The 576,716-nt window shown below is 43.3% G+C and overlaps 1 protein-coding gene across 1 annotated transcript; it reads left to right on the top strand.

Annotated features, from left to right (window-relative positions):
* Nucleotides 1-120,199: 120,199 nt before the first annotated feature.
* On the top strand, nt 120,200-554,106 carry TRIO (trio Rho guanine nucleotide exchange factor). The gene is made up of 57 exons (XM_065399163.1): nt 120,200-120,764; nt 255,571-255,645; nt 269,666-269,780; nt 274,667-274,859; nt 275,653-276,165; nt 282,411-282,533; nt 294,948-295,139; nt 299,112-299,243; nt 305,442-305,672; nt 350,074-350,196; nt 363,111-363,302; nt 379,973-380,142; nt 381,195-381,369; nt 390,281-390,476; nt 391,133-391,299; nt 397,644-397,763; nt 401,151-401,342; nt 402,251-402,400; nt 404,610-404,724; nt 413,452-413,567; nt 420,610-420,732; nt 422,100-422,294; nt 422,430-422,545; nt 423,290-423,356; nt 424,120-424,229; nt 425,705-425,774; nt 426,287-426,376; nt 428,666-428,758; nt 432,151-432,262; nt 434,565-434,755; nt 440,206-440,307; nt 445,608-445,750; nt 446,472-446,571; nt 457,551-457,794; nt 502,951-503,243; nt 505,206-505,376; nt 508,697-508,792; nt 511,489-511,637; nt 512,433-512,499; nt 515,399-515,502; nt 516,259-516,328; nt 517,423-517,512; nt 519,151-519,243; nt 519,871-519,921; nt 520,151-520,228; nt 520,782-520,973; nt 522,067-522,244; nt 523,163-523,920; nt 529,928-530,175; nt 531,579-531,717; nt 532,115-532,142; nt 539,287-539,449; nt 541,432-541,553; nt 548,781-548,859; nt 549,576-549,776; nt 551,252-551,390; nt 552,985-554,106. The coding sequence occupies exons 1-57, from the start codon at nt 120,641-120,643 to the stop codon at nt 553,525-553,527; spliced, it is 9,222 nt and encodes a 3,073-aa protein (XP_065255235.1). The 5' UTR covers nt 120,200-120,640; the 3' UTR covers nt 553,528-554,106.
* Nucleotides 554,107-576,716: the final 22,610 nt, after the last annotated feature.

Here is a 576,716-nt window from a genome sequence, read left to right as displayed (position 1 = left end):
AGACACACGTTTACTTTTGTTGCTGGTTTGGTATATTTTATGGAAGAATAACCACCGTTTGGGGGTGTATCTGCCCTATTTCTCAGCAGTTCGTCCTGAATTTGGTATTCTCAGTTGTGACCCTTCTTATGGAGGCTTTGTAGCCTGTTCTCGGTACTTGAACCTAGGCCTAAAGGCAATTAAGTCATGTAAGTCGTGTATGGATTTAAGGCCATAGTGTCTCCCTCAACCCTGTGCAAAGAAGCATAAAGCAAATGTTAAAACGCAGTCACTTGGGGGAGCTGTATTAAGAGACCAGTAGCCCAAATCTGCACCACATTAGACCCTAAACAGGTGTCAATTTTCTATCAAGTGGATTGTTGCGATGTTTATAAAGATGGCTTTGAACAGCAACACTGTCACCTCCTCAACTGTAGTGCTGCTACTTGCAGGCCTACAAATAATTAAAGCACCAAAATCTCCAGTTCATGTCTCCACCTTCTCACTGAACTGATTAAGAAATAACACACTACAAAATATATTCAATATTATCTAGTGTGGTAAAAGTGGAATATCCATATGGCTGTCTTTCAAAGCAGATCATATGAAAGTGAAAAATTGATTTCTGGACAGAAAGGTAGTTGGAAAAAACACTTAAGGGCTTTCTGGCAGAAATCAATGCAATATCAAATCCTGCCTACTCTGGCCTCTGCTTTTGACCATTTTACCTTTAATCACTTTTGTACTCTAATTCCCAAGATCACACCTAAGCTTTGAAAGAAATAAGTACTCATTTAGCCCACTGGTAAAGCTCTTGTTAACATTCATAACTATTCGGAATGATTTTCTGTAAAACTTATCTGCTGAAATACTGTAAAATAATGTTGCCAAGATAATATAAATGTCAATCAATCCCAAAGCCCAGGCACCTTAGTCTTGTCACTTCTCAACACTTACCTGGTCAATGATTTCAGTGTTTCCTTTTTATTTAATCTGTTCTAATTGGAGGTTGTGTTTCTGCTTATGTTGCAAGTTCTTTGGGGTAGGGAGTGTTTTTTGTGTGGGTGAGTACAATCCTCTCACCATGGGACTGTAGTCCTGATTGGGGGCCCTGGACACTACTACAATGCCAACAGTGATATGTTTTGGTAGCTAGTTGACTCTGGATAGTCATTTTGGTACAGCAGCAAGTCTTTCGTGTACCAAACAGGGTGGATTTGATTTAAATCACCAGTTAGGAAGACTCGATTTAATCATGGTTTTCTACATAAAAGTGCATTCTTGTTGGTTGTTCTTAATACATATTCTTCACAACTCAGAGATAGATGTAGGTTTCATTTTTAGAGGATACACACTATACATTTTTAAACAGTGATTTATTTTGAAAACTTTTCAGATTAGTTTTACAGCTATATCAGAAAATGAATGATTGTTTGGTTATTTCATTTACCAAAGGTAATTGAAGCAGATATTTATGAAGTCATTGGGAGGTGAACTATCTCCAATTCAACAGGTTAATCATTAATATTTGGAGGATTTTCTTGCCATGCTGTATTAGGAGGAGAACATCACCAGACAGACATTTATATTGTTTAATTTAACTAAAACAACAACGTTAAGTACAGTAACTCCTCACTTAAAGTCATCCCGGTTAACGTTATTTCATTGGTATGTTGCGGAGCAATTAGGGAACATGCTCATTTAAAGCTGTGCAATGCTCCACTATTACATTGTTTGGCTGCCTGCTTTCTCCAGAGCTGGCAGCCTTCCTATGCCTGCCCCCCTCCCTCCCCACAGCGCCTCCCACCTGCTGGCAGACCCCGCGGATCAGTGCCTTCCCCCTCTTCCCTCCGCTTCCTGCCCACAGCAATCAGCTGGCTTGCGGCGTTTAGGAGGCAGGAGGGAGGGGGGAGGAGCGAGGACTCGGCGCACAGGCTCCCCCTCCCTCCCCTGCCTCTTGAACACAGCAAACCAGCTGATTGCCCCGGGCAGGAGGCAGGGCGGGGAGGGAGGGAGAGCCTGCGCACCAAGTCCTCACTCCTCCCCCCTCCCTCCTGCCTCCTAAACGCCACAAGCCAGCTGATTGCCCCGGGCAGGAGGGGGGGGGAGAAGCGAGGACTTGGTGCGCAGGCTCCCCCTCCCTCCCCGCCCTGCCTCCTGCCCTCGGCAATCAGCTGGCTTGCAGCATTCAGAAGGGAGGGGAGGTGGAGGGAGGACACAGTGTGCGAAGTAAAGGGGGAGGAGGTGGAGGGGGGAGAAGAGGCAGGTCAAGGGTGGGGGCTTGGGGGAAGGGGTTGTGTGGATGGGCCGAGGGTTGAGCCCCCTGCCCCTGGCAAAGTCAGTGCCTGTGCTTGCAAGAACAGCAAGAGGAGCAGCTGGACAATCCATCCTCTTCCACTCTGACTCCACCACCTCAACCAAGCTTCATACTCAGCAGTGATGATTGTAGTATTAAATTGTTTCTTTAAAATTGTTTAAAACGTATAACTGTATTAAACTGCTTGTTTACAATGTATATAATGCCTTTTGTCTGGCAAAAAAAAAATTCCCTGGAACCCTACCCCCCCCCCCCCCCCCATTTACATTAATTCTTATGGGGAAATTGGATTTGCTTAACATTGTTTCACTTAAAGTCACATTTTTCAGGAACATAACTACAACATTAAGTGAGGAGTTACTATAGTCTGGATTCTTTTCTTCAACAGTAAACATAATATTTTTTTTAAAAAGCATATGTCCCTCGCTTCTCACATTTATCTCCAGACTTCTTCTCCTTGTCCAGATCTATTCCACCCCCAACAATCTATTCATTGAAGTTTTTGAAACTTTGCACTTTTAGAGAGAGGTTAGGGTTAGAGTTAGGGTACACAAATTTGCAGGTCTGTTATTTCTCACCTCTATATATTATTTATTTAAAAACATTTTTGCTGTTAAAAAGCATGTTACCTCTGGAGACACAAATCCACAGTTTGAGAACTGCAAAACTAAGCAACTCTGATGGTGTCTTCTAGATTGAGCACTGAGTCCCATTGGGTAGATAGAAAGATTAAACCTAAATCATCTATACAGAAGCCCCTGGAACCCCATAATATTGGGTCCCTAATCCATGAACTATTGGAACTCATTTACAAAACTTTTCTTAAACATTAGATGAATATATTGTCTCATATTATAGAATTAGAATTTATAATCCCTATTCCACTATGAGATATCTTTGAGCTATAATGTATTTTAATTAAAACTATCTTTAGATAGGATTTTTCCTCAAAAAGCATTTTACCAAAAAATCCAATTTAAATTAAAAAAATCCGATTTTTTTTTATTTTATTTTTTTAAATCATTGATTTTTATCCACCCGGGTACCAAATGATTCAAGTACCACTACTGAAACATTCACGGATATCTTAATCAAGTTCAATTTGGCACTTAACAGCAATATGCATTGCCAGACAAAGCAACCTAAATGCATACATGACCTTCAGTTCTGAAAGGCAACTACATTCTGTGGTTTTAATGAGTAAAATTTGGCCCACCTGAAAACTATTGTAATTACATCTATTTTAATAAACCTGTTTTTAGAAACTATTTATTTTGCAATGCCTACATAAAAGTAATTCTACACTCCCACCCCAAAAGGATAGATTTGCTATCACTGAGGCCTTGATTCGAGGATGGCTGTGAATTCTTAAACATATTCAGCCACCAGTAGGCCTGGGCACTGAACTGTGGGTAGTTGGTATCTTCCACAGCCTTGCCCTGTTACCTTCAGTAATTTCTCATCTCTAGCACCAATGAGGCATTAGTGTTATAGTATAGTATATTGACAAAAGATGACTCATTTTCCTTCACCTCACAGCTGCACAACCATGAGGACTAAGGAAAAGCAAGACAATATACCCACACATTTGAACATTACCACAACTTAAAAAGGCAAGTTTAACAGAAAGTAAAGGGATAAAAAGAGGAAAAAATGACTTCTGCCCCCAACCACCAACTGAAGTTAGTGTGTTTGCACAGACTATCTGTAAGAAGAGTTTGTGGCAGGTTAGACTAGATATTAGGAATAGGGTGACCAGACAGCAAGTGTGAAAAATCGGGACAGAGGGTGGGGGGTAATAGGAGCCTATATAAGAAAAAGCCCCAAATATCGGGAGTGTCCCTATAAAATCGGGACATCTGGTCACCCTAATTAGGAAAATCTTACAGAGACTATTGGACAGTGGAGAAGTTTTCCAAGGTAAGAAGAGGAAGCCCCCATCACTTGACAGATTTAAATTTAGGTAGGACAGACCCTATAGTGAACCTGCACTTGCAGAGGATGGACTCCATAAACCAGGGATCAGCAACCTTTGGCACGCGACCCACCAAGCTAAGCACCCTGGCGGGCCAGGCCGGTTTATTTACCTGCTGCGTCCGCAGGTTCAGCTGATCACGGCTCCCACTGGCTGCGGTTTGCCACTCCAGGCCAATGGGGGCTGCGGGAAGCAGTGTGGGCCGAGGGATGTGCTGGCCACCGCTTCCCGCAGCCCCCATTGGCCTGGAGTGGCGAACCGCAGCCAGTGGGAGCCGTGATCAGCTGAACCTGCGGACGCAGCAGGTAAACAAACCGGCCCGGCCCGCCAGGGCCGTGTGCCAAAGGTTGCCGATCCCTGCCATAAACAAATCTGTTTTTATCTGTGATTGTAGACAAACATTATGTCAACCAGTATTTAGTTGTTTTCTGGCATCCCCAATCCTTATCTAGTCATGCTTAAGAAAGCAATGTATTAGTACTACTTTTGGATTGCTGAGGTCTTATTGGATGAAGTTGGCCTTATAAACTATCAACACCTTGCTGTTTGATGAAAGGTAGTCATGTGAGTATCCATTAAAAGCCTTAAGCTGTGTCCTGATATTCATCAGCCTCCCTGATTATACATACTGTTGGGCCCTGGACAAAAGGAAAAGTTAATAGAATTAGTTTAGCCTGAAAGTCTCACTTGAAGTCTAATCATGCAAAGGTTTATATAAGTAACTGATTTCAAGGCTTATGTCAACAAAACCAAGGGCAAAGCAACTGCCATGGCAGCAAATAGTCATAAATCTGACCACATCCGCATAAATTTGGAGGCTAATAGTTTTTTTTTTTTTTAGAGCTCCCTGGATGAGTTGACAGCCTTTTGGATTATCAGATTGTGATAAACCCATATGGATATCTTGTCTTCAAGATCTGCCCCTCTGCTTGAGGGTGCTCTCAAGAACCCCTTTCTGCAAGAGTTATTACAATAAGATCTCTGAAGTTATCCTGTTTTAAATAGTTCAACTTCTGGGGTTTAAAACCAAGCTGCAGTTACTGAACCTAGCTGACCTTTATAGAGTGGCTTTGTATACAACTGAAGTTCACTGACAATTCATCACAGTACAACTAGCCACATGAACAACAGGCAGTAGAGACAGTGATCCAAAATTGTCTGCTCTCATTTATCTTTGTGCCATTGATATCAAGCCAAATCAGAGGTGACCACCCTCCCTTGCATTGGGTGAGTTAAGAATACTCCTAGACAGTGCCATCTATCTAGGGATAATCCCCATCTTGTGGTCCAAGTAAGTGTGTTGTTGCTACACTGATAGCAGCATTATCCAAGAATTGACTTGCTGAGAATTGTTTTCTCTGATGTTCGGGGAGAGGGAATACAGCCACTTTTGGCAAGGCATGCGAAGTTAGACTTTGTGAGATCTGCTAACCCAAGTAACTAGCAACACAGGAACTGACAATGGCCCGCTATCCTGTCTTAACAGGACCAGTACCAGATCTCACAAGCAAAGTAAAAGAAGCCACCCTGCACTAGGCAGTTAAACTTGGATTTGGGGTTGTCTGTTGTGTATCTACCACTGCAATGATTCAGGAAGGGTTATGTTATGTCCTACAATAAGAAAATTTTAAATAGCTTTTTAGGACTTCGGTGCTTGGTGATAATTTTCTTTTATACCCTGCTACGCTCTTTTGGTCTCAATGACATTGTTATCATGAGTTCTACAGACAAATGCATTGGGTAAAGTAATATTTTAGTTACAATTAGTTGCCTTTTGGTTTTGTTCACTGCCCCCTTGTTCTAACTTTATTCAGATTGGTGCTCCTATTCATCCTTTCTTTCTTTGTACTTTCCATTGTCAACCCCTTAGGTCTCCTTCTTAGGTCCCCCTATTCAAAGGGAAGAATTCTAACTTTTTTCTGTGAAGCTTTTCATTCCAATTATTCCTGTTGCCACCCACCCCCACCCCCCACCCTTTTCTAAGAAGCCATCCTATTTCTTCTGTACTCAGATATGCAATAAGAAAAACTGCACACTCCAATATTACACTGGTACCTGATTTACAGAACTTAACATTTTCATTTTTTTTCCATTCCACTCTTTATGTCTATTCCTATGGGGTGAAGCTGCCTCCCCCATGGCTGTTGTGTGGTTTCCTGCTATGCTCTTGAGAGTTTTGCTAAGGGACCCTATCCCTTAATCGTTTGCACCATCTCCCTTGCAGCTCCATGCCTCCCTGGGCTTCTATTCCCCTTAAGACTGACCCTTTTCTTCCAGCCAAGGAAGAGAGGGTTTCTTCCTACAGCTGCCCCTACTGCTCCAAGATCAGGGAAAGGAGACTGGACTGGAGCAGTGGGGGAAGGTGCCAGGATCTTTACTCCCCTATTCAGGTCTAGAGAGAGGGGCCAGGATCATTGCTCTCCCCATCCTCCTGTCAAGAAGAGCAGCAGTGGCAGCTTCATCCAGGCTAGACAAACACTAGCACTCATGATGGGGAAATGGATCCCCACAGGCAGGTGAGCAAGGGGATGAACTAAGGCCCAACAGCATTTCCTTTGGTTGTCACTCCCTTCAATTAAAACAACGTGGAGTCCTTGTGGCACCTTAAAGACTAACAAATGTATTTGGGCATAAGCTTTTGTGGGCTATAACCCACTTCATCAGATGCATGGAGTGAAAAATACAGTAGGCAGGTATATATATTACAGCACATGAAAAGATGGCAGTTGCAACTGTGTGATGATAGCACAGCTGTTTGGCAGAAAGTCGCGACAAGGGGACACCTACAGGTGCCTGACAATCCTTGGAAGGTCAAGTTGGGTTTAATGCCTCTTCTTCCCTTCTCCCCCCAGGGTAAACAGCCTTCCCCTGTCAATATACCAGATTTCAGTTACAAAATTTTATTCTATTTGTTTTCCTTTGCAAGGCCTGTCAGCCTGGGATCATGACCCAATGTCAGGGGTCCCAACTCCCTTATCCCCCATCTAGGAGTTGGAGGCAGATTCCAGAGTGGTCCTGGAATAGAGGAGTCCTGTGCATGGAAGAGGCTGAAAGCCCCTGTTTGAGGGCATTGCTGGGGTTGCCGTGGCGTTGCATGGGGCTAGCTAGTGTGTGTGTCGATATCTGCTCTCCCCTGGGGGCACGCATGGCTCGGGGAAGAACCTCAGCCTGAGTCTCTCTCGCTTCCCGCCCCAGAGGAGACGAGCACCACGCGCCCGCCACCCCGCAGAGAGCGCGGCACGCGCTGAGGAGCCGCGCGCGCCTTAGCTCGCCCCCGCCCAGCAATAGCCGGGCCCCGGCCGCAGCTCGGCAGCTGGAGGCAGCGCAGTGACCGCTCTGGCCCATGTTGCCCTGCGGGCAAAAGGCTCCGTGTTGCTGCCGCCTGCTTTCCAGCTTCTCTCCCTAGAGGCCTGGAGAGCAGCAGCAGATCCCCTCCCCCACCTCCCCGCTTCGGACCGGAACAAACCCGCGCGCCTCACCTGCATTTCTTTGATGTTCTCCACCGGCGCGATGGGCTGGGCGGGTCTGGCGTGGCGATAGCCCGGCTTGGCTTGGGGCTGCGCTCTGCCCGCGGGGGTGGCAGCGCCGCCGGCAGCAACCGCACTACGCTGATCCCCAGCCCCCTTCTCCATCCCCTGCGCCCCCTCTAGCTCCCAGCAGCTCTGAGCGTGGGGCAGCGCCGGGTGCGCGCCTGGGAGCCGCTTGATCCGGCTGCGCTCTCCTCCGCCGGCTTTCAGGCCAGCCCGCAGACCCTGTTTGCTGCTGCTGTTTCCATGGTGAGGAGGAATCCTTAGACACTCGCTAATGGTCCCCAACAAGGGCCTCCTCCCCCGGGACAATCTGCCCCTGGGCGCCACTGCTTCGACACACACAGCTGGCTCACTCCAGCAATTAAAGAGCATGTGCCTTTCCTTGTAGCTCGAGTTTTACAGCAAGCCAGCTCTGGCTTTGAATACCAATGCTCTACCTGCGTGCCAAAGATTGTTTCAAGAGCAACTTTATCACCACCTATCCCAAGTCATAACATTTTTAGATGTTCAAGATCTGCCAAACCAATCCGTCCCCTTTAACCCTAACAGCTGCCATGTCAGCATGGGACTGATCATTCTCCCCTACACGTGTTTTTTCCACCTCCTTTTTACTTTCCCAAACAATACAACTTCAACTAGTAGATTTAATAAAAGCAGATTTAATTAAATACCCCAGGCCAGGAGTACATGGGCCAAAGCCCTGCCCTTGTCAGTGGGAGCAAAGCCACCTACCTCTCTGCTGGAATTGAGTTAGAAAATCCACAGGGCTAGTTTTATGCTGTATCCAGTCACCTACACTGGAACGACTCGGGCATGGGATAATTTGTTCGTCTTAACTGCATACTCTGCCATTGCAGCTCCAAGCAACAGGGAACCCTCAGTGCCATTTTACAGTCACTTCTTGAGTAAATCTTTGAGCTTAGATATTAGTACATGAAGTGTCAAATATTTCTACCTATTCAGCATCTGCTGCTATCACTGCTAAGTGTGTGTGTAGCTTGTCGCAGCCCTCTCCAGCAAAGCGACACCAAAGTGAAAGCTGCATTGCCAATGGAGAAGCAAGTGACCAGCACTGTGTGGAAGCTTGCAACACCAGATTGCTACCAATCAGTTGGGAATCAATTTGGAGTTAGGAAATCCACCATGGGGGCTGCTATGATGCAAGTATGCAGAGCCATTAATCACATCCTGCTATGAAGGACTGAGTGATTCTGGGCAACAAGCAGAACAGTGGTTTTGCAGCAATAGGGTTCCCGAACTGTGGTGGGGCGATAGATGGCACACACATCCCTATTTTGGCACCCGACCACCTTGCCACAGAGTACATCAACAGAAAGGGCTACGTTTTATGGACATCAGTGTGGGATGGTCAGGGAAGATGCATGACACATGCACCTTTAAGATCACAGGCCTGTTCAGAAAGCTGCAAGCAGGGCCTTTCTTTCCAAACCAAAGGATTACCATTGGGGATGTTCAAATGCAAATAGGGATTCTGGGAGACCCAGCCTACCCCTTACTCCTATGGCTCATGAAGTCATTTTCATTTCACAAACACCAATCGTGTCTCTCACAAGTCAGCGTATGTATGGCTGTGATAGTCTGTACTCTCCCCCGGGGCGGAGTAGTAGGGGAGGCAAGCACAGGTCTGTTGAACCTGAAGGTCAATAAGAGTCTCTAGCATGTCTGTTTGCTGCTTGAGAAGTGGTAGTATGTCCTGCTGCACTGCACGTCTCTCTCCTTCTCCTGTGCTTTTCTCCTCTCAATGAAAACTTGGTATACTGCACGCACTCCCCTTGACCCACACAAGTTACAAGCACTACATTCTCACTTCTCCTTGGGATTCCTAGAGCACAGCGGCACTCTCTCAGCCATGGTGAGTACAGCCAGGAGGTGGGAGGGAAGGTGGGACAAGAAAAAGTGTGTGGGGAGAGCTCACTGGTATGAGTATATGTGGATAGGGCAATTGAACTGAATACTGGCAGTTTTCCATGGGCGGTGGTGATTTTAGCTGATATCTCACTCCTGAGGGTAACAGAGGTAGAAAAGGAACAGCTCCTACATGTATCCAGCTGCAAACTGGGTCTGTATGCTGCTCGCCTATGTGCTGCAATGGTGCCTGCTAAAGTAATTGCTGAGTGGCATGGGAAAGTGTCCTACCGCAGCAGAAGAAATAAGGCAGCCCTCCCCAGAAACCTTTGGCAGAGGACTGCAGACTACCTCCAGGAAAATTTACTCAAGATCTCTATGGAGAACTCATAGGACATCCCAGTGCACATAAACTGTTCTGCAGGCCCCCGCTGCCTAACGGGGGAGAAATGTATACGGGAAATGAGAAGCAGATAGCAACTCTACCTCCATTGGTTATTTCACTACCTCTTCTAGCATGATTTTAAAAAAGAGTAAATGAACAGATGTGTCCCTGCAATATCACAGCACATTGCATACTTATCAGAGGTTCCTTTTCCTGCATCAGGTTTGTCCATGCTGGACTGTAGGGACTGGCTTGACTGCTCCAGCGTCAAAAATAGGTCTGGCTTGTTGCACTACTGGATCCCCCATTCGCCTGTTCTCCAGCCTCCTCTTCCTCATCCAATGCCACCTTCTCACTGTTCACTCCAGGGGTCTGTGACTCCAGCTCCTCCAAAGTATCCCGGGGCCCTTGGGGGTAGTGGTGGATCTCCACCGAAGATGGCATGCAACTCTGCAGAAGCGGCATGTCTGCAGCTCTGCACCAGAGTGACTGTTAGCCTCTCTGGCCTTCTGGTACGCCTGCTGCAGCTCCTTGCCTTTCACGCAACACTGCTTCAGGTCCCTCTTGTAGCCCTTCTCCCCCATGCCCTGAGTGATCTGCTCATAGATACTGACATTTCTACAGCTGGATCAGAGCTGGGCCTGCACAGCCTCTTCTCCCCACAGACACAGGAGATCCACCACTGCCTGTGTACTCCAGGCAGGAGCACGTTTGCAGCCTGGAACAGGCATGGTCAATGGGGCAGTTGCTAAGTGAGCTCTCCACACTAAGCAAACAGGAAATGGAATTTCAAAAATTCCTGGGGCTTTAAAAGGGGAGGGTCATGTGTACCTGGTTATCTTGCCATCAGACAGTGGAGTTCAAAATGGTAACCAGAGCAGTCACAGTGGGGCATTGTGGAACACTTCCTGTAGGCTATTAAAATCTAAGTAAGTAACACAGTGTCTACACTAACACTGCATCACCCTAACTACATCGACCTAAGCGCTATGCCCCTCGTGGAGGTGGAATTAAGTTAGCATAGCGGGTGAGTTACATTGGCGGAAGTGACATTTGAGTGTAGATGCTTACAGAGTTAAGTCGACATAAGCTGCTTTGCGTTGACCTAACTCTGTAGTGTAGACTAGACCTAAGTCTACAGCCTCCCAGTCCACTAACCCGTGTTGAACTCCCAGTTTTTAGGTCCTTTATTGTATATTGTCATGAATGTATGGAGCGGAGGGCAGAGGGCTATGAGCCCCGCCCCACACACACACACACTTTTAAAAGTGGGAGAGCTATGCCTTCCCACTTTTTACCAGCCATATGGGCAAGGTGGGGAGAAGAATGAGCAGGGGCAGGGTATTGGGGGGAAGAGGTGTCAGGAGAGCGGGGCCTCGGGGAGAAGCGGCAGCACATGGGGGATAGGGCCACAGTTCAGGCCCTGGTGGCCCCCGCCCACACACACTCTTTTAGGAAGCTTCTGCTGCTCCTGGTATGGAGTTTGGAGTGGTGGCAACTCACCAAAAACCTAATACAGGCTATGGATATTTGGTCTAGGTCTTTCATATATTTTTAATACTGAATAGCTTTGAGTATCTTATATGTGTAGTACCCATTTTTTACAGTGTGACTGATAAATTAACCTCTTCCATCAAGAGGTCAAAGAAATGGAGATTTCCTTGTTGATATTTGTTTCTGGATGCATTTGAAAATTGGCTTCCACTTAAATAACTAGTAGAGAAGCATCTGTAATGGGTTCTTTTAAGAGATCTTTATCTTCACTATCAAGTTCTCTGAGTGAAGAGTGGTGAAAACCTGCTGACTAAGAAATCCTCAGGTTACCTGAGAGGACTATCTAATTGCATTGTCTTGTAAAAGACAGCTGTATTAAGCTGACATGATTACTTGCACTGTCAAAATGGATTTAATTTTAGTTCTGGTCTATCATGTAGCTACTATTAGATAGTTTGGATTCCGATCTAGTATGTTCACTCAGATGTTTAAAAACTTGGTATCTCACACAGTATTGCCAACATCAAGGATTCAAACATGAGATTTTAAAAATGAGATTAAATTTTGGGTTCTCTTTTGAATTTTGAGGATATACCTGGTACAAGTTTTAAAGCTGTTCTATGCAATCATGGGGGCTAGTACACCTTTCAGAAACTTAGCTTTTATTTTCATGTAACCCTATGACCCCAAAAACAAGGGTTTTAAAAAACAAAACACAACCAACCACATACAAAACAAACATGAGATGAGAAAATCAAGGGTTGTCTACACTATGTGTAATGCTTCCTTGAGAATCAAAGCGCTGCATGTGTGGGAGATCACAACTCCCTCAACTGTATCCCCTTATTTATCATTGATAACTTTTATTAAAATTACTTGGACAGTATGTTCATTGAACTTAATCCCCCTTCTATAACAAATTAAAGCACACTAGGGTTAAACGCTTGCAAGACTTTGCCTTATTCCCAGGGCCGGCTTTAGGCCGATTCAGCCGATTCGGCTGAATTGGGCCCCGCGCTAGGAGGGCCCCGCGCCGCAGCTCTCCACCCCGCCCTCAGCTCACTTCCCCCTCCTCCCCTCCCCTGAACGCTCCGCCCCCTGCTCCTCCCCGTCCCCTGCTTCCCGCGAATCAGAGGTTCGCAGGAAGTATGAAAAGAAGCAGGGGCGGGCAGGCAGCACCAGGTAAGCTGGGGTAGCGGGGAGCGCGAGAAGGGCTCCGGGGAGGCGCGGCCCAGTCCGGCCCCGGTTCCGGCCGAGCACGCAGGCCCCAGCGGCTCTGGCCCGGCTTGGCTCCAGCCCGGCCCCCGCGGCGTGGCTCGGGTCCGGCCCGGCTCGGGTCCCGCGGTGCGGCTCGGGTCCGGCGCGGCTCCGGCCCGGCCCCCGCGGTGCGGCGCGGCTCCGGCCCGGCCCGGCCCGGCCCCCGCGGCGCGGCTCTGGCCCGGTCCCCGTGGCGCGGCTCCGGGCCGGACCCAAGCCCGGCAACCCCGGCCGGAGCGCGGCTCGATTCCCGGGGGCGGGGCTTGCAGCAAGCCCCGCCCCCAGAAATCGGGCCCCGCTCTTGCTAAAGCCGGCCCTGTTTATTCCTGTGTCAGGTAGATATGCACGGGTATAAAGTCTGAGGGAAAAAACTAAATATGCAATTGGCTGCGTAGGTGAAGAAGTTCTGCAGCTACTGCTCGTCATCCCATACCTGAATAAAGATTTGATCCTACTAATCAGTGCTTGTTTCTCAGGCCCAAAACCAGCACTCCACCGTCTGCAGCTGCTCTGTGAATGCCAACTGTCATAACTATAAAGGGAAGGGTAACAGCTCTCCTGTGTACAGTACTATAAAATCCCTCCTGGCCAGAGACTCCAAAATCCTTTTACCTGTAAAGGGTTAAGAAGCTCAGGTAACCTGGCTGACACCTGACCCAAAGGACCAATAAGGGGACAAGATACTTTCAAATCTTGGGGGGGGGAAGGCTTTTGTTTGTGCTCTTTGTTTTGGGGGTTGTTCGCTCTTGGGACTGAGAGGGACCAGACATCAATCCAGGTTCTCCACATCTTTCTAAACAAGTCTCTCATATTTCAAACTTGTAAGTAAACAGCCAGGCAAGGCGTCTTAGTTTTACTTTGTTTTCTCAACTTGTAAATGTACCTTTTACTAGAGTGTTTATCTCTGTTTGCTGTACTTTGAACCTGAGGCTAGAGGGGGGTCCTCTGAGCTCTTTAAGTTTGATTACCCTGTAAAGTTATTTTCCATCCTGATTTTACAGAGATGATTTTTACCTTTTTCTTTAATTAAAAGCCTTCTTTTTAAGAACCTGATTGATTTTTCCTTGTTTTTAGATCCAAGGGGGTTGGATCTGTATTCACCAGGGAATTGGTGAATGGTCTCTCAAGGCTACCCAGGGAAGGGAATTAGCTTTGGGATGGTGGCAGCGGACCAGATCTAAGCTGGTAGTTAAGCTCAGAAGTTTTCATGCAGGCCCCCACATTTGTACCCTAAAGTTCAAAGTGGGGAAGCAGCCTTGACACCAACACTAGCCTTGAATTGTTCCTTTCTATGTCTCACAGCAAGCTGGCCTCCAAGGAATCGTCATGTTCCCCGTGGTTCCTCTGGTGGCTCTGCAAATACTGCTGGATCAGGTGCATTGTGCTCGCAACGCTCATGGCAATAATGCAGAGCTCTGCAGGATCCATTCTTCCCACAGAGATAGCGGACATGCGGGGCTTTTGAGGAGAGGCACAAAACATTATGGGATCCAGGTAAAATTATCGGATGGAGAAAACTGCATTATGGGTCGTTGAAACCATATTCCCACTCAACCTTGTGCGACTCATTTGCCCCCCATGAGGCATTGCAAACCTTTCCCAAAACTCCCTGCACTAGATGGTGGCGAGTAGCACAGATGAGGTGGTTACCCGCAGTGCACTGCTCTCTGCATCAATGCAAGCGCTGCTGGTGAGGACGTGCACCGCCGACACAAGGAGCATAGTGTGGACATGCAAAATTGATTTAATTACTGTGGTGGCTGTACATTGACGTAACTTAGGTCAACTTAATTTTGTAGTTTAGACTTGCCCTTAGGTTCTAATCCTAGCTCTGCCATTGACTCGCTGCGTAAGTTTGGACAGCTCCCTTCACCTCTAAGTGTTCCTCTTTCTCCCACGTCTGACGGAGTGGGCATTCACCCACGAAAGCTTATGCTCCAATACATCTGTTAGTCTTAAAGGTGCCACAGGACTCTCTGTTCCTCTTTCTCCCCTTTGTCTAAGTGTAAGCTCTGTGGAACTGCAACTGTCGTACTATGCATTTGTATAGGGCCTAGCACATGGAAGCTCTGGGGCTAGTCAGTGCTACTGTAAAATCATACCTTCAGGCTTTGAGAAGTGCCACTCATACTATTAGGTTTCAGAGTAGCAGCGTGTTAGTATTAGTTATTTTATAAATAAATCAGTCATGAAAATCTAAACATTCATTTGTAATACTTTTATGCTTAAAACATTAATATATTAATGCATCAATCTTGGTTACCATTTAAATCTCTGGGAATTGCTATTCCTAGCATGAGATCAAGCTCCAGCCCAAAATTTGTGCAATAGAAAATTAAGGGTTTTTTTCTTGCTCATTTAGAATATTTCCCCAAGAGAAAATAGTGGCTAGTATTGCTAAGCCTTGCACTTGGAAGATTTTGAGTTATATAAGGAGTCTGAACACACAAATGTTGCTGACAAAGAACAGATGTAAAAGGAGAAAATGAAGGTCAGAAATTAAAAGTGCAAGGGCTAGTGCAAGCCAGTAGCAAACTGGGTAGGTCAGGGTCCAAAGAGGAGACTGCCCTGAGGCAAGGATAGAAGCACCAGAGACACTTCTACCCCCAAATGAAACCATATGTGGTTTTACAACAGCTGTGTTTCCCACTGAGCCCACCTAAAGAACTAGAAAAATTAAAGTGACTTAGTTTGGTACGACACATCCTCTGTGTGATTGTTATCTAATTCTTAGCCCAAGGGAGAGAGCGATCATGTCTCTGAGCAGGTCTTATGATATGACAGTTCAGGCCCCAAGATCCTGTAAGATTGGCTGTTACCAGGCTTAGAAGTCATTTACCACCTGCACATAATGCCAGGTGCCAAGGCCTTTTCCATTAAGTATTTTATGCTTACGTGAGGTAGTCTTCTAAAGCAAGATGTTTCCTCAAAAAGGATAAAATGTGTGCTCTCCTCTATTTATTTTTGTCATCCTCAGCCTGTCAGCTACGTTGAACCCCTTGATTTTTCTCCCAGCAGTGGTCCCCATGCTGGACAATAGCAGATTCAGCAAGACAGCTTGAAATACTATTGTAAATGCTCTGATTTCTGTTGCAGGAGCACAAAGCCTGCACTACTAATAGTTTGCCCAGAAAGTCTTTTTTTTTAGTGCACAGTACACTGTGGGATAGCCTATGAAGAATTAAGCATTGTACAGCTGGCTCCTATATTATAACACAACATTCAGCAGTTTATACAGGTTGTAACAACTGAACTAATAATTCAGTCTCAGTCATTCTCTTAAGAACCCTACAGTAAATAGCTCACCTTATAACATGAGCTAAACTTTACTAAGGAAGAAATGTTTTGACAGCTATCCATTTGCTTTACTTTAAGTAGGTAGCTCCGCTGATTTCTACGGAACTACTCACATGCAAAATTAAGTACTTGCATAACTGTTTGCACGACTGGGACATTGTTTGGAATAACTGTTGTTGTTGATGTTGTTGTTGTTTTGTTTTGTTTTGTTTTTTAAAAAAAGCTAAAATTGTAAAACTTTCCCCCTAAAATACAGACTAGTCAGAAGCTAGTAACAGTGCCTCCATATATATATTCAAGGTGGGTGAGGTAATATCTTTTATTGGACCAAATTCTGTTGGTGAGATATAAGCTTTCAAGCTTATACAGAGTTATTCTTCAGGTCTGGGATATGTACTCAGACTAACATGGCTACAACAGCACTGCATACCTCCTTATAGATGACATTTATCATTATACTTGCCCAAATATTTATCTGAACAAATATTCATCTGAACAAAACCCCCAGTTTCAGTGGTTCTGTTGAATTTGTATTTCTATACCATTTCAAGAATAAACAAGAAAGAAGATTGTTCTTTAAGTTTATTTATAAAGCTGTGGATTCTATGATTATCCATAGTTGTACAGCTAGAGTTTGGAACGGAGTTAAAATGAAGTGCGTTTTTGATCTTAGTCCACGTGTGGAATTTTTTGGAGAGTTTATTATTAGGAGGGTGTGAGTGCTAGTTTTAATTAATATTTGTACTTTTGCCAAGACCATGTGATTGATGGCAGTTTAAAATTCTAAATTAATAGGCAGGACTCCAGACATAGCACTAAAATTATTATTCATAGCACTTGAATTATGATACCATCCTCTATTCCTGAGGCCAAACTGTTCCTTTTGAAGGTGTATTTTGGTACATGTGTGAACACATTTCTCTCTCCATTTGGTGATCTGCTTCCATAATGTTACTTTTATCATATTGTCAAAGAACAGTTACTAGAGCTCCACCATGCATGTTCATTCAATGTTCGATTACAGTAGCCTTAAGAAACTGAAGAGGGTGGTAGAAATATATCAAAGATCTCATTCCCACTCAGAAAGAGCAAACACAGATGTAAATTTGGGCTTTAATTTGCAGTATCACTGACAACATTAGTAAAAACAGGAATTCATTAAGCAAATGGGTGGGGGGGAGGTGGAATTCCTGCTTTTGTCTTACTAGACATCAGTATCAGTACATCATAATGCTTCCTCAAACAGGATCGCCTCTAAAAATGTTACTAAGGCAAAGGAAACTGCTCTTCACAACAGGGTTCAGAGTTTGTACACAGGAGCTGTACAAGATCCCATCTATACCTTTTTACTATATACTGAAGGTATCAGATATGTGTAAAATCAATGCTTTGTGATGCACATTTTTGACAAGCTATACAAAAAAGGTGGTTCTCAAAATTTAAGAGGTCTGCAACCATACACTGCAGGTTTCATAAAACCCTTATAAAAAAGGGAAAGATGGGAGTGAAGCAGAGAAAGTGATGGTTGCATAGTCACTGTGAATATTGTGTCTCCATGACGAGTAATATTCTTTGGGCTCCCTTGAGCCCAAAGACTGCTCTTAGTTAGTGGTGCTAGCAATCAGAAAAGGGAAAGGAGGAGATAGGGTGGGCCATGTCCCCTACCCTTTTACACAGCCAGCAGAACTGAAGAATAATGAAGTCCAATATTGTCTTAACTGAACTCTATTTGACAGCTGTATACCCCCCTTGCATGTGGAAATAAACGAGTTCCAAGCTGTTGCTAATCTTGTAAGCAGTTGCTTCTCACACTTAGCAAGGAGTATGATCCAACCAATGAGAACTAGCAACTTCTCAGTAGTTTCACAGAACTTAAGTTTTACAGGCTTTAAATAAGAGATTCAACCCCTAAACATATTTTTAATTGCATTAATTAGGTCGATATCATCTCTTTAAAATAAGTGCTTTTAGGACAAATCCATTAAGAACTTGTCCTGGTCTACTGATGAGAGAACATATTTTTGATTGGTGAGCTCAAATCTCAGCATCACAGTCCACTTGCATTCCCTCAGGAACATCACTCCTAGCAATACTGCTTGCCTGAACACTGCTGTCAACACCCGGCATCATCATCCCTACCAAGACCAGGACCAGCACTTAGGGTAAATTTCTGCCTGTTTTGGGGGGGTATGTGATGGAAGAAGATGGTTCACTACCTTCTGCACTAAGGAAGAGGTGTGTCTGCTATGGCCAATGCTTGCAGTACAGCATTGTGGCCTCTGACCCTCCAGCCTGGGTCTTTAAGATATCCAAGAAGTATGATACTTGTAGTTTTCACTAATGCTCCTTTACACCACAGTGGCACTGTAAAGGGGCCCTAGTGTAAATGAGAATAAGGCCCATAAGCTTCTACTGCTGCAGCGAAAGGAACATTTTTAGTAGCTGTGTGTAGTCTTAGGGTTTATAGCCTCTTCATGAACCAACCACTAGAGGGCAAAATAATACCAAACACTTGAGCTGGTCTGATTCTATAGTACCTAAGTATGTACATACTTACACAGTTATCCTTTAACATGACCCAGTGTGCACATGCAAAGAATCCTATTCTTGAACCTCTAACCATGAACCAAAGCCAGTCCAACACACTGGGCTTATTGTTAGCAGTTAAACAGATTATTTCCCCCCAAATATAAGCCCTTCTTTAGAAAGGCTTAGATTTTCATTAACAATTTTAAATTAAAAGTTGATTATATTTTGGTTATTATTAATTGTTGATTATTGTGTTTGTAAATTTTGTGTCCCTTTAAGATGAACTCAGTAAATCAAATTGACTAAATGTCAAGCCTTTATTCAGCACACCTCTAAGCATTTCACAAACATGAGGGGCTAGATAGTGACTTGGAGTACAACATGGCAACTAGGCAAGTGACAATACATTGACCAACAAACAGTTGAGCTGTGCTGCATGTACGTATGCATAGGGCCATCTAACAAGTCCCAATGATCTCCCAATGATAGCCTGATTCTGCCACCCTTGCATAGTGTATACCTCATTTCATGGGTAGCCTTAATGAAATCACTGGGAACATTTGCACAACTGGTACTACTCGATGTAAGTAAGGGTGGCAAAGCAACTATTGTACTGTTACACAAAGCAAACCAGGATAATATAGCCTTTAAAAAAAAAACATTAGCCACCCACATCACCAATGCAGAAATACAATCCAGCCATGAAAACAATCTGCTAATCACATGGTGCCATGATCACTGAGTTGGGATGGCACCATGATTACTGGAATTATTATTATTTTTATTAGGTTAAGTTGCAATTCACTTACAAGCACCAAGTAGAAGACCATACATAGTTGTGCTGCCCAAACACCAATCCAGAAAACAGAATGTGACTGCTTCAGGGGAGATGTACATCGCAACAGTGCTGTGCTGCAGCATGTCCATCAGCACAACTATTAGTCTCAGTGCCCCACTCCTTCACCTGCCTGGGAGAGAGTGGTAGCTTTACAAAGGTCGCTTCCCTCCCTCCCCTTCTTCTCCTTCCCTCCCCTCCCCCCCGTTGTTCATAAACAGTGTAAGGAAGTAAGGGGATGCAAAACTGGCAAACCAAATGCCAGCTCTGGCCAAGGCTGTAGGCATTAGCTAAGAATGACAAACTCATAGTTGGAAACCAAACCAGCTTACCTGCATGTTAGTTTTGTTCAAAACAGGTATTAGTCTTAAGAATGTTGTTAGTGTTTAGACTCTATGAAATGTTTGTAAGTTGCTACATGCATTGATCTCACTTGTAAGGTCTGTATTCCATGCTACAAGGTAAAATAAAAGATTGTTTTAAAATTGTAAAATACCTGCTCTGAATTTGTGAACTCAGAAAAGAAGACTATCCAAAATTAAGTAGGCTATTGTATAACAAAAGCTTTATTAATTGCCCCATCCACCCATGGAGAAGTACATGCAGAAGGCCCCATCCCATTTGTTTGAATCCTGGAAGAGGGAAATAATAGCTAAGACAAAGATTTTTCATTTCTTTGCTGTTTTGACTCTCACACGGGCTGGAGCTAAGAAACAAAAAAGCAGAGATCCCAAGGGTGGACCTGGGTTAAGCCCTAAAAAGACGTGCAATGCTGGCACATTATTACATCTGTCACCTTTTGAATCAGACTGACCTCTTATGTATATATATTTGCTTGCTTTAATCTAACAACATTTCATTTTCATAGTTAATAAACCTTTAGTTTTTATTACAGGATTGGCTACAGTCATCTTTGGTGTAAGATCTAAGGCTATTGGCTACACTACAGTTTAAGTCTCCTGTTGGCTTAGAGCAGCTACAGGTCACTGTAAGCTGTAGTGTAGCCATAGCCTAAGGTACAAACTGATCTGGGGTAAGTGATTGGTCTCTCGGGGCCAGGAGCAACCTGAATATTTTGTAATTTTTTATGGTGTCAGTGACCATTTATCATAGGCCCCGACTTCCCCTCTTTCCCGTGGGTGCTCAACCCCCCTCTGCCCCCGCCACCACTCCACCCCTTCCATGAGGCCCCAACCCTGCCCCAGCCCCATTCCAACCCCTTCCCCAAAGTTCCTTCCCCAACTCTGCCCCCCTCCCTGCCCCTATTCCAACTCCTTCCTCAAATCCCCGCCCCTCCCTGGTATTTATCCCTCTGATATATTTATAGAGAGCAATCATATCTCTCCTCAGCCTTCTTTTGGTTAGGCTAAACAAGCCGAGCTCTTTGAGTCTCCTTTCATAAGACAGGTTTTCCGTTCCTCAGATCATCCTAGTAGCCCTTCTCTGTATCTGTTCTAGTTTGAATTCATCCTTCTTAAACATGGGAGACCAGAACTGCACACAGTATTCCAGATGAGGTCTCACCAGTGCCTTGTATAACAGTACTAACACCTCCTTATCTCTACTAGAAATACCTCATCTAATGCATCCCAAAACCGCATTAGCTTTTTTCATGGCCATATCACATTGGCGGCTCATAGGGGTGAGGGGAGCTTGGCTGCCAGTCGGTGCAGAGCACCCACTAATTTTTCCTTGTGGAAGCACCCACGGCGTCGGCCCCTATGCCATTCATCACTAAGTCCAGTTTGTATTGGTGGCAAGATAGACTGGAGAGCCCAAGCAGACTTTCTGTGACTCCATGGTAAGACTGTTACAGTGATCTAGGAGTTCACATTTATTACTGGGTTGGTGAAATCTAATTATAGAACATGCCACCAGTTTGGGGGGTCTGCCCTGTTTTTGATAGTCTGCCCTGAGGTAGGCATTCTCGATCATGAGACAATCCAGACAGCATGATGGGGGCCACTATATGTCCCCTTAGCCTCCTACATGGCTGCTTTGGACCAGCCATGGTTGAGTTGTTGTTAACTGCATAGTTTTAACTGGATGATGCAAGCAACTGGAATTCTTCTTTACTGTAGGCTGTCAACAGATAAAGCAATAATTTATTGCAGGGAGGGTCACTGTGTCCCTCACTTCGGGCACACCCTAGGGGCAAAGACAGGACCTCTTCACACACCTGGCCTCTGGTCTGTGACATCCAGGCATTCCTACACACTGGTCCAGTCTTAGGAGATTCAACCATCCAGTTGAGTCCCAGATATTTCAACATTCCAGGGTTGTCAACACACACACACACACACACACACACACACACACCAATAAACTCAAACGAACAGTCCCACTGGCAAGATAAGGCTCTTTCCTCAGAGAGCCCCTGGTGATCAGTGGTCCCAGTCAGGTTCACAGCCCAGTCTACAGTAATGGCCCCCAACTGCCATTCAGCATTAGGCCCACCCACTCTCCCGCCTTCCAGAAAGGGAACCATAAGATAAAAGTAATTTCAGAACCTCCTCCCTTCCTCCCTTCAGCCAAGAGCTGGAGATCTGGGATATGTCTATTCAGCCCCCCCAAACAAAACACCCCAAAACCATGGCAGAGAGTCTCAGACCCCTGGTCAACTGACTCAGGCCTGTCCTGTGGGGCTAAAAATAGCAATATAGACTTTTAGGTTTGCCTGGGCTCTGGGGCCCTTCCCCTTCCTGGGTCTCAAAACCTGGGCTCCTGCCTAAGCCCAAATGTCCACATTGCAGTTTAATAGCCCCACAGTACAAGCCTGAGTCAGTTGACCTGGGCTCGGATGGTATGTCTACGCTATGTTAACAGACCTGCGGCACAGCCTCAGCTTGCCTGGATCAGCTGACTCAGGCTCATGAGGCTTGGGCTGTGGGGCTATGAAATTACAGTGTAGACGTTCGGGCTGGAATCTGGACTCTGGGACCCTCCCATTTTGTGGGGGTCTCAGCCTGGGCTCCAGCCCAAATATCTACATTGCAATTTCATAGCCTCAACAAGCCCAAGTCAGCTGACCCACGCCAACCATGGGTTTTTTTACTGCAGTGTAAACACCTTTGCTCTCAGTCTCTGATCTCACTCCAACTGTTCTGTGCTCTCCCTTTATGAGCTCCTCTCCTTCCTCAAAGTCTGACATCTCTCATGGGTGTGATGGGGCAGGATTGGTAGAATCCACAAAATCTCATCAACCTGATGTTGCCCAGTGTGGGGTTTGTATACCCCATTCCAAAGACGTAGATATTGCTAAACAATATTTGCTTGAATGTTTTTCGGAGGACATGACGATCAGGTGGTGAACACTAGCATACACTCTCAGGTGAGGAAAAACAAATACTGACAGAAATCACAATTACATCAGGACAGATGATCAAGACATTAGACCGTAAGAAGAAAAAGGGAACCTATAATTACAATGTAGATAAAAGACCAAGTGATGGATAAAGAAAATGGAAGGTTTAGTGGTCAGAAACATATAGGAATTTTAAAATAGAAGCTAGAGTGGGCTTCCTTAGATGTTTTTCAGTTTAAGCTGATTTTTACTGAAAAAATCCCAGGTTTTACAAAAAGTAGTATTAGTTTTTTTCTGATTTTCACCCTACTTTTGTATCATTCAAATATATATATATAAAAAAACTTGTTTTATTAGGAAAATACAATACATTGCATGAGATATATGTATTACTATAATACATTGGTCTGTGTGTATATGCAAAGCTCGCTGTTGAAGTAAGGCTATGTATTAGTCTAGAACAGTGTTTCCCAAACTTGGAAGTGGCAGCCAGTATGTCCCTCGGCCCGCGCCGCTTCCAGCAGCTCCCATTTGCCTGGAGCAGCGAACTGCGGCCAGTGGGAGCCGCGATCGGCCAGACCTGCAGACGTGGCAGGTAAACAAACCAGTCCGGCCTGCCAGGGGCTTTCCCTAAACAAGCAGAGTCCCAAGTTTGGGAAACACTGGTTTAGAAGTTACACACAATAAACAAACAAGCTCTGACGTGCATGCTAATTGAACGTACTGATGAATCTCATGCCCACATGTACATTTCAAACTGTTAGCAGATAATGGTTTAAAGATCTGACACTAACATGGGAAGAAAATGAAAATCTGTATCAGAATACGTTTCAGAACCCAAGGAAGTATTCAAAAGTTTAAATAAAACAAAAACAGGAGAAAAGGTATGTGCTGCAAATGGTGTGGCCCCCATTATTAACTGTAAATATTTATCAGCTAATAGTTCTAAGTCTACAACAGTAAACTGTTTATTCAAATTAAAAGGTCTATTTGGGGATTAGAGATATATTGTTTTCTTAAACTCAGAGGTGGCATTGTGTTTTGAGTTCTCTCTTAGTTCTGCAGCAAACTACATTAAATTCCATTCATCAAAGCATTAATCTACTAAATACTTTTTCCCTGTCCTTCCAACCACCAAAATAAACCTCGATATTTACCCAGAAAAATTAATTTTTTCCACCAATTTTCACCTGTTTTTGTTGTTGTCGTAATAAACACCGATAAAGTTCTGAGAAAAATTAAATAAAGTAAAAACTGAAAATGAAGGGTCCTACGCATGAGACATGACTCCGGGACAGAAAGGAAAATCATCTCTTAGCATGAAGCTTCACTCTTAATATTATGATCCCCTTCTTAAAACCCAACAAATACAAACTGTATTCCAGCCACACAGTTGCCAAATTTTGTGTGGCTCCCAACATGGAGCTTCATAAGCATGACAGCAAGGCACTAATTCTCACACACACCCCTTTAAGTGGAAGCAGGTATGGGCAGGATTGGGTGGCACAAGACAATTCTACTCCCTCCATCCACAGAACAGCAGGAGCCAGTGCAGATGGGAGGGCAGGTGGGATTGTATTCCTCTCCGTCTCTCACACCGGTCAAAAGGAGGACCCTGCTGGACCATGGCTGGGTTGAGAAGTTGGTTATGGGAGCAGTGGGGAAGTGCTTGGGCAGCTGGTAAGCTGAAAGTGCTTTTCATGTTCAAGAAAGAAAAGGGATGCTTTGGCAGCTGCAGGTGCTGATGCTGAGGGGAGGAGTTCCTGTGTAGCTAGAGAAGTGGGCATTGTTTGTGGGTGGTGATGGATGAGGGTGCCTGGGCAGCTGCAGTGGCTGGGAATGGGAGGGCAGGCATGATGGAATGGGAGGGGAGGGAGGCTACACCAGTTTGTTGAAACAAGCCTTTAAAAGACTATTCATTTGAAAATCTGTGAAGAAAGTTAGTACATTTTTCAAGGAATGGTTTAGATGTTTAAGCAAGCAGGTTTTAAATAGCTAGACTTGTTATGGACAAGTCAATCCCTCTTTCTTCTGCAACTTCTTCATTCTTATTCTTAAGAAAGGACATTAGGGAAGGTTTCAGAAGAGATCACTGACTTCAGCAGTGGAGAAGATAGTGGAATTAGTAAACCAAGAGATTAGAAGAATACCCAGAAAGTTAGGTTTTAATTAGTAGTAATTAGCATCAAGCCACAGAAAGGAGTTCATGCCTGACAAATCAGACAATCTCTTTTTAAGTAAAATACAATTGATGGGAGAGCAGCTGTGGATATAATTTACCTGCTCTCCAGGACAGCTTTGATACAGAACCACACAAAAGACTAATTTACAAAGTCAGTAATTACACTGTGGGGGTGAGCTAATTATGTGGATAAAGAACTGGCTTGGCTAGTAAAGACAAAGGGTAATTGTGAATGATAACAGTTTGGGCTAGAGCAATGTGATTAGTGGAGTGCCATAGAGATCAGAAAGTACTGGGAGTGACTTTGTTCACTGTACATGTATCAGTGGTGGTAAGGAAATGGAATCTGCTTAACTGGGCAGAAACTCAACACAAAGGAAGAGAGCAATAAATATCAAAATATCTTGGACAGACTAGGAGCAACAGGATGAGTTGCTTATGCAATTCCATTAGGAGAAATGGTGGCATGAAGCACTGGGACAAAAAAAAAATTATTTTGGTTCATTGTGGTGGAGCGGCTGCCCCACACAAGTAGATGGAGGGTTAAAGCAGCCCTCAGGGAGGCTGTGCAAAACCCAACCAATGGGAGGAGGGCTTCTAAAGAGCCAATCAGGAAAAGGTTTGTTGGAACAGCCAATCAAGGCCTGGGTGGGCCATATAAGAAGGGCTGCTCAACAGACCAAGGGCAGTCTCTCCCTAGAGTACAAGGGAGAAGGATTGGCTGCCTTAAAGGAGTAACTTAGAGCAGTGCTGGTCAGGGGAGCAATAGGGAGCTCCAGCCTGAGGACTGCCAGACTGAGGCCCCTTATACAAAGAGCTGGGAAGGGACTAGGGCTATGGGGAAGTGGCCCAGGGAAATAGGCAGTGGGAGTTGGAGGAGCGGCAGCATGTGGCCACTGGCTCTGGGGTCCCTGGGTTGGGGCCGGGAGTAACAAGTGGGCATGCCTTCCTGCCACTTGCCACAGAGGGGGTGGCCAGTATTTGGACGGCAGTTTACCCCTTGAGTTGAGGGGCTAGACCAGGGGTAGGCAACCTATGGCACGCGTGCCGAAGGCGGCACGTGAGCTGATTTTCAGTGGCACTCACACTGCCCAGGTCCTGGCCACCAGTCCGGGGGGCTCTGCATTTTAATTTAATTTTAAATGAAGCTTCTTAAACATTTTTAAAACCTTGTTTACTTTACATACAACAATAGTTTCGTTATATATTATAGACTTATAGAAAGAGACCTTCTAAAAACGTTAAAATGTATTACTGGCACGTGAAACCTTAAATTAGAGTGAATAAATGAAGACTCGGCACACCACTTCTGAAAGGTTGCCGACCCCTGGGCTAGACCGAAGGCTTCAGTAGGCCACAGTGGCAACTGGATGGACTAGAGACAGCCGGTTCCCCCGGAAGGGGGGAGAAAGCAGAGTGGGGGCACAGCTGGAGGGCTGTGCCCAGAAGAGGATGCTGTGGTCTGGGGAGTGACGCAGGTCTTAGAGGGGGAGCAGAAGTGACGGCAGTGAGACATCACTAGAGGAAGGCGCACTGGCAACCAAGAGCTAATTCCTAGCACGGCCAGCAGGAGGTGCCGAGGTGGTGAGTCCCGCCCCATCTCATTCACTTACTACACCCATGACTCTGGCATCCGAACACCTTAGCCACACTATAATGAAATGCTGAGCAGGGCAAGGATGAGCAGTTATAGACTATAAAAGTCTAAAACATTTATCACCATTATGAGTTGAATGACAGTTCAGAATGGAGCAATGTAATCCCCTCTATCACAGGGCTCACTCCACTCACCACTGGGGTGCCCATCTGGGATTAACTCACCACTAGTTTAATGCCTCGCCTTGACGTTTCTCACCCCCTTGTCCCAATCTCTCAATTTCTGGTCTCTCTCATTCTCCACAAGCTGTAGCATTTCCTCTTCGCGACTTGGCCCTCCAGCCAGCTCACTATGTGGTTTCTCTTTTCAGGGTATAGCGTCTCATTGGACCTGCTATCCAGGCAATACTGCTCTGTTAGGAGCTGGTAGGGGACCCTGGGCCCATTCCTATTCTGGCTTCCAGTCTAGAGACCCTACAACACCCAGCTAAGGTCTGCTCAGTTCCCAACCTTGCTGCTCCTTTCCTCAGCTACTTCCCCTCCCCAAGGCTTTCTTCTTCATCCTTCTCTCTTCCGGGAACACCCTTCCCTCAAGGCCAGGCTCCCAAGGTCCTGCTCTTTCCCTGGATTTTCTTCTTCCTAATGCACAGAGGATGCCCACAAACTTCCTCACTGCAGCCATTTCTATTGCCAGTTTCTTGGCTCTATACTAGTTCAGCCCACAACTACTCAGCTGAGCTCCATCTTCCAATCAGGAGTTGCTTCTCTAGCTTAAACTCCTCAGGTGTGGACTGGCCCTTTTTTCCTTAACCCTTTCAGGGCTGGTGTGGGGTGAGCACCTCATCACAACCTCTTTCCTCACTTTCATAACTTTTCCAAAATTGACTTTTGTGATGGCAGTTTTCCACCCCAGGTGTCAGTCAATATAAGAACCTTTTTTAAAAAAATGTGGCTGAGCAAAGTCTCTTCAACCACTCGTGAGTAAAATATGTTTTAAAAAACATCTAACCCCACTTTTGTATAAACTGAGCTACAGGGAAATTCAGTGAGTGTTAAAACTTGAAACTTGGTATAGATATTGCCCTTGTTGAAGGGCTCTATACCTTTGCTTGTTTTAAAAAAAATTGTTTTAACTTAGCAAAGTTGTGACCATTTAACAACTGTGTACTGAGCACATGTTGTAGATATTTTTAAGATCTATGGTTGTGCATTTAGTTATTAACATTGCATCTTTGCTCAAATGTTTAGGTCTTCTAACCATTTATTTACACATTTTTTGAGGAGAGCAAGCCTTCTGTAGCATTGCTTGTGCATCGACTCATTCCCAATTTATTTTAGGGTTTGTAATGCTGGAGTCCATCCTGCAGCTGATACTAAACAGATGGGTATTGAGCAATGGAATGTTGCCCTGCCTCTGATAGCAGCTAGAGATATGCAGTTTGCCTCCCCCAGACAGCTCCACCAACATCCATTAGGAATTGGGCCAATGCAGGGTGCTGGTGATCAAGGATGCTTGAGCGATGCAAAAACAATCTAGTGAACCACTGCAAAGCAACTGGATAGACTGAACCTACCCAGACTGTTCTGGACTGCTTTGACATTGACTATTAGAGCAAAGGATGAGCCAACGGGAACTTTCTCCCTCAAGATTTCTGTCTCAGAAATGGTATTTGTAACAGAAGGATCAGATGCATTGCAGTTACATGTATTTGACATAAAGACCTAGCTTCAATATTAGGGCATAATATGTTTTCTATATAGACATCTCTACTACTCCCATTACCATACTCTGTGAGCACTGAAAAGAACTTAAACTCAGCATCTGTTTTGGATGAGTTAAATATAACTTTCAGGCTAATGTGGTGTGATAAAATCAGACCTGATAGCTATAGAAGAGTGATGGAAGGCAGGTATATCACCCCTAGAATGATAAAAGTCTTTTTCCCTATGAGATGAAAAGAGGGTACCTCAGGTTAACTAGAGACACCTGAGACCAAGTAAAGGCTGCCTGAAACCTTAAACCCCTCTTCTGGTGAGAGAAGGGGAAAAAGAAATGAGAGACAAGGTGCAACAGGGTTAGAGGCAGCAGGGAGAAAAGGCTTCCCCTGGGTGGAAAGCTGCTCTTCACCCTATAGGGAAAGCAACCCAGCTAACTGTTGTTTGGGGAAGGACTGGCATCCAGAGGCCAGCATCCTAAGGCAACACCCGAGATGGGGCAGAGAAAGGTACTCATATCAATGAGTTTGTTGCTCTGGTTCGGCTGAAGAGTATTGCTGGGGCCCCTACCCCGAGGCTCACTTTGTAAATACTGAAAAAATAAACCAGAGTGTGAGGCACAAAGAAACTTCTCTGGAGTCAGACTGATTTACTCCTGGCCCCGTCCACCAGAAGGAGAAATGCTGAGACTGACAAAGTAAAGGAGATGCCTTGCCAAACATGGTGTCAGGGTGGGATTTCATGCAGCATACTATTCCAGTGGCAAGGTTGATCATTGCTGAGACTGGATGATATGGCCATGGCAGCACAACAAGAGGCAACCAGAGTCCAGATGGATGCTCAACAGGAATCAGTACAGTTACAACAGGAGGCTAATCAACTGCTGATGAACCAGGCAGCCCAAGACTGAGTCACCCTATAGGAGGTGGTGAGACAACTGAAAGCTCTGACTGCTCTGGGATGTGACCATGACAGGACCCAATCCCTAAGGACCAGCAGTTACCTGCAAAAGATGATGATGGAAGATGACATTGAAGCATATCTCCTCATGTTTCAGGGCGACTGAGGATGGCTGCTCCAACTCACAGCCTCTGCAGCTGGACGCCACCTCCTGGGTCCTAGTGCCAATGGAATTCCTCTTCTGTGTGTGCTGGGCACCCTGCATGGCCACCATCCTGTTTCCTATACAACGAGTGCCCACAGTATGGCAGGATAAGTGCGGGGTGGGGGGAGAGAGGCAGTGGGGAAGGAAGGGAGAAGGGACAGGGCAGGAAGAAGAGAAGGGGATAGGGGAATGGGGCAGGTGGAGGGGAATGTCGGAGTGGGGAGATAGGGGAGAGGAAAGGCGAGGGGATGGGGAAGAGAAGGGGATAGAGAAATGGGAGTGGAAGCAGGAGCCTGGAATGCAGCGTCCTCTCAGCAACAGCTGAGGCTTCCCCATTAAGCTGACCTATCCCCTCCCCAGCACTGGCAGCCCAGGTACCACTCGGGGGGAGGGGAGGCGGAGAGCCAGTGAGCAAGGGGAACTGGCTTCAGCACGTGTGTGTGTGTGCGCGCGCGCATAATACTCCCTCTCCTCTGCCAAATATAGCTGTCAAACTATTCCTATACTTGCCACCCAGGGCCGGTGCTACCATTAAGGCAAACTAGGCGGTTGCCTAGGGCGCCAAGATTTGGGGGCGCCAAAAAGTGGTGCCCCCAATTTTTCTTTTACAGCATTCCTGGGCCGCTCCACTTCTCCCGCCTCCCAGGCTTGCTGCGCCAATCAGCTGTTTGGCGCTGCAAGCCTGGGAGGGGAGGAGAATTAGAGCTGGGGCATCATGCTAGGGAAGGAGGCGGAGCAGAGGTGAGCTGGGGTGGGGAGCTGCCGCACGGCTCCCCGGGCCGGGGGGGGGTGGGTGCTGCCGCAGGGCTCCCCACCCCAGATCACCTCTGCTACGCCCCCTCCCCAGCACACCGTCCTTCTCCACTTCTCCTGCCTCCCAGGCTTGCGGCGCCAATCAGCTGTTTGGCGCCACAAGCCTGGGAGGGGAGGAGAATTAGAGCAGGGGCTGGGTGCTCGGGGAGGAGGCGGAGCAGAGGTGAGCTGGGGTGGGGAGCTGCCGCACGGCTCCCGGGGGGGCGAGATGTCACGGGAGGGGAGCGCCTCAGTGCAGGGGGGGGAGCTGCCGCGGGGGAGGGTGCCTCAGGGCAGGGGGGGCGGGGAGCTGCCGCATGGCTGGGGGGGGGCGCAAGGTGGAAGTTTTGCCTAGGGCGCGAAACTTCCTTGCACCGGCCCTGTTGCCACCATGGTAAAATCAACGGGTGTATTCTGCTTTCAGTGCTGCCTGTAACTCTCATCGATATAGCAAAAAAAAAACCAGTGTCCATTATAACGCCTCTTCTCTGAAACTCGGGATACTGACTGTCTCCTGTGCCACAATCTGCTCAATTACAGCTCTGTAATTCACAAGTCACATTGTCTCCAGCCTTGGCGTAAATTAGAGCAGCCATCTGAGACTTGGTGGACTGCACTACGTTGGGTAGGTGAGGCGATAGGTGTAGGCGAGAGCTATGATTACTTCACTCAATCTGAGGCTCCACTATCCCAAAGGAATTCTCATTTAGGCAGTTAGGGTCCGTATTCTTTGTATCACCTAATTGCAACAAGGGGCTAGAACAAGAAGAGAGAATCAGCCCTACCTTCAAAAATTTCTGAAACATTCATCTTCTGGCAAAGACTAAGCATGGACGATTTCAGCCCAAAGGTGAATAATTAGGGGAGATGAATTTCAGAAATCAGAATGTGTTATAATGGAAACTCTTCTGCAACACTAGCTGTACTGGTCACGACTCTCACCCTCTGTAATACACTATGCATCTCTGACTGTTCTCCCCACAAGGTGTGTGTCCAGGTGGAATGTCCGATCTGTGCTTGTGTGACTCTCTAGGAGCTAAATCATATTTTTAAAGCCAAAATACTGATATTTCTTAAGCCTGTGTAAAGATCATGTCACCCTCCATGGCTGCAGCCTACAGACGTTATAAATCCAAGTCCTGCCAAAGCTACAGATTCTCCATAAATTCTCAATTTTCAGAGCCTTCTATGAGTCTACTGAGAGAACCATCAGTCCACTGAGAAATCTTTATTTGACTGGACCTCTCCTCTATTCCTCTCATGTTCTGTGGAAGTTCAGCCAAAACAGCCACTTCCTGTATTGAGGGGCTGTTTCCTCTCTCATCAACTGATACAGGCTTCCTGCTCGATCTCTTCCCCTGTATACAAGGGACTGGACTCCTTAGATCTCAGTCAGCAGGGGAACTGCTGCTTCCTGCTATCTCTGCACTTCCACGTCCTTTCTGGCTCTTCCAGCCCTGCCCCAGAGACTGGGATTGAGAAGTGAAGAGACTGCTGTACTTGGCCTCATCACTCCTTGCCCTCTGCAAAGCACCAACTTCCTTTTCCCCTTGTTAGGATATGAAGGAGGAAAAGAATGAAAGGGAGTAAGCAGTTAGAGAGAGCATCTCCCCATGAGAACTGTCCCCAACACTCACCCTTTTACATACACTAGAATTGGAGTATTTGCTGATGAAATGGGGGCTTCTATTTTCTCATCCTTGGTGTATGTGGAGGTAGAGTGGAGGGGGCTGAACCCCATGGGATAGGAGACAGCATGCATTTCTCTCACCATTGGGGACCCTGCCCACACCAAGGAAGAGGACCATGAAACTCCTACACCATCAGCAAATGCTCTAATTCAGATTTATGTAAACAAACAAATTTTGATTCTGAGTATTTTTTTTTTCAGATGAGCTGGCAGGCATGACACCCTGATACTAATATGAATGTTTCACAGGTTCCTGCTAGTTAATACTCATGAGAGCCGAGTCAGCATGCACATCCATAACAGAACCTTTACATGAATAATGCTTGGCAATTGTTTCTTTTTGTTTTGTTTGTGTATTTGTTTCTTTAATCTGCTGTTAATTATTCCAGTCCTCCTATCTTGTAATTAGTGTTCCCTGATTTAAGACCTCTTTGAAAATAAAATTTGAGTCTCAGTGAATATAATATTCATTCCCCACCTAAAATAATTGTATACATGTTTGGAATGTAGATGCATATTAATAATGTGTTTATAGTTTTGGAAACGGCTATCATAATAACAAAATACCATACTAATGAAATATAACTGTTTCACATTCAAATAATAGCATCTGGGAATAAAATTATAAAATGATTATATTAGAGAGAACAAGCAATTTATATTGGCAATTTATGTAATTTATTTAAATGACATAATGTGTTGTCAAAATGCTGTAGAATATTAAAGAAGTGTTGTGGACTGCAGCACTGACAAGAGATTCATATGGAACACTAATATAAAAATGAATTCTATGGACGATTATTTTTCATAATTCTATTTGATTTTCCAGGAGTAGAGCTGATCACTCATTGCACATATGAAATTGTGCACCTGGGCAGCGAGATTTGTAACTGAGGCAAACACAGGCTCTAGCTAAAAAGAGGATTTGGGATTATAAATATTTAACCATAATGATCCCAATACATAGACACATTTGTACAAAGGCTGAGGTTACAAATTATAAATCTATTTTCAGTCCTAATGATATGTAAGAACATGCTGGAAATAAGAAATATGTAGAAGTTTAAATTGTGTTATGTGGCTTTGTGTGGTAGCTTGACCAGAAACATCATTTTAGAAATCCCATTACTAAATAAGGCTTAATCCTGTATTTCTTATATTTCAAACTCCCACTCAGAAAAAATAGAATTTGGAGTGTGCAAAGACTGCAGGATCAGACCAAGAGAACTGATTTTGTTTTAGTTAAAATCAAATCTATCCTACTAAACTTTTTTTTGCTGTAAACATAAGAATAAACTATAATCTTTCAGTATTCAGTAATTTGCGAGACTTCTTTTAAGCCTTCTTTATTGTTACTTTGCTAAAACAGGAAATGAAGAGTAGGGAAATATTGACTCAAATTGCACAAACAATTGCATTATTTGAAAACCATCTATATGTATGAAATCCTCTATGGCAGAAAATTACATACAGAGAGAAATTCCTTCACACTGAAAGAAAAGTCATGTCTGACTTCTACTAATTTTTTTTTAATACACTGGGTAGTTCCAGTGGCCATTTGATTTCCAAACACCTGTGCTGAGGGTACACTTCTGTACAGAGACACAACATTTACCACATCAAAAAAGTTTATTTTCTACTGGATGATGTCTAGTCCCTAAGATGCATTTGCAACCACACATCATAGAACAGAAATATGTAGAAAGCAGAACAGATGATGATTCTGATACATACACAGTACTCATAATCTAGGAACAGTAACAATGAGAAAAATATGCTTGTACATTTATATTAGCATTTTTGAGTGTTTCACAAATATACTACTATCTGCGATAATACTGAAATAGAAATCTCCATCCAAACTGATTTGGAAAAAAGGGTTTTGTTTTTTTAAATTAAAATTTAATTTAATTAATTTTAAATTTAATGTTAATATTAAAATATAACAAAATATGCTGGGATAAATTTAAGATAATGTAATTTGACAAACTTCAACACAGAAGAAATGGTTACTTACTGTAACTGTGATACTTTGAGATGTGATATAGACATGTATTCCACTTAGGCCTGTGTGCACCTCATGGCTGTGGCTCCTCCCCTGGCTATATGAGGCAATGACGCCCTGATGCCCCTCAGTTCTTTCACACCAAAAGTCCTTGAAAGGAGACACTAATGCAGAATGGATGGAGGTTGGGTCATGGCATACACATCTGCATCACATCTCAAAGAACCATAGCTACAGTAAGTAACTGTTTCTTCTGGAAGTAGATGCAGACGTGTATTCCACTTAGGTGACTTATGAGCAGTACCCCAATCCAGAGGCGGGGGCTTAGAGCCCACTGCAATAGGGATCGCAGGACAGTCCTTCCGAGGCCTGCCTCCGCTCTAAAAGATGCGGTAACACAGTAGCATAATGGTCCACAAACATATGTATGGATAACCATGTTGCCACCCTGCAAATGTCCAGTATGAATATGTCATGGAGGGACACTAGCAATGTCGCTTGCACTCTCGTGGAGTGAACCCATATTTTCTGAGAAGGTGTAAACAAACTTATCTCATATGCAGCCTTGATATAGGATATTATCCATCTAAAGGTGGTCTGTGCAGAGACTGCTTGCCCCTTCATGCGGTCCACATATGACACTGGCCGAGGTGTCTGCAATGTCAAGGGCAGACTGCAGGGACATTTTGGCCACCAACCAGCCTTCCACAATGAACACCCAGAACTCTTCACATGAGGCCTCGGGCAACTGGTACTCAAATTTAGCCATGGCTGATCAATTGAGGAAATCATACTTGGACAGCAAAGCTTGTTCATTTGCGAGCCTCATCTGTAGGGATGATGAGGTATAGATTTTCCTGCCTAAAAGATCCAACTACTTGGAATCCCTGTCCTTGGGGGTAGACGTGAACCTACTCCACCAGGCCCTTTCATTTTACCTCCATTACGACCAGGGAATTTGGGGTCAGATGGGAATAGAACCCCTCAAATCCCTGCATGGGAACAAAGTAGCACTTTTCCATGTGCTTAGCCTCCGGCAGTACTGAAACTGGTGTACTCCACAAAGGCTCTTGCCGGCTCAAGGAGCATATCATTGATTGGGACGGCCACTCTCCTGGGGACAGCAAGCTGTAAAATGTCCACCTATTTGTGCATCTTCTCGTGGAGGAACTCCTTCTGGAGGCCCAGGGATGCAGCTATGGGGCATAACAGGTCCTGGTATGCCTTAAAGTCCTCCAGAATAGACAAGGAGGATGAGCCAGGCAACACGGTACTGTCTAGCAATGAGGGCAAGGGTCTTGGATGAGCCAAAACCAGCTCTCCCTCCAGGAAGGAGGGAGGATTCCTTTGGCTCTGTGGGGAGGAAGACCACCAATGCCTGGGTTTCTGGTTGATCCAAAGCCACCACCATCAACCAGGCAGGTAGGTGACTTCAGCTTCAAACGGGATGAAGACTGATCTCCGCAAAAAAGGAGCATCCCACTGAGTCCAAGGCAGCTGAAATGGGTAGGGCATTGGTGGCCAGTAGGGGCCAGGGTAGGAACCTCCATCCCAGACAGGGGAGACACCAACCCTGCGAGCCATACTGGTCCATTCGCAGCCACTGGAATTCATCAGGTAATGAGGAGCAGGAGGATGACGACTCAAAATCATAGCCCCAATATCTCAGCGACATGGGCAAAGAAAGGGAGCCAATAGGTGATGCGATTCATCTGTCACCCAGAATGAGGTGTAAATTGGCACCCCGATGAAGGCAGAGCCATCAGTACTGAGCATGCCAGTGCCATAGGCAGTGTCATTCCCAGCACAAACAGCGGTACCGGAGCACCTGAATGCACTGATGTCGAAGCTGGTGAGAGCTGCCATGGGAGCACTTGCAGCATCAAATGCAGCAGGGCCAAAGAGAGTCCTGGTGCCAAGGTTCCCCACACCAATTCTGGTACTGGTTCCATCCCTACCACGGGGCGGGGAGCATCTGGATGTGGTGCTGACAAAAATGAGGGTTCACTGGCTCACTCCATCGGAGGGGCCATAGGTGGCGCAGCCCTGGGAAAGTCCTGGACAAATGGTGAGGTTGGGACTGAAAGGAAGAAGAGATCTCTGGCTGCCTGGTACTCTGACATGGACACAGTCCGTACCAGCATCATCCTTGTTGGTACCAGACTCAACAGATGCCTGGAGGCCAGAACCAGAGTCAATAGTACATGGTTTCTGCCCTTCCCACTCAGTACCACAAACGGGTCAGAAGTACCCATGCCATCCCACACGCCGGAACCGGTCCCATGCCAGTCCACGCTTTTCTGGGGAGGCAGAGGAGTTGCCCCATGACCTGGAGTGGTCCCGATTGGTCCTCTTCCTCAGCGCCAATGATGGAGAAAGGCTCTTCCACCTCTTCGAAGAGGTGCCTCCCTGGAACGAGAGGCGGCAGCACTCTCCAAACCCGAGGGCAATCTTCAACCCGAGGAGGGCCTTGATACCAAATTGGGTTCCATGGCCTGTTCAAGCAGGTGCTACTTGAGACAAAAGTCGCACAACATCTGTGTCCTCTTTTTTTTTTTTAAATGATTTACAAAGGTGTGCCTCTCTGAGACAAAGCAAGCACCATGTGTGGAGATTGCCCCTCCACATGGGCATCACCAGGGAACACTAACTATATACAATAAATGAGGATAAGACTAAATGAGAGGTTGTGAGACTACAATCACACAGAGCTCCAACTCCAACACAGGCTGTGAGAAGGAACTGAAGGAGATCAGGGCAGTGCTGCCTCACATAGCCAGCGGAGGGGCCACAGCCATGAGGCGCGAGCGCTGCCCCTCTACAGGTACTTCTGGGCAAAGTCTCTGGCTCCAGCACTCTGGGTGTGCACACACTTCAGTGGAATAGACATATGCCTCTACTCGAAGAAAAATACTACCTAGCCTATGCTTTAAAAAATGCTATTTTTGCTATGGATTTTCCAACCTATTCTTATATCAATGATTTACCTGCTAAGGTTCTGATTCCAGGATTTGTTCTATAGAAAAGCCTATACAGACTTATCACTCTGATACCATGGGGATGGGCACCAGGGAAGTATCTGAAAGGGAAAGAGACAGAGGGAAGTCATATTGGCCCAGATCCTCAAAGGTATGTACACTCCTAACCTTCATTGATTTCAGTGGAAGTTAGCAGCCTAAATACATCTGATCTGGACCACTGTGCCTAGATACGAGGGTCCATATCCACAAAGGTACTTAGACATCACCTAAGTCCCAGTTTTAGGCTCCACTACAATCCACAAAACTCCCACCAATCCCTAGGCTATTGGCACCTAAATTCACTCAGCATCTAAGTTCTCAGGGTAAAAGTTTCCTACGTGCCTATGTTTCTGCCTCTGAGCACATGCACTGCTGCTGCCTCAGTCTAGGCGGCCAGATGCCAATCTCCCACCTAACCTCAGAGCAATCCACAAACTGGGGGAAATTAGGCATTTGGCCACCTAATTCAACTGCAATGCCCAATCTGGTAGGTGTGCTCAAAGCCTGCCTACCAGATCAGGCCTATTCAAAATTTGGCTACTGCCAGGAGGGGCTGGTGGTGCTGCCCACTTTATAACTTTTAGCCCAAGTGGTTAGGGTATTCACCTGGGGTGTGGGAGAACCAGGTTCAATTCCCCCCTCCGCCTATGTGGGAGAAAAGAGTTAGAGAGGTGTCTTGCCTCTCAGACAAATGCTCTAACCTTTGGGCTATGGGCTAGCCTAATGTAGGGCTCCCTCAGTCTTGTGGGTTGAAGTTGTTTCACTGTGTATGAGCCATTGGCTAGACAGAGAAAAAGTGAGTGACTCTGTAATCCAGAGTTTAGGGCTTCCAACTGAGAGATGTGAGGTCCTGGGTCCAGTCCCTGCAGTGCAGTAACTCTCTAATTATTTATACACCTTGGAACAGCTTCAACAAGAGAGACTGAGGGAGTCCTATATCACACTGTCCCATAACCATAGTGGTTAGCACATTTTCTTGAGAGGAGGGACAGCTTCTTCAAATCCTTTTTCTCCCTCTGTCTGAGGGCAGCCTGCATCTCCCACATCCCAGGTGAGTGCACTAACCACGGGGCCCAAAGGTACAAGGGATGAGGGGAATCACACCACCTCCTCCTCCAGCCATTTTGTGTGGAATGAGTCAGGCACCTAACTCATTCTCACAGGAAACAATTCAGGCACCTATATTACCTGACTCTATGAGAGGGGTTCCTGGCTGTGGAGCACTAGCAGAGATAGGTGCCTATCTCTGTGAGAGGGGTGGGGCTTAGGTAGGGTGACCAGATGTCCCTATTTTATAGGGACAGTCCCAATATTTGGGACATTTTCTTCTATAGGCGCCTATTACCCCACCCCACTCCCTGTCCTGATTTTTTTCACACTTGCTGTCTGGTCACCCTAGGCTTAGGACACATCTTCTTGGCCTCTTCCATTGGCTAGCTCAGGTGGCTCCCTGCCTAGTGTGCTGGCTTTATGGACTGCACTCTAAGGTGCCTCTCTCTCTCCATTCTTTGTATAGGGAGCCTAGGTGCCTAACTCAGGCTTTGTGGATCACAGTGTTGTTCCTATGCTTTTCTAAGCACCTAAAAGTTAGGCATTGCAACTCTCAATTCCCATTAAGTTCCTTTGTGCATCTCAGACTCAATTCAGTTTGACTGAACCAGAAACAATTGCAATTTCTTGCTATTAGCTAAACAGATTCTACAAGTTGAGAATATTTTTCCCTTAAACTTACTTTTTTTTTTTTTTAAATCACTTTATTTTTGTAGCGCTGTTTCTGGAAGCTGCTAAAATTCTTGTACTAAATCTTCATTTTACAACTGCTAGCTGAAGCTTTGGATGTGGGTATATTATCATTATATACAGCATTTACCTCAATGCATACATCAAAGAGCAAATTGTGAAGACTGATAAAAATTATTTCCCTTAGAGTTTCTAGAACTGTAATACCCTAGAGATTATGATTTTCACTTCAGTTCTAACACCATTAAACAAAGCTACTTGAGGTTACAAGTAGAAAGTTATGAGATCAGTTGACAGAATTATATTGGACTCAGTTAATGCCAACTTAAGAGTCAATAACTGGTGACTGTGTGATCACAAGGTGTCAGGGAAAACAGGTTGATTCGATATTATTACTGGTGTCCTTTTATGGGTTCCCCCTGTCCTGCTGCTTTCTGTTATTCAAGTCTGAATTTATTTATAGAAGATACGCTGTAGCTCCATGACAAGTATTTGGTCAGCTGCAGGAATTACTGGGTGGTTTTATGGTTTGACTTATGCAGTAGTTCAGACTAGCTGATCATAATGGTGCCTCTGGCCATAAAATGCATGATTCATAAACAATTATGTAAGTTATATCTAATACTTTTTCATATATATGTGATTACTTTTACTTAGACCATAGTTTTATTGCAGTATTTGTAAGATTATTTTTATTTAAGATTTTCATATTTCATAAAAAAGTAAAGAGTGAAGACAGATTCAATGGGCTAATTTCACTTTCAGTGGAACTCAATTTTTGCCTTTTATTGCTTCTTTATGGTTCATAAAGAAGACCTGAAAAAATGTCGGGTTTTCTTTTTAGTTTTGTTTTTACTTAAGAAATAATAGGAATATACAATCTTGGGTTCCCTGTTTTGCAGAGGGTCTCTCCTGGAGGACCCAGAGATGTGGGTTAGAGCTTTTCCAAACCTTAACTGAATAGGAATGAGCTTTATCAAAGGAGATTTTCTCCCAACTTTTAATTCAGCATTGGAGTTAAATAAGCTGTTAACAAAAATACAGAGAATGTTTTAAATACTTGGAATAAATATCACTTCCCCCCTGGTTTAATTTTCTCGGTATTTGTGATGTCTAACTCTACTGGTTCTCTATTCATCCACTAAGTGTTCCATGAAAAATTGGGTAGGCAAGGCCTGAATTTCTAATGTAAAAAATAATCAGCACATGTAAAACAAAAACATAAAAACTTTTCAGCCTGTCTCCACACATCACTAAGAAGCAAAAAAAAAGGGCATAGGCCCAATTTTTTCCCTTTATGGGCACCATTCTTCTGCTCAAATCTTGTGCCCTGGTAAATTCTGCTTCCCTTCAGTCCTCCTTTGTATCTTTCTCCCCACAGTCGCGTCCATACTTACTCCTATGATGTTCTTTATGCTTGGAATGTCCTCCCTGATCCTGTACATCACACAGTCTCCCTCTCCTCCTTCAAATCCATCTTCAAAGCCCATTATCACAATGTTAACCTCTCTCTTTTCTGTGGTTTTGCAGCATTCTGCATGCCTGTCACACTGACCCACACTCCTATATCAACCAAATAAGGTATAAACCAACATAAACCAATAACTGTATTATCTGAACAATTAACTACAATAGTGTTCAAAAACAAGTCACCTCATATACATATTTTTGTGAAGTTTTCTTTCTTTCTCTGCCTTGTCCAATGTCCTCTCTCCTGGCATAATGTGATGTCTTATCTAGGATAGACGGCAAGCTCTTCAGAACAGAGACCAGGTCTTTATTTTATTTGTAAAGCTCCATACAGGCTGGTGGAATTATTTTCCAATGGGAAATCATCACAACAAATAATTAATAATACCATATGATGAAGTATTCTAAAAAGATTTCAACCTCATAATATTTAAACGAGGCTGTCAAGTGATTAAAAAAATTAAGCATGATTAATCGCGCCATTAAAATAATAGCCTGTTATTGTTAATAATAGAATACCATTTATTTAAATATTTTTGGATGTTTTCTACATTTTCAAATATATTGATTTCAGTTACAACACAGAATACAAAGTGTACAGTGTTCACTTTATATTTGTTTTTATTACAAATGTTTGCATTGTAAAAAACAAAAGAAATGGTATTTTTCAATTTCCACATTACTAGTACTCTAGTGCAAGCTCTTTATCATGAAAGGTGAATTTACAAATGTAGAATTACGTACAAAAATAAAACAATGTAAAACTTTAGCGCCTACAAGTCCACTCAGTCCTACTTCTTGTTCCGCCAGACAAACAAGTTTGTTTACATTTGCTGGAGATAATGCTGCCCACTTTTTGTTTACAATGTCACCTGAAAGTGAAAACAGGCGTTCACATGGCACTGTTGTAGCCGGTGTCGCAAGATATTTATGTGCCAGATGCTCTAAAGATTCATATGTCCCTTCATGCTTCAACCACCATTCCAGAAGATATGCGTTCATACTGATGACAGGTTCTGCTTGATAATGATCCAAAGCAGTGTGGACCGACACATGTTCATTTTCATCATCTGAGTCAGATGCCACCAGCAGAAGGTTGATTTTCTTTTTTGGTGGTTCGGGTTCTGTAGTTTCCTCATCGGAGTGTTGCTCTTTTAAGACTTCTGAAAGCATGCTCCACACCTTTTCCCTCTCAGATTTTGGAAGGCACTTCGGATTCTTAAACCTTGCGTCGAGTGCTGTAGCTATCTTTAGAAATCTCACATTGGTACCTTCTTTGCATTTTGTCAAATCTGCAGCAAAAGTGTTCTTAAAACGACATGTGCTGGGTCATCATCCGAGACAGCTGTAACATGAAATATATGGCAGAATGTGGGTAAAACAGAGCAGGAGACATACAATTCTCCCCCCAGGAGTTCAGTCACAAATTTAATTAACACATTATTTTTTTAACAAGCCTCATCAGCATGAAAGCATGTCCTGTGGAATGGTTGCCAAAGCATGAAGGGGCATATGAATGTTTAGCATATCTGGCATGTAAATACCTTGCAACGCCGGCTACAAAAGTGCCATGCAAACGCCTGTTCTCACTTTCAGGTGACATTGTAAACAAGAAACGGGCAGTGTTATCAGTAGCGTAGCTAGTGGGGTTCAGGGGAAGCGGCTGCTTCCCCTGACCATATTCCCCAAAAGTGGCGCCTGCGGAACAGGGCCGCGGGCTGGCTCCCGCCTCCCGGCGCTCCGGCCGGCGGAACGGGGCTGCGGGCTGGCTCCAGATGGGGAAGCGGGGCGGCCCTGCGCATGCGCCGCTCCATCTTTCGGCGGCATTTCGGCGCATGCGCAGGGCCGCCGAAATGCCACCGAAGGACCCGCGCCTTTTTTCTCCACCACTCCTCCTCGGCTGCAACCCTGGCTACGCCACTGAGTGTTATCTCCCGTAAATGTAAACAAACTTGTTTGTCTTAGTGATTGGCTGAACAGGAAGTAGGACTGAGCGGATTTGTAGGCTCTAAAGTTTTACATTGTTTTGTTTTTGAGTGCACTTCTGTAACAAAAAAATCTACATTGTAAATTACACTTTCATGATAAAGAGATTGTACTACAGTATTTGTATGAGGTGAATTGAAAAATACTATTTCTTTTATCATTTTTACAGTGCAAATATTTTTAATAAAAATAATATAAAGTGAGCACTGTATACTTTGTATTCTGTGTTGTAATTGAAATCAATATATTTGAAAATGTAGAACATCCAAAAATATTTAATAAATTTCAATTGATATTCTATTGTTTAACAGTGCTATTAAAACTGTGATTAATCATGATTATTTTTGAGTTAATCGTGTGAGTTAACTGTGACTAATCGACAGCCCTAATTTAAACATGTTTAATGTTGAAACTCTCTTTGGACAAACACTGGACTGAACGTTGACATTGTAGGGCCTGTGTTGTACTTTTGATATGCTAGTTATCAGTGTTAGGATTCTCCAGTGGGGTGTGATTGTAAATCAGAGTTGCGGGGGAGGGGCTTGTGTGATTTACAACTTCTCTTTAAGATGCTTCTCTAGAGTTCACATCATCACAGGCTTATCTTATTAAGCATTTCCCTTGACACACGGATTGGTATGTACTATTTTTTGGACAGCCACACCTCCTTTCAAGTTATAAACTCCTACCCCTCGCCCTCCACTCTTTCTGATACTGGAAGCTGCCAATGCCTGCATTTTGTCTCTTGTAATAGCACTGTAGATTCCAAATGGTCATAAATTAGACTCCTGACACTTAATGGTCACTTTTTACTTTTCTTACACCAAGGATATAACTTATACCACCATTTACACCACCACAGGATTTGGCCCAGTGAACTGAGCAATAGGCATTTGGCTGAAATCACCTTATGTCCAGTTATCAAACCAGCACAAAAATTAAAACCTGGTAATATTACAGTGTTAACCTTACTCTTTTCTGTGGTTTTCCAGCATTCTGCACGCCTATCACACTGATTCCAAATCAAATAAACTCTTAATAGCCACTCAGTCTTTTAAAATTCAAAATATGCCAACAAGGTTTGCAGTAGAAGTGCCTGAACTAATTCTAAAGGAATGTGTGCCACCTGCTCAGTCAAATTCTGCCTACTGGAAACATCTCTTTAACACTTAGCCTAATTCGAATTTAGGCATAGGTGTTTCACTCTCATATACCAGGAGAGGCTTACCTTTTCATGGGTGTAATTAACTGGATACTGCCTGCAGCACAGAGCAAACAGAGCCTGTTGATCTATGGATGAATGATGTACAACTTCTGCCCCTTTGTGATTCATCTTAGAATTGGAAATGTGCACTCACAGTGTCATTTGAAGAAATAGTGTCTTGCACCTATGCTCCTGGATTCCTTTGGACAGGGTTACCAATGAATAGACCTAAGGGCCAAAATCAAAGCAGATTTAAATGCAGATAACTGAAAAACATTCTTACAAGAGTGCTAGGAGTGCATAAGCACTAAATATATAATGTCTTATCAGAAATCTGTCTGCTCTGCCTAGCCCAACCTGCCGGAAGTTTATTGAAGCAGAAGATTTCTCAGAGGTCCTGGTAGCAATCTAGCTTTGCAAAAATGCCCTGGTTAACTATAATGACGAACAAGAAGATGGAGAAGAAAATGTCCAGACCTGTTTGAGGGAGAATAATGAGAAACAGAAGCATATCTGCTATTAGAACTAACCAAAAATTGACACTTCAGAAAAAGTATAAATAATAATTGGAAAAGATGTGTTCATTGTGTGTAGGTGACAGCTTTCTTCTATAACTAAACACTGGTCCCCCATGTCTACAGCAATTCTGGGCTTACACAATATAATTTAGAATAAAGCACAGTTGCCCATTTTTGCCACTATCGTTTACACAATAGAACCTCAGGTGAGCATACATCTATTAAGATGTGCAGGTGAGCAACACAAGTGAAGCAGGACTCAAAATGGCAATGTATGAGGAGCACTTCTTGGCATTTTCTGGGTTATCAAAGCTTAAAGAATCATTGTTTGCAGTACAACACAATCTTAATGACTAAGGGCCTGATCCAAAGCCCACGGAAGTCAGTGGAAAGAATCCCATTGACTTCAAGAGACTTTTAGGCCCCAATCCAGTCTGCTTTCATTCAAAATAGGGAATTTGATCCACTAGTAGAGTTAATCAACATGTTGCCTGGAAATTTCCCTGTGATAGAGATGTGCCGAAAGATTGCGGTGCTATTCCTAATAACGAAAAGAAAACAGACCCAAACTTAATCTTCCCTAACTGAAAAGAGTCAACAAGATTTACTATGATGGAAAGGATTAGGGCCTGGGTTTTCCATGGTACTGTATAAACATGTCCTTCTCCCCTACCTGTGACCTGACATTGTCCCATCATCTGTATGTATCCCTGGCATCCTCACCTCTGGTGGACTGTCAGGCCAGGGAGAAAGGGAGCAGGGAGTTACTGTGGCACTAAGAGAGCACATTTAGCAAGAATGGAAGTGCTATAGTAACTATGTCTAGCCATGTTGCAGTTGCATAAGCGCCACAAAGGATGGCCTTGGGAAGGGCTACCAAAATCATTCTATGGAATGTATATATCTAAGGGAGATGATGAGCTATGTCAATGCATAAAAGACAGCTAATATTTTAATTGGAATAAATAAATGTTTAATAGTGGAGGGAAGGGATAGTCCAGTTGTTAGGACACTATGTGAGGATTTAGGAGACCTAGGTTCAAGTCCTTGTTCCACCACAGACAGCCCATGCAACCTCAACCAAATCACTTAGTCTCTCTGGGCCGCTGTTTCCCATCTATAAAATGGGGATAATAACACTTCCCTACCACTAAGTAGAGTTGTGAGGATACATCTATTAAAGATTTTAAGTTGCTCTGTTATTGTAGTCCTGAGGCCATATAAGAACCTTAGATAGATACATTTAAACAGAGTTGGGGGGGGGGGGTTTGTGTAATTTACAACCTCTTTAAGATGCTTCTCTAGACTTCACATCAACACAGACTTACCTCATTATGCATTTTCCCTTGGCATACTGCTTGGTATGTTCTATTTTTGGGCAGCCACATCTCCTTTCAAGGTATGAACCCCTTTTACTGTACTGCAGCCAGTGATTCTTTAAGCTTTGATAACCCAGAAAACATCAAGAAGTGATCTGCATACATTTTCATCTTGAGTCCTACTTCATCTGTGTTGCTCACATGCACATCCTTGTAGGTGTATGTTCACCTGCGATTCTATTCTAAGTGTAAACAGTATTGGCAAAAATGGGCAACCATGCCTCATTCTAAAGGATATCTTTGGCCTTATCTACAGTATTGAGGTAAGTCGAACTAAGTTACGCTACTCCAGCTATGTGAATAGCGTAGCTGAAGTCAACATAGCTTAGGTCGACTTACTGCTGTGTTTACGCCACTCTGCATTGATGGGAGACACTCTCCCGTTGACTTACCTTACTCTTCTCATTCCGGTGGACTACCAGAGTCGACCGGAGAGCACTCTGCAGTCGATTTAGTGGGTCTTCACTAGACCCACTAAATCGACTCCTGCTGCAGCAGTGTCAATCCCCAGTAAGTATAGATATGGCCTTTGTATAAGCCCAGAATCACTGTGGATATTGGGGCCCACAGCTCTGTTACAGAAAATAGCTGCCACCTACACAAAGTAAGCACATACAAATGTCAGATAATAATGGCTGGCTGTAACAGGTGGAGAACATTAACAAAATGCCTTGCCATCTCACAACTACACCATGAAACAAATAGTTCAACTCCTGTAATTCATACCGGGGTTAAGGATGGGGAAGAGTTTAACGACTGAGAAAATAAAGGGTAGTGGTTTTCAAAATGGTACATTTCACATCTTTGCTGCTGTTATATGGTAGGCTACGGAGAATGTGGCAGCTTTTTAATAGTACAGAAATTTTATTTGACAGGCTATATGTTATTTCTACAAATTATTTCATCGAAAAATTGGGGGAAGGGAAAAACAAGTAGAATAATAACATAGATTTGAATATTGTCTCCAGCATAGACTCAGTGAAGGAAAGCCTTAAAAACACAGAAACTTTGTAACAACATGAGATACCGTATATCACTATAATATTGCATACAGTAGATTTCTCTTTCCTAATTTCAACTTGATTCATACATACTAATTTTAATAGGTCCCATCTCATGTGAAATTACATGTAAACTACTAGGACCTCTTAGCTAGAAGCAATAGTAACAGGCATTCCTCCACTTCTATCTAACGATTTGTCCCTATCAAGAAACAAAAGAACAAAATTGGAAAAATGGCATCAGATTTTTATTATTTATATACAGACTACAGAATCTACAAATTATCTAGAATCTCCATATATGCATTCATTTATCTTCCGCATTGGGATTTGTTACGACATAATTTTAAAATAGGAAGGAAGGTATGCTACTTCTGATTTATGCAAATAAATGCAAATTTGTGCAAATTTGCAATCCATTGTCTTTTGGTCAGAGGATAGCAGCAGGTTTCCTACTATAACCATTCAAGTTCTAATGACCAAACCCTGCGCTGTGTTTGTTCTGTCTCGTTTTGTTCTGTTTTCCTTTGCTTTTGGCTTTGGATTGTTAGCCCTCTCGGGCCATCCTTCTGCACAACAGTTAAGTACAAACCATCACCGACGTCAAATTTTTAAAGTTAAGCACATCACACTTTAGGTTTGATAAGCTATCACACGCAAACCAGAGGCCTTTACTTAAGTGAGCTTTGGACTAGGCCCCCACTGATTATGATAAAGAGATGCCAACAAGTTGGTGGTGTTTCAGCAACAGCACATTTGGTTATGAACTGCAGAGGCTATATTTCCATTTTCTGCAACTCTAAAGCCCAGGAAGAAAGGAATTGTACTACACACCTATAAAACGGTCCATTGCCCCTGGTGTACTGGAAAGCAAAACTTACATCCATGATTACAGAATTGGTGTATAGTTTGAAGTTTACTTGATCAAAGATTATATTCATGAATTTAAAAGTTCTGGCTGCTTGCTATTGCATTCTAGTACAGAGTATAAGCAAACAGACAAATTCAAATGAACTGGAGCTTTCAGTTCCTCTCCTGTTCAGACATCCCAGGTGAATTTAACTGAATAAATGAATAAACCTCCTTTATTAAATTAATGGTGATATAATGAAACATTTCACAGATTTGTATTAGTGACTGGTCAAACTTTCCTTTATCCAAAAGAAGTCTGTAAAGGATGCTATAAAGACAGTGCTCTGGATTTCAAAACAGACTCTTTGGAACAATGGGGAGTTAAAACAATTACTATAGAAGTTTCTATATATTTTCTCTATATACATGTATAGAGATATCAGGGCCTGATTTTCATTTATTCTAGGGCCCCTTTACACTATTCTCAGGGTAAAGGAGCTTTAAGTAGGTGTAAATTACATCCACTTTAAGGCCCATTTACATTACCAGAGCACTGGAAAGGGGCCTTATTGTAAATGAAAATCAAGCCCATTTATACCTATATATATATATATATACACACACACCTCTACCCCGACATAACGCTGTCCTCAGGAGCCAAAAAATCTTACCGCATTATAGGTGAAACCGCGTTATATCGAACTTGCTTTGATCTGCCGAACTGCGTCGCCCCGCCCCCCCGAAGCGCTGCTTTACCACGTTATATTCGAATTCGTGTTATATCGGGTCGCATTATATCGGGGTAGAGGTGTATATATATATATATATATATATATATATGCCCAGAATTGTATTGGTATAATTTATGTTGGGATTTTAAGTTTTGCGGTAAAGTAGATCTTCGGACATGACACCCCAAATAATTGCTGATAACCAAATTGGTGCTTTTGAACTGCTTCATTGCCACAACAACACAGTCTAGAAAAAGGCCATTGTTAGTCCCTATTGACATAAACCGGACTCCCTGCTGATGTGTTGCCAATACACTGTGATCAGTGATTACACATTTTAAAAGAATGTCAACAACTCTCTGACTAGTGCAGGACAAGAAGTCATATGGCCCCACACTGAGGCTGCCAGAGAGAATAATCATGTTGATAGATGGCAGAGGTCTCTAAAGAGAAGTTTACAACATCTGCATAGTCCGTTACTCTTAAAAGACTACACATATGGATCTATGAAGCTGAAGTTGCATTTTAAAGGCACTGCCTCCTGACAATTGCAATCCAGTGCATCATCCCATTTCCTCCGAGAGTTGGACTCCTAAGACATTTTAGGCACCTAATTCAGTGGCCTGATTTTCAAGATTGCTGAGCATGCCAGGAGTTCCCAGTGACTACAATGAGAGCTGCTGGGCATTCAGCACTTTTGAAAATTAAACCACTTCTAAATCCATATTTATAAGCCTAATGTTAGGCTTCAAAGTACAATTTTGGCCAATATTTTGGTGTCTTCATGTCACATGAAACAGCATTAATTACACATATGATTAATTTGCAAGTGGTGCCAGTACTTCACCACTAGCCCAGAGAAGCTATGTCCTGCATAAGGGATGTTATTTGCAGTGTAACACAAAATGCCTGCCTTAAAACCATGGTTGCTTTGCAACTGTGCCCTAGTCAATGTATCTGACAAACTTGCGAGTAGGCACCATGCCATCCTAACAGATGGGCTTGATTGTAGACAACCAAGAGCCCATGTATGTGCACCAAGTATGGGTGATAAGGGCAGGATTCCTTGCCAAGAACATCCAAACAGCTGTCCATCCTTAATTTATATGCCCCATGGATGAGGATATGTGCCTTCACTAACTGAGTTCTAAACTGGATAAAGTTTCAGAAATTGAGGCTTCTAAAAGTACATAAAGAAAGCTGTTTACATGGCTTGTAATCAAAGGAATTCACTAGGAAGAAGTGAGGCAATATTATGACATCTCCACACCCTTTGTCTCTCCTCAAGAGGGCCCAGCAGAACTGGTCATAACAAGTTACTTTGTTTTAACAAGTCAGCTGGGGTGCAGAAACCTGTTCTGCAGGCTTTCTCCCTGTGCAAAAGATGCATAACGTTTTATATGAATAAAGCCCTAAGTAAAATTTCAAAAAAATGCATAGACACTGTCTTATTGTACAAAAAATCGGAGGGGTAAAATAAGGGAACAAGCTCTTACAGTACAGAAATACAAGAACTAGCTGGGCAGATTTTCATGCAGTTTAACATGTCCCCCAAACAACTGAGTTTTTGGACATCTGGACACTAACACTTAAGACTCAGAGGAGTATTTTTTTAAAAGTTGTTCTCTCAGGTTAGGGTTAGGCATATTAGTGGGATGCAGGAGAAAACCTTACAATGCTTGCAAGACTTTCATTTCAAGAGCTATCAGTACAGTATCATTCAAGATCACTAACATTCTCACACACACACACACACACACACAATTTCCAATAGACAATTAAGCAGTACTCCAAATACATTTGTCTTGGGTTCAAGCTTCAACAGCAGCCAGAGATCTGTCATGACAAACTGAGTGTTTTAGTTAAGTTCTGAAAAGATTTTTACATTATTTCAACTAATAAATGACTATCCTTCTTTGTAAACAGACTGGACATAATGAAGACCATCTCAACTAACTCTAGAGCAAATAAATGCCTAACTGGATATCATGAGGTCCATCTACAGACTTCCTACTATAGTTTAATATCTTGCCATCGGAATAAATACAACTATTATTTTATTGACATTACTATATTACATAAAGTACAGCTATACTATGTATAGTAATTATACTACTATATAGAAAAAGTGTTGTTCGTTCACATATATATAAAACACTATAGTCTTCGTATAAAGAAAAATGATTGTTAGTTCAGGTATATATATAACTCTTTTATAAATGGGGAAACAGAGGCTATATTAATGAGGTTATATTAGGTTATATTAAAAAAGGATTCAAAAAGTGTGTTTCCTGTCAGGACTCCATGCCACGGTCGAATGGGCACTCACATTGTGTGAAGTGCCTCGGGGAAACCCACATCCCCACAAAGTGCCTCCACTGTACAAGCCTCAAGTCAAGGGCTCGGCGCAACAGGGACCTGCGGCTTAAAATGTTTCTCATGGAAAAATCCCTGCAGCCGCTTTTGGAGATGGGGAAAGCTAAACCCGCTCCCACACACTTCCCGGCCAGATCCAAACCAGTTGGGAGCGTTGCTTCACCCTCTCTGGAGCAGAGGCAAGAAGCACAGCAGTCTCACAGGAGAGACTCTGACAAGGGTAAAGGGTCTCCCGCGAGATGTGGGAAGGTTTCCGTGGCACCGAGCGCCTCAGCGCTAAAAATAGCCGCAGTGCCGGCGGCGCGCTCTGCCCCAGTGCCGACAAGGACATCGGCACCGACCCCATCCGCGCAAAGAATAGCCGCGGTGCAAGCTGCGCGCTCTGCCCCGGTGCCGGGGAAAACGTCGGCACTGAGCCTGCCTCCTGCCCCGGAACCAGCACCGGACCCCCTGCAGGGCACCTCCAACAGACCCGCGGCACCGCCAACACTTTCACTTTCATCTGCTAACACGCTGGAGCACAGTCCAGGCCCAGCACAGCCCAGGGAGCAGGAGCAACAGTTCCTCACTCAATGTGACCTCTCAGTGCCACCTGAGCCTAACTCTCCACTCCTGGAAACACAGGGCTCACTCTTCGAACAGCCGTTCTCACCACCTGAACTGGCTACCTTCTCTGATAGCGAACCTGATGTACAGCAACAGGTGGAGTTCTCCCCACCTGCCTCTCCTCCTCCACTGGAACCTCTTGCACCTCAGGCTACGGTCCACAGCCACCAGCCTCAGCTTCCCTACTTCGCCTTCCCCCCCCCCCCCGCCCGTGGGCAGCACCTGGGTTCTCCTACCCTATGTCTTGGCCTCAGTGGTACTCTTGGCCACATCCTCCTACCACTCATCCTCAGGCCTCTGTGCCTCGATCTCCAGCTCCGTCCACTTCTAAAGTACCTGAACCCCCTCCTGAGAACGTGAGCTACGAACCATATCCTGACTCATCGAACCCTAATTCTCCATCTGCTCCAGACGGAGCCCTCTCCCCCCTGCCTCCACAGAACGTGGATGACTGTAAATAATTTCAAGAGCTTTTCAAGAGGGTGGCACTCAGTCAAGACATCCCCCTAGAAGAGGTTCAGGAGACACAACACAAACTCCTCAGAATCCTTCAACCCTCTGCGCCCGCAAAGATCGTGCTCCCTATAAATGAAGCACTCCTGGAACCAGCTGACACTCTCTGGCAAACTCCAGCTTCTTTATTACCAACCTGCACAATGGCCGAACGTAAATACTATGTTCCTGCTAAGGATACTGACTTCCTATTTTCTCACCCACAACTGAAACTCTCGTCATCGATGCAGTCGCACAAAGGACGAAACAGTCACAATATCGGCCCACCCCACAAGACAAGGATCTTAAACACCTTGATGTCTTGGGTCACAAGGTTTACATGTCCTCCACTCTACAATTCAGGATTGCAAACTACTCTGCACTCCTTGTCAGCTACGACTTTGATAACTACAATAAACTTTTTGAATTCGCCTCCTACATTCCAGAGGACAGGAGAGCAGACTTTAAATTAATTCTGAGTGAGAGCCAATTGATTTCCAGAACGGCCCTACAAGCTTCGTTAGACACGGCGGACACAGCAGCCTGTACTACTGCAACCGCTGTGGTTATGCGCAGATCTTCATGGCTTTCAGCATCTGGCATCCCTAAAGATCTGCAGACCAAAGTGGAGGACCTCCCCTTTGATAAAGACAAACTGTTTTCCAAAAAAACCGATGAACTACTTCACACCATGAAAGATTCTAGAGCGACACTGCGCACCCTGGGCATTCACCCATCTCTTCCCAGGAGACAACGATACCAACCCTACCAAAGACCACGCACACAACAATATTATCGGCCTCAACCCAAACCATACGACGTAAATAGGAATCGCGCTAGACCCCCTAAGCGCAGACAAAATCAAGCTCAAGCAACCACCTCCCGCCCATCTGGGAATAAACAACAATTTTGAAACGTTGTTCGAGGGTCTGCGCGACCACCCCTTGATTCCACAGCCTACTTTCCCATTTGGCCACCACCTCCAGAGTTTCCAACATGCCTGGCAGCGAATTACACAGGACCGGTGGGTCCTCGAAATAGTTCAGTCCGGTTACTCTATCCCATTCATATCCTATCCTCCTATCCTTCCCCCTTCCCCGTCCCTCTTCAGGGACCCCTCTCACGAGCTCCTCCTTCGTGTAGAAGTGGCGCACCTCCTCCAGCTAGGCACAGTGGAACCTGTGCCCACGCAACATCGAGGGAAAGGGTTCTACTCCCATTACTTCCTGACCCAGAAAAAGACCAGGGGATGGAGGCCTATACCTACGCCGACTGAACAAATTCGTGAGGATACAAAAATTCAAGATGGTCACACTGGGCACAATAATTCCTGCACTGGATCAAGGAGACTGGTTTACAGCCCTCGACCTACAAGACGCTTATTTTCATATATCAATTCATCCAGCTCACAGACGCTTCCTACGATTCACAATCGGTCACAACCATTTTCAATACAGAGTTCTTCCTTTCGGCCTCTCCACAGCACCGAGAGTCTTTTCCAAAACTCTAGCTGTGGTTGTGGCTTACCTCCACAAACATGGGATCACGCTTTTCCCCTATCTGGACGATTGCCTTATCAAGGGCAACTCCTATGGCAGGACACTTCAAGCTACCCATTTCGCCATCTCCCTCTTTCACAGCCTAGGCCTCCAAATAAACGTCCAAAAATCCACCCTGACACCTACACAACAGATCGAGTTCATCGGTGCTCATCTCAACTCAATCCAGAGCAGGGCCTCGCTCCCATATCACAGATTCCTTGCTATCACACAGCTCATACGCACGCTCTCTATTTGTCCCAGGACACAGGCAAGAATCTGTCTACAGCTCCTTGGTCACATGGCAGCCACCACCTTCGTGGTTCAGTACGCCAGGCTACACATGAGATGTCTTCAGGGCTGGCTCAATTCCAATTTCAAACCCAACAGACACACCTTAGGGACGCTGCTAACGCCTCCTCCCAATGTTATAGCTGCCCTACATTGGTGGACAAGACCAGAAAACCTCTGCACGGGGGTTTCCTTCCAGCAACAATCCCCAATGCTCATGCTCACCATGGACGCTTCCCTAATCGGTTGGGGAGCGCATCTAGGGGGACACAGGGCACAAAGCCAGTGGTCCGCATCAGAGACGCACCTACACATAAATCTTTTAGAGCTAAGAGCAGTGAGGCGAGCATGCCTTCACTTTCTTCCCCTCATAAAGAACAAATCTGTTCAGGTCTTAACAGACAACATAGCATGCATGTACTACATCAGACAAGGGGGAGCCCGATCACATTCCCTTTGCATGGAAGCCATCCGGCTATGGAATTGGTGCATACAACATCAAATACAAATCATCGCTTCTGTGACATTATTGATATAATCTGGGACCATATAGATCATTGTTGCAACCAAGGTCCTGTAGTGGCACCCAAATCTTGTATAAAGGGGGTCAAATGGGGTGTCTAAGACAAGGTTATGGTTTACTGGTTATGATTAGGCTGTCTATATGTGTGTATCAATTTTGTAGTTGAAGTTATGAATATTGGCTCTATACTGTCTGTATTTCAAACTTATGCTATGCTGCTGGGTGACATCCCAGACAAACTGGTGTTAGCTCTGCCTAGCCTGCTTGATGGCCCATTAAGGACCATCAGCTATACAATGGACCCATTGAGAGAAGGCAAATATGCCTTGAGACTCAGCAAAGTATGCAGGAACTTGCCCATGTGACTCCAGACTCCATTTTGCTGTAATTTTCCACAGTAAGAACAAAGAGGTGTTCTTACACCTGGAAAAGACTATATAAGGCTGATGCCTCATCTCCATCTTGTCTTCAATCCTGCTTCATACCTCTGGAGGAACTTTGCTACAAGCTGAAGCTTTGAACAAAGGACTGAGGACCCATCCCAGCAGGGGATGTATTCCAGAGACTTGATTTGAACCTGCAGTTTATTCTATCGCTGCTGCAAGCCTGAACCAAGAATTTTGCCATTACTGTATGTAATTGATTCCATTTAACCAATTCTAACTCTCATCTCTATCTTTTTCCTTTTATGAATAACACTTTAGATTTTAGATTCTAAAGGATTGGCAACAGCGTGATTTGTGGGTAAGATCTGATTTGTATATTGACCTGGGTCTGGGGCTTGGTCCTTTGGGATCAGGAGAACCTTTTTCTTTTACTGGGGTCTTGGTTTTCATAACCATTTGTCCCCATAATGAGTGGCACTGGTGGTAATACTGGGAAACTGGAGTGTCTAAGGAGATTGCTTGTGAGACTTGCGGTTAGCCAGTGGGGTGAGACCGAAGTCCTCTTAGTCTGGCTGGTTTGGTTTGCCTTAGAGGTGGAAAAAACCCCAGCCTTGGGCTGTAACTGCCCTGTTTGAGCAATTTGTCCTGAGTTGGCACTCTCAGTTGGGTTCCGCCAGAACCGCATCGTCACAGCTTCCTACCTACCAGGCTGCCACAACACTACTGCCGACGCACTCAGCAGGCAGTTCTCAACAAAGCACAAATGGGAGCTTCACCCCGCAATACTTCAACAGCTCTTCTTCCTCTGGGGCACCCCGTCAATAGACCTCTTTGCCACAACCCAGAATCGAAAATGTCCCCTGTTTTGCTCCAGAGCGGGACTCGGGACTGCATCCCTAGGAGACGCGTTCCTCATCCCGTGGAACAACTCTCTCCTGTACGCCTTCCCACCAATCCCTCTACCCCACAGGGTTCTTCAGAAGATCATAGACGACAAGGCCCGGGTCATCCTTATTGCCCCGGCTTGGCCGAGACAGACGTGGTATCCTTACCTACTCCGCATGTCCTCCCATCATCCATGGGCTCTCTCCAACAGGCCAGATCTCCTTTCCCAGGACAATGGACAGGTTCTTCACCCCCAGCTACAAAAGCTCCACCTCACAGCCTGGTTCCTTCATGGTTCCAAATCCATGAACTAGCCTGTTCTGAGCAAGTCCGATACATCTTCCTGCACAGTAAAAAAGACTCCACTCGTAAAACCTACCTGCAGAAGTGGAAGCGTTTCGCTCTCTGGTGCTCACGTAATCACTTAACACCCAATATGGTGACCCTCCCTAACATTCTAGACTACCTACTGAAACTAAAACAGGATGGACTTTCGCTCAGCTCCATCAAAGTGCACCTGGCGGCGCTTACCACCTTCCATGACCTGTTAGAAGGTTATTCACTCTTTACCCACCCCACCATAAAACGATTTCTCACGGGCCTGCAAAATCTGTACCCTGAAATTTACACAACGGCGGCTACATGGAATCTTAACCTCGTTCTTCACGCTCTCATGAAACCTCCATTCGAGCCCTTGGCTACCTCCTCTCTTCTCCATATGTCCACTAAGGTAGCTTTCTTAGTTGCAATAACATCAGCAAGGAGAGTAGATGAAATAAGCGCCCTGATGGCTCATCCTCCCTACACAATCTTCTCCAAAGATAAAGTCACTCTGAGACCACATCCTAAATTTCTCCCTAAGGTGGTATCCACCTTCCACCTTAACCAACCTATATACTTACCTACTTTCTATCCCAAACCTCACAAGACTCCATACGAGGCAACCCTGCATACTCTTGATGTCAGGCGAGCAATCGCTTTTTACTTAGACAGGACTAAGCCATTTTGTAAATCTCCACGACTCTTTGTCTCCATCACTGAAAGATCGAAAGGTACGGCTATCTCTAAACAACGTCTGTCCAAGTGGATCTCTGACTGCATCAGATCCTCTTACAGTATTCAAAATATTCAACCGCCCGAAGGCATTAGAACTCATTCCACTCGAGCTCTGTCAACATCCGTTGCCTTTCTACATAACGTACCCATTTCTGACATCTGTAAAGTGGCTACATGGTCCTCTGAACACACGTTTGCCAAACACTATGCTATCACGCAAGACACCACGGCAGACACCATAGTAGGCCATACAGTACTCTCTACAGTACTCACTGCCGCATCTCCAAAGTCCCACCGACCATAGTGGGAACTGCTATACATTCACCTAGAGCGGACCACCCACAGGGACAGCACTCAAAGAAGAAGGGGAAGTTACTCACCTTGCGGTAACTGAAGTTCTTTGAGATGTGTGTCCCTGTGGGTGCTCCACTCCCCACCCTCCTCCCCTCTACTTTGGAGTACTAGTATAATTGCTCCACGGTAGAGAAGGAACTGAGGGGGGTGCGGGACGCAGGCGCTCAGGAGGATTCCAATGAGATGGGAGTGCTACCAGGCACTGCTACCGAAAATCTCCAATCAACGGCGCCAGGACGCACCACCTAGAGTGGAGCACCCACAGGAACACACATCTCAAAGAACTTCAGTTACTGCAAGGTGAGTAACTTCCCCTTATCTTCTCAGCACAGCAAGCTGAACATTTACGGAGTTATAAACACCTTGTCAACACAAAAAAAGTGTAAAATACATTTAGAAAATGAATGGCCAAATTACAGCCATTTTGGTGCGGGTGAGGTAGATGGGAGAGAGGGTGCTAAGAGTTCTTTATCTGCAGTGCACAAGTTTGGGGGCAGGTATAATTGGGGGCAGGGAGTTGGGAAGCATAGGGAGAAGGGGGCAGCAGGTACAGACAGTGGTGTTAGAGCCTCTCTGGGAGGGCACAGCTAGAGCCCTGTCCACATGTACACCAGCAGAGCTGAGTGGAGGATGTGCTGGCTACACCTTTGCAAATATGTAACAAAGGGTGCCTCTACCCATCCTCCATGCATCGCGCAAGAAGCACTATGCTTTCAAAGCCTCCCACAGAGCTGCAGAGGCAATGAATTGCTTCTGTCTCCCCCTTCTCCACCTCTTTTTTCAGGAGCCATATATTAATCCTTGATGCATTTAGAAAAAAAATTAAAGGACATTTCTGAGCTGGCCTCAACCATCTTGCTGAAAATGATAATTTATGGCATTAGCAGTATGGGAAAGCAATGAACTGTAAACTAACTTCCTTCCTATTTAAGTTTCCTGTGTGTCGTTTATGTTACAGCATTAACTCTTGAGGACATTGGAAAAATGAGTATTTTTAGAAAATGATCGTTCTCACCACATTGTGAATGAAAAGCACCAGCTCCTCTGGACCAATTGCCCTGTACATGGCATAAGACCAGAGGAGGGAGGCAAAGGTGGCTTTAAGGCACCTTTATTCCTTGGGCCAGGGTAGTCTCCACCATACGCTGTCTATGGCCCCAGAGGGCTGTTCTGGCAGCAGAGAATTGCTGGGACATACACAATGCCCCAGTCATTACCCATTTTCCTAGCCTGGCCTCTGGGTCTGAGAGGAATAGGAGCTGCCACATCAACTTTACACCACCTAGCATTCCCCTGTGGAGCAGAAATTCTTTAGGGGCTGGAGCTGCTGGCTCTACAGATGCTATGTGGTGTGAAGTAGCTTTCAGGGGGCCAATTTTATAATAACATGCTCCATATACTTTAAAAAATTAATCTGTAAGGTAAGCAAGCAATAAAATGTGTTTGAGAATTTTCTTGAAGCATAAAAAACACCTAGAGTCATTTTAGATCACCAAAGTTTGACTTAAGGAACATGTTGTATTATTATCCAGATGCTATCAATACATTAATATCCTGCTTTCTGGCTTCTCAGACCATGTATATTTGGTACTTGGCATTATTCTATTATAAACTTACCTCAGCAAATAAAAAAGTGATATAATTCATATACTCTACATTTATTGTGCTGTTTTTAAATGAGGGAATGTGTACTCTAAAAGTTATGGCATTTCAAAATATTTTTCCGACCCAGTTTTGCAGATTGGTCCCTATTTTTATAGTGCTGAGCCTACTGATTATTATACTGCATTCAGAGGGGGGAGGGTGATTCAAAATATTAATATTTTGCCAGGTAATATCAAACTGTGAATTATTAGTTGCTTGGAATAAGCAGATGAAGAGAAATTTGCATTCAGAATAAATCACACAATAGAATGGGCCTTGTAGCCTTGAGAGATTTAAATGAATTGTTTTTCATTTTTACGTAGACATGTTCTATGAATTGCAGCATAACCACATTGGAACAAACCAGGAGTGCCCCATTTGCTGTTTGGTTTAACACTGCATAGCTAATTCAGTGAAATACATTGTATCATTCAATAGACTGCATTTTAATGGACTGCTACTTACAGTGGACAAAAGCAAATTTCCCAAATTACACATTCAGTTCAATACATTTTTTGGCAGGAACTTAATAAATAATGGACACTGCCTGTTCTTTTCTGAGCATTACTAATGCTCAGAATTAAAGGGGTAGGTGAGCTGGCTAGTATTGAAATAAAATGGAGCTCCAAACGTTCAGTTTGGTAGAAAAAACAATTATCCATAAGCTGTGCAAGCTCAATAGAGTTGTGCTATGGTGAAAGAGGCTGAAAGTTTGCAAATCATTTATGCCCTTGTCTATGGGATTTTTGGAGATGAGGGTGTGACGTTCCACTCTGGTGTTATGTGGACCGGTGATCTGCTAGGTCACTCCAATCCTTGGCTCTGGAAGCCAGCCTTACGCTGCTCTGCTGTGAGAACCCCCACTCCCGGGACGTTCACGCACAGCCTCTGGCATGTAAGCTGCTCCCAGCTACTTGCAACCAAGTGACACTAGCCAATATCTCCGGTCCCCGACACAACCCTAGGAACCTCCGTCTTGCAGTGTCCAGTTATACCCACTGGACACTGCAAGCTTATATGAGTTCATCAATTTAACAAAGAAATTGATATGTACCAGGCTTGTTATCCCAAGGGGAGTCTCTGACACACTTCAAACCAAACGCACTGCTTCAGGTAGAATAAACAAACAAATTTATTAACTATAAAGATAGATTATAAGTCAAAACATAACAAGTCAGATTTGGTCAAATGAAATAAAAGCAAAATGCATTCTAAGCTGATCTTAACACTTTCAATGCCCTTACAAACTTAGATCCTTCTCACCACAGGCTGGCTGGTTGCTCTTCAGCCAGCCTCTCCCCCTTGATCAGTCCTTCAGTCGCTTGATGTGGTGTCTGTAGATATAGGTGGTAGAGAGAGAGGAAGAGCATGGCTAACGTCTCTCCCTTTTATCATGTCCTTTCTTCCCTTTTGGCTTTGCTCCCCCCTCCCCCGAGTCAGGTGAGCATTACCTCATCGCAGTTCCAAACTGACCAAAGGAAGGGGGGTGACTCATTCCAGAGTCCAACAGATTCTTTTGTTGCTGCCTAGGCTAGAATCCTTTGTTCCTGTGAGACTGGGCTGGGTTTGTCCCATACCTGCCCTGATGAGGTGTGAACTGCCTTTCTGCTCTTGGAGAGTTTTTGCCTGGGCTTATTTTAAGCCATGAGGATACATTTTCAGCCTCAGAACTACATACATGAAATTATAACCTATAACATTACTGTAACAACAATGCTCAGTGCATCATGAGCTTTCTGAAGACACCCAACATGACAAACTTTGCATTGGATACCAGATAATCATTTTACAAGGATGAACGTGGGGGTGCTGGGTGTTCCCCCAAGGTACAGAGCATCACAGAGGGAGGTCTTTCTCTCAGGTGCATATTTTTGAACAGGCTGGTAGTCATATGTTGCACTTCCCTCATTCCTGTTCAAACTGTTGAGGATGGCTCTAAACTTATTATCATTAAGGCCCAATCCACAAAGGTATTTAGGCTCCTAACTTCTACTGATTTCAAGGGAACCTAGGAGCCTACATACCTTTGTGGTTCTGGACCTAAGAGTCCTTATTCTGAAAAAAGGACAAGCAAATCTCTGCTCTCTGTAGCCCCAATTCAACAAAGCATTGCTCTGAGCAAGTGAGTAGTCCCATTTGCCTTCAAAATGACACATGTACTTCAGTGCTTTGCTTGATTTGGGGCCTGCAAGGACCACATTCTGCAGCTGTTCCATTAGCTCAATCATATTGCCATTGAAGTCAAAGGGAATTAGCCGTTTTCACTTTAATGGAAATGGGATTGGGCTTTGTGCCAGAATTTCTGGACCACTCCAGTCCCTTTGCACTTCTCAGGTGTCATTAAAGGGTTGTATTCTTGCTATAAATGATCAGCAGAGAATTCTCCTGGGGTGGGGGAACTTCCTACTAATGTAAAGCCAGCTCCTGAACTAGCATCAACTCCTACTTCTGGCATAGGGGGCATGCCAGGAGCAACATGGAGTTGTGCTCCATTGATACTCCACTAGCGTTAGTTAGAAGTACCGGTAGGCTCCTTTGAGGGCTTTGTTTGTTTTGCAACAAACCAGAGTGTATCTATTGGATTAGTTCTGAAAACTAGAATTGGAGGGAAATCCCTGCTGTTTTTCTTTATGAAGCTGGGAATTTTTTCTACATTTTTGCCTCATGTTTTGCTTTAAAAACAAAAGAGGTGTGTGGACACAACAAACAAGAAAACAAAAATCCATAAAAAGGAGAGGATGTGGGCAATATCACATGGAATTGTAATAAACAGATAAAAGGCAAACATTTGAGGACAATTTTGGCAGAACCTATCCCCCATATAGGAATGACACACACATATACTCTCTCTTTGTTTCTTTCTCTCTCCCTCTCTCTCACTTTACTCAGCTCAACAGAGCTTCAGAAAGTGCTAAGGAATTTTAATCTATTTACTGGCCAGAGACTGAACTTTCCCTTTATTCAGTATCAGCTGTCAAAGCAGATGTTCACCTGCCTGCTCAGCTGGAGGAAAAGCACTGGGCAAAAGCCATTATGCTACACAAGAGAAACGGGGAAATTAAACCAGAATAACAGGAGTGGAGAAGCCAAAAAGAAAATATATATGAATGTAAGCTTTATATTCAGTATTTGCATGTAAAAATATCTCATACATTTATATTAATAAAAAGTGAGAAATTGAATAATGGCAGCAATTTGCACGTGATAACCAATTTCCTGCTCAGTGTTTTATTGTCTCCAGTTGCTGTTTCCCTGGCAAGACACTCTGCATATTAATTAAGAAAATGAAAGTCATTTCTCTATTTTCAAAACTGATGGAGTGGGCTAATATTTAACAGTGATGAAACTTTAAATAACATGCTAAGTGTATCAAAACTGGTGAGGCAGCAGATGTTCAGCGGTTGGCTTGCCTGTGAAGTAAAACAGGCATCTCATTATAAAACCAGGAAGTATATCATTAATCCCAAAATGGTGTAAAATTTAATAAAGAAAGCTCATAAACAGACTGGTATAACTAATATTCTGCAGATTAAGTTTATAGTTCTTCTACATCAAAGGAACTAGCAGAGTCACATCAGAGAGGAAGGAACTGTCTGTGATTCAGATTTCCAGTTCTGAGCCAATTCAATTGTTATAATTAAGAAATGTTGCAACTTCCGAATGTTAATTCATAGCAAAATGTAAAGCAGTTGCAGAGTTTGGGTCACATTCCTGACCTTAGTGGGAATTGAGGGTTGGGGTTTAAAAAATAAGGACAAGTTTTATAAATTCCCCTGTGTGGCTATGAAAGGGAGTAAGGGGGCATAAGCATATTACTCTTGTTACTGCTTTACATGTAGAGGGGAAATGCAGGCTCCACAGGGCACTACTTCCCCCCTGCACAGGGAGCAGTTGGAGAAGACTGGGAAGTGGGCAAAGCCCTGGCTGTCTCACGATGTACAGGTACACTGACCAGGACATTTTACCTGGTGAATGGAGAGAAGTAATCTGTGCCTGCAAATGGGGCACATTACTTCCCTTTGCAGGACGATGGGAACCACGAATGAGTCAAATTCTTTTTCTTGGCTGCTCTTGGAGTATGCACTCTCTCACACAGACTGAAATGTAAAGTTTCAGTCTTGCCATAAACATCAAGCCTAGATTGAACTTGTTGTCCTTCAGTTATTTGCATCCAGTGTACCCTATAGATATAGGTATTTGCTCGGTAAGGCATAGGTATAAGTTAAGGCAGTAATGCAATGAGCCTACAAACCTCAAGGCCTGTAAGACAATAGCTTAGCTAAACTAATCAAGGCATAAGGCCCCAAAAGCCTTAGCCTAAGCAGCTAACCAGGAGCAACCATAGATCATAAGATATAACAAGACAGAATGCTGTAATAAACAAGTATGACTAAACTGCTGATCGGTAACCACAAGATGCCAGTTTATACCAGCTCAAGATATTTTAAGTTAGGAACATCAGCAGATGTCCAACCACAAGAATGCCAGGGTAACTAATGGACATATATGCTAATGAACTTGAGGTAAAACGCCTACTAACCTATGGGAGAAGGGCACCCCAATATTAGAAGGGTGATGAAAAGGGGCCAAAACCCCTACTAAATATGCATTAGGGATAGTGGGCGTCAGCGTAACACATTATAAAAGCTGTATTCCAGCTCACATGCCTTGGAACATAACAGAATGACAACCACTGGTGGTGAGGATGAGGATGATGACTAACACTTCAGATTGTTCTGCAAGGGATGGTGAGAGTATATGGATGCTCATTTTATATTATCTCTACTTTCTTGGCTGGATTGGTGTGTTTCTGATTTTGTTAACTGCTAATAAAAATATTAAAAGGACAGAACGCCTTTCCTACGTGGAATTGTCTCTGTGTACACTGGCATCCTCATAATAACTTCAATATTTTTGTGTCTGTTCATGAGGCAGAACTCTGACAAACCACAGAATACTAACTGGGAATTAATACATAATCAACAGAAAAGGCAACATCAGAAAAGGAACATTAGTGAATGAACTCTGCCTCACTGTACCTTATCTGCTGCTGCTGTGAATCTAAAGCCTACAAATGAAGAGAATACATTTGTTTTGGCAATACACATAAGAAGTAATGTCAACTGACTAGACTGTGTCATCATGAAATAATAATATTCTGTCAGAAGAAGAAGAATATGAGCTATTTGCCACCAGTGTTTGGACCTGATCCTGAGAGGGATTGAGTACCTGCAATTCACATTGTAATCAAACTCTCAGTAGTAATACACCAGCATAAAGCTGTAGTGAAGTGGAGAATCAGCCCCTTTCTCCATAAACTGGCAGTATCTTTCTCCTGCTGGCAGGCAGATTAGACACTGATTTAGATAATTTGGGGCAGGTCCCCAGTGATTTCAATGGAGCTATGACAATTTACACCAGTTCAGGTTCTGCTCCTATGATCTTTACCTGTTGGTGTAAATTGGCTCTGCATGGCACTTTAACATGTCCATTTGACCCATCCACTATCAGATGTCACCATTCTCCACTATTAACCAATTAACATAAAACAGATATTCACCAGGGAGTGGGTACTAATACCAGAAGATACTTAAAATACAAATAAGGGATGTTCAATTATAGTCACTGTCAATGTCAGAAACCAAGACGTGGATGGTCAGGCCTAGTGGTTGGAGGAATGTCAGTTGGGCCTAGTAGTCAGTTGAGTGGCAGTCAGGCTGGAACTGGAGCCAGAGCTGGAATCAAGAGTCAAGAGCAGGGTTGGAAGGGCAAGATTGGGAACAAGCCTGGAGCTGGCCAAGACTGGAGGAGTCTGTCACTCTTATCAGGCAGGTCAGAATTCCAAACCATGAAGTGACATTGGGCAGACTGAGCTGCTGCGTCTACTGTGAGGCTTATATACCTGCACGGAGAGTCACCTGACCAGCTCCTGGTTTGTGGATTGACTGGAGCCTAGCACAGGAATGACTCATCACCACATGTAGCTTAAACAGGCTTCAGTTCAGGGATGACTCATTATCTTACAGTCATGGTCCAGATCATCCCTTTCTGTGGTGGTGTTAAAGCTGCAGAAGGGGCTTCTAGGGAAGGAAACCTTTACAAGAATCCCCTTCTGCTGAATTCTCCACATAGTCCCTTTGGGGAGATGGGGTCTGTTCCCACTGACAGGCTCTGGCCTCTGGCTGCCTTCTCAGCTTCCTGGCAGCAGACAGTCTACTCTTACCTCTGCCTTGCTCAATCTCCACCTCTTGCCCATGTGCAGACCCCAGATGTCACAGAAAGGACTCCATAGGATGTGGGGTCAGGGGGTGGAATGGTGCCATGGAGGCAAATTTTGCTTGGAAGATGGATATTTGTGCATGGAATGTCTCTTCCATGACTGGATTTAGGGGGCATGATGTAAGCCAGTATTTCCATCTTTGTGTTTGGCCTATGTCCAAGGCTATTTCTTAGTGCTTGATTTTAACATCTTGTTTGGGTTGTATTATCTAACAGGAGTCTGAAATTTTATTTTTTTTTATTTTTTGTGTAACAGAGAAATGCACCTACCAGTGGTCAATTAAAAAAAAAAAACATTTACTTTAAAATTGTTTTAGCAAATAAAATTATATACCTACTAGAGGCTTACAGAGATGCAGATATGAATTTGACCTTTTAAGACCAAAGCACAGTGTTTTGCCGGTGTCCTACATTCCAAACGTTTATTGGCATAGTTGTGTTGCTCAGCGAGATGAACTGTGTTATGTGATTGATATAACTGTGGCAAAAGCCCCTAGTGTAGATGCAGTATAGTTTATTTCACTCGGGAAGGCTGGAATAAGCTAGGTTGGCAAAACTGCATACACACGAGGAGCTTATTTCCAGTATAACACACTGGAATATTTATACCAGGAAAGCCTTCAAAATATAGACCTGGATCAAGAGTGTCTACACAAGGAACTGTACTGATATATTTGCAGAAAACTATTAAGGAAGCTAAGTAGTCACAGGGTGAGAGGTAAAGTACTGTACTATGATTCCTCAGAAATGGATCAAGAGAAATAAGAGTAGGAGTTAATGGTCAATTTTTTATATGCAAGTAGACTAATTGTGCAGGGAAGTGAGATGCCCCAAAGATCAGTACTAGGACCAGTGTTATCTAAAAAATTTTTTTTAGTGATCTGAAAGAGGGTGAGCAACAAGGGTGGCAACATTTGTAAATGACACAAAATGAATTAATCAAATATACAGAGGACTGTGAAGAATTTCAGTAGATATTCTAATAACACTGATGATGGGCAATCACTCGTTACCGAGAATGATCATCTTCCATGGGAGTTATGGGTCCTCGGGTGGTTAATAAGGCAAATCCTTGAACCACAAGTTCTATTACAATGAGGGCAGATGTTTCCAGGCTCAGCAGGAGGCTGTTGACCATGACTGGAAGCCAGTCTCTCCTTCCTCCTGTGCCTCTTGTCCTCTTCAGCTTGTCAGCAAGCAAGTTCAAAATGCAGGGGACCATCATGTAGGACTTCACTCCATTTTAAGTGATCCTGGGCAAGTGTCTCCCAATTATCAATGTCAATATTACACTTTTTTAGGTTGTCCTTCAGCAAGTCCTTATAACACTTCCGTTGTCCACCGCGTTACGGTGCCCTTCTTTCAGCTGAGAGAACAGGACCTGTTTGGTCTGGCATCCGGACAACATGACCAGTCCAGCGAAATTGCTGATGGATGATTATTGCCTCGATACTGGTGGTCTTTGCCTCTTCCAGAACACTAATATTGGTGCGCCTGTCTTCCCATTTGATCTTCAGAATCTTACGAAGGCAGCGCTGATGGTGCCTCTCAAGGACTTTCAAGTGGTGTCTATAGGGTGTCCAAGTTTCGGACCCATACAACAGTGTTGGGAGAATAATGGCTTGATAAACAAGAAGCTTGGTGTCTGTTCGAATGTTGTGCTCTTCAAAAACCCTGTGCCGTAAACGAGAAAAAGCTACACTGGCACAGCTCAGGCAATGTTGAATTTCTGCATCAATATCTGCCTTGGATAAAAGATGACTTCCAAGGTAGAGGAAATGATCAACATTCTCCAGTGCCACTCCATTGATTTTGATAGATGGGGCATGTAATACCTCATTTGGAGAGGGCTGATAGAGCACTTTAGTCTTCTTGATATTAAGAGTGAAACCAAGACATGCGTAAGCATCAGCAAACACATTCAAGATAGTATCAGAGGGGTAGCTGTGTTAGTCTGGATCTGTAAAAAGTGACAAAGAGTCCTGTGGCACCTTACAGACTAACAGAAGTATTGGAGCGTAAGCTTTCGTGGGTGAATACCCACTTCGTCAGTGGAAGGAGCAGGGCTGGCGGGCTAGCCTCCCCAAAGTGGGGGTTCACCCGCCACCCATGGTCAGACTACATGATCACGATGGTCCCTTCTGGCCTTAAAGTCTATGAGTCTATGTACTGCTTGTAGACAAAGAGAAATTTGTGGCATTTATGGTAAAAGTGATTAACTGCATTTACACACAGGGAAGAAGACTGAAAGAATAAAAATTATAGCAAAAGCAGCAGAAAAGTATTTACATATAGACAATCTCTCCATAGGCCACATTCAGACAATTTCAAGAGAAGGTAATAATTAGGGCCCTACCAAATTCATGGTCCATTTTGGACAATTTCACAGTCATAGAATTTTAAAAATCGTAAATTTCATGATTTCAGATTTTAAATCTGAAATTTCATGGTGTTGTAATTGTAGGGGTCCTGACCCAAAAAGGAGTTGGGGGGAGGGGCGGTCACAAGGTTATTGTAGGGGGGGTTGCAGTACTGCTACCCTTACTTCTGCACTGCTGGTGGTGGCAGTGTTGCCTTTGGAGCTGGGCAACTGGAAAGCAGAAACTGCTGGCCCCGGCCAGCTCTGAAGGCAGAGCCACCATCAGCAGCAGCTCAGAAGGGAGGATGGCATGGTATGGTATTGGCACCCTTACTTCTGCGCTGCTGCTGGCAGGGCACTGCCTGCAGAGCTGGGCACCCAGCCAACAGACGCTGCTCTCCAGCTGAAGGCAGTGCAGAAGTAAGTCAACTTTTATAAAGGAAGGCCTTAGCAACGTCAAAATAGCCGTACAGACCTTTTCAATACAACACCATTAAGATTTCTCTGCAGAATAACACCACCTTTATATGAATCTGTAATGTCTATAACCCATGTAAAAAGCTAGACAATTTAGAATTGGAAGAGTTATTTAAGAGTATCAAAGACCTGTATATTATTGGTGGAGATCTTAATAGCCATAATGAATTATGAAGAAGCAGGAAAACTGATTGTAATGTCAAATGCCTGGAACAATCCATTCACATGCACAACCTGGTATTACTAAATACTGGAGCACATACTAGGTTTAATTCGGTGGATGGAACTTTTTCATGTTTAGATCTGGAAATTGCAACAAGCAATATAGCAAGCAAATGCAGCTGGGAAATTTACACAAAAGGTGGAATGGGAAGTGATCATTTCCCTATGCTAATTACATATCAAGGTCAGGGTAATGTTGAAAACACTGAAGGAATTCCTACCTGGAGCTTTACAAAAGCTAACTGCAGACTCTTTAGGAGTAAATGTGATGAATATCTAAGTAACAATTGTATAAGTGATAATTTAGAGGAAATTCATGATGATATAATCAAGGGAGTTGTAGCAGCAGCCAACCTAGCTATATGTACGACATTGAAGTGCCACAGACTCAGAAATCCATTACCGTTAGAATGAAGATTGTAAAACAGCAATTAAAGAAAGAAATTAGGCATACAAAAGAAGCAAAAAGTACAATGACTAGCAAGGACCTAATGAACTATAAAAGTTGTAAAGCAGTGGCACAAAGACTTATGAAAAAGGCAAAGAAAGAGAGGTGGAGAAAGTATTGTGGAAAAATGAACAAAAATCTACAGTTACAGAGATATATGAACAAAGTTAAAAGAATGAATGGAATATAGAGTAAAAACAAATGTATACTGGTCTAAATGTAAATGATAAAATTGGAATTTTTAACTTAGAAAAGCTTACTTTTTAGCAACAGTGGTCCAAACAATTAATAGTGATATCAATCAAAATGAATGTTTTGTGAACAAAAAGGAATGTTTTCTGAAGAAAACAGTTCCTCAATGGCTGGATACACAGTAAAGATGATGTACTGAATGAAAGTTTCAGTATACAGAAACTCAAAAAAGCTACCGACAGGCCTAGATAAAGATAGCATATGTAATGCAATAATTAAGCATCTTCCAAAGGGAAGTTTAAGGGTTTTATTGAAATTATATAATAATGCAGGGGTTCTCAAACTTAATTGAAGTATGATGCCCTTCTGACAACAAAGTTACTACATGACCCCGGGGGCGGGGGGCGGGAGGGAGGTGAGGCAGAGCCTGAGCCCCACTGCCCCAGGTGGAGGGAAAGGGAGCCGCAGCCCAAGCCCTGCGCTGCCCTGGGTGGGGGTGAAGCCCAGGCTTCAGCTTCAGTCCCAAGTCCCAGCAACTTTGGGGTCCCAACCCACAATTTGAGAACTACCAAAATATATGGGGGAAAGGAATACTATCAGCAGAATGGAAGCAAGTGATGGTTACTCTAATAGGAAAACCTGCCATCCTGTGTGGGCAAAATTATGGAAAGAATGATAAATGAGAGATTAGTAGTATACTTGGGGGGGGGGTGGAAATGAAATTATAAACTGAGTACAAAGTGGTTTCAGGAAAGTAAGATGCACAGTATAAAATTAGAAATGGAAATACAGGGGAGTGTTATCAGCCCTCTCTTGCTTAACATCATTGTGATGTTGCACTCTGATTTTATGAAAATATGCTAATGAGTGTGAATATAATGTAACTGGAATATGCTTCATGCAAAAGGTCTCTTGTAAGGTATCATTACAAATTTTATAATCTACTGACTGTGGTCATCCTATTTGTATACATGTATCATTCTTGTATCTGAAACTAGAAATATGAAATATAATTCTGAGGTCCTATTGTAATTACGCAAAGTGTGGGCCATTAATGGTGGCTTGGAATCTTGATGGCTCCCATTAATCAGGACAATTGGTTGTAAATGGCTGTGTTTATTTGTAAATCTTCCTGTATACCTGTGTGCTGGCAAGTAGGTAATGAAGTCTTACAGTGACATGTGATCATGTCAGCTGAACTGGAATCCATCTTTAACCCGGTGCTTTTCCATTTAGAAGGAAGGTTGGGAACCCAGAGAGGGACAAAGGATTCCCGCCTTCTACAAAAGATATATAAGGGGGGGAACAGAACAAAGGAGGCTGCAGTCATGAGAAATCCCCTAGCTACCACCTGAGCTGGAACAAGGACTGTACCAGGGGAAAGGATTTGGCCCAGACTAGGAAGGCATCCAGTCTGTGAAAAAAGCCTACTGAAACATCTCTGAGGGTGAGATTTACCTGTATTCAGTTTTCTTACAGTATTAGGCTTAGAATTGCGTGTTTTATTTTATTTTGCTTGGTAATTCACTTTGTTCTGTCTGTTATTACTTGGAACCACTTAAATCCTACTTTTTATATTAAATAAAATCACTTTCTACTTATTAATTAACCCAGAGTAAATATTAATACCGGGGGGGGGGGGCAAACAGCTGTGCATATCTCTCTATCAGTGTTATAGAGGGCAAACAATTTATGAGTTTACCTTGGATAAGATTTATACAGGGTCAAACATATTTATTTGGGGTTTGGACCCCATCGGTCGCTGGGTATCTGAGTGCTGGAGACAGGAGCACTTCTTAAGCTGTTTTCAGTTAAGCCTGCAGCTTGTGGGGGATGTGGTTCAGACTTGGATCTGTGTTTACAGCAGGCAAGCGTGTCTGGCTCAAACAAGGCAAGGTACTGAAGTCCCAAGCTGGCAGGCAAAATGGGCTCAGAGGTAGTCTAGGCACATTAGGTGGCAGTCCCAAACGGGTTTCTGTGATCCAACCCGTCACAATCATGATTAATGATCTCCCAGAAAGTGTACAGACAGGAATCGGTATTACCTTATGTGACGTTCTGTACCTCAGGGGAACACCAAGAACCCCCCATGTTCATCCTTATAATATGATTGTGTGGTATCTAATGCAAAGTTTGTCATGTCGGGTGTCTTCGGAAGGCTCATGATGTTGTTGTTATGGTATTGTTATAGTAATTGTTGTTATAGTAATGTTATAGGTTGTAATTTCATGTATATAGTTGTGAGGCTGAAAATGTGTCCTTGTTGCTTAAAGCAAGGCCAGGCAAAAACTCTCCAGAAGCAGAGGGGCAGTTCACACCTCATCAGGGCATGTATGGGACAAACCCAGCCCAGCCTCACAGGAACAAAAGACACTGACAAAGGATCTGTTGGACTCTCAAGTGAGTCACCCCTCTTCCTTTGGTCAGTTTGGGACTGCGATGAGGTAATGCTCACCTGACTTGGAAGCGGGGAGGGGCAAAGCCAAGGGGGAAGAAAGGACATGATAAAAGGGAGAGACGTTTGCCATGCTGTCAAGGCTCCTTCCCCACTCTGAACTTTAGGGTACAGATGTGGGGGCCTGCATGAAAACTTCTAAGCTTAACTACCAGCTTAGATCTGGTCCGCTGCCACCACTCCCAATGGGCTAACTCCCTTCCCTGGGTAGCCTTGAGAGACTCTTCACCAATTCCCTGGTGAATACAGATCCAAACCCCTTGGATCTTAAAACAAGGAGAAATTAACCATCCCCCCTCCTTTCTCCCACCAACTCCTGGTGGATCAAGATCCAACCCCCTTGGATCTAAAAACAAGGAAAAATCAATCAGGTTCTTAAAAAGAAGGCTTTTAATTAAAGAAAAAGGTCAACATCATCTCTGTAAAATCAGGATGGAAAATAACTTTACAGGGTAATCAAACTTAAAGAGCCCAGAGGACCCCCCTCTAGCCTTAGGTTCAAAGTTACAGCAAACAGAGGTAAACACCCTAGCAAAAGGTACATTTACAAGTTGAGAAAACAAAGATAAAACTAACACGCCTTGCCTGGCTGTACTTAAAAGTTTAAATATGAGAGACTTGTTCAGAAAGATTTGGAGAGCATGGATTGATGTCTGGTCCCTCTTAGTCCCAAGAGCGAACTCCCACCAAAACAAAGAGCACAAACAAAAGCCTTCCCCCCACCAAGATTTGAAAGTATCTTGTCCCCTTATTGGTCCTTTGGGTCAGGTGTCAGCCAGGTTACCTGAGCTTCTTAACCCTTTACAGGTAAAAGGATTTTGGAGTCTCTGCCCAGGAGGGATTTTATAGTATTGTACACAGGAGGGCTGTTACCCTTCCCTTTATAGTTATGACACATGCTCTTCCTCTCTCTTCCACTTCCATCTACAGACATCACCACGCGACCGAAACGCTGATCAAAGAGGAGAGCCTGGCTGAAGGGCAATCAGCCAGCCTGTGGTGAGAAGCATCTAAGTTTGTAAGGGCACTGGAAGTGTTAAGATCAGCTTGGAATGAGTTTTGCTTTTGTTTCATTTGACCAACTCCGACTTGTTATGCTTTGACTTATAATCACTTAAAACCTACTTTGTAGTTAATAAATCTGTTTGTGTATTCTACCTGAAGCAGTGCATTTGGTTTGAAGCGTGTCAGAGACTCCCCTTGGGATAACAAGCCTGGTGCATATCAATTTCTTTGTTAAATTGATGAACTCATATAAGCTTGCAGCATCCAGCGGCATAACCAGAAACTGCAAGACGGAGGGTCCTAGGGTTGTGTCTGGGACCGGAGATATTGGCTAGTGTCATTTGGTTGCACAATCCAAGGAGTAGCTTACATGCCAGAGGCTGTGCGTGAACAGCCCAGGAGAGGGGTTCTCACAGCAGAGCAGGGTAAGGCTGGCTCCCAGAGTCAAGGACTGGGGTGACCTAGCAGGTCACCGGTCTGGATAACACCAGAGGGGAATGTCACACCCTATTTGCGGACGACTGTGCTATATGGGCCAAACACAGAAGACTTAAGACAGCTGTGGAAAGAACCGATGAGGCATTCAGGGGGATTTCAGAAAGGAGAGCTACTTTGGGATTTAAGTTCTATCTTGCTAAAAGAAGAAGGAAGACTGGGAAAGATTGGAACCTATAACTCTATGAAGAGAGATCTCAGGTCGTTCAGAATTTTACATGCTCAGGAGTTATGTTCAATAACAAACTAACTTGGAAGGGCCATATAGATAATGCCAAGAGTAAACGTAAAGGTTGGATCAATCTGATGAAAAAGTATTTCTGGGAACAGTTGGGATGCAGATAAGAACACACTGATGGTGCTGTATAGAGCACTGATAAGACCCATTATAGATAATGGCTGCCAAGCCTTCAATGTTTCTAACTCAACATTTACAAAATTAGAGCTGATCCAAGCCCAAGCTCCGCAAATCACATGTGGTGTGAGTATTACAACATGGTGTGATGCAGGTAGCTACCAGAGAAATGCCTATAAATTTAAGGATGAAATTGTTAGATTTAACCTTTTGGGCTCAGGTAAATGGAAATATTGAAGATAAGAGTGCTCAACAAATACACAAGGGCTATTGGGAATTAAGTAGACCAGATGTAACTGGCTGCCACAAACTCCTACATGCTAGCAGGGTCAAAAGGTGGATAAAAGACTTGAATGAAAAGGAAGGACTGGAAGAGACTGAAATCTTTAGTCACAGGAAATCAAACTATAGCTGTGGATGGTTCTCTCTCCAGCTGTGGATCTGGAATTAAATGATAAAACAAAGGAAAGAGCAGGACCATCTGATATGAGGAATAAAATTTATACATGGCAAATGGGGTCAGCATTGCCAAATCTAATGGATCTAAAGATGACAACACAGTTCGAATGGAAACAGCCTTTTGTATCCCTGAATTTGGAATTGAGATTGATATGAGACTATCCAGTTTTGTGGCCGTTACAACAGCTGAATTGGTGGGCACACTGTTGGCACAGACCTGGCTAAGAAATGTACACCCAGCTACAGCTGCAATCCTATCTGACTCTTTATTGTGTATAATGGTGATCAAAAAGGGAGCCTTGGAAAGCAGGAAGATTTAGTCAATTAAATATTGTTCTTAACTATGGAGATAGTACAATTGGGTATACATGTAATAATAGCGTGGATTCTAGCACATGACAGGATACCTGGCAAAGAGACAGCAGATAAAGCAGTGACAAATCCCTTACAAAATGAGGAGTTTGATACAAAAATCCGTCTGAGTACACCGAACTTCAAAAGTTTGGTTAAGAGAAAGCTTAAGAAGAAAAGGCAAGAAATATGGACCAAAAGAGGAAAAAAGGACAAAGTTCTATGAAATATGTCCTAAACTGGAGAATAATGTTATACTTCACAGCTACAACAGAAGAAGTGAACTAACTATATTTGGAGTGCTAACAGGTCTCTGTGGCCTGAATGATAATTTATATCTATTAAATGTGCACAAAGATGGGTTGTGTGAAACATGCATGGGCGGTGGGTATAATAGGCCAGGGAAGGCTAAGCCACCGCCAGACACCTGGGCCACAGTGGCCCTGTCCCTTCCCCGAGGCCCCCACTGCCTGCTGCTGCCTGCCGGTAAGTCCTCCACTCAGAGACGACAAGTGGGGGGGCACATGGGGTCACGTCCTTCCTCCCCGCCACCCCCGATTTTTGCCAGTGTTTGCTGGCCCTGCTCGGTTATATGGTGTTGCAGGGTCCTCTCTCTGCATGGCAGCTGCAGTTCCCAGGAAGCTGGGAGCTCTGGCTGTGGGGAGAGGAAGCAGCAAACAGCTGGGAGTTGCAGGGAGAGCCACTGCTTTTACTGCTGCCTCTTCCCGAAAAGCTAAAGCAGCAGCCACTCCCTGCAGCTCCTAGCTGTTTGCTGCTGCCTCTCCACATGGAGCTAACACTTAGGAGCTGCAGGGATGGGCATTGAGCGTAAGAGCAGGGCATGTCCTGTGGGGTACGACTCAAGCTGTTGGTGGGGGCAAATCTTTAAATTGTACCCGCCCACTCTCAGCAGGTACCAGTCGTCTCTACCTCCACTCCACCCCCACTTCCGCCAGAAGTCCCTGCTGCTCACTGCGTTCCTCCTCCTCTTGGGAGAGGAGGAGTGAGGAGGGACAAGGGGGAGTGAGGCGGCTCGGCTGGGCACTGGGGCTGGCTCGGCAGGGGCGTCTGGTGGCTCAGCCCGGCACTTGGAGCCAGGGGCTTAGCCAGGGGAGTCTTCAGGGGCAGGGAGGGTGGTGGCCTGGCACTGGAGCTGGCCCAGTGCTCGAGCTAGCCCGGCAGCTTGGCTGGGGGGGGTCTTCTGAGGGGCCGGCAGCTTGGCCCATTCTTGGGGGAGGGAACTCGGCCCAGCGCTGGGGCAGGGCCAGTGGCTCAGCATGGTGTAACTGGGGCAGGCAGGCTGGGGCTCCTTTGGTCAAAAGGGGGGGCCCTCAGGGCTCCTCCTGTTAAGAGAGGGGGGTTTCGGGGCTCCGGCACATGGGGGGCAGGGCTTCCAGCATAAGGGGCAGGGCCGGCGAGCTAGCCTCCCCAAAGCGGGAGTTTACCCGCTGCCCATGGAAACAAGCAAAGTTAAAGAAACAGTTGAACATTGGCAGTGTAGGGAGAATTATACAGAAAGAATAATTCTTTAGGAAGAACCAAGATGCCTCAAGATGAGAGAATATAGATTGAAAGTATTGGTGAGAGTGCCGGGAAAATGGGGTAGCATTAAAAAGGGATTAAAGCACTTTTTCAAGGATAATAGGAAAGGTTCATAGCCTCACATGCTGAGGCTGCTGTGCCATAAAATGACAGGAGAAGGGGAAGGAAACCAGGCAGGAGATCCCAGTGAGAAGTAGTGGGGAGTTTCCTCTCCTGGGCTACAAGCATAGTGAATTTGGGCATAAGGGGTGTTTTGTACTGAAGTCTGAAGGAAATCTGTGGCAAGGGCTGCAGAAAGCAGAAGGCTCCTACAGAGAGCAGGTTCGGCTCCTGTGAGGCCATGAGGTAGAGCCAGTAAGAAGCAGAGAGAGGCTGAATGGAAAAGTAAGGGGAGATTCTGGAGGAGTTGAGCAGAGGTATAACTCGTATGTGGTGGACCCAGGGAGTAGAACACTGCAGAGGACTTGCTTGCAGAAGCCCTGACATGAGAGATGTGGTTAGTGGGAAGACGTCAGGGGGCAGCTGCAACAAGTTAGCAGAGCAGACTATAGCTACTTGTTATAGTGTCCCTGGACTGGAACCCACTGTAAATGGTGGGTCTAGGTTCTCTTACCAACCAGTGGGAAGGTAGCATGAAGCCCCTGGCAAGGTGATAAGAACAATTGGAAGCCTTGAGAGAAGGGCTCTGATGAAGACCATGCTGCCCAGAACTGGGCCCAAAGACCTTTTTGTAAGGGTATTAGGACTATTAGATGGACTTTTTCTCCACCCAGAAGTGGTAGAACTAAGGTGTGTTCTGGCCAGAAGGCCGATGTCATAACTATAAAGGGAAGGGTGACAGCCATACTGTGTACAGTACTAAAGTCCCTCCTGGTCAGAGACTCTAAAATCCTTTTACCTGTAAAGGGTTAAGAAGCTCGGGTAACCTGGCTGACACCTGACCCAGAGGACCAATAAGGGGACAAGATACTTTCAAATCTTGGGGGGGGGAAAGGCTTTTGTGTGTGTCCTTTGTTTAAGGGGTTGTTCGCTCTTGGGACTGAGAGGGACCAGACATCAATCCAGGTTCTCCCCATCTTTCTAAACAAGTCTCTCTTATTTCAAAATTGTAAGTAAAAGCCAGGCAAGGCGTCTTAGATTTACTTTGTTTTTCTCAACTTGTAAATGTACCTTTTACCAGAGTGTTTATTTTTGTTTGCTGTACTTTGAACCTAAGACAGAAGAGGGGGGTCCTCTGAGCTCTTTAAGTTTGATTACCCTGTAAAGTTATTTTCCATACTGATTTTGCAGAGATGATTTTTACCTTTTGCTTTAATTAAAAGCCTTCTTTTTAAGAACCTGATTGATTTCTCCTTGTTTTAAGATCCAAAGGGGGTTTGGATCTGTATTCACCAGGAGTTGGTGAAAGGAAGGAGGGGGGAAGGGTCAATCTCTCCTTGTTAAGATCCAAGCAGTTTGGATCTGTATTCACCAGGGAATTGGTGAAAGGTTTCTCAAGGCTTCCCAGGGAGGGAATCCATCGAGAATGGTGGCAGCGGGACCAGAGCTAAGCTGGTAGATAAGCTTAGCAGTTTTCATGCAGGCCCCTACATTTGTACCCTAAAGTTCAAAGTAGGGATACAGCCTTGACATGGTGGCACAGCGGTGGGATCGTTTTAAACCCAAAAGCCAGTAAGATTTTTTTTCCCTTCTAGCTGCTTGGAAAGCAGAGCTGAAGGTAGATGCATATCTTATCTCTCCTTGCCTGAAGGCAGAGGTGTTAAGTTTTTTTTAACAAGGTCCTTTGTTAAGAGAAGGGTTCAATTAATGAGCAAACAACTGGTAAAGATAATTTACAAGGTGAATTGTGTTTTTTTTCTTTTTTACATCCTCGGAAGTAGCTAGTTAGAAACTCTCTGTTAACTCAGCAGCACTCAGCAGGAGCCTGAGCTAAATACATCCCAGTTTCAGTCAACTGCAGAGGGTGAGACCCAGCACAAGAAAACCAGGAAAATGACTACCAAAGAAGAAAAAGCTAAAGAGGAGGCCCACAAGAGAGCTATGGAGCTGAAAGAAAAAGAGATAGAGCTGAGAGACAGAGAAGAGAAAGCCAAAGAGGGGGCCCACAAGAGAGAGATGGAGCTGGAGAAAGCCAAAGAGGGGGCCCACAAGAGAGAGATGGAGCTGAAAGAAAAAGAGATAGAGCTGAGAGACAGAGAAGAAAAAGCCAAACAGGAGGCACACAAGAGAGAGATGGAGCTGGAAAAAGCCAAACAGGAGGCCCATGAAAGAGAAGAAAAAGCCAAAGAGGAGGCCCACAAGAGAGAGATGGAGCTGGAAAAAGCCAAAGAGGAGGCGAGAGAAAAAGAAAGGAAGCATGAACTGGAAGCAGCAAGTGCTAAGCAGGATGCATCAGACCATCCTAACAATTCCTCTCCAAGTACCACTTCCCATCCCAGGAAATTCCCCACCTACAAGGCAGGCGATGATACTGAGGCCTTCTTAGAAAATTTTGAAAGGGCCTGCCTTGGATACGACATCCCTCCAACCCAGTACATGGTAGAGCTGAGGCCGCAGCTCAGTGGACCCTTAGCAGAAGTGGCGGCTGAAATGCCTAAGGAACACATGAACAGTTATGAACTTTTTAAAAACAAGGCCAGACTCAGAATGGGGCTAACACCCGAGCATGCCCGTCGGCGGTTCAGAGCCCTAAGGTGGAAACCAGATGTGTCATTTACCCGGCATGCCTACCACATTGACAAAAATTGTGATGCCTGGGTATCAGGAGCAAATGTTAAATCTCTGGAAGATCTGCTTTCCCTAGTAAAAATGGAGCAGTTTTTAGAGGGTGTTCCTGAGGAAATAGAAAGGTACATCCTAGATGGGAAGCCCAAAACTGTAACCGAGGCGGGGGAGATTGGAGCCAAATGGGTGGAGGTGACAGAAAAGAAAAAAGCTAGTAGCAGTTGGAGTGAATATCAGAAGGGGCAAGCCGAAACAAAACCTTATCACCGGGGACAACCCAAGGCCCCACCCACATCCCAAGGGAAACCCCAGACGCCTTCTCACCCCACCACACCAGTCTCCAGCAACCAACATCGCCCCGGTGATACCTTAGCAGGGCGATGTTTTAAATGTAATGAACTGGGGCATATAAAGGCTCACTGCCCCAAGAACCCCAACCGATTACAGTTCATTACACCCCAATCACACCAAAGAACCCCAGACCCAGATGCCTCTCTCATACCCTCGGAGCGAAGGGAAACCTTGAGAGTGGGCGGAAAGAAGGTTATCGCTTGGAGGGACACTGGGGCACAAGTGTCAACTATTCACCAATCCCTAGTGGACCCCAAACTCATCAACCCGGAGGCTACAGTGACAATTCAACCCTTCGTGTCACAGTCTGTAACCTTGCCTACAGCCAAGTTGCATGTCCAGTACAAGGGCTGGTCAGGAATGTGGACTTTTGCAGTCTATGACAATTATCCCATTCCCATGCTACTGGGGGAAGACTTGGCCAACCATGTGAAGCTAGCCAAGAGGGTGGGAATAGTCACCCGCAGCCAGGCTAAGCAAGCTTTCACCCCCATCCCTGTTCCTGAGCCGTTCACCAGGGCCCCGTCTGTGTTACCGGAGACCCCAAAACAGGTGGTGGAACCGGATCCCCTGCCAACGACTGCAACAGCCGTAGTGGATCCAATCCCAGAGACCCAGCCAAAGCCAGTCCCAGAACCGGAACTGGCAACGCAACCAGCACCAGAACCATTGCCAGCACTGAGTCCAGCGCTTGCAACCCCGTCTACAACTCCAATGCCAGAGGGCACCAGCGAGCCTAAACTGGCGGAAGCAGCAGATAACCCTACCCAAGAGGCTCAGCCAGAACCTGAAATACCACATAGTGCACCAGCGGACAGCGGTTCACAGTCAATGGAAAAAGCCCCAGCACCTGCATCACTTCCAGAGGGACCAAGCCCCAGTCCACAGTCCAAGGAGGAACTGATGTCTCCAGCATCAAGGGAACAGTTCCAGGCCGAGCAGGAAGCAGATGACAGCCTTCAAAAAGCTTGGGCAGCGGCACGGAGCACCCCACCGCCTCTCAGCTCTTCTAACCGATCCCGGTTTGTTGTAGAAAAAGGACTTTTATACAAGGAGACTCTTTCTGGTGGGCACCAGAAAGACTGGCATCCTCAAAGACAGCTGGTGGTTCCCACTAAGTATCGGGTAAAACTGTTAAGCTTAGCCCATGATCATCCCAGTGGCCATTCTGGGGTGAACAGAACCAAAAACCGGTTGGGGAAGTCCTTCCACTGGGAGGGAATGGGCAAGGACGTTGCTAATTATGTCCGGTCTTGTGAGGTGTGCCAACGAGTGGGAAAGCCCCAAGACCAGGTTAAAGCCCCTCTCCAGCCACTACCCATAATTGAGGTCCCATTTCAGCGAGTAGCTGTGAATATTCTGGGTCCTTTCCCAAAGAAGACACCCAAAGAAAAGCAGTACGTACTAACTTTCATGGATTTTGCTACCCAATGGCCGGAAGCTGTACCCTTAAGCAACACCAAGACTAAAAGTGTGTGCCAGGCATTAGCAGACATTTTTGCCAGGGTAGGGTGGCCCTCCGACATACAGATTCGGGAACTAATTTCCTGGCAGGGAACATGAAAAACCTGTGGAAAGCTCATGGGGTGAATCACTTGGTTGCCACCCCTCATCACCATCAAACCAATGGTCTGGTGGAGAGGTTTAATGGAACTTTGGGGGCCATGATACGTAAATTCGTAAATGAACACTCCAATGATTGGGACCTAGTGTTGCAGCAGTTGCTTTTTGCCTACAGGGCTGTACCACATCCCAGTTTAGGGTTTTCACCATTTGAACTTGTGTATGGCCGCGAGGTTAAGGGGCCATTACAGTTGGTGAAGCAGCAATGGGAGGGGTTTACGCCTTCTCCAGGAACTAACATTCTAGACTTTGTAAGCAACCTACAAAACACCCTCCGACACTCTTTAGCCCTTGCTAAAGAAAACCTAAAGGATGCTCAGGAAGAGCAAAAGGCCTGGTATGATAAACATTCCAGAGAACGGTCCTTCAAAGTAGGAGACCAAGTCATGGTCTTAAAGGCGCTCCAGGCCCATAAAATGGAAGCGTCGTGGGAAGGACCATTCACGGTCCAGGAGCGCCTAGGAGCTGTTAACTATCTCATAGCCTCCCCCACCTCCAACATAAAGCCTAAGGTATACCATGTTAATTCTCTTAAGCCCTTTTATTCTAGAGAATTAAACGTTTGCCAGTTTACAGCCCAGGAAACTGATGACGCGGAGTGGCCTGCAGGTGTCTACTATGAAGGAAAAAGGAATGGTGGCGTGGAAGAGGTGAACCTCTCCACGACCCTGGGACGTCTGCAGCGACAGCAGATAAAGGAGCTGTGCACAAGCTTTGCACCGATTTTCTCAGCCATTCCAGGACGGACCGAACGGGCATACCACTCCATTGACACAGGTAATGCTCACCCAATTAGAACCCCACCCTACCGGGAGTCACCTCATGCCCAAGCGGCTATACAAAGGAAGATCCAGGACATGCTACAGATGGGTATAATCCGCCCCTCTACCAGTGCATGGGCATCTCCAGTGGTTCTAGTTCCCAAACCAGATGGGGAAATACGCTTTTGCGTGGACTACCGTAAGCTAAATGCTGTAACTCGTCCTGACAACTATCCAATGCCACGCACAGATGAGCTATTGGAAAAATTGGGACATGCCCAATTCATCTCTACTTTAGACTTAACCAAAGGGTACTGGCAAGTACCACTAGATGAACCCGCTAAGGAAAGGTCAGCCTTCGTCACCCAGGCAGGGGTGTATGAATTCAATGTACTCCCTTTCGGGTTGCGAAATGCACCCGCCACCTTCCAAAGACTTGTAGATGGTCTCCTAGCAGGATTGGGAGAATCTGCAGTTGCCTACCTCGATGATGTGGCCATTTTTTCTGATTCATGGACAGAACACCTGAAGCACCTGAAAAAAGTCTTCGAGCGCATCCGGCAGGCAGGACTAACTGTTAAGGCTAAAAAGTGTCAAATAGGCCAAAACAGAGTGACGTACCTGGGGCACCAGGTGGGTCAAGGAACTATAAATCCCCTACAGGCCAAAGTGGATGCTATCCAAAAATGGCCGGTTCCAAAGTCAAAGAAACAGGTCCAATCCTTCTTAGGCTTGGCCGGATATTATAGGCGATTTGTACCACACTACAGCCAAATCGCCGCCCCGCTAACAGACCTAACCAAAAAGAAACAGCCAAATGCAGTTCAGTGGACTGATAAGTGTCAAAAGGCCTTTAACCAGCTTAAGGCAACACTCATGTCTGACCCTGTGCTAAGGGCCCCAGACTTTGACAAACCGTTCCTAGTAACCACAGATGCTTCCGAGCAAGGCGTGGGAGCAGTTTTAATGCAGGAAGGACCAGATCAAGAATTCCATCCTGTCGTGTTTCTCAGCAAGAAACTGTCTGAGAGGGAAAGCCACTGGTCAATCAGCGAAAAGGAATGCTACGCCATTGTGTACGCGCTGGAAAAGCTACGCCCATATGTTTGGGGACGGCGCTTCCAACTACAAACAGACCATGCTGCGCTACAGTGGCTTCATACCGCCAAGGGGAATAACAAAAAACTTCTTCGGTGGAGTTTAGCTCTCCAAGATTTTGATTTTGAAATACAACACATTTCGGGAGCTTCTAACAAAGTGGCTGATGCACTCTCACGGGAAAGTTTCCCAGAGTTAACTGGTTAACAATTGTTCTTGTAATGAAACATATTGTTAGTTTTTATATAATCAGTAGTATGTCTAAAGGTACATGTGTCTTGTTAACTCTGTTTTCTCCTAGAACTCCAGGAAGAAATCACAGCCAGTGTGGAACCGAACGTCCAACACTATCTGTGATTTGGGGGGCGTGTCATAACTATAAAGGGAAGGGTGACTGCCATACTGTGTACAGTACTAAAGTCCCTCCTGGTCAGAGACTCTAAAATCCTTTTACCTGTAAAGGGTTAAGAAGCTCGGGTAACCTGGCTGACACCTGACCCAGAGGACCAATAAGGGGACAAGATACTTTCAAATCTTGGGGGGGGAAAGGCTTTTGTGTGTGTCCTTTGTTTAAGGGGTTGTTCGCTCTTGGGACTGAGAGGGACCAGACATCAATCCAGGTTCTCCCCATCTTTCTAAACAAGTCTCTCTTATTTCAAAATTGTAAGTAAAAGCCAGGCAAGGCGTCTTAGATTTACTTTGTTTTTCTCAACTTGTAAATGTACCTTTTACCAGAGTGTTTATTTTTGTTTGCTGTACTTTGAACCTAAGACAGAAGAGGGGGGTCCTCTGAGCTCTTTAAGTTTGATTACCCTGTAAAGTTATTTTCCATACTGATTTTGCAGAGATGATTTTTACCTTTTGCTTTAATTAAAAGGCTTCTTTTTAAGAACCTGATTGATTTCTCCTTGTTTTAAGATCCAAAGGGGGTTTGGATCTGTATTCACCAGGAGTTGGTGAAAGGAAGGAGGGGGGAAGGGTCAATCTCTCCTTGTTAAGATCCAAGCAGTTTGGATCTGTATTCACCAGGGAATTGGTGAAAGGTTTCTCAAGGCTTCCCAGGGAGGGAATCCATCGAGAATGGTGGCAGCGGGACCAGAGCTAAGCTGGTAGATAAGCTTAGCAGTTTTCATGCAGGCCCCTACATTTGTACCCTAAAGTTCAAAGTAGGGATACAGCCTTGACAGCCGATCCCTGAGAAAGGGCAGACTACCGTGGGACTGGAATGACCATCTGCAGGGGATTCTCGATATGAAAGAGCTGCTATGCCACAACCAGCCACAAGTAATGTGCCGTAGTAAGCCACTTTTCTACAATTTGATAAAAGAAATAGTTTTTTTTTATTTACTGCATAATTACCCTGTAGAATTCCCTGCCACAAGACAGAAGCCAAGAGCTTAGTAGGATTCAAAACAGGATTAGGCATATATGACTATTGTATGCAGGTACACTAGGCAGGATAAAAATGTAAAAAGGACAACAATCATGTTTCAGGATATAAGCCCACTATTAATCGCATGAGATTAGGAAGAAATTTTCCCCATAGGCAAAACATTATTAATCATTATGGGGATTTAATTCTCCGTCTGCAATATCTGGTATTTGCCACTGTTGAGACAGGATTCTGAAATACGTAGATCACTGTTCTGACCCACTATGGCAATTCCCATGTGAAGACTAGACTGTGAAGGAATCTTCCATAGTGACTTTACTGTTCTCCATTTTACATCTTAAAATGGAGGATTATAAACTACAAAACTGTCAATGTTCCACATGGGGGGGGGGGGGGGAGGGGAACCAAAACAGTTTCAGATATATATGAACATCAAAACTTTGTCAGTTTCAGTAGAGCAGTATTTTATACTCTACTTGTCTCTCCCCCACTACATTATTCAACTGGTACAACCTATTTGCTATAGTGCAGCTCCTCACAGCACTCTGAAGCAGTTCTATACCTCCTAGCTTCCAACCTGAATTGTCACAATGCAGTCTTGGCTAGTTTCTTTTGGCTTACTTAGTGGTTTACTCCTAACAAAATAGCTCCTTTGCCCCCAATTCCATAAGAAAGATTTATAAAATTTTTCACTCAGTAGTTCAAAGATTACTAAGTTCTTGAAGTAAATCTTGGATATCTGACACTACTACAGAAACAGAGTTACTTGACAACATATCGCTTAGAAGCAGTGATTTTTCAGGAAGCAAAGAGGAAATTATGAGGCCCCTAAACATATTGCTAGGGATGCAAGGCAAGTAGAAGAAAACTAGTCTTTGACCACTGTCAAATATGGAGAGAAAAGCTGACAGCTACGGCTGGTTAGGCTGATGGGAGAGATGTAGATTACATAGGAAGCAGGGCTGCCCACCCCACATAGGATAAAGGAAAAGATCTTTCTGCAATGAAAGAATATTGGTTTTACGGGGGAGAAGGGGTAATTGTTAATCAAGTGACCAATTGGGGACAAGAAAAATGAGGTAGCTGAGGACTATGATTGTAGTGGTGACAAACTGCTAGAACCATGATAAAAAGTAGTTTGTTGCTTTTTCCATTTGGGTTCTCTCTGGTGTTACTTCCCAGAATAAGTGGAAGGAAGTTGCCCTGTGTGATTTTGTATGTACGATTAGATAAAAGAAGCTGAGAATGAAATGGCTTGTCTTTCCTTTCACTACCTGCCTTAAGAAGGTTTGTGGTATTGGAGTAAATTTTCCTCTCCCTGCAATATGGCATACCTGAAAATCAATGCCAACATTTCCTCTCTCTAAAACAGGCTTATTCCTTACATATGCCTGTCTCCAAGGAATAAAATAAATATATGCCTGTTAAAGCAAAAATCTAATTTGACAATGAGAAGTTTTATTATTTTGATAATTGACATTATATCCAAAACCTAGATAAAACTACGTCGTTTGCTTTCTAAGCAAAGAGCATATTCTAAAGAGCAGCTTTATAGTGTTGACAGGGAAGTATGTTAAGAGATCTCCAACAGGAAAGATGGATCTCTGTGAAGACAACTTCCTAAGCTTTTTGTGTGGAACTGAAAATAGCTACTTGCTCAGGTATTTGTGTAGGAGCTGGATTTTATAATGTACTATGAGAATTAATGTATGATTTGATTTCTTCTTGTCAGCCACCCTTTTTGAATAGCAGAAAGGAATGACAGACCAGAACAATCCTTATGGCTAATTACGGTCATCCTTTTGTTTTAGAATAAGTTATAAAGCTACTATGGTTTCCTATATGTATTACAAATTAGGAAGTAAGAGACAGGATTCTCTATTGTATCTATGTTATGAAGATTAGAGGAATGTTGAGAGCCTGAAGCCCCAATGTGAATTGTTTTAGTTATAAGATTTAGCAAGGTTTGATTTACAATGTATTCTGCTGAATATACAATACTGCTGTCTGTATACCTTTGAAGGTTTCTGTAAGAGATTGTTTGTGTGAATGAGGAATGCATGCATCAGGAAAAGATAAGGTGTGAAAGCCATCACAAATGTCCAGATGGTCAAGAAGAAGTGAGAGACTTGGAAGGACCAGGAGACAATCAGAAAACATCCATTGTATCCGATGTTAAACATGTTAGCAGCATTGATGACCTCAGAGGTGAGGCAGGCACCCCGAAGGCGAGACAACAAATAGGAGATAACGATGGGAAGCCGCACAATAACCATCAAATAATAACACCACTTAAGGACTAATGATTACAGGATGACATTACAAAATGCATGGACTCAAATGAGAATTTACAAGTATAAAGCTGGGGTGTTTTGCCATGGAACTCTGGGTTCAGTCCTGCAAAGCCTCGGAGCATTGGATCGCGACCGACAAGAGCCCAGCTCCACACTCGTGCTCAATCTAACTGGCCATTAGATTGACTCGAGCTACAACAGACTGGTAACTATAAACATCACTGGCAGGACTCTGTGTGTGTGTGTGTGTCTAAAAAGCATATGCTAACTGTGGTATTCTCAATAAATGCTGTGTATTTACCTTCCTCTATAAAGATCACGTGTGCTTTGTATGAGCATAACATTTGGGGAGGAAGGACCTTGATGAGGGCTAACTTTCCTTAGGGAGGGGAGCCTTGTTCCTTGCTGTGAGACTATTGGTTAAAACACTTTTTCAATTAATTAAATTTTTTTATGGATACTGAATAATCAAACTAAACAGACTTTTTTTTTAAGAAGAAAGGGAGAGATGGGTGTTTGACTTTAAAAAATGAGTGATAAACTTGGTGCAGTACATGTTGCCAGTTGACATACTAGGTTTACTGAAAACGGTCAATAAATGTCAGTAGTTAAAGCTTCTAAGGCCATATTTCTAACCAAAACAATGAAGACTCTAAAATCTTCACTGTAGAAGAGGTGAGGTGGCAAGAAGGCACAGGAAACTTATTCTTTTCATTAAGAGCGACAAGCTGTGGAAGAATACCAGGTCTGTGACCTTCAGGATGAATTTCTTAACTTGAAACCTTGATTGTCTTGCCTGACGCATAGAAAAAAAAGCACGAAGTAATATTCTCTTCTGCTTTTAATCTTGGAAAGCTATTCCCACCACTACAAAATGAAAATAAGCTATCAAATCAGAAAGATCATGTTTTGTGCTCTATTTGCACAAGTGTAAATCAGAGCAGAGGAAAACAAGGCCCAAAACTCTGTGTGTTTTTACGATTACAGGCTTGTGGGCATGTCAAGGCTGTATCCCTACTTTGAACTTTAGGGTACAAATGTAGGGGCCTGCATGAAAACTGCTAAGCTTATCTACCAGCTTAGCTCTGGTCCCGCTGCCACCATTCTCGATGGATTCCCTCCCTGGGAAGCCTTGAGAAACCTTTCACCAATTTCCTGGTGAATACAGATCCAAACTGCTTGGATCTTAAACAAGGAGAGATTGACCCTTCCCCCCTCCTTCCTTTCACCAACTCCTGGTGAATACAGATCCAAACCCCCTTTGGATCTTAAAACAAGGAGAAATCAATCAGGTTCTTAAAAAGAAGGCTTTTAATTAAAGAAAAAGGTAAAAATCATCTCTGCAAAATCAGTATGGAAAATAACTTTACAGGGTAATCAAACTTAAAGAGCTCAGAGGAATCCCCTCTGTCTTAGGTTCAAAGTATAGCAAATAAGATAAGCACTCTGGTAAAAGGTACATTTACAAGTTGAGAAAACAAAGTAAATCTAAGACGCCTTGCCTGGCTTTTACTTACAATTTTGAAATAAGAGAGACTTGTTTAGAAAGATGGGGAGAACCTGGATTGATGTCTGGTCCCTCTCAGTCCCAAGAGCGAACAACCCCTTAAACAAAGGACACACACAAAAGCCTTTCCCCCCCCAAGATTTGAAAGTATCTTGTCCCCTTATTGGTCCTCTGGGTCAGGTGTCAGCCAGGTTACCCGAGCTTCTTAACCCTTTACAGGTAAAAGGATTTTAGAGTCTCTGACCAGGAGGGACTTTAGTACTGTACACAGTATGGCTGTCACCCTTCCCTTTAAAAAGCCTTTCCCCCCCCAAGATTTGAAAGTATCTTGTCCCCTTATTGGTCCTCTGGGTCAGGTGTCAGCCAGGTTACCCGAGCTTCTTAACCCTTTACAGGAAAAAGGATTTTAGAGTCTCTGACCAGGAGGGACTTTAGTACTGTACACAGTATGGCTGTCACCCTTCCCTTTATAGTTATGACACGCCCCCCAAATCACAGATAGTGTTGGACGTTCGGTTCCACACTGGCTGTGATTTCTTCCTGGAGTTCTAGGAGAAAACAGAGTTAACAAGACACATGTACCTTTAGACATACTACTGATTATATAAAAACTAACAATATGTTTCATTACAAGAACAATTGTTAACCAGTTAACTCTGGGAAACTTTCCTGGGAGAGTGCATCAGCCACTTTGTTAGAAGCTCCCGAAATGTGTTGTATTTCAAAATCAAAATCTTGGAGAGCTAAACTCCACCGAAGAAGTTTTTTGTTATTCCCCTTGGCGGTATGAAGCCACTGTAGCGCAGCATGGTCTGTTTGTAGTTGGAAGCGCCGTCCCCAAACATATGGGCGTAGCTTTTCCAGCGCGTACACAATGGCGTAGCATTCCTTTTCGCTGATTGACCAGTGGCTTTCCCTCTCAGACAGTTTCTTGCTGAGAAACACGACAGGATGGAATTCTTGATCTGGTCCTTCCTGCATTAAAACTGCTCCCACGCCTCGCTCGGAAGCATCTGTGGTTACTAGGAACGGTTTGTCAAAGTCTGGGGCCCTTAGCACAGGGTCAGACATGAGTGTTGCCTTAAGCTGGTTAAAGGCCTTTTGACACTTATCAGTCCACTGAACTGCATTTGGCTGTTTCTTTCTGGTTAGGTCTGTCAGCGGGGCGGCGATTTGGCTGTAGTGTGGTACAAATCGCCTATAATATCCGGCCAAGCCTAAGAAGGATTGGACCTGTTTCTTTGACTTTGGAACCGGCCACTTTTGGATAGCATCCACTTTGGCCTGTAGGGGATTTATAGTTCCTTGACCCACCTGGTGCCCCAGGTACGTCACTCTGTTTTGGCCTATTTGACACTTTTTAGCCTTAACAGTTAGTCCTGCCTGCCGGATGCGCTCAAAGACTTTTTTCAGGTGCTCCAGGTGTTCTGTCCATGAATCAGAAAAAATGGCCACATCATCGAGGTAGGCAACTGCAGATTCTCCCAATCCTGCTAGGAGACCATCTACAAGTCTTTGGAAGGTGGCGGGTGCATTTCGCAACCCGAAAGGGAGTACATTGAATTCATACACCCCTGCCTGGGTGACGAAGGCTGACCTTTCCTTAGCGGGTTCATCTAGTGGTACTTGCCAGTACCCTTTGGTTAAGTCTAAAGTAGAGATGAATTGGGCATGTCCCAATTTTTCCAATAGCTCATCTGTGCGTGGCATTGGATAGTTGTCAGGACGAGTTACAGCATTTAGCTTACGGTAGTCCATGCAAAAGCGTATTTCCCCATCTGGTTTGAGAACTAGAACCACTGGAGATGCCCATGCACTGGTAGAGGGGCGGATTATACCCATCTGTAGCATGTCCTGGATCTCCCTTTGTATAGCCGCTTGGGCATGAGGTGACTCCCGGTAGGGTGGGGTTCTAATTGGGTGAGCATTACCTGTGTCAATGGAGTGGTATGCCCGTTCGGTCCGCCCTGGAGTGGCTGAGAAAATCGGTGCAAAGCTTGTGCACAGCTCCTTTATCTGCTGTCGCTGCAGACGTCCCAGGGTCGTGGAGAGGTTCACCTCTTCCACGCCACCATTCCTTTTTCCTTCATAGTAGACACCTGCAGGCCACTCCGCGTCATCAGTTTCCTGGGCTGTAAACTGGCGAACGTTTAATTCTCTAGAATAAAAGGGCTTAAGAGAATTAACATGGTATACCTTAGGCTTTATGTTGGAGGTGGGGGAGGCTATGAGATAGTTAACAGCTCCTAGGCGCTCCTGGACCGTGAATGGTCCTTCCCACGACGCTTCCATTTTATGGGCCTGGAGCGCCTTTAAGACCATGACTTGGTCTCCTACTTTGAAGGACCGTTCTCTGGAATGTTTATCATACCAGGCCTTTTGCTCTTCCTGAGCATCCTTTAGGTTTTCTTTAGCAAGGGCTAAAGAGTGTCGGAGGGTGTTTTGTAGGTTGCTTACAAAGTCTAGAATGTTAGTTCCTGGAGAAGGCGTAAACCCCTCCCATTGCTGCTTCACCAACTGTAATGGCCCCTTAACCTCGCGGCCATACACAAGTTCAAATGGTGAAAACCCTAAACTGGGATGTGGTACAGCCCTGTAGGCAAAAAGCAACTGCTGCAACACTAGGTCCCAATCATTGGAGTGTTCATTTACGAATTTACGTATCATGGCCCCCAAAGTTCCATTAAACCTCTCCACCAGACCATTGGTTTGATGGTGATGAGGGGTGGCAACCAAGTGATTCACCCCATGAGCTTTCCACAGGTTTTTCATGTTCCCTGCCAGGAAATTAGTTCCCGAATCTGTAAGTATGTCGGAGGGCCACCCTACCCTGGCAAAAATGTCTGCTAATGCCTGGCACACACTTTTAGTCTTGGTGTTGCTTAAGGGTACAGCTTCCGGCCATCGGGTAGCAAAATCCATGAAAGTCAGTACGTACTGCTTTCCTCTGGGTGTCTTCTTTGGGAAAGGACCCAGAATATCCACAGCTACTCGCTGAAATGGGACCTCAATTATGGGTAGTGGCTGGAGAGGGGCTTTAACCTGGTCTTGGGGCTTTCCCACTCGTTGGCACACCTCACAAGACCGGACATAATTAGCAACGTCCTTGCCCATTCCCTCCCAGTGGAAGGACTTCCCCAACCGGTCTTTGGTTCTGTTCACCCCAGAATGGCCACTGGGATGATCATGGGCTAAGCTCAAGAGTTTTACCCGATACTTAGTGGGAACCACCAGCTGTCTTTGAGGATGCCAGTCTTCCTGGTGCCCACCAGAAAGAGTCTCCTTGTATAAAAGTCCTTGTTCTACAACAAACCGGGATCGGTTAGAAGAGCTGAGAGGCGGTGGGGTGCTCCGTGCCGCTGCCCAAGCTTTTTGAAGGCTGTCATCTGCTTCCTGCTCGGCCTGGAACTGTTCCCTTGATGCTGGAGACATCAGTTCCTCCTTGGACTGTGGACTGGGGCTTGGTCCCTCTGGAAGCGATGCAGGTGCTGGGGCTTTTTCCATTGACTGTGAACCGCTGTCCGCTGGTGCACTATGTGGTATTTCAGGCTCTGGCTGAGCCTCTTGGGTAGGGTTATCTGCTGCTTCCGCCAGTTTAGGCTCGCTGGTGCCCTCTGGCATTGGAGTTGTAGACGGGATTGCAAGCGCTGGACTCAGTGCTGGCAATGGTTCTGGTGCTGGTTGCATTGCCAGTTCCGGTTCTGGGACTGGCTTTGGCTGGGTCTCTGGGATTGGATCCACTACGGCTGTTGCAGTCGTTGGCAGGGGATCCGGTTCCACCACCTGTGTTTGGGTCTCCGGTAACACAGACGGGGTCCTGGTGGACGGCTCAGGAACAGGGATGGGGGTGAAAGCTTGCTTAGCCTGGCTGCGGGTGACTATTCCCACCCTCTTGGCTAGCTTCACATGGTTAGCCAAGTCTTCCCCCAGTAGCATGGGAATGGGATAATTGTCATAGACTGCAAAAGTCCACATTCCTGACCAGCCCTTGTACTGGACATGCAACTTGGCTGTAGGCAAGGTTACAGACTGTGACACGAAGGGTTGAATTGTCACTGTAGCCTCCGGGTTAATGAGTTTGGGGTCCACTAGGGATTGGTGGATAGTTGACACTTGTGCCCCAGTGTCCCTCCAAGCGATAACCTTCTTTCCGCCCACTCTCAAGGTTTCCCTTCGCTCCGAGGGTATGAGAGAGGCATCTGGATCTGGGGTTCTTTGGTGTGATTGGGGTGTAATGAACTGTAATCGGTTGGGGTTCTTGGGGCAGTGAGCCTTTATATGCCCCAGTTCATTACATTTAAAACATCGCCCTGCTAAGGTATCACCGGGGCGATGTTGGTTGCTGGAGACTGGTGTGGTGGGGTGAGAAGGCGTCTGGGGTTTCCCTTGGGATGTGGGTGGGGTCTTGGGTTGTCCCCGGTGATAAGGTTTTGTTTCGGCTTGCCCCTTCTGATATTCGCTCCAACTGCTACTAGCTTTTTTCTTTTCTGTCACCTCCACCCATTTGGCTCCAATCTCCCCCGCCTCGGTTACAGTTTTGGGCTTCCCATCTAGGATGTACCTTTCTATTTCCTCAGGAACACCCTCTAAAAACTGCTCCATTTGCAATAGGAAGGGCAACTCTTCCGTAGATTTAACATTTGCTCCTGATATCCAGGCATCCCAATTTTTCCCAATGTGGTAGGCATGTCGGGTAAATGACACATCAGGTTTCCACCTTAGGGCTCTGAACCGCCGACGGGCATGCTCAGGTGTTAGCCCCATTCTGATTCTGGCCTTGTTTTTAAAAAGTTCATAACTGTTCATGTGTTCCTTAGGCATTTCAGCCGCCACCTCTGCTAAGGGTCCACTGAGCTGCGGCCTCAGCTCTACCATGTACTGGGTTGGAGGGATGTCGTATCCAAGGCAAGCCCTTTCAAAATTTTCTAAGAAGCCCTCAGTATCATCGCCTGCCTTGTAGGTGGGGAATTTCCTGGGATGGGAAGTGGTACCTGGAGAGGAGTTGTTAGGATGGTCTGATGCACCCTGCCTAGTCCTTGCTGCTTCCAGTTCCATCTCTCTTTTATGGGCCTCCTCTTTGGCTTTCTCCTCTCTTTCATGGGCCTCCTGTTTGGCTTTTTCTTCTCTTTCATGGGCCTCCTGTTTGGCTTTTTCTTCTCTTTCATGGGCCTCCTGTTTGGCTTTTTCCTCGAGTTTTTTAATTTGAAGTAGTCTCTGATGTTTTTTCTCATTTTCTTCTGCTTCTAGTCTGGCCAGTTCTAGTTTGCTAGCTGCTTCACTGGTAGTCATTTTCCTGCTTTCCTGTGCTGGGCCACACCCCTCTGCAGTTGACTGAAACTGGGATGTATTTAGCTCAGGCTCCTGCTGAGTGCTGCTGAGTTAACAGAGACTTTCTAACAAGCTACTCCCGAGGATGTAAAAAGAAAAAAAACACAATTCAGATTGTAAATTACCTTTACCAGATCAAAGTTTGCTCACTGATTGAACCGTTCTCTTAACAAAGGACCTTGTTAAAAAAAACTTAACACCTCTGCCTTCAGGCAAGGAGAGATAAGATATGCATCTACCTTCAGCTCTGCTCTCCAAGCAGCTAGAAGGAAAAAAAAAATCTTACTGGCTTTTGGGTTTAAAACGATCCCACCGCTGCCACCATGTCAAGGCTGTATCCCTACTTTGAACTTTAGGGTACAAATGTAGGGGCCTGCATGAAAACTGCTAAGCTTATCTACCAGCTTAGCTCTGGTCCCGCTGCCACCATTCTCGATGGATTCCCTCCCTGGGAAGCCTTGAGAAACCTTTCACCAATTTCCTGGTGAATACAGATCCAAACTGCTTGGATCTTAAACAAGGAGAGATTGACCCTTCCCCCCTCCTTCCTTTCACCAACTCCTGGTGAATACAGATCCAAACCCCCTTTGGATCTTAAAACAAGGAGAAATCAATCAGGTTCTTAAAAAGAAGGCTTTTAATTAAAGAAAAAGGTAAAAATCATCTCTGCAAAATCAGTATGGAAAATAACTTTACAGGGTAATCAAACTTAAAGAGCTCAGAGGAATCCCCTCTGTCTTAGGTTCAAAGTATAGCAAATAAGATAAGCACTCTGGTAAAAGGTACATTTACAAGTTGAGAAAACAAAGTAAATCTAAGACGCCTTGCCTGGCTTTTACTTACAATTTTGAAATAAGAGAGACTTGTTTAGAAAGATGGGGAGAACCTGGATTGATGTCTGGTCCCTCTCAGTCCCAAGAGCGAACAACCCCTTAAACAAAGGACACACACAAAAGCCTTTCCCCCCCCAAGATTTGAAAGTATCTTGTCCCCTTATTGGTCCTCTGGGTCAGGTGTCAGCCAGGTTACCCGAGCTTCTTAACCCTTTACAGGTAAAAGGATTTTAGAGTCTCTGACCAGGAGGGACTTTAGTACTGTACACAGTATGGCTGTCACCCTTCCCTTTATAGTTATGACAGGGCATCTTCTACTTGTTAGTGTCATTCTTGAATGAAGAAGGCCAAGGAAATGTTGCTCTTGGTTAATTGTATTCATTTGGTGAACTTGTTAATTTGTATTCTATTAAAAGTTCTAAAATTTAAGCTTCACAGCATCAAAAACAGAATTAAAGAATAAGGGTACAAATGAATAAATTCAGTTTGAAAATGACAAATGTTTATTTGGATTTGCTTGGACTTCTGAAATTATGACGCTTACAACCAAGGAGTGACTTGTGGTGATGCTCTTAAATCTCACTCTGGGTCAACTCCTTGCTCGTCATGCTACCATTCCCAATTGCCATTCATAACCTTTCTCACTGATGTCCTTTGTGGGTGATTCTAGCACCTTCTATGCTATGTCTAGTTGGTAACAGGGGTAGAAATGTTTTGGGTATATTTGAGTGGGCCTGCATAAGGATTTTGGGGAGCTTCAGTGACTCTGACACCTCAAACTTTGATTACAAAAAAACTATTTAAAACATTGCTCTCAACTCCCAAGGTGAGATTCTGAGGTGAGCAATAAAAATAATGAATTAATTTATAAGTGAGTTGTTTGTGAAAGGTGCTAGACTGATTTGGAAACAATGCATAATCACATCAGCTTCATTGAACTACTTATCTGTAGAAGAGAGGACTGGTGGTGTAAGATGAAGTAATTCCCTGCAAATCCTCCTCATCTATGGATAACAAAAGACAATATCTGAGGTAAACTACAGGTATTTATCTGCCCATTCAATCTTTAACTTGCTTGAGACTGGCAACAATTGGTACTAATTGTGGTGGTGGCATGACATGGACATTTGTCCTCTAGGAACTAGACAGTGTCTGTTGCCTACATTCTCCACCACGTGTTGGGGGGCTGAGGTCCAAATCTGGCAGTACTGCCGAGCAGTGAGAGACAGTGGCTGGGGGTAGGGGAGCCCAGGCCCTCCCTACTCCACCAGCTTAGAACCCTGGTGCCCAGACCCCTGTGAAAAACAGTCCAAATATGTGGCCTAGGGGCAGTTGCCCTTACATCTGTACGCAGGGCTACTGCCTACCCCAGTTTCAGTTCCTCCATCTGCACCACTGGTCAGTTTCTGGAATCTCCCTGGAGTTCTCTCTCATCACACTCTGGAGGGTCTTCCTTTGTCAGCCACGGCCCATCGTTCCCTGCCCCCACGGAGGGAAGGCCCTGTGGTGGCTTGGCAGTAGGGCCTGGTCTCGGCTGCGTACAGCCTCAGTGGTTTCTCTGCAGGAGCTTGCAGTGCACAACTGCTCCTCTGCTCTGTCCAGCCAGACTGATCTAAGCTGCTCCCTTGTGAGCCCCACCTCCAAAGTGAGCATGCCCAGCAGGTGTGGCTGGGTGGGGCCTTCTGGGTCCAGGGCTGTTCTTTAACCCTTATTTCACCAGTGTGTAGCTCACATACCCCATCACAATAACCAGTGTAGATGAAACACATATTTAAACTATTCACAAATTAGTCACCTGACATTAATAAGAATGCTGCCTGTGGGGCTAGTTGATGTAATACAACTTTAATTGATTAGGGAGCTTATGCCTGAGTTATCAAAGAAAATCATTATTGCACAATAAAAGAGAAGCCTCAGTCCAGTCTATAAGTCTGATCCTGCTGCCACTGTAGTAAATTGCACAAGTATTCATTTCAAAAATTAGAATTTGGGACCTAAAGTTGTGAAGGAGTTGCCTTTGGCTGTAGAAGTTGCCTTTGGCTGTACAGGCGAGTTGCATACGCGCATTTAACTTATGCGAATTCAACTATACGTGCTCGGCAAAAAAAAGGAAAACAACAAGATACCTGTAAATAGTGCGAGCGATTCCACCCAATGAGCGTATGCCCCCGAGTGAGTGTGAGATGGGAGACATGAATCTGCTGTTCCCTCAGCCAGTCTCAGTTCCCGTGTGCCTCTCATTGTGTGAGCATCTTGCAGTGCTGAGTGTGATTCTAATGTTAAAGATACTTATTTTTTGTACAACATGGCCCCTAAACGCAAGCCAACTACTTCATCTGGTGCTCAACCGAAGAAACAGCGATCTGTTCCAACGCTGGAGGAAAAACTGGCTGTGTTGGACTTATTGAGAGACGGTATGTCGGTCTCCAACATGGCGCGTAAATATGGCCGCAACGAATCTAGCATCCGTGCCATCAAGATTCGAGAGAGAGAAATTTGTCAAGCCGTGGCATCCAGTGCTCCAATAACTGCTAAGGTGACGAGCTAGGTGCGTGATAAGACTTTAGTGAAGACTGAAAAGGCATTAAACTTATGGCTGGAGGACATAAACCATAAACGTGTGCCTATCGATGGCAATACGTTGCGAGAAAAGGCTCTTAGCCTCTACGCGCTGTTCAAACCTCCTGCCGAAGAGGGACAGCCTTCTGATGAGAAGGAATTCAAAGCCAGCCAAGGTTGGCTTAAGAGTTTTAGGAACCGCTTCCACCTCAAAAACGTGCAGACTACTGGTGAAGCTGCATCTGCCAATGAAGAGGCAGCAAAAGCCTACCCCGAACAATTAAAGAAAATCATAGAATAAAAGGGATATCTTCCAGAACAAGTTTTTAATGCTGACGAGACTGGGCTCTTCTGGAAAAAAATGCCCAACCGCACTTATATTTCAAAATCAGAAAGACAAGCCCCTGGCTTCAAAGCAGCTAAAGACCGAGTGACTGTGTTGTTTTGTGGCAATGTGGCTGGGCATTTAATAAAGCCAGGCTTGCTCTACAGGGCTGCAAATCCCCGTGCCCTAAAAGGCAAGAAAAAAAAATCTCCTGCCTGTGTTCTGGCAATCAAATAAAAAGGCTTGGGTGATGGCAGCATTATTTCTGGATTGGTTCCACAAGTGTTTCATTCCGGAGGTCAAGCGGTACCTCGAAGAGAAAGGACTTGACTTTAAAGTGTTGCTGATCGCAGACAATGCTCCTGGCCACCCTGTGACACTCCGGTTTGGACATATCGACGTTGAAGTTGTCTTTCTTCTCCCACAATACTACCTCCATCCTCCAACCTCTCTCGACCAAGGAGTGATTCGCTGTTTCAAGGCCACGTACACGAGGCTTACGTTCTCATGGATACATAGCACTATGGATGCTGATCCCAATCTTAATGTGATGGAGTGTTGGAAGTCCTTCAACATTGCCGATTGCATCACTTATATTAAACAGGCAATGGATGCAGTCAAACCTGAAACAGTCAATGCATGTTGGAGAAACCTATGGAAAGAATGTGTGAATGATTTTAAGGGTTTCCCGACCATTGACAAAGAAGTGAAACGCATTGTTCAGGTGGCCAGGCAAGTGGGTGGTGATGGCTTCGTTGACATCCTTGAGGAAGAAATTGAAGAATTAATTGAGAGCCATAGAGAAACATTGACTAACGAAGAGTTAGAGGAACTGATAAAATCGTCTACAGAAGACGAAGATGATGACGACAAACAGGAAGAGCCAGCAAGTTGGAATCTTCATAAATTTGCTGAAGTGTTCCAAGCAGCGAAAGACTTGAATGATTTAATTTCTGAATACAATCCCTCTATGGAACGAAGCCTCAAAATCACACGTAGTATTATGGACGATTTGAGACCGTATCAAGAAATGTTTGAGCAGCTCAAGAGACAACAGCGACAGTTGCCGATCACCATGTTTTTCAAGGAAAAACAACCAGCAGCAGATGAGCCTACGCAATCAACTTCTCGAACTGAACCAGAGCCAACCACTTCGTCTACGACTCGCTCTCTGTCACCCAAGCTCTCCGACACCTCTGTCTCCTGGAACGACATCAAGCCCTGATGACCCCCTGTAATTACCCCCGTAATTAAAAATACAGTACTGTAAAATTATATTTTGCATATGTACTCTTTATTATATACTGTACATTACTGTATACATTATACTTTTATACATATTACTGTACAGGGTTGTATACACAAAACCATGTACAGTATACTGTACTTTATGGGCGATTTAAGGGATTTTCAAGGGTAATTTTGACTATATGCGATTTTCGCCTTACGCACTGACTTTAGACCCTAACCCCCGCGTAAGATGCGACTCCACTGTATAAACAGGAAAGAAAGCACAGTGAGAGTAGCACCTTCCTGACTACTTAGTAGACAAATCACATGCGCTACCATACAGTATAGCTTTATGGCTCAAGCCAAGAGATCAACTATACAGTGCTCAACTATACAGTGAGATCAACCTCAGCAGTAAGTATACCGTTTCAAACTGGACAAGCTTATGCATCTGAGCATTTAACAGCTGCCTTTATGATAAACTGATGCTTGCCTGCATCCTCTAAAAAAGCATGTTACAGTAGATAAACATCCCCATATCTAATCAAAGATCCCATCTGTGTCCTAAATTTAGGTTGCATGCCATGGCTGAAAAGCCACATTGAATTCCTGGAGATTTCATCACATGACATAAGCTTTAATTAAAGATTAATCTTTAATTCCTTGAGACTCCAGGACAATCCTGGAGGATTGGCAACCCTAATTGTGACATGAGTTACACGTAAATGAGAAGCCGGCCTCATACCATGAACTGCTGTATCCTGAACTGCAGGCAATGGAAAATTATCACCTGTAAAAACCGCAATTTTGCCAAATAAAAGGTTACTTTAAAAAGGTTCCTGTTCTCCCACTCATTTTTCTAAACCTATTTTAACAGTTTCACTTGTTGAATTAATGCCAATAACTATAATTCAGTCACAGTTACTCTGGTTAATTCAACCCTAACTTAGACTCATGAGTATTAAGAGAAACAATTATGAAACTCAGTTGAGAGAATTCTCTGGAAATTTCCCTAGGTTGCTTTTTGTCAAGACATGGATGCAGCTAGGGCACAAATATCAAGATGCTAACACATGCTAGAGATAAAAAGCTTATTCTTGCTGTAATTAGACAGAATCTAGTTTTTAACATTAAATAACAAAATGTAGAGCTTTAAAGTGCTTTATCCTCTTTTCAAGAAGAAATGCACTTAAGGTGTTAGTCATAAACTGTGTTTTCTTGATAAAATGCTCAAAAATCTCTAACTACAGGACCAAATTTGAAAATTAATGATAGGCCAGATCTCTTAAAAAGCAATACTGAAGTCTCCCTTCAGAAAACTGTCTCTCACATGGTGCCAATAGGAAACATATTTTCTCCAGGATCGACAGTGAGTATTGTATAGTTAGAACCCCTGTCTTAAGAAATGGCTGTCCTCTCCTGAAATCTAGATTCTTAAAAGATAGAAATTGGATTAAGAAATAGTGTTAGGAGATGAGGAAGAAAGGGAGTGCATTATATATACTCTGCTCTCAATACATAAAACAAGATGACAAATATGGTGGTAACGTCTCATGTGTGCCATGACTTTGAAAATTCTAGTTATCCCAGGACAGCAATGGGAGGTTAATGAGTTCTAGGCAAAATAAAAGCTGGAACAAACTTGAATGCCTCCTGAGGAGCTATTATCACTAGAAATAAACTTAGTCTGAATCCACTCTTTCAAAATACAGTTCTGGGGACACCTCACGCTTAAACCTTTTTTTTTTCTTTCTTTCTTTCTTTTTTTTTTTAAAGAAAGTTGGCATCAGACAACTCTCCCAAACACTTAATCCAAATCACCACACTTTTAGCAATGTATCAAACAAGAACAAGAGGTACTTGAATCCATTATACAACCTTCTACTCTGAGTGTGGTTGACTTGTAAACATAATTTTCTGGTTGCTTAAAAAGGAACTACCTTCTAGCAAATGACCCAAATTAAATTATGGAGCCAAGAGCAGCTTTATAGCTACCCTCTTGTTCTCTTGGTTTGGTTCTGATAACATAACAGACAGACAGTAAGTTTTTGCTATTGGGATGGGGGAGAGAGAACACACCCTGAAGTCAAAGTCAGTAAAAATCAGTGATACCTTGACATGTGTTTCTCACTGTAAAGTAAGTTTCAAAAAGGGTTGGCTTAGATGCTGTGAAAGGTTAGTAACGTGTGTTTTTTTTCTGATACTTTTTACCAAAAAAGTAATAAAAATATCAAATATTCCAGGTCCCAAAGTATAACTTGACATAACAAAGACAACACTTAAGTTCAATCACTTAAGTTGTGCTGCTTTGCATTTAAGTTCTTGTGCCAAACAAACAGACCAACATGGAATTTTTCTGATAATAGTCTGCTAACTACTCTACATGATAGCTTATCTGTGAGCCAAGCAGTGAAGAACTTAAGAGAAATAGCAGAAAGGCTTTGGTACAGAAAAATATACATTGAACTAAAGGTTCATAAAAGTTTATAACGATTAATTGTTTCAACAGCATTTTAATTAAGTCCACTCCTCCAAATAAAATAAAGTAAAGATAAGATTTTAGTTTTCCCCTTTAAACTTTTTAAACTTACAGATTGCAGTGCAGCAAATAAAACATGATGACTGCTAAAGTGGGGGTGTTTGAGAGTGATTCAGATTAGAATTACATGAAAACTGATGTTGAAGGACTATTGAATGGATTATGTTAAATGATTTGGTGGCTCTCTTTATCAATAGTAAATGCCAAAATCCAACACAATCCACAGATGTCATTACTTTTCACCTTTGTGTGCAGTATTGGCAAAGAGGCAAAAGACTGAATGGGCAGGGAGCCTTAACTACCCTCTCATACCTAGAGGACTTCCCCCTAAAGAAGAGGATTGAGACACTTTGGCTGGGGTGAGGAAAATTACATTGACCCTGCTTGTGTTACATGCAGTGTCGTAGTAGCTGTGTTGGGCCCAGGATAGTAAGTATTAAGTGTTCTGAGCCACTAGCCCTGCATGCCATTTAATACCTTCAACACCAACTGACTTCACCAGGAGTTAAAGGTGCTAAGCATTTTGTAATGGTGGTCAGGATTGGTTCCTTTTTACTACTTCAACTGCAGTGACACTTAAAGTTTCTAATCAAGAACAGGGTCCCATTATGCTACTCACAGCAGAGTATGCCTGCCCCTGTCCTGCAGAACTTAATTTCAACATAGAAAAGTGCATAGAGAAAGGGCATATAACATACAAGCTGAGTGAACAATGTGGTGGTCTGCAAACATGTTGCTTCATTTATTTTTAACAATTTGGGAAGTGATTACACTTGGATAAAAAGAAGAAAGGACACGGTGTGTGTATGGGGAGGGGTGATGGAGAAAGGAGGGGAAATGGAGAGCACTGAAAAGGTGTGGGGTGGGGTGAAAAGACATAGAGGGAGAAGAAATTGGAATAAAAAGCCAGTCAGTGAAGGAGATATGTCTAGAGTAAACACTGTAGCTAGAAGTTGAATACGATCTTCAGTGTCTGGAGGACACAGCTGCAGCTGATTCTCAAGTCAGCAGGAGCATAGAGGCTCTTCCAAGGCTGAACTCCTCCTGGGACTCACTTGATCTGGGGGAGGTGGAATGGGGCCTGGTGCTCCAGAACAAGGGTACTCTCCTGCACAGTTCTAAGTCCGGACACTGGTTGGGACAGAGGTGCTGACTTTCCAAAGTGCCGGGGGGTGCTCGACCCAGGACTCAAACACCCACCAAAAAAAATAGGTGGCAAGAGCATGTACATGGCGCACAGTGCAACTGTCAGGCGGAAAGCACCCACCAGCAAAAACAAAATTCAGCACCTGTGTATAAGAATCTATTTGGTGTTTAAACTTCACGAAAACTAATGGGATGTTACCTGCATTGTTTTCACTTATCTGTATCCTGTTATAATGTAGTAACAAACATTTTACATGGTGTGTACCCCTGTAACTAAATAATCCACCAAACGAGGAAGAAACCTTGTGGAATGCAAATGGAGAACTTTAACAGAAAAGTGCTAATTTCAAAGCAAGTGGTCATTGTGTGTGATGATCGGAGGTCAAAGACTCAAAATGCATTCCTCAGTGTCCGTCATCAAAGGAAAAGCCCACGTGGGTAGTGACAATGTCTGCTTGTTTTCTGTGACTAGAAGCTATAAGTATGGATTCAAGGAAAGATCCGACATCTCTGGACTGCTTGGACTCTTACAGGGAGGGGGGGAGGGGTGCAGGCTCTGAGAGGAAGTTTGGGTGCAGGCTTTAGGCTGGGGCAGGGGATTGGGATGTGGGAGGGGGAGAGCAGTGCTGGCTCTGGGAGGAAGTTTGGGTGCGGGGTGCAGGCTCTGGGCTGGGGGAGGGGGTTGGGGTGTGGGAGGGGGCAGGGAAGCAGCGCTTACCTTGGGTGGTGCGGCTCCCAAAGTGACCAGCACACATACCCCTCCGGCAGCGGCTCCTAGGTGGGGGGAGCAAGGGGGTCTCCACGCACCACTGCCTGCAGGCGCCACCCCCGCAGCTCCCATTGGCCACAGTTCCCGGCCAATGGGAGCTGCAGAGCCGGTGCTTGGGACGGGGGCAGCACGCGGAGACACCCCCCCCAGGGGCCGCAGGGACATGCCAGCAGCTTCCGGGAGCAAAGCGGTGTGGAGGGAGGGAGCAGAGCAGGCAGAGAGCCGCCTTAGCCCTGCTGCTGGCACGTCTCTGCATGCCTCTTGGAGAGAGGGAGGCAGCAGGTCTCCGTGTGCTGCCTGGGGCAGGGGCAGCACATGGAACCACCTCCCCGACCCCGCCAGGGGCATGCAGAGACGTGCCAGCAGCCGGCCGCTTCCAGGAGTGGCATGGGGCCACCAGCCATGGCATGCAGGCAGCCTGCGTGCCTGAGCCCTGCTGCGCCGCCGGCGGGGGGTAGGTTGTCAGATATTTGTCCTCCATTTTGGGGGCCCCCCTGTCATTGGGGGGCCCCATGCTACCGCACAGTTTGTTTCATGGTAAATCCATTCCTGGATTGGATATTTAAATCTGAAACTAACTTCTCACCACTTACGCTGATTGGTTGCTTTCTGCAATTCATCTGGGCAATGACAACAGCCAAACTAGTTTTCTTCACTTGGTAGTATATTGTGCACTAACCAACACTTCACAAGAAAATCTGTAACTATTATTGGACCTAAAGGATTAAAATACTGCTCTTTGTCTTGGATTTTGTAAGCGCAGGACTTGATAAAAACAAAGCTTAAACTAAGTTTGACCTAACTGTCCTTTTATGAAGGGAATTGTGCATAGCATTAAGGCTCTCTCTCTCTCTCCCATATTATGAGAACAAATGGTCTAATGAGTAGCTGGTAAATTCTGAATATGTAAAACCAGAAACATAAAAAAAGTCCACCTGTGGAACATGTTGCCGGAGTGAAGAGTCAAACACAAAGATTGGAAATAATAGGAAGATAGTGTTAGGATCAACAATATATGAAGGTACATATGCCAATGTAAAGGTACATCTTCTGGACGTAAGTGGATCACAACATGTCAACATGTCATCAAAAGGAAAACTTTTCCTCACTTTTACAATTCAAACCTTGCTAGCATCACGTCCATCACGTGGATATTGGTCTTCCTTGGAAGTATTAGTTATTGGTGTGCCCTTTTAAGATGGATGCTTGATTGTGGGTAACAGGATGAACTTAAAATAGTACTCAAAATTGGAGTAGTGTTCAACATTTACAAGCTTGACATGTAGCTCCTAGGTGGGGAGCAAAGTAGAGGGAGAGGAGTAAATAGGAGTACTACCATGAACAATGACAGGTGCTTTCAATTTAAACATGGGTCCCTGACCAAAAGAACTGAAATTAAGTGTTGCAGTATTAATAGGCAGCAGGTTTATAAAAACAAAAGGAAGTATTTTTTCACACAACACACAGAAAACCTGTGGAACTCTTTGCCAGAGGAGGTTGTGAAGGCCAAGACTATAACAGGGTTAAAAAAAGAACTACATAAATCCATGGAGGATAGGTCCATCAGTGGCTATTAGATAGGATGGGCTGGGCTGGTGTCCCTCGCCTATGTTTGCCAGAAGCTGGGAATGGGCGACAAGGGATGGATCACTTGATAATTACCTGTTCTGTTCATTCCCTCTGAAACACCTGGTATTGGCCACTGTTGGAAGACAGAATACTGGGCTAGATGGACCTTTGGTCCAAACCAGTATGGCTGTTCTTATGTCAAAACAACCATCAGTTTAACTGTTCTGGTTTTGATAACAACATTTCTACAAGTCAAACAGAAGCTTCTCAGAAGAAGTGCCAGGAACTGGCTCATGGTAGGAGAAGTGACTCAGTTCAGCTTCTGTAAAAAAATAAAATAAAATAAAATTATAAAAAGGTACAGGATATTTCTGTTTATCTCAGTTGCTAATCATGCCCACTCAAAAACTTGAAAGCTCCTATCTTTAATTTTGTCTTCCGCTTGTATGTTGACTTGTTCATCACTGAAAGTATACGATAAGGACAGGCCATATTATAAAACTCCTCATTGTGCCAAAAAAACCCACACCCTACAAGCTAATCTCAAGGGCGAGATAACTGTCTGGTGTAAACTGGCAGTGTTCCTACAGTGGAATAAAATTGGTCCAAGTGTGTCGGAGGAGCTCTGGGAAAACAGCTCACTAGTTTAGTACTACTGCAAAGCTAACAGCCTATTTTACAGGGCTTAGGCAAATTCTGACTAAACAATGGAGTGGTCTCCAAATTGATTAGTAATTACGGTATGTTCTCCAGGTAAAGATCAACTGTGGGCATAAATATATCAATCCTCTGATTCTCAAAACTACATAAATGTTTAACCTCACATGAAAGCACTTAATTATAAAATGCCAACCTTAAGTACATCTGTTGCCTACCATTAAATACACAAAAATGACATATTACATAAACATTGTAATGACCAGGGTAGTATAAACAAACCAGTCACTTGATTCTGGGACTTCTCAACTGTATAATCAATTATACAATGCAACAGTTACAAGAGATTGTGACGGGTTGCCCACTTTAGGACGCCACCTGACTTGCTGAGATACCACTCAGCCTGCCTGTTCTGCCAGTTTGGGCACCCTTTTTACCTGTCTTGCTGAGCCAGGCTATTAAGCCTCCTCCAGCACACACACAGGCAGGGCCACACCCAACTGCAGAACGTCACAGACACTGAGATCAGCTCTGGGAAGACTCAGCTTAAGGGACCTGTCCCAGCACTCAGGTGTCCACCTCCCATGGAGTGCAGACCCAAAGGTATATTATGAAATTCACCTCCTCCCTCAATGTGGAGGAAGGTGTGCACAGCCTCTTACCCCCTGCCCCCAATTATGAATTGCACAAACTGGGTTATATTATAAACAAGAAATAGGGTTATTAACTACAAAAGGTGAATTTTAAGTGAATATAAGAGAGAACACACAAAACAAAGCAGATTACTGAGCACATAAAACAAAATACGCAAGCTACACTCAATATACCTAAGAAACAGGTTACAAAATGTAATTTCTTACCCTAAATGTTATTTTAGGCAGGTTGCAAAGTTTCTGTAGCTTAGAGTTCCAGTTATATTTCTTTTCAGACTGGACCCCGTCTCAGTCTGGACTCCCCGCTGGCCTTCCCTTCAGGTGTCTTTAGCAGTCTTTCTTCTTGGGCAGACAGGCCATGGAGAGGAGGAGTACCGTTTGCCTTCCTTCCCACCCTTAAATAAGGTTTACATAAGGCGGGAATCCTTTGTTTCCCAAACTTGATCCCTCTCCCCTTTTGGTGGAAAGTTATAAGAAGTCCAAAATAATGTTTAGTATCAGGTGACAAGACCATCTGACCTAGTAGTGTCACAGTTATGTCCCAGGACGCCTCCCAGGAGGGAGAGAGATTAGTATCTTCACAGTCTTGTTGTTCCTTCCTGATGGCCCATCAAATCTGATGGCCTGTCGTCTGGTGGGTGTCTTCCCAATACACACCCAGTTGTAATTGTTACTGTGACCGGGATCCTAGTAGGGAGCCAGCTGTGGTCACTCAATTAGGGTGAACTGCAAAGAATGGGGCAGATAATCCCCAAAGCTGGTGGATATTTTCAATACTTAGATTTACCAAGCCAGCATAAAACAGCTTCTTTATTACCTTACTGGTTACTCAGAAGTCCAAACAACACAGTTCCCTTAAAGTGATCCAGCCTCAGGCCTCCATCCACGTACCCACGTAAAATTTAACGAACATTTCTATAAATCTTATTTCATCATATAAAAGAAAAGATTCTACCAATCCCAAAGGATCGGACACATTACCTCCCAGGTTAATTAATGTTTCAGATCTTACCCAAATACACGCTACAGCCAATTCTTATTGACTAAACTAAAATTTATTAAAAAACAAAAGAGAGAGAGTATGGTTAAAAGATCAATATACATACAGACATGAGTTCAATTCATTTAGGTGCAGATTCATAGCAGAGATGGTGAGCTTTGTAGTTGCAAAGAGTTCTTTCAGAAATAGTTCATAGGTTATAGTCCAATGTCCAAATATCATATTCAGGGCGTACCAGCATAACTGGGACCTCAGTCTTGCGACTCAAACTTCCCCCGATGAAGCCTCAGCAGATCTGAGATGACAGAATCAGGACCCAAGGATCTTTTATACAATTTCATGTCCTCTTTTGTAAGGTGTTTTATGTCATTTGGTGTAAAAGAGCGGGAAGACCACTGGGTCTAGGTCATGTGGTATGGCTGAGAGAGAGACTATATAAGGGGAGAACACACCTGAAGTGGTGCTGTCCTTCTGAGTGGCAGCCTGTGAGATGCGCACTTCGAGAGGCAATGTACCATCAAAAGAGTTTATCTGATCTCCATCCAAGGTGCTCCGTAGCCGTGGTTCATTCAGATTCAGTGTTCCTCTTGCCAACCATTATCTAAGTAGTAGGCAATCCAGGAAACAACGTTTCAGTCACACAGCCTGTCCGTGTCTGGAGGTCCATCTGCAAGTATAGTAATGTAGGGGGAGAATTTCTGTATTTCTGTTCTGGTTATTAATACCCACATGCCATCTTGAATTCCTGATAACAACTAGGAATCCATCTTGGCTGCCTTTCTTCACCCTCCTTAGGTACAGTTTCCCGCCCTTTCTAATGAAAGGTGGGAAACATAGCAACCATGTGACATGTGATCTGCCCAGTAGCAGCAGGGCATATAAGGGTTAGTATGTCTGAGGGAAAGGGCTGCCCATCTGAGTGGCAGAGTGCTGGATCACAGCAGTGTGTTCTACTCAGGTGTTGTCATAACTATAAAGGGAAGGGTAACAGCTCTCCTGTGTACAGTACTAAAATCCCTCCTGGTCAGAGACTCCAAAATCCTTTTACCTGTAAAGGGTTAAGAAGCTCGGGTAACCTGGCTGACACCTGACCCAAAGGACCAATAAGGGGACAAGATACTTTCAAATCTTGGGGGGGGGAGAAAGGCTTGTGTGTGTGCTCTTTGTTTTAAGGGGTTGTTCGCTCTTGGGACTGAGAGGGACCAGACATCAATCCAGGTTCTCCCCATCTTTCTACACAAGTCTCTCTTATTTCAAAATTGTAAGTAAAAGCCAGGCAAGGCGTCCTAGATTTACTTTGTTTTCTCAACTTGTAAATGTACCTTTTACTAGAGTGTTTATCTTTGTTTGCTATACTTTGAACCTAAGACAGAGGGGGGTCCTTTGAGCTCTTTAAGTTTGATTACCCTGTAAAGTTATTTTCCATACTGATTTTACAGAGATGATTTTTACCTTTTTCTTTAATTAAAAGCCTTCTTTTTAAGAACCTGATTGATTTCTCCTTGTTTTAAGATCCAAGGGGGTTTGGATCTGTATTCACCAGGAGTTGGTGAAAGGAAGGAGGGGGGAAGGGTCAATTTCTCCTTGTTTAAGATCCAAGGGGGTTTGGATCTGTATTCACCAGGAGTTGGTGAAAGGAAGGAGGGGGGAAGGGTCAATTTCTCCTTGTTTAAGATCCAAGGAGTTTGGATCTGTATTCACCAGGGAATTGGTGAAAAGTTTCTAAAAGCTTCCCAGGGTAGGGAATGGTGGCAGCGGACCAGAACTAAGCTGGTAGTTAAGCTTAGAAGTCCTCATGCAGGCCCCTACATTTGTACCCTAAAGTTCAAAGTGGGGATACAGCCTTGACAGGTGTGTAAGCCAGGGCACCATTCCTTAGGGTTGTGGGAGGGTTTAACACACTTGCACGCAAGGATGAGCTGCTAGCTGCCACCCTCTCCTCTGGATCTTACTTGGACCCATGACGACACAGGGGAGGAGAAAGAAGAATCACCAGCATCAATCAGAGTTACCACCTACCTGTTGCCTGAGGTCCACTTCTCACCCTGCTGAGTCACCTGGTCGGTTCTGGACCTGATCTGCGTCATGAGGTCAGGAGGCTCCAGACACAAGCTGCAAGATATGATAGAGACCTTTTAAGTCCTCCATACCCCTTAGCTGGGACCCGTCTTGGGAAGGGAATAAACCCTTTTTGGTCACAGTCAGTACAGTTATAGTGTAACCTTTATCTATTTACCTTACTTACCTGTGTTGGGAGTCCTTTATAGCATACCCCGTTTACTTATCTTGTTTTCTAATAAACATACCTGAACTTTACTCCTGCACTCCCCTGTTGGTTTTTATTTTGGGAGATTGTAAACCCCGATGAAAGATGCGAGTAGGGAGACGAATCTCTCAACTGGTCTCCGGCCATCCTAAAACCAGTCAATAGTAACACCGTTGTTAGTCACCCATATTTGTAAGGTGTAATTGGGTCTGAGCTCAATGCCCACAGTTCCAAGTTCATCCACTGAGTTATTTGTTGCACTATCTTTCATTTAAAAAATCTTTCTTCAGTTTCATTTCCCCAGGGATCAGTCATCCTTCCAGTGATTCGGAGGTTGGAGGGTCTTACAGGTGATAGATACTGAGTTGGGTAGAGCCATTACCATATGTGGCATACCTTTAACATTGCAACTTCTAGCCAAGCAACACTTTGACAAGTTGGGATTTCCTCGGGGAAGAAAAGGTAATTAGGATGACTTTGAAGGAGGTCCATCAACGGTACTTAGCTATATGAATTAACATAAGGCCATTTGCTTGTTCCGCCACCATTCACAGTACATTTCAAAGAGAGATGAATACCAAGATATCCTGAGTTTACAATTCATTTAAATGTTAGGATGTTCTTTTGATCTCTGAAGTATCAGATTACAGCACAGACAGGGACTGTTGATTACATCGTTCACCCTACTCATACATATGTACATACACAAACATTATCTTCCCACATGTCTTTTGAGGGTTATTTATTTTGCAGGATGTTTAACCCTTTCTGAGCATGCGTCACAGCTACATAGTCCATATTCCTAACTTTAGATACAGAAATGATAGAGGCATACAAACTGGATAATCACATTCAGTAAATCATAACCTTTCTAATGATATCCTCCATGAGCCATCTTGCATAAAGTACATCTCAGTTATGTCATATCCATATCATAAGCATATTTCCATAAAGAATATGGAGTGTAACGTCACAGAGATATTCAGTTTAAGTGATTAAGGGCCTAGGCTTTTGGAGCAGGAAAATCCTAGTTGTCTTTGCTACCATAAGCTTCCAGTTGGCTTTGATAGAACAACAACCATGAAGACCTACATTTCATGCATTATTAAACTGATCTGCTTGTGTTATGGAGGGAATGCAACTTCTCTCACATTTCACATATATTTGTTCCCCTTTGTCAACCATACCTTTCAATTCCCACTAGTTTTGAATTTTTTTCATAAATCTTCAGTGGCCTTCAGGCAGTCCAGTGCACTTCTTGGTCAGGCTGCATGCCAACTGAAGCTTGTCTCACTTAGCTTGACCAGACATAGAGCATGCTGAGTTTACTCCCAAACAGGGGCATGCCCAAGGGGGAGCAAGCAGGGGCATGGCCCCCCCAATAATCACAGGGGGAACAGAACTTCTCTGGCCCTGGGGCCGCGGAGGCAGGAAAGAGCGAGCTCCTGCTGGAGTGGGGGGAAGAGTGAGCTCCTCCCGGGCCCAGGGTAGGGGTGGGGGGGGGAAGGGTAGAATGAGTTCCTGCTGGGGTAAGGGGGGGCGGGGGAGAGTGAGTTCCTGTTGGGGTGGGGGAGGGGAAGGGAAGAGCAAGCTCTTGCCGGGGCCAGAGTAGTGGGGGGCAGCGAGCTCCTCCTGGGGCTGGGTGGGGAGGGGGGAAAACGGGATGGGGGTGGAGGGTAATAGGCGCTTATATAAGAGAAAGTCCCAAAAAATGGATGTGGAGGTGAGGGGGAATAAACAAGAGGAACCAGAATATAGGAAGAAGGGAAGGGGCATGATAACCTTGCAATGCTGTTCAGAGACTCTTGAATGTCATGGGGATCTTGTAGACAAGTGAAATTAATGTCTTCCACCACCTCTTAACATGCATGCAGTAATACTCCTAGTTTAGTATCTTACTGATGAGCAGACCAGAGTCAAGATAAGCCTTGTAATATAAACAGAACTATGTACAGAAATGAGGTAAAAAAACCAACCTTCCTACTGCTCTCTGTAGCAGCAGCCTGAGACTACCCTATGCCAGGCTGCTTGGCTTCTACCTCAGTGGGAAGTGTGTCCCAGGAACTCTAAGACTGCATTAAGAGTGTACAGCATGTTACTCCTGGGGCAATTCTGTGCCAAAAAAAGTAAAAATTCTGTGCACAATATTTTAAAATTCTGCAAAATTCTGCAGGTCAAAATAACACTATTTCAGCATTTCTCAAATGTGGCCACCAGGGGCTTTTTTGCAGCCATAGCCTCCTGGGTTGTGATTTGGGGAGATGGGGGGCAGTGGCTTGTGCAGCCAGTAAGTTCCCCACCTTCCCAGGGCGGTGGGGCTCAGGATTTGGGCTTCAGGCCGGGGGTGGCAGGAAGGCAGGCTCTGGCCGCGAGGGCTTCAGGCTTCAGCCCCCCACTGCTTCCCCTGCCATCCCCCCCGATCTCCCCTGGCCCCTGCTGAGTCCCCTGATCCCCCATCCAGGGCTTAATTCGTCCCCAGACTTCCTAGGGCTAAGTAGGCTGTGAAAAGTGATACGTGTATGTTTGTTAATATCACTTTTCACAGCAGACTTACTAGCTAGCAATAAATAAGTTACAATGATTTGGACGTGTATATGTGCATATTTATTTGTTTTTCCTAAAGCTAATTAAGTATTTTAGGAAAAAGTGTGAGAGCAGCCACCAGGAAGAGTTGGCGGCTGCACTCTGAGGCCACCAAATAATTTGTCCTGAGAACGCCTGACACTATATAATCATGCCGGTTTCAATTATTTTGATAATTTATTTCAAAATACCTGTCAGCAAATATGTCTATAACAATACAGACACACACAAAAATTCCCCCAGGAGTAGAGAGTTAAAGAAACCCCTATGACAACCCAGTTCCTGCTTCTCTGCCCCTTCTCCCGCTGCCAGAGCCCAGCTGGGGATCCAGACTCTCGCACCCTCCCCCACCCCCGAGCCCAGCCATTGGCCCTCTGCAGCCCAGACATTCACACTCCCTCCCCCCCAGAGGCCAGCTGTGGGGCCTCCCCTGGTCCAGACACTGAGATCCCCTACCTCCCATCTGCAGCCCCTGCTGGCCCAGACACTACCCTCCTAGAGCCCAGGGATCCAGAGGGAGAAACAGACGGATGTGGGTCATGAGCTTGCATGGAGTTTCCTGCCTCCTTCCTTCAGGGCGTGCTGGGAACCGCAGCTGCTGGGAACCCTCCAGTTATCTTTCCCTCCCCCCGGCTCTGTCTTCTATTTGCAACCTGGGCTCTGCCAGGTACAGTGGCCCCTATTGCTGGCCAGCAGCACTGCAGCCCATTTCTGTGGGGAAAAAAGGAAAGTCTGTGCACCCAACATTAATTTCTGCAAAATTCTGCATTGCGTGGTGGCGCAGAATTCCCCCAGAAGTAGCATGTGTAGTGTTCAGTGGCATATTCAATAAGAGAATATCTTTCAGATTAACCCATCTACTACTGAACTACTGTGAGCCTACATGAAATTCAGTCCTGCTTGTACATATGTGGGATCATGCAATATCTTGTTAGCATCTCACAAACATGTTCTCAGCTTTCTGCAGGGAAGGCCAATACTGTCAAAGAAAAGAAAGGGGGGGCAAGGAAGGGTTAATCAGTATCAAGAGATATGGAGAATTTGGCTCCAGAATATCTGGGGAAGCCAAGTGGTGCAGATGGGGATGTAGTAGGGTGGCCTCATTAACAGTTCCCCTTTTAAAACAGGTCAGTAATTACTATCTTGCAAAAGCTAAGGAAGAATTTATTAATAACTGAGTTTGAAATTGCCTTTCTAGTGAAGATTTCTGAAACTGTTACCTTATTAAAAGTAGGAAAATGTACTTGAACATATTCTTTGAGTATGCTAAGATGAGTAAAAATATATTAACTTTTCATAAAGGTGAAGTTGCAGCAGCTCCAGCAACACACGTAGGAATCCTTGGCATTTGTGTGTGTAAGAAATACGGGTCTGCCTCAAATTCAGAGAGCAGCCTCCTGAAAAAAGTGGTGAGGGTCTGGCATGTCTTACAACATCCATCATTAATTCTCTAGTTCTTGTGATTAAAACTTTATTCCTGGTGGGTGTCCAGCCCTGTATTAATTGCTGTGCCCCTGCATCCCAATTACCTGATTTTGGCTTTCATTCAAGGTTCATCTGGGGTCAGATCATCCCCGTTCAGGAGAGATAGTAGCCCCAGTTAGGAGGCAGCTGCTGCTTTGACCTTTGACTATCCCAGAATCCAGTCCAAATGATGCTCTATCTGGGCTCCTTTCCCCTCCAACAGCTATTCTGCCTCTTAGTTTCTACACCCTTGGAGAGGGGGCTTTTCTTGTACCTCCCTCAGGTTCCTAGTGGAGCTAGCTAGAGTTCATTTCTAAAGCTGGCTGACCAATTGTGACGGGTTCAGTCACATAGACCCCCTTGAGGCTGTCACCTGACATGCTGGAATTATCTCTGAGCCCGTTTTCCACTGCCAGCTTGGGACTCCAGAACCCTGCCTTGTTGAGCCAGACACGCTAGTCTGCTGCAACACATACCCAGGTCTGGTCCACGCCCCCAAAGCTGCAGACTTTAACCAAAAACTGCTCAGCAAGTCACCTATTTCCAGCATCCAGACACCCAGCTCCCAAATAAATCCATTTTACTCTGTATAAAGCTTATACAGGGTAAACTCATAAATTGTCCGCCCTCTATAACATTGATAGAGAGATATGCACAACTGTTTGCTCCCCCAGGTATTAATTACTTACGCTGGGTTAATTAATAAACAAAAGTGATTTTATTAAATATAAAAAGTTGGATTTAAGTGGTTTTAAGTCATAACAGACAGAACAAAGTAAGTTACCAAGCAAAATAAAACAAAACACTCAAGTCTAAGCCTAATACATTTAAGAAACTGAATACAGGTAAATCTCACCCTCAGAGATGTTCCAATAAGCTTCTTTCACAGACTAGACTCCTTCCTAGTCTGGGCCCAATCCTTTCCCCGATACAGTCCTTGTTAGTTCCAGCTCAGGTGGTAACTAGGGGTTTTCCCATGACTGCCCTCTACCTTTGTTCTGTTCCACCCCCTTTTAAATCTTTGGCACAAGGCGGGAATCCTTTGTCTCTCTCTGGGTTCACACCCTTCCTTCTAAATGGAAAAGCACCAGGTTTAAGATGGATGCCAGTATCATGTGACATGTTCACATGTCCTGTGAGACTTCATTACCCACTGGCTGGCACCCACATATACAGGAAGGCTTACAAGTAAACAGAGCCATTTACCACCAATTGTCCTAGTTAATGGTAGCCATCAAGATTCCAAGCCACCATTAATGGCCCACACTTTGCATAGTTACAATAGGACTTCAGAGTAATACTTCATATTTCTAGCTTCAGATACAAGAATGATACATTCATACAAATAGGATGAACACACTCAGTCAATTATAAGCTTTGTAATGATGCCTTACAAGACACCTTTTGCATAAAGCATATTCCAGTTACATTATATTTACACTTATAAACATATTTCCATAAAACATATGGAGTGCAACATCACACCAATGTTTGAATCTTTTTGCTGTTGAAATATGCCATTGTCTCCAAAACCTTAACTGTTTGGTGGAAACATGAGTTTGGATAAATTACTGGCAGCAGGGGGAAGAGTGACTGGCCCCCTGGATAGCCCAGTGGTTAGGGCACTGACCTAGGAGCCTTAGGTTCCACTTCTTGATCTGCTGGACTCAGAGCCTTGATTTGAATCTAGGTCTCTACCTCACAGGTGAGTGCCCAGCTATGGGGCTATGGTGTGTGTATGTCCGATGTTTCTTCATGGAAAACCTCAAAAAGGTCTTGGGTTTGTGACACATCAAAACGCTCCATGCAGCTCTGAGGCCAGCCCAGCTGGTTTCCACTCCCTAGGCAGGCTCTGACTTGCCCCTTCTCCCTAAGGTTACCACCCGGCCAGTATTTGACTAGGCTGGCCGTTTTTTTTTTTTTAATGGATTTGCCAATTTCCAGAAAAATAATGTAATCTGCTGGGTTTTTTTACATGGGTCTAAAGATTTGCATTATTATCACAATACACTGGGATATCTAATGTTAAAAGTTTCTGTGTCCAGCTAAAGATGCTCCAGTATTCCCATTTCCACAGTTTAAGCCAGAGGTTCCCAAACTTATTTGGCCTACCGCCCCCTTTTCAGAAAAAAAATTACTCAGCGCCCCCCTGGAAATCTACCTTCTTTAAGCGAACAAGCAGAAAGATGCAGTGACAAATTTGCATTCTTTTATGTATCTATATTTCTACCTACGTCCTACAATATAGTAAAGAAAGATGTGTTATTAGAATATCGCCCACAACATCAGGTATACAGTGGTTTTTGTGTAAGACGGCAAAAGACAACCAAACTAAAATACTAATGAAACTAATAAACTGGGTTTTGTTCTTTGCTCAGCATTAGATATATGTATTTGATATTAAATTGTCAAATATCAAACTAAATTTATCAAGAAATAATTAATTTAAAAAATAATCAATATGCAATTAAAAATCAGTTAATAGTTTTAATTTAGTTTGCCCTTATTTAAATAATTGTTCCTTATTAACACACGCCTTATTTACCAATTAACACAGATGATTCGATAGATATAAATAAATGTTAATAGTTAACAGTTTTTTTACGATTTCATTCCCGTTTTTGTTAATATTGTAATAAAAAATATGACAAATATATTGACTGTACACTTCAAATAGTACTGTACCGACACAAGCCTGCTACGATTTTATTATTAGTAAGCACTAGAGACACAGAAACGTATGGTAGATATGTAAGAAAATGTATAAAAATACTCACGTGTAAATTGCTGTTTTATTGAAACAACAATAATACAATTTGCTTTGTATATGATCCGTAATCCGTAAAGATCGAAGGTATCGAATATGAATAAAAATTTTTAAATACTTATTGCACTATTGTTAACTGCTTTTTACACAATTCAGAAACAATCTAAATTAGATTTCATACATGTCGCCTATTTATAGTATCGTATTGTAAACAAGTCATTACACGCACATATTCCTGCCGATGCATGCTGGACTTCCCGACAATGCGCGACACGCTCGCCTGCCAACACTTGCTTGTTAAGAGCTGCTGGCGGACTTGACACCTGATCGGTCATAATTTGTGAATTTATTTGGAAAATAAAGTAATCACTACAACTTTAACTCTATGTTACACAACAGATGAAACATGTACGAACGGTTTTTCAAAATTTTCTTATATTCTCTTCTTTCTTTATGCTTCCACCGCCCCCTTATTTTTATTCAACGCCCCCCAATTGCACCCGAGGCTACTACTGCCCCCCTGGATCGTTCCAGCGCCCCCCAGGGGGCAGTATCGCCCACTTTGGGAACCTCTGGTTTAAGCGATAACAGATCAAAACCGTTGAAAATACAGCAGCTTTTTGCCCATCAACACACAAGTGCACCACGCATGTGTGTGAGAGAGGATTTGAGTCACGCAAGAAGAAACATGCAAAGCATATTAAATAATGAATGCAGAGGTGCCAACTTTCTAATGTGCGGGGGAGGAGGGCTCGACACCCTGGTTCTGCCCCGGGTCCTGCCCCCACTTCACCCCTGCCCCTAAGCCCCCACCCCCGCCTCTTCCCGCCCCGTTCCGTTCCCTCCACTGAGCGTGCCTGGCCCTCGCTCCTCCCCCCAGCGCCTTCTGCATGCCACGGAACTGCTGATCGCGGCGGTTGGGAGGGGCTGGGAAGGATGGGGAGGTGCTGATCAGCAGGGTCACCCATGGGCAGGAGCTGCTGCCGGTGGGTGCTGAGCACCCACCATTTTTTTCCAGTTGGTGCTCCAGCCCTGGAGCACCCACAGAGTCAGCACCTGTGAATGGAAGATCAGGGCGATGGTGCATGTGATCCTACTACACCCCCTAAAAAAAAAAAAGCTTGCATCAGAAACTGCACATTCAGTGACAACTGGCTGGCAAAATGTGCTGATAAAACAAATGCCCGTTGCACAATGTGTTAAGGTGTCTTTACAGTGAAATATGATGGAATTGATGCTGTTTGGAAATATTCAACTGGAAAACAGTGGTTCAGAGTGCAAAACAGAATGCATGCATACACAGGTGCCGACTTTCCAAAATGCTGGGGTGTGCTCAACCCCCGGCTTTGCCCCAGGCCCCACCCCCACTCCACCCCTTCCCCCAAGGCCGCATCCCATCTCTTCCCGTCCCTGCTCCACCCCCACCCCGCATCTTCCCGTCCAGTTCCACCCCCTCCCCCAAGTGCACCACGTCCTCGCTCCTCCCCCCTCTCCCCTCCTTCCCAGAGCCTCCAGCACGCCACAAAAGAGCTGATTGCAGCGGGTGGGAGGTGTGGGGAGGGAGTGGGAGGTACTGTTCCGCGGGGCCCACTGGCGGGTGGGAGGCGCGGGGGGGCAGGAGGAGCTGATACGGGGGCTGCCGGTGGGTGCTCAGCACCCACCATTTTTTCCCCATGGGTTCGCCAGCCCTGGAGAACCCACAGAGTTGGCGCCTAGGCATGCATATCAACATTTTTCTCATGGGGAAACACAGTTAAAGATGACGCTGTGGCTGCAAGTGAATTGGCCTATGTCTTTCATGAAGTGAAGCACAACCACAGCTTTTTGTCAATGACTGTGGCAGCTAATTAGCTACATACTGCTTCTGCTGTGGCAAATAAAATGAAGCTGAAAGGAACAAAAATCAAAAGTCTAGTTGAGAATGTGTTTTCTTTGGAAACAGCAGTATAAAAGCTAAAAGAAAGGTTCTCCCTTTGCAGTTACTACTTATGCTTCAAATGAAGGAAGCCGGAAGTTTTTTCCTTCGGTTACTTGGTGTTTTTTTTTAAATATCGGAAGAGACATAAACAACATCCTTTTGTATTTTTATGAAGAACTAGATGAGACATCGGAGTTGATTTCAGGAGGCATAATTAATGCCATAAATGAGCTTGGGTTGGACCTGAAATATGTCAGTGCTTGTGGAGCCAATAACGCATCTGTGAATTATGGTAAGAACTGTTCTGTGTTTGCTGAACTCAAAGCTTTTCAACCACTGAAGATCCAAGCTAACTGCAACTCTTATGTTTTAAACAATGCAGCAAAAAACTGCATGAAAGCCCTCAGCTTTGGCATGGAAGGTTTGGTTTTGAAGATTTTCAATGAGTTTTCATGCAGTGCAAAAAAAGTAGAATGTCTCAAATCCTGCTTTGAATTTGTGGAGCAAGAGTATCAGAAAGTACTTTTGCATGTGCCCATTCGCTGGTAAACCCTCTTCACTACAACTGAAAGGCTTCTGTTGAACTTCTTTTTCTTCTTTCATATGGCTGCTGGAGAGCAGCAACTACAGTTTCACTTGAAGTTAATTGAGTCAAATGGCTACATCAGGAGTGGCAGAATTTATTGCAGTAATGCCTCCTTCATATATATAAATTGGGCAGTAGGTGGTGATATGTTCCATGGTCTGTCATGGAGAGCCACACTTGCACACTGGGGAGTCCTTGATTTTCCATTTGTGCATTAGATATCTGCATCTACCATGGTTAGTTCAGAGTAAACCAAGAACACCGTGGAAGGTTGAACCCAGGCACCTTCTGCATGGGATCCGGCACAAGGTGCTTATTTTTTAAGTCTTGTTTAGCCCAATCTGCTTTCCAAGCCTCCTTCTGATCACAGCCTGATTGCATGAGGCTAAGTTAATGTTCCCAGAAAGGTTTGCGGGACATAGGATGTAGAGGGGTGGGGCATTGTCAAGGTCTTGGTGGATAGGAAGACATCTGTTTTCCTGGATTCGCTGAGCTTCGCAGAGTGCTGCAGCAGTTCAGCATATCCTGTCCTAACATCGTGGGGGAACAATGTTAGACAGAACAGGTAGCCATGGTGTTGGAGTCAACTTAAGGGTTCCAGTGATGGACCGCATCACTGTACTCAGTTGGGTGTCAACAAGTCACATGTGGCTGCATCTGATCCTTACCTGTGCACAATATTCAGCTACCGAATACATAAGTGCTATTGCAGATGTTCACAACACTAATGCCAATGCACCCCAGGTTGTAGCTGTTAGTTTCTGGATTATGTTGAGTCTTATTTTTATCTTTGTAGTTACCTTCTCAAGGTGATCATGGAAGGTGAGGGTGAGGTCGACTTTCACTCTGAGGTATGTTGGGATGTAATCATGTTGCACATTTTTACCACACAAAGCTACTTTCAGTGTGCTTTTGGCACTCCGATTATCAAGATGAAATGCACTCACTATTATTTTTTCCAGGGTTTGGTTTGAGCCTCCATTTCCAGAAGTATTGTTCTGTAGTTCAGAGTCCCTCAGTTAATGCTTTCTCAATGTCATGCAGGTTTGGTGCTTGGATTGGCATCGCAAGATCACCTGCCTATCCAAATGTTCATGATTTAGTTAGACGCATGCCACTTATGTAAATATTTAAAAGGGTTGGCGCGAGTACAGAGTCTTGTGGTAGCCCATTTATGGTACGGGGTGAGCTGGCCTTATTACCCAGGTACATCCATAGGCGTCTGTTAGCATGGTCCACAGCAGGCGAAGTGTTTGGTAGCAAGGTATAATTTTTGCACGTTTCAGCATCAGGCCCTTAATCCATACAGTGTCATATGCAGATGACATGTCGACAAATACTGTGTCAGTCTTTAGTTTTTTCTGATAGCCAGCCTCAATGTGATTTGTGAGTGCCATAACTTGGCCGGGACAACTACGATTTGGCTGGAAGCCCGCCTGTTCGACAGTGATACTTGGCTCAGTAAAAGGGTGTATTATTTTAAGGATGATATGTTCAGGAAGTTTATAGATTATGCATAGTAGAGAAATTGGCCTATAACTTCCTGCTTAATTAGTGGGCTTCCCAGACTTCAGAATGGCAATTACCATGCCTCACACCATATTTCAGGGATCTGTACTGTCCTGAAGGTAGCAGAGTACAATGTTGCTAGCCACTGGAATCCTTTGGGGCCAAAATGATAGAGGAGTGTATCAACAATTCTACCGGACACTTGCATCAATCCCCAGAGGAGAACCTTCCAGTGTCAGCATTGAGGAAGTAAAAGAAGGACTTGGCGTGATGAAAAAAGGGAAGGCTGCAGACGCTGATGGTATTCTGCCAGAATTCCTCTTATGTTGAACTGGTAAGCTATCAAGGTGTATTTCTTGGATCTTGAGGAATCGGACTGTGACAGGCTCATCTGGAGATTCATCGGAGATCAGGAGCATGAGTTAAATGATAAGTTGACACTTCCCGAGTACTACATTTATTTTGTTTGCATTCTGTCATGGCCATCTTTCAGAAGTCAATTTCCATTCTTGAAAAGGATTCTACGAATGCCACAGAACTTTTTGATCTGATGTCGGATGTCAGAAGCCAGCTGATTGACAGAGCAAAGGATGAGTTTTTTGGTTATCAGGTGAATTGAGCTTTGCCACACTTGCCAAGGGAAGCCCAGGAAAAGTTCAGAAATGAAGCAAAGACTATGTACAAGTGAGCAGTAGCTTATCTGGAGAAATGGTTTTCTTTCAAAGACTCTCTATTTGAGACATTTTCATGCCTAAACTTCAAGGAAGTGCCAGCATTTGATGATTTAATGAAGTTGCAAGACCTTTTGAAATTGAGTGCTGCTACTGTCGTGGATGGGGATGATTTCTACAGGGAGTTCTGTCTCTTAAGTACTGGTGTCCCAGCTCTAATGGAAGATGACATTCTTGCTGGACCTGCTGATAAGTGGCATGCATTTTTCAAAACTGTGGAAGCCCCAAATGTCTTGAAAATTGTTCAGCATGTGTTTTCCGTTCCATGCAATAATGCATTCATGGGGCGAATTTTCAGTTTGATGGGAAACCTCTGAACTGATTAGAGGAATTGCCTAGGTGTTGTAGTGGTCAAAAGTGAGCTTTGCATTAGATGCAATCTTAGCTATTCCTGTCTGCAATTCTACAATGTTGCCGTTAAATATAAATGGCTGGAAATGGCAAAATCAAACGACAAATACAAATTCAAGAAATAAACTCACTGGATTTTCTTCATTTATAAAGTTCCAAAACATTCACATTCACATATATAATTAAAAGATAGAATCAATGCAGTTTGGAAAACAATAATCTCAACAGAGATGGTCAACACAAACAGCTTTGAGAAACACCACCAAGGGAAGACAATGATGTTCTCAATCTTATCTATATGTATTATTGATCCAGATACTACAAGTGACTGGGTGGTGAGTGTTGCAGAGTTACTTTGTGAAGGGGGGCTGGATGCCTTCACCCGCATTTCAGGTGGTGGGCATGGGGTGAAAAGTGATGAACTCTGCCCTTTGCCCTGGGAGAGGATGTCGGGCCCAGGACTCCTCCCTTGCTCTGCTCATACATTTCCTACAGCAGGAGGAGGCTGCTGGGCTCTCTCCCCCCCCCCTCATGGGGCTGGTCCCGCCTCCCTCATAGCTGCTGGGGGAAATATTTTTGGGATGTGGAGGCTGAGTCCGCCCCACACGCAGCCCCCAGCGGCAGCTGCGATCCCGCGGGGCTGGGCCCTGCCCCCGCCTGGAGCTGCGGCTCAGGCGCCACCTGCTGGGCGCACAGCGCGCAAGCGGCCCCTCCCCGTCGGACGGACAGAGCCGGGAGCGGGGGAGGCTGCGCCCCGCCAGCCCGAGCCACGCGCCGCCAGGGCTCGCTGCGGGGTTTCTCTCCTCGGGCAGGGGGTGTCCCGGCGCCCCTCGCACGCGGGGATCCCCGGCCTCGGGCAGCCCTACGCTCGCCCCCGCGGGCAGCCAATGAGAAGCCGCCTCAGCAGCGGGAGCCGCCCAGTGCCGAGCAGAGACGGAACGAGCCGGAGATCGCCGAGGCTTCCCCTCCGCTCTCTCCCCTTTTTCCTTACGCCCTTGTGCCCTGGGCGGGGATTCTCTTCCCTGATCCCCTCTCCCCCGCCCACCCCACTTGAAACCAAGATGGAGGATGGTGACTGCTGCGGACACCACCGCTGCTATTGCAGCTGCTGCTCCTGATCCCTGAAGAGGCTGCAACACCCCTGTTTCCCCTCCCACCAGCTTCCTGCTGCACTGATTGCAACCCCCCTCCATGCACCCACCCCCTTCCTCCTGCAATTGTCTCTGCTTCTGCTCCCCCTGTCTCTTGCCCGCATGCATTGAATCTGTGCGTTCACACACAGCCCCCTAGGTGGCTGTTGGAGGATGAAGGGGGGACTCCCGTAGAGCTGCAATTGCACGCATACCTTCATGTTCCTCTATTTATTGTTGCCACCGGCAGCCACCCCCATCTCGGTGCATTACTCTGCTGCCTGGATTTCCGCGTTGGCTGCTGCTAGAAGGTGAAGCCGGGACCTGAAGACAAAACATAGACACACCTTCCTCTTCCCAGGCACCAGCGGGGGAGCAGTGAGTGGATCAGGGTGGTGGTGGTGGTGGGATCTTGTCTGGAGGAGCCGCCAATGCACGCAGCAGCCATGAGCAGCTCCACTACCACCACCTCCACGACCAGCAGCAGCAACGCTGGGGAAGGGGCTGAGGAGGCGTCCAAAGACTCTGCAGACATCGCGGCGTTTTTCCGATCCGGTGAGTGTACTTGTTTCCTTGGGACTGGAGAGATTTTGATGCAGGGGAGGCTGACTGGGAGGCCAAGATTTGCACCAGCTTGGAGGAGGTGGTGAAAAGTCTCTTTTCTCTTTCCTCCCCCCAAGAGGGAGTGGGAACGATTCGATGCTTTGGAGCTGGCTTTGTGAGAAATGTAAACTGGTAGCTTATTGGGGGAGGCTTTTCTTTCCCTCCCTAAGAAAGCAACTCTCTATGAATCTCTTGCATTTATAGTCGTGTATCTAGGGGGAGGGGTGTAAGAGATCTCCTACAGATTCGTTGGTGTGTACAGGATTGCATACATTTTACAGTATCCATTTTTATACATGACTGCAATCTAAAGTATTCGGATGTCTCTTTTTAAGGAGACGGTTGTGTGTTCCCTATTATTCAGGTATACGTCAGTGTAAATGGCAGAGCTTACTATAGAGCATGTCACAAGGAGAAATCTGAATTGCAGCCTTTGTCATAGTTAACTGTGTTAAAGAATGACAGACACACAAAAAAAGCTTCTACTCCAACCCCCATGAATAAAAAGGAGGGAACTATACATACACAACTGTCGCTACAGTAAGTTATGACCTTTGACTACGACCATGCTGCTTTTCACTTCACTCGGATATTGGAAAATAATTACAGGGGTGATATCGCAGTCACTAATGGTGAACTAACAAACCTCAGTCGGCATACTAGTCACTTACAAAAGTTGGGACACAATCAGAAATAAATGTTCATCTGAAATTGTGGAGACCGGCCTAGTTTAATAAGCATTAAGGCCATGTTTCTGTGATGTAGCAAACTGTGGCTCGACTGGTGACAGGTGTAAGTATTTATGACGTTAGTAAGAAAACACATGTCACTTGCAACTTGGAAGCAGAAGCAGAACCTTAAAGTAGCATTTGACGCCAAACACGAAAGGACTGCCTACCATGGCTAGCTGAGGGGTTAACCCCCTGCATCGTATTTCACTGCTGAACTTTTAGGACGGGAGAAAGTCCCCCCCAAATGGAAGGGAAGGCATACAAGCAGTTCGTGGATTTAAGGGGGAAAGAGGAGGCATGTTCGACGCTCCTGCTAACGTAAAGGTTAAATTTGCACACAATGGGGTGATGTTTGCTATGTATGTAGGGTGTAGATGGCACTACTATAAATAGCAATGAACTCCACTCCTTGTGTGTCTGGGCTGCATTTCTAGACGGTGATTAGGGAGATGGGTGGAAGAGGGAAAATTTCAAAACCGTGTTTTCAGCGGGAAGTAGAAACGTTAAGGGATTTCCCTGCCTGCACGAAGGAGGAGCAGTGAAAGGAGCCGGGCTGCTGCTGCTGCTCATGTGTTGCTAGCTTGCCTCCGAGCTGGAAAGTCTCGCTGTGCTTTGGAGACTGGGGAGGGGAAAAGGGGGGGGGAGCTTATTGACAGGCTGCTGGGATAAAAATGGAGTCCGCCTCTTCCTCCCTCGGTATCTCCCCTCGGTACCTAGTCAGTTGCACTCCAGGGAGCTGCAGAATAATGCGCGTTCTGTGGCGCAAGCTGTGATGTGGCGATGACAGCTTTGATGCCGGAGGCATTAACTCCCCAGCAATAGAGGCTGCGCCTCGGAAGGGATTGGTGCCCCCGGGGGGCACCCACCACATGCCTGCTGCGGCTGCCGCTGGGGACGGCGGAGGGGGAAGGGCTGCCTGCTGACTACAAGGCGAATGAATAAACAGTGGCCGAGGCGCCCAGTGTAACACCCCTCCCCAGATTCTGGGCGGCGGCAGGGATGAGGCTCCGGCTGTGGTTACTCCCCCCCCCCCCCAGAACATCAGCTGCAGCTCCCCTTTTCTGGCGAGTCTCTCCCTCCCTCATCATGCCCCAGCTAACAGGCCCGAGGAGGAGATAGCGAGGACATCAGCCTTGGTTACTTGTTTCATCTGGATGTCTACAAAAGGAGTGGGCTGGAAAGGAAAATGCAGACTCACCGCTGGAAAGATGAAGGGGAGTCCGGGTTAGGTGTGTAAGAATTCGGCTTTATTCGTGGGACATCTAAGCAAATGCCATGAGGGATTGTGCATGTGTATGTGTGTGTGAATGCCCAGTACTCGGTAAAGAATTGGTTCTTTCCGCTTGATAAGGTTGTGGGGGAGGAGGTGCAGTTTGAAAGAGACCTCATCTTTGCTCTAGGGATTTGCATGGATGGGCAATGTAAATAGTGACGTTGAGTCTTATCTGGAGTGTCTGGCTCTTTTAGAAATAGGCTCAAAACAAGTTGACCAGTGCACAAATACCTGAAAAGTCCATGAGGATAATAGCATTTGTGCAGAGTGAGTTTTCTTGTGAGAATGAGACTATCCTCTTGCTCATCATGTTAGGCAGGCTTCTACAATGACAGCAAAATTATACATGCTTTTTAACAGCCAAAGTGGAAATCCATTAGTGTGCCCACAGTGAGGCACACTTCCTGTGATAGATAGCTTTTGCAGTATGGAATGTTGACAGCCGTAGAAGTAGTCAGCTGTACTAGATGGCCTGTGGCAGATTTTCCCCAGTTACTGAAAATGACAGCATTAATAGTCTTACTCCACTAGACAAACGAAAAGGACCAAGTATTCTATTTGGTGTAACAAACTCAAAGGATCTTGCTTGTTTGTAAGCTCGTCAACAAAGTATGTGTGTTGGTGTGCTACTACTGACGTCATGATGAATTGGATTCCAGAAGCAACTGAAACTAATGTTTTGAGCACCCTTCTGTTTACCTGTGGCAAAGAAATTAATATGTATTGGCTTTTTAACTTTGTTTACCCATGGCCCTGCTGGGGACGGCGGAGAGAGTGTATATGCATGTATTCCCCTACTTCCATTTTTACCTCATGCTCCAGGTCACAGCTTCATTCTCCTGGCAAAGTTTTTAAAAAAAAAAATCTCTTCAAAGCATGTCAGTGCTGCCCATTATTGGACAGAGATCTTTATCTCCATGTACTCAAAGTTGGGGGTGAGGTGGGAGGGAATGCATTCTTAAAGATGTAATAACATACAGGCCAGGGTGATGCTGTGGCCAATTAATAAGCAAAATGCTTAAAGGATGTTGCTTAAGCTTAGGCATGAAGTTCAACATTTTGATTGCGCACTCATTTTCCCCAGACTTTGCAAATAAGTGTTAGCAACACTGTGGCTGCTGTAGTAACAAAGGGCTGAATGCTTAAATGCAATTATTAAAATTGAGATTTTTGTTAAGATTGCTTAGAGGACTGTAAACAGGGAGCTTGCCTTTTTAAAGCAATGCATTTAAAAAAAAAATGATTTCCAAGAACATTGTGACCATCTTAATTTAAAGTGGTCCAGTTTGTCTGTTGTGTGGCACAGTGATGGCAAAGCTTTTCTGCAGTCCAGTTTTTAAGCTAAGTCTTATCTTAAAAATAGGCATAGTACTTTGAAAGAAATAATACAGGAGCAGAGAAATTTTCATCAGTAAACTTAAAGATGTACAATGTAATGGAGACTGATAGAATTCTCTCTACTCAGTTTAACTTTGTAAAGATCCAAATTCTATTCTTGCTTAAATGGGCATAAATTTGGGCTGTTATGGTCAGAAGGGCTAATGTGATTCTGGGCTGCATAAACAGGAATCTTAGGTAGTAGAGAGGTTATTTTACCTCTGTATGTGGCACTGCAGTGATCACTACTGGAAGTGTGTGTCCAGTTCTAGTGTCCACAACTCAGGAAGGATGTTGATAAATTAGAGGGGTTCAGAGAAGAGCCACAAGAAATATAGACTCAAGGAGACCAATCTATTTAGTTTAACAAAGAGCAGATTAAGGGGTGACTTGATTACAGTCCATAAGTACCTACATGGGAAACAAATGTATAATAATGGCCTCTAGAAGAGAAAGGTGTAACATAATCCAGTGGCTTGTAGTTAGTTGAAGCTAGACAAATTCAGACTGGAAATAAGGTGACATTGGAGCAACATACTCAGGTTTGTGGATTCTCCCTCACTGACAGTTTTTTCAGTCAAGATTGGATAATTTTCACAAAGGTCTGCTCTAGGAATTATTTTGGGGGAAATTCTCTGGCTTTTGTTACACAGGAGGTCAGACTAGATGATCACTGTGGTCCCTTCTGGCCTTGGAATCTATGAATTGAAGTTATAGTGTGAAGAATTTTGGTGTCTTGTCTGGAACTTAAATGCTAATGAATGTATCCACAAAAAAGAAACATAAATTGGTAAGTGATCAGTAGAGGAGGTGGCACACAAGAGAATATGAAATGTTACTCTGGGAAATTAAAAAATGGAAAAATCCATCTTGAATTAAAGTTATGAGAACCTCAGACAGTGTGAGTGGGTGGACTGAATATGGGGATGTAATTGAACACTGAATCAGTTGAAAATTTAGTGTCTGTATCTTGAGGAAGTTGCTTTACTGGACATATCACCTTGGTGACTACCAAGATGACTAGTCAAACTCTTGAGCAACAGGAAACAGTATTTGTACTTTTCTTCCTAACAAATGACTTTCTGTTGATTGAGAATCTTAAAATGCAATATTAAACAGCTGTCTCTAATAATACAATTCAGCTGAGTTATAGAAGTTGCAGAATTGGGGAGACTATTAGATGACCTCTGTCAAATATGCTGAGTGGTGAGCCCAGTTAACATAGTCTAGCAATTGTAAAGCTTTGTGTAAGACTTGGTTATAAACAACTACAAATGTTAAACTTAACACTTGCAAGACCTGTTGACGTGTACCAAAATATTCCTAAGGACACAACACTTTTTGTTCTCTATATCGACATAAAATACTTTATTTGGCATGGAAGTGTTGATTTAATATAGTATTGATAGACTTTTTCATTTATACTTAAAATACAATCAATGAATCTGGCAAAACGGTTGAATTATGTGATATAAACCTGTGGGTGCTTAGGGGCTGTAGTGGAGGACAAGTTGCAATGCTTTGTTTTGGCTTTAGCTATGTTGAAGGGACTCTGTTTCTGAAGGTGTGGCCTACAATACACTACTGCAAAAATATTTAATAAATCACTGATGTGAATGGAAAGGACAAAGTGTAGATGTGTGGTGAAGATAATGAACAGGTGTGGAGTAATGACTGTCATGTGTTTGTTTCTTTTTTGGTGGGTGCCTGGGAGTAGGTCCTCCATGTGAAAGGATATATGGAATAAGTCGTTAGTTTGAAGAATTTTTGATTGGAAGTGTAGGGGGAACATGATGCTGCTATGTGCCAATGAAATTCAAGTGTCTCTGGTTAGTGTCTTTGCCATCCTGCAGTTTTTCCTGTGAGATGGGAACACTGGGCTCTAGGATGTTTGTTTGCCCTTCTCCATCTATGGGGGGAGGAGGGGGAAACTGACCAGTAAAACTTATTTGTAAAGCGCAGACTTTGTTTAACATTTCACTGTTCCCATTATAGTAAGGACATCAAGCTACTTTTGGAAAAGTCATATTGCAAAATTTAGTTGATGCCTTCAGGAAGGAGACTTCAGATTAGAAAATGTACTTACTCCATAAGTGGAGAAAGAAGCTAGTTGAGGCAAAGACTGAAATATTTCTGTGACAAATGTTAATCTAAAGAACTTTGGTAGCTACAACTCTTGCATTTTGCATTAGAACTTCTCAACCAGTACGCCGCAGCAAGACTTGCTGGAAACAGCATATGTTGGTTTAAGGCTCTTATTTAAATGATTATTATTGAGATGAGGCAGGGTCCTATTAGCTTCACTTTCAGAAATTGAACACTAAAGAATTTAAAATACAAAAAGCTTGTCAAGTTTCTCCTTAAACGCATGAACAGAGAACATAGGATTTGTGTATATGCTAAAAACGCTGCAGCGGCCCCAGCTGTACCTATGCGATCGCAGTGCTACTGGAGCGCTTCAGTGTAGACACTGCCAATCCCTGAGAAGAGTTGCAAGGTCGATAGAGGTTACGTTGGCTTAACAATGCCACTTAGGGGTGTGGATTTTTCACACCCCTGAGTGACGTAGATGGGTCAACCTAACATTTTAGTGTAAACCAGACCATATTCTTTACCCTTACATTCAGTCTCAATCATAATTAGAAAAAGGATGTGAATACCATTGGATAACCTTTTAAGACAAAGTTATAATGGAGAAACTAGCTAACCATTAAACTTCCAGAACGTACTTGGAATCACAAGTATCCAACCATTAATAAAAATCAGAAAGAGCACTGCAACACAAGTAGGGTTTACATGTAAACTGATGGAATAAAATTCTGAGCAATAGGGGATTAGTGTTTGAATTATTTGGGGGGGGGGGTAAAAGAAACATGATAAAGTACTGTTCACTTAACCGCTGCTAAAGTTGTGTGGGTCTATGCAGTGATGTATATACTGGAAGTGACGTGCATAACTTTACTAAGTTGGTGAGCATTGACACCTTTTATTAAATATTAAGTCAGTGATAGAAACTGAGACGTGCAGTGGATTTTTTTTCCCAAAAGAGCGAAGATAAATCAATTCCTAATAAAGAGCTTCCATCTGTGGTTAACTTCTTAGGCCATTTTGCATTTAATTTTAAATAGTGTTTGAAATAGGACTGCATCAGTAAAAGTAAGCTCTTGTGCTCATTGAATAATCAAGGCTTTAGGTGAATGTCCAGGATGCTGAACTCTGTTTCTGAAAAACCTTTGGGCTAATGTTGTCAAGAAGTTGGTTCATATCACTGAGTACTTTAGTTATAAGTGTTCAGCGCATAGATGAATTATTAGGCTATATGATGGATTGAAGAAATGATACAAGAAGTGACATTTAATTACTCCCCAAGAAGCCTAACGAAGTAGGTAAAGTTAATCAAAATAGTGTAATAAGGATAATACTCTTTGGTTATCTACATCAGTGGCTCTCAACCAAGAGTATATGTATCCCTGGGGGTATGCAGAGGTCTTTCAGGGGGTACATCAACTCATTTAGATATTTTCCTAGCTTTAGAACAGGCTACATAAAAAGCAAAGTCAATACAAACCAAAATTTCATACTGACAATGGCTTGTTTATACTGCTCTATATATTATACACTGAAATGTAAGTACAATACTTTTATTTTATAATTACATGGTAAAATGAGAAAATAAGCAATTTTTCAATAATAGTGCGCTGAGACACTTTTGTATTCTTATGTCTGATTTTGTAAGCAAGTAATTTTTAAGTGAGGTGAAACTTGGAGGTACTCAAGACAAATCAGACTCCTGAAGGGGGTACAGTAGTCTGGAAAGGTTGAGAGCCATTGGTCTACTTCAGGGGTCGGAACCGGGGCCAGTGGGGGCCGCAATCGGCCGAACCTGCTGCGTCAGCAGGTAAATAAACTGGCCCGGCCCGCCAGGGTGCTTACCCTGGCGAGCTGCGTGCCGAACGTTGCCGACCCCTGGTCTACTTAATGCATCCTGTAGCTAGCTATCTAATGTCGACTGTTTAAAAGGTAATATACATGCAGGGCTAGCCAACATGAAGATGGAGATGTTTGTCCAGGTTGTTCTAAGCTAATGGTGAGAGCTTCCTAGTTACAACAGTTCAATGACTAGTGAGAATTCTGCTTCCAACTGAAGAGAAGACTGATAACAAAATGAAAGGGAATGTTGAGATATCCATAATACTTATGGACATAAAGTTTTGAGGACAAGAATGAATCTACGGACATGGATTTGCCTGCTATGTACTTGTAAGCTACCTTTCGGCTGAAACAGTATTTGTGCCAATAATCTTTGTTCTGAGTAGCTGAGACCATTCAGTACTAATATGTACAGTTCAACGTGAAAAAGAAAGTGATAACTTTTAAATTATTTCCTATCTCGAACTCATCCACTTCAAGTAGGTCAGCATTTGACAGAATCATCCGAGAAGGCATACCTTATTTTCTGCTGCTAGAGTTCAGGGGTGAAGTGCACCTTTAGCCCTTTTTAGTCTCTCTGGGCACCCCTTTCAGTGCTGGAGACTTGCCTGTGCTAGGGCTTTCAACATAGTGCATCAGAGTGTCTTGGAGCCTGGGCTTCAGCCTGACCCAAAATGTCTACACGGCAATTTTTAGCCCCGTAGCCTGAGCCTCCCGAGTCAGTTGACCCAGGCTCTGAGACTTGGTGCTGTGGGTTTTTTGTTGCTGCGTAGACTTACTGTAAGGCTGCAAAGGAAATACGGGACTCCAAAGATGATTTTTCCACGCATGACAATTGATATAGTAAACTTTTATTGTGCATTTGGTTGCGTGGACTACTTGGCATGACAGACCAAAATCAAACAGACAAACAAAATCAAGCTAGGAATCCTTTGTCAATCTTTTAAAGAGAAAGTGTTGCCTGACCTTACAATACAGTAGCTACTTCAGTGGGGCCTTCTTTCAGTTGGATCCTGCAGGCTGTCTGGGATTTCAGGTGGTTGTTCAGTCAATACTTGCACATAACATCTTTAGGTGAGACAAGCCTTTTCAAAACAAAGTGGTTGCTTGGTGTAAGAGCATAAGAATGGACATATTGGGTCAGACCAATGGTCCATCTATCCTAGTGTCCTGTCTTCTAACAATGGTCAATGCCACATGCTTCAGCGGGAGCAAATAGAACAGGGCAATTCGTTGAGTGATCCATTCTCTGTCGTCCAATCCCAGATTCTGACAGTCAGAGGTTTAGAGACACCCAGAGCATGGGGATGCATCTCTGACCATCTTGGCAAATAGCCATTGATGGACTTATCCTCCATGAACTTATCTAATTCTTTTTTGAACCCAGTTATACTTTTGGTCTTCACTACATTTCCTGGCTATGAGTTCCACAGGTTGACTGTGCATTGTGTGAAGAAGTACTTCCTTTTATTTGTTTTAATCCTGCTGCCTATTAATTTCATTGGGTGATCCCTTGTTGGTGTGTTATGTGAAGGGGTGAATAATGCTTCCTTATCCACTTTCTCTACACCATTTTATAGATCTCAACCATATTCTCATTGGTCGTCTATTTTCCAAGCTGAACAGTCTGTCTTTGTAATCTCTCTTCATATGGAAGCTGTTACATACCCCTAATAATTTTTGTTGCCCTTCTCTCTACTTTTTCTAATTCTAATGCATCTTTGCGATATGATGACTAGAACTGAATGCAGTATTCAAGGTGTGGGCATACCAAGGATTTATATAGTGACATTATATTTTTTTGTCTTCTCATCGGTCCCTTTCCTAATGGTTCCTAACATTCTGTTCTCTTTTTTGACTGCTAGTGCACATTGAGCAGATGTTTTTAGAGAACTAACTACCATGACACCAAGATCTTTCTTGAGTGATAGCAGCTGATTTACACCCCATCATTTTGTATATGTAGTTGGGATTGTTTTCCAATGTACATTACTTTGCATTTATCAACATTGAGTTTCATCTGCCATTTTTTTGCCCAGTCACCCAGTTTTGTGAGATCCCCTTTGTACTCTTTAGAATCAGCTTTAGACGTAACTATCTTGAGTAATTTTTGTATAGTCTGCTAACTTTGCCACCTCCATTGTTTCCCCCCTTTTCCAGATCATTTATGAATATGTTGAACAGCATGGGATCCCCCAAGGATCTGTACTGGGACCAGCTATTTATCTTTGTCCACTGTGAAAACTGATCATTCGCTCTTACCCTTTGTTTCCTATTTTTTTTAACCAGTTACGGATCCATGAAAGGACTTTCCCTCTTCTCCCATGCCTGCTTAGTTTGCTTAAGAGCCTTTTGAGAGGGACCTTATCAAAGGCTTTCTGAAAGTCCAAGTACACTATATTCACTGGATCACCCTTGCACACATATTTGTTGACTCCCTCAAAGAATTCCAATAGATTGATGAGGCATCATTCCCCTTTACAATGGCTGTGTTGACTCTTCCCCAATGTATCGTGTTCATCTATGTGTCTGATGATTCTATTCTTTATTATGGTTTCAACTAATCTTCCTGGTACTGAAATTAGGCTTACTGGCCTGTAATTGCCAGGATCACCTCCTGGAGCCTTCTTTAAAAATCAGTGTCCCATTACCTATCAGCCAGTTATCAGGTACAGAGACTGATTGAAGCAACAGGTTACATACCACAGTTAGTAATTCTGTAATTTCATGTTTGAGTTCCTTCAGAACTCTTGGGTAAATAACATCTGGTCCTGATGACTTATTACTCTTAAATTTATCAGTTTGTTCCAAAACCTCCTCTACTGACAGCTCCATTTGGGACAGTTTCTCAGATTTGTCACCTAAATAATAGCTCTGGTGTGGGAATCTTCCTCACAACCTCTGCAGGGAAGACGGATAAAAAGAATTAATTTAGATTTTCCGCGACGGCCTTGTCGTCTTTGAGTGTTCCTTTAGGACCCCAAATAATCAGTGGAGCCACTGGACAATCATCAGGCTTCCTGCTTCTGATGTACTTAAAATTTTTTTTGCCATTAGTTTTTGTCTTTTGCTAGTTGCTCTTACAAATCTGCCTGCCTAACTATACTTTTACCCTTGATTTGCCAGAGTATGTTTCTTTCTATTTTCCTCAGTAGGATTTGACTTCCACTTTTTAAAGGATGTCTTTTTGCCACTCTTTTAGCCACGGTGGCATTTTTTGGTTCTTACTTTTTTTTTTTGCATACATATAGTTTGAGCCTCTATTATGGTATTTTTAAAAAGTTTCCATGACCCTTTCAGCCATTTCACTCTTGTGACTTATTTTAATTTCCATTTAACTAGCCTCTCCATTTTTGTGTAGTTCCTTTGAAGTTTAATGCTACAGTGGTGAGTTTCTTTGGTATTTCCCCCCACAAGGATTTTAAATTTAATTACATTATAGTCGCTGTTACAAAGCGGTTCAGCTATATTCACGGCTTGGAACAGATCCCCGTGTGTCACTTAGCACTAAAGCAAGAATTGCTCTTGCCTTGTGGGTTACAGGACTAACTGCTTCTTGGAGCAGTCATTAATGGTATCTAGAAATTTTATCTCTGCATGCCATGATGACATGTTTCCAGTCAATATGGGGTAGTTGAAATCCTCCATTATTACTGAGTTTTTGTAGCCTGTCTAGTCTCTCAGAGCATTTCACAGTCATTGTCACCATCCTGGTCAGTAGTGTAAGTATATTCCTACCGCTACACACTTATTATTCATGTATAGAATTTCTGTCCATAGAGATTCTCTGGTACTGTTTAATTCATTTAAGAATTTTACTATAATTGACTCTATGCTTTCTTATTGTGTGCAAGGCAAGAGTCCAGGAGAGTGCAAAAATAAAGCTTGAAGTGAATTTTGTTTTACAAAACTGATGCACTTTATATTAGATGTTTGCTGTCTGGAATGAATGGACAAAAGGTGTGCCTGTGATTTCAGAATAGTATGTCACCATGCTGGTGCATATAAATAGCACATATTGGGAGTGTCAATCTCCCTCAACCAGCATATGGAAAATTGAAAGACTGAAAATGGTCTTTGGAGAAATGTGGACATAGGTGTGCTTAGCTCAAGAAGTGCCAAGTTGCATCAGCTTCTTTCCAAGAGGTTTGGGAACAACACACTAAAATAAGAACCTGCAACAACACTCCTAGCAATCTATAAAGATAAGATACTACCTTTGCCATACACTGGCCCAATAAAGAGAGAAATTGTGTGTAAAAACATTGTGATTTGAATGGATTGACTCACTGACTTTAAAAGAAGATGCCTACCAACTGATCAGGTGAGCTGTCCAAGTTTGAAATCAGGATATGACTGGATTTCAATACTCTAAAGAGCCCATTAAAATCTATCTGTCTGGGAGAGAAAATGGATTTTGCATTCTGAAGTATCTCATGAGTCATGACTACCAAAAGGATGCCACTTTCACTCCTTCTGAAATAATTATTTGTAGTTTACCAGAAATATCATGTAGAACATATTAAATTGTTCTGGTTTATTATGTTTCTGGTAAGTGTATATGTGGATGGTGTTTCTAGAAGCTTTCCAAGACCCTGATGAAAATAAATTTAAGGAGTTTTTTCTCAGATTACATGTGGGGAATGGGGGAAAACATGCAATGGGGAAAAATTGTGTATTAGGTAAAATAAGGTAAGTGTACATTTTTTGTTATTATGGTACTTTCAAACTTCAATCTTAAATAGATATATTAAACTGTTGCTTATTAGTTACTTAAATAGTGAACTCTCTCTTCTGCAATAATATCAACTAATACCATTAGCCTGGGGAGGGATTTGATATAATTCAACTTAAATTATTTCTAGCGACACAGGAAAAGACAAAAGTAGGTTGCTGGCAAAGGAGTATGCATCAGCATCTGCAAAGCTGAATCATTCTAGTTCAGGAAGGATACTGCTGTTGTGGGAAACGAATCACTTAGATGGGGGGAGGGGGCGGCGAATCTTAACAGCAAAGAACAAACGTAAGTGCTTCTAGATTTACACTAGGACTGAGCATTTTTAATTCTCTGGTGCAGTAAAATATCAGGGCAGGTCTATACTACAGTTTTGCCAGTATAGCTTTGTCAGAGATGTGGAAAAAAAACAAACCCATGCCCCTCACACACGCTGTGCTGGCAAAATCCCCATGTAGACACAGTTTATACTAACGAGAGTCCTTTCATTGGCACAGTTGGTCATTTGGGAAAGTGGATTAATTACACCAGCTAAAGAACCTGTTTTGCTGGTATATGCTGAGTCTCCACTAGGGAGCCTTTCTGGTGTATCTGTATTAACGAAGTCTCTAGACCAGTGGTTCTCAACCTTTTAGGGCTCAGGACCCATTTGTAAATGTCTGTGGCCTGTCATGACCCAGTAAATAGTCTGGGGGTGGAGGCCCTGGGGTGGTTTCAGTCGGGTTCTGTCCCTGAGCAGGGTTGGGTCCTGCCCAGCACTCACCCCACAGTGGCCGCTCCTGTGCTGTGGGGCTGGCTGGGCTTTGCTCCCTGCTCTGAGCGTTGCAACTTCCGGGGTTGCAGCGCTGCTCAGGTTTGGCCTACCCCTCTGACTGGACCAAATTTGTGTGAGTGGAGTTGTCACCTGGCTCATTGGGATGCAGTGCCACTCACTCAGATTTGTCCTACCCAGACTCCTGTCGTCAGGATGGCTGGGCCAGACCTGAGCAGCACTGGGACCCCAGAGGTTGCAGTGCTGGGAGCAAGGAGGCGAGCCCAGCCAGCCCTGTGGGATGGGAGCTGACACACAACCCTTTGAAACATATCCTGACCCACAGGTTGAGAAACCCTGATCTGAAGGCTGAGGGCTAGTCTAGATGAGCTGTACTGACTTAAGAAGTGTAAGTGCAAGGACTTAAATCAAGAATTGTGGCCACACAAATAGCCACAATACACTCTTTGGCCAAGAAGCAACAAACCGTGTTTGTGCCACGTAATTTGATAGAAATGTCCATCTCATAAATTCCAGCTCCTCAACTTGCCTGCCGTTGTAGGATATGAGTGGGAGGGAAACTGGCTAATTGGGTAGGGGATGAAGCAAGGGAGCAAAGCATGATTTTGAAGGGAGCAGGAGGAGATGGCTGCAATCTGCATCCCTACAGGACTTGAAGTTTGGTAGGCAGGAGCTTTTCTAAACTGCATAGATGCTTGCAGAGCTCAGTTCTCTGCCACTTCTGAAGATGTTGCTTCTTGCTGTCCTGTGAGAGCTATAGCCACTTGAACGTAGGAGCAGCACCAGCTATTAAATGATGGCATAATAAACACTGAATTGTCATTCCCATTTACTGCACTGAACGGGGTAGGCCTGTTAAAATTAGGACTTCTTGCTTCACACTTCAAAATATTGTGATACAGTACCTTGTTAAAGGGTATGTTACAATGTGGACGTGAATACATTTGCACCCATTTACTGCAGTAACAAACAGTAAAGTAACAAAGTCTTCATTTGGGCCAAGGAAGAATGTTCCTCCAGTCTTATTTTGGTTCTTCTGAAGACATGTTATACAGTGTGAGGCAATGGGATAGCGAGGAAGAAAGATGAAATTGTTTTGAAGCTAATTGGAGTCCTGTTAAGCACTGTAAAAGTGCTTATTGGCATCCCTTGTTAGGTGTTCAGGAGGACGTATTTTAGTGTACTCCCATATTTCAACCAAGTGCTCTGATAGCTGTCGTAAATCTTTGCAGGAGTCAGGTTAACTGTATTGGCATGTTATGCATGGAGTTAGAATAAATAGATAGAAAATCCAAAAGAGGATTTGTTACACCAATTTGCATAAAGATGTATATTCTGTACTGTACTGATCTGAAACAGTTTATTTATCATAAGGAATTATTTCGCTACTAAAAAGAAACAAATACTAGACTGAAAGGGTTTGATAACGTTGGCTGTTAGAATTGTTAATTATCAGCACTAGGATGGATGATAAGAAATTATCTTTCTTTGGGTGCTACTAACAGGAGTGATAGTGAACATTCTTGTTTTCCTCTGTTGCTGTTTGAAAAAACTGGAGCAGATGTAGAGGCACGGGAGTTGACCACAGACTCAGTGAAATAACCCATGCTAATTTACACTTGGCTTCACAAGAACTCCTCTGGCAACCATGAGGACTACAAAAGTAACTTTGACTTTAGGTTTTGTAGAAGCTGATGGCAAATGGGAGACCAACACCAGGGCTAGTGACCCATTCACCAGGGGCAAGTGCTAAAATGCTTTTTAGATTTAATTACGTCTCAGGCACAACAGTATAAATCTAAAAAAAGTGTGTATATAAAAAAAAAACCCCTTGATAAACCTAATTAAGGAACCTAAACTCTGCATCCTTAAGACCACCCTTTCAATGCATATGCTCAATTAAAGACCCCTTCACATCCACAAGCCTTGCCTTATGCCAAAAAGTGACTTGGTCCTTGTATACTACCAAAATAAACATGATTAATATAAATTAACTTCAGTTCTGACCAGCTGGAGCAAAATCCTTCCTTCACAGAAAGGCAAAATAGCCGTAACATTGAAATCTGGAATTTGTTCCGGGGCCTAAGCAGATGCTGACACTCAGAATAAAATGAGGTGACACTATTGGTAGTTGGGGCACCAACTGCCAAGAGATTTATATATTAAAGCCAACATGATAAATTGTCCCAAAATGTAACTCTGAAGCCAGTGGAAAATGCGGAATAGAAGTATTGCATGGTTCTTAGAGAAAAGAAATACGAAGTTATCTAGTGCGTGGTGCTGGCTGGCTGAAGTTACAATGGGCTTCATATATAGTTCCGGTAGAACGTAGCACTATGTCTTAGTCATCTCCATAATGAATAAGTGCTTAGGAAACCTAAGTGCTGAACATGTTGGGATGTAGGACCTCGTTTATGGAAGGATGATTCTATTTGCTTCAGACTGTAAAACATAGCTGGATTTTGATACCTTTGCTTGCTAATCCAAAGGTGTTACATCAGAGACTTGAAGTTTGAGTACTTTCATTTATTATTCTTAAATCTATAAAAACAGGCATACCTTCTGTTCAGCGCACCTTAGATATTCTAAAACCTAACAGCACTAAACCTCCAGGAAAACCAGAGTCATCCTTCAAAGTAATGCATATTATTAATTCCCGCTTTTCAGTTGCCCATTCTAAAGGTGGCCCATGAATCATGCTACGAAGATCAACATTATGATGGCGCCAGAAACGCCCATCAGGTGTAGGGCCCCGTTACACTTTGCACCATACAAACATAGGACTAAACGTGCTTCCTGTGGTTGATCGTTTATAAAAAGCCAGGATGCCTGATAGTCAAAGGCTTTTGTAGCTCTTTGTGCCTTTTTGAGGAAGATGTCAGAACTTGATTTGAATTTCAATCAATGCTAAACTAATTTCTTCCCTTGGTAAGCTTTTTCCAATGGTGGATTAATTGTCAGCTGATCAGAAGATCCCCACACCAAAGCCGTTCTTTTTAGGTGATAAATCTGAGGCACTATCCTCAGGAGATGGAGAAGGTTTTGGAACAAATTGATAACTCAAACAGTAGTAAGTCACCAGGACCACATGGTATTCAGCCAAGAGTTCTGAAGGAACTCAAATATGAAATTGCAGAACTACTAACTGTGGTATGTAACCTATTGCCAAAATCAGTCTCTGTGCCAGAGGCGATCTAAGCAATTACAGGATAGTAAGTCTAACTTCAGTACCAGGCAAATCGGTTGAAATTGTAGTAAAGAACAAAATCATCATTAGATACATATACAAACACAACAAGTTGAGGAAGAGTATTTTACATGACTTTTACAAAGGGAAATTTTGCCTCACCAATCTACTAGCATTCTTTGAAGGAGTCGACAACCATGTGGACAAAGTGATACAGTGGATATAGTGTACTTAGACTTCCAGCAAACTTTTGACAAGGTCCCTTACCAAAGACTCTTAAGCAAAGTAAGCAGTCATGGGGTAAGAGGGAATGTCCTCTCATGGATCAGTAACTGGTTAAAGGAAAAGAAATAAAGGGTAGGAATAAATGATCTGTTTTCACAATGGAGAGATGTAAATAGAGGGGTTCCCCAAGAATCTGTACCGAAACCAGTGCTGTTCAACGTATTCATAAGTGATCCGGAGAAAGGGTAAACAATGAGGTGGCAAAACTTGCAGATTGGCTAAGTCCAAAGCTAATTGTGAAGAGTTATAAAAGGATCTCTCAAAACTGGGTGACTGGGCAACAAAATGGCAGATGAAATTCATGTTGATAAGTGCAAAGTAATACACCTTGGAAAAAATAATCCTAAGCATACATACAGACAAAATGATGGGATCTAAATTATTAGCTGTTACCAACTTCGAGAAGCATGTGGCACTGGCCACTATCAGAGACAGGATGCTGGGCTAGGTGGGCTATTGATGGTCTGACCCAGTATGGGCATTCTTAAATTCTTATCGTGGCTAATCACTCTTAGTCACATGGGCACATTGAGAAGTTGTGCTGCAGTTACACAGATGAAAGAAGGGAAGTGTCCACAACAGTAAAAACTTGAATCAGTTTACAAAATGAAAAGGAGAAAGCTACAAGTCTAATTTTTACTGTACTTTTAACTTGTATTTTTTGGTAACGTCCTCTATGCCCTTTTTTATTTAATTCCCCCTCAAGTTTCTATTAGACCACTTTCTCAGGTAAAGCTCCATCATGTAAGTTGCAGAGTAAACTGTCAAATGATATTTAAATAGTTTAGGTAGAGGATGGCACTAGGAAGTCTGGCAGTGTGCTCAAGTTGGAGAGTAACCCTTGTTAATTCCATTTTGTGTCACTGTGTAAAGGGTTGGGTTAAACCTTGTTGAAGTTAGGGTATGAGGTAGCATTCATAATTCATTCATGATAAATGTAAAAAACCATTAAGCTATTTTATATAACCAGGTAGCTGAAACAATGAATACCACCCAAAATGCAGGCATATGGCAAGGCTTGAGGAGAAGCTGAACCATGTGGCCCAAGGGATTTCCCTGGGGACTAATACAGCAAACACAGAGGCTAGGGCATTGACTGACAGAAATGAAGCACCATAGTCACGGAAGAACTGGTAGCATGTCTGTGGTAAAAGCTGCACCTCTAGGCACTGTGTTGGTTAAAAGAAGTTAGGAGCTGAGCAAAAACCCCTCTTCTGTTAGATTCCTCCTGTGTTCAGGGAAACAGGACGACTTACTTCCTCTGTAAATAGGATTGGATTGAATACATGACTTGCATCAGTTTCTCTTCCTAAAGGAAACAGCCTGCAGGGCCCTGAACTTTGGCTAATTACTCAGGTCAAAAAGGGGTAACAGTAGTCAAACCTGACCCATGTATCCAGAAAATTGCCTCACATAGAAAAATTAGTGCTCAGTTGTGGACACCCCATCTTCAGCTTCCACTAAGAGCAAGTGTCTGGGAACAGTTAATAATTTGTGCTTGAGTATCCAGGAGGAAAAAAGAAATGTAGATGACTGGCTAGAAAAAAATAATAAAATAGATCTGGAAGCCTATTTAGGGTGTCAGTAAAGACCAGTGGTTCTCAACCTATTTATCATTGTGGGCCACATACATGGCCCACAAAGTGTTACCTGGGCTGGAGGTTGAAAACCACCGTGCCCCCCACCTAAACTCCCCCACAAACCCCTATGGCCAGCATGTTCTGCTCCTGGCCACACTCAGTGGAGGGGTCTCTGGGTAGAGAGCCGGGTGGGGAACAGGGACCCTGACCCTGCCATGTGGGGCTGGTGGGGCAGCCAGGACCTGGATCCCGCCGGGCAGCAGTCTGAGCCACCGGGCAGCAGCTGGCAGCCCGGACCCTGAGCCCATGGCCTTTAGCACACAGCTGAGCTGGGCTGCAGCTGCATGCTAATTGGGCCACGGGTTGAGAACTGCTGGTAAAGACTCATACTACTGTTAAGTAGAGATCAAAATTAAGAGGGTGTTACATTTGTTACCAGGAAGAGTTTCGTCCACTGACCTGCTTTATATACCAGTTCAGAAGCAATCCAGGCACCTTGGTTGAGTTGAGGGTGGGGTGGGAAAACAAACTAAGGTTGAAGTAGTGTTAAATTGAGAGGACCATAAGAGAATCTGCTTCATCTGCAAGCACTAGTTAAGAAGTGGTTTCCTCTTGGTTTAATCCTAGCCAAGGTAGTTTGCTATGCTGTGTCCTTTTGAAAAGGACACTTCCTCTCCATCTGTAACAGGCAGCATTGCACAACTTTTTGTTAAAAGTTGGAAGCTGCCAGCAAAACAAGAATAGAATTAAGATTTTTTCCAGCCAGATTTCTAGCAAACCAAGTTAAAGTGAATCACTGTAGACTTGCAGTCACTGGCTCCCAGTGAAGAGCTTTTCTTCACATTTTACTATTCTGGCTGCTCCTCTTGCTGGAGAAAAAATTGCTTGATATGGTGGGGACCTTTTTGAAAATAAAGTTTTGTCAACAAAGTGATATTTGTCAGTAATTCTGGAAATTTTCAACATGGATATATATTAAACACAGCAAAACTTCACTTAAAGGCACTCTTCAAACAAAGGAAAACTTAGCAGCTTATACCCTTTCTGTTTGTTTCATATATAAAGGCAATTTCAGATTGAAATCTCAAGTCACTTGCTTTTTTGCTTTAGGCAGTTCACATCTATCGTGGAAGATTATTGTAGTTGAAGAAGTAGTTAAAGTATAACCTCACAGACTGAGCCAACCATCTGAGAGGGGAGTCAATGCTGCAATTGTTAGAAATTTGTTCATTAAAAGTGACTAGAAGAAAATATTTGCTTAAACGAATGTGAGGTGAGTTTTTAAATAGCTTGAAACTTAAATGTTTTTGAAAATTCTAGCCAATAAGTGCCTTGGGATTGAGAGTGGGATTTCCTGTTCTGTGATTTCTTGTGTAGCATTGAGTGTCTGTTGCTTATCATGGAGCAGTTGATGTTAAAAGACCAGAGTCTAATTTGTTGCTCCTCAGAGAGCTTACATCATGGCTGAATGCTGTTATCTTGCTCTGTTTTCTTGACTGTCTGCTGGAAGCTTTTGAAAACTGTTTCTGTGCTCCTGCAGTGTTGCCCAAACAAACCTTGCATGTTACTTTTGTTGCTAAATATAGCAATGGTTCCCAGTGCCAACTTGAAGTTCAAGTGGCGTCCTGCATGGGTCATAGAAAACAGAAGAGCATACGTGCAGTTTACCCTGTAAAACATTCTATTTAAAGCTCTTCATTATAAGCAGTGCAAGTAGTGATGCCTGTACATTCCATTATAAGACCCATTTTTTATTTGCTTATAACTTAGCCCTAAGGGTTAGAGTTAGGCAAAAAATAAATAAATCCATGCTAGTTTTCTGCCTCAAGCTGATATGATTTTGAATGATTCAGCTAAAATATTTCAGCCATTAAAGGGAATGAGGTTTAAGAAAAATACATTTTGCCCATGCTGAGTTTCTTATACAGAGATGTACCTTTAGGTGAGGCGCTTCTTTTCTTTTTCCTTTTTTTGGTCAAGCCATACGCCTCTAAAAATTTTAATTTTTGCACATATTCTAGACTAGTTGGAGTTTGGCAGCTAAATGAATCCAGTGTGTGTGTGTGCCATCTCCACTGAGCATGCGCCAGGCTGGGGCTATAAGGTCTGAGCAGGACCTCTCTTGCAAATGCAGCTCAGAGACACTATGGCACTGGGCACAGGAACTGAGAAAAAGTACCCCAGGAACAGTCTCTGGTGCGCTGTGTTGCTTCTGCCCAACCGCCCCCCCCCCCCCCCCGCAGTGAAGAGGAGGAAGCAGCATGAGTGCAATACAGAGGGGTGAAATGTTGGGGTGGAGGAGTAGGAGCAGGAGGGTACAAGGGCATGGGGAGGAAGAAGGGGGGGCCAGGGTCAGGATTTGGAGAGGGTAAGAATAAGAGCAGAAAGGGATAGAGATGGGAGTAGGGTGAGATGCAGAAGGATCTGTGACCTGTAAATCATAATCACACTCTTCTACAGAACCTGGGCTTAAACCCATTATTCCTGAGTGTTAACAAACCCTGGTTGTTTAACAGGTAGCTAATCTATTGGCTAAGTGGTTCATCCCTGTCTAGTGGAGGTCAATGAAAGTTAGCTTTTTCCTGCAACCACTTTGTTAGCTCAAGTGGTAGAGGACTGCTGGATGTAAAAGTCCCTGCTGATAAAACCATGTCAGGGTACTGTGGGTCTACATGATGAAATACTTATTTTGTACACCTCTATTTTTAATTTTTTTTGTAAATACATTAAAAGACAAGCAAATATTACACTTGCAAGTCAGGCACTCAAGTCTGTAAAACCTTAATTTGGCCCTCCTGTGCATATGCATTATGATTGTCTTCAATTAGTGGATCACATACGTATAGTTTCCATAGGACCCCCTTCTAGTGCACAGGACAGACTGAGCTCACTGGGTATTTATTCTTTTTTTTTTTTTTTATCTTTTATCATCAACAATCGTTGTCTGGTTGCAGGTATTTACAGCACTCCCTCCAAATACTGAACTAAATACATATTTATTATGTATTAATACTAAATAAATATTCATTTCCCTCTGGGCTTTTGCATGGTGCGCTCATGATCATATTCAAATGCTTCATAAGCATTAATGACTTCACGTTCACAACACTTATGTGAGACGGAGTTTTCCCCATTTTACAGCTGGGCAATTGAAGCACAGATTAAGGCCAAAATTGTCAAAAGTAGAATCCAAAGTTACTTTCAAAACTTGAAAACCTTGGGGCCTTAATTTTCAGAATATATGGCATTTCATAGCACTTCATGTAGGAGCACAGCTCCCATTGAATTCTACTACAAGTGGTCAGCCCTTATGCAAATAAGACACTTGGTGATTCAAGTTGGGTACCCAAAAAGTGAGGCTCACACAGTCGCCACCTGTGAACATTTTAAGTAACTTGTCTAGCATCACTGGGGCAGAGACAGGCCTCATTCACTACGCATCTTTCAATTTCTGCAACAGAGGAAGAAAGGGTACTATAAATAACTGCCTTCTCTACAGAACCCTGATTCATCCCCAGAGCAGGTCTGGCCTGTACACTGAAGGAAGTGTGTGTGGGGGGATCATGTGGGGGGGGGGAATTACGTGGTCACATAGGAAAGACTACATCTTGCATAGGCACAAAGATAGTAGAGGTGTATGTGAAATAACATAGCACAGGCAACCTTAATGTTGGTATTGGCTAACTTGAGTGCTTTAAACCTTTGAAATCTTAATGTTCTTTCAAGATAATTTTTTGGATGTATTTAAATACAAAACTTTCTGTATACGAACGTTGTCTTGTAGCTTAATGTCAGTGGAATGTAATACACATTTGGACTTGAATATTTTTTAAAAAAGTAACCCAAATGATAAATGACAATGCTTTCATGGAAACACAAGGAACATGTAGTGAAATATATGATTGTATTGAGCTGAACTGAGGCCCACGTTTTCTTTCCATCTTGGCTGAAAATGCTGCTCAGAGTTTCAACAAACTAACATGACATCACTTCTACAGCACAATGTAAAACATTTGAGAAGAATGGCCTAGTGCTGTGTAATTGAAATTATTGAACACAAAGCAGTGGTGTGTCCATTTGAACATCAAGGTCAGGTAAAATTGATCGTGGGGAAATTAACTCCCCTATGAAGGATTTCTTTTATCATATAGAAAACTGACTTGCATGAAAATGATGTTTTTCAGCAGTATGTAGCAGGAACGTACAAATGCACCCAAACCTGGATTTTTTCTCCTTGTTGATAGCCAGAACACACGCCCAGGAAAAATGGTAATTTGCTTTCTACTGTGGGGTACCTCATACTGTAATTAAAGTAATAGGCTAATTTAATTACTTACTTAAAAGCCAGAGTGCGATGACTGCCTCCACAAAAGGGAGCAGAGACACTTCTGCTATTCTGCACCCTCCAAGGGAGGAACACGTGACTCCCTTCCCTCGCTCACTTTATTTACTTCTGGTGGAATTCTGTGCCACTGTGTGTGCGCAGAATTCATGTTCCGCGCAGATTTCTTTGCTTCCCTGCAGAAAGATGACTTTCTGACAGGGAAGCTGCAAGAGCAGTCACACACCGCTCCCTAGCAGCGTAGGTACAATGTTTCAGGCACCCAGAGTAGCCGGTGGAGAGGTAAATCACCATGGGGTTGGGGACACCCCAGCCAGTGGCTCCTACCCTGAGTCGGGATCAGCTGCTAGTCCTGGCTGGGTTTGAAGCAGGAGAGGATGGGACTTCCTCTGCAAGGAGTGGCTAGGGCTGTGTCAGACCCACCCCCAGAAACCTCCCCCAGCTGCAGGAACTCAGCATCCTCCCCTGCTTCCTGCCCCCATCACTCCTCAGCTGTCATTATCCACCCAACCCCTGTGCACCTGGACCTCCCATACCCAGACACCCCTGCCAAGCCTCACCCAGTACATCCAGAACCCCCCTAGCCCTCCATACCCAAACCGCACCCCAATGAACCTCAACCCCTGTATCTGGAGCCCCCCCTGACCCAGACCACCCTCCACTGATCTCCCTGCACTCAAATTCCCACCCTGATGCTGCACCCTCTGCACCACCCTGAGCCCCCACATCCAGACCCCCATGCCACTGATGGCCAACTAGCTGCACCCAGGCCCCCACCCCACCAAGCCCCACTCCCCCAGCACCCAGACCCCTCTGCTGAGCCCCAACAACCTTCACCTGGAAGCCCCTGCAGAGTCCCATTGCCCCTGCACCTGGAACCCCCCAAGGAGCCTTTATGCATCCAGTTCCCCCCCCCCCACATCTAGATTCCCCCCCCCCCAGTGAGCTGCCTGCACCCAGATGGTCCCACACAGAATCCTCTCACCCCACACCTGGATCCCCCCACACTGAGCCCCTCCACACTTGGATCCTGCCTGGTTGAGCCTGCCTGCCCCACACTTGATGCACCTGGCACAGAGGGGCAGGGCTCCAGGGTATTTTGGGGGGCAGGCCCAAGCTTGTGTTGTGTCAGGGTTAGGTGCAGCCTCACCGCTGAGTCAGTGTCCTGGGGGTGGGCAGTGAGGGGGACTGCAGGGTGATCATGTGTGAAGTATGTGTTAAAGTATTCAGGACAAGGGGCTATTTTCTCTTTTGACACAAGCACCATGGATTTCTGTAGCAGTAGGCTTAAGTCTTTATGGTAATGAGTAAAGGTGCCCCTCTATTATATAAACCTTTCAACTGTTTTCTCTTTAAAGAAAAATAAGGATTTCTTTAGAATTTATGCATTGTGTCTTTCACCTTCTGACTGTACATGGCAGGCATTTGGCAGGAAGAGAAGCTGGCATTTCCATCTGACCCTGCAGTTGTCATTCTGCTCAATGAACCATGCAGCTATAAGAATAGAATCATGATTGGCTTCCACAGAAGTTAATCAGGCAACTTTTCAACTTGGCTAAACCAATGGCATGATATAACAGCTATATTGATACTTCAGAAGGATCAGTGGAATCTTGGAATGACAAAATGGGGAACACAAGACCATCTAGTTAAGATATCAGTTTTTGTTTTTTTTTAAAAAGGCAACCAGCAGGTTACCACTAGACTTTGCCAAATTGGTGCTTATAACATACAGAAAAAGAATGCCTAAAGTCACTTTGGTATATTTATGCTTGCACTAATAACTGATCAGTAGTATAAACTTAAAGCTTTGACGACTTGATTTGGTTACAAAGCAGGAATATTTCTTCCCTCTGTAAGAAGTGATCTTGTTGTTCATCATGAATGAACATTAGTCCTAGCAAGTCTGAATGTCTTAGGCCTGAAACTTTAAACTTAAATCTATCTGAATAAGAGTGAAATGAAGTGATTTTCTGTGTACTTTTTCCAGTTTGATTACAATGGAGAAAATTTGTGTGTTTTAAACCTGCTCTTACTATGTTTTCATGTGTCTTAAAGAAATATGTTGGTCCAATAAGGCGGAGTATGTTTAAATTTCTTGTATTCTGTACTCTAGAGAAGGTAGAGATCCTGCAGGTTTCTTTGCTACCTAGCTCAGAGGAAGAAAAATTAATGGTTGCCTTAAAAAGAAAAAGAAAAACATTCAAACTAATAGAAGTGGCAGGTTCTGTACGTCCACTTGGGTTTTTTGTTGTGGATTACTATCATCAAAAAATGAAAGATGGCTTCAAGTTATTGAACACTGTTAAGATATATATTCTTAGTGCTGATGAAGATAGCACATAACAGTATCTTACACAGAGTAAATAACTCTTTCACATGGGGGGGGATTGAAGTGCATGGGATCCAAGTGATTTGCTCAAGATACACCAATCAAGTCATCCATGATTGATCTTTGGACTGGAATCCAGGCCTTTTCATGGAGTAGAAGTACTCCTGTTTTTTGGCGGATATAGACTAACTCGGCTGCTACTCTGAAACCTGTCTGAACTATGTTTTCTCCCTTAAAGCAGATACTTCACTTGGCCATTGCTAAGAGAAACCATGTAAGGAATTGGTTCATGTTATCAATACCACTTCAGAGGCCTGAACTTTCAGAGGCATTCATCACTTACAGCTCCCATCAGTTTTAAATGGGTCGTTCAGAAAAGCAGCGTAATACACAATAGATTAATTTTAGTCCTCTAGATTCACTTTCTGTTTCTCTCAGCTGGAAGAGTAAAACTAGACCAGCCATCCATTTCCTGACCTGCTGCATTAGGATGATACTACCATCAGGTCTCCCCACGTTAGAGTTGAAAGTCTTTGCTTTTGTTTTTTTAACTATTTTTAACTATACAAGGCCATCTTTTCATATCGCAGATAAAGCCCTTAATTTTCAAATTACTAAATTTCAGGCCAAAATTAAATGTATAGCTGCTATTAATTTATTCAGTTAGCTCTCTTTTGGAGTTAGCGCAGCTTACAGTACTTGTGATCAACTGGGAGCTATCTCAGCCTTTTTGGTCAAAAAGTCTAACAAGAATTTAAAATTAAAAATAGTGGTGCACACCTCACCATTAACAGGAAAAACCCAAGTTAAAATGACTTAAACTACATCCCTACGGATATCACTGCTCTTTGCAGCCTAAGCAGATGCTGATATCACTTTCCTTACAAACTTAATTTTGACTAAAGGTGTTAAATTGCTGCCTCTCAATGCACGGTGGGAGCAGAAAACTGACTTGGAGCACCCCAAGACATTAGGACCTAATGTCACCATTTAACAGAAAGCAAAGTTAAACTGCAAAGTGTTGTCCGAAAGGAAACTTGGAGGAATGAGGCAGAATTTTTTTTTTTTTTAATAACAGGATGACTATGGCTTAGCGTATCTAACACAAGACTTGTTTTAGAAAGTGATCTGCAAAGTTTATTTTTTTCCTCTGTCTCATGCTTTAAAAAGATGATAAACTTGAATGCAGCATTCTTCTCTCAAGAACTAATGTTCTTACAGCTGCAAACTGGTAAGCTGAACTTCTCTACCACAAGCAGAGTTCCTTCATGCTAAATGACAATGTCAGATATAGGGATTTCTTGTTAAATAAAGGCTGGAGAAGAGGATTGAGAGTTATCACTTGTACTCAGTGTTTCAGCTTGTGCTGTCTTCCCTTTCTATAGATTCAGTTTCACTTAAGTTAAAAGTATTCTGAAATGGAGAGTGCCTTGCAAAACTTGCTTTTGTAAAGCCTAGTGAAGAAAACACATCTACTTTCAGACAAAATTGTTGCAAGGGCCTTATGGGAATTGGTATGCAGATGAGTGGCTTGAGTTCTTACCCTGATGCTGTTGTGAGCCACTTTTATTATTTTAGTGGGACCCCTACACTTCAACTGTAGCAGTATAAGATTTAATACAGAGCTTTCTGGACTGGGCTGTAAGCCTAGCTATAAAGCAGGATCTTAAGGTAGCGACATTAATGGGCAGCTCGGCTTTCTCTGGGGATACTGTGAAGGATTTGTCTGCTGTGGAATGTCCACTTTTCTACTATGGTATTTATGGTATTTATTGATCCCACATTGGTCTTCCTGTGTGGTACAGGTAGCTGCTTCTGTAAAACACTGAGACCATGTCTACACCACAAACCGCGATCAACACCAGTTACATCTGTGTACACCCACTGCAGTTTGTATATCACTCAGGGGCGTTCATATTTGGCCTCTTGTGTCAGCTCTGTATGCGCTCACCAGGAGTGCTTGCATTGATGCAAGTGACGTGCACCACAGGTAGGTATCCCAGTGTGCCCCTTACCACCATTTGGCACAATGCCTGATGGAATATTTTTCCTAAGTCTTGGTGGGGAGAAATGAGTTGCCCTGGGAGCTAGGAGTCAAGTTCCCAACTTGCAACTTGCTCCCATAATGGATGACATAAGGTTTCCAGAGTGTGTGGCTGCCTTCCTTAGCTCATGCTTTTGATGCTCTTTATTCCAAAACAGTTAGGACCTAGAACTAGAGTTTTTATTAAATATGGGTCAAAATGTTGGTTGAAGTTAAGTGAAAGGAGAAAAGCATTAACCTGAGTTTCTTCCTTGGCTTCTAGTTGCTGTCACTGTGAATATACTATATGGTGTTAGCTGACTGGCACAAATGTAGTGGTGATCTGATTTGTACTGTTCTACCCCAAGGAATAGAACACAAATCAGAGGTTCCTGAACTCATGTTCTTCAGATATCACTCATGACTCTGACAGTAGGCTCAGATCTTATGCTACACTACAACATGTCATTTGTGTGTGTGTGTGTGTTTTAATACTGTGTCACTTGTAACTAGCCTCTATTTAATATTTTAAAAATCGGGTGATGTCAGTTCCATTTTAAATAACAAAAAGTGCAGAGATTATGCAAACGATCTGGCGCCAATCTTTTGTCGGTGCGTACTGTCAAGATCATCTTGCTTATGCTTATCAGGTACTTTCTGCCTATCATCTTCACTTAAAATAAATGGATAACACTTTTTGTTCGATATCCCTACTTCTGTTGTGCTAGTGGCTGTTTAACAAGCTACTGGAGTGTAGTTTTTCATTTCCAACTCTTGTACTTTATATAACGTGCTAAATGTGATTACAAAGGCATGGTACTATCAACCGTAGTAACCAGTTGGTCAAACTGTCGTAAATGTTAGTGCTTTTGTTGAACAAAGCTTTTGAAAAACCCTGAAGCAGAGGTTTCCAGACTAGTCTGAACCACTGATTGTCTACTAGCTGATTGGTCACTTGGCAGTGGCTCCTCACTTCCACTGTCAAAATAATATTAAGATGGCGAAATGTTCACTATCTCACTAACATTACTCAAACTTCAGAAATTGCTTTTGTCAAAGGGATGCTATTTAATGGTAAATGGGAGTGGAGGCTGGCTGCTTGATTTCAAATGGGAGGGTAGGGAAGACAAGATCTGTATTGACTCAAATAGAAAAGTTTGAGAAGACAAGTTAATTAAAACATGCAGGAACTTCCTGGTTACAGTAAGATCATTGGGAATGATTAAGACAACATGCGCATAGATAAGTGATCCTTAAAGAAGGGTTACCATAGAGTTTTGAAGAACAGGAATGTGACTGCCACTCAGTCTGAGCTAGAAACTGGAGAAAAAACAAATGAACTAATACTGGAGCAGTGTCCACCATGGCTTTCAAGTGCAAAGCATGGGAGGCAGATGAAATAACTCTGGTCACATCAGATTCAGGTGGATGAAATTTTGATATCTTAAAATGGTTTATGCAGGCTGACTTCAGGGTGTTGGTAGTCAGGAGCAGCCCTAGTAATTTCCACAGTCAGGCTGGAAGACATTTGCTGGTGCTCAGGGTGAGTGCTGTGCTCATCTGACCCTAGAACCAGCTTTGGTAGTAAGATATTTAAGCAAGCTACACTTGAACACATTAAGTGTACCTGAAGTTGACTGCAGATGGTTTAGTGTTTGTCTTCACCTGGGAGAGGCTGCATTGGTGGTTTATTACAAACTGAAGCAACACTGTGACATGCAAATTTGGGTAATCATCTGTCTTCATAAGACGAACAGCTACGCTTCTGTCTGTCCAAACTAAATCCTTGGCCTGACTGACACATCCTCAGGAATGTCTGGCCATCAGCTCTCTGTTTTCCCTCCTGTGTTTCTCTTCCTTTTCCAAGCTCTACCACTTTCTACCTTGCCTTTTACATTCCAGCCATATTTAAGTACTGTCTGATTTCAATTCTCTCTCCATTATTTTTGGAAGTGCTAAAGTCTGGTGTAAAAACATACTGGGTTGTTGCCAGTTGTAAATGCACCTTAAACTGACCAACTGTTTGGCACGTTTATTGAGTGTGTCTTGTTTAGGAAGGGTTTTTAAACTGTCTGGAAGTCTTAACAGTCATTTCCCTGTAGCTAATGGGATGTTGTCTTGTGCAGGAAGATAATGAAGCACCCACCAGGTGAAAAAGGGGGAAACCCTTGGGTTGCTTCATCCCAGAAAGCATTTAGGAAGAAGATCTGAAAATGAGCCTGCAGCGTTAGAGGAACTGGCCATGTCTATACTAGCAAAATAAGTTTCTGTACTGCATCAATTGCATCAGTGTGGCAGCTGTACTGGTGATGGCAACAGTAAATGTTAGTGCAGACAGAGCCCAAGCATCTCCTTCCTGCTGCCTACTTTGAGTCACTGCCTACTTTGATTGTGTTCTTTATCATGCTCCGGTGAACACTTACGATTTTTAACTTTTATAGGTTCCTATATGGGTGCTCGTCACTGTAGTATCTACACTAATGGCTTGGCACTCGTGCAGCTGTTGAGTTGCTGCAACCAAGGCACACGTTCAGGTAGCGTAGATGCAGCCTGATTAGTTGGCAACAAGGCAGCTGACTACAGGGCTATAAAAACAAGGAGCTGGAGTGTGGAAGCAAGGCAGTGAGAGGAAGAGGGCTTCTAGTTACAGTAGCTGGATTTGCCTGATGGGGAGGGGAAGTAACCAGCAGTTGGCCTAAACAATGCCAGGGTGACTTAGTGACATAAACACACTTAGGCCTGTGACCCAACGACCTCTTGATGCCAACTGATGGGGTATATAAGGTTACAGGGATCTCTGGGGTCTGCTATTTATATTCTAGTTGAGAGTCTCCTGTAAGGTTTCTACTGAAAGCCCATGTCACACTGGTCATCGTAATACTTGCAAAATGTATGTGTGGATAATATGTAAGGTGTGGGATGTGTGTGTATCTATTGGAAATTATGTTCTTAAGGCCTTACAGTGAAAGGCAGGTCACTCAGAGGTAGTGTGTTTAAACCAACTTCTCCAAACATGAGGTGGGTAACACTTATCTCCCTAGCTTACCATACCATTATGAATTGTGTGTCTTACAATAAAAGTCTATTAGCATACTGAGTCAAATGCTAATGAAAAGCTGACAGGGACTTCAGAAGGAAAACTAACAGGAAGAGGTAAGCAGTGGTGGGTGGAACCCGCTTTTACAGATGAAGAACAAAGGACTGGTCTAGTATATGGGGGGTGTGGGGTGCAGAGAGACGTTCTGGCATCCTTCATTAGGGAGGCAAGTTGCCAGTGGGCTTTTCTCTTGAAAAAGGTCTCAACCATCCTGGCTGAAAAATGCTGAGAGAGGGACTTTGGGGTAAGCAGTAATGTACTACACAAGAGGGCATCGTGTTGCGTTTAGGCTCTAGAATGCATGTCATGGTTTTATTTTATATGTAGCTGTTTGTTTCCAGTATTTCTGTTTGCTATCATATGAATCTATTCTTTGTTAAATAAAACTTGCTTTCTTTTCTAGAGAAAGCAAATATAAATGTTCTGTGTTAAGGGAGCTGCGTTCTAAGGTGAACTAGTAAGTTGTGGTGTACTTTTCGTTTGGGAACAGCGGGTTTGGTGATTCTGAGAGTGCCCGGTAAATAAGGGGCTGGAGACACCAGGAGGACTCAGGGATTGGAGTGTATCTATCACTTACCTGCAGAGGGACAGTGGAGCCCGTGGGAGGGGAAGTACTTGTGCTTCCTGTGGCCGGGGTTGTCCAGGATCTATGCCCTGGCAGATAAAGATATGGTTCTCTCACACTAAAGGCAGCTGATAGCGAGATGCCTCACAACCCTGGGGTACCCCCGGGGAACATCAGTCACTTAAATAGTATAGGTTAGTCTCAGTGCACAAGTAAACAATGTCTTAATGTCAGGCTTCCCAGTGTCTCAAGATACCTGAGCCCGTTAGAAGCTGAGATTGTATGTGTCACACTGGACTTTAACTTGGTAGATCAACCTTAAATGGCCTGAAAAATTGATGAGTGGTTTCTCCAGCTTCCAGGCTGTAATGAACTCGTTAAGGTAACTGCTGTATCTCAGCTCAGTGACATTCACTTTTTTGTCTTGCGCCTAACTTTTGGGTCACGGAAGGGAATCATGTTTCTTTTACCACTGGATAAATAAAGGTACTGAAGGCTGGCCAAGAACACTGGTCATAAGGGATGGTGCTGAATCAGAAGGATACTCTAAATGGAGTTCTGTTTAAAACAGACAAAATTCTCCCCTTTTCTCCCCCCGTACTGCTTAGATGACTAAATTGCTCATTTCATACATGACTTAAGTGTGACTGGAGCAGTGAATCAGTGTTTGTCAGCACTTGGTATCTGGCTGGTCTTCCAACTTTCCTTATAAAAGCTTGAGAGGCCCTTTGTGCTGCTACAAACAATGTCGTGAAAAGTCTCTTAACTCCCCTTGTTCTGAGTGGGTGAAAATTTTTGGCAAACTCATTTGAATCAATAATTGCTTATTTGCTTTGCTGCTGCTTTTTAAAAAGCTGCATTGTCCTTTTTGTTTTTAGACAGATAATCAGTGTCACTGTCTTAAAATTTGATTATTTATTTATTTATTTATTTTTCAACAGGGACAAAATGGCTTTGCTTAGACAATCTTGTCTAACAAGAAACACTTATGAATGGCCTTTCTGAAAGTTGATTTACTAACTTGCTTCATTCTGTGTCATTTCTCTAATTTCCTAAGTACTAAGACTAATACCATACTCTGAAGTTAACCTTGATTTTCCCAATTTTTTATATATAATTATTTCCAGAGACTAGTTCCCGTTTTGTCAAAGTTTACCGTGTTAGGTAGGAAGCCTCTAAGAACGACTTAAGGAAAGAGGTTAAACTGAAGGTATGTTGTTTGTTTTCTTCCTAACTTTTGACTTGGTCTTAAAAAACAGTGGCCGTGTCATTTCAGCTGGCCAAATGCAGGTGTTGAAAATGGAAAAGTAAGGCTGTATTGCTAACAGGAAAGCCTTGCATTTCTATTTTGTTCTGATGTTGCTGACAACTTTAGAATTTAAATGGGGGAAAAACATGTTTCCATGATTACAGCCTTCCTTTGGGAAGCATTTCAATTGTGGCTTCCTCAATGTGGCTTCCTTTCCTTCAATAGCATCAAAATGCGTATGTCTGGTAGCTACTTAGATTGGTAGGTTTGGCGTGTGGGGTTTGTATTTTTAAGATGGATGAAGCCAACTCCCAATCAGTGTTCTCTTTCAACGAGTCTATATAGTAGGTCAGCTTCACACAGTTGTAAACAGGATTGTACTACTGGATATGCGGTGATGGTAGAGAAACATAGGGCAAGCACCCTTCATATACATGATTTGCCTCATTTTATGATGTGAGGATTTATGCATTACCTTAATGTAAAAGCAAACTTTTTATGTGAGTCCAATTGGAAAACTTATTCTACTTGTTTAACATCAGAACTGGTTACTGACAATAAGAACTTCTGAAAGTGTATAGTCATATATAGTGCCTGTACTTAAAAATATCTATAAGAGTAAGCTAGCATGGGTTTCTTAAGCATCTTAGTTGCTAACAAACTTTAGTTCTTGCACTTATACCAAAAGAGTGACTTCATCTTTATCTTTGCAAAAAGCCATTGTTTTGTGATTTGAAAACGTATAACTGAAAGTTATTCTTCCCCCACAGCAAATATAGGACAGATAGGTGCAGTGTCTAGGCCTGCTACCTCCCTGGAAGCGCACCCTGACTGACATCCTCAACTCCTGTGACTTGAGTGTGAAATACCAGGGGAAAATGTTGCAGTTCACAAACCAAATGAGTCCTTTGGACCTTGACTGAGGTGTGCAAATCTGACTCCTTGTTTGCCAAGTGTACACAATATTTTTCACATGCATAATGAGCATTCTTCTCAAATTTTTTTATAGTGCCCACGAATATCTTAGCATTATCCACAAGAGTGCATTTTAAGTGCACACACTAGAAATACAGCTGAGCAATGCCTACTGTTTTGTGATGTGGGCACTCGTCCATTAGAAATTACATTAAACCCTGCCTATTGGTGGGTCACTGAATGCCATTTCTCACATAGAGTAAAATCTACACTTTGAAAGTGGAGTTGAAACACTGACTTGAGTTTTCTGTGGGCTGGTGGAGAAGGTGAAAGGAAACATTTTCCTTGCTTGCAGTGATGGTTAGCTACCGTGAACCTTTTATAAAACCGTGGCATATAATTTGTGATACTGTGTTTTGATGCTATAAGCAATTGCCCTGAAGGTTAAATATCTTTTAATCACTTAAATATGACTTACTATGAGGTGCTTTGTGTTCAGGGTGTGGCACATTGGTTATTTTTGTGTTCATGCTATACAGGGGTATGTTAACCAAGTAGTTCTGATATCTGACTGCATTCCCCAATCAGTGAGCAGTGGGAAAATGTCTGGACCTATAGTCTTAAGTGGTGATGATGTGCAAAATTAAGTGGGGCAGTTGGTAGCAATATTCTTTCTTGACCCCATCAGTCTCATTTTTAAAAGAAGGAAAAACACTTGGGTAGCTTGGGGGAAAAAAAAATGTCGTCCCCCCGTCCCTCCCCCCCATCCCTGAAGGAGGTTGGTGGGAGAAAGAGGCACCCACTTCACCAAAATTTAAACATCTTCTTGTAAGTAGCAGGATGAGAGAAACTGTATTGGCTTCTCATGTTTCCTTCACTCTTCTTTTCAATACTGATTTTTCCTCCAGTACTGGATTTCCCTGCAGTCTTCCTCTGCCCACACATAATCTCATTCACCAACAGACTCTAGTCCCTCTGTAGTGAAGCTGCCAACCTAACCTAACCCCATCTCCCAGTTTTGAAACATCTCAAGCTTTCTTGAGCCCAGCCCGCACCTACTCAAACCTATATAGACCCTGTTACCAATCTGAGAACTTCTCTGTTTTCTGCCTAAACTCTCTAGAGCTCGGGCTCTGTAGAAGCCTATATTCCATGCTCTTCAGTCGGCAGTTGGTGCTGTAGGGCCAGAAATCCCCTGGAGGCAGACAGGTGTGCTGCAGCCTCCAGAAGTGTAGGCGCTCTAGCCCCACCAGGAGTCCCCCAGGGGCAAAATATATTGCTGCACTCTGTAATACATAGACAACTAAATAACTCTTGGTATGTCTACCCTGCAGTGTAAGCCCAAGGTTTGAACTCCGGCTCAAGCCTAACCCCCCTTTCATCTACATACAAATTGCCCTAAGCTGGGGCTCGGACCAAAGGTCCCAGGACCCCACAGCAGTGGAGAGTCCAAGTCTGAGTCAAGCTGGGACTGTAGTATAGATGCTGGAGCCCCAGGCTTGGGCCTGGGTTAGAAAATTCTTAAATTAGGGTTAGCAATCCTCTCTAATCTACCATCTGCTGACTCAAATTCCACTAATCCTGGGTTTACATTGTGGTGTAGACATACCCTTTGACACTGTTGGTGGGACTAGCCCCACCAGTCCCTATAGACTAGTTGGCCCTGCCCTCTCTCACATGCAAGCCCTGCTAAAAATATTTTTCCCTGTAGTCGTTAGCTTTTTTTTTTTTTTTTTTTTTTTTTTTTTTTAAGCTTCAACTACTTTTGCCAGACTCAGTAATAATTCATAAACAAACGCAGGTTGTCTTAATATCAACGTTTTCAAGTGAAATGAAGCTTACCTTGTGGTGGAGGTGGGGGATGTGTCCCTCCTTTCTCAACTCCGTTTTTACCAGGTATTATACTAACTTGCCTACATTTTTTGACAGACTCTCAATTCAAATCACTCCTCTTAAAACCTTTATTTTTAGTAGTCACTTTTTTTTGTAATACATCCCCTTCAACACTTGCATTCAGAGCCTTGTGGGAGTCTAAAGTAAGTGAACAAAATAAAGCAAATAACTTGAAAAACTTAATTTGGTTTATCCATAACTTGATCTGTACCAATGTAGATTACAGGGCTCTGAGAATCATAGAATATCAGGGTTGGAAGGGACCTCAGGAGGTCATCTAGTCTAACCCCCTGCTCAAAGCAGGACCAATCCCCAGACAGTTTTTTGCCCCAGATCCCTAAATGTTCCCCTCAAGGATTGAACTCTCAGCCCTGGGTTTAGCAGGCCAATGCTCAAACCACTGAGCTATCCCTCCCCCCTGAAAAATAGGTCAAAATATTTAGAACACTTTATCCATGGGGGGGGAGGTTATTTTTCTTGGCCTTTTTGAGTCAAACCAGAATCTGAAAGTACCATAACTGATTTTAATATAAGCTTTATTTCAAAGACATGAGCTATTTCTCCAACTTGAATAATCTTGGGCAATACATTGGTGGCATATATAACATAAAACCACAATAAAAATGCAATCTCACTTCAGAGTATTTTGGTAATATTGAATTTGGGTTGATTCCGACTATCAATTTCTAGGTTCGTAAAATGAAGAAAAAATTAAGCTCCATTATGTAGAACTCACAAGTATGCCTGAAATCTCTATGGTCTGAAGGAAGAAACAGGTGTAGTGTTATCTGTAAAATTGAGTGCTCATGGTTGAATTAACACAAACTACGTGATTATATTAATAACTTGAGCTACGTATCCACTTGAGAGAAAAGTATATTTAAAGGGGGAAGAGCAGGAGGGTTTTTAAAGGATTCTACTGGTATATGTAATAAATGAAGAGACTTGAGTATAACTGCATAGAACCATGAAAATGTAGATTTGAAATGACAGTGGTGTCATACTGCTAAGCTGGAGGGATGAGGCAGAGGTGTTGCTTAGGGACGCTGGAGCTGTGCAAGGTACTCCTCATTCTTGAATGGACTAGATTGTATTAACTTCTCTAAACATTGTTAATGTGGCTTTGAATGTGACTCTGTTACATGAAAAATTGCATGGTTTGGTGTTTTTTATGGTAGACACTAGTAAAATGGTCATGACTTAGAATCATGCTGGATTTCTGCCCCTCTTCCTTCAACCTGATGAAACACCTCCTGGAAAACAGTACCAGTTGTATCATGCACAAATACAGTTCATACAATAACTTCATTCTAGTTCTGCTATACTTGATTTAGAAGCTTTTAGTCAAGTAGTGCTTTCTTTATTTTTATGTGATTTGAATAACCTTAGGGCATGCAGATGTAGAGCGCTGTGAGTTAATCCCGCCTTTGTAGAGCCCAGTAGAGAAAGCGCTGCAGTCTGTCCACACTGACAGCTCCAAGCACACTGGCGTGGCCACATTTGCGGCACTTGCAGCGGCATTGGGAGCGGTGCATTATGGGCAGCTATCACAGCATGCAAGTGACTGCAACGTGCTTTTCAAATAGGGGTGGGGTGGGGTGGAGTGTGACAGGGAGTGTGTTGTGCGTATGTGGGGGGGAGAGTGGGTTTTTGGGGTGCTGAGTGTGTGTCAGCATGCTGTCTTGTAAGTTCAGACCCCCCTCCCCCCACGCCTCTCTCTCACTCAAAGCAAACAGTAAATGTTTGCTTTTCCCGGCTTGAATGGAGCTTTTGAAAGGGCATTTCTGCATTCCTGCAGCCGATTTCACAACAATGACAAGAGTGGCCACTTGACTTAAGGGGATTATGGGACGTTTCCGGAGGCTGATCACAGTGCAGTAATGCAACACCTCGTTCACACTGGCGCCGCGGCGCTCCGGCGGGGGCAAGGCAAACGTTATTCCACTTGCCGAGGTGGAGTACCAGCAGCGCTGTACCTGCAGAGTCAGAGCGCTCTACGTGCCTTGCCAGTGTGGACGGGGAGTGAGCTAGGGAGCCCGGGGCTGCTTTATTGCACTGTAACTCGCAAGTGTAGCCAAGGCCTTAGTTGAGGATGAAAAACTCAGCAGAAGTTTTGCTGGTTTGGACTGCTTTATAGCCCTCTTAAAACTAAATACCTCTACCCCGATATAATGCGACCTGATATAACACGAATTTGAATACAACTCGGTAAAGCAGTGCTCCAGGGGGTGGGGCTGCGCACGCCGGCGGATCAAAGCAAGTTCGATATAACGCGGTTTCACCTATAATGCGGTAAGATTTTTTGGCTCCCAAGGACAGCGTTATATCGGGGTAGAGGTGTAGTTGGATTATACACTAAATCTTCAGGGCTAAAGTTTCAAAAGTATTAAGTCACTTCTGAAAATGGCACCTGTGAGCTTTAGAGTACCTTACCGCTTGACGACATCTCAGGCTTAAAATCAAATTTAAAACTGTTTGTTTAAGCTTGGTAAGTGTAATGTGCATGTATAGTAACTATTCCAACTTGTCCTGCTTCATATAGAGCAAGACAAATTAACAGTGTACTAGTTCTATTTTATTTGCTCATGTCCTGGCCAGTGCCCAGCCAAAACTGAGTCAAGATTAGAAATAATGTATTTTAAACACAATGCAGTAATAATTGGGCAAAGCAATCTAATGTTAAAAACATAAAACTTCTGGGGTTAAAGGGACAGTCAGTTTAATCACACTACCTACTGTTGACATAGAATGATTTAGTTTTTAGCAATAGTAATTGAAAAATAGATAACATCTATTTACTTTAGGCATTTGTCAGTAATTTGCAGTTATTGCCCCATTTCTGTTTTTGACAGCAATAGGAAGAAAACTTAAAATGGGGGAACAAACATTGTAAAACCACAAATTGGCAGTGAAAAACCCCAGGATAAGTAACATCTGAAATAGCAAAACTAATTTTTTTTAAAAAATGTGGTTTCAAATGGCTTATGGAGCCACAAAAGAATCTTAACTCTCCCTGCAACCTGATTGTCCCAACAATTGAACTTAGAAACTTCTAGGACGGGGCGGGCAAACCTTTTGGCCCGAGGGCCACATCTGGGTATGGAAATTGTATGGCGGGCCATGAATGCTCACGAAATTGGGGGTTGGGGTGTGGGAGGGGGGTGAGGGCTGGGGGGGCAGGCTCTGGTCTGGGGACAGAAATGAGTTCAGGGTGTGAGAGGAGGCTCCGGGCTGGGGCAGGAGGTTGTGGAAAGGGGTGCAGCTCCGGCTGGGGGTGCAGGCTCTGTGGGTGGGGCTGGGGATGAGGGTTTGGAGGGTGCTCCGGGCTGGCACAGAGGGGTTTGGAGGGTGGGAGGGGGATCAGGGCTGGGGCAGGGGGTTGGGACACGGGCTAGAGCCAGCGGTGCAAGCTCCGGGTGGCACTTACCTGAAGCAGCTCCCAGAAGCAGTGGCATGTCCCTACTCTGGCTCCTACGCAGAGGGGTGGCCAGGCAGCTCTGTGCGCTGCCCTGTCCACAGGTGCCGCCCCTGCAGCTCCCATTGGCCGTGGTTCCCGGCCAGTAGGAGCTGCGGAGGCAGCGCTTGGGGCAGGGGCACTGTGCGGAGCCCCCTGGCTGCCCCTATGTGTAGGAGACAGAGGGGGGACATGCCGCTGCTTCCAGGAGCCACGCGGAGCCACAGCACGCGTGGAGAGGGGCAAGCCCATGACCCCAGCCGGAGTGGGGAAAGCCCTGGATCCTGCTCCCCAGTGGGAGCTTGAGGGCCAGATTAAAATGCCTGAAGAGCCAGATATGGCCCCCGGGCCGTAGTTTGCCCACCCTTGTTCTAGAACCTTTGGACACTGCTGACTACTAATAATGTAATGAGTTAGGTATGTGATGTGACTTCTCATCTCCCCTCTATTGGCTAGCAGTAGGGCAGCAGCTTGTTTTGATGCGTGTGTTACTTTGACATCTGTGGCTAGTTACATCAGTATTAGGGTATGTCTTCACTACCCGCCGTATCGGCGGGTAGCAATCGATTTATCCGGGATCGATATATCGCGTCTCGTTAAGACGCGATATATCGATCCCCGAACACGCTCACCGTCGACTCCGGAACTCCACCAGAGCGAGCGGCGGTAGCGCAGTCGACGGGGGAGCCGCGGCCGTCGATCCCACGCCGTGTGGACCCCAGGTAATTCGATCTAAGATACTTCGATTTCAGCTACGCTATTCGCGTAGCTGAAGTTGCGTATCTTAGATCGATCCTCCCCCCCCAGTGTAGACCAGCCCTTAGTCTCATATGTGGCATGATGGGGCTCCAGAAAGAGGCTCTTGGGCATATTGCAGTCCAGATATATGCTGGGTGGTGGTGGTGGTGTGTTCAAATAGGAAAGGGAGCAATTATTCTGCCCCAAACAAAGCACTGTCTGCTTGGAAAATGAAATTGAGATGCCATCTGGAGACTGAGATGAAAAATCCTATATATTGTTTTGGGGTCCTTGGGTTGAGCTTATTCTTGAGAGTTTGGATCCCCTGCTGGGATCTGCAGGATTGGTTTCCCCTTAGTATGGCTTGAATCATCCCCAGGCTTTCTGGCTCTGCTGGTGAGACTGAGGAGACTTGATAGTGTACTCTCAAGTCCCACTCACTGATGCTACTCAAAGCAGATGTGCAAATATAAATCTCCTTTCTTAAATGCTTTCATCACCAATGCAATAGTTAATAGACATCTAAACTATTCTGGGAATTTAAACACCACCAAAAATGAACAAAAGCAGCTTGCACCTTGCAGTGTTATTTTAAACTCAGGCAGACAAGACTGCATCTTTCACACTCATTTCATGTTTGGAAGGAGTTACTCACATAGGAGGGCTACAGGTTTTCCTAAAATAAAATAAAAGCTGAGGTTTTGTACTACAGAACAGTAGCCTGAAACTAAAAGTACCAGCTTATGAAGCTGCTGTGAATCCGATCATGTGAACCATGTTTACATTTACCAATGAAGATGGACTGCTGAAACTCCACTTAATATTAATATAATATATATGGAGATATACCTATCTCAGAACTGGAAGGGACCTTGAAAGGTCATCGAGTCCAGCCCCCTGCCTTCACTAGCAGGACCAAGTACTGATTTTTGCCCCAGATCTCTAAGTGGCCCCCTCAAGGATTGAACTCACAATGCTGGGTTTAGCAGGCCAATGCTCAAACCACTGAGCTACCCCTCCCTTCAAGTACCATGGCACACTGAAGTACCCCGGATCCTCTTAGTCTAGTTTTTCTACCCTCACTTAACTGTCAGCTTCCTGTAACAGTTCCAGTAACACGTTTAAATCCCCCCCCCCCCCCCCAAGAATGGTAAAGCTTACATTTGCAACAATGAGTATGGAAATCCAGGAATACTGCTGCTTCATTCTGACCTAACTGCTTGTAGTTTGTAATTTAAAAATAAGTGTAAATACAACCTACAGCTTTCACCCTATATGGCAAGTTTAGTTGTGTGTAGTGTAAGAACTGTGTACATCTCAGTCCTTCCTTGCTGTCAATTGTTTGAAACTTACACAACTACACTAAAGTTTTATCTTGTGTGACCAAAGTTTAACTTCAGTTGATGATGTCAACAAAATGGTTAGCATTCATTCAGTTTGACAAAACAGTATCAAGAGAATACTGACAAATACTAATCTATTATATAAAAGTAACTTTGGTTGGTAGTTGTGAGCAGTTTGGACTCTGGAAATGCAGCATTGGTGGTGGAGTTAGGTTTGACTTTTTTTTAAATGTTTTACCACAAGATATTTACACTGTACAATACAAAGACAACAAGGAAATTGCCAATTTTTATATTAAACATCAGTGCCCAAATTTTGTAGTGTTATTACTTTCACTGTTCTGGGGTGCAATCCAGACCAGTGAGAGGTTGCCACTGCCTGCCCTGTAACCCTGGGTGCCTCACAGCACTTTGCTGCTGTAACTCTCAAGCTGGGCCACTCAGAACCAGCCTATCAGCATGCAGGTCACACCTACCCTGAGTGTCTATATGTAGGTGCAGCCCTGGTTCAGCAGCTCTGATCCCACCAGCCTGTCCGCAAAACTCCAGTCACACTCTGGCTTCCACCAGTCTGGGTTATTACTTCCAGGGTGACTCCAATCTCAAAAATGTGTTCTGCAATGTCCAGCCCTCTCCTGGACATTTCAGATATTAAGGTTTGTTGACCCTGCAGAGAGTCACTATTCAAGGGTTTGTTACTTTAACTGGAGTTACCAAACAATTCATTTTAAACACAGCATTGGATTAGTTTAGATGAAAAATTAAACACATTTATTAACCAAAAAAAAAAAAAAAAAAAGGCTTTTAAGTGAATTCAGGTTAGGCGGTAAAGTTAGAAATGGTTACAAACAAAAGTGAAAACACGCATTTAAAATTTAATCTAGCAAGTTTTGGTTCAAGGCTTCCTTTAAGATGGCCTTGCTCACCCACGGTCTTCCAGCCAGATGGTGACTGACGCTTTCCCTGGTCAGGGTCTCTCCCAGAGGCCCAAAGGTGCTGGTGCCATTGTCTTCTTAAGTGAAAGAGAGAACTTGGGGGTTTCTGCCCCTTTCTTTTATAGTCCAGTGAACATTTGAAGTGGACTCTTCTGAAGATTAACCCGCAAAGCAAAGTTGATCCAAGCGGTGAGGAAGGCAACATGGAGCCTTGTGGTGAAGGAGGCTACATGTTCTTTCTTCACCTACTTACATTTTCTAAAACGCAGATTGTTCTGTTTCCTGCCATTTCCTCCCTCTGCTCTTCTGAGCACCCTGTTTACTACTTATATGTAAACTGAGGTAAATAGACTTTCCTTTGATTAGGATAGGCTTGTTTAACAACTTTTGCCTAGACAGGGCTGTCCAGTTTTGAACATGTGCTAATAACATCATATGGGGGGAATTCATAAATGTACATAATGTTGGTATATACATTTCACTAGGATATTATTGACGAGTGAATTTAGTCTTCAAATGATACCGCACAGGGCATATTTTGTACAAAGATCATTACAGAGGTGTGTAGGGCAGGGATGGCCAAACTGCGACTTGCGAGCTGCATGTGTCTTTTGCAGTTAAAGTGCGGCTGGTGGAGCCCTCCATTCTCTGCCTACCAGACTGCGGGGGGAGCTCGGGGCTTGTGCCAGAGACGTCCGGTGCCTGCTGAGGGTGGGAGGCACAATTTAAAGGTTTGCCCCCCTGACAGCTTGGGTCACTTCCCCCCACCCTTACCCTCAGCGGCCCCTCCTTGCAGCTCCCAGGGAAACTGCAGGGAGGGGTCGTCAGCAGTTGAGAGGCAGCAGCTCTCCCTGCAGCTCACAGCCACCACCTCTCCCATCAGCTGCAGCTCCCATCTGGCTGGCTCCAGTAGCTACCATGCAGGGAGGGGCCCGGCAGTACCATGTGACTGAGTGGGGCCAGAAAACCCTGGCAAAAATTGGGAGTGGGGGGCATGTGTCTCCTCTGGCTTCTGCCCGGGGCGGGGGTGTGGGGGAAGGGGGATTCATTGGGGCTTCAGCCCTGTGGGAGGCACACCCTGGCTCTTGAACTTCTGAAGATTGTCCTATGCGGCTTGGAGGGTCAGTAAGTTTGGCCACCTCTGGTGTAGGGTATGAATACAGGGTGCTTTTGGCCACAGTTACTAATAGTGGAAGACTTTTCAAGTCGCCTGTAAAGCTGGTAAAACTTCTTTGGGTGGCAATTCAGTGAAGGTTACATGGAGTGTGGAACCATGTCAGAATTGCTCTTTTCTATTCCTGGTTATACTGGGGGGGATGAGAGATGTTTTGGTGTAGTTTTACCGAATAATTACAGATATGGAAATTGAGTATCTGATATTAATTTCACTAGCTTGTCTTCCTGTGACTGTGGCAGTCCTCTGTTAAATTTTCCAGTGTGCCACCACACCCAATTTATAGCTATTGGAAAAGGGTGGTTTCTAGCTGCACCCTGGTTATTGTCAAGATACTCAGCCAAGTATAGCAGTAATAAAACTGTATGTTGAATGTTTGGAGGTGGGAACATGACTAGAAAATTGGATTTCAGTGTAGTAATTGAGATGTTGTATATCTAATTTTCCTAAAATTGTACCTTTTTTGATTCTGTGAGTAATCAAGCAATTTTTTTTTGAACAAAGCTAAATGGAATAGGGGTTAAAACAAATTCCTCTTTTTCTCCCCAGTCCTTCAGGGAATATTGAAAATCTGTTGCTAACAGTGTGCTCCTTAATTTGTTACTATGCTGTTCTGTAGTAGAACAGGCATGAATTGTCAGTCAGGTGCTAAATTCAGAAGTAGAAAATAATTTGTTCACTAAACCCAGAGGAATCTTATAAATTTAGTAATTTTAAGATTACATCACCGACCGTATGATGTAAGAACAGGTCATCACCTCTGCAATCACCAGCATGGCTGGAAGACGACTACTGATCTGGAAAAATTGATGGAAAAATTGCACAAGCTCAGATTTCCTTGGGAAAACGAACAGCTTCTGCTGCAGGTGAATCTGTTAGTTCAGAGGCTTCGAGATGAGAGATTTGGGCAATTCTGGTGTAAAAAAAATGAGGGACTAGAGAGGGTTCTTTATTTAAAATAAATAATGCTGTGAATTAGCAACTGTAGCTAGAGGAGTCCTAAGTTTCTCATGTGAGTAGATCCTTGATGGAATAGCTTCTCTTGCTGTTACAGTCAATAATTGATTAAAGCTATTCTGCTCTAATAGACAGATGTAAAGTTGAACCTTGCTAATGCACACTGATTGGAACACAGTGAATGACCATAATTCTTCTCATAGTAACACAAAGCATGGATAGAGTTGCAAAACTACTATTACTTAGGCTATGGCTACACTGGCGCTTTACAGCGCTGCAACTTTCTCGCTCAGGGGTGTGAAAAAACACCCCCCTGAGCGCAGCAAGTTACAGCGCTGTAAAGCGCCAGTTTAAACAGTGCCCCAGCGCTGTAAGCTAATCCCCTCGTGGAGGTGGAGTATCTGCAGTGCTGGGAGAGCTCTCTCCTAGCGCTGGCACGCGACCACGCTCGCTCTTCAAAGTGCTGCCGCGGGAGCGCTCCCGCGGCAGCTCTTTGGAGTTTCGACTGTAGCCAGTCTTATTTGACAAGTGTAGTCTTAAACGTTAAGTAGCGTATTGCTTAATGGCATTCTGTTATATCTGAAGAATGAGAAGATGGCTGTATGAATGAGTGTATGTGTGGATTATCAATGCTTGATCACAGAATTGTGTCAATGTAATTAAAATTCCTTTCCCTTGCCAGTACTACAAAAGAAGTAACAATGGGCAGGATGTCTTGTCTTCTTCCACCTCTAGAGTATGTGAGAACTTGGGTAAATGTACAATTGACACCAGTGGCCCCTGCTTAAACTGGACATTGCATATAGAAAAAAAATATTAAGACTTATGCACAGGATGTGTTAAAGCAGATTTCATCTTATTTTAATGACCTACTGGAAAAGGCCTTAAAACAATGTCTTACCCTTTATAAAAAATGAGTCGTGATACAACAAATAAGAGGATAACATTTAAGTAGCTGAATGGTATTTCTGAAAAAAGTGTGTGGGTGGGTGAGAGAGAGAGAAGTTAGAGGCGATCACATTCATAGATCAAAAGGCTTCTTCTTGTAAACCGAAAAGTCCCTTATAAGTAACTACCACAGGAACAAAAGGCTTCTGTTGTAGAGACTGGTCATTCTCTAGGATTGTGGTTTAAATATGCAGAGGCTGCTTTATTGCATACTGTGACATTCCCCTCTGGTGTTATCTCGACCGGTGACCTGCTAGGCCTCTCCAATCCTTGACTCTGGGAGCCAGCCTTACCCTGCTCTGCTGTGAGAACCCCACTCCTGGGCTGTCCATGCACAGCCTCTAGCATGTAAGATGCTCACAGCTACTTGCAACCAAATGACACTAGCCAATATCTCTGGTCCCCGACACAACGCTAGGAAGCTCCGTCTTGCAGTGTCGAGTTATACCCGCTGGACTCTGTAAGCTTATATAAGTTTGTCACTTTAACAAAGAAATTGATATGTACCAGGCTTGTTATCCCAAGGGGAGTCTCTGACACACTTCAAACCAAACACACTGCTTCAGGTAGAATAAACAGATTTATTAACTATAAAGATAGATTTTAAATGATTATAAGTCAAATCATAAGTCAGATTTGGTCAAATGAAATAAAAGCAAAATGCATTCTGAGCTGATCTTAACACTCTCAATGTCCTTAAAAACTTAAGATGCTTCTTACCACAGACTGGCTGGTTACTTTTCAGTCAGGCTCGCCCCTTTGATCAGCACTTCAGTCGCTTGGTGGTGGTGGTGTCTTTAGATGTAGGTGGAAGAGAGAGAGAGCATGGCAAAATGTCTCTCCCTTTTATCATGCCCTTTCTCTCCTCTTGGCTTTGTCCCCCCCCCCCCCTTCCAGAGTCAGGTGAGCATTACCTCATCGCAATCCCAAACTGACCAAAATGAAAGGGGGTGACTCACTCCAGAATCCAACAGATTCTTTTGTTGCTGCCTAGGCCAGCGTCCTTTGTTCCTGTGAGGCTGGACTGGGTTTGTCCCATCCATGCCCTGACGAGGTGTGAACTGCTTTCTGTTCTTCGAGAGTTTTTGCATGGGCTCGCTTTAAGCCATGAGGATACATTTTCAGCCTCATAACTATATACATGAAATTATAACCTATAACCTTACTGTAACAACCATGCTCAGTACATTATGAGCCTTCCAAAGACACCCAACATGACAAACTTTGCATTGGATACCCGACAATCATTTTATAAAGATGAACATGGGGGTGTAGGGTGTTCCCCCCCCCCCAAGGTACAGAGCGTCACACGTACTCCAAGATAAAGTTAGGTGGTGGTAATGCTGGGGTTAGTGTGAGCACTTCAGCTCTCCTATTGGCACTACCAAGGAAGAAAAACATTGGCATGACACGGACTATTGTGTATATTTGTGAACTACAGTGCATATAGACAAATGATCAGAAGGCCTTTTGTCTTCACTAGGGGAGAAGTGTTTGTGGTTGTGACAGGGTTGGCGTCTGAGCCCGCGTCGCTCACCAGTTCGTGGCGTCCTCTTTCGGACCACTGCCCTCCGGCAGTGCCCCCTTTGTCCATCCACACCCCCTTCCGGGTGTGTGTGTGGGTCAATCAGCTGTCTTTGTGCCCCGGCCAATGTGGGCAACTGCACCCCTAAAGTCACACCCCTCTTGGCAGGGGGTTGGTGCAGCCCAAGACGGCCACTCCTGTTGGCCGGGTGTAAGGCAAGGGGGAAGGGGGGGACCCAGGCCCGCCCACTACTTTGGGTCCCAACCCAGGGACCCTCTAGTGGCAGCCGTCCTGCCCTCCTTCTCTCCCTCCATCTGTCCACATCCCTGGGCCGCTTCTTTGGCCCCTCACACCAGCTAGGCCCTTCCCCTCAGGGCCTGCAGCCTGGCAGACACCAGGCTGGAGTTCCCTTCTGCTCTGCCGGGCCTGCCCACCACTGCGCTGTCCCAGGTGCTAGTCTCCCACCTCTGGAGACAGACCTTCCCCTCTTAAAGGCCTGGGACAGACTGACTGCTCTCTCCCTGAGCAGCCGTCTTATGGGGCTGAGCCTGGCCCTGATTGGCTATCTCCAATCTGGGCCCTGATTGGCTCCCAATAAGCCCTCTTCCTATTGATGTTTGTTTGCGCAGCCCCACTGGCCTGCTGCAGCCTCATCTAGCATGGGGGTGGGTCAGACGTCCCACCACAGTGGTGTAAACACATAGTGAGCTAGAACTAGCTCACTGAAGTTGAGAACACATCACCTTTTCCCTCACAAAGGCCTGCACTGAAGTTCAGAGGCAAAAATTGGACGGGAATGAGATAGTGGTGGCAGAGGCTGCAGTAGCAGCTTGTCTTCCCACCTTCTCCTTGGCTTAAATGCACACAAGAATGGGTTTAAACCTGTTGAGAATAACACTTATTTCTAAAGCCTCTTGGTAATGGTACCGAGGGTGAGGGGATGAGAGGGACAACACTTCAAATATATTCAAGTGATAAATATCTACGCCCTTGAAATTACCTAACAAGATTAGAGGTACAAAACTCACAACACAGAATCTTCTTTTTTTACGCAGTCCAGTACCTATCTGCAAGAGACATATTACTGTTCTGAGGAGGTGGGAGGGCCTGGCAAGGTGTAACACCTCTTCCACAGGATTATCCAGGCTGCAATGTCAGCTACAAAAGTAAACATGAACACCTAAAACTAAACTTTTAGTTAGTTCATTATGTTAAAGTTAAAAGCACTCTGTGTGAATTCCAAATGTATTACTTCATTAAAATCTCATGATTTTAAGCCAATCTCAGGAGTTTTTCATGTTTGAGGTTGGTGATACTGAAGACAAAAAGGCTAATGGTCCCTTTTGGCCTTAAACTCTACAAAATCAGCCAAAGTTATTGAGCTTAGTATAGGGGTAACAGGGTGAAATTCTCTGGCCTCTCTTACACAGAAGATCACACAGATGATCCAATCGTCGCTTCTGGCCGTAGAATCTATGAACACGGAACTACTACTTAAGTGACAAATAGTGAGTGAGTGACATCTTGACTACTATATACAAAGTGAATAGTAAGCAATTCATTTGAACGCTGCTAAGCATCTCATAGTTACTAAATAGTAATGAAACATCTCAGAACACAGTATTTTACATGTCCTCTTTAATGCTATGCAGTTAAATCAATCCAGACTTCAACATGTCAGTTGTAATTGGCTCTACCTTTTGTAACTATAATGAACCTTCGCTTAGCTATGTTTTTAAAAAGCAAGTGAAAATCAGCTAACTTACTTATATAATGCATGCCTCCCCTAGAAGTTACTTAAATGAAACGTTGAATAAATCAGAAGGCTTGTGCTGCTCAACTGAAACTTTCCCCAGAAGAGCTCCAGCCCACTTACAGTGACCCCCATGCTTCACAAATGCAGTACATTTCTCAAGGGTGAAGGGTCTAGAAAGATCTGGTCTGTAACCTAGCGAACTTGTTCTTAAACTTAGTAATAAACCACCATTCGCCTAAAGTTAATCTTTATGCGGCATTGGTATGAAATGAACTGGAAGCTTTTGCTATCCAGCTGGTCACTGAAACTTTCAAAGCGTAAAAAATCTGAAGATGATAGTACAATGAACTTAAATGTTAACACTTGCATAAATTAATGTGGTTAAAAAGGAAATGGATGCCCCAATAAAACATTCAAACTTCCATGACAACTCCTTACCTCGCCCTTCCTGCCATCTCTGTATAATATTTTTTTAATACAAATGTCCCATCAGTTGTCCATCCGTGTAAACTATACTGGTGCAAGAATACATTTAATTGTTTGAAATGTACTCTTAATCTTTACGTAGCGAGTAGTCATAAAATAGTAAAACTATACCTGCAATAATGTGAAAGTACTTTGATTTACAGATAACAAATCTAAAAATGAAGGTCTGGGTTGTCTGTTACCTCATCAGATAACATTTTAAAAATATCTTTTGAAATATGGATGGGAAACGCTCAACTATTGCTATTTACAGAACTGGAATGTTACCCATCATGGTGTCAGAGCACCTCAGAAATGTTTAAAAGAAACACTTTATTTCCAGCCTCTAAAAGAAATGCCTTATAGGCTGCTTGTTAGCGGACTTGTTCATGTTTGAGTGGGTGTTTGTATATCTGTGAAGAAATTGAGGGAAATGTCATTTAGACAAGATTCATCTCCAATATTGAGATGCGAGATAATAAAAATAATGGAGAAGTAACTACCATGAGCATTTGATGGGGGGAGAAGGGGCATTGTGAAGAGCAAACATTTTAATAAGTAGGGTTAATGTCTACATGGAAAGTAGACTGCAGCTCATGGGAGTATTTGGAATGGGGAAAACATACTGCATCTCGGACGCTAGACCGTAGTAAGAGGGGGGTAAAAGATAAAAACTTAGATTTCCACTCCACACACTTCTCTTCCTCCTGTGGCACTTAATAAGACAACTACAACTTGGAACTTGTTTATACATTGCCTAAATAAACACAGCACAAACAGATGGTAAAAGAGCATTTAAAAGACAAAAGTCTCTTTCGTGGTCTTTTGTTGTTAAATCTTTCTAGATCACACACGCTTTTTTTTTTTTTTTTCTGAAAAAAATTTAAAACCAATTTTCAGTTAAGGTTTTCATTCCCACAATTTTTACCATTTTAACCCAGTCTCATAACTTTGACCTAACCCAGGGATCGGCAACCTTTGGTATGCAGCCTGCCAGGGTAAGTACCCTGATGGGACGGGCCGGTTTGTTTACCTGCTGCGTCCACAGGTTCGGCCGATCGCAGCTCCCACATTCCTCGGCCCGCGCCGCTTCCCGCAACCCCCATTGGCCTGGAGTGGCGAACCGCAGCCAGTGGGAGCCGCGATTGGCCGAACCTGCGGACGCGGCAGATAAACTGGCCCGGCCCGCCAGGGTGCTTACCCCAGCGAGCCGCGTGCCAAAGGTTGCCGATCCCTGACCTAACCAATCAGCTTCCTCTTGCTTGCTTAGGAGGGTCTCTCTTCTCTTGCTTAGAAGACTGACTGCATGCCTGCAGCAAGCCTCCCTCCCCTTCCCAATAGTCCTGAATTGGAATTGCCTTTCCATGTAGGAGAGCAAGTTTCTTACAGCAGCTTCATAACACCTGTATTCTTTGTTTCAAGTCCCAGTTGCACTGTGTTCATGTGCACTGCCTCCCTGGTAGGGAACAATTTGTGGTCAGAGGTCATCACCCATTCATATCTCTGTATGTGCAACATATGAACTCAGAGATTATGAACTTCTTCTATTTGTAAGCCTTTAAGATTTTCTTCATGGTATTCTTGATTCATACTACTTATGTTAAGGAGACAGGGAGGGGCACTTGAGTGTCTCTGAATAGGACTGGAGAGACAAGGTGGGTGAGGTATTCTGAATAGGACTGTCATTAAAGACAAACTAAATACACTGTGCCATACAATGGGATGGCTACCTACTATGTGAAACCAGTTTTGTCCAGCTTGTCTAGGAGGAGCTAGGGTTTGGAGGAGTGGAAAATCCCCAGAAGGGAACAGAAAAATCAGGAGTTAGTACAGGCCTTGTAAACACCAAATCTGAGAAGTACAACAGGAATTAAGGATTTTAGAAAGAGGAAGGGATCTTTATAGGTTCCAGGACCAGCCAGTGTTAAAGGAAGCTGTCTGCAGGAGTTGGAAAGAGGAGACAATAAGATCAGGAAGAAAAGCCTGACCTGAGTGAAGTCCAGCAGATGGGGGACCTGAAACCCTGAAGGACAATGACCCAAATTCCAAAGGGCACCTGATTGGTGAGGAAACTGGCCAGGAATAGATAATTATTTGGCTTTATATCTCTTTTGTGGTCTTAAAACTGATTACTATTATACGACCTAACAGCTCAAATCCTGGACCAGTACCCCACTGTTCCAGTTGCTGTACAGACACAGAATTTTTATAAAGATAGTCCCTGTCCCAAAGAGCTAAAAGTAGAGTGAAATACTTAAAAATCCTTGAGCAAAATTGGTCTGGTTCAACTATCCTGTGTCTCTGAAAGGGTGAACTGTAAGCCAGAGTGCTCAGAAGGGTGGGGCCCTGGGAAGGGGGGTGCTTAATCTATGAGGGTATGTTGGAGTGTCAGCACTGGTCCTGGGGGCTTTTGGCAGCAGTGCTGTGGGGTCCCGCTTTCAGAGGGGGTACCAGACAGTGTGTGCCCAAAACGTGTGCCAGAGATGGTGGCTAGAGCCTCCCCGGTGACAAAGGGGAGCTTAAAAGCACATGGGCTCAATGTGGGGGTCCAAACATGTCAGCCTGAGTGTGCAGGAGGTGAAGCTTCATCAAGACTGCAACAGTCAGCAGTTATTAAAAGTTATTTCCGGCCTCCATTGCATCCCTGAGATATCTCTCTTTATGTGTTGATGAATCTTAGCAAAACATCAATCCAGATGTCTACATGTCCTGTACCCGCTCTATTCAGTGCTTATTCCCCTGCTCCCAATAAATGTCCCTGGAAAGAAGTAAATCCTTGGAGACCAAGTAGGTAGCAATACAAAAAGTGAATGGCTAAACTGAGTTTCAGTGTTTTCATACAAATATTACTATTTCCACATTCTTCACAGAAGTAGTGAAAAAAGGATGACCCAGACGGACACTTAATTTTTTTTTTTAAGCTCTCAATGTAAGGTTAAAACTTACTGTGAATGGGTCATGTTAAATAGTGAAAGCATGAGGAACTCATGTCAGATACAGCAACTCTGTTGGTAGCATGATAGCTATCATGTGGCTTGTTCAGAGTGCAGCACAAAACTCCCTCTACATTATTTTAGAGGATGACTTGAAGAGTAATGATGCAATAAAATAAAGGACATTTTAGGTTAATAGATTCCAAAGCCAGAAGGAACCCTTGTGATTATCTAGTCTGACCTCCTGTGTAACATAGGCCAAAAAACTTGACCAAAATAATTCCTAGAGCATATTTTTAAAGAAAAACATCCAATCTTGATGTAAAAATTGTCAGTGATGGAGAATCCGCCATGACATCTGGTAAATTGTTTCAGTGGTTAATTACTGACAGTTAAAATCTAATCTGTTAATCATTTTTGTGGCTTTTCGCTGAACCCTCTCCAATTTATCAACATCTTTCTTGAACTGTGGACACCAGAACTGGACACAGTATTCCAGCAGCAGTCGTACCAGTGCCAAATGCAGAAGTAAAATAGCCTCTGTAATCCTACTTGAGATTCCCCTGTTTATGCATTCCAGGATCATATTAGCCCTTTTTCAGAGTCACTGCTTTGCAGGATAGAGTCTCCCATCTTGTAAGTATGGCCCAAATATCAGTGGTGAGAGTAGAAGGACTGAAGAACTGAGCATATGCTGGACTTAAGTAGTCCATCATGAGTTCAAATGGAAGTCTCAACTTGAACAACACAGAACTCTTAAAAACTATTGAAAGGGAACAATTGTGCACTAACATAGAAGGAATTGCAGAGATATGCAAATGATCCATCAACAACTTACAAGCATTGTTGAACTTAAAGGGAATGTTGAGAATGAGCATGATGGTCCTCATCCAATCAAGACTTGTGATCTTGCTATGAGTACATTGATAAGAGTCAAGGAGCAGCATAATAAGCATAAACACCCTAATGGACTGCAGAAAAAGAAACTCAGAATAGTATGAAGCTAAACAAAACATTAGGAATAATATGTCACTTGCTGTAGAAACCTCTGAAGTGGCAGTACCATGTCCTTTTAAAGACCATTCCTTGGCAGCTCTTGAAAAATTGACTTAAAGCACAGAAAAAGAGAACAGTTCTCGTAGTAGAAAATACTCTCAAAATTGTACCTTTACTTTCCATTAATTGACCCTAAACTACAAGATACCAAAGATTTTGGCAATGAGGTATGCTGTGTGTTGTATTGTGTGAGGCTGCCTGATCTGATTGGAGCTTGAAGTAAATATTTTGTACATCTTGTGAGAAGACTTCTTCCAAAGGAGGCAGCTGTAATGTTGACTGACAATGAAAATGGTTGGAATGCCCAGAGTAGGACACAGGGCTAACTAGAATAAGATAGGTGGGGGGAAAAATACATACTGTTGTATGTTGACATTAGCAGTTATCCCAGACATTTTGTTTTAAAATCCTGGAAATGAAGGAGGAGTTTTGTCAATTTAAGACACAAAACTAGGCAAGCTGGAATATGTTGCTCAAACTGAATTTGCTAGTAGAGGAAGAACCCTGTTGGAGGACTATAAAATGGTTTTCTTCCTCAAACTAGAAGATTATGTCAAAGTAAAAGTCAGAATAAAAAAATGAGCACAGCAAGATGACAGTCTACAATCCACCCACACTGATTGAATTAATCCTTTTCAATCTGTTTCACTGTGGTTTGGCTAAACTATTGTTCTCCTTAATTTACCATTTCTAGTACAAATGTTAAAGGAATACTCTAAATAAAGAATCCCAGAGTCTGAGAACATTAAGTACTGTACTCCAAGAACTTTTACGTTGACTTCAATTATAGGAGACTGGGTAACTTTGATTGCATGCTCAGTAAGGGCAAGAATGAGAGTTTCAGAACTGGCAAATGCTGAATATTCTCAGCTGTTTATTACCAGCTAAGATGAAGCTATGTAAACTACTTCTGTTTAAAACAATCCGATGCCTAATTTTCTTACAGAACTTCAGGAATGTATGAAATGTAGATTTTAAAATTTCTGTGGCTTTGAACTAAATACATTAGTTCCAAATGATTTTTTTGTTGCATGATTGCTTTGAAAGTGCCACTTGTTATCACAAATGAAATATATTATAAGAATTTGTGAATGTTTCAGGTCACTTCTGTCAAATTGATAACATATTCTGGATGCTCTTACTTTTTGATGACTTTGACTTGTTTTCATCTCCATTTTAATTTGATGTAGAGTTTTAAATCTGTTTTTTACTTGTGGATCGGTCATGAGGTGCTTTGCTCACTGCTGGAGCGCCTCCTTCTGACTGTGTCTGGGCATTAGCTCTGCCAGGCTGACAATCTTCCTGCAGTTGCATTCCCTCACTCTCTCTTTTGCTGTTTTGGGACTCAGTTGCTTCATCGCTTAGCCCTCCAGACAGGCCACTGTGGTTTTTTCCCTTCTGGGGAAACCATTCGCATCAAAGTCTCTCAGGACCCACTGTTCCTGGCAGATTTCTTTTTCACTGCCCCTTAATGGTACCACTTCCCTAGTGGCTGGTAGGGGAGCCCAGGCCTGCCCTCTACACAGGGGTCCAGCCCAGGGACCCTATAACAAGCAGTCAAGGTCTGGTATCAGAGGGGTAGCTGTGTTAGTCTGAATCTGTAAAAAGCAACAGAGGGTCCTGTGGCACCTTTAAGACTAACAGAAGTATTGGGAGCATAAGCTTTCATGGGTAAGAACCTCACTTCTTCAGATGCAAGTAATGGAAATCTCCAGAGGCAGGTATAAATCAGTATGGAGATAACGAGCTTAGTTCAGTCAGGGAGGGTGAGGTGCTCTGCTAGCAGTTGAGGTGTGAACACCAAGGGAGGAGAAACTGCTTCTGTAGTTGGATAGCCATTCACAGTCTTTGTTTAATCCTGATCTGATGGTGTCAAATTTGCAAATGAACTGGAGCTCAGCAGTTTCTCTTTGGAGTCTGGTCCTGAAGTTTTTTTGCTGTAAGATGGCTACCTTTACATCTGCTATTGTGTGGCCAGGGAGGTGGAAGTGTTCTCCTACAGGTTTTTGTATATTGCCATTCCTGGAATGGCTAGCCAACTACAGAAGCAGTTTCTCCTCCCTTGGTGTTCACACCTCAACTGCTAGCAGAGCACCTCACCCTCCCTGATTGAACTAACCTCGTTATCTCCATACTGATTTATACCTGCCTCTGGCGATTTCCATTACTTGCATCTGAAGAAGTGAGGTTCTTACCCACGAAAGCTTATGCTCCCAATACTTCTGTTAGTCTTAAAGGTGCCACAGGACCCTCTGTTGCTTCAGTCAAGGTCTGCACAGTCCTATCCCTTACTGCTTTATCCCTGGGCTACTACTTTGCCATCTCTCACCCTGAACCCCCTTCTCTCTCTGCAGCCCCCTTCTATTCTCTGCTACTGGGCTTAATACAGGCCCCTCCTGCTCATGTAGAGCTGAGCCTCATCTCTGATTAGTCCCTGCTCCCTGATGCCTCCTCCAGGTGTAGCCAAGGTGGTTAAATGGCCCACCTATCCGCCTTAACCCCTTGGGGCCTTGTGTAGGGTAGACAGCCCATCACAGGGTCACTTAGTGTAGGATAGTGTTGCAGATGAGCAAAGCAAAGGGCTGTGTTTTCCTGAATAAATGTTTTTGTAAAAAAACATGTTGTGTATGGATATTTCTCTAAGGTAAACAATACTTAAGTTTGTAAATAATAATTATAAAGATCTGAAAATATTTGAAGGGTAAAAACACGCAAGAGGGAAAACCTCAAAGGAGTACAACTAAAAGTTATGGTATGCTAATAAGAGGAAAGTCATGCTGTCAAGGAAATTGGCCACCAAAGGGAAAGTGCAAGTCCCATCACTGCAGGCACTTCAGTATTAGACTGGCAAAGTGCGAGTGTCTGTAAAATAGAGAAATCTTCTTTTGGTAGAAAGATTAGGTGACTGAAGATGTTGCTTGTATCTCAAATATTAGATTTTTACTTTTGATTCAAAACTTCACACTATAAAATAACTCTGACTTTTTCTGAAAATCTGGATCTATTCCTGAATAATAAAACACTTGTTCTAAGTATCATGTTGGCACCTGATGGTAGGAACTAATACAATAGTGTGTATGTGAAGCATGTTAGTCTGATCTTCAAGAGAAGGAGGCTGATAGTGAAACTAAGGCCAGGTCTACACCCAGCCGCTAGTTCGGCGGCTGGGAATCGAAGTTCTGGGTTCGATTTATCGCGTCTGGTCTGGACGCGATAAATCGATCCCGGAAGCGCTCGCCGTCGACTGCGGTACTCCAGCTCGGCGAGAGGAGTACCGCGGAGTTGACGGGGAGCCTGCCTGCTGCGTGTGGACCGCGTCTGAACCGCGGTAAGTTCGAACTAAGGTATGTCGACTTCAGCTACGTTATTCACGTAGCTGAAGTTGCGTACCTTAGTTCGAATTTGGGGGTTAGTGTAGACCAGGCCTAAGTTACAGCTCTAAGGCTTAATGTTCAAGCGTCACTAAGTCACATTCCAAGGAAACATTTAATTTGGAGGGAGCTGATGGGAATTCAAACATTTGGCTGATATGCTGGGATTTCATAGCTTTCTTGCTTTATTCCAACATGTCAATATCCTCCATATCCAACTATATTATGAAATAAATGTCATAATTCTAAAAGGCCCTGTGATCCCTCAGACATCTACAGAAGGGTGAAATATTAGTAATATCAGTGAAGCAGTTAGTTTTAAACTTAGTCTGTTATTTTGAGCATGGGCAGCAGCAATGTGTGGTGAGTGGGGTCTTTTGCCTTACATAGGGCTGGTGGTCTGTGCATGTAGGTGGGACTTACTGATGGTAATTTTGGAGAATTGTAGAACAAGAATTGCATGGGCTATAGAGTGACATTTAAGCAATGGGAGGTGGAGTTGACAATTTAGTCTTTCCTTCCACTCTTTGGAGTCTAAATCCTTCCTCTTACAACCAGAGGCCTTGTGTACACTTAAAACATATAGTAGCATATTTACATGTGTTAGGGGTGTGATTATTTATTTTTACTGACATACTTATGCTAGTATGAGCCCTAGTATAGACACACTTATACCAGCTTAAGTACTTTTGACTATATGCCTTAAATCTCTCGGAAAAAACTATGTCAGTAAAAACATCAGCATGCTAGTGCAACTGGCATCTACACTAGGGGGTTTTGCCATTATATCTGTGCCAGCAAAATTTTCCTAGTATAGATAAGGCCTAAATATAGTATAAACAAGAGCCTGGAAACCCCCTGCAAAATGATATGCACTTGTTCATATAAAAATGAAGTAATAAAGGGTTCTTTGTCAATTCTCCCCCCAAATGTTATAATTCAGTATTGGTGCAGAACTAACGTGTCAGCAGTGTGTGTGTTGGGTTTAAATTAGCCCTATTTCTGAGAAATTCTGGCTGTAATTACCTCAAAATGGGTACATCTGGGAATTCCTTTTACTGAAAGCTAACCGAGGAGAATGAGAATAGGCTTTCAAGTGTGCAGTGTCAATTGCTGATTGCTCTGCTCAAATTCTATCTTAAACTCACTTGATGTCATTAGGCAAATGACCAGACTTAAAAGTACTGAAGTGTCACGTTGCTAAAATTTGCTAAAATTCTTGGTTCTTCTGGTGCTCTTGCTGTGGAAGTTGCTGGAATGAAGGATATTGGCAGGGTAGAGAGTATCTGCTTAGAAATCCTGCCTGATCATTTAATAGTGTATAATCCCTTCACAAATCCTGGACAGAAGGCCTTAGGTAGGGCTACATTACAAAGTTTTGTCAGCAGAGCACAAGTCTCTCTAGAAACACGACAGTACAGGAGTGTGTGAAATTCATTAGGTTCATTGTGCCAGCAGTGTCCCTCTGCCATGTACATTGGCCAAACCGGACAGTCTTTACGCAAAAGAATAAATGGACACAAATCTGACATTAGGAATCATAACATTCAAAAACCAGTAGGAGAACACTTCAGCCTCTCTGGTCACTCAGTAACAGACGTAAAGGTGGCAATTTTGCAACAGAAAAGCTCCAAAAACAGACTCCAACGGGAAACTGCTGGACTAGAATTAATATGCAAACTAGAGACCATTAATTTGGGCTTGAATAGAAACTGGGAGTGGCTGGGTCATTACACAATTTGAATCTATTTCCCCATGTTAAGTATCCTCACACCTTTTTGTCAACTGTCTGAAATGGGCCATCTTGATTACCACTACAAAAGCTTTTTTTCTCCTGCTGATAATAGCTCATCTTAATGAATTAGCCTCTTAGAGTTGGTATGGCAACTTCCACCTTTTCATGTTCTGTGTATGTATATATCTTCATCAGATGCATAGAATGGAACATATAGTAAGAAGTGGGCTATAGCCCACGAAAGCTTATGCTCAAGTAAATTTGTTAGTCTCGTTAGTCTCTAAGGGTACGTCTTCACTTACATCCGGGTCCGGATGTAAGCAATCGGTTTTCTGAGTTCGATTTATCGCGTCTGGTTAAGACGCGATAAATCGATCCCGGATCGATCCCGGAAGTGCCCCGGATCGATCCCGGAAGTGCTCGCCTTCGACGCTGGTACTCCAGCTCGGCGAGCGGAGTACGCAGCATCGACGGGGGAGCCTTCCTGCCGCGTCTGGACCGCGGTAACTTCGGACTAAGGTACTTCGAATTCAGCTACGTTATTAACGTAGCTGAATTTGCGTACCTTAGTCCGAAGTGGGGGGGTTAGTGTAGACCAGGCCTAAGGTGCCACAAGTACTCCTGTTCTTTTTGCGGATACAGACTAACACGGCTGCTACCCTGAAATAGGGTCAACAGAGACCCTTGCTCTATGTCAACGTCAGTAGGTTGACCATGGATTTATCAGGCCTCAGTGCATGGTAAGCCAGGACATGAATGTACTACAAACTAAGTTGCTGTATGGCCCCTGCTAACATGCACAAAAAGTTCTGTAGTGCACATGGACATTCTGCTCATTCAAACGCTCTACACAGTTTGATGAAAGTGTACTATGGAACTTTCAGTGCACAGTAGCTGGGTCCGTGCAACCAGTTAGTGTTCAGCAAGCTAGTGCACTGTAGATATACCTCAGCTTGTCACGCACTAACTTTCTGTTTATGCAGGCCTTAAATTAATGTAATCTATCAACTGATGTGCAATAAATGTGTGTGTATAAAGCACAAGATACCCTGGGGGGGAAAACTAAGAAATCAAAATGAAGAATCTGGAAGATTAGACATAGTTGTGTCATAATGTGAAGCAGTTGAAGACAAAGTGCAAGTGGCACAAAACAATATAAGGATATTGAAGAGGAATGAACTGAAATCTGTCAAGAGCATAAATAGACAAGTTACTTTCTAGGGGAACTTCTGTGCATGGACACAACAAAGGACAGGTACAGCCATCCTGCTTTCCTTTCAGTGTCATAAATGAAAATCTGAAAACAAAAAGTTAGTGATAAAATAATTAAAAGAAATCACAGAAAATGAAGTGCTGTAAAATATCTGGCTAACACCAATCCTGTTGAAAGCATTTGAAAAGTAGGTCAGTGTCGGCAAAGATATGCTGATAACGAACATACTGTGCATACAAGGGGAAACTAACACTAAAATAGTGTCAAACTTCTCTTCAGTTAACAATATGAGATGGGGCTTATGTACTTCTGTAACAAGACAGGATTGCACAAGTGTATCCCAAAAGCCATATAAAGTGCATCTGAGCATAGGACGTGGCAATAATACAGTTCATGTATCATATCTCAAATATGGAGCGATTTGTGTGTAGTTCTACACTGATGAAAATGTACCAATATAGATCATTAAGTGTTTCTTCATCTTGTCAGAGACAACAAAGGTGGTGTTTCGACTAGGAAAAGGTCGTGAATGTAAGTGTGTTCACTAAAATATATTAGCAAACACATTAAACAGAAGTGTACCTAGGATTAATACATGTACAACTCTTATAGCTGGTTATGGTCTGCCTTCAGATTCCCCAGTAAGGTTGACCATGACCAGCTGATGTTTCAAAATGCCTAACATTTCATTTCTAGTAACTCATCACACTTAACTTGTCACATGGTAGATGGCAGAGTATTACAGTATTGGCCAGTCTCTTTATGAAAAGGACTGAGAAACTTGTTCCTAATGTTAATCAACAAAAGGCCTTTTCATTTCTGTCATTAGGGAGACAGGGGCAGCGGGGCCGGGGAAATATGTAGGGGGGAAGTTTGTAAATGGTCTGAGGCCAGCTCTACAATACAAGTGTTTTGCTGATATAGTTATATTGGCTGAGCCCCTTAAATGTTGACGCAGCATGCTTAGTAACACCACCACCCTGAACAACATTATAAAGTTTTGTCAGCATAGCTAATGTAGAACTGGCCTAAGGCCTTCTGTCTCAGATTTGTAAAGGTATTTAGGTGTTGCTGAACTCAGGATGGCAACATGAATAGAATAGAATCCCCTTTTTCAAAAGGGATTCAAGCACTTAGGAAGCTAAATCCAATGAGATTTAGGCTCCTAAATTCCTGAATCCTTTTTGAAAACGAAACTCTCCATATCTGACCTCTGTCCTCCTCCTCAAAGGAAACCTGTACAACACCTTCAAGAGACGAGCCTGGGAACTGACATTCGTAACTTGGCTAGACACTACAAGTCATGGACTTAATAGAGACACTGGTTTTATGGCTTATTACAACAATTTGTAACACACCCTACTGCCTATTAACCCTCAATTGCTCACTTAATTTTAAGTGGTCTCTTACAGCATGTGTGAATCTCTTATGCATAACCATATGTCCCAACTTGTATTTAGCTCAGACACTCTGGTTACCTTGCCTAGACCTCAAGAACTCTGTGAAGGTCGAAAGCTTGTCCCTTCCATCAACAAAAGTTAGTCCAGTAAAAGATATTACCTCATGTATCTTGCTCCTAAATCAGTTAGGTGTTGCAATGCCGAGCAAAACTACGACTTAAATACCTTTAAAAACCTTGGCCTCTGTTTCAATGAACAAATTGCCTTAATTTGTCTTGGAGTATTCTTGGAGCATGCTCTGCATTTACTATAACTGCTTTTCAAGCTAGCGTTCAAAAGGAATGACAGAGGGAGGCGGTAACTATAGACCTCAAACACTACTTTAGAGCCACAGTGCTGTTCCCTTGTAGATCATAACTAGAATAAAGATGAAAATATTAACTCGCTTGTGGTAAAACTACTGCCGTCCTTCTCAGTTGCTCAGAAATGTCATACTTCCCTCATGTTAGTATTGGCTAGGAAGTCACCAGCACTAACTAGGTGGAACAAAAAGGGATTTAAATGTTTTTTATTGCGTAACCTTAAAACTCTGACATACTTACATAGTAAAAAAATTTAAAAAAACCAACAACAAGCCTTCACCTTAATAAAAAAGTCACCGTGTACACTTGAAATCTTCCTCCTACTGCAGTAGATAATAAATGTAAATCAAATACCTTACCCTATAGTTGGCTCATTTCTAATTTACCACTTATAGATGCTAACCACCATGGCAAACCATATATATATTGGTATTGTAAGCTACAATGTTACCCATGTACCTTCCCAAGGATGAAGAATCTAATTTTGAAAGACTCCCCAGCTACCTACCTAGCTTCTTCATAGTCCAGAGGTGGCCATAAACTATTAAATGATAGTGGATAATTAGAACAAAATATCTTTTCAAAAATATCCAAGGAAAGACTCAGGAGCACTCTGCAAAGCCTCAAATTAGAGACAAAGGCCAAGGAGAAAAATAATTTTGCCTCTGCTCCCTGCAAGTTTTTCTGTGGGGGCTCTTCTAGAGCTTGCCAGAAATAAGGCCTTGAAAGTCCTACTTTGTGTATTTTCTTCAGAGTTTGATAGTATGGTGGGCATGTTAAGACTGAATACTAATTTCATAGGTACCATTAGTCTATTGACTTTTATTTGGCCAAAAATGAATAATAAAATGCCCAGAGGAAATTGCATATATATTGAAGTATCTAAATTTGTGTTTGGCATACAGAAGAGGGAAACAAGCATCATAGACCTGACAACAGGGTGTTTTTTCAGATGAGTTACAGCAATTTGCCATGTTCTTGAGTGTCTCAGCAAAAGAAGAAGGGTAGAACTTAGCCTTTGGGGTAGAATTTTAATTAATGTTTAGCTGTTTTTTCCCAGTGTTCTGTGTGGTAGAAATTGACGAAGTGCTTGTGCACAAGGTATGTTAAAGGATCTCTCTCCTCCCTCCCCATAGTTCAGGCATCTGCAGTAGTTCATAGAAGGGAAAATGTAGTCTGCCTCAGTGTGGTGTTGCTCAGTTTTACTGCTGCGTCTGCATGTGAGTGGAAGCAGATTTAGTTTCCTGTTCAGTTAATGTTGCACTGAACTTAAGCTCAGTAGCGGCATTTAGAAATAAACTCGGACGGTTTCCCATTGGCACACCGTGAGATACTGAGGCCAAACTTGTGGGTTATATGATTCTGTTCATTATTGTTGGATGAGTTTCTTTGGAATCTGATATTTACTGCAAGTCTAAGTGAATGAAAATAACTCACTTTAGCATCTTCAGAAAAGAAGACAAACATTGACTTCCTTTCTCATCCAAACAAGCCAAGCTACCAGATTGTTGTCCGTTGGCTTTTATGTTTTGTATATGATGGTCATTTCTCTGGCTGTCATTTTTGCTTAAGAAGTGTCTAGTTTCTTAAGATCCACAAACTATTACTTTTCCTTTCTAGTTTTCTAGCCCTCAAACCCAAGAACATATCATGGACCAATGTAAGCTAACTTTTGGAATACTAAGAAGATAAAGTTGCCGAAAAAAGCAAACAAGTTTGTTTAATGGTAATGAGATCTAGGTTACGGAGCAGCACTCAAACTCAAGTCACACTGTTTAACAAGAATTCTGCACAGGAATAGCCCTTTCTACATGCATGATAACTTGCCAGAAACCAAATTGGCTGTTACAAAAGTTGGAATTAGAACTCAAGTGGAATCCAATTCAAATCACTGGCATAGCCCAAGACCTTCTGTGTACCTATTGCACCCCTACTTTAGATATGGCAAAAAAAGTAGCGCCTTCGAACCATTGTAGTTTAGATGTGGGTGGTCAGCCTATCTGCTCTGTAAATTTTCATAGAATCATAGAAGTGTGTAGGACTGGAAGGGACCTCAGTAGGTCATCTAGTCCAGTGCCCTGCACTCAAGGCAGGATTACCTAATAACTAGACCATTCCTGACAGGTGTTTGTCTAACCTGTTCTTAAAAACCTCCAATGACAGAGATTCCACAATCTCCCTAGGCAATTTATTACAGTGCTTAACCACCCTGACAGGAAGTTTTTCCTAGGGTACGTCTATACTTATCTCCGGGTCCGGTGGTAAGCAATCGATCTTCTGGGATCGATTTATCGCGTCTTGTCTAGACGCGATAAATCAATCCCGGATCAATCCCGGAAGTGCTTGCCGTCGACGCCGGTACTCCTGCTCTGCGAGAGGAGTACGCTGAGTCGACGGGGGAGCCTGCCTGCCGCGTCTGGACCCGCGGTAAGTTCGAACTAAGGTACTTCGACTTCAGCTACGTTATTCACGTAGCTGAAGTTGCGTATCTTAGTTCGAAGTGGGGGGTTAGTGTGGACCAGCCCCTAATGTCCAACCTAAACTGCCCGTGCTGCAATTTAAGCCAATTGCTTCTTGTCCTATCCTCAAAGGTTAAGGAGAATAACTTTTTCACCCTCCTCCTTGTAATAACCTTTTATGTACTTGAAAACTGTTATCATGTCCCCACTCAGACTAAACTAACCCAATTTTTTTTCAATCTTTCCTCATAGGTCATGTTTTCTAGACCTTTGATCACTTTTGTTGCTCTCCTCTGGACTTGCTCCAATTTGTCCACAAATTATTTTGTCCAAATGTTTCACTTAATTGTATTAAATGAGACGCAAAAGGTGCTGCTTGCTAGTACTGCTGCTATTAAAATCTAATGTAACATGGTTATTCATGGTAATGTTCGTAAGACCAGGCCATCAGTTGGTGGTGGCACAAACTAGTGTTTCTCAAACTGGTGGTCCTTGCAATGCTTGCTGATGGTTTAGAGATGCTGGGTCAAATGGTGCAAATTTGTTTGCAGCTGTTGAATTGCATTAAACAATAAAGATTAGCAGCACTTCCAGCTGTCAGTTTCATAGAAGCAACAGCCTTGCTTGCCACAGAAATATTATTGTAAGAGTTGGAGGGTAACTGGTCTAGGCATCTTTGATTTTAAGATGCAGCCCATGTAAGGGGGGAGAAGTGTAGAAAGGAAGGGTTTTAGAAATAACCAAAGTCTTGTCTTAGTAGAAGAGAGATGAGGGTGGAAGATCATGACTAGATAAACCATAAAAATCATTGGCTTTCACAGGAATTATGACTGTGACAAACACATACAGCCTTGTAAAATTATTTAAGTAATGAGAACTCACTACACTACCTTATTGAACATTAAACGTATCAGAGGAGCAGTCTTTCTGTGCACATTAGCGTGTGGATTAGTTCATTTGCTATGGTGCACATTTTAATGACTGGTAGCTGAGTATTGGGATAGTTACTCGAGAACTGGAAAATAGTTACGCTTGTCTAGTGACTTGTGAAGTTAATTTGAAGTATCTTACAGCTAAGTATTTCATGTAGCTGGCTGAGTCAGTTGTTGGCAGTAAGGTGATTATAATTTGATAAATTTTGCAATGACTAGCAACTTTAGTGGCATGTGCTTGTATTAGTACAATATATGCAAGGAATAATTACTTAAGTATCTGAAAAAGGAATAGGAAAACCATTTTAATTTAAGCATTATGAAGCTCTTGTGTGAAAGTGAGGTATTAACACAGAAGTCAAACATACCCGTCTCAAGTTGAGGCAGTACACTGACCTATATAATTGAGGCAAAGTAAAGTCACATGGAGAATTTGAAAGATAGAATGGATTTGTATACAAAAAACAACAGGCTGGTAGGCGTCTCTGTATTTCCAAAGAAATGAATAATTTTGATAAGCGCAGCAGAAATTGTAAGAAGTCCAAGTGGCTTTCTGTGACCTCTTTGAAAGTGGTAAAGAATAGCGTTAAAACTGCTCATGTGTTGTTGTTTTTTTTGTGGGATGAGTAGTATTAAATATTGCTAATGTATGGAAAGATGGGGCATGTTTATCTTTCCATAATGGGTGAAAATGGCTTTCCTGCTTTTTTCCTTCTTGAAACACTTTCACATTGTTACTGCCAAGCATGAAGTAGAACGAAAATGTTGCAACAGTATATATTCATAAAAGGGTGACTCTCTTAGGTTCTAAGTTAATGAACAAAACACATATGCCTTTTTGTTGCCCTTGGCCTATTTGGTGGTAATAGAACTCATGTAGATTATTTACAAGGGCACTAAAGAGGGTGGTCCAAAGGACAAACAGCATGGCAACACATGATGTCTGAATGCAAAATGTGCTTCTGAAGGCCAAACAAATGGCTGTGGAAAGGCTTCAGGATAAAAGATAAGCTTCTTGATTTAAGGGCACGTAAATTCTGAAATTTGTGTCTTGGCTTTGAAATTTTGGGAAAGCTTACGACTTTAGGGTAATGTGTTTAAGTACAAGTAGTCATCTTTCTTTTCATTTCATTGGCTTGAGACTCTGAACTTAAATCTTGAAGGTGCATTTTGTCTGCTCTGTCAAATTATTTTTTTCTTTGGATCTGTCAATATGACTTTTTGGTGTGCGGTCAGCATTGCATGCTGGGAACGATGCAGGAGTAAGTTGTCCTGAGCAAATGGTGACTGCAGTAGAGCTGCAGTAGAGCTCCCTTCCCCCGACTGAATCCTCAGGTGGTAGCATGAACTGAAAATAGTTCTGTAGTGTTACTATACCACTTCTTAGTGGAAGTTTTCCTGATGGTGGGAAGGCAGAAGGGACAGCAGGAGTGGCAAGAACTAGGGAAGGAGAGCATATGGATAGGAGTTAGTAGTAGTAGTAGTAATAAAAGTATTTTTTAAGAGCAGACTTGCCCCTCCACTTTAAAGGTCTCACCCTCTGCAATACAAATATATATAAATATAAATATATATATATATATATAATATATATATATATTAGCACCGACTTGTCCTGAAAATTCTTAAGCTTTGTTTAAAAGAGCATAGGATCTTGGGTAGGCAAGCTTTTCTGAAGCTGAACCAGCAACATCTGTGCTAACTTATTGTTATTGACATAACACATAATACAGACAAAAAGCTTTTGGAAGGATTTAGCCATGGTGAACCTTCATTTTCAAGTATGAAGACACTCCAAACTTAAAATGGGGTTAATAAAAGTTTAGCTTCCTTGTGTATAATGGACATGGGATGAAATAAGATCCCCCACTCCCCTTGGACCATTAAAATCACAGATATGAAGATTGCTTTAATGAGTCCGGGGCCCATGAAATAGAATATTGACAGTAGTGTAGAATGAAGTGTGTAGTCCACAGAAAAAAGCACTGTAGAGGCACCAGAACTGTGATTCTCTCTCTCTCTCCCTCTCTCACACTGACTTATTGGTGTGCTTTTGTCCTGTATCTGAGTTCATCTGTATGACCTAGAACAGTGGGTCTCAAACTTTTTTACTGGCGACCCCTTTCACACAGCAAGCCTCGGAGTGTGACCCTCCCCCCCAATAAATTAAACATAATTTTTAATATATTTAACACCATTATAAATGCTGGAGGCAAGTGGAGTTTGGGGTGGAGGTTGACAGCTCCCGACCCCCAGTTTGAGAACCCCTGACCTTGAAGCTAGTTTAGTGTTTCTGCTCACTTTGGTCATATGGTAATTGAGGCTTACAGTGGGGATAGGGACCCAGTTACAGCAGTGGGCATTCTAGTCTGGGTTTTAACTTGTTGGTAAGTAGCCCCAAATTATAGTAGTGCCATGGGAAGTAATAAGAGGAGAACTAAGATGATGGATAAGTTTTGTATGGTTTACTAAGAAGCTTTCAGGTGGCAGTATTTGGTCACTGATGACCTGAGCCAAAACATTAAATGCTCATCTAGACTCAAAATGAAGTGCAGTATTCCCATGAATATTTTTCTTCCTGCACCATTATTTTCTGCTAAGTTAGAGAATGGCTATCTATAAATTATGCAGAAATAGCTTTTGAGAAGATTCTGTCTGACCGCAAACCATAAGTAAATATATACCCCAATAATTTTCTTTTATTTTTTTTGGTAGTTTAAGTAAGTGTTTTGGAATCCCAGTTCCGTGACTTGTACTGGTAATTACTATCCTATTATAAAGTTGCTTCTGTTCTCATTTTAAACTTGCGTGCTGCTGCGTCTTTTGCTCTCTGTTTTGGTATTCGGTTCAACCTCGGAACAGGTTGTTTGATAAAACATTTATCACTTGATAGCCACAAATGCAGTATTTTAAGATATAAACCTATCCCTGAACTGTCTGCAGTCCAGAAGCTGCATAGTAGTGCCAGTGTGTGAGAATCCAAGTGAAATGAGCTAGTGATGGAGAAGTTAGCTTCTCACAGCTTGCACTTGAACATAAGTTATGAACATGGCTGAGAGAACACTGCTGAAAACCATTCATATTTTTACTCTGATTTACTCTAGGAAATATCTGGGTATAATTAGATAAGAATGGAAACAAAATAAAAGGAATAAGAATATAATGTCAGAGACAGTACTGGCTGCTTCGAGAACACAACTGTAGTCTTGTCTAGACTAGTAGATGAAGCGCTTGCTGACAGCTGTTGCCAAGAACAGGTACCCTTGTGTATTGAAAATGGTTTAGTGTCAGTGGGACAACACCAGATTTCAAATACATTCTGTGCAATAGCACTGAAAGGATTTTGTCCTGTCTCAAGTAGTTCAACTGCTAGCGTAAATACCAGAGCCAGGGGACCCATGGCTGACAACTGTCAGCCACCGGCCAGTTTTCCACAACAGTGTGGTTTTATGAGAGCAGGCTTCTTAGCACACTCTAAATTTCGTAAAATTGAGTAGTCTAAGACCCTCTTGCTAAATTTGCTGGTTGGAAAAGCAGAAAAATGTGGTGCATAAACGGTAAGGTTTGAGTTATAGAACCAGACTTCTAATTGCACTCCTTCACATCATGTGATTATCTGTGCTTCTTTCCAAGTATCAATGGTTTGTAATATCTGATATAACATAATTCCCTTACATAGGCAGTTCTCAGACTGTGGGTTGGGACCCCAAAGTGGGTCACGACACCCTTTGAATGGGGTCGCCAGGGCTGGCTTAGTCTTGCTGGGGCCCGGGGCTGAAGCCTGAGCCCCTACGCCCAGGGCCAAAGCCTGAGGGCTTCAGCCCTGGGTGGTGGGGCTCAGGTTGCAGGCCCCCTGCCTGGGGTGAAACCCTTGAGCTTCAGCTTTGGCCCCCTTTCCCGGAGCGGTGGGGTTCAGGCTTTGGCCCCTCCACCTGGGGCAGTGGGGCTCAGGCGAGTTCAGGCTTCGGTCCCCCCTCTGGGGGCCGTGAAGTAATTTTTTTTGTCAGAAGGGGGTCGCGGTGCAATGAAGTTTGAGAACCCCTGCCTTATGTTGATATTAAGCTTTTCTTTTGTTTGGGTTCAGTGAGGACTGTATATTTTAATGGATAAAGTACTTGTGTTCACTTGGGTTGCATATGCCATGAGAGCAAGTTTCCTACATGCTGGGTCTCCCTTTTTGTGCAGGGAGTAAACATTTGGTGGCATAATTTATTCACATAGTGGAATAATAAAGGCATATGTGTAAACACAAGACCAAACATTACTGGACATAAGGCTGTTTTTCTTCTTTGCTGCCCTACACAATGTCAAATAATTTATGCTAGGAGAAGGGAGCTATAGATACCAAAATATTTGACTTCTTAGTTGACTGGAATTTAGGGCTGTCAGATCTTAAAAGGTATTTTTCACATCCTTGTCCCAGACTCAAGCAATTCAAATGAAAGCCCATGACAAATTAGCCCCAGGACTACTTTCTTTGCTATTGGAGGGTAATTACACATTTTGTATGGAGGATGTCTGACTTCAGTGTTCTTGGAGGTTATATTTGAAGCCTCATTGACGTTGCCAAAGTGACAGATTATCCATACAAAGATTTCTATTTAAACAAACAAACAAACAACTCTCCGCGCCCCTCGCCGCCCCCCCCCCCAAAAAAAACATTGGGTCTTATCACTTGAAGCATCAGTTTCCTCAAATCCACAAATATCTGACTTGGTACTGTGTCCTGTGGTACAACTCTCATGTCTCGCTTTTGGTGTTAGGGGAAACGAACTCTAGAAGGACATTCAGCACATGACATGGGGGTTTTAGGTCTGATCTAACTCATGAATGTTATAAATGTGAGGATTTTAGGCACAGTTTGAATACAACAAAGTATTAAAAACCACGTTAGCTTACAAGATGACTTCATAACTAAAGGGGTGTGGGTGTGGGGGAAGGAAAGGAGTGATAAAATCTTAAACACTGAAATACATCAGTTTGAAAGTAAACATGTTTCTAAGTATGTAAATGTTCCTTCTCTTCCTGGGGAAGGTAGGGAGGTACACAGAAGTTAGTTATAAAACAAAATATCTCAAGTGCTGCATTTAGGGTGACCAGATGTCCCGATTTTATAGGGACAGTCCCGATTTTTGGGTCTTTTTCTTATATAGGCTCCTATTAGCCCCCCATTCCTGTCCCGATTTTTCACACTTGCTGTCTGGTCACCCTAGCTGCATTTTGGTTTGTTTCAGTGCCCTTTCCACTGCATCTAGAGGAGTGGTCTCCAAACTTTTTACCCACAAGATCACTTTTTTTGAATATAAGATCAACCCAGGATCTACCCCACCCCTTCCCCAAGGCCCCGTCCCATTTCACTCCATTCCTCCCTCCCTCCATCACTTACTGTCCCCCACCCTCACTCACTGGGCTGGGGCAGGAGGTTGGAGTGTGGGAGGGGGTGCAGGCGCTGGGCTGGGGCTGAGGAGTACAGAATGTGGGAGAGGGCTCTGGGCTGAGCTTGGGGCAGGGGGTTAGGATGCAGGAGTGAGGGGTGCAAGCTCTGGAGGGGAATTTGGGTGCAGAGGTCATATTGTCACACTGCATCTAATCTCATAGAATCCACTGGGCATTTCATGAGTTTTACTTTTTATTAGTGTCATTTGTGGTTTATAGATCCAAAATCCTTTAGGGATTGTCACAAATCAGTGTAACATTCTCAATTGGGGTGTGCATTGGCTGAGCCTGGGGCAGGGGGTTGAGGTGCAGGAGCGGGTGAGGGGTGCAGGCTGTGGGAGGGAGTTTGGTGCAGGAGTCCGGGCTGGGGTAGGGGGTTGGGGTGCAGGAGGGGGTGCAAAGTGCATCCTCTGGCCGGGAGGCACTTACCACAGGGGCTCCGGGTTGGTGGTGCAGCGGGACTCAGACAGGCTGCCTGCTTGCCCTGGCCACATGCAGATCCTGGAAGCGACTGGCTGCTGGCACGTCTCTGCGCGTCCATCGGGGGTGGGGGTGGAGGCAGCGTGCAGACCGTGGAGCCACCCCCTCACCCCCCCATGGTCGCGCAGAGACGTGCCAGCAGCCAGTTGCTTCCAGGAGCGGCGTGTGGCCAAGGCAGGCAGGTAGCCTGCCTGAGCCCCACTGCGTCGTCGGCCACGGAGATCATGATGAACTGGCGGACACTCCAGGATGAAGAGCACTCCAATTAAATTTTTTTAATTTCTTGTAGAATGTTGAAGACTGGCAGGATTTACCTGTCAGAAGTAAATTGTGTCCTGTTAATTCAATATGGTGAAAGCTGAATTGTCTTAGTCAGATGTGTGGCTAATTTTCAGTAGGCTTAATCCATTTCTCTTGAATGGAAATTAGCTTGGCGTGCTAATGGCAAGTAGGATGCATCTGTGGGCTGGTGACCGCCGTGGTCATCAGTTCCGTACAAATGTGACTGCTACGATGTGCAGATAAACCTGATCTGGAGGCCTAACATAGGTGTCCCTGAAAACCTGATGCTGCCCCTAATTATCCAACAAATTTTGAATTTGGGTCAGGCTGCATCAGAGATGTTGCATTGCCATAGTCACCAGATGTTTCAAAACTTTAGGCTTCAGTGTTAATGACCAAATGGGATTAAGATGTGGGTGTCACTCTTGGCTTTGCACAGCATGATATTTAGGCCACACAGCCAGCACTGTTCCATCATTCTGAATTCATGTGTTAGTAACCATTGCTGCTTTTAACTAATTCAGACTGTGTGTCTGTCCCAACGCTACTACCAGCTAAGTACCAAACAGTAAATCTGACTCTTAATGTAGCCTAGGCAGGGCCTTGTCACTCTTGGGTGCTAGAGAATTCAACTGTGTTCTGGTGATGAATAGTCTGGCTAGGAAAGAATTGGATCAGTTCCCTACCGTATGTTGTTGGGGAGAACATCAACTGGAGAACTGCCTACCAAAACAAACCACTTTGTCATTTAAGTAGAATGAATGGCCTGGAGAAAGTGGCACAAGAGGGAACCATTACTTACATGGAGAGCAGCAGTAGTCTGAACTTGCCTGCTGCAGGAGCTCCCAGGACAAACGCAGTAAGCATGGGGGAGAATCCAAGATGCTGGCAGAACACTGAAGAAAGTGGTAGCAGTCACGCTGTTCTATTTGCTATAATCATACACACAAATGAATCCTTTCAAGCAGTTGGCAGCCAGGCTCATAAAATCATGAGTGGGTGAGATTAAACTAATGCACACACCACTACATTATAGTGAATCAAAACTAACTTTAGCAGGACTTGTACCTGAATAAGGGGAAGCAAAGCTGAAGTGAGTAGCTAGCTTGTGTGCACTTCTGGACTGCAGAGCAAGGTTGCCTCTGTAAATATACTGTTAGTTTGTTCTTTGCTTTCATTTGGTGGGGAGAAAACAGTTTTGAGACTAAATATTGCCTTCCTGATCACAATATCCTAAACTGAGCCACAAGTGATACCTGTTGTATAACTGGATAGTACTCAACCCCTCTGTATTTCTGTTTCTGGTCTAGATGCTATGAACAGCCAAAAAAGTTAGTTTGATAATATGACCTATGGTTTTAGGAAACTGGAACTAAAACAAATATGCCTACACTGCTTAGATTGTCACTGACAAACTGAAAAGGTGTGAAACTGAAGGTTTTATTTAACTGAAATGCCATTAATCGTTAAATATAATACAGATATTGTTTGTTACTGGGATAGCTCACATATACTGTGTTGAGAGCTATGGATAATGCCACACAAACTTGGTGAACTCAGATATTTATAAAGGTGATTATTCACAGGCTTTATTTAATTGAGGAGGAACACCAAACTTAGAATGACCGGTTCATCTGACGTAAATTGCTAGTTTGAGGGAAAGAGAATGCTATCTTTGTCCTTTAATTGTGTGAAAAGAAATAAGATGTGACTTAATAGCATTAAAGTTTTTTGGCTATAGGAAATATATTACTTTGCAGGAACATGGTGGACCAGACTTCACAATAAGGAAATGTCTGGTTTCTTGAGTAAAATTGGTGCTACAAGAAGCTTCTTGTGAGCCTTAAAATGAAAATTAAGCCTGTTTCTTCCAGAATTGTTTCAATACATCAGCTGATGCTTGGAGACTTTGCAAGAGTCAGCCTGAAAACTTACCTTGCTTTGGTCTGAAAGCTCCATAATGTTAAGTATCTGAGGAAATTGTTTGATGTTTATCTTCTGATAAACTATTAACTATACCCCTTGAATAACACAAAATGTTTTTTGTGTAACTGACTCACAATCTGAAATGCCTCAAAATACTTTTGCAAAATGGAAAAACTAGACTAACTTACTGATATTCCCAATTAATTTATTGTGCCTCTAAATACATTCTAATGTGTACAGCTTTTCAAACAGGATGCTTCTACAATGAGTAAGCTATACAATATGTCAGGATGTGTAGTCCCAAGATAATTGACTATTGTCTCAAGAGGCAAACAGTCTGCATCCCTTCTTGGGGTTCTCAAGAAGTAAACACAGATAAGAACTTCCTTGAAGCCATAAAGAAAACACATGCTGAGATGATTACTGGTGTAATGGTAAAACTCATACCTATGGAGTTGACAATTCCAAGGACTTGGACGAGCACTTGATATTACTCCAGTAGCATGAAGAGGTTGATAGAAGAGAGCATTGAATACTATTACTACTCTGCTTGCTTTCCTGGAGGAAAGGTAAGGAGAGTTTGTTGTTTAAAGCAGCTCTGATAACACACATCACATCACTTCTCCACCAAACCCATCAAAAAACCTGGATATTTGGGCCCACATGACTGTACCCTGGCCTCCTTGTGAGTACCCTCCTCCTGCAGTGCAAGATTGAAGACCCTGAAATGTTACTAAGTCCCTGCTTCTTGTGGACATAACAGACTCTAGAAGGTATGCAGATTTTTCTAAACAGAACATAAGGTATTTAATTTTTCTGACCCACAGACCATTCCTAGTAACATTCAGCTCAAACTCCCTTTATAGTTCCATTGGGAAAGATGAAACCCAGCAAAGTCCGAAGACATAAATGCCTGAGGCAGGAATTGGTCCTGGAAGTCTTCACATGGTACCCTTTCCCTTTCATTTCCTTAACAGTAAGGACAAAGATGCCATTTGTCTGCTTCTCCAAGTGTTTTCACTCTCTCCCATGCCATCACTTACGTGTAGGGAAGAATTTCCCAATTAACTTAAGTAAAGCCACAGTCTCATGTGAGTTACCTGCATATGTGTTACACCCATCAAATAATGTCTTGCCAGATAGAGATGATTGCTTGTGATGGGCTATGTACTTGCACACATCTAATTTAGATGGCAAAAGCATCATGTTTAGCGTCATTGTCTTTATTTTGTGCTTGTTTGTTTGTCATCCACCCTGCTAGTCTTCTCTAACATTTTATCATCTCTCTGGAGTAGCTACTGTCTCTTAATATATTTATACAGTGCCCAGCTCAACTGGATCTTGAGCATGACCTCTAGATGCTACTTGAATTTAAAGTTTCAGAACCAAGAGACAACACTCATAAATATTTTGGTAAGTAACAAAACTGCTAAGTAGTATACATAGCTGTACAGCCCCCAGCAAGGTGTGCTGAGGAATTAGGTCAAAACAAGGATTGCAGAACTACCAGCCTAAAGTGAGATCTAGAACTAGATGATTTCACACTACTTCCTTTCCTTTGCTTGGACAACTCAACATATTGGGCTACCAGACATCAGTATCCAGGAATGTTGTCATTAATGGAAGCTCATGTTAATACAAACACAATTCAGTGCTCAGTGGTCAAGCAGCTCCAATTTTACTAGTCGAATGAACGAACCTTAATTGATAATACCATTGAAATCATGTGATACCTTCATAAAAGTCATAGGTCAATGTACAAAACACTCTCCAGATTCCTCTTACTAGACTAAGGGTCCCTTGGCAACACTTCTTAAACTTTTTCAAATAGTTCTGAAATCTGAGTTTCCATATAAAAGTGCCTTTTTCTTCTTGTCTATGATGTAGATTTAAAAAGCAAGGAAAACAATTTTGTTGTCGTCTTTTTCTCACTACCCCTGTCAACCCTAAAAGGAAACTCACATGGCTATAGCTTAGTGCTCAAGTGACTTACGTACAGAAACTCACAATTGGAGTCCATGTCATTCTGTCTTTGTATACTGGATGATGACCTGTATTTCCCTTCATTTAAAATATATTTGTATGTGTACATCAGGGATCGGCAACCTTTGGCATGCGGCTCGCCAGGGTAAGCACCCTGGCAGGCCGGGCTGGTTTGTTTACCTGCCACGTCCACAGGTTTGGCCGATTGCGGCTCCCACTGGCTGCGGTTTGCCGCTCCCGGCCAATGGGGGCTGCAGGAAGTGGTGTGGGCCAAGGGATGTGCTGGCCGCCGCTTCCCGCCGCCCCCATTGGCCTGGAGTGGCCAAGTCCTCCCTTGGTGTTCCCACCTCAACTGCTAGCAGAGCACCTCACCCTCCCTGACTGAACTAACCTCGTTATCTCCATACTGATTTATACCTGCCTCTGGAGAGTCTTAAAGGTGCCACAGGACCCTCTGTTGCTTTTTACAAATTCAGACTAACACGGCTACCCCTCTGATACTTGACACCATGCAAGGCACTGCATTTAGCCATATGGAATGGAAATCTATCAACCTCATGAAGAAACTTGCACAAATACAGACAGATATCTTCCTTTCCAAATGCAAACGGATGGACATCATACCAAATGGACTGAAGGTGAAAAATCCATTGCTATCTACATACTGCACAGACCACTGTGAGAGATTATGCCATACACTATCAAAGAAACTGAGGAACCACCTGATCAGCATCCTATACAGCAAATAGAAAAACATAAAGAAAGAGCTCTCCAACCTGGAGACTTTCATAAATAACCAACCCTCCACACAAATGGACTTTACTAAAATAAGACAGGAGATCTACATTACACACTTCACCTCTCTACAAAGGAAAAAGGACCGTAAGCTGTCTAAAATCCTACCTGCCACATGGGGTCACAACAGGGGTACCCCTAACTCACCCAGCAATATCGTCAATTTATCCAGCTACACACTCAACCCAGCAGAAGAGTCTGTTCTATCTCGGGGACTCTTTTTGCCCCAGCACCCCCACGAACATGATACAGTTCTGCGGTGATCTGGAAGCCTACTTTCGCCGCCTCCGACTCAAAGAATACTTTCAAGATAACACTGAACGCCGCACTGATACACAGATACCCTCCCACCAACAACACAGGAAGAAGAACTCCACATGGACTCCTCCTGAGGGTCGAAATGACAGTCTGGACCTATACATAGAATGCTTCCGCCGACGTGCACAGGCAGAAATAGTGGAAAAACAACATCGCTTGCCTCATAACCTAAGTCGTGCAGAACGCAATGCCATCCACAGCCTCAGAAACCACCCTGACATTATCATCAAAGAGGCTGATAAAGGAGGTGCTGTTGTCATCATGAACAGGTCTGACTACCAGAAGGAGGCTGCCAGACAACTCTCCAATACCAAATTCTACAGGCCACTTTCCTCAGATCCCACTGAGGAATACACTAAGAAACTGCACCATCTACTCAGGACACTCCCTACACTAACACAGGAACAAATCAACATACGCTTAGAGCCCCGACCGGGGTTATTCTATCTACTACCCAAGATCCACAAACCTGGAAATCCTGGACGCCCCATCATCTCGGGCATTGGCACTCTCACTGAAGGACTGTCTGGATATGTGGACTCCCTACTCAGACCCTATGCCACCAGCACTCCCAGCTATCTCCGTGACACCACAGATTTCCTGAGAAAACTACAATGCATTGGTGACCTCCCAGAAAACACCATCCTAGCCACCATGGATGTAGAGGCTCTCTACACAAACATCCCACACACAGATGGAATACAAGCTGTCAGGAACAGTATCCCTGATGATGACACAGCACAACTTATTGCTGAGCTCTGTGACTTTATCCTCACGCACAATTATTTCAAATTTGGTGACAATATATACCTCCAGACCAGTGGCACCGCTATGGGCACCCGCATGGCCCCACAATATGCCAACATTTTTATGGCTGACCTGGAACAACGATTCCTCAGCTCTCGTCCACTCACGCCCCTTCTCTACCTACGCTACATTGATGACCTCTTCATCATCTGGACCCATGGGAAGGAGACCCTGGAAGAATTCCACCATGATTTCAACAGCTTCCACCCCACCATCAACCTCAGCCTGGACCAATCTACACGGGAGGTCCACTTCCTAGACACCACCGTACGAATAAGCGATGGCCACGTTAACACCACCCTATTCCGAAAACCCACCGACCGCTACGCCTACCTTCATGCCTCCAGCTTCCACCCCGGACACACCACACAATCCATCGTCTACAGCCAAGCACTGAGGTACAATCGCATCTGCTCCAACCCCTCAGACAGAGACCAACACCTACAAGATCTTCACCAAGCATTCTCAAAACTACGATACCCACACAAGGAAATAAAGAAACAAATCAACAGAGCCAGACGTGTACCCAGAAGCCTCCTGCTACAAGACAGGCCCCAAAAAGAAACCAACAGAACTCCACTGGCCATCACCTACAGTCCTCAGCTTAAACCTCTCCAACGCATCATCAGTGATCTACAACCCATCCTGGACAATGATCCCTCACTTTCACAGACGTTGGGAGGCAGGCCAGTCCTCGCCCACAGACAACCCGCCAACCTTAAGCATATTCTCACCAGCAACCACGCACCGCACCATAACAACTCTAACTCAGGAACCAACCCATGCAACAAACCTCGATGCCAACTCTGCCCACATATCTACACCAGCAACACCATCACAGGACCTAACCAGATCAGCTACAACATCACCGGCTCATTCACCTGCACGTCCACCAATGTTATATATGCCATCATGTGCCAGGAATGCCCCTCTGCTATGTACGTTGGCCAAACTGGACAGTCACTACGTAAAAGGATAAATGGACACAAGTCAGATATCAGGAATGGCAATATACAAAAACCTGTAGGAGAACACTTCAACCTCCCTGGCCACACAATAGCAGATGTAAAGGTAGCCATCTTACAGCAAAAAAGCTTCAGGAGCGGACTCCAAAGAGAAACTGCTGAGCTCCAGTTCATTTGCAAATTTGACACCATCAGATCAGGATTAAACAAAGACTGTGAATGGCTATCCAACTACAGAAGCAGTTTCTCCTCCCTTGGTGTTCACACCTCAACTGCTAGCAGAGCACCTCACCCTCCCTGACTGAACTAACCTCGTTATCTCCATACTGATTTATACCTGCCTCTGGAGATTTCCATTACTTGCATCTGAAGAAGTGAGGTTCTTACCCACGAAAGCTTATGCTCCCAATACTTCTGTTAGTCTTAAAGGTGCCACAGGACCCTCTGTTGCTCCTTTCAGAAGTGGTGTGCCGAGTCTTCATTTATTCATTTTAATTTAAGATTTCGCATGCCGGTAATACATTTTAACGTTTTTTAGAAGGTCTCTCTCTATAAGTCTATATTATATAACTAAACTATTGTTGTATGTAAAGTAAACAAGGTTTTCAAAATGTTTAAAATGCTGATCTTACGCCACCAGCCTGCTCAGCCCGCTGCCAGCCTGGGGTTCTGTTCACCTAGGCCGGCAGCGGGCTGAGCGGGGCCTGCGGCCGGGACATTGGCTGGCAAGGGGCCGGCAGCCAGGACCCCAGACCTGGGGGGGGGGGGGGGGTTCAGGGGTCAGGGCAGAGGGCTGGGGTGCTTGGCTCGTGGGGGTGCTCCGAGCCCCCTGCCCTGAGCGGCTCAGGGCAGGGGGCTGGAAGGGATATGCCCTGTTCCACCCCCTTCCCCAAGGTCCTGTCCCTACCTCTTCTATGCCTCCTCTACGGAGCAGCGAGCATGCCGTCACTCGTCCCTCTCCCCCTCTCAAGGGCCATCAGCTGATCGGCGCAGGGAAGGAGAGGAGGAGGGGCAGGAAAGCACCACGCTGGGGGAAGAAGCAGGGGGGGGGGAAGCTTGGCTGCCGCAGGACCAAGCTTCTGCCTCTTGCCCCTGCAGGGGAGAGCGGTGGGCGGGGGGGCTGAGTGGGGCTGGGGGCCGGGACTGCGGTAGGCAGCAGCGTGCCACTCAAAATCGGCTTGCGTGCCGTAGGTTGCCGACCCCTGTTCTAGAGTAGTCCTCAGAACATCTTGGGCACATAAAGTGGAGAGAGGGGTAAGAATGTCGATGCCTGTAGTGCTGTCAAGGTGGAAGTAATTTAAATATTTTCAGAGATTTTTAATCAGAAGACATTTTTCCTCAGTGTACTTAGTAATCTTAAAGTCCGTTAGTCCAAGACGAAGTACCAAATCTGTTACAGGAGGTGTGCTTGTATGTGGGATTTTTTTTTTATAAATCTCTGTCCCATTACTAAGATTTTAGTACTAGTGCCACCTCAGTTTGATCTTCTACTGAAAAACAGTTGCCTAAAACACTGCCAGCTTCTTTCCTTAGACTGGATTGGTGTACTTATAAGTAGGCTTGGAATGATTAGATTTTACTGTAAAATACTTCACTGTATGCATACAAGCAAAAAAATAAAAATGGATGGGTAGTATTTTAGATATGGTAAGGAAAATTTTAGATAGAGTAAGAAAAATGCTGCTTGAGAACTTAGTATAGTTTTTGATTTTAAAGTACTGGTGTCATATACTTTGATGTGGCATTGACAATTTGTGTTAACAGTTAAAAGCTTTAACTTTCTGAATCTCGACCTCTGTCATTATGTAATTGTCTGACTTCCCCTACCCCCCCCATGATTTCCCACAACTGTAAAAATTCAAATTAGCAAAAATAAAAAGCTTAAACATCCACATTATCAAAATTATTTAAAAAAGGTCACATTGTGCCAAGCCTACTTTTAAGTTGAAGAGTTTTGGAATGCTTCTGAGATTTCTTTATCTTCCAGAGTGAAACAAGAACCTCGGTTGTCTCTTTATCGTAGGGAAGACTTGTGTGGGTAAAGGCTAAGGAATTAAGCAGATGCAGCGTGGCTTATAAGAATTACTCTTAATTTTAACTTTCACCCCTAGTTATTTCAATAATGTCGTTGAGTTAATTCATAATGCCAGCCTATTAAGTGGTGAGGTGGAAAATCTCCTTAAGAAGGAAAATTACTTGCTGCTTTAAAGGCCAACACTAAGGGATTGCCCCTTCTGAATAATTTTTAACTAAACACACTCACTGTTACGTTTTCACTTTCATAGAACAGTTTTTTTTAAAAGTCTGTCAATAAACTTTTTTGATCAAATGGTAGAGCGGAGGTTTTCAAACTGGGGGGTCGGGAACCCTCAGGGGGTCACGAGGTTATTACATGGGGAGTCGCGCTCCACCCTAAAATCTGCTTTCCCTCCAGCGTTTCTAATGGTGTTGTTTATATAAAAAAGTGTTTTTTATTTATAAGGGGGGGTCGCACTCAGAGGCTACCTATGTGAAAGGGGTCACCAGTACAAAAGTTTGAGAACCACTGTTGTAGAGGCTTTGGCTATTTAGCACTTCCATAGAATCAAAACTGACATTCATGTATTTGCGTAAGCTTAATAAAGGGTCAGTAAGGCAAAAACAACTTGATGTACATTAAACTGAAGGTGTTCTGAACAAGTCATGTAGATGGAACCTCTTAAGGTGGCTTAGGCCTGGTCTACACTAGGCGTTTATGTCGAATTTAGCGCCGTTACATCGAATTAACCCTGCACCCGTCCACACCACGAAGCTATTTAGTTCGACATAGAGGTCTCTTAAATTCGACTTCTGTACTCCTCCCCAACGAGGGGAGTAGCGCTAAATTCGACATGGCCATGTCGAATTAGACTAGGTGTGGATGGAAATCGACGCTAATAGCTCTGGGAGCTATCCCACAGTGCACCACTCTGTTGACGCTCTGGACAGCAGTCCGAGCTCGGATGCTCTGACCAGCCACACAGGAAAAGCCCCGGGAAAATTTGAAATCCTTTTCCTGTCTGGGCAGTTTGAATCTCATTTCCTGTTTGGACATCGTGGCGAGCTCAGCAGCACTGGCAACGATGCAGAGCTCTCCAGCAGAGATGGCCGTGCAATCTCAGAATAGAAAGAGGGCCCCAGCATGGACTGATCGGGAAGTCTTGGATCTCATCGCTGTGTGGGGCGATGAGTCCGTGCTTTCCGAGCTGCGCTCCAAAAGACGGAATGCAAAGATCTACGAGAAGATCTCTAAAGCCATGGCAGAGAGAGGATACAGCCGGGATGCAACGCAGTGCCGCGTGAAAATCAAGGAGCTGAGACAAGGCTACCAGAAGACCAAAGTGGCAAACAGACGCTCCGGATCCCAGCCACGGACATCCCGTTTCTACGAGGCACTGCATTCCATCCTAGGTGCGGCCGCCACCACTGACCATGGACTCTGAGGATGGGATCTTGTCAACGGCCGGTTCCTCGGACATGTTAGCGAACGGGGAAGATGAGGAAGGAGATGAGGAGGACGAGGCAGTCGACAGCGCTTACAACGCTGATTTCCCTGACAGCTTACAACGCTGATCCCCAGGATCTCTTCATCACCCTTACAGAGATCCCCTACCAACCGTCCCCAGCCGTTAACCCGGACACAGAATCAGGGGAAGGATCATCCAGTAAGTGTTTTAAACATCTAAACATTTATTTTTAACAGAACAGGAATATTAACAATAACAACAATGGGTTTCTCATGATTAATGTGCCCTAGGCGCTTAACGTTTCAGTCCTGGGCAGTGCAACCATTGAAAAAAAATCTAACAATGTCCGGTTTTGCATGATTGTTCTGCCCAAGCCGCTCTACTGTTTAGTCCCTGCCAGTGCAGCTACAGTAAAATGCGGTCTATATGTCCGGGGATAGAGCTGAAATCCTCAATGGACATCTCCACGAAGCTCTCCTGGAGGTAATTGGAAAGCCTTTGCATCAGGTTCCTGGGGAGAGCGCCCTTATTGGGTCCTCCGTAATAGCAGACATTTCCGCGCCAGGAGACAAGCAAGTACTCGGGGATCATTGCCCTGCAGAGCATGGCGGCATACGGCCCTGGTCTTTGCATGCTTTCCCGAAGCATTCTTTGTTTTTCCGTGTCTGAGATCCTCATCAGGGTGATGTCGCTCATGGTGACCAGCTTTGAATTAGGTAGGGGAATGTTAGTATTGGGACTGCTTGCCTGTTCCTTTACAGAACTGTAACCGGTGGTTTACAGCCACGCGGTGGAGGCGGGAGAGGGGCAGCATACAGGGATCTTTCCCTGGGACAGCCGCGAGGGGGTGGGACAGGGGCAGAGCTCATGCTTGCCGGATTGCTGGCAGCAGGGACTGGCATTGCTTTCAATGTGAAAGGAGGCCAGTGCAACTATTAAAGTTTTAAGCAGCCACAAGTCTACGGCTTACCATGTCGGCCTGCTACACAAATTCCGGTGTCCTGCCCCACTTCTCTGATCTGCACTGCAAGACCCCAGGCACTGAATGCGAAGGCCGAAAATTCAACCTTGTCCTGAGTGCGCATGTGATAGGTGCTTTGCATGGTCTTCTTTACAGAGAAAGACTATGTTCTTTGTTCACAACTAAATTTATCTTTCTGAGGAATTCACTCCCTTTTTCCCATTCCCACAGCTGCGACTGTCTCCCAACCCAGCCTGGCATCACACTCCCAGAGGCTAGCGCAGATTAGACGTAGGAAGAAGAGGACACGGGAGGACATGTTCTCGGAACTTATGGGCTGCTCCCGAGCCCAGGCAGCCCAGCAGACCCAGTGGAGGGAGAACTTGTCCCAAATGCACCGTTCACACATGGAACGGGAGGAGAGGTGGCGGCAGGAAGACCAGCAGGCGACTCAAACGCTGCTTGGACTACTGAGGGAGCAAACGGACACGCTCCGGCGCCTTGTGGATGTTCTGCAGGACCGGAGGCAGGAGGACAGAGCCCCGCTGCAGTGTATCTCTAACCGCCCTCCCCCACCACCAAGTCCCATACCACCCTCACCCAAAGTCCAAAGAAGGAGGGGCGGCAGAGTCCGTGAAAACTCTCACTCCACCCCTGCAGACTGCTCTACTACTAGAAGGCTCTCATTCCCCAAAATTTGACAAGTCCTTTCCTTCCCGCCTCACCCAAGCCCCCGTCCCAGTTTCACCCCCCAGTTTCATGTGTAGTTGATAATAAAAAATACGTTTCTGTTAATTACTGTTTCCATCATGTTCTTTAGAGGAGAGTCTGTCTGAAGGGGGGGAAGGGGGTTGGTAATTGGACAGGACAGTCACCTTTAGCAGGGTACAGAGGCGGGGGCAGGTTCAGCAGCAGGGCACACACACATTGCAGTCACTAGTTACCCTGGTCAGTCTGGGAGGTGGTTTTAGTGTTCTGTGGGGGGTGGGGGGTGCTCTGTGACTTTGTGGCGGGGGAGGGCAGTTACAGATCTTATGCGGCGGTCCTTATCCTGGATCACAGAGCCACGCAGCAGGGGATCTGTAACCGTCCTCCCCCTGCCACAAAGTCACATAGCCCCCCCCTCCCCCCAGAGTCCCAAACAGGAGGGGTGGCAGGCTCCGTTGAAACCACCAGTCCACCACCGCGGAGTCTGTCATTCCTGGAGTTTGGAAGCGTCATTTGCATCACTACACTACACCCGCTCCCCACCACAGTCTGCGTCCCAGGTTCAACACTTTCCCACGAAAACAGTAATAAAGAAAACGGTGTTCATTAACAAAATTCAAGTGATTTTATTTTTAAACGTGTGTTGGAAGGGGGGGAACGGGGTATGTAACTGGAGAGGATAGTGAACATTTACTGGGTAAAGAAACGGGGGCAGGTTCAGCTTCTCTGAACACAAACTGAAAAGTCACTGGTTACCCTGCTCACTCAGGAACCTAGCTTTCAAAGCCTCCCGGATGCACAGCGCGTCCCACTGGGCTCTTCTAATCGCCCGGCTGTCTGGCTGGGCGTAATCAGAAGCCAGGCTACTTGCCTCAACCTCCCACCCCGCCATAAAGGTCTCCCCCTTGCTCTCACAGAGATTGTGGCGCACACAGCAAGCTGCAATAATATGGGGATATTGGTTTCGCTGAGATCACAGCAAGTGAGTAAGCTTCTCCATCTCCCCTTGAGATGGCCAAAAGCACACTCCACCACCATTCTGCACTTGCTCAGCCGGTAGTTGAAGAGTTCTTTTTCAGTGTCCAGGGCGCCAGTATAGGGCTTCATGAGCCAGGGCATTAGCGGGTAGGCTGGGTCCCCGAGGATGACTGTAGGCATCTCCACATCCCCAAGAGTTATTTTGTGGTCCGGGAAGTAAATACCTTCCTGCAGCCGTCTAAACAGACCTGAGTTCCTGAAAACACGAGCGTCATGGACCTTGCCCGGCCATCCGATGTTGATGTTTGTAAAACGTCCCCTATGGTTCACCAGTGCTTGCAGCACCATTGAAAAGTAGCCCTTTCGGTTGATGTACTGGCTGGCCTGGTGGTCCAGTCCCAGGATAGGGATGTGAGTTCCATCTATAGCCCCACCGCAGTTTGGGAATCCCATCGCGGCGAAGCCATCTATGATGGCCTGCGCGTTTCCCAGGGTCACTACCTTTGAGAGCAGTACCTCAACGATTGCGTTGGCCACTTGCATCACAACAACCCCCATGGTAGATTTGCCCACGCCAAAGTGGTTCGCGACTGACCGGTAGCTGTCTGGCGTTGCAAGCTTCCAGAGGGCTATGGCCACTCGCTTCTGGACAGTCAGGGCTGCTCGCATCCGGGTGTCACTGCGCTTCAGGGCAGGGGACAGCAACTCACAAAGTTCAAGGAAAGTCCCCTTCCGCATGTGAAAGTTTCGCAGCCACTGGGATTCATCCCAGACTTGCAGCACTATGCGGTCCCACCAGTCCGTGCTTGTTTCCCGGGCCCAGAATCGCCGTTCCACAACATCCACATGACCCATTGCCACCGTGATGTCCTCGGCGCTGGGTCCCGTGCTTTCTGACAGGTCTGTGCTACTCTCAGACTTCAGGCCCTCACCGCGGTGCCGTAGCCTCCTCGCCTGATTTATCTGCATCTGCCTCTGGGAAAGGTGGATGATAAGCTGCGAGGCATTGACAACGGCCACAACTGCAGCGATGGTCGCAGCGGGCTCCATGCTCGCAGTGCTGTGGCGTCCGCGCTGTCACCGACCAGAAAAGTGCGTGAACTGATTTCCCACCGGCGCTTTCAGGGAGGGAGGGCGGGAGTGACGGTTGGATGACGACAGTTACCCAAAACCACCCTCGACACATTTTTTTCCCCAGAAGGCATTGGGGGCTCGACCCAGAATTCCAATGGGCAGCGGGGACTGCGGGAACTGTGGGATAGCTGCCCACAGTGCACCGCTTCCAATGTCGACGCTTGCCCCGTTAGTGTGGACTCACAAAGTCGAATTACTGTTCTTAGTGTGGACACACACGTTCGACTTTGTAATATCGATTCCACATATTCGATTTAAGTAAAATCGAACTACTCTCGTAGTGTAGACATACCCTTAGTGGCTTCTTGATAAGTCCATCTTTAGTACTGGTCTCACTACTGCATTTCAGGAGTATGTTCCTCATGCATCAGATGTTGTAAGAGATTGGTTCAGCATAGTCTGTCAGGTCTGTTTTTTGTAGGATATGGTCTTTTGTCAAGCCCTCTCCCCTCCCCCCTTACCTTACCTTACCTTACTTTACCGTACCTTGTTCTGAAGCAACGCTGAGTATGGAGAATTAAGTATGTGTTTACAAGATTGTATCTGCTCTCCACCGCTGTCACTTGAAAGCACTGTAATTATGGATTACAGAAAAATCTTAGTTTAACTGATTTAACAAATCGGAAACCTTGTGCAGAAAGTAAAATGAAAGCTGGAGTTATGGCAACGCTTGCTACAGTGGAGAATCACTTTAACTTTGCAGTCTGTCTCAATCCAGTGAGGGGCTGGGAAGACTCCATTGTCCAGAGGAAAGGAAAGGCGGCTGTCAATTTAGGAGTCTTTCGTGCCAGTAGTGGCTGAAAGGCATCACAATTGGATGGTCTGTGAGTAGCCTTTGTGAAAAGACTTCGCTTTCTCATTCCACTTGATAACAAGACAAATATTTCCATCCACAATTGGCAAGCCTAACATAGGCCAACAGCTGAGATGGGTGTACAGGTGCAAGTACCCTCACCTCTTATTGTAGTCCCTCTATGGGGATGATCAAACTGGAAGTTCACTGTTCTCCTTTTAGTGCTGTACTTAATTTGTGGATATGACTTCAGTTCTCACTGCCATCAAGTCTACTCCTTTCAGTCAGTGAATACGCTTATTTCATATTAAGCCTCATAAACAAAGTACCTCTGGAGGCAGACGAAAAATTAGAGAACTAAAATTTGAAGACGACTTGGGAACTTGTGTTACCAACCTTTTTCACACAACTTAAATATCAATTTTCCTGGCTCTTGATTCTGCCATATTATGCACCTTTGTTAAGGAACTATAAAAGCTCACCTAAAATATACCTTTTACTTCTAATAGCTGGTTGTTGATATATGGTACAGGTCACTGATGTAGAGTGTGGAAAAAATATAAGAAGGGAAAACAACAAAATTTTATTGCCCAATATGAGTAAGAAAGGAAGAGCTACTGGTAAAATGGCAGTATACTTACCGTAGAACAGTGGTTCCCAAACTTTAACAACCCATGAACCCCTTTCACTAAATTGTGAAATCTCGTAAACCCCCTCCTAAAAATGAATATTTCCAGGGATTTAAGTTTAAATTTCCTCAGTGTGATGGATGCGCTTGCTTTGCTCTGCATAGCTCTTGGAAGTCCATAACCACTGGAGAAAGATAAAGTCTCAGGTCTGGTTCAGCATCAAGTCTGTTTCTGTATTTGGTTTTCAGATGTGCATATGAGGAACATGCTTTCTCGCAAAAGTATGTTGTTGAAAATGGTAACAAAACTGTAGTCGCTTTTTCTGCCAGAAAGGGGTACTCGTTTCTTAAACTCAGCCAAAAGTTGATCAATGACAGATTTCTGAAACTCCTTTTCAGTTCATAATCACAGGAGATCTAAATCAATTTCTTTTTTTCTTCAGCGTTCAATATCTGTGTTGAGAAAGTGGTATCGTCAAAAGGGTTGTGAATCCAGTCATTATCGCCTGACATAGCTGGAAAGTATTCCCTGAAAGTTGTGCAAAGTCCTTTTAGGTGTGCCGTTATATTGATTTTAGTGCACTGATCCAACTGAAGTTCATGTTCTGCCAGGAAGTCATGAAGATTACTGAAATACTCAGTTTTATTGTTTTCCAAACAACTTTCCCAGAACTGCAACTTCTTTATCATGGATTCAACTTGCTCTTGCACATTGAAAACTGTTATATTGAGGCCTTGAAGAGATAAATTTAGGTCATTAATTCTTGAGAAAATATCTGCTAAATAAGCTAGGCTCTGGAGCCAGACATTATTTTCCATGCAGTTGGCAAGGTGGAAAGGGTGGCTATTGAAAAAACTAGGTTTTCGATTCTAAGCTCAAACAAGCGCACAAGGATTTTGCCCCGTGAGAGCCATCTAACTTGGGTATGGGTCAACAGACAATTGTGCATACTACCCATTTCTTCACAAAGTAAGTGAAATATTCTGGAATTTGTTGGCCATCATTTTATGAAATTCACCATTTTCACTGCATTGTCCAGCACTTCCTTCAGTCCCTCAGGCATGCGTTTTGTTGCGAGGGCTTGTCTGTGGATACAGCAATGAGTCCAAGAGACTTTTTTTGTTCGAGCTACAAATCCAGTATACTTCCCCGTCATTGATGTGGCCCCATCAGTGCAAATGCCTAGGCAACGAGACCAATCTATTTCCTTTTCTTGAAAATATGCATTAGTCAGATTGAAGATATCGTCTCCAATTGTTGTTCTTCCAATGGTCAGCAAAACAACAAGTCTTCTTCAACCAGACCTTCATTCACATAACGTAGAAACAGTAGCAAAATAGCTAGATTAGCTACATCAGTTGATTCATCCAACTGTATAGCATAATATGGACTATTTTTCACTCTATGTACAATTGTAGTCTCTACATTATTTGACATGTCATTAATTCTTCGTGACAACATATTATTGGACAAAGGTACCACGTCAATCCTTTTTGCAGCCTTTTCTCTGAACCTGCAATGAACTACGTCTTTTATACATGGACCAATCAAGCTCTCTGCTATGGTATGGGCTTCTGATGCTTTTGCTACTCGGTAGCTCACGTGGTATGATGCTTCAAGTGCATTTTCATGATCAGTACTTGCTTTGGATATAAAACTGGTGTCACTTTTCCTCTCAGCTAATTTTCGCTTGGAGAAAAACCAGGCTTGTTGAGTTGTGCAGGATGCCTAGTTTCTAAATGGCGCTGAACTAGAAAAGGTTTGAGGCTGCTGTTTGCTAGAACATCACCACAAATTACACACAGTGGTTTTGGACGTTCTTGATCACCAATGCATGTAAAGTCATATGTTATATAATCATCATAATATTTTCTTTTGTTTGTGACTTTCCAGGACCATCATGATCATTAGACTTAGATTTTCCACAGTGTGGACTTGAGGAAACACTAGCCGATTCTTGCATCTTTACACTTTCCTTTTTCAGCCACTTATTCATTGAACTTGTAATGCAAAAGTTCTAATAAAAATGACACAGAGAATGCTAACAACCAACAAGCTAGAAAATGAGAAGATTCACTCACGTCTCACTGAAGCAAAACAGCACTCCAGAGAGAATGACTTAGGGCAGGTCCACACTGGGGCGGGGGATCGATCTAGGAAACGCAACTTCAGCTACGAGAATAGCGTAGCTGAAGTCGACGTTTCCTAGATCGAACTAAATTTACTTACTTCGGGTCCACGCGGCGCAGGCAGGCTCCCCCGTCGACAGCGCTTCCTCCTCTCGGCGAGCAGGAGTTTCGCAGTCGACGGGGGAGCGCTTCTGGGATCGATCTATCGCGTCCAGATGAGATGCGATAAATCGATCCCAGAAGATCGATCTCTACCCGCCGAATCAGGCGGGTAGTGTGGACCAGCCCTTAGTATCAAATTACTGAGGCACCTTAACGCTGCTACACTGGCTACAACGTGGTTCCGCTGGTTTGGTGCACAAACACCTTTTCTTCTGCCACCAGGGCCATCCCTAGGGAGGTGCCCCATGAGGGAAAAATTAGACTGGACCACCCCCCCACGTACAGCGTGGCCTTTGCTCACTCTGCCCTTCATGACACCCAACTTGCCCTGTCTGCCAAGGACAGGGGTCCCAGCTGCCGCCCTGCCCACCACAGGGCTCAGGCTGCTGGCCCTGCGCCAGGGTCTGGGCTGCCAGCTCCGCACTTCGCGGGGCTCGGGCTGCTGGACCCCGTTGACCGGGGCTCGGGCTGCCCGCTCACTGCTCCACTGAGCTCGGACTACCGGGGCTTGGGCTGCTGACCCCATGCTGACCACAGGGGCTCGGGCTGCCGGCCCCCACTCTGATGGGGGCAGGGCTCGGGCAGCTAGCCTCAACTGTCCAGCCCCACTCTCCGTGAGGGGCAGAGAGACTGTGTTTTGGGGGATTGAGAGTGTGTCAGCACACTGTCTTGTAAATTCAGACAGCGTCAGGAAGCAACCACTCCTGGGGGAGGGGGAAACCCCAACATCAGCCCCTCCCTCTCCAACTCTCTGCACAGCAATATCTCTCACTCACTCCACAATAATGGTTTGCTTAGTGTCCCAGAGCAGATCAGCACAGCACACAAGGCCTGTCAGAAACAGAGCTTTGAAAGGAGAGAGGCGTATGCCTTCAGGGCAGCCAGCCAAGTTCAAAACAATGAGCAGAGCAGCCACTTGATTGTTACACTTCTGGAGGCCAATTACAGCACTGAAACCAAGTGATGTGTTTACACTGGCAATGCAACCCAGGAGCATCTGTGCTATAAGCCTTAAGTCCAGGTGTGTGTTTGTTTTTGTTTTTGCAATGCTGCAACTGAGGAGTTTCTGCGCACTAAGTGGCTTGGCAGTGTGTACACCTCAGGAGTTACGCCACAGAAAGCTGCTTTACTGCACAGTAACTTGCCAGTGTAGACAACGCCTCAGTGGCAGTTTCAGATATATTTTAAAATGAGTTTTTCTTACTGAATAAAACAGGTGTGTCTTTTAGTTGGTACAGTATTCTTTGTGCTGTATTGTAAAAGGAACTACACTGTAATAGTCAAAAGAAATGTTTTCAGCTTGGAGTGAAAGTTGGATATTTAGCTATCAGGAAGGCATGGGAAATAGTTTGGAATCTAGCTGGGCTTTTCTGCAGAGAAGGATATTGACTCCAAATTGTCAAATCATAGATGTATCTTACAGACTGTAGGGCAGGTGTAATACATGAAGAGGATTTTAGCTCTCACTTTTAAACTGCTTAAAATGACATGAACTTGAAGTATATTCAGAGTCAGTTTTGGTCTACTTTGAAAGGTTTGACGGGAGAGTTATGGAAAAAATTATATGTTGTATTCGGTAACAGCTTGTAGCTTTAGAGCAACCTGTCAGTGTCATAAAGAACTGAAAAACCAACAGGTATGTATGATATAAAGTGTTTTCTTAGCTGATATAATAATGTTACCTCTACAGCACAAAAACTATTTGTTTTTTCCATTTTGCCCATAGTAGATAGCAGCCTGACTTCCTTGAAAGAAGTGGTGGGGACAAAAGGTTAAATGGGCTCTGTACAGTAACTAACCTGTGAGTGGAAAAGTCAAGGTAATTATCCCTCTACAAACAAGCATACAACTTCCTAGCCAGGAAAAGCATTTCCCCTCCATTCTGTTTATTTGCAAATTGTGTTCTTGGTTGAAAAGTATTATGTGCTATTACCACTATTAGCAGCTTTTAAGATTTAATGTAAATTCGTCACCCACACACACCCTTCCCCCTTCTAGGAATTTCAGAAATGGCTGCCTCTATGAAGCTGCATGAGAAAATATCCCTTACTTGAATTTCCTAAATAGATCTTTTAAATTAAAAAAGGTGATTAATTAAATGCATTAAGTCTCCCTGAGGCATCTAGGTACAAAACTAATCTGGCAACAATACTTCAAGAAAGTGCTCAAGTTTCTGGCTTTCCACTCATTGACCATATTTAGTTCTACTGTATTGTAGAGCACATCTGGAGGGACATGTAGGTACCTTTGAAATTGTACTTTGTCCCAGTGGTATTGAAATGCAACTTCTGTCTCAGCCCATAACATTTTAAACAGAGTACTTTGGGAGGCTGAAGACCATCTGTAAATGCCAATAATGTAAGTGTAAACCTTGGCTTTGGTGAAGATACATTTAATGTATGAGTAATTAATAAACTAGTTTAAGTCGGATCAAACTACAGTAATAAACTTCAGTGATGAGTTGAAAAGATCTATAGCAGGGTTGGACAAACGTACTGATCCTCCAAGCCTCATAGGACAATCTTCAGAAGTTCGATAGCCAAGGTGTGCCTCCCACAGGGCTGAAGCCCTGAGACCCCCCTCTCCACTGTGCAGAAGACATAGGAGATGGGGGGAGGACACACGTGGGGTTCACATGCCCCCCACCCCCAGATTTTTGCCAGGGTTTGCTGGCCCGCCCCTCTCAATCACATGATGCCACCGGGCCCCCTCCCTGCAGGGCAGTTGCTGGAGCCAGCCAGGTGGGAGCTGCAGCTGATGGAGAGGTAGTGGTGAACAGCTTGAGCAGCAGGGAGAGCTGCTGCCGCCTCTCCCCACTGAGCTAAAGCGGTGACCCCTCCCTGCCGCTGCGAGCTAACACCTGGGAGCTGCAGGGAGGGGCTGCTGAGGGTAAGCGGTGTGTGTGACTTAAGCTATTGGGGGGGGCCAAACCTTTAAATTGTGCCCCCCACTCAGTAAGCACCAGACGTCTCTGGCAGAAGCTGCTAGCCCCACCACCGCGCTGCAGGGCAGAAGCCCCGAGCTCCCCTTTCCCCCCAGTCTGGTAGGCAGAGAATGGGGGGAGGGCATAGGAGGCTCCCCGAGCCACACTTGAACTGTAAAAGAGCTGCATGCCGCTCACGAGCTGTAGTTTGGCCACCCCTGATCTATAGCAACCTGTTAGAAAAACTGAAAGCTTTAAAAGAATCAACTACTTTTGAATGCTCTTTACAAATGACACCAACTTAACTGTTGAAAATTTTTTCGTTGAAGTGCTCCTCTGTCAAGGCTTCTTCCCCACTCTGAACTTTAGGGTACAGCTGTGGGGGCCTGCATGAAACTTCTAAGCTTAACTACCAGCTTAGATCTGGTTCGCTGCCACCATTCCCAATGTGCTAATTCCCTTCCCTGGGTAGCCTTGAGAGACCTTCACCAATTCCCTGGTGAATACAGATCCAAACCCCTTGGATCTTAAAACAAGGAGAAATTAACCATCCCCCCTCCTTTCTCCCACCAACTCCTGGTGAATACAGATCCAACCCCCCTGGGATCTTAAAATAAGGAAAAATCAATCAGGTTCTTAAAAAGAAGGCTTTTAATTAAAGAAAAAGGTAAAAATCATCTCTGTAAAATCAGGATGGAAAATAACTTTACAGGGTAATCAAACTTAAAGAGCCCAGAGGAACCCCCTCTAGCCTTAGGTTCAAAGTTACAGCAAACAGAGATAAACACCCTAGTAAAAGGTACATTTACAAGTTGAGAAAACAGAGATAAAACTAACACGCCTTGCCTGGCTGTTTACTTACCAGTTTGAAATATGAGAAACTTGTTTAGAAAGATTTGGAGAGCATGGTTGATGTCTGGTCCCTCTCAGTCCCAAGAGCGAACTCCCCCCAAAAACAAAGAGCACAAACAAAAGCCTTCCCCCCACCAAGATTTGAAAGTATCTTGTCCCCTTATTGGGCCTTTGGGTCAGGTGTCAGCCAGATTACCTGAGCTTCTTAACCCTTTACAGGTAAAAGGATTTTGGTGTCTCTGGCCAGGAGGGATTATAGTATGGTACACAGGAGGGCTGTTACCCTTCCCTTTATAGTTATGACATCCTCTCAATCAGAAATTAACTGGAAAACACTTAACTTGGTCACATATGTGGTAAAATGTTACAATCTTTGGTCTGGAGGTATTAACTCAAATTTAGGCCTTTACTGGTTGGTTACAAGATGGAGACAAGTGAGGATAGGAAGCAGGTTGTCCAGAGGTGAACTTTTAAGGCGGGCAAGCTTCTGTGTTCAGACCACAAAGGTGGGGGACAGAATGGAGAGTTGCTTGAACTGGCAAGTGTTAATTGTACTGTCAGTTTACACTTAGTGAAATTTTCAAGTTGGTCAGCTTAACTTTGATCAAGATGTAGAAATGTTGAATGGTCACTTTAACACAATGAACTGTTTTCAAATGAAAAGTACTTGATGTGGTACACCACTGTCTGCAGTTTGGCAGCTCATACTGTGTTCATAAAGGCTGGTAACACCATGTCATATATATCTGAACTTGTTTTCATGATGAATATTCAGTTTTGTCACTGGATTATGGCCGGTAACATAAGCCAGTTAGTGTATGTTGGAAAAAAGCTTCAGTTTGTTCAGTACTTCTTAAAAAAACTGAAGAAGGGTGGGGATGGGGAACAAGGTTGAAATTGATTGCCAAGATGGATTTAAAACATCCGATTTCTCTGAAGTGTTTTGTGGTTGACGTGGAGCATGTCTACATGACAACTGCTACAGTAGCACAGCTGTGGCAGTGCGGCTGTGCCACTGTAGTGCCATAGCGTATGTGTTCTGTACATCGGAAGGGGTAATTCTATCAACATAATTTATCCATCTCCTTGAGAGGTGGTAGTGACGCCTGGGGTTAGGTTCACCTAGTGGTAATGCTAGGGGTGCGAAATTTTTCACAGCAGTGTAAACTAGGTCGATCTAATTTGTAAGTACAGGTCTGTCGCATCTTACGCGCATTTAACATGCGCGATTTCAGCTTTACACGGTCGGCAAAAACAAAAACAAAACAAAACAAAAGAGAGAAAAATAACAATTTTAATACTGTACCTGTAGTGCGGGCGATTCCACCCGCCATTCAACTCAATGTAATTTTGACTATACGCGGTTTTCGCTTTACGCGCTAACCGCGGAACGGAACTCCCGCGTAAGATGAGACTCGCCTGTATAGACCAGGCCTTGTTTAAAATAAAATTGTACAGCTTGCTGATAAACTGTGTATTCCCAGCACAAGTACAAATAGCAGTGTAGTTGTGGTAGGACGGGTAGTAGCAATGGAGGCATGGGTTAGTCATGCCAAGTATGTGCAAAACTGGGATCAGTTGGATACATACTTGATAAGAGCTAGTGCATACATACATAAGCAAGGGAATCTCAACCTTAGCTTGTAGTATAAGCCAGGGGTGGGCAAACTTTTTGGCCCAAGGGCCACATCTGGGTTTGGAAATTGCATGGCGGGCCATGAATGTTCATGAAATTGGGGGTTGGGGTGCGAGAGGGGGTGAGGGCTCTGGGGTGGGGCCAGAAATTAGGCATTCAGGGTGTGGGAAGAGGCTCCGGACTGGGGCAGGGGGCTGGGATGCAGAGGGGGGAGGGGGAAGAGCTCCAGCTGGGGATGCGGGCTATGGGGTGGGGCTGAGGAGGAGGGGTTAGGGGTGCAGGAGGATGCTCTGGGCTAGGACCGAGGGGCTCAGAGGGCAGGAGGGGGAATCAGGGCTAGGGCAGAGGGTTGGGGTGCAGGAGGGGGTCAGGGGTGCAGGCTCCGGGTGGCACTTACCTCAAGCAGCGATTCCTGGCCAATGGGAGCTGCGGGGGCAGTGCTTGGGGCAGGGGCAGCGTGCGGAGCCTCCTGGCTGTCCCTACACGTAGGAGCAGGAGGGGGGAGATGCTGCTGCTGCTTCCAGGAGCCGTGCGGAGCCACGGCATGGAGCCAGGCAAGCCTCTGCCCCCGCTCCTTGGCGGGAGCTTGAGGGCCAGATTAAAACATCTGAAGGGCCGGATGTCGCCCCCGGGCCATAGTTTGCCCACCCCTGGTGTAAGCGTACCCTGTGAGTATCAAGGTATACTGCAGGTTTTTAGGAAAGAATAACTATTTCCCAGTACTTAGCTCTGGGATCTACAGAAAAAGAAGTCCTGTGGGAGTATCACTATCCATTGCTGCTGTGCTTTGAAGGTGATACACCACCATCTCCAAAATAACTGTTGAATACCACTGATAGAGTAACACAGCAGAAACACGATCTTAATCTGTCAAAAGTCAACCAAAAGTTGGTTGGTGGACTCTTCCAGTATAGGTGGTTTGCGACGAAGGGTCAGATATGACCATACTTTTCAGATTTCTAGTAAGAATTCACATTCACAAGTGCCAAGCTTTGAGCTTTCATTTCATTGCAGTCCACAGTGCTGTGGAAAGCCTTTGTCTTTGTTTCCCATTTCTTTCTCCATTTAATGTTATAGTAAACCAAGTTATGCCCTAGCAGTTCATTTCTGTCAGCTAACTGTTAACTCATGAAAATTAACAAATATTCTTTGTTCTAAGGGTTTAGAGAGGGTCCCATATGAGGAAAGATTAAAGAGGCTAGGACTCTTCAGTTTGGAAAAGAGAAGACTAAGGGGGGACATGATAGAGGTATATAAAATCATGAGTGATGTTGAGAAAGTGGATAAGGAAAAGTTATTTACTTATTCCCATAATACAAGAACTAGGGGTCACCAAATGAAATTAATAGGCAGCAGGTTTAAAACAAATAAAAGGAAGTTCTTCTTCATGCAGCGCACAGTCAACTTGTGGAACTCCTTACCTGAGGAGGTTGTGAAGGCTAGGACTATAACAATGTTTAAAAGGGGACTGGATAAATTCATGGTGGCTAAGTCCATAAATGGCTATTAGCCAGGATGGGTAAGAATGGTGTCCCTAGCCTCTGTTCGTCAGAGGATGGAGATGGATGGCAGGAGAGAGATCACTTGATCATTGCCTGTTAGGTTCACTCCCTCTGGGGCACCTGGCATTGGCCACTGTCGGTAGACAGATACTGGGCTAGATGGACCTTTGGTCTGACCCAGTACGGCCTTTCTTATGTTCTTATGTTCTTATTCTTAGCTTATCACTGTAACCACGGTCAGGGGACAGATTTTTTTAGTGGCGTCACAGAAGTACTGTATACAAATATTTGTTTTTCCTACTCTTTTCAAACTATAAGGGCATGTCTACACTTGGAAGTTAACATGGAGTAGCTGTTCCTGAATAGGTGGGATTGATTTAAATCAAGGCATTTTTAATCACTGATTTAAATTGCGATTTATCAACAAGCAGGAAACCTGAGTTTAAATGATTTTAATCTCATTTTGCATTTATACTATTTTAGAAAGATTGATTGGTAACAACCAAACATGTTAATTTTCAATTAAATACAGCTTTTACACTAAATTTGGTACTGCTTTTTGCTAACAAGGAGGGTATTTCTATCTTTACATATTTAATAATATATGCAAGTTTAATTTACATTTATTCAGGTTATTAATTTTTACATTTTGTGTTAGAAAAAGGTGAATGGCTCATTTCTTAATTACTAGATTTTTTTTTTTTTTTTTTTTACTTGATTTGTGTCAAGCTCTATTTGGATGAAAATAAAAATTTATTTAACATACACAAAAATAGCATTTTAAATTGTTTTTATTAGTTAAATAAAACTACCTTATCTGCTTAATACATGAAAATTGATCAAAAGAAGTTTTGCATTTAAAACTAATTCAATTTATTAAACAAAGGAAGTAGTTAGTGAACTGAATTGATTTTGTTTCTGATCACCATGTTCTTCAAGATTTTAGAACTTGTAGCTCTCACCCTCTTACATCTACCTTTTATTCATAAATGGAAGAGGAGAACAAACTTTCCTGCTTTTTCAACTCCCTGTTGGTTTCCTTGCTTTGAATAAACTGAAATTAGGAAAATATTCTCTCTGCCTCACAAGTGGCTACTGTTGTCAAAAGTTGGGTTTAGCACTTCCACAAATTGGCTTAGCCAGTGGTACACTGCAATTCAACAATTCAGTGATTTGACTTTATTCAAAATTTGGCAACAAACGTGCTGCTTATCACTTTTATAATTTAATTTAAATTTAGTAGAGTACAGTAAGTTTAGGCCATAACATAGACTCTCATATCGTCAAATGTAATTTTAAAAAGGTTTTTTTTTTTTAAATTGAGTTTTTTATTTAAATTAAATGCAGGGAATTAAAAAAAAAAGATATTTTTATTCACACTGTATTCCAAACCCCTCATCCCCCGACCCCAGAGCCCCCACCCCCAGCCGGAGCCCTCACCCCACTGCACCCCAACCCTCTGCCCGCACTGAGACCCCTTCTGCACCCCAAACCCCTCATCTGTGGCCTCACCCCAGAGCTCGCACCCCCAGCCAGACCCCTCAGCCCCCCGCACCACAACCCTCTGCCCCGGCCCTGAGCTCTACCTCTCCTAGCACAAGTATAAATCAATAAATCAACAGATGTCCTACTACTTTGGGGGTTCCATCCCTGTAATTTCAAAGTAAACAGCATTTTTACCAGAGGTTCTTTCCCCTGCATCAGGCTCGTCTCTGCTCGACTGTTGGGACTGGCTGGATTGCGGTGGAGTCGAGCACATTTCCTGGCTCGCTGTGCATCTGGATCCCCCAGTTGCTTGTCCCCTATACTCCTTGTCCACCTCCTCCTCCTCTTTGTTCATGACAGGCGCCTGTAATTCACGGTCCTCGGAAGTATCCATTGCAATCTGGGGTGGGTGTGCGGGGAGTGTCCGTCGAGGATGACTGACAGGTCGTTGGCTCAGCACCGGATCGATTGTTGGCCTCCCTAGCCTTCTGGTACGCCTGCCACAGCTTCTGGGCTTTCATGCATCCCTGCTACTGGTCCTTATTTGTTGCCCTTCTGCTGCATCCCCTGAGCAATCTGTTTGTAGATGTCCACTTTTCTGTGGGAGGATCAGAGCTGCGCCTGCACAGCCTCTTCTCCCCACAGGCCCAGGAGGGCCAACACCTTCTGTGTATTCCAGGCAGGAGTGTGTCTGCAGTGTGTAGCCAGCATAGTCAGCTGTGCGGTTACACTCAACAGTGGAGAGCTGCTAGGTGTGCTCACCAAGTCAGGCAACTAGGAAAAGAAATTTCAAAAATTCACGGGTCTTTAAAGGGGAGGGGCTGCTTCCTGTCCACCTGACCCCTGGGCAGTAGAGTTCACAACGGTGACCAAAGTGGTCAGTGTGAGTGCCTCCAGGCCAGTAACAGTCAACATAAGTAATGCAGTATCTGCATTCTCACTGCGTTGACCTGACTACATTGACTGTGACTCTGCATGGCTCGGGGAGGTGGTGTCATTAAGTCGGTGTAGCGGGGCACTTCTGTTGGCAGGAGACAAATCTAAGTGAAGACGCTTCCATAGCTAGGTCGACGTAGCTAGGCTGCCTTGTGTCAACCTAATCATGTAGTGTAGACCAGGCCTGAGGCTCAGAAGCTTGCCCCTTCTGGCAGCAGAAGTTGGTCCAATAAGATACTACCTCACCCACCTTGTGTGTCTCGTATCTTGCGACCAACACTGGTAGAACAAGAACAACACTGTAAATAAAGAATGCTAGACATTTTAGAGTAGGAGTTGGGGTACGTGACAAGAATTGCAGAAAACAAATAGCTTGAACTTAGGAAGAAAGTACAATGCAACATGCCAGAAGACTATTTTGTTTGGGTTCAAGCTGGAAACTTTCCTAAATTTACTTTATTTCATTGTAGCCTATCTACTCCCATCCTCCTCCAGGGACTGTTCTTTGTTTAGCAGAGGCATGAATTCTCTGTGAGTTGTTCTGGTAGTCAGTGAGTTAATTAGTATGTAATGTGTAGAGAGAAGAAACAAGCTTTTAGAAGCTTGGAGTTTAGCATATTCTAAATAAATTGGTGAAAATTGTTTTTATGAAATACTTGAATAAAAGTGGAGGAAACAAATGCCATATTGGGTTTGGTTTTGCCGTAGATTTGCTGTACAATGGTGTGTAAATTATGCCATCGCTGAGTGCTTCAGTTTCTTAATCTGTCAGAGGTATAATATCTACCTGCTGCACGTCTTCCTGATAGGTAGACATGTGAATTGTATATGATGTTTGTGTCCACTAAACTTGGGCATGTCAAAAATGTAAGTTACTCATTCTATTTGTAGATTTAATTTAAAAATTGGAACTCATCAGTTGCCTTATGTTCTCCAAATCATGGAAAGTTGGATTCTTTACAGGATTACTCCTGTCTCTTCTGCTGTTACATCCCACCTCACATAGCCATGACAAAAAGACCCCATGTGCCCTGCTACTGGCACAACATACACAGTTCTGTATTGAAATGGTACACATACACCTCATTCCTATTGATAACACACATTTGAAGGGGAGGACTCAGACCCAGATCTCCTCATATCACAATCACAGGTCTCCTAAGCTGCTGCAGCTTATTTCTCCACAATTTAGTACAGCTCCCCCTAACACAGTGAATGCAGCTGGAGTGCATACTGATATTTCCATCTCCGGGGAGGTGGGAGGGGGAGGCGGAGTTAAGGATTTCATGGCCGTTGGCCTTAACTCTGTATTTCCTGGTTTTCAGAAGTTTGAGTTTGCTGAACTCAGCGTTCTGGAAGGACATGAGCTATTATCAGGCCACTTTAACTCTGGATTAACTAAGTGTTTTTGGCCATTTTATTAGTATAGTGACAGCCCTCACATTTCTTTAAACAAAGTAAACAATAGTCACAGCTCAAATGTTAAAATTCCAAAACTCTGTTGGTAGCATCCAATACTTTTAAATGCTCTCCAAACCAAGAGATAGGATTAGGTTATTTAAAAGGTGACACCTCATTTTGAGGCCTTTCGTTTTCAAGTGCATAGTTTTTGACCTTTTCACTTCTCACAGATTCACTATTGGAATATTCTGTTGCTGAATATTAATTCCACTTTAATTTCAAAGTCTGTTTTGTATCTCTGTTTATTCGATGGTGGTTTGCTAAACTCTGTCAGTTAAAAGAGCACAAGTAATTTTCTAAGTCTTCAGTGCTTCATACTTGTCACTGTCACTATGGTCAGTCTCGAAATATTTCACTTTTAGCCATTTGCAAATATTTAAAATGGAGATGGAACGACTTTGGTGGTTCAGCTGAACAGCTTCAACAGATGGAAAAACCACTTGCACTCATTGGTCCCAAAAACGACAGTATCATATCTCTGATTCGGTGCAAGTCAGCTGCCATAGGCCCAGAATATCTAAAGCTGAAGTTTTTTGTTCTGTTTCAAGAAGATTGAGTTCTTACAAATTCCTCCAGAACTACATCTTAAATAAGTAAAATAACCCTTACCCTTCTCTGTATATCAAATGGTAAGCTTTCCCATTTTCCCAATTTTTCTCAAATTACGGGCCCACAATATTAATGATGTCTTTTCCCTTGTTAAAGGCTGTTTTTCACTCAAAACATCTTGCCACAGTGGCTTAAAGTTTACTAGCCTATTAGATAGTCATGGTTGTTTTCTGAGATGTCCTTAGAGTAGTACCAGCAGTACTGATAATAAATAATGCTTAGAATTTTAAGCACAAATTTTCAACCCGTACAGTAAACTTGTTAATGTGGTCATTTCACCTAATTTAAACTTATAGCACAGAGTGATTTGTCCCCCCCCCTTCTTTCACCTTCCCCCTCCTCCCCCCCACCCCCGACATTTGAAGCAGAGAATATTATGAAAACTGAGAGAGGGTTGGGAAGTTCTTCCCTCTTCCAGCTCTTACCTGGATTTTAATTTCTCAAGTTTTGTTTACCCTTCCAGCTTTCCTTCTATTCTCTCCCCCCCACCCCCTCTTTCCCCCATTAATCACAGATTTAGCTTCTGGTTCTTCTAAAAACAGCCGTTGTGAATCTGAGAAGATATCAACGTTTCATTGCTGCTCAGCCATAACAGAGAAAATATGTAGGTCTTCAGTCAACTTTATATTGATTTTGCTGCTGCTGGGATATTTATTACAAAGGAAACAACCTTTTGTAATTTATATTAATTTTTTTTAAGATGAAGGAACAAACTTGCAATTGAATGTGAAATTCAGTTACTTTGCTTTTTGATAGTATACAAAGTATAATCAAAGACAAAAGCTGTTCCTCCATTAAGGTTGAGAATACATACATGTAACTTAGAGGGAAAGAAAGAGTATAGATGTCGCTAGGTCAATGGAAGGATTTTTCTGTCAACCTAGTTGTCACCTCTTGAGGGGTGGATTGACTACAGCAATGGAAAACCCCATTCCATCACTGCAGCAAGCATCTGTGGTACAGCACTATGGCAGCATAGCTGCTGTGCCACTGAGTGCTTGTAGTGTAGACATGCTGAGTCTCAATGCCTTTGTGCTATAAGGACTCTTCTTGCACTCTTGTGTTTAGTTCCCTTGGCAGTGCTCCTTCACTGTGCAGTGCAGCAAGCGTAGCAGTACAACGGGAAGCATTTCAAGCACTGATGGCCAAGCGAGTATATTGGGCAGCTGTGGCACAATTGTAACTGTTCTTCCGAGGTTCCAAGTGATATACTAATGCTAACTCTTATCATGTGCCCTGTCTCCCTCACGTTATTGAGACGCTGCAACAGTCGTTGCATGCAAATGAGCTGTAGAGGGAGGGTAGTGACTGGCTGAGTTAGTCTGTCAGGGTCTGAGGGTATGTCTACGCTACAAGAGCTACAGCCGCACAGCTGCAGTTACACTGATGTAGTGTGCACATTTATTACAGCAATGGAAGGGGTTTTTCTGTTGCTGTAGTAAATCCCGCCCCTTGCCCCCCCGTGCTCCCTTGAGATGCGATAGCTAGGTCGATGGATGTATTCTTCTGTTGACTGACTTGCATCTACTGTGTGATTTAAATAGACCTAATTACATTGCACAAGGCGTGTAATTTTTGACAGCTCTGAGCAATGTAACTCAGGTTGACCTAAGTTTTAGGTGTAGCCCAGGTGTGAATCTGAATCCTTCCCACACCATCAGATGTTCCTTAGGGCACAAGCGAGGCTCCACCTTCCCTGTCTGTACAGGGCTGCTGTTTGCATGTCTTCCGTGCTTTAGCATTCCCTCTCTGAGTTGTGTTTGATGGAGGGATTCTTTCATTTGGGCGCTATGTCATGTTCCTCCAGCTGCCCAATAGCATGCCTGCCATGGCAGATGCTCATTCTTACACCATGTCATAGTCTTCCCACTTGGGTAAGCTGAGCTGTAAAGCATGCCTATCAGTAGCCTATGTCATCCTAGCAATGAGAGGAGAAAATGATTAATTTCTCCTAGTTTCAGTTTAATTTCTTCAAACATAGCTTATGCATAAGTTTGTACAGGGAAGGTTTCAAATGTCTAATTATGTTAAGATCACTGGCAGCAAGGAAACAACTGAAACAGATCCTAAACTTAAAGCACCTTTTTTGTAGGCATTTCATACGTATCCAAAGAATAAGTACTGTAAATATGGGGAGGGTATGATGCAATATTTTTTCATACATAAAAAAGAGATTGAGTCCATTTTTGCAATTTAAGCAGGAATTCAGTTTTAATTATGGAGATTGTGATTTCATGATAGGGAAATTATCTGAGATGAGGATCCAGAAGGTAGCTTTCTTAAAGCTAACAAGCCAGTATCCCATGTTTCTGGAACCTCTTAGCTGAAGGGCATGTGTGCTGCCCAGTCAAACTAGCTTCCGATGAAATGGAACTGTCATACTCCTGACTTGTACATGCACTTCTAAAATAATCCTGCTTTAACAATGTGACCAGTATTGTTTCGGTTACATAAATGTGAATTAGTTCTAGGTAATGTGAATTAGTTCTAGGTCTTTGGGAAAGTTAATACTTGTAAATTTAATAGAGCGAAGTGATGGGGGGGGGGGGGGGGGGGGGGACCAAGTCTGTTCTTAACTGGCAATTTAACCAAATTAAGTAAATTGTTCTAGGAATAGTACACAAGTAAATTCAGATTGCTGGTATAAAAGAAAGGTGTCCTGACAGAGTTGGGAGCATTGTTAATTTAGGAATTACATAGATACATAATCAAGCTGCCCTTTTATATTTGTGCCTGTGTTTGGTATTAACTTTTGTTGCTCAATAAAAGAACCAAATAAAGACTAAACCAAATATTGGACAAGGAAATCTTGCACTGTAACCTTTTGTGGATCAAATAAATTTTTTTAGTACTTTAAGTTCTAGACTATCTGAGCCACTCGGTTTATATACAGTATATGAGTTGCCTACTCTTGTAGCTGCTTGCGAGAGCAATGGAATGGGACTTAAAAAAAAAAAATTGCTTTAGATGCATTTTGATGGACTCCTCAAATAGTATCTAGCAACCACTTACCTGAAAACCTTTTAAGCTAAAATTAAATTGGGAACAAACTGTTTCTCCACTTGCAACGTAATAAATGCTTAAGTAGACCCTTGTAGTTGGAGACTCAGAGCTACATAATCTGTTGAAATGTAAGGTAAATTTTTGTTGAAGTACCGTCACCAACATTTGAAAGCTTTTTAAAAGCGTCATTTGTGGAGAAAAATCAGGGCACGTTTTGTACCCCATGAAAATAAAGGGTTAAAATTTTGTTTAAAAATGAAAATAGGGACTAGGTCTTAGTAATACGTATTACTGTAAGGGTATATACAGCATTTTCTGCCTCTTGTTTAGATGGAGTTACACTACAGCCAATCTCTGCATACTGAATTTGTTTGCAACCCTGTTGAAATAGGTACACTAATTTTGTGTGTTTACAACATGGCTGCATTTGTCTTTTAGGGTAAGGAGTGGCTTGCTAATGACTCATGTTGCTACAGAGAAGCACAGCTGAATTAATTCCTTCATTTCCCTCCTGGTGGGAGGCACTGGGGTGTGTGTGTGTGTGTGTGTGTGTGTGTGTGTGTGTGTGTATTGCAGTTGCTGGATTGAAGTCAAAGTTGTAGGCCTGATGCAGATGGGTGTGGCTGTGTGCAGACAGTTGGGTATGAGAGACTCTAGATAGTTAGTGTTTGGCTTGGAGCTGAACTAGTAGGTAGGATTCTCTTTTTTTTTTTTTTTTTTTTTCCCCTTCAGTGGTGGATAATTTTTTTAAATTCTTTGATATACTTGCCCACATGGATTTGGTAAGGTCAGTATTTAGCAATACTTATAGATATTCACTAGTTGGTGGTTAATTTGTTAGCTTTCATGCTGAATGGTAAATCGGGGTATCCTGTTACATATGAAGCTATTGGTCTGCTTGGCACAGTTTTAATAAAGGAATTGATGCTGTATGAAATGGAATTCATTGGCTAAAGATATCTTCACCTCAATCAGAATTACTTTCATTCATCAGATTCACACTTGTTGGAAATATTTATCATGGAATAGCTGATGCATTTCCCTATTTCTCCCCTCCCTCCTTGCGCACACACACACTTGAATAAAATATATCTGCAGGCTTGTCATTTTATAGTCAAAAAATTGTTTGCCAGGATTCCAGTAATTTTGTTTTGTTTTGGATTGAGAAGGAATCATTGGGCCACAGACTATGGACAACAGGCTCTTTGTTGTACTCTTGGAAAAGGATAAAATTATGTCACAGATTTCCATGCTTGCTTCTTAGACACAACTTGAACAGATTCTCGTCGTACATTTAGTGATCAGTATGAGTTTGTATTTATTTAAATTAGTTTCTGGTAGCAGGTTTATGAAGGGGGCTACTGCACTCATTGTTCCCAATAATTAAAAGGACACCCACTTGAAATTAGTTTAAGAAAAAGCTTCTTACTGTACCTGCTCCTGAGTTTTCCTGTCAATTCTAGGAGCTCTCCAGTAATTAACTGTCTTGACAAAATATTAGTGCTTTGTTGATGCCTGAAAGGAAAAATACATAGGGCAAACAGGCTGTGCGAAGCGCTGTGAATGGTGTACGGGAAACTGGAAATAAAACGATCTGTAATCTCCTTAAGTGCATCTGCCGTAAGATCTCAGGTCACGTCTGCATATCAGCAGTGTAGCACCACTAGTTGTAGCAAAAGTGAAAATGTTAACACAGACAGGAAATTGACTGAATCATGTCTGTTGGTGTTTCTGTTATAGCTACCACCAGGAGAAATGACACAGTGACTAGTGTTCCAAACTTAGCTAGGATAGATGTGCCTTCAATTACAAACATTAGGTGTTAACTTGTAACAACAGTAGGCTTAAAAGTTAAAACCATTGAGGCTTATTCATTTTAATTGGGTGTGTAATGTAAAAGTAAAGGAACAACCCTCCCATTTCTACTTCTAAACTGGTTAGAGTATTGCAAAACGAAGTTCCAGGTCTGCATACTACTGTGTGTCTTCATACCATGTAGATCTCAGTGAGGTTTAGGTTCATATGCTAGTAACATGTCCTAAAAGATTGATTTGTTGTTACCTTCAGTGGAAAATGACTAGGGTGCTTAAATGATTGTGGAATAGAATTCTTAAGTGTAATCTTACCTAGCTATGGGTACTCCAAATGGAGTGTGCCTCATCCTGTTCTGTCACCCCTTCAGAGGGTATAAAGCAGTGGTATCTACTGTACTTAAAACTTTCAGAGTCTCATTCAAGTGGGAGAAAAGCTGGAGGAAAGTTTTTGAGCTAAAATAATGGATCCCAAACTGAGTGTCGGAACTACTTTTAATAGATTATATCCGTCCTGTGCTATCTTGATGCTTTTTCTTTGGTTTCTAATTTAGTCCCATCAGCCCAGTTCCCCAACTTTTTGCTCCTTATTACAATGAACTCCTGTATGATTGAGACTTATACTGAAGTTGTAGCATCTAGGGTGTTATGGATAGGTAGGTGCTTTTTCATTAATTATAGGAATAAAACTAATATTAAAAATGGGGGGTTGGATATATAACATCCTCTAAGTCAAGATGAAATATGATCTTTTCGTTTGCCCTGCTTCGAGGGATTTTAAGACCTATTCCTCCTCTGCTTCACTATAACCAGAAATCACTGTTTTTTCATTGTGTAACACTTAGACAGTTTTTTTGGTTTTAACAGTCAAGTTCAACATAGACTGAATCTGCATTGAATTTTAGGTACCTGCTTTCTGTTTCTACATCCATTAGTCTCTATGGTAATTGACTCAATATCTTGTTCAGGTGGAGTGCTGATTACTGTTCAGGCTCTTGTGCGTTTTTATTTCCTGAAGAAACTTGTGAGATGACTGGTTCTAGTGCAGGCGGAATCAAACGTAAACAGTCACATCAGATATTTTATCCTTCATATTTAGGCAACTTCAGGCTAAGTTTGAACTTCAGTCTGGCGGCGAAGTGAAGGTGTCTCCCTTAATAATCATTCAGGCAATAAGTGAGAAGGTGTCCTGGGAACCATTTGAACGTGTGGATATTGCGGGGATAACAGCAAGACTCTGATGTGGGTATGAACTGAAATGTCTGGGTTCACAGACAAAATTATTTCCTGGTTCCTTGTGATTTGATCTCTTGAGCTAGAAGTTCAGTACATACTGATGTACAATTGAGTGTTGCTTATCTCTGAGGTCCTGGTGAATTTGGGTACTGGCAGTGATCTCCTGTAAGGAGAAGAGAGGAGAAAAATCATGCATCTTCTAGACTGTATTTAGGAGAAAATGATTGTGCAGAAAATTTGTCTGGTAGAGCAACCTTAATTCCTTCACTCAACTGTATATCTAGCATAGACATAAGAAAACAAAGTCAATTTCTTTACTTCGTCTCTTTCACTCTTCACCGGAAATCACCACTAACTTTCTGGAGGTGGCAGATAATTCTGGTGCTGTTTTTAAACATAGTAAAACTTAGGGTGTGTCTATACACTTAGTGTGTGGCAAGGTGAGGTGTCAATCTACAGCACTCTAGTCCACAGCACACTAAATAGCTGTGCGGACCCACTGAGAGTTCTGTGGGTTCAGACAGCAATAGGTCAAAGTGCACTGTGGAACTTTGAGTGCGTGGTAGCAGGGTCCACGCAGCTATTTAGTGCATGGCTGCCTACAGGGCTCTAGGTTGACCCCCCCCCACCTGCCCACCCTCCTCCCTCCCCCGCCATATAGACAATCAAGTAATTGTGCCTAACAAAAATGATGCTGATGATGCACAGATTTTTGTTGCTTGTAAAGTACTGTAACAAAAGTAGTAAATTACCCAGCCAATACACTGCCAGTTAAATTACCTTTATTTGTGACAGCATCATTATCTTGAGTAATGCTCATTTGTATTTCTTAACAAACATCTGCATTTTAAGCAGCACAAAATGTAAATATGGAGGTGCTTGATTGGGTTAACATGATCTGATCAGAGTACAGAAGCAGTGCTTCTTTCTCAGGAAGTTGTCTTCCTCAGTTGTTCTGCTACTAAAGTGTTTTTAGCATATGACTTCAGTCTTGTGGGTGTACGGCTGTTTTTTGTTGTTGTTACTGTCGTCCTCGCTGGAACAGTTGCATCTGGGTATTACAGAAGATTAAATAGCAATCATTGTCAAAGCCTATTTGGTAGTAAATCCAGGCAGAGCAACTGTTAAGCAGGCGGACATTCTGACAAACTCTACAGGGTGAAGATATGTATTCATGCGTATGATTTGGGCTTTGGAATATGGATTGTACCTTTTTTGTCAGGTTTCTCATGCACAAGAATTTTCGAAGCAATTTTTGACCTTTGAAATATAACTTCCTTGAGACAGTGGAAAGTTAGCAGTCATGGAAAAGAAATTAGATTCAGCAGGCACCTGATTTTGAGAGACTGTAATTCTGAAAGCTTGACTCATTGAGTCGGAGAGAGGGGAAGATTTAATTTGATGCTTTTTTTTTTTTTTTTTTTTTTACAGAATCATTTTTTTATCCATCTTGTTCACCATGCAAAAAAATAAGCCTTAGAGAGGAGCTGAAAGGGAACTGAATTGTCAGTTCTTGGGCAGTTAGATAATTTCAAGTACATGCTCCCTTGGTTATAAGAGTCATGTACTGTAGATACTTACAAGTAGTACGCAGAACAAAACAGATGTGGTGATATTTCTCATGGTAAGCCACTTGAGTATTCTTTTAAGTACTCCCTTTGCAATAGCATGATGTCTGCTAACGTAAAAACATTTATGGTGTTAACATAGGTGCAACATGAGAACGTTATAGGAATAGAATCCCTTGTTCTTTTAGTTAACTCCCTTGTAAAACAGAAGAGTATAAAATAAAATTGATAGACTGACATATTGGTTAACTTTTGATGACAGTTCTTGAGTATAGCATGATACCCCTGTTTTTATAATGGTTCTTTTTCCAAGCGGACATGGACTACACTTCCCATTTCTAGTCTGATATAAAAGGTAATGGCAGCTATGGTATTGGATTGCAACCAAAGGAGCGTGATTGTAATTCTAGTAATCTATTTTGGAGATATGACAATTCCTTATTATAAAGGAATGTCATTTTTTGGTTATGCTTTCAAGGGCAAAATGGCAAGTGTAAAAGTATGCAAATCTGAAATGAGGTAGGACTTTTGTGAATATTTCTCCGTGTTCTGCAACTAAAAATGTAACAAATTTTCCACTCTTCAGGCTGGTGATAATAGTTGAATGTTTGCTTCAGTTTTGGTATTCTGGGCAAGGCAGAGTTTGGAGATCTATATCGCTAACTGTTTAGTGTGACTCCCATGATTTCTGCTTTTATCTCTTCAGCTGCAGTCTCCAGTGGTATCCTAATAAAAGCTGTTGTTTAGTTTACATTACCCTAATACTGATGAGAACCACAATGCAGTGATTACTATGTTTGATACCTGTATTTCCTCACCACGAGAAATGCAGATGAACTTCAACAGAAATCTTGCATACGTAGATGTTGACTTTTTTAATGTGAAATTTTATCATTTTAGTTTTGCGTTGCCTTAAAAAAATGGTTTTGAACTTACTGCATATCAGCTTCTAAGCTAAAGCACTACTGGCCTGAAATTTGATTCATACTGGAACTTGATCTGTGACTTAATTCAGATTATGGATCAAGCCCTGTTTCCACTTCAATGGCAGCTTGGAAACTAGCTTCAGCAGAATAAAATCAACCTCTTAGTCATTCAGCATAGTAATGGCTAAGGACGACGACTACCCTTTCTGAAATGTAAGTGCTTATAAAAAAATATTACAACATGCGAGTCATTGATCATATGAGCAGAGCATATTTTTCTTTGCCATCTCAGTGGATGTTTGATGAGACCTCAAACACTATGCTGTAAACAAGAAAAATGTGATCACTTTACTCCCTGTTCTTTAAAAAAATAATTATGGGATGTTCCTGTAGTAGTTGATTTGGGGATGATGGATTAAAAAAAAAAAAGTGACTTTATTATAGAGTTGACAGTTGTCCTGGACTCAACAAGGAAAACGTGCAGCATTTACCATCATGTATTTAATAAAATCTAACTTGTCATATGCTGTGTTGCCTACTGTTCTGAATGTGTGGTCACTTCCATTGTGTTGGAAGAAGTGGGATGAAGAAAATGCTCTGTATCAGAAGTATGTTACTGTGTAACAGAAAATTACAGTGGATGGGTCTGTTGACAGCAGTAATATGGCGAAATTAACAATCTTAATCAATAAACAATTGCACTGTTTTTTAATTACATGTTATTTTTTTGATCATGTGTTTTTAAAACAGTCTTGGATACAAAGGGGAAAAATCAGCTTTACACCTGCAGCTTTATAAAGAACACGTACAAAATTAACCCTTTATTTTACTTCAGTGAATTTCTTGTTTTCATGTAGAATTACAGCCCTCCATCAGACTAGTATGTCAGTGTTAGTCTTAATATTGTATTTCCATATATCATATTCAGAAGTTGAATATTTGGCTAGTAATGTACTTTTAATTGTGAATTGTTAGCATAAAATTACTTCTGAGTAGCACCTCATTACTGAAAGTACATTCATAGGAACAAAATAAAGCTTGCAAAAGACATGGGGTGGACTCAGTTAATGTTCACCAGAGTCCAGGATCATACAGTAAGTGTGGGGGGAAAACAGAATGCGTGCTACCTTAACATATGTATTACTGAACGAAAACAGCCTAATTGACTGACACCGGTATTTAAACCCTAGTGAAGATCAAGTGCAGAGACATCCTTAAACAGATGTCAAGATTAACGGAAGTGCAGACTGGGTGGGGAGAAGACACAGAAAATTTAAATGGACAAAGCGCTAAGACTGCTCAGGGTTTAGAAATTAGTAACTGAAACAGAACATGTTCAGGGATTTAACACATGAATAATCTTTGTCAACCCTACAGGTCCGTGTCTTGGCCACTGCTGCAGTACAAATATCAGATCAGTATAGTCAGTCCCACTGTAGTATCAAACCCATTCTTAATAGTATGTCATTTGTATTTGTTAATTTTGGCACCCATTTGCCCCAAGTACAATTGGAGCTCTTGAGCTTGCTGCTCAATATAGCCAGAGATGTAGGTATGGTGCCTATTAGAAACTTCCAACTTCCCTGAGGGCAGCATACAGCACTCTACATGCAGGGTGTACCTGTAAACTAAGGGGTATAAGAACTGAATTATTTTCTAAGTTGACTACTAGCCTTGAGTTTGTGTCTTGAAAAGTAATGTGGCTTTCTCAAATGGGAGTGTTAGATCCTAATTTACGTTCCAACAGAAAACTAAGGGAGAGTTTTGCATCATACACAAGACAGACTTGTAAGTTTGTTTTGTGTTTGAGCTGGCCACTTCAAAACTAAATGATCTAATAGATTGTCAGGAAATAATTGTTGGCTTTCAAGTATAGAAAACCTATTATACAGTGGTAACTTTCAATCTTCCATGCTTTCCACTAACATTGAAGTTGATTTCATAGTGTGGTTACCTTGACTCTAAATCAAGGAGAGTATTGAAAACATACCAAGAATGTTTCACAGGCTTGTAATGAAAAAAAAAAATGCATTTGCTTTGGAGTATATGGGACCACTGTTAGTAAAATTGCACAACCCTCCTCAAAAAGAATCTCCATATTTTTGTCACAAGAAGTTAGGAAATTAACAAGATGTTGCTACCTTCTGAGCTCTGGAAGAAGAGGGGTGATTGTAGTGGAAAAGCTTCAGCAGTTGAACTTTAGATACTTTTTGGCTGTTTGTATGCACACTGAATAAGATAAATATAAAACTAGATAATGAAGTATGGTTCTCTTTTTACATACTTACCATTACAGAACTAAAAGTTCACCAGGTTTTCCTTTGCAGGCACTTAAAATAGTTTAAGGTGTTTTAAATTCACTATTAATGTGAGTAGTATACCTGCTGTTAGTGGTTTGTTTCCCCCCCCCCCCCCCCCACACACACACCCCTTCTGTCTGTCATGTTTTTTTAGACTGTAAGTTGCTTGGCACAAAGACATACTCTTTCTGTACAGTGCCTAGCACGACTAGGCCATTATCTCCGTTGAGGCCTTTAGGTGTTACTAGAATAGAATACAAATGAGAAATTGTATTACTCTTGTACAGTGGAAATGGATTAGTCTAATTTACTTGTGAATTTAAAGTTTTGCTACACTTACAAGGTCTAATGCACTTGTACAGTGTTGCAGTATTTGCACTGCAAGGCAAATGCCTAAAACATTGCCTTAGAAAGATGAAAAAACTAAGTGAACTACAAAACAATTCCTATTAGTCTTAGGGTTTGTAAAAGTTTGTTTTAACAAAATTTAACAAATTTGCCCTGACCCTTTTTCAAAATTTCTTGAACTCCAGTGGGTGTTCAAATCAATCTTAATTTTGAATGAGTAACAAAACTAATACTAAAAATGTTCAACATATGAAATAGCTTCAGTTTGTGAAAGAAATGCTTCCCCACAACATAGATTCATAGATTTTAAGTCTAGAAGGGACCCCCAAATCTTTTTCAGAGGCACTGTGTCCCAGGATAGAGTCCCCTATCCTGTAAGTATGACTCACACTCTTTGTTCCCCGATGTATACATCTCCTTTTAGCCATATGAAAACACATATTGTTTGCTTGTGCCCAGTTTACCAAGCAGTTGCTTTGAATCAGTGACCTGTCCTCTTCATTATTTATCACTCCCCCAATTTGTTTGTCACCTGCAAACTTCATCAGGGAGGATTTTGTTTTCTTCCAGCTCATTGATGAAGATGTTAAATAGCTAGATCTCTGCAGGACACCACTGGAAACACACTCACTTGATGATGATTCCGCAATTACAGTTATACTTTGAGACCATTTAATGTGTGCCATTTTTAATTTTATATTCTAGTTTTTTATCAAAATGTTTTAAATTTATTGCCAGACTCACTGAGGGCAACGAACTTGAGATTCAAAAAGGGATTGGACACTCATAAAGATAACTGGTGTATCCAGACTTGTTAGAGTTAACACTTCAGAAGAGATATTACACATCATGCTTTAGTATTTAAGTCAGTCTCTAGCTGTTCAGAGATCAGGCTGAGCAACAGATGACCCCACATCTGCCTATTGCAGCGCTGTTACACCTTCCTCTGAAGCATCTGGTACTGCCCATGGTCTGAGAAACATACTGGGCTAGATGGACCTCAGGTTAGAAATTGCCATACTGGATCAATGTTCCGTCACACATACTCTGACAAGCTTTTGATAGCATTGTTGTTTAACTAGGTCCCTTACTCCAATACTATAATACTGACTAACCTAGATACATCTTTCTATATTAAAAGAACCCACCAAGTTGTCTTACAATCTCCTATCTGTAACTCTTAACCTTCATTTCATTCTTTTCCTGTTGGTCCACCCACAGTTGTATATGTAAAATTTTAGAGTGTAAGCTTTCTGGGGTAGGGACTTTCTAGAGCATGCTAACCTTATTTTATAACACCAATAAGTATCAGTAAATGTTTTGATGCCCCAAAGCAATTGATGTCCTTGGATTCCGTGGGGGGGAGAGGGGGAAATGAAACAAGAACTGGTTTATATTTTTTCCTGACGGCTGAGGTTCCAGTGTAACTGGAACTGCTTTAAAGCAGTACAGATTTGGTGTGAAGTTGACAGTTCGAAGACCTTTTGGCAGAAGTGCATATTACTGGCTTGCTTGGCAGCCCTTTCTTTGAACAGTAACCAGCCATGTATTTACTTCTTGTGGATTTAATGCAGAATTTGCGAAACTGGAACCTAGTTGGTGTTAGACAAATCTTAGAGTTGCCCTGCCCTTGATAGGAAAGGGCAAGGTGAGCTGAAGAGGTCTGTGTGCTGCAGTGGACTAAGCCTTGCTGCTGACCTTGATGGTAAAATACGAAATGTACAGCGAGTCACTGACTTCTTAGACAACTTGCAGTTACTGTATATCCTAGACATTAGTGTAAATGATCTCAGACATTTCCTCTTAAATTTGAAGGAGTTGTTAAAACTGTACTATTTTTTCTTCTGAAATGTATGATACTGCTGTAGAGAAGTATGTTATTGGCAGTAGATAATGGTGGAAAAGTGTGCAAAAAGTTCACACTCAACTGAGTAGTAAGGGGAACTTGGGTGATTGAGGTGCAGTTGATCTCTAACCCCAGGAACTGTGCAACAGATGACCTTATTTAGGATATTTGGTTACTCTTAGTGCAGGAGGCAGTGTCTGTCTCGAGTGCATTCAAGTTCTGTTAAGAAAAGTCAGAGAAGAGGAGGGGACAACCACTGGTGGAAGCGCTTCTGAAGGCTCCCGTGGAAACAGCTGGTTTCAAGGCTACTCAATTCCACATTGTATATTGGACACAACATGTTTAGGCCAGCCTATCAGCTTGCAGCACCCACTTCCCTCCTATTACTAGATATTGAGTAATAAAAAAAACCATGCTCATTAGCCTTCTTGGTATGTCTCTTCTGATTTCTCAGACCTCACCCATACCCATTCTCCCAGTCTTGGATGTGTGCCGAGTACAACAAGGAACTAATGACTTTTAGGGTTCGGTATCATACCAGTTGCCAGGATAAAAACAAACATTTCTAACACTTTGGAAATTTGGAACTTCAATATTGGAATAATATGAAGGATTGGTTTACAGTTTTGACAAAACACATGTGATATTGGATCTTAAAAGAGAGCTGGTATGATTTTTTTTGTCTTCCCTGAAACAGAAGTGGATCTAAATCAAAAGCGCTTCTATAAAGACAGTGCTTATTAATTTCATAGTATGAGGCAGATTTATTTACACAGTCACAACTGATATATAGGCTGGATGTGCCATACTGTATTACTGTAGTAGACTTCTCAACTAATATGAAAGACTTTAGTAGAAGGTTAGTTTGATTACTTTTGATTTGAAGTAGTATGGAACCATTTATCTCTCAATTTCATAATTTTAACTGGAATTTGTAACAATTTCTCATGAAAGCATGACTTAAGCAGCTAATGAAGCATGTCAGTTCACCATGAAGTATATTGGATGGTTGATGCTTAATCTTAGAGTAAAAAAACAAACAAACCACCCACTTAACTCCTGTTTCCAAATGCCACATAGGATAGATATGCCTGCACAGGGATAAAAATACCCATGGCTGGCCCGGGTCAGCTGACTCAGGCTTGGGCTCTGGGCTGAAAAATTGCCATATAGACGTTCAGGCTTGGACTCCAGCCTGACCTCCAGGACCCTCTCTCCTTGCAGGGCTCCTGCTGAACCAGAATGCCTACACATTAACATTTCAGCCTGGAGCCTGAACCCCGTGAGCCCAAGTCAGCTAACCCAGGCCAGCTGTGGGTTTTTTATCCCTGTGTAAATGCACCCTTCTATGGTTAAGTGTAAATCCCATTGAAATTCAATGGGATATAGGATTCTGAGACACTTAATCTCTTTTGAAAATGTTACCCAGGATTCTTTTAAGAAAGTGTGCGGTGAGTTTCTTTGAGGTAACGTCCTGTACTTGTGTTTTGGCCTAACCTCTAAAGTACTTGCATAAAGAAAGCAGTCAGTATAAAAGGATGCCTTCTGTTAATGCAATTGCAGCAACATATACTACTATAAACAGATTATCCCAAAAGCCTTAAATTCACGTGGTAGAATATTGTAAAACATTTATAATGAAGAGAAACTTCAGGCTCTTGAGCCAAAAGCTTGTTTAAAAGGGACTGTATTTGGGGAAAAATCTCATCATATGGTGAGAATAGCACTCATTCCATTCTGCTAGTATCTCTGGAGGATGTTAAACAGAAGCTATTCAAGTTAGACATTTTTAAAATGAGGGGGTCCAGATAACTTGCATCCAAGAGTTTTAAAAGAATTGACGGAGGAGCTCCCTGGACCTTTAATGTTGACTTTGCATAAGTCTTGGAGCATTGGGGAAGTTCCAGAAGACTGGAAGTCAGTTAATGTGTCGGTTTTTAAGAAGGGTAAATGGGATGACCTGGGTAATTATTAGGTCTGTCAGCCTGACTTAGGTCCTGGGCAAGATAATGCAGTGGCTGCTGCAGGACTCAATTACTAAACAACTAAAGGAAGGTAATGTGGGTTATGGACAACTGATCCTGTCAAAATAACTTGATATCTTTTTTTTTTTTTTTTTTTAATGAGAACAAAAGTTTGATGGATAAAGGTAGTAGTGTTTAAAGTAATATACTTAGGCTTCTGTAAGGTGTTTAAATTGGTAACAAACATTTTGATTAAAAAAATTAGAATATAAAATTAATATGGCACACATTAAATGGATGAAAACTGGCTAACTGATAGCTCTCAAAATGTAACTGTAAATGGGGAACAATCTTTGAAGGAGTCTGTTTCTAATGGTGTCCCTCAGAGATCAGTTTTTGGCCCTATGCTGTTTAAAATCTTTATCAATGACCTGGAAGAAAACACAAAATCCTCCCTGATAAAGTTTGCAGATGACACCTGTCAAGGCTGGTTCCCCACTTTGAACTTTAGGGTACAAATGTGGGGGCCTGCATGAAGACTTCTAAGCTTAACTACCAGCTTAGATCTGGTCCGCTGCCACCATTCCCAAAGCTAATTCCCTTCCCTGGGAAGCCTTGAGAAACCTTTGACCAATTCGCTGGTGAATACAGATCCAAACCCCTTGGATCTTAAGACAAGGAGAAATTAACCATCCCCCTCCTTTCTCCCACCAACTCCTGGTGAATAGTATCAGAGGGGTAGCCGTGTTAGTCTGAATCTGTAAAAAGCAACAGAGGGTCCTGTGGCACCTTTAAGACTAACAGAAGTATTGGGAGCATAAGCTTTTTGGGTAAGAACCTCACTTCTTCAGATGCAAGTCTGAAGAAGTGAGGTTCTTACCCACAAAAGCTTATGCTCCCAATACTTCTGTTAGTCTTAAAGGTGCCACAGGACCCTCTGTTCCTGGTGAATACAGATCCAAACCCCTTGGATCTTAAAACAAGGAGAAATTGACCATCCCCCTCCTTTCTCCCACCAACTCCTGGTGAATACAGATCCAAACCCCTTGGATCTAAAACAAGGAAAAATCAATCAGGTTCTTAAAAAGAAGGCTTTTAATTAAAGAAAAAGGTAAAAATCATCTCTGTAAAATCAGTATGGAAAATAACTTTACAGGGTAATCAAACTTAAAGAGCTCAGAGGACCTCCCTCTAGCCTCAGGTTCAAACAGAGATAAACACTCTAGTAAAAGGTACATTTACAAGTTGAGAAAACAAAGGAAAACTAATACGCCTTGCCTGGCTGTTTACTTACAAGTTTGAAATAGGAGAGACTTGTTTAGAAAGATGTGGAGAACCTGGATTGATGTCTGGTCCCTCTCAGTCCCAAGAGCGAACAACCCCCAAAACAAAGAGCACAAACAAAAGCCTCCCCCCCCCCCCTCAAGATTTGAAAGTATCTTGTCCCCTTATTGGTCCTTTGGGTCATGTGTCAGCCAGGTTACCCGAGCTTCTTAACCCTTTACAGGTAAAAGGATTTTGAAGTCTCTGGCCAGGAGGGATTTTATAGTACTGTACACAGGAGAGCTGTTACCCTTCCCTTTATAGTTATGACAACACCCAACTTGGGGGAGTGATAAATAATAAAGAGGGACAGGTCACCAATTCAGAGTGATCTAGATCTCTTGGTAAACTGGGTGAAAGCAAACAATATGTGTTTTTCATACGGTTAAAAGTAAATGTATAACCCGGGGAACAAAGAGTGTAGGCCAGACTTACAGGATGAGGTACTCTATTTTTGGAAGCAGTGCTTCTGAAAAAGATTTGGGGGCTGTGGTGGATAATCAGCTGAACATATACTTCCAGTGTGACACTGTGCCCAAAAGAGCTAATGCGAGCCTGGGATGTTAAGTGAGAATCTTGAACAGGAGTAGAAAGTTGTGTGACCGCTGCTAGAATACTGTGTCTAGTTGTGGTGCCCACAATTCAAGAAGGATGTTGATAAATTGGAGAGGGTTCAGAGAAGAGTCACGAAAATGATGAAAGGATTGGACTTAGCACAATGGAATCACAGAGCTTGATCTGATTAGCTTAACAAAGAAAAGTTAAAGGGGTGACTTGATTACAGTCTGCGAGTACCTACATGGGGAACAAATATTTAATAATGGGCTCTTCAGTCTATCAGAGAAACGTATAACATGATCCAATGGCTGAAAGTAAAAGCTAGACAAATTCAGACTGGAAATAAGACATAATTTTTTTAAAAGTGAGAATAATTAACCATTGGACCAATTCACTGACAATTTTTAAATTAAGATTGGATGTTTTTCTAAAAGAGCTGTTCTAGCAAATATTTTGGGGAACTTCTGTGGCCTGTGTTTTACAGGAGTCAGATTAGATCAGGGGTCGGCAACCTTTCAGAAGTGGTGTGCCGAGTCTTCATTTATTCACGATAATTTAAGATTTTGCGTGCCAGTAATACATTTTAACGTTTTTAGAAGGTCTCTTTCTCTAAGTCTATAATATATAACTAAACTATTGTTGTATGTAAAGTAAATAAGGTTTTTAAAATGTTTAAGAAGCTTCATTTAAAATTAAATTAAAATGCAGAGACCCCCGGACCGGTGGCCAGAACCCAGGCAGTGAGAGTGCCACTGAAAATCAGCTCATGTGCCGCCTTCGGCACGCGTGCCATAGGTTGCCTACCCCTGGATTAGATGATCACAAAGTCCCTTGTGGCCTTAAAATCTATGAATCTATGAAAGGTACTTTCTACAGCAGTGGTGGGCAAACTACGGCCCATGGGCCGCACACGTGGCTCGTCCCCACTCTGGCCGGGGTGCTGAGTTGGGGCTGCACCAGTGGCTTGGCCCTGCTCTGCCTGAGGCGCTGGATCGGGGCCACACCAGGTGGCTCTCGGAAGCCGGCATGACCCCCCTCCGGCTCCTACGTCCTCCAATGGGAGCTGCAGGGGCAGTGCCTGCGGATGGGGCAGCGAACAGAGCCGCCTGGCTGCACCTCCGTGTAGGAGTTGGAGAAGGGACATGCCACTGCTTCCGGGAGCCGCTTGAGGTAAGCGCCGCTCGAAGCCTGCACCCCCGACCCGCACCCCAACCCCCTGCCCCAGCCCTTATTCCCCCTCCTGCTTTCCAAACCCCTCAATCCCAGCCCGGAGCACCCTCCTGCACCCCAAACCTCTCATCCCCAGCCCCACCCCAGAGCCCACACTCCCTCCCACACCCCAACCCCAATTTTGTGAGCATTCATGGCCCACCATACTGTGACGGGTTGGATCACAGAAACCCCCTTGGGAACTGCCACCTGATGCCACCTAGACTACCTCTGATCCTGTTTCCCTGCCCTTTACAGCTCAGATGGTATCTCATGGCCTCATAACTAGCACCCTGTCTGAAAGCCTGGGAAAACAGCACCTTGGATCAAGGAGGGGATAAAGATGCAGTAGCTGATTTCCAAGTCACTAAGCCACTTCCTGTCTAAATGAGGAAAGTCTGTGCATCTCTGCTGACTGCAACTGTGACAATATCTGAGTCTGGTGGTCTCATGAGTAGGCAGATCTCAAGCCACTTTAAAGTGCTTTGCATGTTAAAGCCAACACGATAATTTTTTCCCAGACGCTAATGGGCAGACACACTTTGGTCCAACTGAAAGTGAGAAGTAAGTTGCTCATACATTGAACTCAACACTTGTGATGTGTATGTTACTTTTGAGGGCTTTCTGCGCCAAAACATTAAAAATTATGCGCACAATATTTTAAAATTCTGCAAATGTTATTTGTCAAATAAATGTGGAGGCTCCAGCATGGCATTGGGGAGCAAAGGCCACAGGCTGCACAGAGGTGGGAGATCACTGTGCAGCTCCCCCCGGGACCCGAATTTAGCAGTGAGGCTGCACCCAAACCTGACATAGTGCAAGGATCCGGCTTGCCCCAGAAACACCCCAGGACCCTGCCTCTCTGTTCCAGGTGCACCAAGTGTGGGCAGGCAGGCTTAGCCCAGCAGGATCCAAGTGTGGAGGGGCTCAGTGTATGGGGGAGACAGGTTTGAGTTGCGGGGGTTCTTTGTGGGGCAATCTGGGTGCGGGCAGCTCAGTTGGAGATTTGGATGCGGGGGGGAGGTGGATCTGGATGCACAGGGGTTTGTTGGGGGGGTTCTGGGTGCAACGGTAATGGGACTCTGCAGGGGGGTCCAGGTGAAGGTGGTTGGAGCTCAGCGGGGGAGGGAGGGTCTGGATATGGGGGGATAGAGCTCAGCAGGGCGGTCTGAGTGTGTGGAGTTTAGTGGAGGGGGTTCAGATGCTAGGGGAGTGGGGCTCAGTGGGATGGGGATCCAGATGCAGCTGGCTGGTGCTCGGTGGGTTGAGGATCAGTGTGCCAGTGACTCATCTGAGTGGTCCAGGTGCAGGGGGGGTGTTCCGTGTGTGTGGGGGGGGGGGGGAGGCTCAGTGGGAGGGGAAGGTATGAGGGGGTCTGAATGAACGGGGGTTGGGGGAGCAGCTCCCTGTACAGTGATCCATCCCCCTGCAGCTGAGGAGTGATGGGTGCAGGAAGCAGTGGGGGGAGGAAGACTGCAGAGCTTCCTGGAGCCTGGGGAGAAATCTAGGGGGGGTCTGACCCAGCCCTGGATGCTGTGCAGAGGAAGAGGAAGTCACTTCCTCTCCAGACCAGCTGGGACTAGCAGCTGACCCTGGCGCAGGGTAGGAGCCACCAGCCGGGTCTTTTCCAGTCCAGCTCCCTGCCCCACAGTGATTTAAACCTCTTCTGGCTGTCCTGGACACCCAAAACATACTGCTGGGGAGGGTCACATGACCACTCTTGTGGCTTCCTTTTGCTTTCTCATCAGTGAGTCATTTTTCTGTGGGGAAGCAAAGAAATCTGCTGGGGACATGAATTCTGTGCACGTGCAATGGCGCAGAATTCCCCCAGGAGTAGTATGTAGCAGTGCCTAATTCAGAAGTCCTTATATGAACAAAATGTCTGGTATAGTCAATAGGATCATCAAGTAAGGATGGCAGTATTGGAGTCTTTGCTTTCAGTTATTTAACTTCTAACAGGGTTTAGTTGCAAACCACAGATTGAAACTGGATGTGATGTACCAGCAACTAGTTGCAGGTGATAAACACACTGAGACTTAAACAGCTATTGCCCATTTCTAGCCATGGTCAGAATTTAAGTATATTGTGATTCACTGTATTATAAGCAATTAAAATTGGTGAATGTTAAAGTAACTGCTCGTGCACTAAATATTTGGAGTTGGTTGTATCTATAATAGTACACTGTTTTGATGTAACATTGATCTATAAAACTGTAAATGCCACAGTTGGTAACTTGAATTTTACACCAGTCTAATAGATGAGTTCATTGTTTCTGCAAATGCCTTTTTTAAACAGCACTTCACTCTGCTTACTTGGTCTTTTTGGCTGGTGATTTGTTTCCTTAATCTTGCATATACTGCCTAATCCTTATTAAAATTGAGCCTGCAGTTGCTTTAATCATGAATCTGGGCTAGTCTGAGATGACTTGGTGATAACTCTTGACTTGCTTTGAGATCTGGATTCAGAAGTGCACTTTCAGGATTTAGCAGACTTGTGAAAACTACTAAGCCTATTGCATACATAATAATTTGTCTCTACTTACAGGCGTAGTGTAACTTGAGTTACAATGTTGTTAAGCTCCCAGCTTCCATAAGGAAAATTTTTGAGAAGTAGCTGAGTGGAGTGCTTAAGAGTAGCAGTTCTCAACCAGGTGTCTGAGGCTCGGTGGAGGGGCTACAAGGACGTTTTAGGGGGTCTGTCAAGCAGGGCTGGCATTAGACTCACTAGGGCCCAGGGCAAAAAGCCAAAGCCATGCTGCTCCGAGCCCCACCACTTGGGGTTGAATCTGAAGCCTGCGCAGCTTAGCTTTGTGGGGGCCCTTGTGTCGTAGGGCCATGGGCAATTTACTCCTGGGGGAATTCTGCGCCACTGCGAATTTATGTCCCCCGCAGATTTCTTTGCTTCCCCGCAGAAAAATGACTTTCTGACAGGGAAGCAAGGGGAATCCACAAGAATGGCCATGCAACCTTCTACAGCAGTATGTTTCAGGTGCCCAGGGCAGCCGGCAGAGAGGTAAATCACTGTGGTGCAGGGGGTGGGACTGGGGAAGACCTGGCTCCCTACCCTGCGTTGGGCTCAGCTGCTAGTCCCAGCTGGACTGGGAAGGACGGGACTTCCTCTTCCCCTGCACGATATCTGGGGCTGGGTCAGACCCACCCCTATATTTCTCTCACAGCTGCAGGAAGCTCTGTAAACTCCCCACCCTCTAGCCCCCCACTTCCTGCACCCATCACTCCTGAGCTGCAGGAGGAGGGATCCCTGTACAAGTAGCTGCTCCCCCATCCACTCAACCCCCGTGCATCCAGAACCCCTCATACCCAGACTCTCCCGCTGATCCTCACCCCCCGCACTCAGAACCCCCCCAATGAGCCCAACTCCCCCTGCACGTGGACCACCCTGACAAGCCTCACGGATCTCCACCCCACTGAGTCCCATTCCCCCAGTATCTGGACCCCCTCGAGCCACCCACGCTCCCCCTACCAAGCTCTATCCCCCCACATCCAGACCCCCCCCACCTTCACCTGGACCCTCCTGCAGTCCCATTACCGTTGCACCCAGAACCCCCCAACAAGCCCCTGTGCATCCAGATCCCCCCGCATCCGGCTCCCCCACTGAGCCGCCTGCACCCAGATTGCCCCACACAGAACCCTCTCAACCCACACCTGGATCCCCCACACTAAGCCCCTCCACACTTGGATCCTGCCTTGCTGAGCCTGCCTGCCCCACACTTGGTGCACCTGGTATGGAGGGTGTGTGTGTGTGTGTGTTTCTGGGGCAGGCCCAGTCCTTGTGCTGTGTCAGGGTTGGGTGCAGCCTCACCACTGAGTCAGTGTCCGGGGTGGGGGGGGAGCTGCACAGTGATCTCCCACCTCTGTGCAGCCAGTGGCCTTTGCTCCCCAATGCCAGGCTGGAGCCTCCACATTTATTTGGCAAATAAAATGTGCAGAATTTTTAAGTTTTTGGCGCAGAATGCCCTTGGGAGTTGCAGTTGCCCTGCTTGTTACCCCCTAATGCTGGCCCTGGCTTTTATATGCAGAAAAATGGTTGTTATGGCACAGGTGGGCCCTGAAGTTTTTATAGCATGTTGGGGGGCCTCAGAAAGAAAAAGGTTGAGAACCCCTGCTTCAGAGGACAGTAAACTTTGACTCTGCAATATGTACATGAAACACAGCTCTAAAATATTTCCAGGTGCATCTTTTCCCCATAAGAAAAAAACAACACTAGTACAGTAAACTACTGTGAAGTTGGCAGGAGTGGGAGGCACTCTTCCTTTACTCTGTTAGGAGAGTGACTAAGTGTACAGTACTCACTTCCCTTGTGGAAAAAGACCAAATCAGTTGATGGGCCAAATATTTTAGCTCTCATTCTGGCAAAACTACTGCTGAAGTTTAATTCATTTGTCTGAATAAAGGCAAGAGGATCAGGTGCTGTGTTTGCTAAATTGGGCTTTCGCTAGAGGGGAGACAGCCCCTTCTTGCTGCCTTGCCCAGAGTACTCGGTAAACCACATAAGGAGGCAAGATGGCAATGGTTTGTGACAGTTATGTAAATCTTCAAATTTTGTGGCATTTTAGGGTTTCTAACTGGTTTCTAAAGAGCAGTATTTCAAGAAATGAGGCAGAGCAGCTCCAGGCTAAGTGCTGCGTATAAAATATTCCTCACTGGTTCAGTGATAGTTCAGCTTTGAACAAAGATGATGTAATGGGTTCTGCTGCAAGTACTGCTGATCATGTAGTACCCACACTGTCATTGGCTTCACACAGATAGCACTGTACTGCTCCACTTCAGCATCCCAGGAGCTAGTATGCATCTGTAATACAGTTGAATTATTGCCAGTGTGACTTTGTCTCCTCTATGGCTGCTGTTACCGTCAGCTTGATAATACTGCACATATGTACTGGGTGTGCATATGCACCTCCCCAGAACAATTGAATTACCCTTTCTTTCACAACACAGGATCACAAACATGAAAGCTTGTGGACATCCGTTCAGGCATTGGATGCTGGTTTTATCCTCTGTTCTATGATTGGGAGAGGGAGGGCAGGTTGCTATTAGCAACTACTTGCTCATTTAAATATAAGTGAATTGCACAGGTTTTTCATTCTTTGTGGATTGCTCACTTCCATCCATTACTGAGACCTTAAAATTGAGATTATGGCATATCCAGAGTAACTGCACAAATGAATCTTTTTAAGGAAAAAAAAAGTTAAAAAAAAATCTGTTCAGTAAAAAACACTTCTCTGGTGTAACTTGTTTAACTATGCCTTTTAAGTATCTTTAATAGATTCCTGTGTCACACTGAATCTAGCTAGCATGTATGTGAAGCTAGCTGCAGACTATTCCTGCCTCTTCTTGCCCCAATAAAAAGGGTTTCAGCATATTGTCATGCTGAATAAACAAAAGAAATGTCTCTTTTTTTGCTTCCTACCATTTCTCCCTTCTACATGCACTCTAACCTACCTTGGAATCTTGAACCACCACAAAATCTAGTGTAACTTTAACTAAGTTCTGGTATTTAAGATTATTGCATTGAAGGATCATTAAAAGGGAAAATCATACTGGACTACTTGTGTTAAAGTTGTTCAACATAAATTTTGGCTGCTAGATGGAAAATAATATAGTTTGTTTATATTGAGATCCAAGTTAGTATTAACTTAGCTTGATCAAAAATACAGCATAAAATTGTATGGCCTAAAAAGACTGCATGTAACACTACAATGCTGTGTGAATACTGGTTGGTCAACTCCCTCAGACCTGATTGATTTTAACTTACTCTTGGCGGATAAATCGACATACCAAAGAGCCATGGAAGTGTGGATACTAATGGTGAAACTAGAAAGAAACTTACCAGGTATCACATAACTAGAGAAAAATAAAGTTTAAGGGATAGTAAGACCCAAAGACTGCACCTTGGTGGGAAGACCAGCACAATCACTTGCCTCAGCTGCTGTGTGGGGAAATATACTGGGTCTCCTAATAACGTATGGTACCAAAGCAGAACTTACGACAGAGGTTACTCTATCAGTTTGACGTCCAGCTGAAATAGAACTTGCCATGGCTGCTGAGCACAAGGTGGTGAGTAGAATTCAAGTCTCTGCCTGTTTGGGGTGTTAATCTTCAGTTGGTCGTCTTTCCTTGGTCTCCTTTTTTCTTTTTGCCCATAGCCATAAATGCAGGCTCATGCCTCAACTCTTCTGCTTTTAACTGGCAGCAACCACAAAGCAAAACACTCTTTTCTTGAGTAATGCAACAGCCTAGTCAAGGGTTAGGATTTTCTGCTGTTCCTGGGATGGGATAGGTAACTATACATGATCTCATTACACATTAAAAATCACAGCAGATCATCAGCAAGAGTAGTGAAATTGAGCTTTCAAGAAAAAACATATGGTGCTGAGGCTGGTGCCCCTGGGAATACTTTTTCTTGTATACCTGCCCAGTAACTACAGCCAGGTGGGAGAGTCCATTTTTCAAGGCTTCACAAAGACTTAGGGATGATAACAAATCTTGAGTCAACACAACTTGACCCTAATGTTGTGTTGTTAATAGTTTCTAAAACAATATATTGGTTTGCTGGGTACTTAAAATAGGTTTTTTTCATGCATTAATAAGCAGTACTGGAAATCCATTATGTCACTATAACATTTTAACTGTTCACTTGACCTATATATTTGTGAATTAAGCACTACAGAAAAATCTTTCAAGATATAGGAAAGTTAATGCTGCATTCTTGTGGGAAGCTGCTGGGAATACCATACCTTAAGTAGTAGGCTACAGCCACCTAAAGCTGCCAATTTAAGTGTTACCAATGGTTGTGCGTCAAACATCAGAATTGCTTGTGGCATACAAGATGCCCTTACGTACAAGCACCTTTCAGGTTCTAAAATGAAATAAAAGTAATGTCTTCAAGCTCATAAACCATACCATCAGTGGTATTAGCACCTCTAAACTAAATGTCTGCAGTACCAGCCAACACAAGAAATATGGAGCTGGCGATAAGAACAGTATGGTGAAAAACAGCACATAAAAGGCCTATTGTTTCATGAGTGAAGCAGTATATTGACGCTTTAGACAGTATTAATGGGTGAAATAATATTTTTCAGATAAAAATGGATGACTTAAAGGCAGGAACAGAAGAAAGACACCAATGGACATATAAGTTTAAAAATCCAACCTACTGAATATCGGGGAAGCAGTATAGGTCACCCTTGATATTAATTTTGCATTTATTAACAGTTTAGCGTCCGTTATTCTATAAACATCAGTCGTATGTGTTATAAGCACTTTAGTGGAAGGTATTGTAAATGGTTGTAAGCCAGGGTGGTAAGCTACCAATTACTTGTTACCCATGAATTGACCTTTAAATTTTAAATGGAGCCTTAATATAAAGTGTGACCACAATATTAAACTCAAAGGTTTGTTCACAATAGATCCAGTCAGGGGGGTTATTTTCATTTACATTTTAGGTCATTCCCTCTTCTCCCCTCCCCAACAACTATTAATTAGCCTGTCCACCTGCTCGTTCACCCCTTGTAGTACTGCTTGTGTCTCATTCAACTGTTATGGCTCGTCATCAAATCAGTTTGTAAGCATTTTGGAACAGGGACTGTCATTCTGGTTTGTACAATGTCTCAAATATGTTTTAAAATCACTCCTGAGCACTTAAGAACAGCTGTCATAAGAACACTTGTCTGTCTCAGCCCCTCACATCTGTCATGCTCTTTCTCCTTTGGCTCTAAATATTTTGGTGTGTTAATTATCTTAAGGTTTCTGAAACAAGATAAAACTTGAATACCTTAAATTCATTGTTACTTTGAGGTTTACAAGGCAACCTATCACATTGCTTCAATGTACTATTGGAGTAGTGCAAATTGTTTGCGGCCATTGTGTGGTGTCTCTGAGTTCTCCTCACCGTCTCACATACAGTTGGTACTAGCAAGGGAACAGTGAATTTTATACCGTCCAGAACAATTGAATCACAAAACGGATATCAGATAGTGTGCATTTGTACTTAGCACTCGGTTGGGGTTTTTTTGTTTCTTGTTTTTTGCTAAGAGCTAAAAAACTGGCAATAAATTCCATTCTCTATTGTGTTGAAGTAGTTCCAGGCTGTCCGTTCTAATTTACATGCATGTCTGTGAGTCACATGCAGCCCTGCAGTCTGACGAATAAAGTGTGGTCATAGTGCAGGATATTCCTCCCAGGTTGTGTGGGGGGTGCATGGGTTAGGGAAGTAAGGTATCTGGAGCAGCAATCATGATTAGCAGTTGAAGGTTTGATGATGTAATGTCTTGTGACTGGTGAGTTGTCAAGCCTGACCAGAGCTGATTTAGTCAAAAGCACAACGGCCTCAGTGCTCTTGAAGTCTCCTAAAAGTTGCGGATAGTATTTTAATGTTAACTTATAGACCTCTTTTGGGGTACGTCCAGACTACCCGCCCTATCTGCGGGTAGCAATCGATTTATCGGGGATCAATATATTGCGTCTCGTTAAGACATGGTATATCGATCCCCGAATGCGCTCCCCATCGACTCCGGAACTCCACTGGAGCGAGCGGCGGTAGCGGAGTCGACGGGGGAGCCGCAGCCATCGATCCCGCGCCGTGAGGACCCAAGGTAAATCGATCTAAGATACTTCGACTTTAGCTACGCTATTCACGTAGCTGAAGTTGCGTATCTTAGATCGATCCCCCTCCTTTCCCCCCCCAGTGTAGAGCAGCCCTTAATTTGACCAGTGTGGCTGGTGAAATTAAATATAGAGGTATGTTTCTGATTAAATTGTTCTCTTCTCATTCCACTGTAACTACACGTTAGAAAACCTAGAGGTGGCTAACATTAAACAGTCTACCTTTGAATATGTGATCAAACACCACTACATGGATACTAAGGTACATAATGTTTGGTATGTTGCACCACTTGTTGAATGTCCTTACACAATATTCAGAGGCTGAGTGAACCGAACAGGATGACATTTTGTGTATGTTTTTTTGGCAGAGAGGAATAACAGTGACATTTGTTTTTAAATACGACCTGTTAGTCATACTTAAAATTCTGATGGTGTCCTCTGAGCTGTGGGATTGCCAGCACATCCATTATAAATTGCTCTTTCCAAAGGGTGGACAATGCTGGTTCCTTTAGACTGAAACTTGGGGGGAAATAGTAAAATTGCATCCCTTAGTGAGTACCCTTGAAATCTGCTTTTGAACTTTGCTGAAGTTCCAAAGATTGGGTTACTTCTGTACTACCTGAACTGATACATTATAGGCAATATCTAGAACTCTGCTAAAAGAGAGCAATTGAGATAACTACGGCAGTTGGCAAGTTAGGGATGACCACTATATATTGCAGTAAAAAGCGTTGCTGGAACACTTTGTAAACTCAAGAACACAACCACGAGACTTTCTAGATATACCTACAGTAAAATGAGACTAATGGCTTCTAGTCCTGAGAAACATGGCAACTACCATCCACGTTGTCATAGTTTTCTCGTTCGTTATTATAGATTTTTACTTCTTGAATTCAGACACTGTTGCCAAATATTCACTTGTTTCAGACACTATACATGAGTCCACAACACAATTTTCCCGCCTGCACTTCACAACTCACACTAATACCCACCATTGCTGACTATTTGAGATGGAATTAAATTATCCTAAAAATTCTTTATCCAGGTCAGAGTTAAGGCATGGAAAATCTTGCAGTGCCACTGCCTGCTGGTTTTGTAGCTAGTTGACAAACATCTCCCAAGCAGTCACTGTGGTATATTTCACAAGCACTGCATTAATTAAACTTAGAATGAAATGACCGCTTCAATTGTGCTTGAAATAACTTTTTTGTGGAATAAAAGGCTCTTTAGGTATCAGCCTTGGTGTATTTGCACATCGCTATTGAAAAACACCAGTGAAGTCCAGCATAATGGAATATGGTGCCTAAGTGGGAGAATGATACTCTTTTATTGTCACTTAAAATAAATGAGAAGAAGGGACATGTGAAAAGAGCTGGAGCTTTATAATACTGTCAGATAGCAAGCAAATGTTTATATAATAAAATGGGTTGTCAGAGAGGTGGGAGGACTGTGATCAAAGCTCTCTGCTTGGTCTATGGAAGGAACAGTAATGAAGTGGTATAGACCATGACTAGGAGTCAGTGAATTTCATTACTCTTGACTCACCTGCCCTTTTTTAGTCTTTCAATAGGCAACTGGAAATTAGTTTCTCCCCAAGATGTAACTTTCTGGGGAGTCATTTTGGTTGCATCACATAACTGTACTAATGGCACTTAACATTATATATTTTATCAAAAAATGCAGAATACACAGAACTGAACCATAGGTGTTAAGGTCTGGTGGTCAGTGTGTCACTTTGTTTCTACAGTTTCTATTTGCAACCATTTGAGTTCTTAAGCAGAACAAAAGTTGAAGGAAATGAAAACTAGTGTTAGAGCAAGTTGCTTCTCTTTGCTCACTGCTCCTGGGGAATTGCCTTTAGAGATGAGAATTTCACTAGACTGTCTCATTGAGCACACTGAAGTAGACTTGCCCCAGCTTGTGATCCCACTTCACCCACAGAAGTGAGAATTCATCTTTATAGTTTAATGTACTTTTGAGAGAGCTAACGAGATAGGCTTTACATGTTCTCAACCTAATTGTTTGAGGCTTCTTCGGATTTAAAAAATAAAATCTGTTCTTCAAGCTTCTTGAAAGGCTTTAAAAATATATTGCCTCTACAAAGGAGATGCTTTTTACAGATGGCCATTTTCTGTCACTAATTTCTTTTGTTACCTTGGAGAAGGAGCACACCTATAAGATCAGACTTTGAGCCAAATATGTATTCTAGGTCTCTTATCAAACTTATTTTAGACCCTATTAAATTATATGGAAATTTCCTTTAATATTTTCAGGTATGTTATGAGACTACTTCTTCACGTCCATGTAAATCTGAAATTCCACAGCCTGTTCTGGTGGAAAAGGGAGAAGACCGTGTTAGAACTGGGAAATAGGGCTCTCACCTGGGGAATGAAGCTTTCTTCTCAAAGTTTCTCCCACACTCAGTATATACCTTATTCACCTGTAGGTTTATTAATATATTTAATTTATTTCTTTCTCTTTTACTAAAGAACTCGTTTCTGTTTGTTGGGTAATCCAGGTATAGGTTAGGGAAACAAATTGAGTCATAGTTTATAATTTGACTGGAATATTATCCAGGTGAATTAACTGATCCATATTTAGCAAGAGACCTACCTCTTCATAGGGAATAATTCTGCTTTTGGAATTACGTAATAGTATGTAGACAAAGATTTGTTGAAAAAATACAGAAAGACCATTCTGGAAATCGTAGTTCAGGTTTAAGGTGCTTGCACTATTTACTGTTCTTGCTGTGGAGTACAGGTGAGTTGAAAGGAAAACTATGAAGATTAACTTGTTTTTCTTTTTATCTATTGACCAATTATTACTTGAAATTTAAAACTGAAGCTTGTCTTTGGACCAGACTAGTTTGCCTCCCCTTATGCAACTGATGTGTGTGTGTAGCTGTGAAAATGGCAGACGTTTGTCTGCTGCCTGGTTCATGTGCAGCAGCAGGGTGACCTCATCCTGCTTATGCACTGATCTGGAAGCAGGCAAGCAGGCTTCCCTCTCTTCTTAAGAAAGTGCATGGTGCAGTAGAATTGAACACCATTAGAGCTAAATGTTGTGTTCCATGTGAAGTGGTTTTCCACACATTGTGAGTGGTGCTAGCTAGCTTCCAGATTTGCAATACAGAACTGTAGAATAGCAAATGAAAGTGACAGGATTTAGATTTCTACAGTGTAAGAGAAAGGAGTAGTACACACCAAGGTGGATAAAAATCAATGATTTAAAAAAAAAAATTAAAAAAATGGATTTTTTAATTTAAATTGGATTTTTTTGATAGGATTTTTCCTCAAAAAGCATTTTATCTAAAGATAGTTTTAATTAAGATACATTATAACTCAAAGATATCTCATCATGGAATAGGGATTATAAATTCTAATTCTATAGTATGAGACAATATATTCGTGTAATGTTTAAGAAAATTTGTGTAAATGAGTTCCAATAGTTCATGGATTAGGGACCCAGTCTTATGGGGTTCCAAGGGCTTCTATATAGATTATTTAGGTTAATCTTTCTAACTACCCAATGCGACTCAGTGCTCAGTCTAGAAGATACCATCAGAGATGCTTAGTTTTGCAGTTTTCAAATTGTGGATTTGTGTCTCCAGAGGTAACATGCGTGTTAACAGCAAAAATGTTGTTAAATAAATAAATAATATATAGAGGTGAGAAATAACAGACCTCAACCCTATTGTCCCTCTGCAAATTTGTTACACAGAGTCAATCCCTTACCTCTCTCTAAAAGTGCAAAGTTTCAAAAAGTTCAATGATTGTTGGGGGCGGACTAGATCTGGACAAGGAGAAGAAGTCTGGAGATAAATGTGAGAAGGGAGGGACAGTCAGTAGAAACAAAAGTGAAAGTGTTTGAGCAGCATATTCCAGAAGTCTTGAGGTCTTTCTGAGTGTAGCCTTCATTGATTTGAGATCTACCATACCATTTTCTCACTAGAAGGGAAAACCTATAATGGCAGCAGGCCGTAAAAGAGACCCAGTTTGGGACTAAGAATTATTCAAGAAATATATGTTTGCTGATGATGTTTTAAAGAAAGTCACACCAGTGAACTGGTGGAAGTCACTTAAGCACTTGGATTTAGAGACTGTTGAAATGATAATATCACTTTTAACAGCAGTAGCTTCTTCTGCCGGTGTAGAAAGAATATTTTCTTCTTTGGACTAATTCATTCCAAATTGAGAAATCGTTTGGGACCTGAAAAAGCAGGAAAGCTTGTTTTTCTTTTCCAGATTATGAACAAACAGGAAAATGAAGGCGAAGACGACTGAGTTAGCTGCAGAAGCCAATATTTTAATTTTCTCATGTTGACCCGGCTGACATAGTCGATTTAATTGTTTTTTAAATATTTCATTTAACTATTTTAGTTGAAAACAATTTTAACCAAAAAAAAAATCTGATTTTAAAAAACATGAATGTTTAACTAAATTCAAAAATTCATATGCTTGCTTTGTTAAAATATTATATGTTTGCTGTTGAAGAAAAGAATCCAGAATACATAACGTTGTTTTAGTTAAATAAATGTCTGTCTGGTGATGTTCTCCTCCTAATACAGCATGGCAAGAAAATCCTCCAAATATTAATGAATAATGTGTTGAATTGGAGATTGTTCACCTCCCAGTGATTTCATAAATATCTGCTTCAATTACCTTTGGTAAATGAAATAACCAAACAATCATTCATTTTCTGATATAGCTGTAAAACTAATCTGAAAAGTTTTCAAAATAAATCACTGTTTAAAAATGTATAGTGTGTATCCTCTAAAAATGAAACCTACATCTATCTCTGAGTTGTGAATACGTATTAAGGTTATAACAACCAACAAGAATGCACTTTTATGTAGAAATCCATGATTAAATCGAGTTTTCCTGACTAGTGATTTAAATCAATTTGATTTAAATCAAATCCACCCTGGTACACACTGCTGAACTGTTCTTTTTAGTGGTTTCCCCTTTGGTGGGCATTTTTCTCCAAAAATAACAGGAGTACTTGTGGCACCTTAGAGACTAACAAATTTATTAGAGCATAAGCTTTCGTGGGCTACAACCCACTTCTTCGGATGCAAGAAGTGGGTTGTAGCCCACGAAAGCTTATGCTCTAATAAATTTGTTAGTCTCTAAGGTGCCACAAGTACTCCTGTTATTTTTGCGGATACAGACTAACACGGCTGCTACTCTGAAACCTGTCATTTTTCTCCAAGTGATTTAAGGTGCACACAACCTACATTTTAAGTAATGGGCTGGCTGGCTCTATCTGTGCTGTTTTCCAGTGTTGTCATATGGCTGTATAAAATCCTTAGCACAGGAAGTGGTCTCTTAATCATCAATTAAACATCTCTCAAATGTCCTTCAGTAATTGCAAGGTGTGTGGTACTTGATTATTTGCTTTATGTCCTCAGAGTTCCTTCAATTCCACATCACCTCAGTATTTTGATACCATAGTGGTGATAGGGGGCCTGAGAAGTTCAAGCAAAAGTTATTTTCCCCCTACACTTATATTCAAATATTAGAAGATTTTTTTCTGAGTGTTTACCTAATTCTATAAAATGTAAAGTTTATTAGTATGACTTCTGGTAAAGCAAGAGGAAGAGGACCTTATTGAATTCCACCATCCTTTAGACCCTGATAGCCATCTAAATTCTCTGACTACATGACTTAAATAAAATGTAACAAAAACTAGGGACCTACTAGCTAACAGTAACTAACAAAAAAAGAAACATGAAATGGCAAATTGGTGTTAAAAATAAATAGTAAACTTCACAATTATTTGAAACGAAAACCCACATTAAATCTTGGTATTTTTGCTTGTATAAAACCAAAAGAAATGATAAATGAAGCTGCTATTTGTTACTCTTTTTCTTAATGTAATTTTACTACTTCTCATTAAAATCAGGTATTCAGCAAGCAAGAAATTGCTTTGTATTAGCTTTGAGTGGTGAAAAACTGATGTAGAAATAGTGTGCAGTGTATTAAATAGAGACTTTATACAGGCAAATATTGTGTTGAATGGCTGCAAATGCTATTGTATGAGAAATGAGATCAGCTTCAGAATTCCAGTCATACATTTTTTCTTATACATGCTTGAATTAGAAGTCCATTCTTCAGTTAAAGCTCTCAATGTAGGTATATATAGAGAGAGAATTGCTTCTACATCTCAAACCTTTGTTTGCTTGAACACTATGCCACCTTGTGCTTCTCAAAATCCTCTGAATACTGCAGGCACTGCAGTGAAAAAGACAGCAGCAGCAACTGCAGACTGGCCTGGTTTGAAAGGATGACATCACCTCCATTAATGTGTGATAAAGACTGCTGGCTCAGAGGTTGCTGAGCTGTGTAGAGATTGGTGCAGATATTTTTGGCACTGCTCTTGAGTACGTTCAATGACTTTCTTCAATAAGTCTTACTAAACCTACAAATCATAAGTGCTTTGTAGTACAATTAACCTTAAAAAAGATAATGTTCTGCTTTATTTATTGGCATGATCACTCCCCCATGGAGTTAAAAAGAGCACATGCTCTTTCCTTTCTTCCAGCACCCTCTCACCCAAATATAACCCCTGCTGTCTTTTGCCTTCAGTAAATTCACCATTGTAGAACAGGCACAGAAATAGGCCCTTAAGGGGACAGGAACATGAAACTTGTACACCATGAGCCTTTAAGGGCACAATCAGCTGCAGTGAGTAAATCTCGGAGGCCCCAATTTAGCAAGGTGCTTAATCTAGTGCCTAACCTCACTAACCAGTCATTGAAATCAGTGGGATTATACACATTCTTAGGTATCTAGTGGAATTGGAGCCTAAGGCAGACTCTAACATACAGTACTAGCCCCACACAATAAGATTATTTCTGCATGAATTTCTATCAGATAAAACAATGTTTTTCACCTTAACCTTAATAAAATCAGCATCTTAATTGGTCCAGTGTGGCGGGTGAGGGAGTGGTATACAGAACCCACAGCAGGTTTAGGGTTGATAACTCAGAGCATTACCAAGGCAGGGAGCCTAGAGATCAAAGCGATTCTTAACAGTTAAGACTTGGGGGCAGGGCGGGGGGGATTGTCAATGAGTTCTTCCTGGGGACAACAACTGACATAATCACGGACAGGTCATGCAGGAGTGTCTGAAGTAGAGGCCTTCCCAAGCTTCCAGGAGGGACAGTAGGCCTTAAGGAAGACAGGCCTCAGTATTGTTTTTGGTTTAAGATCTGTCTCTGAAATGTGTTGGTACTAATTAAAAATACACGGCATTAAGAAGGATGTGTGGTCACTGGATACCACTGGCCATAGCTCTCGAGGAGAAGAAATGCACATACTGAATGTAAGGCATGCCTCCTTAGGTAATCACAGTTAGTATTCAGGGACGACAGCCTAAGTCCCAGTCTCGATTCCATTCTGAGATTATGGCTTGAGAAAGAGACAAGAAAGGGCCAGGGGTCTAGTCACAGTTAGCAGGGAACAACTAGCAGAAACTCATTGGAGTAGAGGCAACATCAAAGCCACCTTCCCTCACAAGAATGAGCTTGTGTAAGGCGCAATATCAGTTGCACCCTTTGGCCTTCTGTAGGATTCAAGGCCCTAGGGGGTCGTGTATGTCTCATGTTTAAATCTGCATAAAATCTTGCCATTAAAATGCTGAATGTGGCTAAAAACTGGATGAATTTGGTTTTTAAAAGAATCTTTTTGAAAAGATACAATTGAAAATTATGAATTATGATTTAGTCGGGGTGATGTTCCACCCATGGAATACCACCTGTTTTGTTGACTTAACAGATTCTGCAAATGAGAAACTTGTTTTATCTTGTTTGCAGGTATTTCCCGAAGAGATTGCCTGTAAGGAAGCATTAATGAAGCACCTTAAAAAAATTTCTCTTCGCAAGATAGAGTACTCTAAGCACTATGTATGTGGTTGACTGGAAGATGAAAAGGGGGATAGAAGAAGGATGCAAACAGATTTCTAGCTGCAGGCCATGGGGGTGGCATTACTTTGAATGCTGGACATTTACAAAGGGGTTTAGGATGAACCATTCAGGAGACTTAAAATGTCACTTGCTCTCCATGGAGTGAATGCTTTTCCCCCCATCTAAACATGCAGGAACTTGTAGTACGTCTGTGCTGCAGCTGGGAGCATGCTTCTCAGCTCAGGCAGACAGTTTCACAGTAGCTCTGCTCAAGCCAGTGTATTAAAAGCAGCAGTGTAGCTAGGGGTAGCTCAGGTAGCTTGGACTTGCTTGAGTACAAACCCACCCGTACCCCCCGGGTACATACTCGGACAGCTACCCTGAGCTGCCACTTATGCTACCCCAGCTACACTGCTATTTTTAGTGCACTAGTTTGAGCAGAGCTAGTGTGTTTGTGTACATGAACTAGGAAAAGCACTCCCAGCTGCAGTGCTAGTGCTAGTCCAGTGCTGAAAGTTTTTCTAATTTGGTGGAAACTGTTAAACAAGTCTGTTTTTTATGCTGACTTGCAGCAATTTCTTAAAATATGATTTTTAACTTCTGTGGATATAAATGGAAAATGTAACACTACTGCTTAGAATATTCTAGCCTCCCCATCCCTACCCTTTCTAAACAAGAGACTACACAAACGTCTTGACAACTCAATTATATCCTTATGAAGTTTCTCTGTAGTCTTCTAAGACTTAATGGTACTAGCTTCTAAGTGACAGAATTTATTGGCACGTTATTTGAATTTTTTATTCTGGTAAGCTTTGCAACAATGAATGGAATTCCTCATTGAATGAGGAGGAAGTAGTAAAACTACTTGCTAAAGGCCAGTTGACAGCTCTTTGGTGTAATCAGAAATTGCTGGACCTTTGGATCATCTCAAATCTCTCTTTGTGAGCCCTGGCTTGTAAAAGGTGGAGATGAATGAATATTCACTGGTTTTTGCAAAGTACTCCTAAGGTTCACACCAGTAGAAGCCAGGACCTAGAAAGGACTCGGCATGTAAGATACCTTTATTTTTGCTTATGGAGGTGTTTTGAAAATGGTGTGTAAAGTAGTGCGTAGGTGACTGAAATTCATTGCTTGCTGCCTTGAAGGATTCATGCCATTAGTTGCATATCAGACTTCTGTTTGCTGGAAGAGGAAGTGAAAGACTGGTATCAGAGCACCATTCAAAATGAGAGCTACTAAATTAAGTATCAGAGGGGTAGCCCTGTTAGTCTGGATCTGTAAAAAGCAACAAAGAGTCCTGTGGCACCTTAAAGACAGATGTATTGGAGCATAAGCTTTCGTGGGTGACGAAGTGGATATTCTACTAAATTAAGTTGACCTTTCTTTTTATCTACTTTGAAAAAGCTTAACTTCAGTGCTTCATCTTCCATTAAGGGTTGCCTACTGACCATGTTGTTATATTACATGTATACACATTTCTCAAGTGATCATTCGTGTATTTACATAGGTAAAATTTTATAGGATAAAAATGGAGTTTACAAAAGATTCTAACTTATTGAGATCTCATTAATAGGTTCAAAAGAACTTAAATAAAGTTGTAGGCTTCAAGATAAATTAAATAAGGTAAATGTTTCCTTATGTATTAGGTAGATGGGATTTGAAAGCCTGCTTACATTGCATATCAAACCACTGACTTATTTCCTCGTTTCTTATGTGTTCCAGGGTTTCGCAAAAATGATGAAATGAAGGCTATGGAAGTATTACCAATTTTAAAGGAAAAAGTTGCCTATCTTTCAGGTAAAGTCTTACTCTTACTAACATGCACTGTATTTTTAATTGAAGTGTTTGACAGCCACAGAAAAAAAACACTAGTTTACATGTCCACGAAATACCAGGTAAAACTGTCTACCAGCGTTAAATATTTGTATGTCTCAACACCTGTACAATAAGAACTATCACATAATTTTTTGCCAATATTTATCCTTGTACAATGACATGAAATTAAAGTATCACTGGCAACTTGTTTTACACAATAGATTACTTGCTTTTTCCACTTCACTCAAAATGCTTTTCCCTTCCTCTGTTTTTCCCTGTCTTATGAGCCTTAATTTTGTTCTCTGCTTGGGAACGTGGTAAAATAGCACAAGTGTGTTGACCAGTTCATTGGGTTGTGTGTTTGACCTGTAAAGCCTTCGTCACTAGTTGATCAAGAGACAAAATTGACGAGCGTTGCATTGAGAGAAGCTTAATTCCTCCTCCCCCCCCATGTCTCCAGTATACAATTGGAGTTCAGAACTGGCTAGTCTACAAACTAGTGGAAGGATTTAAAAGTGTGGTTTAGATTCACAAAGACATCAGCTGTTTGGTGTTAACCTGCACATTGATAGATAACCTTCCTTAAAGGAATGCTGACAGTAACTTAATTTAATGACATATTCCTGTGAACTAGGCTATGGCTGTGACTTCATTCTGAGTTAAATGCTTTAAAAGCTGTTGAGATTAAGAAGCAGCAGTCTCTCTGCCCATAATCCGTAAATGACAAATCACTTGCAGAGGACAGTTTCAGCCTTGATTTTTTTTTTTTTTTTTTTTTTAGGTTAATAGTGTGTTAAAACTGCAGAAAGGCCTTTATTTGTAAATATTCAGACACACAACAGTGCCTCAGATTGGGCTAGCGCTCATTGGCATGGTGTAGCAGCACCTAACACAGTGATGCTGCTGTTTGCTTTTGAGAGTATGGGTCATGGGACTTTGCTCTCCCTCTCCCCTGTTTTGTGTTTTTTCTCAAAATGCATTGCTTCAGTGAAGCCCAATAACTTGAGTCTTCCCCTAATAGGAAGGTTTTTTTCTTATATTAAAACAAGTGTACATCAGTGGTGCATGCATTAATTACTGAAGGCTACTTAATGATCTTTGTCACCTTCCATTATTCATCTGCATAGTTCTTCCCCCAGTGTTCAAGGAAAAATTGTAAGCACTTGGAAGTAGGTCTCTGTCATGTGCCATAAACTTTTATGGCATAGTGTAAATAGAATATCCAGGTGTCACTCTAGTGAGTTAGTGGGAACAACATGACTGCAAAACATTTTCCAGCCATATTCCTCAAGAAAAAGGTAGAAAAAATGGGTAGCCCCCCTGCAACTTGGAAATGTTTGCTAAATGGCTATTGGGAATGGTACCTTGCTGCTTTTTATAGTGGAGTAGTGTTAATATGGCTTATCTGAAACCAGAGAAAATGGGATGGTTCTGGAGGAGCTTGCTTAGTGTCACGTGGGCCCACCCTGTGTTTTTATGTTGGTGTAAATGTGAAAGCATATGCAACAAATCACAACATAGAGGATTCTAAATGTATTATATCAGGTATAAGAACTGCCCATTTCAGTACCCAGGAAAATTAGGGTGGGAAAAAAATATTGACTTACTGGTTTATTGCAGAAAAATGCAATTAGCAGCTTTTCAATAGATTCTGTCGCTATAGGTGCTGTTAGTTTAGCTGGTAAAACTGTATCCAGCTTCTCTGAAATTTATTTGCAAGGGACTATATCAGGTCATTATATTAAACCATTAAGATTTAAAAATAGTACATGTACTAATATATAAGAAATTTGAGAACACGGTATAAATTCCTGAATAAGATCAGTACTGGAAATGTAATAGTTCTGTTAAATCAGTTCACTAATAGGCATACTACATTTTTGCATTCCTTTCTAATTGGTTTCTTAGAGTTGGCAAGCTGTTAAACAAGCTCACTATTAATAGTCAAACACATCTATGTACAGAAGTGAAAAATAGTGAGAAAAGGCAGCAATTCTATATAGAATAAGTACTTCTGGTATAGAACAATCACACGAGAAAGGTTATTGAAAATCTCAGTGAGCACCTCAGCTTCTGGGTGCCTTTTCTTCTCCTATCCCTCTCCCCCTGTCCCTGGATCTTAAAATATTTCTCAGCTTGAGATGCATTAACATTTGCACAGTAGATAGCAGCAGACTCTGGAAGATGACGGTAGCAATTTACTCTTGGTTGACATCATTATGCCTTCCTCTATAACAAAGTCTTCAAACATAGCTAGAAATCAGAGCTTGGGTTCTGGAGCTACATATAATTTGGTTTTTAAGCAACTGCTATGACCAAGAAATAATGAAATAATCAGGGCCCTGATGATAACCTTTTTACAGACGGGAGTGACTGCCCTAGAATAACCCAGAAAGTTAATGGCATAACCAGGCACAGAACATGCGAGCTCTGACTCGGGTTCCCACAAAGCTGTAACCATCTCTGTTCAGTACTGCAGATAAAAACGTGAACATACTGCAGATGTCTCAAACTGAGGCACGAGATGAAGTGACTCATTGGAGGTTTTCCAGTGAGTCAGTGCATTTGTATAGTTCGGATTAGAATATATCCAGACCTCAAATCCTTTACTCTTACCATTAGTCTGCTATCCCATTATACATAGTCTAGCAGCATTGCTTAGAATCCAACTTTTTACCAGATGACTTAAATATTAACTATGACTGTGCTCTTGCTGGTCTTAACCAGTCTTTTCTAATTTAGGAATACACTTGGCACTCATATTACAGTGATGGAACTTTGTAATCTTGAATGTATTTATCCTGTCAAACACCTCTGTGAGGTAGTGAGGAAGTACTATTACCTTAATTTTACAGGTAAGGAATTGAGGCACAGAGACTAAGTGACTTGCCTAAGGACACACAGGAAGTCTGTAGCAGAGCAGGCAATGGTCCCTTGGTCTCCTGAGTCCCTGGCTGGCACCCTTAACCACTAGACAACCTTCCCCAAAAATATCTTAGTTTCACATCAAAAACAAAACCTATTAACTTACTCTTCTCTTCAAGGGTATCCCCGAAGACCTCTGCTGCTTGTCAATGAGTTGTATTGGTAAGGTTTTGTGCAAATTGGCATTTCCTGAAAAACTTAAACCCATCTGGAGTCTGTTGGCAAAGCTGCTCTTACATACTACCACTTGGAAGAAGTGATGCATGCCCACTGATTCTGGCTGGGAAAAAAATCAAATGAAAGACAATACACATTTCTCTCTTCACAGGCAGAGGAATTTGGTGTCTGTGGATTAATATTTATTTTTAGTTTATATTACTAAAATAAAAAATCCAAGTATTACTGCAGAGAGCATTAACTACCCTTCTGATGAGCGCTTAAACGCTGCAATTTTTTCTTGGGGGTGCTGGACTTTGCTTGGGGTTGAGAGAGGTAGTAATGTTTACTGGCAACAGTAGGACTCCATTTTGAGTTGCACCTACATTTTGAAACATCATTTTGAGTCAGTCTTGCTGATGATCCAGATGCTATCGAGGAGGGCAAAGAGGCTATATAACAGTGGTTCACATCGTATTTACCCTTATGGGCTGCTCTTTATGTATTATGTGGGCCACATCCATGATATATACTATCTGTATGGCCCTGAGGAGGTCATGTGGACCGCAGCTGTGTGCTGACTGGGCCGTGGGTTGAGAACCACTGCTATATAGCCTGCTCCAATACTTAGGAGCTCAGTTTAGTTAGAAGTTTGCTCTAAGGTGGAGCACATTCCAGCTTGGGAGTTCAGTGTAGCTCCGAAGTTCACTCTGAGTGTAGCATGGCTCTGAAGCCCTCTCCACTTCATGACTGGTTTAACTCAAAATCTTGCTTGAGCCTGGCAGTTGAGTTTAGCTCTAGAGCTTGTTTGAGCTTAAACAGCTTATTCCAGTCCTGAGGGCTGACAGATACCAGCTAGGGGTTGCAGCTATAAGCCCTTGTACCCTTTGAGGGGATTTACAAAAGGGTGTTTATTATGCAACTGTTGACTCGTAAATTACACGTGTCTAGTAACTTGATTCCCATAGGATCTTAACTTTAAAAATCACTTATTTTTCTGCATGTTTAAGGGACTCCTGATTTTTAGGTCCTCTCTCCTACACTGCACATGTCTACACATGGAGCTCTTCACTGGTGTTCTTGTAGCAGTGTACTTCACTGGCAAAGTGCTCCTAGTAGGCTGCACTTTGTACTGGTATATTAAAACCACCTCCATGGGCTCAACATAAGCTAAATCAGTCAAAGCACAGTTTTGCCTTAACTGCGTCTACGCTGGGGATGACTTCTGGCACAGCTGTGTTGGTCAGTGATCACTTATCTGCACACCTCTGACCGACATATCTATGTGAGCAGAAGTCTGTAGTGTAGACGTGCTCTATGATCCATAGCATTATATTCGATGTGCAATGTGACAGACTAACTCCTTTTGGCCTGAAAATGCTCATGTTTAATCTCAGGCCAGATCTGTGCTAGAAACGTTACCTGGTTTAGTAATATCAGTGAGGGGAGAGGGGTTTGGAGTATTTTTGTTTTTTTACAACATATTTAATTGACGAGCCCTAGTGTATATGCAGTTACATCAGCATATAAGTGCTTTTGCCTGTATAACATACTTCACTTGGGGAACCAGTATAACCTCTACTGCAAAACACTTTTACACTAGGAAAGTTTGCTAGTATAGGTATCCTTATATAGGTATACCAGCAAACCTTTTTTTAATGAAGACTAGGCCTCAGAGGAGTATTGTGGGAAGCTGAGAAATTATTACTTCCACAGTGCACTCTTTAGTACTTGGAGATGTTCAAATTAAATGCTGTCTAAAATTAATATTTGTTACAGGGTCATAAAAAGGAATCTTAATATAAAAGTCTAATGGGGTAAACTTAATTTTGAGGGTACATTCAATTCAAATAGCCTGGTTTTGTGTCTTCAGCTATATAGAGTAAAATGCATATACATGAATTGAGACAATCTCAAGTAATATATAGGTCTAAGGTTTTTTTGGTACACCTTCAGACTCAAATATTGTTTGTCAGCAAATGTCTGCCAAAGCTGTTGCAAAGCTTGAGCTTCGGTTCAGATGTCTCGAGTGAGGGTTTCCATAGTCAGTGAGGCAGTATGAATAGAGGTTCTGTGGTATAAAGTGGGTAATTAAGTACAAATTTTGAATTGGCACTACAAAATGAAATTATTTTAAAATAAGCATGTTGCTGTGTAAAACAAAGAACCAGCAAATTCATTGTACAACTAGATCTTCCCTCACTTGTCCATCAAGTCCCCCTTGAAGTTCAGGGATAGCAAATAACACTCTTTCCCTCTAGTGACTGTTGCTCAAAGATACCTGTGCTTGTGTACCATTCTTAAGTATTGGTTAAATCTATTCATTTTCTTTAAGATGAGGTATCTACTGTACACCTTCCCTCCCCCCCCCCCCCCACACACTACATTAAAAGAACATTATTAAGGTTGCTCAAGTCAAGTGCTCAAGGAAACACCAGAATTAAGGTTGCCTGAGCAACCTTAATTTGGCCCGCTTGTACATATGCATTAGGATAGTTTTAATTACATGATCACATACTAATTTTTCCAGAGGAGTCCTGTCTCATTCAGTGCACAGGATGGATGATGCTCACTGAATGAGCAGCTATTCAATATTTTGTTTTTTCTCGTCATTGTTCAGTGTATGGCCCAGGCCTTATTGGGTATGTTTACATTGCACACTGACCCTGGGTTCTGAGTTAGATTTGAGCCCAAGTCCCCCTTCCGTCCACACACCAATCGGTCTGACTTCCAACTTCTGAACCAAATGAGGCGCGGCGGGTCCTATAGACAAGTCTCCTTGACAATACAACGCTGACTCATCTGCAGACCTTTGTGTCTGCCTGTTCCCCCTCCAAAATTGACACTTTTTGTGCCCTGTTCCCATTCTCTCTCTTCCCCCCGCCTCTGGCTTGTCATTGCAGTCCTATTCTCTTCATCTAGGTAGTTTGTCTCCACTCCTCAGGCTTCCCATCTCAGTTCTTCTCCTTGCCCACCCAGTCCCAATCTTCCCATCCTGGTTCTTGGTTCAGTCTCTCTTTCCTGCCCAGTCTCAAGTCACCTCCACCCACATTCTCCCACCACAAAGGCTCCCAGTCCCATTCTTCTTTCCTCAGCTGTACAATCTGTTGTCCTTAACCCCACCCTGCTGACACTTTGTCACAGTCTCTTTGCCCAGCCAATCCTAGTCTCATCTCTTCTCTCCCTCCCCTCCCCAGCATCTCATCTGATTTCAGTCCCTTATCCCACTCTCATTTTCCCTCCCCAGCTCTAATCTTAGTCTCTCTGTCCACCCAGTCCTCGCCTCCCTCCTTTAACTCCCAGTCTCCCTCTCCCACCTGCTGCGCCACACTCAATCTTGGTTTTTTCTTTCTTTTCCTAGTCTTCTTTCCTCTGTCCCCCCTAGGTCTGGCTCTTGTCCCTTCTGTGTTCAAATCAGATGGCTTCCTGCTCCTCACTAAGTAGTGCAAGCAGAGGGGTCATTGACAGTGCAGGAGAGAAGGGTTTCCTGTTCGGTTCCAATGTCTGACTCGAGTATGGCCCACCTTAGCCCAAACTGCAGTTGCCAGGGAAAGTCCTGCTCAGGCCTGGATTGGAGTATGCCTCGTGTGGATGGAATCTCCTGAGAACTTAATGCTAAACTCTCAGTTTCTACTGCACATGTGTGAACAGCAATTTTTCAAAGGCTTATAACTTTGCCAAATGTGGGTGGATTTTCACAAAGATGGCAAAAAGTACATCCCCGACAAAGAGGCCTCCCCCTTGCCAAATTTCAAGTCCCTGCTCAACAGTATGGGAGTGCTAGAGCTTCTCAAGAAAGGAGTCTGTTCAGCATGGGCAAAATCATGGTTCCTCCCCGCCCCTTCTAACTTTGTTCTCACGAACAGCTGAATAGTTTTGGCTGAAAACTTAAAACAAAACAAAACCACCAGCATGCAGCAGATACCCAGTCCAGAAAATTTCAGTCCAAATGGCCAAAGTTCAGCAAAGTTGTAAGCAACTGAAGACAGGGTCTTAAAATAGAACTATCAGACAATCTTAATACTAGCCGATGCTACCCACTCTGCCTGTACATTGGGACGTGGATGCACATAATCATTTACTATAGAATGGTACTCTTTTGGTCTTCATGATTACATAAACAAAACACCACAAGTGAGTGCTGAACACTGAATCAGCATGATGTATCAGACAGATCAGGTGTTGAACTCATTCATAAAAATGTATGCCCTAACCTATCCCTCACAATTTAAAGACAACCCAGTAAACTTCGGTCCAGATCCTGGCTCTCTGCTCTCTTTGCACTGCTCTGGTAACCATTAGGAGAGTTGAAACGGCCACACCTCTAGCTACGGGTCCATAGTCCATGGGAAACATCCCAATGGTCATAGAGCCAGTATAGCTCACTCCTAAGCTTCCTCCTGCAGCCCCTGGTGAAGGGGAGCGTTAGGCTGTCATGGAGGGAGGGTGTGGTTGGAACAGGCTGTGAAATTGCTATCTGCTGGTCGAGTTCAGAGTAGCCTTGAGGCTGCTCTAATCTCCACTGGAACCAGGGCTGCCACAAACCCAGCCTGACCATCAGAGAACCATAACCAGGAATTGGGGCTTCTTTTCCGCAGGAGCTTTTCTTGTAACTATTAGCTCGTGTGCATTGCCAGATGTATATAAACTCGCTGCTTTGATTTAGCTGAAGTACTTGATTTAATTTGAATACTGTGTAATTGTTTTCTTCCGAGTGTGTAGTGATGCATGTACTTTGATATGGGAGGGAAAGGACTGTTAACTTTTTATGTTTGACTACTGCTGGCGAGATATAGATATAGTTGCATTTCTTATACTGTTCTTAATACCATAAAAATACTATTACTGGAGGTCCAGCAAAAGCAATCTGACAGCATCTCGGAAGCAATACTGCACTGACTACAAGGTAGAGTTTAAAGTTTACACCACACAGGTATCTGGCTGATCATTTTGTATACTAAGTTTAATTTAAAAGAGTTGTTTCTATGTCAAGCTTAAAGCTATAAAATGAGCAATGATAGAAATGAAGACATGCTGTTAATTTTAGTGTATTAAGTGGTGCCCCATAATTAAATTTCATTGTCACTAGTAGGTGATTGGGTATACAGTTGCAATCCATTCATCAAGCAGCATTTGTTTACTTTGTTCACAAAATTATGGAATAAAACCACTCGGATAAAAATGGGGGAGCTCAGAGGCAGAGCTGCTAGCCAATTATCTACATGTTTTATTGGTCCAGTCTATTACACAGTGATACAAGGATTTCACTTTTTCCAGAGTGAACGTGAGGATAAATTCCTAATGAATTGACAGATTCAGCAGCTGCAGGTCAACACATGAATGTATAATCCATTTATCTCTTACTGTAATGGGTACTAAAACCCATTGTTTTCGAGTCATTTGCTTATAAAACAAAGTATATTCTGGGTAAGCCTCATATGTCACCACGAGTTTTAGCTTTTATAAACTCAAGACTTGGAGTCTCTTACTAAAAGTACTTGAAGACAGTGACAAAAATCTACAATGAAAGTCACCCCTACAATCCCAGTTCTTTTATTGCTAAGTGCGCATTGTTTGTGCTATTTCAGCTACATTGTACTGCAGTGCTGAAGTCTAAACGTTATTTAAAGCATAGTCCTATTTTTTTTTTTAGGCCTTGGATTTGTATTTCTATTAGGATGAGGATGCATCCTTCTCTGCAGTAGCTCCCAATAATATTTGAGTAGTTCAATGGAGCTGACAGCATGTGGTGCTGTTCTTTCTTTATAGGGTGATATTAACCACAGCTGAGTTGTTCATATTTACTGTACAGATATGCAGAATAAAGCTCTCAATACGAAATTATGTAGTGTCCATGGGCTCTTCTAAGTAGGCACATGCTGATGTAATCGAACTACTTTAATTGAAGTCATTTATATTAATAATGTATAGGCACTCAGATGGTGGGAGTATGCTGAGATCTGTAGTATTGTCTTTGGTTAAGACAACTCCCCACCCCTTCACGTTAGTCTTTGTGGTTGCACAGTCAAATGAACAAGTTTCACAGAAACTATGATTATCTGTAACTTGCTGTCAGTCATGGAATTGTAACTAACCGAAAAGCATGCAGTCGGATAGCATGGTTTGTTTCTGTCAGGTTTTAGGCTTTGTCTACACTGGCACTTTTGTCGCTAAAACTTTTGTCATGCAGCGTTGTGGAAAAACTCCCCCCTGAACGACGAAGGTTTTAGCGACGGACAGCACTTGGTCGTCGGGAGCCACACTCCTGGCAACGAAGCCACCACCCCTCATTGGAGGTGGTTTTATTTTGTTGCCGGGTGAGCTCTCTCCTGGCGATAGAGTGGCCACACTGCACACCTTACAACGGTGCGGCTGCAGTGGCACAGCCGTGCCCTTGTAAGGTGCACATTGTAGACATAGCCTAAGGGCATGGCTACACTTGCAAATGTAGAGCACTTTGAGTTAAACCAGCCTTCATAGAGCGCAATAGGGAAAGCGCTGCAGTCTGTCCACACTGACAGCTGCAAGCGCACTGGCGTGGCCACATTTGCGGCACTTGCAGCAGCATTAGGAGTGGTACATTGTGGGCAGCTATCCCACAGAGCACCTCTTCCCATTCTGGCGCTGTGGTTTGTGGGAAGGGGCCGGGGGATGCGGGGCATTCTGGGTCCTGTCCCAATGCCCTGTGATGCATTGCTTCGCATCCCAGCAATCCCTCTGCTTCCGTTCACAATTGGCGCCATCTTTCAACGTTTTTTGTACTGCGCGCTCTGTCTTCCCTTCCAGTCTGCGGGAATGGATCCCGAACTGCTGAGGAATATGCTGACGAGTCTCGCCAGCACATCAGGTTTGGCAGTCGAGTTATTCCTTAAGATCCAAAGTGACAGTGAGGACTCGGACGATGATATCGACTCGTGTAATGCATATGACATGAGATTGCTTGTGGCATTCACGAACATGCTCACCACCATGGAATGGTACTTTTGGGCTCGGGAAACAAGCATGGAGTGGTGGGATCACATCGTCATTTAAGTCTGGGATGACGAGCAGTGGCTGCAGAACTTTCGGATTAGAAAAGCCACTTTCATGGGACTATGTGAGGAGCTCGCCCCCACTCTGCGGCGCAAGGACATGAGATTGAGAGCTGCCCTGCCAGTGGAGAAGCGGGTGGCTATTGCAATCTGGAAGCTGGCAACTCCAGACAGCTACTGATCGGTCGCTAACCAGTTTGGAGTGGGGAAGTCGACCATTGGAATCATGTTGATGCAAGTTTGCAGGGCCATTAATCGCATCCTGCTCAGAAGAACCGTGACTCTGGGTAACGTGCATGACATTGTGGCTGGCTTTGCACAAATGGGTTTCCCTAACTGTGGAGGGGCGATAGATGGGATGCATATTCCAATTCTGGCACCACCCCACCTAGCATCCGAGTACGTTAATCGGAAGGGGTATTTCTCTGTGGTTCTCCAGGCGCTTGTTTATCACCGTGGGCGTTTCATTGACATTAAAACAGGCAGGCCCGGAAAGGTGCATGATGCATGCATCTTTCGGAACACTGGCCTGTTCAGGAAGCTGCAAGCCGGGACTTTTTTCCCAGACTGGAAGATCACTGTAGGGGAAGTCGAAATGCCCATTGTGATCCTTGGAGACCCCGCTTACCCTTTAATGCCGTGGCTCATGCAACCCTACACAGGGAGCCTTGACAGCAGCAAGGAGCGGTTCAACAACAGGCTGAACCGGTGCAGAATGACTGTGGAGTGTGCTTTTGGCCATTTAAAGGGTCGCTGGCACTCTCTGTATGGGAATCTGGACCTGGCCGATAACAGCATCCCCGCGGTTATATCCGCGTGCTGTACCCTCCATAACATTTGTGAAGGGAAGGGTGAAAGATTCACTCAGGCATGGAACTCAGAGGTTCAACACCTGGAGGCTGAATTTGCACAGCCAGAGAGCAGGGCTATTAGAGGGGCCCAGCGCAGGGCTGCTAGGATTAGGGATGCTTTGAGGGAGCAATTTGAGGCTGAAAGCCACCAGTAATGTCTGGTGCCCTGCACAGGAGTGAAGTGCAGTGGTTCCAATGTTAGTTGGAATCTGTGTTTGCTACGTATGATACACTGACTTGCAGTGCCTGTTGCTTTCCTGGGCTAAGGTATCTTTTATTTTATGCAATAATAAAGAATGTTTTCAAAGCAAAAAAATCCATTTTTTTAAAAGAAAATGCATTTATTGAAAAGAAACACAACTGCTTGGGAAACAGAAAGGGCAATGGGGTGGGGTGGGGAACAGTTCAATCCCAGATTTGCGTATGTCCTGTTATCATACTCAGCCTTCCTGTCTGGAGTGCTGTGCAGTGAGTGCTGCACTCCAGGATGGCTATACTGCATGGTGATGGGGGTTGAGTGCAGTGGGTAAGGGTCGTAGTTTTCAGGGCTAGGTGGTGAAGCTGTTGGAGGCAGCTGGTGGCAGTAAGAACCCGGATGTTGGGGAAAGTGGGTTGGAGGTGACATGGGGGCACAAGGGAAAGAGTTTTGGGACAAGGGCTGCAGGGGGGGTCGGGCGTGGTAGTGCTCCGCCCGCATGGCTACGAGCGCCTGGATCGAGTCCGCTTGGCGCTCCATGATGCTTATCAGCCGTTCCGTGCTTTGGTGCCAGCGATCCGCATTCTGCTGGTGGACCTTCCTTTCACTCTCCCGCCACTCCTGCACTTTTTGATTTTCATGCAGCATGTCCTCTTTGCTTCTATGTGGCCTCTTCCTGATTCTTTGCAGCCTCTCGGCCGGTGATAACATGGATGGCTGAGATCTCAAGGTTGCATCCGTAAAGGCAAAATGCAACACTTTACAGAGGCAGCATTGTTCACACCAGACAGAGCAATGATTCACCCGTACTTAAGGAGAGCAAGCACAGTCTACACAATAGCATAATTTGCCCGTCCCAAAGCGAGCGCACACAACCCACTGGAGCCCCAAAATGGTGAGTAAGCACAGGGTCAAGGGGGATTCATGGCTGTACTGTCGTCTGGGTTTCTGTGCCTTGGGGAGAGCCAACAACTGCAGGGGGCCGCTATACTGAACAGTCTCCCCACATTTTCCACAGGCGTTCGTCCTGGAAGATATCTTGATGCTGAGGGTGACCTGGGAAGCAAGGGAGGGTGACCTGGGAAGCTTCTACTACAATGCAGCTTCTGCCCTGGCCCATATGCAGTTTGCCTGTGTGCAGCAATGGTCCCCCCGCCCTTCACGGCACAGTGGCGCGGACATGTTAGCCTGACTGGGACAAGGACCACAGTGGCTCTCCCACGAAACCTGCGCAAGCTCATTGCCCAAGTTCTGGCTGAGACCTTTGAAGAGGTCACTGAGGCCGATTACCGCGATGTGAGAGAGCACATCAACGCCCTATTCTGCATCTAGGCATGCATGCAGCCCTAGTCCTCCTTGCCCCAAGAGCCCGCACTGAATAGCTGTCTTCCCAAAATAAAAGCCGCTTACCGGGAACCTCCTCTGGTGTTTGTCCTTCCCCAAGCACCGGCAGCCATGACTGGCTACCTTCCTCCTGGCTTGAGAACAGCTCCTGGCTGCATGCATCTAGGGATGCCGGGGTGTTTTCCTCCTCCTCAGCACCCTTGCTCCGGCTTTGCTCCTTCTCCTCCTCCTGCCTTGTTGGACTGGGCTCTGAAGTGTCCATGGTGGTCCTCGGAGTGGAGGGGGGATCACTGCCAAGTATCACGTCCAGCTCTTTGTAGAAATGGCAGGTCGTGGGGGCAGCACCGGAGCGGCAGTTTGCCTTGCGGGCTTTGCGGTAGGCATTCCGCAGCTCCTTCACTTTAACCCTGCACTGCAGAGCGTCCCAGTCATGGCTCCTTTCCATCATGTCCCTTGATATCTGCCCGAAGGTATCGTAATTCCTACGGTTGGAGTGCAGCTGGGACTGGACAGCTTCCTCCCCCGAAACACTGATGAGGTCCAACACCTCGCCATTGCTCCATACTGGGGATGACCTGGCGCGTGGAGGCATGGTCACCTGGAAAGATTCGCTGAGAGCACTCCACGCCTGGCTGAGCAAACAGGAAGGGGATTTTCAAAATTCCCAGAGAATTTAAAGGGCGGGTCTGACGGTTGGTCACCTCAGGGCAGGGCAGTGGAGTTCAAACTGATGACCAGAGTGGCTAGAACAGGCATTGTGGGACACTTCTGGAGACTGGTCAGAGCGCATTAACAGACCAGGGCGTCCACACTGGCTCCGCGGTGCTCCAGCGGGGGCGCATCACACGTTATTCCGCTCACCAAGGTGGAGTACCAGGAGCGCTTTAGCTGCGGAGTCAGAGCGCTCTACATGCCTTTCCAGTGTGGATGGGTCGTGAGTTAGAGCGCACTGGGCTGCTTTAATGCGCTCTAACTCGCAAGTGTAGCCATGCCCTAAGTGTGTCTTTTGGGAAATTTTTAAACTGGTTTTTGGCTTTAGAAGAATCAGTTACACAAAGCCAGCTATCTTAAATTCTCTGAGAAGCACACATTAGGTGCTGATAACCTCCCCTCCCCCCATAAGTAAATACACCAAGCTGTGAGCAGTAGGTAAGGTTGTGTGGATGACTCCCTGACATTCACATCCTGTGAGCTGCCAGGGGATCAGGCACATCATTGGCTTGCAGTGATGAAAATAGAGGAGCATGGTGTTGGTCGTCCTGACCCCAACAATTTGTTATTTAATTAAAATGGTCTTTTGACCCACAGCCTTGGGTGGTTCTGTTTAGTAAATTTTAAATCACATTTTCTTTCCAAGTGGACATGCACACCTATTAGAAAGAGGCCTTGGTTCTTTTCTAAGTGCAGTCTGATTGTAAACTCTCCAAGGCAGGGACTCTTGTTGGTTTGTTGTGTTGTATAGTTTGCTTTTGGCACTTATCACAAATCTTGTTTTTCAGGTGGCAGAGATAAACGTGGAGGCCCCATTCTAACATTTCCAGCTCGCAGCAATCATGATAGAATACGACAAGAGGACCTTAGGAGACTAATATCATACCTAGCTTGTATCCCTAGGTAAGAACCGATCACTTGTTAAGCTTTCAAACTTTACACTGTTGGTTAGTGAAACTGTTGGTTAGTGTTGCAGCATCTTTCCCGGTTATGAAATGAAATGGGTTAAGGAGCAATGCAAGTTCACGCCCCTCACTGTTTTTAAGGTCATGGCTACACTTGCAGATGTAGAGTGCTGTGAGTTAAACCAGCCCTTGGAGACCGCAGTAGGGAAAGCACTGCAGTGTGTCCACACTGTCAGATTGAAGCGCACTGGCGTGTCCACATTAGCAGCTCTTGCAACGGCCACAGAGAGCAGTGTATTGCAGTAGCTATCCCAGCATGCAAGTGGCTGCAACATGCTTTTCAAATGGGGGGGGGGGGGGGAGTGTGACAGCGAATGTGTTGTGTGTATGTGGGGGGAGAGAGAGTGGTTTTTTGGGGGGCTGAGAGCATGTCAGCATGCTGTCTTGTAAGTTCAGACAGCAGCAGACCCCCCTCTCCCCCCGCCTCTCTCTCTCTCTCTCTCTCTCTCTCTCTCTCTCTCACAGCATTCCACAGTAGTGGTTTGCTTTGTCCCGGAGCAGATAAGCATGCCGGCTGTCAGAAACGGAGCTTTGAAAGGGCATATCCGCATTCCTGCAGCGATTCCAAAACAATGACAAGAGTGGTCACTTGACTTAAGGGGATTATGGGACGTTTCCGGAGGCCGATCAGAGCGCAGTAATGCAACACCTCATTCACACTGACACCCAGGCGTTTCAGCCGAGGCGCACCAAGCTTTATGCTTCTCGTGGAGGTGGATTTCCAGGAGTGCTCCAGCTGCAGAGTCCAGGCGCTCTAAGTGCCTTGCCAGTGTGGACAGGTCATGAGTTAGGGCGCCCAGGTCTGCTTTAATGCGCTCTAACTCGCAAGTGTAGCCATGCCCTAAGCTGCTTAGAAAAAGACTTAACAGCAAATTGGGCTGCCTGTGGAATGTGGATTGCTGGCAGACCGGCTGCTGCATGTCAGCTGGGTGTAGGCAGTGGTCTAGATGGTCATACAAGGGTGCTTGCATTCTGAAATAATGAGAACATCACTCAAAAGACTTGTCAAAAGTAGGGGGAAAAGTTGATTTAAAAACCACGTTAGTACCTAGTGTTGATAGCACTGAACACCTCGGCCGCCTCCTTGGGTTGACCATGATCTGTTAACACATTTTAGTGGTATTGAAGTCTACCGTAGTTGCTAACAGGTCTTGAACTAGCACAGTTACAATTAATTGACTAACTAAACTTGTTGATACAAGGCTTAAGAAGAAAGCAATATTTAAAACTATAAAGAATACCTGTTTGAATAATAACGTAGTATACCATGGTAACTTGGACATCTTATATGCTCTGAAACACAACGAAAAACACCTTCAAAAATACACAAATTGGAGCTGGTATTAAAGAAAAGTATCTGCCCCAACCTCTGCTTCAGCTGAGCTATTCTCAGTGCAGGACAGAGTGGGGACAGAGATGACTACTGTATGCCCTTTATTCTGGGTCCAGCTAAGGCCTGCCAACTCTGGTGTGAGTTAAATTAGCCCGAAGGCTGCTTTCATCACCTCAGCAGTCTGACCTGAAGGAGTGGTTCTAGTAGCTGAGACTAGCTGGAAGGCAGCAGTACAAAGCCACAAGACCTTCTCTCTGGCAAGGCCTCCTATGGCGGGGGTTCCAAGAAGGAATTGAGAAATAGTTTCTACATCCAGGGAAGTCTCGTTAAACTAGTGTTACCCCTGATGGCTGAACTGTCTGGCTGTACAGCACTTTTAAACTGCCAAAGTGGTGGTAAAAAGGAGCTGTCTCTTACAGATAGTAAGGGCTGGCTTATACACAAACTGAAAACAGACCCCCCAAAAGTGTGCATTAAAACTGATTTCTTTTGTTTTGGCACAAGTTTGTGTAAACAAGCCACTGTAACTTATGATATGGTAGGGGGCTAAACAATCCTCCAACGCATGCTTTCCTAATGTCACCTGAGTCTTTTGGCAGAATCCCTGTATTATGTGACTCTTACCTATTTCTGACTGGCTGTTCCTTGTCTGTTACACAATATTTTTTGAATTTGAGGTAGTTCACATGCTTCGCTATTGGTGTGTTTTAAGTGGTTTACACAATGGCAGGGGGTTCTGGGAACTGAATAGGTGTGCCAAAGCTACTAGCTTTAATGGACAAGAGATTTCACCCTCCGTGTCTGAATTATCTCAAGGGAATAGAAAGGTGTTGGAGGCTTGTATTCATGAATGTGTTCAGGGCTGGAAACGGCTGCCGGTTCTACACCCGAGTTGGGCTCCAAGTGAGCAGAAGAGATCTGTTATCTTTGCCCCACCACCTGTCCCTTCCCAAAACAAGTCGTGAGGAAAGCCATAGACTCTCCGCAGGATTTGATAGGGAAGGGGCAAAGTGGTACTGGCTAGAGTTCCGAAGGAGTAAGCTGAAGCGGAAGGTAGCTATTGCAGCCACTAAGTAGAAGGACCGTTAAGGTGCGAAACAGAAGATTTTGTTGGAGAGGAAGGTCAGTTTTAGAGCCTTGGATCCATTGTCAGTTAATGGCAGGGGCGCTCCCCTAGCCCTTGTAGCTGGGAGCAATGCCTTTCCTATTCAGGGTGGAGGAGAAAGAGGAACAAGTGCAAAATAGAGAAGCAGTGACCTCCCCTGTTCCCTCTGTGTACTTACAGCAGCAAGTGAAAGGGCACTGTGCTAGGATATATCTATTAAAATGGGTAACAATAGCAGTGCTTCAGGTATAAGCAGATCTCTCGCTAAGCCTGGGCGGTATTGTCTTCTCTTAGCTATCACCCCAGTTAAAGTCCAACTGCAGCATGGTTTTATCTTTTTCTGAGTAGACCACTGCCAGGGAACAACTACTGGGTTAAGGCTTAGTTTTCAAAAATGAATCAGGAGCACAAGTTCCGTTGAAAGACATTGGGACTTGTACTCTCAATTAACTAGATGCTTTTGAAAATCTTGTCATAAATTCACTCTTTGAGAGTTACACTACAGCAATTTTTATGTTGCTTTTGTTCAGGGCTAATAAATATGGATACATTTGTGTCTAATTTTTTTTCTCTGAGCAGATTGGTTTCACACCAGCATTCAGTTTGACTGTTCTTTAGAAAACTTAAATTGAGAGAAAATATGATGTGAAATTAATAAACCTAAAGGTGATCTGAGCCGTAGCCTTATTTTAATGCTTTTACATTTTAAAAATGTAAAAGGTAAGGATTAAATCAAGCTGCTGCTTTGCTGCACGAAAATTGATGAGCAAATTCTCTAGAATGTAGTTAGTTGAGTCACAAACAAACATATTTTAAAATACTTGACCTTTTTTGACCCAACTCTGAATAAATTATTTTTTAGTGCTCGATGTTTCAAATCTTGCTCATTCAAGTGGTCCAAATTCACTCACGTAGTCTCATTGATTTGGTGATGTGCTTTCAAAGATTGCTGCAGTTTCTTTCCAGACTAAAAATAAGAGCACATAACTATTGTACATAGAGCTAGGTGAATAATGGATTTTCCTGGTTTGCTGCCAGTTCTAAAACAATAACAATAATAATAATAATAACAATAATAATAATAAATAATAAAAAGTTTGACCCAAACTGAATCCAAAAATTGCAGAAAATGTCAGTGAATCAAAACATTAGAGTACGGGGAAGCATTTAAATGAAAATGTTTGTTTGGCCTGAAATGGATTTTTATTCTGACATCTGTAAAGGGCTAGAGTCACAAATAGGCATTTGGGGGTGGAGGTCGTAGCACCCTCCTTACAACTTTTAGACCACTGGCTTTGGGAGACCCAGCTTACCAGCCTATAGAGGCTCTCTGGCCAAAAGACTATGGTCATTATGACAATGAGTTTGTCATTTGGCCATTGGGTCACTCCGTATACGGGGAGGAATGAGGTGCCTGGCCAGAGTGGGATAGCCCAGATGGGTTGGGGGAGGGATGGGGCATGGGCTTCCAGTACCCTGATTTCCACTAAAATAGTCCCATAGAGTGCCCATTTGATGCTGCTGGCGGAAGAAACTCTGTAGTGCCATAACCCCTCACCCCAAGATCGTCATTAATGACAACACGGTGATTGTCGTGGAAATCAGGACTTTCCAGTGCCATAGAGTGTAGGGCTGCTTTCTGCTCAGCCACTAAAACTGAGCTCACGTTTTACCAATGGGTAGACTTCACTTTTTTCCTCAGCAGCCTGGAAAACTTTTTCATCAGCTATTTTTAGATTATACTTAACTTTTAGGTTGGTCAGTCTGGATTATTTGACCTTGGGACCACAGCACTGCTAATGTTTAACACTGGACACATCTTTCATAGATACCTATTTAACTGTCTTCATGCATTTTTGTTTGAGACTCATCCAGTTAATTTGCATAGCAAAGTTGGGTACTAGAGTACCCCCACTCTCCAGACACGAAGAGGTATGTCATTGATGTGCAGAAGGGATAAAAATCAGGTATTAATTAATGCATTTTGCTGCTAAAATGGACTGTGTATCCTTCCATGGGGTACAGCGTGAGAGAATAAAATATAGGTATACAAAATGAATGATACTAGTACAGCATTGAAAAACAGCTTGTGAATATGGTTGCTGCTCTGCTGATTCACAACAAGGCTGAAAAATGATAACTACATCGAGAGCTTGGAAATGAAATACTAATCTTGACTAAGAGCAAGTTTTGTGCTTCCTTTACCAGGGTGTAGTTCTAGACCTGGTTAGTACGTCTGATTGTAAGCATTTAGGCCAAATCCTGCTCCTGTTACACAGGTAACTGAATTACCAAGAATTGTGATGGAACAAGAGACGCCTAATTTGGCCTTTAACTTGTAATAGTGCATATTAACATTTTCTTTTCTTTTCTTTCTCCCCCCCAGTGAAGAAGTTTGTAAACGAGGATTCACAGTGATTGTAGACATGCGTGGATCTAAATGGGACTCTATTAAGCCTCTGCTGAAGATTTTACAGGAATCCTTTCCCTGTTGTATTCATGTTGCACTGATAATCAAGCCGGACAACTTCTGGCAAAAACAGAGGACTAACTTCGGCAGTTCTAAGTTTGAATTTGAGGTAATAGCAAGATAGAAAAATGTAGGCTTACTGCTTAGTTCATGGGGAGTTTTGGTCCAACTAGCTCTGGTTTTTATTAAAAATAGTTGAGCTGAACCTTAGAGTTTGGATGGGTGGAGAGCTAAATCAAGCTGCAGGACTGCAAAAAGTGTGGGTCTGTTTTTAGTCTCATGTTAAAGGAATCTCTGTTAAATTCATGAAAAAGATCTTGGCCTCTTCCTATGAAGGGAAGAGATTTTTCCACTTAGCCAAGGTAGTGGTAACTGTTAATACCAGTATGACATGCAAAGGAAAGCCGCCACCCAGCCTGTGGTCTTGTCCTCCCACTCTGCAATGGGTACTTCAAAACTTTAACCAAAACAGTCGCCAAAAGGAGTGTAGCTGTTTCTCACAAAGCATGATGAGATGATAAATGTAAACATGAGACATTTTTAAATCGTACTACTTAAAAACAAAAGTTAGCTATAAAAACCCATTGTGAACAAGAGACTGGGTTCCTGCAGGATTTAGTATCTTGCCTCCCAGGGGGTAGAATTTCCTAAGCTGACCTAAGTGCTCCCCTTGAAATGGAAATATATGGAAAGCAAGAGGCTCCACTGCCTAGATTTGTGGTTTCTAAGGCCACATATGCTTTGTAAATAAAGCAGTGTGTGTTGCCTTGGTTGTTTTTAATGTTATATATTGTTCAAAATACAAGCACAGAAAATATTAACTAGATGCTTTGAACTGTATTTTCACTGTATTTTCCAAATGCATCAGATTTGTGATTGCAATATTCTTCATTGTGTTTTAGACTAACATGGTATCTCTGGAAGGCCTTACCAAAGTAGTTGACCCCTCTCAACTAACTCCAGAATTTGATGGCTGTTTGGAGTATAACCATGAGGAATGGATTGAAATCAGAGTTGCCTTTGAGGACTACATAAGCAGTGCAACCCACATGCTGTCCAGACTGGAGGAACTGCAAGATATATTGGCTAAAAAGGAATTGCCTCAGGACTTGGAGGGTGCTCGAAATATGATTGAGGAGCATTCACAATTGAAGAAGAAAGTCATTAAGGCCCCTATTGAGGACCTTGACTTGGAAGGACAAAAGCTGCTCCAGCGGATACAGAGCAGTGAAAGTTTCCCCAAAAAGAACTCTGGGTCAGGGAATGCAGACTTGCAGAACCTTTTACCCAAAGTATCCACCATGTTGGACCGGCTGCACTCAACTCGGCAGCATCTGCATCAGATGTGGCATGTGCGGAAGTTGAAACTGGACCAATGTTTTCAGCTCAGGCTGTTTGAGCAAGATGCTGAAAAGGTAAAAGGGCTGTGGGATGGAGGGGAAACAAACATGCACCATCACCTCCAAGGTACTAAGGCTGGTCTTGTCTGATTTAAAAAAAAAAAAAAAAAATGACAGTGAAAGCTGCAAAACATTCTCTAAGAACTACTGAGTACAACTTTCCATTGAGGTAGCGGGGACTGTTTTATTCAAAGCGGCTTTTAGTATTTTCTGAACTCGGTTTCTAATATGGATAATTGGTGTTTCAGTGAACTTGATTAACTGACAGGGATTTGGGTTTTGAGTGGCACACAGACACTTCAGTTGCAGTAAGTTTATTTTAGAATGGTATTTTGGCTGACACAAAATACTGTTAAAGAGCAATGTCCCTCTGCTGCAGCAGGGTGAATGCAGTGATGCATCATCTCAGTCTCTAGTTGAGTGACACTTGCTCAGTCTGTAAGTGGTCAGAATGAGTTAAACTCTCATGAACTACAGGAGGGGGGAAAAGATGCCTACATTGACATGTTTAAGAGTCCTGTGTTAATTACTGGGCAAGACGGATGTGCTGTCCAATTTCCTGAGATTCATTTTTAGTGGTTGATAATATCTCTTTTGAAAAGAGTGCACACCCTCGTTGTGGGGAAGCCTAATGAAGGGCCATAGATAGAACAGTCACTTCACATTTGTGTTCAGAGTATTACCAGGGTTTGTTTGGTAAAGAGTTACACATGCATTAGAGTAAAAGCAGTTCTGCATCAGAAGATGTGACATAGCTAGACATTGATGACAACTGTATATTTGATCACGAAGCTTTCTAGAAAGATGGTAGCTTCTTCCTAAGAGAGGCTGAAATTAGACTGCCAAAACACTTGAAGAGTGGGTTTTGGCCCATTTTCTAAAATGCTCAGATTATAATTTCGCCTGGAGATGCTGCTACTTACGATCTGTGACCAAAGGAAAATTATCAAAAAAGTAAATAGAAGCTGTTTCTGCCATGCAGGAATTGAAAAAAAATAAATGGTGCACATAGTGGTTGGAAAACTCTTAACTTCGGTTACATTAGCTCAAAAACACACGCACAGAAAAAATCTGACCAAGTTTTAATGCTCTCTGTCATCCAGCATTCATGATGCCCCATATCTCCTCAGAAATGTGTTAATTCAGTTACTGTGGCAGGGATTGAAAGCCTACAAAGCTGCAAATTTCTTGCTATGATAATTTTGTACAGAAAGCATATGAAGGAAGAGTTAATGTTTAAGGCACCTAAATATGGCACTTGACAACTATTTTCCTTATTGTCTTACCTGAAAAACTCCTGATTCATATTGTTACTCCTGCTTAAAAGTTTTGGTTGTAGGGTTTATGCCAATCACTCAGAGTTTTGTCTTTTCAGTCTCTCAGAAAAAAAATCTCTTCCCTTTTTTCTATCTCCCAATGACTGGAATAGGTGGGTTATGAGTTGATAAAGCTGAGATTGTTCACCTCTGGGATTTGCTTATATGGGTAGCCGTGCTCTGTGATGGTTAATGTTTCTTTGTTCTTGTCTAAACTAGGAAAAAAGGTGTGGGTATTAATTAGCTAACACGTGCTAAGCAGCTCAGCAAGTTTTAAAGGCATGTGCTAAACTTAAAAAACTTGTCTGTGCTAGCTAGTATGTTCTAATACACACACCTTTTTATTCTAGTCTAGATAAGACCTTAAGACAGTGGTTCTCAACCTATTTACCATTGTGGGCCACATATGCAGCTCTCTGTGTTATGTGGGCCTCATCCACACAATATATATACTACTTGTATGACCCTGAGCATGTCACATGGGCCGCAGCTGTGTGCTGATTGGGCCGTGCGTTGAGAACTACTGCCTTAAGAGTATGTATTCACAGCACATGAAGCTTAGACTCTGAATCAGGTTTAAGCCCAAACCCCTTTCAGTCCACACAGAAATTAGTCTGACTAGGCCAGGAACCCTTCTGGACTTGGGCCAGTGTCTGAAGACCAAGTACTGCAGATTCAAGGATGTAAACGGAACCTTTTGGGAACTCCCTGTCTTCCTGCCTCTTTTATGAGAAATTCATCCGGGTACTGGGAACTGTAGTGTGCACTGAGCACACAATGGTGCATGACTGTGCTGAGTGGGGATGGTGCCCCTATAACCCCCCCAATCAGAGGCACCGCTGGACGAGAGCTGGATGAATGGCAAGAAGTGACCCTGGTGCTGAGGCCGGTAACTGAAGAGGCTATGCCACTGGAATAGATACAGCATATCCTGGGTCCTTACTCAGAGGAGCTGTTTGGGGACAGCCCTTGGGAGCAGCGTGCTCTAGAATTGGCATCAGAGCAAACGCCGAAGCCGGACCCTGGTAAGTTTCTGCCGCCATGTCCATTAACATACGGAAGGGAGGAATGTCTATTACGTTATGAATACCAGCCAGGGTTTGGACATGCTTCTGTTCATGGCAGAGCCCACGCCATTCCCTTAGCACCCCCCGCTTTCCTCCCACCACCACTTGGGATTCAAAATGGATACCGTAAAATGAGGAAGAAAGTTAAGCGGTTATCATAAAATTCTTACTAGTTAATGGCTGTTATAAGGATGGATTGGGGCCCCAAAATTAACCTTACATACTCTTCCCCTCTAATACAGTGCACCTTATAAGTTAGCCATGCCCATACTGTTCTGTAAACTGAGTCCCCCAAAAAGCTGGCTATTATGAGTCCAAACAAAACGACAATGTGTAATTTGGTCCATGGCTTTCAGTGCTGCTCTGGAGGAGATTTTCAATGGCCAATGTTTTTTGTGTGAATAAAATACAGTCCATTGCTGAAAAGTAACATCTTTTGACCTTGAATTAAAGTAGCCCCTTTGATAAAGTGGAAAATATAATTTTTAATGACTGGACAATAATGTGCTCTCCCACCCCCCTTTGAGACTCTTTCACCTCTGCAGGGCAAATACACGGCACTAGGAGCCTGGGGGAGTGGGCGGGCAAGCAGAAAATCTGAGATGAGCTGGTGGGAGAGATTCTAGATAGAGTTCCAGAAGTGCCCAATGAAATATCAGAAGGATAAGGATGAGAGAAGAGTGGAAAGAGAGAGACGCTGCACAGCGTGAGCAGGGATTGGCAGAGAGATTCATGGAGCATGCCTGCAGGTTGAAGGAGGAAGACAGAGTGCAGCAGAAGGAGCAGTTCGAGCTATTACTTTTACTTATGGCTACGACACTGCAGGTTCTACTGCCACTGCCAGCTTTAGCCCCATGCCCTGCATTCCCTCCACACTATTGTGTCCTGCAGACTGTGTAGCAGTTCAGCAGTTGGCTGGATCATGTCACAGGCAATGAACAGTAGCGCATGGAATGGGCAGATGTACCCTCTGGATTCATCCATTCAAGTCCAGTTGCAGCCCACAGGTATAAAATGCACCAGAAAGTCAAGCAGGGGACACCCAGGAATAGTTGGCCATGTCATTTGGTAACATGGACCTTTCACTGTTCTGGCACAGAACTTGGTTATTGTGTTGTATGTTTTCAGGGCAGCTGGTCTGCTTTTCTGGTTCTTATATTGGTATTTTAATACATGTATTAAATAAAGTCTTGCTACTGTAGCCTTGTGTGGAATTCAAGTTTTATTATATGTAATCTTAAGTGGCAAACGTTAATAAAGGTCATCACATGCCCATTCTCAGTAAATTTCATAAAATTTACAAACTTCAGAGTAATCCATAAATTGAACTGAAGTACCTGGCCAATATTCATAAAATGTATAACATCTCCATACATTTCATGAAAGTGTTTCCAGAATTCATATTACCAACACACTTAAAAAAGAAAAAGAAAAAGAAAAAATCCCACAGCTGCCTTTCACCCATACAGAGCATGACTTAAAATAACACTTCATTCCCCCTTATGCATGGCATCATGCAAACCTGGTATGTGGGCACACAAAGCATCCCTAATTTCTGTGGGACATCTGGATTCAGCACCAGTTATGACAGATACACTGTCTGGCTGTGTATGCCAGTTCAGAAATCTAGGAGTGTCCTGAGTCTACTAGAAGAGGTTTCCCCTTGTCCTCCCAGACATTGTGCAGTAACCTACCACCTTTCCGAACTTCACAGTCCTGATCATCTCTCAAACCTCTGCCACAACAACTCGCACAGTGATTTGCCAACTCTAAACTGGTTAGCCATAGACCTGTAGCAGGCTGGGGTACTAGCTTCCAGATGGCTATGGTGACCTGCTTCTGGACTGGCCTGGCTGCCCTCATGTGGGTGTACTGGCACTGGAGGATGGGGCAAGCTGATTGAATATCTCCAGGAACATCTGTTTCTTCATGTGAAAGGACTGCGCTTTACTAGTCACCCCAAGTCTGTATGACGATGTGATCCCACCAATCTGTGCTGTGGCCCTGCTCCAGAAGTGCTGGTCAACATAGAGGGAATCTGTGGCTAAGGTAACAGACATGAGCAGCATCAGCTGGGTCGTGGCTGGCACGTCAGTACCCCCTTCTGAAAGGTGCCTTTGGCAGCTCAGAAACTGCCGCTGAAGTGTCCACCAGCATCTTGCAGATGCTCTGCCTGATTCGTGAACTAGGACTGGCAGCATGAGATGGAAAAGTTTTCCCGCCAATTCGGAATCCATGTTGATGGCTCTGACTGCTGGGAGCATGTGGACTCAATATGGCTTGGCTGGATGTGTTGGTGGGCTAAAACCATGCAAAATATTTCCTGTCAACTTCCACAGACAGGTTCTCCCATAACCAAGCACAGAGCAGCTTCAGCTAGCTAGAGAGCTAGGAACTCTGGGATATGATACTAAACACCCAGAGAAGCTGAAGTTCTGACTTGGGTCTGCGTAAAGCAGTTTGGATGTGCCAGCATGGTTGTAAGGTCTGGGTTTCCAATGCAGTGTGGATGCCCAAGCGCAGGCTTAGAAACACCAAGTCTGCAGGCGTGGGTCACGCAGACCTGAGATTTTCTTCTAAACTTTCAACCTCTTTGCTCAGGTATGTCTGGACTGCCCTCACATTGAAGCTGTCACACTCTTGGCTTTTCCTGCTCCTAGCTCCTGACATTCAGCCCGGCCACTTATAATATATTCTGTGTTCCCAGCTCATGGAGGACTGGAGAACTGAAGTTACTAGTATTGCTTTGGTAACCTACGTATATTAAGGCTGATATTTTGAACTTGGCAGCACTTTTGGTTCCTCGCTGTGTTCTTTCATCAAGGAATCCTTTTCACCCAGCTCAGAGAGCAGGTGGTCTCTTCAGTTTAGAATTATGGAGGAGTTGATGATCACAGCAGGGAATCAAGCTCTGCATCTGTTTTGCCGTGCTGCTTGTTCTCTGTAGGGCTTCACCTTCCACCGGCAAAAAACTGAACGGCTCCCTAGCATCAAATATATAATACATTGCATGCAAAAAATCTAGGTGAATGTTAATTCTGTTTAATCCACACACACAGAAAACGGGCAATTAAAAAGTGAAGGAAATACAACATTAACTCATCTACATGTTGAATGCTGTATTTGAAGTCACGCTTAATAATGTAGCCAATAATTCAAGGTACATCAGTTGCGCCGAGTTCTCACTTAGATGGTGGTTGGGAGTATAACTTGCATTTCCTGCTTTATGTTGAATTTAAAAACCTTGGCATTGTCATAATGTAGGATTTTGTGACTATTGTATTTAAGACAAAAATGGAGGAAGTTGTGATAGTGTACTTGAACATATATATTTTGTATAATTGCATAGGCTTTAAGCTGCACTGCTGTAATTAAAATAAAACGTGGATAGGAATTCAGGCAATTACATAACTAAAATTATATTTTTGAGCAGTTATACAATTAGGCTTTTAATAGCTTGTCTTAATTTTTTTTTTAATTTAGCAAGCCAGCATTGAGAAGATTAGCAACATGAAAATGTAGATGCTTTATAATGCTGTCTTTATTTGTGCATTACCTGTGCAATACCTTCACACTTCAAGTAAAGATTTTTTTCTCTGGCCCTAATTTAATGGAGCAGATTTTGCTGCAACTAGAGTATGGGGTGAAGACAATCTTTGGGCTGAGATCTAGCACAGTGCTTTCAGCCCAAAAAGAACGTTTGAGAAAACTGTGAGATGGTTAACACTGAAATTAACAAAGTAGCAAAAATGAACTGCAACTTCAGTCTTCATTATTGTAGTGTCTGTGTCTCTCTCTCAAAATGCGAAATCACATGTTCCTTGTTTATAGCTTGTCATTGCATTGTAAATGAGTGATCTCGTTATTTTTCTTGTAGATGTTTGACTGGATCACACACAACAAAGGTCTGTTTCTGAATAGTTACACAGAGATTGGAACCAGTCACCCCCACGCTATGGAGCTGCAGACGCAGCACAATCACTTTGCCATGAACTGTATGGTAAGAAACGTTACTTGCAAAAACAGTTTATTTTGCACAGCTGTTGGATTTTATGGAAACGTTTACAGTCTCTGACCAAAATCAGGACCATGTTTCTGTGCAAATGCATAGTGAGAGACAGTCTGTGCTCCAAAGAGTTTAGAATCTGAAGAAAGGTTGAGAGGGGAAATAGCGTAGAGGCGATGTGACTTTACCAGACCTATGGTAGAATCCAGGTCTCCTGGCTCCAAGTCTCCCAGTATCCTGTCCATTAGACCACATGTCAATATTGGTGAAAGTACAGCATACAGATAATGAATAGTTCTTTGGCAACTACTAGCAAGCATTTCAGTAGTGGAGTCTCAAGTATTGCTTTAGAAATTGCCAGCAACTTCAGAGAAAACGCGTAGGGCTTTAAATGAAGAATGATGCTAGATGGGCGCACAATGTGGGCAGAATTAGTTATATGAATCCAACTTATGCTTGAATACTTATAAGAAATTTCACTGTTTGATGAAAGAGCCTGTCAGCTCAGTAATCGCAATCTTCAATTTTTAAAAGGGATCATTTGTCATTCTGACATAACAGAATGAAGTTGAAGTAAATGTTTTCTCATGGAATGGGTACTTACTATCTTCCAGTGTGGACAAAATGGATGTTTTTTTTAAAAAAACCTACAGATTTTTTAAAGTTTAAATTAAATACAGGTTTGTTTTTAAAATAAACCTATTTAAAATTAAACTTGGAATTAACCTATGTTAAAACCTAAACTTCTTTAAATTGAATAAAAAATAATAATTAGTACATTTTTGCCTGCCAAGTTTTAAACAAAGTCAGACCACTGAACAGGTGTCCGCTACTGGCTAAGCACTTGGAACCAGAGTTTAAAGTGCTAAACCAGCTATTGACATCAGGAGCCATTTCTGCAGATACAGAGGGACTATTTTCTTGATTTCAGTTTATTCAGCTACTTTAGTTCAATCACTAATTCAAAGCTAAGAAACCACTTGGGAGTTTGAAGATGAAAACAAGCTTTCCTGGTTTTTCGTTATAGATTAAAAAGTAGGTATGAGAGGGTGAGATCTAGTAGTTTTAAAATGTAGGTAGCACATGGTGTCCAGAAACAATCCATTTGGATCACTAACTACAGATACTTGCTTTGTTTAATAGATAGTTAATTTAAATGCCAAACATGCTTAGATAAACCGCAAAACTATTTTCTTGTGTATCCAGCACTTTTAAGATAAATTAAATAAAATGCTGTTTTGGTGTATTTTAATTGAATTTGAATTTCCATCCAAATAGAGCTCAACACAAAATAATTAGTAAATAAGAAATGAATCATTCACTGTTTTCTAACATCATAAAAATGTAAACTTTGAGAATCTGCATAAATGTAAGTTGTTATATAATTGCTTAATCAAATGAATATAGATACACTATATCTTCCTTGTTAGCAAAGAAACCTCCGCCAGATTTAATGGAAAGGCTATATTTAGCTGCAGGTCAACATGTTTTAATTATTACCATTCATTGCAAATCAGTCCGTTTTATCGACTGAATGAGGCAGGGGTCCTGTGGAAAAATTAGTATTTGATCATGTAATAAAAGACTATATAAGAGGGGTGGCCAAACTTACTGATCCTCTGAGCCGCATATGGCAATCTTCAGAAGTTCCAGAGCTGGGGCACCTGCCGGGGCTCTGGGCTGAAGCCCTGAGACTCCCGTCCCCATTGGGCAGAACCAGAGGTGACGCGTGAGGGGGCACATGGAGTCACGTGCCATCCCAGATTTTTGCCAGGTTTGCTGACCCTGCTTGGTCACATGATGCCTCAGGGCACCCCTCTGCACTGCAGCTGCTGGAGCCAGCAAGCTGGGAGCTGTGGCTGTGGGGAGAGGCAGTGGCAAACAGCTGGGAGCTGCAGGTGGGGGAGGGGCGGCTGCTGCCTCTCCCCTGGGAACTAACGGCAGTGGCCTCTTCCTGCAGCTCCCGGCTGTTTGCTCTCCACCAAAGCTAACACCTGGGAGCTGCAGGGAGGGGCCTCTGATGGTAAGAGGGGGTTGTGACTCAAGCTGTTGGGGGAGGGGCAAATCTTTAAATTGTACATGCTCACCCCCCCCCTCCATCCCGCCCCGCAGGCATCAGTCCTCTCTAGCAGAAGCAACTAGCCCCACCGCCCTGCGCCAGGGCAGAAGCCCCAAGCTCCCCCTCCCCCTCTGATAGGCGGAGAATCACGGGGGAGGCTCTGCAAGCCACATTTTAACTGTAAAAGAGCCGCATGTGGCTCATGAGCCACAGTTTGGTCACCTCTGCTATATAACTCCAATTTATGCATCTGCACAAGGGGGCCAAATTAAGATTGCACAGGCAACCATAATTCTGGTATATCTGAACTTCTGAGTGTGTGACTTTGCAACCTTAATGTTCTTTCAACACAGTCATTTGTGTGTGTAATTTCCTACCTTTACAAAAAAGCAAATTCCATCATGTGAGATTATATTGACACCCATGTTATTCATCAGCAGGTTTGGAACATTTAGATCAGTGGGTCTCAGACTGTGGGTCGGGACCCCAAAGTGGGTCACAATCCTGTCTTAATGGGGTTGCCAGGACTGGTTTAGACTTGTTGGGGCCCAGGGCCAAAGCCCGAGCCCCACTGCCCGGGGCTGAAGCCAAAGCCCCAATGCTTCAGCCCGGGGCATTGGGGCTCAGGTTACAGGTCCCCTGCCTGGGGCTGAAGCCCTTGGGCTTTGGATTTGGGAGCCCCGACCCTGGGGTGGTGGGGCTCGGGCGGCTCAGGCTTGGGTCCCCCCTCCTGGGTCATGTAGTAATTTTTATTGTCAGAAGGGGGTCACGGTGCAATGAAGTTTGAGAATCCCTAATTTAGATCCACCATGCAGACCTCTTCAGCTAATGGAGTAACTTAATAGCAGCAGTAGGTTTTCCTAACAACATTAGAGAGGGACGGGATTTTTTTGCCAGTGGGTTTCAGAGAGATTTGCTGACAGCAGAGGAATGTTGGCTATTGGTTATTTTGGGTTCTATTCCAGGCTCAGTAGGCAAGTCTTCTCTAATGGTTAGCTATTTTGCCTCAGCCCAGTCCAGCCTGTCCCACTAGTGATCCCTATCCTACAGGCTCTCATCCCCTCTGAATTAGGGACAGGAGGTTTCCTCCTCCCTGTTGCTTGGGTGCCAGAGTGGTGGGGGTTGGCAGTAAGCACAGGAGAGAATCTCCCTGCTGTCAGTTCTGGTGTCACTACAGCTGGGAGCAGCAGTTGCAGGAGAAGCCCTGCCTGGCTTCCGCAGCCCTGGGCTGGAGCACATTCAGTGCAGATTAAATCATGTGTGAATTTAGCTGCCAAACTTCACAAAGCCTATACAGTGCATGTGCAAACTGTTGTTTTTCAAATCTTACAAGTGCACCAACTTTGGATGTTTTTTCATAGGAATAGCTAGAGTGACCAGACTTAGGGGCTTGTCTTATATATGCAACTATACTCCCTCAGCCCTCAAAAAAAAAAAAAAAGGGGGGGGGGGGCGAATCCCAGTTTTTCACATTTGCTATCTGCTCACCCTAGGAACAGCCAAAGGCACATTCCAGACACTAGCAAGACACCTGTCACCTAAGCCTTTGCTCCAAAGCGTGGAGGTACAGAGCTTCTCAATGAAATAGGGGGAAATAGGGCTTGCAAATGTAAGTTTGTCTCATAAATGTTTTTGTCCAGAATCTGATTCATAAAAATTCTTTTTCAAGGTTAAATTTCAGAGCAAATCAGCTGCAGGTTCAACAAGACAATAGGGCCTTCAAAGAAACAAACTACTCCCCCCCCCCCCACCACCCTCCCCCAATAATGCCTGAAAAAACAAACTTGAACATCACTGAGTTCATATCTGGTAATTGCTTCACTGCTGAATGAGCCATAACGTATGTTCAGCCAACGGCCTTATCCAGAAAAATGGACAGGCGTAGCTGGTGCTGTACTTCCTAGTCTTCCATTAATCAGAATAAATGCTAGATGGAAGCTTGCTGCCAGAACACAAGCTGGGTCCAGCAATAGTAAAGAAGCTGTGACCTATAGGAGTCTTTGTGGGTCCAGTGAGAGATGCTGAGGAGAGGAGCATACACAAGGAGACTGAGTGGGGCCAGCTGAATGTTTTAAGTGTGGATAAAAGAACAAAAAGCAAACGGCTATTTTAAATCTCATATAGTTAACCTTCTGTGTAATTATGGGTATATGACCTCCAGTTCATGTGTTTAGTCTGCAGATGAATAAATTTGACAAGTGCAGAGTCTTTTTCCTTGCAATACAAAAAATAGCCCATCTGCATATATTACCCTTTTTCTGTACTCTAGTTTTGCCCCTAACTGCAGGGTAAACTATTCCAAATGATTCATCTCCAAAGATGAAAAGAACTAACTAGTCTTCAGCACACTGTATTTGGCACAAGTAAAGCACCTATATGAACACCATTTTAAAACAAAACTATTGAACTTAGTTGTCAAATGGCCTGACACACACCACCTTGAAAAAATGCAACCGTTGTACATCAGCTAACATTAATCTCTAATTTGATCACAGTGGGCCCTGTTTTCCCTACTTACATTAAAAATGTGCAACGGGAAACAAGGCATTTCCAAACTTTTTTTTTTTTTTGGGTGCTGCTGTTGAGCCATGTTGTCATTTCACAAAGGGACAGCCGGAGATATGGAATAAACACAGCATGAATCAAGGGAAGCCTACAGAACTGGGGGCTTGCAATCACTTGTAGATCAAATCTACCATCTCAAGACAGTCAGCCATAGGGCCTTCCCTTTCGTGCATGTTCAGTGTCTGTTTCTGCCTTCAGCAATAGTAGCACAACTTATTGCCAGCCTGTTTACTCTGACCACTTGGGAATCATTCAAGTGTTAGAGCTTCTTTAAAGAGCATTGACTCAGTATTATCAACTTGTGAGACTTACTTGAGTTTAGCGATATTCAGCGTTTTTCTTGAAGCCCTAAGAGTTGATCTTCACAATGCCCCCATGTGTCTGGCCCACCTTCACTCAGGGAAGCTCTGTCAGGCGCCCACCTATCTCAGCATCCCCAGTGGGGCACTGAAAACTAATTTAAACCTTATTCCCAAAGAAAACAAAATGAAGGGGCTGCCCTCCCCCCACCCTCCTGCAGCGTGCTGACCCTTTTCGACTTTCTCCCTGGAGGCCCACCTCTTACCTGAGCCACGGACTCCAGGGCTTGCTCCCTGGAGTCCTTCCCCAGTCTGTTTGTTCTCCACAAACTGGATCCTTATCCCTAGTCTGTCTCCAGGCCATCTATCTCGGATTTGGACCTGTCCAGGCCCTCTCACAGTAGCTTGCTCCCCTCCTGTCTGCCACCCTCTTCCTTCAGTGCCAGTAACAGGAGACAGCCTCCCTCCTGCAGCTCTTCTCTCCAGTTGAGCTCTCCCAGGTTTTTATGGGAATCATCCAGCTCTTACACAGGGGGTCTGATAATTGACCTAGGCCCTCTGATGCCCAGCAGATCAGGATTAGCGGGGGGGGGGGGGGAGGAAGGGAGGGGTAGCTGATCTGTCACAGGTGAAGCTGAGTCAGAATCCTAGAGGGCTAGCCAGCCTGTAACACCCCAGCTCCTGGAGTCAAGGGATTGTGAATCTCTGCTTTGATTGATCAAAATTAAGTTTCTAGCTCTCATGTTTGAGGTGAAGAAGCTTGAAAACCACAAACCTTAAAAGCACAAAAAACAGAAGGCAAATAGAAAGAACCCAAAATGCATGTGGTGGAAAAAATTGTTTGGGTCTTTAAGCCAATTTAATTATTTTGGGGGTCTGAGGATTGATTTCTTTTTTCTTTTTTCAGCGCGTGGGGTCGGAAACTTTGTTTATCAATCATTGATCAGTTACGAAGACTTCAGTCCACCTTATGTGGAGGAGGAGGGAAGACGTGCTCCATGGCTATGCCCCCTCATTCCATGTGCCCCACGGGCTGCAGATGCTGGCAGGGGTGACAGAAGTAGCTGCGCAAGTGTGTGGGTGGAGGGAGGATGAGGAACATCTTGCACAGCAGTTGTTGCAGCTTCCATTACAAGACTCAGCTTTTTAAAGAGAGCTTTGTTTATGCTGGGGATCCAAACCTTTTCTTTAGGTGCCAACTACAGGCCAGCCTCCTCTTGTAGCAGTAGCATGCACTGGTCAGGCCCTTGGGAGCCCCTGCATTAGCTCAGTCACTATGCCTCCACCCTATCCTTAAAGGGGCAGCTCCCATTTCTCTTATATAACCATTAACAAAAATATATTCAATAATAAAAATACTGAAAAAATTATTACTAAAAAAAATCCCATTATAAATCTATTTCTAAAACATCTATTTTAGGAACCTCACACTCTTATTGGCCTGTGTACATATTCTCACCGCCTCTGCTACCTGTTTTCCTGCACTTTCCATGGTTTTGCTTTCCTCAAAGCTGTGAACATGATCATATAGGCCAGTGTTAGTATTGCTTTAAAATTAAATTGGGTAAGAGAAAGCTAAAGCTGAGCTACCTTTGGCTACTGCCAGAGGCTTAGCACACTGCATGCCTGAAAATTAATGTTTGAAGGCACAGCGGTGTTTGTTGGGATTGACATAGAGTAGACAATTACAGTAAATTGTGGGTTATATCTACGCTACGTGCCACCGCTGCGGCGCTGCAGCTGGGCCATTGTAGCGCCCTAGTGCAGACGCTTCCTGCCTTGATGGAAGGGTGTTTTCCATCGATATAGTTAATCCACCTCTCTGAGAGGCGATAGGTTGACAGAAGAATTCTTCTGTAACCTAGCTGTGTCTACACTGAGGGTTAGGTCAAACTAACTGTGGCTCTCAGTGTGCAAAATTTTTCACAGCCCTGAGCCACATGGTGAGGTCAATCTAATTTTTAAGTGTACACCAGCCCTTAAACTCAGGTTTTGTTTTCCCCATAGACAATGCTAAAAGCTATACTTGCTTATCCTCTTTGCCCTGGGAGTCAACTGATCCATGACCTGCTAAAGTATATTTTAGTTAAGGAATTCTGGATTCCTGTTGTCAAAGCACGGTATCTATCAGGTGTGTGTGTGTATATGTGTGTGTGTGTATGTATGTGTATATATATATATATATATATATATATATATATATATATACACACACACACTATCCTGTTTCAGAATCACTAAAATCTGTAGTAGTCAAACACTGTCAGTTTTGTTTGTGAACGGAGAGTCCTAGAACTAAGCGCCCTTAAGGATTTTTGGAAGCTTTAATCCAAAGCACAGAGGCTGCACTACAGACTCCAGTGGATCAACAGTTAACTTTGAGCAGAGTGAGGGCACTAAACAAATCTGTTTAAATCCCACCTCAGGGGCTGGTATGAACGAAAACATTAAGAAGGTCAGATGAGGTAAAAGAGTGTTTCAGAACTGAAAACCACCATGATTTTTTTTCTCCTATTAAAGATACCTTTTTCAGTCTGAAGTTTTTTACTTCTAACATTTCTTTAATTTACAAACCTGTCACCTGAGACTGATAAGCTACATCTTGAATTTTACACTCCTGTAAGATTCTTTGAGGCTCCAACAAACAAAAGCGGGACTGTTAGTTTTAAACGGCAGTCTTTGTCAGATCTCTTTGACATGCTGTGATTTTTCAAAAGGCTAAATGCTAACGCATAATTGGGATAGACACACCTAGGCGTCTCTGTAGACTTCATTATTTTTTGTATTATAGCTTCCCAGGGAGGGGTTTTTGTAAAGCATTTCTAGACTAAAGAGTCCAGTTTTCTTTTCCATAACACAACAGGGAATACTGGTTGGATACTGCAGGTAACTTAAGTAATTACTAACGAGTGACAATAAAACTGTTGACATTGCCCAGTTTTCAGTTGCCTGGGCAGTGCCTAGTACAGTGGATCATTGATCCCTGATTGGAACTTCTGAATGCCATCTTGGATGAATAATTAGTAATTTACAACAAAAGAGAAGTAAGGATGCAGTGATAATAATCCTAGTGACATACACTAAGAGACATCCTTAAAAATATCATACCAAATGTGCACCCCCTATATGCAGAATAGCAGTTCCTGTTTCAGAACCTGTTTGCTAAAGCAGCATTTTATAAAAGGCTTTGGGAATATGTGGGTTAAAATGAAACCTTTAGTGCTTTTGCCAGTTTGTTTCTATTAAGTGCTACAGAGAAGCTGAGGTAAACTGGCAGGCTGTCATCCATATTTCCCATGTATACTTGCCTTCCCTGAAATCAGCCACATGCCAAAGGATGACACATGCTGTTATAGCCGGCCTGTGCCTTAGCTTGTTTATCTGTATTTGCTGGCCTTTGCCATGTTGAGCAATAACTTTTTTTATATAGCCTGGAGGAGAAAAATTCTGGTATTTCCAGACCTTGCAGAATCTCTCTCAGGTATTTTGAAGTTTAAAGAGCAAATGCCAGTCTATTAAAGTGCGCTCTGAGTAAAGAAGATTGTAAATGAGATGTATTTTTATACAAACTGCTGCCCTTATTGCATTATTGACTTGTTTTTTTGTTGCTGGCTTTTTTGCTGCCCTTTTGTGCTGCTCCATAGCATTCATTAGTTTTATACTTCTGCAATGCAGTGGAATAATCTGAAAAATGCTGCGAAATTGTACCTCTTTCCTCCCTCACTTCCTAAACAGTTGATTAGCATTTAGAAGCTGCAGATTCATTGCATTATTTGTCATTTAAAATGACAGATTAAACAATTATTATTTCTTAGTAAAGTTGTTGACGATCGTTGGCCTACAATTATTGCCTATTTACTTGCAGTCAGCTAATGGCACCCATCAACTAATGGGATAACTAAGAAGAAATCCCTGGATGGAGCAGTAGAAAAAGACAGCACTCGATTCAGTTCAAGAAATACCTGCTGGTTCTCTAAGGGCATCACATTTTTATTTTGCATATAGGTGTGATAAAGATAGTTGACCATATGCTTTCACTGAATGCACCTGTCAGTCCCTCTCTGTCTATCTATCCTCTATCTAGCCAAGGTTCAGTTAAGTCTTCCTATTGTAGCCAGTTAATATTTGAGAGGTTTGTCATCCTCCAGTTCTTCCTTTTTGTCATTCTTCTTTCTCTGATCTGAATTGCTGCTGCTTTCTGTCACAGGAACCAGTTTCTAGGTACTGAGCTTTAAAACTTTAGTAGATGTCTCAAATGGTGGCGGGTGCTGTAATGGGGAAAAAATAAAGTACTGGGTGAGACTACTGTTCATTTGTGTTCTGGCAGTGTGCATTTGCACACTTTATAGTACCTTTCATGCTAAAGCTTCAGAGAACAAAGTAGTGTAAACACAGTGATAAGGAATATTTCTTTGACACCCACAGATGAGCCATTCACCCTGGAAGCCTTAGATTGGGTTACCTGTATCATTGCTTTGGCTTCTGTAATTACTCACATTTATGGTGGTAAAAATTTCAGTCCTTCAAGTCCAGCTGACGCCATAAGACTAGCTGACTTCTTGTTGTGGAGGGTTATATAGGTTAGATATACACTTCATATAGTAGTAGAATATTCCTTCATTCTTTTCAGTTTCTCAGTATGGAGAAAGGGAAGGGATTTTCAGTTTCCACGATACTTAACATAATTTTCCATTACTCAGCCAAGCCCCCTTGTCAGGCCTTTTAACAGGCTTTTCATCATATAGCCCACACATGCCAGATAATCAAATTGAACTTACTTCAATAAGATTGTTCAGATAACAGATAGTTATCCTGTGCTTCTCCAATCATATATACTGCTGCTTCAAAGAGGAAGAGACAAAGCCAGGTTAGATTTTGGTTTGTTATAAACTTAGTGGGAAGTACTTTATTTCCAGATCTGATGCATTGTGATTTCAGTTAGCAAAGGTATCAAATCACAGAGTATTAGAGAGTGCTACCTTTTTTCCCACACTGATCTGTGATGATTTTCAAAAAGCGCAGAAGACCAGAAAGTGGAACTCACCTGGGCAGAATACAGAGAATCTGGTGCTTTTAAAAAAGTTCTCCTCCTCACTCTGCTCTGTGTGTATTAGTGCTTGCTGGGATTTCTTCAGGTAGTTTTTACTACAGATGTAATGGTTCTCGGGGCACCTATGACTGAGAGTTACCTTATTACCCCCTGCCTCTTATGAGAGGGAGTTTTTTGGGGTAGCTGGGTGTCAGCTCAGTAACACCATGGGCCTTTTAGCCACTCAAGCACTCTCCTCTGGGCTATACCAGCCCTTACTTCACCTTGCAGGTTAACAATAGATGCAGTCCAAGCCCTGAGTCCTTTTTGAATTGTTCCCCTGTGATATCCAGCCCCTGACACATGCTACTTGTAGAAAATCCAGATACTTAGCATGCAAAGTACCCCAGATTACCAGTTTAATGTTAAACCTCCACTTCTGTAAACCACACAGCACTTGAAAGCACTTATGATAAAGCAAAAGCAGGCTCATTTAAGAAAGGGCAAAGATTTAATTGGAAGTGGGAGAAAGTGATGAAAGCAAATGGTTACAGTACAAAACAAAATTATAAAATGTGAACCTGGGTCTACACTTACTAATAGTTAAATTTCCTATATAATAAAGTAGGCTTTCCCCCAAAGTTCAGTCCATTGCAGACCTAGCTGGTTTCACAAAAACCCGGATCCAAACGGTCACTCCTTAAGGGGTTTCCTCAGTGAATGGATACGGTGTCTTTCCCTACACACTGTTTTACTGAAATAATCTTTTGTCTTTATTCATAGCCAGGGTGATCTCCTCCTGTTATAATGTTCCTTTTCACCTCCAAGTGGTTTCTGTCGTTGGCAGTTGTCTCTGATAGTTTTCCATTGAATGTTCTGGGATGTGGCAAGGGCAAACAAGAGAACCTTACATTACCTTGCCAGCTGACGGGGGGGGGGGGGGGGGGGGGAGGGAAGAAAGAAGACTCTCTCTTGCTTGAATGGGTCATAATTGAAACACATTACCTCCTGGTGACTAATTTCTATTTCAAGTGCATAAGCATACTTTCAATATAAATACATTATTCCTTAAATATTACCCATACGTATATCTTGCAATGATTATAAATCTTGATATGTTATGATAAGTTTCTGTAGATAACTTGTAGAAGTTATTCTTGATGAATAACTATCGATCAGATGTCTGGTGTAGTGAGTTTGTCAGGTCTGAGGTAAGAGCTGTTTGCAAAGAATGGGGACCTTTTGCCAAGGAACTTCTGTGTCACATGTGCCAAATCTTCATCCAAATTTGATGAGGTAGTCCCAGTATTTTTCAATGTTGCGAGGAGAAAAGTAAACCAAGAGCACTTGCTACAGATAACTTTATAGTAGCTTCTCAGATTGGCCCAGAAAAAAGAGTGACTGTGTGAAAACAAATATCCTTTGATGGTTAGGTAAAGATTTTCAGCTTCCGGTATTTTCTAGAAACTGAAATACGTGGTTTCTTAAGTTGCATGATCTTACTTTTTGTCTGCCCAGAGTTTAGGTGTTGAGTGTTTAGGGTCAGAATAAGAATGTAATTGTGAGATGAATGCAGTGATGCCTATGGATGCCTAAGATTGCCCAGGTATTAACACTTCAGAGCAGTGGTTTTCAAACTTTTTTCATTTGTGGACCCTTAAAAATTTCAAATGGAGCAGGTGCGGACCCCTTTGGAAATCTTAGACATAGTCAGTGGACCCCCAGGGGTCTGCGGACCACAGGTTGAAAACCAGTGCTTTAGAGTATCATTTTCAATTTTTTGGAAGTTAGCCAGTCTTTTACTCCTCTGGCTGGAGTTCAGTGGTTAAGTCGGGAAGTAATTTTTTTCAGAAAGTATGTGCAAAAACAGTTCAATTATTGCCAAATACTGAAGAGGACTTCTGCTGCTGTAACTTTCTGTGACCTTGAACGTCTGTAATGCCTCAATGAGTGGAGGTAAAAACTTGAAATTTTGGGGGGAGAGAGGGTCCCTAGGTCATGGTGATCTGGGAACATGAACATGCTGTTTAAAACAAGTGATTACCAGTCACTTATAATTTCCTAATAGTTAACTATTTGAATGCCTTCATTTCTCCATTAGTGAAATAGAGTTACTATACAAGCCCTCTGTGAGGTAAGATAAAGCTTGTCTGTTTGCTTTTATTAGGGTCTTTGTGAAGTACTAGGTGTTTCTTTGACCACAGTATTGTCATTCATTATGAGTCAGAAACACAAATTTACAACAGCTGAGAATCTCCATTGTTGTCATCCGAGCAAGATTTCTTTACACCAACGGAGGATCTACCCCCAAATATGTACTTTTAGTATATGCAAAACTAGGTTATTCGGTAAACATTGCTTAGCACTTTTTACAGATTCTTTCATGGATCTATCCTTGTGAGGTTATTAATTGTATTTCCTAACCACATTCTGCCTTTGTCATCCTTTCTCCACAGAATGTGTATGTAAACATAAACCGCATCATGTCAGTAGCAAATCGTTTGGTTGAGTCTGGCCATTATGCTTCACAGCAGATTAAACAGATCGCTAGTCAGTTGGAGCAAGAGTGGAAGGCATTTGCTGCAGCGTTGGATGAACGAAGCACCTTACTGGATATGTCCTCCATCTTCCACCAGAAAACAGAACAGGTCAGTAATTGGGACACAGCCAACGAAAGCTAACAAGCTAAAAGTATAAACCAAATTACCTGATTTGGCCATGAAACCAGGTTAAAAAACAAATCCAGAAAGCAAGTTAGCTCCATTCTGGATGGGGCTTAAAAGGAAGCAAAGGCTACAGGTAGAAGACTTGATCTCTGTTCAGCTCTACAGTAGTATGGAACTTCATCATCACTTTTAAACAAAGGCTTGTTCTCCCTGACTCAAGACTGCCTGGGTTTTAAGTCACTGCTCCTTGTGTTCTATACACGAGGCTCCTTAGAAAACCAATACAGTGTAGAAATTAGAAAGCAAAAGGATGTAGGAATTTAATGATTTGAACATAGAGCTTAACCTGGGGCAAGCTTTTGAGATGATGAAGAAAGTAAAAAATTAGTATGAATATAAAGGTCTTTTTACCCAAACAATCATTTGGCCAGTAATTCCTTGCCTTTTGCCTCACACAATGAATGATGATAGTGTTTGTGAATATCAGTCCCAGAATGGTTCAATATTTAAGGAGCATTTCAGGAAACACCTATTGAGTAGTAAACCTAACTCACTGGAAAATTAGGGGAAGTAAAGTATTTAATCTGGGTTTGGAGTTGGGTGGGGGATGTTTACTCAGTGTCCCATAAGAGTACACTTAACTTCCATTGGCATTACATATCCCTGTTCCTGGCTCTAGGCCCCCATACAACTTAAAATACCAGTCATAAGCCATGTGAATTAATCTGACCCAGGAAGAAGTAGGCCTAAATATTCCACATTGCCAGGTTAATTGTCTTGATAACTAGAGCATGTTTTTCCCTTCAGGGAATTAGTTGCAGCCTAGTTGGCAGATGCATGCTGTTGAGTCTCCCGTCAATATTCCGTTTCCTTGTTGGTGTGTTTTGTTAGCTGCTGCTGGTGTTTTTATTGATAGGGAGCACTAGGCTTGTTGAGCTAGGTAAGAAGTAGTGTGTTAAGTATAGTCCCTGTAGCTATTCCTCAGTTTTCTCTTGCGACATGCCAAACTGAGTTCCAGAAAAATTGCTATTTGCTCATAACTGATTTAAGTAGCCTTTTGGGAATAAGATCATTTGGCCACAAAAATTTAAGAAGCAGTCTAATTACTAATTGTTTTAAGGTGGATTTTTGCATGTTTACTAAGAGGAGATGCTAGATTCTTAAAACCAAATTGTTTGAGAATGTGAATCCTTTAATTGACAGGCAACCCTACAGTGCTTTCAGCATGCTAATGATGATGCTTTGGTCTAGGGAAGCAAGTAGCTGATCTTAGTCCATTTATGGTAAATAGGTGTCCTTATTACAAGTACAGCTGTTGCTAAGAGATACCTTTTTTGGCAGTCTCAACAGTGAGGCCACAGAAGGGCGAGTCATAAAGAATAAACTGTTTTCATACATCTATAGATGTGGTCATTCTAGGTCAGTTTGAGATACTTGATGGGGACAGTGTGGGACTTTACCAGTGTCTGTGCTGTATTTGTTCCCTGGCTAACTTAAAGATTTGCATCGCTACAGTTGCCAGTCTGACACCTTTGAAAAGCACCATATGCAAAAACATAATTACATGTTGGTGTGCCTCCTGACCAAAGTGGAGTGGGTTTTTTTTTTTTAAAAATGAACTGCATCAGTGTCTGAAATTAGGAATGTATTCCAGTTCACAGAAAGGTTGTTTTGTACCTGGCAGTTAACTGACAAGCTATGACTGACCGTGTCCAAGCCATTTTGGGAAGTTACTACGTGCTTCAGTACAAAGTGTACAGAAATGTGAATTGGTGAGAGAGAAGTAAAATAAATTAAAAGAAAGAACACGGTTTGCAGTCTGCTGGGATTAATTAAATTAGTTTCTTTAATTGCTCCTTCTGCTGTGTTCATTTGACAATTAGCTGTAATGGATTCTAATTCTCTCTCCATAGGAAAACTGGCTGTGATTTATCAGCTATCTGATTAGTGATAGGGGATGAAAGTTGAGGTGGGGAAGAAACCGGGTGAGAAAGGAATGGTTTGCAACAGCCAGAGACTACAAATGGTTGCCTTTAAACTGTAATTTGCATTTAGGACTTTCTGTTTACATGCAAATAGCTTTAGGTCTTTAATTATTTTAGTGCTTCCATATATGCTTATCTACTTCCCAGGTGCAGCACACTTAACTGAGAAGAATACCTCTTGTTTAAGTTGCATCTCCACTGTATGCTCACTGTTGTAGTGGATAGCATAATACATTGGGTTTCAACCTTTTTTTCTTCGAGTGATTGCTCATGTGCATTCCACAATAGGTGTGCGTGCTCGCCACGTGCACCAGTGCTGGAAGTTTTTCCCCTAGCAGTACCCGTAGGGGAGCGCCCCTAGTGACCTCTGGAGTGGCGCCACCAAGGGGCAGTATAAGGGGCGCTGCGCGCTCCCCTCACCCTCAGTTCCTTCTTGCCGCCAGTGAAGGTGCTTCGGAACTGCTGTGCTCCAGCTCTCTGCTGTAGCTTTCCCTGTTTGGACTGTCATTTAGTTCGTAGATAGTACCTGTAGTTTAAAGACCCAGAGTCTTCACAAAGTGTATGTCTGTGGTGGCGGCCTACTTCAGGCGTCGGGGAGGGGGGTGAGGTGCAGATCTTCCCCTATCTCGATGACTGGCTGGTCAAAGGTGGCTCCAGATCACAGGTACAGGAACACACATCACTCCTCCTGTCCACATGTACCACGCTGGGGCTGCTGGTAAACAACACCAGATCCACGTTGGTACTGATACAACATATAGAGTTCATTGGCGTGATTCTCGACGTGACATCGGCCAGAGCTTCCCTCCTGCCAGACAGGTTCGAAACCTTGAAGGAGCTCATCCAGGTGATCACGAGGTTTCCCGTGATAATTGCCAGGGCGTGCCTCCAACTCCTGGGTCACATGACAGCGTGCGCATACATAGCCAACACAAGTCGTGACCAGACAGAACTGCTGGTGCCCTTGGTTCTGCTCCAGGAGGGGCCTGGGCAAGGGTGCGATTTCGGCAGGGCTGTACTCCATCCCGAGAGTCTGTGAACTCCTACCCACCTCCAACAGATATAGCTTGGAATCACCTATTGTGGAATGCACATGAGCAATCACTCAAAGAAGAAAAGACAGTAACTTTTTCCGTAACTGGTGTTCTTCGAGATGTGTTGCTCATGTCCATTCCACATCCCGCCTTCCTTCCCCACTGTCGGAGTTGTCTGGCAAGAAGGAACTGAGGGTGGGGGGAGCGTGCGACTCCCCTTATACCGCACCATAGTGGTGCCACTCCAGGGGTCGTGGGGGGTGCTCCCCCCTACGGGTACTGCTAGGGGAAAAACTTCCAGCACCAGTGCATGTGGTGAGCACACACACCTATTGTGGAATGGACATGAGCAACACATCTCAAAGAACACCAGTTACGGAAAAGGTAACTGTCTTTTCATTTGCAGAACCCTAAAAAAATTTCAAATGGCAGTGCAGACCCCTTTGGAAATCTTAGACAGAGTCCACGGATCACAGGTTGAAAACCACTGGCATAATAGGTTTAGTTGCCTTTGGTTTATGTGATGTGGCATGCGTCTCGTGCTTTTATCTTTTTTGGTTAGCTGAAAAATCAAGAAACAGTGTGAGTGAAAGTAAGCTCCAGAAATGAGAAGTGTAGTTAGCAGTTGAGTTCACTTCGAAGGTTGCTGTGTTCATGTGTAGCGCTCCAGAGCATGCTGTAGTACTAAGAACATGGACTCAATCAGATTGTTTAAAGACTGTTGGTTGTATTATGGAAACTATTTGACTTGTGAACTCACATATTCACTTACATTAGATGGTTTTCATCAAATAACACTTCTTTTAAAGGTCCTCCACACCCCAAATAGTTTTGCACACTTCTATGTATGAATGTCTGTAATGAGTTTTACTTACTGATAGTGTCTTACCATATGTACATCTGGGAATGACACAATGTGGTTTTTCAATTCCTAGTACATGAACAACGTGGATTCATGGTGTAAGGCCTGTGGTGAGGTAGAACTTCCTTCTGAACTACAAGATTTAGAAGATGCCATTCATCATCATCAAGGAATATATGAGCATATCAGTCTGGCTTACTCAGAGGTAGGCAGTTTATTTATTCCATTAGGCTGCTGACTTATTTACAGTATGTTTAAATAAAATTATGGTTACATCACCAACTGACAAAAGCCAGAAAACTATCTGCTAGGTTTGGCACTATGCCTTGAAGTATTACACAGAAGGGCAGAGTGTTAGTCTTAACTTTGAATTCTGGCTTTTGCTGGTCTATTTTTCAAATTCAGACTTGGTTTCTGGCTTTTGCTCTTGTGGGAAGAACTTTAAACTGTCTAACTGGGATACCATAATGTTTCCCCTGCAGGCTGCCTGGCAATGTATAAAGTGGTGGATTTTTTCCATTGTGTATTACTTAATGCCATTAAAAGATGTTCAGATGTATTATGATACTGTCATTAAAATATGTTTTTAAGTGCACAGCAAATGTGAAATTCCTTTGGAAAAGCACTGAATTAGGAGTCAGCACTTTAAGTGTTTTTAAAACTTTCTATTTATTGCAAAAAGATAAAGTGGATTGGAGTAAGGATTGCATTATTCGTTTGGCAAACTAAAATCAGATACCTTTTTCTGCCAGCAGTAAAAAAGGATCTAAAACTAGCCAGTGTGTACACACATTCAGGATTTATAATATTTTAACATGTTCAACATCACTGTTAGTTTTCAAAAAGTCATAAAATCCTGGCTTTCAGATTTACAACCACAAGGTTGCACTTCTAAGCTAGAGAATGTATTTACAGCTGAGTTACCAACTCTAGGAAACAATTTATTTTGAAAAATGCTGACAGAACACCAATACAGCACAAAAAAATAACATCCATCATGAAGTGTTTCTGGTGTGCTTTAAATATTTCAGGGTCCCAAAGGGGCAGGAACTCAAATGGGAGTTGGCTTCCCTTTATAACTAAAATGTCCTGTATTAACCATTTTTCTGTTCAGTCTTTCTCACTCCATCTCCTTTAGTGTCAATGTGTATTATATCAGAGGGGTAGCCGTGTTAGTCTGAATCTGTAAAAAGCAACAGAGGGTCCTGTGGCACCTTTAAGACTAACAGAAGTATTGGGAGCATAAGCTTTCGTGCATCTGAAGAAGTGAGAATGTGTATTATGTGCTTCTGGGGAACTTTTTTTTTTTTTTTTTTTTTTTGAAGGAGCTTGGGTGAGGTGTTACAAAAGTGAATGAATTGAGGATACTGATGATAAAAGGAATTTTTTAAAAATACTACTTTCAAGAACAAAAATTCTCATTTAGTGTAGAACTCAAACGCTACAAAACTCTGCCTAATGCTGGTGATGGTTTAGTTTTACTGTCTGAATGAAATGCAGAAATTAAGCAACATAAGATGAAAAGTAATTACAAGTTAATTATGTGATATTAATGATTGTCTCATTTTAAATGTGGGGCCAAGATTCTTTTATTTATATCCGATACTTCCCTTTGGACTTGGCTGAATTGAACGGGGTTCACAAGTTCTCTTTCTTTGTGTAAAACATACCTTGATTTCCCTGTTTTGTGCTGAAAGACTCCTTGGAGGAAAGGAGAATGGTTGAGATTGTTACTTACGACAAACCTGAGCATTTGATGGAAGTTTTAGTGTGTTTAAGACTTAGTTTCTTTAGTTTTTAACACCTGGCCTCCCAAGAAAAGAAACTTCCTTTGAAATTTTTAAAAACCCCATTCCTTCAAGCTCTTTCAGTCATACAGTGGATCCTCGTTTTAAAAAGGAAAAAAAAGAGAGTGAAACCCTAGACTCAGTATTCCTGCTAACTCAAATGAAAGCACTTCGTGGTGTAGGATAGGGCAACAGGGAGAATTGTGAAATGATATTCATACATGTAAAGAGCAATAAAGTCTTGAAGCAAAACAAAATTAGTTTTTCTTCTTGAGTTAATTATGAAACATTGCAAGTAAATGAAACTTCACTTGAACATCTTATTCCTTGCTAACCAAAGCAGTGGCAAAATTGAATAGTCTGTCATTTTAGTCTTTTGGTGCTATAGTACCTGATGGCGATGAGTAGGAAAAATGAATTCGACTATATATCCTTTGTAGGCAAGACTTTACTCAGGCAAAATATGTGGCATTTTTGCCTGAGACCGGAAGTTGAAATCCTATGTTTTCAACTTGAGTACAGCTAGGTACCTTTACAGAATCCCTTGAAATAAATGAGGCGAGACTTCATCACAACAGCAATTCCCGCCTCAGTGTGATGAAGAACTGACAGTACCTGGAATGCAGAACCAATACCTGGATGTAGAATGTTCACACATGATCAGTGTGGCAATGCCATGGTACCATCAAGAGCTTGTTACTCAACAGAAAGAGTTCAGCTTTACCTTCCTTTAACACAGATGTCAATCCAGTAGTTGTTAATGGGTGATGTATGTGTATGTGAGAGAATTGAGTTTTAGGTTATGTCTACACTGCACTTTTGTTGGTAAAACTTTTGTCAGTCGGGGTGTGAAAAATACCACACCCATGACCGACAAAAGTTTTACCGATGAAAGCGCCTGTGTGGACAGTGCTTTGTTGGCGGGAGATGCTTTCCCGCCGACAAAGCTACCGCCCCTGATTGGGGGTGGTTTTATTGTAAAGAGCAGCTACACTGCGTACCTTTCAGTGGCACTGCTGTAGCGGCACAACCGTGCCACTATAAGGTGCGTAGTGTAGACACAGCCTTAGTGTACTAAATGATAATCTGTTAATTTACCTTTTAAAAAAACAATAAAATAACTGGAATATAGCATATACTTCAGTCACTTTAGGATGAATGAATTGTGGGAAGAGGGGGAAATATCATATTAATTCCAGCATTTGTGATTGACCATTTTTTTAAGTATTACACTTATAATGTGTTGACAAATAGATGTACATTTTGCCTACTTTGTAACCAACTTCAAAACTAAACTTCCTTCTAAGCCTTGATGGTACCTTGCAAATTTGAGATACTAATTACAGTATTCTTTAGTAGGAAGAATCCCACAGTGTCTAATGAACATAAACTCAGATATTGGCTATACATTTGGATCATTGTATGCCCAATCACTGAAATGTAGCTATTGCTAAAACTAGAATCTTATAAAATTAACGTGGCATGCATACAATGAATTAAAAACTGGCTAACTGATGGTCTCAACATGTGATTGTAAATGGAGAATCATCATCAAACCAGGTGTTTCCAGTGGGGTTCCGCAGGAATTGGTTCTTTGTGCAATGCTGTTTAACATTTTTATCAATGACCTGGAAGGAAACAAAGTCATCACTGATCAATTTTGCAGTTGATGTACAAATTGAGGGAGGTGTAAATAATGAAGAGGCCAGACCACTGATTCAGAATGATTGTAAACTGGGATCAAGCAAACAGTATACATTTTAATATGGCTAAATATAAATGTACATCTCTAGGAACAAAGAATGTAGGCCAGCGGTGGGCAAACTACGGCCCACGGGCCACATCTGGCCTGTGGGACTGTCCTGCCTGGCCTTTGAGTTCCCGGCCGGGGAGGCTAGCCCCTGGACCCTCCCCTGCTGTCCTCCCTCCCCTGCAGCCTCAGCTCGCCATGCCGCACCAGCGCTCTGGCATGCTGCTCCTACCGGGCAGCGTGGCAGGCTGCGAGCTCCTGCTGCTCTGAGCAGCATGGTAAGGGGGCGGGGAGTGTTGGATGGGGCAGAGGTTTGGGGTTGGGGTGGTCAGGGGATGGGGAACAGGGGGGATTGGATAGGTGTGGGAGTCTTGGGGGGCCTGTCAGGGGGCAGCGGTGTGGATAGGGGTCGGGGCAGTCAGGGGACAGGGAGCGGGGGGGGTGGGTTGGATAGGGGGTGGGGTCCCAGGGGGGCAGTTAGGGGCGGGGGATCCTGGGAGGGGATGATCAGGGGACAAGGAGCAGGGGGGGTTGGATGGGTTGGGGGTTTTGAGGGGGGCACTCGGGGGCAGGAAGTGGGAGGGGGCAGATAGGGGCCGGGAGCCAGGCTGTTTGGGGAGGCACAGCCTTCCCTACCCGGCCCTCCATACAGTTTCGTTACCCTGATGTGGCCCTCGGGCCAAAAAGTTTGCCCACCCCGATGTAGGCCATACTTACAGGATGGGGAACTCTTTCCTGGGAAGCAGTGGGGATTGTAGTGGATAATCAGCTGAACATGAGCTCCTGGTGTGATCTTGTTGCCAAAAGAGCTAATGCGATCCTGGGATGCATAAATGGGAATCTTGAGTAGAAGCAAGAAGTTATTTTACCACTGTAATTGGCGGTGGTGTGACCACTGCTGTGTCCAGTTCTGGTGCCCACAATTCAAGAAGGATGTTGATAAATTTCCAAGGGTTCAGAGAAAAGCTACAAGAATGATGAAAGGATTAGAAAACATGCCTTCTAGTGACAAATAAATTAAACTCCTTTAGTCTAGCATAATAAAAAGAAGGTTAAGGAAGTGACTTGATCAGTCTGTAAATATCTATGTGGGGGAACAATATTTAAAAATAGGTTCTTCAGTCTAGCAGAGAGAGGTATAACACGATACAATGGCTGGAAACTGAAGCTAGACAAATTCAGAGTGGAAATAAGGAAGGCATAAATTTTTAACAATGAGAATAATTAGCCACTGGAACCATTTATCAAAGGTCCTGGTGGATTCTCTCTCACTGACACTTTTAAAATCATGATTGTATGTTTTTGTAAAAGATCTACCTGATGAATTATTTTGGGGAAGTTCTTTGGCCTGTGTTATTCAGGATGTAAGACTAGATGATCAGTGGTCCCTTTTGGCCCTGGAATCTATGAATAAGGTGGAACATATTAATTATTTATCACCTCACAGTAACTATGCACAATAGTCCAGGACAGGATGTGAAGAATACTTTCCCTGGTTACTTTACAAGGAAAAAAGTTCATAGGTCTATGGTTACCAGAATAATAAATTAGGTCAGAACACAGGGGCTAACATCCTAATTTTATGGAAAGTTTCTTGTGGACACTCTACTTTAAAAAAAAAAAAAAAAAAATCCGGGCCTTACTTTCTTGACGTACCTGCAAGAAAAAACCCAGTCTCTAACGTTGTTCTGGGTCATTAATTGAGTTACTGATTAAGAAGGAAAAGTGTCATCTACTGAATTACCAATTTTTGCTGCATATATAGATGTCCATTTTCTATCCTACTTTACTTTGTAGGATATTCATATTTTCAAATGTACTTTCTTTGGCCATATTACAATATTTTGTGTTTAAACATAACCACTCAAATAGGTAAGGCGCGTGTGTGGGAATAAAGATAAAATGCTGCCCTGTTTAATTACTGGGAAAAGAGAGAACCTCTGAAACTCTGCAAGGCTGTGGAATATTAGAAAATACACAATAGGGAAGAACCCTGTACCATCTCTAGATTGGGTTGGATTTGAGATATTAAGTCTTAACTGTCTCTAAAGTCTGATTCTTATTGAATGAGAGATGTCTTTTTTTCTTACTTCACAATTGGAAGGTGTTCTTTTCACAATAGTACAGTTGTGGGCTGTCAGAGCACTGCACCAAATTCTTCCTACAAATGACAGCATCTTAATTGGAATTAATCTTGAAAATTAATTTCTTAAGGACTAAAACAATGAATATTCAACATTAATTAAAAGTAATTAATTACCTCTTTATTTGATCATTGCTGCTTTTTCTTCAGCTAGTGAGACTAAACCAAATAAGTTGCTGTGTTCTTTTGAAATTATTTTGCACTTTAATGGTTGGGTAGAATCAAGATAAAACTAATAGAATTAACCTCATACTCTGATATCAGTACTACAGGTTAAAATGTAGCAAGATTTGTCGTGTATTTCTCAACATTATGCTTCATAGAAGCACTCCGGCTCTGATAACATCTTATTCTAATGTTAAGTCACAAGTAATAGCAAACTTTGACTTAAGCATGCGAAATCAACAGAATTCAGTTAAAACCAACTTTGTCCTTAACTCACATCACTTTGACTCTTATTGACAAGTCACTAGGAAGATTACCTTTTTTGGTAGGCTACTGTTTCAGAACAGTAACTTAATGCATACAGTGGACATCATAGATGTAAGTTTTCTCTGCATTATCTGTTGTAACAGCAGCGTGTTCCCATTCTGGGATTAGAAAGGTGGAGAGTGTTTGCTGCCATGTCTTTAATTAATCTGTTCTGTATAATTTTGTAGTATACGTTGTTCATTAATGAGCTTTCGAACAGAAACTTAATTCTTCATCCTTCTTGCCGGTCAGGTGAGCCAAGATGGGAAGTCGTTACTTGACAAACTTCAGCGACCTTTGACTCCTGGAAGCTCTGACTCATTAACAGCTTCTGCTAACTACTCCAAGGCAGTGCATCATGTCCTGGATGTCATCCATGAAGTACTGCACCACCAGCGACAACTGGAGAACATTTGGCAGCATCGGAAGGTCCGCCTGCACCAACGGCTTCAGCTCTGTGTTTTTCAACAGGATGTCCAACAGGTTAGTTCCAGTCTCCTGATGTTAGTGTTTGTGACCAAATACACTATTAACAAAGATGAGAAAATAATTAAAAACAAGCAATTCCGGTATAAATTAGAAAATCCAAGCCCAATGTTACCAGTCATAGGCAGAGACTCAATCTAGAAGAAAATGAAAAGGTAGATGGAAATAAATTTTCTGGTATAAAGCATACTGTTGGCAAAATCCCACAGCTACAAATCTGTAGTATCTAGCAACCCACTATTCGGTATTCATTTGTGCTGTTTTTTTATGTCATGTAGAACGTTTCAGCTTACAGTAATGACAGCATTGAATTATTGGTAATGGTCGAGCAGTGATGCCGTGAGGAAGCATGGAAGTTGAGATGTATAGCTTACATACATGTTAGGGAATGAGTCAGGGTTTTTTTGAGAAGTAGAACACTGATGAGAACACAAGGTTTCTCTGTCTATTTTGAAAAATAGAGGCCATCTTTAACTTTCTCCCGGATAGCCATCTGTGAGAAGCAAAAGTCACTCCAGTTTAATGACTCACCTACAGGTTACCACTTACAATAATTGATGAGGATACTTGAAACTTATGTAGTGCTAAAATGCTCAAAGCACATTAGAGAGATACCCCTGTGAACATAAGTGTAATCTATCTCCCATTTTATGGATCAGGAAATTGAATTGAAGAGGTTGTGACTTAACCAAGGCCACGTTTGTAGCTGGTGGATCCTAGCTTGCAGTTGAGGACCTCCTAACGCTCAGCTGTGCTTAGACCACCAAGACAGTAGCTTGTTTTTTTTGTTCAACAATTAAACAGTGCCCTAGAATTGACAGTCAATCCAAAAATAAATGTGCTATCAGCTGTGCCCGATTTAGACAGTACTGTGATGGATTTGCTAAGCAAGACACTACAACTTCTATCAGCTCCTTTCTTATTCAGAATGAGGTCCATAGATCCTAGACATTGGGAGTTCTGCTCCTGTGCAGCCTTGGAGGCCGGCCAGTCCTGTTAGACAGGCAAGGGAGATGTGGCTCCACCTCTGAGAAACTGCCAGATTTGGTCTGCCTCTGCCTTTCTCCTGGGAAGAGAGTCACTGGGAAGTCTGCCTGTCTCTGTATCCTGATTCAATAGGCTTTTTCCTCTAAGTACACAACATTACAAATACCTGTCCTTGGCCTTTGGTTTAGGATCAGCACTGCAAAAGCTTACAAAACGTGCATGTAGTGCTATTTGAGAGCTGCTCTGTCTACCCTCTCCTGGGTGACCTCTGTCCTGAGTCAGTCATAGATGGCAATACCCAAGTGATAAGGTTGCTGCGAAGCACGGTTTTGTGATTTGAGTCTGTTAATTCAGTCTCCGTGTGTCCCCCATCTTCTTCAAAATTCTACAATGTTCCTTACTGCAGTGGTTCTCAACCAGGGGTACTTGTATCTCTGGGAGTACACAGAGATCTTTCAGGGGGTACATCACTCATCTAGATATTTGCCTAGTTTTAGTAACAGGCTACCTACACAAAAAGTACTATCAAAGTCAGTACAAACTAAAATTTCATACAGAAAATGACTTTATAGTGCTCTATATACTAAGTACTTACATTTCAATGTATTTACATTTCATTTGACTTATTTTAGAATTATATGGTAAAAATGGGAATGTAAGCAATTTTTCAGTAATGGTGTGCTGTGATACTTTTATATTTTATATGCCTGATTTTTGTAAGCAAGAAGTCTTTAAGTGAGATGAAGCTTGGGGGGTGGGGGCACAAGACAAATCAGACTCCTGACAGGGGTACAGTAGTCTGGAAAGGTTGAGGGCGACTGACTCATTGCATGAAAGACAGGAGACGCTGAGAAATCTTTTCAAAATAGTCAACCTTTCAATGGGGACTACCCATTGCTACACTCCTTTCTCTTCTGGGATCAGTGGTCTCCCATGTGGATATTCTTAGTGGGCTATTGCTCACATGAGGCCACTGAAGTGTCCTCTTATCCTTCTTCCAAGTATCTCTCATCTACTCCTCAGAAAAGGTCTCTCTCCCCGGGAGGATTCTCAGGTCACTCAGATGGTGGACAAGTCCAAGCAGATTGAAGTCGGGTTTTCCAATAGGAGAATGGGTCAGGACAGTTATCACCATAGATGCCCGCCTCGAGGGATGGTGTGCTTACATGGAATCAAGGACTATCCAAAGGATCTGAAACAAGAGAGCACGCACAGCATAAACTGACAAGAACTCAGGGCATTGCAATGTGGTCTCACAGCTTTGCTCCCATACTGGGACTTCCCTCATGCTGATCATGATAGACAACACCTCAGTCGTGTCATTTGTCTACAGACAAAGGGGAGCAAGGTCTACAGTGCTGCAAAAAAGAAATTCACCTTGTCGTCAACAGAGAACAATTTGCAGTCTACTCCCTCCCTTCACATCAAAGGCAAAATTGAATGTTATGGCCAACTGGCTCAGCAGGCAAAGTTGGATCATCCAGAATGGTAACTGCATCCACAGGTGTTCAGTCTCCTGGTAAAGGATTTTGGTTTCCCAACAGTCGATGGGTTTGCCTACCACCTTCATCACAAGGTTTCAGGTTCTTCTTTTTCTGATGGGATCACAAAGCCAAGGCAGCAGATGCCTTGTAGTAAAGATGGCCAAAAGGAATTCAGGAGACAAGCAGCACTGGTAATTCCGATATACCCATTCTGGCCAATGATGCCTTTATTCTCTGGTCTCTTTGACATGATACAAAGATTTCCTATCTCCTTTCCATCCAGAAGGGATATGATATTACATGGGGCCACTCATGCATCAGAATCCAGACAGTCTAGCCTAGCTACATGGTTCTTGAACAGAGCCTCTTAAGCCAAAAAGGTTATTCAGAGAGGTAATATCCACAGTTTTAGCTTCCATAAACAAATCTTCTAATTCAGGCCATCCAATGGCCTGGCTGAGGCTCTCCCATTCATACCCAGTCTCGTCCCTACATTTGCATCATTACCACAGTTCTTGAGTTTATTCAAGATGGACTTTGGCTAGCCCTGGCAGTACAGACGCTCCAAGATCAAGTTGCTGCTTTGTCAAGCATCCTTAAGGAATCAGGCAAGTGGTGGATTTCATCTTACCCAGATAGCCAATGTTTTTCTTATGAGAGCAGCATCTCTTCTACATCCTCCTGAAGTGCCTAGAGTAGGGTTACCATACGTCCGGATTTTCCCGGACATGTCCGGCTTTTTGGGCCTCAAATCCCCGTCCGGGGGGAAATCCCAAAAAGCCGAACATGTCCGGGAAAATAGGGAGGGGCCGGCGCCGCTGGGTGCTGGGCCGGGCCGGAGCCGGGGGTGCTGGCCCGGGGCCGGGGGCCGGGGCCGGCAGTGCTGGGCCGGGGGCTGGCCCGGGGGTGCTCGGCCGGGGGCTGGCCCGGGGCCGGCACCCCAGGGCCCGAGCCGAGCCAGGCTGGAGATGCTGGGGCCGGGGCCGGCCGCCGGAGGGAGCCACTCGGTTGGGGGGGCCAGACTGGGCCGCGCCTCCTCCCCCCACTCCCTCCAGCTTACCTGCTGCCTGCTTCAGGCTTCCCGCGAATCAAATGTTCGCGGGAAGCAGGGGAAGGGGTGGAGTTGGGGCGTGGCGGGGCCGGGGCCCCGTGGAGTGTCCTCTTTTTGAACACTCAAAATATGGTAACCCTAGCCTAGAGTTCTCTTATGGGATATTACCTGGTTCCCAGTGCTGTTACAGGCCCTCCAATTTAATCACTTGTAAAGATGTCTCATTACCTTGTAACCATTAAAGTGATCGTTTTGGTAGCAATCATGTCTGTTTGCAGAGAGTCTGAGTTGGGCGCTTGGTTCCTGGAACCACAGTACTGCATCTTACATAAAGCTAAAGTACTTTGAACCATCCCTTCCTTCACACTAAAGATTAACTTCAGGCTCCATAGAGCTCATGAAATTGTTCTTGCATCCTTCTGTCCAGCTCCATCTCACCCCAAAGAGAAATTATGGCATAATTTGGATGTCTGCAGAGCTCTTCAAAATATATATTCACTGCACAGTATTTGTCAGAAAGACAGACGCTTTGTGCTTTATTATCTGACGTCAAAGGGAAAACAGGCTTCCAAATCCACCATTTCCAGGTGGCTGAGGTATTGTGTATGAGAAGCGTGCAAGTCAAAAAGCATAACTCCATCTTCCACTGTCAGAGCTCACAGCTGTGGCAGCTTCATGGACAAAAAAGTACAACGCCTTATATGAGGAAATCTGTAAAGCAGCCACTTGGTTCATACCGTCTTCATATTCGATAGGCGGGACTGTAATGGGGTACACTCACCTCTCATGAGTGCCCTCTTGGCCAAGTGCATGTGCTTGCGCTCTCTCTCTCAGATTGGCCCTGCTCTGGGATAGAGCAGTGCCCCAGGGCTCCCTCCCTGGAGACAATGTCTTCGCCCTCCTGGGCTTCCTGGCTACAGCTCTCCAGCTGGGCCACTATAGTTCAGTTCCCACTCTGGGGTGCCTCAGTGTCCAGGCCACTGTCCCTCAGTGGCTAATGGGGGGACCCAGGCCCGCCCACTACTCTGGGTCCCAGCCCCGGGACCCTGTAGGTAGCAGACATCTGCTGCGTCCCTTTAACTATATTGCACGGCTTCTCTAATTCCCTGGGCCACTTCCCCATGGTTCCGCGATGTCTTCACCCTTATCTCAGGGCCTTGTAATAATGTTGTCCCAGCAACCAACTCATGGCTCCTTCTCGCTCTCCCCGGCTTCTGGCAGCGATGCCCTGTCCGGGGTTCTGTAGTTCTGTCAGCCAGCCACACCTCATCCACATTCCTACCGTACCAGCAAGGGACTGAACTCTCTCTGGCCCTGCAGCTCTTCTTATATTAGCCTGATGGGTCCTGATTGGCTGTATCCCACACAGCCACTCTAGGTAGCTTGAAGGACCCTCTTCACTGTCCTTTTTTGGGGCAGGGTGTGGCAGGGCGAGGAGGCCTCCAGCAGGGGGCCTCAGAGGGTCTGGTATAACTGTACGTCCCTGTGACGGGGTATCATTTTATGTTGCCTTCATCTGAAGGGTGCTCCTCATTTTAGTATCCCAGTAACTATTAAGTAAGTGCTATTTCCTTTTGCATCTGTACATAATTGTATATAATCCTCACCCCACATCTTTCCCCCAGAGTGAATGCTGCTATGAAAATCCCAGTGTCATGGATCTGTAGCCATCATAATGAATAGGGACATTTGTCTGTGCCTGAACTGAACATTTCCTTTCTTGGAGTAATGGTCCACAGATCCACCCCACCCCAAATGGGCTGTTAATGGAGAAAAGATACAGGATTAGTAATTGGCACTCAAAATGTATTAGTTGAATTCCTTGCTCTGAAGGTGGATTGTTCTATATAATCTTAATGCTTAGTATTTCTTACTGATGAAGTGGTTAATTTTCCTAGGATATGAAGGTGTCTCAATTGGTAGTCTCTTAGAGGTGAAGTCACACTTATTCTGCCTCTGACAGGTTTGTTCTGCCTCCTAGGCTGCATAGAGCAGAAAGCCCAGTGTCATGCATTTGGGGACCTCATTACTCCAAGAAAGGAAACTTTCTTCTTCGAGTGCTTGTTCACGTCCATTCCACATTAGGTGTACGCGCGCCGCGTGCACGAACGTCGGAATCTTTTTCCCTCAGTGGCTCCCGTCGGGCCCGCAGGGTCTCCCTTCCCGCCAGAGCGGCGCCCCGCCCTAGCGTATATATACCCCTGCTGGCCCGACCCTCCCTCAGTTCCTTCTTACCGCCCGTGGCGACGTTGGAACAGCTCTTCTCTCAACTCGAGAGTGTCCCTTAGCATAGTCATTAGCAGTAGTTATCAGTTCTTTGTTATAGTAAGTGTTAGAGTTAAGTAGTTTAGTTGTTACAAAGACCAACCAAACTCTTGGTGATAGGGGTTTGGTCAACCCCGGCACCGGCCCTGGGCGGCGGGGCATGCCGCACGCCCAAGGCTTCAAGGCTTGTGCCACGTGCCGCAGGCCCATGCCAGTGAGCGACCCGCACGAGTCGTGTCTCCGTTGCTTGGGGGAAGCTCACCAGAAGGAGCGCTGTAAGATTTGTAAGGCTTTCAAGCCCAGGACTCAGAAAGAGAGAGACTTTCGCCTGAAACAGCTCCTCATGGAGATGGCGTTACAGCCCTCCGCTCCCACGGCACCGTCGGCGTCGGTGCGAAGTGCCCCGGCATCGGTCCGCGACCCAACGCAAGCGGTGCAGGCTAAACCTGCGGTGCCGCCTCGGCGCAATCACGCCCGGCACCGATCTGCTTCGCCTGCCAAGCCCAAGGCCCGGGGTCGCTCCCCGCACAAGAAGGCGGCACCTACGAAGACCGCTAGCGCGCCCAAGGCCGTGCCGGCCCCGGCACAGGTCCCGGTACCAGTGGCTCCGGCGCCGAAAGGCCCGTCGAGCCCCGGGACAAGCGCGTCGAGTGAGGAGGAGGGGCTGGAGGAACTGTTGGAACAGCCCTCCACCCCGGACACATTTGAGGCGGCGAAGGACCTCATTGAATTGTCCTCCGTCAGCACACTCCGCGCCAAAGACATTCCGCCGAGGCTGCCTTCCAAGGGCAAGCCGGCGATGATGCGCCCGTCGCGGTCGCCATCTCGGCACCGCTCCCGGCGCCGGTCCCGGTCGAGCTCCGCCTCGGTGGACTCCCGGCTTCCCGCCGCGCAACGGGCCTTCACGCAGAAGGGCCCCGGCGCGAGCGAGGCACCGTCCCAGCAACCCGGCCCGAGCAGGCACCGGGGCGCTTCGACGGCGAGGACCCCAAGACAGTCCTCCCGCAGCCGTTCCCGGTCCTGCGGTCAACGGTACCATTCCAGATCCAGATCGGTACGGCGCTACTCACGGTCCCGGTCCCGACGGCACCGCTCCCCGACACCGGATCGGCACCGCTCCACGGCACTGCCATGGCCCTCCAGGTCGCCGTCGCTTGCGTCGGAAGTGAGCTCGGGGCGGTCGAGGTACGATCGCAGAGCGCATTCCGCTACACGGCACGAGACCTCTTGGCAACCGCACTGGAGCCATCCGGGACAGTGGCCGTTCTGGACCCCGTGGGCCTATCACCAGCAAGGCCCGCCATCCAGAACTTCGAGGTCGGGCCCTTCGGGGGACTGGTCCCGCTCCCCACGGTACCGTCCCACCTCCCGTGCGGAGGCTACGGTCTCCAGACCGCCTGAGGCCGAGAGGACGGACTCGGCACCGAGCCAGGCACCGTCCGTGGCCCAGGGCAGGGGACGCACCCCGGAGGGTCAGCCCGCTGAAGAGGGCTTACAGGAGGATGAGGACGCTCAAAAAGCCATGACCTCCTCCTCCTCACCAGATGAAGCCGTGGCGGGCACAACAGTGTCCGGCCCTCCCCCAATTGACCACCGGGCACACCAGGACTTGCTCCGCCGGGTGGCCCTCAACTTGGGGTTGCAGGCGGAGGAGACGGTCGAGCAGGAGGACCCCATGGTAGACATTCTCAGCCCGGAGGGTCCCTCCAGGATTGCTCTTCCATTGATAAAGACCGTACAGTCAAACTATAAGACTGTGTGGCACACGCCGGCCTCCTCTGCACCGACCGCACGGGGCGTCGAGAGGAAGTACTTCGTCCCATCCAGGGGGTTTGACTTCCTCTTCTCCCATCCGGCCCCATGTTCGCTGGTAGTTTCGGCGGTCAAAGAAAAGGAGCGGCATGGCCAGCAGGCCCCGGCCCCCAAGGCCAAGGAGGCGAAACGATTAGACCTCTTCGGCAGGAAGGTCTACTCGTCGGGAGGCCTCCAGTTGCGGATCGCGAACCAGCAGGCGATCCTCAACAGACATAACTTTAACTCCTGGGCGTCGGTGTCCAAGTTCAAGGAGGCCCTGCCTGAGGGGTCGCAGCCCGAGTTTGCGGCCATTGTGGACGAGGGAAAGGCAGTGGCCAAGACTTCTTTACAGGCCTCGCTCGACTCGGCCGATGCGGCTGCCAGGACTATCGCGTCCGGAGTGGTGATGAGACGTTCAGCGTGGTTGCAAGCGTCTGGTCTTCCTCCAGAGGTGCAAAACACCCTCCAGGACCTTCCCTTTGAAGGGACAGGGTTGTTTTCGGAGCAGACTGATGCCAGGCTCCATGGCCTCAAAGATTCGCGGGCTACCCTCAAGTCATTGGGGATGCATACCCCCGTGACGCAGAGGAAACCCTTTAAGCCACAGCCTCCACAGCGGCAATACCAGCCTCGCCCTCGACACGAGCCTTACCGTAGACGGGGCAGAGACAATAGGCGTAGGCGCAACAATACGCCTAACCACGGTCAAGGCCAGGGCAATAACAACGGCAAGCCGCAGCCGGGCAATAAACAAGGATTTTGAAGATGCGATCGAGGACAGCGTACCGATCTCTTCCCCGGATCCTCCCCTGTGTTTCAGGGACCGCCTATCCCGTTTTTCCCGTGCCTGGTCCCATATAACATCGGATCAATGGATCCGCCGCACGGTAGAGTCAGGATATGCCCTCCAGTTTTCCTCGCCCCCCCCTTCCCACCCACCCCCCCCGTCCCTCTTCAGGGACCCCTCTCACGAGCAACTCCTTATGCAGGAGGTACGGACCCTCCTCGCTGTAGGGGCGGTGGAAGAGGTTCCTCCAGACCTCAGAGGAAAAGGGTTCTATTCCAGATACTTCCTCATTCCCAAGGCGAAAGGGGGCCTCCGTCCTATCCTGGACCTTCGCAAGCTGAACAAGTACTTGCAAAAACCACGTTTCCGTATGGTCTCCCTCGGTACCATCATTCCTTCCCTGGATCTGGGGGATTGGTACGCTGCCCTCGATATGAAAGACGCGTACTTTCACATCGCTATCCGCCTGGCCCACCGGAGGTTCTTGCGCTTCACTATCCAGCAGCGCCATTTTCAGTTTGCGGTCTTGTCCTTCGGCCTGGCAACGGCCCCACGTGTCTTCACGAAATGCATGTCCGTGGTGGCGGCCTTTCTTCGGAAGCGACGGATGCGCGTCTACCCATACCTGGACGATTGGCTCCTGGCGGGCCGGTCAGAGGCAGAGGTTCACGCCCACGTGACATTGGCGCGGCAAGTGTTCCGCGATCTCGGCCTGTTGGTCAATGTGCCCAAGTCCTCACTAGTCCCCACACAGAGACTGGAATTCATAGGGGCAGTCCTGGACTCGGTGGCAGCGAGGGCGAGCCTTCCCGTATCTCGTTTCCGGGCGATCCAGGAGGCCGTGACCTCCATTCAGAGATTCCCCACGACCACGGCCAGACGTTGCTTACAGCTCTTGGGGCACATGGCGGCATGCACCCACGTGGTTGGACACGCCCGCCTCCGGCTCCGACCTCTGCAGCTGTGGTTGGCCCAGGTATATCGCCCCAACAGCGACCCATTGGACATGGTTGTCACGGTTCCGGCTCGGGTCTCGGACGCCCTCTGTTGGTGGCTCGACCAACAGCAGGTCTGTGCGGGGGTCCCGTTCGCTGCCCCGCAACCAGTTCTGACGTTGGTGACAGACGCGTCGGACCTGGGTTGGGGGGCGCACCTAGGGGACCTACGCACTCAGGGCTTGTGGTCCAGGGAGGAACAGTCGCTTCACATCAACCTGAAGGAGCTGAGGGTGGTTCGCCTCGCCTGCCAGACCTTTCACGCCACCATAAGAGGGCACGGCGTGTCAGTTCTGACGGACAATACTACCGCTATGTTCTACATAAACAAACAGGGCGGGTCCCGGTCCTCTCCCCTCTGTCGCGAGGCACTCCTCCTCTGGGACTTCTGTATAGCCCATTCAGTACACCTCCGGGCTGCATATCTCCCCGGGGTCCAGAACGGATTGGCGGACCGCCTCAGCCGGTCCTATCTCACGCACGAGTGGCGGCTGAGGCGGGACATCCTCCGGTCAGTCTTCCTGAGGTGGGGGTTTCCCCAGGTGGATCTGTTTGCCACCGTGGACAACAGCCAGTGCCCACAGTTTTGTTCCTTCCAGAACCGCAGTCCGGGTTCTCTGGCGGACGCCTTTACAATCCCGTGGGGAGGGGGCCTGCGATACGCCTTCCCCCCGTTCCCACTCATCCACAGGGTCCTTCTAAAGACCCGCAGGGACAGGGCGAAGGTCATTCTCATCGCCCCGGCGTGGCCTCATCAACACTGGTTCACAACTCTCTTAGAGCTGTCCGTGGCCTCTCCAATAACCCTCCTCCTCCATCACGACCTCATAACACAGGATCAAGGTCGCCTACTCCACCCGAATCTGCCATCGCTGCATCTGACGGCATGGCTGCTCTCTGGCTAAATGAGGCGGAGCACAGATGCTCCCAGGAGGTCCAGCAAATCCTCCTGGGTAGTAGGAAACCCTCCACAAGGGCAACCTACCTGGCCAAGTGGAAGCGCTTTGCCCTCTGGTGTGAGTCTCAGCGCTCCCAGCCCTTGCGGGCCTCGATACCGATGATCCTGGATTACGTGCTGAGCCTTAGGCGCCAGGGCCTGGCCCCCGCTTCTATTAAGGTGTATCTAGCCGCCATATCGGCATTTCACCCGGGGGAATTGGGGCTGTCCGTGTTCTCCAACCCTACGGTGGTCCGATTCATCAAGGGGCTGGATAGGATGTTCCCCTACACTCGCCCACCTATACCCCCGTGGGACCTCAACCTGGTCCTCACTAAGCTCATGGGGCCCCCCTTTGAACCCCTGGCCTCTTGCTCCCTCATGCACCTTTCATGGAAGGTCGCGTTCCTCGTGGCTGTCACCTCGGCTAGGAGGGTGTCGGAGCTGAGGGCCCTCACCTCGGAACCTCCGTATACTGTTTTTTACAAGGATAAGGTGCAACTCAGGCCTCACCCTAAGTTCCTTCCTAAGGTGGTCACGAGTTTTCACATGGGGCAGGACATCTGTTTGCCGGTGTTCTTCCCCAAGCCCCATACGGACCCGCGCCATCGTAGCCTGCATACCCTCGATGTGCGGCGGGCGCTGGCTTTTTATCTGGACCGTACCAGACCTTTCCGCAAATCAACTCAGCTATTCGTGGCCATTGCGGAACGAATGAAGGGCCAGCCTATTTCAACGCAACGCCTGTCGGCGTGGATCGTGCTTTGCATACGCACGTGCTACGAGCTCGCCAACGTGCCTGCACCTCCGATCCGGGCTCACTCTACTAGGGCCCAAGCGTCCTCGACGGCCTTCTTGGCGCAGGTCCCGCTTCAGGAGATCTGCAAGGCAGCCACCTGGTCGTCGGTTCATACCTTCACAGCCCACTACGCGATCCACCATCAGACCAGAGATGACGCGATGGTCGGCAGGGCGGTGCTTCAATCTGTTATTCCTTGACTCCTACCCTCCTCCAATGGTAAGCTTGTGAGTCACCTAATGTGGAATGGACGTGAACAAGCACTCGAAGAAGAAAAGACGGTTACTTACCTTCTGTAACTGTTGTTCTTCGAGATGTGTTGTTCACGTCCATTCCACTTCCCACCCTCCTTCCCCTCTGTCGGAGTCACCGGCAAGAAGGAACTGAGGGAGGGTCGGGCCAGCAGGGATATATATACGCTAGGGCGGGGCGCCGCTCTGGCGGGAAGGGAGACCCTGCGGGCCCGACGGGAGCCGCTGAGGGAAAAAGTTTCCGACGTTCGTGCACGCGGCGCGCGTACACCTAATGTGGAATGGACGTGAACAACACATCTCGAAGAACAACAGTTACAGAAGGTAAGTAACCGTCTTTTTGGGTAAGGCATGGCTACATTTTCCTATTCCCTGGGCCAGGTAAGGGTCCTGGGCCAGGAAGTGGCAGGGTTCTATTGGGAAGCAGCAGCTGCATGGTTAGTCAGGAGCTGCAGAGAAGCCAGATGCAGAGGGGAGTCCCTAAGAATTGTGTGCAGAGCCATGTGTGGAACAGGCTGCGGCAGCTGGACATTTACAGTTGTTTGTAGGCCTATGAGGCTCTTATCTGGGGGAGCAGCAGTGGCTGGGCAGGGAACCAGTACAGAGAGGCCCCAATGAGAGAGACACCACTAAGTGACCCTGACCTGGAAATCTGCAAGCTCCTGTTTGCTTGAATAGAGACAGGACTGGGCACCACAGGACTGAGCCTAAAGAGCCCTGATGATCAGTTGGGCTGAATTGAGAGGCCCAAACAAGAGCCTGCTATTGCTCACTTGGAACTGTAACTGTTTAAGCCTTTGTACCTAGGGTACCTAATACACAGGCTTCCCTCTCCTGCCCACTCTAGTAAAGTATGATGTCACTTAGCCATGCGTCTGAGTGGTCATTGGGACCCACCAGGGCTAGCGCTTGCAAAGCCTAGCTGCTGAAATACCTACAGTGCTTGTCTCAGAGTCACGGTCCACCTGGCAGGACTAGTGGTATTTTAGGGGTTTGGTGTACTCCAGCACTGCCCAGACCCAATAAGTATAGTACCTGTAGAGGACTGAAGTTCTTAATTTGTCTGTGCAGATCTATGTGCTCATTAGCCTCAACAGAAACCATTGTAAATGGATGTAATCAAAAGCCAGTATTCCAAGATGAAGTTGGCACTGCAGTGTGGCTGCACAGCACAGGGAATAGGCATTCTGTTCTTTGGCAAGGTTGGTTGCTTCAAGGCTGGAAGGAAGTGCTGTAGTAGGAATACCACACTCGGCTTTTTTGTCTTTGGGTACTGTGCTTGGGGGTGAGGGGAGGGAAGGGTCATTGAGTATTACTCTGTAGCAACTGACAATCGTTGTCAATCTGTAGAACAAAGTACGATTCTCATTTAATGTGAAGATATTTCTTCTGACAATTTATGAGCAGTTCACTTCAATACCATACAGTTCAGAACACACAGGGCAGGTTATTTGTTTATGGTGGCGCAGTTTTAGAGCAGTTTTAGAGCAAATGGCAATGTGAAGCCAAATCTAGATCAGAAAAATTGAATCGATAAGAGATTCAGAATGAGATAAAGAAATTCACAGAAGTGTGGCTGAAGCAGACTATCTTGTTTCTGAAAAGAACTATACAGAAAGTATTGCACAGCAAAGAGACTCATTACTCATCTTTAACCCAAATTGACAATAGGCCATGTTTATGCTTATAGTTTCTGTTACAAAAGAGAGAGATTAAGTTTTACTGAAAGTGGATTTTAGTTGATATAAATCTGTTCATAAATCAATAGCTAGTGATTATGGGGTTAACTTGGAGATTTGGCCACACATTCCATTGTATTATGGGTACTGAGTTGCATGTTGATTAAGATTAAAAAAATGACTTGTAAATGAAATTCTCACATACACCTGCCTTTCACAAAATACTGGGTATGAGCTGTTGGGAGTAAAACAAACTATGCACCTTGGATGGGTCTGGCAATGAGTGCAAAATTCAGCTGAGGCAGCAACACAATTAAAATTGGTGCTTTATAATGGTAGAAAGGGTTTTTTTTGGTTTTGTTTGGGTTTTTTGCAATAGGTAGAAGACTATGATAAAGGAAAGGATCTGACCAAGAATAGTAGAGAATTAAATGCAGTAGTAAAATTTAAATGCACATTTTACAACAGATGTTCTTAAATAAGAGGTAGACATTAGCCTTATTTATATATTTATATTTATTTTATTTAAAGTTAATTTTAGTACTGTTATTACATGATTGACGGTTCGGCTCTGGTGGCTACAGTTTCAAGCTCAATCGAGTTACCTCTGCATGTTTTAGATCAGGGGGTCATAGGAACACATGAAACCATAGGCACAACATATACAAGAACAAGGTCCACTCTCGTTTATCTATTTTATTAAAGCTGCCAACAAAGTTATGAATGTCACAGCATATACAACTCCTAAATAGATCCATGCACCAGTTATAACTACAGACATACTCACATTCTCCTAGATAATGTTAGAATCTGATGCTCTCTCATGTATTGATCATCAATACGGGGATGGTCCCTGCTGGAATTCTCCCATAGGAAGCTCAATTTTCCCGCGCTGGGCACCCCCTTTTTATATTGTGATTCTGTCTATATGTACATTCTGCGCATGTACGTGAAAGTGTCAACCCTCTTTTTTCCTTATTGGTCTGTGTCACCTAGAAACATAAGTTACCCCAAATTCTATAGGCTGTGTATGTTCGTTCTCTTTATTCTCAGTAGCATTGATGCACCACCTGTATCCTGTGGTTAAGACACATGTTGGAAACAGATGTGCTTTTACAGCATTTTTATGATTTAAAATTAATCTTCCGGCTACATTTTCGCAATATTACGACTTGGTACCTCTTTCCCCATAATTTTAGGGCAACGGGTTATTCCTCAGTCATTTACTTATGTCAGCATTTCTTATCTCCAAGGCCTAAAATAGCTTAGCTAAAATCTTGCAGGCCTCAGCCTACAGGTCTTGCATTTCAGCCTTTTTTACTAATATCTAATACATGATTCCCTCTAAATAATGATCAGTCTTACACTTCTATAATCCTAAAAATTAACTCTATTTAACATACAATGAATATAGATATAATATGACATATTAGTTAATCCTAACATCATACAACAAATGGATAATAAACTAAAATCATTGGCTACATCTCTCCCCCTTGACAGGGTGAGTGTTATCTCATTATCAAGTTCAGAGATCAGACAAAAGGATGAGGAATAGGGGAATGCAGGGAGGGAAAGCTTTTAGTTTATGTATGAAGAGACATATCTATGCTATTTATATTGCTTACTGATGTAAGGTGGAGATCAGAAATTGCTGCTGTTCAGCCGTACAAAGAGCTACAAGTCATCATTAAGGCTAAGATTTTGTCATGGTTATTTTTAGTAAAAGTCACGGGCAATAAACAAAAATTCACGGAAGCCGTGAGCTGTCGGTGACTTTGCTGCAGCAGCTCCATGGTTTCCCCTGCCACCCTTGTGGCTGGGAGCTGGGGGGGTTCCCCCTCTGCCCGTGGCAGCTGGAACCGTGCAGGGGGCCCCCTGTCGCTGCTGTCGCCTGTTGCTGAAACCCTGCCAGGGGCCTGCTGGCTTCCAGCTCCAGAGTCTTGCAGCTCCTGGGGCTGAAGCAGAGAATGTCACAGAGGTCTCTGGAAGTCACAGATTCTGTGATTTCCATGACCTCCGTGATATAAATGTAGCCTTAGATGTCATACACAGCTACAGAGAGCCATGAATGTACTTGGGTAGAAAACAGACTTGTGACAAGTTTATTCATCGTAGTTAATGCATTTCTCAAAACTAAATACAGCTCAGTCTCTGTAGAACTCTCAAGATTTAGCATTCAAAATCTGGCAGCAGATTTTATTAGTTGATTTCTGTTAATGTTGTTGGCACCCACCTGTTTGTTTGAAATCATCACACACACCTCATCTTTCCTTCCTCCCCAAAACTAGTTCCATTAGTGGCTGATATTATGGAGAAGAAAAGAAACCAAAATCAAGGGTATGGGACCCAAATATAGGCGCATTCCAGCCCTGTCAGGCTGTTCTCTAGCAGTATGAAAAGAGCAGTAAGAAAATACTGGTGGACTCAGTTACAATGAACCCTCCATATGAGGCTGTGCTAGTAGAGGAACGCACTATGCACAGATCTAGTTTACAAGCTAGATGAGCATTATCAAACTGTCTTTGAATGATCTGGCTGGGGCCTGTAGTTTTGCATGCTTTCTTCTCACTCTTGGGCCTTGGCCAAGTTGTGAATTTGCCCCAATTCCAGAAAAGGATGGCCAGCTACCATTGTAGTTGCATTACTGCAAATTCACAATGTAGATGAGGAAAGTTGCAGTTTCCACCGGTGGAGCTTGATTCCACCTGGGCAAATTCTCAACTTACATAATATGTTAAAAAATAATCAAACCTACTACTAAGTTAGTAAAGCTTTAGAAGCTGCTATACAGCTTACTCTGGCTTACCTGGAAAATTGATCTGTTGCTTGCCTTCCCTAGAAACAGTACTTGCCTTTAAACTATATTATTTCAGCTAAAAACTCCAAATCTAATCTCTTGCACCTCCAGGTGCCAGAGATCTCTGATCAGGGCAGTAACAGACAGCATGTTCAAAGTGAAGCTCGGCACACAACTCTTCCTGTGTTGATCCACTTACCGAAAGGCATTTGGATAATGTCTGCTAGGCCTATCTTCTCTTAGCTGACTGGCAACTGAGTTCTGTTGTTCTGCCCAGCAAATTTTTCCTCTGACCCAATGCTGCCAAGTTATTTTGGCACCACTCCCATATAGTCCATGTTTACTCCTAGGGGAATTCTGCACCACTGTGCAATGCAGACTTTTGCAGAAATTAACGTTGTGCGCGTAGAATTTTCTTTCCCCCCCACAGAAATGGGCTGCAGAGATGTTGGCCGCCACTAGGGGCTGCTGGACCTGGGCAGAGCCCAGCTTGCAAATAGAAGACAAGGCTGGCGGGGGGGGGGGGGGGAGGGGGGGGAAGAAGGGGGAGGGAACTGGAGGGTTTCCAGCCGCTGCAGTTCTCAACATGCCCTGAAGGAAGAAGGCAGCAATGCATAGGAAACTCCATGCAGGCCCGGGACCCAGCATCAGGCTGTTTCTCCCTCGGGATCCCTGGGCTCTGGGGGGTAGAGGGTGTGAAGGCCTGGGGGGCCACAGCTGGCCCCTGTGGGGTAGGGGGTGTGAGTGTCTGGCCTGGAGGGGGCAACAGCTGGCCTCTTAGGGGTGGAGAGTCTGAGTGTTTGGGCTGTGGGGGGCGTGGCTGGGCTGTGGGGGGAAGGGGTGTGAGTTTCTGGGCCGGGGGAGTCCTAGCAGCTGGCCTCTGGGAGGCAAGAGGTCTGAGTGTCTGAGACTGTCAGGTTTGGCCATTTGCCAGCAATACCCCTCTGCCATGTACATTGGCCAAACCGGACAGTCTCTACGCAAAAGAATAAATGGACACAAATCAGATGTCAAGAATTATAACATTCAAAAACCAGTCAGAGAACACTTCAACCTCCCTGGACACTCAATAACAGACCTAAAAGTGGCAATTCTTCAACAACAAAAACTTCAAACACAGACTCCAACGAGAAACTGCAGAACTGGAATTAATTTGCAAACTGGACACCATCAAATTAGGCCTGAATAAAGACTGGGAGCAGATGAGTCACTACAAAAACTAAAAACTAATTTCCCCATGCTAATTTCCCCCTACTGTTACTCACACATTCTTGTCAACTGTTTGAAATGGGCCACCCTGATTACCACTACAAAAGTGATTTTTCCTCCTGTTGATAATAGCCCACTTTAATTCAATTGTCTCATTAGAACTGACCCCCCACTTAGTAAAACAACTCCCATCTTTTCATGTACTGTGTATATGTATTTTCCACTCCATGCATCTGATTAAGTGGGTTTTAGCCCACGAAAGCTTATGCCCCAATAAATTTGTTAGTCTCTAAGGTGCCATAAGTACTTCTCGTTGTTTTTATATTGTTATAGACATATTTGCTGACAGGTATTTTGAATTTGCCAAAATAATTGAAACCGACACGATTATATAGTGTTATTTTGACAAATAAAATGTGCAGAATTTGGCAGGATTAAAAAACATTGTGCGCAGAATTTTTAAATTTTTGGCGCAGAATTCCCCCAGGAGTACCATATGAACAAAGTCCACTCTGACAGGAAGCTCGTTGATAATGTCTTATGTTGCTGAGCCCACCCTTTGCCTTCCCTTTTGTCCTTGTCCAGTGGACAGGAAAATTTATCCTTATGTGCTCAGGTAGCATTTACACTTGTACCAGACCTCTGGACAATAAGAATTTTCAATGTTTCCTAGCTGCAGAGTATGCTTGTCTTTCAAAATGTAATTCATAATAATGAAAATTATTTGCTCTCCAAAACCCTACTGCCGTCTTGAATTATCAACTCTTATGCTAGGTTATTTCCAATCTAGCCCTTTCAACTTTCCTAACTCCGTATGAAGGAAGTTGAACATTTGATTCATCCCTCTGGTCTCTCCTGCTTTTTCCTGTAGGGAGTGTTTACGTTCTTTTCTTGGATCAGGATGATCTGGAGATAGAATCAAATGTCCCTTTAAAAAACAGTGGAGATACTATACTTCGGGGCAACGCATGTTCATATGAGAGCATTTTAACTGAACAGAAAACTGAGATGTCAACACGGATAACAGAGGAAGCTTGTTGCATGATGTGGTTCATTGTTACTCTGTGGTGAAATAGTGATTAAAACTAAAATAGCTGAGATCACTAACTTAGTGGGGTTGCAAATGTTTGGCAGGAAATGTGGATAATACCCTATCTTGATATGCAAAAATAGAGAGGGATGGAAACCAGTTAAAATAAGATGATCTGAAGACATGCAATTGTGGCTCAGGGACTGTAGAAAGAAACATTCATATAAAGAACACAGTTGAATAAGCCAGCAATTCTAGTGTAGCTGCCAAAATGCAAGTACTCTAATAGACTATATAAAGCCAAGATCAGTAATGGTGCTTTGGAGTACCTAAAAATGAAAACTATACCCCCGCCCCAAAAAAAAAGAAAGAAAGAAAGGAAAAGAAAAACCACTAAAGGTGGAGAATGACTTGGTGGGAAGTTTTTCTTAACTCAGATAGTGGTATCCAAAATGTTTAAAACACTCTTCTGCAGGCAACTACTTGAGTGTTTGTAAAATTGTGGACACTCCATTGTTTACCATAATGCTAAACCAGACCAAAGGATAACAAATAAAACTGTGTAGACTGATCAGCTAGTCTAGTGTCCCTGCACACTGGTATTTAGGTGCTAATATTTAGCTGTGAGAGAGGTTCATTTGACTGTGACCCAGTGTCACTGGTGTTCTAACTCTTACGGTTTTTGTGTCTGAAGTAGCAGTTCCAGGTGTTGTCCTTCACTGAAGGCAACACTGAACTCTTTTGCTAGAATGTGGTGGCCTGAGTAGGTGTAAACAGAATAATGTTCTGTTGTGAAGTGCAACTATCATCAGGTGAGGTTTAATCAGGACTAAAGCTGCTGCGTGCTGGCTTCCTGGTCAAGAACTTTCTGTAATTACAGAAAAGACTAGAGTTGGAGATGGTGAACAATGAAGTAAATGCCCAAGAACATGCAAATTTTAACTGTCCAATAAGGACAAAGTAGAATAGCTGTGATGCTTGTGACCATTAGAGACATTATCAACTGAAAACATCATGTTTGAGAACTAGTTCAGCACAGTTTCAGTTTCTTCACTTGGCCCCGAGTTCCCCTTCAATCACAAGTTTCCATTTCTAAATTGTTTCTCACCTATTGCTGTGTAAAGAATCCCCCCAAAACTGGGGAACTGGTCATGCAAGTGAAATTGACCATACACAAAGTATTCTTGAATGCACCAAGTACACTGGATAAGTAGGTTTTTCTCTAATCTTTCATAGCAATCCTAGCTGATTTTACTAGCATGTAATATTAATAGGATTAAAAAAAAAAGACAATCAGTTAATCAAAAGGTACTAATAAAGGAACAGATTGTTTAAAATTAAACAAACTATTTAATTTTGGCTCATGGAAAAAACAGAGGCAAATTATCAAGACTGACTAGAGAACACTGGGAGACACTCGAAGGGGAATAAAATTTCCTTGATCTCAGGTTGTCAACCAGGTTACTTAAGGCAGAAAAATGGAGCTGGCTTTGACCAAGAAGGCTTCTATGTAATAAAATGCAGCAGGCTGCACTTCTGGGCGAATTACAGTTTCTTTCAACTGCGTTGAAAGAAAAAGACCATGAAATTGAAAGTAGTGGTGGACAAAATACCTGGCAGAAAAGAGTTATGCCAGAGAGGGTAAATTATTGTTGCCGGACACATTTACTGAAGTTTGGTTAATAAAATATTTAATAATACTTTGGTTTGAAAATGGATGTTAATAGTTTATATGCCAGAAAGAAATTAGAGTTTTTCTTGCATTTCCTCTTAAATATGTATTTGCTTTGGCTAGCGTTTTGACCTGTGTGTATGCTGGGCGTGGTTGCTCTTCCTGCTTTCTCTGATTCCCCTACCGGGACGATTGCTCAATGAATCTTTTTTAAAAGGGAGCACCACTCTTGTTAGTTTCGTATTGGATATGGAAAGTCAGACCTGAAATGATGATTACCTTCATTGTGTCACAACTTAATTATGTGACTATTGTGGGACATGAAGGTTCCTCCTGCCTTTTCTAATTGCTATGGGAAAGGGTTTCACTGCAGTTGTTAGGCTTAGTTTATTTGAAAACTCTAGACTTCTTTAAATGTGCAGACATTCTGCAAATTTAACGTTTATTCTGTGTTTTATTTGTAGCAAACAAATGACAAAATAATTTGGGGGAGGTGAGGAAATAAAAACTGGGGAGATCTCAGCAGCACAACAAAACAATGAAAGGTCTGGAAAATGAAACCGAAAAATGGGTTGAAATGGGCATGTTCAGTCTAGAAAAGACAAATGGTCTGTGCATTCCATCACATAGCAGGATTTCAGCAATCTAGCAGCAGTAACCCATTATATTTCAAGGCAAGGCCATCGTTATTGCATAGTATTTATTATTACCAATTATTAAAAAGTAGGCTCTCTCCCAGAGGTGGTTCTGAGATAATCAAATTAATCCTGCTACAGTTAGGTTGGAAGGACTAAATGAACTAGTGGTCTACCTTTGTGACCCAAATGGTTATGTGATTGAAAAGTGAATCACAGCCCAATCATGAAGCATTGCTTATTTTTCACAGTAACCGACCTTTATTTTGATTAGAGATGTGATGCATATTGCTATCTTAAAGTAGCCTAGGCCCTGCTAAGAAGGGGAAATAGGAGAAAATAGTAGCTTGTTAGCTGAAGGAACTGCTTGTTAACCAAGATTTCTGCACAGCCTGTAACAAATGTCGCTGCAGTCCAAATTAAGAAGAGTGCACTCAGTCTGATAACATTCGTCTATGTGAGGTGTAAGAGAAATTTGAAGTTTTAATTCATTTGTTTGTTTTTTTGTGGCTTCAAGTGAGTGTCCCTGTGGCCTAAGACTAGGTTTCATCTAAATACAGTAGCGATAATAAGAGCCAACTGGTTCTGAATGAATTTGGTAGATGAATGGATTACTCTTTTGTCATCAACTTAGCTTTGGAAACTTGGAAGGGGCACTATCAAATAGTTTGACCACCCAAGTTCACTTATTTGACAAGAAATACAATCTGACTTCATGGTGAGGGTTGTCCCCAGGAATCTGAATTTGTTTAAATCCACCAGAAAATGCATGAGGGTGAGGGACATCAGTTTATTCCAGTTAAAGGAAGAAGGATCTGATTTTGCAAGGTGCTGAGAGTGCCTTATACAAGCAGGGGTGGGAACTGAGCCCTGGTCTACACTATGAGTTTAGGTCGAATTTAGCAGCGTTAGATCGATTTAACCCGTCCACACGATGAAGCCATTTTTGTCAACTTAAAGGGCTCTTCAAATCAATTTCTGTACTCCTCCCCGACAAGGGGATTAGCGCTGAAATCAACCCTGTTGGGTCGAATTTGGGGTAGTGTGGACGCAATTCGATGGTATTGGCCTCCGGGAGCTATCCCAGAGTGCTCCATTGTGACCGCTCTGGACAGCACTCTCAACTCAGATGCACTGGCCAGGTAGACAGGAAAAGCCCCGCGAACTTTTGAATTTCATTTCCTGTTTGGCCACCGTGGCAAGCTGATCAGCACAGGTGACCATGGAGTCCCAGAATCGCAAAAGAGCTCCAGCATGGACCAAACGGTAGGTTCTGCATCTGATCGCTGTATGGGGAGATGAATTCGTGCTATCCGAACTCCGTTCCAAAAGACGAAATGCCGGAATATTTGAAAAAATCTCCAAGGGCATGAAGGACAGAGGTTATAACAGGGACCCGCAGCAGTGCCGCGTAAAGCCTACCAGAGAGGCAAACGGCCGCTCCAGGTCAGAGCCCCAGACATGCTGCTTCTATGATGAGCTGCATGCCATTCTAGGGGGTGCCCCTACAACCACCCCACCCCTGTGCTTCCCTCCTTCCCTACCCCTCCCGGGCTACCTTGGCAGTTATCCCCCCATTTGTGTGACGAATTAATAAAGAATGCATGAATTTGAAACAACAATGACTTTATTGCCTCTGCAAGCGGAGATCAAAGGGGGGAGGGGAGGGCGTTTGGCTTACAGGGAAGTAGAGTGAACCAAGGGGGCGGGTTTTCATCAAGGAGAAATAAACAGAACTTTCACACCGTAGCCTGGCCAGTCATGAAACTGGTTTTCAAAGCTGCTCTGATGCACAGCGCGCCCTGCTGTGCTCTTCTAACCGCCCTGGTGTCTGGCTGCGCGTAATCAGCGGCCAGGCGATTTGCCTCAACCTCCCACCCCGCCATAAACATCTCCCCCTTACTCTCACAGATATTGTGGAGCACACAGCAAGCAGTAATAACGATGGGAATATTGGTTTCGCTGAGGTCTATCCGAGTCAGTAAACTGCGCCAGCGAGCTTTTAAACGTCCAAAGGCACATTCTACCACCATTATGCACTTGCTCAGCCTATAGTTGAACTGTTCCTTACTACTGTCCAGGCTTCATGAGCCATGGGAGTAAGGGGTAGGTGCGACCGCACGGTGCTGCCAACTGGGAGAGCAGCCTGAGGCAGAAGCCTCCAGCTGGCATGATATTCCAGGCAGGACTGAATCTCCATTAGACGAAACTTAAAGAAGAGAATGACCTGGAGTCATTCCCATTTTTGTCCAGGCGCCCCCCCGACTGACCTCACCGAGGCCGGCCAGGAGCACCCATGTCTGCCCAGGCGCCCCCAACCAACCTAACCAAGATCGACCAGGAGCACCCATGGGATGACGATGATGGCTAGCAGCCGTATTGTACCGTCTGCCATCCGCAAGGCAAGGGGATGCTGCTGTGTAGCACTGCAGTACTGCATCTGCCATCAGCACCCAGGAGACATACGGTGACAGTGAGCTGAGTGGGCTCCATGCTTGCCGTGCTATGTCGTCTGCACGGGTAACCCAGGAAAAAAGGCAAGAAACGATTTTTTGCCGTTGCTTTCATGGAGGGAGGGAGGCCTGACGACATGTACCCAGACCCACCCGCGACAATGTTTTTGCCCCATCAGGCATTGGGAGCTCAACCCAGAATTCCAGTGGGTGGTGGAGACTGCGGGAACTGTGGGATAGCTACCACAGTGCAACGCTCCAAAAGTCAACGCTAGCCTCGGTACTGTGGACACACATCGCCAACTTAATGCGCTTAGTGGGGGGACACACAATCGACTGTATCAAATCGATTTCTAAAAAATCGACTTCTATTAAATTGACCTAATTTCGTAGTATAGACATACTGTCAACTGAGAATGACTTCAATTGTACGTAGATTTGAGAACACAAGTGTGGTCTGTATGTATGCTACTATATATAATGCACTAAGCAACATAGGCTTAATATCTAGTTGTTGTAGAAGGCTTCAAGGCACTGATGAATCATTGCATTCTTAATATCTTCACTTAGTGTCGTCCTCCTGTGCTTGAAGGAGACTCTTTGGGGGGCCACCAGACTCATGCACCTTGCTGTGTGCTTTGTGGTTCCTTGGACAAACAGTGTGTCTTGCCCTCTCAACCAAAAGGCTTGTATGGATCAGCAGACCTAAGATTTTGTGAATATCTGACATAAATGCAATACGTACTCCATTTATTTATTTATTTTATTTAAAGTATCTCATTTGGATATTAACTTTTTTAAATTTAAAGGTTTATATTTAATTATCAAAGTTCCAGATTCCTTAAGGATGAGAGCAACAAATTGGAAAGGAATGCATACCATCTCAACATGAAAATATTGCACATGTATATCTTAAATACCATAAGGTGCACTGAATGTTCAGTATGGAAATAAAAAAAAAATAGATCAGTGGTGCAGATAAGGCTGAACGGATGGATTTTTATGAATGATGTAGGAATGTCTCATAAAATAGTGGGGGAAATAGCTAGAATGATAGGGAAAACTCTCATACATAAATCAGAGAAATGGAAATATGCTTAGCAGCATTTTCTTAATGAAAAGTATAAGTACTGGACTAACTTGGTCTCTTGGTAACAAAGCATAAAATGTGTGGAAAAAAGATAATGGGAGAGTGGTTAGTGTTGATTTTAGAAGTACCAGCAAATGAGTGTTCAAAAAATGCCATGCCTATTTATTTACAGGATTAGAAAAATATTGTATTTGTAATATGAATGTCAACACAACAAATGTGATAAATAAAGTATGGGAAGGGAGTTATTACTGTCTGTTTTTATGTGTAAAGAGATGTCTGCTGATCCTAGAAAAGTATTGGAAACTTTTGTAACCCAGGAGTATTTTTAAAATAGCGACTTCCTCAGGGGCCTTGGAGTATTAAAACTTGCTGCTGAACCTGAAATTTTGACGTGAATAGGGAAATCGTAAATCAAGCATTCTCCAATGGAGTTGTGTTTATAATGCACTGATAAACACTTCTGATCATTTACTCAGACTCCCTTTTTGAAGCTTTTATAAAAGTTATCTTGCTCTTTTCAGGTGGTGGTTGAAGTACTGTAAAAATGAACAGAGTACAGGCATAAATAAAGTGATTTTTTTCAATTTAATCACATTTTTTATTTACATGTAGCTAGTCACTTAGACACCTCTGCATATTACAGTCTTAACTTGCTAAAGTGGATGCATGGTTTCTTCTTCGAGTGCTTGCTCATATCCATTCCAGTCAGGTGTGCGCGCGCCGCGTGCACGATCGTCGGAAAACTTTTACCCTAGCAACACCCGGTGGGTCGGCTGTGGAGCCCCCTGGAGTGGCGCCCTCATGGCGCCGGATATATACCGCAGCCGACCCAGCGCCCCCTCAGTTCCTTCTTACCGCCCCTGACGGTCGTTGGAACTACGGAGCACAGCTTAGCTGGTCTCCACACTCCCTAGCGTCTAGCTTATTTCTGTAGATAGTTTAGATAGTTGTTTAGTAGTTAGAGTCTTTAGATAGTTGTTATTTAGCTGGTAGCTGTTATAAATTGTGAGCGGGGGTTAAGGGGGTTGTTCTCCCCCCTTTTTTTCCCCCCGGAGCATACCGGGCTCATGCCCAAGGCTCCTGGCTTTAAGCCGTGCGCGTCCTGCGCGAAGCCGATGCCAACAAGTGACCCGCACGCCTCCTGCTTGAAGTGCCTCGGGGAAGCCCATCACGCAGATAAGTGCCCAATCTGCAAGGCCTTCAAGCCTCGAACGAGGAAGGAGCGGGACTTTCGGCTTCGGCAGCTCCTCATGGAGGCGGCGCTCAGCCCGGATCCTCCCTCGGCGCGCCCGACCCCGGCACCGAGCGCGTCGGTGCGCAGCGCCCCAGCGGCTCCGACCGGCGCCGCGGACAAGTCCTCCCGGCACCGGCAGACTTCGGCACCGCGCCCACCTCAGGGGACTCGGCGCCGATCCCTCTCTCCAGGCCATAAGAAGGCCCGCAAGGCTCAGGACACTGCTGCCCTGAAGACGCCGGCTCCCCCTGTGCCGGGGGTAGAGCCGCGTCCGCCTTTGGACCGCCAAAAGCAGGCGGCCACACCGTCGACTCCGGCACCGAGGCCGTTGAGTCCGGTACGGACTGCTTCCCCACCTAGGCTGGTGGTGGAACCTTGTCTCCCCTCGACTCCGGAGACGTTTAATACCGCAAGGGACCTGATCGCACTCACGGAGCCGGCACCGTCGCAGCTCCCGGCACCGGTGGCTCCGCGCATTGTGCAGTCGAGAGGCAAGCCTGCACTGGTGCGCCCACCGTCTCCAACCGTGGACTCTCGGCACCGCTCCAGGTCTCGGAGCAGGTCCCGACGCCGCTCGGAGTCCCGGCGCCGACTATCACCTCGGCGCCGGTCGTACTCGCGGTCGAGGTCCTCTTCGCGGCGCCGCTCCACATCTCGGCACCGTCGCGACCGCCGGCACCGATCGGACTCGAGGCGCACCTCCCGGTACCGGTATGAGCGCCGATCGAGGGACCGCTCCCGGCACCGGGTGTCGTCGCGATCGTCGTCCCGCTCCAGATCCGGATCGCGGCACCGGCGGGGCTACCGGCACCGATCCCGATCCAGGCACCATTCTCCGGCACGCTGGGACAGATCGTCCTACGACCGGCACCGACCGGCACCGCACCAGCCGGGGACGGATGCTTCGCGTTCGGCACCGCCATGGCCATCAAGATCCGCGTCCCACTCCTCTGAAGGGGCCTCTAGATCGGCCTACCCTCCACAGGGACAGGCGGCTTCGGCGGACTTCGGGCACTCGCAGGACATGGCAGAGGACCCTACGCAGGGACCTGCTCACTGGTCCTTTTGGACCCCATGGGCCTATCACCAAGCCCAAGGGGCCCCACCGTCTGCCTCCCGCTCGGCACGCTCTGAGCCCAGAGCCCCGGAGGCCACCATCTCCCGCCCCCCGCCAGGGGGCATGGAGGCTCCAGTGCCCACGCCGGCGCAGGCCATAGACACTGGGACGAGCGAGGCCCAGCTCCAGGAGCACCTGGAGCAAGACTTGCCTTTGGACCCCTTGCCACCGGGCGTATCCTCCTCCTCCTCGCCTGATGAGGCGGTAGCGGGGACATCCGCCATGGGTCCGCCCCCCATAGACCTCCGGGCCCACCAGGACCTGTTGCGCCGGGTGGCGCGCAATATGGACCTTCAGATGGAGGAGATCGTGGAGGTTCACGACCCGATCGTGAACATCCTTTCAGCGGACACCCCATCCAGGGTCGCGTTACCGCTGATTCGCTCCATTCAGACCAATGCCACCTCCATCTGGCAAACCCCGGCCTCTATTCCCCCCACGGCCAAGGGCGTGGAGAGGAAGTACTTTGTACCCTCCAAGGACCATGAGTACTTGTACACTCACCCTCAACCGTGCTCGCTGGTGGTCTCATCAGTAAATGCACAGGAGCACCATGGTCAGCAGGCGGCAGCGCCGAAATCGAAGGACGCTAAGCGCTTCGATTTGTTCGGGCGCAAGGTCTATTCCGCGGGGGGGCTTCAGCTTAGGGCGGCCAACCAGCAGGCGCTCCTAAGCCGATATAGTTTTAACACCTGGTCCTCCATGGAGAAGTTCAAGGAACTGGTTCCCCAGGAATCTAGGGAAGAGTTCGGAACTTTGGTAGAGGAGGGTAAGCGGGTGGCACGCACCTCCCTACAGACCTCACTGGATATAGCCGACTCGGCCGCTAGGACCCTAGCGTCGGGTATAGCTATGAGGCGAACCTCCTGGCTCCAGGTGTCGGGCCTGCCGCCTGAACTGCAGCAGACCCTCCAGGACTTGCCCTTTGAGGGTCAGGGCCTGTTTTCGGAAAAGACAGACTCGAGGCTCCAAAACCTTAAGGACTCTCGAACAATGATGCGCTCTCTGGGGATGCACGTCCCGGGTCCACAACGCAGACCCTTCAGGCCCCAGCCTCAGAGGTTCTACCCTCCCCCGCCTCGCCCGAGACAGGACTTTGCCAGGAGGCGGGGTCGAGGCGGTAGGCGACGGTCGACCGGCCCTCAACCCGGTCAGAACCAGGGCCAGCCGAGACCACCTTCAGGGCCTAGACAAGCCTTTTGAAGGTGCGGTCGAGGACGGCACCAGAACCAGCACCCAGGATTCATCTCCCCCCTTCCGGGATCGCCTTTCCCGTTTCCACCGTGCTTGGTCCCTTATAACATCAGACCGTTGGGTCCTTCGCACGGTGCAGAAGGGATACGCCCTCCAATTTTCCTCGCCCCCCCCCTCCCACTCCCCCTCCCCGTCCCTCTTCAGGGACCCTTCTCACGAGCAACTCCTTTCACAGGAGGTTTTTGGGCTCCTCTCTATGGGAGCCATAGAGGAGGTTCCGCAGGAGTTAAGGGGCAGGGGGTTTTATTCCCGCTACTTCCTGATCCCCAAATCGAAAGGGGGTCTACGTCCCATCTTAGACCTGCGCGGACTCAACAAATTCATAGTAAAGTTGAAGTTCCGCATGGTATCATTGGGGACCATTATTCCCTCGCTGGATCCTGGAGACTGGTTCGCCGCCCTCAACATGAAGGACGCTTACTTCCATATAGCTATTTATCCGCCTCACAGGCGCTTCCTGCGATTTGTAGTGAACAAGGTGCACTACCAATTCGCAGTCCTTCCCTTCGGCTTGTCCTCGGCTCCCAGAGTGTTCACGAAATGTCTGGCAGTCGTCGCGGCATACCTTCGCCGACGAGGGGTACAGCTGTTCCCGTATTTGGACGACTGGCTGGTGCGCGGCCGCACCAGGGACCAAGTTCAAGCTCACGTCCACATGGTGACACAGACTTTCCACGAACTGGGCATTCTACTCAACAGGGAGAAGTCCACTCTGGTGCCAACACAGAGAATAGAGTTCATTGGAGCGATCCTGGACTCCAGAAGCGCACGAGCCATTCTGCCAGAAGGTCGCTTTCAGTCCATCGCACGCGTCATTCATGGACTGCGGGCATCTCCGTTCACCATCATAAGAACATGCCTTACCCTGTTGGGTCACATGGCCTCGTGCACCTACGTAACCAGCCACGCCAGACTGCGGCTTCGCCCACTGCAGGCTTGGGTGTCATCGGTGTACCGTCCTCACCGGGACGACCTGAACATGCTGGTCACGGTCCCGCCCTCGGTCTTGACCTCCCTCACCTGGTGGTTGGATCGCGCAGTGGTCTGTGCAGGAGTGCCTTTTCACGCCCCACAACCTTCCCTCCACCTAGTCACGGACGCTTCATCTCTAGGATGGGGCGCTCACCTCGGGGAGCGTCATACCCAGGGTCTGTGGTCCGCTTCCGAATTAGCCCTACACATCAACGTCCGGGAACTGATGGCGGTGCGCCTAGCCTGCCAGGCATTCCTCAACTTCCTACAGGGCCGTTGCGTGCTGGTCCTCACCGACAACACCACGGCCATGTTTTACATCAACAAGCAAGGCGGAGCCCACTCATCGCTCCTATGCCAAGAGGCCATTCGCTTGTGGGACTTCTGCATCGCCCACTCGATCTATCTCACCGCATCATTCCTGCCTGGAGTCCAGAATACGCTGGCGGACCGTCTCAGCAGGTCCTTCCAGACGCACGAGTGGTCGATTCGCCCGGATGTCATCTATTCCGTCTTCCGGAGGTGGGGATTTCCCCAGATCGACCTATTCGCATCCCGGGCCAACAGGAAGTGCCACGCATTCTGCTCCCTTTACGGACGAGCTCCAGGCTCTCTGTCGGACGCATTCCTTCTAACGTGGAAGGGTCACCTGTTCTACGCCTTTCCCCCATTTCCGCTTGTCCACAGGGTGCTGCTCAAGATCCGCACCGACCAGGCACGAGTAATTCTAGTGGCTCCCGCTTGGCCGAGGCAGCACTGGTACACCACACTGCTAGAGCTGTCGGTTCAAGCGCCGATCACGCTCCCCTTGAGTCCGGATCTCATCTCTCAGGACCACGGCCGTCTGTGTCACCCCGACCTACAATCGCTCCACCTCACAGCGTGGATGCTCCATGGCTGAGTCAGACGGAGCAACAATGTTCGCAGTCCGTCCAGCAGATCCTGCTGGGAAGTAGGAAGCCCTCTACACGGTCCACTTACTTAGCCAAGTGGAAGCGGTTCTCCTGTTGGTGTCAGCAACGGGCTACGTCCCCCTTGCAGGCACCTATCCCTCTCATACTGGACTATCTCCTGTCACTAAGACAGCAAGGCTTGGCGGTATCTTCAATCAGGGTTCACCTCGCCGCCATTTCGGCATTCCACCCAGGAGAACTCTCGTCATCGGTCTTCTCTAACCCGATGGTCGTTAGATTCCTCAAGGGCTTGGACCGGCTGTACCCACAAATACGCCAGCCGGTTCCAACGTGGGGCCTCAACCTTGTTCTCTCCAGGCTCACAGGGCCCCCGTTTGAACCATTAGCGACCTGTTCGCTCCTGTACTTATCCTGGAAGACGGCCTTCCTCGTAGCCATTACCTCAGCACGGCGTGTTTCTGAACTCAGAGCGCTGACGTCCGAGCCCCCATACACGGTGTTCCACAAGGACAAGGTGCAGCTTCGCCCCCACCCTGCCTTTCTTCCGAAGGTGGTTTCACCTTTCCACGTAAACCAGGACATCTTTCTCCCGGTCTTCCATCCAAAGCCACACGCTACTCGTCAAGACCAGCGTCTGCATTCTTTGGACGTACGCAGGGCCCTGGCTTTCTACATTGACCGTACAAAGCCGTTTAGAAAGACGACGCAACTCTTCGTTGCGGTGGCCGACCGGATGAAGGGCTCACCGGTCTCCTCACAGTGCCTGTCCTCTTGGATCACGTCCTGCATTCGTGCTTGTTACGACCTGGCCGGTGTCCCGACGCCACGCCTCACCGCTCACTCCACGAGGGCCCAGGCCTCCTCGACTGCCTTCCTGGCTCAAGTCCCGATCCAGGACATTTGTAGAGCTGCAGTGTGGTCTTCGGTGCACACGTTCGCAGCACACTATGCGCTGGTGCAACAATCCAGAGACGATGCTGCTTTCGGGTCAGCGGTTCTGCACACAGCAATGTCTCACTCCGACCCCGCCACCTAGGTGGGGCTTGGGAGTCACCTGACTGGAATGGATATGAGCAAGCACTCGAAGAAGAAAAGACGGTTACTCACCGTTGTAACTGTTGTTCTTCGAGATGTGTTGCTCATATCCATTCCAAACCCGCCCCCCTTCCCCACTGTCGGAGTAGCCGGCAAGAAGGAACTGAGGGGGCGCTGGGTCGGCTGCGGTATATATCCGGCGCCATGAGGGCGCCACTCCAGGGGGCTCCACAGCCGACCCACCGGGTGTTGCTAGGGTAAAAGTTTTCCGACGATCGTGCACGCGGCGCGCGCACACCTGACTGGAATGGATATGAGCAACACATCTCGAAGAACAACAGTTACAACGGTGAGTAACCGTCTTTTCCTAATTGCTAGTAAAATATAAGGTTTTACATAGTTATTTTCTACCAAGGAAATGCACATTTGAAGTGCTTATCAGTGTTGATAAAGACAAATCCAGGACCTCAATAACATCCTTGTGGGAGTAACACACATAGAAAATTGATAAGCAAATAGCCCTTGCGCTGCTTTCTGATGCATTGAGTTTCCACAAGAAAGCAGAAATGCTTTGACCAGGCTGTAGTCACACATTAGGTCTTTCAGCTTCAAGTCATGGGACTTGTGCTTCTCAGTCAGTGCTACAATAATAAGTTATCTAGGTGCTTAAGAAAAATCCCATCTTCCATGTTGAATTCTTGGCTTCAGAGCTAAACTTCAGGGTCCTATTTTTGAAAAAAATTTATATGCGTATTAAGTTCACAATAAGTTGGTTAATGTTTTGAAAGTCTAAATAACTTTTCATAGGTAAAACAGAATTGATTTTGTTTTGAAGTGACAAAGAATGTGTACCACAAAGTTTTTAATAAATAATATTAAATTTAATAATTTTTTGCTCCAATTGCTGCAAACACTTGAGCACGGTTAAATTTTAGGTAAGAAGTCCATTAATGTCAATAGAACTATGCATATGTTTAAACTTGTGTACCTGTTTGCAGGATTTGGGCCATAACTTTCAATATTTGGTTTATTGCCTAAAACAGTTATATAAAATTCAAATAAAAGCCTTTACCAATAGTAGCATTTTTTTAAAAAGAGGTTTTATAATGCAGTTAATTACAAATTTTGATCTAAAATTACAGTAACACATTTCTAAATTACTATTTTTACACAGTCATCAATCTCATTTGAAATCAATGCTTGTGGAAAAAAAGATAAATATTTAAATAATGCATTAAATCATTTCCCTTTGCAGTGCAATCTCATTAAACAGAACTCCAGGGGATATTAGTGTTATGTTCATGGACAGAGAAGTTCAGTAAAACCATAAAAAAAACCCTCTTTCTGGAAGGTTGCAACATAACACTACTTTACTTCTCAGAATCCCAAACCCTAACACACACGAACCAAAACCAGAGAAAACTGGCTGCTCCTTAAGGCGGCAAGGCATAGTTTACCCCACCTTGCTCTAACCTAATTCTTTGCACGCTGACTGCTAAAGACCCAGATCACACATTCCCTACCAACCCCCCTAGCTGCAAGGATGATCAGGAAACCCCCTGAAAATTTAAACTGATATCTTATAATTTTAACACAGTTTTCAACACATCACAATCAAAAGGACCTCTTAAGAGTTTCAGAATTCAATGCAAGTGAAATATTTTTTCCATTTAACTTCCTCTGATTCCAAATGTGAATGTTCTGTGAATTAGCTACTTTAAAGGAAAACAATAAAATGAGAGCAGTTATGGGAAGAGGTGAGAGAAATAGAGGTCGCTCATTACTGTAAGCGCCTTGATACTTCAGAATACAGTATGGATTAAAGTGATTTAAATATTCTTCAGCTGACTAAATCAGAAATTGTGATTAGACTACTGCATTAAGAGTGATCAAAGAATGTGGAAATACTATGCATCAATAGACACCTTGTACATTAAATCAGTTTTTTCCACAAAGTTTCAGTGACTTGTACAAATCTATAAGAAATTGAATAGCTTTCGCTCTTCAGTTAACTATTTTATGCAGTGTTGAAAACCAATAAGGGTATAAACGTAAGAGATATAAATACAGAAATTAAATGAATACATAAACAAAACACAACACAAAGGCTAGAAATTTTAAGTTATCTTATTTTTTAAAATGTGCAAGAATGTTAGGCACACTTCCATTGTGTGTATGAAACAAATGCTGCCCAGAATATACATAGCAAAATAACTGAAAAAAGAAATGGTTGATAACAATGATACTTAGCAGTTATGACACGTTCTATCTCTGGAGCCAAAAGCAGTTCGGCTTTATCTCCATTTTACAGATGGTAAAAGGGAGACAGATTAAGTGACTTGCCCAAAGTTACAGAGCAAGTTTAGTCAGTGGCAGGGTGAGGAATTGGACCCACTTGACTTCAAGTCTAGCATCCCACCCACTTTCCTATATTACCTCCCTCAGGACAGTTGTATGTTCCTAAAACACTCCTTAAAAGAAAATATCAGGGATGCATCATACAGCTTGTACTTTGTTTAACTATTACTGTTCATAGGTTTTGTTCAGAGGCCCCAGGCAGGATTGGGCATCATAATAGTGTGCGCTTTACAGATGCTAAATAAGACAGTCTCTTTCCTAAAGATCTTAAATCTATAATGCTGCTGGAACCAGATACATGCAAATGGCAGCATCAAATAGAACATTGTACATTTTCAGTTATATATTTTCATACTGTCATTCATATTGCTCTAGTGTCAGAGTAAAAAGGAGAGAGGTTACATCTTCCAAAGGTGTTTTGGAAAATAACATGATGCATGTACAAAGTACCTCAATGCTGATATTATTTTGGTTTGACAAACTGTAATAAATTACAATATTCCAAATGAAAAAAGTCTTGTAGCAAACTTAATTGCTTCACAACAAGGTGGGTGCGCAAGCATGTGTTCCTGGATCCTGTGAAAACAAGAAATTTCATTCTTCTAAACTGTAACCAGGACATCTAGTAAACATCACCATCCTTTGTCCTTAATGCACAAGAGCAAACTGAACTTACTACCTTTTCTATTAGCAAACACCTTATGGGGCAGATGGTTATTAATTACTAAAAGTCTGAACATAATTTTGTATTTAAGCTTTGGGGGGGAGGGGGAGGCTGGTGCATAAATTATAAGATACTTGACTGCAAAGTCCTACTAACAAGCAGTTTTAAAATAGTTCCTCTCTGTCCTTAATAAAAACCGTAATTTCACAGCCACACTAATTCAAATACAATAGCAAGTGACATACTGGTGTTATAAAGCTCCTATGTCAAGACTAGGTTGTCAGAAGTCCTGATACTGCAAGCATATATCCAGGGTAGGCCCTTTGAGACTACTACTGTTAAGCACAACTTTTGATAGTGTTTGTGTAACACATGGTATTGCAATATGGGTCTCTGTCCTTCCCTATCTGAAGGTCTTATACTGCTCCCCCTCACCATAATATTGGAGTGCCTTCCATGTACATTCAGTCACAGCAGTCTAGTCCCTAGTGGAGTCTCTGGATCTTCCTTACTGGAGCCAAAACTCTGCTCAGGGTAGGGCTGTGGCTAATCAGCATAAAAAGTTAAAAGGCTACTACTGCAGCAAGCTAATGGAGTGGCTCCTTTAGCTTAGATGGTACACTGGGGCACTGTTGCCCAGAAGGCCCCATTGACAACTCTAGCAGGGGATAGGCAGAACTGTTATTGGCAGGATTACTCACATTTAAAAGTGATTACATCTCTACAAGCAGTCAACTTCCTCAACTGAATCCTTACTGAAATATTTTGCAATATTAGCTGTGGAACCAAGTGACTCTCTGGGAAGCTATACCGGATACCGCACTGCAACAGAGATTAATATAGGAACTGAAGTTGGAAAGATGGGTACAAAGTAGGGCTTGTCAAGCGATTAAAAAAATTGTGATTAATTGAGTGATTACAAAAATAGAATACCATTTATTTAAATATTTTTGGATGTTTTCTACATTTTCAAATATATTGATTTCAATTACAACACAGAATACAAAGTGTACAGTGCTCACTTTATATTTATTTTTGATTACAAGTATTTGTACTGTAAAAAACAAAAGTTTAAAAAAAAAAAAGTATTTTTCAGTTCACCTAATACAAGTACTGTCATGCAATCGCTTAATCATGAAAGTTGAATTTACAAATGTAGAATTATGTACAAAAAAAAAATTGCATTCAAAAATAAAACAATGTAAAATTTTAGAGCCTGCAAGTCCACTCAGTCCTACTTCTTGTTCAGCCAATTGCTCAGACAAACCAGTTTGTTTACATTTGCAGGAGATAATGCTGCCCGCTTCTTGTTTACAGTGTCACCTGAATGTGAGAACAGGCGTTCTCATGGCACTGCTGTAGCCGGCTTCGCAAGATATTTATGTGCCAGATACACTAAAGATTTATATGTCCCTTCGTGCCTCAACCACCATTCCAGGGGACATGGGTCCATGCTGATGACAGGTTCTGCTCGATAACAATCCAAAGCAGTATGGACCGATCCATGTTCATTTTCATTATCTGAGTCAGATGCCACCAGCAGAAAGTTGTTTTTCTTTTTTGGTGGTTCGGGTTCTGTAGTTTCTGCATCAGAGGGTTGCTCTTTTAAGACTTTTGTTTAGCATACCTGGCATGTAAATAACTTGCAATGCCCGCTACAAAAGTGCCAAGCAAATGCCTTTTCTCACTTTCTAGTGACACTGTAAGTAAGAAGAGGGTAGCATTATTTCCTGTAAATAGAAGCAAACTTGTTTTCTCTTAGTGATTGGCTGAAAAAGAAGTAGGACTGGGTGGACTTGTAGGCTCTGAAGTTTTACATTGTTTTGTTTTTGAGTGCAGTTATGTAACAAAAAAGTCTACATTTATAAGTTGCATTTTCATGACAGAGATTGCACTACAGTACTTGTATGAGGTGAATTGAAAAATACTATTTCTTTTATCATTTTTACAGTGCAAATATTGATAAAAAATATACACTTTGATTTCAGTTACAACATAGAATACAAAATATATGAAAATGTAGGAAAACATCCACAATATTTTATAAATTTCAGTTGTTGTTCTATTGTTTAACAGTGCAATTAAAACTGCTATTAATCGCGATTAATTTTTTTTTAGTTAATTGCGTGAGTTAACTGCAATTAATCAACAGCCCTAGCACAAAGATGTGAAGTAGTGCTAGGTTCACTTTGGGAAAAGTAGTGTTGCTCAGTTTTTGTGGCTTTATTCATAGTCCGTTTACTTTTTCCCCGAGAAAATCTCCCCACCTGCACCATTTGGAAAGTCAAGGTGTCACCATCACTGTGTGGAGTGCAAAGTTTGCCTCAATCCTATATTCAGTGCTTTCCATTTACTCCTCTGTTGGCCAAATTCCGTTGTCAGTAAAATCTATGTAAATCTGAATTAACTCTAGAAGTCTAATGCAATTGAGAGCAGAATTTTTCTTTATAATCATAACCCTTCTGCAATCTTAGTTCACCTTAGTTTCACATCTGAAATGTTAGGAGAGTGGCCTCCTTGAAACTAGCCAGGAACATTGAAAATGCATCACCAGTAGGTACTCATTGACATATGATTTTCCCCCTTATTCCTGCTGACCGAGGAGTTTCTGTCCACTTAAGCATCTGTCTTGATTTTTTTAAATTACACTGCTCTACAGCCAAAATGCTTCTGAAATAAATGTAGTCAAACTTTACTAATTCTGGGTCACTGAGAACGAAAATGATGCTTAAAATTGTTGATTGGCTCTAGTTTTCAAGATATGCTATTGGGTCAGTATATACGACCCTTGACTTGGGAATGGCGGAGGATAAGTGAGTTATAAAGGGAAGGGATCTCAATTTAAACCAGAAATGACTAAAATACATCTTTGACTGGATCTATGAATAAATCTATGACTGGGTTTGGACAGTACTTGCTTTTTAGGCAAAACAATGAATGATGCAATCTGAAGCTGGTATTGCGTCATACATGATATGAATTGCATCACGTTATTCCTAGAAGTCATGGATGATGCAATCATAACGAAGCTTACATCACTCTGCTGAACAAATTGCCCTATATCAGCTCTAGAAATCATACAGTGTCGTGCTCTCTTATTTGTCAGTGTTTGATTTTGCAAAGGGACACATTTCTGTTTAGCCAGAGTGAGCAGAGATGCCTCGTACTTGTGTGAACAGTGCAGATAACTTCTGCTATGTTTGTGGTGAAGTGACTTTTGCATCACAAAAGCGCAGTATAACCACTATGGTTAAGAAAGCCTATCACCTTTATTTTGGCTGCAAAATTGGAGATCAGGACAAGAGGTGGGCCCCACACATATGCTGCAACACTTGTGCAACAAATCTTCGCCAGTGGTTGAACAGGAAAAGGAAATCTATGCCTTTTGCAGTGCCAATGATTTGGAGAGAGCCAACAGATCATACCAGCAATTGTTACTTCTGCATGGTGCCTCCAGTTGGGAAAGGTGTGTCAAAGAAGAAAAAGTGGACTGTGCATTATCCAAACATTCCATCAGCTATACGCCCAGTACCCCACGGAGAAGGACTGCCGGTTCCTGATGCACCAGAATCATTCTCACTTGAGTCAGACAAGGAAGAGGAAGAGAATGAAACTTCTGGTCCTGAACCATCAATGTCACAGGACCCACATTTTCTCCCATCCTCCTCCTCTGAACCACACCTCATAACACAAGGTGAACTGAATGACCTTGTCAGGGATTTGGAACTACCCAAGAGTAAGGCAGAGCTGTTGGGCTCCAGACTACAGCAGTGGAATCTCCTGGCAGGTGATGTTAGGGTTTCCATGTTCCGTGACCGTCAAAAGGATCTTGTCCCATTCTTCTTCATGGAAGGTGATCTTGTAGCCTGCAACAACATTGATGGTGTGATGGCAGCCCTCAACATCGTTCACAATCCAGATGAGTGGAGACTGTTCATTGATTCATCGAAGACGAGTCTTAAAGCTGTTTTACTGCATAATGGCAATGTTTTGCCATCAATTCCAGTTGGTCATGCAGTCCATATGAAGGAAACCTATGACAACATGAAACAACTTTTGAGGTGCATAAACTATGACCAACATCAGTGGCAGCTTTGTGGCGATTTGAAGGTTGTTGCTCTCTTGCTTGGTCTTCAGACTGGATACACAAAGTACTGCTGTTTTCTCTGCGAATGGGATAGTCGTGCAAGAGATTCCCACTACATCAAGAAAGATTGGCCACTCTGACAGTCATTGGAGCCTGGGAGGAAAAGTGTTCAGCATCCACCACTTGTTGAATCAAGGAAGATTTTGTTACCACCCTTGCACATCAAGCTGGGTCTGATGAAGAACTTTGTCAAGGCCATTGACAAAACACAAGCAGCTTTGAAGTACCTCTGTGGAAAATTTCCAAGGTTAAGTGAAGCTAAGATAAAGGAAGGTGTCTTTGTTGGTCCTCAGATTCATGAACTTCTTTGAGATGATACATTTGACCATGCACTGCGTGGCAAGGAAAAGACGGCATGGAAAGCCTTCCAGTTAGTGGCAATAAATTTTCTCGGAAACAACAAGGCAGACAACTACAGGTTGTTGGTGGAAAACCTCCTCAAGGCATACAAAAGCCTTGGTTGCAACATGTCACTAAAGATACATTTTTTGCACTCTCATCTAGATTTTTTTCCACCGAACTGCGGAGCAGTGAGCGACGAGCACGGCGAGCGATTTCACCAGCACATTGCAACAATGGAGAAACGCTATCAGGGCAAATGGAGCCCATCAATGCTTGCAGACTATTGCTGGACAGTGACAAGAGATGCTCCATTTAATGAATACAAGAGACAAGCCAAGAAGCGCCGAGTAGACACTGAATAGGACTAAACTATGTACAGAATAGTTTTTTGCCTCTTGTTTCATAATAAATTTTATTTATATAACCCTTTTGCTGATTTTTAAAGTGTTACATAAACAGGACAGGTGAAATATTATCATGTAAAGCAACCATAAACACATGAAAAGACCTAGGTTTACAATTTATGATTAAAACTCTATCTACACAATATACATAGACATAAAATGTAAAAACTTAAATATCTTAGAAACAGTAGCCAATCAGTTGTTTTAATTGTCATATTTGAATTCAGCACATCAAAATACATAATAAATAGCACATTTTATCTCTGAAGCAGACGACTTCTCAAAAATTGTAGACCAGTGTTATTGCATACAGAGATGTGCACCAACTGTAGCTAGACCATTGAAGCAGTGAAAAGTCTTTCAATCCTGGTCTCTGGGCTTCATTCTCCCTACACATGACAGAATCCTCAGCGTCTTCCTCATTTTGTGCAGCCATGTGTTTATGCAACATGCCTGGCTAATATCAGAGGTTTTCATTTCCCTTCTACAGTTTTCTGGGGAGGAGGGCATGGGACTGAACTTCCCTACTTGAAGGCTGTGTAACTTCATCTGACCAGCACAAGTAGTACAGGAATGTCAAGTAAGCCACTACAGTGCATGGAATTCTTGAAAATGTTATTTGGACAGGTTTAAATTAAGACAATTTACATAGGAGCTCTTTGGAAATAAGGGAAATGTACTGGAATGTGCTAATGAAGTGCATCTGTATAGAATACGTGGAACTGAACAAAATCTTGCTTTCATTACTGCTTTTAATTACAATAGTACAATTGTGGTGTTGGCCCTTTTACTTACAATTATGTGTGGGTTTGAAACTGGCTTTCAGTTACAAACTAGTGCCCAGAATAGATACTGTTGGAGTTGATAAGTTTTGCCTGATTGTAGGATCATAGCTTACATCTGCCTTCTGGGGTCTCAGTGGACCTGGTAAGCCATAGGGGTGCTTTAGAAGTTGGTAAAGTCAAGTAAAAATTGTGGGCATGTGATGAAGTTCTTAGAGATGAATGTTGTATGCATATTCATCTTTCTAAATTCCTATCAGTCTTAATATAGATCAAAACATGAACTTCTGCACAAGACAGGCAACAGCCCAACTGCTTTCCGCTTAATGCATCATTTTTCTGAAGTTGTATGGTCTTGAAATTGTCATTGAGATTTCTCAAGTAGGAACTGTTTTGTTATTGTTGCTAAAGATACAAATCTTGAAATAATGAGAAAGTATGAGCTATTGTAAATTCAAAGTTTGGCTTGTAGTTTTGTGTCCAAGAGGGTATTTATTACAGGATATTAACTGTAGCTAGGATTGAAAGGGATAGATTTTGTTATCATTAATGTCAGTAAACCTTGATTTTGACACACACACACACACACACACACACAGACACCCCCCCCAAATGAAGAAAAATTTCCATTAACAATAATTGAAATTTACAGATAGGCAAAGTAACAAAAATGCTGCTTGAGAACTTATGGTGGTTTGATTTAAGGATAATTTATTGTTTATATTTTTACATGTGTATGATGACTGTTTTAACAGTTATAAAGCATTAACTTTTAGAATCTGTGTCTACTGTCATTAAATAATTATTGTCTGATCTGGCCCCCTGATTTCCCCCAACTGTGAAAATTTATATTGATAAAAATAAAAAAAGCTTTAAAATACTAATATCTGTCAAAATTATTAAAAACAAATTCTGCCAAGCCTAGCTTTCCAGTAAGGTTTAAAACTGTTCTCTTTATCTGTTAAACGAAACTGAAGAGAAACTCTATTACTTTCAGAGTCTGTGTTTAATAGATGTGTTTCAAGGCCAGAGAGCAAATCAGTCTTTTGTTTCAACCACCTTTAAGTACAAATTTTACAAATGGATTTTATTAAATCATTATGAAGAAAATGTAAGCATTGTATGTGCATACTAGACATGACCATGTTTCTTAGTTACACGTTATTCTGTACCTTCTCCAGTCAACCCTTTCGCTTTCAAAGAACAAAATTAAAGACAATCTAAGAATAAACTATAAAAATGGTAAATTTGATAAATAATTTTTCCTAAAAAAATTATACAACAGCAATATTGTTTTTCTCTATTGTCTCTTTAGTGTTGGACCCCAGACACATGTCCTAAAGTGATTTATTGAAGTGTGTTTCTAATCTTAAGTGGCTGCGAATGTGGCATCATGCGATTGCATATTGTGTGTGTCAAGAAAATATGATCTGGAAATCAGTTGACAAACTTGAGCATTTTTTTTTCTAACTGCCAGTCCTGCCAACTCAGATCTCAAAGTCAGAAAGGGATCCTTCTGAGGTATGCACCACCAACAAATAAAAATCCATTTAAATTTAAAAATGTAGTTTGGAATTATACACATGCATCACATTATCCATGAGTATACAGTTACAGGATTAGAACTTTAGCAAGAAAATTTGTTGGTCATGCACAAGCCAGAAAAGAATCCCAGTCCACCACCTCATAGCTGTAGTGGCTGTGAGATGCCAAGAGGAGTGAAGAGCCGTGAAAAACTCAATTTAGTCAGTAAAGGTGGCAGATTGTGTAAATAAGGTGAGATAATGTATAGAATTCAAACAGGTATATTTCGGAAATTAGACAAAATATCTCAAAATAACTTAGTGTAGACTTTCACTGGAGTAAATGTTAATTGCTTAAATTGTGATCATACAGGTAAGCAGACTGTAAAAGGGTTCACTCACCATTGCCGGTGGGTCTGGGGTCAGCTCTCGTCTGGCCTCATCTGCTCTCTCTTCATGATTCAGCCCTCCGGCTGGCTCACTGTATAGTTTTCCTCTTCCAGGGTATTGATGTCTTGCCAGTCCAATTGTCCAGGTGCCGCCTTCACCAGTCCTGCGCCACTTCCCGGTGGCTGGTAGGGGAACACGGGCTTGCCTGCTACTCTGGTTTCCAGCCCAGGGATCCTATAATCATCAGTCAATGTCTATACTGTCTCTATCCTGGCTACTGTTTCCCTGGGCTTCTTCCTATTCTATCCCCTGCTGGCTTTCTTCTCCACTCCCCTTTTGGGTAAACCCCTTCCCTCAGGATTAGGCTCTCGGGGCTTCTGTTCCCCCCTGGGTTTCCTCCTTCTCTCCTCACTAGGCCCAGAGAGTGACTGCAGCCCCATCTGCTATTAACAAACTTCCTCTTTTTATAAACCTATCCCAGCTGGGCCTCATCTGTAATTAGTGTTTATAAACTCCAGGGCCTCCCTGCAGGTGCAACTGTGAAGGTTAATTGGCCCTTTCTGAACCCCTCCAGGGCTGACAAGGGGTGAACACCCCATCACATTGAACTTAGTTATAGGTGCCTTAACAAATCATTGTGGTGAATTCTTTTTTATTGCATCTGACTTGTATTCTGTTTCAAGCTATATTCACACAGTTGTGAATAGCACCATGCTTTTCTGGAAGTGAATGCATAGAATGAAAGCTGAGTAGTGGATAGAGCAGGGATTCTGGATGCTACCACAGTCGGTTTCCTGCTTTGCCCATTATTTGCTTTGTGACCAATGTCCTAGCTCCTAGGTGCTGCGGTAATACAGATGTTTACTAATTAAGCTGACGGTGTGCCTTAAGAAGCAGTACAGTTGTGGTAATTTATTATTTTTCCAGATAGCTGCCTACTTAGGGTTCAGGTTAATTCATAAGTTTATATAAAACTTGAAAAGTAGGCAGCTATCTGGAAGGATAGTAAACTATCACAACTGTGTAAATGGTGAGCTAAAAGTAGACATCCCATCACCTAGCTCTAATGCTAGTTTATATCATTACTATAATAAAGAAAATAGATAAATTCTGAAATGTTGTCTTCATAAAATATTTTGGCTTTAAACTCCACATAAAGGAAAGACAAATGCAGATGAACAAATTATTTATTTATATTTATATTTATATTTATTGATTTACTTTGTATTGCGGTAATGGTACATAAAGTGAAGTCACAAATGTAGATCCATACAGTATATCAAGAGCTCTTAAATATATGTACCAGTGTTGTCACTGTCTCCAGTTAATAACTGCACCTCTTAAAAACTAAATATAACTTTTAAATGCTGTATAAAGAAAAAAAATGACCAGAAAGTGTATTTAGGGGACCTGTGGGTGTGCACTTCTAAGGCAGCTCTTAAATAAAACTTATCACTAAGGCTGTGTTACATAGTATTGTATAGGATATATATAAAAGAGATTCCTCCTGGTCAAGTTGAATTCTGGAAGATGTGTATTGTATCACTCCCGTGAAGTTTCTCCTTGTTCTGTGTAGCAGTCTTGGACTTGTGGAATGATTTGGCTTATATAGAATTAAATATTGTATGAAGTCTTTCTAATTGTTTAAATTTTCATTGAAAGATTTAAAATAATGAACTTATTTAAAAAAATGAATGAAACTTAACTACAAGATGTCCCTTTTCTACCCCCTTGAAGAGGATATGTGTAGCACTGTAGAGAATATTGTTAAATGTAGAAACCATTGTGCAGTATGGAGTCCACAGTTTTACAAAGTTCTTGGCGCAGGCACTGTAGTGTGAGATTTAAAGATCTAGCTTATTAATACCATAATTGATTATTTTTGTCTTTGAGAGCCTCATTTATTTAATTAAAACTTGTGATACAGACATAACTTGTAGCATTAACACCTTTCAGTGAAAATATGCAAGGATCCTAGGACTGGCTTCTTGATTGCTGACCCTTCCATTGATTTTACTACACTGTAGGAGACTAGGACCTCCCTTGAGAAGTAGAACTTAAATGTGCTATTCAGTAAAATGTTCTTTTTGATCATGTGAAGTCCATTATTGATTTATTACAGAAAAAAATGTTAAATTATTCAAGGCCTTGTGTTCAGTGACTCAAATAAAGTGCAGAATTATGCTCCCAGAGTCTAAGCTTTCGTTTAAAAAACAACACCAAAAAACTCTCATGGTTGTGAAGGTTACTCCATTTGCATTAAGGTTAACTGTTGCAGTTGTCTCCTAGGGTATCTCTACACTGCAATTAAACATCCGCGGCTGGCTCCTGCCAGCTGACTTGGGCTCTCAGGCCTTTGGCTGCGGGGTTATTTAATTGCAGTGCAGATATTTGGGCTCAGGCTGGAGCCCAGGCTCTAGAAGCCTGCAAGGGAGGAGGGTCCCAAAGCTCAGGCTCCAGCCCGAGCCTGAACATCTACAGCACAGTTAAACAACCCTGCAGTGGAGACCCGCAAGCCCGAGTCAGCTGGCACGGGTGTCTTATTGCAGTGTAGACATACAGCCAGTCTCCAAAGGACCTGAAACAATAGCTCTTCAAAAGTGTGAACTTCCTCATTCATCTACAGAAAATTAACTCAGTGCCTAATAATGACTGTTTAAATGCCAACCTAAATGTTTTCACTACTCTACATTAGTGGAAACATCAATCTAATGTGCTTATCTGTAACAGACCCAACATTTCCCTAAGTGCCAGAAGTCCCAACTGTCCCCTATCCAGCTGCCAAAACCTCTAACTCTCCTCATTACTTTTGTGGTGCAGTGTAGTTATAAAAATAAATAAATACGAATGTAGAAGGTATGTAAATCAGTTCTACATCAGCAAAGATAAAATACATACTGTGCTGTGTGTTCAATTAATTAAAAACCGGAGTTTAAACTAAATTGCTACAAAATTTCCAGCCTGTCAAATCATAGTGCTACAGAATCCATGGACCCTGCTGTAGAACTTAGGGTGTCCTTGCTGTGGAGTCCACTGGGCCTTGTTAGAACTCTGTCAACATATACTGTATAATCTTGCTAAATTGAGATGGCTACCGGCTTAGTAACTGTTAACATAGCTTTCAATGTAAAGCTTTATTAAAATTTTGTAAAGGGGAAACTAACATCAGAACTATCAATACAGTTCTTTGTAGATTGTTGCATAACTAACTGCTCTTCAGTTTCTTTAATAGCTTAGTTTTATTGCTTTTTATTTCTCCCACTGCAGGAAGCAGGCTCTGGAAGCAAAACAGAGAAGCATGCATTGAAGCTATATTTTATGCGGTTGTTGTTTTGTTGCAGGTATTGGACTGGATTGAGAATCATGGAGAAGCTTTCCTTAGCAAACACACCGGGGTAGGAAAGTCCCTGCATCGGGCCAGAGCTTTGCAGAAACGCCATGAAGACTTTGAAGAAGTAGCACAGGTAAATGTTTCAAACGTGTTAAACCCACATCCTGTTAAACAATTGAACCTATATCACTGTTCAGTGGTGCCTTAAATTGCCTACTTGACATTGAAGGGCTGGGCACACTGAGTGCTCTGGGAAGAAAAAAATGAATCCAGACACCATGCAAATTAAATTCTGAGTGTTTCCTTTTAACTTAACTTCTAGAGTAGATTTTTATTTGAGTTTTCAATTGTGCATAAAAATATTGAAAGCAAAAAGCAATGCATCAATTGCAAAAAGTGAAAATGATGCTTGCAAGAACAACAAACAAGAAATCTCTGAAATCTTTAATATCAGATTGGGTGCAAGTAGGCACACCTAATTGTTTGTAAAAATCAAACACCCATCTGATAAACTCAGTGGTCAGTCAGCTATTCAACATAACCAATTAAAACAAACGATAGTAAACATTGGTTTTTAACCACGGGTTTAAGTATTCACATCAATCTCATAAATATAACAATACCTTTGTTTGGCTGCAGAAACATCAATATGAAAATTAGAACATTTTAATACACAAAGTTGGGACTTAAGGACTCATGCTTATGTTGGTTGAGTTAAGATTGACGACCATTCTCCCAGTTAAAACAAATGAGTTTAATATGTATGCTAGATGATGAAACGGGATGTAACAATAGATACATTTCTTCTGAGCTGAATGTTTACAATTCAAGTTCTGGTGCAGGTTGTGTAGGTACTGGAATTTCCATCCCGTGAAAAACTTCACATTTCTCAGATAAAATAAAATAAAAACTTTAATTCCTAATCAGCACAAAAAGTCAGATATGTGCAGTCTTCCAAGGGAGGGACATCTTAAAAATTCTTGCATTTCAGAAGAATCAAAATGGGATTGTTTGGATAATTCCAGTCCCTGCACCCCAGGCTCCAACGTTCCCTGGCTGCTGAGTTTCAAGTCAGGCATGTGTGGAAGCCTGGGAAGCCGGGTAGCCAGAGTGCCTGGTTTCCATGAAATCAACATTGTTGGGTGGAAAACAGTTCGTTCAGAATATTTTCGACCAGCTCTAGCATCAAGTAAGATTACCAGTAACATTTATGAATTCAGTTTTTATTCACCCAGAGATTTTTTAAAAGCATATGGTCTGAGAAAAATGACTGAGCCTATTGAATGTTTTTGTATGCCTGGTTTTAGCTTGGAAGATAAGGAAGGTGTAACTAGGAATTATTGTGCACCTTGGAAATACTGCATAGTCAAAAAAAAAAGGCTTGGAAAACATGAAAGAAATGAGTATATCTGGGTATTATCTTAAAAGAAATTGAGTTGCAATTAGTGAAATCACACCTTGTAACGTTTGAAAATAAAAGACTTGGAGAAATAGTTACCCGACAAGAAAGGTATTGTGATACAAATCATCAAAAATGGGAAAAATAACAACCCGTGTATAGCTGACACTTAGCTTCAACACACACACTACTGGTGACGCTTGCACTGTCAGGGTTATCTGCTAGCCAGTTTTATTGATGAATTATACTGGCAAACATGTATGCTAAGGCAAACCATATATAGTAGGTGTGTCTAAGCTGGTTTGTTTACCAGGGGAATGTTAGAGTTTAAATTGGGAGGTTGTGGTGTTTTCCCATTGGTCTTTTTTGCTAGTGACTGCTGGAAGTGGCACTCAGACAACCGGAATAGTGTGAAGTATTAACAGAATCAGAAATACAGATTTAATAGACAGTATAGTGGATTGATCGAAGTGTGAGTGAGGGGTCAAATATTGTGTGTTTACAAGATGTGGGTTTTGTTTGTATTAGTTTTCCTGTTTAATGCACAAGGTAGCCATTTATGGGCCTGTAATGTTGAGAGCATGTCTTAGAGCAGGGGTGGGCAAACTACGGATCTGGCCCGTCAGGGCTTTGGACTGCCGCTCCCGGAAGCGGCCAGCACCACGGCCCTGAGGCCCCGCTGCACGCTGCTGCCACCCCAGAGCTGCTCAAGGTAAGCGGCGCCGGGCCGGAGCCTGCACCCCGAACCCTCCTGCACCCCGCACCCCAACCCCCTGCCCTGAGCCCCCTGCCGCACCCCTCCTACATCCCAACCCCCTGCCCTGAGTAGTCTTACCTTTCTAATGTGATGGATGTGCCCTCTCTCCCCTGCCGCAGCAGCCCCCGAGCTGGGGCTGGGAAGGAGGGCTGTCTCTCCCTGGCAGCCACAGCCCTGGAGCTGGGGAGAGTCACCTCTTTCTCTGGCCGCCGCAGCCCTGCATGTTCCAAATTCCTCCTACCCCCTCTTCTCATCCCACTGCCCCCTCCCACGTACTCCCTATTCCCCCCAAGGCACCACCTCATCTTACATGTGCATCTTCTCCAGGGTCCAGGCACCTAATTAGTGGAGCCACGCCTGCATGGCTCCACTAATTAGGTGGGTGGCCCTTCATTCTCTTGTGTGGGCCGCCCAGGTGCGCACCTTCGAGGGAACTATCCGTGGACCACCTGAATGGAGCTCGCAGACCACTGGTGGTCCACGGACCACAGTTTGAGAACCTCTGATCTAGGCAACAAGAGGAGTCGTTTTAGGTGTAATGTAATGAAACTGAACAAAGGAAAAATTTAAGCTGAATAATAAGGAAAAACTTCCTGATGCTGAGCTCTACTAGATTGAAAAATAATCTCCTCAGGGAAGGGGTGGAATCTCTATTGCTTGAGACTTGAAAAACTAGACTGGACAAAGTACTTAAATATACTGTAGCGAACAATCCTTCACTGGCAAAAGGATAGACAAGATGACCTAATAAGTCTTTTTTTCCATCTCTAACTTCTGGTTCTGTGGTGACTGCCAAGACAGGCACACCCTTTGAGATTTTTCCCTTCTCTAAACCAAATATAAGCAGGCAACAAACATGCATCCCTGCTTTGTGTATTCCAAATAAGACCGTTGATTTTTATACTTCAGGGCTTAACATAACAATGAATGTGATGTCTCTCACATACTCCTACTGTTCACTTGTGTTCGGGCATATGACAGTTTTTTGCTATGAGATGCATTATGTTCTGTAAGAGTGACTGCAGATGAAGGTTAAATTTGAAGTGTATTTATTCCCTACATACACTTCGAGTTATTCACGTTTTTCCTTTGATCAGAGAACCTGGCCACACCTGGGGTTATCAGAGTCAACTCTACAAAAAAAGATGAGAAGGCATCATCCCCTTGAAATCCCACCTGGCTACATTGCTCAATCACCTGGAGCCACTAGTAAATGCTGAACTATTCGCTTTCAGCTAAGGAGCTGACAAGTTCAGACAGGTGATCTGTCCTTTTTTCCTTCTATGCTGTTTCTCCAGGGTAGTTCAGATTCCAGCTCCCCAGGACTGCTCAAAAGAATCATAGAATGAGCTAGCCCACAACATGCAAAAGTGTTCATAATTCCCTGTAATGTCAGCAGACTTCAATCTCATCACAGGTTAAACATTCTGATGAAAGATTGACACTTTCATCTGCTCACTGTACAGGATAACATTGGTCTTCTACAACAAGGGCAATAGGTAGAAGACATTGGCCTGCAGTATGTTTATGTATCCCATCAATGCAAATGTAAAGGGGATTTGTCACATTGGCTATAGGTTAAAATGCTTTCTTTAGCAGTTATGAATAAGGCTAATACTTTGTCACGGATATTTTTAGTAAAAGTAACGGATAGGCAATGAAGAAAAATTAATGGAAGCCCATGACCTGTCCCTGATTTTACTAAAAATATCCATGACAAAATGGGGAGTTGCGGAGTCCCCACACCACCCGTGGTGGCTGGGCAACTGTGGGGACCCTGGCTCAGAGCTCCAGGGGCCCCCACCGCCTGTGGGGGCTCAGAGCTCCAGGGGACCCCACCGCCTGTGGGGGCTCACAGCTCCAGGGGCTCCCACTGCCCAAGATGGCTGGAAGCTGAGAGATCCCTCCGCCCCCTGAGGCGGCCCGGAGCTGCAGGGTCCCTCCGCTGCCCAAAGCAGCCCAGAGCTGCAGGGTCACCCCGCCGCCCGCAGGGGCCCTCCAGCTTCCAGTCGCCGTGGGTGGCAGGGTGATCCTGCAACTCCTAGCCACCATGGGCTGAAATCACAGAGGTCTCTGGAAGTCATAGAATAAGCTAGCACACAACATGCAACCGTGATAAAATCGTAGCCTTAGGTATGAATATATCTACAAAATATGGAGATTGTAACACACATGTAAAAATTTTTCAGTATTACTACTCACTTATGGCTTGTGTGTGTAACAGTTACTATCAAACTGACCAATTTTGCCTTTAAAGAAGCAGCGCTACAGCCTACCCTTTCTTCCCTGATAGCTAAAATTTCTCATGATCTGTGTTGCACACATAAGAACATTTACCCCACATGTATAGGATTTTGATGTCCGTTACCTTTAACCAGCCCACTTGTAGGGCAAAAGATTCTCAGCTTAAAAAACTTTGGACGCTGACAACTATTTTGTGTTTATTCCCTTGTGTATTTGTGGATTGGATTCTGACTCAGCTATTCCTTTTTTTGCAACTGTGGCTGAGAGATGTCCAATTGTGCATAATGGTCTCTGCCCAAGACACGTGTATGGTGTACAGGGCAAGAGTCTGTTAGCCATGTGTTTCTTCTACAAAGCCGAGTTAACTTTTTATCCATATGGCGGTTGCATCTTAATTGAGCTATGGATCAGCTTCCTTGGTTTAGGGACCAAGTCTGTAGAAATCCCTTCCTGACCATGTCCTCCTGAGCCGGTTTGTAGAATAAGTCAAGGCTGAAGTAAGGCCTTTATATTTCAACCAGCTCATGAGAGACCATTGTAGCCTCCTACTTTTACCAGTTACCTGGTAGCCCTTGTCCATTTTCTTATATTGGTGGTGGCTACGACTCTGTGCTATTTTATTTAATTCACATTTAACTTTTGTATGAAGGCTAGATACATTATATTTTGTGCTATATAAATACATAACAGCTGTTCATTTTCTTGAGGAATGGCTCATGAAGGTGACAGCTACTGCAGAATCTCTGAAAAGTAGGGCTGCCAAGCGGTTAAAAAAATTAATTGCAATTAATCACACTGTTATTTAAATAAATGGTATTCTATTGTTTATTTTTGGATGTTTTCTACATTTCCAAATAGATCCATTTCAATTACAACACAGAATACAAAGTGTACAGTGCTCACTTTATATTTATTTTTGATTACAAGTATTTGCATTGTAAAAAACAAAAGAAATAGTATTTTTCAATTCACCTAATACAAGTACTGTAGTGAAATCTCTTTATCATGAAAGTTGAACTTACAAATGTAGAATTATGTACAAAAAAACTGCATTCAAAAATAAAACAATGTAAAATTTAGAGCCTGCAAGTCCACTCAGTCCTATTTCTTGTTCAGCCAATTGCTCAGACAAACAAGTTTGTTTACATTTGCAGGAGATAATGCTTCCCGCTTCTTGGTTACAATGTCACCTGAAAGTGAGAACAGGCGTTCACCTGGCACTGTTGTAGCCGGCGTCGCAAGATATTTACATGCCAGATGCGCTAAAGATTCGTATGTCCCTTCATGCTTCAACCACCATTCCAGAGGACATGCGTCCACGCTAATGAGGGGTTCTGCTCAATAGCAGTCCAAAGTAGTACGGACCGACGCATGTTCATTTTCATTATCTGAGTCAGATGCCACCAGCAAAAGTTTTTTTTTTTTTTTTTTGGTGGTTAGGGTTCTGTAGTTTCCACATCGGAGTGTTGCTCTTTTAAGACTTCTGAAAGTATGCTCCACACCTCATCCCTCTCAAATTTTGGAAGGCACTTCAGATTCTTAAACCTCGCATCGAGTGCTGTAGCTATCTTTAGAAACCTCACATTGGTACCTTCTTTGCGTTTTGTCAAATCTGCGTGAAAGTATTCTTAAAATGAACAACATGCTGGATCATCATCTGAGACTGCTATAACATGAAATATATGTCAGAATACAGGTAAAACAGAGCAGGGGACATAGAATTCTCCCCAAGGTGTTCAGTCACAAATTTAATTAATGCATTATTTTTTTAACGAGCGTCATCAATAAGGCTGCGAGTCTATCATGGAGGTCATGGATTCTGTGACTTTCCGTGACTTCTGCAGCAACTGGTGCTGACTCAGGGGCTGCCCGAGCCGGGAAGCCCCTGGGCCAGCAGCAGCAATTTGGTGTGTGGGAAGTGCTCAGGGCTAGGGGCAGGAAGTTGGGGAATGTGTGTGTGTGGGGGGGGAGAGCTGCGCAGCAGGGGCTTATGACGGGAGCAGTGGGTGGAGCCCCCAGCCCCTCCGCCACCTAGGAGCTGCAGGGACAAACGGAGCCAGGTAGGGAGCCCCTGCCAGTACCAGCGGGTGTCCTGGGCCACCTCCCCTGGCACCCACGACACCCCTGGACCACGATCCCTTCCCTCCCCCCAAGCACCCGCGGCCCCCTGCCCAAGTTTTAGTTAGGGGTGTACAGTATAAGTCATGGACAGGTCACGGGCTGTGAATTTTTGTTTACTGCTCATGACCTGTCCAAGACTTTTACTAAAAATACCCATGACTAAAACGTAGCCTTAGTCATCAGCATGGAAGCATGTTCTCAGGAATGGTGGCTGAAGCATGAAGGGGCATACAAATGTTTAATATATATATGGCATGTAAATACCTTCCAATGCCAGCTACAAAAGTGCCATGTAAATGCCTGTTCTCACTTTCTGGTGACATTGTAAATAAGCAGGGTTTTTGCTCCAGGGTTTTTGCCGCCCCAAGCGGGGGAAAAAAAAAAAAAAAAAAAAAGCCGCGATCTGCGGCGGCAATTCGGCGGAAGGTCCTTCGCTCCAAGTGGGAGTGAGGGACCGTCCGCCGAATAGCTGGACGTGCCGCCCCTCTCCAGAGTGGCCGTCCCAAGCACCTGCTTGGCAAGCTGGTGCCTGGAGCCAGCCCTGTAAATAAGAAGAGGGCAGCATTATTTCCTGTAAATATAAACAAACTTGTTTGTCTTAGCGATCGGCTGAGCAAGAAGTAGGACTGAGTGGAGTTGTAGGCTCTGAAGTTTTACATTGTTTTGTTTTTGAGTGCAGTTATGTAACAAAAAAACCCTACATTTATAAGTTTCACTTTTACGACAAAGGGATTGTACTACAGTACTTGTATGAGGTGAATTGAAAAATACTATTTCTTCTGTTTATCATTTTTACAGTGCAAATATTTGTAATAAAAAATAATGCATGAAATCAAGTTGATTTCAATTACAACACAGAATACAATATATATGAAAATGTAGAAAAACATCCAAAATATTTAATAAATTTCAATTGGTATTCTATTGTTTAACAGTGCGATTAAAACTGCGATGAATTTTTTTAATTGCAATGAATTTTTTTGAGTTAATCACGTGAGTTAACTGCGATTAAGCGACAGCCCTACTGAAAAGACATGTTAATTAAATACAGATAGTTAAAGCTGATCTACACCATGAATGCTTCCCTGTCTAGTTAGGAAATGGGCATAAACTGCTTCTAGTGCCATGCTGTTACTCTTGTCCTCCCAGCCTGCTCGAATAGCCTTAACTGACTGCTAGATATAAAATCACCTTGCATACTTTAGATCAGTTTTGTTAAATCCGTAGAGACGCCTCCTCTTTGCACCCTTTTCATTCATCTGTCTGTCTTGGGGAGTTCTCCAGCACAACCCACCATGTTTAGGATCTTAGCTCCTGCACACTGGCATAACTATATAAGAAGAAGCATTTCCACGGGATGTCATTGCTAGTTGAAGGAAGGTTTACAAAAGTGAGTTGAGGATTGACCCTCTTTCCTGCATGCTGTCTAAGGATACAGCATTTGAGCTATTTTTGAAAATGACATCCAAATTACATTAACTTCTTAATTACATTAAATTCTTAATTCATCTAGACCATCTTCCAGTTTGCAGAAAGATAAATCTGAAATGCTCAGGCTACATTATCACGAGGATGCTCTCAGAATTCTTAAATAGTATTTCACAAGAATAAAATGTCAGATTAATTATAAAATGGGAAATGATCTCTTCAGTCACACAGATGGCTGTGGGTGGGGCCCTTGGTTCCCTAGATAGTTGCCAGTGTAGCCTTTCAGGTTACAATTGTGAGCATTGAACTTCTTTTCTTGCTCATCTGTGAGAGCTTTGACTGTAGCACTGGGCACATGTAAGTACTGACCAGGAAGTGTTCTGCTCTAACAGCTTTTGAGTAGGGGGTGCAGGCTTCCTCAGGTACAATGTCTTAGAGACTCAGAACCTCCCTTTAGGGTTGGAGAGTGGGAGATGACACCCATTGTCTGGTGTGTGCACAGTTTAATTCAAAAAGCACTAGGGACTAATGTTGCATAAATAATTAATGAATTTATTATACTGAACAAGTCAAAAAATTGAATAGTTGAACGCAGTATTGAGACCGACAAGGTTGTCGATCCCAAGGTGTACAAAAGTTTGTGCTGCTGGCAGATAATGCTTCGGAGTATTTTGGAATGGCTTTGAACCATGTTAATTTCAAAATGTTGATGTTGATTTTAAAAATTGAGTTAAAACCTGAGCTTAAAGGAACAAGATCAGATGAAACATTAGGTTTGTTAGAGGAAGTGAGAGGGAGGCTATAGGAATGAGTTTTTACAGAAACATGCAAACATTACCCGAGTTTTTTTATTCTAGTTTGTGTGAAGTTATTTAAAAAAAACAACAACAACAAAAACTTTTTACATCACAAGCACTTTCCAGCTGAGCCACTCAAAGCAATTTTGACTAATAAATAAAACCTTTTACTATTTCTACCGCCCTAGCCGAGGCATGTAAGACTCTCTCTGTTCTACATACAGAGCCACAAAGATGAACACATGATTTGTGTAGGAGTTGCCCGGTAACTCAGTGGCAAAGCAAACAAGGAGAACTCTGATTGCCTGGCTCCTTGTCATGTTTTAGGTCAGGTCTACAATAGAAACTTTGACTGGTATAGTAATATCTATTAGGGGCGTGATTTATTTTCTTTTCCTTTCCATACCAGCTAAAGCCCTAGTGTGGCCACAGTTATACTTGCAAAGCAAGAAGGCTTTTGCCAATACAAGCAACAGAGGGTCCTGTGGCACCTTTAAGACTAACAGAAGTATTGGGAGCATAAGCTTTTGTGGGTAAGAACCTCACTTCTTCAGATGCAAGTAATGGAAGTCTCCAGAGGCAGGTATAAATCAGTATGGAGATAACGAGGTTAGTTCAATCAGGGAGGGTGAGGTGCTCTGCTAGCAGTTGAGGTGTGAACACCAAGGGAGGAGAAACTGCTTCTGTAGTTGGATAGCCATTCACAGTCTTTGTTTAATCCTGATCTGATGGTGTCAAATTTGCAAATGAACTGGAGCTCAGCAGTTTCTCTTTGGAGTCTGGTCCTGAAGTTTTTTTGCTGTAAGATGGCTACCTTTACATCTGCTATTGTGTGGCCAGGGAGGTTGAAGTGTTCTCCTACAGGTTTTTGTATATTGCCATTCCTGATATCTGACTTGTGTCCATTTATCCTCTTGCGTAGTGACTGTCCAGTTTGGCCAATGTACATAGCAGAGGGGCATTGCTGGCATATGATGGCATATATAACATTGGTGGACATGCAGGTGAATGAGCCGGTGATGTTGTAGCTGATCTGGTTAGGTCCTGTGATGGTGTTGCTGGTGTAGATATGTGGGCAGAGTTGGCATCGAGGTTTGTTGCATGGGTTGGTTCCTGAGATAGAGTTGTTATGGTGCGGTGCGTGGTTGCTGGTGAGAATATGCTTAAGGTTGGCGGGTTGTCTGTGGGCGAGGACTGGCCTGCCTCCCAAGGTCTGTGAAAGTGAGGGATCATTGTCCAGGATGGGTTGTAGATCACTGATGATGCGTTGGTGACATCTTCATCATCTGGACCCATGGGAAGGAGACCCTGGAAGAATTCCACCATGATTTCAACAGCTTCCACCCCACCATCAACCTCAGCCTGGACCAATCTACACGGGAGGTCCACTTCCTAGACACCACCGTACAAATAAGCGATGGCCACGTTAACCCCACCCGATACCGAAAACCCACCGACCGCTACGCCTACCTTCATGCCTCCAGCTTCCACCCCAGACACACCACACGATCCATCGTCTACAGCCAAGCACTGAGGTACAATCGCATCTGCTCCAACCCCTCAGACAGAGACCAACACCTACAAGATCTTCACCAAGCATTCTCAAAACTACGATACCAACACAAGGAAATAAAGAAACAAATCAACAGAGCCAGACGTGTACCCAGAAGCCTCCTGCTACAAGACAGGCCCCAAAAAGAAACCAACAGAACTCCACTGGCCATCACCTACAGTCCTCAGCTTAAACCTCTCCAACGCATCATCAGTGATCTACAACCCATCCTGGACAATGATCCCTCACTTTCACAGACCTTGGGAGGCAGGCCAGTCCTCGCCCACAGACAACCCGCCAACCTTAAGCATATTCTCACCAGCAACCACGCACCGCACCATAACAACTCTATCTCAGGAACCAACCCATGCAACAAACCTCGATGCCAACTCTGCCCACATATCTACACCAGCAACACCATCACAGGACCTAACCAGATCAGCTACAACATCACCGGCTCATTCACCTGCATGTCCACCAATGTTGTATATGCCATCATATGCCAGCAATGCCCCTCTGCTATGTACATTGGCCAAACTGGACAGTCACTACGCAAGAGGATAAATGGACACAAGTCAGATATCAGGAATGGCAATATACAAAAACCTGTAGGAGAACACTTCAACCTCCCTGGCCACACAATAGCAGATGTAAAGGTAGCCATCTTACAGCAAAAAAGCTTCAGGACCAGACTCCAAAGAGAAACTGCTGAGCTCCAGTTCATTTGCAAATTTGACACCATCAGATCAGGATTAAACAAAGACTGTGAATGGCTATCCAACTACAGAAGCAGTTTCTCCTCCCTTGGTGTTCACACCTCAACTGCTAGCAGAGCACCTCACCCTCCCTGATTGAACTAACCTAGTTATCTCCATACTGATTTATACCTGCCTCTGGAGATTTCCATTACTTGCATCTGAAGAAGTGAGGTTCTTACCCACAAAAGCTTATGCTCCCAATACTTCTGTTAGTCTTAAAGGTGCCACAGGACCCTCTGTTGCTTTTTACAGATTCAGACTAACACGGCTACCCCTCTGATACTTTGCCAATACAGTTTTTATGTGGGGACCCAATATAAGCTATACTGGCAAAAGCACTCTTGTGCTGGTATAAGCTTCATCTTTATTAGGAAGGTTTGCCGGTAATGCTATGCCAGCAACCCTTTTCTTGTGTAGACTAGGCCTCCATCTTCTTCCTCTTTAGTGGCTAAAAGTTCCCCATTAGTGTTTGTAATGTAAACACTGAGGAACTGTGCTGGTGCGTGAAACCTGCATTTCATTGGAAGTGTAACACACTGAACAGAGAGCGCAGGATGAAAGGTAAATGTAAGCGAGATTTCTACATTTCAGTTTTAATAAGTAAGGAAACATACTTGTTTAAAAATGTCTCCTTTCAATTGACAGAGGCTCTCTTGGAGGGAGATTGTTTTCATGTCAGATATTTGGGTCTTTTGGTTCTTGGGGTTTTGATTTTTGTTGTTTGTTCAGTTTTGTGCACTGACTCCTCTACCTTTTGCAGCTGCTGAACTCTCACTCTTCCTTTCCAAAAGCTCAGTCAGTCAACACTCCACTCCTGGGAAACGATCCCTTATGTTGCTTCCAAAATTTGCCTGACTTGGCCCTGCCACACAAACACCAGACTGTTTCACAACTTGTGTCCAGAGTTACCCCCTGAACTCTCCCACTGCCCTTTCATGCTGCCCCCCTGCTTCCAGTTACCTGCCTCCCTATGCGCCATTTCAACACCTCACAACTGCCAAATTTATCAGCTTTTGCAAGGAAACCTGAGGATTTTTTTTCTTATCCATTGACTCTTCGCACCTCATTGCTGTCAGTTGTATGGTATTTTTTCTAAATGCCCTACTTAAAAACATGAATTAAAACCTTCTCTTTCTGGTCATTGCTCTTGGATAAGTGCTGGGAAAAGCTTTCTGACCTGAGAGTATTTGTTACTGGTCTGTCAAATGGTGTTTAACCATGTTAATTTACAACATATCAGGCTTTAAAACTGTTCTTCAGTCTGGCAGTGGATTTGTGTTACTAGTCCTGGAAGGAATGGACCAAGTCCTGCATCTTGGACTAGGGTATTTTCAATGCTAGTAGAAATTCTGCTTCACTCGTGATGTGTTTTCATTGCGTGGTTAGAACACCACAAAAAACAATGAAGAGAATAAACAACAAATGGTGAATATTCACCATGTTTTATTTGAATGAATTGGATATTGTTCCACTCTTCCTAACAGGAGAAAAGCACACATTTCAACTACAGAAGTGAAGTGATGTGAAAGGATGATGCTTGTTAAAATGGGACTTCAAAGACCTATAATTCTAAGAATTTCCGTCCACTGCCCCCAAAAGGAACAGTAGCTAGAGGTCCTTTTGTTTTTTATGAAACTGAAGCAAAGTGCAGCAGACGTTTATAGATCCTTCCTTTACTCTGGTAATTGTCTATATGCAAAAAATCATAAAAGCATTTTATTGCCTGGAGTATGTAAGGTGACGGTTTGTCTGCAGATGTTCCTTTTTTTGCAGTGTATTAAAGGACAATGTCAGAGGATTAGATGGTTACCTATCTACTGTAATGAGTATGAGAAGGTTATTGACATGAGATTCCAGCAACCTAATGCTTTACTGCTTCATTTTTTCCAGTTTGTTTCCTGCAATGGGCAATGTATTGTGTCTTTAGATACAGGCCAGCATTACCTTCTGTTCACTTATCCCTGTAAAACGATCATTTTATTTTTCTGCAGAACACATATACCAATGCAGATAAATTGCTAGAAGCAGCCGAGCAGCTGGCTCAGACGGGGGAGTGTGACCCAGAAGAGATTTATCAAGCTGCACATCAGTTGGAAGACAGAATACAGGATTTTGTTAGGCGTGTGGAGCAACGCAAGATCCTGCTGGACATGTCTGTGTCTTTTCACACTCACGTTAAAGAGGTAAGTTGACCACAAACCATGGAAGTACCTGGCAAACTTGAAAAGGATGCAAGCCGAGTAATATTTTCATTGGTATAACATACAGCTCTTGCTAATGAGATACAATGAACCCCAACTGTACAGTGAGCATTTAATTCAAAACTGAGCTCAGCCTGTCTTATTCTACTGACATCACAGTGTTAGCTGACTCTGTACATTGACAGTCCCTGACAACTGTTTATCCGTGAATGGGATGTGATTATTATTATTTGTATTATGGGAGCTCATACGTAGACATAGTAAGAGACAGTCGCTGCCCTGGAGAGAGCTTAAAATCTATATTTACAAGACAGTGGCTCAGGGGGTCGGGGAGAGCCAAGGCATAGAAGTCCAGTGACTTTCCCCAGAGCTGGGAATAGAACCAGGCCTCCTGTCCCCCATATTAGAGTAGATCAAAGGGAGTGAAGGCACCTCAGATTGCTAGGCATTTAACTAAATGGAGTGAGAGATGATAATTTTTAAATCATTTTGCATTGGGCTCCTGAAGTTACTCCTCAAGTAGATTATCAGTGTTTATATTTTTTCCTCCTCCTCTTCTCCCCCCCCCCATGCTAATGAAGCTTATTAATTATTCTGTTACATTATATCACATAGGGCTGATTGGTCCTTGGCTGTGAGATTTTGAGCAAATTTTAATTTAGGAAGAACAGTCATGCCTTGTGGAGAAGGAAAGGACATTATCCAAAATATACTGCATTCTGCAAACTGTTTTATAGGATAGATGTATTTCAGTATGTGAACATCTGTTTCATATATTTTATTAAACAGGAAAGGCAAATGGTCTGTGAAAATATTCATTATTAGATTGCTTTACAACTCTAGACATAAATGTGTTGTTCAGCCAGTGGTTTCTGTATTCAGGCTTGCTCATGCTCTCCTCACTTCTCCCCTTTACAGACCCACACTTGCTGCATTAATGCAACGTGAAGAGAGTCCGTAAAAATTAACTCTCACCTATTATACTTTGTGTTATTTTTTGGTGTCTCAGTGTAGATCTACTTTCTCTTTCCTCTGTGTTCCTCTGATATCATCTGGTGCTGCTATGTATCATTAATCCAGCAGAGATTCTTTTTTATGTCATCTTCCCAATTCCCATTTTCAATACCAGTCCTCCAAGGTTATATTTTTCCATCTCTTCTAGTTCTTTGTCACTGACTTGAATCTTTGTCTCTTCCTGCTGTCTTCCAATTGCCATAATTTTTGTGTTCTCTGTACTTATCTGTCTGAATTTTCTGCTCTGGTGATCTACCTTGTCAGTTACTCTCTAGGGCCACCCAGGACAATGCTGTGAGGTCAATATCATCTGCGAATCTAAGGTTATTCGCTGTTCTCCCACTTAACTTGGCTCCTCCCATTTCATCTCTCAGTGCTACAGCCATGACTACTTCTAGTACCAAATGGAACAAATCCGGTGATACCGCGCATCCTTTGTTGCACTCCTGTGGTCATCCTGAACCATTCCATCAGCTTCTTGTCTATTCTCTGCACACTCATCAACTTGCTGTAGATACTTTCTACCAGCTCAATCAATTTCTTGGGAATGCCAGACATATTCAAAACTTGCCATAGCCCTTTCTGCCAAATGCTATAAAAAGCCCATGTGAAATCTACACAGTTCTTGTACCAGGTTCAGTTGTGTTGTGTGTTTTTCTCTGATGTTGGTCTCAGTGCAACCTGTTCCTCTGCCAGGGCTGCATCCTCATACCCCTCGTTCTCCTTTGCAACATCTTGGGGAACGTGTTTCCCAGCACACTCAATAAGCGGATTGCTCTGTAGTTCTTGCACTCACTCTTATTTCCTTTTTTTTATAGATATGTACTTGTTATTGCTTTTCCCCATTCGCTAGGCACTTGCTCTTGCTTGTAAATCTGCAGCAGTGTTGTGACTTTGTTGTCACTTCATGGTGCCTTTTTCAGACTTTCTGTCGAGAGCTTTACTTTTTCTAAGAATTCGAAAAACTTCTATGAAATCTAAAATAAATAAGTGATGATAAGGCAAGAACTAAGACTGGAGAGAGATGACTGTGAGGGTTTGGACACATGTCAAGAATGGAGCCAGAAAGGATACCATACACAGTGATATATACCGAAGTGCAAGGCCATAGAAATAAAGGAAGACTGAGGGTGGGTTAGATAGAAATGGTGAAGAATGACATGGAACAAAAAGGTTTAAAGGTTAGTGAAGCTGGTACAAGCAAGAAAGTGGTGGAAAGGCTTCATTCGGCCCCATTGTCACTGTTGAGCTGACAGATGGGAATCGAAGACTAATCCAGCAGAGAAATGGCTGCTTGGGCCGGATGCCATAATATGATGTTACTCTTACGGTTGTTCTTTGTATTTCTTCTTCGAGTGCTTGTTCACGTCCATTCCACATTAGGTGTGCGCGCACCGCGTGCACGTCGGAAACTTTTTCCCTTAGTGGCTCCCGTCGGGTGGGCAGGGGAGCCCCCTAGAGCGGCGTCTCTATGCTGGTGCACATATACCCCTGCCGACCCGACCCCCCTTCAGTTCCTTCTTACTGTCCGTGGCGGCATTGGAACAACTCTTTCTCTCGCTTGCGAGTGATCCCTTAGCACAGTTGTAGTAATTATCAGTAGTTAGCAGATATCTGTAGTTAGCACTTCTTAATAGTAGATAGTTAAGCTTCCTTTGTTTTAGGTGTCTGGAAGTTGTTTCCAGCACCAGCCCTGGGCCTGCGGGGAATAAGGCTTGTGCCACGTGCCGCAGGCCTATGCTGATCAGTGATCCCCACGACGCCTCTCTCCGCTGTTTGGGGGAATCGCACCAGACTGAGCGCTGCAAGATCTGTAAGGCTTTCAAACCAAGAACCAAGAAAGAAAGAGACTTTTGCCTCAAGCAATTACTCATGGAGGCCTTGGACCATCCGGCTTCGGCGCCGGAGTCCTCGGTGCGGAGTGCCCCGGCATCAGTCCGTGATCCAGCGCCGGTTGAAGTGGCAGCCGAAAGGCGATAGAGGGCGCTCCCCACATAAGAAGGTGGTGCCTTCCAAGGGACCAAGCACTCAGGGACAGTGTGGCCCCAGGACATGCACCAGCACCGCAGGGTCCGTCAAGCCCTGGGCTAAGTGGGTTGAGTGCAGAAGAAGGGCTGGAGGACATCCCAGAACAGCCCTCCATACCAGACACCTTTGAGGCGGCGAAAGACCTCATAGAGCTGTCGGCGGCAAGCCCCCACCCTGGCAAGGAGAAGCCTCCGGCAACATCACCAAGGGTGCCGTCCAGAGGCAAGCCGACAATGGTGCACAGCTCGAGGTCACCACCCTGGCACTGGTCCCAGTTGAGCTCAGCCTCCGTGGACTCCCAGTTACCTTTGACTCAGCAGGACTCGATGGCACCGGAACCGAGCCAGCATACGGCACCGGCGCACTGCTCCCCGGCACCGTCACTAAGCCGGCACCAAGGGAACATAAGGCCGCAATCCCCGGTCCCGGGCAGAAGGCAGTGATCCCGGTCCCGAGAGCATCGGTACCGATCCCGGTCAGTGAGGAGCTGCTCTCCAGCCTCCCGACGGCACCGTACCCTGGCACCACCTTGGCTTCCGAGGTCGGCGTCCTCAGAATCCGAGGTCAACTCAGGCCGCTCCAGCTACGCCCGCACGGTGCCGGCTAGCAGGGAGCCCCAGACCACGTGGCATCCCCAATGGGGCCCGCCAGGACAATGGCCCTTTTGGACACCGTGGGCCTATCATCAGCAGCAAGGGACCTCCTCCAGAGCTTCGAGGTCTGGCTATTCGGTGCATTGGTCCTGGTCCCCACGCAGGCACCTCTCCGTGCCCAAGGAGGCCACGGTGTCCAGACCACCAGATGCTTCTCCAGAGCACCGGAGAGCGAAAGCGGCACCGAGCCCGGGGCCGTCCCGGGGACACTCAACCCGACAGGACCCGGATGTGCCCCTGCCTATGAGGAGGGGCAAGAAGGGCAGGTGGAGGAGACACAGCAGGCCCTCACCTCCTCATCGTCCCCAGATGAAGCTGTGGTGGGCACGGCGGTGTCAGGGCCTCCCCCGATTAACCACAGGGCACATCAGGAGCTGCTCCGCAGGGTCGCCCAGAACTTGGGCCTACAGGCGGAGGAAGTGGTGGAGCAGGAGGATCCTATGGTGGATATCCTAAGCCCTGAAGGCCCCTCCAGTATTGCGCTCCCTCTCATAAAGATAATTCAGTCTAACTACAAAATGGTCTGGCAAACCCCAGCCTCCAGCGCACCGACAGCAAGGGGGGTGAAGAGGAAGTACATCGCCCCTTCCAAGGGATACGACTTCCTATTTTGTCATCCAGCCCCCTGTTCACTGGTCGTCTCAGCCGTGAATGAACGGGAGCGTCATGGCCAGCAAGCCCTGGCCCCCAAGGCCAAGGAGGCTAAACGTTTGGACCTCTTCGGAAGGAAGGTCTACTCCTATGGGGGCCTCCAATTAAGGATTGCGAACCAGCAGGCGATCCTGAACAGGCACAATTTTAATTCCTGGGCAGCAGTTTCCAAATTTAAAGACTCCTTGCCCCAGGGCTCTCAGCCTGAGTGCACGGCCTCGTGGAAGAGGGAAAGGCAGTTGCCAAGACCTCTTTACAGGCCTCTCTGGACTCGGCAGACGCAGCAGCCAGAACAATTGCCTCAGGTGTGGTGATGAGGTGCTCAGCGTGGCTTCAGGCTTCAGGCCTTCCGCCAGAGGTCCAGAACACCATCCAGGACCTCCCCTTCGAAGGGTCTGGCCTCTTTTCCGACCAGATGGATGCCAGGCTGCATAGCCTTAGACTCCCAGGCAACCCTCAAGTCGTTAGGAATGCACACCCCGGCGACTCAGAGGAAGCCATTTAAGCCCAAACCCTTGCAGCAACGGCAGTACCAGCCTCGCCCTAGGCAGGAGCCTTATCGCAGGAGGGGCAGAGACAACAGACGCAGGCAGAATAACAAGCCTAATCAAGGCCAGGGCCAGGGCAAGCCCCAGCCTGGCAACAAGCAGGGGTTTTGAAGGTGCGCTCGAGGACAGCGTACCAACCCAGCTCCTGGATCCTTCCCCTTGTTTCTTGGACCGCTTGTCCCACTTCTACCAGGCGTGGTCCCGTATAATGTCGGACCGTCGGGTCTTGCTCACGGTACAAGTGGGTTACACGCTGCAGTTCTCCTCCTACCCACCCTCCTTCCCCGTCCCTCTTCAGGGACCCTTCTCACGAGCAACGCCTTATGCAGGAGGTACAGTCGCTCCTAGAGGCGGGGGCGGTGGAGGAAGTCCCTCGGGAACTAAGGGGGAAGGGGTTTTACTCCCGTTATTTTCTCATCCCAAAGGCAAAGGGGGGCCTTTGGCCCATTTTAGACCTTTGCGGGCTCAACAAGTTCTTAGTCAAGATCCGCTTCCACATAGTTTCCCTAGGCACTATTATCCCGTCCCTGGATCCGGGGGATTGGTACGCTGTCCTTGACATGAAAGATGCGTACTTTCACATCGCTGTTCACCCCACTCACTGGCGGTTCCTGCGGTTCGCCATAAACCAGCACCATTACCAGTTTACGGTGGTCCTGTTCGGCCTGGCGGCAGCCCCCCATATGTTCACAAAATGCATGTCAGTAGTGGCAGCCTTCCTGCGAAAGAGGAGAATACGGGTATACCCATACCTCGACGATTGGCTCCTCACGGGTCAGTCCGAAGAGGAGGTCTGCTCCTGTGTGACGGCCCTAGACGCATTCCGCAGGCTGGGTCTTCTCGTCAACATGCCCAAGTCTTCCCTGATACCAACGCAAAGGCTGGAGTTCATCGGGGCAGTGCTGGACTCGGTGCAGACGTGAGCGAGCCTCCTGGAATCCAGATTCCTGGCCACCCAGCGGGTCATAGACTCGATGCTAAGGTTCCCCACTACCACGGCCAGATGCTGTCTGCAGCTCCTAGAGCACACGGCGGCGTGCACTCACATAGTCAAATACGCTCGACTAAGGCTCAGGACTTTACAAGCGTGGCTTGCCCGGTCGTATCACCCGGGCAGAGATCCCCTAGACCTTGTTGTGACGGTTCCAGTCCAGGTGTTGGACACCCTGCGCTGGTGGCTCAATCGGCCAGTAGTCTGTGAGGGTATCCCCTTCGCCGCACCGCAGCCTGCTCTGATGCTGGTGACAGACGCGTCTGACCTCAGCTGGGGAGCTCACTTAGGGGACCTAAGGACACAGGGCTTGTGGTCCAAGGTCGAGATGTCACTCCACAACAATGTGAAGAAGCTCAGGGCGGTTCATCTAGCCTGCCAAACCTTTCACGCTACTCTGGAAGGTCACAGCGTGACAGTTCTGACAGACAACACCACCGCCATGTTTTCTTTAAACAAGCAGGGCGGAGCCCGCGCCTCTCCCCTCTGCCAAGGGGCCCTTCTCCTGTGGGACTTTTGTATAGCCCACTCCATCCATCTCGTAGCGTCATATCTCCCAGGACAACAAAACAAGCTAGCAGACAGCCTCAGCAGGTCGTACCGCATGCACGAATGGTTGATGAGATCAGACATCTTGCGATCAGTCTTCCAGAAGTGGGGGTTTCCCCAAATGGACCTCTTTGCCACCAAGGACAACAGCCAGTGTCCGCAGTTTTGCTTGTTCCAGAACCACAGTCCGGGCTCGGTTGCAGATGCATTCACGATCCCTTGGAGCGGGAGTCTGAAGTACACCTTTCCTCTGCTCCCGCTCATCCACAGAGTCCTCCTCAAAGTTCGCAGGGACAAGGCGATGATAATTTTGATCGCCCCAGCTTGGCCTCGTCAGCACTGGTTTACAACCCTGCTAGAGCTGTCAGTGGCCGCCCCGATTGCCCTGCCCCTACACCGGGATCTCATCACGCAGGACCGCAGGCGCCTACTCCACCCAGATCACTAGGGCGGCCTACCTAGCTAAGTGGAAAAGATTTTCCTTCTGGTTTGAGCCTAAGCAGATACAGCCACTCCAGGCCACTATTCCAGTCGTCTTCGAATACCTCCTGCACCTCAAGCATTAGGGTCTGTCTCCTTCCTCAATCAGAGTGCATCTAGCTACCATTTCAGCGTTCTACCTGGGGGAATCCGGATGCTCTGTGTTTTCTAACCCCATGGTGGTCCGGTTCCTCAAAGGGCTGGAGAGAGTGTTCCCCTACTCACGCCTGCTGGTCCCTCCCTGGAACCTTAATCTGGTCCTTTCCAAGCTCATGGGGCCCCCGTTCGAGCCCCTGGCCTCTTGCTCTCTCCTTCATCTCTCCTGGAAGGTGGCGTTCCTGGTGGCCATTACGTCGGCGAGGAGGGTGTCCGAATTGAGGGCCCTAACCTCGGAGCCTCCTTATACAGTTTTTTATAAGGACAAAGTACAACTCAGGCCACACCCGAAATTCGTCCCTAAAATAGTCTCACAATTTCATATGGGACAGGACATTTGTTTGCCAGTGCTCTTTCCTAAACCACACACGGACCTGAGTCACCGTAGCCTGCACACTCTGGATGTCCGAAGGGCCCTGGCATTCTATTTGGAACGAACTAAACCTTTCCGCAAGTCAACGCAGTTGTTTGTCGCCATAGCCGATAGAATGAAAGGGCTTCCAGTCTCGGCACAACGTATATCATCGTGGATTGTGGACTGCATCCGCGCTTGCTATGAGCTCGCCAAGGTTCCAGCCCCGACGATCACGGCTCACTTGACGAGGGCACAAGCGTCCTCAACAGCTTTCCTGGTGCACGTCCCGATCCAGGAGACCTGTAAAACAGCCACCTGGTCATCGGTGCACACATTCACAGCCCACTACTCAGTCAACCAGCAGGCCAGAGATGACGTGGCGGTTGGCAGGGCTGTTCTCCAATCAATTGCTCCATGACTCCTACCCTCCTCCTATGGTAAGCTTGTGAGTCACCTAATGTGGAATGGACATGAACAAGCACTTGAAGAAGAAAAAACGGTTACCTACCTTTCGTAACTGTTTTTCTTCGAGATGTGTTGTTCACGTCCATTACATTTCCCACCCTCCTTCCCCTCTGTCGGAGTCTCCGGCAAGAAGGAACTGAAGGGGGGTCGGTTTGACAGGGGTATTTATGCTCCAGCATAGAGGCGCCACTCTAGGGTGCTCCCCTGCTGACCCGACGGGAGCCGCTACGGGGAAAAGTTTCTGACGTCTGTGCACGCGGCGCGCGCACACCTAATGTGGAATGGACGTGAACAATACATCTCGAAGAACAACAGTTACGAAAGGTAGGTAACTGTTTTTTCTGCAGTATCTATTTGTTTGCACCAAAAAGAGAGGCTGAAGTGCTGTAAAGTATCTAGGTGGACTCAGTGAAGGCAACAGTGAACGATGTGGAATGTAGAGGAAGAAAGTGGGGAAGAGGGGATTTACAAAGGACAGACTTGCCTGTGATTCACAACTCAGGAATTCTGACAAATCAACCCAGATGTGTTGGAATGTTGCCTTTGTGCCTCTAGATGCTATTTGACTTCTTGCCACACAACTTCGGTCTTTTCAGGCATTTACATCTTTCCCCTCTGGATAAGTTTTGCTGTTGTACCTCTGCAGTGTAACAGTCATTTCTGTGGAAGCTTGTTTTTTAACCTATTCCCTAAAGGCTTGGTTATGTAGCTGTTAATTTTTTTAAAGTTAAATGTCATGTTATAGGGTATGTCTACACTACAGAGCCTATGTCAACATAGTTATGCCAGCATGGCCCCCTAGTGTGGGCACGGCCTACGCTGACAGGAATGTTTTGTCAGTATGGGAATACCACCTCTCCGAACAATGCTAGCTGTGTCAACAGGACTCCTCTTCCATCAACAACGCTGCGTCTATCCAGGGGGTTTGTTGGCATAGCTATGTCAGTCGGGGTGGGGGTTTTCATACTCCTGACTGGCATAGCTATGCTGAGGTAACTCACAAGTATAGACCAAGCCCTAATGTGGTCAACTTTTAAACCTACGCAAACAGGACAAGTGGAAATGAGTATTTAATATATCCAGACATGATTAGCTCTTCATTTGCAACATATATAATTTAAACTACTGGGCCAAGACTAAGGCAAACTTCTCCTATTTGAGTGTCCAGTATTTTCAGCATAAAATTAGGATGCATAAGAAAAGTATGAGAGAAATGATTCCTTTGTTGGCTTATGTTTTTGTTCTGTGTTCCTGCTCAGAGGAGCACTGCTTTCTCAATTCAGTGGCATGTTGCTTGTTCTCAAATCAGTGTGTGGAATGCAGAGATGACGCCACAAAACAGATGGAAGATAAAAATGTGCTAAGCCAAAATATCCTTCTTGCTACATTGGCATGAGCATTGTACATTTATTAGAAATCGGGATTATAATAATGCACAGTATTTTAAGTGTAATTTTCTGATGTGCATTTCAGTTGAATAAAAAGCTTATTTTATATGTACGCTTTCCACAGTCTCCATTTTCTTTGCCCTTTCCATATTTTGATTTGCATTCAATTGCTCCTCTGACTGGTTTGGGAGATTTAGAAAAATGTTGCCCCTGTGTTTTTAGGCCACCACTTTCTTACCCCAGAGGTGAGACCTGTTTATAAGTGGCTCAAGTTCTGGTGCTCAGGGTTTACAGTTAGCATTTGCTAACAATTACAGCACAGCAGCATGAGAGATATTACAGCTGTGTTTCTACTAGGTATGGGAACCACCATATCTTTGTCTTTGCAAAGTAAGCAAATAAGAGCTACCAAGTTTGAGGACTGAATTGGAAAGTAACAGACTGTATTTCAATGGGATGGTTTGTCCAGTGCACGTGCACAAAGTATTGCAAAATAAAATTCAGATATGGAAGAGAAATTACTAAACATATGTTCATAGTCTTATGTTAATACTAGTACAACCTGTTACTGGTCTGAATGATGTTTTGGGGAAATAGGTCTTGTGGCTGGACAGCATGAATAATAAAAAACTTGTTTACAAGAGCAGTGGTTTAGTTCGAGGTCTGTATGCAGAAATCAGTGGCAAGCTCCACTAATGATTTCCCAAGGTGTGGTTTAGCACTAGGGTGCGAGTAAAACAACCTTTGGGGTTGGGATACAAATATCTGTTCGAAAGATGAGTGCTATATGCGTAGGTGTCTATGCACTCGTCATTCTTCCACATGCTGCTATACAAATACATAATTAAATGGATCCCTCGTCATCCAAATTAGGAGGAAAATGGTGTAATGGCCATACCAGGTGTTTATAGCAGTGCCAAAGTGCAGCAAACAAATCATCTCAATAACTGGAGTAAAGTGTAGAAATACAGATCAGAGGTGAACACAGATTGGAGAGGATGGTGGGTTTAAAAACACTTATTTTTGGCATTTTACACGTAACACTTGTGAATATCCTGTCAAGTTAATTTTTAAAAAGATAAAGCCTTTGCGCTGTATGTGGTATGTGCTTTTTAGAACAGCTTAGTCAACTCCTTTCTCTCCCTCCCTTCACTTCAATACAAATTTATCACCTTTTCCATTGCAAACTGATGTGCGTTCAGGCCAAAATTCGGGAATGTGGGGAGGGAGGGAATACCGTGAGCTAAATGTAAAATACAATGCAGAAAACCCCTGCTGTCCCAAACTTTGAAATGTATGACTGTAATTTATGAGGGGGAGGGGGAAATTATGGTGGAAGAAGAAGTGAGAAGAACATTTAATGCTTGTCTGAACAGTGTGTTAGTCCACACTAGATGAGTGTAAATTCTAGTGTGCACTAGTGTGTTATGCACTAACTAGCTCTTGTGGACCCACTAAAAACTACCTAGTGCATGTTAATGTAGTCCTGTTGAAACTTAAGAGTTTTCAAAAAATTTACACAAAATATTGAAATAATGCAGTTGCTTAAATATGGTCAAATAGTATGTTCCTCTCTTTTTAATATTCATCTCTGCAATGGTAGCATCAGATTGTGCACTTTTTGATTTTAAAATCCCATTTCTAAAAGGGACTTAGATATTTAGTATCTTAAGTCTCACAGAAAGGCCATGGGACTTAAGCTCCTGAAATGCCTAACTTACTTTGGCGTAGGCTCCTAAGTCACTTATGTCCTTTTAAAAAATTACAAATTGAAAGGACACTTATCAGATACTAGCTCTGAAAGAAGAAACCTTTACAAATACAGAAGATCTATGGAAATGTTTCTATAACCCTTTAAAATTTCTGTGGAAATAGCTCTTTAAACAAACACTCTACGGTGTTTGTTACAAGGATATTGTAGCGCTGTGCTGATGGCCAAGACCATGCAAGGTAAACTGACAGTTTTTGAAATGGGTATTGTATTAGCGTTTTTGTCATTCAGTCCAGACCAGGGAGTCGTCAAGTTATTTTTTAAAAAAAGTTGTTTAATTTCTAAGGTAAAAATATGCAAATTGTAATGAAATTACAAGGAGATGGAAAGAAATTTCAAAGAGTTCTGAAAAATTGCTTGAATATCATGGCATAGGTTAATGACGAGTCGTTTTTCTCCCCTTTCACAAAATAACTTAAGAGCAGTTCTTCTGTGGTGTCTTACGTAATTGCAGCCTTTCAGTGGCTGTACAGTGTCAGCAATAACTGGGAGGTTAGGTCAATCATGGAAATATTTAGATTGCCAGGATATTGCAGTGAATAACCTCGTTTAAAAATACTAATAACCAGCCTCAAATACTAATCATATGCTCCGAAGATTTTAGGAAAGAAACTGCCCAGGAGACAGGCTTGTTTTAGCAGATGTTTCTGAGACCTTACTATATTTATGTATGGAGAAATTTTAAGTTGGTGTAACGTTCATCTGCCAAAGATCCAGGAGTTGCAGCTTTGTGTGTGAGCTCCGAGGCCGATAAGGCGTTCTAGCAGAGAAGTGCAGTTGAAGAGGATCGTATTGAGATTGTACTCTTATCTACTTGTACAGTAATTCCCTAATTCCTAGAGAAAGCTATTGAATTAAAATAAAATAAAAGTTCTCACTGTTGCTGAATGAAGTTTGAAGTAAGAGCACAGAACATACTTAATCCTCAGTTCTGTGCCCCTGGTGCCAGGTCTTTGAAGTCCTTCCTCTTCAGTTCAAAGAGAAAATGCATGTTTATTTTAGTAGGAAGTATTTGTATTAGTTCTTACTATTTGGCTTCATTTTGTGAATCCTGACCTGTTTTACAAGAAAATTATTTTGCTACCACTGTAAACAACTGTAGGTCTCTGCCAAGGAACATCTATGTTGATTGACTCAGCCTCCTAGGACCCTCATGTGAAAAACAGTTGGATTCTCTTCAGTATTTGTTTTGTTTCTTCTGCACGCTCTCCTTCCATCCTAACTTGACTTCCTGCCTCTTGATAGAAGCTTGTCTCAAGTAATGACACTATACCCAATGCTAATGCTATTTTGCGAATCAGTATACAAGGCAATCAGCCACTCCTGTTCATCATCAACTAGGTTCACCACTACAGTTAGGGCTTGTCTACACTTACCGGGGGTTCGACGCGCGGCGATCGATGCATCGGCGGTCGATCAACCGCCAATCACTCTCCTGTCAACTCCTGTACTCCACCTGAACGAGAAGCGCAAGGTGAGTGGACGGGACAGCGTCTCCAGTTGACATCGCGTAGTGTGGGCCCCGCAGTAAGTAGATCTAAGTACGTTGACTTCAGCTATGTTATTCACGTAGCTGAAGCTGCGTAACTTAGATCGATCTCCCCCTGTAGTGGAAACAAGGCCTGAGTTAAATATTTGCTTCCCACTCTGATGGTAATGTTATGGCATGTTGATCTGTAGCAGTCATATTTTAACTACTGAGTACGTATGCTACATGGATTCAAGAATATCTTTAGGAATCATCATTTTAATATTCTCTTCAGAGGTCGGCTCAGGAGAGAGTATAAAAGATTTATCTGGTAAAATTTGTTTGCTGCAGATGTATCATAAGTGTTCAGTGAGCACACAAGTGTTTAATTTGCTGTGGTTTCAACAGCAGATTTCGTCACAACTAGACAAATAGAAGTGGGTTTTAGCCCACGAAAGCTTATGCCCAAATAAATTTGTTCATCTCTAAGGTGCCACAAGGACTCCTCGTTGTTTTTGCTGATACAGATTTAACACGGCTACCACTCTGAAAACTGCATATTAAGTACGGTCATTATTGTCTATGTAAATTTGTCAAACATAATTTTTTTGTCTGAACTGTGAGTGCTCAAGGCTGGATTAACCACTATGCTAATAGATCAGTAAGTGCCTGTCACCCTGAGGGCATGAGGCCTTGTTTGCAACCTTACTGGCTCTGTATCTAGAAACGAGCTCTGCTTTTGGCAACCAGGCATCAAACCAGTAGACACAATACCCTGCTGGGCCAGTCTTCATATTGCTTCTATGCTTGGGATCGGGCTGCTGCTTGGCTGACTCTGCAGAATGAAATCTCAGCTTATTCTGTGTTTGCTCTATGTCTGGTGCATAGCATAGCAGTGAAGGGAAATGCTCATGCAGGCAGGCAGTGCAGAGCCAGCTCAGCATTAGTAAGCCTCAACTCACCCTGCCAGGACCTCTTTAGCCCAGTAACTGAGTCCTCTGAAACATGGTTCTCTGTGGGTTAGGAACAGAGAATTGGATGCTTCAGAGGCACAGGCTAGGGGGCTAGCTCTTGGATGGTTTAGGACACAAATTTGGAGGGGTCATCAGCTGACCAGTGGACTGGGTAAAAGACGCCCATAGGGGAGCAAGGAGCCAAACATTTTATAGGGCCATGGGTTACAGAGAGCTTTAACACTTCATGCATGGCCAACACTTCTGAAAATCAGGCTCCTTAGTTACCTAGTGTGGAAAAAATTGTCTCAAGGATTAAGAATATTGGAATCAGCTATCACAAGCAGGTGTATTCCAGGAAAAAAATTATTTTACATGTAGGACTATTAAATTAGGCCAGGGATCGGCAACCTTTGGCACGCGGCCCATCAGGGAAAGCCCTGGACAGGACGGTTTGTTTACCTGCAGCGTCCGCAGGTTCGGCTGATTGCAGCTCCCACTGGCAGCGGTTCGCCATCCCAGGCCAAAGGGGGCTGCAGGACGCAGCAGCCAGCATATCCCTTGGCCCGCACCGCTTCCCGCAGCCCATCCAAGAGCTAGCCCCCTAGCCTGTGCCTCTGAAGCCAACCGCAGCTCCCACTGGCCAAGGTTCGCCGCTCACGGCCAGTGGGAGCTGCGATTGGCTGAACCCGCGTGCCAAAGGTTGCTGATCCCTGGGTTAGGCTGTTTATTTTGGGAATAGAACCTGGGCAAAGTTTTCAAAAGTGCCTAAGTCTTATTCTCGGAAGTGACAGGATCCTAAGTCCCTTTTCACTTTGAATGAGACTTGGACTCCTAAGTGAAAATGGAAAGAATTATCCCATGTAAATACTGTATTGTGTTCTGTTGGACTTGATTAAGTTTGCTTATGGTCTGGAAGACTTTGTAAGCACTGTTGGTTGAATTGCTTGGGTTCAAGGTGTCCACTACACATTCGGTCCATTTGGTTTAGTTTACCAAAGTTTGAACTTTGTTCCTTAAATGAATAATAGGTATTGTCTATAAATGACTATAGTCATAAGGAGCAGATAATGAGCCAATTTGTGCTGTTTTGTAGTCTTATTCCTATTGTAAATGATAGGGTTGCACATGTGTTGGAGGGATATGAGTTTGACCCAGTCTCAGTAACTGTGCAGCTATGTGAAAACTGGGTTGTTGGCGTTACTTCAAAATATACCTAAGGTAATACATAGATAATGAAATTAAAACAATATTGTTGGAGTATTGTAGTTTTTTAATTATAGTTGTTGTAAAGCTGTGTGGTTTTTTTTTTTAAATCCAAAATTGTAATTTTTCATTATTTTTCATACAAGTATTTTGTCAAATTAATTTTTCATTGGATATTAGTGAATCTTTTTTGTCTGAGAGCAATATTATAGGCAAGGGTCTTAGAATATATGCTTAAATAGAAAAATCAAAACCTTAATTTTGCATAAGATATTGCAGCATTACTAGCATGTGAGAGGTCTTGAAATTAAGCAAAATTTGCTGCTTAATGTCATCAGTTTCCAACAGCATTATAGTTTAGAGTCATATTCAGGGTTTTAGAGAAAATCACAGGTAATGTTCGTACAGTATATCAAAGCAACTGTTCAAAGATAATTGGAGTAAGATCTTAATTCTTTTCTTGAGGGAACTCAAATAGGAATTATTTTTTCCTGTTGGAAATAGTAAATAAAATCAAATTATTAAAAAAAAACCCCCACCAGATTTCATGAACATATGAAGTTCAGACACAAGAATTTGAGAGGTCATGATAAATTACAGAGAGAATGATCTGGGTAAACAAGATTCTGTACTTGCAAATTGTTTTATGCATCACACTAAGTGTCTCGTGTACTAACAAGAAAAAGTACTCACAGGAGTATTCACACCAGAAGTGAGTTCTCAGCCTCCTTGAACAGTATTTTGGTCATTTGTACAATAGATGTCCGGTAGCTGCAAATGTTAGTGGATAATTTGTGAAGAGAGACTCCTGTTTAAGAGCTTAGCTCATCCAATCAGGGAACAGAATACCACATCATCTAAGGCTATGGCTACACTGCAACTTAAGTTGACATAAATTATGTCGTTCAGGGCTGTGAATTAGCCCCCACTCCTTCCTGAGCGACATAACTTATGCAGACTTCAGCACTGGTGCGGACAGCACTATGTCAGGCCGACATAGCTACTGCCACTCATGGGGGCTGGAGTAATTAAGCTGACGGGAGAGCTCTCTTCCATAGGCTTAGAGCAGGTACACTAGAAAGCTTACAGCGGCGCAGCTGCATCAGTGCAGCTGTGCCACTGTGAGCCCTCTAGTATAGCCATAGCCTAAGTAACCAATAATACTACGCAATAGTAAATACTCAGTGATTTGTTATTTACAGGTTAAAGTGTGTTGTGAAAATTAATTGCAAAAGACTTGTAAACATGCTTGCTGAAAAAGTACAGAGATGGAAAGGTGGAAGTTTATAGGATAAATTAGTTGTAATGAATAATTCAGCCACTTGGCATTGCAAGTTATATACTCTGTCTGGATTTAGCATGGTTCTATATTTGAGTAAGTGACAGCATAATTGCCATAGCGAAATAGGTGACATATTGAGAGCTGATGAATATTTTCCATAGGGACACTACCTGAGATTGTGTTCTGCACTGAGGCTAGGAAAAGTAGAAAATTCAGTTTATTTTTGATGTACCCCTTTGACTCCTATTGTTGATTTTCATGACCACTGCTCAGTGCCATGTACCTTTTATGTATGTGTCACTCAGCAGTGTAAATTTAGCTATTGAGATACATCTCCCTTCCTTCCTTCCTTCTCTCAGGGAGTGTTACCATAGCATTTTCCTCCCAGTGACTACCTCACAGAGCTGCAGATGGGACTGACTCTGAATTCTGTGCTGGTCGCTCCGATACGATGTAGTAGGAGAATGGGAAAGAGGGTAACAAAGCAGCATGGATAAAACTCCACTTGTTTTTCCAGCAAGAGAACACCTTCTGTCTGACATGGGTTCATCAATTTTTTTTTTAACATTGAGAACTGAATTTTGTATAAACAGAAGCAAATCTTGTGGGCTTTCTCATTTGTTTGCTTCTCCCAAGGAGATTCATACGAGATAGTGTCTGCCTGACACCAGCGTTCACTTCTTTTCTCTTGTAGCTATGGACATGGCTCGAGGAGTTACAAAAAGAGCTGCTTGATGATGTCTACGCAGAGTCTGTGGAGGCTGTACAAGACTTGATCAAACGCTTTGGCCAGCAGCAACAGACCACTTTACAGGTTACAGTCAATGTCATCAAGGAAGGGGAGGATCTTATACAGCAACTAAGGTAATGCTTTTTTTTTTTCTTTTTTTTTTTAGCGAAGTTGGTGTTAAATCTCTTCAACATTGTGTTTTAAAAGCATTGGGGATATTTCTCCTTAAGCCTCTTCCCGCATATACTTCCCCCATATAATGGATCATTACCCTCTTGATTTTTTTGTAGGGGGAAGGGCGAGTATAAGACGCTACCCTGCATGAATATAAATATTAGCAGTACTATTAGATGTGTTTCATTCTATGCAGATCTTATCTAACTCTTTGTTTACAGGAAGTTAGGCTCACAAACATTACCTTCGCATAAAGGAGAGTTAGCCTCCATAAATTATCTCTATGTGACATGAGTCAGCGGGGTATCAGTCAGAGGCATCCGTGTGGCATGACATGCTTAAGAATGACTGAACTCTGAGCAGCAGCCCTCTCTAAAGAGACTGCTTGTTTTAAACTGACACTTGAAGTTCTTTTGAATGTTAGCACGTGACATGATTGGTTTTTTCCCTGTAGAGGCAACGTGAACGTGTGGTCCTGTCCATTACTGGTAGCTTAAATAAATCCTTGGGCACTTTCTGTATTCTGCAGAAGTGGGTGTTACCTCATCTGTGGTGGTGGGGGGGGGTTTTTTTTCTCTTTTTCTTTTTGGCTTTATGCTCAAGTAAAATTGAATCACGTAATTTAGCATACAACTAAGTAGGTAGTCATCATGTCTCATTTCCTCTTCAAAATGAAAAGTTTTACATGGGTTTAAATTTTACTCTTGACACAAATAGAATGTGGATTGAATACATGTATTAAACAAGAATATGCCTATATGTTGAACACTGAGGCAGAAAAAGAAAGTAATCTCGTATCCTGATGCTTTATTAAATTACTACAGCATAATTTTAATAATTTATCAAAGGACCTTATGTGCTGAAACAAGGCCAGCTTCCTCCTAGTGTTGTTCATACTAATGGTTTTAGTTAAAGAGCTTTGTCATGCACGTTCAACAGTTGACTGTATGTAATCCAATTCCTGTTGCTTTTTTTCATAATACCCCTTTTCCTTCCTTTCCACTTTCAATAGGGATTCTGCCATTTCTAGTAACAAGACCCCTCACAACAGTTCCATCAATCACATAGAGACAGTACTGCAGCAGCTGGACGAGGCCCAGTCTCAGATGGAGGAGCTTTTTCAGGAACGCAAGATCAAGCTTGAACTCTTCCTGCAGCTACGCATATTTGAGAGAGATGCAATAGATGTGAGTCTCTGTTTTGTGCATAACATTCATTAAATTTGCTTTAGCCCTATGGGAAGATTTATACTAAAAAGGATATATTTTGACATACGAAAATGATGATTTCACTGGTTTAGTTGTTACCTGAATGGTCTGATGGATTTGCTTTCCTCCAAACTATGGGAGTGGCATGGCCTGAGTGTAGAACTGGAAGCTGAGGACTCCTTCATTCTAATCCGAGCTCTGATAAACACACTCTGTGGCCACTGGCAAATTACTTAATCTTGCTGCTACAGTTAATCCGTGTGTAAAATGGGGCGTTAAGCTATCAAATTGACTTTTTCACAGGGGTGTTGAGGATGAAATCACTGTAAAGAGCTTAAGTATGAAAAAACACTACATTAATGCTATTCAGTAGTAGTTATAACCGTCCTTTCTTCCTCTTCTGCACACCAGACTCTCAGTTGCAGATATATTAAACCTCAAGAGTGCTTCTGAATGGCTGTTTTTGCTGCTTCTTGGAAAGCCATAGCTGCTGCAACTAAAACAAACAAAAAGCCCCCCCACACACACACTTTTCCATAGCATTTAAAATAACAAAACCCACCCATTCAGTTTTACTGCAAAACCTGCCCAAACTTGCAAGCAGCTTGTGGACTGGCCAACACTTGGATGAAAATACTTGCTATTGGTGTGAACGTTTTTTGGCTATACGTACTTTAAGTAACTTTACGTATAAAATTAATCCACAGAAGAATCTAGATTCCCTGTATGTTAGTAAGATGGCCTTTCAAAGATGCTGTTGGGTTAGTCATGTGTCTTTTAAAAAAAACAAAACAACCCAAGCTCTTAACTGCTGTTTGATACTATAAATGCACACAAAAATTCTCAGAAACTTAATGCAGAATTAAGGCTGACCAGTGGTGCCTGAATGTGGAGAGTGGCTACATTTAAACCTGTGAAAACAAAGAATTGAAGAGTTAAGGTTCATGCCAACCTCCACAATGCAACCTTAACTCTGCCCTATGGAGCTGGCAATAGCCACGAGAAATGGCTAGAAAGGTGGTGCAAAGGTTAACAAACTACTGAGATGTGGTGGTTTCTCAGTCTCTTCATGTCTTCAAGTCAAGAATCTTATTGAAAGATGCTTTAGTGAGACCAAAACTGTTAGGCCAAATGCAGGAGTAACTGGGTGAAATTCTCTGGCCTGCGTTATACTCTGTTGTTAAATATCTGTGTATCTACTATAAGGAGATATGAGGGAAAACTAAGAACATGCCATTGTTTGCATTGTGCTCCACACACCTGAATTCCAGTATTTATCTGCATGCATTCTAGCTAGTCATTGTGCTAGGTGTTTCTGTTCTGAATGGTGGAGCGATTTGTTGGGGCAACTTGGCAGAACTGCGATGAGTAGAGAGGTGCTTGTGTACCTTGAGGAATCAAATATGCCTCATTTCAGCACTGAATTTGGTAGCATGTCAATAGAGGTGCACAAAGGTGTCTGTTTGACATAGGGACTGTCAGCGGTCTGGTGACATACCTCACTGGTCTCAAGGGCTTACTGAGGGTTACGTGAAGGCAATGTCTCAGAAGGAATCTTCAGGGCAAGAGTGAAGGGTGGTTTATGTGGAGTAGGCTCAGTGTTTGCGTGTAGGCCAGGTACAGGTAGCTTCTATTTGCTACATCTGAATTAAACCTGAGTATTGCCTTAGCTAAGGAAAAGTGTTACACTCCATCCTAGAGTGCTAATGTGCACTGTTCCCAAAGTGTTGTGTAGTATCTATGAAGGCAGAGGATCCTCAGAGAGGAAACAGTCACAGTTGTGTTGCAAGAGTGGTGTGGACCTTAACTTTGTATTTCCTGGTTTTCACCAGGTTTAGCCACTCTCCACCTTCCGGAAGGGTACAAAGCACACCAGGCAGCCTTAACTTTCTGTTAATGACGTTTTCGGCATTTAATTACCTTTGTTTAAAAAAAAATTCACAGCACCTCTGTGACAGGGCATGCCTCACCACTGCAGCGCCTCCTGCTGGCTGTCCGGGGAATTAGCGCTGTCACCTCTATTCCTGAACCCCCATCACTCCCAGGACCGCGGCGTCCTCTTCAGTGACACTGCCCTCCAGCTGTGCCACACATTCTATCCCCCCTTCTGGGGTAACCGGCAGTCTACTGTCCAGCCACTTCCTTCAGTGCAAACTGCAGTCCACGGTCTAGCCCCTTCCTTCAGTGGCTCCAGCACCCTCCTTGCCCTTGTGTCAGGGCCTTAGTCTGCAGATCCCTGCAGCCTACCAGGAGCTGCCTTTAGCTCCCTGGGTCTCTGCCTGCAGCACTGCTCTGCGCAGGGTGCTTGCTACCCTCCACCTACAAGGCAGCCACTCCTCCTCCCTTCTCAAGCTCCACGGAGTGACTCTCACTGCTCTGTTCTGCTGCCCTTCTTATATGGGCCAGCCAGGCCCTGATTGGTTGCTCCTATAAGCCCTTCTGTGATTGGCTGCCTCCCAGCGCAGCCTCCCTAGGGCTGCTTTTAACCTCTTTTCTGCCAGTGTGGACAGATGTCCCATCACAACCTCCTTTTACTATAGCCCAGCTCTCCCTCTCCACTGCCTCTGACTCCTTAGCAATGATTACTCTGGCTACAGAAGGCACTGGCTGCATGTTGATCACTTCACTGCCCCCCTCATCATCTCTTCATCTCCCCTCTCTCCGCCTGGCCAGCACAGCCTGGTTCTCCCTTCTCCCCACAGAGAAACTGGCATCAGCATGGGACCTGCAGTTTGAGGAGAGGCTGCAGGGACTAGCATGGAGTTAGTGGGGAGTTTCCCTATGTCTGTTCCCCATCTATTTAAAAAACAAGTAGCACCGACCTGCCTTACAGGGGAGTTGTGAGGGTAAATACAATAAAGATCGTGAGGTGTTCAGATACTACAGTGATAGGGGGCCATGTCAGTTCCTATGATTGGACGGATGCATTGGCTGAAGCCCTTCAGCATCCCCACTTCACAGCTCTGACCCCTTCCTTTCCACCTGACACTGTTCCAACACTCCCTCTGCACTGCTCTGACCCACATGTTCCTTCCCCTGTGCTCAGACTTGTCTTCCACTGCTCCAGTTACTCCAGCATTTCCTCCATCACGCCCACTGCTCCAGCCCCCCCACCCCCACGTACCTGTTGTTTTGAGTTCCACTCTCTCACACCAGCTCCACCCTCATCCTTGCCACTCCATGCCCCCTGCAAAGTTGAAGGGGATGTGGGAAGGTGATGGGGCTGTGAGCTGCCTGAACCTGCTGGAGGCAGGAAGGGGCAGGAGAGTGGAAAATCAGAGTGTCTCCCCCCCCTCCCCATCTAGGCCAAGTGTAGGGGATAGGACTCTGCACATCCATTTACAGCATAGGAGACATGTAGAAGTGGCCCATTAATGTCAGTGAGAAGTTCTCAGCAGAACAAGGGCACTCTACAGAGATGAATACAGTCTGAATCAATAGCTCTGAGTTACTGCAGCATTCATCTAAGTGCCTGTTCTTTGCTATTATCTGGCTGCCCCCTCCCCCTTCCAGGATTGCTGCTCTTGTGAGCCAGCTCAGCTCCTCAGTTTCCATGCTTTGTGCCTGCTCCAAGCATGTCTCCTCTCAGTTCCCCATCCAGAGGGTCAGGGACCTCCAGATGTTAGCTCACAAAAGCAGCAGAGATTGGGGCTCTGACCTTCTCAGAGGGTCATGGCCCCCCAGATTCCGTCTCGTGCTGCAGGGCAGGAGTGAAGCTTAGAAGTGTCCAGAGGGGCAGAACCCCCTGCATTCTCATTCACATATGGGGGGTTAGGGAGAGGAGCTCAGAACCTTCCAGAGGTACAGGGCTCCCCAGATCCCATCTCACGCGTGGGCGTGGGCAAGGAGACTGGCTCAGAGTCCCCAAATCCTGGCTCACTCTCGGCACCCAGGTGTGTCCCTAAGAGATGGGGCTGTGAATGGGCTCATCCAGGGCCGGAGGAGCAGCGCAGAGGAGGGAAGGGAAGAATGTGAGGCAAACAGTGTTTGAAGGCTCCCTTACTCTAACAAAGGTGGCTGTCTAGAGTGTTCTCACTTCTCAGTAGCTGTGCCAAAGCTCCGCCCTACAGGGGAAGTTTTGCAAAGGGACAGAGAACACACTCCCTCCACTACCCAACCCACCCCCTTGCTGCTCCAACCCCCCCCCGCCCCGCCTCATCTTCCTGCTTCTGCCCCACAAAAGTTTATACGAGTCTGAAAACGTTAGGAGCAGCTCATGTAAGGGGTAGGGGCTGTTAAAAGGAAACCCTTGACCAAACTGGCCAGTAACTTGTTCTTCTTTGATCATACTCACTTCTGTTGCTTAGGAAACAGCTGAAGACCCTGATTGTCTAGGGTCTTTCATCTTCACTTGGTTTAATTCCTTGACAGCAATTCTTAAGTAAAATCAGACTTTGCATTTAGATTTTAGAGCATGTTAAAGCAGAAATTTTGGTGTCAGGGCAAAACTCCCCAAAAGAGCCTTTGCTGGATGCAGAGAACAAGAAATATGCACAACACACACTCTGTGAGCGCTGCCAAGGGTGGGGCTTGAACTCACAATGCATGGGAGTTGCTTAGGTTCAGTAAACATAACTTGTCACCTTGAGCCACCCAGTTGCTGTGACAACAGATGGCCTGGAAGCCCTTTTGCTGTTAACAAAGCCCTGGTCTTGCTGAACATATATGCTTGAATCTTTGTGCCAAGTTAGCACAAGCTGATTAGAAGTTCCTGACTCTAAAGTTAATAACTACTTGAATATTGCTTCCCCAGCAGTGTAGTGGGTGCTGTGCACTAACTGAGAGCAGTGCTGATTGACTGAGATCTAATTGGGAAGGATCAGAGCCATAGGTTAAGCCTTAGGTGTCTGCAAAATCGTGCTAAAACACTAGGGCATGTCTTCACTGGCAACATTAAGCCATGGCAGCGCTTCAACGTGGCTTGTGTAGTTGCGGCTTGTGTAGTCGCTCTAAAAAAAACACCTCCACGAGGGGAATAGCTCCCAGCGCAGGTGCACTGTCTACACTGGCACTTTACAGCACTGAAACTTGCGGCGCACAGGGGGGGTGTTTTTTCACACCCCTGAGCAAGAAAGTTGCAGCGCTGTAAAGTGCCAGTGTAGACAAGCCCTTAGATGACTTTCTAAAATGCTGTGGTAAGGGGAGGCTGTATCTTGGAAGTCTTTGCTCAAATGATCCCATATTTGGACCACTGATATTACCCAGCATCCACCATGAGGCACAACAAATTTCAAGCCAATCAGAGGTAGCATGAGGATTTTAAAGCGCTTAGAGTAGTCCGCTTTTAAACAGAAAGTAATGCTCAAACTTGACTGTCACTACGTTGGCACTCAGCTCTGTTAACCATTTGTGGTGTTTACTGTTTTACTTAGCTTTGATAGTGAAAATAAACTACTTCATTTCTCAAGCAATAGCACAATTCTGCAATATTTAAATCCATGGGTACTGTTATAGAATCATAGAAAAGTAGGGCTGGAAGAGACCTCAAGATGTTGTCAAGACCAGCCCCCTGCACTTACACCATTCCTGACAGGTGTTTGTCCAATGGGGATTCCACAGTCTCCCTTGGAAGTTTATTCCAGATCTTAACTATCCTTATAGTTAGAAAGTTTCTCCTAATATCTAACTTAAACTCCCTTGCTGCAGATGAAGCCCAATACTACTTGTCCTACCTTCAATGGACATGGAGAACAATTGATCACTGTCCTCTTTTTAGAACAGCCCTTAACATATTTGAAGACTATTATCAGACACGGCCCCAGTCTTCTTTTCTCAAGACTAAACATGCCCAGTTTTTTTAACCTTTCCACATACGTCAGGTTTTGTAAACCCTTTATCGTTGTTGTCGGCTCACACTCTCGTCTGGACTGTCTCCCGTTTGATCACGTCTTTACTAAACGGTGGTGCCCAGAATTGGACACCGTATTCTAGCTGAGGCTTCACCAGTGCCGAGGAGAGCGGACGATTTACATCCCTTGTCTTATACAACAATCCAGTTAATACACCCTAAAATAATTGCCTTTTTTCCAACTGCATCACATTGTTCACTTATATTCATTTTGTGATCCACTATAACCCCCAGATCCTTGTCAACAGTACTACCACCTACCCACGTATTCCCTAGTTTGTATTTGTGCATTTGATTTTTCCTTTCTAAGTTAAGTACTTTGCACTTATCTTCACTGAATTTCATCTGGTTGAATTCAGACCAATTCTCCCAATTTTTCGAGGTCCTTTTGAATTCTAATCCTGACCTCTGAAGTGTTAACAACCCCTCCCATCGTGGTATCATGTGCAAATATTACAAGTATACCATCAACTCCATTATCCTTGTCATTAGTGAAAATGTTTAATAGTACCAGACACATGTCGGATCCCTGCAGGATGCCGCTAGATACACCCTCCCAGTTGGACAGCGAACCGTTGATAACTACTCTTTGAGTATGGTCGTTCAACTAGCTGTGCATCCACCTTGTAGTAATTTAATCTAGACTGGATTTCTCCAGTTTGTTTATAAGAATGTCATGTGGGACTGTGTCAAAAGCCACACTAAAATCAAATTTTATCACTCCAACTGCTTTTTCCCTAACCACCAGGCCAGTAACCCTGTCAAAGAAGGAAATTAGGTTCGTTTGGCATCACTTGTTCTTGACAAATTTATGTTGGCTATTCGACCCTGTTATCCTGGAGGTACTTACAAACTGATGGTTTAGTAATTTGTTCCAGAAACTCGACTCACCAAAGCCCTGGCTCACTGTCTGTGCTGCCATTTATACCTCTGCTAGCTCGGTGTGCAGTGTCTGCATGCCATCCTGAGAGTGAACATTCCCTAAGGGATCCAATATGGCATACCTCAAAACATGCCTACGTTACAGCTTTAAAATACTGTGTGTTTAAGTGGCTAATTTGCATGATGTCTAGTAAGCAAAATAACCAGAGGAAAAAATGCATCCAAGCACATAACCCTTCTACCCATTGCTTAAGCTGTGATCCTTTCTGATCAGCTTTTTTATCCCACATGGCCAGATAAACCCAATGGGTACCAATAGTGCGTCAGATTTTTGTGCAGCTTTCCTGTGTTCTTGTAACTTTTCAATCCTGAGTAACCCCTTGGCAGATCAGTGTCAGAGCCCCTCACCGTGTTACAACCCCCTGTAATAGTGCCAGTTTTCCCCATAGCCAGTTAGGCAGCAGCCCCAAGACCTGCATTCTTACTACCCAGCTTACACCGCCTACTGGTGCGTGACCAGTTGTACTGCATGAGCACCTCTTAGCTGGGCTATCTGGTTTTCAATGTTTTCTACCTCTCTCTCCTCACTGCTGTTGGTGCCCATCTATCTTGCTCCCAAAATCACAATGCCCTAGGAATGGGCTTGTCCCAACAAATTGGTTTGTATGATGATTCTTTTCCTATGCCAGTACCAATTTTCAGTGAAACATATGGGAGTCCAGAAAGGTTTTGTAGTAAAACATAGATAATAGGCCCCAGATCATTTGGTGTTTGAGATTTCTCTGTATGAAACAGGTTTGTTTGAGTCCACTGGCTGTTTATCTTTTTCTAACCTATCACAAGAAAGTAATCCAGTCTGATCAACAGTGAGGCTTGCAGATATTCTATTGGGATCCTGTGCTAACTTTTGTATAAATTGCCTTTGTTTTTTTTAATTAACTGTTTGCAGTTTCTGATAGTTGTTTATGCCTTAGGCTTGGTCTACACCCAAAATTTAAGTTGACCTAGTTAAGCCAGCCTACGCCATGGTGTAGACAGCGCTTTGTCAGTGGAAGAATTCTTCTGTCGAACTAGCTGCTTCCTCTTGAAGGAATGGGCTTACTACAGTGACGGGAAAAAAACCTTCTATCGCTGTAGTAAGTGTCTATGCTACAGCGGCATAGTTGCAGTGCTGCAGATGTGCTGCTCTAGTGCTTGTCATGTAAACATCCCCCCGATGGTATCAGCTACAAGAGTGCTGCTAATTTTCAAATTGACGCATGGAAAAATACTCGCTTGGGAAGAAACAAAACGACTTTGCATTTGATTTGAAGTACTAAAATAGCGTTTGCTAAAATACCATGTAATTGATGTTGGAGCTGTGTCAAGAGATACGTAAACTAAGTTTGGGTACACTTAAAAGCAAGATTTCAGAATGTAAGATTGATTGGATAGGTTATATAATTACTGCACTTGAGTATTTCTTCATAAAATTCTCAATATACTACTATAAGAGTTTTGTTAAGCAGTTAGCTGGTAATGGAACACACTCAAGAAAACCGACAGTTCCTGCTCACAAAGGTGTGGTGTTATTGGTTCATTTTATTAATGCACCTGAGTGGTGTAGCTGAAGGCTAAACTGGCACACTATGCTGCTATATGACTGTTGTTTCTTACCACTCTTAGCGTAAGCAAGTAGATTTTCTACCTTAGGTGTTATGCCAAAGTTTATTTCTTTTACCCATGGGTACAAACGTGATAATTCTGCTGCCTACAAAGTGATGTGCTTGTAAATTGATATTAAAAGTGCATGCGCGCGCGCACACACACACATGCACGCTCTGCTGTTGGCCTACAGAGCCAGCGCTAACCTCAAGGAGGAATTCCTTACCTGCCAAATTAGCAGAATTTTCTTGCCTGCGTACATCACAAAACTAATAACTTCCAAAACTTGCTCAGACAGCCCAGTGTTTATACAAGTCAGTAATAGTTATGTTAGTCTGTAGCTTAGATGTTCTGCTGAATGGATATTATGAAGTTGTTAGCTGGGGAAAGAACAGATGGGGGAGGAAAGCATAGTTCTTCTAACTTTTTTTTGAATTCCTGATCTGATTCTCTAGTACAAATGGAACAAGTTGTAGTTATTAATCCCAATAAAATCCTCTCCTTTCTCTGTATCAGATAATTTCAGACCTTGAGTCGTGGAATGATGAGCTTTCTCAGCAGATGAACGACTTCGACACTGAAGATCTTACAATAGCAGAGCAGAGACTCCAGCACCATGCAGACAAAGCCCTGACCATGAATAACCTGACTTTTGATGTCATCCACCAAGGACAAGATCTGCTGCAGTATGTCAATGAAGTGCAGGCTTCTGGTAAGATGGATCTGTCCCATCTTATTCCGGTTAATATCTTTAGAGGGATTATCCAAACTGATACTAACAGGGCGTCTGAAAGTGGCATCGATCCCCATTAATCACAATCAAGAGGGGAGTGGACATGTATTTTGCTTCTTGAAAATAATTCCATAGCATTTAAATAAACTAGATGAAGCATGCTGAGCACTAATAAAGTAGATCCTACTAACAATTAAAATGCTCAGGTTTAAAGTGGGGGTGGGGGGAACTCTGTAGGAAGTGAAAGTAAATTTGAAAGAGGAATAGAATTAATAGTACATGGAATTTATTTTGAGATCAGTCATGTCTGTAAATTATGCATTGACTTTACAAGTAAAAGCAATTCATATTTTAGTTTCTTAATCCTTTTCACTTGATTTTCTTTGCAATATCCTGCTGCATTTAATCCTTCACAAGATATCATTATAGACTTTAAGGATTTCTCCCAAGATAATGTTGAGCATCCACTTGCTCATTGTAAAACACCTGGAAATAACGTTTAAGTTCCTTAATCAAATTCTTCGAGATTTAAGTATATTTTACTGAAATGAAAATGGTTGGTATATAATAACTATAATATGTAACTCCCCTGGAAATTAGATCCAGGTATGTTTCAAATTAATGGGTCTCCACAGGTGTGGAGCTGCTTTGTGACAGAGATGTAGATATGGCAACTCGTGTTCAGGATCTGCTGGAATTTCTTCATGAGAAACAACAGGAGCTGGACTCAGCAGCGGAACAGCATCGGAAACACTTAGAACAGTGTGTACAGCTGCGCCACCTGCAGGCCGAAGTCAAACAGGTATGAGCTAAATCTGTTCTGTGCGTTGTGAGTAGGTGTGTGTATATGTTCCATATATAGACATATGTATGCAAATAAGATAGCTACGTTGTAAGAAAAAAGTGTTTTAACTTCTTATTCTTGCAGGTTTTTGGCCTGAGAATTAAGCATCTAGTACACTCGACTCTCAAAGCGGATAATACCAGTTTAATTGTTAACAATTACAGTTTGCTATGGGACAATGCTGTCTGAAGAGCAGTTAGACTGTTCAGTCCATTTTTGTATCTTCCCTGTAGCAGACAGTAAAAAATCCTTTGAAATCTTCCCTGAGCTCTGCAGTGCGACTAGCTCGGGTGCCCTGCTTGCAGCACCTACCAGTAAGGAGGGATAATGCATAACAGCAGGGCACATCGGATTGGCTGAGTGAAGTGAGGCCTTTCACTCAACTTGATGGCACATCTCTGTCTTTCATGGAATGCTGCATGTAGACAAATCCAAAATTTCGGAGATGGTTTTAGGTATTGGTGGCCAGAACTCTATTGATTTTGGTGAAATTAGGAAAGCCAGAAGGGGGAAAGGGGGCACACAGAGCCCTTGCACCTGGTGAACAGAGCCAGCAGATTCAGCCAGCTCTAATTGTCCATAGATCTAAGATCTGGTTGATGACAGCCATGAACATCTTCTAGCTCCTATTAGCACCTTCCAGCGTAAAGACAGTCCCCATCTGAGCTCTACCCATTGTCCAAATAGAGTTTAAAATGTTGGCACCCTGAATGACTTACTCCCAGACAGGAAGGCAATGGGGGGACCTGGGTGATGGAAGACTGGGTAACCTGGGAATGGGGGGTGTGGGGGTCGGCGCACAGAGCCCCTGGCATATAGAATAGGAGAGAGCGGGGGGCATAAAGCGCCCCTGGCATGAGGGAAGGGGTTGAGGTGGGTTGTAGGGAACCCTGAAGTAGAGGGGGAGGATGGAAGCCCCCCCCCTCCCCCCGGGAACTTGTGAAAGGGAATGAAGGAGTGCAAGGAGCCCCTGATGGGCAAGGAGCTCAGCCTGCAGAAGCTGTGCAGTATGTGACCACCCTATTTTAATGTCACTTGAAGTATCTAAATCAGTCGGCAACCTTTCGGAAGTGGTGTGCCGAGTCTTCATTTATTCACTCTAATTTAAGGTTTTGCGTGCCGGTCATACATTTTAACGTTTTTAGAAGGTCTCTTTCCATACGTCTATAATATATAACTAAACTATTGTTGTATGTAAAGTAAATAAGGTTTTTAAAATGTTTAAGAAGCTTCATTTAAAATTACATTAAAATGCAGAGCCCCCCGGACCGGTGGCCAGGACCCGGGCAGTGTGAGTGCCACTGAAAATGAGCTCGCGTGCCGCCTTCGGCATGCGTGCCATAGGTTGCCTACCCCTGATCTAAATGTTTATAGTTGGCCAGTGTGCAGACTGATACACTCTAGGCCGTGCTTGTTAGAATGATTACAGAGTGTAAACTACTATTTTAATGTAAGAGGAATGAGGTGGAAGAGATTTTACAGTGACTTAGCTTAGACAGCCTTCTGTTATTTAGTACATGCTGTCTTGTGAGGATGAAAGGAAAGTGCCAATTGGTTATGATGTCCAACCTGCACAATATACTCTAGATTGCAGAGATTCACTTACCAGCTGAGACGGGATCTTTTCTTTATAAAATGCTGATGGACTAGAATGGTATTATCAGCTGCATTACCCCTCCCTTTCCAGTGAGGTTGAAACAATCTCATTTTAGAATATAGGATGCAGTACTTGGTTCATATTCCATGGCATACTACATTTACGGTTTAATCACATACGTAATTCTTACTACAGCGTACACTGTCCTGTCACCTGCATTTGTGTATGAGAGCTGGGGGACCAGGGAGCGAGAGAGGAGGAGCAGTTGAAAATTGCATTGACATGTGTTGCTGATCACATGTCCTCAGCAGTTGACAGAGGTATACTGCTGACAAATGTCAGTGTCACGCTTAAGATGTGTTTTCAGGATTTATTCTGTAAACCCTGCGTGACTTTTCTTTTTTCTGAGTGATTAGTAATCCTAGCTAAAGTGGACATTGAAAGTTGACTATAAAACCAAAGTACTGAAAACATTTAACATAAGCCTCTTATATAGATGTTAATTGCTGAAATTGGACCCCTCTTCTTGAAGTAAGTTTGTGGGAATCTTTCAGCCGACTTAAAAGGCAGTTGGATCAGGCCCTTTAAAACTAGAGCATATTTCGAGTGTTGTAAATAAAAAACACTTGCCAAGATAGTATTGTTCATACTGCCTAGTCACAAAACAGTAATATTCCCACCCAGGAGATAGGGTGTTTACAGGGCATCTTTCTGTGTTGTTGTTTTTTTTTTTTTTTTTGTCCCTTCAGATTTATGAATGTTCACATGAAAGTGTGCAACCTATAAAGAATATTTAGATTGTAAGTTTTTCAAGGCAAGTCTCTCTTATGGTTAGTATAGGTCATAACAGAAATCAGGGCCCCATTATGCTTGTCTCGAGGTGATACCTTAATATCAACAATTAAGAACCCATCTCTATCTGTCTAGAGTTTTATATTAACTCTAATACTGTCATTCTTGACCTGTCACATTTTTCAAAGGTGTTTGAATTTTCAAATAAGTTCATAAACTGTGTTTAATATAAATACTTATTTAAACACATAACTGAGAGGGTGCATGTATATGTTAAACACTTAATTTGTAAGTTTATCGCTCCTTATCCATATAATCTAAAAATGCTTCTCTCATCTTGAGACTGAAAAGTGTCTGAATCTAAAAACATGATCTGATACTTTGTATTTGTGTGGTCTCCTTAGAATTCTACTAACACCCTTTGAAGTGTTTTGGGACTAGTAACTTTTATTTCTTCTGACTTTTATTACCTTAATACAAATACATGAGTTTTTTGGGGGGGGGGGGGGGGTTAAGCCAGGAAGCAGGACCACTTGCTGTTTCCTCTGAACTGGAAAAAGCTTTGTAACTCAGCAGGTCACAGCCCGTGCACTATCTGAGAGTAACATGACATAGTAAACCTCCTTTTCAGACTGTTCTGTTTGTATTTTGTTGCCGGAAGCCCTGAACACATGGTTTCCAGGGTTAAATTACTGTGATTTCCTGCCCAATTTACTGTTGTTGAACTGGGCATAAGCATCCATTACGACTGTCTCTCTCCAGAGCTAAGATTGTAACCAGCTTTTCAGTTTCATCATCATTTTGACTCCCCAACTAACTGTCAAAACTGCTGCTACTGCTGACTTTTTTTCATGATTCATTTACGTATCGCAGTAGCGTGGCATGGTGCCCTGCAAAGAAAAAGGGGTCCATAGCTCAAGCTGTTTACCATCTAATGGAAACAAATAAGCCGTGCCTGTGCTGGGTTTAGTTGCCACAATTGTCCCTCAACTCCACCAGTGATAGCAACAATGGTGGGAGCATTGTGAAGATGAGGCTCTTGCGGCTACTTACATTTTGATCGGAGTTGTCCATCCCTGCTCTGAGCACAACAAATGGACATGGTGATAAAAACACCTATGGCTGCTGGTGCCTATCACTGGTGCAGCTGTTTTTATTTCTGACAACAGTGGTAAAATTTTTTCCAAAAAAAAAAAAAAGTAGATAAAACCACAAGCTAGAAAGATAATGGAAAATGAGGAGGTAGGGGAAGGGCTAAAAGAGGAACAGAGGCTTTAATACATCACATAAAAGATTTGCTTGCTAAATTAAGATGCCTAATAGAATTGGGTAGGGCAAGAGTAGATAGTAGCAGAGTGGTATAGAAGAAGGGGTTTGAGGTAGGACTTGGAGGGGACTCAGGATGCTTGGTGTGCAAGAAGAGAGATTGCTTCAGATGTAGAGACTAGTAGAGCTTGACTTGAACTCCAGAGATGAGTGGTGTCTCGCTAGAAGAGAATTTTGGGGGGAAGTGAAAGGTAAACTGGATGCAACACACATCAGACATTGGCTTGAAAAATAAGGGTGGTGTGCTTGTTCCATAAGTAATCTAACAGTTTTTGCCTCATGAAACTCAATTTAACCTTTACAAAACTTGCTTGTTTCTCAGTGTTAACACTCGAGTCTTAACGCTATTTTCAGAAAGTTGATTGTTAAATTTTAACTGAGATTTAAAAAAAAAATTGAAAAACTCTGTTCTGATGGTATTTGTTATATCCATTGACTTCCTGATATCTGTAGTGGGGCCACCAGACATTATGGGGTTTAACATATGTCCCAATCATAGAAGTGGGCTCCTGCAGGGTTTGTGAGGCCCACACTCAGCTCTGAGCCATTCAAAAGCTCCTGTGTTGACATTATACCATAGTAATACTTCACAAATATAGACTGAAATACATTCTAGCTCGAGAAACCAAGAACAAACACCAACGTTTACCAGATGAATTCTTAAGACTTTCAAAAAAACCTTAAGGAAATAACTACATTTTTTTTATGTCCATTAAAGTAGCATAAACCAATAGATCGTAGGCCAGTGTAGTTAGTTATCCAGGTCAAATTTATAAAATGACAAGGAGTGGAATTGCACCTTAGCTCTGTTCCACTGCACCTTATGAGACCATCATATGCCTTCCTGTCATAGAAGATGAGAAATATTAATGAGGGAGAGAACAAGCTAGCAGTTTCCTTGAACTGGGGAAAGGAGAAACGATCTAATATGAAATGCAGCTGGAAGAAGCTTTGTGGATCTAAATTACCATCCTCCTTGTTTAGAAACTGTGATGTTGAGAACTGTTAATAATAGCTGAGAGGAGATGATGCCCATATGCAGTTAAACTTTGACAGTATGACCAACACAATTTCTTTGCTGTATTATGCTCTGCATGCTAACAGTTGCCCCATCTACATGAATAGATTCATCCTCCATGGCACTTAACTTGACAATACATCAGTACTAACTGTCTTCGAAACCTATACAATTCTCACTCCAGTCTTCCTGGCAAGTTGATTTATGACAAATGTTGGGGAATTCACCACCATTTTAACTTCTCAAATATACATTAATTAGATTCTCTGTGGCTGCAGATATCATAAGCCCATATACTCTTTCCTATTAGGATAATACTTCTTGCTACATATACCCCACAGCTGCAGACTTGTTAAAATCTATAAGTGAACCCCCAAAATACCTTGATTTAAAATATTCCTGGCCAAACCTGCAAAAAGTGCAACACTAAAGGTCAGTTACTGGAACTGTGATGCTTGTTCTAAGTACAGATACCTTACAGTAGGGTAGGCAGGTTGGTGGGAGCATGAGAACAGAGTTGTAGTTGTTTGAGGTACCTTAACTCTGCATTTCTATGTTTTTCTACATTAACTCTTTTCACTTTGAGACTATATAGAATGTTTAATTTCTTTAACTTCCTTTCTGGTTTCCTGTCCCTGACATGCTTTCAGCGTATCATGACAACTCCACCTTTAAGTGATTAACTGTAGAATTAGGTATTGTCAGGTAGTCATATAAATATGGTGACATTTTTGACAGCGTGGGAGGGAAAAGTGACATATAATATAAACAGAACATAAGTTCGTATGCATGCATGTGTCAAGAGAGGTCTTACTGTTTGTAACTTCCTGAGCTGTCAGAGAGAGAACTAGGCTTGGCGCTGTTCCCCCTGCTGGAGGGGGAGATCCAACTCCGAGTTACTGTGGTTATGCAACACCCTAACCAGTTACTTGACTTGTTTGTGTTTTAAACCCGCTACTGATGTGTATGGGTGCTACCACTTTTGTATTGCACTGGGAACCAAATGGGATTCTATTCTTGTGAGTGTCAGACAGTGGGGTTCACACTTGGCGGGAGAGCAGAACTACTCACACATGAGCATTCAAAAGTCAGAAGGGAGATAGTAGCCCAAAACATGCATTAACATTAGTCCCATAGATTGCCTCAATATGTTCTACTTACTGCTTCATTCCCCAGTAAAAGGCTTAATGGATGACTTAAGGGTAACTCAAATCTGAGTTTATTGACAACCAAGAATTAAAAAAAAAGTGGTCATTATCTTAGCATTTGTATGTGCATATAGTCATAAATGTACAGTTACTAAGCCTTATGCTCACAGTTCAAATTCTTGATCTGAAACATGACAGCTAGACAGCTAAATTAATGTGTTAGCTGTTATAAATCGGATCTGTAATTTCACCTAGTGTTATTTTCCAGGCACTGGCAAGGGCATTATGTTGTGGAACAAGTCTTGTTTCCTTAAGTAGTATTAATTGCAAATAACTTACTTTTGTGTAATAATAGAAATGGAGCCTTTCTTGCTGATCAGAGGAGGACTTCTAAATTGTGCTGTCTTGTGTTCTGTTTCAGGTGCTGGGCTGGATCCGAAATGGGGAGTCTATGTTAAATGCAGGGCTTATCACGGCTAGCTCCCTGCAGGAGGCAGAACAGCTGCAAAGGGAACACGAGCAGTTCCAGCATGCTATAGAGGTATAAAAAGTGTGGTGTTCATGCCATTCTCCAATAAGATGGGCTCTTATGATATAGTTCATGGCAATCATTATAAAGCAGGGGCGGGCAAACTTTTTGGCCTGAGGGACACATCGGGTTTCGGAAATTGTATGGAGGGCCAGTGAGGGGAGGCTGTGCCTCCCCAAACAGCCAGGTGCGGCCCGGCCCCCGCCCCCTTCTTGCCCCCTGACACTGCCCCCCCCCCGACCCATCTACCCCCCGCTCCCTGTCCCCTGACCGCCCCCGGAACCCCCATCCCTGACTGCCCCCCGCCGCCCCATCCATCCCCTCCTCTCATTCCTGACTGCCCCCCCTCCCCGGGACCCCTGCCCCATCCAACCACCCCTTCTCCCTGACCGCCCCCTGAACTCTTGCCCTGACTGCCCCCTGCTGCCCCATCCAAACCCCCCCCGCCCCCTTCCTGACTGCACCCTGGGACCCCTGCACCCATTCCCCACCCTCTGACTGCCCCGACCCCTATCCACATCCCCGCCCCCTGACCACCACCCCGAACTCCCCTGCCCTCTATCCAACCCCCCCTGCTCCCTGCCCCTTTACCATGCTGCCTGGAGTGGCTGGCGGCGCTATAGCCACACTGCCTGGCTGGTGCCAGCCACGCCACCGCGCAGCACAGAGCACCAGGTCAGGCCAGGCTCTGCAGCTGCGCTGCCCAGCCGCCCAGAGCATTATGCTGGCAGTGCGGCGCGCTGAGGCTGCAGGGGAGGGGCCGGGGGCGAGCCTCCCATGGCAGGAGTTCAGGGACCAGGCAGGAGGGTCCAGCGGGCCGTATGTGGCCCGCGGGCCGTAGTTTGCCCACCTCTCTTATAAAGCAACATGAGGAATAGATTAAATCCATATGTACCTTTTAGATAGATCTCTCACCACTTGGGCAACAACGAAAAGGTTAATAACATGAGTGTGTACGTTTGGGGTGAATAGACGGAGGGAGGTGAGGACAGTTCCTAGGAAAGGGAGTTTTGGGTAGCAGGGATTCTGACAGTCGTGATTCTGCTCTGTGTCAGTGCAGTGCTTTTAATAAGTCAAGGGCAGTGGCAGTTCACTTTATATAAATATTTAAATTGTGTATTTACAAAATGGCTGAGACAGATTTAATCAAACAAAAGACTATTGCAAACAGTGGTTTAGAATAGGATGCTGTGGGTTTTTAGGTTTTACGACTTAGCTAATATAATAGATGATAAATTGCTTACAAAAGGGCATTATACATTATATTTGCATCATTACAAATAAGGTAAAAGTTGTCCTAACATAGTCTCATAACTTCAGTGTATTGTATGTGTAAATTAGTAGGTTTTGTTAATATTTTAATTTGATCTTTACGAGGCCTTCCTAACTGAGCTTTCATTATTAGTATGTTAGTGTTAATCCTGTCCAACCTTTCAGTATAAAATTGGACAAAAAATTAAAGACCAATTTTAATGCACTATTTTGGCACACATTTTAATGCACTATTTTGGGGGATAGTGTGTAAAGTTTTGTTCAGTATTTTACTTTTGCTGAACACTAAAATCGTGTCTCTGGTGACTGATTAGCTTTTTTGTTTTCAGAAGAACTCCATTTTACAGTAAATGCCTTCTGTTTTGCTGCCTTTTTGTGGAGTTTTCTGTTTCCCATCTATGTTTACAGTTTGCAGTGTGTGTGTCCTCATTCTTGAAAGCTTTGGTATTGAGTATAACACTCCTGAGCTATGGGTATTTATCCATGTAGGGATAAATGATTATGAATTTTAATTTGAATATTTTCTGGACCATAGTGCACTTGCATATAATCAAACTTCTTATACATAGGGCTTCCAGATTACAAACAGGTGTATGTTTTCGCTGGGGGACAAAATGTTCAGTATTATCATTAACAAATAATCAATTAGCTGACTCATTTCACATCCCCCTGGATACTTGTTCTATCCATTTTCACTCCACATAAGTGTGAAATGGACTGCAAGAAAGTTTGTATGAAGAGAATAATTCTGATATCCAATAATCAAGCTGTGATGCTTTGGGTTTCACCCAGACCAATAAGAGGTTGTGTCACTGCCTGTCCTGTAACCTTTGTGCTGTGTAGCTTTGCCCCAGAGCCCTGAAACTAGCAGCCAGCTCACTGCACAGTGGCCTCAACCTGGCTCCAGCCCTTGCAGGGTGACACCAACAGTCCTTCCAGAGCCAAGTTGCCCCTGCAGCGTCCAGTCCCTCTCATTGAACCCTCAGAGAAATTATCGAGTTTGCTGCCTCCAAAGAGACAACAAACAACAGCCTGGTAGTTGGCTGAAGACCTACACTTGAGATGCTTTTCTAATAAAACAAGAATATGTTTATTATCAAGGAACCTAGTGAAAGAAGAATTAAGTGATTAGAAGTAAGAGTGAAAGAGAGGGGAAAGGTTACAAATAAAATGCTCTTTCTTGTGACTAAAAGTTAATTCTAGCCAGTTACAATCATTGCCTGAGCAATTTCCTTACATACATCAACTTTCATAGGCTCAAAGGGTACTGTACCCGATCGTCTCCTTAGAGACGGGGACAAAAATGAAAAGGCTTTTTGCATCCCCTTACATATTTCCAAAACTCACTGTTTTGTCCCCAGACTCAGGATGCATCCTGGTGTTTAGACTTGTGCTGTTCTTCCCATCTCCCTCTTGATTTGTATGTAAAAGGAGCATCTGTTGTTTTGATTCCACAATGCTTAATTTACAGTGGAGATATGTAGAAGGCTGCCTTCCCCCCTGTCTGCGAGAAAACCCATTTCTCCCTTTGTTTGGTTACAGACTTTAAAGCATAATATCAGTGAATATTCCTAATTCCTCATATATTGTTAGTACATACATTTCACAATGATAGTAATCACCAGTGTGTCACCAGCTTTCATAAGAGACCTTACTCAATATTATTGTATAGTACAGTAGTAGTGTATCCAATCAGTTGATTCAATTGCTTATTCTTTGAGGTTCAGTCCCCGTTCTCCCCCTGGAGTATCTGGACCCAGAACATTCCATTTTATCCACCTTTCCCCTCCAAATCCAAAGAGAAAACAAACCTGGAAGCCATAATTATAATCAGGTTATGTACTGTAACTTAGCGAGCATTGTATGGCTTGCATAATCTGTTGCTGTGCAGTTGCTGCACTTGTAGACTGACAGGTCACTGTCAATTGATGATAAATCTCTGTTGCATTTACTTCATATTTTTTGCCTAGAAAAAGTTATGCTGCAACCTACTGCTAGCCCTTTATTTCCTTTGTCTGATATACGTGTGTAGAAAACATCATTGTAAATAAGAAAATGAAACATGGATTTAAAGCAAATGCATTTAAATGTTATGCAATTAAATATTTTATTTCAACTTCTTATCAGAAAACACATCAAAGTGCACTGCAGGTGCAGCAGAAAGCAGAGGCGATGCTGCAGGCTAATCATTATGATATGGATATGATCAGGGACTGCGCTGAGAAAGTTGCTTCTCATTGGCAGCAGCTGATGCTCAAGATGGAGGATCGTCTCAAACTTGTGAATGCTTCCGTTGCCTTCTATAAAACATCAGAGCAGGTATAGGAACTCTTGAAGACCCATGCCTTGCAGAATAATAAAGGGATTTGTGGTATTTTATTATAAAATTACCTTTGGCTCAAGTGGCAGAGTTAATTAGCTTTAGAGCTCAAGTTTATAAAGCTGATATTAGCAGAAATGTTGGTATTTTACAATTTTTATTTAGAACTTCCCATGCTGTCTTGGAAACGCTGACAGTATTATAGTAACTGAGGCCTAGAAAAATGAAACTGACTGTAACCAAATTGCAGTACAGTCAGTGAAGTTTTATTTTCTATATTGAGCAGAAAGCAAAAACCACACATTATAATTGATAAAACAAAGTGTGTTTGTAAAATGCTTAGTTACAAATTATTCATGTTATTAATAACATTCATATAGGATTTCCTCTAAAATGTTCCTCTGGTATTAGATTTTGTCTTTAGTGATAAGTCAGCTACACCTTAAATCCCCATCTGCTCTTTTTGAGCTTTTTTTCTTTCCCCCGTGTTTCAAATCAGGATTAGGTAATTGATTAATTTGGATTTTCAGTTTCTGGAAAGGGCCTTGCCCAGGGAAAGTGTCATATGTGCAGATGTCCTCTCATGTAAGAAAGCACTTCTGACCATAGCTTGCTTCAAATCCTATCATCATAAATAACTAGTATGTTATCACCCATATCTTACTTTTCATCTTCAAAGTGTTTCATGAGTTTTAATCCACATCACATCCTGGGCAGAAGGTGATGGCAGTTTCCCTATTTTAGAGAGAAGGGATGGAAAACAGATAAATTAAAGACATAGTCAGCATCTATGTCAGAGCTGGGATTAGATGTCTAGGGTTCTTGGTTTCAAGTCTCCCGGCTCAAACTACTTCACAGTGTTGTTCAACTGAAATACTAGGGATATTTGTCTCCTTTTGGCTGGTAGGTGTGCAGTGTGCTGGAGAGTCTAGAGCAGGAATATAAGCGGGAAGAAGACTGGTGTGGGGGAGCAGACAAACTGGGTCCCAACTCTGAAACAGATCACGTGACCCCTATGATAAGCAAGCACCTTGAACAAAAAGAAGCGTTCCTGAAGGTAAAGATATTGTTGGTTACATGTTGGGAGGCATGCAGTTACATCCTGTATTTCGTATATCTTGAATGGACCTGTAAAACCCAGTGACAGGTGTATGGCTTTGTGAGCTCCTGAACGGTGCTTACACAGGAAATGGCAAATGACTGTTTCTTGTGGTGATTAGAACATTGCCAGTTCATATAAATACCTTTCCAGTTCAACTTCAGCAGATAGCACAGAGAATTGGGCATCCCACCGTGATAGATGTGCAATTGGGACTCTCTCTTTTCAGCAGCCACCGCTTCCCAGAACACTTGAAAGACACTTCTTTAAAAGAAGCAACAGCCGCTCAGTAGAGTGGCTCCCAATGACTCAAAGCAGCTTCCAGCAGCGCTAGAGCTACAGTGGGGAAACCTGATTCTGTGCTTCTTTTTCTGTAGTATTTTATAATGGCTCTTAAAAACAAAATAATATTCTACACGACAGGAAAGCTCCAAAACGCTATAGTGCCACCATGTCTTTGAGTATTACTGTTACAAAATCTGAACCACTACCTTTATTTTAAGAGTAGAATTGTAACCAAATTGTAAATAAAAAAATCACTTAGGAAGAGGAGAGCCAGTTTGGAAGGGGAAAGGGTAGCAGAAGGAGAGTGGGGAGAGACTATCAGGAGAGGGAGACAAGGGCGGGTGCGGGGGGTGAAGGCTGCTGTTTTCCAGAGAAATAAGAAAATCTTAAAATATAGTACAATAAATTCAACACAACAGCAATCTGAAGAAAAGATGAGGCAGTAGTATTGGGCAACTTGTATTCAATTTTTGCTGATAAGCAAGGTGACTTAGCAATGGTACTGTGTCAGTGGCACTTGAAAATAATTGTGATAGCCTCTACCTGTGGGACATGTGACTGCATGGAAAATACTATATGGTCAGTAAATATACAGAATGTCCATCCTGTGGTGTTGTATTAGAGTAGTGTCCATTGACAAATCAGAATAAAGGATCTCTTAATACTAGCTTTTATCACTTCCATTCTCTACCCCCATCTGGTCATAAATAAATCTGATAAGTCTGTTGCACTGTAGCACTGAACCCAGCTGCTACTGATCCACAGTTGGGACTGAGCTAAGACAGCAACTAGAGGAATCAAGAAGCAGTTTTGGAGGTCAGTGGCTTGTATTTAGCCTGCTTGGCTGACCCAGTCTTTTAGATTAAGGATAAGGAAATTGGCTAAACAAGCAGCTGAAGATTGCTGGGATACATATGTTCATCATTCCTGGACAGATTAAAGATAGACTCTCAGTATAACTAATAAGCAATAATAGTGGACTGCTATTCATACGTACTACTTCTAAAATTTCTGGAAAGACTTAACAATACGCCTCACTGAAACCTTTGAAAGTCTCTTAGTGTTCGATACTGAGGTGCAAACACCACTGAAAACATGAATTTTAATATAGCTGTAGGGGCAGTGTCAAATGGATCTCTCAGTTGCAAATGTCTGAACTTTTGGGCTGTTATGAGAATATGATCTGATAAATTACTGTCTCAGCGATTTTGTCATTGGTCATAATTGTGCTGTCTTCACCTAACCTTTTAAAGTAGTATTTTGATGTTCCGCTTCATTACAAACAAAAGACGCCAGGCCTATATATAGTATTTGGTATATATTCAGAAGTTCAGGTTAGGAAGGCAGCTATGCTGGGTCTTGGCAATGCAACTAGATTCTGGCTGTTTTGTTGCTCTTTGGTTTGAATGCTTTTAAGACCTTTAAAGGGCATGTCTTCTTTCAGTACTTTCGGTTTAATTTCAGCAGAGCAATTATTTTTTCCATTTAAACTAGTGGTGGAACTTTTACAATATCCAGGTGATTACTGAAAGTTGTGCACTTGGTTTACATAATAATGCCAAATACGTAAAAACAATCCACTCTGTGTACCTTGAGCCGCACTTAAAAGTATGGAGAAGATGATCACTTTTAAGTAACTTTAGGTATAAATTACGTGTAATGCTATTTAGTGTGCAGTGCCAGATAACCTAGTCCTGGATTAACTGCTATTTGCTTTGAAAATAGTGATCTTTTTAACTGTTTGTCTGCTCTGTATTGAATAGGACATAGTAGGCAGAAAAAGGTAGGGGTGTGTGTGTGTGTGTGTGTGTGTGTGTGTGTGTGTGTTAGTTAATACCCCGTCAAACACAGCAATATCAAATGCTACCAAATCTTCCCATAGGCTTGTACGCTGGCTCGGAGGAATGCTGATGTCTTCCTGAAATACCTGCACAGGAATAGTGTAAACATGCCAGGGATGATGACTCACATCAAAGCTCCTGAACAACAAGTCAAAAGTAAGTGTTCTTTTAGGAATTTGGCCTTCATGTGCTGCAACAAATCTGAGAAGATGAGGGTGAGCTCCTGCCAGGGAGGATACAGTATTTCAGATTTAACAGAAAATAAGTGATCGCCCTGGTGAAGGTTTAAAATAGTTGGTAACCACTCATCTTCATTTTTCAGTTTTAAGAAAGGGAAAAGTCTCGCACCCAAATAAAGCTTGATTGTTATCAATTTGTATATTTCAAACTTAATGTCATGTTTAATTTACAAATGGAGACTTAAATGCATTGCTGCTCTTGAGTAAACACAATAGTTCAGTTTTGTACCATGCTCTTCATACAGAAGTGTTGAGAATTCCACAGCCAATAAGTCTATATAAGCACATTTAGTATTCTGGGCTATACAAAATGCAATGGGAATTATGTGTTGGGAGAACACAAAACTGGGCCCCTTGACAATGGCCTACTGAACCCCTGGACTAGTTTAAAGCCACTTGATTGAGCATAGGATAATTGGGAGGCCCAGGTAGTAGGGTAAAATGGCCCTATTAAAGGTACAAATGTGTGTGCAGTTGTGGTGGTGGAGAAAAGGAGATGGATCTTGAGATGGGATTTGAAAATGGTCAGTATTCATTTAGGGAGAGCAAGACTTTAAGGTAGTACTGGTCCACTCGGGTGAGGAATATGAGAGATGTTAGTGCCCACAGTGAAAGAGTGGATGGAGAGAGAACAAAGATCAGTGGTATTACACCAACAGACTTAAGCTCAGAAAACAAATGAGGTAAGAGAAATGGAGTTGGAATGGGATAGAACTCAGAGAAGGTTTGGAACAATAAGGATCTTTCTTCAATAGATTTTTGAGTTATAATTGCTTGTTTGCCAATTGTGGTTCCCCCAACCACACTTCAACTACGGCTAACCATTTGGGTCATAAAGTAGACCGGTACAGTGTGTGCAAGTATTGCAGAAGGAAGGGTTGTCCCCTCATTGCACAGCAGGTTGAAGAACTTTCTACAATTGCTTCTTCACACAGTCTGGCTATGTTGAAATTGAAAGCTAAGCCATGTTGAATTATGTTTGTGGATGTCAGCAGCTATCTGAGATGGTTTTGGCTATGGGGGAAATGAATTGTGGGTTTCAGACAAATACATGGTTTGAAAGGAAGACTGAAGAGGGTTCACAAGGGATGGAGTCACACCACTGAATATGAGAAGGATAAAAACATGAATTAGTTTATGGAGAGGTTAAGACAATGTACAGTATGGCCCCTCATGAAATATATAGCTTACATAAGGGTTTTTTCTTACAACTTCATGGATTTTTTTTAAGTAAGAATTTGAAACGGTGCAGTGTAGCAACAAAAGACTTTTAAACTACTTGCATTTAATCTGATTGCTATTGGTACGTTCACAGTAGGTGTGCAATCAACTCACTTACTGTAAACCAGAAAGATTTAAGTGAAGAAAGGGGAGTAATACCAATCAGTGTCCTCCAGGGTATTACTGTACCTGTACTGTACTTTTCATGGTATCCTACATCAGTGGCTTTCAGTCTTTCCAGACTACTATACCCCTTTTAGGAGTCTGATTTGTCTTTCATAGCCCCAAGTTTTACCTCTCTTAAAACTACTTGCTTACAAAATCAGAGATAAAAATACAAAAGTGTCACAGCACACTATTATTGAAAAATTGCTTACTTTCTCATTTTTACCATATAATTATAAAATAAATCAATTGGAATATAAATATTGTACTTGCATTTCAGTGTATAGTATATAGAACAGTATAAAGAAGTACTGTCTGTATGAAATTTTAGTTTGTACTGACTTCGCTAGTGTTTTTAATGTAGCCTGTTGTACAACTAGGCAAATCTCTAGATGAGTTGACGTACCCCCTGGAAGACCTCTGCGTACCCCCAGGGGCATGTGTACACCTGGTTGAGGACCACTGTTGAACATAGTAATTGGCATGCTCAGTTCAGACATACAAGTCACAGAAGACAATAACTTAAACGTAGGAAAAACTAAATCTACAATAACTTACATGTAGGCAATATACGCCTTTCATCTGAGTAAATTCTTCGTCATTTTCATAAAACAATGTAATGGTGCTGAAAAGATGTATTGAGGCACACTGAGGTTTTTTTCTTTGTAGGACTCAGTACTGCAGTGGTAGCTGAACAGATAAATCATAGAACTATAGGGAATGTAGGTGTGGAAGGTACTTGCAGAGGTAATCTAGTCATTGTATGATTTAGAAAGCTGAATGTGACATGATGGTTTTCTTTTTCAAAGTGTATTTAAGAAAAACAAAAGGAAGGAGTATGATAAAGGACTGTAATAAAACCATAAATACATTTCTTGTCAAATGCAAGCTGTAGTACATTTCAGAGTCATTGCATTCCCTCTTGTTCATAGAAGAATCTGACAGCTTGAAATGCTGTCTGCTTTGCAAGCCTGTGCTCTGTAAACAGAGATTAAAACTTTTAGCAGAAATTTAATATTGGAAAAACTCAACAAATCTTTGAGGCTTTCTACAAACCTATAATTCACATTTTAAAAGGCTTTGTCCAAGAACACACTGGATGCCTATTTCATAAAATTAAATGAAGTATTTAGAACCCACTGAATGGAGGAAGGTTAGCTGAGAATCCTCTTCCTGGAAGATGGGAATCTTGTTGAAAGGCGTACAGCTATAGTTGACTGAAATGTTCATCCTCTCCTGTTGCCACAAATCCTTTCCCTGGTACACAGCCCCAGTAACCAGATTATATATGAAGAGTACTGCACAGGCTGAGGTTGGGGGAGGAATTCTTCCCCAAATTTGCACAGTGACATGTAACCAGTCTGGTACTGAAGGCTTAAAAGTATGTTCATCTCTACTGCTGTGGCAGGTCCCTCCCTCCCACTCCCTCACCCTCCACCAGCCACCCACTTAACGAAGGAGGTGGTTGGGTGATCCTCTGCCTTAGATCCATTGCTTTTGCTCCTGTCTCAGGAAGGCTTCAAGAGGTGCAGTTTGTGGAACCTGCAATACAAATCAAAAAAGTTCAGGAAACACACTGTTATCCTAACCACCTCTGGAAGAAGAGGCATGGGAGGCCACTGTTAATAAAAGGGGTTATAATTCAGGAGATGGAAATATGCAAAGCTGCTTGTCAGGAGCTGAATTGAACAAACTGTTATATAACTTCATGCCGTGTTTTACAGTATCTCTTTCTGGCTCTTGGCATCTGAAGGAACTAATAGCATTAACCATTGCAAAAGCACAGCCAAATGTCCCTCACTGGCACACCATCTGTACAATGTTCCGATAGCATGGACTCCGTTCCAGTTAGCTAAGTGGATCTTACATGCTGTGTATCACAATTGACTCCAGTTACGTCATTCTCAAGATGTCCATTTTTAAATAGTGTCCAGTCGGAAATGTTGTAATACATTGAGATTTCCCCAGAAATCTGGGAAACGTTTCACCAGGATAGACTGTCAACATAGATGGGGAAAATGTGATCAAGGTAAACGTGACAGAAAAGGGGAATGGGAGCTCAGATGAGGGGGATGGAGGTACAATTTTGGCTGGTACTGCCCTTCTTTCCAAATTAGGAGATCATAATATTAATGGGCTGACTCGCTGTCCTGTCGGCTATGTACTGTGCATTGACCCTGAGTTAGTATTAACATTCCCTGTAAGCTGTGCACAGCTATCCTGTATCTACCATGCACGTCACAAGGCTGGGAGCGTGACCAGTGTAGCAATACAGACTGCTTCCCGGCACAATTTGCTGCTTTGCTGTTACTGAGCATGCTTAGTAACATCTCGCGAAGCTTCCTCCCTTACTTTGCCCTCACAAGGAATAACAATTTGCCCTTTGCTATTAATGGAGGCTAAAAGGGTGGGGGGCAAATTGGAAGGAGGGATGGGCTGAATTTGTTCAGGGAGCAAACTGTGTGTGCAGGGAGCTCAAACAGATGGAGGGAGGAGAAGGAGAGAGAGGGGGAGAGTCAGGGACGGGAGGTAGGAGCCAGGTTTAAGAAAGGGGGATGAGCGCTGCCAAACAGTAGCGTGGGGGTGGGACAAGGATAGGGAAGAGCAGAGAGGATAAAAGTTACTGTAAATTGGGTAAGCTCTCTACAGGGTTTGCAGAAACAGGATGTAAGTGGCAGAGCCCCCCCTCCTCCCCTCCCCCAGCAAGAGAGCACATACCAGCACCCGCTTCTCATGGCCAGCGGGGGAGGAGGGGAGAGGGAGGGAGAATTGGGGTGGGGAGACAGGCTCAAAGGAGGGGACGGTGGGGGGCTCCCTTCAGGGCTGAGGCTCCTGCCCATGACATAGAAGTTACCAAAATACCTGGAGTAACAATTACAGTAGCCAATTTTCAAATATCAGTAATAGGACATTTTTTCGAATTATCAGAATCCATGAGTCTAAAAGTAAAGCCACGCCCTCGTCATCTGTTTTTACAAATTTGAAGTTCCTTATATTGAGAAGCATCGAATGATGCTAGAAGTAAAATTGGATGAACATGTTTGTGGATACTCTTACGCAGAGTACCAATAAAATGCCAAATGTGCTCATTTTAATTTTATCCATGGTCCTGAGTTTAATAACTAAATGTAAGGATCCTGAACAAAATTGTTAGCAACACCTCATAACTTAATTATGGGTTTCATTTCTGCTAGAAGTGGAAGCGGGTCTCAAGCAGTCCAAGTCAATGTTCTACTATTGGCAGGATAATGCACAATAATACCGGTCTTTAAAACTCCTTTGATGCACATTTACATGATACTCTAGTATAGTACTGTCAATACTATGCATTTCTGAAGTCCTTACATGAACATTTATATAATCCATACTTTACACAGTCCTGAAATATTCATATACACAATAGACTATAATCTCTCTAAAAAGCAATTGCAATCCATTGTGTTTACTCTGAGTTCTGTGTGGGATTTCTGACCCTGCCTCATTTGTTGCAGAAGTTGGGATGCTATGTAGGAAGAGAAGGCATGGTCTCAGGGCTAAGGCAGTTGAATGCTGCCCTGGAGAATTGGATTCTATCCCTACCTCTGCCACAGACTTCCTGTGTGGTGCTGGGCAAGTCACTTAAACCAAACTGTTCACAGATGATTGCTGTTAGGGCACTAGGAAAGTGAGGCACACGCCATATGAGACATCTGGATCTAGATCTGTGAAGCGCTGAGCGCTTGAAAACGAAGTCTATTGGAGCAGTGCTTTAAATACATAATGTGCTATAAAAATAAGCACTGTGAAAACCCGGTGTCTCTCAGATCAGGCATACAAAATTACTGAATGCTTATGACAATTTTAGCTTTAATCTCTTTTACCCTCAGTTCCCTAGCTGTAAAATGGGGATAGTGCTACCTAATCTCATAGGATTCTTGTGAAGATACGCTGATGTTTGTGAAGCACTATTATACTATAGTGAGAGCACTGCAAACATCCAGGATAAAATCAATAATTTTGTATTCAGTGTAGGAATTGGATGGTGTGCATTACATGAAGCCTGGGTCGCACATTGAACCAGAAGGATAAAAAGAAATATTGAGTAACTCCTAATTCACTGAATGAAGCAGTGGTCCCATGGAAAAAAATAGTATATGATCATGTTATGATATCCTGTCCCTTTAAACATTTGAGCACTCCCCTACTCTCCACTGCAGAGCCTCACTTTCATGTTGTTTTCACTTTTGCTGCAAGAACAATAGAACTACCATCACAGCAGACAGCTGAGTTTCTATCAGCTCCCTCTGTGTTTGTGTCTTTTCTGCTGGATCCAAATATGACACATGCAATTAAAGATAGTATCATAATGCATTTGCCCAAGGGGGTGAGAATTTAAGTTTCATAAGCAATCTTAATTCTGGCATTTCCTAACTTTGAGAACTTTACTCTGTTAAGGTTGCAGTGTTATTTTAATGTGCTTCTTTTGGGGGAGGGCGGTTAACAGCTTATATGGCTTTGAATCTATGATCTAGATATTTTCTGTATACTGTAATTTACTTTACATGGTTCAAATTTAATCATATGTAAAATAGGTCTCCAATGTTCTGGCTTATCTGTGTAATCCTCCCTCAGAGATTGCTTTGTGGGCTGGCCTGAACAATTATGAAAATGAGCATTTCTGCTTTCCTCTGAATTTTGATGCTTGCCTGTCTGCTTTGTCGATAAGCTGTATCCAGGGAAGCTACTCAGTGTGCATGAGTTTAATTCCCACACTGTGCGCACCTCCACTACTGAACTTGGCCCACTCATTTGAAGTAACAGCAAAGCTAGTCATAGGGTTGATGCCGGCAAGACGCTAAGGGAAATGTCACATTGATGAGGATGGGTGACAAGTATGAGCATAATGTGAACAGAAGCGATACCCACTAAGAATTCGGAGTACAAATGGGCAAGAGGAGAAATAAAATAGAGAAAACAAGGAAAGAAGGATTGCACAATGGGAGATAAAATTGTGAGTCAGTCTAGCAGTTGAAAATGTTAATTTTTAGTCACAAAAACGGAGGAGTGGAATAGGTAACTGAAAAACCGGGATTATAAGCTATTTATGGTTCAGGGAGAAGCTACGCTTGTGAGCTCTCTCCCAGTCTCACTGGGGGTATAGTTCCAAGTGAGAGGCTTAGACTCATAGACTTTATGATCAGAAGGTACCATCATGGTCATCTAGTCTGACCTCCTGCACATTGCAGGCTGCAGAACCTCACCCACCGGTTCCTTTAATAGACCTCTAACCTCGGGTTGAGTTACTGAAGTCCTCAAATCATGATTAAGAGACTCCAGGTGACAGAGAATCCACCATTTACACTAGTTTTAACCTGCAAGTGACCCATACCCATTGCCGCAAAGGAAGGCGTAAAACCCTCAGGGTCTCTGTCCATCTGACCTGGGGAAAAATTCCTTCTCTACCTCAAATATGGTGATCAGTTAGACCCTGAGCATGTGGGCAAGGCCCACCAGCCAGATACCTGGGAAAGAATTCTCTGGAGTGACTCGGAGCCCTCCCCATTTAGTATTCCATCACCAGCCATTGGAAATATTTGCTGCTAGCAGTCACAGATCAGCTTCATTCCATTGTAGGCATTCTCGTCATACCATCCCCTCCATAAACGTATCTAGCTCAGTCTTGAAGCCAGTTAGGTTTTTTGCTCCCCTTGAAGGCTGTTCCAGAACTTCACGCCTCTAATTGTTAGAAACCTTCACCTAATTTCAAGCCTAAACTTGTTGATGGCCAGTTTCTATCCATTTCTTCTTGTGTCAACATTGGCGCTTAACTTACATAATTACTCCCCTTCCTGGTATTTATCCCTCTGGTGTATTTATACAGAGCAATCATATCTCCCTTCAGGCTTCTTTTGGTTAGGCTAAACAAATGAAGCTTTGTGAGTCTCCTCTCATAAGGCTTCTATGTGTACTTCTCCAAGAGTGGAAACCTGCAGTTCACCCCACTTTAGACTGGCTCACTAGGTAACACCTCCTGTTTCACAAACCGCATTCATCTGAGCCAGCCTAACTGGGTTTGGGTCTGGCTGTGGAATCCTTTCTGGAAGTTTGTGACCAAAAATGAACTGCAGTGACTCAGGACAGCTTCATCAAAAACATGTATGATTTATTTGTTTATGGAAACTAACAGTAGAATTAAAATAGCGTTAAAACAATTGTCTATATGCATCTCCTCTGCCTTAAACCTCAGTCTTCACTTGTATGTTTAGGTAGGCACTAGCTTATCCCAGATCTCTTTCCTTCCCCTCTCCCTGCCCCCCCCCCCCAAGTTGGAAGACCAGTTTCCATCAGCATCTCGCCCCCTCTATCCTGTGGCTTTTATCAGAAACAAGCTCTGTTGTAGTGTCCCTCCAGAATTTCCCCCTTTCTCGGCAACAGTTGAGTGACAGTAAAGTACATCCAGTCCTTGTCATTGACGTAAAGGGAAAAATGGTGGTTAACCAAACTGAGGGGATGAAAGGTCAAATTAATGGAGGTGGGTGGGGATTCCTGTGGGCCTGCTGTTTGGGGGATTCTCTGACATGTAAAAGGAGAAAGATAGCATAATAAACAGCAGAATTGCTTTTACATGCTTCTTCATTTCCAAGTAATAAATTCATTTTATTGAAACCAAATGGACTAGGGAATATTTGAATCGGTGCATTATTTATTTGACTGACAGTATTCTTGTTGACTTTTGAAGGAATGTTAATAACAGTAATTTTATTTCTGAGTTTTTTAGTGGGTTTCTCTGTATGCGTGGGGTCTGAGATGAGTTAGGATATCACAAGAATAAATCTGTTAACCTATTTATTCCTGAGTTGTATGTTCATCCATGTTTATTGCATGACACCAGATACTTTATAGAACTCCAGAAATTTCAGATGGGAAATGATTATTGATTATGTTCAGCCTGAATGCTTAAATGCATCTTGTCTACTTGTCCCCGTTCTCTCTTTCCTCACCAGCCAGGTGCAGAACTATCCCCTATATTATATCAAGTGCTCTCTCTATTCTCAAAAGCCTATTGTTTCAATAGCACATTTTGATCAAACCACCAGTCTTTATTTTAACTAAATCAATGTCCCTGTTTATAAAACATTTTTTTTTTTAATTTATAAACTTTTTTTTGTGCAGTTCTTTATACAACACAATATTTATTTGCAGAGCTTGTAGCCTCACAGCTTCCCTTCATTACAAAATGAAGGACCATAACCTTCAGTTCATTTGTCTGTCCCTGCAGATATCTTAAATGAACTCTTCCAGAGGGAGAACCGTGTGCTGCATTACTGGACAATGAGAAAAAGGCGCCTTGACCAGTGTCAGCAGTATGTGGTCTTTGAAAGAAGTGCCAAACAGGTCAGGATTTTATCTAAGAACGTTTTCAGTTCCATGCAACTCAAATTCCATACAGATCAAGGTGTGACTTATCGCCTGACTTTGAGGAAGTAGGTTGCTCCCATTGACTATGGTACTAGGAACTTTCGAAAGGCAGACTATTAAGAATCAAGGTATAAAAACCTTACCCCACTCCTCCCTCAAAATAGAACACTAGAAATAATAATAAAAAAAAATTTCGGCAGACACCTATAACCAATCTATCACTCTCATATTGCACTACAAACAGGTGGTTGTATTACCATACTGTTGGGTTGTTGGTTTTTTTTGCCAGGCTGTGTTGAATAAATTGGTAAACATTTTAGTAAATTCTACCAATACAAAATAATATGAATAAGGAAATACCTGAAAGGCTGAGTCATAACAATATTAACTTTAAAAACTGCATTTCTTTTGAGTATCTTCAGAACTGTTAAATAACATCATTGTAAGTGAAAGATCAGGGAAGAAAAATCTTTGCTGTTGTGTGCATTTAATAGCACTTTGTATGCACTCGGTTTCACTGTTTGTCCTGCTTACTGGGTTAACATCATACATTTGTGTGGGTCCCTTACACAATGGTGGAGAGAGCTATTTAAAAAGAGAAGTGATTTTTAAACCATAAAAATAGCAGGGGAACTCCAAGGCAGAAGTAGTAATTGAAATGGCTTTTAACTTCTTGGAATTGACTAGATTACACAGAAAGTTCTGTCACTATCATGCTGGCTGTCTCTTGTGTAGGTGGGTTTAGCAGATGTATGGCCTCCTTGTGTCACTTGGCTCCTTATGTACCTGCCCAGGGATATTCGAAATTCAACTCAGGAGGCATTCTACCTGCCTCTATCCCTCACAGGCAGAAAAAAAACCCTCTGGCAGCTACCCTTCAGGTACTATACATCTGCATCCTCGCTACCCACTGTTTGGAATGACTGTGTCGGAGTCACTGTCATTGAGGCCAAAGAGGTAGAAATTAGAATAATTGCATCTCGAGAAAATGACTTGCCGGTCTGGAGAAACAGAAGAGGCTGAATTTCAGAAATATGGTACGGGCAGAAGCACCCAAGCTTGGATACAGCCTGGATGTATGGTTCTTCTTCGAGTGCTTGCTCATGTCCATTTCATATTAGGTGTGTGTGCTCGCCACATGCACCGATGGTGGAAGTTTTTCCCTCAGCAGTATCCCTAAGGGACTGGCTCTGGTGCTCTCTGGAGTGGCGCCCGCATGGTGCGGTATAAGTGGCACTACCGGCTCCCCCCATCCTCAATTCCTTCTTGCTGCCAGTGCCGATGCTGAAACATCTGCTGCTTCAGCTAGCGTCGTTTCGTTCTCTGTTCTTGTGAACTTTGAAAACCTGTAATATAGTTGTATATAGTTAGTAGTTTCTTAGTTACCCTTAATAATTGTTCTCAATTCTTCGTTAGTCCCGAACGGGACTCAGCTGGGGGACGGGGCATGCCCTGCAATCGCTGCAAATGGCCTATGCCCATCAGCGATCCACATACCAGCTACCTAAGGTGCTTAGGCGAGGGGCCCATAAGTGCCAAGTGCCATATCTGCAAGTTCTTTAAACCTGGGACGAAGAAGGAGCACGATATCTGTCAGAAAGCGCTCCTAATGGAGTCAGCCCTCACTCCAGCACCGGAGCAGTAATCTGACTCCACACTGAGCACCGCGGCCTCCATGCACAGTGCTCCGCCGGTGCCACCTACGAGCTGGCAATGGTCCCCCTCTGCGGCTCTGGTCAAGAAGCTGAAAAAGACTGTGAGGTAAGCTCTCCTACCTCCCGTAAGGGAAAGGAGAGGGCTGGGGGTGAGCCATGACCTGTGCCGGGCAGCTCAACGCCCTCTTCAGGAAGTTGGGCCCCAGCTCAAGTTGAGCAGTGCAGCCCATCCCATACTTCGCCTGCGACTCCGGATAGCGGCGCAGCCCCTAGCCAACTTCAGGTGCCTATCACTAAGAGGGCTGAATGGAAGTACTTTATGCCAACCAAGGGACATGAGTACTTATACTCCCACCCAGCCCCCAATTCCCTTGTGGTAGAGGTGGTTAACCACAAAGAGAGGCAAGGACAACCCGGGGCCACCCCCCAAAAATAAAGACTCGAGGAGGCTGGATCTTGTTGGGCGTAAGATTTATTCGTCTTCCAGCCTTCAGCTGAAAGTGGCCAACCACCAAGCCCTCCTTGGCCGATATGACTTCAATATGTGGCAAGCCATGGCCCAGTTCGAAGGGTCGCTCCCTGAGGCTTCCAAGAAGGAGTTCTGAGCGATCCTCAATGAGGGCATGACCGCGGTGAGGGAGGCCCTCCTGGCAGCATCAGATGCTGCTGCTGCTGGCACCATGGCTTCCGCTATCCCCATGCAGCGAGCCTCTTGGCTGCTCCTCTCTGGGTTGTCCTCTGAGGCCCAGCAGTCAATGCAGGACTTGCCCTTCGGCAGCCAAGCCCTACTTGTGGAGCAAACAGACTGCAAGTTGTATGGCCTCAAGGACTCCCGCACCACCGGGAAAACCCTAGGTCTTTACATCTCAGCCCCAGCGCGTAAGCGGTTCAAACCACAGCAGCCTCAGGGCCAGGGTAGTCAGCCTTGGCAGGACCAGCTCCACAAACGAGCCAACAGCTAAAAGTGCCGTCCGAGCCACCCGCCTCCACCCTCTGCCCAGTTGGGCTCGACCTGTGCCAAGCAAGGGGCCAAACAGTCGTTTTGAGGGTGCGCATGAGGGCAACCTACCAGACTATTCCCCAGAGCCATCTGTCCCAGTGTTCTACAACCGCCTTTCCCTTTTCCTCCCTGCTTGGACCGCTATAACCTCGGACCAATGGGTCCTCAGCACAGTGGAGCAAGGTTATACCCTCCAGTTCTTTCCTACCCCCCCCCTTCCCACCTGCCTTCCCCGTCCCTCTTCAGGGACCCCTCTCGCGAGAGTCTCCTTGTGCAGGAGGTAAAAGGGTTACTGCAGCTGGGTGCAGTGGAAGAAGTTCCTCTCAAGTACAGGAACAAGGGGTTCTATTCCCGGTACTTTTTAATCCCAAAGGCTAAGGGCGGTCTATGGCCCATCCTGGACCTGAGAGGCTTCAACAAGTACCTAAAGAAGCTAAAGTTCCGCATGGTTTCCCCGGCCTCTATCAACCCCTTCTCTGGATCCGGGAGACTGGTATGCCACCCTCAACTTGAAGGATGCATACTTCTATATAGCGATCTTTCAAGGACACAGACACTTCCTCCAGTTTATGGTGGGGCCCCACCACTACCAGTTTACGGTCCTCCCGTTCAGCCTGGTGACAGCACCAAGAGTGTTTACTAAGTGCATGTCGGTGGTAATGGCTTACCTCAGGCGCCGGGGTATCTAGATCTACTCCTACCTCAACGACTGGCTCGTCAAGGGCAGCTCCAGGCCCCAAGTCCAAAGGGATGTTGTAGTGCTTCCAGCCACGTTCTGCTCTCTGGGTCTTCTGGTAAACGACAAAAAGTCAACGTTAGTGCCGGTGCAGAGGATAGAGTTCATCGGAGCGGTCCTTGACTCGACCTGCGCCAGGGCGTTCCTGCCACTGGAAAGGTTCCACGTGTTGACAAACCTCATCACGGAAGTCTCCGCGTTCCCTTTAATTACAGCCAGGGTCTGTCTGCACCTGCTGGGTCACATGGCAGCGTGCACTTACATGGTCCGCCGTGCCAGGCTCCAGATGCAGCCCCTCCTCAATGGCTGAGGACAGTCTATTCCCAGTCCCGAGACCCCCTGGAAAAGATTGTTGCCATTCCCCAGGTGATACTTACCTTGCTGCAATGTTGGGCCGACCGCGGGGCAGTCCTGTAGGGGGTTCCGTTCGACAACCCCCCTCACTCCATCAAGTTGGTGTTGGCCGCCTTGAACTTCGGCTGGGGTGCGCACCTCGGCGACCTCCAGACACAGGGGATGTGGTCTCCGGAGGAGGCGAGGTTGCGCATAAACATCAAAGAACTCCGAGCAGTCCGGCTGCTGTGTGGAGTCTTCCTGCCCCACCTGTCGGGCAAGGTGGCACGAGTCCTGACAGACAACACAACCTCGATGTTCTACATAGACTGGCAAGGGGGAGCGTGCTCATCGGCTCTCTGTCTATGGGACTTCTGCATCAGTCACGAAATCCACCTGGAAGCTTGTCATCTTCCCGGCATCAAGAATACGCTGGCAGACCAGCTCACCAGGGACTTCTCCTCTCACTATGAATGGTCGCTCCATCCAGAGAGAGCCTGCATGATCTTCCAAAGGTGGGGGACACCCCAGGTGGACCTGTTCACTACCAGACAGAACAGGAAATGCCACTGATTTTGTTCTCGGCAAGGTCTTCCTCCTGTCATGGTCAGGAAGCCTGATGTACGCGTTCCCTCCGATTCCAATCATCAGCAGGGTCCTGGCAAAGATCAAGAGAGACAAAGCGCAGGTTGTCGTGATTGCATTGATTCGGCACGCTCATGAACTTGTCAGTGGCCCCTCCCTGGCCCCTGCCGAACCACCTGGACCTGCTGTCACAGGACCATGGTCAGCTCTTACACCCCAACCTCGAATCCCTCCACCTCTTGGCATGGATGCTGCGTGGCTGAACCCGGAGGAACGGACCTGTTCAGAAGGAGTCCAACAGGTCCTCCTCGGAAGTAGGAAGCCCTCGACCAGACTGACTTACCTGGCCAAGTGGACGAGGTTTTCCCGCTGGGCGTCCAAACGTGGAACCTCTCCCTCACGTTCTTCCGTACAGGCTCTCCTGGACTACCTGCTCCATTTGAGGAACCAGGGCCTGGCACACTCTTCAATTAGTGTGCATCTTGCGGCCATCTCCGCTTTTCACCCACCGATCCAAGGACAGATGGTGTTTTCCCATGACATGACAGTCAGATTCTTGAGAGGGCTCGAGAGACTCTTCCCATAGGTGCAGGCTCCTATCCTGCAGTGGGATCTTAACTTGGTCCTCTCTAGACTCACCAGCCCGCCTTTTGAGATGCTGGATTCCTGCTCCTTTTCCCACTTGTCATGGAAGGTCTCTTTCCTGGTGGTGGTGACATCGGCGAGATGCGTCTCTGAAATTAAAGCCTTGACCTCAGAACTGCCGTACACAGTCTTCTACAAAGACAAGGCTCAGCTGCGGCCCCACCCGGCCTTCCTGCCGAAGGTTGTATCCAACTTCCATATGAACCAGGACATCTTCCTCCCGGTGTTCTGTCCCAAACCGCACAAGACCAGTGAAGAGAGGCATCTTCACGTACTGAATGCCTTGGCTTTTTATTTAGAATGTACCAAGCCTTTCCATAAATCAACTCAGCTCTTCATCGCTACAGCAGATAGCATGAAGGGCCTTCCGGTGTCCTCGCAGAGGATTTCCAATTGGATTACCTCGTGCATAAGGACCTGTTATGACCTGGCGGGGGTTCCGCTGCCGCTGATTGTCAGAGCCCACTCGATGAGAGCACAGGTATCTTCGGCGGCCTTCCTGGCACACCCTATCCAGGACATCTGTAGAGCCGCAACGTGGTCCTCTGTCCACACGTTTACCGCTCATTATGCCATCACTCAGCAGGCCAGAGATGACGCTGGATTTGGCAGAGCTGTGTTGCAATCGACACATCCGTGAACTGCTAGGTGTCACCTAATGTGGAATGGACATGAGCAAGCACTTGAAGAAGAAAAGACAGTTACCTTTTCCGTAACTGGTGTTCTTCGAGATGTGTTGCTCATCTGCATTCCCCGATCTGCCCTCCTTCCCCACTGACAGAGTTTCCGGCAAGAAGAAACTGAGGGTGGGGGAGAGCCAGCAGCAACCATTATACCGTGCCATGCGGGCGCCACTCCAGAGGGTGCCAGAGCCGGTCCCCTACGGATACTGCTGAGAGAAAAACTTCTGGCACCGGTGCATGTGGTAAGCACACACACCTAATATGGAATGGACATGAGCAACACATCTTGAAGAACACCAGTTATGGAAAAGGTAACTGTCTTATCTAGAGAGAGGGCAGGGTCCGAGATGATGCCCATATTGTGGGCATGAATGGTATTATCCACGGTGACTGGGCCACAGCTCTCAGGGTGTCACAATCCTGTTATCATGGCCATATGATCTCAACTATGCGTTTTCTCCCATTTCCCTGCTACCATAGGTCCTGAGAAAGATCCACCGCAACAGGGCTAGAGTCATTCTCCTAGCACCCTATTGGCCCAAGCAGTTTTGGTTCACAGAGCTCCACAAAATGTCAGCCCGGCCCCCAGATCAGGATCTGCCCCTCCCCGGACCTTCTAACTCAGGAGTGGGGCAGAATTAGACACCCCATCCCAGACTTGCTCCATCTCACGGCCTGGTGTTTGGATGGACTTTGGAAATAGAACGCTCCTGTTCAGCACCCATTCAGATTATCCTTACCCAAAGTAGGAAAGATTCCACTAGGGCCTGCTACCTAGCTAAATGGAGACATTTCTCTATTTGGGTACAGCATAATCAGCCTTCTCTAGGCACTGCAAATACTCTAGTCATTTTAGACTATTTCCTTCTCTAAAAAACTCAGGCCATTCACTCACTGCAAGTCGACCTTGTAAATTCTTCAAAATGTGTGGTCCCTATCTGTATTCCACTACCCACCCTACATCCCCTCTACTTCGGATCCTGTTGGATTTGTGGTAAAAAGAGGAATTGGAGAGGTGTCAACCCACACTGCCTCTTATACCCCCCGATTGGGAGTACAAGGAGATCTACTTCACATGTGCAGGTCAACTGATGCTGTCTGTTAGAATTTCCAGACTCAGGGGCATGGCGTGCATATGTGCCCATGTGTGGACTACAGATAAGGATCACACAACTTGAAGGACTTCCAATTACAGGTAGATAAACTCCATTTCAAAGTTGTTTCAGGTGAAATGTAGAAGGGATAAAAATGAAATATAGGTCTGTCTAGTACATTTATTATGTAAGTATTTTTATGTAGCTTGAGTACTTAAATTGGTGTCTATTGAAAAAGTATTATGCTACTTTCTTTTCTACTCTTCATTGTTTTTTGCTTTATTCAGGCTTTGGAATGGATCCATGACAATGGAGAGTTTTATTTATCCACGCATACCTCCACTGGTTCCAGTATCCATCACACTCAAGAGCTGTTAAAAGAACATGAAGAATTTCAGATCACTGCAAAGGTAAATAAAGAGCAACAGCAGGTGTATGGCCAGCTTCACCTTGCTGTATTGGCTTTCTTATCTGTTTCCACTTGACATGAAATGAAACAAAAAAATTGCTGGTGTTACCTTACATTGACAAGACTGTGGTGACCTCGCTTAAAAGTGGAGAAAGATAACTTCCTTTCGAGTCCTCAGCTTGGTTGGTTTTCAGGTCAATCATGGATGACTGGAACGCAACTCTTAAATCTTATTTTATGTTCGCAAAATGCAGTAAGGCTTATTGTGTTCCAGTTTGTGTGCTTCAAAATATTGAACACTTTACTAATGAGAAGATAGCACAAGATGAAAGCTTCAATCATTCAGGTCTGGCTCTTACCTAGAATAACATATTGTACTGCAATGTTTCTCGCAGTGGCAGGCTTACTTCTCTGCCCACTGTGGCCACATGGGACCCCGCATCACAGGTGCAAACCTAACATTCCAGGCACGGGACGTTTTGTTCCATATTAATTGTTGAACTCCAGCAGTAACTGCAGCAGGGATTGGTTTCCCTAAGTTCCCTCTCCTGCTCCCCATTTAAAAAGTTGCGCTTTGTCCTCACCCCTTGGCTCTCGGCCCTGTGTGGAAAACTCGTGGAGCCGCAAGCTGGTGAAGAGGTGGTGGTCAAAAGAAGCTACATGCTGGAGACAGCTGGAAATGGAGGAATGAAGGAGAGACTCTGGTCACATTGTATATGGAAGGACTAAGCATGCCTCTGCACACCAAACCCACTGTCCCCTCAAAGACTTGGTCCAGCCCTCTTAGCGTTGCACTCCTGCCATACAATGCTGCCTCTATTATTTTCAGTGACAGACAGTGGATAAAGAGTGTGCATTTAAAAGTACCATTTTAGCGCAACTCCCCTACACTTTTGCAGCCATTTGCCAGGAGGATGCATTGTCCTTAAGTATGAGCGTAAGTCTTTGCAAGATCAGGGCCAATGTTTGTGTTGTGGTAGTACCTAAAGACCTTAGTAGGGGTCGGAGCCCCTTAGTGCCAGGAGCTGTATAAACACCTGAGAAGACATGGTCCTTGCCCTAAAAGCTTACCTTGCAGAACTGATATTCTCTATTTCCAGTCAAGAGAATTTCTAAAAGTTAAAGCATGAGGTTTTTTGCTGCTGTTGAAATAATAAAGAAGCAGGCAGCACTTGCTGATCTTCTGTTCCTTGGGGGAAAATCATGGTATCTGCTTTAAAAACACTTGGGTGGGATAGAGGGGAGAGCCAGTTACCTTCCATCATCCCTCCACTTGTTTTTAGTAATTAATTATACAAAACGAGCCCTCTCATTACAGGTACTTGGCAGTAACTTTACTTGTCAGTATTTTCCTGTTGTTTTTCACAGCAAACCAAAGAGAGGGTGAAGCTGTTGATACAGCTGGCTGATGGCTTTTGTGAAAAAGGGCATGCCCATGCAGCAGAGATTAAAAAATGTGTCACAGCAGTGGACAAGAGGTACAGAGACTTCTCTCTGCGCATGGAGAAATATAGGACCTCTTTAGAAAAAGCCCTGGGGATTTCTTCTGATTCAAATAAATCGGTGAGTGAAATTTCTGCATGAACTCTTAGGAGAATAAGCAAATGCTTTTACATAGCTCCTTGTAGCTGATCAGACTGGCCATTGTTTTTCCCCTTTCTCCTCCCTTAACCATTTTTCCTTTTCTCCTTAATACAGAGCAAAAGCCTGCAGCTGGATATAATCCCAGCTAGTGTTCCTGGGTCAGAGGTGAAACTGCGCGATGCTGCTCATGAGCTTAATGAAGAAAAGAGAAAATCTGCCCGCAGGAAAGAGTAATGCAGTCTTTACAGATATAAATATATCAATCACTGTTAGTGAAGCAACTGTCATATTTTTGACTTCAAGATTTAGAAAAACATTTTAAATAGGAATGTAGCAAAGGAGAGCTCTGTACTACCCAGAGTGTACCTTCCATAGCCTTGCACAGACTTATTCATTGCCTTATTCCAGTTTTGGTACTTCACTATCTGGTTTAGGGAGTGTTCAGAACCAAGCCTAAAATGAGGATCATTTAAAAAAAAAAGAATTGGTAGAAGTCCAGAAAAATTCACAAAAAATAAGTGGGTAAGGAAGGAAATCGTAGCAATGAGGATAAAGTATTTGCAAAATAAGACTGTTAAAATAATAATAAATAAGTAACAGAACTCCATAAATGTAGAGTTTTTTCCTGCTCATGAATAGTAGCAGCTATTGCTCTTCATTTCTTATCAGTTGAATGGGATCCCCATGCTTCTAATGGATCCTCTTTTCTCTCTCTGTTAATTGTCTTAAAATCCTTGCTTCGTTTTTTTTTTTTTCCCAATTTTAACTTCGCTAGTGTTGGAAGCCCCTCCCCCAACAAAAAAAGTCCTTCTGATGCTAATTAAGCTAATTAAGCTCTTCTGTGCTTTTCTTGTAATATTGGAAATAGAGTAAGTTCATTGCAATGGAGAGAGCATATTCTGATTAGTGGAAAAGCATTGTCCTGTGATCTAGCAGGCTGCAATTTGATCTTTCATTCTTTTGTCATTTTTAAGGTTCATTATGGCTGAGCTAATTCAGACAGAAAAGGCTTACGTAAGAGACCTCCGGGAATGTATGGATGTAAGTGTATATTTTATGGGACAAGGTTTCATTATGTATATCATTTTGCTTCTGCATTTCTTTAGCAACCAAGTGTTGTTAGTTTATAATCACAGGGCCAAATTCTGTGCTTACTTATGCCTCCTGCTAACTTGCTAGTGTCAACATAATTGCACCAGGTGTCAGCCAATGGAGAATTTATCCTATGTGTTTTATTTTTGCTCATTTTCATTTACAGCACTTTATTGCTCTTTGCTCAATAGAAAACATTTTAATGGTCTCAGAACTGACTGTCCACTTCTGTTGGGTTTTTGGTCAGTTTGTTTTGTTAGTAGCAGAGATGAGCCTGTGTTAATTCTTTCATTGTGTTTATCACATGTTTCGGGACTGGCTGACTCTCTTTGAATAGAAATTCAGAGAGGTTCCATGGAAAAGTGCCCAGTAATTGTTAAACTCGAGCAAGTAATGCTCAGCAGTAGCTATTACACAAAATGAAAACTTCTGGAATCCAAACATGACCTTGGTATACTACCCTGAAGCACTGTTTGTTGTCAGGAATATTGCATATTTTAAAAGATTAAGTCTCAAGGAGCATATTTGATTGTCACTTTCAAGCCGTGACATTTTTTAAGATGCACAGTGTGTAAAGCTCCATACCCCAAAATCAATTATAAGTTGTACTTTCCTGTACTTCTCCCTGTGATAATGTTTACTTACAAATGTCAGGAACTGCTACTGTTTGGAAACTTGATTGCTTTTCATGTGCCTTTTTTCTTCTGGCCAGACGTATCTGTGGGAAATGACCAGTGGCGTTGAGGAGATCCCACCTGGTATTGTAAACAAAGAACACATTATCTTCGGAAACATGCAGGAAATCTATGAGTTCCATAATAAGTGAGTAACTTAGCTTCCATGCCCATGTTTACTAGTAAAGATTAAGTGATCACTTCAGGTATTTCCTAGTCAAAATATTGTGTATATAAATGAATAAAGGACTTTTTGCCACAGCAGTAGCTAAAGGGTCTCCCTCATTGTCGAATTACCTGCTTCAATGATAGCATTTTTCAGTAAATATCTATATAATTCCATTCTCTGGCCCTTCTGTGGCCCAGATATGTCTTCTAATCTTGAATTTTTTAAGAAGCAATTTGAACGCTTAAGTAAAGTTCTAGACTGGTTGATTGCCTTGAAGAGATGGACACCACTGATTCTACTTAGCACAGGCAGTGGTTGTGTCAGGCTCATCATGTTCACCTGCCAGTGGGCTCATTTCTGACTTTTAGAAACCACTGCTAGTGGGAGGGGGTAGTTCAGTCTCTTTTTCTGTTGTTCCTTGGCCCTTCTGTGAAAATTGCCAAAAAGCGTTGCCATTAGCACTGGTTACAAGGAGTTTGATACGGACACTGGTTCAGTATACCTTTTTTTAACTTTTAATGATTCAGAAGCATTATGTTTAGCTAGTCTTACTCACATTTTATCTCCTATTGTTTGTTACATGCACTTACTGCATCTTGTGTTAAGTTCGATTGAAATCTTTTTGAGTTATAGACCATGTAAGCCTGTGTGTTTGTCTGTTGCCTGGCTTACCACCATCCAGACCCTGATGGGTGCTTTTACATGCTGTTGTAATAGAAATATGTCTAGCAGAGCTACCATTTTGTATATTATCTGAGGGATTCACAACAGCTATATTCTCTAATGATCCACAAGGTACAATAGCAGTGTGCACTATGCCATTTCAGTAGTGAAAAATCTCAGACTTAATCAAATTCATACTAGGAACTTAGATCAATAACAAATTATTTTGGCTGTGAAAGGGATAGTCTTGCAAAGAAAGCCACTTGTTGGTAACTTTGTATGCACCATGTCGCTGCCCTTAAATAACTTCATAAGTAGTATTATGGGTATAGATAACAGAGGTTTTTTCCCTTCATTAATTGGCTTTTGGGGGGAGGGGGAAAAGGCTTTTATTGCAGAGGCTGGCCTCCATCTCTTTTTCTATTTTTTACTGACATTTTAAAAATTAAACCATTCGTGGGGCTTAGGTGAGAGGACACCAGTTAGCCCCTTTCTGAAGAGAAAAGCAACAGTTACTACAGTGAGTAGATAATACAGCAGTAAAAAACTCAATACAACAGTATTTATCACCAACCATTTAAAATCTATGTTGTTTGAGATGTGATATTTATAGGGTCCTGGCACCCCAGATTCTTATCCATTCATAGTATCTCGATCCAGTTGTCAGACCATGCTGTTGGTATGAAGATCCTCTTACAATATATCTGCTCAAACTCTAAATCAATGTTCGCTGCCCTAATGAAAACATGCCATGTTCCTTTTAATGGTGTTCTGTTTTTCTCTACCCATAGCATATTCCTAAAGGAGCTGGAGAAATACGAACAGTTACCAGAAGATGTTGGGCACTGCTTCGTAACTTGGGTAATGAAATGGTGGTTGGTGTTAGAAGTAACAAATGAAATCGAGAGCAGAAGGAGATGGAGGCTTTCGCTTTGTGTAGTCTTTTTCTTAATTAGTGGATTTGTACAAGTACTTTTTTTCCTCTTGAAGTAAACAAACTATTGACTTTAATTAAAAATGCCAACAAATGCAACAACATGGCTCCCACTGAAATCAGTTTCAGTTGCGTGCATGCATACACCTGAGGGCAGAACATAGCTCACTTAACTATAAATCGACTTTCTCATTCCTTTTTATTATTTTGATTGTAATATGTTTAGAGCCCTGCAAATCTATGGATATCCACTGACCATGTTTGCGGATTGTGAATTGGATGCGGATACAAATTTTGTATCCGCCCAGGGCTCTAATTATGTTGTGTATTTTCTCACAGTGCTGGGTTGAATTGGAAAAGTATCCCCAGTAGTTTGACTGGTTTCAGGCAGTGGAAATGCTCTTTCATAAGCTGTTTAAATTTGCATTTTGTTCTGCAGGCAGACAAGTTTCAAATGTATGTTACGTATTGTAAAAATAAGCCAGATTCTACCCAGCTGATATTGGAGCATGCAGGGGCATATTTTGATGTAAGTACCAGACTTTTTGTGCATATATTAAAATTATGGATGGGTTGTTTTTAATCATGCAGTTCTAATTACATTGGAATGCCTAAGAAATTGGACATCTACTAGTAACACCAGATAAACTCTCCATAATTAATAATCCTACAACATAATGTCAGTTAAATCTAAGAACTTTTATGTCTCCGGTGTCTAATATATAGTATTTTATTGCTATTTTAGTCCCCTAAAAATCAATTAAAATATAATTTTAAACAGTCGCTATCACCTATCAAAGGAATTGGAAACATAGCAACGGTTGAATGTCTGTTTTGAAATGCAAACAGATTTTAGCAATTAAAACTCAGATATAAAACTACAGTTTTAGAGACAGATGCTGCATATTCTAACAATGATGAATTTGTTTGTCTGATTGTACTGAATCAAGACTAAAATCTTGGACTTGCAGCATGAAAATGTAAATTAACAGTAACCTGCTTTTATTTCTATTTAATGTACTGTTCAAAGCTGCTGTAGTCAGGGGGAAAGGGTCTCCTGCCTTGTGGTTAGCGTCTACAGTGGCCGTTGCCCCAATGGGGTGTCGTTCACGCAACTCCACTGAGTGGATACAGTTCTCAGGGCAGCAGCTCCTCCTAGTGGATACAGGGTAGAGTGGGGTAGGGGAACCCGGTCCCTCCCACTCCACCAAGTTCCAACCCAGGGCCCTGCGAGGCTGGTTCGGCGGCACACCTGTCGGCATCTGATGTCTGCCTCAAGTTGGCTTCCCTGGGTCACTTTCACCTTCTGAGTTTCCAGCCCTGCTTGCAGTTGCTGGGTGCTGTGGCTCCTCCACTTCCTGGCTCAGTGCGGGCTCAGCTCAGGTCCTCCTGCCTTCTTGGAATCATAGAATATCAGGGTTGGAAGAGACCTCAGGAGGTCATCTAGTCCAATCCCCTGCTCAAAGCAGAACCAACCCCAACTAAATCATCCCAGCCAGGGCTTTGTCAAGTCTGGCCTTAAAAACCGGAGATTCCACCACCTCCCGACGTAACCCATTCCAGTGCTTCACCACCCTCCTAGTGAAATAGTTTTTCCTAATATCCAACCTAGACCTCCCCCACTGCAACTTGAGACCATTGCTTCTTGTTCTGTCATCTGCCACCACTGAGAACCGCCTAGCTCCATCCTCTTTGGAATCCCCCCTTCAGGTAGTTGAAGGCTGCTATCAAATCCCTCCTCACTCTTCTCCTCTGCAGACTAAATAAGCCCAGTTCCCTCAGCCTCTCCTCATAAGTCATGTGCCCCAGCCCCCTAATCATTTTCGTTGCCCTCCGCTGGACTCTCTCCAATTTGTCTAGGTCATTCTGGCCCCTACCCCTACCCTCCAGCATATCTACCTCTCCCCCTAGCTAGGTGTCATCCATGAACTTATGCTTATGCTTAAGTTATGCTTCTGAGTCTGTTCAAGAAATCAGCTTCAAACTAAAAACATACTTGACTTCATATTTAGTACACAGCCTGTACCTCATGCCGTGTGTGTGACTGCATTACAATAATAGTTTCGCAACTCATGGATTCAGTAGATAATTTGCTACTTAAAAATGAGTACAACTACCCTGTGGGTGTGAATTGTATTAAAGTTTTGTGCCAAATTGACACAACCAATCAGTTAAACAGTCAGTGTTTGAAGTTCTTAATTAGCCTACTTTTATAACTGTTCTAGTAGAATGGAAGAAAGTCCTCGATGCAAATACTCAGCTTTCCTCTTAAAAATCTGGCCTACTATTGCTGAGCTCTTTCCCTTTTGGTAAGTAGTCAGTAAATTACACTTCGTGCTCCCTCTGCTGGCCTTGTAGCAGCAGTTAATGAAACACGCTTCCCGGAGTTGGTTACACTTAAATTAGCAAACCCCAGTGTGAAATCTGTTCCCAAATGGGCGTTGGCTATTGCCAAACAATATCATCACAGCCAAAAGCATTTCCCTGTTTACCCAAAGCAACTTAGGAAATAATTCTCAAAGTTAAAATGCCTAAATACTCAGTGTTTCAGATCCAGAGTCTTTGCTATTCAGATGTAGGTCCTTTTTAAAAGCTTGATGACAGTTGGCCAGGAAGTTAAAAGAATTTTTATATAGAAGGGGGAGCAGATGGACTCAAAATATAATATGCTTTGATTTGAAAATCTTGCTATCCCATCCTTTTTTCTTTGCCCATTACAATGGAAAGGACAGGTACTGTATCAAATGTAACACTTGTAGCTGGCTAACCTACTATTGTTAATACACATGACACTCAAATTTGTCATTGTTTAATACAGGAAATACAACAGCGACATGGATTGGCCAACTCCATCTCCTCTTACCTTATCAAACCTGTCCAGAGGATAACAAAATATCAGCTTCTCTTAAAGGTAGGTATCACTTTAAAGTTTTAGGATGTCTGATCCTGCAGTTCTCATACAGGCAAAAACCCCATCATAATCAATACGACTGTTACTTGCATAAGGCCTGATGCTGCAGGTTTTCAGTGAGCCTCAGGAACTGCAATAACATCTTCTGTAAGAAACTGCTTAAAAATGAAAAATTGTCCTAAATAAGCAATTTTCTATTCAGACACCTGTAAATCAAATATGACACCTATATGCTTTCCCTAGTTATCCTACTCTTAATTTTAAAAATACTCCTTTGGCTTTTCCAGTTAAAAAATGAGCAGCTAATGTCCATCCCAAGAGTTTATGAATTATAATGTTGAAATAGCTTCTAGAATGAAGTCTCATAAGCCTCTAGCTGTATTAATATTTGTAAATGGTTTAATATACTATTAAGAGTGTCTGGAAAACCACTGGGCTATGGATTTTTATGTAACACTGTATAAAATTATCTAGACAATGACATTGCGAATACTAAAACACAAATCGACACCTATTACTACCACAAGATGGGGGTAAATTAGAGCTTACAATTAAGCAAAAGAAGCATTTGACAATGGACAGAGAACACTTTGGACTCCAGGGCAGTGCTTTTGAGACTTGAGCAATGTACTGTATTTGCAGTTTTAAATACTCTAGGGTATTCTGGATTTTGTGTGCTTAACAAGTTCAAAATTAGATGTTAACTTTTTCTCTGTTTAGCTAAAATTGCACTTTGATTTGATTGCCAGCCTATGTACTGATAAGATATTCCTTATTATTCTTTTTAAATGTTTAATAGCTTGGCCATTTCAGGTCACAACAGGTGGAAACTAACATCTCATTTTATATTGAATGTGAAATCCTCCCTCTCCTCTGCCAGTGGAAAAAAATAATTAATAAATCCATAATCCTGTTAATTATTTAATTTACAGTATTGATCTAAACAGATGTGTGTTTAGAAAGTGTCACTTGTTAGTTTCAAAACTTAATTTTAAATATAAACATTGCCAAAATTATGGATTAATGCAAAAGTTGTGGGGCAGCCTGGTGCCTGAGTTGATTGGTGACATGCACTGACAAGGAAGCCGCCTAGTTTCATGACCCCAGTGAGTCACAAAGCAGTAACTTTGTGAGTAGAATATGCCTCAAAACCCACAAGCAGCCACTTCATCCCCCTACTGGCATTGACATCCTCCATATTTCTGTTCAGTTACCTGTAGCTTAAAGGGTGTTGGTGCATTGTGGGATACTGTGAGAGGCTGGAGGGGGACAAAAATGTGGACCAGCCCATATCCCCAGGAGAAGAAATAAAAATAAAAACAAATTGAAAGTTAGGACTAAATGACCCTCTCCACTTATAGTTGTTTCTTAACTAGTGAGGGAATGCAGTGGCAGTGTTGCGAGCTGGGTCAGGCTTGAACTTAAGTTTGACGACTGGTCTTCACTAGGGGGAGATCGACGCTGCTGCAATCGATGCAGCGGGTGTCGATTTAGTGGGTCTAGTTAAGACCCGCTAAATCAATGGCAGAGCACTCTCCGATTGACTCCGGCACTCCAGCTCCCCGAGAAGAGTAAGGGAAGTCGACATCGACTTCAGTTATGTTATTCACGTAGCTGGAGTAGCATAACTTAGATTGACTTACCCCGGTAGTGAAGACAAACCCTGAGTTAGAGTCCAGCCTAGGGCTATTGCTCTTTGAAGCCAGATTTGATGGTGCCAAAAGTGCCAAGCTTTTCTCATGAAATTTCAGCCTAAAGTGGCAGAGTCCAAAGAACAACTGGACACTGTCTTTCATCTGGACTGGTCAGAGTGCCTAGATTAGCTGTTTTCATGAGATTTTGCCTGTATCTGGACCAGAATTTGAAAATAGGCTCCTTTCACTTTTGGAAGCGACCAGTACCAAATACACAGAAGTGGGTGTAGATGCAGAGTTCCTAATCCAACCCCCTTCCCTGTGCCTGAAATCAGACTAGGTTGTAAATCAAGGCTGTGGCATACATTTTGGCCTGTCTCCGGACTTCATGATGTGGGATGATGTGCTGAAGGAAGGCTGGAAAACATTAGGGCTGACAGTTTTAAGGAAAGTGTCCAACTGAGGACATTGTTTATTTTGTGTTTCCGATTATTCATGCATTATCTCCTGCTGTTCGTTTGTCTTACCTCCGCACCACTCCCTATACAGTTTATTTAAATTGTGCCTCTCCCCTGCCATTTCATTCTATTCCGCTGTGCAGACATCAGCAAAGTGAAGCATCCTGATTATATGCTTCAGAGAGCAGTCTTCTAATACACTGTTGTTTGCTGCCACCTGCACAGTGAAGTAAGGGATTAAAACAGCATTTTAAAGAGGAAAAAAAGGCAAAGGAAGGAGACTTGGCAGATGTGAAAGAGCATAAATAAAAGCAACTAGGAAGAGTAGAGAGAGCCAACAAATTAGAGGCAGTTGAAATTTCAGATGGAAAGGTCACTCCCCCAGATTCTGGCAAGTTGCTTTAATTTGTCTCTTTCAGAACCTATGCCCAGAAAGTTCTTGAAGTATCTTCTGCTTTTAGTGCTAAAGCCACGTAACTCTGAAGTCTGTTTTTACTCTAGTTTCTTGCATTTGTTGTGCTGACGGTTTTTTAAAAAAATGAAGTAGCAAAAATAGGCTAAGAATGAGCAATAAGACAGTTTTATTTTTTGAAGGGAAAAGAAGTTCTAGAAACATGCTGTAGCGAATGTGGAGCCTGGCTTGGATACCTGATGAGGCATATATGCCTCTTCAGCTAAGGAAAGATGGGTTTTATACCTGTGTTGTTTAGAGGCTGCTGCAGTGTGGCACAAGAATGTCTGACACTAAGACAGTACTTGATTCTAAGGCAGGAATGTGGACCCAGGCAGTTTCATGCTAAAGTCAAGTGGGAGTCCCCAGGGGCACCAGGATATATACTGTTAAATCAGGATGCAGGATTGTGGCCCTAGTTTCTAGTGCTTAAGCACATCTCTTCGACCAGTACGTCAAGTACACATATATATTCAAGCAAACCTATAACTTTTGGAAGATTTGCAAGTGTATACTAACATTTTAGTGAACGTTGGACATTAAAAATTTAATCACTTTTTCAAAAGCTTCTTTCTTTAACACACTCATTTTTAAAACTGATTAATATTTGGATCAGCTTACTTTAAAATGTATGGATGGTTAACAAATCAAATAGAATCTCTTGCTACCCCTTCAGGGCCTGATCTTGCGAAGCATAGAGTATGCTACACTGCCACTTGCAGTCTGAGAGGAGCTGAAGGGCACCTGGCAGGACGAGGCCTTTGGTCACCAGAGCAAATGCTACTTTTTTGTTTCGTTGTATTGTAGAAACAGATGTTATGCTAATAGTGGCCTGTTGATCTTCTGCAGGAGCTGCTCACCTGCTGTGAAGAAGGTAAAGGCGAGATTAAAGATGGTCTGGAGGTGATGCTTAGTGTGCCAAAGCGAGCCAATGATGCCATGCACCTCAGCATGCTGGAAGGTAGAACTAAAACTTGCTACCATACACTTGTGTAATAAATTCTGTAACTTCACATTAAAATATTCTCTGAAGTCAAAGAGATCTGAGGGAAAAGTGGAAATTTGTTTAGAGTTGCTTTCACTTTCTAAAGACATTGATATGCTTTCATCTTTTTGGCATGGAGTTATTTGGATGATTTCTTTTTATAAAACTATAAGGTAGCAGATGACAAAAATTATAGTAATATATCTGATTAAAAAAAGGATGTTCTAACATCTCGACATACAGCTATTTACAGCTTACTTACAGTTGAAACATTTGATTCAGTTCTATTCTAAGGGAACGCACCTTGAGCTAAATAACCTCAGCTGCATTTCTCATCCAGTGTCATAACTTTTTTTGTCTGAAGAAAGTTCAAAAAAGTATGTAAATCCACCAGAGGTGGTTCTGGTCTATGTATCAAGTAATAATCTCCAGGAAGGTCGTTGCTTTCACATCTGTATGCTGTCTGTTCCATAACTGACTTCCGGTTCAAAAACAGTACATCTTTTGGCAGTTAAAAAAAGGCAACATAAACCAATTTAGTCTTAGACATAGCCAGAAAAGCACATTCTTGTACATGCAGAATATAGCAGGCATTTAAGTTTGGATTCAATTGCTTACATATGCTTATAATTGACATTTGACCCAAAACCATTTCATAGTCTGTACATGATCATGTATTGCATAAAAAGATCCCCCATATACTTGATAACTTCGATGGAAAATCTGTTTCATAAAGCAACCCATCACAAATAGAGCTAAAAGCATGACCACAGCAGATTTAAGTTGAATATAAAGGATTTATCACAGATGTTTTGGCTAATATTTACATTTTCTTTGAAACTATTGTGACTGCAGGGTTGGGCCCTGTGATAGGAAACTGAAAACACTTCAGATGGGATTTCCAAAATCTCCTGAGTGACTTAGATTAGAGCACACCATGCATTGACTTTCAGTAGGACATGTGCTCCTAAGTGTCACTTTTGAAAATCCCCCACCCCTCCATATTCTTATGGAACTACTAAAGTGAATGAAAGTTTGCAGGATCAGTCCCAAAGTCCCATGCAGTGTGAGCTTGAATGCTGAATGTTCATCCTTTACCATTAAAAGTATCTAGACTGACTCTACAGAATATTCTATTTCTTTCACAAAGGATATGTGCATAGTTATGAGTCATTCCCTGGTTGATGAATGTAGTGAGTGAACACGTTTCCTTTTGTCTCAAGAGACTCCTAAATGAACATCCTAATCCAACTTCTCTAAGATACTCTCTACTATTCTACTCTCTACGTATTTCTCTGTGTAAATTGTTTTATACTGTCATGGTAGTCGAGGCCCCATTTATCTGCAGCTTTGTTACATAATGTTTTACACTTAAACAGAGTAAATGTAAATTCACCCTTAAATGATGGCGAGGGGACTTTACTACCACTTTTGCTGTGACCTGTGAGAGATTTCTGAGGTCTGTATTCTTTCTATAGCAGTTACTGAACTTCTTTTATTAAGAAAAGAAAAGATGCCATTGGTCTAGACTGAGAAGTGCACTGGTTAAATTGTGCTTGCCAATTTATAGTGGGTAAAGGTAAATTAGTTTAGAAGGAAACTGGTGTTTGAAGGCCAGAAGTCTTTCTTCAAATTACATTCCTCTCTTTCGAAAGAGAGATGAGCCTGATGGTGCTCATAGTGAGTACCCTGAAATCTGAGGAGGTGTGGATCCCAACTAGAATATGCGGCTCAGGTCCATCTGTTCCCTAGAATTATAGTTAGAATAAATCTAGTTGGGCTTTTGGGGAAAGAATATGCAAATTTGTATTCGCTAATTTAAAACCGACACCTGTTGTCCAGGCTTTCTATCACATGAGGTTAAAGTCTCATTTGGCTTTAGATGAGTCCAAACCTTCACAAGACAAAATAGTTTTGTAAGACTTCAGACTAAGGTGGCAGAAACCTTGTAAGAAAAGTTTAATTTCATGATAGGGGATGTACATGAGAAGCTGATTTTGGAGACATGTCATTTGGAGCCAGAATCTTACCAGAACAGTTCACAAGACTTTTCAGCTGTTGAATCAAAACATAAACTTGAGTTATGATTTGGTTTTGAACTGTAAAGCATACCCTAAACCAACTGGGATCGGAATAGCGACTCCTGGAACCCTCTCTGTTAAAAATACTAAATATATTTGAAAACGGAGGGGTGAGGGAATGATTTGGCATGGTATGTTTTTAGTGTTCTCACTTTTACTTTTCAGCTTCACAATGTCTATCTTTGCCTGTTTTGCAGGGTTTGATGAGAATATTGAATCTCAGGGAGAGCTCATCCTTCAGGAATCCTTCCAAGTTTGGGACCCCAAAACTTTAATCCGAAAGGGTCGTGAGAGGCATCTCTTCCTCTTTGAGATGTCCTTGGTCTTCAGTAAAGAGGTGAAGGACTCAAGTGGGAGGAGCAAATACATATACAAGAGCAAACTGTTTGTAAGTATGAGAAAACAACAGAAGATTGTTGTGTCCAAACAAATTAAAGAGTTCTTCTCCAAATGTAACCAAAAGTTATAAGCAGGTGTATTCAAATGACTTAAACGTGACTTTGAAACATATATGAAACTTTAGCTTTCAGCATGCGCCCCCCACCCCAAAAAAAATGCTTGAATTTGATAGTGTTGGATCATTGACCTTTTAAGGTAAGCAGTTAGGCTTACTATCTTGCCGTGCTTCTGTGAAGAGGTGTGTTGAAATGTTGAAGTTATTAGTCCTCATGAAACCTGTGGAGGTGACAGTGAATTTTAGGTTAGTTCAGTCCATAACAGTTTTGTATGTATCCATTGTACAGGTGATTGTTATGTAGGATGCATTTTTATAAGACTAAATGAGTTTTTAAAAAAAGGATTTGCCTGACACAGAATTATTAGAAGTAGTATTTATAACTGCTAACCATTGCAATTACATTAGCACCCAGATCTCCTGATCAGCTCTACAAAGATAAAAGAAGAGTCTACCTGTCCTGAAGCGTTTGCAGTGGGCTTTGTGGAACACACAACTCTGTAGTAACAGCTTCCGTGTATGTTCTGTTCTTACAGGGCCTATTGAACCCTTCCTGCAAACAAATATTTTATTGGCTCCAGATAGTTCTGTTTATGGTCTATTGGAAAGATGTAAACATAAATCACTGTTTTAATTTCTAAAAATGCCCTTATCATATGCTTTGGCCAGATTTATAAAGGTTACAAAACTGAGACTGGGATTTTTAAACGGAGCATAAGATAAATAAGTGACTCACTTTCTTTGGCAACCCTAGTCTAAACCAATAATGCAGACCATGGTTCAAAAAGTAAGAAGTATTCTCTCAGTTCCTACCCTATCTACGCCACACTCCTATCAGCCCCACTCACCTGCTAATCCTTCCCTCTGGAAAAGACTTGGAGAATAACTACAACATGTCCTAAACATCAGCTTTGAAGTGAGGCTGGTAACAAATGTCCTCATTGAGCACAGCCTACTTTGTTGCCCACGTGAAGCTGACACCGGGAAATCATAAGTTTGAGCACCTCAGGTGATCTCAGCTGCTAAGGCTTTATCTGGGAGTAAGAGCCACATGTAGGACAAGTACTAAAAAATAAACTCTGTCTCTTGCAAGGTTGTCATTTCAGTTCCCAGCTTCTATTAGTAGCTTTCAGAGCCAGAGTGGTTGCTGGGAAAACACTGTGAAAGCTGCTTCCTTACACGTACCAAAAACTGTCACTGTGCCTCAGTTGTGACGTACCAAAAACAAAAAAAAGCTCACCCCTGCTATCCTTGTCTTCAGAACATCCTGAGGGCACAGCCTGCCAGTCATCGCAATCTGTAGGCCCTTTATTGAGACAACCAAACTCTTTCTTTTGTGATCTAAACTGTGGTTTGATTTGAAGTTTTTAGGGATGAGAAGCTGGTGTATTAACCCATTGAACCGCATAAAGTCAACTTCTGACCCACCTAAATGTCAGTAATGAAATGTTAGGGAACAAAATGGGATTCGTCATTAGTGCTAACGTCTAAAACAATCCCAGAGCTCTGCTTCCTGCCCAGTGTTGATGTTCTCATGTTGCTCTGTGCCGAGTAAAGAGCGTAAGCTGGAGTTCGTGTTGCTGTACAGCAATCCTGCCTGATATCGGATATAGAACGCATCAAGTAAATTTAAAAAAAAAAACTTCAAGATCTAACTGGAGGAACAGATTGAAAATGTAATAAGAGTTTGGAGTCAGAGAACAGGGTTGTATGATAGAGCTCCAAGTCCTACAACAACTTCTGCTTGTTTTGATCTTAAAAGCCATACATATAAATAGTGTTCTGTCAGCTTCCCTGTGAAATGTCAGCACTTTCTGTGTGAAATTAACTATCTTGTACATGTCAAAGAAACAGATGTGTTAAGAGTTTATACCTGGATGCATCGGTGCGGCTGCCAGATTTTTCACACTTGCTAGGGATAGACAGTGTATTGCAGAGGCGGGCAAACTTTTTGGCTTGAGGGCCGCATCGGGTTTCGTAAATTGTATGGAGGACCGGTTGGGGAGGTGGTCGTGGCCAGCCCCCACCTTCTATCTGCCCCCCCCCCCGACTCCTGCCCCATCCAACCCCCCCTGTTTCCTGACGGCCCTTCTGGGACCCCTGCCCCACCCACACACTCCCGCTCCCTGTACCCTGACTGCCCCCGGACTCCCACCGCCCCATCCAGCCCCTCCTCTCATTCCTAACGGCCCCCCCGGGACCCCTGCCCCATCCAACCACCCCTTCTCCCTGTCCCCTGCCTGCCCTCGGAACCCCTGCCCCTGACTGCCCCCTGCCGCCCCATCCAACCCCCATCCTTCCTACTGCCCCCCCGGGACCCCTGTCCCCATTCAACTCTCTATTCCCCCCCCCCCCAACCGCCCCGACCCCTATCCACACCCCTGTCCCCTGACCACCACCCCGAACTTCCCTGCCCTCTATCCAACCCCCCCTGCTCCATGCCCCCTTACCACGCTGCCTGGAGCACCGGTGGCTGGCAGCACTACAGCCACGCCGCCCGGCTCGAGCCAGGCCATGCCGCCGCCACCACGCAGCACAGAGACCAGGTCAGGCCAGGCTCTGCAGCTGCGCTGCCCCAGGAGCTCACAGCCCCACCGCCCAGAGCATTGCGCTGGTGGCGGAGTGAGCAAGCTGAGGCTGCGGGGGTGGGGGGACAGCAGGGGAGGGGCCTGGGGCTAGCCTCCCGAGCCAGGAGCTCAGGGGACGGGCAGGACGGTCCCACGGGCCGGATGTGGCCCGCGGGCCGTAGTTTGCCCACCCCTGGTGTATTGTCTTCCTGCTGTGCAATCCCACATCATAACCATCTGGCCTTTGCCATTATTAACCTATGAGAGGGAAACATTTCTGTGTGCTTATGGAAATGTTAATCTTAAAGGCAGAACTAGGATTAGGGCTTATGGAAAATGTTCTGTTTACATTGGTTTTGTCGAAAACCTCAGTGTTCTGTGGAAAACTTTTCACACCGTGTTTCCTTTCCATGGAAAATGTTGAATTTTCATAGAAAAATAAAAAAAAAATTCTGCTGAAAGCTGATTATTTTCTATTTCAGACATTTAGACAGAAAGTTGATATTTTCCCTGGAAATTTTTGACAAAAATCTTTTTTTGTTTTTGTTGTAATTTTCCATGGCGGCATTTTCTAACCAGATCTAATGAGGATATCGTCAAGATAATACTCTGGGGATTAAGTTGAAGAAAAAGAGCAAACCCACTACCCTCACCCCCCAGTAATACAAAAGTACATTGCTTGTCTCAAAATCAGAGGATTGATTACTTAATTACTACATGTAACTCAACAAAAAGTGAAATTAAAGGAATGCCACCACCTGAAAAACATGCAACTGTTTTTTATCCAGTATTGTGACAAGTAATAACTGAATTACTGTCAAACAACTGAAAGGGGTTGGAGGAAAAAAATATATTTTCCTTTTGTTTCAGTTTCACATGGTACACCTTACAGCACTTTATGAATAAGCAGTTTCTTGGAGTAGATGGAGGAGAGACATTAATTTAAAAATATAGAAAAATGTGATTTGTAAATTTATAAAAATTGGCAGGACTTGGAAGCAAGTGCAGTACCTGAAACTACAGTACTTCTAAATTATTTTTTAAAACTTGACTAGAATTCAAGTTGTTGTCTTAATAACTAAAACTTATACTTAGAACTTGCTGCTGAATATAAATTATTCCATTTCTTGTCTTAGTTTGAGACAAGCAGTGGACTTCTGTATTACTAGGGTTTATTGTTCTTTTCTTCAAATAGTCTATTTCATGTTTATATTTCTGCCAGTACCCTGTATAAATTATCTGATTTCTTTCTAATATTTCTATCCTCTGAGCAGTATCTGAGGATGGGGCTTTTCAACACCAATGTCCCTATGGCACCCAGAGGATTGCTTTTCCAAGTATCACTTATATTAATGACTTTTTAAAGTTCACTTAAAAATACTTTTCTGATATTTTTTAATTGTGATGTAACTTGTTAATATACCCTTCAGTATTTGCACTGTACAGCATGTTGGCACATGCAAAGATTGTTCCTAGATCAATGAAATATTATTTTACACTTTGTTTGAAATAAAAGTGCTTTACAAACATTAAACACCCTTATGAGGTAAAAAAGACCAAGTTTACAGATGTGGATGACAAAGCAGTGAGTCTAACTGATTTGACCAAGGCCACAAAAGCAAGTAGTGTTGAAATGCTACTAGAAAAAAATAGTGCCTCCCATGCTCTGGCTATCCAGTGCACGCTACAGTCATTGTGTATATGCTAATAGTGCTTTGTCTGTGTGTGTGTGTGTGTGTGTGTGTGTGTGTGTGTGTGTGTGTGTGTGTGTGTGTGTGTGTGTGTGTGTGAAGATAGAGTTTCCATTATGCATGTAACAATTTACTTTGTTACTTACACTTAAGTCATGACCCTACATAACAATTCTGAACCCTCACCTTTGACATTTAAAGAGTCAGGCATCTTGCAGTTTGATTTGTATTTCCTAATTTATTTGCTAGTCCCCTTGGATTAAATCCTTTTTTGTATTGCTAAAGGAGAAACTAATTGACATTTTAGATCATACTCCAATTGGAAAGAAAAAACACATTATTGGATGTTCAGTGAACAGGAACTGAGGGGTTGGGGCGGCATCGCCTCATGTATCCGGGGAGGGGCCACAGCCATGAGGCATGAATGCCACCCCTCTACAGAAACTGCTAGGCAAAAATCTCCGGCTCCGGTGTGTGCGCACACCTACTTGGCATACACATCTGCATCACATCTTGAAGAACCAGTTACTTGGAAATGAACTTGGCGGTTACTTACTGTAAGTAACCTCCCAAGTTCACCTCCAAGGTCATGCAATTTCTGAATCGCTTCCATTATTGCAGAGGGAAGGAAACACATTAGAAGTGATTTCTTAGGTAGAAAGGAGATTAGAATTTTAAACATAAAGAAAAAACTTCCTCTTGTTAATCCATGATTTCCAGGCAAGAATATTATCCCTGACCTGCTGTAATAATTGCCATTATCTCTAACTGAAATAAGTGAGGACAGCAGCTGCTTGACTTCTAGCCTGAGAAACTGACACTTTGAATAGAGTAATGAGGATTTGGGTGAAAAATCAGAACATTGAATTTCTGACATGTTATTTGGTGGTATAACCACATATTTATTACGTTGTATACCGATGTTGGAAGCAGTTTGCTGAAAATTGTTTTATTTCTAAGCAAAAAAGCCAACAGATGGGGTTCTCAAAAATGCCAAAGTGGAGAGGAACTTTTGAATGCGCAGAGTGACTTAGGAGTATATGTTCAGTTTAGTGGAATAGTTGTCTTTCTGTGGATACTGTGCAAAAATTATCATAGAGTCCTAACCAATTTTTCTCACTTCCAGACTTCAGAGCTGGGTGTCACAGAGCACGTAGAAGGAGATCCTTGCAAATTTGCACTGTGGGTAGGAAGGACACCAACTTCTGACAACAAAATCGTGCTTAAGGTAATTTTTCAGGGAGGCATTTATGCTTTCTATATCAGTTGTTTGACTGTAGATCTTTATACATTACTGTTTAAAACAAACAAAAAATAACCTCTGTGAAATTGTTTGCCTATGGATGGACAGCCTCTTGTGCCAGGTAAACTTACCTTAACCTTAATTAGGGGTGGTGTATATTAAATCTTAATGGTCCTTTAGATACTGGGAGAGTCTGTGCAGCCCACCAAGGAATAAGCAATCTTGTTCTCTCCTGTAAATTTGAGAGGAGTGGAAAGCTGTTTAATTTGTTTACTTTGCTTTCCTGTTGGGATTTAAATCCTCTTGCTTGAGAATTTAAGCCAGCCGCTAACTGATGGAGTCAGGAAGAAATAAACCCATGGACAGGCTATTCGATAACTATCACTTATAGGGTTTGTTGCGCTTTGTATCTGTTACTGCTTGCTGATGGACGGTGTGCTCTACTAGATAGATAACTAATCCAATCTAATGTAGCAATTCCCATGTTTGGGTAATATTATCCTAACTAGGCTAATCTTGTGCACGATGAGCAATGTGGAAGACGTGACTCCTACTGTAGCCTGCTAGTAAAGGAAAGATGTGAAATGCTGCGAAGGAAGTGTTAAACGATATTTAAGCCTGATCTGCCTAAAGCCAAGTAGAGTGTTGTGTGTGAATGGGTGAACACTGGGGAAAGCAGCCTCTATTATTTATCCTGCATCTCTGAGAGGTGCCAGTACTACAAGAGAACTGAGCAACATTTCAGAGGGGGAACAGCGAAGAGGACTTCAGCAGCTAGCAGAGCTGTAAGTGCTGGTCATAATGCCCAGGTTCCACGAGGCATGTCCTCCCACTGGACAGAAGTCTGATAAACATGAGCAGGCGGCATTGTGATAGTGCTGAAGATCGTTCTTGGATTAAACCAGAGACAGAGGTGCTACGACAAGCCTTTTGAGAACCAGGCTGTGAGCTCTAAACTGAAAGAACAGCCTGTAAATTGTGAATCTAGGGAGCATCAGAAAGCAAGGCTTGCAGCAGAGCGAGTCTCTAGGCAACCTAATGAATACAGCTGGCCTGTAGTAAGCTGCCTGATTGGCTACACAACCTAATTGGTGGGAAGAGTCAGCAGACTGGCTCTTAAGCCCAGCAGCAACAGTTTAGTGGCTGCTCAAAACATTTGTCCACAGCTGCGATAGACTGCCTGCTTGTTCCCAGCCCTGCTCCTGCCTTGGCCCCAGCCTTGCCCTTGCCTCACTCCAGGTAACCTGGTCTTACCCACAGCTCCGATTCCTCATTTTGGACTCCACATGCCAGAGCCATGGGTCAGAGCTGGCCTTTGACTCTGGTTCTGACTCTGGGCTCGAATTCCTGGCGTCTGACTTCTGCTCTAACCACTGGGTATGACTACCACTGTCCCAGTCACATGACAGTTTGAGCAACTCCAACCCCAACAATAAGAGAACTAGAGCTGATACGGTGAACATGGATTCTACAAAGGCCAATATCTCTCTGACAGAGATACCTGGGAGCCCTACAGATCTTGCAAACCCAGGTTGCCTCCCTGCAAGTACAAAATGTGGTTCTGCAAGCTCATGCCATGCTGCCATCAGCTGCGATCCCTGCTCCCTGCAAGCCCAAGCTTCCCCTCACCTGGCAAGTTCAACGGTGATTGCAACAAATTTCCTGGGTTCTTATATCAGTGTTGGCTCCTGTTTCAACTACATCCACAGTTGTATCCCACTGATCAAGCCCGAGTGGGATAGATATCAGCCTCCTTACTGGGAAGGCCCTGTCTCGGGCGTCTCCACTCCTGGAAGAATCAAGCCCATTCTAGGGCTGTTTGAAGACTTCATTTGAGCTATGGCAGAGGTCTTTGATGACCCGAGTCATGAGTATGTGGCCGAAGCTGCACTTCAGGGATTGTGGCAGGGATGCCAGGTTGTTGCTAAATATACAACGGAGTTCCAACACTTGGTAGTAGACACCGAGTGGAACAAGGCACTACCACCAACTCTGGCTGAGTTGGGGCCTGAGATCAGACTATGTTGACTGGAGGGAAATCTTTCACGTTACACAAAATAGAAATATTCACATGGGTAGGAAAAATACTCTTTTGGAGAGTGGGGGTGGGAATAGCTAATGATCAGAATATTGGGTAATTTGGCCCTGAGAGGTCTCAAATGCAGGAGTGGGACAAAGTAGCAGATAGTAGCACAGTATAAAGTAATACAGTAACTCCTCACTTAGCGTCATCCCGGTTAACGTTGTTTTGTTGCTACGTCGCTGATCTATTAGAGAACATGCTCGTTTAAAGTTGCGCAATGCTCCCTTATAACGATGTTTGACAGCCACTTGCTTGTCCACTGCTTGCAGGAAGAGCAGCCCGTTGGAGCTAGCTGGTGGGGGCTTGGAACCAGGGTGGCCCGGCAGCCTCCGTATCAGCTCCTGGCTCCCCTAAGTTCCCTGTGCGGCAGCCGCCCAGCAGGCTATCAATTGCTGGGCAGTTCAGGTGTCTCTCCCCCCACTGCCATGTGCTGCTCCTGCCCTCTGCCTTGGAGCTGCTCCCCGGAGCCTCCTGCTTGCTGTGCGGAAGGGGGAAGGGGGATGGTGCTAATGTCAGGGTGTTTCCCTCCCGCTGCTCCTGACCCCCTGCTCCTGTACCCCATCTCCACAGAGTTGGCAGGGGGGCACAACAGGGCTCAGGACAGAGGGAGCTTGCTGCCAGCAGCTGCTGTCTCAACTTGCTCATCTACTTAAAAAGGCAATGTACTTAGAGTGGCGTCAGTGTACTTAAAGGGGCAATGTGCATCTCTCTCTCTCTCTCTCTCTCTCTCACACTCACACACACACACCGGCTCTTTGGAAAGTGGAGGCAGTGGTGCACTCCAATGGGATAGCGTGGGTTCATCATCACATTCAGTTTCTGCAGGGGATGTTTGCAGCTACTGCCATGTGTCTATTGTGTCTCCTCCCTCCATTCGTGGCGTGTGAGGCTACATTAACAACAATGCGTTAACCCTTGAGGGCTCAGCCAAGTGCTAGTTCATCATTTGGCAGCAATGTATTCCCTGGGAAATATCCCACCCTCTTCCACCCTCTGACTTCACCACCTCAACCAAGCTTCACAATCATCATTGCTGTGTACTGTATTTCACTGTTTATTTAAACCTTATTGTGTGTGTGTGTGTGTGTGTGTGTGTGTGTGTGTGTGTGTGTGTGTGTAACATCTTTTGTCTGGCGAAAAAAATTTCCCTGTAACCTAACCCCTCCACCCCCCATTTACATTAATTCTTATGGGGAAATTGGATTAACTTAACATCATTTTGCTTAAAGTAGCATTTTTCAGGAGGAGTTACTGTAACCAATTCAGAATTGCTATGAGCTGCCTTACTAGGGAGGGAGGCAAGAGTGCCTCAGAGTAAGGGGAGTCTGCCCCAGGCAGAGCAGGCTGGATGGGAAGAGAGTGACTGGCGGGAGTTCTTGTGTCTTCTGATGGAGATAAAATGTTGGTGGATGCAGCGGTTGCCAATTTAAAACAAAAAGTTATCAAATTTGCTGCTTAAATTTATTTTAAGTCAACAGGACAGTTACCCTATAGTGGAGTATCTGAGGGATTATTTGTATGGTAACAGCATATGGTGGCTATCACAGGAACTGCTGTGTTCTTAATCCATCCTTTGATTGGGTGAAGAGGATTAAAACCCTTGATTATTAAATCCAAGTATGAAATGTTACATAACAGGCACTTAATTTTAGTCATAAGGCATTGGCCTGGAAACCACACAAAAACTCACTCTTACTGTGTTTGGAGGGTGAGAAATCAGACAAGTCCAGAATGACTAGCCTGACAACAAAAGGGTTTTGCATTATTTTTTTTAACAACTGCCACGTGGAAATTAATTAAAGAATCTATGTGAAAGTCTAGCACCATAAAAGCCCTTGGCACTAAATTGATATTAGAGCAGACAACTCAACATTTCCGTCCACCAGCTCTCTTCCGAACCTTTTTTGGCACAACTAGCAGCTACCCAGTCAGAGGCTGGTCTCCTGTATTTATATTTCAAACACTTAACAACTTGTTTCTTGTTCCTTTTTTTTTTTTCTTTTTTTTTCTTTTTTTTTGAGGTAAAGTTTTTAAAGGCTCAGCTACCTGCAACATCTTAAAAGTTTTTTACGGTTTTCTTTGGAAAATATTTTTATAATCTGATTAAAACTGTGTCTGATATTTTAAGACATCCTTGCCATTTTATTTTTCAGACACATTTGTTACTAGCCCCTGCCAAATTTTTTTTTCGTGTTCTGTACAAAGATGTCTCTGTAACTCTGAATTGTCGAAGTTGGAGCTTTGTAGCGCTTCAGATATTGTAGCTGCAAAAGGAGCTACACTTCATGGAAAACTGTAAGGAAACAAATCTCCCTGTCTTCTCTTTTTGAGGAGGGTGAGGTTTTTTGGTTTGTGTTTTAACAAAAAACGAAACGTTTGTCCTTGCTGTTCAGCTGTTCCTGCAGCTTTTTCCCCAACTGAAGTCCCATTGTGAAACTTTATTTAATTATATAAATTACATAAACAATTATGATGTATTAGAGGTTTATGATTCTGATGGGAGAGGAAGCAGGAGCTGCAGGCTAATGCTTGAAACTAAATTTTAGTAGGACCTCAGCCTTGTCTATAATTTTGTGTCTGAAATAAATTGCACTTGCAAACAGCTCAATTGAGATGTTAAGTGACCTTCTTTGTGGCCATAAATAGCGTTTGTACCCACAAAAATGCAGGTGCTCAATTAGAGGCAGTTCTTGAGAATCTGGCCCTTAAACAATGACCCTGTTCTCATGCAAACATCAAGAAATGGAAAAAGTGTAGAGAAAACATAACACAGAAGCTTAAATATCTCAATAAAAGAGTTGAAATGGCAGCATATCTTTAAATGCAGTTAGACTTCACTCAGAATTTATTACTCAGTTACTAATTTGTAAGCTGCTATTACCGCACACGTCTTGCAATGTATTCATACAGAGGCTATAACACAATAGGGCCATGACCTTGGTTAGGGTTTCAGGGTGCTTCATTATGAAAACATATAGTAGGCAAAGCTGAAATGATTTATATTTTGATAAAACAGTATTGGTAATGAAAATAGTGGAATTTGAAAATGGGAACAGCTAGCTGGAATTTTCCATTAAAAGTATTTTTGAAAATAAATATGTGAAACCATACTTACGCCTTTTCCCCTGTGTGTATGTGTGGTTTACTATGAACACAGGCCTTCTTAACCATAATGGTCCATTTGTTTGTTTGCATATTAAAGGCTTCCAGTATAGAGAATAAACAAGACTGGATCAAGCACATCCGGGAAGTGATACAAGAAAGAACCATTCATCTGAAAGGAGCATTGAAAGAGCCAATCCACATCCCCAAAACAGCTCCAACAACTAAGCAGAAAGGAAGGAGGTTAGAATTTGAATAACTTATTAAGAAGATGGGGATCATTTTTTAAGTGCCCCATCATGAAGGCCATATTTTAACTGCAATGATGGAATTTTCTGTAAGGAACACAGTGTTCTCAGTGCATTCAGTGACTTAAGCCAAGATAGGAGTCGTCGTTGGCTAGTGTTATCTTCAAGTGTGGTCCTTGTAAATTAAGCTCCAGTTGACCACAGTGCTGTACATGTTCAAATCTCTGCTCTAAATGCTCCCTTGCATCTTTGTGTGGTGCTGTTCTAAAAAGATGTGTTGTTTGAAGTCAGTGTTATGTTCAGCAGCCTAGGAGGTGGGCATAGACCAGATGTACTCATTAAACTTTTACAGTACGTGTTTTTTACTCAGGTTCCTTGTTTGTTTAAACCAGACTTCACACTTGGCAGTTTTGGTGAAATGGCTACCGGGTGGGGGGGAGTTGGTCTCTTACCAAGGTTCCTTGTTGTTGGCTGCTGCTGTATTTTTATACAGCTTAAGTTGGACAAAGATAGTTAACTCAGTTCATTATATATTACAGTATAAAGCAAAGTAATTAAGCAAATGTTGGGGTGCAAGGCAGGTCATCAATTGCTCTGTCTTAGGCACCCACTGCTGTAATATCTGGATGCCTTCCATTAGGGTTGCAGATAAGAACTGGCAGCCTCTGAAACAGATGTGCTAACCAAATTCTGACAATTGGATTGTATGTTTGCAGAGATGGAGAGGACCTGGACAGTCAGGGAGATGGCAGCAGCCAGCCTGATACTATTTCAATTGCATCACGAACTTCCCAGAATACACTAGACAGTGATAAGGTAAGAGACATGAAGTAATATTCCATTTATTTTTTATTTTTATTTTTTTAGCAAATGGCATACAGTTTAGTCTGAGGTATCACCAGCTGTGTGTAGTTTCCCCTGAAGCATACTTCTGACAGTCTTCCTTCCCCCAGATTGGCTACATGCAATAAAGAATATGCATTTTAGTCCCTTGACAATGGGTTATTCTGGTTTAACACCATAGCCTTTAGGCAAGGCTTTCATTTATCCTAACTTATACTATTCCTTTCCTCCATCCCAGAGTCATTTATAACTTTAACCCAAGGATGTATGATGGTGAAGATAAAGAGGGGACCTTTGTTGTGTGTATGTGTAAAATCAGATTAACCTTCAAAGTTGTCCCTAATCTCTCTGAATCTTTCTGAAAATATACCTTGTGCCATTTGTGACAGCTAGGCAATACTGGCTATTGTGTCAAATAGGAATATCAACATTGAAAGGGCACTGTCTACCAACAGCTCATATCCGCACAGAAAAGTATTTTATAAAATGTGAAGGTTTCCAACTGTCTAAATGTCATTGAATAGGGTGGAGTGTATCTGAGCCAAGCAGAGGTGTGCAAATCATCAATGACATCATAGGACAGCTAGGTGAGAGGGCTCTAAAAAGAGTGTTTAAAAAATTCTTTTCTCCTATAGTCTCTCTCTCTCCCCCCCCCCACCACACACACACACACACACACACACACACACACAAAGACATGGGTTTCTATACCGATGCAACAGTTCAAGTCTACAGGCAACTGAGACTTTTTGCTAAATGAAGAAGAGAAGAAAGCAGGCAAGAGGTAAGTTCAGCTCCCTCAAAGATACTTAGGGCTGATATTTATTGAATCTGCTGGGGGGGAAAAATCTACTTTTTGACTAGCTGCAACTGTGCCAGCAATTGGTAGTCATTGGTTGTAGAGTTCATAGATCTTGGTGTCTACCTGAGCTCTAACACTGTTAGCCAGAAGCCTGCTACGTATTTTCAAGTAAGAAGAGGGAGGGGGAAATGTCTCAACAGCTTTTGTTTGTGATATTTTCCTCTTCCATTTGGATAAAATCCACATTCTAATTTGAGCAGAAGCTGGATCTCGTGTGTCTACCTATACATCATTTACAAAACTGTACTGTATATACTAGGGTTCATATATAGATATGTACTGAGGAAGAGGACTAATGCATGGTATAGTCTTCAAACATAATCTTTCCTTCTCTATGTTGGTTAGAGAAATGGCTAACTGTGTTTAGAAGCACTTCTACCTTATAAGCTTTTCTGCACGAGTGTAATCTAGGATTTAGTGAGTATTGGTGTAAGTGAACTCCTGGAGCTATAGGATATAATGTTTAGCAATCCCCCCCATGCTCGAGTTTATAATGCCTGTTAAGTGGGTTGTTAGTAAGAAGTTTCTCCACAGATGTTATAGGGTGGAAGGCAATCAACATGTTAAGGAAAATCCTGAGGGACGTTCATTCAGCCAAGCCTCTTAATAATTCTCACATGATGCATGAAGTATTGCTGTGAAATGAGGATACAGATAAGCCACCCAATTTTCTAGGGAATACTACATCATAAATAACAAAAGAGGGCGTTTGGTTATGCTGGGAATGGATTGCATCACCTTTTTATTGTCCAGCATATGCTTCAAGTCAGCCATTGTTCATATTCGTTCCTTTCTCAGCCAGACACTGGGAAAGCAGAGACAGCATGGCATCTGGGTTTGGTGGGTTAACACAGTAGAACCTCGTTAATTCATATCGCTGACTAGGAGTCCAACTGCAAATGACTTGCTTATATAATTTATTGAATACACAAAGAAAAAGGACAAAAATAAGGCGCTTTAATTTACTCTGACAGTTGTTGAGTTTTTGTATTTGCACTGAAAATGTTGTCTGGTATAATAGGTAAAAAGAAAAAAATCTTAACAAGATAGTTCACTCCAGCATGCTGATATTAAACCATTGCTAAAAATTGCAGAGGCTGCCTTTTTGTGTGCAGATTTTCAAGTGTAGGGATTAGCCAAATGCAGATTAGAAATGTTAATCAAAACTACCTCTGGATAAAGAAAAAAACCTGCAATCAGGCAATCCAAAGTCTAATTTTTTTTAAAAATAATTTTAGTATGAGGCACAGTGAAAGGACATGAGGCAGGAGGCCAGTGAAGTCTGTGAGGAATATGAATCATAAGTAATACATATATTTCATTTAATGGATTTGTAACTCGCTAGTTACAGTCCACTTGGGGCTGAAATTTGGCACATAATTTCTCAGCCTAAAAACTTTTTTTTTTTAAATGTTTAAATCACTTACACAATGAGGTAGTAAAAAGGAGGGTAGAGAGCTGAGACTTTAGGTACTTTTAATGCAGTTCAGCCAAAAAGCTGCTTATTTATAAATTAAAATTTACAGACAGTTTAGACTAGGGTTATTTTCATTAAATTAGAAACCGATTACTTAAAAGTATCAACATGTAAAACACATTTTACCTAATTTAAAATAGTCATAATCAGGTGGTGAAACTACTCCGTGTTATATAGTGTGGAAGTAGAGCAAGGCCTGACAGGGATTGGAAGGGGATTTCAATGCAAACAGTCTGGTTACATAATTTTATTTATGTGCTCTTCTTAAATCACATCACACCAAAAACCACATGGTAAATGCTGCCATGCTGCTCAACAGGTGACTAAAACCACTCATTTTGTCCAGTTGTATTTGTATGCAATTCCTTTCTTTTATACATTCTGAGTAGAACAAATAAGCTGTCGCACAGTTTGAATATGAACGGTGTCAATTAAACTAGTGGTAACCGCGATGGAATCCAATGAACTGCTCACCTGAAAGCAAGGATTTGTTTCATTTTTGCTAGACAGCAGCATAGGGTAAACTAGAAATCGTTGTAACCTACAGACAATTAGGAAGCATCCAAGCTAGCCTTTACAGATGTGTTTACTTGGAATTGTTTGGCCATAACTTAACTCTGAGGTTCAAAAAAAACAAGCACCGTAATGGCTTACCTCTGGAAACCTGATGGCCTGAGGAAGCCCCACCCCAGCAAGAGGCTCTGGTGGGGCTGGAGAAGGGAGGGGCCAGGCCTCTGTTACCACTCTCTCAGGTCCTCTGTCGAGTTGTGTGGGGGCTGAGTTCTCCCTCTGATCTGTCTGTGTGATGGTCTGGAGCAGAGAGGACCCCTGCCAGCTGAAACGGATGGCTTTAGGTTCTCGTTAAGCATAGCTGATGGCTATTGTGGATGGCCTTTATAGCTATCACACCAAGCATTGGTAGAGGCACTGTGGTTTTTGTTTAAGTGTGGGCCTAGGACCCCGTATTGCCTTAATCTGCCTATAAAAAGTGCCTTGGTCTTTGTAATAAAAAGCTTCTGCGCTGAAGAGAAAACATGTTGCTTGTTTGATTCTGCCTCTGCTGGCTCTTGGTCGTTAAGCTACACACCGTCACTTCCCAGACTTGTTTGACAGGGATTGAACAATCCTTATCTAAACCAAGCATTTTGTTTTACATACCTGGCTGTTCTCCATTTCTTCTGCAGACTGTCTGTATTATTTTGAAATTGCTGGCCCAGAGCATCTCTATTTTCCCCTCCCTTCCCCATAGAAAGATCTTTTAGGGAGAGGGTCTGAGGAAGGGTAGCTACATGAGCTGGTCACAAATTAAGAGGGTAAGAGAGAAGGGCATGGCAAATTCCTGAATACATAGGCTTGGCCTACACTACAGAGGTAGGTTGACTTAATGCAGCTTATGTCAACCTAACTCTGTAAGCGTCTACACTAAAATGTAGCTACTACTGAAGTAACTCACTCACTCCACCGACTTAATAACTCCACCTCCGCAAGAGGTGTAGCACTTAAGTCGACGTAGTTAGGTTGACGCACTGTCAGTGTGGACCCTGCATTGCTTACATCGACTGTTGTTGCCTTTCAGAAACCATCCCACAATGCCCCAGGTACATCGGTGCAAGTGCTCCTGGTGAGGACACGTGTTGCCGACACAACAAGCGTAGTGTGGACATGTAAAACTGATTCAATTACTGCGGTGGCTATATGTCAACATAACTTAGGTCAACTTAATATTGTAGTATAGACTTGACCATATGGAGTGAGCTGCAGTTGCATGCACAGACCTTGAAATCTGTCTGAAAGCCTTGTCTTTCCATACTTCTTCTAGGCAGGTCTCTGGGCGCAGTGCTGCCCACTCTTTTTGGATTTCCATAATCATACGCTTGAACGCTCACAGAGGATTTTAGAGCAATTGCTCCTTTTCCTGTAGCCTTGTTTTGCTAATATGATCTTTGGAAAGGTGTGTGCAAGTGAGAATAACTTAAAATCATATAAAAGACTTCAATCTTTTTTTCCCCCCCAGTCTGAGTACTTATGCTGGAATCTTAGGCCATGCTTACACTAGGGAGATCTGTTGGTAGCATAGGAAAAAATAGTTGTAGGAACAATTTAGTACATCCATACTACCCAGCCCGAATTGGTGCCTTTCTTCCCCATTAGGGCTGCGTTGGCACCAGCTGGCCTCTAGTGGTTCCTGTATTTAGCAAACTCCTCAGTCCCCCAGCTGAGTGCTTTGTTTCCCCTTGCCCCTTCAGTAATGTCTCCCGACAACCCAATATCTAGTTTGCCTCCCACTCTGCAGCTCCTCAACTGATGATCTGCTTGTTGATACAGGAAAAAAAGACAGCAATCATTGACCGTTCTTCCCTTCCTGCAGTATCTTCATCCCAGCTCAGTAATGCCCCCGGTTCTCCTAGCTGCCCTTCTCCTGAGGAAAACTGCATTCCTGAGGACAGCTACCAGAGCACGGGCATTACTGAGGGCAGGGGTCAGCATACATGAGGGGAATATAGCCAGGGGAAGGGGGATGATTGTAGTTGAGAGGAAGAGAGGGCATTGTTTGGGTGAGCAGAAGTTGGTCTCCACATGTGATCCACACCTGGATGACTGAAGAGCTGCAGAGCAGGAACTAGTGCATTTCAACGGCCAGAAGGGGGCTCTCAGCTGGCTAACTACTTAGGTACCAAGGTAACTTCAATTTGTATCTCCCTATCAATAAATTTGTATGGCAGGTGGGAGGTGCATTTGAGTTGAATAAGGGCATGGTAATCAATTACTCTCTCAAATGTAGACAAGTCGTTAGTGGCTGAAATGAAGGTTAGAACAGAGTTTTGGTAGCTCCCTGAAAATATCTTTTAGCATTTACCAGGCTTGGAAGTTTAGATGATGTAAATCTCCCAAATTCCTTCATCTGGTCCTAATGCAGAGGAAATTAAGTGTAGGCATGAGAGTATATTGTGCAATGGTATGTCAGAACTTTTCATGCTTATGGTGACTGAGTTGGCAGTGATATTAAATGCTATTTCAAACAATCATATGGAAAATGGAAGGGGTAAGCGAGGGTTTGGGTGGGGCAGGGTGGGAAGAGAGTCAATGTAGAGTGCTAGGATTACAGTTAGTTATACTGGCTACATTGTGTAGGCATTCAGTAAAAATCTTGACTTCTGTAATCCTTCTTTATCAAGCAATTTCTCTTTGCAGACTGCTCCGTGCAATCCACTCTGTGTGAAACTAGCTTTAATCTACAAGCATCTTTATATTGTGTGCAGTTCTTGAAAGACAACAAAGTTTGAGGCAGCAGGAGAGATCCGGAAGTACTTAGTGTATTAGTTAGCACAAGCAGGGGGGAAAGGGCTTCCATTAGTGATGTTCAGTTTCCTTTTTTCCTGCTCAGAACTGGCAAAAGAGAACCACCTACAACTGATCTTCAAAAGATGAGTTTTTGTAACTTCCCGCTTTCCCCATGTCTTCTCTTTAGAGAAGACTAGTTGAAAACAAAGATGATTGTCTACCCCACCAAACTGTAAATAGTCTGTTTTTGTACTGAGGATACTAAAGCAAAACCAATTACATTCTATGCAAGACCACTTATTTCCAAACCTAAACTTACCTTTTATGCTTTCTGCACTAAAAGTTACTTTTTTATGAACTCTTAAATAAGTAGAGTTAAGATGTTACATAAAGCAAGATGATATGGTCTAACTAGAACACGTGTAAGGTTCCTTTTAATAGGCATCTCATATTTGTGTCGGGTAGTGATCGTTTCCAGCATTGAAGGTCAAATGCATTCTTGATGCAACTGCACTGAATTCATCAGATGTACATAAAGAGTGTATTTGGCCCATTTAATAAGATTTTTTTTCTACCAGAAAATATCCTTTTTAAAAAAAAATAGGCACAAAATGCGAATCGTGTATAACATTAAGATGCTAATATGTCCCCTGGCAGGTTTGTTAATGAAAAGAACTTCCTTCCTCTTAAGATATGTGAGTTTGTCCGTGCCCAGTTTTCATTTCTCATCTTGCGTCTGTCTTTCCAGCAACTCCCATGTTTCAAACTTAGCCTCATCATTTATTTCATCAGGTCTTACTAATGCAGTTTACATAAGGGGTTTCTTGAGAGAAAAGGATGAATTTACGCAGAATATTTACAGTCCCTTGTGAAACTTAAACTGGGATTTAGGCGTTTTCGAAGTCCTAATGTCCTCATCAGTGTAAATCAGTCTCCACTTTCTGGCATGTCTTCTTTTCCTCTCTCATCCAGTCTAGAGATTCTTGCCAAAGCTGTACAACACCAGCTGCTTGAGCTGTGCTCTTTATCACAGACACCCTTTGTTCTCCAACTGTGTTTGAGTGCTAAAGATGAATCTGCATTTATAAGGTGCATTAAGGAGAATAAAGGGCAGAAACAATTTGAAAAGAAAAACATTGGCTAACAGTTAAGGTAGTGTGGGGGATATTAATGGGTGTTGTCTCAAATGTTGGACAGTTAAAAGTTGAAAGTATTTTCTTGTTCTTAAAATTATATTTTCCATGGTGATGGCTAGTGTTTCCAGATGAGATGGGTAGAAGGAGTAGAATTTAGTTCCTGCTGTTATTGACCACAGTGGAAAAGAGACCACACTCAAACTTTCACCTACAGATGTTGTGCAGAGCTGAGAACGTGGTGTCAGCATTGGCATGTTGTAACCTGATGATATGTCTTCACTGCAGTGAAACACCTGCAGCTGGCCTAAGTCAGCTGACTCGGGCTCGTGGGGCTTGGCCTGCAGGGCTAAAAAGTTGCAGTGTAGACTTTCGGACTTGGGCTGGAGCCCCAGCTCTGGGACCCCATGTGGGGGCCGGGAGGGGGGTCCCCAGAGCCCAGGCAAGTGTCTACCCTGAAATTTTATATCCCCATAGTTCAAGCCCCGTGAGCCAGCACAGGCCAGCCACAGGTGTTTTATTGCAGCATAGCCATACCCTTAGAGTCTAATGCACAGGTTGTGTTGTGGGCGTGAGTGTTGTTGAATACAGTAACTCCTCATTTAACGTTGTAGTTATGTTCCTGAAAAATGCGACTTTAAGTGAAACAATGTTAAGCAAATCCAATTTCCCCATAAGAATGAATGTAAATGGGGGGGTTAGGTTCCAGGGACATTTTTTTTTTTTTGGCCATACAGTACAGTACTATAGTTGGGAGGTGCCCCCGCCTTACCCCACACAGGCACATCCCACTGGCACTGGAGACAATGAGGCAGACAAGGAGGCTGAAGGTGCTGTAGGCTAGGAGAAGCATATTGCGCAGCAGCAGCGGTAGCTTCCCCTCCTCTGCAAGCACCAGGGGGAGGGGGCTCAACCCTCAGCCCGCCCACTCCCCCGCTTCCCCCAAGCCCCCACCCTTAACCCGCCTCTTCTCCCCCCACCTCCTCCCCCTTTACTCCGCACACCGCATCCTCGCTCCTCCCCCTCCCTCCCCTGCCTCCTGCCCGTGGCAATCAGCTGGCTGGCAGCGTTCAGGAGGGAGGAGCGAGGACACGGCGCGCAGGCTCTCCCCTCCCTCCTGAACGCTGCAAGCCAGCTGATTGCCGCAGGCAGGAGGCGGGGGGAGGAGGGTGAAGGCGCTGCTCCGCGGGGTCTGCCAGCGGGCGGGAGGCACTGGGGGTGGGGGGAGCCTGATGGGGGGTTGCCAGCTGTGGACAAAGCAGGCAGCCAAACAACATTATAGCAAAGCATTGCACAACTTTAAATGGAGCATGTTCTGTAACTGAGCAGGGACGTAAGATTGAAACAACGTTAATAGAAAGGACGTTAAGTGGGGAGTTACTGTAGTTAAGATGAAGGGGACAGCTAACCAATACTATTGTTTGTTGGTTCCCACATAGGTAATCCATATTATCTCTGTTATACTCTTCTGTCCTAAGACTCTCACCAGTTGAAATATTTAGGGAAAATGAAATCTATTGTTAGCTAACTTCCATTTAATTAAGGGAGGGGGAAGAAGGAACATCTGTATGAAAGCAGAAAGCTATAGGTATTCAGATCGGTTGTCTTGACAAGATGCATGGTTTCCAAAAGTGGTGAAACTTGTTACTGACCTATGCTTAGGGTAGTGGGGAAGAGGGAATGTGCTTTTCATGAGAAAAAGTTTGGAGCCTTGCATTTGACACCTTATGAAGTCAGACTCTGTGGACTTTTTCTCAGACCCCTTCAGGCATACACATGTTTTCAATTGTTTCAGACTTAGTTTGAAGAGGGCTATAACATAAATCAGTGCCAGAAACCAAGGGAAGGCTCTTGACTTTTTCCCCTTTGGCATGACTTTAGGTGGACTAAAAGCTAATATAATGCAAAGGAAGAGGGGGAAGGGTAGCAAGATATTTTTAATGAGTGAGAAGGTAGCATGTTTTGAAGCTGTGCACCTCATAACTTGAGAGGTGGGACTGTCTTGAAAGATGAAGTAGAAGCTGTGTGATTAATTTCTAGCCAAAACCCGGGGGGATGGGGGAGGGGTTGCAGGCTGCTGTACTTTCCTTAATTATGAGAAACATAAGGTTTTTCTTTCCCTCCCAAGAAAAATCACTCCACGCGCACATGCAACCAGGATTAGTTAACAAGATTGGCAGGCAGTGGTCATGGGAAAGCTCTGCAGTTCAGCAGGCTGTCTGTCAGGAGGTATGTCCTGTGGATGTGGCAGAGATTGGGAAGGAAGAATGGAATTAGTCTGTCTGTGGTGTCATGAGTTGCTTGGCAAAGACTTTTCAAATTCTTACTTGGTGAAAGAGCATTATCCTGGAGAAGAAAATTTCTATCTTGCCTTTCAGCCCAAGAAATTTGATTAAAACTCATTTATAAGTAATAATCCAGATGTGTATTTAGGCCTGTGTCTAAGGTACACAGGACTTACTGGTATCAGGATAAAAAGGAAATTTTAGTTGTAGCAAAATTAGGTAAGCGAGGTTAAAGATTATAAAATGTATGTGTAATAACCTCTGCAGTTACATTTTCTAGGATTAGACCTATAAGGGAATAGCTGTCTTTATTAATCTGAGTATAAACTGGAAGAATCATTCCCCCATGGTATTGCACAATTAGCCCCATGAAATATGGGGATTTTGTGTCTAAAATGTTTGATGTTTTCTACTATTGGAAGTTGCATACCAGATCAGATGAAACATTAATCTGTTCTGTTCTAGTAGATTGTGTTGTAACAATGGTACTCATACACCAGAAGAAAAAATAGCCCAACTAGAACACTGCTGCTGTAATATTACTATTAGAAATTAAAATCAAGTTAAAGGTACTTAAGGAAGCTGTGGTGCAACTAGGGAACTTCAGTATGTTTATCTACATGCTTTCAGTTAATCTCAAAAAGGTGAACCAGTAGAGCATAGTTAATCTGGATCAAAATAATTTTAATTAAGTGCTTAGAAAAAAACTAGTGAGGCATGCTGGCTTTTGCCAGCAACAGTTCACATGCATATCTGTACGAGTCTGAAGTTGGGTAGGGTTAGGAAGGAGAGAGTTAAAAATCTTGAAGTACAGCTATTTTTGGGTCTGTATCACAAAGGATCCTAAAATAGTTGGTTATCTCAAGAATTGGTGTGCAAGGATCCCTATGCTTAAGATATGTGAAAAGTCCATGATAAAATTTTGACCCACCTATTCAGAGACTGGATTTGAGGTGTTTGATGACTGGAGAACCTGGAGGGAGGTGGTGATCAGTTGCAGAAAAGTGTTGAACTTCCTTTTCTCAGCCAGTTTGTCTTCCTCCCGCTCCCAGTTGCAATTTCTCTTCACTTCCACCGAGTCACAGGGCCTCATATTTAATAGTAGTGTCTGTGGCTTCCTGCCACCCCCAACCACCACACACCTGTACACTGTGTCCTGGGTAGCTGCTACCTCGGACCCCTGGGGTGAGGAGGAGGGCGATGAGAGGGCTGGCTGATGAACACAAACACACACACCCCATCACCACCACCACCACCACCACCACCATCTCCTGCTTTCGCAGAGGTTACCGATTAGAAGGGTTGTCTAAGGTGAGCCAAGAAAGGTCTTCCTTTCTCTAAAACACTCCACATTGCAGTGGGAAGGTAAAATCCCTTCCTCTCTTGCTTTAGCTGTCTCTGCACTAAGCCCAGGATCAAATAATGCACAAAAGACCTACTGTGATGGCTAACGTACCTTTATGGGCTTTAGTTGTGTGTCTAGTTACTGTACTAAGACTTGCAGGGCTCCACCTGATCCTGGTTTCAGTGGGAGAAAAGAGTAGGTTTCCCTTGCTGTCTTGTGTGGAGTGGTGAGTCTGCTTTTTGTCTTCAGTTTTCTCAAGATACCCTTGGGAGAAAGCTACATCCAAATGCAAGCTATCATTCACAGCTCTTGGAATCATTCCGCACAGTGAATCTGAAGTGAAGGAGAGATGGGGGTTTGCAGTAAATCTTCAAAACTGACAACGTTTCCTTAAAGCTAATACATTTTAATATGGTGCCATTAAAAAAAACCAACCAGAAAACATAGCCATATTGTAAATTTCAAAGACAAAAATATATCTTGTCAGAAATCCTAAATAAGCAGTGGTGTGTGTTTAAAAAACTGCAGTGCAGCACCCATCCATCCCTTGTTTTCTCTCTTTCCACAGTTGTCAGGTGGCTGCGAGTTGACTGTGGTCATCCATGACTTCACAGCATGCAACAGCAATGAGCTGACAATCCGCCGTGGTCAGACAGTGGAGGTTCTAGAGAGGCCACATGACAAGCCCGACTGGTGTCTGGTACGAACCACAGATCGATCCCCTGCTGCAGAAGGGCTAGTTCCTTGTGGGTCGCTCTGCATTGCCCACTCTAGAAGCAGCATGGAGATGGAGGGTATCTTTAATCACAAAGGTAAGTGAGAATGCGTTTTACGTTCCAGTTGTTGGCCTCATTGCAGCACTTCATTTTTTTTAGTAAAAAATGCTGTGTAAGATAAGATTTTTTTTAAGGGTTTCATTCAGTGCCTTCGAATTTTTATCTATTCTTGGATAAGACTTATTGGATGTAGAAGTCTATGGGTAAAACTTGTATTCCAAGACTTCTGAGGACCCAGAGTGAAGCTGCTCAGCATCTTGCATGTGAAGTGGAGAAGCAATGGGATATTTGGAAGCCATTAAGACAAGTTAAAATAAACCGAGTTGGATGTTGTGCTGGAGCAAGCCTTGACACTGTGCTAAACTGTGCCTCAGAAATTTAGAAGAAAAAAATTTAAAAGGAGAACAGGGTCTTGCTCTGCATGGAGAGAAAATTTAAGTTCAGCTGCTTAACTATGGTGACCATTTTTGCCACTCACAATACCAGTTAGCTTTGTAGAATGCTAAGTTTTTCTTTCTCAGCATTTTAAAAATTGTACTATGAGACTTGGGAGATTAGGCTTATTTCTTTGTCTAATTGTTCAGCTTTATAAGTAGCCTGTAAGGAGCCTAATCATTAGACTTCAGCCGCAACTATTTTGGGTCCTGTTTAAATTTTTTTCTGCATAGTTGTTTGAAAAAACCTTTATATGTAAGGGCAGGATCTGGTTTTCCAAATGAATGATACCCTTTTAGGAAATCCAGGGCAGTATGGGAGGCTGCCTGTAACTTTTTATTAATTTTATTGGGGCTTAGGAAAAGCAAGTTTTTTCAATGTGAATGAGATATTCCACCCTCTAGAAAAGAGAGGGATTATCTTTATTTGGTGTATTCCTGGATAAGTGGGTGTGGTGTTTAATGTTCCAATCCCCACAGGATTCTATTATATGTAATATCAGTCTAGGAATGAATAGCTGTGTCTCTTGACTTCTTGATTGGGGGCAATTGATTTCATTCCCGAATTAGGCTGATACATAAAGTCTGTGCTCAGAAGCAAATAGGTTTATTGGAAAAGGCGGTTTGTCCTTTAAAAGAAGCCTTTTGAACCTCTTCATTTAGAATAGAGAATTAAATGTAAGTTATGAGTCAAAGTGCCTCATCACAGATGCAGTAAATAGCTAGGTAACGTCTACATTGATCAGATTGTATTATAAGCAGTAGAACTGTTGAGAAATCAATTGGTGGGGGAAAAATTGTCTGTAATGGTATACTATGCTGTTGGAAAGCACTTTATTTTTCCCACTTCATTGATTTTCCATCCAGCTCCTTGTTCTTCTCTTCTCTTTTCTCTTCCTGGTTTGTTCAGCTTATGCAACAATATGGTTGGCTATAACAGGAAAGCCTTATGTGTTACTTGGGTGTGCAGCATGCCCAGCAGGAATTGTGTGTATGCAGGGTGATGTAGCAGAGAAAGCTGAAGATTTTGTTTCTAGGTTGATACTTCAACTTTTTTGTCCTGTGGTACTCTGGGTAAGGAAGCCTAGCAGCCATTTGGATGATTAATTGATAAATATTTGTTAGTCTCTAAGGTGCCACAAGTACTCCTGTTCTTTTTGCAAATATTTTTTGGTTTCACTAAGGTGTTTCTTCTTTGACTGGGAGTGTGAAATTATAATAACATTGTGTCACTGTTCGCAAAGGGAGCCTTTGAAGCAAGAGAATTCTTATTAGAAAGGGCAAGCTGGATTGGACAAAAGGAAAATTACAGCATGTGTTATGGGGAATATTGAACCAGTTATAACCAGACTCATGTGGGATTCTGTGTGAGAAAGACAAAACTACATTTGTGTTTAATACGTTTTGCATTTGATTTTTCCTTCATAAGTGTAGTACTTTGAATGTGTCTTGATTGAATTTATCCCCTCCCCAATCTGTGATGCCAGTTAACTAATACTTAAGCTTGTATACAACTTCTAGTTCTTCCTGTTTATACTCCATACTCCCTGCATTTATAGACATTTATGATGTTGAGCAGATTATTTCTCTCTCTCACACACACACACTCACACTCTTGTTGCTCCTGTGTGACCCTGTTGTAATTTTTAATTTCTCCACAACTTCCAGCCCTTTGTCAAGGTCACCGTTTTTATGTTTACCAGAGCGATTTTGTGACCTGCCCCCTTTGAAGCTAGTTTAACATCCTCCCCACAAGTTTGGTGAGGCTGCCATGGAGAATTGGATTCTATCCCTGGCCTTTGCCACAGAGTTCCCATGTGATGCTGGGCAACTCACTTAAACCAAACTTTTCACAGGTGGTCAGCTGCTCACTAATTCTGTGTTCCTAATTTTCTGGATGCCTGATGTGAGAGCCTAGACTCTGATTTGCAGAAGTGTTGACAAGTCACAGCTGCAACTGAAGTCAATGGGGGCTGTGATTTGAACATATGAAGTGCTTTAAAGTGATGAATACTCTGAAAAATCAGGTCCTAGGTATTTCAAATTGGGCACCCGAAATTAGGGGATACTTCAGCCTTATTGTCTCTGTGCCTCAGTTCCCCATCTGAAAAATGAGCATAATACCAGCCCTGATCCTCAGAGGAGTATTGTGAAGCACACAGATTCTATAGTAATGAGCAGCATAGAAAAGCCCTTGATAATATTTTTTTCTTCAGAGAAAGGTTTAAATAGTTGGCAGTGAATAAGTTATCAGGCCACACACCGAACAAGGATAGAACAAGATATTGAATAGTTGCTCCTTCTGTGATCATCATCCATCCTCTGCACTGAATGAGGCAGGAGTCGTGGGGGAAAAAAATAGTGTGGATCATAGATCATATCATAATGCATATGCACAAGGGCGCTGACTTTAATTCTGGTATTTCCTGACACGTTAATGCTCCACTTTGAATCCATACTATTCTTTTAATGTAATTTTTCCCCCCGTGTCATATAATAAAGCCTTTGTGTTATTTGAGTGAATCAACAGATGTTTATGGTATTAGGTTTCATATTTTTATTTACTTCAGTAGCCAGCATACCTGGGTTGAGATTTTTTTCAAATGAATCAGCTTCATTTTCTTCTTTCCCCCAGTTGGATCTTTGTAGATACAGGTGGTAATCCTCCTCAGTTCCACAGTAACTTTCTTCCTCTTCAAAACCACGACGCAGACTGAAGTATGAAACAACTTCATTTTGAATATTTTTCTGAAATCCATGAAGAGAGATTGTTAAAGCTCTTTGATTCCTGCAGTCAGGAAGCACTGAAAAACCGTCTCAACAGTTTCCTACTTTACATAATAGTTGGAAAATTATAGGATGTCCAAAAGCTAAAATGTGCTTCAGAGGTTTGACATAGCAAGCCTCTTCTCTTCTAATATAAGTAGCTAATTCCTGTGTTGCATTTATTTAATATATATATATTCTCAAGGGGATTTCACCACCATCAAATGTAAAAAAATCATGTTAGTTGTGGTTTAATTCTCAATTAACTATCTAAAATCTGGGATTTCTGTGGTAACTAGAGAGCTAAAAGGGTTTCATTTCAGGAAAGCCTAGTGCTTGCAGCCAATCTAAACACCCGTGGTGGTCAGTCTACATTAAATAAAACACAACACAGTGTCAAATTTTATTCTGGCTATATTAGAAAATGCTAGATGACCAAAACATTGGTTTGGGAGTATTCTGCACTAAGGCACAGCTGTTGCCTTTATTTATTTTTTTATAAATAAAGCATATTCATAGTTTATAATATTAAAATGTCTGTAATGCTGGGTAGGAAATGGAACTTACAAGAAAACTCTTGTTTTTAGGTAACATTTTTATTAAATGTGAAAACAGGGAACACGTTGCAAGTAAAGGAGATTTAATTTATATAGTGGATGTTCATTCAAATGTTCTCTATCAGAGATACCCAAAACATAGCATGATGCCCAATCTTTGCATAGTAAAGCTGTTTTTATAAGTTATTTATGCATTTCTATCTGTTTGACATGTTATTTACAAGTAACACAAACATGCAAAAAACAATACTCAAATCCCTTCTGATGTATATAAATCTATTAGACAGGGAAAAAAGACAAGAAATAAATGGACAAGATTGGAAAAGAGGTAGTGGAATGATTGAATAATAGTCAGCTCACAATTATAAAGGGAAAACTGCCAGTTTAAAAATCACATTACTCTCTGAAAGGGGTTAACATTTAAGAAACAGGTAAGATTATGACAAAAAACAATGATTAGAGGGTAAAAATTCTCCCTCTTACATTGCTTTGTGCATTTGACAGCACTTTCCCTTTGTCTAGGCAATTTCCTGTGTATGTGTGTACCTTTCACACAACAAATATGATTGCTTTTAATAGCAAAATGTAATTATAAACACACCAAAATTTAACTGATTAGATTGCAAGTTGACAGTCCATTTAACCTCAATAAGATAAGTGTGATGATGAATTTGTGTTTTGTTGTCTCAAGGCTGGATTGCCACATAATTCCTGAGGCTAATAGGAAAAGCTGTGCAGTTTCTGCAACTTGTTCACAGTGGAAAAGCAGATGACATATCACACTGATCTGTGCTCATGCCTCAATAGCTCCTCATTCAGTGTAAGGCTGTTGTCCTTATAAGAGCCTGTGGTGGGGCGGCTGCCCCACCCCCTGAGAAAAAGGGCTGGAACAGCCCAGAGAGGCTGCGCAAGCCAGCATCCAATCAGCAAAGGCCTGTGGAGAGCCAATCAGGGCCGGGCTGGGCCCTATATAAAAGCTGCCTAGCAGGGGAGAAGGCAGTCACTCCCTGACTAGCAAGGGAGGAGGACTGGCTCCTGCGGTAAGGAGGTAGCACCTTGGACAGAGCAGTGCTGGCCAGGCTCGGGGGAGCAGAGGAGAGTCCGGCCCAGTTGCCTGCCAGGCTGCAACCCCTGCTACAAAGGGTCGAGAAGGTGCACAGGGCCAAAGGGAAGTTAGGCGGACAAGAGGGGAGCGAAGGAGGGCAGAGAGAGGCTGCCGCTAGAGGGTCCCTGGGTCGGGACCCAGAGTAGCGGGTGGGCCTGGGTCCCCCCCTTACCCCATTGCACTGCACCTGGCCACAGAGGAGTGGGGCCGAGACAGACTGCAACCTGCTCCTGAAATGAGGGGCTAGACTTTGGGGTTGTGGCGAGGCAGGTGCAAGCTGAAGGACTGCTGTTAGTACACACACATACACGTACACACACACACACACACACACACACACGTACACACACACTGAGACTGGAGTAGTGGGAACTGCCGGAGGGCAGTGTCCTGAAGAGGGCACCGCCAAGCAGGGAGCAACTCGGGTCCCAAAGCAGCAGAGCAGGCAACGGGCGAGACCCCATGTGTCGAGGGTGCTCCACAGCTGACAAGAGCTAATTCCTGGAGCAACCAGTGGGAGGCGCCAGCAGTGGTGAGTCGTCACCCCGCCACAGACCCATAAACAGGATAAGGCCAAACTATTCTGAACAGCTATCTCTCTCCTGCAGCATCACTCCAAGAATTCTGTAGTTAGTGGGTACTAAGCAGCTGGCGGTATCCATGACAAAACTTGCTAGATCTGAAGCTGGTCTATTGTCAGTCGTTGCCAGCTATGGAACTTCCTGTCGTAGGAGTTTTGGTCTTGCTTTACGTCATACTCTAACTGACTAATCTGTTTGTACAAGGTTTCCCTGAATATAAGCAGCGACACTTTCCAACTCTTCCCCTTTCTTTCCCCAAAGAAAGACATTCTGTGTTCAGTCCCATAGAGTAGTACCATTCAGAATCTCAAAACTCCTGAATTTCATACCTCGATTCTCTTGTGATCTGAACACGTCTAATACTTGGATGGATATAAATTATATTTATTGAAGGTAGAATATGACCAAGGTGTGGGCAAGGATTTTCACAGTGGTGACAGAGAAAAAAAGAATGGCTATGTTTGGGGCAAAGGAGACAAGACATCATGTAGAGGAAGGAGCCTGACTCTAATAGTGAAAACTGGGGATTCAAGGAAGGGTGTAAAGTAATAAAAATGGGAAAGTAAGATGACTTCATTAGTGACACTTTATTTAGGCTGGAAGGGTGGGGAAAGATACAGATAAGGTGGTTAAAGTAACCCAGACTACAGAAGACTAAGGCATGCACAAGGGTTTAGGGATAGAATGAATAAGGAGGAAATAACTTACGTGAAATACACAGGCAGATATGATGGGACATAGCAAAAAATTGTATGTGGGAGAAGCCTAGTTACGAATATGAGACACCAGATTTCCAAACCCAGGGGAGAGGTCAAATGGTGGATTTGTCAAAGTAACTATGTAGCCAAATTATAGTGCAGTCTGTCATACCTCTGAGGTTTTGTGTTTTTTAGTTCCCTTTTCCTCCCACATCCTACATTAGCTATCTTGGATCTTAACAGGTCCCAATAAAACTTCGGAAATCAAATTTCTGATAGTTTTCTCTCTCTAGCAGAGTGTTTTTTTCCAAATCAAATATCAGATTAATTTTTTTTTATTAGTTTCTGTTTCTCAAATTATATGTATCTCTGACATTTCAAATTTTCTCAGAATTATTAACAGAATTGATTGCTCCATTAATGTATCTTTGAATCATGAATATATTTCACCATTTCAACCCATGAGACTGGTCAACTCTGTCTGCAGTTTATAAGTTGCCCCTGTTCATGGGTATTAAAATGTGGTTAAAGAGTTCGCTTCAGAAACTTGAATAGCGACAATGAAATCTTCCTACCCTGTAGGAAGTTAAATGAACAAAGCATTACATTTGAGACAGAGCAGCCTACAGAGAAGAGACTGCTCATACTGGATTTGGTATTCGCTTGAATATGCTTTTGGTACCAGGCAGCAGCCAATTTTTTTTTTTTAAATATTAGCTGGAAGGGAAATTAGGGTATAAAAAGTATCTGCTTCAGAACAGATGTATTTGCACAGCTGATCCTTTGGAGATAGAAGGTACAAAACCAGCAATTCTGGCTGGCTGCCTAGGATTTCCCCAGAGAATTAGTATTTTGCATGTAATTAGCTTTGCTCTCATGGCAATTTTCTGAAAAATTTTCAGCTAGGTTCAGACCTAGGATAGGCTGTAGCCGTCAAGTTTTTTTTGCTAGAAATGTCCTTAGTTTATTGCATTGAAGACAGAAGTCCTAGAATATTAATTACTTTCTGTGGTAGTCTTTCCAGGTGCTGTACTCTGCGTTAATTAAAGTTGCTGAGAAGAGAGGCTGTTAAAATTACTTCACCTTTTTACATACACACTTTCAGCTTCCCTTGCAGTACAGCCCATCTGATCAGTCATTACTCATACTAAACTGGAACTGCTACAGTATGTCATAGCATTTTAAACTAAACAATATTACCACTTTTTAATAGAAGAATTTGTGCTCTTGCTAAATAGAGGTGGCTTTGGTTTCAGATAGCCTCTGAAGTGTGTTGCTTTGAGCTTTCCAGTATATGATTGAGCTTCTGATGTAGGTGATACCTCACTGCTTTGGTACACTATGTCCTCATTTCAGTACTGTTTTCATTCAAGCTTTATTGGCATTATCAAGAAGTGGTGGTGCACTGAAAATAACTGCTGAATTAATGTATTAACGTGAATAATGCCTAGTATGGAAGAAGCAAGTAGGAGGTAGGATTTTCACTGTGAACTGGACAAAAGAAAAGACCAACTGCATAAATGAATGAGGCTGGAGAGACCCTTCTTATTCTTAAGGAAACTATCCCTAAAATCTTCAGAAATGTGGTATAAGTGCACACGTGCGCACGCTCTCGCTCTCTGGCCTTTTTGTAAAGAGCAGTCACAGAACTGTATTTTTAGCGGTGGTGAAAGCAGTATCAATCTGTGTGTAATTCTGATATGAGCAAGCCTGGAGAACCCAGGTGTCTGAAATAAAACTTAGTTACTCCTGGTAACCTAGGAACTTTAAATCTTCTGGTCCCTGGGCTGTAAATCAGTTTGCAGTATGCTCTTATACAGTAGACTAAATACAGTATAGCAACACTAAAGTCCGTGAATAAAAGACATCATCAAAGTAATACAACAAATTCAAGATTAACATGTCAGTTCAGTGCAACTGCACCTTTATTCCCCATTTGCAGTGTTGTGAGGGCACTCACTCTAGGCTTCCAGCTCCGGAGCCATCACCTCTTTTCAGCTGAAACCCACCTCACCCACCCTCCTTACTGGAGTATTTCCTGTACTGTGTTCTCCCTAGCAAAGTCATGCAGCCTACTCTGGCCTGCTTTACTTTTCTCCTCAGAAGATGGTACACACTGCAGTTGCCACAGTTAAGCTACCACACAGCTTTTTCTAAGCAAGCACATTTATTCTTAAGGTGAAAAACATTACAGAGAAAACAGTAAAACAATAAAAGAACCTACACACACATCAATAATCTTACCAGAGATCACCCTAGCTCACACAAGGTTTTTTTCCTGTGGTTATAAATTCATCACAGCTTCAGCTCAGAACAAGAACCCTTGTTAATGAGTCAGTTATTCTTTTATACAATTTATCTTTGAACTGTCCTCATGTAACAGGTGATCAGCAGACAAAAGATGTCCCCCTCAGGATGAAGCATCAAAGGCTGAGTCCTTATGTAGGAGTTTGCAATCCCCTCCTCCCAAGTACATCCTAAGAATTCCACTTCACATGTATTGTCCAAAAGATCATACATGCCTACTATATTGTTCAACATAGTCTTTTGAAGCTCACAGTACTACCCAGAGATTGCATTAATCCTGTTTTCTTCCTAAAGCAGCTCCATACAATCCCACATTGATACGTAAACATTTGCATTTTTAATACAATGAATTCCTAAAATACTTACACTTCGTTCAGTACAGTGTGTCCAGAATATTGCAGGAAATTGCCATAACTGTTACATAGCCTAGTAACTGGATGCATTATGGTTTATTCTTTTTCTGAAGGCCAAAATTTCTCTTCTGTCCAAGATTATTATGGACACCTTATTGGGAGTGCTTCATATTTAGTATCATATACTAGTTCAATCCAAGGAAGAGCCAAGTATGAATCAGGAAGTGATTTTTTATTTATAAAAAGTCAGCTTTCTGTCTTGCTGCGCTTTGAGACCAGTGCCTGTGCCTAAACATTATTTTTTAAAAATCCTAAAATTTTAGTGCAAGCTCGAAATAAATAGGGAATTTAAGTAGAGCTTATTGCATGTGAAGAGTAATAAATATGTTGAATGGAAAAAAGTACTAGGGAATACAATTGAAGCTAAGCATAACAAATTCAAGAGGTACCTATCTCTTCCTGAAGGAGAGCTTTGTGAGATGTCAAATTAAGAAAGTGATGTCTGGAATAAAATTTTGGTGAGGGAAAGGCGGTTAGGAAGTACAATTGCTGTTCTTGTAGAAGCTCTCTCTCAATTTGGCCTTTGGGATTGGTGCTCCCCTTCATGACTGCCGCCTTGTGCTAACCTTTACATTTGGTGGTGTGATGCACCCATAGCACTAAACGGGAGAGCAAGAAGTGGTTCTGTGGTTCCCCCTCATACCATTCTTCAAACTTTGCAGACGATACAAAACTACACAAGATAATTAAGTCTTAAACTGACTGCAAAGAATTACAAATAGATCTCACTAAATTGGGTGTCTTGGCAACAAAATGGCAGAGGAAATTCAGTGTTGGTAAGTGCAAAGTAATGCACATTGGAGAACATAATCCCAACTATACATTCAAAATGATGGTGTTTAAATTCGTTGTTACCACTCAATAATGAGATCTTGGAGTCATTGTGGATAGTTCTCTGAAAATATCTGCTCAATGTTCAGTGGTAGTCAAAAAAGCTAACAATGTTAGGAGCCATTCATCTTGGAAAAGAGACAACTAAGACGAGTTATGATAGAGATTTATAAAATCATGAATGGAGAAAGTGAATAGGGAAATATTATTTTCTCTTTCATATAAAACAAGAACTGGGGTCATCTGATGAAATTAATAGGCAGCAGGTTTAAAGCAAACAAAAGGAAGTACATCTTCACACAATGCACAGTCAACCTGTGGTACTCGTTGCCATGGGATGTAGTGAAAGCCAAAAGTATAACCGGGGTTCAAAAAAGTATTACATACATTGATGGAGGATAGGCTATTAGCCAAGATGGTCAGGGATGCAGCCTCATGCTCCGGGTGTCGCTAAACTTCCAACTGCTGGAAGCTGGGACTGGACGACAGGGGATGGATCACTTGAAATAGCCCTGTTCCATTTATTCCTTCTGCAGCATCTGGCACTGGCCACAGTCGGAAGACGGGATACTTGGCTAGGTGGACCATTGTTCTGAGTCAGTATGGTGGTTATATTCATCTTATAGTGAGATGCTAGCCCATGGAAATCTGTCAGCTTAAACGTGCAGAATGAGAGCACTGAGCGATACCTTTGGCAACTCCCTACCATTAGTAATTCTATTCCCCTTTCTAGTCCCCCACAGTCTTGGAGGACAGCAGAGAAGATCCTTGGTGACTCCCTTATGGGCAGAAGAGCAGCCTCTTGCCAGCTTCCTCTCTTACCACAGAGGGGAGACAGAAGTAAGGCCTCAGCCCAAGGACAAGGGAATGGGCCCCAGCAACAGTGAGCACAGAAGAGGGTATGGAGAGAATAAAATAGGGTGGAGCTGCGAATGAAGTAATACGGTAGTTTGGAAGAAAGAAGTAGAATTGGGAGAAACCAGATGGAATGAGGAAGGGAAGAGGTTGAGGTCCATCTCACAAAGTGGGATATGATGGGAAGAGAGAATAAGGTGATGATGGAGATGAAGAAAGAAAACACATTACTAATACAGGCACGGAAATGTGGGAAAATAACAGAAGGAAGAAATTTGACCAACTGGAATGCAGTATAATTCAGAGTAAATAACGACAATTCATTAAACAGAAAAAGAAAACTCTAGAGAATCAGATGAGAGGCAAAATTAGAAAATTAAATCATCTAGGAAAAGAGAGGAGAAAGAGGATCTTGCAAAATAAGCAAGACTGAGAATTAGATAAACCTAGACACAGTAGCAAGAAAGGAAAGTGAAATGAAAAGAAGAAAAGGAAGTTGGTAAATTAATTGAATTTTTAAAAATACATGTTTTTATGCCAATTTAGGTATGAAAACCTTGGTCAGTCTTGGTGATGGCCACTAAAACTCTAGCTCCTCTATTGACCTATTTTTAACCTCCTTCCGTGATTAATTTATTTTAAATGGGCATTAATGACAGCTTGATTGGCCTTTTCCTGTTCTTGAGTCTTGTGCTCTGTGGAGAGTCTTGTGCAACCCAGTTTACACCGTGTATCCAGGAGAGTGAGAATGTGTAAACGCTACGTTGCAGGGCGGGTTAGTGGGAGAGGCCCAGGCCTGAGGAAGAATAACATTTTCTTTATCCACCTCAAAAACATGGTGTCAAGTATCTGAGGGGTAGCCGTGTTAGTCTGTATCCACAAAAACAATGAGGTCCAGTGGCACCTTAAAGACTAACAAATTTGTTTGGGCATAAGCTTTTGTGGGTAAAAAATGCATCTGAAGAAGTGCATGAAAGCTTGTGCCCAAATAAATTTGTTAGTCTTTAAGGTGCCACCGGTCTCCTCGTTGTTTTGCCAAAAACATGGTGAGTCTCATGCGGTTATGCGTAGGTCAGTTTGAAAACAAGGTGATAGTGCTCTCACAGGCCCTGGCCACAGCCCTAGGTTGGCCCCCTCTGATATTGACATGAAGTGGTACTTGGAATAGGCTGCATTCTGAGGATCTGCATAGTAGCCTCTCTTTGTTTCCTCTCTCTGCTTGCTCAACAGTGGAAGTTTACATTATTGACACTTGGGGTCAGAGTCTCATTTACACTAACATCTTTACATTGCACAGTCCTCACAATGTGAGTAAATCATATTTACATGCATTTTATTTTCAAGCAGTGTAAAGGGGGCCTTAGGTGTTCATTGTTAGGTTTTGAAGTTAACATCCCATTGATAAATGGGGAAAGTTCACATTTTCCTTCAAACTGTTTTTGTCTGTAGAATTAGGAAGGCTTCATTACATTGGTTTACATTTTGAAATTTTCTTGGTAAACATCAAGGTTACAAGCGTATTGTGTTATGAAAGCTAAGATTCTGGAGCACGGTATGGGAGCCACAATGGGAAAAGACCGTCTTGCCAAGTTGTAATATTTCAGGGGGTAAATGTCATCCTTCGTAAACTGGCACCAGCAAATTACACCAAGGACTATTCTGAGAGAACAGTATTTGCTAGAGTACAGGGTTTGCTTAGTCCTCTTCACATCTTAAAGGATGTGATCACAGGAACTATTGCCAGTATAAATCTTTTTCCAAACCAATTATTTTTGGATTTCTTAGGCATTAGCTAACTGAGCAAAGATGGCATACTCGGGCTTTCTGTGGTAACTTACATATACTGGGTGTTTTTTACCTAGATTCTAGCTGCTATCCTAAAAGCAGCTTCCATGCCTTCCTTACTCAGGGGGATCAATGTGTACCTCTCTCAACTAAATACGGTTTCAGGGATTCTTTAAAATAAAGACTGGACTTTACCAGTTACAAAGAAAGGAATAATATAAAGTGCTTCAGGAAGCAAACGTATGCAGCACTAGAGTTGTAAATATTAATAATAATATTAATGAATACTTTTCCACTTTGTGATCTGTGTGCCTAAATTGATAATTTTAAGACTAGTATCTTTTCTAAGGGAAGCCGGACATGCAGTGCATAACCCAAACACAAAACTTCATTAACTTTCAGGGTTGGTGAATGAGTCCTTACTTTTTAACAAAGAAAAAAACATCTGTAATAGAATGTTGGCACACACAAATTTGGAGATTCTCTGATGAGCAGTTAATAATTTTCCAGCTATCTCCCACACCCTGTCAATGTGTTTAGTGCAGCATAGAGGTGATACAACATCTTCTCTTCTCCCTCCTCAAAACTCTCATGAGTAGGGAGAATCGTGTGTGTATGCTGGCACGCTTGTGTGTCAGAGAGAGAGGAGAGATATTAAAAAGTTCCCTTAAGCCCTAATTGCAGCCCCAAATACGCATACATTTTGCGTGGTAAATTATGGTCCAAAGTTATTGCTCTGCGTAACAATATTAAAAACAAACAAACAAAAACCCTCCTCAATAAACAGCTGTACGTGAAATCCTGGCTCTATTGAAATCAATGGCAAAACTCCCATTGACTTGAGTAGGGCCAAGGTTTTCCCCCCTGTTTTTTGTATAAGAGCATGGGTATATATTTTGTGTGTGTGTGTGTGTGTGTGTGTGTGTATATATATATAAAAATAAACTCCTATCAGGCACTGAATCTGCAGCCCAGGCCTCCACCCTCCAGAAATGCTTTGAACTAATGGCAGTGTTATCAGATTATCTGGCTGTTCCACACGATGTGACAGGGAAGGATAGTGGAGAGTGCCTCTCCCATTATTACACAGCTGAATATGTTGGGAGGGCAGGAAGTCATTCTTGCTAAATATTAATGTTTGAACCCTAAACCCTGTAACTCAATTGAGTTTAATGTGCATGTCTCGCATCCATTTTCGGATACAGCATGTTCTCACAAGGAGCTCCAAAAGTTCCACCTGCCATAAAGTGTAACACTATTGCTGTTTTATCCATAGATGCCATGCAGATATAGATTATTTTTATTAGGAAGTTTCACTGTCTAGAAGTCCAAAGAATACACCCAAGTAGAAAAGGTTTAAGGAAAGTTGTTTTTAACTAACAAAAATACACTTGTAAAATCTGAGACTGGCACAGCACATGATGTTTATTAGCCATATAGGTATTTGTTATATTTTTAATTGCTGGTAAAGTTTGCCATTTGAGCTATGCAGATCCTCAGAGTTCTTTTTATTGTATTTGTCATCTACTTTGGAACAGTATGCCTTAAGGGTGAGTTTACTGCTTGAAACTACTTGAGTAGGTTTAATCATGCAGCTATAAGAAACTACCAGACATGAATTCAGATTTTTGTGTAAAGGAGCTAATGCATGTTGGAACGTAAGGGGAAGGAGTAAACTAGTTAATTGGAATGTACCAGTGCTATTGAAATATAGCGGTGTTAGAGTTTCTAAAGATACAAAGAACTTGTGGACCTATAGCAGTGCCTTTAATAGTTGAATGAAGTTAGACAATGTAAAGTATTATAACATGTTTTAGATCAGGATAGGAAAAAAATCCGTGGTTTAGCACCAGTGTTTGGACCAATTCTGTGTAATCTCTTTTGAATGAGGTGTAAAACTGATGTCCTGATCATCTGTGCTTGTCACAGCTCTCCATGGAACTTTTTTGCAAGGGCTTTGGTATCCAGGCCAAATTACAGCTTAAATAATTAAATTCTGATGATCTAAAAAAAAAAAAAATTGCCCTGTTTAAAATGGTTGAAGTATTATTCCATTCTTGCCTGTAATCGTGCAAGACAGTGCTACACAACAGCTATACCAGATGGATTCCACCCCATAAGCAAGTGAAAGTAATTACTCTGTGTGTATGTTTATACATAACACAAATAGAGTTAAATAATTATTAATATAAATAGCTAATAATTTTTAAGGGTCAGTGATTGTTTTGTTTGGGTAAAACTCTCTGGTTACCTATTTAAATTGCATCATTTTCCCTCTAAAGCATTTAAAGAGGTTGCGTGTAACTCCAGAACATGCCTTCACTTTTTAAAACATTTTATGAATGGGAGCACGCTACTCTGTTTCCCTTTTCTCAGTGGCCAGGTATATTTCCAGTTAAAATGTAACCACCATCATGCCCCACAGTATCACCTTACAAATCTCCTGAACTCTCCCAGTGTATTCACAAATGAAAGTCAGTACTTAATCTAGTTGTTTTCTTTAGCACACTGATTCCTTTTGTTTTAAAGAGTTTTGATGAAAATCTTTATAAGAAAAAAACCTAGCAACTGATTTGTTGCAAAACTTTATTTAAAAAAGTAAAACAGTTCATGGCGAAAGTTTTGAATAACCGTACATAGACATCAACGAATGGTAAAATTAGTGTTCAGCACTTCATTAGGAGGGCAAAGTATTCCTCACTTCGAACAACTGCTTTTTTTGGCGTTCTACCATGGAGAAGGGAGGCTGTTTTCTTCCCCCTTGTTAAGTAATGTATGTATGAGGAATAACATTCCTTGCAGTCATCCAAGAGAGTTTCAGTGTTTGAATTATCTGAAGCTGGTTTTGTTGTGGTTTTGCTGACAGTGACTGGAATCCTTCAAGCTGAATTGGCATTCTGCAGTAGTGACTGTGCTTAGGAGTCAGTGTTTTCCCAAACCGTATCCAGATAAATGCAAAACAGGGACATTGAAGCATTCGGTATTTCTTTGAAAGGTCGCTTCATCCTAGAACGTGGTGTACAAGCTCCATTTCTTATTCTGCAGCATAGGACCGCTTTTAAAATCTAAATTAGTCAGAAAATAAATTATGACTATAATGAAGATGATGTTGAGGGAGAGTTTGTGAAGATCTGTGCTTTCGTGATTGTGCCTGTATAATTGCAGACATTTGCCACGCTTCTGGCATGCCTTGTATGATCATAGCGATGGAAGAGACTTAGTCAGTCATCAAGTCTATGACCTGAATGAGATTAACTGTTTTCAAGCTTTAATATTTCTGGTGAGAGTCTTAGTAGCTGAGTGACTTGGTGGCAGTTCTTCTTCACAGTTTAGTTATTGGAAAATTCTCATTTCATAGGACGAATAGAAGTTTAAAGGAAACTTATGAATTGTCTGGCGATTCTTGAGAACCAACCAAACAAAAAAAATTCGCTTCCATCAGTTTTCAGTTTAACCTTGTTTCCCATTTTGAGCCAATTAAAAAAAAAAAAAGCGAGAGAGAGGCAATGATGCATTTTTGACTTTGTGGAAATAGTCATAGTATGCTGAAAGATGGAAATGTTAATGGATACCCCAAAGAAGCGACGTTCACACCATTACCCCCAAAATGCAGCTTCTGATTTTACCCAACAAAAGGTGCTTTTCAGCTGGCAGTCCCGCTAGGAAGGAACAGGAAATAATGTGCTGAATTCATTTCGAAAGAAGCAGTGTTCTAATCATTCCGCTCTTGCAGTCTGCATAGTGTTATCTGTGGGGTAGAAGAGCAGAGAGGAGTTTTGTGAACAGGGCTATCTTTGTGTCTGGAACCTAAGAAACCAGATCCTAGTGGGTGCAGCTGTGCTGGAAGTACTGAAACTGTAGACACATTTTACAAAGAGGAAAAGCAAAAATTAGACTCCTTTCACAATTTCTATTTTAATATAATGTTAAAGTTACCTTCAAAGTCTCCACCTGAAATTTATTTATTGAAGTACTCTTGGTTTCCTCGTTAGGTTGAGGTATTTGGGGGAGGATGTAGAGAGGAGAGTCTGAATTGGCAGAGCTGGCAACAAAGAATGAATTATGTGGGTTCATAAGCAAGCATTGTTTGTTTCTTTAATGCGAAATGCATATTGTAAATAAAATTCCTACTAGTTTGTGTAACATTAGATTTTAATCCAAGAGTTTAATAGTTGCAGCTTTATATGTCTGATCTTTAGCTTTTAGGCCTGGGTGGTCTTCTGTCCAGTACGATATTGCACAATTCTAAATATTTATCCTCTCCCTCATGCAAAAACATGGATCAGGATTCTGATGGTTAAATACTGAAATAAGGAAAGTGTTTGCCTTTATAAGATAGCTTTAAGAAATAACATCTTCAAAACATGGCATTTAGATGCTGGAAAAACTAAATAATTCACCCTTAGTGTAACTTACAATAAATATCTTGTTTCTAGCAGGTAAAAATGAACTAGCACATTTGCATTTCTGATTAATGGGAATCCTATTAATAATTTGTAGTGATAACTTCTAAATGTATGAAGTATTCTGTGAATTGACTGTATGAGACACGTGGGAAAGTTCCATAAATGCAGACTGTTCATCTGGTGTTGCCTGAATGTTTCATTGACTTTGGAAGAGATTTTTTTAAAATAGTCCTAAAGAGACTCGTCAATTATTCAATATACAGAAATAAAGGGAGAAGGATGCATGTTCAGTGGTACAACTTAAATAGGTTATTTTAAAAATGTCATTAAAGATCTTTCAGGATTTTGATTAACCCCTATGCCTTGGCTTTTGAACAGTTGATACAAATTGTTGTGTTTTACCAGGGTTATGCTGGAGTGAAGTTTGTTAATCTGTTTTGCAGATTGGGGTGATGTTTCTATTAAACTAGAGTCATGAGAATATGAAACAAAATCAATTCAATTCCTGCTATTGTCTTTTACTTCACGGTGGCTTTTTCTTAAAAGGCTGAATACTTCCATCCTTATTCACAATAAAGAGTACATTGCTCCATGCCAGTCCCATTATGGTAAACAGAACTATTCACATAGTAAGGTATTGAGGTGTCAAAATCTAGCCCCAAGTGACTCTGCTGATGAAGGAATCCTTACAAGGGATTAAACCCACATTTGATTTAAATCTCTCTGCAAAATCGATGTAAATATTTCTCTCTCTCTCTCTCTCACTCACTCATACACACAGAGTCACACACTACATTAAGAGAGAACATTATTAAGGTTGCAAAGTTTTGGTAATCAGAAATTAGGAAATGCCAAAATTAAGATTACCTGTGCTGTTCAGTATTTTGCTTTCTCCTGATTGTTCGTTGTGTAGCCCCAGACCTTATGTACTCCACACTATTCAAACCCTGCTCTCAAGACAGAATTATTAATTTCCTGTTTCTATGGAACTCATCACTGTATTATCAGAGTGCTTCACAAACAGTAATGAAATTTTTATTTCCACAACACCCTGGTGAGATGAGAGGATAATATTATTGATCCCCTTCTATCCTGTTCCGTCCAACCGGTCCCTGTCCCCATCCTATCTCTTTCACAGTTCCTCATTCCAGTCCCAGTCTCCATGCTCAGCCAGTCCCAGTTCCCCACCCTTCCCAGTTCATCAAGCAACTTGTGTCTTCCCCTCCCACCCACTCCCGGTCTCCAGACAACCCCATCCACACTGGCTCACAGTCCATTTCCTTCCAAGATCTTTGTCCAGTTTCAGTGTTCCCCTGGCTCCTTGTCCCAAACTCTTTGCCAGCTAAGTCCCAGTTTCCCCCGACACACCCCCTGGCTCCTCATCAGATCTGTGCCCCAGCCTCACTCCCAGTGAAAATATATAAAATAATTAATATAAAAACCAAATAAAATATGAAATAAAAGTAATGGTGCTCATTTGGTCATATAGGAGTTGAGGAGAATTAGGTTTTTATAGCTTCTTTAATTTTTTTAAAATCTAAGATAAAAATGGCTTTAAATTCTGGCCAACAAATGATCATATAATTGTGCTGCTATGTTTTAAGTCAGGGGTTCTCAAACTGGAGGTTGGGAACCCTCAAGGGGTCGCGAGGTTATTACATGGGGGGTCGTGAGCTGTCAGCCTCCACCCCGAACCCTGCTTTGCAGCCAGCATTTATAATGGTGTTAAATATATTTAAAAGTGTTTTTAATTTATAAGGGAGGTCGCACTCAAAGGCTTGCTATGTGAAAGGGGTCACCAGTACAAAAGTTTGAGAACCGCTGATTTAAGTCATGGGCAACATCTTGTTGGCTAAATCTATGATAGGAAAATTATTTTTGCAATAGATGTGAAAGGATGTTACAAGCAGCTATATGACCTGTCTCTGCATTTCCTAATTGAACATAATTTATAAGTTGTTGCCCTTTTCAGTATATGTATTGTGGTCCTTTAGAGCTAGATTCTGCTGACAACTATAGTCTCATGAAATCAGTAAGACTGGATGGGGTAGGTTATGGTCCACTGTGTATGTGATTGTGGACCATTTGTTTTTTTTTTTAATGCCACTTTAAGCCTTGGGTCATAAACAGTCTGGTCTTGTTTCCTTGCTCCCTTCCTCTTACTCATATTGACTTGCTTCATATCTTTTGGCTTGTGCTTCACAGGCTCATTTTATCTTTTCAGTGTACTGCTCAGACTTTCATTTTGAGAATGGACCAAAGCAAAAAACTACAAAACAAAAAGAAAAGTGTTGCAATGGGAAACTGCAAATGATGTGGTTTATACAGATTTCTAAGTGGCTTTCTGTGTATGCACTGTTGCCAATAAAAAGTAAAGCTGTTTCCAATTAAAGTTGCCATACTGCATGTAACAGCGCTGGACATAAGAATTCAAAAATTCACTTCCAGCTTGAGACTACATTATTTCATAGCAGTGCTAATAAGCCCATCAACTTGCTCCCCAAATCTCACTTGAGTATTCCTGTATGTACATTACAAAAAACAATAGTTGAGGGCTTTCTTCCCTTCTAGTCTCCAAAGAAGTTTTCCTTTAGTGTGCATTAAGTTTGTGGTTTTTTGGAAACTATTGGGGGAGGAGAGGTAGGAATAAGTTGTTAACCTTTTCCTTGCCAATATCTTAGGAAATAGAGAATAAATAGCAGACCTATAACAATGAATACATAATACAGTAGTGTAAAGAGAAATCTCAGTATGTTAGTGGGATTCATACAGTCCTGAAGCTCTAAATTTGCACCTGTTCTACAAGAAGAGTATATCTTCCCCTCCTCCCCCCCCGAAACTCAGTATTATTCAGTGGAATTCACCTTGGATGAGAGGAGGGATTTCAGGGCTGAAGTAATGACTATAAGGAGTCTAAGAAGGGGGGAATTAAGATTTCAGCAGATATCTTTAAAAAAATAAAAGTAGAAGGGAAAAGAGATTTTAAACCTGCTTAATATTAAAATTATGTTACTATATATGTGTAAAAGCAGTGTTAAGTGCTGATGCTCATTGTCGCTGTCTTCAGGGCCCTTCATAAATGTGCATCTGTTTATATATGTTACCTATTATCTCATCACATCATACCCTGGCCCCTTCACTCCCCCAGTGCCAGTATCATCACCCCTGTCATCTGTACCTATTTCGGCACCACTTGTTGAGTCTCTCCTAAAGGCTAATTTATTTTATGATGCTATGAAGTAAGGATTGAACTACTATTTTTGATAACTTAATGACTCACTTGAAGCAGAGAGATGTTTACATACCCACTCAGTGACTGATAATAACTTTACTCCTCAGCCTTCTCAACCACATACCCTGCCTGCTGCTGTTTCTCTCCTTTGCAGCCCATCTAAAATTAGATTGTAAGATTTCAGGGTAAGGACCAAGTTTTCCTGTTTGCACTGTGACGTGCCTGGGAAAGTCCTTAGCACTGTGAAAATAATAAATAGTAATAATGGACAGACATGAGAAAGAATATAGGTAAGTGCTAGTGTGATGTATTGAGAGGAAAATGCATAGGTTAGAGAAAATACACCCAAAGTTATAGTTCAGTGAATAATGTACTGAATTTAAGATATAATTTCATCCTGCAGAACATTGACTTAAAATGCATAGCTCTGAAATAGACTTTTAACCAAACTTCATTTAGAAGACAAGGAAACTTAGTTCTTTACTTTACACAATAAGGATGAATAGGAGATACATGCACTCATCATGTATTTGATCAGAATTTGAGCGTGTAAAATCTCTAAAACAGGAAGAAAACAAAATTGAGTGTTGCTAAAAAAATTTCAGGCTTTCTAGTGTGATTCTGTGTTCCAAACACTAAGTTTTACTCACATAATAAGGTAGACCCTTTCTCAGGGAGAAAACAAAAATTATCTGGTTTACGGTATTTTCCAAGATTTTCTTGAGCTTCAATTAGGGTAGTTACGGTAGAGTGTAATCCATTGCATCTGGCTATTCCCACATGTGAAGCTAAAATCTGGAGTACTGCTCAGAAGTGAGTCAGAGGAGAGCATCCCCAGGAAGAGAGAGTAGCTGCTCTGAAGATAGTGCAATGGGGCTAAAACAGATGAAAGCTAACAGAGCTGCCTAAATCTGATTACTGATTTTTTTGTTTGTTTGTTTCTTTGTTTGTTTGTTTTTTACTGTTTGCGTGACCATCTTCAGCAGAGTGTGTAAGGGCGGGCGAGTAGGTGTTTTTGAACCAGAGGTCTCGGAACAGCTAACTGCTTACTATGCCAAACGGGGTTAAGCAGATAGATACTCTGGATTCTCTTCACTCTCTAAACCCGACCTACTGTGGCAACGGGCAGTCTGGCAACTGTAAATACTGGATCCTGGACTTAGGTACAAAAACACATAAAGCAGATAGGTATTTTATGAGATATTTCCAAATCATGAGTGTTGCAGTCTCTTTTTTCCCCACTCTCAAAATAAGTCGAGGTGTGGCATATAATAGTAAGTGGCTGTGTAAGAAAGAGGGAGTGTAAATGAAATTTATCTGTGTGAACCCTGTAAAAATTACTGGGAAACTGTATAGGAGGCTCTTGTAGAAAGTTAAAGTGAAGTTTAATTGACTTATTTTTATAAAATGGAACTGTACAAATGAGAAATATTGCCTGTGCTATATACACGCTGTCACGTGGTAGCAATTAATTTGAAATATTTAGCAGCAATCTTGTAAGACTGCTGCTACTTGACAGAGGGAGCCTTGATTTTCTAATCTGTATTGTCACTGTTGAATTTAAAATCACTGAGTGGTAACAGTTCGGGTGCAGAGCTGTTGGGAGATAATGTGGAAGCAATGGACCATTAGACTGTTTGTAGATTGTTTGGGAATTTATCATTGATGGTGAAAGTTAATCAAGTGTTACCCAGGCAGAGATGCCTTTTAATTGGTGATTGGGGGAATGAGTGCAAGGAGAGTCAGGGTAGGCTGTAAGGGGACACTGCTTAACTTAGGATGGGGGAGAAATCATGCTTGTACCGGGAAAATTATACTTGTCCCTGCTATTCTGACTGTATTGTGATCACTGCAGCTTCAAAAATAGAATAGACTTTCATGCAAAACATCTGAAATTTTTCAAGACAAAACACAGATGTGTCTCAAATGCAGCAACCTGCGTGGTCACTGGGATGGTTCCACTGCAAATTCAGGTAGTTTTGTGGTTGTTCATATACCAGCTTTCCTGCTTGCTATCAGCATGCACACACTGGCAGTGGGCAGCAAGAGGAAAGGAGATGTGCTCTGCTATGCAGCACCAGTTGACTGTAGCCTTGCTGGTTTTGTGTGTTGAACTAAGAAGGCTAAGGGGGAAAACATAAAAGAGACACACTAGAACAGCAGGTAGGAGGTACAAGAAGTTTAAACCTGCTGTGGGCATCTGAAGACCAAGTGGCATGTTAATAGGACAACTTCACATAATTCACTAGCTCACTGAAAGATAGGAAAAGCGGGCATCTGGCTCTTCAGTTACTGCTCTGATGTGTGGCAAAGGGGCCAAGTGCTGGCAGTCTAGCTACTGTACTTGTCACACAGAATCACGTTCTCAATATCTTTCTTAATAGTCTGCGGTGCCAGAGCTGTCAGACTTCCAGTGACAATGATGATTATTCAAACTTTCAGACTTAAAAATAAATAAAAAGTACTTTAAAATACCCTGCTTTCCCCTCCTCTCTCAAGTCAAAAACAGCCTGTAAATTTCTTTGAAGCCAACATTCATGCCATGCCTTCTCCAGTTAGCTAGATAGGGCCGCTAATTCGCATGGCAGGATGCTGCTTTCCCCTGGAACACTGAGCGCTTCATCACCTTGATTTGTGCTGCTTTGTATCCATCCTCTGCTGAGTTCTTGTTACTGTAGGTGTCTGCTGTGCAACATACCATGTGTGTTGCTTCCAAGGTGTCTTTATAAAGAACGCATTTTTTTTTAAATGCTGAGTGTAATAAACTAGACCAATAAGACATTTTACATCCATCTGTGAGTTAAGATTGAAAAGTCCGTTATTTGTATATAAAAAGTCTTGTTTGCAAATGGTGACCCTGCATGCTCTGATGTGTTACTTTTCAAAGTAATGTTATTTCCATGTACAGTTTTCCTGGTGGTAAATTGATGTGTGTTTGTATAGTGCATTTTCATAAGCAGCTCCTGTACCCTTTCCTAATACAAGAATAGAACTGCTTGGAGGATCCACTGTAACTTAATAGTAATGGTGTCAGTGAGAGTAGCAACAGCAAGATGTTATTTCTAGAGTTTTTAGCTGCCATACATTTACAACTGCCAGCGATTTTTTGTTGTTGTTTTGTTTGTTTGCATTGTTGCTGTAGCTGTATTGTTCCCAGGATATTAGAAAGACAAGTGGGTGAGGTAATATCTTTTTTGTACCAAATTCTGCTGGTGAAAGAGACAAGCTTTCGAGCTACACAGAGCATTGAAATTAGGAGTAGTAAATGGTGCGGTTTTCTCGGTAGAAATTTTGAACAACACTGGTTTGTCTTAAGAATTCTTCAGAACTTGAAGTTTGTAACTTCCTTAAAATGTTTGAGAGAGAACTTTCATGGAATTGTTAATGAACAGTTCCTCCTTAACACTGTGATCTTTTGGTGGTTCTTTCCAAATATGTGTCAGATTGAAATCTGTAGTAAAAGATGAGGGGAAAGTGAATGCATTACTAAGCAGTAGATCAGAGAAGGTACATCTTTCAAGAAAAGCATTAGAAAATAAACTACAGCAAATATTTAGATACGCTAATTTTGTTCCCATAACTGTGGGTAGTTTAGAAAATGTTGCAGATTTTAGGAATTTCTCACTAAAAACAAATCAGGAAATAAATTCTCATAAAGATCACACTCATCTCTATAAACGTACAAATGCACTAAAAAAGAGGAGTCTGGCTGAAAACCAAACTTGGCTGTGATTTGACTGTAGGGAGAGGAAAAGCATTGATTTGAGTCTTACTCCTACCATTGAATGCAGATTTTTTTCCCCCAATTATCCAGAGGAAATTACAGGACGCATTTATTCTAACCCATAAATGGATCATGTGACCCCATATTTCAGTTTGGAAATTTAAAAAAGCATTATGAATAAAATCCAGGGAACAAATGTGCAAAGCCCATGAGTTACTAACCTTAAAAGTGCATTACACCCATAGGGATGTGTGTGGTAGGTTAAAAAGGGAGATGAATTGGCTTTAGTTTGCCTGGGAAGAGATGTTTTATATTTCATACGGCATATATCTACAGTGGAAAACACAGGTCATCTAGTTGCACTTAATTTGATCCATATATATTAGTTTAACTACCTGTTTGATCACCCATATCGCTTTATAGATACAGCCAATCTTAAAATAATTTATATATCCATAAATCAGGATAGTTTGACTACAGAGTGTAATACACCTCTACCCCGATATAACGCGACCTGATATAACACAAATTTGGATATAACGCGGTAAAGCAGTGCTCCAGGGAGGCTGGGCTGCGCACTCCGGCGGATCAAAGCAAGTTCGATATAACGCGGTTTCACCTATAACGCGGTAAGATTTTTTGGCTCCCGAGGACAGCGTTATATCGAGGTAGAGGTGTAGTTGGGAAAGTGCATCCAAGCGAAGAGAAGATTCTCTGAGGTCTGGGTTCACAGAATACAGTGGGAGAAACCAGTGCTACTGGTGGCTTGGTGTAAATTTTGGATCTGATCCAGTTCTGAAATATGTGTAGCCTTTTAGAACACAGTTGAACATTATATGTGCATTGCATGCCCTCATCCAGCTCAGTCAAAATAGCCTGCAACACACATCCTCTCAGAATTGCATGCACCTGTGTGCTATGTAACTGCATGTCTGAGGGTAATTCTGTGCAAGCCCATGCATCCTTCCTTGCTTTTGTCTCTATTTGGATTTTTTTGGATTCCTAGACACACAAAATTCAGAAAGGTTGAGTTGAGGTTGAAAGCTTACATCAGTAAATTAAGCATAAGAATCTTTATAGTTAATGCAAATCATCAGAGATAGGAAATTCATGCTCATTTGGCGGTCCAGGAGTCCCAACTCCCTATAATCCTTAAAACGCTTATTGGTCCCTCCCTAGTTGTACCGCCTCCTCCCATGGGTCTTTTGAAGGTGTGTGGGCCTTTCTGGAAACTCTTTTAATTCTTCTGTACCTATACTACTCCCCCCCTGATCTTTAGACTGTTCAGTTCCCAGTCCCTGGAGGCTGGTGACTCACCCTGGGCTGCAGATTTCGAACCCATCTGGCTTCTGAGTTGTAATGGCAAAAAAAAAAAAAAAAACCCAACTACAATTAGCTTAGTTAGAATGTGAACACCTGTAAATTTTATCTTGTCAATTTAGGAATCTATTTTCCAAGACACTTAACATTAGTTTAAAATATTCTTCTTAAGCCACCTGACTAACCTACCAATTTTGAGATTGGTGTTTCTTTATATTTTAAATGGTGCGTGGGGAGAGGGTGAAATTGGATTCATAGCGTACACTTTATTGGAGTCTGAAGCCAGAACTGGCAACAGCAACTCCATAATAAGGAAAATAGTAGTTTTTCCAGTGCATGCTTTTTGTTCTTTTGTTGAGAAGAAGATTGCTGTATATTACAAATGCATCATTTGTAGAAGCTACCCTGAGAAGAATTTGCATGGTTCTGACTTTTAAAAAAGCTATTGCAGGCAGCTGATACCAAGGCGGCTTCACAAGAATTATAAAAACAAAAGGTGCCACAAGAACTCCTCGTTGTAAAAACAGAAAAGGACGCTGGTAAGACCTGCACAATCGAGACTGCATTTTAGGCTATTCCCTGCAATAGAAAAGCCAACCTGAGCTAGTCCCCTTCTCCATCATTTCGAAGACAAAACACGGTTATTGTCTAAAAGGAATACCTATAATTGAGCATTTTGCAGCTTATACCATTGTATAGCAGTTGAGTGTCAGTGTCAAGCCGACTAAGTTTAAATTGAGCATATTAAGTTGAAAAGCATGCAGAATGCACTAGCTTTTTATTCAATACTGTGTATACTAGATTTCTTCATTGGGTTTAGTGTTTTCTGGGGTGTCTGTTTAAACTGTATTGCCAGTTTGCAAGAGAAGCATAAATTATGGCCTTTCTTTCTGATTTTTTTTTTTCCAGGTGCTCGTTGTTAGGCCTTGGAGTGACTAGTGGGTTCATAAACACTGTTGAATGTTTGACTACAAAGTGGTGTAATGATCCATGGAATTTGTCCATCCAGGCTTGACCTGTTTCCTTTTCCTGTTACTGGGGTTAGGAAGGGCAGCATAATCCATCTGCTCTGACTAAATTCACTCACACCGGAGCTCAAGAGTAGGAGGTTTTGTAATATCTGTGATCTGGATACAAAGCATAATTTCAATATTTGCAATTTTTAGTGGTAATTACTATGTTCAATAGTAAAATAAAGGTGGCGGAGTGAGAGAAAATATGAGTGCTCCTCCTTACTGTCTGTAGGAAGCTTTACTTGATGTCTACATTTTTGTTTTAATTTGTGTATGCATACGGCCTTGAAAAGAAGACAGCCATACATAATGCTTGAGCGAAAAGAACCCTTTTTCTTAGGATGGCTTTTAATGTGTTGCTAAGAACTAAAGTATATTTATTTCAGTTGTTTGTAGCATCTGTCTCCTAGTGCCAAATGCTGAGACTACTCATCATCTCTCTAGCAAGTTGACTTAAATGGGAGTTAGGGATGCTAAGCCCTTTACAAATGATGCTTAGTGCCTCACAAGATCTGGCCTATATCATCTAAGTGTTACAGGTTGCTTTAACAGGAGCCTTTTGGCAGAGATCAGTACAGCTCTTGGGGAGCACACATTGTTGCAATGAGGAGCCAGGGTCTTGGTTAATGAAAATACACCTCTACCTCAATTTAACGCTGTCCTCGGGAGCCAAAAAATCTTACCGCGTTATAGGTGAAACCGCGTTATATTGAACTTGCTTTGATCCACCAGAGTGCGCAGCCCCGCCCCCCCGGAGCACTGCTTTACCGCATTATATCTGAATTTGTGTTATATCGGGTCGTGTTATATCGAGGTAGAGGTGTATTACCATCTACTATCTTTTATTATATATTAAGAATCCAAAAAGGAATGGACGTGTGTTCTTTCCCTACCTCCTTTCTTCCTCACAAAGAAGAAAAATGCATTTCTGGTGCCTGAATAACTCAGTTGCTTTAAAAAAGTGAATGTCATTTCACCCTCTCATGCTGCTTGCCATAACACAGCCAGTGTTGATGTGAATTTATCGTGCACACTGCTAATTAAAGGATTTGTACAGTTAATCAGGGTTCGAGAAAAGTGATGTTGCTCTTTTTCCCTCCCTTTTCTTTGTTTCCCTTTTTCTTGCTTTCTTTGTCTGGAATATCTCCAGATGGTTCTCTGCCCCCACCCTCTCCTCCTCTCTCATTATTTCTTTGTGGTCACTTACTAGTTGTAGCAGCGAGGAGGGTGTCGGGAAATGATTCAGTGAAGAGAGATGCAGGGGATTTTTTCTCAGAACATGGACTTTGCTTTGAGCTATTCGTGAGATACAACTGCAGAAAATGAGTCATGCAGCAAAATGTAGCATTTAATTTTGAGACATGGGCTTTTTCATACAAAATAGGACCAGCAGTAAATATACCCTGCTAGAAGACCATACATATGGCAATCAAGGGTTCTGGTTTCAATTTGCAATGGAAGTTCAGTTTTATGTGTTGTAACTGTGCAAAAGTATAAACTGACTGCTCTTTCAATAATAAATTACAGGTTATTTTGTTCTTTTATGTATTGGCAAAATAAAGCAGTGTGATCTCCCACCCCGGTAGGTCAGTGGACATGTTGATTCTGATTTGGTCAGAATCATTCTACTCTAGTTATTTGCTCCTTTCTCAGTCTCTTCCTTTTAGTCAGAAACTACATTCTGAGAATCTATTGTTTTCATAAATCTGCCTTGCAGATTTACTGAAAGGTGCTACTTGACCTTGTCTGTAAAGCACTGTTAAAAATAGTTGGTGGGATAATTTGCCTGTACTGACAGTAGTACATATTTGTTTCTCATTGTTCAGATTACGCTTCGATGTGAAGATAGAAATTATTGAAACTAAACTACTTTTCATTGTTGTTTAAACCTGCTATTACTAATGCAGCTATTGTGGGCGAAAGGGGACTAGTTATTGTGATAGCCTTGGAACCAAACAGTATGAGAACATTGTTTCAAGATCAAGACAGTGTTCCTGTCCCAAGGTCAGAGTGTTTACACAGCTGTTGCTTAAAACAGTCAATAGTTGTCTTACCACATAATTCTGGTTTTAATAAAAGTGAGCAGGAAGAAAATAATGTTAAAATAGCATTGAATTAGTGTTCATGCTTAGATTCATCTGAAATTGAAAATGACTTGCATTGCATATTGTATTGTACTCTATCCTATATCCAGTACAAGTTTAGGATGGACTCTGACCACTATTTGACAACGTAGACAGAGGTGAAAATAAGCCGGCACGGCACGGCATGCCGTACCGATAAGAAAGTGGCCACCAGTACACAACCAACCGTACCAGCAGGGCCGCTGATGGGGCTGGGGCCAAAGTGGCAGCTTCCCCGGGGCCTGGCGATTTAAAAGTGCCCAGGGCTCCCGGCAGCAGCCAGAGCCCTGAGCCCTTTAAATCGCCGCCGGAGCCCCCGGGCAGTGCTGAAGGGCTAGCTGGGGGAGTCTGGCCCCAGCCCCACCCCTTCCATATGAGGCCCCGCCCCTTCCAGGGGCCCAGAGCCCCCTCCCCCGCCTTGCCCAGGACCCTGGCTGCCTTGCATACCAGTAAGTCCTTTAAGTTGCTTTCACCCCCTGAACATCGATATGTGAGGAGAAGTGGAAGCAATAAAGTTAACAGTGGATATAGCCTAATGAACTCTGCTTTCAAGAGAATTCTATTATGGTAATCGTTTCCTTTGCTCCTATACTTGTAGATACCCTGTTTTAGTGAATGAAGAAGTGACTCGTGTGTGTTGTACCTAGGACTCAAAGTAGTCTTTGAATCTTTAAATTTTGCAACCTTCCTTCCCTAAGTAAAAGTTGGCCTCAAGCAGATGTGGGGGTTTTGTCCTTTTTGATTTGTTCTTTTGTGGTGGAGGGTTATGCTATTCCTTTGGCAATATATGTAATTTGTCCTGCTGAGAAATCACTGATTTGCAGAATACTGTCAGTTTTTTATTGCTTGCTGCTACAAGCATTCCTTGTGTTCTGACTTGCGTAAATTCTATTAATTGTAAATTAGCTTAAAGCCACCATTGTTAAAATTGTCATAATCTGTACATCACCGGCAAATATCAGTTTAGTGACCTAACTAGAGAGAAAATGTTATTTGACTTATGACTAGGTCCCTACCAAATTCATAGTCCATTTTGGTCAATTTCACAGTCATAGGATTTTAAAAATCGTAAATGTCATGATTTCAGCTATTTAAATCTGAAATTTCAGGGTGTTGTAATTGTAGAAATCCTGACCCAAAAAGGAGTTGTGGGGGGGTCGCAAAGTTATTGTAGGGGGAGGTTGCAGTACTGCTAACCTTACTTTCTGCGCTGCTGTTGGCGGCGGGTCTGCCTTCAGAGCTGGGCAGCTGGAGAGCGGCGGCTGCTGGCTGGGATCCCAACTCTGAAGGCAGAGCCACCGCCAGCCCAGCAGCAGCACAGAAGTAAGGATGGCACAGCACAGTATTGCCACCCTTACTTCTGCACTGTTGCCTATAAAGCTGGGCCCTCAGTCAGCAGCCGCCACTCTCGGGCCACCTAGCTCTGAAGGCAGCAGTGCAGAAGTAAGGGTGGCGTGGTATGGTCTTGTCACGCTTACTTCTGCACTGCTGCTGGTGGGGCACTGGCCTCAGAGCTGGGGGCCCAGCCAACAGTCGCCACTCTCCGCCCACCTCTGAAGGCAGCGCAGAAGTAAGGGTGGCAATACCGTGACCCCCCTAAAATAACCTTTGAACCCCCTGCTACTCCCTTTTGGGTCAGGACCCTGAATTTGAGAAATGCTGGTCTACCCTGTGAAATCTGTGTAGTATAAAGTAAAAACACGCAAAAGACCAGATTTCACAGGGGGAGACCACATTTTATGGTCCGTGACGTGTTTTTCATGGCCATTAATTTGGTAGGGCCCTACTTATGACATCTGTTTCCTCTTCTTCAGTGGGTGTTTATTCAATATGTCACCAATCTTTGTCCTCTCTCACTGGATCAAAACTATCTGTATTACTTGGTATGTTCTTGCTTTCATACTCTGGTGAATCATTCAGGATGAATTTCTAGGGATTTTCAACAGCCTGGTTTATTGCTGTATCTGGGTGCTGAGGGGTAACTCTCAAGAATAATCAGTGTTAAGATTTTTATTTTTTGATGTGCAAAATGGTGTAAGTGTGAACTTGGATTTGCATCTTAAATCATGCAGATAGTATGCCAGGAATGGACAGTAAGCTTCTCCACTGAACTTCTAATTGGGAAGAAACTGTGTAAGTAGTGATTTTTGTCCATAGAGAGTATATTGAACCGCTGGCAAAGATGAGATGCAACTTTGGAGGTGCCTCTTGCATTGTCAACCTTTCATTCTTGTTGATTTCAATATATATCTGCATACTATTTCTTTTTGTCACATGTTCTCTTGATTCCACCAGTGATATCAGTAGAGAGCTTTTTTTGTGGGGTATAACTTTCTTACAGTCATTCTGAGTAGAGAGAGGCTACATTGGATCTACATTCAATCCTCTCCTGAAATCCAGACCACATGTTCAGTACATATTTGGCAGATCATGTATTTGTTTTCCATCTCATCAATGAAAAATTTAAGAATTTAATTCCCTTCTACTCAGCACCAACAAATGCTTGTTTATGCATCTGGCCTTCTTGAGCTTCACTGTCTGTCTTTGTTTCATACGCTTTCCTCTTCTCCTCCTCCTCCTCTGCCGCCGCCGCTTATTTCCTTCCACTGGTATAGAACTCCTGGATTCCATGAAAGATGCCCTGATAGAAATTACCACCAGTACACCACTTCTTTTGCTGTTGAATACTGACTCCCTCAGTCATACTCTTACAAGCAGTGACTGGACACATAGATAGCCTTATGGCTAGTTTAGTTCAGATGTTGTGGAATCCGAAATTATATATTGAAAGCAACCTTGGACAGGTTCCTCTAATCAGCCTTCTTTGACTTGTTGAGATTCTGCACACTTTCGTAGGCATGGCATGCATAGTGCTTGCAATGTTTTTACTAGTGTTTGAATTTAGTGGTTCCTACTAGGTCTGTGCAATCTCTTCTTTCTTTCCTTGTCTTTCTCTGCTCATCTGTCACTGCTTGCTTTTAGGCCAGTTGTTGCTGAATGTAACTTTCCCTGCTTGCCGCTTAACATTTCCATGTTCATCTTTATTGATGTTGATGTTCTTGTTATAATTTCTTGTTCTGGACAGTCATGCTCCATATAGCAAGGCAAGCTATTAAATTGCCTTGTGGTTATAGTTGTAGGGCTGCACCATTGTTTTCAGAGGAAAATAATTACTTGTCAGCAGAAACAGCTTTGAGAGGGTAGATAAGAAATCTTGGTGCCCAATAATGGTTGAACTTAAATGCATCACACAGCTGCTTTGATGATAAGTGTTATATGTAACCCTTAAATTAATAGTATTTCCCATTTGCATTCCAGGAAGTGCACTTTCCTACCAAGAAAGCAGCCACCTCTTTGTTTGGTACATAGCAGTTGTTTAACAGCATAGAGCATCCCTGCAAAACAGTTTAGGTCACGGTGAAGAATATTTTATCCAATTGCAATGATAGTGGAAATATACATAGCTAGAATATAGACGAAATTGCAAAAAACTACTTATCCAGGAGAGGGGGCCAAATATACCTGCTCTTCAATAACCATAGTTGAGAAGGTGCCAACTTAACACCGTGCTTAATGTCAGCATGATACTTGAATTATCAGCACTACTTCCTGCAGCACTGTGGGGTTTCGTTAGTTGCGTAAAAATATTCATTAGACCCAACTGATCTTAGCTTGTGAAATTGGATTTGTTTATCGGCCCGAGTGCTGTTTGAAAGATCTTTTTTCTCATGAATTTGCACACATCTCCCATTGAAATGAATGGAGAGTCTCTCTATATGCTTAATGGATAAATGAGTGCTAAATATCTGATACACACAAAAAGATTTAGTGTCTTTATCTTTCTTTGTTTAAAGAAAAAAATATTAAGTTAGGACTCAGAGTACCACGTATGGCAGCTTCAAACTTCATAAACCAGATCAATAGTTTGTAGTTGGTTTTAAAAAATGCAGTTGATCTCTTGTCTTAAAATTTAAGATTCCAAACACATGAATGAGAAGCAACCAATTTATACCTCAGGCTATTTTTAAACAGTTGTCAGATGTGGCACATGATTTATATATTAAATTACTTGCACATTAAATGTTAACTTTCATGGTCCAGAGAACTTTATGAAATGTTCACCATTCAGTGATCCTGGGGGAGGAAAGGCACATCTCAGAAAGCAGGTTTTTTTAATCTTTCAGTACACCTGGTCAGATACTTTAGCCTCCCTACCCTATGATCACATTTATAATGTGCAAGCAGAATAAAGTCCAGACCAGTAATATATATACTTGGTGCTTTAAAAGGGACAGTTTGATAAAGCTGAAAGCAATTGAGCCAAATCAGCTGAGAGGAAGAATTTAATCAGAAAAATGGTAATTGGGACTCATTTGAGAACACCTTACTACATGCCCAAAGAGAGACAAATCAAGGAAGAAGGCCATACTGGTTAAAAAACCAAACTGATTTATAGGAGGAAGTGAAAGCAGCTATAAAAATAAAATACATCTATCTATCGATATATAAAACAAATGGAAAAAAGGGTAAGTTGATAGTAATGAATTTAAATCAGGAGTTGGGAATTGTAGAAGAGTGATAAGGAAAGCCAGGTTGACATAAGGAGAAATCTGTGGTCAGCAGAGTTAAGGACAAGGAGGAGCTTTAAAAAAAAATATTATTAACAAAAAGAATCCTGGCACTGGTATTGGTCTATTACTAGATGGAAATGGTATAATTATCAATAATAATTTAGAAAAGACTGAAGTGTTTTTTCTGTTCTGTATTTGGGAAACAAACATGATATAGTTTCATCACATCCTTACAACACTCTCTTTCTATTCCACTGGTATCTATGGAGGATGTTAAACAGAAACTACTAAAGTTAGACATTTTTAAATCAGCAGGTCCAGATAACTTGCATCCAAGAGTTTTAAAAGAGCTGGCTGAGGAGCTCGCTGGACCATTAATGTATATTTTCAATAAGTCACGGAGCACTGGTGAAGTTCCTGAAGACTGAAAGAAAGCTAGTGTTGTGCCAATATTTAAAAAAAGGTAAACAGGATGAACTGGTTACTTATAGGCTTGTCATCTTGACATCAATCCCAGCAAGGTAATGGAGCAGCTGATATGAGATTTGATTAATAGAAAACAAAAGAAGAGTAATATAATGCTAATCAACATGGATTTATGGAAAACACATCCTCTCTAACTAACTTGATATCTTTTTTTTTTTTTTTTTTGATGAGGCTACAAGTTTGGTTGATAAAGGTAGTAGTGTTGATGCAATATACTTAGACTTCTGTAAGGTGTTTGACTTGGTACCGCATGGGATTTTGATTAAAAAATAGAACACTATAAAATGAATATGGCACACATGGATTAAAAACTGGCTAACTGATAGGTCTTAAAATGTAACTGTAAACTGGGAATTATCATCAAGCAGGCATGTTTCCAATGGTGTCGCACATGGATTAGTTCTTGGTCCTACCCTGTTTAACATTTTTAGCCATAACCTGAAAGAAAACAAAATCATCACTGCTGAAGTTTCAGATGACACACAAATTGGGAGAATGGTAAATAATGAAGAGGACCGGCTCACTGATTCAGAATCATCTGGATCGCTTGATAAGCGGGACAAGCAAACAATATGTGTTTTAATACAGCTAAATATAAGTGTATGCATCTAGGAACAAAGAATGTAGGCCATAATTACAGGATGGGGGACTCTATCCTTGGAATTAGTGACACTGAAAAAGATTTGGATATCATAGTGAATAATCAGCTGAACATGAGTTCCCAAAGTGACGCTGTGACCAAAAGAGCAAATGTGATCCTTAGATGCATAAACAGGGAATCTCAGGTAGGAGTGGACAAGTTATTTTACCTCTGTATTTGGCACTGGTGCACCTGCTGCTGGTTCTGATGCCCACAAATTCAAGGATGTTGATAAAGTGGAGAGGGTTCAGAGTAGAGCCACAAGAATGATTAAAGGATGAGAAGTGATAGATTCAAAGAGCTCAGTTATAAGTTAACAAAAAGAGGGTTAAGGGGTAACTTGATTACAGTTTGTCAGGATCTACATGCAGAACAAATATTTGATAATGCGCTCTTCATTCTTTCTAGCAGAGAAAGGTATAATACATTCCAGTGGTTAGAAGTTGAAGGTGGTAGATAAATTCAGACTGGAAATAAAGGTGTGCATTTTTGGCAGTGAGGGTAATTAATCATTGGGAACAATTTACAACAGGTTGTGGTGGAGTCTTGACTATTTTTAAATCAAGATTGGATGTTTTTCCAAAATATATGTTCTAGGAATTATTTTGGGGAAGCTCTCTGTCCTGTTTTATACAGGAGATCAGACTAGGTGTTCACACAGGTCCCTTCTGGTCTTGGAATCTATGAACCCATCAGTGTCTCTTGGAAAAGTGTCTGGGAACTGTTCACACTGAGATTCAAACATCTTGAAATATGTTTAGTTTAGATTTTATGAAAGTGGTCCAATTTTATGAAGAAAGCCTGCAAAAATGTACTTTTCAGTAGGAGTTGAGAACATTTTAATTTTGTCTTATTTTTAAAGTACAGATCTTGATATTCTTGAAATTTCAGAATTAGAAATTGCATTTGGATAGCTTTCTTGCATCAAAAAGTACATAGAAGTTTTGATGTGAAAACTCATGTCTGTGTAAACTTTGAGGCTATAGAGTGTCCCAAAATAAGATAGTATTTGGGGGAGGGAGGAGAGTTTGCTCTTTGTTTTAAAAAAAAAAACAAAAAACCCACTGTCATTTAAAGGGTCATTCTGCTATGAATGTTATGTAAAAATGGCACCTTTTTTAACTCACATCTGCTCCCTCTGTGTATATAGGCAAATAACTGTTACTCTAGAGATTCTTTCTTTCCTCATGAACTGGTTTCTGTTATTGTTTGTGCATCGCTAACAAAACTGTATACTAAATTCCACCAATTATACCTGTGGAAGCCCATTACGTACAGCTGATTTGCACAAATAAAATATCTTAGTGTAGAAGACACATGAGGTATCTTAAGGCACAGAGTGGAATAGAGTGGAATGTATCTAACTCAAGATCTAAGTTGACCAGTGGAACTTTAATTACTGGACATGATGCATAAAAAGGAAAGAACCCAGCTTTAACTGTAGGATGTAAAATTTTGTTTGCAGGATTGGTGAATTTTATTTGCGCTTGCGAACACCCACTGTTTTTTAGTCTATTTTCATAGTATAAACACAGTTGAACATTCTTTTTAGGCAGAAATGCCCGAACTCTGTGGTTGGAGCACTTTCTCTTGGTCCACAGAGAGTTGACAGGTCACATGTTGTTTGCTGCACCTTGATTCAAGCCACTAAATTTAATTAAAAGTCACCAAAGCCTTGACTAGAAAATTGATAGTCATCAGAGGAACATTATGTTAAGGGGCAGTGATCCAGGTGTTTTTGAATGGGAGGTGGTAGGTAGTCTAGAAGATTCCAAATGCAAGACCAAGATACTACACCTCTACCCCGATATAACGCTGTCCTCGGGAGCCAAAAAATCTTACCGCATTATAGGTGAAACCGCATTATATCGAACTTGCTTTGATCCGCCGGAGTGCACAGCCCCGCCCCCCTGGAGCGGTGCTTTACCTCGTTATATCCAAATTCGTGTTATATCGGGTTGCGTTATTTCGGGGTAGAGATGTACTAATTAAAATATGGGCTACACTAAAGGAAAAAGATGAGAATCCCTACTTTTATTATTAAAAGCATATGGTGGTTTGGTTTGATTTTCCCCTTAATGTTTTATAAAATGTATTTGTTTCCTGTTTACCAAAAAAACAGCCTTTAAATAGGAGAGAATTTGACCACTAAGTACCAAAAGTTGAATAAAATGCCCTACCAACTCGCTCTCCCTTCCTATAAAACTGCCTAGCACTCAGTTGCATGCAGGATTTTGGATTTGGTTTTCTGTAGCTGTGTGGTCTAAATTCCAGGGAGCAGAAACAGAACCCTTGCTGTTCATCTGGGAAAGTGGCCTGGGACAACATCATGCGTTGTTGTTTTTTTTTTTTTTTTTTTTTTAAGTCTCTGTTAGCATGTAAAACTATCCAGCAGGCATGAAAGGAAGGAGGGCATCTTTGCATCTAAAATGTGTTGGGGTTTGAATCTTGATTGGTGACACTGACATGTTGAAAGCTGCCTCTGTGTGTGCAAGATTAGATAAGGGTATAATTTTAAAATAATTAAATGCAAGATCTTAATACCCACGGCTCTACTGAAAAGAGACGGTGGGATGGGGGGGACCTGAAGAACAAATAACCCGAGAGATCCTGAAAGGGCACAGTGTAGTGCATTAGACCCTTTAGACCTGTGCCACTCATTTATTTTATTCAGACATAGAGCATTTTTGTGCACCATTTGCTATTATGAAATGTTTTTGCAAACTGTATCCCACCTTCCAAATTATTCTTGGGGGCTTGTGAGGAGCATGGAGAAAGATACCAGTTTTATTTTCTAAAGTGCCTAGTAAAAGTAGACTCCAAAGTTTGGACTATTTGAGTCATGAGGAGACTTTTGTGACATTTTGTGCATATTTTAGTGGTTGAGGTTGTATGTTCGCTAGTGAATAATTGGACATCATCTGAAAGGATTTTATACAGGACCTCTGAAGGGGTGAAAGAAAAGAACTTATACAGCCTTCTTTTTCTTTCTCTGCCTTTGTTAAATAGTTGATGTTAAAAATCCTAGGTTTGAAGACCTGCCAGATATCTCCTCGCTGTTAACAAGAGCTGTACAGTAGCTTCCGGGTCAGAATTCCAACTCTAATCGATACCGGTGTGATCCGGGTGATTACATTTGGTGACTGTAACTATTCAAAGACATTGTCTCCGTTCATTTCCTAGTGGACAGGCGTCCACATTACAAAAGCCACAGTTAGTATTTAACTGACCTCTCGTTGTCCGTTTTAGCAGAGAGATTAGGGGCTTTTGAGGGCTGAACTTGGCTCTCAAGGTTACCTCTGGAGGTATTATTTTCAGAGAAGAGTTGGGTTGGCGGTGGAGGATGGGCTTTAACTGCCATAGCCAGTGCAATATCTTTTCTGTGGTAGCAAGATTTTTTTCTGAGGTTCTCAATCCACCACCTATCCTTTGCTTATACTCTGTTTTAGAAAATGGAAGTACATTTTATCCAAAGATCAGAAGTGAAAATGTTTTCCAGTTGTACAAAACAGTTTGCCGTGACTGGTTACAATACATACAGTATGTGTAATAGCTACTACATCTTAAGAAAAAAGGTAAAAGTATATATATGACAGCTCTAAATGCTGATGATGAGTATTACTACTAGGCCATTACAAATTAGCATAGCATCCTCTATGCCAGTCTCTAATATTAATACACATAGTTCTAAAAGTGATGTTTTGAACTGTAGGTTTCCCATTAGAAAATATGTTGGTTTACAACATAAGGCAGCTATAATATATAGAAATGTCATGGAGCATATTTCAGTATAGTACACAATTTGAAAGGAACAGCTGGTTTACTAGAGAGGAATACTCAATGTATTTGTACCACTGCAGATGATTAGCATATATTTCTTTTGTATATTGAATAATAGTTTCCAATATGTTGTAGGCTGGCTTAAAAAATGGTTCCATGGAAACTACTACAGTGTTTTCATGGTAAGGGAAATTGTCCCTCAAAGAGTGAAGGGGCAATTCCACATTTGCAAGCATAATAAAAATGGCGATTGTGTGGTCCTTCAAGTGTCAGTTGCTTTTTTATAGATGCTTGTTAAATATGAAACATTTTTAATGTTCTTTGATGTATATTAGAATATTGGCTTACAAAAGTATTCTGGGAAAACTCAGCAGGAAAGAAACAAATTTATGCCATTTAGGAAAGTTTTGAGTGGTTGTACACGACATCTTTTTTACCAAATGTAGGTCAGAGGTTAGAGCTGCACTGTGCATGCACGTCTCTGAATAAAATATATTTCTGTACTCCTTTCTCATGCCTCCCCAATATCTCTTGCCCAGTGAACTGGTACTGTGCAGCTGAGTTTAGTTTTGGTTGTTATGGACCTTTGTCATGAATTTTTATTTTTGAAAAGAAGATCAAAGTCTTCCTTCTCCAGTATCTCATTGACCTGGCACTGGTTTGTGCATGTTGGCCGGTTGTTTAATAGTGTTTTTGAAATTGCCAAAACTACATTTAATATGTTAATTAGAAATAACAAGAAAGTTTGACAGTCTAGACCAGGGATGGGCAAACTCTTTGGCCCGAGGGCCACATCTATGTATGGTGGGCCATGAATGCTCAAGAAATTGGGGGTTGGGGTGCGGGAGGGGGAGAGGGCTCTGGGGTGGGGCCAGAAATGAGGAGTTCAGGGTGCAAGAGGGGGCTCCGGGCTGGGGCAGCGGGTTGGGGTGTGCGTGGAGGGTGAGGGCTCCAGCTGGGGGTGTGGGCTCTGGGGTTGAGGGTGCAGGAGGGGGCTCTGGGCTGGGACCGAGGGGTTCAGAGGGTGGGAGGGGGATCAGGGCTGGGGGTTGGGGTGCGGGAGGGGGTCGGGGTACAGGCTCCAGGCGGCGCTTATCTCAAGCAGCTCCCAGAAGCAGCGGCATGTCCCCCCTCCGCCTCCTACCCGGAGGCGTGGCCAGGCATTCTGCATGCTACCCTGTCCACACGTGCTGCCCCTGCAGCTCCCATTGGCCACAGTTCCCGGCCAAGGGGAGCTGCGAGGGTGGCACTTGGGGCGGGGGCAACGTGCGGAGCCCCCTGGCTGCCCCTACAGATGCCTCTGCTTACGGGAGCCGTGCGGAGCCATGGCACATATGGAGCGGGGCAAGCCCCGGACCCCACTCCCCAGCGGGAGCTCGAGGGCTGAATTAAAACGTCTGAAGGGCTGGATGTGGCCCCCGGGCAATAGTTTGCCCACCCCTGGTCTAGACAGCTTTCTTTCTAGTCAGACTGGTCCCTGGGTTCATTGGCAGCAGTGTGTTGTTGTTATTTTGATTAAAGAATGTTTAGATGGTGCAGACAATGAAACAATTGGACTCAGTTTGCTTTATAAAGAAGTAGGAAAATATGTTCCCTGTAGTACCCTGACCTTTAAATACTAAGACCATTACAATGCAATATGGAAATAGTTAATCTGGAGCAGAAAACTTCAAGTCATCAACTAGCTGGACATGGTTCATTATTTTAAAAAAATCAGTTATTAATCACAGATGTCCAAGTTTCTAGGGTTGGTAAAGCTGGGAATAGGAGTATTCCAGTTTCCCCTTAACTTCAGGAATGTGTGTGTGCACTGGAGGTCATCTTATATTTTAGTTTGAGAGGGTCAGAATCCATGCTGCTTGCCCTTTTTCTTTAGCGCAGTTTAAAAAAAAAAAGTTAATTCATGGACTTTCTGTGAACTCTCTGACCTCATCAACAGAGAAACATATGTGGTTTTACTTCAAGTTAGGGGAGAGGTGGAATTTAATTGACATTCTCTTATGTTTATGAATAGTGTAACAAAAAAGTGCAGCCATTAGTAATTCAGGAGAGAGAAAAAAACAGGTTTACTAAGCTCCAGTGGTGTCTGTATTTGAACAGATAATAAATTAAGTTTCATTAACTTGTATTGTACCTGTGCCTTGCTAGAAATTAGTGTCAAATTCTTAGAACATAAACAAGAAGGCCAAATGTTTCTCTAAAGGGAAGGCTGTGGGACACTGGACAGACACTTGCTGGAAAGTTTTCCGTTCTTGGGTCACAGTAAGGGCTAGAAGACCCCAAACTTAATCAGTCTGTCTCTAGTTACAAAGTCAGTGTTGTTCTTGGTTTCATATTGAATTCTTATATCTCTTCTTAGAGCCTGTATTACTGATAAAGGATTCTTGAGCAACCTTAGTAAAACAAATTGGTCAGCGGACACAATAAAGAAAAAATAAAACCAGTTTTAGTTTAAGGTTCCCATGGAGAACTGTAAATGGTAGAGAAAATGTTGCTTTAATTACCTGGGTATGATGTAGCTAAACCAAGGTAGAATTTTTGAAAGCATGTGAGTGCCGTTTTTCAAAAGTGAAAGTCAATGGCCCTTAGGGAGCTTTTTACTCCTAATCTTTAACAAATGGATGTAAAATGATGAATTTTATGTTGTTTTTGCTAATCAGTGACACTTATCAATATAAATAACCAGTTTCATCAGAGTTTCTGTTAACCATGCATTGCAGTTCCTGTTATCTTACTTAACATGAAGGGGATTAGAATTAAGGTCCTGTATTTGTACCTGGGCTCTGGAGCCTAAGGTCCTGATCCTGCAATGGGACTGCTGTTACCAAATTTGCCCGGTACTTTGGGGTACGCTCATTTATTAGGGTTACTCTTCTGCGGGGGGGGTGTTCTGTAATTCTATCAATGTACTGCTTGTGTCACTTGTGTTCTCATACAGCACTCTACTTCTCCCTGCTTCAGGTTCCCTCCCAATGGAGCTATCCTGCAGGACCTAGGTTCCCCAGGGCTGGGTTCTTCCAGCCCCAGAATCAGATGAACATACACATTAGCAGAGCGTGTCTGAGAGGACCGGGTTAATCAGCACTCCCAAGATGACCCCTTATATGTCCCTGGATTCAGCAGGCTGGGTCGAGCAGCATTTCCAAGCTGTCATCCTCATATGCCCTGGGCACCGCACCGGAATAGAGTACGCCTGAGCAGGCTGGGTCGAACAGCAGTTTCAATCTGCCACTCTTATATGCCCCTGGACTCAGCAGACTGGGTCGAGCAGCACTTCCAAGCTGCCACCCTCATATGTCCCAGGTTCAGCATATCCCTATCCCCACTTTCACATTACAGTTGTACTGGCAGTAACCCACTTGATGAGCAAACCCCACAGGATTTTTGGGCGCTGCAGGGATCTTTAGCTTAGGTACAAGGAGTGTTGCTGCAGAGCAAATGAGGAAGCCAAAAAACACCCACGGGGGGGGGGGGGGGGGGCAGAGAGAGAGAGAAGCAACCAACTTAACCATGAAAGTTATTTATTGCCAGGTAATAAGCATAGGGGAGCCAAACAAACAAAACAGTTATAATATTAAATCTAACTTAAATTTGATTATAAAAGTCAGGTTTCGAAAACGATAACTGATCACACAAGTCAGGGTCAGAAGGACAGAGCTGGGTTCTCACCACTCCGTGAAGCTTGAATCAATCGGGTTCCCAGGTGATGGTAGCTGAGGGTCAGAGTGATGGAGACAGGCAGAGCCCCCAGCATGATCAGTCAGGAGAAGATGAAGTCCCAATAGAACTGATGCAGATTTTGGATCCAGGCACTAGAACACTTACTTGAGCATGGGTTGAGGGTTTTTGTAGGGAAATAACAATGGTTCAAGGGAGAACAGTAGATTTGTTTATGGGTAAACTGATGGCTCAAGGGAGTATACCATGGTCGGCAAACTACAGCCCACGGGCCGGATCTGGCCTGTCAGGGCTTTGGATCCGGCCCGCAGGATTGCCACCCCTGTGGCGCCACATACCCCACGCTGCTCCTGGAAGCGGCTGGCACCATGTCCCTGCAGCCCCTTGCGGGGCAGGGCAGAGGGCTTCACACACTGCCCTCGCCTGCAGGCATGCCCCACCGCAGCTCCCATTGGCTGGGAATGGGGAACCGCGGCCAATAGGAGCTTTGGGGGAGGTACATGCAGGCGAGGGCAGCGCGCGAAGCCCTCTGCGCCCCTCCCCCCCCCAGGGGCCGCAGGGACGTGGGGCCAGGGCAGGCAGGGAGCCTGTCTTAGCCCCACTGCACGCCGCTGCCATCCCGGAGTTGCTCCAGATAAGCAGCGCCAGGCCGGAGCCTGCACCCCGAACCCCTCCTGCACCCCAATCCCCTGCCGCACCCCACACCCTCCCACTCCCCAACCCCTGCCCTGAGCCCCCTCCCACATCCCGCACTCCCTCCCGCACCCAAACCCCCTCCTACTCCCCAACCCCCTGCCCTGAGCCCCCTCCTGCACCCTAACCCCTTGCCCCAGCCCTACATTCATGGCCCTGCATGCGATTTCCCCACACAGATGTGGTCCTTAGGCCAAAAAGTTTGCTCACCCCTGGAGTATACCAAAGTTGTTTTGTTCAGGCTAGACAATAGGAACTGCTCATTCCTGGCTATGGGCTGTGTTCCTGGGAGGGAAATCACAATGCAATTAGGGAGCTTCACTATTTTGGATACCAATAAAGGATTTATCACTAGAATTGGTCTGATAACTACTGAGCTGGATGTGTGCAGGCAGAGGTTCATTAACATCTGGAGCAGAGACACCACTTCCCCCCCCCCCCCCCCCCCCCATGCAATGCTTCCCTGCTTTTCTGGTCCCAGAGTTCCGTGCGGTGCTTGCCTTGGAATCTCTGTTCTCCATTCTGTATGCTAATGGAGATGCCTCCCTGTCCCATCTCTGATGCAAATGAGGCTAGGGGAGTTTCCTTAATCCTGTTACCCTTGTCTGGAGGGGTTCAGGTGTGTCTCCCACGGCCTTTTCATTGCTTTTTGTAAGTCTTTCTTCTGATAGGTTTCGGTTCAAGCAGAGGGTGTGGGGGGAGGTCTTTCATGAGTCAGACAGGCTGGATACTGTACCCTGGTTCCCCAAGAACACAGAGCTGGTAGGTAACACTGTTCACAGGCACAAAATTGAGCCGCTGAGGAAGTGTTTGTATAGTTGCGCCCTAATTCTATGATCATTAGACAGATACATTTCCTTTTAACTTCAGTGGGAGACTGCTTGTTTGAATAAGGACTGCAGAATCTGGTCCCTGGTCAGCAGCAACTGGGATCCTTTTAGAGTGAGACAATGAATTGTTATTGGGAAGCAACCTCATGTGTTCAACCCTTGAAATGGCACACATATACTCTGTGGAGTCTACACTGAGGCTTCCTCATTGAGAGTGAGATCAATATGAACCAATACAAACAATTACATTAAACCTCTAATAAGTGGAAATGTAAGAGTTACAAACGAGTACTTTGTGATCTGAGGATGCGTGTGCACAAACAAATAACGTACATTGTTCTAGTGAATTGCATACCCAGAGTTAAAATATCCCAGTGGTTACATGTCTGTTGCTACAGAGAAGATTGTTTGCCCAAGGATGTATTAGCAAATATCCAGGAAAATATTGAGATGGGCTGGAGGCTAGAAAATAAGCCTTATGCCAAGGAGAGATTAATAGAAAGGCAGCACATGCTCCCCCGTGTCTTTAGTCTGTGAGATTGGCATCTCTGGGGAAGCTCAAGCCACACTTTCAGATAACCCAAAGCAGTGTTTTTGCATTCTTCCTGGATCCTTTAACTCTTCCTCCACATCTGATATGGCTCTTAATGAATAGTTTGCACTTAGTATTCTGCAATAGCTAAACAGCCTAATGTGTTCCGTTTTGCAGAGCTGCTCCTCTGCAAGAAAGATGAACTTACCCAGGCTGTCCCTACCATAGTGAGAGAGAACATTGTTCTAAATTCCTTTATTTGTTCCCCACCATTTTTGGTGAAAGAATCCCCTTGCACTTAAGCTGTGTAGGAAGGATCTGAGTATCTATACCAATCCTTGGAGAAGGAATGCAGAGAGAGAGTTTAACTCCCAGCACTAAAGCCATCCAGCTAAAGGTTGTTTAAGAAGATCTTTTCACAAACCTGGCTTTTAAACAGAAACCTGCAGCGATAATGCCCCCCAAAAAAGGGGGGGGGGCAAAAAAGAGAAAAAAAACCAAGAACAGTTTAAGGGGGTCTTGTTAATACACTAATAATTATATTTGTAAGAGAAGCCTTCAAATTTAAAAACAAAAATTGTATGAAAACATACTTTGGCTAGGGAAAAAGTATAGACTAGCAGTACTAGCATTGCATAATGCAGTGAGTGTTTACCATAGGGGTACTGTCCAGTCCAAGTGACATGAACCTCACTGGAAACTGCTATTGATCTTATGTGTATATATAATTACTAGATTGGGGGTGGGGGGAAGAATTATCCTTTGTTTGATTGCAGAACCTCGGGCATTCTCAAGCAAAGAAACAAATATTGCTCATCCTGAGGTTTGAGCAAGGGCATATTTTCTTTTAAATATAACTACTCGTGCTGTTTCCTTTTTAAAACGGTCAGATTAAAGCAAAAGATATTTAACTGGAGTTTATCTGAAGTCTTCTTCCCCTTCCCCTCAAAACCTCCCTTCACCATCCTAAATAAATCAGTTTGTCACAAAACTAAACAGAACATTTGCGGTGATTGTGCACACTGGAAGCTTGTGCGTATGTATATATGAGTATTGAAGCTGAGTAAAAAAATTAACACATTTTAAGACAACTTCCTTTTAGCTTTTTTAAAATACTTTACTGAATTTGTGCACATTACAAAATACGTAAAATTAGAACTTTTGGTCAGTGTATATGTGTAAATATGTGTAATCAGCAAAAGGCAAAGGACATGACTGTTAAGTAGGACAGTGTCTTGTAAATGTTTGCCAGTGTATAAATGAGTGGTCATTTATAATGCAGTGCTCTCTGATCATTGCACCAATGTCGAGGGCCAAGATATTCTTAATTGATATAACGATTTTGGTGCACAAGTTAAGACATTTTGAAGGGGTCTTGCATTCAGAGAGCCTGTGCTCATCACTTCCTGAAAAATGGGCCTTTTTAAGATGTCTCGAGTTGAGCATCCAAAATCACAGCTCATTTGAGAAAACTCTGGCCCTGGTTTGTAGTGGGGTTTTTAAGCTTCCCTCATAGTCATCAGGTGGCATTAGCCATTGTGAAGGGCATTAAACTAGATGTGATTTGTTCCACTGTGGCTAATGCCACATTATCAATGTAAATATTTCGTTTGTGCTGCGTTTCTAGTCTCTTAGCAAATTTGTCACATGAAAGGTACAATTAGAGTTGCCTCCTACAGTAATGTAAATATAAATGAGGACTCTCTTTTTTTCATTTATATTTCATATTTTACCATCAGTATTTAAAATCTACTTAAGTTCTTTCCCTTGATTTTAAATTGCTCAGTTGTCAATATTTTCCTTCTAAACTATTGTTCACATTTTTTTCTCAGACTCTCTTTCAGTCTCCAGTAATGATGCCAGTCCTCCTGCCTCCGTAACATCACTTCAGCCCCATATGATTGGTGCACAGAGCTCCCCAGGCCCCAAACGCCCTGGCAACACCCTGAGGAAATGGCTTACCAGTCCAGTGAGGCGCCTTAGCAGTGGGAAGGCAGATGGGCATGTCAAGAAATTGGCCCATAAGCCTAAGAAGAGTAGAGAGGTCCGCAAAAGTGCTGATGCTGGCTCTCAGAAGGACTCAGATGACAGTGCTGCTACGCCACAGGATGAAACCATTGAAGAGGTTAGTGTTCAGGCAACTTTCTTATGGTTTGTAAATTCCAGTACAGGGCTTTTTCTTGAGCAGAGAATGACAGTCAAGGCATACATGGGACTGATAGCTGCATAAAACTGACACACACCCACAAGAGACCTGGATGAGATGACTTCGTTTTACTTGACCAAATCAAATTTGTACAAAAAGCAACAGATGCAAAATAAGCTGTTGTGCCATCTTGCGGTGCCCCCCAGCATGATTCAAGTGCTCCGTTTTTGGATGCTGGGGGGCACCGCAAGATGGCACAACAAGGGTTTATGCAGTTCAATGTTAAGAGCATTAGCAGAGTTGTGTGGGGAGAGCACTCTAGTTGATGAACAGAAAAGAGGATGCCCGAAATTTACTTTTTAACCTCATCTCCCACCCCACTGCACCCCCCAATCAGAAAAACTGACTTTCTGACACATACTGAGTAACATCTGAGTAATGTTCTGATGATAGACTATTTCATGCTTCCCTTTTCTCCCTTCCCAAAGGTCCAGGAGGATGTATAGGGAAGGGTTATTAACCGCTTTAAAGCCAGCAAATCTTGCATTCCTGCCTTTAGAAATAATGTGCATCTCATTAGTGCAGTGTACTGGGAAATAGCTGACTTCTTGAACCAAAAGGTGGTTACAATCACTTACGTAATACCCTCATAAGCTTTCATTAAAGCAAAGGGAATGGGGAGGTTGTATCATGGAGTTCATGTCACAGATGTCTTTCTGTTGAAAGCCTTTTTCTTCCTCGCCATTCATAGTTCTGGTATGAGATTAGGACCCATATCCAGTTGATAAAGATACAAACTGGGCCTGATTATGCTTTCATTTATGTGTGCACAGTTCACATTGAATCTCGTGGCATAACAGAGCATCCAAGGGTTCTACTCACATTGTATGTTAGTTCCCCTTTTCTTTGACCTGAATCTGACCAGCAGTTCTGATGGTTTTCCTATAGAATATAGATAATGAAGTCTGATTTCTAACTAAGTGGCCCAACGTTATTATTTTAGTGGCTTTTTGTCTTATTTTTCCTTTGCTACTGGCATATTTCATTTTCAGCTTGGAGCATCGGTGATACAAGTAAAAGTTGCAAGGGAATGGACTAGAGGCGTGGCACCATGATGGTGTAGGAGCTGTGGGTTTGGGAAAAGTGTTGTTCTCTGTCCTCAGATGCCGTAATGTAGTAAGAGACCCTTCTCCCAAGGTAATAGTGGCAGTTTTCTCAGAAGTAGCCACACTCCTACATTCCTGAGTGTGGGGAAGAGCGCTAGTGTCGTATCAATGCCCTGAGGTGGAGAGAAGGCAGTACAAGTCATTCCTTCTTACTGTGAAGGGAATTGCAATATCCTGTAAGCTATTTTTGTCACAGACCAAGGATTGAGGTCTTGTTCCTAATGTAGCTGACAGGATTGTTTTCTACCCAGAAAACATTAAAAACAAAGTATGTGGTCTGTTTAAAGAAGAACCAGTGATGAAATGTAGGATTTTGTTAAAATATCCCATATTTTAATACTATTTTGTACTCATGTCGCACCTTTCAGTTTGAGGACATGAGTACTCTACAGATGCCAAGTCTGTAGTTACGTATGTTGCACCCATTTTACGGAGGTAAACTGAGCAGAATCAGAGTCACTGATGGAACCCAGCAGTCAACTCCCAAGCCTCGGTTTGTAACCTTTTCTGTAGTAAAACTCACACTGAAGTTCTTGCAAGTCACTTGTACTCAGTGCATCAGCCCAGTTGCCTTACTTGTTGAACCCGTCATAAACTGCATCTCTTTTAAGGTAGTTAGATTTTTGACAACTGTCTCTATCTCTTGAGACGTTGATCTGTTTAGCTGTCCCTAGGCTTGCTGGAGATGAGCCTTCAGAGGTAGTCCGGCATCTGAGAGACAGCTTCCACTTGCTCTGCTTTATGCATCTTATGAATGTCTTGATCTTCATTGCAGAGAGGGCGGAATGAGGGGCTGAGCAGCGGCACTCTCTCCAAATCCTCCTCTTCTGGCATGCAGAGCTGTGGAGAGGAAGAAGGTGAAGAAGGAGCAGATGCTGTACCACTCCCCCCTCCAATGGCAATTCAGCAACACAGTCTACTCCAACCAGACTCCCAGGATGACAAGGTAAAAAGGGAAATAGGGAAGAATCTCACATGCTGAGATAGACTGATAACATTTAGAGTGTCTTAAAGGGATTTGCTATGGAACATCTGTAATTATATGGGTACAATCGAGTACACAATTATAGGAACCTTACATGATTGTTTAAAAAAGGACCTTATAGCAAAGGTAGGGATGAGCAGTTGATCTTTGTGTGCATAAAGGAGTTTTAAAACACACACACACACACACACACACACACACACACACACACACACACACACACACACACACACACACACACACACACACACACACACACACACACACACACCCTTCTGAGTGGCTTCACATTTTTATAATACTTCATGCTTATATATGCTTAGTCTTCCCCCTTTCCACTAGTTAAGAGCTGTTCTGGGAGCAGTTAACTTTCTGACTGAAATCTTTTTATCCTGTAGGTAATTCACAAAACAATTCTGTTATCCTCAGACCTGGAGTTTTTGTTACAAACATTTTCCATTTGCACAGGAAGATGGTTTTTCATGTCGACATAAAGTCCTATGTCCATTGTGAGCACACCACAGTTTCCTCAAGTGCTATAAAGCCTTGGTCCACATTAGTGACTTGCTGCCTGAAACTGTTCAGTTTAACAAACAAAGTCAAGTTTAAATTGAGAGTGCAAAACTGTATCTGAAACCAGTAACTGGTAAGTTTTGGGTAGAGATCATCAATCTGCCAAATGAATCGTATTTTCATATTTTGTTGGTTTAAAAAAAAATCTCTCAACACTCTCAGGTTTTGAGATGTTTTATTTCAATTTTCAACATGAATCAAATTTTTATGAGGCAGTCACAAAGCCGGAAAATAGAGGATTTTAAAATGAAAATTCTATTGACTTCTGCAGCATGGACCTCACCTCTAATATCATTTTGTCCCCATTGTGCTCTTTAAAATGCTTAAGTGTTGAAATATATGGTATGAGCTCATTGTTAGTGAGTTTTGTTGGCAGTTATTCGCCTTTCTTAATAAAGCAGATTTTTTTTCAACAGTTTTTCTTTCTCTCCTTCACTCTTGTTGTTTTCTCCTGAGAATCTCAATCATAATTTAAGTAGACACTTTCTGGATTGCAATGTGGTTTTTCCATGTACTGCATGCACCAGTTTCCTGCTTTTTTTCTGAACTGGAAACCGACTCAATACAGGAAATGATGGATGAACATACTGGGAAATACTTCTGAGACCAAATCAAAAAAAGAATTATATTCTTCAAATCTCTTTATTCTTTTAAAAATTGTTGGGTTTTTTTTTTCTGCTGGTTAGAAAATTGTCTGACCCTTTGTGTGCTAGAGTTGCAATAGTGTTGGTGAGAATCATGTTTAAAAACTCTTGCTAGCAAGCTGCTAACGTGATTTCTTAACCAGTATATTCAGTAACTGTGATACGAACAACACATACTAACAATGCCCTTATTGTATAGGTCCATCTGCTTTACAAATGCAATTATATCAGAGGAAGCCATGTTATAATTTGGTCTCCATTCATTTTGCATTTTCAGTGTAGATTGGACCTTTAGCACAGTGTTGTGTAACGCACCAAAAGATATGTTTTGCCCTCACTTGCCAGATTATCACCATGCTTGCAAAAAACCATGTTTGAACGATGATCTGCCTCATGCATTTTCAACACTGGTGTAAGCAGGACCTTGGAGAAGGATTTACTTTGTTTTAATATGAATCCCTTGGAGGACAGAAACATGCTCCCATAGTGTTTCTGTCTGTCTCTAATAGACCGAACCTTGTACCCAAACACTGCCAACTTCATGGTAGTTTGGATTCTGATCCACATCCAGATTTAAACTTTGTCTTGGATGCACGTTTAGGACATAGGTTTTGTCAAGTTGTTTTTAGTAGCACTTGGGAGTGGGATTGTGACAGCGGCAACATCTGTCCCAAAGGCCCATTGCATGTGGGCTTGCTCAGTTTTGGATGTATATGCAAGCACCAGGTATGAGGCCATATTGGTTTCTCTAATATCACTAAATAACAGACTCATTTTTTTTCATTAGCATTTCTTGTATAGTACACATGCTTCTGTTTGGAGAATCATTGCACAATTCATTTATTGCATTGAATAGCAGCTTATGAGTTTTTTGCATTTATTTTTGGATAAACAATATTGATGTTTCAGTACAGTTGTTATATTGTAAAACTAATTATTTTTGTGTTTTGTTTTTTTCTCTTTTTGTAAATTTTGACTGTAGCATTACGTTGATTTGTGTTCTGTCTCTGCTTTGGCTCAATTCCCTTACCTTTCCATTTAAAGTTAGTTGTGATTCCCTCATTTACCCTACCCCGTGTTCCTTTCTCAGTGAGGCAAACAAAAGCACACCCATATCTTTGCAGTCCTTGTTTTCAATAATGGGGTTGAAAACCACAGTCAAGAGCATTCTGTTTAAAATCATTATGAATGTAATTTCTTTGTTTGTCCAACATGTTTGAAACATTTGCAGAACCGTTTAGCCTGTATTGCATGATGTATATCCGTCCTTTCCTTAATATGAAGTAAGGTTCATATTGTACCCTGTTCCTCTTTCCAGTTATTTAATGATACATGTAATCTGCAAACCAGCTGTGTGTTTGCTAATTACGGAAGCTGAATTTAATAGCCCTCTCCCAGAATCCTTTACTGTGAATACCTTTTACCCTCAGTTGTAGCTATAAACTGGCATCTTATAGCTTGTGAGGCCAGAGATCTTCTATACTCTGCACTTACCTTTGGGGAAAATGGATGACACACAGAATGGTGAGCTTGATTTCCCCCATTCAATCTGGGAAATATACCCCAGCTCCTTTTAGAAATGTAAATGTTCTTGATTTATTTTCTTGGTTATTTTTTAATCCTGTTTCAAGGTTTGTGTGTTGTAATTATTTTTACAATTGCTTCTTATTTATATACAGAGTTGGAAAAATACTTAAATTGTTCATTGTCAATCAGGTCAATCACTGCAATCTGTATGGCTGTCCTGATAGACTTTATAGTAGTCAGCAGTTGAAAGTTTCCCAAGGATATTTCCCAGATCTATAATGTGCTAAAGAGAATTATGAAATTACATCCTACTAATTGAAATAGATTAAAACTATGCATGGACAGTTCTCAATGTTTATCAGGGTTTATTTAAAAATTTTAGATTCCAGTTGCGTAATTCTAAGGAAATGTTTTATTCTTAAATTGAAGGGAAATCTTTGCTGGGTAGCTTGACCTGAAAAGGTACTTGAAAGAGGAATCTTGACAGCCTGTGACAAACTAAGGTAAACATATTTTCCCTTTTTTGTCATTGCACAGGCATCTTCTCGATTATTGGTGCGCCCCACCAGCTCTGAGACACCCAGTGCAGCAGAACTAGTCAGCGCAATTGAGGAACTCGTCAAAAGTAAAATGGTGAGACTGATTGGAAGATGAATATGATTCAGAAGCTAAGGCAACTCCAAACGGCCCCGCTGTATAAAAAGTTCCAACACACTTCCCTATGAATTCCAACATGTAGCATCATCCATTTTCAAAAGCAGTCTCAAAACTTTGTGCATGCAAAGTGGCATGTATTCATGAATGTACGAGCATATATGGAATATACATATATTCAGAGAGACAAGATTACCAGTCAATGTGAAACATACTTAAATTTATTTGTATAGCAGTAGCATCTAGCAGCACAATCAAGGATCAAAGTTCCACTGTGCAATACCCTATATATAAACTTACATTTTAGAGTCCCTGCCCCAAAGATTTCACAGTATGTCTTGTCCAGGGATAAGTGAATGAAACAAGCCAAGCAGAGAGTTAACTGTAAAGCTTCTATTTAAGATGCTCTTTCATTACCTCACAGTAGTTTGTTTGCTCAAGTAAAATACATCAAAAATATGAGAGTTTTATTGCTATTTGAAGAGACAGAATTTAATACTTTGTAAAAGCATACTCAGAGGTCAGTGTTAAAGTAGTGTAGAGCTTGGTTTGCAGCAGAGTACTTTCATCTCATATTTTCAGGTGACACACAAACTATTTCCAAACTCTTCTTTCTTTGAATACCTTTAAGATGCAGAACCAAGCACATTTTCCTCTTGCTGAGGACAGTTCTGACTTCATTATATGTAGTAATTCTTTGTTAGCTTGTGTATGCGTTCATAATATCTTTGAGGTTTAGTTTTTACTTCATTATACAGGAAAGGTAGAGGATGTATTTTTAAATGTGACACTCTGGAAAACTAAATCAGATTTTAATAAATAAAACTGTCTGTGATTAGCAACGCTTGCTCAGCACCGCTATCTGTTTTCATGATTGCTCTATGTAGTCTCAAGTGGTGATATCATTCTCCCATCAGATTATTCACCAACACAGATCAGTTGCTCCTAGTTTTCGGGCCGTCTGTGTATGAGGTCAAATCCTACTGGGTTTTTATTGATTTCAAGGTCTTGAATAGTGCATCTGACTCAGCAGGGTGCGGCTCAGCTACATCTTACTGTAATGTTGGGGGGAAACATGATAAATAGCTGCAGCAAGACCTGACCCTATGGGTTGGAGTTAAACTGACTTAATAAATACTTTCTAGAACAGTCTTTCACACAATCTCTCCAACACCCCTCCTTTTCCAAAACCATATAAAATGATATTTGCTGTCTGGCTTCCAAATGCAATGGAACTGCACCCTCTTTCAACACAGAATTTTGCCCCTGGTTTTGACAGTTCATTTTGAAGAGTATAAATGACAGTTACTATTGTATGTAGTGCAGGTGCGGAGAAAAGACAGTTTTGTGAAACCAAAGGATTAAAGGTGACCTGCAAATTTTTTTTTAAATTGGTCTTGTGCAATTTTTTTTGTCTGCTTTGAAACATATAGAAGACCTTAAAGGAAGGAGCGGGACCTCGGGCAGAAGGGGCAGGGCTGGGGGTCAGCTTTCCCCAGCCAGCCCATCTGCGCTGCCTGGCCCCATCCCAGGGCAGCTGCCCATTTTGCCCCCACCTGTCGGCGGCCCGAGGGGGGACAAAAGAGGCAACGATGTTAAAGCATTCCAGTAGCGCTTTAACATCGTTGTCACTTTTGCCACACCCCCCATCCCTCCAGTCGGCGGCCCTGCCGGTAGGGTGGCCAATGGGGGGGAAAAGGGGCAGTGACGTTAAAGTGCTGCCATGGCAGCGCTTTGACGTCGGCTGCGTATGGGCCGGTACCGGCTTCTTACCGGTACACCGTACCGGTCTACTTTCACCCCTGACAAACAGAGAGTAAAACAGAGTTCCTGCCCTGAAAAGCTTAGTGTGCTTAAAAGAAAGAAAGAAAACAAACAAGCTGAAGAAAAATTATTCCTGAACTTCTACTTATACTTTATAACAGGGATCGGCAACCTTTGGCACACAGCCCATCAGGGAAATCCGCTGGTGGGCCGGGACAGTTTGTTTACCTGCAGCATCCACACGTTCGGCTGATCGCAGCTCCCACTGGACGCAGTTTGCTGCTCCAGGCTAATGGGGGCTGCGGGAAGTGGCGGCCAGCACATCCCTCGGCCTGCGCCGCTTCCCGCAGCTCCTATTGGCCTGGAGCAGCGAACTGCGTCCAGTGAGAGCTGCGATCGGCCAAACCTGTGGATGCTGCAGGTAAACAAACTGTCCCGGCCCGCCCAGGAGCTTACTCTGGTGGGCCGCGTGCCAAAGGTTGCCGATCCCTGCCTTATAAAGAAGAAGAGGGAGAGGTCATCTCTTCGGAGGGGGTGAGTTGGGTTTTTGGTTTTTGTGAGTCCCCTTGAATTTTTTCTGCCCTTGTCATTTAAATGCAATGGTGAGGATTTAAATTGTTCTAACTTCATTATAGTAATCTCTATTAAAAATTCAGCATTTACCAACAGTTACCACAGATTGGTAACAGTGTGACAAATTTTGACTTTTTAATGGCCACCCTAGAGCGCTGTCTTATTTTTTTTTTAACTCACTAAGGTAATGTAAACATTTGAGTATAAAACAGAGGTTCCATATTTTTTAACAACTGTAAATGTGTATTCATTTTGTGCAGTGCTTTGTGCGTTTAAAGACAGCATGAATAGACGGCAAGATGAATAAATATTGCAACATTTTATGAATACACTTTTAGGCACTGGAAGATCGTCCAAGTTCACTGTTGGTAGACCAAGGTGACAGCAGCAGTCCATCTTTCAACCCTTCAGACAACTCCCTTCTCTCTTCCTCGTCACCCATAGATGAAATGGAAGAAAGGAAATCCAGCTCTTTAAAAAGACGACAGTAAGATTGGCTTACAAATTTATATTTCCCCTCTGTTCTCAATCAGGTAACATTTATAAAGTCCTTTGCATCCTTTCAAAACAGACTGTTTTAATTTAACAGAAGAAGTAGTTCTTTTTCCCTTCCAGCTTGCATGTTAGGCATCAAATGGATGATTTGGTTCTTCCTGAAAACCAGCTGTTGTTCAAAGAGAATTCTCAGGCATATTATTTCCAGTACTAAGTTCACCCAAAAGTCCTGTCAAACACGTCAGTCTCAGCCTTCATAGAGGAGGATGCTGGCTTTTAAATATTCTCAAGGGTATTTTTAGGTTCCAAAAACCATAAATCATTGCTTTTTCCTGAAACCGTCTTTCTCTACCTTGAACTCAAATGATAGTTGGGAAGATCCAGAAATATTCGTTGACATTTCAGCTGGTATTGAAGATTAATCGTATGTATGTCGGTGTTAAAATAATAAAGACATCTTCAGTTTGTTTGCTTATGAATCTCGTGCTGTTTCTTGTGAGTCAAATACTGGAATTCTTTTTAATTAATGTTTTAATTGTCCTGACCCATGCAGCAAAAGTCCTGGCTGCTGCAGCTATAGTTTAGTAAACACAAGAAGTAAGAATGACCTGAAGACAGTGAAGCATCCAGATTCGGAAAGTCAAATGTAAACTCTACCTTACTAAATGTGCATAACTGCAAACTTGTAAAATGTTGTATGCCCATTCTTAATCCTCTTTAAGAATTTTTATCCACATGAATACATTTTTCTCCCTGAATGTTTTTTCACCTTTCCCCCTCCTTGTAGCTATGTCTTACAGGAATTAGTGGAGACGGAGCGAGATTACGTCCGAGATCTGGGTTATGTAGTTGAGGTATGTTAGTTCAACCTTTCTAAATTGCTTTTATTAATCCCATTGCCAGTCATCTTTGTAGCTTGCACACTCTTCTGTCATAAGAAAAAGAACGAGTCTACTTTAGGTGTGGGTTTTTCTATAGGAATTTAAGAAAAAACAGGATTTGATATAGAATTCCCAGTGTCTCTCCTTCACACTATTTCATGCATCCTTTTTTTCCCTTATAAGAAGATTAGTTCTTTATCATTAATGTTTTAAACAGTGACACCCGATAACATCTGAAACAATAGGCACAGTTTAATTAGTTGAGGCAGTGTGGTCTAGTGGATAGACCGCTGGACTGGGACTCAGGAGACTTGGCTTCTACTCCTGGCTCTGCTACTGCTCTACTGGGTGACATTAGGAAAGTCTCTTCACCTCTTTGTGTCTGTTTCCCATCTGCAGAATGGGGATTATGATACTGACCTGCTTTGTAAATTGCTTAGATCTGCTGATTTCCTGATTTAGCTAGTTCCAAATATGTTCCAGAAAATTACCTTTTCCCCAAGTTTAGACATATTCCTTAGAGGAGCTGGTTAACAGGTCTGTTAACTGGATTAAAAGCCATCTCCCAGGTGAGGCAGCAGCCCAGAGTGTTGAATAAATATCAGGTTTCAGAGTGGTAGCCCTGTTAGTCTGTATCCGCAAAAACAATGAGGAGTCCTTGTGGCACTTTAGAGACTAACAAATTTATTTGGGCATAAGCTTTTGTGGGCTAAAACCCACTTCATCAGATGCATGGAGTGGAACATACAGTAGGGAAGTATAAATACATAGCATATGAAAAGATGGGAGTTGCCTTACCAAGTGGGGGGTCAATGCTAATGAGCCAATTTAATTTAAGTTGGAAGTAGGCAATTCTCAACTGTTGACAAGAAGGGGTGGAAATCACTTTTGTAGTGTTAATGAGCCAATGTAAACAAGGTGGCCCATTTCAAACAGTTGACAAGAAGGTGTGAGTATTTAGCAAGGGGAAATTAGTTTTTGTAAAAACAACTAGGAGTACTTGTGGCACCTTAGAGACTAACAAATTGATTTAGTTTCTGTAGTGACCCATCCACTGACTGTAGTTTTAAGAAAAACTTTAAGAAAAATTACAATACCCACCTGGTGAAGTGAAGAAACAGATTGACAGAGCCCGAAGTCACCTCCTACAAGACAGGCCCAACAAAGAAAGTAACAGAACACCACTAGCCGTCACATACAGCCCCCAACTAAAACCTCTCCAGCACATCATCCGGGATCTACAACCTATCTTGAAGTACAATCCCTCACTCTCACAGACCTTGGGAGACAGGCCAGTCCTCGCTTACAGACAGCCCCCCAACCTGAAGCAAATTCTCACCAGCAACTACACACCACAGAACAAAAACACTAACCCAGGAACCAAACCCTGCAACAAACCCCAGTGCCAACTATGTCCGCATATCTATTCAAGGGACACCATCATACGACCTAACCACATCAGCCACACCATCAGGGGCTCGTCACCTGCACATCTATCAATGTGATACATGCCATCATGTGCCAGCAATGCTCCTCTGCCATGTACATTGGCCAAACCGAACAGTCTCTACGCAAAAGAATAAATGGACACAAATCTGACATCAGGAATTATAACATTCAAAAACCAGTAGGAGAACACTTCAGTCTCCCTGATCACTCAATAACCGACTTAAAAGTGGCAGTTCTTCAACAAAAAAACTTCAAAAACAGACTCCAGCAAGAATCTGCAGAACTGGAATTAATTTGCAAACTGGACACCATCAAATTAGGCCTGAATAGAGACTGGGAATAGATGGGTCACTACAGAAACTAAATCAATTTGTTTGTCTCTAAGGTACCACAAGTACTCCTAGTTGTTTTTACAAAAACTAATTTCCCCTTGCTAAATACTCAGTTTTAGCCCACGAAAGCTTATGCCCAAATAAATTTGTTAGTCTCTAAAGCACCACAAGGACTCCTAGTTTTTTTTTTAATAAATATCAGATACTCCAGGCCTTAAATGTACTAAACAAACAGTTATACAGATTTAGTATTTATTAAATAGGTGGGATCAAAGTATTACTCTATGTGCATGCTATGCTTGAAGGTCAGTGCTAATGTACAAGATCTTAAGTATTCCAAGTTTAGTGGTTGACAAATACTCTTTTTACTGTGCTTAAATGGGAACTAGTAAGAAGGGAACTCTATTACAAGTTAAGGTTCCAGATTTTTTAAAAATTCTTCTTACTGTGGATTTCTTACAGACATTGATGAGAGACAATTTGTCAAATTCTTATTGGGGTACCATCCAGATAATCCTGTATTTCTTTCATTTTATGCATCTTTGTGCTTTGAAAGATGCTTTGTGAAAGATAATGTTAAAAAAATGCCAATAAAATAGATGGAGAAGTATACCCCTTTTCAATAATTGTACAAGGTCATAGGGCTGGGAAGCTATAAGGCAAAAAAAAAAAGCCTATTACCGTCAGTGTTTCAGATGGGACATCATAAAGTCATTTGGGACCACAATGTGGTCTCTGTAAACGGAAGGCTTACCAGGCCAAATGTGAAAAGAAATGCTTTTTAGAACTGGGAAATGTGAAACTTTGATTTCATGTACTTGTGGGAAGTTAAAATACACTGAAAAATGAAATTAAAAAAACTGGCTACATTTAAATGTAGTTGAGACAAATCTTATTTCAATAAAATCGTTAATTTGACAGCTAAATACACTGCTACGTGTAATATTGGATTCTTACACCCTATTGATTAAGTGACTTAAATAAGAGCTTGCAGTTTAAAAATTCTTAAGCTCCTTAAAGAGAGAGAGAGAGAAAGAAACCCACCATTTAAACCTGGACATTTCACAAAGAATTGCTCTGGATTGTTTCAGGGTTACATGGCACTTATGAAAGAAGATGGTGTACCTGATGACATGAAGGGGAAAGACAAGATTGTATTCGGCAACATTCACCAAATTTATGACTGGCACAGAGAGTATGTATGTTTTTAATTTAAGAATTATCTGTTACTGGTAGAAAATAATTTTATAACATACTGAATGCACACAGGGAAAAAACCCTACATCTATACAATACTAGATGGCAATAAAAGTGTTTCAAAGGTTATAAAAACAAGTAACAAGAAATTAAGAGCAGCTGGTCCTACACTTTTACAGTTAAAATTAATTTCTGAGTTGAGACTATTCCTATAGTTATTTGTATGGAAACTATTCAGAATAAATATGTAAACATATCAAGCATTTGGATTGACCTGTCTTGTATAGATAACATTTAATGTGACTATTTAGTTGATCCTATTAAGAATGCATTAAGGAAAAGAAAAAATCCCGTATCTTATGCAGTAACATGCGAGGTACTTACCTATTTTTCTGACAGTGAGAGGCTAACCTGTGAATGGTCAAAAACAGTTTTTATTCTCAAATTTCAGTGGTAGTGTAGTTATGAGCACATCAAGGAGTCAGAATGAGTAGAAGAGAAAGTTGAATCCCCATAGCAAACAAAAGGATTGCAATGATGAATCACTATGTTGCTTCTTTTTGTTCTTTACTTAAAAATGCCTCTTGCTTTGAAGCCCTGCAATATATTCTTTATATAGGCTTCAGTTGCAGATAGGACAAGGATCACAGCAGTGAAAAGAGTGTGAACACAAAGAATGCAACCACCACTTTGTTTTAAGATTACCTGTTGCCATATAATGTGGTACAAGCTAAATGATTTCTTCTTTGTTCAGCTTCTTTTTAGGAGAATTGGAGAAGTGCCTTGAAGATCCAGAAAAACTGGGATCCCTCTTCGTTAAGCATGTAAGTACAAACATCCTCTTTCAAGCAGGTAGTGCCAATGGCTGGTATTACTAGTGACTAACCTCACTATATAAAGGATTTATCTGTGGAGCAGCACAGGTGAAAAGTCAGTAGAATAAAATAACACAGGGTAAGAGGCAGAGACACAGAATTAGGTTAACAGGGAGTCTAATTTTTGTTTGCAATGCCTTCTTGTGGAGAAAATTGTTAACAGGGTACCTGTCTCTCAAGTCAATCTCAGCTCCTCTTTTAGGAGGCTGTAGTTTCATATGACCAGATGAAAAAAATATCCTCTCAAATCCTAATGCAGTACTTACAGAGTAATAAAAACTCTAGATGAAAAAGATCTGTTTGGCACTGGGAGAACTGAGTGACCTATGGAGGATTTATTTTCTAGCTCTGTATCTAGTCTAACATCATATGTCTCTTTTTACCACTTACCTTGGAAGAAAAAGGTACAAGTTTAAGAGCCAGGAATTCATGAATTCTAATTCTGAGCTTTCCTCTGCAGCATTAGACAAGTCACTCACCTTTTTTTCCTTCCCGCCTTGCTATAAAATGGAAATTAAAATAGTGCACTACACTTGGATACCACAGTAATCAGCACCTTAGAAGTAATTATGATAAATAATATCTCAAATGCTAATTTTGTGAAATACTTTGAATTTCAAAGTATTATATGCAACTCCGTTGTCTGTTTTTCCATGATTTTATCGTTCTCGGTGTCCCAATGTCAGGTGTATTTGTGTGGATGTTTGTGTAGTACCATGTTCAGATCTATAACTTCTGCATGTACAGTTACACTTTTGGGTCAGAGGTATCCAGTTTTCAACTAATAGTAACTCTTAGACAGATACTTCAAACTATTTGAGGATTTTTCTTTTCTGGCTAATTTCTTAATTTGTTATGTTTGAAGTATACCTGCTTATTTGTTCTTGATACAGAATTTATTCTACCAGAAGGCAGAATGACCCTTTTAACGTAGAAGGATACATTTAGATATATGTGCTTTTTTATTATACTCCATCTCAGCCTGTCACTTTTTTTCTGACTGCAGTACATTATCTTTGTGTCTCTTTGTTTATTCTTCCTAGGAGAGAAGGTTGCACATGTACATAGTTTACTGCCAAAACAAACCAAAGTCTGAGCACATTGTCTCGGAATACATTGATACATTTTTTGAGGTAAGTCTCAGAGAGTAACATACATTTTCAGGGTGGAAGTTGGGTTTAATTCCAGACTATGAGTTCTTCTTTGCTCTTTAATTTTGTTGCTCTTTAAGAGATAGATTAGCACCGCTGCCACTACCCTCAGAAGGGGGCTGCTGGTACTCAAATTTGAGATACATTCATTGATACCAAATGAATGAGCTTCACTCTTGGTAGGCCAAGGCAGGTGTTTTTAATGTACACCTCTACCCCAATATAACGCGATGTAACACGAATTCAGATATAACGCGGTAAAGCAGTGCTCCGGGGGGGTGGGGCTGCGCACTCCGGCAGATCAAAGCAAGTTCAATATAACACGGTAAGATTTTTTTGGCTCCTGAGGACAGCGTTATATCAGGGTAGAGGTGTATTATACTTATTATTAAACAGTAATGCAGACAGAGGGATGGATTACAATATGGATGCAAATGGCAAAATTTGTTTTCGCTATACAGTATTTTTAAGACGCATCAGAAATTCAGATACTGTAGACAAAACATGAGGTGTTAAGACAAAACCTTTAGCTTAAGGTTTTGTCTTCAACAAAAGCACTGTTGAAGTTTGTGGGAATGTTTTATGAATAAACTAAGAATAAAATCCATTCCACCCTCCAGAATGCAGGAGTATTTGAGCTCTAGCTGGGTGGAATGAGGGGCTGTTGAGAAAGTAAAATCCGCCTTTCATTGCCAGGCTATGGGAGTTATTTGAGGTTGCTGGTCCCCTTGAGGGCTGCTGGTCCCTTTTGAGGGTTGCTATTCCAGCCAGTGAGTTGGAATAGCAGTTTCAGTAATTGCACAGATATTGGTGAGACTGGATCTGTGGAGAGGTTGTTTTGAAGCCTCATCCCTGGTTTATTTCTTTGTGGCCATCAACACAGGATTATGTGGCCTGGGATAGAAATCCTTTCTGCAGCACATAGGACAGGAGGGGTGGGCAAACTTTTTGGCCCGAGGGCCACATCGGGGAATAGAAATTGTATGGTAGTCCATGAATGCTCACAAAATTGGGGTTGGGGTGCGGGCTCTGGGGATGAGGAGTTTGGGGTATAGGAGGGAGCTCTGGGCTGGGACCAAGGGGTTCAGAGGGTGGGAGGGGGATCAGGGGTGCAGGCTGGCTTAAAACGGCTCGCGGGCCGGAGTTTGCCCACCCCTGGCATAGGAAGTGCAAAGGAATTTGTGTGACTGCTTTGCCAGCAGCTCCCTTCCCACATCGTCAAACCCAGTCTGCCCATAGTATCATACTAGCTCTCCCCATGAGACCACCTTAAGATCTCAGTCCTGCAAATGCTTGAAGCATGTGAGCATTACTATTGAATTCATGTGCATAAGCTTTTGCAGGTTTGGATCCAAAGTAAGGACTGAAGAACTGGGCCCCATGGTTATAAGAAAAGCTTTGAAAAGACAGAATTTGGAATACTTTGGGAATAAAGATGATACAAATAAAACAGGAATGGCTTTTAAGGTTGTCACAAGAAAATGAGAATTTGGAGCACAAATTCAACATTAAATTCATTTCTGCTGTCTGCCTTAGCTCCTTGACAGTAAAAGTACTGGTCTATATCCAAGTAAAACCAGTAAAATTTAAAGCTAACGCTCTTCATTTTACAACCTTTAGGACTTGAAGCAGCGCCTGGGCCACAGACTTCAGCTCACAGACTTGCTAATAAAACCAGTGCAGAGAATTATGAAATACCAATTGTTACTCAAGGTGAGGTGATGCTGGGTACCCTTTCAGTGTAACCACCTTTACTAAAGAAGAACTGAAAAATCTTATTACTGTTGGCTTTGTTTTTTGGGTAGTAGAATTGTAAATGGTGAAGGGGCTCTTCGTACTCGACATAAACCAGAATTTTTAATACTGTATTTCAGTTTGTTTCCTAACTTGGGTTCACATAGTTCTCTGAATCACAGTAAATAGCTTGGACCAAATTCTGATACAGTTTAAACCAGTGTAAATCCACATTAACTCTTCAGTGTAGTGGAAGGGCTTAGGATTTGCACCCATGTAACTGAAGGCAAAATTTGTTTGATTTTCCTCTGATTTTTTTCTTTAATTAATTTTATAATTCCTTTAGCACCTTTTGTCTGAGTGTTTGGCAAAATGTATTATTGACCCTTTCTACCAAAGAGGATTGATGACTCAGTAAATGTTCTTGAATGATCCGAAATCAGATGTGAAGCTTAGCACTAAAAACATACCTAACGCATGTCAGAAAGAGGCTTTGAAAAATTAAGTATTTTTATTATTTTCTTAAGAGCATCATTTGGAACATTTAATTCTCACACAAATAGGAGCCAGTTTGGACTTGAGATAATTTTACCTTTTCCCTTACAGGACTTCCTCAAATACTCTAAAAAAGCTAACCTTGACACAACAGAACTAGAGGTACTTTTGGCATTTTCTTTATTGACTTACATACTTGTGTTCCACACTTCTTTTACTTCCAGTGCAGTGCTTGTGAACAAGTCGGGTTATATAAAACTACTGTTCTGTTTCAGCTGTAATTGTCCTGCTGATTAAATACACTGAACTATATTGTAAAGGCCCTGCCATGACACACACAATCCACCATTGGAGAGTTAAATTTTGATTTTTCTCTCCTTGGCTTTAACAGAGAGCTGTAGAGGTCATGTGCATAGTACCGAAACGGTGCAACGACATGATGAATGTTGGCCGCCTTCAAGGATTTGATGTAAGTTGGTTTTCTTTCTTAAAATGGTGCATACATTTCTGTTCTCTTTATGACATATTTCCAGATGAATTTATATTGTATCTGGGATGGTTCTGCATTTCTCACTATCTGGGACACAAATTTTTGCTCCTACTAATTTGTGTTAATGCAAAATGGGAAAGGAGAATCTTAATGTGAGCCCTGCCCAAGAGCAGGCCAGCCTGGTACATTGTTTGACCGATCTTCTCAAAAACATGACCTGTCTTGTCTCTCGCATTGCTTGACTCCTATATGAGTAAAATTGATCCTCAGGAACTACCAGTGTGGGAAATGTTTTCAATATGACATTATCATTTTGAAATATCTTCTTGCAAGAAGTTAGGCAATTGCATACAAATGATTTAAAAGGGATTTTGAGTGAGTGAGTGCCTTTCTCTCATGTATCAATCAGTGAACATACATAAAAACTACTCTGAACACTAAAAAACGCTTGTAATGAGGTTTTATTTCTTGGAGAGGTTCAGAAAAATTAACTAATGGATTAAATGAATTTGTTTCTGCTTCTGTTTTTTAGGGTAAAATTGTAGCCCAGGGTAAACTCCTGCTGCAGGACACATTCTTGGTCACAGACCAGGACACGGGACTTCTGCCACGTTGCAAAGAAAGGCGGGTCTTCCTGTTTGAGCAGATTGTCATATTCAGTGAGCCACTAGATAAAAAGAAAGGTTTCTCCATGCCGGGATTCTTGTTTAAAAACAGTATCAAGGTAACTGTTGTCTGTGAGCATGATAGGGTTTGTACAGTGGGGTACCAAGGTAATCATTTTCTGGTAATGGCCTACCAACTCATGAACCTATGTCTTTACCAGTAAACCTAGAAGAATGGTAGCATTAAGCTCACTACTAAAAACACATGCAAACAATTCTGTGCTCAGCTGTGACAACACATTAAAATCTTTCCATGCCGGCTTTCTGACCTCTTCTGCCTTAAATACAGTAATATAAATGTACTCATTGTAACTTGATATGCCCTACACTACAGGGCTGTGTCTCAACTCTGTGTTCACATCTTATCACAGATCATTGTAATACCTGCCCTTACAGTAACATGTCTGTATCGTAAAGCTTGAAGGCAGTAACTTGAAAGTATTAGTCCCCAAGAAATCTCAGCCCAAACCAAATGTGAATACTTGCCAACAGTACTGAAATCTTGACTAGAACGTCTGTCAAATCACATGACTCGACTTCCACAGGCTGATCCCTCAAACATTTTAGCCCTGCCCTTAAACAGTAGTGTGCTGCACAGTTATGTTGGATACACCCAGCAGTAATCTGACTGGGGGCTTCTGAGCAAGAGGGTAAATTGGTATGTGCATGGGTTGATCTGAATGGCTATACTGAGCTATGCTTCATAGTCCTGCTCTGATTTGGCAGCTTGTACTTGTTTGGAAATAGTTGCTTTCTTATAGTGGAATCTTTATAGACTACAGATTAAAGTACAAAACTACTGTAGTATTTTAAATAAAAGGAAGGCGTGAGCGGAGGACTTTACTAAGGGGAATTTCACTGTGCTACCGTGGAATGGATCACATTTGACTTCTGTCTGACCTTGAGTCATAGTTTCTGAAATGCAAGATGCTCTTAGTGACTGTGTGAAATCTTAAGTGATGTGACAAGGATGACAAGTATCCATCATTAATCCTTAGTTTCATTTAATAATTTATTTTACAGTAATCCTGACTACATTAAATAATCATTATCTTAAATGTTTTGAAGACTTTAGAAGCTCAGAGCTCCTGGCTAGGGCTATTGGTGGTATCTTTGCAATACAATAGATACAATAAATTCTCTCTCATTAAGGTGAGTTGTCTTTGCCTGGAGGAAAACGTGGACAGTGATCCATGTAAATTTGCACTAACATCAAGAACAGGGGATGTCTTGGAGACCTTTGTTTTGCATTCTGCCAGTCCAGGCGTACGCCAATTGTGGATCCATGAAATCAACCAAATTCTGGAAAACCAGCGTAATTTTTTGAATGGTAAATCATTTGTGTTAATCTTTCTGCCGCAGGCTCGGTACTGGATGCCCCCAACTACTTGCTCTCCTTCATATTTCATCTGCTCTAGTTTAAGTAATACTCCAAAAGATTTCTTTCTTCTGGGGTAGTAGGCCTTTCAGCTGGGGGGGACATGCCCATTGTTTCCACTTCCCAACAAATGTTTGAACTTGTGTAGTGGCCTGTGATTGACTATTTCAAAGTGCTTTATAGGAAAGAATTAAAAATGACAACGTCCCTCTGATATGAGGAAATAGTGTATCCACTTTAAACAAATGGGAGTTTTTGGAGGGCTGAACCAAAGTGACAACCTAACATTACAGTATAAATGTATTTCAGTTGCGTTACTTCATAGTTTTTTCAACAGCATTTAGTACTATAACATTTAGTGTCACTAGGAGAAAGCTAGGAAAAGCTAGTAATTGCCACTGATCTCAAAAGGGTCTGTTCACTGACCTTCACACTAGTGTTTCTAGCTTTGAATCACTCGTTCTTCCTCAGCATAGATTTTTTTTTTTTCATTGTGAAAGAACTGGTTTAAAAATCATGTAAGAAAACATGTTGGAAACAGGATGTGGTGGTTAGAGCATAGGACTGGGAGCTGGGAGTTGTGGCAGGTATTTACAACTAAGCCACTGACTTGTGACCTAGGAGAAATTGCTTAACCTCTGCCGCAGCTTCCCTGTCTGTTTTGGGAATATAATCTTACCCACCAACCTACCTTGCAGGGATGTCATGAAGCATTAATGTCTGTAAAGCATTTTGAGGTCAGTGGGTTAAAGGTGTAATGTAAGAATAAAGTTTGTTTTTGATCAAACTCTAAGGTTGCATTAAACATATCCAGCTTTAACCTGCCCTCTTCTCTCTCCCTCTGCTCCTTCCCCTGTTTTTAAATTGCAGCCTTGACATCACCAATTGAGTATCAGAAGAACCACAGTAGCGGTGGCGGTGGCAGCAGCAACAGCAGCGGCCCCAGCAGCTGTAGCGGAATTACCAGCTCCAGCCGTAGCAGGCCCTCCCGGATCCCCCAGCCTGTCAGACACCATTCCCCAGTCCTGGTCTCCTCTGCAGCCTCCGCCCAAGCAGAGGCAGACAAGATGTCAGGTATGTCCATTCATAATCCCTCCCTGCCACCCCACAGCACATCCCTAGAGACTGGCCTCAGCCAGCCAGCCAGGCACCCTCCCATTGCAGAACCGGATGGTCCTGAGAAAGAAGCTGAGCAGATTCCCAAGATGAAAGTTATTGAGAGCCCCAGGAAGACAGCTGGAAACGTTTCTGGGTCAGCAGACGGAGCCCAGAAAGAATTGCGTGGGAGCTCGGAGGACAATCGCTCAAGGAGCAGCATAGGATCTCTGACGCTCGGGAAGCCAAGGCCAGGAGCCATCTCTCCAATGAACTCTCCTCTCTCAACGACTTTCCCTTCTCCTTTTGGCAAGGAAACCTTTCCACCCAGCAGTCCCCTGCAAAAGGGCTCCTTTTGGAGCTCCATCCCAGCATCCCCTGCCAGCCGCCCTGGCTCCTTCACTTTCCCTGGGGACAATGACTCCCTCCAGCGCCAGGTCCACCGCCACTCTTCACACAGCAAGGACACAGACCGCATGAGCACATGCTCCTCGACCAGCGAGCAGTCAGTTCACTCCACCCAAAGTAATGGGGTAAGAGCGGAGCACCTCTGTCCTGCGAGCTCTTCTAAAACCTTCCCATGCTCCCCTTCTGTGCGTTACCATCACTCTCCATACTAACTTCTGGCTCTCCAGTGCTGCACTGCTCTGAAATAATCAACTGTTCCAATATCTTCTCTACACAAGCAAATAGAATATATATTCTATGTCTGTGTGTGTATGCATAAAACAGACTTGTGATATGTATACAGACACAACACAACTGCTAACAAAGTTGTGACTTCCACCTCTGCTGAAAACATAAATCACTAGTCTGATTCCTACTAACTTGCTCTCCTGGCTTTTTTGTCTCTAATCCGAAGGCAGATAATTAACATGCTGAATTTGACAATCACATGGCCTCTGTTTGTGCGCCACCAACAGCGTTTTTTAAATTTCTGGTTGGCCAATTGTCTTGGGGCTTCCCCCCCCACACACACACACATCCATCCCTTTTTTGTTTTTTTCCTATATAGTTTTGACTTTGGTGAGGCATCCACGTCACACTCCCTGGGTTGCCTTATTTTACTCCTTTCAGCCTTAATTGAACTGCAGCATTCTTTTCACTCATCTTTAAATCCCATATCGGGTCAGTGAAGCTTCCAAGTATCAACTGAAAACACACAAACCAAAAAAAACCCTTATCACTGTCAGCCCCCAAAAAGTTAGAAAGTGGAAATATTCACTCCACGTTTTTATTCCCCTATGTAAAAGAAACTCTGTTAGGGCATCTGGAGATTCAACCTTTTAATCTGCACTTTTTTGTGTGTGGGGAAAAAAGGGTTAACAGAATCCACATCCTCTACCGATGTCCACCAGGAAACGCAACATAGTGATCATGGGGCATGTGCAAATTTAATGCACAACAAATGAATGTCACTCACTGTGAATGTGATAGGCATGTCACCATGCCTTTTACCAGCATTTGGTTTTCTCTCACTAAGTGTTGTATTCACAAGTGTTTGTTTTTTCAGTACCTGTCACAGCTCCTACACAATACCAATTGCAAATCACCTAACCTGCAATACTTTTTTAAACGCATGCACTTCTTGGTAGAATTGTTTAACATATAGAGCTCTCTCTTGATGTTTTAGTTATTACACTTACCTTTGTAATAGCCTTAGAGGAAAAAAATTGTGCTTTGCATGTATTCTTTTTTATTTGATCTGGTCTCCTTTCTAATTTTCATTTGGTTTGGCTTTGTCTTGCCTTTATCTTTTTCTTTAGTCTAGCAGAATGTTATGTTAATGTGATATCTAGGGTAAATAGATGTCTTTTCAATAAATGAATAGAGCATTAATAAGATAAGATATTTTTATGTATACTAAAGCAATAAACACCAATTTCTCCTGTCATTCCCAAATAAGGCTTTAAATCAATTATTAAAATTCCATTTTTTGAACAGGGACATTCATGCAAACTTGAAAGGGAGGCCATAATTTCTGTGTTTGCTTTCTACAGTAGCCAACACTATCTAAATATGCCTTCTCCCTCACAACTCACCTTCTCTTTTAGCTTGATTATAGAGGTAGGTCATAATTTTACATCTATAATGTCACTTTCTGTCATACAAGGTGATGTCACATATTTTAACTTAGTGACTTCACTCTGTGATCGACTAATTGGAGAAAATGAGCTGTGAAGGTTTGTCCTTAAATTTGATGTACACCTCTACCCCGATATAACGCTGTCCTCGGGAGCCAAAAAATCTTACCGTGTTATAGGTGAAACCGCGTTACATCGAACTTGCTTTGATCCGCCGGAGTGCACAGCCCCGCCCCCCCGGAGCACTGCTTTACCGCGTTGTATCCGAATTCGTGTTATATCGGGTGGCGTTATATCGGGGTAGAGGTGTATTCATTTGTGGATGTGTGTTTGTACATATTTACACACACATATATAAATGTAGTTAAATTATATGTGTAAAAATATACATACACGTGCACTCACGTATGCATGTGTTTCTGTTTCATAACTGAAAAGGGGGCAACCCTGAAAAACACATGAAATGAACCTTCTAGTCTGGCTCTTGTAAAAGCTGTGAGAAACACCTATTCAAAACATAGAAGATTTCTACTTAGTAGGATTGTCAAGTATGTGGAAACAATTCTTGGTTAAGTTTTTACGGTACACAGTGCTTGGATTATGGGGGGAAAGCAGGGGGGACATGGTACTTTGCAGGTTTTCCCTTCTTGGGCTAGATCGCTGTGCAGTTTCCCTGACAGTACTAGCAGTTGGCAAGTAGTTCTGGTGGGATGATTTACATGTTTGCAATGTTAAAATCAATGGTTATAACCTATTTAGGAAGGAGCAAACAGGCAAAAGGAGACTGGGAATGACACTCTCTATGTCAAAAATGGCATTATCTGTTTCCGAGTCACTGATAACTCAAGAAAAAATGATCTTGAATGCTTATGGATCAATGTCTTATCAGATAATTCACAAGATGGGGTATTAGTTGGTGTCTGCTGCAGATCCCCAAACAGGATGGCCGGCTTCTTTCACATCTATATATAATGGATAGGAAAAAAAGCTGCGTGATCATGGGGACTTCAGTTTAAGTGACATATTCTGGAATGTGTCTTGCTGCCAGTATTAAAACATCCCTGGAATTTCTAAATATTATGACAATCTCCTAACTCAAAAAGTGTTGCATCCAACATGGGAGAATTCTGTATTAGACCTCTTCTTGACAGATAAAGAGGAACTGATCACAGAACTAAAAATTAGAGGTAACTTAGATACAAATGATCATAACTTGATCACATTTATAATGTGCCAACAGAATAAAGTCCGGATCACTAATAAATGTGTTCTTGATGCTTTAATAGGCCCAGTTTCACAAAGCTGAAAACAATTACAAGCCAAATCAGCTGGGAGGCATAATTTAATCAGAAATATGTGAATGATAATTGGGAATTGTTTAAGAACGTGTAACTAGATTCCCATATTGGTTAAAAAAGAAAAAGAAACTACCTGGTACAGAAGGGGAGTGAAGGCAGCTATAAAAAAATTAAAAATAATATATAGCAAATGGAAGAAAGGGGAAGTTAATAGTAATGAATATAAATCAGAAATTAGAAATTACAGAAGATTGATAAGGAAAGCAAAGGGACACAAGGAGAAATCTATGGCCAGCAGAGTTAAGGATGATAACTAGGTAATCTTGAGTAGGAGTAGAGAGATTATTTTACTTCTGTACTTTCCACTGGTGCAGCCACTGCTGGAAAACAATTCAAGAATGTTGATAAATTGGAAAGAGTTTACAGAAGAGTCACAAGAATAGTTAAAGGGTCAGAAAACATGCTGATAGTGATGGACTCAAGGGACTCAATCTATTTAGTTTAACAAAGAGAAGGTTTGAGGGGTGACTTGATTACAGTCTATATGTACCTTCATGGGGAACAAATATTTGATAATTGGCTCTTCAGTCTAGCAGAAAAAGGTATAATACAGTTCAGTGGCTGGAAGTTGAAGCTAGACAAATTCAGAAAGGAATTAAGGTGTACATTTTTAACAGTGAGGGAAGCTAACATTTGGAACAATTTACCAGGGTTGTGGTGGATTCTCAATCGTGGACAATTTTTAAATTAGGATTGGATGTTTTTTTAAATGATATGCTCTAGAAATTACTCTGGGAAAGTTCTCTCCCAGGCCAGGCAGGCAGTTTGCAGATGCTCCCTCCTCAGACATGCCGTTTACAGGGACCATTGACTCTCCCTAGGGTGAGGGAGTCAACCTGGGTTCTTTTTGTCTTGAGTATTGTTAACTGTAATACAAAGTCAGTTAACTGGAATTTAGTTAATTATCTTATTGAGGTATGCAGCCCAGAATAAAATCCTGTTCCCTCACCCAGAGCTCTTTGTGCTCTGTCATGATACTGGGAGTGAAATGCAGTACATACTTACTTTAATCACCAGAGCAGTATTACAGGTAATACTAAGATATTTTAGTAGTGTCTAAAGACCCCACTGTGCTAGGTACTGTGCCAACACATAATCAGAGAGAGTTCCTACCCCTAATAACTTGAATTCAAAATAGATGGGACACACACAAAAGTGTTAGGAGAAACAGCAGCACTGAGAGGTGTGGTGACATGCTCATGGTCGCACAGCTGGTAGATGGAAGAGCCAGGAATAGAACTCCCAGCCCAGTGCACTTGTGTGTGGAACCATGCTGCCTACAGTGATGACTCAGAATATACACCAGGAGCAGTTGTGTTGAATAAGAAGGTGCCATTCGAGCAGGCTTTACTCTCCTGACCACGACCACATATTAAACACTGGGCCAAACTATCATTTACACTGGTGTAAATCTGAAGAAACTTAATATTGATGTAACTGAGCAGATTGTGGCCCATTTTCTTTTCATTTTCAAAGTGAAAATGAAATTTCCTTATTTCAGGATATAGACTGCTTATATTGATTATCAGATAGGAGTGGCTTAATAATGGGGAGACAGTTGAATTCTTGCCCTCTCTACTGAGAATGCCAGCACAGAGTGCATTTTCTGTTGGGGACTTTTCACCATCAGCTTAATGTCTTGGGCTATTGACCAGCCATTGGGTGGTGGTAGTGATAATAGTCATTGACTTAAGATATAGTCAGAGCAGCAACACTTATGCCACATTGTTATTCTCTGGAATCATCCAGTCCCCCAGTTTACAGGTTGGCTTACTTTTAACTCCTTCCTAAGGGAACTGGATGGTTCAGGGCCAAGCTATATGGAGTTGGTTTGTTAGTCTTATGAGAAATTGTATGTTGACATTCATTAAACTTCAGAAGCAAGCATAAGGTAGTCGCAAGAGGAAATAGCTAGACCTGATTTTTCAGGTGGAACCACTGTCAGGACAGATAACTTTTCTTGGCTGAAAAACTTTGATAGTGTGATTTACATCATCTGAGTTATTGATCAGTCATTACATTTGTTGCCAATGCTTATTAAGGAGAAAGGCAAAAAATTCAGATATACCCATACAATGTTGAGTCCATGCCTGTAACTACATGCGCTTCTAATGGTTGTACTTACTGATAGAATATGAGAAAAAGGATAGCTATAAATGAGTCAATTAATGCTCTATTTTTCCGGGGGGGTGGGGGCGCAAGGGAGAGGGTTTTTAAAAACAAAAACAAAAAAACCCCTAAAAAGTAGGTAATTTATCTCATCCTACACATTTAAAAATAAAGAATAAAAAAACACACAAACTAACCTATCAGAGGGGTAGCCGTGTTAGTCTGTATCCACAAAAACAACGAGGAGTCCAGTGGCACCTTAAAGACTAACAGATTTATTTGGGCATAAGCTTTCATGGGTAAAAAACCCACTTCTTCAGATACCTGGAGTGGATCCATGCATTTGAAGAAGTGGGTTTTTTACCCACGAAAGCTTATGCCCAAATAAATCTGTTAGTCTTTACAAACGAAACTGGCAAGCATTAATGTTTTAGAGAGACAATAACAAACGCCAATTCATTTTGCCCTTTTGTACCTTATTATACGCAATATGCAAGATTGGGCTACTGTCCTAAGCTCCAACAAATGAAGCAAGGTGAGAATGATCATCTGCTTCAATGCTGAATTTCCCAGCTTTGATTAGGTTGGGTTCTAGCCTTAATTTTTGGTCTCTTTCAAATTGTGATTTATAATGCCTCCTAATGGCTAATCCCATATACTGTAGTTTGCTTTTGTAGGTAGTAAAAGGGGGTGTCATGAAGCTTCAATAAAACTGGGATCCATAGAATAATAAATAAAAGTAACAAATGTGGGGGGAAATCCCCATTTCTTCACCAGCTTTCTGTAATGGCAGGTAATAGTATATTTTATTTGTGTAAATGACAAAGATACAGTAGACCGGGCATGTGCAAAAAGAAGGATAAACTCCTGGGACTACACATTGTTTAGTGTCGCAGTACAATGTAATTTTAAGTGTCGTCTGTGTGAGTTCTAAACTCGATCCCATTTTTTCCCCTCCCTTCTCTGTCCCTACCCCATTAATACTACAGAGTGAAAGTAGCAGCAGTAGCAATATCTCCACCATGCTGGTGACACACGATTACACGGCAGTGAAGGAGGATGAGATAAATGTCTACCAAGGAGAGGTCGTGCAAATTCTAGCCAGCAACCAACAGAACATGTTTTTGGTGTTCAGAGCCGCCACTGACCAGTGCCCTGCAGCCGAGGGCTGGATTCCCGGCTATGTCTTGGGGCATACCAGTGCAGTCATCATTGACAACCATGATGGAACAATCAAGTGAGTGTCTGGATTTCTTCAGAAGAGAAGAGGGTTTGCACATGTTTTATGTTACTTGAGCATTTTGTAAAAAGATTTACGATTAAATCAGGATTTGAGCCTTCTAAACTAAAAGTTTATGTGAACTTCCAGAAGGAAATGGACATCATGTGTGATGAAGTCCTGGAAGATATCTGGTGTGTCTTGGTGTCAGTAAAACTGATTTATAGGTTGGATGTTTGCTATGATAGAAATGTTTAAGAAACCCATGCAGGTATTTTCTTTATTACAAATGCTGTTGAGGTTTCCTGAAATGATACCTAATGTTATTGAGAGAAGGCTAATTGTTCACTCAAACTTAACCTTTCCCATAATAAAAGAATCAAGAGAGCTGAAATGGAAATTAAGGCAAACTTGAAATGGAATAAATTATTAAGAATTAGGCATTTCTATTAATAAGAGTAGTAAACTGTAGTTACACCAATTAAGATGAGATTACCGGGGCTGCTAGTTCTTGTGCTTTAAAGTACAAAGGTGGTTGTTGGCATGAAAGTATATTTCTCCCCATACTGTGGTATTGGAAAATTGGATAATTTGGGGGAGGGTTTACATTTGTATCTAAAACATTTGTCGGTCAGTGTTGGAGACATAGGCGCTAACTCCATGGGTGCTCTGGGGCTGGAGCACCCACAGGGAAAAAATGGCGAGTGCTGAGCACCCACCGGCAGCTCCGCCCAGCACCTCCGGCCCACCAGCGGGCTCCACAAATCAGTGCCTCCCCCTCCCTCCCAGTGCCTCCCGCCTGCCGTGAACAGCTGTTTCGTGGTGTTCAGGAGGCTGGGGGGGAGGAGCAAGGACGCGGCGCACTCGGGGGGGCGGGAAGGGGCGGGGTTTGGGGGGCGGGAAGGTCTTGGGGGAAGGGGTGGAGTGGGGGCGGAGCCGGGGTCGAGCGCCCCCCATCACTTTGAAAAGTCAGTGCCTGTGGTTGGAGACAGGACTGATGGGCCATTGCTGTGTTTGACTGACAGTGTCCATGATTTTATGAAAGGCTTAGCTTCATAGGTAAGATTCTATACATTACAATGCTTCTCACTGATCCTTTCATTTTGTCTACAGTTTTAAACAAAGGCAAAATGTCTCTTGTACTTATCCTGCATCCTTTAATTTTGTAATTTTTTGCAGAAATACACTGAGATCAAAATTGATACTTTTAGCATGAAAGGGTCACCAGGAAATCTAAGATTTCTTGAAGATATTTTGTGAGTTTCCTTTACAGCTCCCATACTCAACAGGACTGGACTCTGCAATCTTGTGTCTTAGATATTACAGACATTAAAATTTTCCAATGCAAGTGAAGTTAAACAGCACAATGCCCTGCTGAGGGCTCAAAAGAGTTGAACACAATGTTAATGTTCTGCCTTCAGGAAGTCAACATCTTGGCACACAGCACTCCGTTTAAGGAAGAAATCTGAGAAAAAAGATAAAGACGGCAAAAGGGAAGGCAAGCTAGAAAATGGTTATCGCAAATCCCGAGAAGGACTTGCCAACAAGGTTTCCGTGAAGGTAAATGCTACAAGGATATGGTATTTCAAAAATGATCCTGTGGGGTAAGTTAAAATCATGGGTCAAATTCGTCTCTTGTGTAACAGCATTGGTCTGAGTGGCATTAGACCAAGCAGGAATTTGGCTCAGGTATGTGTGATTCTTGATGTTGTTTCTCCAAATTCAGAGCATGAGGAAGTGATCCTCCAGTTTGGGGCTGTGATGCCGTTCCAAAGTGAATATGGGGAGAGTGGTATGGGTGCCAAAACACTGAGTTGCAGCTGCTTCTGTGCTTTTGTGGGTCTGACTAAAACCCATCGCCATGCTAAATGGTTTTCATTTTAGACCATTGGAAATAATATTGGTTTTAAGAATGTTACTTGAAAGAAATAATTAATTCACTTTCTCTCATTTTCAGCTTCTCAACCCCAACTACATTTATGACGGTAAGTTGTTCTAATAATTAAAAGCCATAGTAACTGTAGTTTGAGGAAAACATACTTTGCATTGTATCTGCTAATGGGATTTTTGAGTGTAGGAGAAACCACTCCTCGTTGCTTCATCACCAAAAATAGTCACTTGCTTGATGTGACAGACATCAGGAATTGACTGTATTGTATCTTAAAAGCTTGAAGGTTTTTTGGAGAAGGGAGGCAGTCCATGAAGTATGTGCTGTGGTATTATCTTGGAACTTTGGGCATATATCCACAATTAAATAATAATGAATACATATTGTACTGTATAACATACCTTTAAGAAATGGGCAAAGACACCACTGCTAACAGATTGTCACCCACTTCTTTCCTCTCCCTACTCAATATGGCTTACGCCTGAAAAAAGAGATGGGTCTTGTATTGAACACAGAAGGCCGGTAAAATCCAGGCTGTGTTGGACATGGGGGAAAACAAGATCTAGAATTGAGAACCCTCCCCCAAGAATGCCATGCCTCCATTCCCTCACCTTCAAATCTAGGGAATGTTAACAAGAGCACCTCAAATGCAAGGGCTGATCTGACCTACGAGTAAACAGAAAACCTGTGTGTTTGCTGAACTTTGCTAACATCCACATATTGGATTGAGTACAGCATTCTGCACCAGCTCTGGCTTCTGAGTGATCTTCAAATATAAATGCTATCCAATAATCCAGTTGTGAGGTGATGAATACATGGATTGCTCTGGCAAGGCCCAAATCTTGAAGAGAACATAATTTCGTAAGGTACTTAGGTTTCGTCTTCGAGGAGTGTCCCTGTGGGTGCTCCACTTTAGGTGTCTTGGTGCCCTGCATTTCTAGTTGGAGACTTGTGGTAGCAGTGCCCCAATTGGCCGCGCACACGCGGCAGTCATCTTGCACCACTCCGAGCAGCTACCCCATGTACGCAGCCAACCACTACCCAGTTCCTTCTCTACTGTCCTTGGTTTCGGTCGGAACGACAGCAGCGCCCTTATCTACTCTCATGTTCCTTTAATCTCTGCTCTTTTCTCAGTTAATTTTCCTCATTGTTTATCTCTCCGTTCATTTTTCTTTCATTTTTCACATTTATAAAAAATAACACTTTCCCGTTTTTCTCCCCGCCTCTGGCAAGCAGCCGCCGAAGAGGCATTAGACTGGGACTATTCCCATTCTTCATTCAGCTAGCCTCTCAGACATGCCTGGCTCTCCAGGTTTCAAGCACTGTCTGACCTTCAGACTCTCAATACCAGTGACAGGCGGCCACTCGCAGTGGGGTAGACACACACTACCCAAAAGTGTCCCCACTGCAAGAAACTCACAGTGTGGACAAGAAAGGCCAGGGACCTCCAATTAAAACTTTTAATGAGGAGGAGATCCCTCCGACCCTTAGTCCAGGACACCTCCTCGCCCGTCCTCACCTGCAGCTGCCTGAGATATGGGGTCCTCTTCAAAAATGGCTGCTAAGGACCCTGGTCCTACCAAATCCAAAAAAAAGCGGTCTCACTCCTCACCACGCCGGGATTCACCTCCAAAAAAACAATCCCCGACTGCAAAAACTGCCCCGGTATCAACAGCACCCAGAGCACCGGACCACAAGGCACCAGGACCGCCTGGTACCGAGACGTCCCAAGGAACAAAAGACTCTGTGTGGTCTCGCTCTCATAGCAGCAAAACTAAGTCTCATAGCTCGGCACCGAGGGAACAGAAACTTCAGGCACAGCACAGCACTGTGGCGCCTGCTTCACCAATACAACGTGACAAGTCTGCAGCACCGACAACGCTCCCTCTGGTTCCCAGCCTGAGCTTTCCTGTGCTGCCAGCACTGAGTCTCCCGGTACCGCAACAGTCTGTAAGCCATGCAGACCTCTTCATTGCATCCACCTGCTCTTTGGCACCGATGGCACTCTGGCCAGAGTCAGGGCCAAGCTTTATCACTACACTCGCTAGCTTGGCCCCTCCTCTCTCCGCTGATGAAGAGGAGGAAGTGGAGACAGGAGTGGGCACACCTCACCACTCCTCTCCTAAACCTGGACCCACTCGGCCACAGGGCGTGGGTTGGCAACCCCCACAATGGGTGTCCCCTCCCATGGCCTTCCCACAGCAGTAGGCATACTGGGACCCCTGGGCATTATACAGAGCCCAAAACACCCAGCCATCCAATCCATCCAGGACACAGCGATCACCTCCATCTGCTCCAGCTTCCCCAGAACTGCTGGAGGAGGAAGCTGAAGAATCTGTCGACAGGCCGGAGGGTGACACTCTCCCACCTACCCACATCCTGACTTCGTCTCTGGACGAAACAATAATGCCGCCTCCCCCCCACACACACACATTGGGAGATGACTTCAAATCCTTTCAGGATTTGTTTAAAAGAGTAGCTGATTCACTAGACATCTCATTGGCTGAGTTACCAGAGACTCAACATAAGCTGACAGACATATTGCAAGCTTCTCCGTCAGCCAAGATGGCACTATCCATTTATGCTGCCATCATGGCCCCAGCAAAAACCGTATGGCAGACTCCAGCCACAGCCCCACCTTCTTGTAAGTGATCTGACAAGAAGTACTATGTGCCTGCTAAAGGAGCTGAGTTTTGTTTACCAACCCTACTGCAAACTCATTGGTGGTAGAGGCAGTTAATCAAAGGGGGAAGCAATATCAAACCGAAACCACTCCCTATAATAAAGATTGGAAACGCCTAGACCTCTTCAGCAGGAAAGCCTATTCATCGGCAACCCTCCAGTTTTGCATAGCAAACTATTCTGCGTTACTGGCCAAGTACACACACAACATTTTTTTCTCAGATGTCATCTTTTATTGACCACATCCCAGCTAACAAAAAAGAACAATATAAAGCCGATATAGCAGAAGGTTTCCTCATCGCCAAAACTGCCCTCCAGGCCTCTCTAGATTCTGCTGACACGGCACCTCGCTCCATCGCCATCCATTGTCATGCGGAAGGCTTCATGGCTCCATCTCTCCAGCTTCCCCAGGGAAGTTCAGGCGACAGTAGAGGACTTACCTTTTGAGGGGCAAAAATTGTTTGCAGAGAGCACAAACGTCTCCTTACACACCCTGAAGGACTCCCATGCGACACGAAAGACACTTGGAATCTGTATCCCTGCGAACAAGAAAGAAACAGGGCAGATTCTACAACCAACTATTCCATCCTGCCCCATACACTCAGCCTCAATGACATTATGATCAATGCCGCAAACAGCGCTAGACGAGACGCCGTCAGACGCAGGAGCAGTCATCTACGTCTCAGCCATCCACTTCTAGGCAAACACTTTGAAGTGTTGGTCGAGGACACAAGAGCCCCACATTCTCCACTTCCAGAGTCACCTCTAATTTCCAGCCCATTTGAGGACCACCTTACACCCTTTTACCCAGTCTGGAGAACCATCACCACAGACAAGTGGGTTCTGGAAATTACACAGAAAAGCTATTCCATCCCCTTTCTTTCCATTCCACCTATCCACCCTCCTTCCCCATCCCTCTTCAGGGACCCATCTCACGAGTACCTGTTACAGCAGGAAATACAGCATCTCCTGCAATTAGGTGCTGTGGAACCAGTACTGGTTCAGCACAGGGGTTGGGGGTTCTACTCTCATTACTTTCTCACTCCGAAGAAAACAGGTGGATGGAGGCCCATTCTGGACTTATGCAAACTGAACAAGTTTGTGAGAACACAGCACTTCAAGATGGTAACCCTAGCAACCATAATTCTGGCATTGGGGAAAGGAGATTGGCTCTCAGCCCTCGACCTACAGGATGCTTACTTTCACGTCACTAACCACCTGGCGCATAGGAGATTCCTACGATTCACTCTGGGCAACCTACACTACCAATACAAGGTACTTCCCTTCGGCCTCTCTACGACTCCCAGGGTTTTTTCCAAAGTACTGGCCATTGCAGCAGCACATATTCACAAGCAGGGTGTGACCATATTCCCTGTCTAGACGACTGCCTGCTAAAAGCACTGACATACGACGAGACAGTTCACACCACTCACACCACTCTAACCCTATTTACAAACCAACTTACAGAAATCCACCCTGATCCCAACCCAACAACTGGACTTTATAGGGGCACACCGCCACTGTGTCATGGCATCAGCACGGCTACCCCAACAATGATTTCTTGCCTTAATAAATCTAATCACAACAGTAAGACACAGCCCACAAACATCTGCCAGAACATGCCTACAACTTCTCGGACACATGTCGGCTACCACGTTTGTCGTGAAACATGCCAGGCTGCATATGAGAGGTCTACAAACCTGGCTACGCACTGTCTACATTCCTCACAGACACTCGATCAACAGACAGCTTACAATGCCCAGCAGAGTGAAAGACTCGCTCACATGGTGGACAAAACAAACAAATGTCTGCTCAGGGCTTCCCTTCCAAAGGGAAACCCCATCAGTCACTATCACCACGGATGCCTCTCTGGTAGGATGGGGGGCACACTTGGCCGAGAACACCATCCAGGGCCGATGGTGCCTAGAGGAGTCAAATCTCCACATAAATCTACTGGAGCTCCAAGCAGTTCCAAACACTAGCCATCACTTTCTCCCCTTGATCCGCAACAAAACTGTCCAGATTCTCACGGACAACGTGGCGACTATGTTTTATATAAATAGCCAAGGAGGGGCCCAATCTTACCTGCTTTGCACAGAAGCAGTCCGCCTCTGGCAATGGTGCATCTCCAACAACATAGACATCACGGCATCCTACCTCCTGGAAACCAGAATGCCACAGCAGATGACCTCAGCAGGAACTTCTCACGGACGCACGAGTGGGAACTAGACCCACAAATTCTGCAAATTCTAGTCCGACAATGGGGATTCCCCTCAATAGACCTTTTCACCACGGCCCACAATGCCAAATGCCCACAGTACTGCTCCCGAGCAGGACTGGGACACAACTCTTTCGGAGACGCCTTCCTCATCAGATGGGAGGCCCCGCTCCTGTACCCCTTCCCCCTGATACCCCTGTTGAATCGTGTCCTTGACAAGATCAGACAAGACAAATCCTGAGTCATCTTGATTGCACCAACATGTCCCAGACAAACATGGTCCCCATACCTGACCCCAGTGGCTGTCAGATCATGAACCCTTCCCCTCCTGCCTCACCTACTGACACAGCATACAGGACGCCTCCGTCACCCCAACATTCCAGCACTTAGTCTCAAGGCATGGCTAATCCAGGGATGACAGAACTCAAAACATGCTGTTCCAAGGAGGTCCAAAACATTCTACTTAACAGCCGACGTCTCTCCACATGAAAAACATACACACACAAGTGGAAAAGATTCTCTATCTGGTGCCGAGACAAGCAAATCATTCCACAATTGGCCCTGTTACCCACTATCCTTGATTACATATTCATACTCAAAAAAAATCTGGCCTCTTGACTAGCTCACTCAGCGTGCATTTATCAGCCATCACCAGCTTTCACGACGAGGTGGACGGACTCACGGTCTTCACCCATCCACTAACTAAGCGCTTTCTCAAGGGTATAGAGAACACTTACCCCACATTAACAGACCCGACCCCTATGTAGGACCTCAACCTTGTTCTCCATGCCCTCATGGGTAAACTCTTTGAACCGCTAGCGACCTGCCCATTCCTACACTTATCCATGAAGGTCGCCCTTCTAGTAGCTATCGCATCAGCATGAAGGGTGGGAGAGTTGGGTGCCCCAATGGCTCACCCACCTTATACAACATTCCTCAAGGACAAAATCATTCTACGCCCACACCCTAAATTCATACCCAAGGTTGCCCCCTCTTCCATCTCAATGAACCCATTTACTTACCTGTATTCTTTCCCAAGCTGCATGCCGAAAACAGGGAGGCATCCCTTCACATGCTAGACATCTGCAGAGCTCTGGCGTTCTATGTAGAGAGAACAAAAACATTCAGAAAATTATCCAGGCTATTCATATCCACAACAGAACGATCAAGAAGCCAAACCATTTCCAAACAGAGACTTTCTAAATGGATCTCTAATTGTATCAAGCGATGGTACCAAAATTACAATCTGCAAGCTCCTTCTGGACTTCGCACACACTCCACTAGAGCTATGTTCACATCCATAGCCTTTCTCAGACATGTATCTATAACTGATATTTGTAAAGCAGCTACCTGGGCATCGCACCATGCTTTCACCAAATGCTATGCCCTGGAACAGCAGTCAGCTGCAGACGCTCACTTCGATCTATCAGTGCTCTCCACCGTACATACATCAACTCCGAAGCCCCTCCTCTCCACCAAGGGGCACTGCTCTTCAGTCACCTAAAGTGGAGCACCCAAAGGGACACTCCTCGAAGAAGAAGAGAAGGTTACTCAGCTTGTGCAGTAACTGAGGTTCTTCGAGATGGTTTTCCCTGTGGGTGCTCCACTACCCACCCACCCTCCCCTCTGCTTCAGAGTTCCGGCTCGATCCTCTGGGGTAGAGAAGGAACTGGGTGGCAGTTGGCTGCGCTCGTGGGGTAGCCACTCAGAGTGGCACACGCTGGCTGCCGCGCGTGCGCGACCAACTGGGGCATTGCTACCACAAGTCTCCGACTAGAAGTGCAGGACACCAAGGCACCTAAAGTGAAGCTCCCACAGGGACAACCATCTCGAAAAACCTCAGTTACTGCACAAGGTGAGTAACCTTCTCATCCCTTCTCATTCCTTGGGGTTACTCAGGCTCATCCTGACATTAGATTGGACTTGGTTTCAGATGAATAGAGTTACACATGCTAAGACTTCTTTTAAAAAAAAAACCAAAACCTCAGCACATCCATTTAGATCACTCGCTATAGCATTTACTCAGGAAACTCACCTCAGATAGTGTTTAGTTTTCAGTTAGATCTTTGTGGGTAGCATCAGGCATAACAAGGGCAAAACATTTTGCCCAAGTTCATGCAGAGAATGGGTGACAAGGATTAGAACTCTGCGGAGTCCCAGTTGCTTGGTCTAACCACTTGACACTATAGGCTTTAATTGGACATGTGGAATAAGTATTTCAAGGGGAGAGGGAAAGGCCCCAAACTTGTAAATACAGTGCTTTATCTTGGAATGATGGGAGGGCAGGATGAAAGGGGGGGAAACTTCAGTCCACTTATTGTAATTTCTTTTCCTTTTCCAGTTCCCCCAGAGTTTATAATACCATTGGGTGAGGTCACATGTGAGACAGGAGAGACCATCGTTTTTAGGTGTAAAGTCTGTGGTCGCCCGAAAGCTTCAGTAACTTGGAAGGGTCCTGATCATAACACCCTAAGCAATGACAGTCACTACAGCATTTTGTACAGGTACAGTAGTGTGTTCGCTGTTTCAGCATTCTGAAGGAGGGAGAGAGTTCTGTGGAGAGCAGAATGACTTGTTTTCTTTGCAGTGTGGGGCATTGTCTTCAGTCCCATTTCACTTTTTCCATTCCCTCCCCCAACCCCAAATAAATAAAAATGGAGTGCAAATTCCTGTGTGTGCTTTGACTGTACATAATAGGCTTTAGCTGCCAATCCTCCAGTTTGCTAATAATCCAGAAATCATACAGTGTTGGGTGTGGGTGAGTGTGTGTTTGTTTTGGACAGGGGCATTAGAGGTACCTTCACACATCTTGAAAATCTCAGGAATTAACCATAGTCTCAGCAAGCAGCATTAATGCAGGATTTGTTCTGGAGGAGGGACTGCAGGGAATTGTAACAGAGTGTAGCTGACCTAAAGGTTTTGTGATGAAATATTTCATGTCTTTGTGAAATTGCAGAGGAGTCACTGCTGGAGGGGCTCTGGCTCTTTATCTAAGCCAGAGGTCCCCAAATTGGGGCATGCCTCCCTAGGGGGGTGTAAAGGAACGTTTGGGGAGGCACGGCTGGGGCCCGGGCCAGCCTGCACAGGGGTGGGGGAGGGAGTGCCACCTATCTCCGCTCCTGGCTCGGCCCTGGTTTCAGGCCCCCCACGTTCAGTGCCAGGGCTGCCAAGGCTCTGCTCTCAGCCCCTCCCCCAGCTGTGGCCCCCAGCCTTGGCCCCTTTACCCCGTCCATGTATCTCCCCCCCCCCCCCCCCGCCCCCCCCCCCCCCCGGGGCCATGGCCCTTCTCCTGGCCCGGGAGGGGGCGCACAAGGTAAAAAGTTTTGGGACCACTGATCTAAGCATTGTTGATTTCAAAACAAGGGCTGAGAGTTTAAGGGATACTACTGTCAAATGTAGCCAATTTTGAAAAAAATCTGTTAAAAGAAGTTTAAGATACTGCAGCTGCTTAAGTCTGCCTGGCAATTGTTGTGGCTCCATCACACTTTCCTTATTGATTGATTGTTTTCTTCTCCCTTGCTGCTGTTAGAGACCCACACCAACTGGGAGAACTGGCTAACTGGTTACGCACAGAGTGCTGTCAAATGCACAATGTAAATATCCTGAACAAATAGGGAGGAAATAATACTGAGGTGTTCATTGAATAAACTTTCAGTTATTGGAAACTTTAGTGGTACTTGCAATAATAGCAAGTACAAATTTGAATGCAGAAGTGAGATTTTCTGCTAGTTAGATGTTTGTCCAAACACAATCTCTGCTCCAGAGAGGCATAAAGCTGGAATAGAAGGGGTTTTGCGGGGTTGAGGTTCATTGGCAGACCTGAATGAGAAGCTGATACAGTGCTGACACCTGACTCAAGCTATAGTTATTAGTCCTCTATTTCATAGTCACTAAATTCACTTATTTTTGATGACCTTTTTTTTTTTTAAATACTGAGGTGGTGATTGAATGAACTGAGAGTAAGACTAATTAAATGTTCCTAGTCCTTTTAAAAAAAAATAAAATCCAGTGTTTTCCTGACACAAGATGGTCAAGCAAATGTTGTAGCAGAAAGTTTCATTATGCTTTAAGCAATTGGATGACACACAGATTTGTCCCGTGACCAGCCTGGTGATGGAATGACAGCACAATACTCCCGAGTGCGTGTACTGATCTCTCTGCCAGGGGAGGGCGGTATTAAATGGTTCCATAGGGGACTCCCTGACACAAAAGTTGCTACAAAATGGAGACTTCAGGATGGCAGGAGAAAAGGGAAATTCTTGATCCTCTTGCGAAAGGGAGACCAGTTGGCAGATGAAGATTTTGACTCTAATGTGAATCTGCAAGATGTCATTCTGAAATGCTCAGAGCTAGGATGTACCATTATTTAGTGGAGTTGGTGGGTGTGTATTGTAAGAATGCTGAATTTGAATGTAAGATGCATTGAGAGCTGGAGACTTCTAAATAAGACATGGAACTCCCTGATTGATTCTAATGTGTTTTGCAGTGATTTAGGAGAGGCATCCTTGAAAATCATTGGTGTGACCACAGACGACGATGGTATCTATACCTGTATAGCTGCAAACGATATGGGTTCGGTTTCATCTTCAGCCAGTCTTCGAGTTTTAGGTGGGTTTATCTCTTAGCCTCTTTTCATCTGATAACATTACCAGCAATCTTGGGTTTCATAGGATGGGTATCCATTATCCACAGTATGTAGAAAACCCTGGCCTCTGAGTTCGTGAAATTTAGAAGTGATTTATGTCAATCCTTTTCACGGGACATGTGGCATTATGTGTGAAAGAAAGCGTAGAATCGAATGAAGTAAAAATCGTAAATGAATCAAACTGTACCATAGAATCTCTATGGATAGAAATTCCATGCTCTAATAATAAGAATATAGCGGTAGGGATATATTACCGACCACCTGACAGGATGGTGATAATGACTGTGAAATGCTCAGGGAGATTAGAGAGGCTATTGAAATAAAAAACTCAATAATAATAATAATGGAGGATTTCAATTATCCCCATATTGACTGGGTACATGTCACCTCTGGACGGGATGCAGAGATAAAGTTTCTTGACACCTTAAATGACTGCTTCTTGGAGCAGCTGGTCCTGGAACCCAACAGAGGAGAGGCAATTCTTGATCTAGTCCTAAGTGGAGCACAGGATCTGATCCAAGAGGTGAATACAGCTTGGTAATAGTGACCATAATATAATTAAATTTAAAATCCCTGTGGCAGGAAAAACACCACAGCAGCCCAACACTGTAGCATTTAATTTCAGAAAGGGGAACTGCACAAAAATGAGGGTACAGTGCCAAAAGTGAAATCTCTGCAAGCTGCATGGAAACTTTTTAAAGACACTATAATAGAGGCTCAACTTAAATGTATACCCCAAATTAAAAAACATAGAGAACCAAAAAAGAGCCACTGTGGCTAAACAACAAAGTAAAAGAAGCAGTGAGAGGCAAAAGGAACTCTTTAAAAAGTGGAAGTTAAATCCTAGTGAGGAAAATAGAAAGGAGCATAAACACTGGCAAATGAAGTGTAAAAATAGAATTAGGAAGACCAAAAAAGAATTTGAGGAACAGTTAGCCAAAGACTCAAAAAGTAATAGCAAATTCTTTTTAAGTACATCAGAAGCAGGAAGCCTGCTAAACAACCAGTGGGGCCACTGAACAATGGAGGTGCTAAAGGAGCACTCAAGGACGATAAGGCCATTGTGGAGAAACTAAATGATTCTTTGCATCGGTCTTCACGGCTGAGGATGTGAGGGAGATTCCCAAACCTGAGCCATTCTTTTTAGGTGACAGAGGAACTGTCCTAGATTGAGGTATCTTTAGAGGAGGTTTTGGAACAAATTGATAAATTAAACAGCAATAAGTCACCAGGACCAGATGGTATTCACCCAAGAGTTCTGAAGGAACTCAAATGTGAAATTGCAGAACTTCTAACTGTAGTCTGTAACCTATCATTTAAATCAGCTTCTGTACCAGATGACTGAAGGATAGCTAATGTGAAGCCAATTTTTAAAAAGGGCTCCAGAGATGATCCTGGCAATTACAGGCCTGTAAGCCTGACTTCGGTACTGGGCAAACTGGTTGAAACTATAATAAAGAATAATATTGTCAGACATATAGATGAGCATAATTTGTTGAGGAAGAGTCAACATGGCTTTAGTAAAGGGAAATCATGGCTTACTAATCTACTAGAATTCTTTGAGGGGGTCAACAAGCATGTGGACCAAGGCGATCCAGTGAATATAGTGTACTTAGATTTTCAGCAAGCCTTTGACAAGGTCCCTCACCAAAGATTCTTACGCAAAGTAAGCTGCCATGGGATAAGCGGGAAGGTGCTCTCATGGATTGGTAACTGATTAAAAGATAGGAAACAAAGGGTAGGTATAAATGGTCAGTTTTCAGAATGGAGAGAGGTAAATAGTGGTGTCACCCAGGGGTCTGTTCTGGGACCAGTCCTATTCAACATATTCATAAATGATCTGGAAAAAGGGGTAAACAGTGAGGTGGCAACATTTGCAGATGATACAAAATTACTAAAGATAGTTAAGACCCAGGCAGACTGCGAAGAGCTACAAAAGGATCTCTCAAAACTGGGTGACTGGGCAACAAAATGGCAGATGAAATTTAATGTTGATGAATGCAAAGTAATGCACGTTGGAAAGCAAAATCCCAACTATACATATAAAATGATGGGGTCTAAATGTTTCTGAAAACATCCACTTAATGTGCAGCAGCAGTCAAAAAAGCAAACAGAATGTTGGGAATCATTAAGAAAAGGATAGATAATAGGACAGAAAATATCATGTTGCCTCTGTATAAATCCATGGTACATCCACATCTTGAATACTGTGTGCAGATGTGGTTGCCCCATCTCAAAAAAGATGTATTGGAATTGGAAAAGGTTCAGAAAAGGGCAACAAAAATGATTAGGGGTATGGAATAGCTTCCATATGAGGAGAGATTAATAAGACTGGGACTTTTCAGCTTGGAAAAGAGACAGCTAAGGGGAGATACGATTGAGGTCTATAAAAGCATGACTGGTGTAGAGAAAGTAGATAAGGAAGTGTTGTTTACTACTTCTCATAACGCAAGAACTAGGGGTCGCCAAATGAAATGAATAGGGAGCATGTTTAAAACAAAAAAGTATTTCTTCACAAAACACACTGTCAACCTGTGGAACTCCTTGCCAGAGGATGTTGTGAAGGCCAAGACCATAACAGGGTTCAAAAAAGAAATAGATAAATTCATGGAAGATAGGTCCATCAATGGCTATTAGCCAGGATGGGCAGGGATGGTGTCCCTAGCCTCTGTTTGCCAGAAGCTGGGAATGGGCGACAGGGAATGGATCACTTGATGATTACCTGTTCTGTTCATTCCCTCGGGGGCACCTGGCACTGGCCACTGTCGGAAGACAGGATATTGGGCTAGATGGACGTTTGGTCTGACCCAGTAGGGCCATTCTTATATTCCTTCGCCAGTAGCCTCAGCAAGGCTGGACAGATTTCAGAAGTGAACTAGTTTGGGGCACCCACAGATGGTAATCCTGTGTGGGGAGAGTTGAGTTTACTCATTGCTTGGGTGGCTCCCAGCTTGGCCCAGTGAGTCAGGAATCCTGTAGTGATTTTCTTGTCACACTTGGCAGTCACAGTGGCTACCAATACCAGCTGAGAGCTGTATTGAAATCACTTTTTTTTTAAATCTGTATTCTTAATGCTGTTTTGGGGGAAAATTGTGTCATCTCAGAATTTCTCAAACCCACAAGAGATCAAACACTAGTGACATGTCCCCTTTGAACTCTTTTTGAAAGCTCTTTCACTCTAAACAGGGAAGTCCAAATGCTTAGTGGCACATATTTCTTCATCTCCCTGTTTCTCAGATCCAAAAACCACACAATCCTCTTACGAGGCCCGTCTAACACTTTAAAGCTGTATCTTACTTCAGGATCTGAAATAAAGCAGATTTTTTTAAAGCATGTATGTGGGGGAATAAAGGAACACTAGCAACGTAAAAATGACTGCTTTACTTGAGGATCTTTTACCTACTATAGCTACGTGTCACTGTTTAAGATGAGAATATTTTTTCTGGTTTGTTTACTTTATGCTTTTGACAGCATATACATAACAGTTTGTGTTTTGCTAATATAATTCTCTTTTTTTAAAATGGGTCTTCCACCCAGCAGTGGGGAAGCAACAGACATTTTTAAAAACATGAAAAATTAAGTAAGGTGGTAAAACAAAAATTGGTCGGTGATTTGGGCAAGTGAAGTACCTGAAACTAATTAAGTCATTTTTTTAAATTGTCATGGTCATGTTTTGTCATTGATTTGGATTAATACAAACCTCTATAGATGCCCATTCTGTGTTCTGTCCATTCCATAAAATAAAACACAAAATGAAATACAACAAAGGGCTGCTCATCCTACCCTTGACACATGTGCCAGCCAATATGGGGACTATAAAATAGACTTGGGCTTCCCCAAAGCCTGTGAGAAAAAAAAGATGAGTTTTGTAGAGCGTCTGGAAGCTTAAGTTTAGGCTCTGAACAGAGGTGAAAGTAACTTAAAGGACTTACCAGTACTCCAGAGTTCTGAGGAGGGGGCGGGGCCTCTACCAGAAGAGGTGGGGCCTTTAAATCCCCAGGCACTTTAAATCAGAATTTAAAGGGCCCGGGGCTGGGGCTGTGGTAGCAGCAGCTGGGAGCCCCGGGCCCTTTCAATCACCCCCGGAGCTCCCAGCTGCAGAGGCTGGGAGCCCCGGGGGTGATTTAAAGGGCCTGGGGCTCCAGCTGCTGCTACCACAGCGGAGCCCCAGGCACTTTAAATCCTGATTTAAAATGCCTGGGGATTTAAAGGCCCCGCCTCTTCTGGTAGAGGCCACTGGTAGTGCTCCAGCGGCAAGTTAAAGGGCCTGGGGCGGTAGCGGCTGCCGCAGCCCTGGACCCTTTAAATAGCTGCTGGAGCCCCACCGCCGCTACCCCAGGGCTCCGGCAGGCTTCGGGGATGATTTAAAGGGCCCAGGGCAGTAGCGACTACCGGAGCCCTGGACCCTTTAAATCGTCCCCGGAGCCCTGCTGCTGGGGCGGTAGCGGCTGCTGCAGCCCTGGATCCTTTAAATAGCCGCCGGAGCCCCACCACCATTACCCCAGGGTTCCAGGGACGATTTAAAGGGCCCAGGGCGGTAGCTGCGGCAGGCGCCCCGGGCCCTTTAAATCGCCGCCTGAGCCCCTCCGCCGCTTCCCCAGGGCTCTGGCAGCAATTTAAAGGGCCTGGGGCTCCAGCCGCTGCTGGGAGCCCCAGGCCCTTTAAATTGCTGCCAGGGGAAGCCGATCCGCCCCGGTATGGTGCACCGGCTCTTGCCAGTACGCCGTACCGGGGCGTACCGGCTTACTTTCACCTCTGGCTCTGAAATAACTGACCTCGTAGATAACCAAGTCTCAAACCATTTAGGGTTTTATAGGCAACACCACCACCACTCTGAATTCTGCTCTGAATTGTATTGGCAACCAATGCAGATCCCATAACGTGTGCTCTTGATACATAACTCCTTTCAATAAACCAGTCAAGGCATTCTGCACTAGCTTCAGATTTGAAATAGTTTGTGTATGTAGTCCAATGTTGAGTGTATTGCAGCAGCCTGGTTTTGAGGTGATAATGAGGTGGGCATAATTGGGGCAGGCTAGTTCCTCATTGGAAAGGAAAATCCTGCTTTTCTCACTAGGACTCTTGGCCATAGTTAAGGCTACATTTTAGTCATTCATATTTTTAGTAAAAATCATGGGCAGTAAACAAAAATTCATAGCCCATGACCTGTCCATGACTTTTACTATATACCCCTGACTAAATCTTGGGAGTGCTGCGGGTGCTCGGGAGGGGGCCCGCAGGTGCTTGGGAGGGCAGCGCAAGTGCTCCAAGGGGCACCGCGGGTGCTCGGGTGGGAGCAGCTCGGGACCTCCGCTGGTGCTAAGGGGGAAAGGGGGGGGGTTGGCAGGCTCCGTCGGGCTTCTCAGAAGCGGCAACATGTCCCTAAACTCCTAGCGCCACACACTGCCAGCTCCACAGCTCCCATTGGCTGGGAACTGCAGCCAATGGGAGCTGCGGGGGCGGTGTTTGCGGGCGGAGGCAGCGCGGAGCTAGGAGCTGATAGAGGGACATATTGCTGCTTCTTGGAAGTTCCCCCAAGGTAAGCTCCGCCTAGAGCCCTCACCCCCTCCCATGCCCCAGCCCTTATCCCCCCCTCCCGAACACCTCCTGCTGCTGCTGGGGGGAGGAAGGGGATGGTGGCCCGAGACTGTCCCAGTAGCAGACGGTGCGACTGGCCCAGGGGTTGCCTGAGCTGCTCGGGCAACCCTGGAGCCAGCTGCACCAGCTGCTCAGAAGTCACGGAAAGTCACAGAACCAGTGTTTAGTACTTGGGCATGCTGGAGGAGCGCGGGATCTAACGACACACCCAAGTTACATACCTGCGTTTATAAATGGCAGTTGCACTCCCTCAATAAAGGACCCCAATATACGTCCCACCTATTCTTCTGGCTGCTTCTTCAAACCCACCAAGATTATGTCACACTTGTCCAAATAAGTCACAGCCAGCTAGCCCTTATCCAAGCTTGAAATTATCTATTAAATAGGTTTTACTCCACTGTTCTGTCAGCATACTTGAGTGCACTGCAGCCAATATTGCCTCACTCATGCTTCCAGCCACTTCATTTGCAATTCAGTTGTGGGAATGCATCCTCAGCACAGAGGAATGATAGCCCACAGTTAGCTTCTGGGCTCTTGGAGAGATGAAAACAGAGCCACCCAAGAACAATTCCACTCGCCCTTGCCTGGATCTGTAAGCCAATAAAGGAAGCTTCATATGCAATGGTATCAAAAGCTGCTGCAGATTAAAAAAAAATCAGTGTGGAAATGTCATCCATTTATTTACAGTTAGAATAAAATAATCAGAAATTCCACTGGTTGCACTACCTATCCCACACTGTGATGTAATCAAGGAAATCTTAGAACTCAAGGAACTGCTAGTGTCCCTGCCACAACTTTCTTGATGACCTTGCCCAAAAATGGGAGATTGGATACCAGTCGACAGTAAGCCAGACTGGCAACATCAAGCGTTGGTTTCTGGACCATTAGCCTCACAGTGACAGCCAGCATCCCTATTCCTCCTCAGCTCCTTTAAGGGAAATGCTGACAGTCTCAATAAACAGGGGCCTCAGTGCCTCTCCCCATTATGCTTCACCAGCCCATAAAGACAAGATTCCAACTCCGAGGTTGTAGGACAGAGCACCTGTATTTCTGCAGGGCCACAGCATGTGACCTTAAAATCTGTCACAATTCTTCAGACTCATGTGAGACTTCAGTCACCAGCCCTGTAGCCAACTTCTTGCATCATCTTTTTCAGGTTACTTATGTGATGACCTGTAGGACAAAGCCAGAGGAGAAGGGCATTTACAGGCCATTAGAATATTATTTTGTTCTCCATTATGAAAATGAAGTCCTACCAAACCATCACGAGTGGTCAATCAGAAGAGCAACCTTATCCCTCAATGGTGCCTGAAAATCACTGACACCACATAAACAGGCCTGTTGCCCTTCCAGGATATATGCATCCCAATCTCAAACCAAAAAAGACAATGGTCAGTCCGTGATGGAGGAATATTCATCCCTCCAAGATCCACTCCCAAATAATGCATGATTTCCAGAGTTTGTCCAGCCTACAGCCACCTGAAACAGTCCCATGGTTGACATGGCAGTCGTGAAATTCATATCGGTTGTTTAAATTAAGGCTGAAAATATTTTTTTGTACTAGAAATAATTCTACTTGTCTTTCCTTTAAGGTCCTGGAAGTGATGGGATCATGGTAATCTGGAAAGACAACTTTGATTCCGTGTACAGTGAAGTGGCTGAACTTGGCAGGTATGACTTACTCATGCCATTTCATTGTGGAGGTTGGAAAGTTCAGCCAGTGTGTATGTTAGTCTCTGAAGGGTGGAAGAGAAATGTCAAAATATGACATTGGTTCAGATTATTTCTTTATGAAATCTTCTTGAAATTTACAATTATTTCTCACAATGATCAATCGTTGGAGTCAAAAACAGAACACAGAATTGCTCATCCTGTGAAGAAAAAGTAACATAATGCTAAAATTCTGCCATAACTAAATGATGTAGCTTAAATACAAAAGCATTTTGTTTATGCTGAAACTTTACTCATGGGCTAAATTAGAGGGTGTATGCACTGCATGTGTTTTATGAAAAATTGTGAAAGTTCTCCAAATGATTGTACATAAGTGCTCCATAAGATTGTACAGCACTTCCTTAGTTAAGTATCTTAGTCTTTCCAACAAAATCCATTTGCATTACTTAGTCGTAGTACCCTAGAAAACAGATAAAATTCTGATTTTACTTTTCTGGAAATTTAAAAGGATTTTTGGTAACAGCTAAGGTAGTTATCAAGACCAGTTTGCTAGACTGTTAATAATATTTAAAGTCTTTGAATGTAGTCAAACTACTCTACTCTACTCATGTCCTGTTGAACTTAGCCATAACATTTGTCCTAATACAATTGTGTACAGTTTCTGGTCCTTTAGCACTGTCCTCAGCTAATTCTTTTCCTTTTTAATTGTTTTTCAGGGGCAGGTTTTCTGTTGTTAAGAAATGTGATCAGAAGGGAACCAAGCGAGCAGTGGCCACTAAGTTTGTGAACAAGAAGTTGATGAAACGAGACCAGGTTACCCATGAACTCGGAGTCATGCAGAATCTCCAGCATCCCCAGCTCATTGGCCTTCTAGATACCTTTGAGACTTCCACCAGCTACGTCCTAGTATTAGAGATGTGTGTGGGCTCTAAGTAACATCATGTTATGTATATGTGTAATCTTCATGCAACTGATTTCTTATACCTGGGTATTGTAGTAGTTTGTGAATGATTTTGGAGAAGTTTAGGATTTCACAGAACTTCTAGAATGCTTACATAAAGTCCAGGAGCTCTCACATTCTGTTTTTAGAGATGGCAATACTGAAAAGTTCTGCTTGTCCATAATGGAAAGCAGAGGTCCTGGCTGTTCACAAGAACCAATTCCCCCAACTAAAATCTCCTGTAAACAAGTTCGCATTGGAAGGGTTTGGTACGGAGGAGACAGGAGGATCGTTGCAATGCAGAATTGATCCTCTTAATAGCCTCCCTCTGAAATTGTGTAAGTGGCTTTGGATGTGGTGAGAATAGGAATGAGATGTGGATGGAGTAAATGTTCTAAAATGCTGATGTGCCCGGACTTCTCATCTCATCTCCATATGTTGTTCCTCTCTTCCTTAAGCTGCAGTCTACCACATTTCAATATAAGCTGGCAGTGGTGGTGGAAGAGGAAGTTCTTCTATAGCATCCTAATTAGGTCAACAATTCCATGCTTCCCTGTTCAGCACCCCTCCACCCTCCTTCTCATGCTCATAAGGTTTTTTCTTCTGTATAAATGCAGCACAAGCATTAAAGGTTCCATCTGTACGTATGTTGACACACTGTTCAAAGGGGTTCAAAATGCATGTTCTCCACATGTCTAACATGAACATGGTGCCTAAGACTTTCAAAAGGGACTAATGGTTTTAGGTGCTTCAGCACGTTATGAAAATCAGGCATTTTAAATGTTAGTGTCTCAGACTGGGCACCAAAAATGGAGGCACCATAATATTTTTATTACATTGTTGTGAGCTGCTTTCTGGGTTATCTTTACAGGTCTATGTAGTAGAAAGTCAGTAGATTAAAACTGTGTGAAATACATCAGGTGTCTTCAGTACTTAAACTGGAATTGGGATTTGCTGTGTTGCCCCAGTATAGTTTCAGTTGAATAAAACCATCCGTTCTAGAGCAGTGTTCTTGCACTGCCTGTATTCTACTAGTATTTTTTAAAATTCACAATGGAATGAATGTACACATCAAAAATAACTAGTGTTGCACAGTTTTATAGCATTTATTTTATCTGGCAAAAATACTGCCTTTCCTTCTTTAGTGGCCTCCTTCCAAAATATGCTTCAGAATAGTAATCCTCACTTAACGGTGCTACACGATTAATGCAGACAGATTAATCCCAAGGGGCCTAGAATTTGTCATTTGACTTCAAGAAAAGTAAAGATTAAACTCCTAATGAGTAATGGGAGCAAGGGTTCACAAATAGTGAATTAATTGTTGCTGTTGGTGAAGATAAGGACAGTTTAACTTGAAAATGCTTTAACTTGAAACTTTAAAATGAGCAGATATATTTTTAAAATGTTGCTGCTTTAGTGTTGCAATGAAATGTAACTCTTGTACTTCAATAGGGCTGACCAGGGTCGCCTTCTAGACTGTGTTGTGCGATGGGGAAACCTCACTGAAGGGAAGATCAGGCTCTATCTGGGAGAGATTCTGGAAGCTGTACAGTATCTTCACAACTGCAGAATAGCACACCTGGACCTAAAGGTGAGGCGCAGATGGTACTTCTGGAGTGTTACCAGAAGAGATGGCGAATTCTGGGGTGCAGCTGCATGCTACAGACAATCTGGGGTCTCCTAGCAATGGTTTCTTAGAGTGGCCATTGAGAGCCATGCAACCTTTGCCTTGAGTCATGGAATGCTCCATCCAAGGTTATATGAAGTGGTGGGAATTGCCCCCCGCCCATGCACCCCAAACTACTCTCTGTCACTGAAGCAGAAAGTCTTGACTTCCTCTGCGTCTTCCTATTTTGCTTGTTGGCTGTTCGTGTTCGCCTCTGTTAGATTTTGTGTAATGCACTGTTGATTTGTTTGCTTGGTTTTTGCCTGGGGAATTTGCTCTATAGATCATTTTCTCCACTTGAAACAACAGAATCTATTGTGCAAATTGGGTTCAAGGATTGCTCTTCTTGTGGCTCCAAATTCTCCTTTTCTATTTTTTATACTCTGTCTGAGGTGCTTGGGTGAAGGGCATCTGCTGGATCCTTGTTGCATCCATCTGGGTTTCACTGTTCGTATCTGATCGATTTTGATGGAAAAAGTCTTGAGGGTTTCAAGATGGATTTAAAGCTTGCTACTGGCCCTTCCTCCCACCCAGTCTTGGTTTAGATGGGGAAATCCGGTGCCAAGAGATCCTCTGTGCAAGCAGGGTCTGTTAGGCAGCAAGGGGCCTTGGAGTCAGTTCTGCAGATTTCATTCTTGATACGAAAAGAAGAGGAAAAAAGAGGCAGTACCATCATGCCCCAGATTCCCACTCACCTTCAACAAAATTAATTTAAAAAATGGGCTTGATCTATGGCTGTTGTGGGCCCAAAAAGTCAGAGCTTTCTAGTTGTTTCTGGGTTTGTATGGCATGTGTACAGCAGCTGAATTCAAGAGTGGGGGGTCTACTTGAAATCCAGTTACAGGTAAGTAACTTTTTTCTTTAATTCAAAATACAATAAAAATTCCACCTTCCCTCATTGCTTTTAGGGGGTGCTTGTAAGAGTTCCTGTGGTTTCCACAGTGTGGCTCTAAAAGACTGATTTTAAACTTCAGCTCAGTTCAACTGCCTCTGTATTGCAAAATAAATGGCAACCCAAAGACATGTAAATTTTAAAGGACACTTTTATGTTGGGGGAAAAAAATCTTTAACTTGTTACCCCAGTCTTCAAATATGTGCTGTTTATTGTTTTTCTGTGTCAGGAGGCAAGTACTCCATGAGTGTTATATATACGGTATCAGTCAAAAGTTGTTGGGTCTTCAAAATGCAGGTTTACAGGGTTCCAGTTTTCTATGGAGCTCTGCAGAATTCTTATTGTGTGTTTTTGCCAACTTAGGCAGGACTGTTTCCTGTGTCATGACTTTGTGAGAACCTAAAACTTGATGATCACATGTTGCAAGATGCTGCAGACTGTTGCAGGATTGTTTGAAGAGCTTGATAGAATGGTTTAGGAGCTTTGTGGAGCTAACCATGATAATCCACTCGCTTGCAAATGTTTGCTGTGCTCACCAACTGACCCTGCTGTTTGGGAAGCAGTGAACTAGATGTGTGCTAGACTTATTTGAAAGATGGATATGATTTTTCTCTTTGTATTTTCTAGCCTGAAAACATTCTGGTGGATCAGAGCTCAGCTAAGCCAACAATAAAACTGGCTGACTTTGGAGATGCCATCCAGCTCAATACCACCTATTATATCCACCAGTTACTTGGGAACCCAGAGTTTGCAGCTCCTGAAATTATCCTCGGAAATCCTGTCTCCCTCACCTCAGATGTTTGGAGCATTGGAGTGCTCACATATGTCCTTCTTAGTGGCGTCTCTCCTTTCCTGGATGAAAGTGTAGAGGAAACTTGCCTGAATATTTGCCGCTTAGACTTTAGTTTCCCAGATGATTACTTCAAAGGAGTTAGCCAAAAGGCCAAAGATTTTGTATGTTTCCTACTTCAGGATGACCCAGCTAAGCGTCCTTCTGCTGCATTGGCCCTTCAAGAGCAATGGCTGCAGCTGGGGAATAGCAAAAATGTTGACAGCATTGACATATCCAGACTGACTTCGTTCATTGAGCGGCGAAAACACCAGAATGATGTTCGACCCATTCGTAGCATTAAAAACTTCTTACAGAGCAGGCTCTTGCCAAGAGTTTGACCTCGCTTGAAATTCTCTCTCATTCTCTTTCACCTGCCAATCAGACTGGAGATAGAAATCTCCTGCCAATCAGCTGTTGACTTGAATTTTGGAGAAAAAAAACAAATGGAGCCAATCAGCTGCTAGACTGTTCGTGTGGAAATGCATTCCAAGTAAACCTGCACACAGTAGTACTTGGGACTAGCAATGCAAACTATGCTGAGGTGGAGGACTATAGCATTGTACTCTGTGAAAGGCAGTAAAGAGCGTTACAGTAACAGTATTTTATTCAGGTTTCTGCAAAAAACAAAAAAAACCACTTTTTTAAAAAAACAGATGAATAGAATTTTGCAAATGAACTGTGAACTGATCTATCATTTTCAAGATTTGTTCAAGGAAATAAATGCCTATGTTCAAAGCACTGGTATTAATGAACAAACAAAGACAAATATCAAATCACACCTGGAGAAGACTCACCAAATTGGCTGCCCATTGATATGGCCTCCATTGACGTCCGTTTTTCACTTGGTCCTAGAGCTTTCCAGTTGCCTCACCTGTATGTATCTCACATAGCAGTGCACTGAGATCAGACTCTGCTTTTAAGTGCATCCAACCTCAAAATTTTTGCATACAAATAGAATGAATCATTTTGCTCTGATAAAATGTAGGCCTTACTTGTATATAGACGGTTACCTGCCTTCGGTCTGTAATTTTTCTCCCCCTCTCCCTCCTCCCTAAATGGTGGTACACCACTGTGCGGGTCTTCAGTTCAGGTCAGCCCTTGCTGTCCCATTCGAAAAGGACTTTGGGTTGGTGCCCAGCCTGCCAATCTGATTGTCGAGCAGTATACAGCAGGATGAAAATACTGTAAATGCACTCATTTGGGATTTTGTTTTATTTCATATCATGTGCAATGTTGTGGCTTTAACATTTTATGCAACTATTTATGAGGACCTCTGTTGTAACTGTAATAAATATATAGAAAAAGCACATACTTAGTACGGCGAGCTTTATGGTTTTGTTTGTGTGTTTGGGGTTTCTGGGCGGGTGAGGGAGGGAATATTGTATCACACTGTCGTTATTAGTTTAAGATGAGATTTTAGCTAAAAACTTAGTAAAGAATCTAGTGAGTTTTAAGGATTGTAAATAAATAAATTAGATATTCATAACCCAAATCACAAACTGGATAAGAAATAGGGTGACATTTTTTAAAAATTTATTATTATATTATTCAAAATGCCAAAGTATTACTTTCCCAAAATCAGTCTCAACATTTACTACTTTTTAGAATTTTCAAATCTGCGTTTACTGCTTTCTGTACAATAACTGAATGAATTTTTTGCTCTTTGGTGAAGAAATACATCCAAGCAGTAGTGGTTGTAAGACCTGACACGTAATGTAATTGTGTCTTATGTACTGTTTTTAAGATTGAGGTAATATTAACATGTGATGAAATATTTAAAAATACAGAGATGGTTTTCTGTGCATCAAGGAGTTCACATGGATGTGTTGTCGTCTATGTTTCTCTGTGCAAAATGCCATGTTTAAATAAGGAAACTAAGCCTGCAACCCACACTAGTTAGATATATGGGTCTTAAGCCATAAACTGGCTTTGGTTAGTTTTAAGCTTTGCCGCTTCCATTGTATTCTATTTATTCCTTTTTGTTTGTTTTTTGTTTGTTTTGTAAAGTTGTACAGAAACTTTTTAAAAGAAAATTGAATTCAAAACTGGATGTGTATTCGTACCAACCTCATAACATCTTGTTCGTGTTTATTTTCCTCTATTATTTCAGTTAAATTTTTACTTTATTTTGCATGTATATTTCTTTGTACAGTGACGTTATGTGTTTAAACAGTATGATGTGATGTAAATATTTTATTTTGCCATCAGTTATTTTAAAAAAAAAATTAAACATATTTGACATATTTGTCTGATCTCTCTTGTTTTAAGACCTTATGATCTGGGTCTTCCTATATCTCAGTGGTGCTCTGCACTGAAGCTATGGCAATAGTTCACTGCTATAGAATGAGATTTAAACTGCCTATTTTAAAAGCCGGGAGTATGCCCCACAAAATACCATTTGCCCCTTACTTATAGGTGTTGAGTGCTTTGCGGTATCCTCGTCTTCCTACATGATTGGATAATTTGATTAGTTACCCTTCTGGGACTTGTTTGTCACTGCATTGTATACCTTTAGAGCAACTGTGGATACAACAGTTGCAGCCAGACTTCACCCAATTAAAGGCCACGTTGCCAATTTATCAAGAAACCAAATCGAAATCATATAAAATGGAGTATATTCCAGTTACTCTTATATTTAATCTGGAGCATGCTACCCATGAGGAAAAATCATTTTCATCTAAGGATGGTTTCATTATTGCTGATATAACTCCATCTAGATCCTTCAAGAGATTCAGATAGAAAGCTTTTGAATATGTACATTTCTTGTCCTTACCTTAGTTGCAATTCAAAGATGAATTTAAAGGTCAGTAACTCAATATGTGGCACTCCTGCATATCAGTGCATTGAATTCCTGATTTTCAGGATTGTCTATTGTCCAGCTTCAAAAACCAGTTGTTCCTCTCTCTTCCCTGCACCCACTTCCCTTCCCCGCACAATTTGCCATGGAAATCCCAGCAATAAAAATACAGAATATTCAGAGAGATCTATCTGAAAGGGCAAACAGCCTGAAGTCTCCTCTATGGTATGAAAATGAAATACCCCATCCCAGCCTGTTGTTTCTATTAGAAACGCCCAAGCTCCTTGCTGCTCTGTGATTACGCACCTGCCCCTCTTCTTGTTGAGCAGGAAAATGGATTAGGCCTGGCAATAAACCCCAATGGGGCAGATGATTAACCCAAGTAGAGTATGTGTAGACATTACTCACCTGGTGGGTTTCAGTGACAAAAATGTGTTCCTTTAAATTAATATTCGTGGCAGAGATTTTGTGGGTGCACGTGCCCTGCTCTGGGACTCTGCACAAGTTTGGGTGCTCAGGATTTTATTTTTATTTTTTTAACAAAGAGAACATTAGTTTGTACCCCAGTCCCCTGCGCACTTTGAAGGCTGAGCACGCCAAGAGGGTTGTTTAAGGCTATTCAATAAGAATGTTCAGATGTGCTCCGAGGTCCTCCAGCCACACAGTTACTCAAGTTTTGCCGTCAGAGGTGTGATTACAGCAGGAGTAGACGTGATCTAGCAGCTCAAATAGCAATAGCTGTGAAGCCAATGCAGCATAGCCTGACCAAGCCCGGGTCCCTGAACTCAAGTGCACGCTGCTGCTGTTTCACTGCTATTGTTATTGGAACTAACTAGATCAAAGCTATGTTGGGTATGACTGTGCTTGTTGCAGTCAGACCTCTGATTACAGTGCAGATGCACCCTGGGTCCCAAAGTAGCACAATTAGGCCCACAGGGGCAAGTTAAGCCACTTAGACACCAGCACTAATTGGCTGGTTTGCACACAACATGCCTAGAAATAGCCCACTGCAACCTGACTTAAAGGGAAAAAGGCAAAGAGTTTGGGTGAGAGCAGCTAATATGGGGCTTGTGGTCTAGACCAGTGGTTCTCAAAGCCGGTCTGCCACTTGTTCAGGGAAAGCACCCTGGCGGGCAGGGCCGGTTTCTTTACCTGCCATGTCCACAGGTTCGGCCGATCGCGGCTCCCACTGGCCGCGGTTCGTCGCTCCAGGCCAATGAGGGCTGCGGGAAGCAGCATGGGCCAAGGGTTGTGCTGACCGCCCTTCCCGCAGCCCCCATTGGCCTGGAGCAGCGAACCGCGGCCAGTGGGAGCCGCGATCAGCCGAACCTGCGGATGCGGCAGGTAAACAGACCAGACCAGCCCGCCAGGGGCTTTCCCTGAACAAGTGGCGGACCGGCTTTGAGAACCACTGGTCTAGGGCAATACTGCAGGGTGTGGGGAGGGTAGGAGACTTGCAGTGGAAAGCATGGAGGGGGGGGAACAGGGGTCTGGAAGAGGGTGCACTTTGAGGTTTCCATTTCTGAGTAGGTGCTGTACCAACCTCTGGCTATAGGCATGACCTCTAGATGTATTTTGACAGAAAGGAGGAGGTAGCCAAGACTTCCTCAGCATAGAAACAGTGGAGTGCCATTACTTTCTGAACACAATTTGTGAGCCTGTGGGACCTTCCTTGACTTCACTTAGGCACATTGAGTCTGTGCCTCTGGACTACATCTTTAACGTCTTCATGCATCTTTGTGATAAGCTGCAGGGGGATCTGAAGACAATTCCATAGGAGCCATGCCCTCCTAGTCCCAGACAGAGTCACCACGGCATTGGGCATACTAGCCAGTTGGTCTTGCCTTCCACCACCCTGCTATGCGCTATTGCCTGGAAGATGTCCTGACTGCCATGGCGACGGCCTTACCCGTGGAGAGAAATAGGCACATCTAGATAATGCATGAATTCTGTCATATTGCCCACTTCCCATCAGTGCTGGGCATAACGAATGACACTCATAACTCTGAGGGCTCTCAAGTTGGATAATGTCTCCAGAAATGGGAAGGACGCCAATTTAATCACAAGCATCATGTTAAAAGATGAAGTTGCTGTTCACAGTTGTGGCCAAATTTCATGGATCCTGTTATGACTCTGTACTGAGAGTTATCCTGCCTCTGCTGTTAGAGTGGATCCAGTGAGTCCAGTTTCATTGTGAGTGAGCAGAGACGAAGAAGAAGAGATTCAGGTATCGGCACAAGCCTGGTGGTGGTACGATATGCTTCTGAGAATATAAAAGGATGCTCCTGGTTTCTTGTCTACTACACAACATTATCATGAGACACCAGATACTCTAGCCTGAGGTGGCAGAGATAAAAAAACGTTGTGAACCCATCAAATGAAAGTGGTGAGGAGGGAGGTGCGGGTGTGCACAAGCGTAGGAAGGGGGTAACAAAAACAGCTGGCTGGAGGGAGGTCAAGCACCACAGCCAGCAGATCCCAGGCAGTAGTCCATCAGAGAGAGACAGACAGACAATCACTTTCCTAGTGAGTGAAAAATGAGTAGCAGGCGTGGTACTGTGCTGCGCTGTGGTGAGTGCAGGATGATGTGGCATTGGGTGAGTCCGGTTAATGGGAAGCCAATGCCAGGGGAAGGCGGCAATTGTATTAATGTGAAGTCAGTTGCTGCTGTTTTATGGATGGGTGCCAAAATAGAACTCCATTTTGAATTTCTATCGGTTGTGGAGGTGGTGGAACCAGTGATGGAAGGGAGGGGCATCTCATCTCCAGTCCAGGAAGTGATCTAAGCCTCACATACTCTTCCTGTATATGTAGAGAAATGGAAGCCCCTGAGTAACTTTTATACTTAATGTTCATTATTAACTTACCTATTACAGGGAAGGGGTTGAGTTTAGGGGTAAGCATATGGGTGTAGGATTCTGCATTTGCCCAGACTAAGAGTTTTGCCAAAGCCACTGCTCCATCCCTTAGGTAAATAGCACCGGCATAACTTCTGAATGAACCTGCCCTGCAGCTAAGGTAAGGAGTGTCTGATGAAAGGTTACCAACCTGTAGAGCAGGGGTTCTTGACCTTGGAGCAGTAACCAGGAGACACAGCTCATCCTGCTCTTCCCATCTTTTTAAAGGGGAAGGGGCTTGCATCCAGGTGGGAGAGGGACTCAGTATAGAAAAGGGTTGAGAACCACTGCTGTTGGCAAACATTTGCTGTCAGTATTCTGAGGGGGTTGACAATGTCAGCAGCCCCTCAAATGCCAATAAGTACAAAATAAAGGCTCTGATTCCCACCATCCCCATGCACGCACACGGGATCTCCATGTGTGGACTGGAACACCTTTCAGAGTCCCACCTGAAGTCTGCCAGGGTCTGCCCACTCAGATCCCTTTGAGCACCAGGATCCAAATGTATTCAAGTATTTGGTCTCGGATTTTATGACTACCTGATAAAAAGCTGATTTATCCAACCTCTCCCTGCGGATCTCTCAAATGCAATTGTCTGCCGATTACATTTGTATGACTGTAAAGTAGTAGGACAGCCTGACTGGCCTTAGCCAGCTGCATCCAGCGCTCCTGAGAGGGGGAGGGGGTAAAGTTGCTGCAATGAGCTTGTGTCCGAAAATCATCTCTCCCTCGTATTTCTAGACAAAGTAATAATCCTAAGGGACATGGGACCTGGACTGCTGAGAATGGGGTGTGGTATCCATGCTGAGAGGATGTGGCTCAGGCTATAAATGTCCTGCTAGTTCACAGAGGCTTTGGGATGGGAGGGTGATATAACCAAACAAAGCACAGCAGTGTAGGATAACAGAATAAACCCCTATTTGTAGTAACAAATGCCACAGGATCATCAGCGTCTATAGCAGACAAGGCTGAGATTCCATTCTGTGCTGCTGACATTCAGGAGGACTTCTGGGTTTGGGTGATGCAATTTTGGCATAGGCGAGAGGAAACTTTCCTGTTTATTGTTTGCGCAAATGTGATGCAACTGTCCAGTCATGGTGGTGCATGTTAAATAATGTAAATGTTGGATTAGTGGGGAGGCTTCATCTTTACATTGTATTGTTTATTTGCATAATTTCTGAAATAAGCAAATTTTAAGGAATTTAGTCACCTTGTTTATCTTTCCTAACCCCTGCAAAATGACCCCTCTCCAGGTGCTAAACACGGCTAGAAGTGTAATGAAAGACATTGCTAACAGGAAAACGAGGCAGATCTCTGTGCTGCCTGTGAGAAGTCTCAGCAATGAGGCCTCCACATCAAGAACATACAAACTAAGAGCCGGTTGAAAGAATGGGAATTTTCTGTAAAAAATCCCATCTGTTTTTGTATTGAAAAACCAAAATTCAAAAAAATTCAAGCGGTTGTAAGCAAAACGCTATTTGCAAAAGTCTCTGCTTTCCGATAGCCACAGTGGGCCAAATCCTGGTCTGATATAAATTTGGAATAATTCCACTGAAGTGCAGGAGATATGCTAGACTGAACAAATTCACATGGGGGTAGCTGGGAGCAAAGCATTGAACTGAGTTTTCAGTTCCATAGTTGAAGCAGTTGGGCTGTATTTATAAGGAAGGGAGTTACCTTTCCCCACATTTCAGTCTGTCATATAGTGACAATTTAGTGAGAAATCGGAATTCTGTTTTCCATCACTCCAGACGTGCATGGAACATTTGCTCCCCACTGAGCAACGTCAGTCAACTAACACTGCCTCTGCTTTGCATGTCTGCTCCCAGCCAACTGAATATTTTTCTATTTGCAAATGTTGTTTTGTTTAAATAATGAAGTGTGGGTCAACATTTGTTAGGAGGCAGGCTTTTTTAAAATCCACTCAGACCTGATTAAATGAGAGGAACCCCCTACACACACTGTGGAATACAATGCCATTATTAAAGGTCGTAATTTTCTAAAGGTTTGTATAGAAAGAATGTCTATATGAATAAGCTACAGAATGTATGATTCTATTTTCCATGGCTGGGGAGCATAAAGCAAGTTTGCTCAGTGGCCGATGTTTCTTCCACGTCAAGCTTTGAAAGAAAAGCTATTTAACGTGTTACTGACTCTATTTTTGGATTCTCTGTTAGTTTCTGGGCAGATGGGAAACCAGCCTCCTGCTTGATGGCTAGATATTGGAGGCATAATCTCTCTCTGCAGGTTTGTCAGGGCTTTTCCATGATACAGTGTAGTATAAGTGTGTGCTGCGTACAATATAAACAGAGGTTCCCTTTCTCTCTTACACTGTGGCCTAGTCAGATAAATTGTCTTGATGGTAGCACATCCAATGTCTTGTCTCTTGTCCTCATGGTTTTGCCTAAAGGAACTGATGTTAACACACAGCATAAGAGTTGCTCCAGATAACGGAAATGAAATTGGTGCCATTTCAGTGTAGAAAAGAACTACATTTAAAGGAAGTCTTTAAACCCTGATTTGAGGACTTCAGTAACTCAGCCAGAGGTTAGGGGTCTATTTCAGGAGTGGGTGAGGTTCTGTGGCCTGCAATGTGCTGGAGGTCAGACTAGATGATCACGATGGTCACTTCTGACCTTAAAGCCTATGAGTCTATGAAATATCTGTATTCAGGGTTCTATTGTGACCTTTCAAAGGTAGGAGATATTGCCTGCAGCTTGTCCGCATTTCCACGATAAACTCCACTGGAAGTAAAACAGCAAGATAGTCTCTTCCCCCCTCCCTCACCCCCACCCCACAGCATGCCCATCCTGTTGCTTCCCTGTGCACACACCTCCAAGGGTGTGCACTTTGAGCAGTGTGAGTTTGAGCCTCGCACACAGTGAAAATTTTTACAAATTTCATTTCTAAATGTTCCGCTTAAAAAAAAATGGAGGGAGGCTCGCTGTCAGCTTCTGAAATGGCAGATGAGTGGTTCCAGGGTAAGCCCTGGGAGTAACATCAGGTGTGGGGGTTTCTCTCACATCAGGGGGTAGAGATGGTTGCAGAGAGGGACCTAAGAGCAGGAAAGGTTTCTTCTCCTCCCAGCAGAATGAGTGCTGGTATGGTGCTTTTCAGAGCCTCCTGAACAGAAACACTTTTTAAATGAAAAGGCTTCATTCGGACTGCCGCTGGTAGGAGGAAGCAGGGAGACTTGTGTTGTTGACAAAATGGTATCGTGAGCAATATGCACCATCAGCTAGAAGATAGGCGTGTCTCATTCAGCGCTCTCCCCCGCCCCCACCCAGCATCTATGAGTACACCTGTGCCTAATTTATTCCATCTCTGAGATGTGATAAGGTGCTTGAGTGCATGTACAGAGAGCTCTGCAGGCCAGGTACACACACACACACACACACACACACACACACACACACACACTGTGTATCTCAGGCATCCAGCAAGCATTTGGCCTGAAGCCTATAGTCACTGCTGTCATTTCTAAGCCTGCTGATGGTGGTGATGTTGTTCCAGACAGGATAGTGACCTCAGAATGTAAACCTAGCAGTATGGAGCCCCTGCGTAGAACTGTGAGCAAATGCTCTACCAGGTCCCCTGTTTGTCCTGCATTCGCACACAATCACTGTAGGCTGAGATTTTTCCAAGCTGTCTCAGAGCTTTGGCTGCCCCGTGTCCAAATCCTTTAGGTGGCTAAAATCTCTGCCAAAATGCTCACGTTACATATTGCCTGAATGTTAAACTTTAAGAGGGAAATTGTCCCAGGCAGAAGGAGCCAGTTTAAAACCATTCATAAAGAGAACCTTAATAAAAAGGCAGTAGGCGGCATGACAGTGGAGTCTGCTCAGCAAAGCTATCATGGTGCTTGTTCAGTAGAGGCAGCAATCTTCTTTGCCTCTTCAACTGCAGTGTCCTAGCCTTTATTTGAACAGGGGCACATTTCTTGGCTAGGAGCATATAGGGCACAGCAGTTGTGTGGCACCTGTCTGCCACTCCTCTAGCCACAGTTTTAGACTTCTCTCCTTTTTAAAAATCCTCAGAAATTAACCATAAAAATGATATCAATGCAATGTTAATGTTCGGCAATAAAAAGCCAGGAAATGCACAAGTCAAAGTTGAATGCAGAATCCTCTTGCACACATGCATTATGGGAATCTTTAATTCCATGAGCTTAGCCGAGATACACATGTATGAAGTTTGTAGCAAAAGGTGTATTTTCAAAAGTGTGATCACATGACTAAACATTTGCAATGTATATGTGCAGAGGAGCTGAATGAAGGTTAAGCATGCAATCTTAATTTTTGCATTTCCTGTCTTTTGTTAGCCAGCGTTGTACAGTCAAGCAATCTTTCACTATTATCATTTGCATTTGACATACATGACTTTTAACTAAATTAACGTTTCACTTTTTGTTATGTTTACACATTTGTCTTTGTGCCAAATGGCTGTGTTTGCTCAAGGGGACTGACTAAATTATTTTATTGTTGGGTGTGGTGGTTCTCTCTGTCACACGCACACATTAAGGTCTGAAGTCCACCTTGTGGAAATGTTATCTGTACAGGAAAATATTGTATTTCCTTCCCTACCATTATTACTATATGTCAGTCACCAAATTAAAAAAGTTATACTTGTGTTTTGTGTTAGACTGGCACATGAGGTGCATTGGAGCCAAGACTGATCCTAACAACCCAGTAACAGCTCCTATGTCTTAGCTAGACAAACATATGTACACCAGCACAAGAAACAAAATTCTGCTATTGAGGCTACAGCTACACTACAGCCAGGATCCACGCTCTGAGATCAATCCACCAGTGGTCGATTTAGCGGGTCTAGTGAAGACCCGCCAAATCGACAGCAGATCGCGTTCCAGTCAACCCCTGTACTCTACCCCCAAAGAGAAGAGTAAGGTAAGTCAACGGGAGAGTTTCTCCCATCAACCCCCCGTGGTGTAGACTCCATGGTAACTCGACCTAAGGTACGTTGACTCCAGCTACGTTGACTCCAGCTACGTGAATAACGTAGCTGGAGTTGCGTAGCGTAGGTCGACTTACCGCAGTAGTGTAGACATAGCCTCAGTGTTTCAGACCCTAGTAGCAACAACATCAGCAGTGCACAGAGCAGCAGCCACATGTGCAGCAACAAATCCAGCAGTGCTGCGCTGTATGACTTCCAGAAAGAAGTTCCAACGTATTTGGGAGTAACTGGTATTATCTGTGGCTGTAGTCGATAATTTATACTAAATGGAGAGGTTGGCAGGAACTCCTTGCAGACCCAACTTTTGGAATGTGTTTAAGAATGTGAAGTGTATGTAGCATCTCTGACATTCAGCAACAGGAGAAACCCTACCGTGAATCTTCCTCACTCTTTTAAAGCTTAGCATCTAAATTTAACAGATGTGATAGTTGTCATTCAGTTCCTCATTCGTTTCCTGCTGTGTCTCCAATGTGTGTCGAAGACTTTCTTCCCCCACAAAAAAGTAGGCTGCAATGGATGGTCTCTTGTCTCTATCTCCCCCACATCTTTTCTCCGGCAATTCCTACCATGCACTTCGCGTTGTCAATACTAAAATCTGCAGAACATTGAAACCTGCAAATGTGGGGACTGTCATTTTAAAACATATCAAAATAAACAGCACAAGGCCTAGCTGACTGGTTGCATCATTCATTTTCATAATTATTTTAATAAAAGCCTCCATAATGGGATTTACTTGAAGCGGTTGTTGAATCTCCAGGTGCTGCACTGGAGTGCCACAGAGACCAGGTATCTGGCAGAATCAATCCCACTTGCTTGGAGTGCACAGGGCCTTGATTATGACTCTTAAGGGTCTTGAGTAGGATACCCCCTGTGAAGTCTCAGAAGTGTAGTACAGCAATAGTGAAAGCAGAGATGTCCCCAAACTGGATTCCCCCCTCTTCTCCTGAACTTTGGGGAAAGCTTTGATCTGCCCAGAAAATTCACAGCTTGGGTCTCTGACTAAAAGGGACTGAAGAACACCAAAGGGTGCTGAGGGTACTCTTCAGTACACCATAGGAGATGATCGGCGTTTGGGCTCTATTTTTTATTACCCCCCTTTGTTTGCCTGTGCTAAAGTGACTTGCCAAGGTCACACAGGAAATATGTTGCAGAGCCCGGAACATAGAACCCAGCTCTGCTGAGTCCCATTCCAGTGCCTTAATCTTCCTATCTATGTTCCTGCATACACAGACAGTTGATAGCTTAGCTCATCTTGCTGAGCTAGTAAAGGATTTTAATTTTGACCTGCAGAGTAGACAGCGGAGTCTGCTAAGAGATTGGGGGGAAATTATTAAAAAGGCCTAAAACACTTACCTCTGCAACTCAGAATAAGAGAACCACTAATTGTACATGAGGAGACTTAGAGGGAGAAAAATATTCCTACAGCCTTGCTAATTAACTCCTCTGATCATTCATTCAGCTGGACTTCCAGTGAATTCTTAAGTGGGGCATATGCATCCTGGAGCGTATGGCTATTTGCTGACTCATTCTCTCAATGCTGCTTATTTCGGTGCTGTCCGATATTAATTTCTTCTTGTGGTCAAGTGTCCTTCAGCATTTATGTCTTCCCAGTGGCCCCCAATTCTTAGCATAAGGACATCCATTCTCATTTGTATATTTCTTTTGTGTTTGTTGTTCAGGTGAGTCCCTCATCTGAGAAGCTTGAAACCGTTCCTTGCAGAACGAGATTTGCTCTTCTAATGGAAAAGCAGCTCTTTTTATTTCTCTCTATCCTGTCATTATTGCTGACAGTAGAAGTGTGTCATTCTGCGGGTGTTTCTTGAAGAGGTGAGAGAAAGGGATTTGCTCCTTTTGCCTGACTAGGAAACAGAGATCCAGAAACTCCTGCATTCTAAACTTTGATTTGACACACTGTGGCTCAGAGCAAATCAGCTGGAGCTACTCTATCTGCTTCATCGGGTGTTTTTGAGGATTCATGTTTAAACAGTGCCAAGTATTTAACTGTAGCTGCCAACAGTCAAGCGTTCAGGTTGTTTCTCTAGTGTATTTCACCATGGTGGCTAATGGGATATTTTTTTTAAATGCCTTAGTGATAGAATAAGTTGCTGATGGGGTGTTTTGGTCTCCTGAGTAAATTTCTCACTAGTTTCTAAGACTATTAAAATGTGCTAGATATTGGCACTGCATGGGTTAACTCTTGCCCATTTAAAGGGACAGAAATTACAAGAACTTGCCAAAGCAAAGTTGCAAGTTTACAGAGAGAGAGGGGCTCAGCCCTGCGTTCACTGAAATCCCTGGCAAACCTCATATAGGGGGAGGAGCAGACACCTATATACATAAAACTGCTATTTAATGCACTACTGCAACCCTTGCCCCTGTTTGTTAGTTTAATACTGTACAAGCTGGCACATGTACCAGGAAATGCCAAAATCACAGGAAATGCTGCTTCATATTGTTGCCCCTTCTTCCGACACCAGTGTCCCGCTGCTGACACTGGGACCACCCCTTTTCTGAGCAATAGCAGGGCTTTGCTGACCACTTCGCAGTGGTGGAGAAATCAATGACTTGAAGTCTGGGTCTATTATAAATGTAAATTGCTTTATTTACACACACCCACACACACACCAATCCTACCACACAGCCAGTCACAAACAGCCTGGATACAATTGCCCCTTTCAGGAATCTCAGGGCTTGTCTACACTTAATACGCTACAGCTGCACGACTGTAGCACTTTCTGGTAGAGACTATCTCTGTAGTCAGTTAGCTGACAGGAGGGATTTTCCCATTGCTGTCATTAATCCACTTCCCTGAGAGGCGGTAGCTAGGTTTACGGAAGTATTCTTACTAGCATTCTCTACACGGGGACTTAGGCTGTCTTAACTACACCACTTGCGTGTGGATTTTTCACACCCCTGAGTGACATAATTATGCCAACCTAATTTTCCATTGTAGACCACACACCAATGCTACGTTCCCAGGAAACTACCCTTCACCAAGAACTTACTGTGTGCAACAGTTTCCTCTCCACAGAACTTTCTAGCAATAATACAATCTTTCTTCAGAGACTAAAAACTTGCTGGCCCACTAAGAAAGAGTTTGTAAGACTATGTGTAACTGCATCATCTGGTGACTCCTGTCATAACAGTATCGTTACAAAAAACAAACAAACACAAACAAACAAACAAACAAAAATACCGCAAGTCCCATCAAGTGATCAAATGCCCCAAAACAATTATCCTGTTTGACATTGTGCCTGTCGATTGATTTTTATCATGGACACGTCTTTAAGTGATGGTTCTTATGTATATTCCACTGTGGGGTGCCCAGGAGCTCCATGCACCTGAGATTGGAAGATTTTTGCTAATGTGTCTATTGGTCTGCGCCCTCAGCCTTCTCCTCCTCATGCTTCAAACTGAGGGTGTAAGGGATGGGGCAGACTGACCGCCTCTCCAGTTCCTTCTTACCGCTGCATGGGCTGAGATGGAACCCATCAGCTTTATCTGTAAATATTATAAATAAATATATCCTGTAGTCAGTTAGCTAGTTTTAGAGCGTGTTAGTACATAGAAAGAACAGGAGTACTTGTGGCACCTTAGATACTAACAAATTTATTTGAGCGTAAGCTTTCGTGGGCTACAGCCCACTTCTTCGGATGCATAGAATGGAACATATATTGAGGAGATATATATACACATACAGAGAGCATGAAAAAGTGGGGGTTGTCTTACCAACTCTGAGAGGCCAATTAAGTAAGAGAAAAAACTTTTGAAGTGTTAATCAAGATAGCCCAGTACAGACAGTTTGATAAGAAGTGTGAGAATATTTACATGGGGAGATAGATTCAATGGTTGTAATGGCTCAGCCATTCCCAGTCTCTATTCAAGCCTAAGTTAATTGTATCTAGTTTGCATATCAATTCAAGTTCAGCAGTTTCTTGTTGGAGTCTGTTTTTGAAGCTTTTCTGTTGCAAAATTGCCACCCTCAGGTCTGTTACTGAGTGACCAGAGAGGTTAAAGTGTTCTACTGGTTTTTGAATGTTATGATTCCTGATGTCAGATTTGTGTCCATTTATTCTTTTGCGTAGAGACTGTCCGGTTTGGCCAATGTACATGGCAGAGGGGCATTGCTGGCACATGATGGCATATATCACATTGGTAGATGTGCAGGTGAACGAACCCCTGATGTTATGGCTGATGTGATTAGGTCCTATGATGATGTCACTTGAATAGATATGTGGACAGTGTTGGCATCGGGCTTTGTTGCAAGGATAGGTTCCTGGGTCAGTGTTTTTGTTCAGTGATGTGTGGTTGCTGGTGAGTATTTGCTTCAGGTTGGGGGGTTGTCTGTAAGCAAGGACAGGTCTGTCTCCCAAGATCTGTGAGAGTGAGGGATCATCTTTCAGGATAGGTTGTAGATCTTTGATGCGCTGGAGAGGTTTTAGTTGGGGGCTGAAGGTGACAGCTCGTGGCGTTGTCATTTTCTTTGTTGGGCCTGTCTTGTAGGAGGTGACTTCTGGGTACTCTTGTGGCTCTGTCAATCTGTTTTTTCACTTCAGCAGGTGGGTATTGTAGTTTTAAGAATGCTTGATAGAGATCTTGTAGGTGCTTATCTCTGTCTGAGGGATTGGAGCAAATGCGGTTGTATCTTAGAGCTTGGCTGTAGACAATGGATCGTGTGGTGTGTCCTGGATGGAAGCTGGAGGCATGTAGGTAAGTATAGCGGTCAGTAGGTTTCCGGTATAGGGTGGTATTTATGTGACCATCGCTTATCAGCACAGTAGTGTCCAGGAAATGGACCGCTTGTGTGGATTGATCTAGGCTGAGGTTGATGGTGGGATGGAAATTATTGAAATCATGGTGGAATTCCTCAAGGGCTTCTTTTCCATGGGTCCAGATGATGAAGATGTCATCAATGTAGCGCAAGTAGAGTAGGGGCATTAGGGGATGAGAGCTAAGGAAGTGTTGTTCTAAGTCAGCCATAAAAATGTTGGCATACTGTGGGGCCATGCGGGTACCCATAGCAGTGCCGCTGACTTGAAGGTATATATTGTCCCCAAATGTGAAATAGTTGTGGGTGAGGACAAAGTCACAAAGTTCAGCCACCAGGTTAGCTGTGACATTATCGGGGATACTGTTCCTGATAGCTTGTAGTCCATCTTTGTGTGGAATATTGGTGTAGAGGGCTTCTACATCCATAGTGGCCAGGATGGTGTTTTCTGGAAGATCACCGATGGATTGTAGTTTCCTCAGGAAGTCAGTGGTGTCTTGAAGATAGCAGGGAGTGCTGGTAGCATAGGGCCTGAGGAGAGAGTCCACATAGCCAGACAATCCTGATGTTAGGGTGCCAATGCCTGAGATGATGGGGCTTCCAGGATTTCCAGGTTTATGGATCTTGGGTAGCAAATAGAATACCCCTGGTCGGGGTTCTAGGCATGTGTCTGTACAGATTTGTTCCTGTGCTTTGTCAGGGAGTATTTTTTAGCAGATGGTGTAGTTTCTTTAGGTAATCCTCAGTGGGATTAGAGGATAATGGCCTGTAGAATGTGGTGTTAGAGAGCTGTCTAGCAGCCTCTTGGTCATATTCCAATTTATTCATGATGACAACAGCACCTCCTTTGTCAGCCTTTTTGATTATGATGTCAGAGTTGTTCCTGAGGCTGTAGATGGCATTGTGTTCAGCATGGCTGAGGTTATGGGGCAAGTGATGTGGGGCTTTTCCACAATTTCAGCCTTTGCACGTTGACGGAAGCAATCTATGTAGAAGTCCAGTCTGTTGTTTCGACCATCTGGAGGAGTCCACGCAGAATCCTTTTTTTTTTTTTTGTAGTGCTAGTAGGGAGGATTCTGTGGGTTAGTATGCTGTTCAGGGGTATGTTGGAAATATTCTTTGAGTCGGAGACGTTGAAAGTAGGATTCTAGGTCACCACAGAACTGTATCATGTTCGTGGGTCTGGAGGGACAAAAGGAGAGGCCCCGAGATAGGACAGACTCTTCTGCTGGGCTAAGAGTATAGCTGGAAAGATTAACAATATTGTTGGGTGGGTTAAGGGAACTACTGTTGTGGCTCCTTGTGGCATGTAGCAGTTTAGATAGTTTAGTGTCCTTTTTCCTTTGTAGAGAGGCAAAGTTTGTGTTGTAAATGGTTTGTCTAGTTTTTGTAAAGTCTATCCATGAGGAAGTTTGTGTGGAAGGTTGTTTTTTTTATGAGAGTATCCAGTTTTGAGAGCTCATTCTTAATCTTTCCCTGTTTGCTGTATAGGATGCTGATCAGGTGGTTTCACAGTTTCTTTGAGAGTGTGTGACACAGTCTCTCAGCATAGTCTGTGTGATATGTAGATTGTAATGGATTTTTTACCTTTAGTCCTGTTGGTATGATGTCCATTTGTTTGCATTTGGAAAGGAAGATGATGTCTGTCTGTATCTGTACGAGTTTTTTCATGAAGTTGATGGATTTCCACTCCATACGGCTAAATGCAGTGCCTTGCATAATGACAGGTTTCAGAGTAGCAGCCGTGTTAGTCTGTATCCGCAAAAAGAACAGGAGTACTTGTGGCACCTTAGATACTAACAAATTTATTTGAGCATAAGCTTTCGTGGGCTACAGCCCACTTCTTCGGATGCATAGAATGGAACATATATTGAGGAGATATATGTATACACATACAGAGAGCATGAAAAGGTGGGAGTTGTCTTACCAACTCTGAGAGGCCAATTAAGTAAGAGAAAAAACTTTTGAAGTGATAATCAAGATAGCTCAGTACAGACAGTTTGATAAGAAGTGTGAGAATACTTACATGGGGAGATAGATTCAATGTTTGTAAAGTATATAGAGTAAGTTAGGATTCTGCGGTTGTCCCCCCCTCCCCATTGCTCCTCTCCTTCTCCCCCCTGTACAAGACAACTATTATGCCCCAAATCCTAGGGTTTAAGAACTGTATTTCCTGCACTCAAGCCTTCCCGGGCCCCAGTGACCATCAGAGGTGCCTCTGTTGGCTCAGAGACACTCTCAGCCCTTTGAAGTGCAATATTTGCCAATCCTTCCCCCGCCAAACTCGCCAGGTATGTGAGTATCAACTTAGAAAATTTCTCATGGATCGCACAATGAGGCCTCCATCTGACCCTGGCCAGCAAGACCACCTGTACAACGAGGAGAGGCGCCAAGGAGAGCACCTCTCAGCACGGTGACCTCCAAACCAGGGACTGACAGGAGTAGAGCCAAGGACTCTGTCTCACAGAGTCACCAGGAGGGTGCCAAACATTTTCATAAGAGGAAAAAGAAAATCCCAGACAGATTCTCTTCTACAAGGAAGACTTCTTCCCTGGTGGCATCCAAGCTGGGTGAGACTCTGCACTCCAGTACAGGGGCCCTCAGAGCTTACAAAGGGCATGGTACCGATCTCCTGGCTCTGATGAGCAAGAGTGCCTCAAGATCACAGGAGCTGGACCATCCTTCCTACCAGCCAAGGATAAATACCAAATGGCCTGTGTACCATCGGTACTGTCACATTCCAGTTAGGAAGTATCAAAAGCCCCAACTCTGCCAGTTTGGAAGGACAAGAGCCCTCCTCAGTTGAACGATAGATACACCACTCCTGAGGACATCGTTATCCTCCTGGATCTGGACTCTCCTATCTTATTGACTCCAGTCCTCACAAGAGAGATCCTGACACCATCAGTCCAGGGATGGCACGAGAGAGAGAGATGCTTTTTTTCTGCCTTTCACTAGCCATGGCAGCTCAAAACCAATGGCACCACACTAGAACATTGAACCAAATTTTCCTTCTCTAGTGAACTTGATGCTGGCAAACGAGGTCCATCACCCCACTGAGGGAGAAGATGAGCTGGATGGCGGGGCAGAGTCTCCTGAGCTCCCTCATTATCTGATAAAACAGGTTACCCTCCTCAAAACTTGATGGTACCTTATGATGGTATCTCCCCAACCAATTTTTGATCACTCTCACTGGTCTTACTGAGGACCATGTTAGGTATAGCACACACCATTTTAGTAGGTGTTATGCAAAGGGAATTACTATAATATATATGAGTGTTGGAAGTTTTGTTAACTGAATGAATTATGGTTGTCCTACAATTCTGTTCACCCATATCAAGCAGTCCACAACGTTGTGCAAAGCTGAAGTCTGCTTTGGAATTAAAAAATAGGAAACTTGTCAAAGCAAAGATTCATGAATACTTTGTAACAAGTACAGTTAAGGAGTACTTTCATGGCTTATTAACTGGTTTGGAATGTAGTATCCAAAACAGAGATAAGAATAGTACAGAACAAAACAAGACAAAGAATTGTTACAAACTGGTAGGTTGGATTTTAGTGACATGTAAAGAGTTTTGTAACTTGTAAAATCATACTATAAATGCTACTAGCTGAAATGCATATCTTTGAAACACATGTTCTGTGTAAGGTGAGCACGCAGTAAATTTATTTTCCAGAAGTAGGATATGTATGTCTTTTCATATTGTACTTTTTTTGCCTTTAGACAATAAATTTGGCTCTTTGGTCTCTTGAACATTTTTAAGCACGAACCACGAGTGTAATCAAACAATTGGCTACACATTTTAGCATATGTCTAAATGCCAAAAGGAAAAAAAAAAAAAGAAACCACTGTAGCGAGTCTCAGAGCCAGCATTTTCTGCCCTTTTTTTCTAGTTCAACCAGTCTTCACTTCTGGATAGCCAACTGCCAAGAGCTAATTTCTAAATATAGTTTTGTCAACTATTCCAAGTTTGTGAAATTCATGGACAAATTCCCTCAGGAGCACAGAACATAATTCCAGACTCTGATTGAGGAAGATAAACTGATAGCAAGATTATCCCTACAAGCCTCAGCTGATGCAGCGGACACAGCCTCTCGTTTGACGTTGACAGCTGTTGTCATGAGCTGAGCATCGTGGCTTCATTCCTTGGAATTCCCTAGGGAAATTCATTTCACAATGGAGAATGTGCCCTTTGAAGTGAATAATCTTTTCAGTGAGAAAACAAATTAATCATTATACCAATTGAAAGATTCTAGGGCATCCCTCCACTACTGGAGAGCTACATTCCAGTACTGAGAAAAAAGTGTGATAGATCTCAGAGGTACAAGTCTTGACCAGCACCTCAACTCTTCTATCACCAAAGAGGCTACGAACCACTGTGGAAGCAACAGAAGCTCCAGTGGAGCAAGCATATAATGCTCCTCCTCCTTCCAACCTCAACCTCCTGCTAAGAAATATTTTTGACAGGACTTTGGAGAGTTATGAACCACAGTAGATGCCACATCTATCAACCATGAGTCCCAAGAACCAATTTGGAGGCTATCTAGCCTGCTTTGCCCAAGCTTGACAGATGATACCAGAAATATGAGGTCTTAGCATAATTCATTCTGGCTACACTATAGAATTCATCTCCCCACCACCTCTGGAACCCTCTTCCCATCCCTCTTCAGGGACCACTCTCTTGAGAGGAAGCTCATTCAAGAGGTGAACTCCCTCCTTCTTGAGGGAGCCATAGAGCTGGTACTTCCTCAACATTGGGGGAAGGGATTTTACTCAAATTATTTCATCACACCCAAGAGAAGAGAAGGTGGAGACCCTCTGGGACCTCAGACAACTCAATGCCTTTATCGACAAATTGTGTTTCAGAATGGTCACCCTGGCATCAATAATTCCCTTGCTGAACAGAAACCAGTAGTTCACAGCTCGCAATATGAAGGATGCCTACTTCCATCTAGACCTCCACCACCCTCCCAATGCCCTGCACACAGAAGGTTCTTCAGGTTCACTGTGGGCCTGAAACACTATCAATACAAGGTGCACCCCTTCATCCCTGCAGTAATACCAAGGGTATTTACAAAGGTGCTCTCAGAAGTGGCAGCTCACTTCTGGTGCCACCAGTCACTGGTTTTCCACTACCTTGATAACTGGCTGCTGACAATGAAGTCTTATCAGGAGGTATTGGTTGGAGACATAATTGATGCCGGTCTTCTACAATTGTTGGGGATCTATGTAAGCACAGAAAAATCTGTTAAACTCTACGAATTGTGTTGGAATCTAATCAGGGTGACTCTGGACTTCATCAGGGAAAAAGCATATCTTCACCAGGACAGATTCCAGTCCATGAAGGAACTTGTCACTCAACTCAGACTGAGCCCACAAATGTTGATCCACTCATGTCTCATCCTTCTAGATCAGGAGTGGGCAAACTACGGCCCGGGGGCCACATCCGGCCCTTCAGATGTTTTAATCCGGCCCTCGAGCTCCCGCTGAGAAGCAGGGTCCAGGGCTTGGCCTGCTCCACATGTGCCGTGGCTCCGCATGGCTCCCGGAAGCAGAGGCATGTCCCCACTACGGCTCCTATGTGTAGGGGCAGCACCTGTGGACGGGGCAGCATGCAGAGCTGCCTGGCCGCACCTCCATGTAGGAGCCAGAGGGGGGACATGCCACAGTTTCCGGGAGCTGCTTGAAGTAAGCACCACCCAGAGCCTGCACCCCTGACGCCCTCCTGCACCCCAACCCCCAGCCCTGATCCCCCTCTGAACCCCTCAGTCCCAGCACAGAGCACCCTCCTGCACCCCCAATCCCTCATCCCCAAAGTCTGCACCGCCAGCTGGAGCCCCCACACATCCCAACCCATTACCCCAGCCTGGAACCCCCTCCTGCACCCTGAACTCCTCATTTCTGGCCCCACCCCAGAGCCCACACCCCCAGCTGGAGCCCTCACCCCCTTCCACACCCCAACCCCCAATTTCATGAGCATTCATGGCCCACCATACAATTTCCATATCCAAATGTGGCCCTCGGGCCAAAAGTTTGCCTACCCCTGTTCTAGGTCATATGGATTCCTGCATGTATGTGACCCCCTTCATGAGATTTCAGCTTTGCTTCCTGCAGACTTGGCTTCAGACAGTAGGAGCAAGCTAGTCTTTGGGGGGGGGGGGTGGAGTCAAGGCTCCAGAGGAGATGCTCTTCTAGTTCATTGGTCGGGACATCTGATGTTATGCCTTCACACCAATTCCTCTCTTACCTCAGGTTCTGAGGAATATCAGACAGGAAGGAGCAGCAATCATTCTGATTGCTCCCAGATGGTCCAGGTAATTCTGGTTCCCCTACCACAGGGGTGGGCAAACTTTTTGCCCTGAGGGTCCCATCTCGGTATGGAAATTGTATGGTGGGCCATGAATGCTCACGAAATTGGGGGTTGGGATGTGGAAGGGGGTGAGGGCTCCAGCTGGGGGTGCGGGCTCTGGGGTAGGGCCAGAAATAAGGAGTTTGAGGCACAGGAGGGGGCTCCAGGCTGGGGCAGCAGATTGGGGGGGGCTCCAGCAGGGGGTGCAGGCTCTGGGGTGGGGTTGGGGGTGAAGAAGGGTGCTCTGTGCTGGGACGGAGGGGTTCAGAGGGTGGGAGGGGGATCAGGGCTGGGGATTAGGATGCAGGGAGGGGGTCAAGGGTTCAGGCTCCGGGCGGCGCTTACCTCAAGCAGCTCCTGGAAGCAGCGGCATGTCTCACCTCTGGCTCCTACGCGGAGGCGCGGCCAGGAAGCTCTGCACGCTGCCCCGTCCACAGGCGCTGCCCCTGCAGCTCCCATTGGCCGCAGTTCCCGGCCAATGGGAGCTGCGGAGGCGGCACTTGGGGTGGGAGTAACGTGCGGAGCCCCCTAGTTGCCCCTACACGTAGGAGCCGGCGTGGGGACATGCCTCTGCTTCCAGGAGCCATGCTGAGCCATGGCACATGTGGAGCAGGGCAAGCCCCAGAGCCCGCTCCCCAGCGGGAGCTTGAGGGCTGGATTAAAACATCTGAAGGGCCGGATGTGGCCCCCGGGACATAGTTTGCCCATCCCTGCCCTACCACCTTCATTTGTCAGCATGACAAGTTGTCATCAGTTTTCAGACCTTCCCAGACCTATTGACAAAGACAGAGTCAAGCATCCCAATCCAGTTTCCTTCCACCTGTCAGCCTGGGTTTTAGATGATTTAGAAAATTCATGTTCAGAAGCAGTTCGGGTCATCCTTAACAATAGTGAGAAGGAGATGATTAGGAAATGCTACATAGCTAAGTAGAAAGGGTGTCAGCCTGGTTGCATGGTCCTCAGCTAGAGAACTCCAATATCCCTACTATTTTGGAATATCTTCTCCCTTTAAGTACATCGGATCTTTCCTTCAGCTCCCTGTGGGTTCACTTAGTGGCTGTCAGCGCTTACCACCCTCTGACTGATATCCACTCAGTTTTCACCCATCCTGTGACAGTATGTTTTCTAAAGAGACTAGTTAGAACTTTTTCTCCTGTAGGTAAGCCTAGCCTGACATGGAACCTCAGTCTTGTCTTCTCAGAATTAACAAGGACTCTGTTTGAGCCCAGGGCTTCATGTTGCTTAGCCTGATTATCCATGAAAGTCACCTTTCTAATTGCTATCACCTCCACAAGAAAGGTGGGTGAACTGGGATTTTATCCATAAGGATAAAATTTCTCTAAGGCTACACCCTACATTTACCCCCAAAGTGATCTTGGATTTCTTTCTGAATCAGACAATCCATTTGCACACCTTCTTCCTGAAACCCCACACCACCAGTGAAAACAAAAGGCTTCATGCCCTGGACATCTCTCGAGCCATGGTGTTCTGCTTCCAAAGAACAAAGCTATTTAGGAAATCACTTAGACTATTTAGATCATTTGCAGAATGGATGAGAGGGAAAGCAATCTCCTCCCAAAGACTTTCCAAGTGGATTTCAGGATGCATTATGCTGTGATACAAGCTGATGAATATTACTCCACCACAGGGTGTTATAGATCAGTCTGTACATGCTTAGTCTGTCTCTGTAGCTTCTCTTTGAGATGTTCTTGTCAAAATATGTAAAGCAGCAACATGGGATGTG

The sequence above is a fragment of the Emys orbicularis genome, chromosome 2 (assembly GCF_028017835.1).
Source record: "Emys orbicularis isolate rEmyOrb1 chromosome 2, rEmyOrb1.hap1, whole genome shotgun sequence".
Taxonomy (NCBI): domain Eukaryota; kingdom Metazoa; phylum Chordata; order Testudines; family Emydidae; genus Emys; species Emys orbicularis.
Note: the sequence above shows the minus strand (reverse complement) of the source record. Positions and strands in the feature narration are given on the sequence as shown.

Excerpts from the sequence above, each read along its gene's own strand:
- TRIO (XM_065399163.1), top strand. The coding sequence starts at position 120,641 with ATGCACGCAGCAGCCATGAGCAGCTCCACTACCACCACCTCCACGACC. Across the intron at positions 381,370-390,280 it reads TTGAGAGAGATGCAATAGAT|ATAATTTCAGACCTTGAGTC; the intron begins GTGAGTCTCTGT and ends TCTCTGTATCAG. Across the intron at positions 515,503-516,258 it reads ATTTATGACTGGCACAGAGA|CTTCTTTTTAGGAGAATTGG; the intron begins GTATGTATGTTT and ends TTCTTTGTTCAG.